This window comes from Myripristis murdjan, chromosome 5, assembly GCF_902150065.1.
Source record: "Myripristis murdjan chromosome 5, fMyrMur1.1, whole genome shotgun sequence".
NCBI lineage: Eukaryota > Metazoa > Chordata > Actinopteri > Holocentriformes > Holocentridae > Myripristis > Myripristis murdjan.
The window spans coordinates 4,776,570-5,181,089 of NC_043984.1; the positions used below are offsets into that span (position 1 = coordinate 4,776,570).

Sequence of the window (404,520 nt, forward strand, 5' to 3'; positions counted from 1 at the left end):
GTGGAATGCTGCTGAAGTAAACAGTCAGCCAATGACCTTTGAGTACAACATTATAACGCTTAGCAATTATTTTACTGAATGAGGACACAGACTTTTGGAAAAAATACGCAGTTTTCCCCGTAGTGTTCAAGTGTTCATTTGTGCCGCAGGAAAAGTAGAATCCCAGTTGGAAGTGGAACCTCAGCTGGAGGCGAGAAGGAGGCTGCTCGGAAAACTACTGACCGATAGATATCACTCAGCCAATATGACTGGCCGATACCTGCCTATCACAGAGATATCAGTGTCATATGACTGATATGCTCTGATATGAAAACTTAAAAAAAAAAAAAAAAAAAAAAGATAATTTTGAGATGAAATCTTTGACACTTTTTGAATTCAAGTTTAATTAATCTCTCTCTCTCTCTCTCCATATATTTATTTATCTATTCTTTATTTAAATGTCAGAAAGTGACTGATATTGATCAGTGCTGATGTTGCTTTAGCTATTTATTGATTCTTTATTTGCTCAGTGTCCAATTGGTTCACAGTGTGTAATAACGTTTACTATTCCTTAATAATTTTATTTATGCATTTATCTGTCTTTAACATGTTTTAATAATACCATAGCCTTTGCTACAAGGGCAGATATCTTAATGGCATTCGTATGCACTCAGCAAATAAGGTTTTGCCAATGCAAAGGTAACAATGACAATCAATGTACTGTGCTAACCATTGTGAGTAAGTGCTTGTGTAAGATCATGCATTGTTTGCAAATTGAATGGGTCCCATTGTTAAAAATTAATTAATTAATTAATTAATAAGGAAATACTTTTTCACCACTGTGGAGAGAAAGCTGTGAAACATCACTAAAAGAAATGGCTTTCATAATCAATTCTGAACATGAGGTCACCACAACATGATATAATTTGCCCAAGGCATATGGCTCAGTGGGCTATTCAGTGTTGCTGTCTTTCTATAATGACAAAAAAGAAAAAGAAAACTCAAATTTTTCATTAGTCTCACTGAGAGGGGTAGCATAAAGTGCTGTTAGCAATAGTTAGCACTGGCACTATTTTTTTTTTTTTTTTTTTTTTTTTACAGATTTTGCATGTGTTGGGGGTCGTTGAAGACTGGTATTTGTGTTACATTCACACCATCTCCATCAATCTTTTCCTATTTCAGTTATTCAACCAGAGGGTTGAAATGGGGAAAGTATGCAATGCAATTTCAAGAAAAAGACTCCAAAAGTAATTGGTGGAAATAGTGCACATGAAGATGCTGTCAGAGGTGTGTGTAAAAGACTGAATTTGAGTTTTGGATGGGGGGCTGGGAACCTGCTCATCAAGATATCTAGGAGAGTCTCTCCAAAAGTTAATGGTCCAATTAAAATGTCCGTCCCAGTGACAAATTCTTTTGACGCTAGGCTCTGAACTCCAAATCGCAGAGGCTCGCCTTTAACAGAAGGAGAGAGTGCACATCACCAGTCACGCCCACTGTTAAATGATCTCATCTGTTGAGACTTCCTGTGATGAATGGTAAGAGTAAAGGAAGGATGAGAGGGGAGTGGAGGCTGAATGGCTGCCTTGTATCAATGTAGCCCAAAGAGAGAAGAGAAAGTGTGGCCATTACTATTTCTGACATGGTGAGATGGATGTCACCCTTATTTGCCATCAGATTAGGGAAGCCAGGCGAGGTGCAGCTCTCAGCCAGTTCATCACATGGGCGTAATTAAATGAGGGAGAGCACTTACTGCTCCTTCGAGCCCCGTGTCGGAGCCTGAACAAAAAGACCTGGAGCACACAGGTAAAAATGCACTTTGATGGATGAACTCACCTGGAAAAAGAGAGAAATGTTGTGAAATCAGCCATATTATTATCTGCTGTTGGTGGTTTTACTATTTCTTTTAATTCTTTTTTTGTTTGTTTGTTTGTTTTGTTTTTATTAGAGAGTTACGTGGATCATATCAGCAACTATCAGTGGCCAGCCCACACTTTTTTTTTTTTTTTGTTGTTGTTTTTGTTTTGTTTTGTTTTGTCCTGAAACTCTGCAGCTCTTTCTGAAGTTAGTGGCAAACCACAGGTCATTGATTCTGTTGCTTGAGGCTACTGCCGTTAGAGCATAATGTTGTTAGTTAGTTTTTTTTTTTTTGTTTTTTTTCCTTTGAGAAAATTCTTAATGTTATACAAAAATTGTGCAAGGGCAAGATTTTTTTTCCACTTTCTTTTTTTTCCAAGACTGTTACACTGTATAACGTTTAAATATTTAACTTAGTTTTAACTGACTGACATGTTAAACATCCGTGTCAATTTTCTCGTTCAACAAAACTCTATGTGCAGATAGCATCTCCATTCTAATTAAATCTGTACACTTGCCCTCTAAGCAGAAAGGACTGGTCAGCACCCGGGGAGCCTCTATCGACCCCAGGAGCGTATGAGCCTCGCCAGCGTCCTTGCTTTCATAATTCAGCTCTTCAAGGAGATTTCTATGAGGCATCTGTGTGATGTTCACTGATAACTGGTGAGTTACGTTCTTGCAACTAATTGTTTATTGTTTATTGTTGATCCCCATTAGTCACTGCCTCAGTAGTGACTGTTCTTCTTGGGGTCAAATAAAAAATACAATACAATCAAAAGATTTACAAGCAAAACCTAATAAAAAAAATAAATAAATAAATTAAAGAACATGTAACATATGCAGTCACACATATATCAAAGGAAATGAAAACAATAACTATTATCCTAAATAACAAAGAATGATAAAAAAATATATATATATAACAGACATAAAATACATACAGAAGTAAACAAAAATAAAACATCTATCCATATAGTAGATCATTTTACTTACTGCACTAAATTGAAATCAAATAAGCATAATACAATAAACATCCATTACTCACAAATAGTGTCAATCTACAACTTCTTTCTGTATTATAACTCTTCTAAGTATTTAATAGACTAATAATCTATCTAGTAAGCTAGTGACTGGTTTTCTACTCCACGATAATTTTCACCTGGAATGTGTCTTGTAGCTCAGCAAGGCCAGCTTGTTTAGAAAGTTGTCAAACTCCTCCCCTCAGCTCACTGGGACTGTGCTGGGACACTCACTCTGCCCAGGTACAACCCACATGTGCTTGCAGAACACAAGGATTCATTTTTTAACTCAATGAAATCATTACCATTGAATTCCGTTGCACAAACCTTTAAAACTGTTTAACATGAGAGAAATTAAGTGTAAATCTCTCTTTGAATCTCAGTTTTGTTCTTGGTCTTTTTTTCTAATGGTGCAGATGTCCACTGTTTATCTTCTATCATTTTTTCATACTGTTCCAATAGTTCAGAGGCAGAAAATGGAACTTCTACTGATGAGTATGTTAACCACTTGTTGGCTAGTTTGCAGGTGCACACAGCAAACAATGGAGTTTTTTTTTGCTGTGTTAACAAATACAAATGAACATTTTTCTACCTGTTATACTCCCTAGGTTCAGACGGCATGTGAGTTGGTCTTTTTCAGACCAAAAGGATAATTTGATATGTGTTCTTTTTTTTTTGGTGAGCAAGCCTCACTATTTTTAACATCTTTAAGTGGAAGTATTTAATCAAGGTTTAAACCTGGATTTACCTCACCAGCTTTAGATTTTAATTGTGTAACAGAGCACTGCTTCATTTTAAATCTAAATTTACTCATTTACCTGGCTTTGCTAAACTCTGATTACAAGTAACCTTAAGTTGAATTAAATTGAGCCGAGGTAGTTTAAACCAGGTATGTGCCTCCACTGAACAAGTCTGGGTGACAGGTCCCTCCAAAAGAGGCTGAATTTTCTCATGCTGAATATTGAGCATGTTGCTCAGTGTAGCTTGCATTCTGAGCTAATTAGCATTGAGCAGAGTGACAAATGGGGCCTCCTGCCCCTGTCTCATCTGAATTCGGATAACACTGATCCTGCAGTTGAACTGGGTGTAGATGCAGGTCAGTTGGCTCTCTCTGTAGAGGAGAGCATGGACAGTTGGGTGAAGGATGCACCCAACAAACACTCTGATTGAGAGGTCAAAGACCAGCCACCCCTGCTGACTCAAACTCCAGCTGCTGTCTGGAGCAGCATGCAGGGCTCTGCTACTACGGATCTCTGTTTCTGAGTGTGTGCCAGCAAGCTGTTCATTGACTTGGTCTCAACTGGCCTGCTAGTGAGGGTCCAACAGAATGCAGGGAAATTTCTCCCTTGTACTCAAACAGCATTGAAGTATAACTTCAATACATTTTAAATAACTGCTATTCAGGCACTGAAAAGACATAGGACAACCCGTATCATTCCAGGATGCTGCATTTAATTCATTCAGCAAGATCAACAGGGCAATGGAGATAAGGTACCTTTCATGCCCCGAGCTGGAACCTAGAGCTTACTTGGCTCTGGGTACCAATGCAGGCTATTCCTTCAACATCCATGCTGCCTCATAAGCATGCCAGGTTTTTTGGCGCAGATGTTGGACAAAATATATAAGGTTCAGGTAGTCTCTGTTCAGAATACAATCTCTGTGGCATATGTAGCCGAGTGAGGACAGAAGCCGGGAAAGCCTTAGTGTGGAGCCAGTCACCGAGTTGTGGAAGAAGATGCACTTCAAAATGAGGTCCGACCACTGGACCAGCTAGGCTACAGGTAGGAATAAGGACCTGACCATAGCTTAGAGGTATCTCTGTCTTTGCTTGTCTAATATTCTAGTAAGGGGGAGAACCCAAACATCAGCCACCAGGGGTTGTTGTTTGATGGGACTCTTACTTAAGATGAAGAAGGAGACTGTTGCTTCAGGGAATCAAGCTTACAAGGTACAAGATCACCTTGGATGGCAGCATTAGAGTTAATTTGCAACTCCCTGACATAACCTACTACAAAAGCATTAACACAGGGATATTATATTAGCATAAAATACTTTTCTAACCCCATACTGCAGCAGTATGTGTGGGCAGACCCATGGAGTCAAACTGTTTGGTAAAACATGGAAAGCCGCCTATGAATTTACATTTAGCTATAAAACCATCTCGAGTTGTATTTGTGTGCATTGCCAAGCATGTAACAGTGTGATTAAAGTACAACAGTTGTGTTAGATAAGATCCACATATTTGTTCTCTTTAACAACCTGTAATGGTAAATCTCCAGTGGACAGGCTTGTTGTTGAGGGACCTAATGCGTTTTTGAAGTGTACTCTGATGTACCTGTGTTGTGTCAACATTTGTGTTCACTTCCATTTCTAACGCCAATGACAGAACACATCTAGCAGCTGTTTAGCTCAGATTTTTTTTTTCTTCATTTCATTTCATTGTTCCCTTTGCTGAAATGTGCCTCGGCGTCACCATAGCGAGTAGACATACAAATTGAAGCAGTCACCCAGACATTCATAAAAGTAAATAAATATGCATTGACGATAACAACATACTTCATCGTGTTTAAAACCAACCAACCATATTAATTAAAACCAACCTTCGTTTGTAGTGTCATGATACCCTCTTCCACTGAAAATGAATTGACGCCTGTTGCTTTGTCTTTCACAGTCTGAATACAAGGTAAGAATTCATACTCTGAGTGCACGACATGTTCGAGGTCAGCCAGGATTCTTTGTGCTCCTCTGAGCACAGACTGCTTTAAGTGTGCTCCATGTCTTATCAAGCTCTCCAACACCAGTACATAATATTTTGACTCACACCGTACTGGAAGCACAGGCTGCCAACATGGGTGTGCCAGGTGAGGGCACTGTCAGTGTGAACTTGTTAGAAGAACGGACCGGAGTAATGGAAGCACTATTGATCATCACTGGGATGTGATCACTGACTTCGTTGGGGTCATATATCATTTCCTCAGTATTCTTCACATTTAAAAACAGATGATTTATGACACACCACGGCACAAATTCGTTTATCCCAGAACGATAGGAGGATGCATCACTGTCCTCATGCAATAGGCTGAGGATGGCATCATCAGACAACTTAAGTATGTAATTGTCCAGGCATCTGCTCAAGCACCCATTGGTATGGAGTGTAAAAAGGACTGGTGAGCTCACACATCCCTTTGGGCTCCCATCCTGATTTGTTTGGGTCTGGAGAGGCTGCTGTTAACCTTGACATCCCAAGTGTGTTTTGCCAGAGAAGAAAAGTATCACCTAATGTTCTACGGGTTTAAATATGTTTGTGTGACTTGAATGAGAATCTGGATGAGTAAAAGCGGCTGAAGGCTATTAAAAGCTGGGATCTGTACTAAAATCTACAAAAGGAAGCCGTGCATAGGCACTTTGAGTATCAGATGGGTGATGCAGTTAATTGCATTGTCAGCTCCCTGCCCCTGTCTGTAAGTAAATTAGAAAGGGTCTGACAGAGGGTTGACATCTGCTGTGCGTGCAGACGCCATATATTTCTCCAAACATTTCATCACACCTGAAGTTAAAGTTATCAGTCTGAAATCATTGTTTTCAACAGGACATAACTTTTTTCCCAGAGTGTTGGTACATTGCGTGAATCCAGTGACTGTTGGGAAATAGGGCAGCATGCAGAGGTCAGTCCTTCTGCTCAAGTTTTCAGCAAAAAGGCAGAGATGTTGTCTGAGCTGGTGGACTTTGCAGGGAATACTTGATGGAAGAGATATTGAATCTTGTTGGGTTCAATCACCAGCCTGGTGCCAAGGTTATGTGCCATAAGGTCACTCCAGAAGAAAGTCCTGGGTTTCAAATCTGCAATAAAAATCCGTCAAAGTGGTAAAAATCAAGTTAGCTCATTAGCTTTCTGAGAGTTGTCTATTGCTATGATTTGCCTTTCATGTCAGTTACAGCTTTCAGAGAGTCCCGGAATTTTTTCTTTAGCTATGAACTCAAAACAATGTCATCTGGATGTCAGTTGACACTTTCTAGATATTTGTTCATTGGTACTAGCTTGGAAACTTTACTCTGCATTCAGTGAAACTCAAATTTCAAAAATATATGCAGATTCATAGTGTGCTGCATTCTATTAGAAATTTGGGTTTTATCTAATTACGTGATATGGGGCGCCCAAGATTGGATGGAGGGGTCCCCTGCCTCCCTCATTGCAATTACATAGGTATGCCCTGAGGAATGCAACGCATGTAATCTCCTGCTCCAAAACCCAGTGTGTTTTGATAAAGTGAAGATGCATAATTTACAAAATGACTTCACTGCTCTTCCAATAATTAAGACTGGAGACTAACCCAGCATAATCAGTTACTTAATATGATACGTCTTCACCTTTCTCTTTGTGAATATGATTCAAATTAGCCCTGTTTACATGCACATCTAAATGTGATTACAGCAATAAGAAGACTAGAGCAGAGCCAAATGTAAAGGCCATACTCTGATTACATTAATGTGATGATGCTCTTATTAGGAGTGAGCACAATCAGAGAAATATTTGCGTGTGTGTGTGTGTGTATGCTCATTTGAGCTGTATGACTGGACACAAGTTAGGACATTTTTACACCTTGGCCGCATTTCTTAAACTGTAGTCAGCATGCACATGCCCAGCTCATTGTGTTATGTGGAGATCAAGGGGAACTGTCGTCTGTGCTGAGCCAGACTAAGGTGTAATGTTGTAAAAAGTGGCGTCATCCACAGCTGCTTGTAGGCCACAGCAAAACGAAGGTGGCTGAACAAGTATGTGTTCCCCAGCTGCAGCGTCTAAATAGAGGGATGTGGTGCCATTTCAAAGCACTTCCCAATTACGCACATCTCAAACAGAGTGGGTACCTAGATCTTGTGCAGCCAGCACCAGACTCTTGCACAAATGTCTGTGCTTTTGTGCACACCAACCTGATTGGCTACACCTGCGTAGGATATTCAGCTTCTAAGATTATACAGTCTTGCTACTGTCATCATCAGGCGTATAGGAGACAGACAGATGCTTGCTATTTTTTTTTTTTTTTTTTTTTTTTTTAGCAGGGAAGGGTTATATTTTCCTTTTACTCATGACAGTTGCATGTCTGCCTTGGAGTAAGTCATATGGACTGCCTTATTTTACCAATACCAATTAAAAGTTTCTTCCAAGCAATTTTGCTTTGCAGAATTCTACCTCTGTTCCATTCCTCCAAAAGTACCAAGCTGCATCCAAATCAAGCTTACTTGTGTTGCGTGGATGCAAAACAAGCCACTTAACTAAAGAATTTCACAGCCTTTTGCCAAAAAGAAGACTGGACTACTTTGACAAATAAATAAATCAGCTGTCTTCCTGAAAGTTATGGCATTACTAGTAAGATTCCAAGCTGAATCACAAAATGCCAAATTTATTAATATTTATTAATAACAGGGCTTTTCAAAACAATTTGAAATCAATCACTGAATTGCAAGAAGGATTGTTAAAAAATGGAGAATAATAAAGACAGTTGCCAGACTTCCCAGAAATGGGACTCCCAGCAAATTCACATCAAGGTCAGACCATATGCTGCTCAGAGAAATATGAAAGAACCCAAGAGCTTCATCTTCATCATTTTTGAAAGCTAGAGTGCATGTGACGTTGGTCCAAAGTCGGATGAGAATCCAAACATCATTGCTGCATGTTTGCACTTTATCCAGCTGAACTATCAGGACAGCCTAATTTAGATATCTAATTGAATGAACTCCTTCAACTCACTCAGTTAACTCACTCAGCTCACTTTGCCAAAGAAACAGTCATGTTGGACTGTTTTGCACAGATTTAATAGATATGCAATTAATAATTATCCCTTAAAAAAAAATTAATTAAAAATCCCCGCCACAAAAATACTCCATTACAGTAGGACAGTAATAAGATTAAATATAATTTGTTTACCTCCACCCTTGTGTAAAAGCCAACAAATCACGCAGGTGTATAAAATCTGCTGTCAAATGTGCTGATAAAATGAGGCCCTCTATGATGGATTCAATTTCATTCAAGCTTTTTATGATTAAGTTTGGAAGATGAAATTAATAGATTATAGATCAAATGGCTCAAATGTTGTATTTCAAATCAGTAAATAAATTAGTCCCTTTGAAAAAGGATTTATATTTTATGCAGCCTGTCCAGTGGGTGGGGACATATTGAGTGAAGTGCAGTCGACTCAATTACAACACAAGCAGCTGTCAAAGAGCCATGCTGGAACACCTTGATAAGGACCAGCTGATGTGTTAGTGGCAAATAAATTTTGGTGTCATTTTGAGTTTTTTTTATGCTTTGCAGCAGAGCCATCATCTGCACAGAAAAAGCTTTATGAACTGTGGGTGTGTGCAGTGAAACCATTGTAGGTCGGCTGATGGTCCTCATGTAGGATCGCTCTGATAGTACCAATGGGCTCAATCCCTACCAAATATTACAAAGTGTCACTTAGCATTTAAAGCGAAACAGATTGATCTGTTAGAGCCACACCAGCCCCCTGTACATAAGTGTGGGATACTGACAAGCTTCTACACCACAAGTCAAAATCAGCAGTCACCCAGTTATTCCAGCTCATCTGTATTTTAACAGTTGGTTTGACTGACATCTATTTATGCAGTAGGACATCTAGTGGTCAGCTAAATACTGTGCCATTAAATAACTAAAAGATTAAAACTAAATCAGTATACCACTACTACTACTACCACTACTACTACTATTATTACTACTATTTCTACTACTACTACTAATAATAATAATAATAACAATAATAATAATAATAATAAAACCCACTCAGTCAATCTTTTCACTGTACAAGACTGCAAATGCAACAATAATGAACTCAGGTGGTCCCCATCATACAAAAGCCGATCTGCCACCACAATTATATCTGATGCATACTGATCATAGGAGTACTTTCATAGGAATTATTTTCTTAGGAATGACTATCGTAGGAGTTCATAGGTACACTTTCCTCAAGCCATTTGACCCTTCCTTCATAAATATACTTTAAGACTTGAAATCTCTGTTCTCTAGAGAAAAACCTGCCGGCCGCCTCAGAGCAAGAGCACATCAGACGCACTGCAGAGGATTATGTTGTCAAACTGAAAGCCCCCCATACAGCGGAGGTTCTGTCCATATTGCAGGGTTTCATGACAGAGGATTTGGTTAGCCAAAAAAAAAAAAAGAAAGAAAAAAATCTCTCTCTTTATCTCATATATGGCGACACTTAGTTTGATAATTACAACCTCTGAGTGGACGTTCCATAATCAAAGTATTATATTCCATTATTCCAGTGTTAAAAAGCCTAAATGCATGCTTATTTGTGAATATAGGCCATCTATAATAAATGGATGAAGCTGTTTGGACGTCACCCAGTCGTTTCTGAACTGCATTTATGAAGCCAGAAGTTTCCCCGTGATGTTCACTGTCATCTCGTACATTTTTGCAACTGAACAAGTTGTTCAATAACACCAACATTATCAAAATGGACAAGGTGCATTCTTAATTAACATTATCACATGGCTATGTTGATAACTCAGCTCTGACTGGTCAATTAAGGCATTCTGTGGTTGGTTGTTTCTGAATAATAGAGCTTTTCCACCGCAGCCATTTTGACATAAAGTAGCCAGTAAACACAGGCGTTACTGGTGACATGAATCAAGGTTCTGTTCCATTTAAGTGGACCAGAGCCTCTCTGCTGAGTCAGCATGAACAGCAGCAGGGCTCTGGCTCTGTTAGACTTAATGGAACAGAACCTGGATTAATATCATGAGTTACACCCGTGTTTACCCTGCTAATTCATGTCAAAATGGCTGCTGTGGAGAAGATGCACTGACGGGTGTCACCAATGTTGTCAAGCAGGTGATGTCTTTCCCAGCGAACTGCCTGCTTCTTGTAACTTAGCTAACCTTGAAACCTATATAAATATATGTATATGTTTGAATATATATATACAACATCATCTATATAATTTGTTTTTACTGCTGATGTTGGTATGGAGAGATCTATCCAAACTGTGGGATAATCCTCTCTGTTGTTGGTCATTGTTTTTTGATCGAGGAGCACTTCGTCATTATCCCTTAATTATATGCTAAAACACATACTGGAAAGCAACGACAACAAAGCCTCAAACCCGAACACACTGAGGAAACATTATGTGCAAAACATCATCAGCTCGCACTGTGACAACTTCAGTCTTTGCCAGATTTTGGAGAAAGACAATAGCATCAGCACCTTAAAATACCTGAAAATGCTCATTCTGATTGGATTAGAACAGTGCATGCTTTTATTCTTATTCTTCTTATTATTATTTTATTTATTTCATTTAACTTACATTTCAACTGCAAAAAGATCAATAACATTTTCAACACATTTTATTGTTGTCTAAACCCAGCCTATTAATCTTGGCACTGAGTAGTCATGATTTGTGTGAACAAATGGTTTGTCACATCTTTCTACATCAAACCATTTGTTGTCTCAATAAAAGCGGCTGGAGGTGTTGCCTGTATCCATGACTGCCAGGAAAAACACTTACACCTGAAACAATAAAATTTACCAATATGCACAGAGCTGGCAGGCGTGTAATTAGCGCTAATTGAGTTCTCACTTGTGTTCCGATGCTCGTTTCATTTAAACATTGTATCATCCTTGGTTTTTTTAGGTGCAAATTCGTCTGGTACATTCAGCTGTATGCACGGCTTGATCAAGATGTTTTGTTCGAAAGGTGCTAAGCTGATGTGCATTACACTGTTTTTGGCAAAGGTCAAAGGCTTATCCATGATGCCAAAAGCACTCAACCTGTGATCCCAAATGTTCACCCAAATCAAGCGCTGTTCTGTCTGCCCTTGTCCAAGTTGGGTATTAGTAAAAAGTAATTTCCCCTGCTCAGTCATTGCTCCACAGAGCCAGAATGTGCTTTATTCCCTGCAGCTGTCAAACTGAATTCAGGCTTTTTCTAGTAGAAGTCGGAAGAGCATGACCCTAAGCCCCGAGGCAGTTGATATTGCACACAGCAACAAATACCGAGTAATTAAGAACTATTAATATGCAGGTATCTTAATCAGTGTCAATCAAGGGTTTTTAACACATAGAGAGATAACCACTATTCCATTTGATATCATTATCTCAATCAGAAACAATGTGTGAATATGTATGCACAGTTAGATGGCACAGAATAACAGTGCACTGGTGCTTTATTTAATCTATGTGTTGCATAACTCAGAAACTGCTAATGCAGCAAGTATTTTTTTTTTCTGAATGTAACTTTAGCTTCAACATATGCTCAGCTATCCCCTTAGAGATATCTTTCACTGACACATGATATGCACTTGAAATCAGGCATAAATAAATGAAAATGGGATATCCTGGGGGTGAAAATGTGAGGTTGACTTTCCAGAATTGTACAAGTGACCACAATATATACCAAAACGCTGGTGCAGTTCAGTTAAATATCCTATTTAAATGCATGGGCTGCAGTAGATGGAAACGGTGTATAGTTGAGTTGAGGTATGTGGAAATGAGAGGATCTTGGGTGAGCTGAAAATCTGCATATACCGGGCTTGACTTACGGATAACTTCACGTTAGATAACTTCATTTTCCGTGACGAGTGCTCCTCCCCTGCCACCTGTTCGTGCGTCTCAGACAGAACAGTCGCAGTTGTTTAAATCTCGGGGTCACCATCCCAAAGGCGCCGATGAAACGGGAACACTCGGTACAATATTGTGAAAGCTGCAGTTAATATGTTAATATGGGCTGAAAGACATTCATGAAGGCAGGAAAGGGAAAGAAGCTGACTCGCGATTTCAAACAGAAATGTAATTAGATCTGAATAATACATTGACGTCCACTGCTGGCAAATTGGCCAATGAAGCTTTAATTACACCACCGCTCTCACTACTCAACCCTGGTTCTCTTCGCTGACTTGTCTCTGCATCTCTGCAATCCTGTGGCTTTTTTTTTTTTTTTTTTTTATCACATTGTGTGATGTTAAGTAGCTACAGAAGTACATTAGTGAGCAGGTCAATAGCATCAAGAATGACTAATTAAGCAAATAAATTCCACATGACTTTTTCCACTAAGGAGTTCTTTGCATTGCTTAACTTGCCATGCCTTCGATCTACAGTACTAAGTGGTTTCTTACAGTACTGTTTAGCCTTGAGGCTTCAAGCGTTTCCCTTCAGTCAGCTGAACATATGAAATTAGACTGCACAGTGGCGGTGTAAATCACTGGGTACACAATGTTTTACCCACGATAACAATGACATCATGATACAGGCGATTCTGCCAGATGAGATATAATCAGCTATGATACATCATGACATTTGTAATTGAAAATATTCTGGAAAAGTGTTTTAATATGCACAGTGACTGCAGCATGAACTTGACAGAAAAGAAGAGCTTTTTTTCTTGTAAATTTGTGGAGTTTTTTCTCATAAATTTTTGAGTTTGTGAGAACTTTAATCTCAGAAATTAGGAGGGTTTTTTGTTTATTTTTTATTTTATTATTATTATGACTATTATTTTTCTTTTTCAGAATATTACAATCCCCCACCCCTCCCCTGGCTCCATAATTTTGTTCCCCTATAGTGGCCCTAATACACCATGGTACTCTTCATTCTCTCTCTCTCTCTCTCTCTCTCTCTCTCTCTCTCTCTCTCTCTCTCTCTCTCTCTCTCTCTCTCTCTATTTGCCAGGGTCGCCATGCGGCGGTCTGTCACTGCAATTCACTGTCTTCCTCGCTCAAACACAGTTCTCTCCCTCTCTCTGTCACTTTCTTACCTTATTCAGGAAGCTCACTTGTTTTTATATCCTGCAAGTCAACAGCCTATATATCTGACACTTGAGACACACAACACTGTAAAAAATGTCAGAGCCTGATGTTTCACTGCTGTAAAAAATGACAAGTAAAGTCAGTGGACAGCAGAATACTATAAAAAGAAAAAGCAATGAATCCCAATATTGAGGACCTAATACCTGCCCAACCAGCAAATATCTGAATACTCAAATATTCGGGTTCAGCCATAATATCATGTTACCAATCAAATTATAATCTAACAAGCCTATAGCATCTGTTAAAAACTTTTTCATCTCTCCTCTCTGCAGGTGTATCAAATCGTGTTTTCATTCTACATCTTTTTGTTGACGTGAAGGCCAGTGAACATTGTCTTCCGCCGAAAACAAATTATTTCCAGTCGTGAGCATTTTATCTGAAACACATAATAGCCACCTCAACATCCATGCAGAATAACTGCTATGTTGAGGAACTGATAAACACCAGCAATATGCTCACTCACTGTGGCTCTGGCTGCAAAATAATCCAACTGGTATTTGTGGTGATACATGCCGGACTCATATTTGCATTTTAACTTCCTTAAACAATGCAGACGTATCATGGCAGAAGTGATGGGCTCTCCGAGACCCTCCGAGTGTGATTCCCCCAGCCGACGGAGGAAAACGAGGTTATTTGGCTTTTGCTTGGTAGGCTGTGCAATCTTAAATCTGCAAGATGCAGCTCTCCAAAACAAGATAACAATATCATTTTTTTTTTCTTGGAAATAGTGCAGTTGTTGGCCGCACAGAGTGGTGTGGTGAGTAGCGATGGCAAATATCCATCCAGAAAACATTTATCCTGCTGAAGTGCCCTTGAGCGTGAACCAGATCCCTACCACTGTGCTGTACTGCAGCATCACTTGCTTATTCGTTTGTTTTTGCATTTTATCTCCGACTAGTATCATACTATTACACACCTATGCACAGAAGGACATACTTTTTCTACGTAATTTCTGTGAGTAGAAATGTCCTTCAAATGATTGCCTCAAATGATTACAACAATCAGGCAGTATGTTTTCATTTTGACTGACAAGGGCAATTTAGAATATTTTTTCCATATCCATATCAGATATTTAAAGCCAGGTAGCGCATGGATTTCTCAGTATGTTAAAGCCATACAAAGAACAGCATGTAAAAACAGGTGGACAGTTGATAAATAGAGTGAATCTCCAGCAGCGTTCTGCTGTCACATCACCTGTTTCCAGAAACGTCCTCATACAAAAGAAAAATAAACAAACAGGTGAAATTATCTCAGCCCACTGGAAGATTACTGTTTTATTCATTTCTATTTTAAAAAAGATTCTTAAACCCAGCACTGTCAACTTCCATAAGTAATTTGTGGATGGACTTTTTTTGCAGTGTAAAAGTTAAATACAATCTGGCATGTAAATATAATCGGACAGAGACTCAGCAGATGTGGTTGGTGATGAAATGGGCAGGCAGCCTATACAATTAGCTACTCAATTATGGGATCTGTACAAAATAACATAACTATTTTCCAATTGGCAAAATTCGCATTCCATTCTCTGACGCTCAAATATTTACAACAAGAGATTGGTCATATTGATGTGATGGTTAATCAACCAGCCCTCCTGGTAAATAAATTCAAATCATGTTTCTTTGCCAGCCTCATGTTTTAAGGACAAATTCAAAAAAAAAAAATCTGAAAAAAATCTGGCCTTCAATCTTGTTATGGTAAAATAACATTTTCAGCTTGTTGCCATGGGAAGACAGAAAAAACTGTGACTGAATGGATAAATACAGAAATTACACAGACACCTGGGATTGTGAGGAATGCAAAGCAAAATATGTACGCTGTTGGAAAACCTATTTATACTTAATACCTACTTGTTAATTGCTGCTGTGTAAATGAATAGGTGATTTCAAAAACAAGAGTGGATAAATGTGGTTAGAATTTGGCCTTGCCCTACTTTCTGTAACCGCAAATATTTCCAAAATAACCAGCGAGTCATCCAGCCAAGGTCAGAATTCTCATGGTGACTGTGTTGCACTATCTGTTGGATCAGGACAGGAGCTGAGGGGTCTGGTGAGCATTGTACCCTGGAGTAAAATATGCTGCTGATCCAGAATACCTGATGAGTTTGTCTCTCTATGCCACCTACACTGACACGAAAGCAGATGCTCGTCATTTGTTTTAGTCAAGCGCCGCTGTTGGAGAAGGTCAAGGAGGGTGAGGGGACCGTGCTTTCCACAAATTCTGTATCCACACTATTAAATCCTGCAGTGTGGAGACTAATCACTACCCCGGTAAACCACTCGTGTCTATGCCACCTCCCTTCGCCACTCCCCAGACATACAAACAGCCCTTAGATCTGTCAGACTCTGGTAATGTGACAGTGAATGTCGGGGACTTTATCCTAGCGCGGGATTTAATGAGTTCCTTGATGTCCCCCAGGGAGAAGGAGACTTATCAAATGTCTTTAATGAGATCCTTAATTGAGGAACACTTGTATCACTCACTAATAGAACATGGACAAAATTGTCTTTGTGCTCCAATGTCATTGATCCAAGGGTAGGTGAGAGGAGTCACACCAGTTGAAAACAAGCTGCAATAGGAAACGAATTTGGCAGGAGGAACCCCAGCTCTGACTCGAGTCCTTGGCCAAAGGTGCATATGGATCATAATGAATGCATTAATATAATGTGCCGTGATTAAAGGGACAATAAGTATGCTATGACTTTTACCGACCTCTGTCAATGACCAAGGAGCAGCAGCAGCATTGGCAGATCTCTGGCACAGCTTACTGGCACAGCCGGTAATTGACACAAATAATAAAGCCGCATTTTCACATCACAAGACAAGTAAGCTGGCTAATTAGAGCAGGGATGTTTGGTGCGGTGGTAATATATCATGATGCAAAATGCAGTAATAACAATGCTGCCTGTCATTTGCCTTTTTTATTTTTTTGGCTGGAGTGATGTTGTGACAGTGACTGCTCGCCTGTGGCACCTCCTCCATTGTTGAACTGCTGAAAAGCGAGTGAGGGTGAGGGCGGGGAAGAGCGAAAAAAGAGAGAGAGGAAAGGAATGTGAGTTTTGAACAGACAGAAAATCTCAGCTGGTTGAGTCACTGGTATTGATCAACAGCCCCATCAACCCAGCGTAGATATATTATGGCCATTTTGTGCCACGGGTGAGTAAAATGCACCGCTGATTGCACCTTGAAGCCGTAAAACCAGGTATCAACATGTCACCGGATATACGAGGAGAGGTTGGACTGTAATATTTGGTCTACAGTTATATTTATTTGGCGCTTTACAGGCATTAATAGGACTGAGACAGGATTACCTCTCTACACCATCCCCAAATATAGAGAGCTCCGAAAAATCCCCGGAATGAACTCTTCAAATGGAGTCAAACGGAATGCAGTAGATAATACATCCTGATGTCACACCCCCACAACACAAAATGCAGATTTAAGTGTTTGAAGGGGTTATTCTCTGTATCACTCTGTTCTCTGCCACCCTGTGCTTCAATATCCCCTCAGATATAGCCTCGAAAATGAACTGGCTGGATCTTGAAAGACAAGCCCGTCATGGTTTGGACTTGTGAGGCTTGAGAGGCAATGCAATATGGGAGTAGGTTTACATATGAAATAATATGCTTGGGTATGGAGCATTGTTTACCTGTGTGAAAGGATATTATTTACAGAGCCATCGGCGTAGAGAGGCCACCCTGATATGACTGATGCATGCATGTGAGACAGGGAAAGACTGCCTGCGCAAGCAAAACACCGACAAGAGGAGAAGTAGAGGCGATCTCTGAAGAGCATCCCGACTTTTGATGTAGGTATTTTGCAGTCGGCTGCCATCAAACACATGCATCAATCAGACATGGCACAGATGTGGACCGTGATGAACAGATTCTTGACAAGCTGTGGTGATGAATTTAAGTTTGACAAAAGACTTGAATGATCATGGCAGACTCAAGGAAGAGAGAGAGAGAAAAAAAAGAAAAGTTTTTTTTGTCTCCAGCTACCGTCTGAATGTCCTACTTTCTCAAAGAGGGATTTTATCTCGCAAGCTTAACAGTTAATGCATTCTGTTTGTAATGGCGTAGTGCAGTCAGAGCTAATATGTGGCAGAGTTACAAGCAAATCAGCATCTCTTTCTTTGTCTGACTATTTATCATCATTTGCATAATACCATTTTGACTAAAGATTATTTCATACAGCATAACTAATTTCAATGGCTCAGTCATGTCGCTCGCTTATGTAGTCATAATGGCCATCCAACTGTGTAATTGGACATTTTAAACTGTTTAGCAAGTTAGCAACGAGTACCACTGTAGACTAGACCACTGCATTAAATATGAATGACAGTTGAATACCGAAGGAATGTGGCAATCACTGTCTGCCACTTAACTGCACTGTATATTCCAAATCCTTGATTAATGCAGATGATATGAAAATGTCCATTAAACGCTGCGCTAAATTATAAATAATATTCTTGTCATGAGCCTTAAGCCTCCATATACGGAGCACAATGACTGTCAAATGACCTAAAATGTGATTTTGTTATGAAATCATTCCTCGAGATTCTACTTTTTTTTTTTTTTTTTTTTTTTTTTTTTTATCTCTGTGTCCTTTTGGGATATCTGCTAAGGAGATTAGTGGCTGAGAATCAGTTAGAGTTAACTATGACAAGAGAATGACAGTTCATTTAGATGGTGAAAATTGCTGGTGGGATTTCCGCAGGAGTGCCACCAAGCTGGGTTAATACTGTTTGTGATAGCAGCTGACAGGAAGCCTTTTGGGAAAGAGCATTTGGGATTTTGACCTTTCCTTTTCAAAGAGGTTACAGTTTATTTTATGTCAATACATGCAACTCCAGCTAGGCTATCTTTGCAGGGTAAAGCATTTCCAAAAACCCAACGGGAGGAATAACCAATTATGCTCAAAATCACATACAATCAAAGACATCCATTACGTGGCTTTCAAATACTCAGCATGACATGAATGAAAACACGTTTAATGGCTGAAAACTACACCGCGGTGATGTCAATGTCAATCCGTCTTTGCTTTAAATTCCTATCAGCTGAGTTTTATTACAAACAGAAAGTAGATGGCATGCATAGTGCTCTGTGGTTGAACTGATCAGCATTATGTGGCATTATGTGGGGGAGAAAAGAACAAGAGGAAATACCTTCCTCTTCTATTTGATGGTGAACTAAGTGTTCATATCAGGAGCGCTTCATTTTTTATAAGATAATGAGAACATTTGTTGACTGGAGATGCTGAATGAGGATATAATGTCATGCTCTTAAGATCAGTCTTCTCGCTTTGGGTTTGACATCCTTCTCACAGTACAGTCATAACACCATTACTGTAAGTGCATTACAGCACTTTCCTGGCATGGATCATGTGGCATGTCTCATATCTCATGGTGCAGAGTGGTCAATACCCTTGGAAGCACCAGCGTTTCAGCCCTTCCCAAAGCCTTCAAGGTGCAGGGATTTCACTGCGTAAGGGCAAAGGATAACAATGAACCTGCCCCATGGACTGCTTCAGTGAGCTGCTGCTACTGACATGTAGGGCTACACAGCACAGCAATATATATATATCAATACGGTGATATAAGATGAGATCGTTTTGGGGTTTTGCTATCATAATATTGATAATATTATTATACTATTAATATTAATAGTAATATAATAATGTTAATAGTGATATGGCACAAGTGTTGTCTTCTCTGTTTTAAAGTCTGCATTACAGTAAAATGATACAGTTTTCTGAGCTTATCAGACTGTTGTAGCTGTTTTCCTCAACCTACTTGGTCATCATTGTCACATTATGAACATTTGTTTATCAAAAATCTGTAAAATGAATTGTGTAAATATTTTGGGAAAGCGCCGATAATCTTCAAATGTGGGTCAATTTTGGGTTTGGCAGGTAAAATAAATTAGGATGACTCGCCAGGTGGCCGGTAAATAATGGTGTGCATCGCTGTGTTTTTCATGTGGACCGGCTCAGGCCAGCCATACCTGTCATGATGTCAGCCAATCAAATCAAAGCTAGTGTTGTTGATCACTTTCTATATCACATCTGTCTATGTTTTTCCGTACGAAACATCTGTGTTACATGTTATTACAGACGTGACGACGCCTTTCCAGTGTTGAGACACAAAAAGAAAAGATGAGGACAAAGAGAAAAGTCACACAGGCTGGCATTCTTGCGAGAGGTTTCGTCTGAATGCCACAGGAGCCCCAAGATTCTGGCTAAAATATGACGTTCAAAAGCTCAGTGTGTAGATCATGTATGAATGATGCAGTTTTATGGCTAATAAAAGCTCTGCCATAAATTCTAGCTTTTAACAAAGTTTATAATGTTCAGTTTGTGTTGACATTGTGGAGAATGTGTACATTTAATTCTAAGATTATTATTGAGGTTGTAGTTTTTAGAGGTTTTGCACTGGACTACATTATATTGAGAGGTGTTTCTAATTGTTTGTCTTCTGTATTTATAGGATGGACAGTGTAGTAGTGGACAGCAGTCTGGTACAGTATTGAATGAACACCTCTATTACTGTGACTAAAAGCAAACCTGACACAAACACATAGTGACATTTAGGCTGAGATAATAAAAGGGTTTTCCCAAAGTTTCAATCAAAGACCCACTCGTCTAATTCTAGTAAATGTGTCAGTGTCGTGTATTATTTCTGCACTCCTCGCTCTGTATGCCCCGTCTACTGTAACTACTCTGCTTTGACTCTGTGTTCATGCCTCTGAAATGCTGTCCCCAGTATGATCAGTAGGAAATTGTGAAGATAAAAGCTTAATCAGTCATCCGTGCTGCACTCTCACACAGTGAGCAGAATATCTTATACAAATCATATGGATTTGAATTATTCCCATTTCAGTGGTTCAATATTTAATTTTGGGGGGTGCGGGGTGGGGGGGTGGGGGGGGCACTTGGCAGGAGGTTGGTTTATCCTTTAACAGTGCTTGATGATGGAGGACGCGCACAGCACTTGCAATCACTGTTATACAGTCACACAACGTACAAGATAAAATTTCAAATGGGAAAAGTGATTATGTGACCCATGAACTTGGACTTCTCGCGGTCCAAAGAAAGATGAATGCTACACGGTCTGACGTTTCCCTCCATTTTTCGCAGCCACATTATGCCATAGAATAATTGCTACTAGATGGTAGACCCGGCTTATGTTTCTCTTCGTCTCAAAAGCACGGCGGTAATTAGACTTTATTTAAAATTAGCTGCAGTCTGTCCATTTAAATGGAGGAACAGAGCAAAGACTGAATCAAGCTTTTTCTTTGCCCTGGCAGAGCAGCTGGTCTGGCAGATATTAGCTCTTTTAGTGTGCTGACCATTTCACCAAGCCTGATAATATAACTCTGAAAATTGGATATGGTCACTGCGGGACAAGCGGACTGGGGGAATCAGAATTACTCTTCATTTGTATGTGATTTAAATGTTTTTTTTTTTTTTTTTTTTTTTTTTTTTTTTGCACTGGTCTTTAAAAGGCTAGCGTTGAACTCAATAAGAAGATTAAAAGCAAATATAGTTTTGTCAAACCAGGGGCTTGGGTGAGAGCTATTCACTTTCACGTCAGCTTTAAGTCTGAGATTTGGTGTCAGGCCTGGTCGGTAGCTTATTGGGGGATTTAGGCATCTTCTTTTTTTGCCCAGGATCTTTTAACCGACCAAGCACTGTGGTACTTGGAATCAAAAGTAAAGTGTGAGATATGGGAGAAGGAAAGTAAGATTTCACCCGCACCAAAAGGTCTGACCATTACATGCAAAGAAATCAGATATGATTAGCTGGGCCATATTCACACTACAGCTGAGTCAAATTCATTTATCCATTTGAATAGCCCTTTGCAAGCCTGTCTCCTATAAACCGCCATAAAACATTTTCATTTCCAGAGTGTTCAACTAGTACAAATAGCTGCACATTCACCGAGTAATTCAGGCAGAAAAAGAAAAAAAAAACAGAAAAAAGCACTTTGTTAAATTGTTAGACTTCAAATCATATTTTTCAATGTTAACCTTTCTTGCTACATTTTATAATGGCATGTACAGGTGATTTCCAGCAGAATAGAATCAGCAGAGGCAATCTATACAGTCGACCTATTCAAAAAAAAAAAAAAAAAAACTTTATCTGAAGGGATAGCAATCATTGTGAATCGTCTAAAATGCATACAGACGCTGCCCTGCCTGCTGCGTTCAAGCATCCAATCAATGCGGCACTCTCTTTATGAATCCTCAGGTGTTATTAATGTCGAAGGCGGCGGACATTCGTGAGGAGGAAAACAGCATCCAGGTTAAAGAGCTGAGAAAGGGGGCGCGACAGGCTGCTGGATTCGTCCCAACATGAGCAGCGGGGGCTCAGGGTGGCTGTGCAGCACTGTCCCCTGTCAAGGAAGTGTGTGTGTGTTCTACAGAGACATGCACCCTGGGAGGCAGTCAAGGATTGGACTACCCTGTCATTTTGTTGACGACTGACCCACATCCCTCAAGTCCACTGCAAGTCGCCGCAATGGCAATTTCACGCCATGAGCTTCCTCGGCCTACCTGACTAGCAGAATTCCAATGGGGGTGACAAATACCGAGACTGACCTCTGGAAAACTCAGCGGCATGTCCGCACGCCATTCACACCGGTTTAGGTTTTAGATCTAAATGGTGTCAGTCGTGGACGTATGAAGCGAGCAAGATTTTGGTGTCACTGAAGTAATTATTTGATGTACTGAGGGACACAGGTTGGAAACTGGTCGGCTGCAGCCTGTGTCAGTTGACGTGTCTCTTATTTCCCTTTTTTGTTTGTGTTGCTTGTATTTCAGTCGACAGCACGGCAATGAAAAGAGCACAACCTTATGCAGACTTTCCCTGACATCAATCTTTAACGAAACTTCAGCACATTGCTTTACCCATCACACACAACAAACGGGGCGATACAATGTTTTCCAAGTAGGTCGAAGGGGGGAATGATACAAAGGGCTGTGAAAGGAGTGAGCAAATAAAGTGCAGAGGAAAGATAAGTACAGGTGCTGGTGCGGGGGTCTATCACAGGAGTCTGCCAAGGTAAATCAAAAACAATCTCTTCCCTTCCCGACTTTTCCTTCTTACAGTATCTACAGTGTCGTCAGGGTAAAGGACTGATTGTTTAGTGCCAGGATCCACTCCCATTGTGCTGTGCAAGCTAATTGTCTATAAACGATGGGGTCTATAACTTCCTCTATGAATAGAGGCGCTACATCTTTTGGGGGAAAAAAAGAGCAGTGTATTGACATAACATGTTCTATGTCTCCCCTGTCAGCCTCAACAGGGCTTAATTGGCCATACTTCACAGGCACAATGATCCCCAGCCAAAGTTGCCTTAGAAGATTATAAGTTGTGCGCCTGCGATCCGGCAGACGTAATTGGGTGCTTAAAAAGTTAATAACTTTTGAATAAAAGTGCTCGTCAGCTTTTTAGCACATCGCATGTAATCTGTGACCAGGGCTCCGGAAGCTCGCATGCTAATGACAACGATGGGGATTTAATTAAACGATTTTCCTCTCTTTCCGGTATCTTTGACTTCACGTTGAAAAAACACAATCCAACTTAATTTCTCAGACAAACATGGCGCGATCTGAATAATGCCTTCGTATAAACCACTTTGAATTTAATTAAGATGCCTGTTGGTCTTCCCCAATCAACAGATGCCCCAGTCTTAGTTTCAAATGCGTTTCGCCCAAAGGAAAATCAAAGGGGAAAAAAAAAAAACACTATGGCTTTATTTGGATTATAAAGCATGTTGCCTGTGTGTGTATGCACTCTATATAGAATAGAACTTCTAAACCTTTGGCGTTTACTTTTCTTCCCATGCCATAAATACCTAATTGCATTTTATATACATGGTACACGGAAAATCCAATGTTTTCGAGTGTATAATGCCGCCAGGAGAGGAGAAGGCATTCTGATGACAGACAGCTCTCAGGTTATGTTTCAATGGAGAGTAATTGAGCATTGAAAACCCAAAGCAGATTGCTCAACAAAGATAGCAAATGTTTTTTTGTTTTTTTTTTTTCACTGCATATACAGTGTTGTCTTAGATGTAAGTACATACTAAGTCAAATGAAGGCCATCCAATTTCAGCTCTTTTAACAAGCAGGTTTATAATAACATATTTCACAGAGCTGCAAAACAACAAAAGACATGAATATAGATTAAAAAAAAATGAGAGAGGGAAAAAAATTAAGAGGTGTGTGTGAGTCTTTGTGCACTTGCAAACACACACACACACACACACACAGGGCAGCATAAGGGCAATCCCCACAGGAGCACAATGCAGTCTGCATGGAAGGAAGCTTAAGGAGAGCCGCGGCTGGTAAAGAGGAAGCTCAGGTAGACGGTAAGCTGCGCTAAATTACGGGTCTTGTATATGATCACACATCCTGCAGGGTGTTCAAGGAAACATTCCTCCCGGTGGGCCTGCAAACACACACTTGATTGGCCTCCGTGTTTCCCCCCATGACAAAGCCATGAACTGACAAACACAAAACCAGAACAAAGCTACTCCTGAACAAAAGGAGCCAGTGCTTTGTTCTGTATTCATCAGCCTGATAAACAGTAATAATCACAGTAATGATGTCTGTTCAAGGGCGCAGGGGAGCGAGGGAGGTGGATAAGGGGCATGCGAGGGGCTGGGTGGTGTTAATCTGAGAGGCTTGTGTGGAGTTCAGAGGGAGAGGGAGGGGAGCCGTGGCTGCTCGCGCTGAGATAAGGCCGCCTCCCTACCACTGGTTACCACAGCTTCAGCCCCTTCCCAACAAGACTGGCCTCGTCTCTCCCTTCCTAGGCCAGGGATTTTGCCTGCGCGCGATAAGATGCTCCTGAGCATTGCAAAATAGCGCAGGTATTAGTCTGCCCTTGTCTTCACAAAGGAATGCCGCGGAATACCGTGAGGGGACGGAGAGGATGAACCCAGACACAAGCCAGCCGCTATTCTGGGGGAACAGATAAGTGGCGCTCTGACAAGGGGTTCAGCGAATAGGAAGGACGGCCAGTGGCACCCCCGCTGAGCCAGATGAAGACAAGCTCACCATGTGGCCTTGTCATCCAAGCAGAGCCACGGCCCACTCTCCACCCGGAAAGCATTGAATTACTGTTATATGTGTTTATCTGCCGGCTTAAGAATAAGCATCAACAAAAAAAAAGAAAAACTCGGTATTATTCCTTGCCATTTGTGAAGCTGTGAATAATAGGAATATAAGGTGCTTCTCCCATGTTGCATCAATTTACTCAATCTACATCACTGCTGAACAACAGCTAACAACTCCAGAAAGATAGACTGTTTGCGTTTGCTCATCACTGCATTATCATGTATGCTCAGTGTTTTGATTGGCATTTTCTGATGCTATCAGATTAGAAATGAAGGATAAAGGCGCTGGAAGATAAAGATGGACTGGAAGATAGAGGCCAAAAGAAATAGGAAAATGAAGATAATAAGGCAGATAGATTGGAAAGCAAAGATAAGCAAAAGTTTTTGATAATGTGGCTGGCCGCACACATGTTCAGCATGCATAGAACAATAAACCAAGGGTCATCAGGCAATTTGCATCACTGCCACAGCCATAAATACAAGGACAGCATGCCCTATTTGGGAATTTAAAATATGTATATATATATATATAACCGCACTTTTGGTTTGCTCATTTGAATTTGAATGCTGCTCTTATCATTATCAATTAGGAACCTGTTGGGGATGGCCACCGTGGAGAGGGAATGAATGGTACTGTCACAGATACAAAAGTAAAAATCATAAATTTCCTCTTCGAAATATTAAGAAATATTACAGGACGGATTCCACATTGATTATGTATGCTATATTAATCAGTATTCTGTGGCATTTGGATTTTTTTTTTTTTTTTTTTTTTTTGTGCAGCAAGCAAGTTCCCACACCAATAGGAACTTCTAAATGAAAAGAAATGAACAGATGTCTTAATCTACTCCACAGCGAGTCCAGGCAGAGTTTAATTACAGTGCGCACTGTAACACAAGCGAACCTGCCTGATTGAAGTAAACACTGTCTGATTGTCAGCACAGTTACAGCCCACCCCACCCATCCCTCCCCACATACACACACACACACACACACACCCCTCCCTCCTTTCCCGAAGTGACTTTGTGTTTCATTAAGTGTGTTTGGGAGATCAGCCTCACACCGGACAGCCTCGCTGTCTGTTAAGCAAGCCACAACACAACAGTGGACACGTTTCAGATGGAGGAGGGTGTTTCATTTAAGAGTGTGCTTTCAGGGTGACCACTCTAAGCGCCCTTGTCAGCCACAGCCCTGACAGGCTGGAGGAACATCTCATTGCACTGCTGCTGACAGAAAGAAAAAAAATAGCTGCTGGTGAAGGAGCCAAGTGAATAACCATTACTGTCAGGTGCCTGTAATTGTTCCCCTCCATTTATAAGCTGTAGACAGTAAAACTCAATACCCTCGCCTCCGCGGCTCTAAGAAAATATTTTCCCCTTGATATCGCCAAGTGCCACCTGCCACAAAAATGTGCCTTAAGCTTAGAGGTGAAACTGCAAACACACTTCTGTCAAGCAATAGCAAATGTGGACCACTGTCTTGTGGCAAGCACACAAACTCCAAAATGGAGGTACCAGGAGCATTTTATTACTAGGAGTTGTTGTATTTTTTTTTAACAATCTCAACTCTACCAGCCCACAGAGAGTTTCTACTTATCTTGCTGCTGTTAGTTGAAAATTCAGAGAATTGTTTTATTTATTTATTTTATTTTTTAAACTGAGTAGTTATGTTTGGAGAGTTTCATCTCCAGAAACTTTTTTAAAGTTTTTTTTTATGGAAAAGCAAATGTCGAGAAGTGGGTTGAAAAGTTGTTTTTGACAGTGTGTGTTTATCATCCGTTCATTTGACCTCCATTCAGGTTGTATAGGGATTCATATTTGGTGTGGGAGTGCAGTCTATTAACGTGATAGTAATGATACAGCAGGCCTGCAGCAAACTCACAAAGACAAAAAGCCTTGAAGGAAGAAAGCACTGTCTGGTTCATTAAGAGTTTGAAGCTATTATGGTATTAAATTCACTGTTGTTTCACACTCAGGCTGTGCACAGTTTGGTTGACGAATCACATCAAGGACGTTTGTTGTTTCTGAGAGTGTGCATGCTTTGTTGTGACCATCCGGCGTAAATGGATTGCATTTCCATAGCAATATTCTAGTCTACTGATCGCACAGAGAGCTCTGTTATGTATGCCTCACATTCACCCATTCATACACACACATACACTACTCACAAAAAGTTAGGGATATTTGGTTTTTGGGTGAAATTTATGGAAAATATAAAAAGTTCACGCTACAGTGATATTATATCATGAAAGTAGGGCATTTAAGTAGAAGCATGCACTGGTGCACTTCCTCATCTCAAACAATTTCTTGAAACAAAAGCCAACAACAGTGGTGGGTATACCACAACAAAAAATGTCAGTGTCAATAACTTGTCATGTGCCCTTGAGCATCAATTACAGCTTGACAACGACGTCTCATGCTGTTCACAAGTCGACTTATTGTCTGCTGAGGCATGGCATCCCGCTCTTCTTGAAGGGCGGCCCTCAGGACATTGAGGTTCTGGGGTACAGAGATCCGAGCCTCTACACGGCGACTCAGCTGATCCCATAGGTTTTCTATGGGATTCAGGTCTGGAGAAAGTGCAGGCCACTCCATTTGAGGTACCCCAGTCTCCAGCAGCCGTTCCCTAATGATACGACCTCGATGAGCTGGAGCATCAAACACCTGATGTGAATTTTGCCGTTAAACTCCTTGTTAGAGAACAGCAACTTGTGCAAAAGGTACTGAAACATTGAACAGTTGGACATGTGCATTCAAAAGTTTACAGAAGGTCACATTAAGTTCACCTGTAAAGGTTAGAATGCATTTTAGGTTCATCCTGAAATTTCACCCGAAAGCTGAATATCCCTAACTTTTTGTGAGTAGTGTATACACACTAATGGCAGAGGCTGCCATGCAAGTTCAAGTTTATTTAAAGCCCAGTATCACTGTTTACAGTCTCAAAGGGCTTTACATGCTAAACAGAGCCACACTGGTAACACTTTACAATAAGAGTACAACAATTAACGTTAGTTAACGTTAGTTAATGCCGTAATGGTTAATTAACTGTTAGTTAATGATTATTATGGCATTTACTAATGTTAATAATATCTACAATAACCCTTAAAGAACATATAAATTAATACCTTAGCATGAACAGCATTAGTACATGATTCTTAGACACATTAGTTAATGGTTAGTTTACTGTTACTTAATGTTTATTACCTACCTAATAATAGCAAATATATATATATATATATATATATATATATATATATATATATATTAAATGACAAGAAAACTACACTATACACCGTAGTGTATATAAAATCTCTCCAAATGGAGGTCCACAGCTTATTGATAGTCAACTCAGGGTTCAGCAACATGAAAAAGTGTGAAAACCTGTATTACAAGACCATTTTACTTCCTGAGCCTCGCTGCCCCAGTATATTGCTACAATATAAAGAACTGAGCCTAAAGTAAACATTTTGTAAGCCTTACTGGATAATTTGACCACTTTGAACAAATCATTGAAAACTTGCATTTTCCTCAATGCACCAGACAAAAGTCTGACATAAAGTCTGTAATAGATGGAAATGTAACAGAAGAAATAACTGCAATCATGAGTAGAATATCATCCAAAATTTTGTGGACTGCTCAAATGAGGTTATACAATTTCCAGTTCATGTAATTGTATAAACGTAAATAGAGAAACACATAATTTGCCTACGTTTTATCAAGACTGAGCCAGAGGTTTTGGAGATATTGCATGGGGCGAGCACACAGGCATATTTAATCTGTTGGTAAGATGTATGCAGGAGGCTCAGAATGCCTCGAGCCCCTGTTTTTTAAGCATCATTGTTTTGGCAATATGGAGCTCATTTTATTGGAACTCCATTGCACTGGGTGAATTCAAAATGCAGTCATACAATATTAATTGCAGTGAGTCCCTGCAAAATAGCAAAAATCCTAGAGTCTGAAACACATTGGGTCTCACTGTACACAAATTATTTTTGTCTCTATTTTCTTATCCACAAGAGGCACTAGGTAAAATGCAGTACTATTTTCTGCCTGTATGTTTCTGTGTGTGACAGGTTCTAGGTAAAATCCAGCATACAAAACCATTGAGAAACAAAATGTTGGTGCAACCCCATATAGACTTTGACTTGCAAAATGCCACAACATTTTGTTTAATGATCATAATCATAGATATAATCATAACTACATTGCATATATTGTCATACATCATGCATAGCAGACACGCTTATGACTTGTACATATTGATTTTTATCTGAGTCACGAAGTTTTACAAAGTGACTTATCTCTAGGCTTGGGGAGTAATGTAATACATGTAACAGGATAACATATTTAAAATTTTAAATATGAGTAGCCTAACTGTAAATTGTTACAGGTACAGTTTAAATGAGGGTAATCAAATTAATTGCAATTCAAATGTTTATTTATTGTATATTTTCATCAACCTTAAGTGGAACTGTCTCCACCTGAATTGTTCCATCTTGCCTGCATTTGTGGTCACTCCCAGGACTACAGTAAACAGAAGATGGAGCAGAATGTTTTGCCGCCTGGAAATAACATGAACATTTTATTTTCAAGCAAGGAAAAGGTTGAAACATTACAGTGCAGTCAAATTACACTATATGGACAAAAGTATTGCGCTACCTCCACATCACACCTACAGGAGCTTTTCTAAAACCCATTCTAAATCCATAGGCATTAATGTGGAGTGGAATTTTTGCACATTCATCCAGAAGAGCATTTGTGAGGTCAGACACTGAAGTTGGACCAGAGGGCCCAGCTCGCAATCTCTGTTCTAGTTCATCCCAAAGATCTTGAATGGAGCTGAGGTCAGGCCTCTTTTGCCCCTTTTCCACTAAAAAGAACCTGGAGTTAGTTCGGTGCTGGTGCTAGAGCCAGTGCTTAACTGGTTCCAACAAAGAACCGGTTTGCTTTTCCATTGGCCAACAGCCAAGCAGAGCCAAGTCAGACCCACACCATTACGTCAGCGTAAAACGTGATCACGTGGGTGTGGGTGTGCGAGACGCTTGCTCGGAATCATGATAACCAACATGGACGACAAATGGACAACCCATTGTAGCGATGCAAATACTGCTCATGTCTTTACAAGCCAACATTGCGATCCAGAGGTGGAAAACGCAATTATTGCCGGCTACCCGTTGTACTCGTGGTCGGAACGAACGACGACTATGTTCAGCTATACGTTTATAGCGTTCGCTGTTCACGTTTGGGTCTGAAACCCCGCCCACCAATGACGTGGTGGGTCGCATCATTGGTTCTTTATCTGGCCTCTGTTCAGCCCCTGCTCGAAGTTGGTGCTTGGCTGGAACTGATTTGGAACCAGTTTGGCTGGTTCTTGGGTGGTGGAAAAACAAAGAACCGGTGCTATGTCAGGCACTGGCTCCAAACCAGCCCTGGAACCTCTTTGGTGGAAAAGGGGTATTTGTGGGCCAGTCAAGTTCTTCCAGACCAAACTCAGCCAGCCATGCCTTTATGGAGCTGCTTTGTGCACTGGGACTCAGTCATGCTGGGACAGAAAAGGGCCTTCCCCAAACTGGTCCCACAAAGCTGGAAGCAGACAATTGTCCAAAATGTCTTGGTGAGCTGAAACATTAAGATTTCCCTTCACTGGAACTAAGGGGCCGAGGCTGGGCCCAGAAAAACAAGCCCATTGCGTTATCTCTCCTCCAGCAAACTTTACAGTCGGCACAATGCAGCTGCTCGGCCATGGAAACCCATGCTATGAAGCTCCTGGCGCACAGTTTTTGTGCTGATGTTGATACCTGAGGGGGTTTGGAGCTCTGCAGTTACAGAGTCACCAGAGCGTTGGCCACTTTTACACACTGTGAGCCTCAGCACGCGGCGACCTCACTCTGTAACTTTATGTGGTGCTGCCACCTGGTGGCTGAGTTACTGTGTTTAAAAACATCTTGAAGTGGTTAATTCTCAATATGATAACTAGATTCACTGGCTAGCAAAATTACAATCACAGTCTGGCTCATTTGAGTTAAGTTACTGACATTCAATCAATCTCTGGTTAGGGCTTATTTGCTGTCATGAAGTTTTAACAACCTCCAATCACAGTGAATAGCAACTACAGGTAGTCTGGAAATAAGAGGCGGAAGTAACTAATTACATTTCCTCATGTTACTGTAAATGAGTAGCTTTTTGTGTACTTTTAGTATTTTTTAAAGTCAGTAATTTTACTTTTACTTGAGTACATTTTAAGTCAGATCTATTACAGAGAGCAAATGATCAATGAAAGGAACCTTTGTGGAACCTTTCACAATAAAAGCTCAGTCAGAAAAGATGAGAGGAAGAACCTGCTTCTACTTTGTTGGTTGAAGTTTTTGTCATTTCCAAATTTCCGATAAAAGCTGCACGATGAAAAACTGTAGCTGGTCAATGGAAGCGAGGACCATTGATCGCTGACTGGCAAAAAATGTGGAATAAGAGTTGGAGAAAAGGGAAATAATATCAGTGATTTGGCCTGGCACTGAGAACCATGTAGACTCAATCATCATATTATGGGCCTATTGCACGTGTGTCAGTTGAGTCTACAGGGTCCTCACTTTGCCAATTTTGCACAATGTCGGAATATAAAGGAATGTAGTTTGAACCATGGACTCTAATTTTTTTTTAAACTGCATGGAAAAGAGCACACCTAACACCGCGAAAAAGTAACTCAGCAACTTTTACTCTGAGTACATTTTACTTCTTTTTACTACAGCAGTAAAATAACAGCAAAGTAACAGTACTTCTACTTGAGTAGCAATTTGCAGTACTCTTCCCACCACTGCTGGAATCAGAATCAGAAACAGAATCAGGAACAGAAATACTTAATTGATCCTCCAGGGGAAATGGGAAAATGAATTTAGAACAAGTACAGATTAAGACAATTTGTTTTACTAGTTTACTATTAAGCCACTTAGTGAAACATGCCATCCTAACATTTAGCCTACGAAAAGTATTCTAAAAGTGAGTTCAAGTATTTAGATTAAGTTGCCGATTTTGAGTATTGTAATGGAACATGTTACAGTTGTGCAGCATGTATTCAGTAATCTGTAAAGGAATACAAACTAAAACAAGCTCCTTAGCCTGTGTATCTCCTCCTCACTGACTGACTTAAATGGCACTCTTGGGGACTATGGTTTTGCGGTGTTATAGTTCATTTAATTGGGCTCTCCAATGGTGGTTGTAAAGCTACAACTTATCTTTTACGTGAACAACCTGAGCAACCCATAAAAATGCTAAATTGCTATTTTTTTTTATTCAGGACATTGTACATAATTGATCCAGGGCTGCAATTATCAGAGAATGGAAAGCAGAGAGATTGTCATCTCCGCTGATCTCTGCCTTCTCGGTAGAAAAGGGTCTGGTGACTTTGTGGTTCACCACCAGGCTATTTATTTACAGCCCTCCACTTGAGGCTGTGTAAATATTCTTCATGAGAGAGGAGCCTGTCACCAAAGCACTGCACTTCATCAAAAACAACCCTTTCCTGTCAAGGCCTAATGTGAAGGTGTATATCACAGCAGGCTCCCGCCCTCGAAGTGGTGAGAGGCAAGGACTGTGGCATTGTTACGAGCTATGGGGATCCCAGAGAGACTGTACACCTCCTCTAAGCACAAGTCTCTTTCTATTAGGAACAAAAAGCCCAGGCTAGACTTTCCTGGCAGAGGCTACAGGAAGCAGTGGGATTGTTGTCATACAATAGCGTGCAATATATATATGTATTCATTGGTGGAGACTGGTGGGTTGTTGCTGCTTATTACATCACGCAGATTGTTCATGTCAGTCACTCCCCAAAGGCGGGTCATGCTGTGTGTCCAAAGATGAAATTTCTTACCAGTTATTGAATGACACATCTCCCGTGCTATAACAGTACTCATAACTGTAATGGTGAATAAGGGGAAATAACCATCCATAATTTCTCTGTGTTGTCTGCAAGTAGCCTGAAGTTTTCAGCATGACCTCCTTAGAGGGGCTGTTATTGGATTAGGCTGCCATGCCACTGGACTGATGCGTGATCAAACACTTTTATTCTCCTCAGCAGTCTTTATTACACACAATCTTAGGGGGGATGACTCATAAAGAGCTGTTATGAATCACTTACAGATGGATGCTTAGCCCGCAGTTAGAAATGGATAGTACAATATGAGACGGAGGCATCTAATTTGATTTCATTATGTGACTATTGTGCCATTATCAGGTCACTTTAGTCAGGTTGTGAACCATTAGCATGGATTCAAAAGCTATTTTCTTTCTATAGTCTCCAAATGGAGGCCTAGATGAGGCCTGTGGTCTATTTAGGGGGACCTCCTGGGGGCTAATGAGCTCAGCACTCAAGAATGCATAATTTAGCCATATGCCTCATTCCCTGTCCCCTACGCATGTTGCAATATGTGAAATACTCATCGTTTTTTTAAGCTGGTACACTTACAGATCAGTTTACAGCTCCAAGAGGGCAAAAAAGATGAGCAATGCATTAACTCTGGGCACCAACACAAAATTTTAATGGTCACGGGCTCTTGACACATGAAAAAAAAAAAAAAAGAAAAATGCATACAGATTGACAGTTGATATCACGGAATATCTAAAGTGAGTTGTGCTTGTCTTTGTTTAGTAACACCAGAAGTAATTACTTTAAGCCTCAGGTGATAATATGTGTTTACAATCTGTCAGCTTCACGTGGCAAAACTGATAATTGCTTATGACAGTAGAAATGAAGGGGAAAAAAAATCATCTCAACCCACTTTGTTATCCCCCTCTGCTTATATTTACATACGGAGCCTTGATCTTTTCTGTTCATTAATGAATGCCGTAAAGGCTTCTTGCACGCTGTAATTATATGAAGCACATGCTTGTTGGGATAAGAAACAAACGGCTTGTAAAGGCAAATGCTGGTAAAGAGGGACAATACCTCTCATCACAGAGCCCACTCCTCTGGTGCATCATCAAGCAAAGAACAGTACCTTTGTCACTGTTGACAAGTGTAACACAACTTGAGAACAAAAATGATAATAGCCCCATGAAATGTATGTATTATCCCAAACATGAGCAGACTAATTTGTGCATATTTATAAAGAAAATTCATGTGGGGCGATGACTCAGAGCTTTGCTGATGATGTGATAAACAACACTGGAACAGACATTGCATATCAGAGTATTGCGGAAAATTCTTGTCAGGGAATGTATTACACATGTTGAATAAAGTGCATGCATGATAACGCATTTAACACTATGAGAGCAGTGAAAATTTCTCTGAACCAAGCACTGCGTACGAGAATTTATTGTTCAGTATACTTCAGAGGAGATACACTGCATATGGTGTGTGTATCCTTAGGCCAACATGGTATTTTCATGGTGCAGCTGATGGAACTGGGAAGAAGTAGCATATTTGTTCAAGCATCTGTTGTGCAGCCTGTGTGTCCACTCACACAGACCAAATTTACATTGTGGCTTCAATTGCAGATTCAGGGGAATAAGCCTGAATGAAATGGATTGTGTGCCTCTGTACCTGGTAAAGCTGTCTCAACCCAGCCCATATGTGAATCACAGACTCTTTGTAATAGCCTGCCTCTGTCAGGGAGAGGATGTACCTGTCAAATCATTTAAATTACTACACACATTGTTGGGATGGAAAGCGCTTGGATCAGCGCTTTGACGTTGTGGAACTTTCAAGACCCGGAAAGTATGGCTCACTGAGTTTTGGTGTCTTTGCAAAACAGAATTCTGCCGTGTGACATGTCCCTGTCCAAACACACTGAGTGGAATCAAAATCAACAAAGTGAATGTGGGTCTGGCTATATTTCATAAACGCTCAGAGATTGTACTGCACTCACACACACACTCACACACACATACAGAAACAGTGCATACCCATTAACTTGCAGGGTGCTGAATTGCAAGAACTGCCTTTCCATGGTTACAAACAATATTATAGCTAGGTCACATGTTAAATTGTCAATAAAAAGCACATAAAATAATGACACTGTAATATCCCTGTGAGATACACCCTGCAATTTATTCAAGCCTTTGTTTTTTCCCTCAGAGGGGACCAGCCAGACCTGCTTGACGAAGAACCTGGAAACTATGGAGTGATCTAATGCAGGATTTACACAGAATTTATACATATCTCATTCCTCCATGCCCGCTATAGTTAATGGGTTCTTGTAGACCATTCGGTGTTCATAAATCATAAGATCAGCCCCAGCGCTATTACAAATTGAGTGATCTTGGAAAAGCTGCTCCATTCATGAATCTTCTAGGTTGTGTGTGGGGTATGAGGAGGGAAACAAACTGGAGAGCCTATTTGTCAAGAGTCAGATTCACAGTCAGCTTTCCTGGCAGGGAGTAAAGCAGATCTGAATCTTGGTTTACTATACCGTGGCTAGGGCTGGGCAATAAATCGATTAAACTGATTAAGTGGAATTTATGTTTTAAATTGATCCAAAAAAAAAAAAAAAGAAAAGAAAAGAAAAGGCTGATTCGTCAAATTGAGATTTTGGCTATGTATAGCATGGGAAAGCTGCTGAGCAGTCTGTTAAACAAGCACCAATTCGCTCATCTACACACGTGCCCAGAAACAAACGTGTGCATCACCAGTCACATGATTATGCCCGCAAAGATTCCCATCAGTTAGCAGTGGTTAGTGAAAAACAAGAAAAATCTAGATTAAAATCACGAGTCATAAAAAGTTTGAAGAAAACTGAAATTGAGATTTTATGTTTTGGCCGTATCGCCTTGTCCTAACCATGGCCTTTCATTTCATGGGTTTTACAAAAGCTCTCTATTAAATTCGGAGGGCTATCAGGTGTCATAAGACCCCCTCAGGCAGCCACGACAGAGGTCTTTAACTACAGGTGTCACGAATACACCCCAGTGATTTTATGGTTAAATAATAAGCAGAATATCTAGTCAGCTAATGTATCAGTGGCATATTTCAGACACACACTCTTTGATGCTATTGTTTTTGAAGTTTTATTTCCAAACTGAAACAGGCCCATGTTCCTTCAATCCTATGTTCTCTCCACCTGAACAGGAATAATAATATAACTACGGTTATATTGAAAAATGCATGATCTGATGGTACATGCTCAATAAATAATGTGAAACAATGAATATGCTCTCACTCAAACACAATTATAGACATTACACAAGAATAACAAAATTGGCATTGGCGAGAAAATTAGCCGCATACAATATTAAACATGGCACAACCCTATGTTCTATCCATATAAAAAGAAGAATGTCCGTAATGCCCATGTCCTCTGGTACAACATGTTCAGTAAATGAATTGGTGGTTGTAAATGGTGTATGAGTAAATAATTCATATCAAAGTGTGTATGTATGTGTGTGTATATGTCTAAAATTATTTGCACACAAGCTTAATAGTAGTGGCTAGTCATCTACTGGAAATGCTTTAGAGTAATAACCAGGGAGCAAGGTCTGAAGGTCTGAAGATGAGACAGTTTCCTGTGTTATAGTAATCTGGCTTTCAGACTATGTATTTTTACAGTTGTAATGTTACTGAATTGACCCACAGCCACACCAAAACAATATCTTTTTTCAACAGTCTCTCATCAGCCATCATTTCCACACAGCCAGTTTTTTTTCCTGGACCTCTATGATGGCACTAGGCGTGGTTGCTAGGAGATTTGTGCCACAACTACAAAGCCTTTAGGACTTCTAGGAACATAATGAGTCTGTTCTAGTGTCTGGGGGGATTCTAAAGTACCAAAATAGAGCTGATTTCAAATGAATTCCACTATAAATACAATCCTGCTGGATTACCCAACACTGTGCAAAACAACACGGCTCACAATTTCTTGGAAATGCTCATCCCTGCCGGGGCCATCCCATCACATGTGGAAAACTAATGTGTTTTGTTAAGCTCTCTATGACTCAAATAACAGCAATTACACTTTTTTTTCTGTTACCTCTGTCTTTCACAAATGAGGGTAGAATTTGATAGTTGGTGCAATAAAGTGGTGTGGATGTCTTCAATAATGACGGGGTGTCTCCAGATTCAGTTCAGACTGGGATGGAATATTGACTATTGTTAAGCAATTAGATTCCTGAAGGACTTTCTGAGTCACGCTCCCACAGGGTAAACCCATTGTGCCTTTTAAAGGACTGCTGCTGCCGATGCTGCGAAAAAGACATATGAGGCTGTGGACATCCAATTGATTTTCAGTCAACATATCCCTCAGATAGTCTTTTATGTGTTCAATTATTTAAGCACCACAGCTTGAGAGAAGTGAGTTTATATCCTCCCAGAGGAACAGGTAACTTACCTGTGTCTCGGAATGGTTCACATCAGGCATTTCACACACATTACCATTCTGTCGCGGCTAGACAGGGTTTTTAGATTGGCCTTTTCACCTATGGCCTGAGAGGGTCTTGAGCAGGGCCTGGGGGTACTGAGACATTACCCCTGCTGCTGATAGCCACAGAGCGTCTCTATCATTACCACCGTGTAATAGTAAATGGTCCATTCCAGCTAACCTCCCCCCAGCGTAGCTTTATCATCACACAATGGACTTTGCCTTGCAGCATTCCCTTGGTAAATGACCACATTCATTATTCATCAAGGATTAGTGTCATAATCGATTTCGTCCAGGCGGCCCGCATCACACAATGTGTTCTTAATCTTTACCCCGAGAGATGCTGAACTTTGTCACATCTAATTAGGTCGCAAAAGTCAGCAGCATTGAGACAGCTTTTCAAACTTCCCTATTACATGCATGACAACACAGTCCCCGATAAAGTTATATTCCCACACAAGAACAAGGAATTCTTAATGATGTTTGGAGGGAAATGTATTTTTTCGCAGATTACTTTTGTTTCTGATGTATTTGGTTTTTGGCTTTTATAGCGTTTCAGTGTCTTGTGGTTTGGTTGAGGCACCAAAACCTCTTGGTAAAGGTTGGGGAAAGATCGTCTTGTGGCCAAATCTTTTGAATTGCATCGATGTCCGCATGCATTTCCAGCACTGATGCATGGTTGCTCTGACACCATAGACTGGGACCATGGTGGTGGTGAATGTAATCTGCATAAAAACAAACAGGTGTAGGTTTGCTTAGCATGCTAAATACGAAACAGAGAACTCAGCAGTATGCCAGCAGCATAGTTAAGAAACTTTGTGTTTGCATGAATTGAATTATGACCCACTTGGTGGTGAGGAAGAGGAAGTGTGTTCAGCCTCTCCAGCCACGCTGCGTAGGCTGCATCTTATATGACAAACTAAGGCTGGCCCGTGTCTCCCTGGCACTCTGGTGATGACTATCCTGTTCTCCATCCGCAGCTGCAAGATGGACCTATGCTGTATGTGACATCTGTATCTGCCAATGGACGTGCTAAGCCTGTCAGCTCTGCAGCACTCCGCCTGTCAGTCAGTGCTGCCATGAACAGCCTGGGACCACAGCTGTCATACTGATCCAACAAAGAGAAAAGAACAATCTGCTGATCCTCTTTTACCCTGAATGAAACTATGGGTGTTCTGGAATCAGTCGTCAGCTTGTCTTTTTAGCAGTTACGGACAGTGATTTCTTTTTAAACAAACCGAAATAATACCTTCATTTTTCATGGCTCCATTTTTCACATGTCATTAGAACAGGGACTGTTTTAGTGTGACTGGATGGCAATCCGATTGCACTTATCCACATAAAAATGCAAGTGTAAATGCACCCAAAGATATAAGGGACTGATTAAAATCTAATTGCATGAACTTCCTTGGGAAGTGGTTTAAGACACTGTAGCTGCATGCCAGCTAAGTGTGGATGGAAATGTTTCTCCAAGACTCATATTTAATCTATATACTCCACTCAAAATGTTGCTTTCAACAAACCGAGAAAGAGAAATAGTGAGCAGTTCTGTTTTGATCTGAACAGGGCTAAAAGGAAGCAAACACAGCCAGGCTACAGGCAAAAAAAAAAAAAAAAAAAAAAAAAAAAACCCTGTGCCATCAGCTGGATATGGATGAAACTCACAGCTGGAGTACAAATGAAACCAGATGTTTCTGAGTTTGCTAATACAAAGGTTAAAAACTAAGCCAACATTCAGGAAGAGAAATTTGCATATTCCACGGGAAAAGTGTGAGGGAGGGCAATTGGATTTCTATCCAGCTGCTGAAGACATTTTTGATAACAAATGTAAATGTAATGTAGGGAAACCGCACCCAGATACAATCTGGAAACAAGCTGCTCCGTCATTTCATGTCCTGAGCTGTGCAACAGCCCCTGAGTCCCCACCACTGCTCCTTTACTCTTACCACGGCTACTGTGAATTCATCATTATTATCATACAGCAGAGACCTGCAGTGTTCAGGTCTGGACTGGTCTTTTTCATACTTTGGACTTGTTTCCATCTCAGGCCTAGTTTGACACAGATTTGCCTCGTCATGTTGACTTGACCATTTATTAACCATCTAACATTTTAATAGTGTAATTAACAATAACACTTCTAATAACATCATTAATAAATTATACATTAATTGACTCATAACTAACTGATGAGTAATTAATTTAGTTCATATATTAGTAAATGTCATGGAGTACATTTCTTAAGCATGAATTACTCAGAAATTAATAATCATTTGCATTATCTTTACTGTTGAAATTATTTTTACTGTACAAATAAAACGTTTCTCAGTCATGTTTCTAAGTAATTATGTAATTTATTTATTAAGCATGACATCCCCCTATTATGAAAAAAGCAGCTGTTTACAGTAATTAATAAATGATTAATACACAGTTTCACAAGTATACATGTACATTTATTGTGCTGATCTCTGCAATTCTGAAACATTTGTTTGCTTTGAATGTGTTGGTTTGTTTATATATTTAATTGGTTATTTGTTTGTTGTATTTTTTTTTTGTTTGTTTGTTTGTTTGTTTTTTAATAAATGTACATTGTCACATGTGGTAGCAACTTAAAACCATGAGGCAGTGACTTGAAAAAGACCGCATAAGAAAATCAGTGCAAAAACTGAATAACAAATAATGTATTTCCGTATCCAAATGTGCAGTCTTTAATTATAATAACTAAACATCCTCACAGTCAAGAATATATTCAGCATCACAAATATTTGTTTATAATTTTAATAATACAATAATATGAATTAGTTTATAAAAACGGCAGAGAAATTGTGTAATAGGGCTACTTACGAACCATTCACCAAGCATTATAAAGTCACTACTTTTTGATAGCGGCTCACATGATGCTAAATAATGGATGCACCAAAACAAAATATTTGTTAATCATTTACAAATTATTTACCAGCGTAATATGGTTTATTTTGCAAGTTAAGAACCTTCTAACTGGGGCAGTCACTGACTTGACTTTTAAAACAGTTGAGATACGATAAATGATTAATTGTTGTATTTCTGGGATAAATGATTAATTGTTGTATTCCTCTTCCAGCAGTAAGTAGCTGCTTCATTCATGTGGAGTCATGTTACAACAGACCAGTTGGCAGACTTAGCATTGTTACAGCTCCTCTCTATAGAGCTCTGTTGAAATTTTTGACATTTGCAAATACGATGACTCAGTCGCCTGGTTTGAAGATGCCATATTTGACATGAGAACTACTATCTGCTGAGCTACCAGCGCACAAAGTGACTATGGCTGCCACACCTTCTCTGCTGGAGTCTAAGGAGCTTTAACACTTCTCACCACCAGAGGGAGCTGAAGGGAAATCAGAGGAATCCTGGATTTCAGCTTTAATTTAAGATTAAATAATAAATATAATGTCATTTACTATCAAATATTAATCAGGTTTTTAAGTACTGTATCTGTTCGTTGTTACATAAAAATAATAGTTAATACAAATATAATTGCATACATTTTCTTAATGACATCATAACAAAGTGCTAACCACAGTTTTTTAGATTTGGAAACAAATGCATGGAAATTTATAATGTATGATTACTGTGTGCTTTTGGTTTTGGAAAGGACCTCCCCTGATTTCAGCCTTCACTTGCTCTCAGTCCCATTTGGACTTGGATTTTCCTTGAACTTAGCTGGGCCCCGGCCCGTAGTTAGAGCCCCCCAGAATTCCTCATAGAAACAGCACTGAAAGTGTTGTTATGTGTAAAAACAGTCACCTCAGCTCAGAGTGGCTCTCCTCTGACAATGAATGGCATCACTATTTTCCAAAAGTTAAAATGAAACAAAAATCAAACAAATGATGACGTGTTGTAGCTTTTCTAACAGAAAAAGTCACATATCCAACCAGTTATATCAACATTATGACATGATGTTTCTCCTTAATGAATTTGATCTTAATATTATTATACTCCTGGTAGCAAAAGACAAATCATCATCATCATCATCACCATCATATATAGCGTATTATTGTAAATTTGCCAGCTTTACATAAGGCACAGGCCGACGTGCAGGTAAAAGAAAAAAAAAAAAAAAAAGAATCAATTGTCACCTGTTTTCAGTTACTGTTACATTGTTGCACTTTAGTTTGTAAGGAAGGGCAGACGATCATCATGTAGATGGACTCTCGGCTTCATTCTCAGTCACATAAATGATGCCATCTCAATCCAGTCGGTGTGTTTAGCAAATCGGCTTTATCCATTGTGTATAAAACGTGCCTGTGTTGCCATGCTTTTCTTTCTACTCCTAAAAGTAGGACCAAATTTATGTCACTCTGAGAATTTTTGGGCACTTATGACCAATTTTGTACTCTGAGAAGCTTGTACCTACCAGCCCTGGCCTACAAATTGACTGACAAAATCGATTCTGACTACAGGCTTGTTGCAGTACTTTTCTGGACAAAGTTAGAAAATAAGAGAAATAAACACTTTTCCCCGGTCTCATTCGAGCCATTGGCCTAGGTACGAACCCATGGAAATTATTCTAACAACATGATGTTATTGCTTAGGTATTTGATGGAAGTCTGCCTGTTAAATAACACTTGCAGCAGTGCAACACAATATAACTTTAAAGTGCACCAAAATAATGTACTTAAGTAAGTGCGTATAAAAATGTTCCAGCAGCTGATATAAGCATTGCTGAGTGCAGAGCCGTTTCCCTCTCTTTCATTTACTCAATTAATGTTAAGTTGTGCCTCACTGAGCACTAAGGTGCTAAGTTATAATAATATATGTGGTGAGGTCTGATTAAATGACAATAGAAAATTAACTAAAGTGTCTCTATCCAATTTTCTTTTGCTGGTATGTTCAGTTTCTGATATGATTTTTGGCAGGAGACGGCTGGATGGCTAAAACTGCATGGTTACCCTCCCAGAGATGTGTTTGTGAATCCAAGGAGGTTCTTGGGTTTCAGTGGTTAATGCTCAACATTTGACAAACAGTGACAGACAAAGAGTGGAAAACTTGGAATGGAAATAATAACACATGTTTTATATGCAACAGCCCAGGACAGTATATATAGTGTACCTAGCCTTTCTTAAATTGGAATGGCTTGTAAGAGCATTATGTAGCCGGGTGATTTTCAGGAAGAAGCTACACAGTGTTATTTTCCACTTAGAACACTTTTCCATGCGTTCACACACACTCGAATAAAACAATCCCAAAGTTTTACCAAAAAAACGAAGCAAAACATCCAAAACAATTGACTGTAATAAAAGCAGAAGTTGCACATCTATATCACCCTAAGGTGCATCCTTGACTTGAAAAGAGGCTGACTACAAACAGTGCTAGGCTGGAGCAACTATCAGCCTCACTTTGAGGCAACGGCAGCATCTGTGTTTGAAGGTGTAATTATACCCAGACTATGGTAGTTTGCATAGTTTGCCTTGTAATTAAACATATAATTTTTTTAGTTTTATGTGCAAAGCATGCTGGCATTGTCTGATTATGCAAAATGTGAGATAAACATTGTACTACAACAATCTTGCCTGGCTTGGATATACAAAGAGCTACAAAGGATCTGTTGGTTGCAGGCACCAGAACATATGGATCAGAGCCTGACGTAGATTGCTCAGTGACTCTTTCTGTGTTTTGATCTTTTGCCATTTAGAAAAAAAAAAAAGTCTGAAAAGGTTAGTGTGTCAGGCACTCTGGGAGGGGAGCTGTAACTGCGGTGGTAAGAGACAGTATATGAATAGAGCTTACAAGAATAGCCAATTATAGTGCATCTAGGCTCGTCCATACTGCTGATAGTTCATTGATGTGTACAGGTCTAAAGCCTTGAATCCCCCGGGAAGGTTGGTAAGGTCTAACGAGACGGTTGCTCAGACAAGATAAGTTCTGCCATCCACTCATCAAACGGGGACTGTCACTGTTAATAAAGCCATAATGATTTGTCTTGTCTAATAATTTTCATGTATATATGATCTGACAATCTGCTACTCAGCGTGTTGATAAGGGAGGAGCAGGGCATGAGTGCAAGCCTGTATGACACACGTACAGTGTTTGCAATTTGGATCTCCTGGCATGAATCCAATCCAGTAATACCTTAAAGGCCTCAGCAAATTGTACTCATTATAAATGTGGATTTTAAGTGATATTATTAAAATAAGGTTGTATTTTATAATTTTATTTATTTATTTATCCACTGAAGCTCTCTTTCTGCACAAGCCTTGTACTTTCATACACATGGCTCCCCATATATGTGCACTTTGTCAGAGAGGTGAGACGGCAGGGATGCTTGTGCTGCATTTAGGGGTTCATTGGTTTCTTCAAGGGCATCTCAGGGTTGGAGTGCATTGGTATACTAGCCACCTCCTGTCACCGTTTTACAGCTGAAAAATACCTTTTTGTAGAGGCAAGGAACAAACAAGTCACCTTTTGATTTCTCAGTATCAATGAGCGATGTCAAAGTCAGCCATCAGTATAAAGTTGGAAGCACACAAAAAAACATGACCAGGGGCCTTTAAAAAAAAGCTACTGCCCTCAAATATGTTTTGCATTTATTCCATTTGGTGGTGAGAAAAGTGTTCAAAGTGCACAATATGAGGTTAAAAACCGTTTCAGCTGTTCTGGATGTTCACCGGTGCTGTTACAGAGCTCACAGTCGGAGAGAATGCAAGCAGATAAGACTGCGGCACACGAGCGTCCAGTGAGTCAATTGATCCTGCTAATTACACAGGTAAGATCTATGGAGACATAAGCGTTATCACAAAAAACACAGACGGAAACAAATGGAGGACACTGGAGATGTACAGTAAGCTAACAGACAACAGACGTAATCAGTTGGTTCAAATCAGCAGCATAAGTCGCCGCTCCCTTCAGCACTACGTTAGCCATGATGCCATATTCACAGAGGCCACGCAAGAAACATACAAAGCTGCATGGGGAGATGACCAAATGAAAACCTAGACCCTAGAGAGAAAACGTGACACATTACGGTTTTCGTTATACCTGGGTTTTTCAGTTTCCAAGAGATGTGTCCAGTTTCTCTATGTCTCCATGGAACTTACCCGTGTAATAATCAAGATCAATTAAATGACTGATTGCATCTGTGTCATGGCTTGATTTGCTTGTATGCTCTCAAACTGTCAGTCTGTAACAGCTTTGATGAACGCCCTCAACGAGTGAATAAATCTAAAATGATTGATCTCAGTGTCGTGCTTTTCTAAGGTTCCTAGCCCTCCTGTTACTGTTTAGTGTGTGTGTGTGTGTGTGAGAGAGAGAGAGAGTGTGTGTTTGTGAGTGTGTGTTTCTTTGAATCCTCTTACCTATCCACTAAATGCAAACTTTCAGCTTTTGCTGGTGCAGTATTATTTAATTAATACAGGTGTGATGTTAGTGTGCACATATACTTCAGTCCTAAATATATGTGATGCAGTGCTTTACACCGCGATCAAAAAAAAAAAAAAAAAAAAAAAAAAAGCTCAGTTGCTCAGTTGATCAGTCAGAATTATCACTGTGCATGCGGTTGTTATTTGCAGTGACATTGGCAGCTGACAGATGAATGGACCAGAGTCTGAAAAAGCGCCCCATCCCAGAGCGGAGCATTGAAAATACTCCATGTATTGGAGCCATTCCAGCTCTGCAGATTCCCACACAGGCCTCTGAATGAAGAGATGAAAGTTGCATTTGTTCATGTTGAGCAGAATGGAATTCTAAATTGAAGCCCAGTGGATGAAAGAAATGCATGCATGTATGCATAAATACATACATATAGACATACAGTACATACATATGTATATGAACTAGGGGTGAATTACATTACAGTTCAGGACAGTTTCAAAGCAATAAAATGATGTCACTCACTGCAATGGTGGGCATATTTTCAATGACTCATGGATGTTAAGTAGTGGTTTCGTCCAGCCGCCTTTCTTGTTGTAAACCAATGAGCAAATCCTGCAAAGGGCATAAAAATGGCAGCTCACATTTTTCTCTCCACTGTTAGTGTTCAACAAATGCAGCAAGGACTATAATGAGGCTATGGTTGTCTTTGCCTCCTGTTACCCAAAGCAGAGTTTTAACAAGGGCATTGTGAAGACAATGCTGTCATATAGCTCTCAGTGTTCACACAACGTTGTCTGCATTCAGATTGTGGTCTCTCTCTCCCTGCTCAATGAATAATGCAAAGCTAGCTAGTCAGGTGATAAATTCTCGGGTGTAAATCCACAAAGCACATCGGTGAAGTGACTGTATTTTGACAGTACATCGTCAGATGGAGTGGGTTCATACCAATCTGCAGAGAGCTGAGACAGAACAACACTTCAGTGTTAACAGCTTCACTGAAAAGGGCTGACGTTCTGAAAGATGAATGATCGGGGACGCTTTGTTTCAGATTGGGCCGTTCTCTGAATCATCTGATCAAAACATAATAAAATGTCATTCACTGATAATGCAGCAACAATGAGGCGGGAAAATTGCACCGATGGGTCTGGATCATGGGCTACCACCAACCAATTATGGTGACATCCAATTACCTCTGACGCTGGCTTCAAACATTTGCCACTGGCATTCCCACAGGTTATGATGGATGGGAGACCACTGTAATTACACAACATGAAACACTACATTCCTCTGTCAACATGACATTTAAGGGGCTGTATGGGTGGCTTCTTTAGAAATTATTAACATTCAACCACCATCAGATAGATGGTCATGCCTTATATGTTACAATACAGCTAAGGCAGCAATAAGGCTTCTTGTGGCCGCTGTAAATCAAAGCTTCTGGGTCCTATGCAGGTGCATGGTATTGCAACAGAGTCTAGCAATATTAGACACAGCTAGGTTTGCAGGCCACCATCCAGCTGACCTTTACTCAATATTTACAGACGAGATTTGCTTTTTTTGGTGAAGCTCTCAGCCAAACGAGTTGTGTTAGGTAGACACTATCATTGCTCAATCTCATTTCCCTTCCTTGCATTTAGGTAAAATGACAGCTACAATGTGTACCTTGACAGAGTGTAGTGATAAAAACAGTTTAAAACAAAAAAGTAATAGTAATTATGAAACAGTAATGCAATAAAATGGATATAATCATGTGCCGGTGTGTATCTCAACATGGGTTGTATAGACTGTGCTGGTTGGAAACATGGGGGACTGTGGATTACTACATCACGTACTGTATCAGCTACAATTTCCACTGCATTTATTTTCAGTTAGTTAATAGCTGCATGCCACAGCTGCATAATTAAAAATGCGATCGTCACGTAGCATAAACAATTGCACATCTGGTACATCTGGATTCTTTTTGACAGCTAACTTGAATGACGACAAAATATTGAACTTGGAGGTGTAAACAGGTTTTTGAAGGGCAAAGAGCCAGGATTCTTTGGGTTTCTGGTGGAAAAGTCAGAACAGAACCCAAGAAAATGAACCCAAAAGCCCCCGTGTAGATGTTTACACTGTCAATGAAACATATATACACTAGTAAATTAGAAATGTGTGCTGTGCCTACATACAAATACTGTAAAAGCTGGGGTGGAGAGTGGCTTCGGGGGTAGGCAGGACTGCTTGGAATAAAACTGTTTTGTGTGTGTGTGTGTGTGTGTGTGTGTGTGTTTTCTTCATTATTTTACACTGGCTTGTGCACATCAAACATTATTAAAAGGAACTTGGTACCTGCAAACCACTTGTTACAGCTCAGTCCTGATCACAGCATCCTGTGTTCCAATCTGACCTCAGGCCCTCGGCTGCATGTCATCCCCTCTCTCCTTCCTCTCCTGTCTCTCCACTGTGGCTGCCAATTAAATCAGAAATGCCAAAAAAGATCCAAATAATATGAAAAGTAACTTGCATTTAGGTACATGTTTTAAGCAAGTCCTTTTTTTGCCTCTACCTGAGAAGGACTTCTCAAAGTCTATCTATCTATCTATCTATCTATTTTTATATGTATATATATAGATAGACAGATAGACAGACAGTATTTAAGTGAGTCACTGTGAACTTGACAGCAGAAGTGCAGATGGGGCTTTGTCAGAAACGATCAAGCAGCTCAGTGCAATTTCTGTGTCAAGGATTAGGAGCATTTGCGCTTGCACCACCCACCTGCTTGGACCAGGTCAAATGCTCACCGCAGAGAGTGTGCTCCTGTTCTGTGCTTTTTTTGTGGCTTTACCATACCTGTTATCCTATAACAAAGCTTACCTACTCACTTATTTATTTTTATAAATAAATGAGTGATGGCCAGTTTGACTTGAACATAAAGCTCCCTGAAGCAGGATAAAATAAGATGCAGCATTTTTCATTCTCTCGGACTGAATGAATGTCGTCCAGTATAGAGCTGTCAGTATGTCACAAGATGCAGAGAGCCGAGAGTGTGGGGGCGGCCACACTGGCTGCTGATGTCAGGGGCTGGCTGATGGAGACACCCCCAACGCCCCCCCGCCGTCCACAGCTCCCCCAGGACCACTCAGCCCCCCACCCCACTAAGTACACATGCCAGGTACTCACTTTTGGCCAGTGCTTAAAGAGGCGATGCTCTCCTGAGCAAGCACGCAGGTTCACTGTGTAACCCAGTTAAAAACATGTCATAAATAAATAAGTTATGCGATAAAGCGTATTAAAATCATTTAAATGTGGTTTAGTTAAAAAAAAAAAAAAAGATTTAAAAGCATTTAAAAAGCATGTGTATGTGTTTCTGTTTGTTTAAAAAGTACAGTGTTTAATTCATGGTACAGCATTATTAGGTCATTAAGAGTAGGAGTTTAGTTTTGTTTTCATTTGTTTGAGTAAGAAGCAATAGGCCCGTTTCCACTGCAGGAACTTCGGGGTAATTTTACGGGGCCGGGGCCATTGTTGCATGCCCTCACCGCCAGAACCACCCCGAAGGACAGATTTCCTGAACTTTTACAGGGGCTAAAAAACGGCCCTGCCGCGGGGTAGGTACTCTGAATGGCCCCGAAAAACACCTGGGTGGGGCTTGGGGTTTACTTGGTGCTGATTGGATTTACTCACGGCAGGATGTGGTGTCAACAGAAAGCAACAAAATAGCCGGCATTTTTAGGGACGCTAGCGTTAGCGTTAGCTAACATTGGCATCCTTAGCAACACTACCAAGCTAATGCTAACATGCTAGCTAACAATAGCTAACGCTAACAACACGCTTTTTAGCTGTCATTTTAGCCGGCTAACGTTGGCGTCCCTAGCAACATGACTAAAAATACCAAGCTAACGCTACCATGCTAGCTAACAATAGCTAACACTAACAACATGCTTTTTAGCTGGCATTTTGGCCGGCTAACGCTGGCGTCCCTAGCAACACGACCAACGCTACTAAGCTAACGCTAACATGCGAGCTAACATTAGCTAACGCTAACAACATGCTTTTTAGCTGGCATTTAGGGATGCTAATGTTAGCTTTAGCTAACGGTAGCTAATGTCGGCGTCCCTAGCAACACGACCAGCACTACCAAGCTAACGCTAACGTTAGCTAATGCTAACACCACACTTTTTTAACAACACGCATGTTGATGCCCGGTAACTTTACAGGAACCTTCCTCCTCCTCGGCCCTCTCAGTGGAGACAAGGCAGGTGAGAGGGCTGAGCCAGAGGACGTTCCTGTAGCAGCTCCTGCCCCCCAAATACTATCAGGAACTTCTTCGGTGGAAACGGGCCTATTGTGCCTGGAAACTACTGTCAAAGCCAGCATTTATGTTAACATTCTGCAGAGCAACATAGCAGAGTGATGGACTGACTGATGAGAGAGACAAGTGAACACTACCGGATTCAGAGATTATCTGTATTGTTTTATAAGTTTGCAGTGCACAAACCAGTGTGTAGAGTGTATCCTACGATTGTTTGCACGACAGTCAGTGTCGGGAGTGAAAGCTGCACATTGGGAAAAACGGCTGAATGTCTACAAGGAGTTCAGCGACTGTTTGAGTATGTGCTAAAGCTAACGCTAACGCTAGCGCTAAAGCTAATGTAGTCTAGACTCATGAACAGTGAACAGACAGTTTTCTAGACTAAGTTTAACTTCACCAGTTGAACTGTGGATGTGAAGTCTGTTGTTTTCCACAAAGAAGACACAAGCAGACAACCAAGCTTGAGCTTAGAGCAACCAGAGTTTCACTCTATCTACTCTGGCCACGTGGGAGAAGACAGAGACTGTGCTGAGAGACATTGTTATGGACCATACCTGCACCTGTGAGTGACTGTTGGAGTAAGCAGAGACATTAAGGTAACAGTTTTATTTTAGCTCACCGAGGAGTGAAGGGGCCATTGTGGTTTTGGGCCACAATGTACTCTAGCTACGAACCAGGCCTGCAACTTTTTATTTTGGTTTAAATAAGTAAGTTTTGCCGACTTTAGGGGACTGCTTTAGGTGTGTGTGTGTGTGTGGCCCCACAAATTAATGTTGAATCCTTAAGTGATCTTTTAGAATTAATAATAATATTGTGTAATTTAGCATTTTCCTGAAAGAAGAGGGAAATTTCATTTGAATGTTTAAAAAGACCATTTCTATGTTATTTGCATTGTTTCATGTTGCACTAATCATTTGCACTAAGCATTAATTCACTGAATAATTGAGAATTATTTTTCAAAATCCTGGAGTTTGTGTGAATTCATTACTCTATTTTCTATCAGATAGAGGGTACATTTGGATAAAATCTTTAAAAGGTAATAAAGGTTCATTTCATAATACTTTGGGTTTTAAAACTGCTTAAAAAGGTTTTAAAGAGTTTAAAATACTGTTTGTGTGTTTTCAGTTAAAAAGAGATCCAAGATCATATTAAATCTGAATTAATCAGGGTTCAAATAAAATAGTTATTAAAAGAACCCAAAAGCCCTCCCTCATTGATAAGATTACTGAGGGGAGCCCTACAACTGTTTAACTGCTTATCCTGAAAATTGATTAATATGCTTGGCATTTCCAGAAATTAATTTTAAAAATATTACCAACAGGTTATACTGATGTTTTCAATTTATTATTCTTTCATTATTTATTCATTCATTCATTTATTTATTTATTTATTTTACAGGGGGAAAGTTGCTGTTTTGTTTTGTTGTGACCAGGAGAAACTTTGCACTCACTCCATTTAATGGCAAACTCAGTCTTTGTTTCCTCTGTGCTTCACTTTTATAATAAAAATAATAAAGTTTATTATCATAACACTTAACAAAACCACCATAACAAAGTGCTTTATAACAACAAATACATAAATAAATGACTAAATAAATAAATAAGCACACAACAATAAAATACACGGTAATTTATGAAGAAAAACAGGTAGGCATAGGGAATAATAAAATGTAAAAACAATGGCTGATTAAAAAAACAAATAAAGCAACAAGGATAAAGTGTAAAAACAATGGGTGGATTAAAACTTTGAAAAGAAAGAAAAAAGATGCATACTTTACACACTTTACATCCAAGCTTTTTTCATTTTTTGATGATAAAGTCATTCTGCTACAAGAACTTTTTCATTCAATGCCATTATTTAAAGCTCAAAGGCGTTTGTGTACTTCCAGGCTGGGAGAAGAAGCAGAAGAGCACAAGAAAGAAAGTGTTGGAGCCCATCTGATCAAAACTTATTAGTGCTGGTGTTATGCCCAGTTTTGCATCCTGGCCAAGAAATGCATCCCATAAATTTGTCAGATACATATCTGACAAATTTATGGGATGGATGTATGTTTAATTAGCAGCATATCACAGGAGGCTGGCAGCACCCGTCCCTGGCCCAACTCTGGCTTGAACTACAACACATCCAGATGCGTGTGCTGACCTTAACCCCGGCTCAGAGCGGCCGTCTGGTAATGGGAGGGTTCCTGGTTCGATTCCCGGCTCCAGGTGCATCAAAGTGTCCTTGTCCTTGACACTGAAGCTCTCACCGCTCCTTGCATGGTAGCCGTGTGTGAATGGGTGCATGTGAGGCAAAACATTGTAAAGCGCTTTGAGTGGTCGCTAGAATAGAAACGCTATAGAAAGAATTGTCCATTTCACGGCGGCATGGGACTTCCCAACATGTGATACTGTTATTGGGCTGCTAACATCCGCTCCCTTGCCTTTTGGTACCAGTGCAATCTCCAGTCTGACAATCCGGAATGGACTTCCCTGGAGCTGAACTTGTGCGAAAATATGTCACTCCCAGCTCTGCTCGGCGTCCCACTCAACCATCCTGTACCCATCAACCTGAGCATGCCTAAGATTAACTTGAAAAGCATGGACGTTGTGGTCTCCATGCATGCAGCTTAACGATACTGAACTAAATATGTATGTAGCTTTCAAATTTGCAGAGTGGATGAGTTTCTCAGCAGGTATGCAAATCTCATCCTTCACAAAGCAATGTTCCAAACTGTTCTCTCCATCACAAACTTGTCAGTGCACCATGCACCACATTAAAAAAAGGAAGGAAAAGAACTGATTTGATAGATTGTGATTGATGCCAGGCCCTACCACACCTGCTGATAATACATTTCTCCTTATCCCACCCTCCTTTCAACTACAACGCAGGACCAGGAAAATACCAAACATCAGATGGCACACCTTATGTGTGTGCCGTGCATCGTTGACTCTGCTTTGATCTATATGCCACTGATTCATGAAAATAGAGCCCAGTGTTATAAAAAATATCTGTACGCATGCATACACAGTGTAACAGTGGCACCATTATGAAAAGAACATTAATATATGCAGAATACAACAATGAGCAGTGTATGGGAAAACTGGAGATGCAAATGAGTGGATTTATAGCAACATTCATGATCTGTGAATGTATTTCATTCACCTAAACAAGTCTACAGATGTAAAGGAGCATTGCAAAAAAAAATTACTTCACTTTACATAATGTTGGTAAACTGTGTGCGGTTTATAATTTCAGGAAAACAACTCACAAATTAGCAACATTTTTTCCCTGTTTGAATCACACCATACTAATTATGGAAATGATGGATTTTCAGTGTGAAGGGTGCGGATTGTTTTGAAGAATAAAGTTACACTTTTGAAAGCCTCTTCATTACGGTCAAAGGGAGGGTGGTCTGCTTTACATGACAACAACCCAAATGGACGAGATAATTACAAATGCTCTCCTGATGCTCTTGATGACATAATGGTTTTTCTACTTTGAATGCAAATCTTTTGCAATTAAGAATCCTGACACCTGTGTACACATCCAGTCATTCACATCTGAGTAACTCAAACAGCTCAAACATTACATTATCACTGCAAAGTATTCACAAGGCAATTTAGCATATTTTTCTGTGAGTGACACTATCTGAACTCTCTGGGTGTGGTACATTTTACTGGCCTTCTCTTCTAAACAGGTAAACATTAACAAGTACATTTCACTTATCTCCATAATTATGGCATGATTAAACATTCAGAAAATATGGCATCACCCTCTATGAAGTGCATGCTTAAATCACAAAAAAAAAAAAAAAAAAAACCAAGGCTCAATTTAAAAACTTAAGATCTTGAGTAAAACCCACTTAAGAGGAGAATTAGTTTCAACTTACAAACTCAAGTTGAAAATTGATAAAGCTGCTAGGACTCCATTCTTTCAATGCAATATTCCAAGTTGTAAAAGTGAAGTAACTAAAGATTTTACATCACTCATAAGAAAAAGTTCATGCTTTGTTGGGATGCACCCAAATTAAATTCAACAACTTATCGATCACAGAATTGCGGACGGAATCGCGGAATTAGCCAAATAAAACAATCTATTTTTAACGTGGAATTTGACATCATAACAACTGCACCGGCACAGCACTAGCCAAAAAGCAAAGAAACTTTCCAGCTACAGCAGCGCACTGACATAGATTGTCTATCAAAGTGAAGACTTGCTACTCCGCGCTATTTTCACTGGCTAACAGCTGCACACTGGCTTAGCTTGTCTATTCAGAGAAGGTATCACTTCGGCTTATTTTTCATATTCAATCTGTGTTATCACATGCATACTACTGCTCATTCATTGGTAGTTGAATTGTTAGGTCTGTTTGATAAGTAATTTACATTTTTAAAATAAATAATAATTTAACATATTGTTAAAAAATTTAATTAAAAAATTAACAAATGTCTGGAGTCACGCTTACTGGTAAACATCCACTCCTTCAAGATAATTTATTATGTTCTACAACTCATAAATATACATTAACACTACATACTGAGTGTTTGAGCACCCCCCCTTTCTTTTTTGAGGTCTTGCTGTTTGCATCCCTGGGATTACTCTGCTTTGACTGCCTTTCTCAATTATAGAACAGACCAAAAGAACACACAATAACAGTAACAGTGCACAAATAATGTAAAACCATCCTTAAAGTTAATACCTCAACATGATAAACAATACACATACACATACAAAGTAAAGAACTAAATAGGGAACATGAGCCAAACAATTAGTGAACTGGGCTCAGTAAATGTCATGCATGCAGGGAAACCCCACTCCACCACTTCCAATATTCTTCCAAGATTGAGTTGAATGAGCACTGAAAACTCTCACTCAGTCAAGACAGTGAAAGTTTTTACGTTTAAAACTGGAAAACTAACACTGATGCAAAAATTTTAGCTAAAGTCCTGGCCCACAGATTAGACGAGGTCCTCCCTCACATAATATCCACTGACCAAACAGGTTTTATTAAAAAACACTATTCCTTTTTCAACATCCGACGCCGTCTCGATGTGCCATGCGCCTTTTCCAGATATAATTCCAGAGTGCATTATATCTTTAGACACAGAGAAGGCGTTCGATTGCGTTGAGTGGGGATATTTATTCTCTGTTTTGAAAAAATTTGGCTTTGGCCCAACGTTCATAGAGTGAATCAAATTCATAGGTGGGGCATGATATATAAAGTTTCTCTGTATGCAGATGATCTTCTGCTATATGTTTCGGACCCAATAAATTCTCTGACGACAGCACTCTCACTGCTCAACCAATTTGGACTCTTGTCGGGCTACAAAATTAACCCACAAAACAAAGTTATTCCCAGTCATTGAAGAAGCCTTAGAAGTTGATTACAGCGATTTGCATCTAAAACTGAAAAACGACAGTTCACTTTCTTAGGTACAGAGGTCAAGCGAAAGTATAGAGAATGCTTAGCGGTGTTCACCCCCAAATCCTTCCTTATCTCAGTAGATTCGACTATCTCCACATATAGGCCTATATGGCAAAACAAGAGACCCCATGTGAACAAGACTGTGCTCCAGAGATCAAAGAAAGACGGCATGGGACTCCCCAGTGCAGTCTCCAGTCTGACAATCCAGAATGGACTTCCCTGGCGCTGTCACTCCCAGCTCTGCTCGGTGCCCCCCTCAACCATCCTGTACCCGGGCAAATCAAACAATCCAGTACGCTCCACTCTGAGGGTGTGGGCTCAGTTCAGGAGAACATTTGGTTGCAAGGATTTTTCCATTCTCAGCCCCATTGCCTTCAATAATCTTTTTACTCCATCTCAACATGACTCTAATTTTCTGGAATGGCACAAAAAAAATTACATTATTCAGAGATTTGTTTAAAAATAACAGTTTCTCATCCTTTGATGAACTTTCAGAGAAATATCATGTACCCAAAACACACTTCTTCCGTTACCTGCAGGTCCAGCATTTTATACGTCATATTCTACCATGCTTTCCGAACAAACCTGACCTTAACTTAGCTGACGCATTTCTCTCCTTCAACCCAACACCTAAGGGCGCTCTATCAGCACTTTATCAGAAAATCACCGTGCTTACACATTCGACTTTGGACAGGACTAAATCTGCATGGGAACAGGACTTAGGGCATACAATATCTGCTGACTTCTGGGACTCGATCCTTAAATCGATCCACAAATCCTCGCTCTGCTAGACATTGCTTAATACAATTTAAGGTGGTCCACAGAGCTCATTTGTCCAAGTCCAAATGAGCCAGCATCTTCTCTGGTATCACCTCTGCATGTGATAAGTGTAAAATTGGGGATGCCACCCTTTTTCACATACTGGCTATGCCCACAACTGCAAGTATTTTGGAATGGCATTTTTCACACTATCAGACATCCTAAAGCGGAAATTGGACCAAAACCCTCTGATTGCTCTGTTTGGTGTCATGGGGGGTGATGACCCCCATGTGGCTCCCACGGAGCGATATATGATTTCCTTTGCCTTACTCCTGGCCAGGCGCAACATTTTGCTTAGGTGGAGGGAAGCTGCCCCGCCCACACATACTCAGTGGCTCTGTGATATCTTGCACTGCCTCACTTTAGAAAAAAATATGGTTTTCAATGAGAGTTTCAGAGAGAAAATTCTGTAAGGATCTGGGGATCCTTCCTGACTTACTTCGAGGACACCGAAACAGTATAGAGTACAGCTTTTGAAAGTAACTGACTTTGACCCTTGACATTCTAGTAGCTCTTAACTTCTACAGTTTAATTATCTAGTAGATTAATTTTTTTCATCTACTAGATGGGGGGGTTGGACTGATGTTATACCTCAGATTACTGCTCATTGTCTATTTCTTCTCTCTCTCGTTGTAAGAGAACCTTGTATGTTGCCCACTGCACAAGTTGTACCAAGTGAATTAATATCTGCCCAACCCTGAGTCTGTTTGTATTGACGATACAGCTGTACCTGTGCTATTTTCTCTTTCTGTATTCTGAAAATTTCAATAAAAGAGATCTTGAAAACAAACCTAAAACAGTAGGTATTCAAAATGAATCATGGTACAGTAAGTTAAAGATCACAAACAAGTGGAGATAACTAAAGAGGGGAGATATTTTCTTGGACGGGATGTAACTTAAACCAAATTTCCCCCTGGGGACAAATAAAGTATGATTGATTGATTGATTGATTTTTACTGTGAACATTCAGCTATGCTGTAATACACTGTAAACATCTTGCCAGAATAATGAATAGTATCCAGAATGTACTGCAATACAATGATGGAAAACTGCATGTATGAGATTTTTGATGTCCATTTTCTGTCTTGCTGCTTAGCATGTGTTTTGTGAAGTACACATTTTTGTTCAAGTTCGCTAAGTTTTTTTTTTTTTTTTTACTCTGCCAATCTACCAATCCAGCTAACTTTGCTGAATGGCAGATAATTGCTAGTGGTAAGCTAACATTAACTCATGTTATGCTAGCCCTTGCTGTCCACGTGAATTGCACCTTGGAATTATTGACTGGCTTAGTTAATCAATTGTTTAATTTGTATCATTTGAAGGTCAAAAGAAAGTGTTTACTTTCAATTTAAATTGATTTATTAATAAATCAGTAATACTTAATCACGATTATATTACTATTATATAATATTATTGAGGTTGTTTGCAGAGTTCTTGTACTGGACTGCATTATATTGTAAGGTGTTTCTAATTTTTGTCCTCCTTATTTATATACATGAGGGGGGCAGAACTGTTCACCTCTGACAGTGTCTCAAAAAAGCAAAAAATCCAAAAAGTAACTACAACAATATAGGTATCATAAAAGTTCACATTATTGCAGAAAAATTGGATTGGATTTCATCAGATTGTAGGTGTACCTTATAAAGTGACCACTGTGTGTATATTTGGTAATTTGTTATTCTTTTCAGGACTAAGAAGCTGCGAACCACTGCTACAATAATTCATAAAAGCTTTTATGTCGGTAGTGAAATAAATAATGTGTGATAAATGATCTGGTCGTGCTGAAATGCTGATATGTTTTTATAAGAAACAAATTCTCAGATGCAATGTTTTGAGATAGACAACTTACTATAGCAGCACACCACATTACTATTTCATGTCTTGCAGGCATCATAACTTGTGTGATTATTTTTGAGGCAGACTGGATGCTACAGCATGGAGTTATTGTCTTCACCAGTGGTTCACCCAAAGATTTTCAGACCCCATTTTCTTTTTGAAGCCCACTAGGTTCTGATTGCATCCTTTTTTTTTCTTTTCTGTTTATTTCCAAATGGAGGGAGAAGTGGAGGCGAAACCTTGAGGCACCTCACATCAAAAATCATTGCCTTACACCAAATCTTCGCCCCTCCTAATCTATCATTTTGCCGTGAGTCCGCCCAGAGGTTGCAAGAAAAAGAAAACAAAACAGAGCCGGCGCGTATGCAGATTGGAGAGTAGCTGTCAGTTTATGAGCAGTGTGCATCATCACCGCTGACGTGCCCTTGAGCAAGGCACTGAAGCCTAACCTGCTTTCGGTCTGCTTTGGCAATAGTATATGTGGTCGATCCAGAGGCTGCACACGTGTGTGTGCATGTACTGGTATGTGTTGGTGGAAGTTAAGTGATTCCAATTATTGCTTTGGCTACTTTGCTGCAGGCACTTCTCTCCTCCAGCTTGACTGCTGTAACCGGGATAACCACAAACATCTCTGACACAGACCTTGAGCGGTCGGTTTGATTCGGCCGCATTCAAAACACAAGTGATTTCTAATTACCGTCACCGTAACACATGACGAGGTGAGCTGGCTACACCTCACCGCACCACACTGGGAGCAACTCATTAAGTCCTGGGGTAGTGAGGAAAACACTGATACACGCATCTCATTTAAAGAGCAATTAAGTCTCAATTCTATCACACACTGTACTATTTTCCACCAGTTTACATCATTAAGCTCAAAGGTGCTTCGCTCTGCCTGTGGGAATAAACTCCCAAGCCCTTACAGTCGTGTAATGTATCAAAAGGAGATCTGAATGCTCTTTGATTGCCCACTCAAAAAATGTGCCCAGAGAATTTTCACATTCCGCCGTGAAATTAAAGATCCACTGTGCATGTAACCAGAACGGCGATAAAGCCTGCAACCACCTATCCACACACATTAAAACATCTATTTTTCTTCACATAGGCTTAAGTTATAATGGATTGTTTGTAATGCATCAGTAAGGCAAGACATAAATTTAGTTTATAGTTCATATTCTCCTTTCATGAAAATAACATGTTTTGTGGTGCTATTTAATACAAAAACGAATATTTCCAGATCCTGTTTTTGTTGATACACTGTGCCCTGCTGACTTCCCTGAGTCTGACGTGATGTATGATGACTAAAAATGCTACCTATTGCATAGCTTCCAGCCTCATACACAAGACAAATCTGATTATTATGCCTATTACCTCTAATTTTTCACAATCTTTGTCTCCCTGAAGGGAAAAGGGTATAGCAATTACCTCCACTGCTCCCTGCTAATATGTAACCAGTAATACATGTTGGTGGTGGTGTTTTAGGTGTTGTCTCTGTTATACCTATACCTCAGTTTAACAAAGAACTACTATACAGGGAAGCTTTGCTATGAAAATATAATTTTAATTTTAATATGCTTTTCCTGTGCCCTGTTAGGTCTTCTGTTCTGTTACTGAACATCCACTGCTGTATCACATTCACCGCCCAAAGATATCTAACACTGTGAAGTAAACTGGCAAAAGTAGAGGTGGTTTTGGCAGATGCTGTAGATCAAAATGACCACTTTCTCAGCCAGTGCATGGGTGAGGCAATTTTCACACGATGAGCGGTGCCTTCAGTAGCCACGCCAACAAATGGATAAATTTCTGTACCCCCCCACCCCCCCACCAGCGAGGAGTGTCAGACCAGCAGCGGCCCTGACTTCCGCCTTGTTAATGCTCTGTTGTTGCCGCTCTCCTCTCTTGTAAATTGGTGCACTGGAGCGCCTCTTCTGTGATGAACATGGCACCTTGTCCGTGGGTTTTTGGGGACATAGTTGCCGCTCCTGGGCAGCTCCTCAGGATGACATGTTATTCTCATTGTTATGTTCACTCTTCCTTCAGAGGGGAGATGCTCACTCCCAGTAAAATCCCTCTGACTCAGTCTATTAGGATGGCTGTGAGACACGGAATAGTAGCAATGTGGTGGTACAGTAAATATTGTCTATCTCAACCCTATTACATTGAAGAATCTATTGCTGTTGTTTCATAAAGATTATCAGTGTTTTAGCACCACTAGATGATTTAACACACACCACCTCTTCCACTAATGACATAAAAGCACATTACTTTTTGTAACACTGAATGTCACAGCTTCTAAGTCCTGAAAAGAATAATAAATCACCGCATATCATATTCTAGGGAACACTTTCTATGAAGAAGTGTTGATAAGACATTACAAATACGACCATAACTCACTATAAACTTATGTCTTACAGTATGACACTATCTTTAGGTGCCTATACTGATTTATGAGTGGCCATAAAGCTCATTTTGTAAGTATTTGCTTACAAATCCTTATAGGGTTTATAATATTTTATAACACCACCTGTTACATACAAACCTTGAGTGTATGGGCCCTACACACTCAAGGAAAAAAAAAAAAAGTAGGATGTCTGCACATTACAAGATGGCCGCTTTAGTTAACCGGTGGTTCTCAACCTTTGGTCCAGGGCCCTCAGGGGTCCTTGAGGGGTTCCAAGAGGGGTTGCCAGAGAAATGAGGTTAGCCCAGTGACAGCATGTATAACAATGATTATCCTGTTCATAGATTTCACATTCTTGTCTGTTAATCTGCCAATCAACAGTACAGACAGTTATGGAAAAACTAAATCTTATTAGATGGGGATCCTTGAGACTACATCTTATCAAATACAGGTTCACGGCCTCATAGGAAGACCTGTCAGTTTGGGGCTCCTGGACACCAAAAAGATTGAAAACCACTGATCTAGAGTACCAGGCATTCTCGTCTACCAGGTACCCTCAATAAATTATGAATAAACATAAAAACCAAGTTGTTGTGGATTGAATTGTTTTTAACCTAAATATTTTGTATTGACATGATGGTCAATATTTACTCCTGGCTTACCATTTTATCGCTTGCCAGGTGGATGAAGGTTTAACATTTCCAGTGCACTTGGAATCTGCAAACTTACGAAAACCCCCACACCCCCGTCCTCCCTCTGAGCCTTGGCTAGCAGGTCAGCAGTCACATCATCATCTCATTTGGGTCTGAGTCTTCTAATGCATTGTTGTTTTCATCCTCAAAGTAATTGCTGTACTTGGCTTCAGTGTGGTTCCCCTCGCTCAGGTCTCCAGCCATTGCCACTGTCTCAAGTGCAAGTTTATATAAATTCCACATGGAGGCTAAGCACCATATGTAATGTTCTCACACTAAGCTAAGCAGCTGAAGGGATAAGAGCACTGAAAAAAAAAAAAAAAAAAACTGACAAAATGCACCCAATAATGCATTTCACCTTCCCCACATGTATTTCAGCAAATCACAATGCCTTTCATTAGTTACACGTCTTGAAAGTGATTACATTATCTAAAATATGCTTCAGCCTTAAAGTGAGAAACTGCAAAAATGCATCAGGTCTGCATGCCGGGCCCCCAAAATGACCTGCTCTTCTGCTTATTGAAGTAAGCAAATGCAGAACCAATGAGAATTTGGGTCAGGCAAGACCATATCGACCCAAACTGACCAGAGGACTATGGCTCTAGTGTTTGCAATGTATCACAGAGCTTGATGGCCACCTTCTTGTGTTTTTTTTTTTTGTCCGTAAGCAAAGTGAGGTTATTGCTCTCTGTGCATTACAACCTTAGAAACCACTTCTGTCTGCTTTATATAAAGCAACCCTAACCTAGGGTAAATAACCATGACTTGTATTATTTCTTATTCATGTCAAAAACTGATCGATGAGAGCAGTAGAGGCTGAAACCAAAGATGAAGGGAAATCAAGATAGCATTAAACTCTTGCATCCTCAACTGACTTCACTTCCTCAGCTCAAGCCTGGCATTAAATTTAATGTTGTTTACACTTACATTTGGATACAGTAAAGTAGCTGCAAATGAGGTCACCTGAAAAGTAGTAGCGCTTCAAATATGCTCAAGCGCATGAGGGATTTGTTGTAGCATTTTGTGAAGCCTCTACAGGGTCACTACGGGCCAAAAAAAAAAAAAAAAGAAGAAGAACAACGGCTTTAACCAGTCAGTCAGGTCACCTTGTTTCCATGTGGTAGTTGGACACCTGGGCTGGATTTTTCAGAGCCTGAATCGCTTACTTTGTCATGTACAAGAAATGCACTGGTTGTTGCCTTGGTATCACCGTTGCTGCGGCTAAACAGTGACTTAACACAGTACACACTGATGAAATGTTACAAGGTCAACACAGCCTTTCATATCATGCAATGGACTCCGCTAGGACACACAATGGACAGTAAACCATGTATTTCAACATAACATCCAATCACTACCCACACAGCATGGTGTACGTGGTTGCACTTGTATAGATAATTTGGTTCGTGTTTAGCAGTGTGAGGACTACTGTGATGTGGTTATATTGAGGAAAATGAAGAGTAGATTAGAAGAAGGCTAAGTCTCATACATGGCTCGTGGGGATAAGGCGGTCAGCAGTTGTCACTGTGGACTAGAACAGCTGAAGGAATGCTTGGGGAAAAGACACTCATGCAGATTGGGATGGTAAATGACAGACAGGGCGTTGCGCTGCTATCACTGCGGTTTTGTTTGCTTTCTTGTCTTAAATTACACCTCTGGCCTGAAGGTATGGGATCAATGTCATATCGCTGCTGTTGGGTGAAATTCTTCTAGAATGTCAGAAAAAACAGGCCTTATTTTTAGAATGACAACCGTGCATCGCTGAAATTATATAAACTACTTTGTTTTTGGAAACTCTTGGATCCTATTTTTTTCCTTCGATCTATAGGCACCACAATTCAAACAACAGCATCCTCCAGAATTCGCCCATTATCAAAGTTTCAAGGGCTTCTGTCAACAAAACCCCTATGGATCACTCCTTGAAGTGCCAGTCAAAAGTGCCTCTAGTTCTGAAGCATACAGTATGTGGTTTTGTCATAAGACGTGAGAGAAAACCACTGTAACTCTTTGACAGCGTGAAAAGACTGTATTTGATTAATAAACCATTGTAAACAGCAGCATTAAGTATGCATTTCAACAGGCACACAGCTACAGATGAAAAGCAGTAAATCAATCACCAGGCGTCCCATTCGGTTCATTGACATGCTTCCCCCCCCGACAGACGGCGCACAGCCTTTACATCCGCGAAACAGCGCTGCCTAATTCACCGAGCATTTCTTCCTTTATAGCAGAGAGAAGATAAAGCCGTGTTTGACTCTCATTTGCATGGAATTATTTAAAGGAAGGTGAAACTTCTGAATGGTACCACACAAGCATATTATTGTAATAATGGCCCCCTAAAGTGATGTTTTATATTCACACCTTTAACACTTATTAGCCTCATATATACCCTTAGACAATATTGGTTGTTGCAGGAATGTATAACGATCACCTGCTTGGGTTCGGCATAGCAGAAAGTAAATTCTGTTTGCAGCAGAGGGCAGTGACATTTCTTAATTTTAGGTCAGGTTTTTCAGCATCCAACATTTTGTGGTTTTAATAACGGAGCAAAAGAGCCACAGGAAGATAGAGACGCAAAACATTCACACTTCAGAGACTATCTTTAAAAGGACGACAGCTCACTGCTGGACCAATATAACTGGTACCAGAGTGAAATATTACCTCGAGCAAGTCTTTGAGCCTGAACTGCCCACAGGGTGGTAGCTTATGACCTTTTTCTTAAGCATGACTTTTATCCACCTGTAGGTTATTAATCTGTTGTGGCACGTGTTTGGAAAGCAGGTGCATTTCCTCACACAGCTGAACAACACTGAGCAGGTAGGTTATTAGTACATATGGTTAAATGCTTAGATGCTCAAGGGCATCTAAGAGTGGGAGCAAAGATGGATATGTCTGGTGCAGGGGATTGAAACAGAAGCATTGCAGCCTCCACTAAACCTCTTTCACCTCAAAGCCTCCCTGCCACCCCATGGCCACAAACTGACCAGAAAAAAAGGACACTACTCATCTGATGAAAATAAACAGCTTGGTGCAAGTTCCATTCAATCACGGGCGACAGGGAGGACCTTTAGAGGTCCACTGCTGAGAGGCACTAGTCAAAATAGTGTCTGATTTGTAACCCTTGAGAAAGGGCACACTGCACAGGCAGATCCCCATCATGCTGAAAGGGGTCCGAGGACCCCTTCCTGCACTTGTTACTTCATGGCCAAGCTGCAAGACACAAATGCATCCTAATTTTCACTGATGCTGATTATAGTGCTGATGATGCTGATTAAAAGAAGGATTATAAAGCTAACCATCCTTAACATTCAAAACATTCATTCTAAATGGTAATCTTAAATTATTCTAAAAATATAAATAACCAAATTTGGAAGATGTATACTGGCTTGTTGTCCAAGGGAGACCCGATGGAAATTGAATTTTACGAAACTGCACCAGAGACAAAATGTCCTCTTATTGGAAAATGGCCCCCTGTTATTAAGATTTTTATCATTAAATATGGCAACGTAACAAATGTCGGTCCTTGTGTTGCTGGTATCAGGGTGCTTGAATTCTACTGTGCTAAAAGTGCTTGGAATTGTAATTGCATAACTTTCATGGTAAATGGCTGGGTCGGTGACACATTTTGAAACTTGAAACTTTGACGACTCGGCTTTTCCTTGTCCATTTGTCTCCCTTCAGTAGAATGCTCTCCCTAAACACAAAAAAAAAAAAATGATTTTGACTGTTTCTCACACAATGACATCTGATTTAATGTGATGAAGAAATGCTGGAAAAGCTTGAAAATGCACCTTGAGAATGCTTGAAAAGTGCTTGAATTTGATTTAAGGAAAGGTGCAGGGACCCCGTGGTGTGAGTGCTGCAGGTTTTCACCTTGGATATGAACATTCAGTTTTAAACACACCCACTGATATGCAGTGCATGTACATTCTGGTCTCCGGCATCCCACTTTGCAATTTGCTAACCTAATTAAAAGGCATCTAAATGGTCATAAAGCTAAAATTGACCGGATGTCTGTCTTAAACTATGCCTTCTGAGGCAATTACAATAATAAAACATTATTTTCTACATACAGACCTTTGTGGTGCATAAATTTGATATGTGCAGATGTTGATGCAATATTTCAATATGTAATAATGTGTTTAATGCTTGCTCTTAAAATTGGGCTATATACTTCCAGAGCTGCCAAAAAAGAGCATCGGTGTGGTGTTGGAAAAGCGTCTGTTGCTCTGTGAGATTCATGCAGCTGAAGATTACCTTTTGCCACCTGGTTTGTTGATTTCACTATGAGAGTCCTTCAGGATAAACGCTTTATTCCATTTTATCATCTAATTTCATGAGTCTGTATTGGGATCCCCGTGGCTCCCCACTCATTCTCAGGCAGTGGCACAGTCAAATGTTTAGTTAAACTTGCTACACATGCCAACGGGGTAATCCTGTTTTAGTGATGAGACAAAAAAAAAAAAAAATCCCTGTGAGTCTGGCAAATACAGAAATACTTCAGACTGTGACAGCAACATAATCGCTTCACTAACCATTGGCTTATTTGTCTACATGGCCCATTTTGATGTAGTCTGTGACAACTACCTCAAGCGATGAAAAACAACCAGCCAGCCCCATCTGTTTCAAAACAAGTGCATCAAAGAATGTTCCGTGGATATGTTCGCTCTGTGCACTTATTGTGCTAATGTCTTCAAAACAATAATGAAATCAACGCGCTATATGTGTTCCGCTGACAGCTGTTCTGACATTAATACTGTTTTCACACCAGTGCCTTTATTCAACGTGTCCAAATGAAGGGTGTGCTTGTATACGTGCACTGCGAGCGCCGGTTTGCACTCTGGAAACAAAGTGTGGCAGACTGTTTGTGAATTCAGAGCGCCGCCTGAATTTCTGGTTGTTTATTCAGACCGTGACCTTCCGACTGTTCACAGTGCACAATGGCTATGGTGGATCCTTCAGAGGAGCGAGTAGGAGTGAAATTAGGCTACATCATATCCCCGCTGGCTAAGCTCGCCGGCATGCTAGCTACCGCTCCTTAGTGGGAAAAAAAACCCTCATCAGTCCGCATGTTAATACTTCATTTAAATTTGCATCATAGCCTGAGGATTTATCTCGAAGGCAACAGTGTACCTGTGTGACTGACACTGGAGCGCTTTCATCCTCCCCGTTTCCAGCCCCGTTTTCCCAAATTTTGTCAAATGAGCACAATATCTTGCAGTGCAGCCGAAAAAAAAAGAAGAGAAATACATTTTCCCCACCACAAAAGTATAGGAAACACGACTAGAAACAGCTGTAGCTTGACACTTTAATAGTGCAGTGGAGAGTGAATACCTGGAGGTCATGGTGGTAAATGGGTGTACGCATTTGCCTTCCGCTCCGGCGAACAAGGTTCAATTCCCAGTTAATGTGAAAAAGCTTTCTGCAGTGAGCAACGTTTTCATTTTTAGCCAAAGTTTGCAGAGAGGGCTGGTGCATGTAGCGGCAGCGTTGTAGCAGCGACATGCCTGCATTGTGTCTGACACTTTTAGCTGCCAGGCGCTCCGCTGGCTCTTTGGAAAAGGGGGCTGGCATAAATCAGCACAGGTTGGCATATGTAAATCACACACTCTGCTGCATTTTGACAGGCCAGCAGGTGCAAGTTTTTTAATGATTAATCATGTTACATTCTGAAATTAAAGACAATTAAAGAGCATGCAATTTAAATTTGTTTATTAAAAGTTGTCCCGTATTTCTTTTTTTTTTTTTAAGTACATACAAGTAACATAGAAGTACCACATACAACATAAGTGACATATATGTCCAAACTATGTATGAAAACTATTATAAATTGGAGCAGTTTCATATATTGACATATATTTCCAACCCAAACAAATATGTACACATATTTGCCTTTTTTTGAAGAAGAAGAAGAAGAATTTTTTTTTTTTTTTTTTTTTTTTTTGCATTTCTGTGTTATTTGACAGTCACAGTGGAGCGAGACAGGACAGGCAGTAGAGAGAGAGAGAGAGATGGGATGACAGTGCAGTGAACAGCTTGAGGTTAGATTTGAATCCAGGACTCCTAAACAAGTGGCACGCGCTCTACCAGCTGAGCTACTGGGGCACCTCTATGTGCCATATATGCCATATATTCTTAATATTGACAAGACATGGTGCAAATATACATGTATAAGTGGAATATATGCTACTTGTATGTATGTAAAATACATGTTTGTCCCATATGTTTCTGCATAGATGTGTGTATGAACTGTAATTTCCAAATATTTTTGCACTGATATAGCATATAAACATATGGAGTCAAAGAGGATTGTTAAGTGTCAGTTGAAGGGGCAGATGTGATGATGAGTGGCAGGCTGCTCCCTGGTCTGGGACCAGCAGGAAGCAGGACGAGCGCTCGGAGCTGAGCTCCCCGCTGGGCTGCGCTGCACAGTCAGTGGCCACTGCCAGCAGATTATGATATATATTCAAATATAGACTTGGATCTTTACAATTAATTAGATAAGCATAACTATACAGAATTTTGGAAATATGTTGTTTCAAGAACCCTGCATATAAATAAAATATATATTGTTACATATATGGTGTCAACATATAATACCATATAAAGATTCATATGTTCATATATTCATCATATTTCTTATGTGTTATAAACCTATATCTTTATATATCCAGAGCATGTATGTATGTGACAATAATGAATCGCCTATATATGTAACATCATATCACTCTTGATACAGGGCCATATATATGGCATTTCCGTATGGGTAAAGCTGAGTGATATTTTGTCTGTTTTTGTTCAAAAGGACAATGTGACAAAGGAAAATCATAGCCTACAAAAATTATAGGATCAGAAGTAACATTAAGCTACAAAAGCTGGATACTTTTAATATAGTTTGTGGCTCCATTTCCATCGGTTACAATGTTTTTCTCTAAATTCATCTTCTGAGATCGGATTTTTTTAAAATCATTTTGTCAAAATCATTTGTGTTCATATTTTTTCTAAATATCTATTTGCATCTTTTGACCTGTGCTGAAAACTAGAAAATCCAATTTCAATATGCCAATCTACAATATAGTCATTTACCTGCCAATGGAAGTGCCACAGCGTTCTGACACAGGCATCTGCCAGAGTCACTGACACATCCACATCTTGTTCTTCTCATTTACCAATAAGTGAAACCTTACTCTAACCTGAAGCAAATTGTTTCAGCTGCCTAACATTAACTGAAGTTTTATTTGCCCAAACCTATCCCTGACCTAAACCCTAGTCTGGCCTCATGGGGATGGTAAACATAGTGAAAAAGGGGGATTTTCTTATTTAGTATTATTTATGATTATTCATCATTCATCAAAAATTGAGAGATCCTGAGTCAATAACTGATATAAAAAAGATATATTCAAAAAATCCCAAATTTTCAAGTTAAGATGGACAAAATACTCACATTTCACCTGTTTATTTGGCTCACATAATGCTAGAAAAATGCTTACGCGTTGTGAGCCAAATAAACAGGTGAAATGTGAGTATTTTGTCCTCCTTGACTTGAAAATTTGGAATGTGCTCCCTTTTCACATTTTTTGAATATATCTATTGGATTTGGGATGTAGCGCTCCGCTGAGAATCATATTGTTGAAGCACAACCTTGCCTTTCCTTCCTACCTGAGTTTTAGCAGCTGCATTTGCTACAGTAGTACATTCTAGCGGGACTGAGTGGGCTTTAGTTTCCCTTGTAGGAATAATGTCTTGATCTTTGTTCGACCAATCAGCTGACCAACAAAGTGAAAATATCTTGCCGGTTGGACCTGATGAACACTATATGGACAAAAGTATTGGGCCACACCTCTTAATTACTGAATTCTGGTGATTATTTCAGTCCAAATGCAACAGGTGTATAAAATCCAGCAGCTAGCCTTTCAGTCTGCCTTTACAAATGTTTGTGAAAGAACAGCTCGTTCTGAAGAGCTCACTGAATTCCAGTGTGCTGCTGTAATAGTAACGTAATAGGAAGCCACCACTGCAACACGTCAGCTGCTGAAGTTTCTTCCCTCCTAGATATTCCACCATAAACTGGAAGAGGGATTATTGCAAAGTGGAAGCATTTAGGAACCACAGCAGCTCAGCCACCAGGTGGCAGCACCACATAGTTACAGGGTGGGGTCACTGAGTGCTGAGGCTCACAGTGCGTAAAAGTGGCCAACGCTCTGCTGACTCAATAAATGCAGACCTCCAAACCTCCTCTGGCATCAACATCAGCACATAAACTGAGCGCCAGGAGCTTCATGGCATGGTGCATGGCCGAGTCACATGCAAGCTTCACATCACCAAGTACAACAGCAAGCATCGGATGTAAAGCACACTGCCACTGGACTCTGGAGTGGTGGAAACATGTTCTGTGGAGCGACATCTTAATGTTTCAGCTCACCAAGACATTTTGGACAGTTCTCTGCTTCCAGCTTTGTGAGACCAGTTTGAGGAAGACCCTTTTCTGTCCCAGCATGACTGAGCCCCAGTGCACAAAGCAGCTCCATAAAGGCATGACCGGCTGAGTTTGGTGTGGAAGAACTTGACTGGCCCGCACAGAGCACCGTCCTCAACCCCATCCAACACCTTTGGGATGAACTAGAACAGACACTGTGAGCCAGACCCTCTGGTCCAACATCAGTGTCTGACCTCACAAATGCTCTTCTGGATGAACAGGCAAAAATTCCCACAGACACTCCAACATCTGGTAGAAAGCCTTCCCAGAGGAGTGGAAGCTGTTCCAGCTGCAAAAGGGGACCAACTCCAATTAATGCCTATGGATTTAGAATGGGATGTCATAAAAGCTCCTGTAAGTGTCGTCTGTAGGTGTCCCAATGCTTTTATCCATACAGTGTCGCTATGGGTCTTACAAATGCTGCAACAATATGTTAGCAAATGTTTTTATAGCTAACACTGCTGTAAAGCTCACTTGGTAAAAATGTAGGAAGCTTGTAGAAGTGGAGTTGATCCAAGTGTAACAACATCTCTAGCTTAACCTCCATATCTGACTGATGCACCTTGCTGGCTCTTGCCTCCTCTGATACACACACACACACACACACACACACAAACACACATACATACATGCACACATATCTATATATAAACCCAAGTGTTACCTATAACATTAATTAAGGCTCTGTTCCAGCTCTATCTAACAGAGTCCTGGCACTGTGCATGTTGGCTCACTGGAAAAACCCCAGTGCACTGACATGGAACAGAGCATGTCATTAGAAACACCTGTGATTACTCAGGGCGGGAATCACTGGGTAGCTGGCGATATGGCACTATCATGATATTTTCTTACGACAATGATATTGATACAGTCACAATGCAATATGCAATAAATTATAAAATAATCAGTTATGAAGAAAAAAACGCCCAGGAAAAATCAGGAATCAGTCGGGTTTTTCAGTGTTTTTATATGCACAGTGATTCCAACATGAACATGACAGAGCGCTTCCAGTTCAAAAACCTAAAGGCAGCGACTCACAGGAATTCAAATATGCATCTGTGCAAATAACACTGAAAACACAAATATCAAGATTTGGCACAAGTGCATCAACAAAGTAACACAAGAGGAGGAATCACGATATGTCAATATTTTGTCCCATCCCTAGTGGTTACCCTTGGTATTTCATGTCAAAACGACTGCTGTGAAAAATGTCTTTTTGTGTTACTGTCACACAGTCTTTGCAGCGGAGAAATGTAATCTTTACATTATTCAGTTATTTGTGTTTGAGCTCAGTCCCCAAAGTTTTATTGGACTTCGTATCACCTAAACCATGTGTAAAGCTCTGTCTCATGGCTAGAGGTAGATGAGCGCTACATTGTGAAGATAATATATACTCTTTGTCATCCCTTATTTGCAGGGGAGCTAGCGCGGACACAAATTCATGCATTATTTCTAATGACCAAAGACGGTGTGTTTCTGAGTTATGTATCCTATTATATTAAACATAAATCCTTCCCTCCATCCCAGCCAACCGATGTGACAATGTTGCATTGCAGGATCACTCTCAGAGGAGTGAGGAGTTTAAAAATAGAAACTGTCAACGTTGGTTACTGTGAATGTCCACCCGAGAAAAAAAAAAAAAAAAAAAAAAAAAAAAACAGACAGCTTCGAAGCTGCCAAGCTTCCTGCAAAGCTGAACCTCCTCCTCATTTTATCAAGAGAGGGAGTGCATTTTGAATAAATATCATATCTGCCACCACTGATATTGATTTTCTAGCCCTTTGAAAACTAAGACTCTCTATAACTGCACTTTGTATGAGGTTGTCAGTCTTGACACCCTGTGGAAAAAGTCCATTACCCAGCCACACTTCCTTTTTAAGATTAGGGATCAGACTTGACGGGGTGGCATCAGACTTCTTTCTACTTCATTCTGGACAGACTAATGGAATCAGAATAGACACTGTGACATTACTATGCAGCGCAAAGCCTCGATCACAAAATTTGAGACACACTGTACATGGCGAACTAATTACAAGGTGCCTATGCAGGCAACTTCCTCCTGCATCCAAGTGCTGTTTTTGTCTGCAATGCAATGTAGCATAATGCCTTGAAAATATGTACTGTATCAACAGTTTCCATCTGTCACGGCACAGACAACAAGACCAACAAGTAATGTACAGTTTCTCCCCCTGGGAGTTGAAAAGGGATGTAGGAAGTGAGTGAGATGCAGGAAAGAAGCAGAGACAGAGCGAGTTCGGGATAGGGGAACAGAGAGAGCCAGCCAGAGGGAGGGAGAAGTGGGTGAATGAGTCAGAAAGAGGAAGTAGAGAGAGTTATATGCTGGTGTGGACTATACTGCAGGAATCATGGTTGGCTATTGGAACCATTTTAGTTTCCTCCACAAGATACTGTATATTGTGAAATAGCTTCCACCGCAGCAAAGTGAGGTCCAGCTTGCTAGCAGACCAAGAGAATAATGAACACTGTCTGAAACAAGAGAGATACAGATGAGTACAGTTTTAGAGGGATGCAGAAAACTAGTATAGAGCCATTAGCTATTAATAGAATTACAATTAGAATTAGAATAGTGTATAGCATTTAAGCAAGGGCCCTTGTAGAACTGCCTGTCTATATTGTCCAACTGTGTCCACACTTGCTTGTAGCCACGTCACCCACCATCTCAACAATTCAAGGTTTAAGGTTCAAGGTTATCTTTATTGTCCCACTAGAGGAAATTTGTTCTGCAGCCAGGGTTCACAGGAAAACCGAATACAAAAGGACGACGACGACCTCGGTGCAATAAATCACAGAACTCGTGCACAAAAACGGAAATTCAAAAGTGTGCAACCCGAGTGCCGTTTGCCATCGAGCCTATCAATAGCAGTGGGATGAAGGAGACATGGAGTCTTTCAGTCCTACAAACAGCTGCCCTGAGCGGACGCCCTGAGGGCAGCAGCTCACACTCCCTCTGGAGTGGATGGTCCTGGTTGTCCAATATGACATTAGCCCTCATAAGGACCTGCCTGTTATACCTGTCCAAAAGCTTGGCCTCAGTCCTCCCTGAGATCTTACCGGCCATTTTAATAACACTATTCTTATTGGACGGATGCAGATTCCCAAATCAAGCAGTAATACAAAACGTTACAACAGATTCAGTGAAACATTAGAGGACGTTTTTAGAGGCAGCATCAACATGGGATTTGAAACAGGTTTATGATCTCCCTCATCTCATTAGAAAACCAAGCAGAGATCTTTTACACTTTTTTATCACTCTTTTTAGCAGGCCCGCGTGTGTCTTGCCCAGGCCTTGGACAAGACAATTACCAAAGGCCCCCTACACCCTCAGCCTGACCACGTCCCCAGTCCCGACTGCACACAGATTCCTGGCCGACCATAATGCACAAAACGTGTTCCATGTGTACATGATTTACAATTTCTATCTCTCTTACTCACAACATGCTCAGCCACTGACCTATAACTCCTATAATTCCTTTTTATTATACTTTAGTTATAGATCAGTGGTTGGTGCCATGGATGTGAACTTAAAGTATAAATCAGTTGAGCAGGCTGGAACGGTGAGACACAAACAAAATTTACATCGTCAAATAAATGTTACAGGCGGCAGATAGAGGCACAACTTGATGTTCAATGACGATGGGTGCCAATACAATCACTGACCTGACCTGCACACAACAACTACATATGCGCAAGGCCATGTATAAATAGTAGTCAGGGCTGTCTCCAACACAATAACCAACAGATGAATACCACTGCCAAGTAGACACGGCCATGTTTACATTACGGGAATACAATAACCAACTTGACACGACCTGCCACAACACAAGTAGCAACAAACACAACAAGTTCTGACAACAGGAGACCAGCTAACGGCCAGCTCTGACAGTAAAAGCCTGTGTCACGGACATGAAACCGCTTAACATTACTGCCATATGAATCCATATTCAACCCAGCAAAATAGCAAATGAAATCGAAATGGCATATTCAAATGAAATGGCATGGTGTCCAATGTCCAAGAAAAGAAATCCAAATGGTTCCAAAAGTCCTCTGGACAAATTGCACTTCCAGCTCTGTGACATACGGTGATATATTCCCCAAAATATTCAGAATATTCAAAATATTCCAGTCTGCAGGCTTTTAGCATGTTGTCGTTCGTGTCTCACCAGGCTCCTAAGGTTTGAGGATGTCAGTATTGTCATCTTTAGCCTTAGCTGGATCCACAAAGGACATGTGCTCTCCACCCATAGATGTGATCTTTGAATTGTGTATGTGGGCTGTGGTACAGTGGTTCTGATGCCTCGGGCCTTTTCATCAGAAACACAGTATAATTCAGGTAAATGTAGAAGTGCTTGCTATTGTGTAAAATGGGTCTCATTCTTGAGGCTTCATCGAGAGTGTCTGCTTTCTCTGGAAAATGGAGCTTAATGAAAATCAGGCATAGTGAACTAGCTTTTTGGGACAGTTTGCTTCAGCTTCCATAATTAAGGCTTTAAGTCTTGCAGCAACTCGACAGTGGTCTGTTCTTTTCAGAGAGTGCTTAACCCTCCTCCAGACCCATAACTCCGCTGCTGTTGTCGTTCCTCTGTCTGGATTCCAAGTCAGACAGCACCTGAGGTGTGCACTGTACAAAGACACCTCTGAGATGGACACAGTAACAAGGTGTAAGATCCCCCTGGGACCAGCATGCATTGAGTATAAACAGGTTGCAGGGATCGTGGACAGGGACATCTACACAGAGTGTGGGTTGGACTCTCAAAAGTCAATAAAGGACGATGATAAGAGAATGATAAATCTAAGATCCTGAGGAACGTTCCAGTCCAGACAGATAAACAAGCACTGGTCAACCAACCCACTATGGTGACAGACAGAACAGTGGTGGTAGATGGAGTCATTTTTAGTTACTACATATATCAAGAAGAAGGAATATGAGAAGGTAGAAGTAGCAAGAACTGTAAGATGAACTTTAGAAGGTGTGGAAAGTGAGGGCCACAGTTTTCCCAGTGGTGCCTGGAGAGCTCAGGGCAGTGAGGCTCTCAGATCTTTGGCAGAGGACTCAGGGCTGAGGAGGATACACACGAATGAATGAATGTTTTATTTCGGTCATTTTCAAGCGGCAGAAATGAACATCACTTCTTACATCACCTGTAAGAGGTGAGGGGAAAAAATCCAAACATATATAAATATGTGTGGGGCTATAGACATTGTGATATAAAAATTAAAAACAAAAAAAAAAGTTAAAAAAAAAAAAAAAGTTAAAAAGGGAAAAATAGTATTAAATCAGTAAAATTATCTCACAGTACTACTATGATTTCTCTTTTTCCCTCACTCTCGTCTCACACACACACACATACACACACCGCTCAGTGATGGCTGTTTTACACATCATTTTTATTTATTTATTTATTTTTCATTCATTTTTTTTTACACACTTCAATTTGTTGATCATCAATCATCTTCCACTTGATACACCAGTGGGCAAGTCTATTTTCAGCACCTGTTGAGTCGATTTGTCAACTCTTGAAATTAACATTGCACTGAATGACTGTCCTCTTTTTAAACTCCCCTCCATGACATGGCAGACCCCAAATACAATTGTAAAAAAAAAAAAAAAAAAAACAGAACAGAGGATGACAGTTGTGTCTCGATCCTTCCTCAGATGCAGATGATGAAGGCACTTATTTGAACACGGGGGAAACACACACAGACACAACGTGAAGGTTTAGATGAACATTTGTGGTTTTTGATACTGAAGATGCATGGAGCCGCGTCTGCTCCACCGGTGACACGGAACCAGGTTACGGCCACATTCCACATGTTATTTACCTCGGAGATGTTCTCTGGATCACATCCAAATTCAACCGGGATGCAAAAGGAGAGAGACTAGACCTGAATGCTAACTCTCTCATTTTGTTTAAATAGTGGGAGATATGTTGGCATAAAAGTGACTTGATTCACTGCGAGACATAAAAAGAAATTTTATCTCCTCTACAGAGGTCCCGCTGAGATAGTAGCAGAGAGTTATAGCAATAGATATATGAATTGAAGGTCACCCTTCAAAGGCCTAAACAGTCCTAGAAAATAAAACACTGCGGGCGAGAAGAAAGTGTGAAACTGGCATGTTTATACATCCAACGGTAAATAAGAAGTGGGTATAGGAGACTACGCTCCAAGACATTATATAAATGTGTTTTGGGGAAATTGCCTATAAATCTCTTCAGTTGCACTTCACCTATTATATTTTTACAGAAAAAAAAAAAAAAAGATAATGTCAAAGCGAAGGGGGCGCACAGCGATAAGAATACATAAGAGAGATGTCATTGTTATGGAGCACTGCATTTATTTTTCAGTACCTCTGCCCAAACAGATGGACAAAGAGATAAATATTGTGGAAGATGATAACTATTCAATACAGGCATGGTGTCATGCCACGGAGCAGACTCCTCTCCTTGGGGACAAGCTGAATAATGTACAGTGATCAAAATTTAATCAATCTTCTGCATGATTAAAAGATAGTAAATAAAATATATCCGTGAGTGGCTCTGGGAGCACTGTAAAAGACGGGTTCACAAAGAGCAGGGAGAGATTGATGGGGCCCGTGCATGGAACGGGCATTCAGGAAGTGCAGCGGACAGACGCTGGCTTGTATCTGTATTGCCTTCCAGTTTGCAGACGTGACTGATCTGGGAACCCGGAAAACAATACCTTCCGCTGAAATGTGGGAAATATGTTTGAAGCATGTCAGTTTGAATTGGCTCGAAAAGCCGTGTAGCATCAAGATGTGAGCCAGCCCCTCTCCGCTCAAACGGTTGATGGAGGGCTGTAATAATACACAAGGTAGCTCTGTGTGGGCCTTATCCGTGCATTCTCCCTATGCAAATCATTAACTGCTGCTTCCTTTGTTAAGGAAGGTTGGTACAGTGTGCAGCTCTTCCTTTATCATTGGTGCTGCCAAGCCTGCGGAAATGAAAAGCAATGCAAATATGCCTGGCTTTTAGGAGTCGGCAGATAAAGCGGGGAGACCTTCAAACTGCAACGCTTCATCCGCTTCAGTTTAGCCTTGACCGAGGCATGCAAATTATACCTGAGACGTAGGGAGAGTGACGCCGCAAGCTGCACAGGCGCAAAGCTGGGGCTGGAGATAGGCAAATCTCTCCTGGGGCAGGGTTAATTGGCAGAAAATATCTATAGAAAGGTTTAGAAAAGGGTTTGTGAAGTCCCAGAGAAAAAGCACACATATTTATGCTCCATACTGCTTGAGTCTTGACAGCGAAACGCTTGCGCAGCACTCCGGCCTCTCATTTTGTCATTTTGCTTCGAGGGAAGGATGTGTTCTACTGCTGACCCAGGTACAAGGTGCAATTCAGCACCGCTTTATCAGATCAGCATTATGTTCCCAATTCTCATCCGAGTTTTGTGGACTCTTTAAGGTGCCTCCCACAGCGGTGTGATCCTCGCTCTGTTTCTGGATACTGTTTTTGCTCGTCGGGTACTCCCAGGATGGCGACCGCGAGCCAAAAACTGGGTAAATGAGAGCTCGCGGCGAAACTGAAAAGAGTACAAGTAAACAAAGCCTAGATTATACACATCCACAGAGAATGTGGAGGCATATTAATTGCGGAGAATGCATTTTCCAACGCCCATGTTTAGTGTTTTGTGATTGCTAACTGAATCATTGCGACATGGGGTGAAATCAGGGAGGCAAGATGACAACAGACTGAGCACTAACTTTTACACGTCCTGTATGTACAAAAGCAAATAATCTTTATTGCAACAGCAGGCGCTACCACTCCTCCATAGTGCTAAATGTGCAATACATGCTCAAATCCATGCCCATGATTTCCATGAAGCTACCACAGAAGCGGTGGCACCAGATGGGATGGGAAACATCCAAATGCTGCTTTTGACACCTGAGCCTCCACTCTGACTCTTTGGATCTGGATAATTAGTCGTGGTTTATTTTAGCAGTGACTTTTCCTGCTAATTTCTTTCAGGCTCCATCTCCCCTGCCCCATTCCCTTCATCTGACATTGTCAGCGTTGAAGGGGGCTTTATCCGCCCTCACTGCTCCACTTGGAGTAAGGAGGATGCTATTAATGCAACTTGCAGGTCAGAAGGCAGCGGCACACGCTGACCTGATGACTGGCGATGAGGAAATAAAACACCGGGTCATTTCCTATTCTGATGGATAGTGGATTTGTATTCCACGAGGTGCTCCCTATGTGCGTTTATGGGTGGAGAGGCGAAGGGATAAAGAGAGAGACAGATAGTGAGCAGAGGCTGGGGGGTGGAGCAGGTGGGTGGATCGTGATAGAAGGTTCCTGCTGGATTGGACTTGCTTCCCAGAAGAGCAGTGTGACGGTAATAAGCAGCTGGCGCTCCGCTGAGGGGGAAGAGGTGAAGAGGCAGAAAGGGTTAACGACAAAACTAAATTTCAGGGGTGAACAGATAAGGTCTTTTTACTCAAGTGTTTTCAAGAAATTCTAATATTAACTCGTTATTTGGATAGTGTAATGTTGATTTCTGTTGACTGATTTCTGTTGAATCTCTGTTGACTATGGTAACCCTAATCCTGAGCCCATTTTACTCCTAAACCTGATAGTCCAGTCATTTTATGAAAAAACCTAGGACAAATTGCAAGAGAAGCAAACTCAACAGATTTTGTATCCTCAGTTTGTCCTGAGTGAGTGAAAAAAAGTCCCAAGAAATCCCATTGGTGGAAAGTTTTGAAAATCACCTTTTTATGACCACATATTACCAAAAAACACTGTTTTTAACACACAGGGGAAAGGGGTTCAAAATTTTACTTTCTGATATCACTATAAAAATTCACAAGTTGAATACACACACAAAGACAAGAAAAAAAGTCAATTACAAGTTCTTTGAATTATTCTGTTTTCACATGCATATCACACATTATCTGATTTGATATGCGCTAATAAGGACTATAAGGAATAAATGCCAGAACAGATATTTTAACAGTGAATTAAAAGGTTACTATATATATACTAACCTTTTAATTCACTGTTATATAGTAACCTTTTAATTCAAGGTTACTATATATATAGTAATCTTTTAATTTACTGTTTAAATTTTGAACCCCTTTCCCGTGTGTTAAAAACAGTGTTCTTTCAACCAATGGGATTTCTTGGGACTTTTTTCCCCCTCACTCAGGACAAACTGAGGATACAAAATCAGTTGAGTTTGCTTCTCTTGCAATTTGTCCGAGGTTGACCCCAATTTTGGCCTAAAATTACTGGACTATTACCCTAATTCTAAATCTGACTATTATACACGATTTTAACGCTTAAATTCCACATAAATGGTTGCCAATCACATGCTGTGACTTTTATTAACTCATTCATTTAAGGAGTATTGCTGTTGTTTTTTTTCCCCATGTAAAAACTCCTTCTATCTTCTGATGAAATGTAAGTTCTCTCTGACTTAAAGCCAATGTTCTTGAGGAGGACTTACGAACAAATAAACCAGACAAGGTGCCCCTTTCAGTGGGTTGTCTAGAGGTTAGTGTATTGAAGATGGAACAGTCTCTTTTCCCACCATTGCCGAGCTGTGCTCTCTGCAGATGAAAGTAAGCTCATTGTCGTTGGATTTTGAATAACCAAGGACAAAAAAAAAATACCCAGAATGTTTCCAAATGACGGCTAAAAGACAGGATTCCCTGGTGCTGTAAGCAAGCCAGGACTAACACAACTATAATACATTTGATTATCATAATAAGATACATGCCTCCGGCAACAAAAACATCACTGACCATGTTAGCCCCCACCATCATCATCATCATCATCATTCTAGAACTAGCCATATACAGAAAGATCAAACTCAAATTCAGATTTAAGGATTTAAGATTTTAATTTAGCATAGGCGTGTTAGACAACAAAAACCTCATAGACGTGTATCATTAATGTACCAAAGGAAAATGAGTACTTTATTTCCACATACCTGTGTTGACATAAGTGCAATACTTTTACCAATGCTTAACACCGACTGTATCATTAAATATAGGCTTGCATTGCATAAAACTGTGCCTCGCATGAGTCTCTTCTAACACATCAATACTGTTACAAAGTGACATTATTTTCAGTATCATTTGTAGCATCATGTCCTCTTTACAAAAGGGACGGTGAGATAATTAGTGGTGAGTTCATTCATAAGTATTAATGCTCAGTGCATGGATAGCTGCTATACACATCCGCTGTAAGCAAAGGAAAATGAGTGTCCATCACAGGTCACAATACTTTAAGGATTTACTTGCTGCTGTTAGTGGGCTACTGAAGCAGTTGGACAGTGTTGCCTGTATGACAGTGTTTATAAATGGATCATGTATATTTCTAAAGGGCTACTCAAGCACAAAAACATGCTCATCCTCTGGCTAAAGCTGGATGGATAACCACAGTCGTGACCATGAGGGAGCTGAGGCTCCAGCAGCGCTGAATTACACATTAGACTATACATTTCAAACATGATTCTGAAATTTACATTTGGATGAAAGCATCCGCGGACAGTTTGCATCACCTTATTTTTTGATGATTCTGGCCGACAGCAGCATGTATAAATGTTTGTGTGTCCCGATGCTAAGGAGAAGCAGAAAATCGAATATAAACCTCATTGTGCCTCAGGGAAATACAAAACATGGACTTTATGCTTCATCTGTGATGAAGAGATAAGGAGGACCCATGTGTGGCTGAAAGGATAAGAAGAGATAGGGGAGGGGGAAAAAAATCATACCGTAACCTTTATCCATGTTTCATATTGAAAATCCTCATTGCTAAACCCTTAAATGTCAGAACATATTCATAGTTGAACGCTAATCTAGCCTTGCCTTGATGTGTCACTACATTGCACAAACAGGACACTGTAAAGTACTTTGTCTTGTCAACCGGATAGATGCCAGTGTCAGGAGGCTACATCTTCAAACCTGCCAATGTATAACTAACATTAAATTATGTAGTTAAACGACCAAAAAAATTGCAGTATTACATATATATGGTACCTCGGAGTTAGAGAATGTATCTGAAGGTTACATTAAAAAAAAAAAAAAAAAAAAAAAAAAAAAAACTTCTCCATGACCATTGTGTGTGTGTGTGTGTGTGTGTGTGTGTGTGTGTTTACATCAAGATTATTCCTCGTACCAACTGATATCACTTCATCTCACTCAGGAAATATTCCTGTTCCCATTAAATTCACAGATTTCACATAAAACCATGAAATCAGAAATACGCAAGCGTGATAGGATGACGTCATAACTTTGAATCCCGCCTAAGTTTGCGGCTGTTAAAACTATTATTATAGTTTGTATAGCATCGCAATATGGCCTTATCCTAGGTATTGTAAAATACCAGATCTAGCCCAGAATCATCCTGAATATTGACAATATGTGCACATAAACCCCGTCAGTGATGTCTCTCTTAGGCAGGTTCTCTCTGTTCCCGACATAGCCGACAGCAACTTAGATGGCTGCAATGCTTTTTATTACATCATCTGTTTATTCAGAATGGCTTTTGATGTGTAACCGGGGTTTCCGGCTAATGTTTGCTGTGTATGAACAAGCCGGGGTGTGCGTTTGTTTCATCTCGCCGATAGCAGACAGTGAATAATGAAATAGAGACATCTGACATGTACAGTACTTCAGGGAGGCAGTACTCTTAGAATGTCATACACCAAAATAAGCCTTTGAGGGTTTGCCGTGCCCTCAAATTAATTAGGATTAATGGCAGGATTTCCTCCGTCTGAATATAGGTTGTGTAAGGTAAAGCACTGGCCACGCATAGCCTTTGTTTTCACGGTGGTGTAAAGTTTCATTTTACTGCAACAGTTGTGGAAGGATTTGTGCAACTGACCTATTAGTGGTGTGACCCTCCTCAACAAAAGGCACAGTAATTTGAAGCTCTTAGAAACATTATTTTCCTGACACCGAACCTAACATCAGTTTCTCTGCAGCTGCAACAGAACAGGGGAAAATTAGATCATAGTCTTTTTTTTTTTTTTTTTGAGAGCACGGGTTCATTTTTGAGACACAATAGAAGACACAGTACATTCACATTGTATGGGAATGAGAGGAAGGCTAGCCAAGCTAATAATGTAATGCTAATGTGCTTTGTGATGGTAGGGTACTTCCCAGCTTTTCAGCCCCAAACAGATGGGATCCTTCCCACAGGGTCAGATAAAAGATGTCCATCTCCAACTCTGCAGAGCATTGTCGATTCAACAAAGGCTGGCGCTCAAAGGAGTGCTGTCCGCCGGTTCTCACATGCGATACCTATGCAAGAGGGAGAATCTGCGGGAGAGCTCAGCTCAGGCAGCGATGAAGAGGGTGACTTTAGGCATATCCATCTTAACTACGACAAGACGGAGGAACCAGTTCAAAACTGTCGCACGGAAATAATCTGTGGCTGCCTCTGCTGCTGTGGATGAAGATGAAACACAGTCCTGCAGAAGTGACCTATGGGAGGACATTACCTCTTGCAAACAGCAGGTCTTAGATTCTTTATCACGCAGGCCAAGTCATCCATCTAATGTGGAGCTGTTTAACAATGACAGCACCCTCTCATCATCTACTTAAATCCCTTACGTTTATGGAACAGATGATTCAGGACAAGGCGAGGCAGACATCTCTAAACAGTACGCTGCACTGCCAAATAGATTCCATGTCACACAGTCAATGGGAGTTGCCATACCATAAGAGTATTCTCTAAACCCTCCCCACTTGTCCTAGTACCTGCCGAAGCTCCTTCTTTTAGTCGGCGGAAGCCCTTGCCTCCAGAGATGACCGCTGCAGAGGTCACCCTGTCCCTGCGTCCCCCGTCCCGCTCACAGGAACGCCCCCGGACCCACATTTCTGGGTCATCGCTGAGCTCATAGATAGACCCATCCTCCACGCTGTGCTCCAAGGACTCCAGGGACGAGTCTGAAGCCTCGTCACCCGTTGCCGTTAAAGGCCGTCCAGGCAAGCCGGATGTGGAGCGCAGCTTGTACTGCAGCAGGACTCCTCGTCCCTTGCCTCTCCCGTCTCCCTGGGCGGAGCTGGACTGCTGCAGGGATTCCTGAGAGGAAGTGTCACTGCGGTCCTCGCCTCCACAGGCCGAATCGGGACCGTCGGCGACAGAGTCTCTCTTCAGCAGATTTGGGGACAAGGCGCTGGCGGTGGCCACCAGGAAGTCCACGGGCCCACAGTGGGCGTTTAGAGAGATCATCCCCTTTCCTGCAGCAGAACAGAAGCCAGAACAGACCAGATATTACACCAGAGCAGGGTGGCATCACACTTTTTAGTCATCTCGGGAAGATTTCTTCAAAATAGAAAACCCAAATAAATTTTGCCATAAATACGTCAATATTTATTTATTTATTTATTTATTTATGGACACATTTGAGAATGAAGATTCCTGTGCAAGTTCAGGTGTTATTTGCACCATTGCTGACAGCTCTGCATATATCTTCAAATAGCTGAATCTAATGACTTATTATATAATCACTGTTGTGGTGTAGCTTGTGGTGCATTTATATATTATTTAATCACCTGACATGCAATACGATGGTTATGACATTAAAAACTTAATTCTGTCGCCATAATAAACAAATGCTGCCAATTCACCCTGAAAGAATATCTGATTTGTGTTGCCTGGCCAAAAATATTTGTGCTGATTCCTACAGCCGGAAGGAAAATGTTATGTGTGACTTCAGTAATGGGCAGTGCAGAGTAATTTTCTACCATGGAATATAAATAAATAAATAAAAGTATTTGCTTTCCTTTTGCCCACTCAAGAGCTTGGTCAATTATTGTCAGCCCCTCTGATCCATACCTGTTATTTTGGGAATTCCTTCCAGTTTGGGAACAGGAAGTGTGATGATGAAGCCTTGGGCAGTGCCCACCCATAACAGCCCCTGGCAAATAAGGAGACTCGTGACTCGCATGTTCTTCTGACCTGCAAGACAGGAAACACTGGGTCATAACTGAAAAGTTGTTTCTTTCTTTTTTCCAAATGAAGATATCCACTCTTAATTTACCGGCTGTAACAGAGAGAAAACATTAAAACTTTAAAACTAAAAGATTGTGGTGCCTTTTTAAAGAATGCTGGATAAGTCACTGTTGACTTTTTTATCCACTGAATCCTCAGGTTCAAAAATCACCGTTTTTTTTTTAATGGGACTACACCCAAAATCACTCATGATACTAATGATACTAATGTTTTGCGTCTTTTGGTATTAAAAATGACTTTGAAATTGGTATACCGGCTTTACCATCTACAATTCAACCAAAGGGCTGGTCACTTTTTTGCACTTTGCCTCATTACATACACATTTATGGGGGTTTCCCCCTCAAATTGCAAAGTGCTGGGAGGGGATTATGGTAATGAACCACCTTTTTTCGATTTACTAAGGCTGATAGTAATTACAGATGCGGTGATTGCATGCACTATTTAATTAATGCTTGTGAAAAGCTTGTCTTAATTTTGGCGCTAACATGCCCACGTTTGTTATTGCTCAGAGGAGACATTGATGGCTGCAGAGACAAGTCCTGCCATCTCTCCTTTATGCCAGTGATGGGATGTTTTGTTCCCCCCACTGTGGTAACTGTCTGAAATGGTAATCCACCCAGCCTTTTTACACAAGAGGAATACATTTCATTCTGCAGTATATAAATATGTTTGTTAGTTTCTTCGACTAAAACCACCATCTCCACTGCTGCGAACCTTTCTCTTTTCTCTGCCGTTCCATTGTTGTTGGCACCATGCTGTTTCCTGACAGAAAGATGCATTTTGAAACCAGTGTTTATATTGCACTGGCCATATGTTAATTAGAGAAGGCGCGGCTGAGTTCATGTTCATGCTGGGCCCTAGTAGATTGGCTGCTAATTTGGCCGCACCCACAGGTACACAGGTACATTTCCAAAACACCACCACTCTTGTGTTTTGGAAATTAACTATTCAATTTTGACATGACAAAAAGCAAACAAACAAAATAAAAACAGCAGCATGTTTGCACTTTTATTGTTGGTTATCAGTGGGTTGCTTTGGGTAAAGTTTAAGCTCTCTGATCAAACAATATTTTGACAAACTTTACACAAGCGCAAAACCTCAGCATAGTCACCAGAGGGTTTGGGTTAAACAAGATTAGAAGAAATTGGATTTGCCTATTTGCTATCTGACCTACTTGAAAGGAAAGCTCTCATAGATGCATAAAACTGGAAAAAGAGTAAAAATATAAAGCTGGCCCTTTGAACCCCCAAATCATGTTATAAATTCACATAGGTATAAACACTTGCTGTTACAAGTAACATGCAAAGATAAAAAGTGACACATTTATTTATTTACCCATGCCCATAATGAGATAATCAGAGCCAGTGAGGTGGAGTATACAGTCATTCAGCCGTGGTGCCCCACCACAGCCAAGTAAAGTAATTAAGTAAAGTAAGTAAAGGAAATGAACTAAACATTATGATGTATGTCAACTGGCACAAACAAGCACAAACAAGCACTGACCTTGTGCTTAGAAGCAACTCTGTAAACAGAATCAAGTGTCCAAATATACAAAGTTTTAGAGCCCCAATCTGCACTAGAACCAAAACGTATGACTGACCGTGCTGGACATGGATCAGTCACCACAAATCAACGACATCCACCACTGATACAAAACAGCCACAGAGGAAACGTGACCACGTCCGGTCATCATCACCTACATGGCTGTGCTCTCTATACTTGGCATTGATTGGTTGGTAGACGGGTGTGTGTCTGACTTTGGCACACTGTCGTTTTGACAGGTCGCATTCTATCGCCATTTGAATTCATGGAGAAAAATGAATGAACAGATTTATTTCATTGCTGCTATAATAATGTTATTATGGCATTGCTACTAGCAGTACCAACTTCAAGCACAATAGTCGACACTGGTTTGAATGTGCTACAAGGTTACTACTTGGACTCCAAAGTTTCTGTCTGCTTGAGAATGCTGACTTTGTTCCCCTCTTGGTGCGTGCCACTTTAAATGGTCTGAAAGTCCAAACCATCCAAAAATGTTTTCACACTAGAAATGAACTAAAGGCTGAATTATGCTTCTGCGTAAGAAGAGCGTACGGGGGTTGTGCGAAGCTTACGGGGGTTGTGCGACGAAGTACATCATTTCCGGCATTTCCGGCATTTCATTGCAACCGGCATCACAACATCCTGTTGTTGTGCCGGCCGGCAGCGCCATTTTTAAAACAACTGTTGTCTCTCCACTCGTCGGTTGTGTTTGAAAACTTTGGAGAATGCTGGATCTCACGGAAGAACGCCTGGCCGAGGAGGTGCGCAAGTACCCGCACCTATACGACTCGTCCTCTCACCATTACAAAGACGTACAGAAGAGCAGCGACCATACGTCACAGGGTCTATGTTGGTGGGTGGAAAATTGCTCAGTGTGTTTCGCAGAGGTATGTTGGACACACACGCGCTGCGTAGGAAATGTGTGCTTCGCACAACCCCCGTACGCGGAAGCATAATCCGGCCTTAAAGCATTCAGTTTGATGCAGACCAAGACCGTCTCTTGTCATTGGACCAGAGTTTGGCTGTTCTTGGTCTGGACCGGAGTCCGGGGGAGCTTTCACACCTGTAACTTTGGTTTGGATCAAACTGAAAAGTCCAAAAGTCCAAGACCAAACAAGGGAAGTGTGAAAGGTTTGTTATCAGTCCCTCCTAAAGCTCTCTGTAGTCTCTCACAATGTGATAAACTCAGTACTTAAGAGTGATTAATGTCCAGGTTCTGGAGTATAGATTATCCTTGAGCCGAAAATATGCAATTACTTCGTTGTGACACAGCTTGCTAATTTTTATATATCATTCAACACACATAATGTACTGTGAAGCCAGTGCAATTGTGTTTCTCTAGCACTGCATTACAGCACTGATTGGGAAAGAGAAATTGCGTGTTCTCATTATAGATGCAGATCCTTTGTTTCCAGTTAACAAAGAAGCGAAAAACAATGTTTGTTATGGGTTTATTTTTGCATTCCGTTTGTGGTCCCTTCGCTCCTGCCTCCTGTTGGGACCTTGTTATCTATAGCAGCATTTACAATATGGCTCCACGGCAGTAATAATTGAATTACACCGACAGTCATGTGATCACAACGAAGAGAATACTCATTGACATGTGGAGCCGTGTTGACATGGTTGTTCTCTGTCATGCTCAGATTATGACGTTTGATGTGCATGAGTGGCTCAAGAGTGTCATTAATGCATTAATTTCGCTGTGCGCGGACAAAACATCCCGAGCTGAGCTGTGCGAGGGAGAGGAGAGGGTGGAGGTGGAGGTGGAGCTGCGGTGCATGTTAAGCACGCCGAGCGCAGAAACCTTGGAGGGTCACAGCGGTGAGTAAAAACCTGCAAAGAGCTCCATCTTAGAAATGTCAGCTGCCTGCTTCATAGCCACTGTGTCTATTTGTACTTTGGTTAGAAAGCTGGCGTACAAAAGTGATGATCACGAACGCCCACTCTCGGGTTGCCATGAAATCTGAAGTTAAGTCAGAGGATGTGGGCGCCAGGCATTGTCTTTAGGAACAGTGATAGAGAGGGATAATGACAAAGGCACTTCAGATTAAGGAGGTATAGCTTAACCTCGAGCCGTCTTGCACCTCCAGTTTTTGCAGCAATGCACACACTGCACCGTGTGCACTGGGTTTATCATGGGAGCCGGTATTTGCCTTAAAAAGAAGATGTCTCTAAAGATAAATGTTTCCCTGTGATATGTCACTGAGGACTTTATTTTAGAATATTATTTTCTCACCCTAAGGATAGAACTATTAAAGGCATTAGTAGAGGAGAGATCAGCAGTTTCCTCTGCCTCAGAAACTTCTCCGTTGTTTACTGCAACTGGAATTCCCTGTTGAGTATAAATCACATTAAGGGGAGAGGATTAGGGAGTATATCATTACTGCATGTCCTAGCATACTGTGAGTCAAGGAGAAACCTGAGGGAATAGAGACCCATTGATATGTAGTAACTACCAGTACTTCTTGTGCAGTGTCTACGCTTGTAGAGTGCCAGGGGATCCTCTTTTCTCTTGTGAGCTCAACAAATCAGGACTTAAGTCAAAGATCCTTTTCCTTTTGTGGACCCCGAAGACATGAGCCTGGCAACTCTTTTCTTTTCACCCCTGTAACTTCCCCCGGGGCCAAGCCTCGAGGCTGCCACCCTCCCTCAAATCTGCTGCATATTTCAAGGGGGAGCCCTGGCGCTGGGTGAAAATGACCTCCGGGTCACATGTTTTCTCCAGATACCATGACCATAGGAGCCTGCTCTCCTTAAAGTCTCTTCTCACATAAAAAAAAAGGAGAAACTTTGATCTAACAGAGAAAAGTTTGGTCTCTGTAACTCACGTCTTTTCTTTATTCTTTGCTCTCTATCCAACTCACAAGAGAGAACCCACTTTTTCTGAGGAGATGGAGTGCTACCATCGCTTTGAGTATTGCTCTAAATACATCAATCTCTGTCTGGTGTGATTCAACAGAAGGACAAAATTGTCTAAATCCAGACGCATTTATACTACTTGCTCAAGCTCAAAATGATCTTCATATGTACCGAGAAAGCTGGTGGTCGAGTGGCTCGGCTCTACATATATTTTAAATGGACTGACATTGAGTGTACCGCAGTTACCACCCTCAGACTTAGGTATGTTTCATTGCGTCCTAATTTGTTTATCATAATTCCATGAAGAAAAAAGAAAAAGAAAAAACAAAAACAAAAACAAAACAAAAAAAAAAAGGTAAAACACTCAGGCGCGCTGATAAATATTTCATTCATGATGAAGGAAGGCACACAGGAAGTGATGGGCTCTCCGTGGCATCCTAAAAAGACTGCAGCGCAAAGTGATTTGAGAGTGAGAGGATTTTAAAGCAGAGCAGATGAGATGAAAAGTAAGGGGGTGGGGGAGGCGGGGAGGGGGAAGCGGGACGACAAGAAAGCAAAAGATTAACTCAAAAGGCGAGAGAACGTGTGAGCAAAAGGAAAATGGAGAGCTACATATAGGATGGAGGGATGAAACGGGCATGATACAAGTGTACCGGGGACGTTGAGAGAAAGACAAGAGTGTTTCCATGGAAACTCTGAAAATCTTTGACTCTGGCATTTTACTGCTCCTCGGTGACTTTATTTCTTTTTTATTAATTCCCCTCTCTCACCCCTTGGCTCTATTATGGCTTGGCGAGGTCCTGGGATAGGTACTTATTCAGGTCAGTCCCTGGAGTGCAGGACCCAAGGAGCAACATGGACGCGACCAGAATATCATTCAGAGCAGAACAGTTTCATTGTTGCTTAATTGGTGCCCTCTCACTGCTCTGGTACAACACAGACTCGGAAAATATCTAATGTATACCACACATTTTATTCCAAAGCCACGCAAGTGACAGAAGGCAAGCAAATTTTTGCTGACGTTATATTATCACTAAAAAAAAAAAAAAAAAATGTAGATGTATTTTTACAATAGGGCTGTCAGCATTAATGTGTCAATTGCATGTGGTTAATGTTAGACACATAAGGTGTTCATTCATTTATTTATTTATTTTTTAAGCACATGCTTTTAAGTTTTTCCCTTGATGGCACCCGTAATTGGGTAAACAAGTAGCGGTGCATCCTGCAGCCCGCTGGCTGTGGTGCTGAATTTTAGCCTGGGATTAATTTAGATCGCAGAAATGGGGAAAACAGACATATGGAATGGTTCTTTTCACCTTAAAAAAAAAAACTCCCAGATGGCTCAGTGGACAAACAGTAATATTCGCCTTGTGTCATGTGGAATTTAACAATTAAATCTTTTTATTTGATAAATTTGATCATTAATATACCCAAAATGCACATTCACCATGCTGCACTTGATTAAAAACAATCAAGGATAAAACACAAAAAATCAACAGCTTATTTCCATTATGGTCTTCATCATCAAAGCACAGAGGATAATGTTGTAAATATGCCTTGATTTTGGCTGTGGACCCACAAGAAGCAACATGTAATTCCATTTAGTTTATGGTTTGCTGTGCATGTTTGCACACTGTATATGTGGGCATGTATTCAGGTTTGGATGGCAGAATGTGTGGCTTATATAGCAGCAGTATTTTTGCGAGCTGCCAATCAAGGTGGTTGCAGCAAACACTAAAAACAGCGTTAACTACAGTTCAAATCGAAAGGCTCCTACAAAAGTCCAGTTCCAGTCTGTCCTCTCCCACCGGGCTAAGCTAGACTTGAGCCTTGTTTGTGGATGAAAGAGAAGAATTCAATTTACTTAACTTTTAAAAAGTTGTGTGAGTTGGGTCTGGATTGAAAAAATGTAAAAGATTATTAAGTAAGAAATAGTAGAAAAGTAATTAAGACTGTTTTGAATTGCAAAATATGGCATATTAAGCATGCAATTAAAAGTTAGTTTAGAAAATGTGATTTTAAAAAATGACAGCCTTCATTTTTACACTAAATATTGTAAGTGGGTGAGGGCAGAAGGGCTGACAAAAAGGAGTGCTGCACAATGGTTTGCAGCAGCTGCATTGTATGTAGGATAGAATTTGGCCTCTGGACATGTGGGGCGAGACCAACTCAGTGTGATGCGGGCATACCAGGATTCAGTAGTGCTGAGCGTGTTGAGATGTTGATTTCCTGCAGAAGCTCCAGTGTTTCGGTGTGAAAGAGGCGAATGGAGGAGCCTTCGGAAAATGCCATCCATACCCCTCCACCAGCACGTACCATGTGGGCGACGCTCACCATGGGGTCTGGGTGCACTTCAAACTTCTGCAGTGGAGAGGGAAGGTGGGGGGAGGGGTGGCAATATGGGCAGAGTTATATAAATAGCACAAAATAGCAAGAAAGCGAAATCACCCACAGCATTGACAAATGACATTATCACCATGATGAAAAAAAAAAATAAATGCAGCCAAAGCTGAAAGGTTATCTCTCTCTGGAATCTCAGCCTGGTCTTTTAAACGAGAAGGAGCTATATTGTTTGGGATTTTGCTCCACATAACCTGTGGACCGGATTTGCACCGCTGCAACCTGACGGCAGTTTCATTTCGTCCGTTTCACTCATTTCACCCGCCACACAGTAAATACATTTTAATTTTTCTCGGTGAGGAGAATTTTTAAATCTTCAGCTGGAATTTCAGCGATATCGCAGCTATTGTATACAACCGTTCTACTTCATCAATTAAACATGCACGCTGTCATTTTCTCTGAACTGAGCGAATCCACAAAAGAAAGAGGAATGCAATAGTGCAAAGTAGGGGTGTCAAACCATGAATCACGAAGTGCCAAGACTATGGAGAGAAAGAAAGAACGAAAAAAGAACGAAAGAAAGAAAAAGAGAAGTGTTGCGGAAATGTTGCTTCACTAAAAATTTCATGATCGGTAATTTAATATAATAGGAAACCCAGGATAAGGCGGGGAAGGAAGTCCAAATCATAGAAATAAAACAGTCATCAGCATGGAAGCAAAGTGCACACTGTCGTAACACAGCTTTTTATTTCATGTGGCAGTTGGTATGACAGTCAATTTACTTCATTTAAATATTGTGAATTCAAAATAAGACATTACCAGATAACTGTGATGATCATACCATCGCAGTTATGAGGTCAGTAGAAGCCGCCAGAATGTCGCATGCCATTTTTGCTCAAGACTCGCTTTTATGTAAATAAAGTCTAACTGTGCCTCTAAAGTCTGTAATTTATAGAGCCCCCGACACGCAGGGCACTTTTTTGCATCATTCCCCTGGCTTCTAGCTTTTAAAAACCACAATGGAAAAAGGGAGTTTTAGGCACACAGCCTTAATGAGTAGCTGGAAAAAGTGCAATGAGCCTTATCATGGCAACACATGCAGCCCCTGAGGTCCAATGCATGACAAGGGTTGGTTTGGGCATCGTCTTGGAGCTCCTATCATTGTCAATGCATGAGTTGGGGGCTGGGCAATTAGTCAGTGAGAGGGGAGTTAACGGAGTTGGGAATGCATCTCCACCCCCAGTGCACCGGCGGACAGGGATTACCACCTGTTTGTGTGCCCTTGCCAGTGGGTCCTCCTTTGTTTGAAATTGGGAAAAGGGAAGAAGCCTTTGATGTGTTTTCTCTTTTAATTGACTCCTCAGCAGTGGGTGCCGGCTCCGCCTGGGAAAGGATATGCAATGCATCTCTTCGTTTTTCAAGTGCAGCCATCAAAAAAATTTAAGATATCCACAAACAAAGGGAAACTTCACCTTCAGTAACCCGCCGCAATTCAAATGAGTTGACAAGTTCGGGAAAGTAAAACAGTCAAATAATATATGCTGCGACATTAGCACATTAAACATGAGCGAGTGTTGTCTTTCTGAAAGGGACTCTCAGCTAATTGTTGGCTGACATACTGTAATTGTTGGATGCCATCTTGCCTGCCATATGTTTTAAGCCACCTGGAAGGCATTCTGGCATGCTGAAAGTATATAATGGTCTTATTGGACTGGGCTCCCTTTGAAGCAAGGAAATCTCAAAAAGTCCAAGTGGCTGTGAAAGAAAGTCATTTAAATAGTTGATTTACCATTTGCAAAAAGACACGGCGTCCGTATAAACTTGAGCGCATGCCTAAGCCAGGGTTGCAAAATAGAATTCTCCCAACATTTATTACGAGCATGGAAACCAAACATGTGGAACGCGGTGTCAAATACAGGATAAGTAAAGGCAACAACTGTTCACCCCAACCAACAACCTGGTATTAGTAGGCTGAATCCAGCCTTGCTTACAGAGATGAGGTGGTCAGTGAAGCGTGACAGTGGTAATGTGCCCTTTACACCCTGCTCGGCAGTGTCACACTAACAGTGGCTCCTCCACCGGCAGTGGGGAATAGCTGTAGAGGCTACAGCCACGAACACTAAAGCTGGTCTGAACAGCTCATTAGCCTTTCATTACGCCAGGTGACAAGGTGTCTCTTTCCTTTCAAGAGTGGTAAATCCACATCCACTCTCACAGCCCTGGAGAGGGAGATGAGTGGACAAGTGAGTGATCGAAGAAAGCAGGTAGAGAAAGAAAAAGTAATGGGAAGAGGAAGGAACAGGGACGGCAAGTCACTACTGATCACAGCCTGTATGTCCGCCATGTCCTACTTAAATTTTGGCTGCACGGCTGTGACTTTGATAGATTGGTGATTGCTGGTTCATGGAACTCTGTCATAATACAGAGGGTGATGCACAGAAACACACGCAACACTTGAGTGTGAATGCAACAATCTGCAAACACACATATATGGACAGAGGGACACTTTAGTGCTAGACTCCATGGTGTGCAAAGGCAAAATGAATTATTTTCTCAACAATATCATGGGATTAGTCGTGTTGCCTTGTTGGGGGGTGTCTCCATTTCCTTTTTTCAACTCATGTCTCCATTTCCTCTTCAAATTCATTTCCTTTGTTTACATCTCCACGCTAATATCTTGCGGCCAAATCTTTCAAAATGAATTCTGTTAAAGGAAGCCTTGCTGAGCTTGTTAGGGGATATCTGCAATTTTAAGACTCATCAAACAGCCTCTATGTCCAAGTATTTCATTTTTGTTAATTTGTTTTTGCATACGGCAATGTCTCATTGTGTTCTGACTTCAGGCGAGTCCGAGCACGTGCTAAGATGCCTTCATCCAGAGCAGACCGAAGATGGTTATGTTATTGCACCACTGTCAAGGACCTGTCCGCCGAGACATTTACAAGGCCGCCATATCCGGCAGCACCATGCGGGATTCAGTGGTGTAAACACAGAGTGTTCGGCAAAGTCATGGATAAATGGTTGGAAAGTGCAGCGAAAGTGTCAAAGCGGTGCACGTCCAGAGGGAAGAACAACGGGAAGTACTGGACTGAATTTGAGTCCACGACCCTCTAGCCTTGCTCCGAGTCACATGGCTTGCTCCAGGTGGCAAGTATGGCTTCAGAGATCCTGGACGTGAACCATAGCCCCTGTGAAGTCAGGCCCCTTGAGTCCACATTAGTAAGGAAGACAAGGTTAGCAAAGAAGTAACCAGAGCTGACCTGTTAAGCTCTGTGGGAGACACAGTGAACCAGAACTGTGCTTCCACTGCGTGGCCACTCAGCTGATTAAGCTCCTGCCTCCAGAGGACTCCGCAGGGGAAAGAGGAGACGGAACAAAGGGAGACATCCTTAGTTAAACTTGCTCCTAATCATGAGGATCTTGAGGCACACTCAATTAGAACACGTCTATGTACTGTTTAGCCAAGTTCCACTTAATTTTGTCACCTGCTTTGTCAGCTATTAGACTACTAGCTTTTGAGTGAATGAATTTTGACTATGTACTTATGGGAACGTGATCTACACCGTTTTTGCTATTGTGTACTGATTCATCTTGCTTATTTCAGCTTTCATCTTTGTCAAGTTGCGAAATCCTTGGAAAGGTCTCTCTTAAAAAAAAAAAAAAAAAAAAAACGTATGAGAAATCTCAGTGGGAATAAGTGGTTAACTAACAGTTGCACTTTGTCACCTCCCTTATTATAGGTTTTTGATAAAAATTCACGATATGGCAAAAAAAGCACTAAATCACATTTACTGTTTGTGTTTTGTTTCCCTGTTTGTTCCAGTTCAGCATTATATTTTTTAACCTCTATTTATCCAGGGAAGGTTTGCTGAGCAAACATGTTCTTTTTCAACAAAGCCCTACTTCACTTTTATACAGCTATGCACGCTCACCTCACACCTGGGAGCTATAATTAAATGGTAATGGCTTGCAGTTCAGCATCTGAATACTGTAATACCATTACCTCAGAGAGTTTGCTCTCTATCACTCCCTAGTGTCTATCAGAGACAGAGAAGTCTGCCCCCTACAAACTTCAAATGGCAATACAGAAAAACACCTTTGAGAATGACTTCACAAAAATGGAAAGCATGACTGTGACAGCACCCAGGCTGATTTTCTGGAGATAATGGTGTGTATTTCAGCATCATAACTCAGAGCGCTACAACAAAATAAAGCTTATTTGTGTGTAAAAGCCCCAGCAAACATTCAACGAATCTACAAAGCCTTCTATTCGTTGTCCATGGAGCAGCTCCAGGCTGTAAATCTTGATGACATCACAGATTAGAATGCTGGCTCTCTCAGGCTGTGTGCATAAATCTTCTCAGAAAATGAAAGGAGAGGAGATTTTCCTCAAATGCTGCAAAAAAAAAAAAAAAAAAAAAAAAAAAAAACTTGCCTAGCAGTTTTCCTTATGAATCCATCCATTAAGATCCTCAAAACATGTTTTGGTGGGAATATTTGTCATCTGAGAAGGTGGATGGAGATGACCTTGAAACTAAGGATGACATGAGCCTCGTATATCTGATGAAAGCTTATCATTTGATTGGTTGACTGGGATCAATCCCGCCTTGACAAATGAATTTGAACTGATGAACTTACCTGAACCATTCTGGTGTTTTTGCATGTTTAGCTCATAAACTACAAGTCACATATACTTCACATTCACAAGAACTTTTGTAATCACTTAGTCTGAAGGTCAGGAGCAAGACAGAGTGGTGGATGAGTCAAACATCTGACTTTCCCCCAGGAGACCCAAGTTTGAGTCCAGCGCAAAGTGACAGTGGTGTGTGTGTGTGTGTGTGTATGCTGCAGCAGTTACATATGTTATATTACCTTAACCAAGTGTTTTTTTTATTCCTAAACCTAAGCTTTCCCTAACCTTAACCAAGTGGTTTTGGAGGCTAAATGTAATAAAACTGGTTAAAATGCCGCCCCACGTGATATTCAAGATATGTTGATTGAAATGTATTTGTGATACATCAGAAACAAAGGAAATCCACAATAAAAATACATTTCTCTTGAAACACAATTAACAATGCAGTTAAGTTGTATGGGAACATCATTTTTAGAAGACAGGGTTGTACATGTACTACCTGCTATTTTCCAAAATACGCCACACTGTTTTCAATGTTTTAATGTTTTTGATACATTCCAGGTTGCCATTTGTTTCCATTTACTTTATTTACAGTACAAAAGCCATCTTGCAGCGACTTTAAACTTGCTTAAGACAGGTAATCCATCACAGCAAGCATCCTGCCTATATTTATTTTTGCCAAAGCTACTTTATTGTTGTGTGGTAATTTAGTTTAATGGCCACACTGATTTGAGAAGTGTACACATCTTCTGGTGCGTTTATATGCTGGTGGGAAGCTCCGACATCTGCGACTTAAAAATAAGCTGCCAATCAGCACTGCATTCGTGTGCTATTGTGTTGGAAAATTAAACCCAGAAGACAAATGATAAGCAAAAATGGATGGCATGAAAAGGATGATTTGATTGGCTGGTTCTTGCTTTTAGTTTCTTTTCGCTAACTATGAAACAGGAAATGTGTTTTTCCAATGTTTACCCAATGGCAGGTGAATTCACCTTTTCTCTCTGTCAAAAAAATACATTCCAGGCAGCGACACCCCCCTGACAGAATATCTGGCAGAGACTTTCTGTCTGCCAGAAAATGGTCCCTAGAGAAAAGACTGAAAGGTAGGTTTACCATCAAAATGTCTGATTTCAAAGCTAAGGGAAATTGCATAAGTTTAACAACTTTTTAAAAAGCTTGGTATGCTTTGAATAAACGTGACTTAAAATATGTATGCAGTGTAGTACACTGGCTAAAAGCTGCAAAAACACCAGTATGGTCCTTTAAGCTTGATACAGTTACTGCAAAATTGTTGCAGTAACTCTATCAAGTTGCTTAGGAAAAATATTGACATATTTAACGTAGATGTTTGTTTTATAAAACTATATTCACAGAATTTGTCCTGATTGCCAGGAATAAGTTTAATATGACATGGCTGCATTCCAACAGTCTTTTCCAGTTAATGCATTAATGCTTTTTTGTCCCTTTTTGGAAGGAATAGCCAAATGAAGAATCCATATTTGCCCTAACACAGAGTTCTTATCCACCATTAAATTCAAAACGTTACAACTGCATAGCCATTAATGAAAAATCACTACAAACTGCTATATTATGTGCACAGCAGATTTCTGGCTTACTTGAGTGGTGAGACTGGAGACGTCGATGACTGTGACAGAGTTTCCACAGCTTGCCCACACCGAGTCCTCCAGCACCAGCAGAGTCCGCACAGGCTCCGAGCCCACAGCCACCGATCTGCAGGAGTCCGCCTTCCACAGATCACCTGAAACCAAGTGGACACATAATGCGTGCATTTGCCGAAATGTGAGCCCAGGAAAGACAAACAACAATAATCTCTGGAAACAACCCTCGACATCACCGGCTATTATCGCACTTGAATATGAATACATTGTGAACATATGTGCCACTTACAGCGCTTCAGCAGCCGTCACAGTGAGCGAGGCAATTCCGCTCGGTTCCATTTGCACTCGACCAAGATACCCCCAGAGTTTCCTTCAAAAATACTCTTTGAGCAGTTCAACAATGCCAAGCAATTATTAAAGAATCAGTGAAAGGCGCACAATGGAGACTCTCTCCCTCAAAGAGAAACACAGGCATGTCACAGATTTTGGTTGACTGAATAGAGATTCTGGACTTTCCCTCAGAAACTCCACACTGTGTGCCGCACAATAATGCACCCTTGCCACCCACATGCTAATAAGTCCGGTGTACATTTTAATCCGCTTTCCAACTTCTTTATCACCAGTTCTTTTTTTTTTTTTTCCCCTTGCTTCATCAATGTGAAAATGAAGCAGACCTTTTTCCTTTGAGTTTTAATCACGGGGCACACATTGCAGCTACCATGGCAGCGAATTATAAAGTGAAATACATAAGCATTTCCTTTGCTGTGCGTTAATGAAGCAAAATTAGAGAAGGGAGTGCGCCCAGCCATTTAATTAACATTCTGAGTTGTTTATTTCTGCCTTTCATAGCAGAATAGTTTTACAATGCCTTCTGACTTCCACAGGTTAATTGCTTGGCATGTTGTAAAGGTCATTTTTCTACCTTTTCAAAATTCACTCCCTCCGGCCCCTCACATCAGCCAAGGCTACGCCGATGATTCCCTCTTTCCAGCGCGGCTGCAAACCGCAGTAGCTAGCTGCATCAAACTTCCCTGCCAGTGGCCTTGGAAAAATATTTTAAACATAAGTCAACATGATCTCTGACGTGCAAGTCTAAGTGCACATTTCTGCGAGGGGAGCTTGGGAAGCAGACTCCTCGCTAAGCAACAGCACGCTGCGTATTCATGTGTCTTTTGGTATAAGTCTCAAGTGAAGCCTTGGCATTTTCAGGCTCCTGCAGACTCGTTGTTAGACAGTGGCGCGCTAAATCTTTAACGGTTGAGCCGAACCCACAAACATTGCCAGGCACCCTCCCGAGCTTTTCCCCTGTCCTTTTTTTTTTTTTTTTTTTTTCATAAACATAGCATGACTAGTAATATTTAATCGGCATGCAGCAGCCTGGTGTAATTAATCATCCTTTCTGCTTGGGAGGAGAGGGGAGCACAGGAGGAAGGCAGGCACACTGACATACTGTAGCCAGGTAAGAAGCACCCAGTGATAGAGCTATTGTACTCCCGCTGGCTGTGAAGACTGCAAATCACTGCTGAGATGGTGTTAAACCCCCCTGGCCCTGTGCGACGCCTGACTAAACACGGCACGCCATCCACCACACGGTGAAGTGTTATTTTCATACTCATAATAGGTGTGAGAATCACCAGGCATGGGGAAGTAAATAAGTGTTTCTAAGGCAATGGTTTGAAAGGTAGTCCAAAATTAATATGCTTTCTCAACTGCTCTCATTCTCAAAAAAAAACAAAACAAAAAAAACAGAGAGGGATCGCTGAAAATCCCATCATGCATGACACACACAGCAACACTCGTGCTACGAGCTAAACGGACGTTGACAAAAAAATATCTCTCCTCACACATTCAGTGCCGCATTCGTTGATGAACACGAGGACATCCACAGGTATCGCAGTTGTACAAATTGTTATTAATTTGACTGGATTAGTCTAAAGAACACAAACATTTTTGTTGCCGAACAAGCCCCATCAGAAATCATTTCATCCGATCCATTTCAGTGTAACGTCTCTGACTTGCTTCTTCAAAAGCATAAGGGATAAGAAATTATTAGATGACCTCATATCAATTACTGGTTAATATTTGTAAGAGCATTAGCAGTGTAATCTGATGTGAAATTAATATATTCCTCCTCTATGATTGTGCTTTTTGGCACTCGGTTGCGTTGGTGCAGAAGGAATTAAAATATTGTGGCGGATGCAAGGATACACACTTACAGTGATAGGCCTTATTTATCAAAGACCTAGATATTTATATAAAGGGCTTGACATAAAAAAAAAATAGATTTCAAGAGCAATTTTGTCTCTGCTGTGTTTTTATAAACACTTATATACACAGTTGGAGGGTTGAATAAGTTGTGTCTCGCTATTTCATCATATTTTCATCATATTATACATATGGAAATATTGACAATTAAGCCTCAATGAAACTGTTGCTACCCGGTCAGTATGTCCTGCCGATCAGCACGGCGCATGTGCAACTGTCAACAGAGATGGGACAGAGGCAGGATGTCTCACTCGTTAGCTGTCATCATCAACTCTGGAGGAAACTTCCTCAGGCTGTCATTCATTAAATGACATTCTGAGTTTTAGAAGCAATAAAATTTTTTTTTTTAAAGTCTTGAAACTTTAATAAAAGTTTTAGCTTGAAACTGTTTTCCATGTTTGCGTATGAAATATGTGTGAATTAAAAGTTGTGTACCGCATTCAATCTTCTTTTTTTTTCCCTTTTTTTGCAGTGTTTGCTTTCCCTTTGAAAGCTTGTGGAGGTAACTTTTGTCTTTGTAATTCTGACAAATCACCACTATACACAGAGGGTCTGATCCAAACTAAATGCACTGAGAAACACATCCTGTCTTCTGGGCCGGGCCGGGTGGCGTAATCTCATTTGTTAAAATCTGCTCACAACAAATCAAATGACTAATATTGCCTCAGGAAGCGCTGTGATCTGAGTCCACTCATGTCTTGTGCACATTTCAGTGCACCGCTGCCGTGCATGCTCGCTTTCCCTCCCCAAAAAACCCCGCCCAGCCTACCTTAGCTATAGTAATTTTGCTTAGCCGACCCTAACTACAGCTCGCAAGTTCCTATTTGCTCATTGCAATACAGGTGGGTGCCCACTTTAAAAAGTTACCTAAACAAACTTTAATAATGTACAGTATTGTTATAACACAGTTATAATAGTGTCTGTTACTGAATTTATCAATCCACAATTATGCCCACAATAGTGAGCGTTGGCAGGACTGAAATAAACATGAAACTTCATCAGATTGCACCTCGAAGAAAATTAAGTTAAACATATCATCTTTGAGAGCTGGTCATGAAAGAAACTAATGAGTGAGACATCCCGCGTCACCTCTGATGACAGCTGCAATTGTACCAATCGTACCAATGCTGCACATCACCAGTGGGGCAGGACCTACAGATCGGGTAGCAGCAGCCATTCTACAAATAGGCTATAGCATGAGTGACCTTGGAGTGACCTTACCTCCTTCATTTCGTCTATACACCATCATGGACCCATTCCGCAGTCCTGCAAACAGGAAGCGAGGAGAGTGCTTGAGGCACAGGACAGGGCAGCCCTCGGGGTTATGGAGGGTCAACAGGCATTGTGCTGCAGTGTCCAGGCTGCCGTAGACCAGAATGCTGCAGGAACAAAAGAAGCACAAGCCGACATGATAAATGAGTGTCATTTGAAATGACAGAGTACCTCGTTTTTATGCAGTTTGATTTAACAGTGCACTTTGGAGCAATGCATTGTGTATGTGCAACCACTCTGTCTTTCTCATGTTTGAAATGCCATCTGAACTTTGCTGTGTCTTATTGTCTTCTTCGGAATGACAAATGTGCACCCTTGTTTTGTTTTGTTTTTTCTCCGTCTCAAAAGAAAATGTTAAGTAGCAGTAGAGTTGACAGTCTTCCGTGTGTGCTAAAATGCTGAAATTGTATTTCATTGCGCTGTATGTCTTCTCTGTTTTTTTCCTGGACAGGCACTTAAGGAAGGAGGTGAATGAGTCAGCATACTCAAAACTGCAGGCATCTCTTCTGATTTGAGTTTCCATACAAATGAACCAACCAAAGAACAAAAATATAGACCAACAAACTGGTAATATCCTGACTACACTTGGACTGCAAGCGTGCCGTTTTCCATGCCTGAAAAAAATAATTCATTCACTAAGACACTGACAGATATATTACACACACTGCAGCTCAGAATATATTGTATACTGGATTTGAAAATGAACAGCAGCAGTAGTCGCACTAGTGGGGTGTTGAGGTATCACCTATTATTTTTTTACTATACTGCAGGGAATGTCGGGTGGTGTAATAGAAAATAACACAGATCATCATTTTCAATGACTGATAGACGTTTCAAAAATAAATCACTCTAATCTAAAGTAAACGCTGATGCTTATTGTTTTAAATTGTCATATCAATATCTTCCTGTGATTTCCGAGTCTCACCTCCCGTCATTTAATCCAACACAAACAGTGCTGCCAATCTCCAAGGGAGTCCTTTCAGCTCCAGCCTCCATGTCCTCAGATGGAGAAGGTTCTGGCACATAATCCAGACAATGGACAGGAGAGCCCAGCTGCAGGCTCTTTACAGCCCGTGGTGTGGGCCTGTTGAGGGAAAATATTTCTAGCTGCCCCTGAGAACCATCTCCTCCACCTGCCACCTGCAGGGAAGAAAAAGGGGAAAAGGTGGGAAAAGGTCAAGACCTCATATTAAGTTGGATCAATGGGCTGAATCATCATGCCACAGGTAAACTGTGCCGCTGAAACAGAAGGAGACAGGAGGAGCAGAGACTCGAGGGTGCCCAGGCCCTCACAGATCATGCTTACAATGTGTGTTCACCGTCTTAATCAAAATGTGGAGGCCAGAGGATAATGTGTCTTCAGTCCAACATTCTCTACCTGTCAGCAATTTAGATTTCAACAAAGTTAAAATCAAATATCCTTTCAAACCTTGTCTTTTGTAGTCCCTCCTCACTTCTTTGAATATCACTCGGAATCTTAAACCACAGTCGGTAATGGATTCACAATGTCATCTCTAGAACATCAAACAATTCTTAAAACTCTGAGATCTTTTCATCAGCAAAGAACAGAGGGAGTCTAGGAAGCTTTTGAAAGGGTCTGCGTTGCTTGACAATGAGGGTTTTCTGCAAGTTGGTGATTGATCTATTGCTGGAGTCAGTGCATGATAAAATGACAAAATCATTTCCAATGAAACAACTGACATCTGAAATGAATGCATCCAAGGTCAACCCAAACACTTGTGGATGCTGCGCACAATATCACGGAACAGTTGAACAAAAGGATACAAATAGAGCTATTGCAACAAACTAGCCTGTAAGCTTTGAGGAGCTCAATTTGGAAAGATCGACACACTGGGCTACAGATTTCTGTCCCGTTTTGAAGCAAGCACAAGCCCCCCCAAAAAGTTCCTACCAAGCAAGAAAGCTAACCTTAGATATCATCAGAAAAAGGTCTGGTAATCATAACAAGCATCCCAGGGGATCCACACCCCACAGCAGCAAGGCTGACTGCCTGGCTGAATAGAGGCTTGATTTTCTATGTAGCACATTTATATTGGCTGTGGTGTCAAGCCTGTCAATGCCAATGCAGAGGAAAAGGAGACAGCAGGAACCCCTGAACGCATCTCGTATGCAGTTTCAATTAGGCTGGAGTTGTTCCCGAACAATTAACATGTCCCTGTAGATTGTGAATATGATTCCATTCATTACTCCTGCATGCGACCTAGGTGAATGTCCAGCCGAAATTCAATGTCCTTCTCATAGACGAGCCACGGCTGCTTGCTAGACACCGAAGATTTATTCTCTGTATGAATCACAGTGTGTGTGAATGTGACATGAGCTAAATATAGTCTTTAGCTCTTCTCCTCCACACTCACCCTTATTTGCATGCAATCATTTGTTTGATTTGTATCAGCGAGCAGAATCTGGACAGGAGCGATCCCGTGGGCTCTGGAGAATGAGCCAGAACAAATAATGGTCTGTTGCACAGGGAGAAAAGAAGATAGGGAAGACTTATCTTGCAGCAAGGAGCCCAAAAAACACTGCTTCAAGTGACTAACCATAGCCAGAGGCAAGGCCCCCTCACCCACACTCCTCCACCATTTACACATTCACGTGTCCATCTGAAACCCCCCGCTCCCCTCCCACCACCACCACCACTACCACTATCACCAACCACTTTCTCTTCCTCTTTTCAATTCAATTCCCCCAGATATCCAGTGAAATTACTGTGCCCTGACAAAGTCATCACTACTTATTTAGAGGAATAGATATCTGGAGTCTTGCCCTGGACAGATTCCTCTTCCCTGCCTGGGAGAAGCAAAAACTTCCCCAACAGTAAATGCTCTGCCACCATTAATTAGATCGGCCTGGGCAACATGAGGAAGCGTGGGAGAATGGGCATGGTAGTGGGCTCCGCTCAATTGTATTTACCACATTGAGGAGCCAAAACCATGGGTCACCAGAATGTTGATTTACTCTGAAATGAGAGCATTTCAAGTTTCCCGTCACTGACACCCGTCACGAATGTTCACGTTCTGAATGTGTGTATTAGAAGAGACATGATGATCGTTAATGGAGACTTTATCTAAAAATGTGAAATTGGTTGTTGCGGAAAGTGGAACAAGGAAGGTGAAGGCAAACAGGGAAACACTGGGGTATCATGCTGATTAGAAACAATGTCATTACGATGATCAAAGCCTACAGAAATCCCCGTAGCCCATCTCACTTTAACATGATTAGTGTCATCTCTTATTTGACAAGGCTGTCAGGGAGGTAGAACCAAATGGGGGCGGGAACGTTCAGCCACTTATTTATCCTTGCTCGATCCACGGGTCTTCACTTGTATCATTTAAGCGGAGCTAAAAGTTTTGGCTTTGGTGACACACTGTACAGTATGCAACACTGACACTGCTGGAAGAAGGTCAGATTTGCCTGGCACTTGAGGAGCATGGTTGGTTTCCAGAATTTATGAGTGAACATGAATGCACTGTAAAGTAAATTCACTCTTGCGAGTTTAATTTCATTCATTTTTAATTCTCTTGAAAATTCCATCGTTTATCTACACTTGACTGAGAGGCTTCACAAGCCGAGACACACAAGCCAAGCAGCATACAGTAGAAGCACAGAAGAAGCCAAGCTGCTTGGGTTGTTTGGCAAGTGAAATAGTGTACAAAAGCTTACACAAAATATGCCCCTAGATACACGAAATGCTGTCAAAGTAATATTTCAACACAGCAGAGCGTATTTCTTGTTTATTGAGAAAGCTTCATATGAAGCCATGAATAGTAAAGCTGAACTATCTTAATGAAAATGTTCACCAGGCCCACAGTGACCATTAGGAGAACTACCGCTGGCCTGCCTGCTTGATTTGGCTTGCAGCCATGGTCACTGCCAGTGGGTCCGCTCCATTTCATACCACAGGGGCATAATTCAGCGAGAGGCTGTGACATACAGCATGGGAGGACGTCTTTGAAATAGGGGGGATTCCGCCGGATAGGGAGGCTAGTGGAGTAAACAAAGACAGCATAGCCGCCCTGTCAAGGCACTTGGAAGAAGCAGCGGTGTCATTAATTGTTGAGAATGAGCTGGCGGCACCAAAGAGAAACTCTGATTCAAGCAATTTCTTCTGAGTGCTATTCTCTGCGGATTATTTTTCATGTTTGTGTCGTATGTCCACTTTAACGGCTGCATTCTAGTAGAATCCCTCCGGTAAAAACATACATTTCTGAAGAATAAGGAGTCTGACTCACAACTGTAATTACTATAATAAAAGATAGCGGGACGAGAGTGTGCATGTAGTCTTATGTATGTGTGTTTGGAAGGGCGTAACAAGGTTTTGTAAACTTTCTTGTAAGGCGAGTAATGGTCCGGTCACACATGAGTGAATGCAGGCGAATGAAATTTGTATGCTGGCTTGTTGAATGGGGGCGGTCCGGGATGGGACACACATGGAAATCAGGCTGCTGCTTTGTAGTCCGTTTGAATGGTTGTTGGTTTTTGGAGAAAAATTAATAAATCTAAGGATCAGAGAGGAATTTGGCATTTCTGGTGATAAGAAGAGGAAGAAAGAACGGGGTTTTGTTCAACAACAGCCATGGAACAGAATAGAATAGAATAGAATAGAATAGAATAGAATAGAATAGAATAGAACTGGAATGACTGACTTCTTATAGATGTTTCTGGTTGCTAGCAGCATCCTGTAATGTCTCTCAGAGTTTAGCCTCTCACACCGGGAGAGCAAGGCATGTGTAGTGTCATCTATTATCCTTCTAAGAGCATATCCTGTAGGTCTCCTTAATGGCTTTGTGGTTCCTGCACAACTTCACCAGCTGTGTTCACCACTCTGGCTAATTGATGTCTGGATTTATAGCTAAGGTTCCCATACCATGCTCTTCTGCTGAAAGACACAACACTTTCTGTCAGAATCTTATAAAGCAACACTAAAATTGTCTGGCTCACTCCAAAGCTGCCCAGTTCCCTAAGCAGGTATTGTCATAATTTCATTTTGTTTAGGACCTTGGAAAACACATCGAATGAGAACCCTCAGTTTCAATGCTAAAGTACATACAATAAATGCAGATACAACTACACTTTAAAAGCAATGAAAAAAAGGAACACATATTTGTATCAATTAAAAACAAGGTCAAATTAAGAATGCCAGAAAGTGAAAGAGTAGACACTGACAATAACATCACTAAATAAATAAAACAAAACAATAAGAATAAGAGCAACTAAAAAAAAAAAAATTAAAACCGATAACCGTTACAATCAGTAAGAATTGCAAACAAACCTTGGAACCAGACAAAAACAGTATTAATGAGGTCATTTTCAAATTCTGTGGACGCATATTCCAAGTGTGTGGGGTGCAGTAACAAAAAGCAGATTTCCTTAGCTCTGTATGGGCACTGCATACACTTCTTAAATATGTAATCAGTGTTCGTGGTGCTACTGAACGTTACAGACCATGGCCTTGTGCTTTTTAATGTATGTGGACAGCGGTGAATGGTCTGCTCTTGCCTGAAACAACAGTGATTCAATGAGGGTTTCTTTGAGTGAGCCTATATGTAGATTATGTAAACATCACTGTCACTAAATAAATCAAAACAAAATAATTTTGGGTGATTGCAAGATGATCATCTATCATATCAGGAAAAAAAAACATTTTGACTATATAAAACTATTCTCATATTTATTTATATATTTTTTTCATGTGTTTATTTATTTACTGTCAGGGATAAAAAGGTTGAGAACCGCTGCTCTTTGGAATGGTCAAAAACAAAACAATTTTTAGACCGCAACTGATTCTGGTGCTACAGTTTTGCTAGGTAGATGTATTGCTGTCGTGGTAAAGCAATTCATATATTCTCTTGTGGTGCACTGAGCTGGTGGTGAATTGAAGGACAGTATACAGTCAATATACTGTAATATAGGCTAATGTATGCAGGGGTCTCTGTATGCTGGGTGGCCTGAATTATTGTCCAAGCCCCATCCTGATTACCACCAAACAAATAATATTGGGGTCATGCAGCTGCAAACCTTATTTATATGCTTTATCGGTGAAAAACATTCCTTTTTCATTGTTTATGAACACATACACAGCGGTTGTAAAGGAGCTTAAACCTCTAACACTATTTCCTTAGAGTCTTAAAGGACCATACCAGTGATTCTACATGTTTAGCCTAAAATCTACAAAATGTATAAACTTCACATTTCTGCCTTTCCTCAAAGCATGGGATTGTATTTCAGAAGTCCAGTATCATTTTTCCTCCCTTTTATCAAGCTGTTGGTTTCCATTCATTCCACTACAATGTGAAAATGAACTTTCAGAGACTTTAAACTTTTTATTCCATCACTGTAATAAAGTCGTCCACATTAGTTTTCCTAAAAGCAGCGGCACCGTTGTGTTTTGATGACTTGAAATAGGGTCGAGTGAAATGGTTTCTGCTGGAAAATAGTAGTAATTGTAGTAAACTTGCCAAACATTCAAAATCACTGGTATGGTCCTTTAACTCAGCTACAGGATACAGTGATCACTGCAGCAGCATGTGTACAAATATGCATTTAACTTATCTCTAATGGTATGTAATCTACAAGGACTTGACGGTCAAACGGCCCAGGCTCCCTCGCACACACTGACATCATTGTGCTCGAAATGCCAGCACTACACTCTACTGTATCTCCTTTTCCCCGTCAAAGTGAAGACCCAGTCCTCTTTAGAATAGCATCCAAAAAAGAAAAAGAGAAAACAAACCAGGACAATTAACTCTGAGACACTGCGCGGAGCTCCATGTCCTGGAGGGCCTACACTCGATTTAGCCACCTTTCTTGGGTCTAAAGAGGATTACCTGATAAATTGCCCACCTTCTCCGAAAAAAGAAGGACGGGGTATAAAAATTGAAACTTAAAGATTAACAGCAGATTCTCCCAGCCATTTTCCCCCCACTGAAATTCCCCCTCTTTCTAAATCCAACTAAATTCCCACAAGTCCAGGGATTGTGATGTGATAGTCTGTCGGCACAATTTGCCCCACTCATCACAAAACTCTCTGTAGTTGCTACCTTCCCACTACCCTTTATACTGCATTAATTCACAGTTTCCTAGCAACATTTTCACAGAGAAAAATGGTGTATGTCCAATTCTTCGCCTTGAGCTGTTTTTTTTTTCTCTTTCTTTTTTTTTTATGAATGAGTTTAAAATGTACAGACGACACTAGAGTTAAACAGGTCATGGTGATCACGTTAAAAACGAAATTAATTGTAAAATGCACATTATTTTTCGTGGTCATTCAGTTGAATATGTATGCCTGAGTGTGTGTGTGTGTGTGTGTGTGTAAGCAACTCATTACTTACCCAGAGGTAGCCTTGAGGTAAAGAGGTGCTCGCTGCTGAGAAGCCCAACAGGGCACAGTGGACAGGATTGTGCAAGGCAGCTTCCAGCTACAAGAGACAAGATGAATACTGATTTAACACGTTCAGTGACATAACACTGCACAGGTGCACAGCTATAAAACTCATTTTGTTATACTCTGACTGTAAGTCCCAAGAACTACCTTCCAAATGACCACCAAACCAGTCGTGGGATTTCATTTTCCACTGTGATGTAACATGAAATCCAAAATGCTACTGCCAATAAAAGAGCCTCAGCGAGTGCTATCAGATGCTTTGTCACTTCACCTGGTGTCTGACAGCTTTCCACCAGCACTGGATCCCGTAAATGCAGGTATCAAAAAGGCTCTTTTCTGAACACATTTCCGGCTCACACCCTATGTTCTGTCTTTCTGAAAAGCAAATACTTTCCACAGGCAGTCTGGCGTTGAAACTTTTCAAAGAATACCCAAAATAACGGTGGACTCAAACTGAAATTATGATTGTGGACAGCTATTTGACAGCTGACCAGCGGGTAACTAGTGCTTAAGGCTAATTAAATTGCCAAGACCACAGAGAGTTAGTGTCCAGACTGTGGCTCGAGACTCTGTTGTATAACTGAATCCCTGCCCTTTTACCTGGCTGCCTGCTGTTTCAGCCTCTCTAGCATTGAAATCGTTTTAGCAATGGCATTAGTCTCTTTTCTTTTCTTCTTTTCTTCTTTCTTTTCTTCTCCCTCCTTCTCTCCTTTTCTTTTTCTTTCTTTCTTTCTTTCTTTCTTTCTCTCCTTTTTTATATATTCTGTCTCCTGAGATGGTGTATATAAAGTGTTTGCATGTGCACGCAGACAACCAAAGGAGGAAAAAAAAAATACATCCAAATTCAAATCAATTACTCTACCCCACTGGGACTGAAAGCTCCATTATAAATTAAAGGATCAAGTTAAAAATTTTGTAATTTAAAATTGACTATGCATCCACTATCAAAGAAATGAGTACGTTCACACATCAGGGAAGAGCAGAGCAAACCTGAATCATCTATTTAATGTTTTGAATGATAAAAAAAAGGAGGAAAAAATCACATCATAAAACATTTGCCATGTGCCCACAAGGAATTAGTGCTTTGACAGGCAGAGGAGAGCAGAATTTAAATAAATGACAGATATGGTACTACTGGTATATATGCGTCTATACTTTGCTCTCATCATGGCAAGATCAAAAGCCTGACATTGAGGAAAAAATGCTTTATTACTGGTGGCAGTTTAGTGTTTTGGCCGACTTTCAGTTTTTCATTATACTTCTGCTCTTATTTTTATTTCATCACATTCTTCTCATCTCTAGTCTTAGATTTATATTTAGTTTTGGCTACGTCTAATAACCACGCTGCCCACTCACTCCTCTCCTTTATGTTGCGGTCATGTTGTAGTTCAGCAAAGTGAGCGAGCAGTGCGGTAAATACCACCATGAACATGTGAAAATGTAAAAAAAAAAAGAAGCCTTTTCCATTTCCTGCCTCTTCCACATGCGTAAAGATTGATTGAGTTTATGCGTACATGGTGGGCACAGACAATTTTTGCACCATGGTAATTTTCAAGCTTTGGAATGCATGGAGCATTCGCTATGAAGCCACAAGGGATTAGTGCTACTGATATGTGACATTTACCTTAGAAATTAAATTGGTCAAACCTGGGAATACACAAGGGTCCAGAATATTGAAGTCCTGTGCCGAGGCAGTTGTCTGACTATTTATTAACAATAAAAAGGGCCAATATCTTACTAAAAGGAAAAAAATAAGTTTTCATAGACATATAGTAGATGTGATTGCCTGAATCTGAATGATAGAAATTGACATTTACTGTATAGAGCAAGGGGTGAAAATGGGTTTATTGCCTTGAGGCTGTCTTCCAGAGCCACTGAATAGCTCGCCCGTGGCTGATAGCGTATCAAGCTCCCTGCGGTGAAAGCTGCTCTTCTGACCAGCACTCCGGCTGTTAGAGAATGATTATTATTTTGGCGTATGACTGGTGAGAGTCGGCCATGTGGCAGACGGCACATCTAATTGCATGGCATTGGGCTGGAGGTGTGTAGGGGGGGTGAGAGGGGTCAGCAATGAATACCGCACGCCTTTAACTGTCGTCCTCCAAGGCAGCAAACATCAATCTCAGGTAATTTATAGCCTCCTCTTGCCAGGACCCTCCCCCTTTCTTCTCTCTTGTAGGGGGTTTTTGCAAACACAAAATGCAAAATAACAAAAAAAAAAAAAAGAAGAAGAAAGGATACTGGCCACATCCCTGCTCTCCCCATCTGCCCGGCAACGCTATTCCTCCACTCCCTCTCTGTCTGTCTCCATCTATTCAAATTGATTGTGCAGATGCACGGTCTCTTCTGCTTTCTCTCCATCAATCTCTCACTCCCACTTTCCCATCTTTCACTCCCCCTTTTTTATGCTTGTCCTGTTTCCTCTCTCTTTTACTCCCTCTCTGCTTCTGCTAGACTTCCCTCAAGTGCACCAAGATGTTTTCTTGATAGGTAATTAAGCGGCAGCCATAATAGGTGCCCATATGGAAGCCCCGCGGTTAAGAGTGAGAGACTGGCTGCTGGACCAGAGGGACAGGAGCACCGGCGGATGGTGCTGGCGGTTCGATGGGCTTCAGACGGTGGTGGATTTTATCAGTCACCCGAGACGACAGAGTGTTGTAGGCCAATCTTCACAGGCGTAGATTGCTTTGTCTGTTAGCACTCTCCAGAGAAAGTCTAGCAATACTAAAGGGATCCAACCACTCTATCAGAGAAATCCCATCACATCTTCATAAGGTATTCAAAGGCAGAAATGTGCACTGGGATGGTTCGGATAAAGAGCTGATGTGTAAATGAAGAGGCTTGTTCTTTAATGAGATATCCACCATTTGCAAAATTTGACGCCTACTCTTGGAAAATGATTGCTGGTATGAAAGGAAATCTCATTACGGAATATTGTTGAAGTGATTAGCGATCTGCTAATGACTTACACCATTTTACTTGAAATGTTAACCAATATTAAATCTACACAATTATGCAATCTTGTACATCAGGCGTCTTTATTTGCCAAACTGAGCATCAAACTGGAATGAAACCCTTCATATGTTACATGAGGCAACTGTTTGTAGGTGGATGGCTCTTAGGGCTTTAAGTGCACAGGAATACCAAGGCAAGGAGTGCTGCGATTAAAGTGCAGACAGTGACTATGATCAATACAACAAACCACTGGCCCACTTATTGAAGTTCTTTAAACAGCCAATAGAAGGAACAGTGTGAGCATAACAACAAAGACTGCGAGACCCTTTCCACCTGTGACTGTGCAAATTATATCGACAGGCACAAAGGAAATGTGGGTCTTCAGCAATGGCCATATCAGTGGCCATCCCAGTGCTAATAAGGTATCAGTGAGGCACCATTTAAAAATCAATGGGACACAAGGCTTCTCTAAGTCAATTGTCAGTCTTATTTCTAGCACTAAGTTTCTGTGTGCTTGTGTATGCCTGCCTGTGCGCACACACACGCTTGTGTATGTGTGTGTAGGTGTGAAGTTGGGAGTTGAGGTAATTCCCAGGTGGGGAGGCAGGATGAGAGAAGAAGGTGAGCCGACTGAGGGAGGTTTGATGGAGGACTTTGGGGAGTGTGGGGAGTGAAAGGGACGGAATGGGCAGGTGAGCTAATTAAAGTGAGATTTGTTGATGTGATGAGAGGGCGGCCTCCCAGCTGCTGGTTACCAATGACCCAATGGTCGACAGAGATTCCGCCCCACCCATTACCCCAAGGGGGCACCAGCCCATATGCTAGTTCCAGGTGGTAATGGTTAGTGGAGGATCATACACAGTCACTGTGTAGGATGAATCTAAAATGAGTGTAATTACACCCATTCCTGCAGGATACCATGGATGGGTCCACTGTAATGTCTCTTAAAAAGTGGTGTTAACCACACATCATGCATTTTGGAATAATCCTCCAAAATGTAAAACATTTTGTCTTTAACTTGTAATAAAAAGCTTTAATAAAAAATATAATTGATTTTCCTGCATTTGTAATACATTGATATGGCTATTATTCATTAGTCATTTCCTTTTTGACGAACATGTAATAATTCAGTGCATTATATAATAAAATGTCACAGCTGATGTCTTCCTTTACATCAGATAGCGCACCTTATTATTATTTATTTAAATAAAATTGTGCTGGAGTGCTCGAGGTTGATTCCTCACTTTCAAGAGTATCCAACTACAACTTGCAGACTCCAAAACAGAGCCTTCCATGACACGCCCCCACCAGCCCATGACACGCCCCCTGAGAGAGGTTAAAATTAGGAAAGAGTGGGGAGTGCCTTTATACTGTAATGCATCATCAGCCTCTGTCCTGGACTCTGCTGACAGACCCCAGAGCTTATTATTACAGAATGCAAGAAAATATATTACATTTTCCATGCAAGGTTTTTATTACAATATGTAACAAGTTATTATCAAATACTAGTGTTCCTACAAAATGATGGAAAAAGTTATTACATATTGGGAGGTACTTACAAAATGAGGTATTATTTCATAATGTGTTGTTACAGGGGGGTATTTTCATCCTACTCTTGCACCTGGAATCTAACAAGCGGTTTTGGAGACATTCATTTATCATTAATGAGCCACTGGCCGCTGATTGGCTGGCCCTGGTGGTGGCCCTGCCCTCCACCTTGGTATTAATAATGGCTGCTACCTCACAGGGTGAATTAATTATGACTCCCACTGGAGTTACGGGCAAAATACACCCAGAAAATTCACTGGCCTGTCCCCCATTAGCTACAACAGCCTTGAATTAAGCCCTCACCCAACCATAACCTCAAATTCAACAAAGGGGGCATGTCTTGCCCAGAATCCCTGGTGGGATTCACAATAACACCTGCTAAAGCGTGGATGTTCTGATGTGAATTTAAAACTCTAAATGGCTGATTTTCGATGAGGCCCAGTTTTGATAAAACAAGAGGGACCAATTCTGATAGGCTTGTTTTTATGGAAACATAATTTTCCAAAAGAGAGACTTGTTAAATAGCGAGGAGCACCACCACCATGCCTAATACTATCCCTTTAACTCCCAGACTGCAACATCGCTGACAAAACAAGGGATAGCTTGTTTTCCTTAATACCACCCTTTAATTTTTTACAGCATCACTTCAGCTCTTGGCTCTGGTCTGCTCCATGAAAAGCAGAAGTTTCTGTTGCTGATAGTCGTCTATAATGACATAGTATGGTTTTAATTATTCATGGCACTGGCTAAGACTGTCAGACTGGTGTCCCCTTGGTAAGAATGACTTCCCCATATCCAATTAATGTTGCTTTACTTCCCAAGGCTACTCAGGTGTGTGTGGAGTGTTTTTTTGTTTTTTTTTTTTCTTGCAGCAATATTCCTCTGGAAGCACTGTGAAATCTGCACTCCACTGTGCTGGAATTTGCCACACATTAGATGTGTGACCATCGCTGCTTGTTTCTACAAGGGACCATGCATCAAATTCTCCAGGGGCCCATAATGTTATCAATGACAAGACGCACTGCAGCCGGCATCGCATTGTTTAGCTCCCACCATGCTTATGTAATGGATTCTCTTTATTGGAAAGTGCGCTCCACAGCCACTTATGAAATACCACATGAAGTAAAATTCCTGAGCACACATTTCTGTACTGTCTGAAAGGGGAAAAAAAATATGAGTTAGCAGATATTATATACTGTCCTGTATAGCCTACTAAAAATGAAATAACAACTACGAGCTCCATAAAGGCATGTGCAGAGAACTGGGTGCTGCATATTAGCCTTGGGGGAAAAAAAGCATGCCTCTATCCTTTCTAATTCCATAGTCACAGTGCCTCCCCCCAATTCCACATACCAACAATCTTTTACACGCACTAACAGGCACTAATAGAAAACTTCCACTGTTTATTAACTGATAATTGACTGGTGCTTTTGCTCCCTCCCCACTGCATTCCCACTGCCTGGGGCAACAGGCAGGACGACCACAGAGTGAATCGCCGGTCAACCTGAAATTACTTACAACTGGAGCCCTGCTACAGGTAATGCACACTAAACAAGCTGCTAGCATGAGACTTTTTACAAAGTTCCTTGCTGCCCAGGTTATCAGGAAAGCAGGCCATGATCAAGACCGCTTTACTGGAAAAATACGAAAGGATGCTAAGTGCCTGTAACATGTTTGGTGTCCACAGCATATTATCCTTGAACTGTGTGTGTGTGTGTGTCAATATGTGCTGTAAGACTCTTAAGTTGTCAATATGTCTTTGCACCAGTGCCAGCAAGACAAATCCCTGCACATCCATTGCACTTGGTGACTAAAGTGATTTTTGAATCTAATTCTGCAAGGACTGGTGGAATGGCGGCACGTTTTCCACTCGGAAGGAAGATTTCCTCATCTTCATTTTGATGCTCTCAGCACGCGATGGTGCGTTCGTTTCAGCATTCTGCTGACAGGGGAGAAGCACGCTGGATTATTTCATTTAAAGAATCAATCAATGCGCATAAAAGCGCTCGGACTGGAATTGTAGCCGTCAGGTAACTTGGCCCGCGCTCCAAATAATATATGCGCATGCACTGTACCACGCCATTATAAACACACAGCACACACAACCATGGCACAACCACAAAGGGACAGCAAAAATGTTGTTTGCTTATTATGTGTTTTCCAATAGATCCTCTAATGAATCTAATACAGAAGGATGGCAGGATCAAAGTTGAAACATGCTGCTCATTTTATGATTTCATGAGTTAGATGTCACTCGGTGATTTAAATTCCACCAGCATCGACAAGCAGAGATCAAAGGGCCAACCACCTGCTGTGCTTGCAGGGCTGCATTATGCTCAGAATATTCAAAGTCATTTGAAGACAATAAGATTAAACCATTTGCGGGCGAGAACTGGTAGACAGCCTGATTTTTTAACTCTTGAGTGGCCCGTATGGGGTCCTTTAGAGGTGGCTGGGACTTGAGGCGAACCATATGGCTATCAGCTTATTATTAAACACGGCTCAACGCGGCTCAGGACATTTCCTTCAATTTAATAACCACTGTCTGTACAGTAACGATTCCCTGTCTCCCCTGGCTATGCCACAGATCATATCAGCAATAAGTGGAATGAAGTTGGAGAGTGGTTTTGCATATCGCTGCTCAGAGCCACGGCCTGACATTGCCAGGACATCACAAACTCATATTCATGACTCGACTCAGATTTTCTTCCTCGTGTCCTTCACAGCTGCTAACTGAATGATTGCAACACGTCCAACTAATGTGATGCAAATTTGCTATGTCGCTATGCCCCCCCTCTCTATCCACACGCACGTACGCACACACACGCGCGCGCACACACACTCCCGACACCCCTGATTCCTGCGGCCATGGCAGTTCCAGCTCGTCCGGATGAAAGCAATGTACTGCCCCTGCATTAATGAGTTCAAAAGAGGACTGCAGGCCAAAAGTTCTCTATGTAAGTCAATCGCCCTCTCCATCTTCCCCCTCGCTTTGCCAGACACAGGAGACATCTGCATGAGGCTCAGACAAGCTTTGGGTGCAGGGATTTTTACCCACCTGAAAAAAGAAACTGTTTGTCAACATGGGGTCTTAGATGAAACCACGGGCACAAGAGTGGGAAGAGGCTTTCTATAATCCTTTATATCAGATGGCAGGCAACTCAGAACAAAGGGGGCTCTGCTGCCCACTGAGTCCGAGCCATGTGGTGGTTGCGGCCACCGTTGCCAAGGAGGCGCCGCACATCAAGGAGCACCTCCTGAGTTCGAATCTGCCCCCTCGCAGTCCTTGGAACCCGATTCTATGATGGCCTGCTTGGAACAACATGAGACAAATAGGAATCACAACTGTTTCAAAAACACTAATCTGGTTGTTCTTAATCACCCTCAAACCTTCTATCATCCACCACAATTTAGCTCCCACTGTTTCAGCCCCATAATCTGATATTGTAACACAAATATTTTCTTTTTCCATTTAGCTATGATTTAGCCACGTCGACCTCAACAATCTCTCTTTTTTTTTTTCACAAGAGAGACTTGGCCGAGCAAAGCGATATAAACCCACAACAACATACAGCTGTTAACATGAGCGACGGGCGCACTAACAATCACTTAAAAGGAAAGTGGAAAATCAACATATGCAAAATGAGTTTGATAATTCTGCATCTGGACATAAATTACGCTCCTTAAACTGGGACCCTGAGAAGTAAATAAACCTGTCCTTAAACCTTTTTTTTTATGCTGGTGAACAACCGTGATTTAAGCAGCATTCAGGTCCAGGCTGGCAGTTGTCCACGTCTTGGAAGCGAGTACCAGGAAGAGCGACGGACTAATTAGTGGAGCCAATGTAAGGAGAGCACAAATCAGTGCAACAGCCAGGAATGGCACAACTGAGGAGAGAGGGCTTTTCCTCTGAATGGATGCAGTTTTCACCTCTCATATTTCCATAGTAGTGTATAATTGCACAAGAGAAATGTGACCAAACTAGCACGTTGAGCAGATCTGCGGCATTTTCCTCCTGGTTATACAATGTGTTCCTGCGTTGCTATCTTGACAAGTACACAGGGAGCAGAAGCCCAGGCCAGGGGAGGAGGACTCTGCTCTGAGGCATTGCTAGAGTGTCCATGATTCCCTATAATTAGCATGTTAACTGTCACGGCGGCAGATCAGCCCCTTTGCAGATGACCTCACTGTCAAGTGGCAGGTCTGCAACCTTGCACAGACACCACACTGCCCTCTGCTGGCGAGGAGAGCGGTGGAGAGGGAGAGCTTCTGTGTGCTGTGGCATCACAAGTCAGAGTATCTCAGAACCTCTAACTACTGTGTCATTAAGGTCTAAATCATAATAAAGCAATCAGACATACACAATTGAGTCTCTATGTGTGAAAAACAAGCTATGAACATCATGTAGATCCTGTCATTACAGCAAATAATAATAATAATAAAAACATAGAAATCCTTAAGTGTTTTCTTCACGCCAATCAGAACCACAGGTGGATTTTATTCTCAAGTCATTAATTTCAGAAATCCTTTGATTAAATTGCTGCAGGCCTGCTGTTGCGGAAAGACAACATGCGGTAAGGATGGGCAGGAGGTGGCTGATTTCTGCCTCTCTTGTGCAAAGTGCTGCACCCGTCTCAACTCAAGCCATGACTTGACTTCAATACAGGTGACTGCTGATACTGCTTAGCGCCAGCAGAGGAGAGATCCAGATCTACAAAGATGAAAGTCTGACCTTTGCACGCTCTTGGCACATTAGCCAAGATGTTGGAAAACTGTCACAGCTCCCTCAGAGTTGTTCTCTGCGAATGCCAAAGTTTGACTTCTGCCCTGACCCCGGTGAGAGGTCCTCTTTGATCGGGAGCGTTAAGCAGTCAGAGCTTGTGTGCTGTCAGTGCCCCCCTGTATTGGTGACAGTGACATGTTTGGTGTGTCTGGAGTTCGGTTTTGCTGAGCCCAGCCACACTGGCCAGAAGGCCGGGCCATATCAGCCCCAGCGACAGGTCTGCTGTGATCCAGCCACACACACAGAAATCAGATTGACACTTCCTCCTGCATACCCATAATTCACATGCCAAAAGCTTGTCTGCTTGTCCTGTTTAAACCCAGACGATTGGCAACAGTGTCTGTTTGTGTGGATAGACGGGAGACCATATTTACAAAGGTTTCTAAGCCCAAGAGGGTTTCCTAAATGGGCAATTTAGACATAGATTTTCAGAAGAAAGGATAGATTATTTACCAGGTGTAACCACCAACTCTCCCAAAAGTGGCTGTAAGAACATTTCTAGCTGGAAAATGGCTTATGATAATGCAGTCGATTTGAACAGGAATTCTGGTGGGGAGAAAATCACTCTTATTATTTACCAAATGGCTGCTTCAGAGATTCCTCACCAGGCACATCTTTATGTTTTTGTAGAATAATATTTGTTAAGAGATCTTCTGAACAGCAAAACAGCATCTCATTTAGATTTAGATTTTTGTGTGTTGTAAGTGCATTTGAACATTACTTGCATTCCTTTTAGCCAGTACCCCTTGGTTTTAGAGTAGCAAGTGGCTAACTCCGATGTGAACATTCAGATCTTGAAAAGTTGAGCATGATCCTTGAAAGGTGTGCATCGTGCAAATGCATTATGAAAATGTTTCCTCTATTACTGAGCAAATGGACAACCTTTAGTTATCCACATTATGTACCACTTACTATACCATTTGACATATAACAACAAAGTCGAGCAAATGTGTGAAAGTACTTGGAAAGTAACTTAAAGAACCAACCAGATTATGAAAACAGATGTAGAGGTTTCCAGTCCGCCAAGTCTCCAGTCATCTATAAAACTCAATAGCAGCTTTTTCCAAAACCAATATCACGGATACCTGACATAATATGCAACCCTTGGGGGTGAAGAGTTGGGAACTATTTTACCTAACCCATCAAAACACAACAGTACTGCTGCTTTTAGGAAAACTAACATAGATGACTTTATTACGGTGATGGAATACTGGTGTGAAGGAAGTTTGAAGTCTCTGAAAAGTTCATTTTTATGTCATAGTGAAACCAATGGCTGGATAAAAGACAAAAAAAAGGATAGTGGAGTTCTAAAATAAGGCTGCTTCCTTTGGGAAAAGATTAGCAAAACACGAAGAAAATGCATTTTGCAGAATCACTGGTATGGCCCTTTAAATGCAACTATTTTGGAGAGCACCACCGGCATTACTGGGCACTGGAGAGAGCTTCCGAAAAATGTGGGCCTTAACGAGGGCTTTGGAACAGCTCTGTGAGAAAGGTGCGCTCTCCAAACAGACACAGGCTCTAGTGCATCCCTCTGTTTATGTGTGTGTGTGTGTGTGTGTGTTTTGTATTTGCCAGGATGATATCACTGCAGAATAGAGAAGGGAGCTGCTACGCCCTGGTGGATGTGTGCTGAGGAAGGGCTTTTAATCCATGCTGTGGCATCTGTTCTCCACAAATCAGAGAGGTGGCTGATATCTGCTACTCAAAAAGGCAGCAAACGACCTTCAAGAAACACAGAGGGGGAAGCATTGCATAAGGTGTCAACTTGACGGCTCTGCCTAAAAAAACAGGCTGGCGGGGGGGAGACGAAATAAATCATCAGATGGGCGTTGCATCAGGGAAAGAGGCCACCTTTTCACACTCTGTCCTTCTCCTTTTTGATCCATATTTCACAGCGTATCATCTGCGGTGTGCAACACACACCCAGCCTTCACGCCGAGCCCCTTTTCTTCATCTCGGCTGTAACAGCTTTGACTCATTATGTTCGTAAATCACTCGTTCACCCAAGTGCTGCTATAAATACGGCCGCGAACATATTTGCTACCGCCGGAGATGCCGCACCACCAGCACATTTTCTGCACTCCCAGTCACTTTCATATGGCTAGCCGAGCACACACCCCTGCTCTCTTATCACTCCATCAGCAGGGAAGATGGATGAGACAGCGAGTTGGAGGGACATGCACAACATGCCCTCAAAACCAGCCTGTCCAGTAAATAAGCGCAGACCCCAGTGACCCAGTCCAGTGTGATTGCGCCAGATAACAGACGGAAATGCCGCCTCTGTGCATTTAATGGATTTCAAAACCACATAACGCCCCTAAAAAAAACAAAAAAATACAAACAAACAAACAAAAAAAAAACAACCCGATCTATGTGATCTATGTAAACTGGTGGGGTGTATTAGGGGGTGAGATGTGAACAGGCGCTGCCGTTTTCTGAGCCGAGACACAGAAACTAATCCTCTCAGAGAAAGAGAAAGGAAGCTAACCCTGATGCAGCCCAAACCCTTTTTCCAGTTTGTCATTCTGCACTTCAAAGCATACATGATGAAATCCCCCAAGGTATTATAAGAGCTCTGGCATAGCAGCCATCCTCAACGCTGTCCTTGCCTAATGCCTCATAAACGGAGTCTGGAAACATGTCCCTTCACTATTTTGAAAGTCTTTGTAGCCTTGGATCTTAAAGAGCCCCTTTGAGTTGCCGAGGAAGAGGTCCTTTTCACGTCGAACGAGATGTGAAGAAGTTGTGAATCATTACGGGGCCGATGGAATTCCTGTCCTCCGCCGTAAAATACTTCACATGTGCGCGTCGCTCTGAGAACGCTTAGGCCAAGATAGAACGAGGCATCTGTCTCCTTCAAAACATATGCTGAATATGAGCTTATATAAAAACCAAGTGCAAAAAGGAAATATATGTGCTCTCCACGGAGAAAATGACATCATTTAGCGCATACTCTTCACAATGCACTATGCGACGGCAGGCAGCGCCACTTTAGGTGCAGCTTGTTGAGCTGTCACATTGTTGGCTGTTACAAATACATCCATTAGCCTGGCCTCCAGGACTCAGACTAGCATAGCCTGCTGGACAGAAGTGAAAGAAATAGTTGATGGAACAAAACCACATCTCTGTAACAGTCATGCAGTCGGGCTGCGAGATGAAAGGGGAGCGGCGGATGTGGTCCAGCTTAGTTAAGCAGCAGACACTGGCAGAGAGCAAATGTCATGCCAGCAAAAAAAGCTCCATTAAGTTTTCCAATAAAATAAAGTAAAACCGGTGCTAGATTTATCTGTTTTCTGCTTTATGAGGTTTGCATACAAAACGGTTGGCCAAGTGGTCATTCGGTGCAGGGATATATTTTAGCATCACATAATTCGCATTATAATTAAAAAAAATAATAATACACAATGATAGAGAGAGCCATCTCTTAACTAACAGATGTGAATTTCTGTAAAACAGCAAACTCCACTTATCCAGTGCAGAAGTAGATGTGCTTTGTTTTAATTAAAGGCATTAACCCTGTTAAAATCTCTGTATCATACACATATAACTTTTTTACTTCACCAATTTTCATTGCTAATTTATTACTTTTGGAGAAATTTATAGTCCATCTAGTGGCTGATTTCTCGCTTTTAGAAATCTGATACAACTATGCGTGCCAGCTACAGTCTCTCCTAATAATACCTCTGGCCCGAGCACCTCACACCCTCCTCTTGGGCCAACTGCCAAACCTGCTCTGTTTCATCTTTCAAAATGGCAAAAGGGGGCAGTGAACAGCTAAAACGGAGCGTGCGCTGACTCCTTAAACAACAAGACCCATCAGGATGTGGATCATCTATGAACGGGGAAGAGCGCTTGATTCTGTGTTTGTGTGAGAACGAAATGGAGAGGAGTCAATCTGCCCCCGCTGTTCTCACTCAACGGAGACTTGTGATAAGGTTTATCTCCGGTGCCTAACGAGTTTGCCCAGTAGTCCTCTCCGGCTCCCACCGAGCGGACCGGGGTGCGCGGAGCGGCGCGCAGCCGGCAGTGGGTTGAGCTCCCTTAGGTGACCTGTGCGTGTTGTTCATGCTACGCTGCTTTAGAACTTTATTTTCTGTAGGAAATGGCTCCGGCCCCTCCGGCCACATCTCTTTTAATCTGGGCTTTCTCTTTTCCTCCTTTTCTTCAGCCTTTCTACTCACTGTAACTCAGACTGCCAAGAGAAGCTGCCAGGGCTGGAGAAAGAGATGTTGCGGAGCTTTGGCACAGAGAGGCGTGTGTGTCCCAGAGGCAGTGGCTGAGGCAGAGATGGAGACACAGAGGAGGAGAGGGGGGCTGCTGCTGAGTTAAGCCCCTAATCACAGTCTGCTCTGCATGAAGGACTTAAAGTCACTCCATTTAATGCTACCTTCTTTTTAGTCGCAAAATGGAAAAAAAATACTTCTGCTTACCTCTTCAGCTTTCTAAACCCCAAGCCGCCATTCCTATAGTATCCTCATTCTTGTGATACATACAGATGTGCACAAGCATGTAGACAAACAGCCATGTGTGCAAATACAGATACACGGGGACATACAAACAGACAGAAGAACATATATACACACACCCACACAAGCGCAAGTGATACCCCATCCAGATGCACACATTAGCCTCTGCAGCAAGGCCGCCCACGACGGCACTTCACGACGACTCCTCGTGTGAAAACATGCAAGCTCGCACTGACACCTCTCATCCCGCGGAGTAAACAGCCATGTGAAACAATTTCATGGTAAACCACGCTCGTGACTGACGCGGCCACCGTGCCCTTCACTCACATGCTCAGGTGCTTCATTTGTCTGCGCTAGAAGTGGAGAGCGCGAGCAGATCCTCGGAGACAGCGGGGGTCCCGCTGGCTCCAAATATATTAATTGACTTGGCTCCGCTTCCAGCCAGGTGTAACAGACTTCGGCGGAGTACTCCAGAAGGTCTGCAAGATCCTGCGGGAAATCCCCCACCATGCCTAAGCCACACTTTGCCACACTTCCAGCTGCTGTTCCACTTCACCCTCCTTTCTGGTCCACATGGCTAGTAGACTATGAGTTGTGGTGTGTAGGTCTTAATCTAATCCTGGAACATTGATTTATGCTTGGGTGTCCCACAGCCATTAAGATAATTGCATGATCACTTTATAACATCCTCCCCTGGTGGCCATGGTAATTTGGCTCCCTCCACCACCCACCTTGCTCAGTAAGACCCGTAACCGCATTATAGTGCTAGAAAATGTAGTTGGAAATATCATCTTTCAGCCACTGCAAATTGATTTCATACCATTTTCACCGACTCCCAAAACCCTTTTAGTCCGTCTCTCACCTGTGCTGACCATTTGATCTATGGACAGCTTCTAGGTCTTAACAGGCTGTATCGATTGAAAGTCTTCAGCCGGCATCTTGAGGGGATGCTTTTGTGTCACCTTGTAATTCCTATAGTCTAGGCAATTCGGAGTGAGATCATCCCTGAGACAATATATTTTTAGCTGTTAGGGCACGGAAAGCACTCTTTTGATTGCATTCAATGGGAAACAGCTGCGCTTAAACGGCACTATGATCTCGTTCAGAGGAACCTTCATTAAAATACACATTCTGCCGCTATTATATGTTATAGAGGAGGAGCTAGCATCAATAAAAGTCAAACTGCATTGACACGTTGTAGATGACAGTGGAAGGCCCCAGCCCGAGCATAGACAAACATCACTATACGGACCCTTCACTATCTCACTGACCAAAGGAGGAATGGCAAGCTCCGAAAGATACAGTGAATTAAAACTTTAAAGTGACACTGAGAAACTCTACAGTGAAAATGTCATCCATCATGTTGATGCTTACATCCTCTCTATCAGTTTCTTTTTTTTCTGCGATAGCGGAGAGCACAGTGGTCACAAAGCAAATGAGAAGAGAATTGCCTCTTCTTGTAAGCAGCAAAATATCCCCACTCTCGCTGGCTGAGTGCATTACCCACTGGAAGGCTCTCACGCCAGAATTATCTGCACCGTAATGAGGTAAAATACAGTTGCTGGAGCTCATCTGTTTGTATCCAGTGTACTTGATTTTTTTTTATTTGATTTGGTACAGTAGCTCAGGGTATAAAGCTGGCTGTTACCAAAGCCCAGCTGTAGTCTGTTGTCTGTTTTACCGATGTAGCGTGGACACTAACACTACATAAATTAGCAACAGTGCATGAGTGGGCTGAAAGCTCTAATGTCTCCCTTCTTATTTATAAAATGTGCAAGCGGTGCCATTGTACCACAGAACAATTTTATGCTAAACACTTCATTGTCTGAAACAGAAGTTGCTGCAGGTGTTGTATTGTTTACACGGTATACAAATATGGAAAGATTTCCATAAAACCCAGTTTGGTCCAATTTACCCTAAAGTCCTCTTGTTAAAGCAGACATATAGGGAGAATGAAACTTACTAAATGTGATTTATTTCTTAAACGACCTTGGCTGAGGTGCTGCAATTTACTCACCTTTCTATCTAGTGATTTAGTGGCGAAGACAGGCATACGACAGGCAAGTAGCGGATACCAAAATGGGGCCATTGTCTTCCCGTCGTCCTCTCCACATAACCAGCCTGGTGTATTCTCCTCTCCTGAAATAGGCAAAGAAAACAAGATTTGTTTTTGTTTTTTTTTTTTTTGCTGCTGCTGCTTCTCGGGGGCTTTACCAACTTGTTGTTGTGGTAGTTTACCAACTTGTAGTGTTGTTGCACTTGTTGACAGTGTGCATCCCACACCCACAGTTGAGCCAAGCTGCAAAGTCTGCTTCAAGCTATTGCAAAAATGCACCGTATAATCAGGAAGACATTTTTCTACCCCAAGGTATGAAATATGAATAGTGTTATTAGCATTTGTGTATTATAATCAGCCGGAGGCTTATTCCCTGTCGTGGGAGGCAAGTCCAGGTACTGCCAACACAAGGCCTCAGCAGTGATTAAACCTGCGCTTAATCAAGAGTCTGTCCCAGCATGAAAAAATGCAACCACTGGATGTGAGTTAAAATAAAGGATAGATTTGGCTCTCAGTGCTCTATAAGCCCTACCACAGGTGCACCCCTGACTAGGCACTGGGCAAAGCTGCCAAAGTACTCCCATTTTGTAATTTTGTAATTGTCAATTTCAAACTAAATTGTGAGTGCAATTTAACAGCTTGTTATAATTTGCTCCCTGGGTCTTTTTGAATACATCAAACTGAAATAAGCCACACATGTACCTGTAGTTTGTTTCCAAAGCAGTGTCGTCCCAGATGTGTAAGTCCCATTTAGTTTGAAATGTGCGCATACAGCAGTTTGTTTGACAAGAAGTGTTGTTTACTGGCTGTTCCTGCGACAAGCCGGTACGTAGTGCCCCTAAGGGCCAATTACAGCAGATGAGCATGAACTGACCCACAGTCCAAACGCCAAAAACTCTCAAATGGCTTTCATTTAAGTGTCTTGCAGCATAGATGCGGACACATTTTGTCACATCTTCAGTCTTAAAGGAAAAATCCAGCCTAAAACACTTGAGCTATGCTAAAAATAGAGCCAGAACAGCGATGCACATTCCATTTCTGTACCTGTTTTACTGTTTGGTGGTGTTATTTTCTTATTCTGGATAACTGGCTGCACATAGATGGAGCATGGTCCCCAGACTGGTGTGAAATGAAACGTGCTGTCGTAAGGTAAATAGATGCTCTGTTCTCATAATGTGAAAGAAACGCATTTTACTGCAACGACAGAATTATGTGACAGGGACATGACTGGAAAAAAATGTAGTTGTATATTGAAACAGCCATGTGGAAAGTAAAGGTGTAATGAGGCTGGTGAATGGGTGAATGGGCGTAAACATCTGGAGTTAAGTCTGGTGACCTGAGTTCAGTGAGTAACTGAGTAAAGTTTTTTATTTTTTAACAATTTTCTTTTTAATTTAGCTATTTCCTTAATCTTGGCCAAGTCATAACCAATGCTGAAGATGCTTAATCCTAACCCTAACATTAACCCCAAGCTTAAACAAAGTCATTTTACTTGATAAAACACCTTTAACTAACCTCTTCATGTGATGAACAGGTGAAAGTGTCATGTGAAAGTAATGCTATTTCACGTAATCCAATTAAGTAATGAAAGGTGACCCACAAGGATCAATTCTAGGCCCTGTCTTGTTTACAATTCTCTTTTCTAACTGACTGAAATGTCCATCTTTACGTGGATAATACAATTCTGCATTGTTTTGCTAACCCAGTACAACGTGCTGATGAAAATCTACAACTTTATTCTGGTGCTCTCCAACATGCACTTGTCAACCTTGAACTAGTACTAGTACGAGCAAAACAAAGTTAATGCTTTTTTCTAGAGGAAGACATATTGATTCTCACAGTCTACACTGAGTGGTTGCAATATTGAGAGAGTAACAGAGTATAAATATCTTGGAATTTGGCTGGACTGAGTAAAAAAAACTAGGATTTTTGTGCAGAAACAGATCCCGCTTCTCTTTGAAATGTAGGAAAAGTAGAGCTGAGGCCATCTTTCTATCCGTCCTAGATTATAGTGATTTAATCTAAAGACAAGCTGCTGCTTCTGCTCTTAAACCCCTGGGCTGAGTTTATCATTCTGCTCCACAGTTTCATTACTGGAGATCCCTATGGCACTCACCATTGCATTTTGTATAACACAGTTGGTTGTCCTCTCTGGCACAGAGGCATGATAATCACTTGTATCTTTTCATCCATAAATCCCTTATTGGACATACACCACCCTGTATAACATCCATGCAGGACTGGACCACTGGACCCTACCACTACTACTAACTGTCTTATGCTTCACATCCCACAAGTTTATTCTGAACTTGGAAAATCTGCCTTTTAGTTTTTCTCCACAGCATGGATAAATCTACAACACACCCTCAAGACTGACTTCACAGTCCCAGGACAATTCATGACTATGATCTCAAACCACTTCACCTCAGTGTGTTGTTCTCTTTGTTTAATTTTCCATGTTTCTCTGTATCTCAGCATCATTGCAAATGAGGGAAACCTCATTTATTTACAAGGCTTACATAAAGGTTTAAATGAATAAATTTATGAATGACATAATTTGTGATGGAGAAATGCAATGATAAGTCAACAAGACAGTTTGATGGAACGTGGGTGCACCAGGAAGTAAAGTACATGCTTCGTCACAAAATCACTTCTGGGATCCATTGAACATCACAGACTGATGATGTCTGACAAGAAAGAATATTTACTGTTCGAGGAGTCGCTTTCTACTTGAGTCATTGAACCTCATGTAACTTGAATCATTAATATGCTTTGGATAACAACTTCAGATAAATGGCAAAAAAATGTTACGTAAATGTAATGTATCTGCATTAGGTGAAAAAGATCACAGACAAGTGATCACGGCGGCGCAAAGTCCTGTCAGTCAAAAAGTTTGACGACATCTGACGCAACCTTCAAAACACGAGTTTATACAGAGCAGAGAGGTGAGAGAACATGATCAAGGACAGATATGAACTGCAATGGAGAGGTGCCTTGCATATTTTCACATCTCGCATAATGACTTGCTTCTGTGAGGCTGAAGGGGAGCTTGAATGAAACCTTGACAAAATGCATGAAATAAGAAAAGCAAGTGGAAAATATTTATATCGTCTATACACTTTGAGAAACACAAGAGTGAGTGATCCTCAAGTTGTTTTCAAGAAATGGAAGTTCTCCTTTCTGTATTTGCAGGATTAAAATTGGGGGGCAACTGCTGGCACACATGATCTGATGCTGTTATATCGGGGGCATAAATTGGCCTTGGCAATAAAGCAAAACAACCCACACAATGCTAAGCACAATACAATCCATTCAAAATACACAGTTCTAAACACACACAAGAGACTAAACCAAGCATACTATCAGCACAGGTGGAGGTAGATATTCACAAACTTTTAACTCACTCGGTCCTTTATATTTACAGTCATCTCAAGACATGGAGTGTTCTTTAATAATTTATTTTTGGAGGGCTGGCCTGTGGGTTGACCGTCTCTGAGCGGGCCCCTGCCAGCCGGATGTGGAGAGGAGAGGTGTAGGGTCACTTATTAAAAGACTTTAATTGAGGGCAGATTGCCAGTAACTGCTCCAGGTGGGGCATCAGGTCTAGCGATTTCCTTTACCCCAGAGTCCTCATCAACTTTCTACAGTTAATTATTACATTAGCATAAATAACGTTCCATGTGGATATGCAGACTTCTTGCTATTTGCCGGTCGGTAAGAGAGATGGAGGATCCAAATTTAAAACAGGATTACAAGGAGAAGCAAGAGTGAGAGAGAGAGAGAGAGAGAGAGAGAGAGAGAGCAGAGATACACATAAAGGAACAGAGAGAGAGAAACAGAGAACACAAATTAGCCTTAACCTTCAGCCTTTGCCATGTATTAATGATGATGAATAATGGTGAACAAATGATAAGCACAGGCTCAAATTGAATATGGCATTAATTGGCGACACACAGGGCACTCACCTCAACACACCACACACGCACACACTCGCACACACCTTTATTCATGAATTTATTTACACTGAAACCCGTCACACCTCTGCACACAGGAAAACATAATAAGCAAGAGAGATCCTGCTTCGCATGTTGCCCTGCTTGAGGGGAATGGCTGTGTCTGCAGGTAGTAACATTTTCAAATTAATTTTGATAGCATAATAAAATCACTGTATGAAACAAGCCCGTCACAGGGAGAACTGGTTTATTCTAAGTCCTGCTTTTCCGAGTGCTCATTCGACAGCATCTGTCCCCGAGTACAATTTCCCATCAATTGAGCCTCATGCCACGTTTCAAGTCATGTTGTATGTGCCGACGTGACCTGTATGACCCGCTGACTGGGGCGAGATGTCCAAATCAGCTTCCTCGACGTAATTACAGGAAGGAACTTTTGCCTGGAATTTATCCCCACGTGGTGTCACAAACTGCAGAAGTGTGTTGCGGCACTGAACTGTCATAACACAAATGCAGCAAAAACCAAAACAGGAAGCGGCCTGGAGTGACCAGCATGAAGCTGCTCCAAACTGCAGACGGTGGTGGAACTATTGAAAAAAAAAACACCACTCCCAACAGCTGTACCCTCTTCAATAATACACAGAAAGAAGCCTTTGATGGCAGAGGCGAGGAGAGCAAAGAAGGAGGGTGACAGAACCCGGGGGAGGACCAGGGCGAGCCTTGGTCAGGCGACGGAGCGGTGGGAGCTGAGGGGTCAGAATCAAGACAGGCATAGAGAGGAGTTGGTCGTAAATTTTTCGGCTGAAAGTTAGCATTTCCACCAGTATGAGCATGGTACAAAATCTCACTGGAAGATTAAGACTAGTATTTAAAAAAAAATGCCAAAAATGAAGTAGCTTACTAGATATATGTTTTGTTCCATGAATCATTTGAACTCTGATTTTACCCTTTAATGTCCCTTTAAGTAGATTTAAAGAAAACCCTTTTCCATATTGTGCAATAATAGCACACACTCTGTATCTCTTCATTCCAATGCTGCATTGAAGCTATATCATGATTATACTGAGTGAAATATTCAAACCCTGTTTTTTAAGGTTGCATCATTTCATCAGATCAAAAAAAAAAAATATCTAAATGTCTTATGCATCATTTTATACACATTACCCTGTAATTCAGCAGGACATGTTTGAAATCTTTGGAAAGCCTGGGGTCTCCACTAGAATGTAAAATGAACTTTTGAGGGTTTGAGCAAAGCTTGGCCGCACACGAGTTTGTACCGATGCACCCACCAGTGGGCTTAGCACAGCCGAGGAGGTTAAATAAATCAGTCAGCCAGCATCACCTTTGTGAATATTCATCATTTAATTACTTTTTCCTCATTTGAACGTCCAGCACATTCAAGAGGAGCCAAGAGGTACAGGAAGTCACTCATGACCTCTGACAAAATGTGTCAGTGCCGGAGCGGTGCGCTGCTGTTTTGTTTGCAAAGAATCAATACTGCAAGAAATCAAACACCAAAATTCTTGATGTTGATGCAATTGGATGTATTTTGACCCCCGGGACAACATGATTTGTGAATATCCTTTCAACACAGAACTTGTGTTTTTTTAGCATTTTCAAGCAGTACATTCATATTTTCCACAGGGATTGTGGACTACGCACCAAATGGCAGTGATGCCAATCTACAGCAGGGGTATTTCATTAATTCTCTTCAAATTTTAAGAGGTCTGCTTCCTCCAAGTTACACCCCAGCAAAGCTCCAAGCCATCATATCTAACTTTTCTTGTGATCTGTAGGTCAGTATGGCTGTAGTATTTCATATTCATAGTTAGCCATCCACATCTGTATATATGCATGTGTTTAAATGTATATATGCTATTCATACCTGTATATACTATTCATATGTGTATATACTATTCATGTTCCTACATTTATTATATGTACTATTTATTATCACTATTTCAATAGACTCCAGAGACCATACCATGCTCTACTTACTGTTCGTAATCCACCACTGTAAATACTGTACTGTAGATAATATACAATTTTTTTTTTTTTTTGTGTGTGTGTGTTTTTTTTTTTTTTTTTTGGTCTATATGTGTATCGGTGTGTGTATAGAACTATAAAATGTAACAAAGTACAGTTCTCCCAGCCATTCTCACATTAGACACATTGTAAAAGTACAAAAAAAGAGAAGAAAAAAAGATACATGCAGGCCTATTCACAAATTAAAGCATCAAAATGAGTTTCCCTTAAAAATAGGAATGAACATAAAATGCTCTCTTCAGTCCTCATCTGCAGACTGTGTCTGTGCATTTATCAGGAATCGACCAGGAACATAAAATGCCTGTTGTAAAACTGAGGTAACATCAGGCAGCAGTTTGACTGGATAAAAACGTATTATTCTGAACAAATAAGAGTTTACATCTTTCTTTATCTCCTCTGTTTGCTTCTCTCTTTCCCTGAGGACAAGCGCTTCCTGCTGTGCAGTCACTTTTAACGCATACAACTGGACAAGACACAGATACAGTGGTGACAAAAAAAACGACTATAAAAAGTTTGCCGACTGTTTCATGCTCACTGTTTCGCGGTGTGGCCAGAACCATCACTGGCTCTGCTACTTGGTGATGCCTGAGGAAAGTACACAAAAGCTTCCTAATCTTGGTTTAATCTTGGCTTTTAATCTTTCTGGAAAATTGTGTAACAAAAAAAAAAACACACACACACAAAAAAAAAAAAACACAACCACTGAAGGATTTGGGACATGAGGGGTCATCAAACTTCTCAAATATTAAATTTCAATTGTAGCAGCTTTAAATGGCTGAAAATAAATCTCCCAGTGGAATAAGATTTAATGCTGAATGTTTATGACATTCATGAAACAGCATTGCAAGCCAGTGAAATATCATCAAATGGATTTTTATTGATTTTTTTTTTATTATTTCTTACGAATTTATTATCAGTTCCATTGGCAGCACTTTATTTATCCAGAGTAGCAATCAAAGGCAATCTGCAAACGATGTGATTCCACTCCATTAGGTGAGCGTTAAGGCCATTTCCATCTATTGTCTACTTAATCCCAGACATGGTAGCTATGTAACCACACGACCGCAGAGGAGGTGAGAAGACGTGTGCATACGGACGGCTGGAATACTAAGTAGAAGGGATTTTGTTTCTCAGTTTCTTCATTCCAATCATGCTTTTGTTTCAAGTCTTTTGCTGATGAAGATTAATTTGCAGAGCATGGCGCTCTATCAACCCTTGTGACACAAAGGGCAAAGATATAGACTAATTAAATACACAAGTGCAATTGATATTTCCCACGGATCAATGCCAGTGTGGGATCTGTTAATTAAATCCGTGATAATGTTTACTCATCATAAACATTTCCCATGTTTGAGCATAGTGAGATAGGGAGATAATCTTTGCTGTCTGACAGATTAATTTTAGGGCTAAGGGAAAATCCTTCTAGCACAGAGTGAGTGAATACTTTTTTCTCTTTTTTTTTGGCGGTGTGGAGAGGCTGTATATATCAAAAGCGTTATCACAGGGAATCTGTTCAGCTATTTCATTGAGTAGACATGCAGCTTTAATGGCACAAAGTAAAAAGAGAGATGTTGCACATGAGATGCACTGTAGCTAATGCTATTTGAGCGGATGCAAATAATCAGAGTTGCCATAGCGACCAAGCAAACATAATTCCCGGGCTAATGAAAGTGAGGCCCTTGCAGTTTCCCCTAAAGCCCACACAGCAGGGTGGATATAGCTTCCCCCGACCTGTGCTCATCTTCCGTGCGGTATACGTCGCCATGGCACAGCTTATCACACAGTGGATTAAGAAGGCGTGTCAGAGCGTGTGCCAGAACCTCCGAGCCGCACTCCACTCATCTATTGATCCACATGCAAGGGAAAGAGGGAGAGACTGACACACTTAGCTGCGTAACCGCGGGCAACAGCCCCCTGCCTGCCCTCTGTTCCCTGCGGTGGGACTGATTGCTTGTCTCAATCATCCTTTCAACACCTCACCTCACACACACACACACACACGCACGCGCGCTACCACACACATGCTCAAGATTTCCCTCCCACTGCCCTCATCCATTCCTCCGCTTCTGTCTCCAACGCCTTGGCTGCAATCTCTCATGATTTGACGGCCACTTGTTCTCCTCGCGAGTGTTGTCAAAGCCTCCAACCCTAACCCTGTCTGATAGGGCTGGGACTCCATTCATGGTAAGAAGCAATTAATTCTGCAGCAAGCAAGCCCATTAATTAGGCAACGCTTCTGGCTATTTCGCGAAGACCCCCTCAGAAACAGTGGGGCCACTCGGAGAGGCATAAAAGATGCAGTGGCACATATTGCCGCACATGCCAGGTTATTAATGGACCCCAGGGCTGCCAGCGAAGCACCACCGTGGGCTAATTCTCCCTTTCTATTTCGAGGCTTCATAACTACACCACATGCGGTTGCAAAGTGACAAATGCTGTTTACTGGTCTTGCCATATTATATCATGTAAAGCCTCGCTGCTAGCACAGGTTCGGCATCCCGCTCAAGCGCAACGATCTCCATTTAAACTTTTTTGAAAGAGCCGGCTGCCGTGTGACGCGGAAACGCTCGAGGCGTAAAGCGTTGCCGGAAAATGTCGTGGCCTTAATGAGCCAGAAATGGTGCCGCTTGCCTTTGTTTTGCTTGCGATCCATTGGTAAGACTTGTGTGCTGTGGGTGTAGAGCAAAGTTTATAATACGGTGCACAGGAATGTCAAGGAAAGCCATTAATATTCAGATGTGTGGGACAGGGGGAGCTGTGAAACATAGCTGAGGGATATAATTGTGTTTCCTCTAAATGGAGGTAACAGGATAAACATTGGTGTGAGGATGAGCCTGGGAAAATGAGTTTCGTGATGTCTAATCACTCACTAAATCATGCATGAGAACATTTGCTATTCGCCACGTCCACCATTCGGGGACATTTTGGAGCATGGCACCCATTCCAAGCTAAACAAGAGCATGCTTCGGTGGGTTTGAAATGCTGATTCAACTGTAGGTCCCCCCTGAGCTCCAGGCAGGCCTGCCTCCGCCCGCAATGACGAGAGAGCCTCGGTGACACCAGGCCATCCATGAAATTAAATCAACAACTCCCTTATTGTAATTACATTTGGTTAAATGGGAAGGCAAAGTGTGGGTGTAATGCAATTAACATGTAATTGTCATCCTGGCCAGGTCGGCGCTGATCTGCTCCCCCCTCGGGATTCAAGGAAAAAAAAATGTTTCTAGGCTTTTTCTCATCTGTGCTTAAATGAACGATAGGACGCGTGCCAGTGTGTCACAGTGCTGCTGTGTGCAAATACAGCCATGAGCAAAGCAATGCATGTGATCCAGATGCAATTAGAGATTGTGAGCTTTGAATTTTAAGGTCCTTTCTGATATTTTTTTTTCATACAAATTGAGAAATTCACATATTCGCTATCTTTGAGTGTTGCTTCATACTTTTGTGGTGTTATATTTTACCAAAATCCTGTCCCTGGTGCGTTCTGGGTGCAGTTTGCATAGGTTCTCTCTGGGTGTTACTGATTACTCTAAACTGCCTGTAAGTGTGAGTGTGTCCGTTTGTCTGTGTGTGTGTTTGTCCACGGTGTTTCCATACCTTCCTCCTAATGTATGCAGGGATAGACACCAACTTCCTCTCAACAGAAATAAACAGGTTTGGAAAAAGAATGTATGGGTTGATATTTTACAAATAAACACTTCGCCTTTTAATATTTAAAAGGACAAAAGTAGGTAACAGTTTTGCCAGCAGGCATAATATTCAAATTTGCTGCTTTTGATGATCTGTGCTCACTCCATTCGATCCAGATGGAACTGAGATCACAAAATCAAATCACAAAATCGAATCAATGACTTACTCGTGACCTCATCAGACATCAGTTGGTTCTACCGTGTTCAAAATTCAACCTGATCTCATTTCAAATTATGAGAAGTAAATACTGTGTTCATAGTTTACACTTTAGTAAGTGGCATCAGGCTGACGCACATAAAACAAAAAGTAATGTAAAAGAAAGTTTCATAAATGCTACCGTGAAAGTAAATATTCTGCCTCTTAGACAGGTAATGCACTTTATGCATTTTGCAAATGTGTTGTCAGTCAGTTTGAGTAAGTTGCAAAGTTAAGTTGCTATTTTTGTTTTTATGACCTCTCCACTCAGCCAGTCAATAGCAAAGCGTCAGCAGTCGCTGTTATTAGCTAATCACCATAAAAACATTTCCATTAGCCTTGGTTTGCCGGGTACAACAGATTACAAATGGACAGCACCGGCTTTGTGTGGGCTGTTTACTTATGAATATATGTGTAGATGCTGTTAATTGCTGCGGAAGTTCAGTGCCAAAAGTGAAGCTGAGAACAATCTATATTGTGCATCATCGCTGCCGAACATTGTTTCATTAGCTTGCATTACTCAACTATATGTCTGCATCCCCCCCCTCTCCACTGCCAGCTTGTTATATTTGGTGCCCTTGGCAAGATTCTGGACTGCAGAGCTTTTGAACGTGAAGCAATATATGATATATGAGAGTTACTACTATTGCTTCTTGGGAAAAAAAAGGAATAAAAAAGACAAACATTGTGGAAAACAACAACTGTGTAAAGGAAGACAAATACAAAGAAAAAAACAAGTATGTGAGGGGAAATCATCTTCAAAGATTTTGTAGTATCGAGTATACATTAAGAGGCTGAAAATAAAAATGAAAAGTAATTCTTCTGGAATCTTATCTTACTTAAATAAAATGCAGCGTCCATTTCACACTATTGTTTCTCGACAATTTAGACATTTTGGGTTGAAAGATGGCCTAACCCCTGTCCTGAGCTTCAGGTATACAAATCATCTAGAAACAGAATTCAATCAACCCCATTCCTGTGGTTCCTTTACACAGTATCCACCAATTGGACCAAGTCATTGTTTTGCACAGAAGTCACAAGTTAGTCTCAAGCCATTGAAATCCCAAGTCAAGTCCCAAGTCCTGAACTTTAAGGTTTGAGTCTTTAACAAGTCATGATATGCTCTTTACCAAACTAGAGAGAAAAAGGCGCATTAGAGTCTGGCCCAGGAGTGTTTACACCAACACAGAGGCTGAGGCACGGGCTGCTCTTTGAGTTCTTGGATGGCAAAACCGCAGCTGAAAATGACACACAACACAAATGTAGGGGGGCAATAAATGAAAATTGCTGGTAAAGAGCAACTGCCAGTGAAAAGGAAAATTTTTTACATTCCTGCGTTAGAGTTGAAGAGAATCTGGCAGAATTAATTCATACCATCTTTTTTTGCAGAACTTTTTGGCGATGACGAAGCTTCATAGAGGCACTTATTTCTCCACGGTAGCTATTTTTACATCCCCCTCTCCACAATAACATTGCCTTTGTTTCCTCCACGTGGGAAAAATATGTGTAGCGTGAGACTGAAGCTACAGGAATCCATCAACATGTGTATACCATGTATGTAAACAGCTTGCTGTGAGCTGTAGGTCAGTGTGGATCAGGGATATGAATAGTTATGATTGCTGCGAGAGGTCAAAGGCGACTTCCTGAGCTTTCTTTATACCACTGCAGAGCAGAGGTTAACTCAATAATTTTTAATCTTTGGGAAGGTCGGCTATCAAGTCTTTTCGAGTCAAAAGGCTCAAGTGAAGACACAAGTCGCTGGTGTTCAAGTCAAAGTCAAGCTGCAAGTCTTTCTTGACTTTGTCGAGTCTGAAGTCTCATTTTGTGCCGTGACACCAAGTTAAGTTCAAGTCATGTCACTCAAGTCCACGGCTATGGTATCATCTCTTCTCTATTCACTCGACTTATAGAGTCCTGTCGCCTAAAAATTACATCCTCATACAACCAAACTGCATTCTAAATTATCTTTTGAGGGGATCTTATTTTGTCATGGATTATTTTTGTTTGCAAGGGTATCACTTAGTCTGGAGTCTGCACAAGGACACGTGGGGTGGCAGATGGGTAAAAACAATCAACTTTCACCCAGGTGCCCTGAGTTTGAGTGCTGTGTGAAGCGACAGTCATGTTCATTTGTTGCAAATGTTATATTACGTTACTGTAACCGAGGGGTTTTTATGCCTACATTTAAGCTTCCCCTAGCCTTAACAAAGTAGTTTTGGTGGCTAAGAAATGAAAGTGGCTGAAATGCTGCCTGACATGATGTACGAGATATGTTGATTAGAAACGCATTTGTGCTACATTAGAAACAAATGTAATCCATGACAAAATACATTTCCCTCTAAACGTAACTAAGAATGCAGTTTAGCTGAATGGGAGGGTAATTTTTAAAAGACAGGGCTGACTCATTTGGTTCAACAGCTACTATCTACTCACGCTACTTACACTAAAACATTACAAACAGCTTCTATCTACTTCTTAAGCTCATATTTTATTGCTTCTCTTTCTATTTTTCTCTTTCGTGATGATTCTATGGTCGCAGGACAATTTTCATAGCACTTTGGCCCTGATGCGTTTGTTCCTTACACTTGGCTGCTTGTAATCTTGGTAATGGAGGAACTGAAGCTTATTTTACTGCGGCACTTATGGTAAGTCACTTTTGGATAAGAGCATCAGATAAAACCATGTAAATGTTTCAATTTCAGGAGCCCCCCCTCTCCCATCAGTCTATTTCTCTGAAAATGAAAAGCGAAGATTTTAATTTTAGCGTTTCAAATACACACAGGACTAGAGTGCCTGTGACGAGGAGAAGTGCTTACGGCAACGAGGTAGTAGGAGAGGATGACAAGGAAGAGGTGGGAAGTGCTGAAAATCGGGCCATTATGAGGAAGTCAATCAACGTGAGAATGAAATTAATGTGTGCAATATTGATATGTGTTTAACTGTTTGTTTTGTCCCATGTCTTCAGGGCGTGGAGCTGCATTCTGGCCGTGCAGCAGGGAAATGAAAGACGGGGAGCAGCAAGGATTTGAAGTTTTCTTTGCAAACAGTTGTCAAATACCTATATGTTTAGTCAGTGAAATGTACGGATGGTGCCTCAAATTTAATTTGACAATGGGATTAGAATTTTTTTGTCCTCCACTGTGCAATTCGCATTCTGATAGTGACGGTCTCTAGAAACGTTACTGTGGCATTCTCATCCGGATGACTTGCATGATTTGGCTTTGAATGTCATCCATGTCCGCACACCAGTCATATGGGAAGGGGGCCGCGTGCTATAACGATGCCACCGTCCTCATCAGTAACCCTGCTGTGTTGCTGATAAAGGTGTGCGCAACAAGGCAAGACTGTGGATGCTGCGCTTCACTGCAGCCAAAAGATCCGCTGGGCTCAGCCTCGTGTTTTTGAAGCCGTTTCACCACAAACCACACCGCGAGCTCTGCTGGAGACCCTACAGATGTACCCTATGCATCATGCACCTCTATACCCCCACTGTGAATGGCAGGTCTGCAGTGCTGCTAAAGAATCCGGTTTTGTGTGCTCTCTTCATTGAAATGGGCACAGACGCTCTCAAGACACTGAGAGAAGCAAACTCTGAGGACTACTTCAAGCACAAATACGGCAAAGCTTGTGCTGACCCTCTGCAACCCCTGAACCCACTGATCATCCCACAGGCTGTCCTTGGGTAACAGCAGCACAACAATCGCATCTCTGGCCGCTCATCTAAGCAAAGCATTTAATCTCGTGTCATTTAATCTTCCTCCAATAACTCCCTTTGAAACCTTTACGGATCTCTATGCAGGAACTTACAGCGATGGCCTGTGGGACGGAAGCAGCCGCAGCACGCAGAGAGGAGATGCGGAGCCACACACTGAGCGACAAAGTGCATACGCGACAAACCCGGAGTAGAGCGGGCCTGACACGGAGGAGCGCTTAAGGCAAAAGGGGGGGAGGACAAAAAAGGATGGGGGATGGGGGTGAAAAGCGTGCCATCATGGCTAAGTAAGCAGATTAATGTCCTCAGTAGTCCCGTCTCTGCCTTTGCCAGTAACTCTCAGCATGCATTGATGAACCCCAGAGAGGAGGACCTCCAGTACCACGGCGTGGTCAGACTGCATAGTGGGCACAGGCTCAGGCAGGGCAAGGCGAGGGGGGTGGAGGTAAGAGGACGGGAGGATAAAAGAAAGAACTGTGCTGCTCCCTGCTGGGCATGGGCCGGTCTACTTTTTTTTTTTTTTTTTCTTTTTCATTTTCTTCTTGCTACTGGACGTTGACCGCTGTCAAATTTAAGAGTTCTGTCCCACAGTGAGAGTACACTGCAAAAGGTCTCCATCTCACTGAGTCATTTAGATTTATATTCAGTGCTGCATCCTTGTTGTTCTTCAAACATGTGAAAAAAAATCTGCCAGTGGGATGAGATAATCCTACTTCAGTGCAGTTCCACTTGTTTCAGTTATTTATTTTATTTTTTTTTTTTTTTTCCCTGGGAACAATTACAAATATATTGAGACAAGACAGAATAAGGCAGATCAGCCCACTGGGATGAAGAAAATGACACTTGAGTGAACAATATTCTGCAAATGAGTTGCTTAGAGTTGGAAAAAAGTGGATTTATCTCGCCCCCTTGTTGAAAGAAAAACAAGATTTTAACACTGAATATGAGACTAAATAACTTGCGAGATGGAGATTTTTTTTTTTCACAGTGTATCCAAAATTTGAAAAGAAATAACACTCTGACTTACAAAACATCTCCGGCACAGCTTTTAAACAAATTCTTTAGCTTCTTCAAGGACAGTAACCTTTTTTGTTACATAGCAAAATGATTACACCTTCCACGACCGAGGCCCCGGCTGAATGCTGCACCTCAGGTAATGTTTGTTTCCAAAATGATAGACAGCATTTTGGAAAAAGAAGTTGATAATTCAGTGCTGTTCAAAAAGTCGCCTTATTTCCTTGGCACATACACTTTATTTGACCCCGTTTGGGAGCGTTGCCTTCCTCTGATTATATAAGCCATAACACCCAGTTTTGCACTTGGCCAATAGAAACTGAAGGAAACAGCGATGACGTGTCTGTGTTTCTCACTTAAGACATTGTTATTATATTTCACTGCATTACATCATCCTGTTTAGATAGAAATGACATAGTAAGTGTGTGCATGCATGTGTGTGTGTGTGTGTGTGTGTGTGTGTGTGTGCACGCCTTACGTAGTGCAATCTTGGCCAAGTGCAGGCGGTTGACCCAGGAGATCTTGCTAAGGGGGTTGGGAGTGTTGAAGACCACCATGAAACTGACAGGGCGTCCTGACCTAGAGTAGGGACAAACACACACATGCACACACACAAGCACACACAGACACACAGAAACAGATACACACACACACACACATGTACGATTTATTGAGATTGAAATGTTAACATAACAAGCTTGTCTTTTACTAAGCAGCAAGAGACATGAATACAGATAAACAGAAAACACACTACATAGATAGATAGATAGATAGATAGATAGAAAGATATGTATGCAAATTCATTTCACAACATTCTTAAAGAGACAGATGTGGCATGGCAGGCACAATGCATATATTTCCCCCTCATGGACGCCTGATTTGGACTTCGACAGAGTTAAAAAATGTCCCTCCTTCCTCTTGTATGCAAATCACCTGACTCTGTTTTCCTTGAGGCGATGGAACATGGTAAATCACCCATCTTTATGCTGAAATTTGTTTACATGGTGATCCGTCTGACTGTATTTTGCCTCAGTGCCTATTGTATATGATAATTTAGGTGCTTTTGACAAGTGGTAAATAGCCTGTCTTTTGGGATCATTGTGTTGAAAAAAAAAAAAAAATGTTCAACTCCATTCAAAAGGTACATGAGCAAATGCTTGTTTGTCAGTTGTGGAATAGGGGAGGGAAGCACAGATTATTTGCAACAGTTTCACAGCAGGAAAAAAAGGTGACTTTGATGTGGAAACACTGCAGATAGTAAGCCAAAAGTAACTGAAATTTATCCGATTATCTCCGTGACTTTGTGTTTTCCGACATAACTTGCAACAAATAATCAGTTTTGAATTGTATTTTGGAGGTGAACACCACCTTACATTATGATTTTTCAGTAACACTTTCTATGAAGGTCTATTGTATTTTGCATTATGAGAGCATTCATAAGGCATTATAATGCATTTATAATGCGTTATAAAACATGTTATAAATGTTCATAATCGTCTATGACAACTTATAACAAGGTTTATAAATGATTATAAGTGGTGGATATAATGTGTTATAAGCTCATCATTCATAATGTTTTATACCTTCATGGCAAAGTGACTGTAAGTAAAGTGTCGGTCAAAAAAAGAGAATCAACTCAAAGTATGTCAACTCTTTATTTTCAGAAATCAATCAAACCAAGGAAAAGAAAAACACTTTTTGACCTGAGGGGATCTTTAAACCTATTTACATCCCTGTAGAAGTAATCAAATACTGTTCATAAGACCTCATAATTGTATTATAGTATCATATAATTGCTAATAACCTTACACAATGCTGTCACTTTACTTAGAGCTCACAAAGCCATCCTATAGCACATTATTGATGTTTATAAGGTATTATTCCATTTCAGAATTTGAGCATTTATTATTTCTTATGATGTGTTACAGCAGTTCATATTATTTTTATAACTGGTAGTTCTAACATGGTATACCACCCAGGACTTCAGATTCTTCCATAAAACACTGTTGTCACTTTGCCATGAAGGTATAAAACATTATGAATGATGAGCTTATAACACATTATATCCACCACTTATAATCATTTATAAACCTTGTTATAAGTTGTCATACACGATTATGAACATTTATAACATGTTTTATTACGCATTATAAATGCATTATAATGCCTTATGAATGCGCTCCTAATGCATTATACAATAGACCTTCATAGAAAGTGTTACCGATTTTTCTTTTTTTACAGGTAGTGGTTGTAGGAAGTAAAGAAAAGAAAAAAACACAAAACAAAACAAAACAAAAAGAACCAGCCGGGTGCAGGAAGAGAGAGAAAAGGTTGTGTCACCGTGGAGATTTGACAAACGTCATCACTCTCACCCAGCGTAAACAGAGAAATAGAGAAGTGAAGGCCACACTCTACCGCCAGCCAAGGCCGACCATGAGCCGCGCGAACACCAAGTCACGACTACGCCGACATCAAAGAACGAGCGAGTGGAGGAGAGGGAAGCGACGAGAGAGAGGTGTTAACACAACGAAAACAGTGAGGCTGCCACGTCCAACTCCATCCATTCCAATTTAGCTCTCGCTTCGGCCATGCTGAGAATGGCTCTTGCTTTGGTAGTACAAGCTCGGTTTGGGCCAATCAAAGGGTCATTGATGTCCAGAAGTGCCTGTGCTTGGCAAACAGCAGTCTGGAGAAGAGGCTCTAAGGTCAAATCTAAGATAGATAACGGTGCTCTAACCCACTTAGATCCTTGCAAAAGATACTTAGAGCCAGGGAGAAAGGCCTGTGTTCTTTGATACATTTAGTTTCCAATCTCTTATATCTTTAAATAAACAAAGCATATCCTTTTCACTAGCTCAAGGCTGACTGTCAGTGTAGTGCTAGTCTAGCGTCTAGTGTAGGTGAGAGTAGGTCAGCATTGGTATATGGAGCGGGGGTGGTTGCAGGACACCAGACTTTACTGTCGAGCTGACTAAAGATTCTGTAGGTCTAATTCAACGTCACTGCTATGATTGAACATGGCCGCTTCATAACAAAATGATGAACTTGCTCCGATTCCCCAAAACCAAAAGGTTTCTGCAGAGTGGATGTCATATATCACCACCACAAGGGATAGATCTGTGTATCTGGAAGTGGCCCAGCGATATAACCGCTAGTATTGTAAGTGTATTTACATTGCCCCAGCCTGAAGGAATGGATACTTGTATTCCAACCTGTGTGATTACTGACCGTTGATGCAAAATGGTGACTTTCCCATTAAATTTGCTTTTTCCAGCAAGACGACATGAACAATTTTCAATGGAAGTTGGGATCATGAAGCTACAAATGGACGGGCTACAGGCTACAGAGTGCTCCAATGACGCCGTGAAGCATCAACCAATCACAGTTATGCTCCCCCTCTCATCTCTCCCAAAGATTAGCTCCACCCACTGACATATATCAATATATTAAAAAAGGAGGACAAACTGATCCTTGCAATGAGCCAGTTTCCTGTACTATTTAACCCTACTCTTTTAATTTACCCTGACTTCAACAAAACAAATACAGCTTGGCAGAAGGTGGCATCAATTGCAGGTGCACCAGGCATGTACATTTGGTTGTTAAAATTAACAAATGCACAATGGCTAACTGTGGTAGCATTATTTAGCTACCCGACACTATGCTACAGATAATGGTAAATTCATGGTACACAACAAACCCAAGATGAGTCTGTTCCACAGTATCACAGCATATCCTCATGTTATCTACATATGGCAAACAATAAGAAAAGTAATTAACATTTTCTTTGAACTGTCCAATGTTAACATTCAACAGTATCAACCTAATTAACCTTGACTGGCACAGAGTTAAAAGTCAACCCCATTCATACTCATTCATTCATTCACTCATTGTACAAACCACTTATCCTCATAAGGGTCATGGGCCCATTCACACTAAGTTGGTATTTCCATTGGACTGGTTGGTATCAAGTTAAGTGCATTGACTCAACTATGAATCTCAAGTGATACACAGTTGAACATCTACATTGGACAGTCCACATAAAGACTGACTGAGAAAATTACACCATCAATCACAAAATGGGCCTATAAATGCAATGTATCGCAAAGAGATTAAAATCATTTTCAGCGCAGATTTTTCCTGTATGAATTAAAACTTTCCTATCCAGGACACACATGAAAAAAGGGTAAATATTCATGCAATGGAAAAAAGGAAGTGCAAAAGCAGAGTAGATAATCATCTCCCGCTTGTACATTCTCAAGCAAAAAAACATATTTTTGTCAGTTTTTTAACTCTTAACATCTATTATATATATATTTTTTATTAGCTTAGTAGACTGTGGGCCATGCCTGTTTACATAGTTGGCTGTCTCTGCTGTCAACACAATCTCAAAAGAAGAAATAACTCTCTAATGCCGGCGGCATAAAGTTAGACTGGTAGCATCAACAGCCAGTCAGCAGTATCCTGCAAACGCCTGGACGGCCAGTGTGTATCCATAGACGGGAGCATTCTGTTGTCTGGATTGATTAAGTTTTATCAGGACTACAAGAAAGCTGTCTGGCCGTGGATAAGACGTCTTTTTTAAAGCAGTGTGCTGCTTTCCAAAATAATGGCCCTGTTTCAGGCACCCTTACAACTACTCTACAGTGATTCTGAGCCAGTGAAGGAACGTGAGAGTGCCAGAGTGAGAGAGAGAGAGGGAGAACGTAGAGAAAAGGGGGAGGCTGAGGTCTCCGTTAGACACATATAAGGAAGGGAATTTCACTTTCAGACATCATTAGGAGGTAATTGAGTGGAGAACAGTGTGAAGCCTGAAATCCTGCTTCTGTCATACCTGCCACTGCCCGCTGCAAATTCATTTTCATCTCATAAAGAGGTGGAGAGACAGGCAGACGGAGAGAGGAAGAACCAGAAGGGTAGAGCGAAGTGGAGAGAGAGAGATTGCACACACGGACAGAATCGCGTAAGTAAGATCTCAAACTTCCTTGACGTCTTAGGAAAAAAAGTGCTTTCACGAGGTTTCAAGAGGTGTAATTCACACCATTCGCTGCGTAACTATAGCAGCAGCAGGGGGAGGGAGACCAGCAGTAACTGGAATACAATGCCTCACTTGGTTGGACTGCTAAAGCAATGCTCCGTGCCCTCACAGCCTCAAACATGCTAAAGTAGGCGCAGTCTCCACGTCCTCCCCCCATCCCATTGATTGACAGCCGCAGTGCAGGTGTGCTGCACTGCCAGAATGGAGAAGTAGACCTAGGCATGCTGGCAGAGGGGAGACGAGGAGAGTTGAAGAGGGAGGGGAACAGAGGGGTGGAGAGGAGTGGGAGCAGGGCAGGGGAGAGGAGGGGAGGGGAGGGGAGCGAAGGCCTGGCCCAACTGATTTATGGTTGCGGGTCAGTGCCAAGGCACACGTGTGACACTAATGCGCAAGGACAGGACAGATGCAGGACTGAGTGCTGAGTGGCAGGCTGTCATGCACCCACCCCACCCCGCCGTTCACCTCCACTCCCCAGAAACAGCCAACAGCCAGAGAGGGCCGTCTGCTCTGCAGATATTAAGATGAGGTCAAAGACCCCGTCCAGCGTCCCTACAAGAGTTTGTTTGACTGAGCCTGGACTGGACTGGACTGGACGCGAAGTTACAGAAAATTAGACACTCTGAAGGACACTTTAAGGTAACCGTATTCTGAAGGGTAGAAAATTACGCTGAATAGGGGGATCCAGTCAGCCCTTGCTTTCCACAACAATTGTCATCTTAATGCTATCAAACAAGTCACAACGGACGTTCTCACCCAGCATGCACTGGAAAAAATCCCCACCTTCAAGTCATTTAGTCTCATTTTCAGTGTGAACATCTTGTTGTTCTTTAAACAAGCACAAAAAAAAGAACAATCCGCCAGTGGGATGAGATAATCCTACTTGTTTTCAATGCAGTTGCAGGGATTTTTCAGGGAACTCTTATAAATATGTTGAAACAAGGCAGAATGAGGCAGATCCGCTCACGAGGATCAAGAAAAGGACACTTGATTCAAGAAAATTCTGGAAACAAGTTGATTAGCGTTGGCAACAAGTGGGATTATCTCATCCCACTGGCAGAATTTTTTTACACTTTCAGCACTGAATATGAGATTACTGACTTGTTATGTTTCAAGTTTTGCAGTTTAGTTGAACTCTGTGGATATGTAGATATATAGATATATATATATAAATATATAGTAATTTGCTGCTCACCAACTGTACCACATTGTCTTTGAAGTTAAACGTGGTGCGGTCATTAGGAGTATGAAGATAATCTGAACCAACTACAGAAAACAAACCCAAACGTTTTTGGGTTGCCCTTGTGTTTTTGGCCAAAATGCAAGGTTTTATGGGTATAAGCAGATGGATGTTGACATCTGATAGACCGTTACTCGTGCTTAGCTTAACAATATGAACCAAGGGCAAGTTGGAGATTCAAAATGATGTAAAACGGCTGCTCGCGACAGGGGCTGATGAGCACATTTCACAACTCCTGGAAAGAATGAACAGGAACACTTAAGTATTCATGCTGAGCGCGCATCCATCTTGGCGAGCCACAGGGACAGGAATCACATTTGTTTTTAGCAAAATCTCCAACCTTGCAGGATGACAGGTTCCTATAACTCTGTCCAATTAGCGAGCTGCTTGTGAGTCCATGTGACTTTTGTTTGTCTGTAATTGGGCAGTGTGAACTTAAAAGACCAAAAATACAAAAATGCAACAAAGTAAATTTAGCCAGACGAAAATGAGCTGCAGATGTGGTCACACCCTTAATCCCTGCCTGCTCCAATTGCCCACTGGCCAACAGCAGACGACTGCGGTTGTTCTGGACAGCTTCCAAGTAAGAAGCCACGCACATGTATGAATGTGAGGCCCAGTAAACCAGCAGATACTTACCTCCGCCAGTGCAGTTGCAGGGGGGTTTATGATTTCACCCCACTCTGTCTGTTTGTCTGTTGTTTGTTTGCTAGCAGGATATCTCAAAAAGCAATAAATGGATTTGCATGAAACAGAGGAAAGGCTGATCATGAGCCAAGGAAGAACTGATTAATTTTTCACAGTGATTGGCCTGAGTAGGGCGTGGCTTCACAGCAAAATGCATGTAATTTTCAAACGGATTCGCACAACATCATCAAACTTGGTGGAACGGTTGGCCATGTGGCAAGGAAGCGCAGATTAGCTTTTCACACTGATTACAATAGTAGGCGTGATTAATTTTTGATGAACATCCAATAGAACTGGCATATCTTTACAATTGCATAGTGCTGGTGGAGGCATGCTCTGTACTGAGTGCTTTTTTTTCTAGTTGAGTAATAAATAAAGGCTGAAAAAGTGGAAGGGGGGGATTATTCATGTGCTGCTGTACAGTAATGCACAGGCAGCACACAGGCACTGTATACCTGTATGTCTCTCCAGGCACTCACACCAATTACAGACTCAGATAAGGTGAAAAGGGCCCTTCAGCACTGCTATGGGAACTTGCCTGTCTGATCCAGAACGGACTACACATTCAACTAGAAAGATCTAGACATGGTAGCACTCTCTGGAAAGGTGGCATTTGATTATTCATGACTACATATGTAAGTTGTGACAGCGGCAGCTTCTCACAGGTGGCCTGCACATCCTCCCTGAAAGGGCCCATTAGCAATCAAACAAAAGAGGCTTCAGGCAGAGATTACAGTTTACAGCATGTTTATCTGCCGCTCTGTCACGATTCCTTCATGTGCCTTTGCATGTTGTGGTGGTGGGGGGAATGGAGGTGAGGCAACAGAATACATTTGGCATAACCATGAAATTGAACTCTATATCTGTTGCCTGCCAATGTGGCCCATGCAACTGTGCCTGTAGTTGCTCCGGCAGACACAGTAAAAGTGGATGTTAATGAACTGCTGTCACACGTAGGCTGGTGCCTTTGAGGCAGCAGTCAGGATTCTCTCCACGTACTCAGTCTGTTTGCAGTGTGGAGGCTGTGATGTGCTGCCTGACTGCAGAGAGACGCTTGCGGCAAGACAGGAGGGGACCAACTCCGTACAGGGGGTCCCTGCTGTGGTCCCACTCTCTCACCCACAGAGCCAAGGCTCAGCGGTGTGTGTGTGTGTGTGTGTGTGTGTGTGTGTGTGTGTGTGTGTGTGTGTGTGTCTGAGATGCATGCGTGAGTTTTGTGTATTGTGTGCGTTTTTGAGCAGTGAGGCAGTACAAATGCATGTGCACATGTGAACTTGTTTTGCAAATGAATGTGCACGCCAGGCATCTGCAAGCAGAGCTGTGTCCTGTGATTCTTACAGGGGTAAGGAACAAAAGCAAGAGGGGCAGAGAAAGGAAATACGTGTGCGTGTCTGTGCATGTGTGTCTGTGCGTTTGTGTGTGGGTGAGACTTTGAGTGTGTTAGAGAGAGAGAGAGAGAGAGAGAGAGAGAGAGCCAGTCTGCCCACTGTTCTCCCCTGCAATCTGCCACTGCTGCACCCTGGGTAGTGTCAGAATGGTTTGGGCACCCGCTGCGCCACCTGTCACCCCCAGCCCTGAGGCCCAATGCTGGTCCAGCCACCCGCCACCCAGCCCTAGCCTCAATTAGATTGCTATCACAGACCCAGCACTGGCTCTGTTTCCTAAAACAGAGCCAGTTTTTATCTGATACCTTTCCACGCAAACTCTGTGACCATCTCCAAATGTAATTTCAGCCCAGGTCTCGCTCTCTACGATTGAAGCTTTTTTTTTAAGTGGGTCCCTAAATAGCAGAGAGTTATTCAGTTTTACAATATGCCATACTGTATCTACCCTGATGGCTTATCCAGAGGAACAGTTAATACAAATCTACAGCTTGGACAGATGTAAGGGTGGGAAATCTCCTTGTCAGTGCAGTTGCTAATGACATTATCACTGGAACTCAGCAAATAGGGTAGCCCTTGAAGGGGAATTCGGGGACTCTCTTGTAAGCATGACATCTGGCTCCACCAAACATCTGAGTAAGCAGATTGGCCCTGCAGGCCTGGTGTGACAGCCGCCGAGGAAGCTGGGAGATGTGGGGGAACCGATCTGCACAGCTCTGCTGCTCAAGCTGTCACTTTAGCTTGGCTGGGCAGAGTTAGGTTGTCCCTGGCTCCCATGCATTAAGCCCCCTCCTCTGACTGCTGCTGCCTTGCCAGCACCACGCAATGTCTTTTGTGGGGAGGCTGGTCATCATTCTCTCTCACTTGATCGGTTTTGCCCCCCCTCTCTCTCTTGCTTTCTCTCCCTCAGCAGGGTTCTCTCTTCCTTATCCTCCACCCACCAGGAGCCACAAAATGGCATCCGTTATAATCTGCCATCATTTTCTATCCCCAGTTTCTCAGCTGCTCAGACTCCCCTTGCCATCTTTGTTCCTCTCTTACTAGTCAGTCATTCAGCAGCCACTCCACCAGGATCCTCTTCAACACATTAAGGCAGTCACATTAACATCTTCAGTGCACCAGCTCACCGGTGGCCGCCTGCAACGCCTTTACATTTTGCACACTTTAGTATGACAAGATGAGCTGCCAGTGTATTTCCAGGTGAACAAATCACAATGGCCGCCCATGAAAAACTCCTTTACTGAGTGCATACTGTCAAGAGCAGGGTGCGTTCTTCAAATCTGGACATGACAAAGCCGAAAGTGGGTCACTATAATGTTCTCATCTGGATTTTTTTTAGACTGATAAGTGAAAATCAAATCAGTTGCAGTTACTGACAGCTCGCTGTGAAACCTTACGATCAAAATCACAATCTTGCTGTGACAATTTACACCAACATTAGCGGGGAAGCTCAACCTCCAAAGCACAAATTACTAGTGATAAACAAGTTCTTGTTTTGTTGCAATTAAATATTAAATTAAATTAAATCAAACCCAAATATTGCGCTGTGCCACATTCTGTTTTCGAAATGCATGATAATTGCATCAAAATTAAAAATGTAAAAATAAATAAATAAATGAATAAAAAAAAGAGTGATTTTTTTTTTTTAGCTCCTCCTATCAGAGTTAGGTAAGGTGGAAAGCAAGCAAGATTTAGATCAAGCCAGTTGCAGGGGGGTTCTGCAATACAAAGCAATAAAGGTTGTGTTAGGGCACCACCTCAGCTAGCCAAGGTTTGTTTGTCATTTGTTGGGTGTTTGGACAGAATAAAGGGTTTCAAGTGCCATGTAACAGCTTTCCAACCTGTGGGCCATGGCCAGCAGAAGTTCTGCTAGTGTATTGGAATTGCACTGCCAAATCATGAACAAACTAACCAAAAAATGGAACAAAGAAAAAAAAAAAACATGATATTTTTAACTGTTGATGGATAGCTCATATTCACTTACTATATTAGAGTTATGCTGTTTTGGTAGGCCTCGTTGTTGGGCTATGATTGTGTTGTTAAACTACTGTGCTTGCATTTTAATGTCAAACTCCTCTGTGTGGTCCAGGTGGCACCGAAGGCTTGCAGGCTGCTGCCGCTGTCCATGCTTGTTTGGTCGTTAAAATAAATGTCCTCTGAGAACGCGCCTGTCTCCTGAGTGGATGTGGGCTGCAGATATTTCTGACATTTTCAAGTGGGCCGTGAGCTTGAAAAGGTTGGGAACCTTCCACATGATATACGCGGGTGTTGTTCCTGGAATCTGTTGGAGCCACTCTTCCATTTTTTGGGGGATCACAGCACTAACTGCTCCAGCCGCCATTGGGGAAAACTTTGGCCTCGACTTTCCACATTTTCTCCAGTTTCCTCTTTCGGTCTCTGCTGCTTCTCCAACTTCTCATATTCTTTCTTGATGCTGCTGTCACTGAGAATGGCTACATCTATCACCGCTGCTCTTTTCTGTTCTCTGTCCGGCGCCACAATGGCTTGGCGGGCCGGTGCTTGTTTACCTGTCTGTTCTGAAAGTCCCACAGGCCTTTAGATCTATCATTCTCAACCCCCCTTTGTGGTGTCTCCCACTTTGAAGGGTCCAGCCTGTACTTGGCACAGATCTTCCTGTACATGATACCCGCAACCTGGCTCTGCTGTTCAGTGTATTTTGTTCCCACTTGTATCTTACACCTTGCTAGACTATTTAGGAGACCTCCTTGCCTTTTTTTTAAGATACGCTCTTACCAATTCATCCTAAGGGGGCATTTAAATTGTATGACATTAACATTGGAATAGCCCACAGAGAGGCCTTGAATCAGACGACTGTGTCAATGAATAACCTGTTTACCAGTGCTGACAGAAATGTAGTTTTTGGGCACACTGTATTCAAATGATATATATTATGTGTTGGGTTAGCATGTTTTGTAAATGCGGATGAGATGTCACATAAGTCGAAAATGCAAAACGCACCCACCTATAATGAATTCGCTGCTTATATCCTTAAAAAAAAAACGTCTTGTGAATGCTATCCATTATTCTATCCAAGCATTAAAGGGAATAAATTATGTGAGTCAGGTAATTACCCACCCACTACCAAATACTCTGCTCTCGGCTTTCATTTGCAAAGGGTCAGGAACAGGCGTTTAACTCTGATTGAGAATAAGCCTGAGGAATATGCTCGGAGGCGCTTTAGGCACATAACGTTAGGCTCTTTCTTCATTATAACCATGGTGCGCGGGCACATTAAAATGTTTGTCGCTGGCTATTATCTTTTAGTGCTACATGAGACGGCCTGGTTTCAGAGTTATAGATGAGGTAATTTCATCAGTGAGACATTTCCTGGAATCAGCTCTGCAGTATAAAACACGCGCCCCCATCTTCAGTTTGGACTTTTTAAATGGCCGATCGACATGGGAGCAACTCGAAGCGCCGCTGCTGCCGTTGTGCTCTTTTTGTTGTTGCTCCACATTGTCATATCAAGACGTGTGGATTTCGCTTGAAGTCCTATCGGAGGCACTACTCACTTGTCTGGCCTGCCGGGCACCTGCAGACGTAAGCGGCACTTGTTGGCGCTCTGGATTTGGTCTTCTTTGATGCGAATAAGTCTCTGCAGAGCCAGACACCAGTCCTGTGCCACTGTGGTGTTGAGGTTCTTCCATGCAAAAAAATATTAAAAACACATTAATATTTGCTCCTCTGCCGTGACATACAGTGTTATAAATACAAGCCTTTTATATTCTCCTGAGACCCAGCCTATTCAATTATGTCCTCTGTAGTGGATATCAATTGATCGTCTATATCCTTTTACTCATTTGAGCCACCCTATCAAGTCCTGGTGTACTGTACAGAGGAGATTCAGGCCTTTCCAATGATATGTCATGTGATAAGGTGGGATGAGGGGGACACCCACTTTCTATTGAGCCAAAATGGCAGCTGCAGAAAAACGCACGTCGTGAAAAAAGAAACAGGAAGTCAAATATTTTTTTACTTATGAAAATTATATATTTTCTTGTTAATAGTATTGATTGTCTGTAATTGATTATCTGTGGTTATTTGATTGTTTTTTTATTTAAATTTAAAATTATCTGTTTTTTACAGTAAAATCCACTACAGTGGACGTACTGTAAAATCTAAAATAAAAATATTTTTGTGAAATTCTAAATTGTGAGTTGTTGTTTTAACTCTAAATAGACAAGAAATCACAAAAAAAGTTAAATTGGAAGACATTTTTTTTCCTCGGGTCTCAGTAGGATATGCATACTGAGCAGTGTTAGTTTTTATTTAGATTTCGTGTCAGTCTTTTATTTTTAGTCACAGTTTAGCCATTTGAATTGTGTTAGTTTTAGTCCAATTTGAAACATTTTTCATTTTTTTTCCTCTGTAACGTCCTTTGAGTGACCTTTACACAAAGACTGATCTACATTCCTCATTAGCTTCTTGTATTTTATATTTAACTTTTATACTTTGCTTGATATCAAAAAGTAGTTTGCCTATGTCTGTTCCATTCCAAACTGAGGTCAAGAGCGGTGTTACTATTCATCTAGTTCTGGTATTTTAGTCTCTTCATTTGTTGAGAGAAATGCCAGTGTATTTCATCATAGTTTTTGTCCAAAAAAAAAAGGTTCATTTCATTTTTACCATGGAAAAGGTGTTGTTGATGAATACTTTTACTCATTTGGTTAGTCAGCACAATTAACCCTGATAATGAGTTCAGCTGTACGCTGTGGCTGTGCTGCACAGCAGTGTGCTGATACACAGGTGCCAGGTTACTGCAGAATACCTGGTGCCTACTCACATATAACACTGCAGGGCTGCACAGTATCTTTTCTGAAGCTATATGGCTGTGGCATTATTATCCCCTAAAACGTAACGTTGCAGTCACTCCACCTCCTGCATCCATTTTACAGTAAAGCCTGGTCCCTCAAGTCAAATAGAATCAAATCAATTTTCTGCAGTCAATGAGCTGTGTAGAAGTATTTCCTCTATTTGTTTGGTGGACAATTTTATTATAACCGAGTGGAGAGTGAAAATCAGTCGTTTGGAGCGAGGCCAACATCATCACATGTGCTCCTGAGGACATTGTGCTCGTTAAGAGCAGGGAGGCAAAGAGCCACCATTAGCCTGAGAGGCTCTTTGGTGATTGCAAGAGTATACCTCCCTGGTTGTGCTATGTACTGCATGGTGGTGTTAATGCGTTAGTGGCAAACTACTGGGAAGTGTCCTGATTTGAACAGGGCTCACTGCAGGAGGGGCACTGCCGGTTTCTCCTGCCCCACTGCAAATCTGACACATCTTCCCATTTCACAGGGAACATCTCCTTCCCAGCATTGTGCCGTTATTGATGAGCAGATAGATGGGAGGCTTCAGACGTTTTAGAAATTGATGATTCAATAAGCATATGAGGTCACTCTTTGATCACATTTTAAACATATCTTGAATCTCCTTTTGCAATTTCTTTAAGAGGAATAGCTGATCGAGATCTCCCCAAATGGTTGTCTTTGTACCATCAAAACTTGATCTTTTTTGGTTTGCGCTCAGTGCTGCATTTTAAATTAACAGTGCATACTTCAATTTTCTCTTTGCTGCCTCTGTGATTCTTAAGCATGTTCTCAGGGCCTCGCAACTATTGTAGGGTAAGCTACAGTTTACAGAAAACACTTCATATTTCAGTTTTAGTCAATATTTTGAGATAACTGGCTCATAAATAATTTGTGACACTGCAAAAATGAAAGGACTTTTTGAGTAAAGACTGGAATTTCTGAAGGTCTGGCTGTGGGCACATTTTTTTTAGAGTGGCTAATTTGGACTGAGGCTTTTACAGAAAGCTGAAAGAGCAAGGCTAGCTTGTGTGGTGGTGTGATAAATGAAACAAATCCTAGCTTTTTGTGGTTGGGCCTAGAAAGTGAGCTGTTCAAGAGAGACCTGTGCCTGAGATCTCTCCTCTTGGCTAACTTTGTTGCATTAGAAATGATATGTGATATGGATTTTCCCTACATGACAGGCCAGCCAGAATAAAAATGTAACACAAAGTAATATGCACCTGGTAGGTCCCCTGCAGCGTGCCCACGAGAAGAGTGACCTCCTCCACCACAGAAAGGTCATGCTGCAGCTCCTGCAGCTCCTGGTAGAGCCTCGGAGGCCCCAGGATTGCTTTACCTACAGGAGAGGAAAACACAAAGCCAATGAGAGTCTGATGGAATGATCATGCATGTCATGCTCCTATGCAAAAACCATGGACATACACAGAGACTCACCCACATACATATGACCTAGAACAGAACAGAATGAAGTAAAGTGGAGTAGACGAGAACAGAATAGATCTTTGTTTTCTGCTTTGCAAGCCGTTATGAAATTAGTAAAAAGACACTGTACATCAAATAAAAACATGACATAATGTAAGCAGCAAATACAATAAAAGAAGATAAAATGTAATAAAAAATAAGATAAAATACAGTCGGTGAAAGCTTTAAATTTACAAAAAAATTATTCTTAAAGTGGGAGCGAAAACAACAACACTGCACCTGAACAAAGTTGAACTAGTGGAAGTGCAGAGAGAAAACTTGCTTTTGCTGAAACTCTAGTGGCACTAATAAAGGAGGTTCAATGTGCAGATGGATCGATCTTCATTATTTGTTGAACTACAGAGAGTGAATTTATGAGCAAAGAAAAAAATCAGACGGAGAAACTGTTATTGGGAGCCATGACGCCCTTTGCCTGGGCAAAAGGAATGCAGGTGTCTCATTAGACGCAAAATTCAGCATCGATTTGAAGCCCGCTCCCTCCGCAGTCTCTCTCTCCTACTGCTGAGAATCAATAGCTCTGTCTCCTCCTGTCTGCCGTCCTCCGTCCTAGTTCCCCTGGCCCACATCTCCCCAGCAGCAGGCTCCATGAGAACTGCCTAATTAAATTTTGCAGGTAGATTTTGCTCCGGAGCTGCCCTGCACTGTCACTGCTGCCACATAATCAAGCAGCGGAGGAGCTGAGCCGGTAGGCGGGCTTAGTGAGGCATGGTCCTCCGAAGGGACCCGCCGCCTTTTGTCTATACACGCGCACAAATGGAGTGAGAGGAAAGCCTTGAGAGGAAAGAGAATGAGAAACGGCGAGGGGTGGGCGGGTACGGTTCATTTAAAGAACTCCATTGTAACCTTTGGGAGTTTAATGGGATCTTTGACACAGACGGCCACCGACATCTGTCATCTGCACGGGGCAATCAATAGCAGTGACATCTGAATACAAAGGGGTGTGATGTGAGCTGGTAGGACAATGTCTCCCTGTTCCCGTCGAGGACGACTGCCTGGACCCCTGTACAGGTTCTCTGAGCCCCTCTGGGGGCCTGCTGTTGGCTGCAGCCCCAGAGGTGAATGTGCTGAGTTGTAATCCAGCGTAATCCCGTTGGTGAGGCAGGATATGGTTTTCACACTCAGACACGGCTATCCGCATCGGCCGCCAGGCACGTAACTGTAGCGTGCTGGTGAGGAAGGCCAGAGCCCAGAGGGGTCCATCCCAGCTTTCCTGAGATACAGAAGAAGTCAGCAACCTAACACTTAGATACTACGCCAGCGATGGCAGCCACCGGATTTAAAGATAATGCAGAAAACGCTTGCGCACCTGCATCAAAGCCCCTCTCTGATCCGCAACCAAAACCAACTGGTACATCTGCGAAAGACAGAAAACTGTCCTGCGCTGCTGTCAAAAGAGAGGCGGCAATAAAAGGGGTGTAATGGGGGCAGAGTGGAGGTAAGGCAGCGTGTGAGTAAACAAGGAGGCCGAGCTGGCCCAGACAGCATGTAGGAGAAAACATGGTGGGCCCTGTGCGTCTCTGCGAGGATAGACAGAGACAGAGAGAGAGAGGAAGAGAAAAGAAGAGGGGAGAGTGAGCGGAGACAGCCTTGCATTTCCCAAAGGGCTCGCTTTCATCAATAAAGGAGGGCACCAGGGCCTGCAGGAGATGAAAAATGACTCCATTTTGAGCCATGCTGAGGGAGTGCGGGATTTAAGCAGGACGCCCTGCTGAATGACATCACAGGGGAAGGGGCTATAAATAGATGGGACAGCCTCTCTGAGTGAAAGGTTGGGGAACAGCCCCACGGATGCTAAGGGAGAATTCTGTGCAGATATGATTAAGGTGACCGCAATGTGTCAAACAAACAACCAGAGACCAAGTCCAAATCAAAATCAAGCACCTTCTCAGGGGGCAAAATATTTAGAAAGTCAGACAAAGGAAGGGGAAGAGCAAGAGGCGCATTGAGAGCTCACCTAACGTGATCTCACAACCTTGCAGTAAAGTTGCGAGCGTATGCACTACCTGCACAACAGTCAAAACAATCCAGCGAGTATCTAAACCAGCCCTCAAAACAGTAGCTGCTCGCTGAGCATGACACGGATAGCTTTGCAGAAGGCGCCATTAATATTTAAGTCATGGCGCTGCAACTTTAAAAGCCTGTACCATTACATCCTGATAAGGCTTTGTATCTCCCTTTTCCCTTGGCACATTTATCAGGGATCTCGTCAAGCTCTGTATACACCAGAGTTTTGTGAGGGGTGGTAGGAGAACTAGTGTTTCAACCACCGATTCCTATCTACTGCTACCGGCTCTCTAATTGGGGCTGGAAAGGATGGGAATAATCTCTGCAGATTGATGACTCCACTCTCGATGTGTTTGTGGTCTATCAGAGAGTGAAATGAGACTGTGGGGATGCTGCAGCAGTGGGCTCTCTACCCCCACATCTCTCTCCAAGATAAAACACCCGAGGCAGATGGGAACAAGTGACCGTCATCACTATTCTGTTCACAAACACATCCTCAATCAGAGTGACAAGGAGCACGGCTGCATCTCCAACCCTCGGCGGGACACTTCAGAATAGAAACAGATTAGCCTTGCTGAGTCAGAGTAAGGGGCCGACGCTAAAAGTCAGTCCAAGTGATTAGATTAACTAGACTCGAGGATGACACATGTGGGATAGCAATGAGATCGGGGGGAGTCGGGACTGGGGGAGGGAGGTTTTTACCTGAGGCGCAGGCAGGACCTGGCCGCTTGGCTCCGCTTTGTTGAAACAAGGTGTCTTTGTTTTGAGAGCCTTCCTGCCCCACCTCCACTACTTGCACCTGCTGCAAGGGGGCGCTCCACTTCATGGTGTACTTGGGGCCAACGGGGACCAGGCTGCTGATATCTGGCGGGCCCCTGGCAGAGGGCAGAGAAAATGCAAATGAGACAAGACAGGATTTCCTGCTGTGCCAGAAGAAATAACATGCAGTACAATCTTTTGACCACTGGAGGAAGTGCTCAGCTGAGTATGCAAATAGAGTGGGGGCTAAATGCTATAAAATGATCACTACATATTTACAAGTAACTTAAGTATTAATGTCTTTGTAACACAGCCCAATGTTTTTAATGGAGACAGAATTATAAGCTGACGTGAAATCCGTGGTTGTAATATTATGGCAAAATAAGGTTTCCAGCCCTGAGGTTGTAGGAAAATGGCGCCAGTTATTGAAAAAGACCATGTGGCTGAATTAATAGAGGCACCGTTTCCAAGAAATCCTTTTGAGGAAAAACCTGAAATTATCCAGGAAGGTGCACCTTCACCCGCCTGGCCTGGAATGGTGCAAGCCAGCGAGAGCTACCAGAGGCATGTTGAGGCCAGCAGCTACAGCTGGTGCAGCGATCATGGCAACACTACAGGCTGCCACAGAGGAGAACGCTGCACGCTGCCTTCAAGACACCTCGCAAAAAAAAAAAAAAAAAAAACAAGCTCCCAGCAGTTGAAAGTTACAGTTTTTCTCAGTTGCCTTAGTGCGTTTCTCAGATCAGAACTGAAATTCCCAAAACTTCTCATTCAGCCTCCACAACATGAAGTCGCTTGTGCACATCACAGTAGCGGTTTCTCATTGCTTTGAACAAAGAGCAAATGCTTTTGTACATCATGCAGTTTTGTCAGTGCAACTCTCTGTTGTTTTGTAACATCATCATCTGCTGACGTCATGCCATCACAACACACTATAGTGGTTGCGTGTTGAATAGTCATTCGCAATAAAACTAACAGTCCTTATTCTATTGCTTAAGTCATTACATGCAAAATTGTTGAACTAGTTGTCCAAATCTTTCAGGCATCTATATATACATATCTGTATATACATGTCTATCATGTTTTTTCAGGAGATGTCTGCAGTAATTTGCTCAGGTGAAACTCAACTTTCACTAATGAGGAGGAATGGTTCAAGAATTAGTTGTAACCAATGATCAGCCAATTCTCCCTCACAGTTGTGCACAGCTTTGCGTAAGGGGTGTTTCTTGTGTTTGTTGTGTGTAAATTACTGTCATTTTTCCTTTGCACAATACTGTAAAAGGATTGTTTTTGTTATAGCCTACTGTAACAATGTCTGTAAACAGTTGTAAGTTGTAATATGTCTGCGATAGAAAAGAGCACAATAAAAGTATGAATCATACTGTATTCAGTGCCTTGTATACTGTAATCAATCCCCTCACAAAATACAGAAACATATAACTTTTAGTTAGAATGTGTAACTTTAGGCCAGACTACACAAATACTGTATAGTGAGAGTCACCAAGATGTGGTATTGGAAAACAATGACAGAGTAATGAGAACATGACAAAGGCATTTGACTATCTTGCTCATACACAACTTGTGATTTTGACACTGACAGTTTCATTGGGATAAATACTTGCTTTTGAGACATAAACGAATCATTTTGAACAAGTGCCACGCTTTTGCAGGTTATCCAATAGGCTTTGCAGTTTGCACTAATTGTGTTGTGAAATGCACTAAATCTTGTGCCAATGTTAATAATTATCTGAGAAATGCACTAAAGCAACTGAGAAAAAACTGTGATCGAACGGTGTCAAACTTGGTGAGAAATCCATGTGTCATTTCAGAGCTTCAATTTATCCAACTTGACGACATCAGACATGACGGCCTTCTTGGTTAGGCTGATGTTTGAACACATCATTTTCTATGTTTATATTGTGTTGTTCTTATTGCGATAAGTGGAATTTAACAGCTGTTTTACCAGCCAGCAGCACCACTCTGCATAGCACAGGTCAGTCACAATGGAGCTAATGGAGGGCTTTTACACTACATCTCCACCCATTTTCCTTCAGGACTCCGTGTTTTCCCTCATGTTAACCTGCAGTGTGAAGCGATGATGTCTGATGTCGGAACTCCGACATGGTTGTTTTGAACGCAGCATCAATCTTGTTGTTTCTTGGGGTTAAAGACAGCACATGTGTACAAGTCTCATCAAGTATAAAAGTATTGTTTTCTGTGGCACAAGAGTCCTTCAGAACATATGAAATACATATGAAATGCAAACAATAATACATGTGTCACAGCTCCTCACTCAAAGAGATAGGGGTCTGGTTGTGCTGCCAGTGATCGTGCTGCCCAGGGGGCGTTTCAAAGACGGCGCCTGAGTGCACTGTCTCCTCTTCTAAAAAAGTCTGTGGAGAACCCACGTGGGAGAAACTCCCTCCTTATCCACATCCTTCTAACACCACAAATCCCAACACTGCAACAGGAGAGGAAGAGAGGTGCAGCTCTTTGAAATGTCATGCCGATGACTTGGGAGCAGGCAATGGGAATCCGTATGATCATCCATGTTCACCGTCAAAATGGTAACCCCCGGCTGTGAGGAGGAGTTCATTGCTATTCATGTATTCCTGTAATCACGCAGACAATCAACATTGTGATCGGTTTGTCAAGATCCTGGAGGGCAGACAAAGTCAACTTCGGGACACTCCAGCTGAACGAGAAATGGAGTGATAATTATTTTGAAGGCTGAAAAAGGGGGCTTTAAGCGACATCTTTGACAGGAGCTTTGAGAAACATAAAAAAATCCCTTTCCTGTTTACTTTCTTTCTCGAGAGAGGGAGATGTGATCAATGGCGCTGTCATAGAGGATAAATTGGAAAGAAACCAAAAAATCTTTTATGTCAGTAATCGAGGACTCCTGTTGCTGTAGTTAAGCATTCTACCATTTGTTTAAAGCTGATAAAGCTCCTGCAACCTCAGATAGTGCTCTAAACGCCTAGTAGCTATTTCTCTTTACGATGCAGTTTGCCAAAATATCCCTGCAGAACCTAGAGCGTCACATGAGAGCCTTGTGCCACTTAATAGCGGCAGCTCCTCGGCGTGCCAGAATATCCGTGCAAAATGCGCACGTGGCTTCATGCTAGAGCGACGTGTTACCGCCAAATTAGCAAAGTGTTGTTGAAAACAGGGACACTTCGCTGTGCTTCTACCAGGGGGACTTACTTGACATTTATGTTGGCACAGATGAGCACATCATCGAAGAGGAAGACCTTTCTCTCCTTGGACTTCAGGACCTGCCCTCGCTCGCCGTACACGGTCTCGATCAGCGTCTCACAAAGGACCAGTGACCCCTGCTCCGAGTTCAGTTGCTAAAAAGGACACAGCAATCAGATCAGAGTCCGAGGAGACAGCGGCACAAAGGATCAATCCTCGAGAGTTCAGCGCCTGGAGGACATCGGGGTCAGGCCTGGAGGAATAGATGTCTCATCAGGGATTAGCAACACATCCGCCGTGTTGAAGGTCATTTAACGTGTGCGAATGTACATGGGAAGGCACACAAACACACACACACGTACACACACATAACATCCACCAGCCTGTGCACTGAGTGGATTTAATGGGAGACTTTGCACCCCTGTGACAGGGGAAACTGAAGATGACCTTCAGTAGGACGGGGCTACAGGGAGCTGCCAGGAACCTTTTTTTGAAACTTTATTTATTTCTTTATTTATTTGGAAGGCATGATCCCAAAATTGCTCAGCGGTGTCAGTCTCCACCATACTGCTACCACAAAGTCTGAGGACTACTTAGCATTTTGGCTCAATGGGACACACAAGCCCTTCCAGCATGGACACAAATAGACACACACACACACACACACACATCAACAGTTTGCTGCATACACACCTTTACGCCCCGTCCCCCAGCACCGCCACCACACACAGGCAAACTCAGTTAAAGAATCCAGTAACAGATGCAATTTATGTTACAGTATGTTGGCGCATGCTGTGCTTTCCAATCATCCATATGTTTGGCAAGAGGAAATAGCAACAGAAAGCCTTTTTTTATCACTTTGGTCTGGCTTCTTTTATGGCTGCCTAAATCAATACTTGCAGCTTTATGCATTCTGCACCAATCTTCGAAGTTGGAATCGTCACAATTTAAGTGAAGCCAAAACCACAAACAGCAGGTAAAAAACCCCAGATATGGAGCTCACATCCCGGATACCTCTTTGATGTTTGTTTTTGTTTGATAGAAACCAATTTTAGTGAATAATGAATCTCTCTGTTGTGTCCATTCTGTGACCCGCAGTGCAGTAACACATCTGACCACGTTTCACAGAATAGGATGTTCTATCTGCGGGCAATCTGGAGCTGCTTTTGGCCGTGGCTCAGATAGCACAGAAAATGAGTCATTAGTCTGACTGGATCTGCCGTTTGATGGCCACAAAACCGTACAGCTCCCTCAAGAGGTGGGCCTCTAGGAGAATAGACCCTTAAAGTCTTCAAGCATCAGTAGTCACAGAGTGCACTGCACCATGCATGCATGTATGTGTGCGTGTATCTGTATGTGAGTGTGTGTGCGCACGCGAGCCAATGTGTGAAACCCGTTCTCACATCACATTGTTATCTGTCCTATTCCGGCGACTTAGATACTTTGAGACAAAGAATGAATATTTCATTGGACGGTTATGGGGGCAATAGAGGAGACTGCTTCCTATTGGAATTCTGCAGTGTCACCGCAGCAAATGGTATTCTGTGTAGAGAGGAGGAGATTGGCCGAATCAGCTCAGCTCAGGGTCCTGGAAAGCAAGCACTGATAGAGAGAAATAAAGAAAAGGAGGAGGGAGGGGGAGGAAGACAGAGGAAACAGCAGGAACACTAGAGAAAAAGAAGACGAGAGTATAAGTGAAGTGAGAAAGTAAGCAAGAGAGTAAGCAAGAGGGGAGAAAAGGTAGAGTGGAGAGAGAGAGAGAGAGAGAGTGAGAGAGAGCAAGAGCCCAAAAGGAGAAGGAGAGCAACGGGGTGAAAGAGATAGCTCTCTCACAGTTTCCAATTAAATGTCTCATTTACCCCCTAATTCTTCTTATTCAGAGCAGCATTTGTTCAGATTTGCAGCGGCAGGACTGTAATTTCAATGTGGTAATGGAGAGGCAACGCCTCTGCCATTGCATTTAGGCACTGTTTAGGGATGATAATGGGCATCATTTCTAGGAGATAATTTCCCTAAATAAAAATGCCTTCCTGGATTAATGTGTAGGAAAGCGATATAGGTGATGACATTATAGTTTAATTTATAGGTGTTTGGCTTACACTGATAACAACACAGAGGTGTTAAAAGGCTCACAGCTTGGGCCACACAGTTGAATTGACTTGTTTGTGTGTGTGTGTGTGTGTGTGTGTGTGTGTGTGTGTGTCAGGGTGTATCAGTGCATGCATATCCATTCACCTTACTGAGCAGACGATCACTGACGCTGCGGGCCAGTTGTTGAGTCTCGGCTATCTGGTCAGCGACTCGTTTCTGTTCGTTCAGCTTCTCGGCCAGCATCTCCAGCTCGGTCAGAGCCAGCTGCAGGGGCAGCCGGTCCACATGACCCTTAGGTGTGTTCTTCAGCATGTCCTGAGAAAAAAAAAAAAAAAAAAAAAACATAAGGAAAGAATGCACTGAGAGTGAAGGAGTATGGGTTTAAACCTTTGAACTCTGATTTCCCATTAACCCTATAAAGCCTGAACTATGAAAGAATTGGCAGAAAATTCCAATTTTTTTGAAACTGAACCCTTTATTTAGTCCTATAACAAAATATATTAAAAAAATAAAAAATAAAAAAAAATATGTTATTACATGACCTTTCTGGTGCATGATATATGATATGTACTTGAAGTGCCAATGGTCCAGGGTGAACAGGGGAAGTGTTCAAAGGTATACAACAGTATTTTGGTGAAGTATTGATTAAACTGAAAACGAAAAACGGAATTGAAAATGTGTATCATATATGATACGAATGGCTTTATAGGGTTAAATTTCCCCTTATGTTGCTTCAGACTTAGGAAAAAACATTTTATCCACACTGTGGGACAATGTCACATCCAGATTCTGCATCTGCTGGTCGTAAAGCTACATCACCCTGATACTGAGTGAAATATTCAAAGCCAAGATGACATTGTGTCATAGCTACAGCGTTACATCAAACTGAAAATATCTGTGCATCATCAAATGCGGGTCAATTATTTTCCTAAGGATTTAATTCTTCATGTTAATGCTGATGTAAACTCACGTGGAGTGCCAGATATATGAGGCTGCATCAGGAGGATTCAGATACTGTCACAGAAGTACAGACTACAGTCCTTGACAAACTTCCTGGTGCTCGTTGTATTGTCCCATCCTGTAACCCCCACCCATCTGTCACCAAAGAAGACTAAGCCATGAAAAGCATTTGCAAACACAAGTTGACCCCAGTCTGTCTCGCTGTAGGCATGTGTGGCTTACACGCCAATATTTGTCCCGTGGCTGCCCTCTGAGAGCGCGGCGTCGCCTGTGTACACGTCTCAGAGGTACCTCAGCGCCTTGAACTTTAAGTTCCTTGTAATGTATGATTTAATGCACACACTTCCTCTTTGGAGCACTGAATTTAGGCGAGAAGAAAATGCCTGATTCACATTCATAACTTATCTTTTGAATTCATGGATAATCGATGCCTACTGAGGGATGAAATGAGCCACTGCAGCTCCGGCAAGCCAAGTTCAAATCCAAATCTTTGCACAGAATAGAAAGTGGAAGAGGCAAGGCAGATGTAAAGCCGGCGGTATGAAAAACTGATGTGGCTAGCTACTTTCCAAGCTCTAGCTAACCCTTACGCAACAGTTTGTGAGGTTTGAACTTCTTGTACTCAGGGAAAGTTCAAATCTTTTATTGATTCCACGGCCCTGCAGCTTGGCAAACTTCTCATAGGCAGCTGAATTGTATCCCCACTGTGGATTGCTAATATTAAGATAGTTGCAGTTGTTTGTTGTGTGGATTGCCCTAACTAAAACCGGTTAAAAGACGATGAGGTACGAGAGCCATATTATACCTGCAGAAGCAATATGAACTGAGGAAACCGTTGAATGGGCTTCACCATCAGGCCGTACAGGGTGATCCGGTCAACGCTGGCGGCCTGTTTCTTCTGCAAAAAACCAAGTGCAAGAACGGAGTGAGGTCAGAAATTGAGTACAGAGGAAAACAAGACAGAGCAGAAGACTTTTTCCTCCCCAGAAAGGACATTAAGAGGGAACTATGTAACTTCTACTTTGAGAGGAGCATGATAGAATCCTCTGCGGACCGAGCGTGGGCGGGCGAGTGGGTGAATAAGGTATGAAAATCAGTTCCTGTTAGTCATATGAGAGTATGCAAGAGGAGGTGTTTTGTGAGTGCGTTATGTCTAATGTATGAGTGTGGGCGTAGGTCAGAAGACGGAGAGGTGTGTTATCATTTCAGCGCAAAAGTGCCAAATCCGTGCCACGCTGACACCATCAGTAAGAGCTGGCAAATCATCGGACACATTTTACTGGATGGCGTGATTGCGAAGGTTGGGTAAGCTGAACTATGAGACAAAAATAAAAAAAGAAGAAAATATGTTCTGAATCTTGGGCGACTGATTGAAGAGAGTGCCTGCTGTAAAGTGCATATGGAAAAAGAAACGGCATAATGAAATGCATCCACTGTGTTCCCCGTTATCCACAATTTGAAAAGGTGACGTCCACTCATGCATGCTAGATTTAGTCCTTAATAAAATAGTCCTTAATAAAATGATAATACTTTCATAGGTTGGATTGTCTTTATCTAAGAAATTAATTTACTTCATGCAGTTTAGGATTTTATTTTTTGCCCCATAATGGCCATATAGAGGTTTGAAAAGCAACGCCTACAATAAAGTACAAACTGTAAAAAAAAAAAAAAAAAAAAGCATATAGAAATAATATTCTGTTCTATTCCATAAGCTCCGTTTTTTTTTTCTTGACTTTATCATAAAAATTCTCTCATCTGATTGGTATAAGGAAAACCACATAATTAAATAAACAAACAAACAATAAAATAAAAAAAGCTTATTATGCATGATAAATACAAAATATGGGTCAGTTTAAATAGACAGATAGATAGATAGATAGATAGATAGATAGATAGATAGATAGATAGGTAGGTAGATAGGTAGATAGATAGATAGATAGATAGATAGATAAACAAACTGACAATTATCACTCTCATATAGTCATAAACTCAATACAATCAAAAATACACTGCGCAGTTTGTGCTCAGAAACAGGTGGTATATTTCCAGGTGATTGTGATTATAGATCATAAAATGTACAGAAATGTAGCTCTTATAATAATGAATAGGAATTAAGCTGCTTATTAAAAAAAAAAAAAAAAAAGTTTTTTATTATGTTTAGTTGGTAGCTAGTTGGTCTATTTTATGCATTAACATAATGGTTGTGGAAATGATATGTACCTAAGGGCTACATCTGTTTTACAAAATGAACTAAATATCCCTGTCTTACTTATATCACATCTATATATGACATAGTTGAGTTTATTAGATATATACTTATACATATGATTAGATAGACAGACTAATACTGTAGATGTGACAATTGAGTCACTGACATTTCATTTTATTTTGTAAATTAGTTGTATTTTTAGGTCATGCTGCCACAACTGCACTTACTGCGTGGAATTGTTTTTGTTGCCAGGCAACATTAACAGTCTAGTAAGAAGCCTCAGTAATTAACCAGTAAACAGGATCTGATGTAACTGTCCTTTGTGCTATTTTGGGGTGAGCACCATGTAGACAACTCCTGCTGATGCTGAGGCAGGGGAAATGAGGAGGGCGGGGCAGGTTAGATGTGGGTGCAGGCGTGGGGAGGGAGCTTGGTGCTCGGGTGTCATTAGGGCTATCAAATGGCCAATTCACCTCACACATAAAATGAATTGCCCAGGACAGCTCAAAAAAATAAACAGTATGTTAATGGAAAGTGCTCTCTACTAAACAAGCCACTCTGCAATTGCATTTCTCATTGCACTGGAACATCTGCATACCAGGTGCACCAATTTGTCCTTGTGTGCTTTAAGCCTTGGTGGTCACATGCATGCAGCCATTGCCCCGACAATGTTTTGAAAGAAGCACAATGAAATCTGTCCTTGATCGTGTGCCTTTGCCTGTCAGAGTCTAGCCAGCTTATTCTGCTGCTTCTCCCCACTGCCAATAAGAGCTGCAACATTCAGCGGGAGACAGAGAACAGAGATACTCCCACAACAAGCCTGGACACCATTTGACAGGGACCTGTCACCAGAATGGAAAGGGCACACGCTCGCTGGAGAAACATGTCGGCTGTGCCATCAGCAGCACCGCACAAAGATCCAGGCCCTGCCCGTGCTGCACGGGGCACCTGTTAAACTCAAATGTAAATCATTTCTTAGCGCCTTCCAAGCTCCCTGGCATCACAGCACCTTTCCCTGTTAAAAACTCAAGTACTTCTTGTTTGCTGATTGTTGTTGAGCGGCCAACGGCGCCGCAAAGTCTAAAGCCCCGGACACGTCAAGCCAACGGTCAGCTGTCGGCCCTGCTTATGCCATCTGTGAATGATGATCGCCTGTAGTTTGTGCGGTGTGTCTGGCACCATCAGCCCTCATCAATAGCCGGCCGGCCGATTCGGCATGCTGAATGAGCGGCTGGGGCCATCAGTGAAAGAGAGCTTTCCGGTTGGATGTCTGGCCAGTGTTTTTCAAGCTACGGGCCCTGACCCACTGGTGGGTCCCAGGCGCGTCGTGGGAAGGCTGCATGCATGTATTTTTTTTCTGAGAAGACAGAACTTTTTATATGGAGCAATGTAGACACAATTTCCATATCCATCAGGCCCTGAAGCAACACTGACCATGATGCCCTGCAAAAGGGGCAACACCTGAGGAATGGTAGCAGTTGACGTGTGGTAACTTAGAATTCCCTTGAATTTGAATGACATGTACAGTAACGCCCAACAAATAACAATAGCCTAAATTTTATTGATTTGCTCACACAGAATGTAAAAGCACTGTTTTACAATTAATTACAGAATAAATATAGAGATCATCCTAATGATGGATTTTGAGAGCTTATAAGTACTTTTCGACAACTTTATTGCACTTCACAATATATTTGGTGGGTCTCATGACAAACAATACTTCTACACATGGGTCCTAGCATTAAAAAAATTTGGGAATCCTCCCCCCTAGATGACCCAGAGAAGAGACACGGAAATCAGGTTGTGTTGATATTGGGCTCAGTAGCCAGCAAGCCAGCTAACCAGAGAGAGCTAGTCCTGGTAAGCAAATGTTCTTCCACAAAAGACAAAGGGCTGCCATCACCTGTGCCAGCTGCAGCCTCTCATCACACATACTTCCGATTTATATAATAAAACCAAACAGATTCAGAGTGGTGCGACAATCATGGAGGGCTAATGGTAATTTGGTTGGTAATCCTGAGCCCTCTGGTTCAGAAGTTTAGTGACAAAGCAATTCACAGCCTATTTAATGGATGGATTTTATGATGTTTATTAGTCTGCAGATTATTTGCTTTCTATCATAAAACCCATGCGAGAGCTACACATACTGCAGTGCTTCAGCTGCTGTCCTCATGTGAAGGTGGACACACCTTGGTTACATGACATATTCATCATCACAAGTGCTGCTCCAGGGTTGGTGGTGGTACATGACATAAGGTGTGAATGAGGGCCTTAAATGCATGTCACACTGTCCACACCAATCTGCCAACAGATAGTCTACAAGCCCAGAGTACGAGCCCTTGAAACCGACTGTGAACCAAATCTGAAAATCCATTTTATGTTTTGTCTTTACCAGCTGATTTGGCTGTATCAACAATTGAGTCACTTAAAAAAAAAAAGACAAATATGGTGCGTACACATGATGAAACTCACCTTTAAGAATTCCAGGAATGCTGGTTTGGACATGCACGCCTTTTTAATGAGAGCCATGGCATTGGTAAAGTTGTTCACATAATCACTGTACACGTCGAGCACCATGGACTTGGAAAACTGTGGAACGCACAAAGATAACACATAATTATTTGAAATCGCCCAGCGGCCGTGCAACAAGAGATTCTCGTGCTCTGCCAAGTTTGATTATTTTGACCGTAAAGGCATCCACGCTCACGCCCATGTAATTTTCTCTGACATCTTGAATGTTCATTGAGAGTCAGTGAGCAGAGAATGTGGCCATCCTGTCTGCGGGGACACCTCCAGGTAATTTCACTGTTAGTAGAGGGCGGAAAATGGCCATTTAAGTATAGTACTTAAAAAATTGATCTGTTTACCATTCTGGGGTCCACAACACCCTTCACGAGCCATTTAAGAGGGTTGGGCAAAGAGAAATAGAGGTAGAGTGTTTGCATCTGTGTGTGTGTGTAAGGGGGTCTGAATGTTGAGAAGCAGACATTCATCCTCTTTCCTCAATTAAACCCACACTCGGCTGCTGATGGTAGCAGTCGGAGGAGTGGAAGGAAATAAATTAGCAAATTGCAAAAAGGAATTAACCCTATTCGTTCACACCGTCCTCAGGCTTCTGTCTCCGCGCCGCAAAGAACCAGGGCTGAATATTCCGGCAGGCCCAGCGGGTGACAAATACACTGCCACGGGAAAAAAAAAAAAAAAAAAAAAGGGGGAGTCATTGCAGAGCACACTTCCTCTTTTCGTGCGGACTCATTTGGTGGCAGGTCTGCAGATATCAATGGAACAGCGCTATAATGGCCAGCAGAGAGGGAGAGGGTCGAATCAACCCCTCTAATAGGCGAATAATGAGCCGGCCTTATGGATGAGCACACTGCAGAGATTCTCGACAGAAAACTCATATGCAACACTATTATTCAAGTGCCAAAATTTGTAAACACATATCCCTGAGAGCATTGGATGCAGTGGAGATATTCATCACCACTGTAATTGACTCCGTGTTTGGGGTAAACTACTCCTGTTTGCTCCATCTAAAACGTGTCGCTCATTATAACTCTGGCGGTGGCAGAGATGGTGGTTTAATGCTAGATAGAAATGCCAAGGCAAAAAAAAAAAAAAAATTGTCTTTTTTTTTTTTTTTTTTTTTTTACCTGGAAACTAAGTCCAAGATTCCGTTTTATCAGAAACACACAGATGCAGATGCACAGAATGTGTGCAAAAACACAAACACACACACACACAAACATGCGTGCACACACACTAACCCAGGCGGCAAAATAAGTCTCCCATTTGCATTTTATTTCTTACGGACAGTTTCAGATGAAAATGCACACAAAAAGCACACACACACACACGCACACACGCACACGCACACACACTAACCGAGGCGACGAATAAGTCTCCAATTTTCTCGCTGCTGTCCCACTCAGCCACACGTGATGCCAGCGCTATCTGAAACATGGAGTGGCACTGCGTGATTTCCCTCAGTCGGTAGAATATAGGCCGGATCTTCCGTGGACTCAGGATACGTGGATCAGCTTCCATTAATGGTCTGTGGTATTCCTGGTGAGATTGTGATAGAAATAGTTTTTTTTTTTATTTTATTTTTTTATTTTTTTGTTATTGTTTATGTGTGTGTGTGTGCTCTGAAGGTGAATCAGCAGCCTACCCTCCCTAAGTATCTCATTGGCTTTTCCAGCAGTGAAAGTAGACAAGGGAGGGACAACAAAGAAATGTGACTAGAGAAATATGAGGACTATTTAACCCATGCAGCTGCAGTGGGCAGGAATGCGTGGGCCCACAGGACTCACAAAGCGGTGTGCGGCTCAAGGTGAGTTTTATTCTTAAAAGGAAGAATGGCAATGACAAAAAGCCACTGCCGGCAGACCTATGGATGCACGAGCAACGTGGTAAAAGGTGCAGCGATTGAGTCATCAGTGGATTTCTGCCATCGTCTCCAGAGACTTTGTGGATCGAAATTTTGATAACATTGCATGCAAAGTTGAAGGTGGAAGATGAAGACAATGTAAAAGTTTACACCAAAAAAAAAAAAATGAATCTCCCTGAAGAACAAAAGATGACAGCCTGGTGGTGCTTTTAGTCATCGTTCTGCAAGCTTTATCCACATAAATCCATCGCAGCAAATGAATCATCGACAGAAGGACCATGGGCAGACGGCACAACACGAGCGATTGTGCATTCTGCTTTACCGCAATAATGAAACTATACAGACCTCAACGTCTAATTATGCTTGCAGCCTTTCATCTTTTTTACTTTCTCACAATCTAGAGACACTGCATTTACCACTTGGTTGGACTCCCTGAATAACAAGAAAGATTTCAAAAGAGCTAAACCTCCTAAAGTATAAAACACAATCATGTCACTTGACAACAAAGGTAGGCACATTGTATCTTGACAGTGAAAGATTTTGCAGTGCATAACACAGCCATTGATCGCTGCTGATTCCATTTTCAGCAGGTGCGCCGCTTTTTTTTCTGCGCGGAGGAGATAACAAGAGTCTCTCTTTCCCCCGCTAAAAGGAAAGATTAAAGAGAGGAGACCACACCCCATCCTGCGAAAGCCCGACAGTCTCTCTCTCTCAGCATCAGCATGGCGCCACAAAAATGAGGACGGCTGTTTTATCAAGATTATTTACGCAGAGACACCTCGGTAATTTGATGGATATCACTGCTTCTCTTTTCAGGGAAATTCATAATGGCTAAACGGTGAAGATATTGCATGTGGCAGAGGAGGACTGGAGGGACTAAACAGCTCACCTGCAGGATCCTCCGGAGGGACTCCAGGTAGCTGCGCTCGCTCTGAATGATGGAGCCCAGGATATGGCGTCTGACAACCTGGGTAGACGACACACCAGTCAGGAAATGGAGCACTAAGGGGACATGATGGGGCCGGTTTCAGCTAAACACAGCACCCGTTGATGGATGGCAGTATAATCATGCGTTAGTCACAGGAAGAAAGAGATTCAAAGAGGAGCCGGTGCGTTTGAACAGGCCTCCGCTGGAGCGCTGGATCACCGGCTTCCCTGTGACGTGAAACCAGCTGTTTCTCGCTTTAACAAAACACGGCTGTCTTTGCGAACGGAGTCGAGAGAATATCAAAAATAGATATGTAGATAAAGATAGATAAATCACAAATGCACTCATCGGCATGAATATATACATAATAGCCTAGAGACAAGTCCCTAGGCTACAGTGAGCAACATATGGTTATGTTAATGCTAGACGTTAAATATAGACCATCCACCCCGCCAGCATTCACCTCCCTTCCCCCTGGCCATATACACTACCTGTGTGCAGAAAGGCTCGACTTAACAAGAGCTTTGTTCCCACAGCCATACTGTAAATAAATACCCTGCACCAAGTTTCCAAGCAACCCAGTCTGAGGCGTGTCGTGTCAATCCATGTCTCTGTCTCTGCTGTGTGACCCCTGTGCTTCCTGTATGTCTTCGATTTTGCATAATTCTTTATAATTCTATATGTCTTACTCGTTTGTGTTATGCATGCACCTACTGTGGGAGATAATTCCCCACTGAGGACAAATAAACAATCTATCTATCCGTCTATCTGCTACTGCAGGGACTGAATGCATTTACTTAGGGAAGAAAAATGAATAAGAAATAGTTTCAAATTCTGGCAAGATGCACCTGCTGGCTGGTCAGCCCCTCTGGCATGGGGCTCAGCTGTGGGGGGGGGTGCTTCACCTCTGACACCGCCACATCCAGGTATCCCGCATCATCCTCTTGGTCCTCTGATACACAGAAAAAGGGAAGGAGGAGAGCGAGAGTCAGAGAGAGAGAGAGTGGCAGTTCAGATCTCTCACTGCAGCTGGAGACACACTGCGACACTCCAAGTTTATTACCTCTAAAATATGAAGAGACTTCTCTACTCTGTAGAAGAGAAACAGAGGGAGAGAGAGAGGAGAGAGAGAGGAGAGAGCGAGGCCTTGGGAGGAAAAAAAAAAAGGAAGAACTTTCAAAACAATACTGTATCTGTAGGAGTAAAGGAGGCACATAGACAAGTGTGTCTGCAAAAACATGTTCCAACACCCTCACTTCTCCGCGCTGGTACAGATATTCAAAAAGACTCGGAAAAAATCCCCACTTCACCCACACCCATAAAGACACAGATACCAGAAGCCAGCACCGTTCCAATTAAAGACTTTGGAACGATAACAGAGGATCTGTGGGAAAGAAATATAATGCGGCGCAGATTCCCCCTGATCAACACCTAAAAATAGCAGCACTGGCCTCTTTACCTCTTTGTGATGGCTTGGAGATTTGTTTGAGACGTGGGTTTGATATCTATGGTTCCTATAGACAAGTTTATGAGCCGTTTCCGCTCTACTTCCTAAACTCCTCCCATCGATGCAATCCATTTCCGTTTTGGCGTGCTGGTTTGTTTTTAGCCACAGACATACATAGGTTTTTAGCTAGCTAGCTCTGTCCTGCCGACGAAAGGAAATTACAGATGGATACTTAAAAAAAAAAGTGGTTCGGGAACGACGTGTGCGGTAGTGTGCCGGCCTTGTTAACCTGAAGAGTCCACTGATCAGAGTGCCTCGTGAGGTTTAGAATCTTGCCTTGTGTCCCTGTCTATCAGCACTCAGCCATGTTGTTCATTAAATACAGATAAACACAACAAATACTGTGTGCATTGTAGTTTTTAATATTATATATGAATATTTTTATAGTGATGTAATTATGTGGACTGCTTCTGTATTTTACGGTTTAATACCTGTTAAGATTAAACACGTTCTCTTTCTTGTTGAAGCCATTTGTTTAGTTTCCTCAAAGCAATTCATTCATCCAGTGTTATTAATGTACAGCATGAGCTTACTATGAATGATGAACTGTGTTAAAAGAAACTGTTACACTAAGGAACATAAGGCCTAGCATTCATGATCGTAGTTCAGTGCAATAATGAAATGAAATTACATTTTTACATTTACATAAACTTTTATTTTCACACAAACAGTCAAGGTGGTTGAATCGTGTTCCCATTGTAAGGACATAATTATTAAAATTGAAACCTCACGAGCAGCGAGCTACATGTCTAGACGAAGTTGCGTTAGCATGGAAGTTTGTTTACACCGGCATACGCTGCGCAAACCACTTCCGGCGGAAATGAAGTGCATTTTTGTAGAGTAATGGCGCCCCCCAGGATTTGGCGCGTAAACTTGTCTATAGCTGCCCGGTACTCCACTAGTGGACGGTAATCTCTCTTGTTGGCCCGTCACGTGAGCTCCCTATACTCATCTCTTTCTCAAGCGCCAAAACTTCAACGCCACATCTGCGTTTCATCTAAGAGAGCAAGCTCCACTTATCCTGGCTGCTTCATTCAGAATAGTTATAATCATGGAGGTCTTTCTTTTCAAGAGCGCCTTTGTTTCTCCCTGAAAAGCTTTGAATGGGATAAGGCGAAGGAAGAGTTTCGTCTCTCTCTGCCTTTCACTTTGCTTTGGCTAGGGCTAGCATCACACACGAGCAACGGTCTAATTCAAAGAGTCCAAGTGTGTGTAAGGACTTACTAAGAAACTCAAGACTTCACAACCAATACATATTACTAAATATAGAACACCTTTCATCCAGGAAAAGCCAGCTAGTATACATTTCAAAAGTGTTTTTTTTTTTTTTTTTTTTAACTTCTCCACTTTACCGAGTTGGTCTTTTCTTTGGAGGAAGGAAACTCTCCGCATGACGGCTATTTTGGTCTTCTCCAGTCCATCCTTGGTTCCGCTCCTCGCGGCCTTCATGAGCTGCTGAACCTGGTTGGAAAAGGGGGGGCAACGAGAGACAAGGGTGGAGGAGAGAGTGAGGGGGCGAGAACTTACGGAGCCGAGAGATGGATAGAAATGGCGCTAGACGGGCTCATCAAGTCATGAATCCCGCCATCTGCGCCTCCGCGTGCGTCGCTGCATAGCCCCTAATCAGAGAGTCTATGAGCAAATCATGGAGAGATTATAGTAACAGACTGAGCTCCAGCTTCAGAGTAGCTGCACTGCTCCCTGCTCAATGTGAGAGCTGACCACATACCACACCCCGAGCATCCCACAGACCCTGCAACCAGACTCCATAGACCCAGAATATACCCACGGTGCTAGTATTTTTAAATGATGCCACTCCAGGAAAGTAGGTCATTAATTGGGGGGGGCAACTTACACGGCTCACACTGGTGTTTATGGAAGTAAATACACCGAGAATTCCTTAATAATTCATGTGTCCCGTGAACATGTCTTGATTTTAAAACCAAAGGAGCGACAGAGGGGAGAGAGAGAGAGAGAGGGAGGGAGATTCTCCGAGGGAAGCCACAGTCCAATGGAAAGCTGGGAAATATTAAGAGGAGAAGGATGACACAGAGATTGAGTTAATCCTTTGAGTCAGCTGAGCATACAGTGGAGCGTGTTTCCGCTCTGGGTGATCACCATCATTCCTGCGGCATTATTATTATTATTATTATTATTAGAGCTCTGTGTATTGGAAATGGTGTGTGATAAAAGCTGTGCCCCCCGTGCTGCTACAGGGTGAGATACCTTGATGTCATAGTTGTGCTTGCCAGACAGCCTCACGGCCAGTTCACGTTTGGTCCTGGCGCACCGCTCCCTCAGCCGACGCACCTCAGGGGAGAGCTACAGGTGTCAGGTGTGGGGGGGAAGGGGGTGGACGGGCATGTGGACGGACGGGTCGCGTTTAGCCACAGGAGGCAAAAGGATGAGGAAAAAGAGGTAGAGGAGAGGAGACAGACAAAGGGGAAATGGAGGGACAGTGGTCAAAGCAAAAGAAGCAAGGCAACATCGGGGATTAATCACAAGTACAGACGGTGAAAGCGTCGAGCACTGCTTTGGTCAAAAGGGGTTATGGTGGTGGTGGTGGGGGGGGGACTAATGGCCACTGATTTGCACAGGAGGGGAATGCAGGCAGTGTAGAGCGAAATCTGTTGCAACTTCACAGCTCTCCCAGGACGCCCGAACCAAGCGGAGACCCGAGCCGAGGCAGAAACTCCGCCACACTCGGCGAGCAATTAATTAGGCAAACCTAATTAAAAAAAAAAAGGGAATGTGTATTTGATGAAGGCGACGTTAGCCGAAACGTTTTGTAATCAAAGTTTCTTCATTAATTGTTCACCCAGTCTAACTAACTGAATTCTTCCTTTTGCTCAGTGGCCTGGGACAGACAGGCAGAGAGCTGAGGGGATTTTCGCACCCCTCTGTAATTACCTCAGCAAACCTAACTCATTTTCTGTTGCAGACTGTCTTTTTTTTTTTTTTTTTTTTTTTCCCACTGCTCTCCCTCTCCCTTTCTGAAAACATGGCTTTAACCTGGCATATCCTGAGATTACAATGGAGCGATACCCATACACACCTTCGATATGTAAAAATATGTAAATGCGGCGCTTCTAAATCTATGCATTAATAATTATTCAACTCAGCAAAATACTTGTTTTTTTTTTTTTATTATTAGTGGTACAATATCAAATGCTCCCTATACCTGCAATGGTGCATGCATGTTAAAGGCTGTTGAAGCATACAGGGAATGCAGCATAATGTGAATGTGCGCACAGTGCCATCATGTGGAAGACCGACACAGTGGAGCCGTGATGAGCACCGTCCTTGGCAGAGAGGAGGCAAGGAGATCTGAGGCTTTTCAAACAGAGATGTTTACTCTCATCGCACAATGGAAGTATACAGCCTAGACAGCCTATTATATATATTTCATGTTCTTTATAGCTTTCTTCCAGTTCTATACATTAATAAAGACAACGGCGGTAATAGGGAGAGGAGGTGAAATATTCTCTTTGAGTTATTTTTTTTAAGCACTAGAAAACAACTGCGCCAGCCCACGCAATGAGTGTCTTTATGTGCAAAGCCTTGATGCCATTTAAGACAGGCGGTGATGTGCATGTGATGACGAGACAGGCTCTCACATACACACACACACACACACTCACACACACACACAGAAACACACTACCTTGCTCCGTGCTGGTGGTTTGCTCTCGTTATCAGACTGCTCGTCATAGCTTTCGAACTCACTGGAGCTCCACCCGTTGTTGGCATCCTGAGGAGTTCCGTCTCTCTGAACTTCTTCATAGATCATATCCCCTAAACACACACACACATACACACGTTACACCATTTTCTGCTGACACCATGCCAAGATCCTTGGCTGATGAGTTGGAAAGGCGTTGAATACACACAAACAGTCCCGTCCGTGCTACTAACCGTCGTCAGGAGAGAGAGGGTCCTCACTGGGAACATCATCATAGATCACCTCTGAACTCTCCGTCTGGGCCTCAGCTTCAGCCACACAAAGAGAAAGAAAAACAGCAGCGTTAAAGCCGGCCAACACTGTTTCTACATGGAGAAAGACCGGCTATTTATCCTCGGTTTCATATCTTCCTTTCTATTTTATGGCCGCTCCAAAGCCCCTTGTTGTTGAGATTGTGATATTTCTTGTGCATTTCTCCGACAAAACAAGCGCTCGCACATACACAACTTGCAGCGACACAGCCTGAATCCTTTTGGCAAAGCAGAACAGATAATACACACTGGATCCTCTACCCTCTGGTTAGAAATTTATACAGCCTTTGGATATTTACATGCTTAGGGACAGAGCGTTCTTTATTGGGTGGGTGGGCGGTTGGGGGGGGGGGGGGGACGCTGGTTCATATCAAGATGTTCCCTGGCAATGCACATTCATGATTAGTTCAGCTTTGTTCCCGACAGGAACTTTGTGTATAGGGACTGAATTGATTTTAAGGCCACTGGAAAGTAGGTGACATCAAATTTGTAAAAAAAAAACCTCACAGTTTTGCAAATAAGAAAAGAGCGTATTAATATGGGAGAAAAAGATTACCTTCCCCTGCCTCATGTTTTATATAAAAGACACTGTCGTCCGTCAGATGGAGAAAAAAAAAGACACCAAAGCCTCCTCTTTTTTGTGAACCAGGCTCTCCACCTGATTAAATGATAGATGATCCCTTGTTATATCATTTGCATTTAAAGGTCTTCTTCCTTGGCAAGACGAGGTCTTTGGTGCATTTGACCGTAATGGCTTTATACATGTGAGGCAACATGATTGCATCCAGCTTGTTTGAGGTATTGACCCATTCTATCTCCACGCTCGGCAGGATTTGTCATTAACTGCTTTGAGAGTGTTTCAGCCTAATTTAGCTCAGTGAGCTTTATTGATTTGGTTTTAAACTGTGATTTGTCTGCAACACTTTCTTCTAAGCCCTGAACACCAACAATCACTGTTTTCAATTAATCTGATGGGAGATGTGTATTCTGCCATGGATTAGTCAACAGTGCTCAGTCTAAACTTCTAACAACCTTGGACACAATCCAAGCGATGAACAAAGAGCAACTCTTCTTTTACAAAAGAGGATTAGCCACACAAATGTTCTTTCTTTCTATCTTGCTCTCTCTCTCTCTTGCCTAGTCTTGCTCTCTCGCCCTCCCTATCCCCGTGCATTCAGAAGGCATTCAGAATGGGAGAAGAAAATAACTGGATTTGGGCTATCAGCCTCACTATCAGCATATCTGCAAAGTGACTGGGCCTCTTGGGAACACAGCTTGTTATTTCAAACATGGCAAACCAGAAGTTCCTCAGTGTGTTTTCTTACTTTCATCTAACTTTCCTATACAGCAACACAAAAACATTCCAGAAAACTCATTCACAGGTCACACTCACACTGCAGGCAACGGGAACAATACACAGCCATTATGGATGTGTTCCAGATGTTGCAAATGTTATGCAAGCATTTGCAAAATTGGCTAATTGCGTAATCCGTGTCAAATAATCAAATCACAATATTCGATGGGCCCAGTAGAGGTGAGAAGGACCCTGGTGGCTTATTATAAACAGGAAATTCTTCCAATATTTATAATGATTCATATGCAGCGCATTTGGCCAAATGAAAACACTGGCTTTCTGAAACAAACAACTGCCTTCAAACAAGTGTTTGGCCAGCTACATTTACTCCACTTACTCCAATACACAATATTTACTGTTGCCTGCTATTTGACATTTTAACTGTAATCAGCCAAAAACATGGATGCAGGATAGTACTACATATTTTCCCTATTTTTTCTTATTAAGAGCACTAGTTATGTTCTTTTTTGTTTGTTTGTTTGCTTGCTTGCTTTTTTCCCTCGCCATATTGATATTTCAGACATCTGTCGGGAAGGTTTAATATCATTTTACAGTGAAACCAGTTCAAATACACAGCACACTTTCAAACTGACAACACAGGCCTGTGTGTGGAAAGACAGCGGAAGAGGCAGGATATAAAAAATGTCATGCGGCATTGCAGGGCTCCCTGGCAAGTCTCATTCCTGAGCCACCTTCAAATAACGACGGCACTGCTGACTGAGCCAAAATCCAAAAGCAATTTTCCTTCATGGAAATGGTCCTCTATTGATCCTCATCCTGAATTAATTGGATTCATGTCATGTCCATGTAGGAATCAAATCACTGCAGAGGATGTGTGTGCACATGCCAGCGCGTGTGTTTGTATGCGCCTTTGCTTGAGTGTCTGTGTGCATGCACGGGTCTATACATGTCTTGGATCTGTGCTGCCCCTTTCTCCGTACAAATACATCGACCATATGTAGACCATAGTAGTGGCTGACCTTTGATCAAGGTCAGTAAATGCAGTATGCAGTGCTAACAACACAGCCATGGAGAATTTATAAAGTGACTGTCTTTATGGTGTGATCCACAGTATATCTTGAATTCTAAGGAGCCAAATAGATAGATAGATAGATATACTTTATTGATCTCAAGCAGGGAAATTCTGGTGTTCCAGCAGAAACAGTAGAACATACAATAAAGTTAAATAAAAAAGAATAAAGGGTAAATATATACAATAAAGACTATAAAGACTAAAAACTAAAATATACAATAAGGGCTAACCCTAAAATGGTAAGGAACCTTTTTTTTTCTTAAATTTCTATGATGTAACCACTAACACCTCAGCTTAATAAGCTGGGGTTCTCCGGGCAAGCCTAAGTTTAATCAGTCTGGGCTGAAATTGAACCCTTGATGTACGCTTTGAGGTGTAGGGCTATAATTTAGCGCAGGTGCAGGTATAATTTAGTTCCGTACCTGTGGAGAGGTCCCCCAGGCTTGAGCTCTCCTTGACGGCTTCTTTGCTCTGGTCTCCTGAATCAGTCCACTTCTCCACAGGTGACGCTTCCCCAGGAAGCTCCCGAAGCTGCTCTCTTGCAGAAGGAGTTGGGACACTGGGCCCGATCACAGCTGAGGCCCTGGCAGGGACCCAGAGAAAGCAAAGTTAAGCGAATGCTGAGACTGCTGCGCGCCTCATTACAAGTTAATTTCAGTGGGAGGAAGGGAAGGCGAAGTGGCTGGAGGTGGGGCTCTCTGCTGTCCAAGCATGCAATGCACACTCCCTAAAGGTCTGATAGGACCCATTTCACTGTTGTTAAATGATTTGTTTTTGGAAAGCCAACTTTTTTTTGTGATTTAGAACAGCATAGTTTTCCAATGACCAATGCATTTTTAACACTTCCCTGTTGTTTGTGACAGTAGTGGACAAAGTACACAACCCCATTACTTGAGTCAAACTATAGATCCTCCTGGTCAAGTACTACTAAACTATGAGTGAAAGTTTCTTTTACTTGTGATAATCAAAGTTTGCTGTATTGGTTTAACAATACATTTACAGAACCTGGGAATTTCTCTGAAGCCACATAATGATTGCACTGGCTTGTTTGTCGAACCTCTCTGCTACATAAATGTGCTTACCACCACCGGCTTGCCAAGGTTTTTCTTTTTTTTTTCTTTTCATTTTGGCCTATTGATTAAGGTGAGTGGTAGGGTTAGACATGAGTTGGTTATGGCTAACATTAGAGAGAGGCTGTAGAGAATGAGTTCATACCTTTGCCTATTGCCTCTGGCTTAGTTGTTTGCACTTGTGCAAACAAAATATAAGGGATGCATTTTACTTTGAAAGCAGATGTCATGCTTGCGCTTTTTCAGAGTTTCAGAGGGGTACACGCACCCCTAGTGGTACGCAGAGGCACTACGTGAGAGAAATCTGAAACTCGAAAAATATAAGAATAAATGATGACTGTATTACGGGATTTTGCAGCAAGCAGGGCACAACCCAGAGGAACCAGTGCAAAAGAAAAAAAGAAAAAAAAAACACTGATTTATTGAATGTTATGGCCACAAGGTGTTAAGATAAATCTGTTGTAGTTTTATAAGCGAAATGTTGTGGTTGGGTAAATGGGCTACTTGGACTCAGAAATCAGGGAAAAGGGGCTCTGAAGCCAAAAAGTCTGAGAACCACTGGTGTAGAAGACAGACGGCTCACTGGAGAGTCATTTCCTGTATCTGTGTCACGTGGGTGCACTGCCCCTTTAGGAGACTGAGGGCTGCATCACATCCACCCATCCACACAGTGTTCACAACACCAGCACTGCAAAAAGTCAAAATCTTACCATGATTATTTGTCTTATTTCTAGTAAAAATGTCTTATTTCTAGTCAAAATATCTCATTACACTTAAAATAAGACATGATCAGCTCAGAAATAACTTGTCTTTAGACAATTTTCACTTGTTTCAAGTGAAAATTTACTTGAAACAAGAAACAAATTTTGCCAATGGAACAAGCAAATTTTTACTTGTGAAAATTGTGTCTTATTTTAAGTGTATTGAGATATTTTGACTAGAAATAAGACATTTTTACTTGAAATAAGACAAATAATCTTGGTAAGATTTTGACTTTTTGCAGTGAGCTGTCTCTGAGAAAACTTTGACAGCCTTCATAGAAATGTAGTGGAGTCAAAAATACAATCAATAATACAATAAAAAAAATGCACTGAAGTACAATCCTCAAGCAAATGTCCTTCAGTGCTGTCCACCGCTGGTCTCTGAGTGCGCTTCATGGACTGCAGTGTCCTGACAGCACAGCTCAACTGAAAATCTGGAAATGATCTAAATAAGAGTCTGGAGGGTTTCTTATTATTTGTGACAACAGCGGCCTGCTCCATGACCTGCTTTGCAGCTTCTTTGCACCTGTGCCGTGATACAGTAATAGTGCTGACTTCAGCTGCATGTGGGATGAGCTGTGGCGGTCTGCTTATTCAGAGGAACCTTTTGTGAGACCGCAGATATAAAAATATAATCTCACCCACTACTTGTTACCTGAGATTTACTCAACTTGCCCCTGAGCACTGTCAAATCATTATCTGTCATGCCTAGAGCTTACTATAATCACCGCTGGCTGTTTGAATGAAAACATGCCCCGAACTAGCTATTAAAAACACATTCTGACATCACAGGGGAAAATCTTGTTGACACAGCTATCACATGGCCTGTGCGGATGCTGCCAGAGAGGGATTGTCCTCCCCCACATGACTGATAATATGACAGGATCTGGAGTGTAGGAGAGTCCCATCTACAGTAATTAAATCTATCCCCCTGCTAAACACCTCAGCAATGTTAGCAATGCCAGCAGCAGCGGCGGCCAATCAGAATGATGAGCATTTTTGCCGACAAACACAACACGCCGGGAGAAGCAAAAAACGAGCGCAAATGCCACAGTTTGATGGTGTTAGGGAGGCAGTCGGAGTCAAAGTGGCCATGGAAGTACCTACAAACCGTTATTGCTCCTTGTTTGCTGTGACAGCAAAGGCATTAGAAAACAGTGCAGCAGACCAGCATCTGAACCTTGCATTACAAGACAAAAACAAAACTATGCCCAGAGCAAAGCTGGATCAACTATAAACTGACATAATAAAAAGCATTTGCTTTATTCTTATATGGAATACCGAACGGGCGGAATTCATCACATGAGGACAATTCAGATTTTATGCAGCGTCCGGAAAGCTGTCAATCATTGACAAATGTACTAAGCTGGCTCTCGAATGCTTAGTTGCGATTGTCTAAATGCTGAACCAATTCATTGCAATATAAACCCAGCACATTTGGTGCTTCAGGTAGGTTCCAACAAACCAGAATTTTATGCGTGTTTCCCCTTTCCTTAATGTCATAACACAATTAAATTTGGTGCTTTTTGTCCAAGAGAATTAAAGGACCACACCAGTGATTTTGAATGTTACAGTAAAGTAATTTACTACCATTTACCCATATTCTACATTAAGGTTTCATAACATACCAGCAAAAAAAAAAAAAAAAAAGGATTCAAATTTCCAAATTTGAATCCTTGGTTGAAACAGCCACGTTATAATGTTCTGCTTCTGCGGCTAACAAAGCCATCAGCATTCATAAACCACACAACTGAAACACAACTGTGCTGCTGCTTTTAGGAAAACTAACGTGGACGATTTTATTATGGTGGTGGAAGACTGGTGTGAAGAAAGTTTGAATTTTCAGGGAGGAAAAATGATATCAGAGTCCTAAAATACAACTATTTGCTTTAGGAGAGGGTTAGCAGAAATGTTAGGTATATACATTTTTGATATTATGCAGAATCACTGGTCCTTTAAAGGCATTTCCCATACATTATCAGCGTGGATGGTCCCCAGAGGAGTCAGACCCAAAGCCCTCGGTGTGTTGGAGTCACGCTCCAGCCGTTGCTTTGTACAGGCACTGCAGATATATTATAGCCCACCAGCTCTCAGGAAGTGGATTTAATGCTCTGCCTCCACAGTATATTAGAGCTACAGACAGTTGCCTTTTGCTTACAACAATATCAACCTGCAAAGGACAGCAAAAATATGCCTTGTTGCAATCCCTAAGATGCGGGATCATTCATTTCAATACAAAGACCCAAAAGGAACGGAACCACGTGAAAACAAAGATAGATTTGCCGTCATATTCCCCGAGACAAACTGATTTCGTGTCATTCCAGACGCAGGGAAATAATGATAAAGCTTGTTTGCTTAACTGCTTTAAAGCCTTTGTGTCGTGTGTGAGTGATAGGAGCGGCGTATAGATCCAGGCATATCCCCGCATAGCCCTCCACAAAATATCCGTGCCTATAAGCCCTAGTGAGTCATATAGCTCAAGGAGAGAAGCAAGAATCATTTTTCAATGCAAATGACATAGCCCGGGGTTCAGCGCAGCCCAAAGTGGGAGCCGCCTGAATGCAAATCTCACTCTTCCATCTGTTTCCATTCCCTGCAGCTACTGTGCCAGGGCAATACCGCCTGCCATAGCTCTACCTGCTTTGCCCCCCGGTCTCTCCTGGGCATTGCTGGTCTTTATAATAGCTTGAACATTGCGCTGGCCATACTGATGGAGCTCTGTTTATCCTCAGGTCAGAAAACACCCCCCAATAAACAACTGCCCACTCTTCGCAGTGAACCATTTCCCACCATGCACCTGCCCTTTCCGCCCAAAGTCATTCCACACATCCAATTAGACAGAACTCACAGAACTTGGCTCACGGCTTCTCATTATATTTGTGTGCTTTATGGCGGGGTATATCCACGTGGGCTGTATGCTTTTACACTATCACCTTGTTTTTCTGTTGCTTTAAGCGCACACTCAGCGAAGTACGGCAAGCTGAGTTTCGGGGGTCTTCGAAACTGCAGCTGTGGGAAAAAAAAAAAAAAGTCTTCTGTAAGCTGTGTTATACAAGTTTCTGAGGACGGGGAACGGCGTAAAGTTCCGCAGGGCTGAGAAAGGATAAAAAGTCCAATAAAAAAAAAAAAAAAATCAGGAATTTCAATGAGAAAACCAGAGAGGTGAAGCGATGTTATATTACTTGTATGCAGTGTCTTGAGTTACAGCTCTCTTTGCGTGAAACAGAGGCATGCATGCCACGTTGCCATGGCGTCTTTTGTGCGCGGCCGCTTCCACCGCCGCGATGCGTCTAATGAAAACTATCTGTCGAGACAAGGGGAGCAGAAAGCAAACAGCTGTATCAAACACTTAAAGACATTAGGGAAGAACTCCGCTTGGAGCCTAATCGCTGTAACAAGCCGAGGTGCCGTCATTTCAGTGTTGAGAAAAAAAAAAAAAAAAAAAACAGAATTCTGCAATAACACTCGGAAAAGTAATTTTGGCAATATTATACTAAAACTGCTGACAGATCAGGTGGTTGTGCTGACAGCCTTTATACCTTGATGGCGGAAAATGCTATTGATAGCTCTTCTCTAAAAGGCGGAGTATTGACTGGAGCGAGCTGGAAATGTGCGCTCAGCAGAAATGTCCCTGTGTGAGGAATCGCAGAGACCTCGCTGTGACTCGCACACACACACACACACACGTATGTAATCGCCTATGTACAGATGAGCACATCCCCTCAAATTTAGGCGCATGTGCGCACACATACACATGCACCTGTGTACAAATGAAGCGTCTTTTCAGCACAGGAAAGCCCACAGGAATCCGTGGCCTGAGGTTCCCTGTTGGCTAGAGGTGTCTCAGCACACTTCCTAGACGCCCAGGCACGGGGCCTTCCCAAAGTCATGGGCCCTGACTTCATCACAGGGGCCAGAGAGGCTGATGAATGATGAATAAGACGTCACCCAAACAGTATTAAATTACGGCCTCGGTATTTTTCAACCCCCAGGCTGTATCAAAATGTTGCTACCCATCATTTATAATTGCAAACCGCACACCTTGTCAGCTTCGGTGGCGAGAAAACGCTCGGCTGCGGCTTCTCCTTCAACGCGATCCAGCGGGGCACTCGTTTTTTTGGCCTCCGAACCCATTATAAATGTCAGGAAAACAGGAAAGTCACAGCGCAGTCAAGTACAAATTGAAATAAACTCCCCAATTCCCAAACTCACGCTAGATATTTACAGATAAGACACCTCATTAGGCCGTTGCGAGGCGGTTCTGTAGACAAACCCTCATTATCTCGTTTGGAGTTATTATTAACACGAGGGATACAAACCAAGGCCACTACACTTACGGTTAAAGAAAAGTGGGGAAAAGACTGTGGGAATTAATATAAGTGATGATCACTGGTCTCAGGGAGGATATATTACTACAAGATATAAGCTGCTCAGTTTCAAATACATTCGCAGGATTTACTGCACATGCGAAAGAATCTGTCATTTCAGTACATTTCAAGATGCATCCCCATTTTGTCCTCCATGCGAAACTCAGACAGGAGATTTGTTCGATATGATGTGGGCCTGTCCAAAAAAAAAAACACACTCGTGGTCGAAATGGAAGAAGCTCTTAAAGAGATTCATCATATGGAATTTCGTCCGTGGTGCCTTTAGAAAACTGAAATTCACCTCATTCATTTCTTTAATCTACGTGTGGCAGCAGCCAAAGAGTGTTCATTTCATACTGGGCAAATGAGTTTAGTTCATAAACGCCGTTAGAAAAGATCACATATAATCTGAAAGGCAGCCCACAGTTATTTCTGAAAACCTGGAAACCCCGGATTGGCTGTTTCGAGACCGGATGAATGGATTCGGAGAAAGAGAGATCACATTGTAGTAGGTGGTGGAAGCAGTGCAGAGCGAGGCTTTTATATGTAATGTATGGAAATGTGTTGTATGAAGAGAATACGACTGCTGGCTTTGATTAATTACTGCTATGATGTTATTTTATTTTCTCTTTTGTGCTGTTGTTTTGTTTATCTGTTGATTCCCCCGCGTTCATATATGGATACATTTAGGTTTTCTGCAAAATGTTTACAGTACAAATTGAAATTCTCCACCCAATTTCTTTTTTTCAAACCAGTTTCGTTCAGCATCTACAATAATACACTGCTTTACATAAATCCATACCACTCTGCTGCAGCTAAAATTGGGATAAATGAATGATCACAAGAAACTATGAATTGTCCTCCAAGGGGGATACAAAAGAAAAGACCATCCGTTTTTTTAATCCTGTTGCAGACTGAAAATGTACAGGAAAGAAATTCAGACATCTGAGAAAGGAGTAGATGCATACGAGGCAATATAGTATCATAAATGCTGAACAAAACTTGTTTGAAATCATTAATTATTTGTCTGTGCCATCAGTTTCCCATTTTCAAAAAGGACATTAACACTGAACTACAAGATTGAAAATGAGTGCTCTGTTGGTTTATGTTGAAGGCTAGCGAGAAATTGCAGCAGAGTAGCAGGTTTCTCATCACTAAAGCGTGCAGTGAGGTTGTGTTATGTGCATTTATACATGATGGGTGTCATCATTTTAATATGGCCTGGGTTGAGAAATACCCAGCCTGTCCTATAATAAATACTTTTTCCTGGTTTGTTATGGCATTATACATTACAGTGACACATTACAGGGGTTTTCAAAGTCTGAGACTGTGGGCCTCCCCTCAGACAAAGGCATCCTGCTTACCTTAGTTCGGTTTCTGGATGTCTATGGGATAATGTAGCCGCTTCTTCATCCCATGGACATTCAGCAGTTGAGCTAAGATAGCCGAATATTGCCGCTTGACATAAGAGCAGACTGCACGGACATAGCCTACACGAAAAGGGTCAACTAATAATATCAAAAAATGCCTCTTGTGTGTGTTTTGTGGCCTCCACTTGTACTCCTTGGGTAAGTGACAGGTAACAGTTTCTAAAAAAAATACAAAAAACCCAAGGCACCTGAGAGGAATAAAGTTAAAAGCCTCCATTCATGTTTTTTTTTTTTCTCTCTCTTTCGTTTTTTGCACCTTTTAGTTTTTCTGACTCTGGGAAAATAGGAAAAACAGTCAAATTCCCCACATCTAGCTCTGGACCATCTCTTTAACCCGATAACAAATAGTTAGGCTACGCTGCAGAATGGTCCCCTTTTGATAACTAATAAAAAATCAGTTTACTATACATCATTAACATCTGGTTCACTGCAAATTTCTGAGCCTCCCGTGAAAACTGTTTGGCGGCCACTTGGAAAACCTCTGCCATGAAGTCTGAACACTCACAGAGAAATGTGTGAAACCCATTTTAAGAGGCTTTAAGTTTGTGCGATGCACCACATAACTTCTCAGACAGTTCAAAACATGTTAACGAATTACAGCGAGGTATCATTTGACCCAGGTCTGATATTGACTGATGAGATTGCTTAGCGCAGCGCTTGCAGAGCCAAGCTTTCACCTGAAGGACCTGACTAGAAATACTTTGGCAGGCATCCACTCTGCTGAAGTGTCTCTGACCAAGACACTGAACCCCTACCAGCTCCTCGTCTGTTTTCCTGTAGCTGATTGCCTCTGACCTCGCTATGCAGGGAAACAAGCAGACAGAGAATTTAGCTGCAGGGATCAATCAGTGATCGCATTACCACTTATTATGCACTATCCTTGACAAAAACAAAAACACCTTGTTGACTCTCGCGAAAGCTGCTGCCTGTACTGCATAACACCAGGGAACGAGCCACTCCGCCTTCATTTAATGCAAAATGTACCCTGACACTTCTGCTCACCTCCAATGAATAAAGATTATGCTTAACTATTTCTCTATACATGGATAAAAGAATCTTATGAATTTTATTTTTCAAACTCCGACAAAAGAATGAACCCTAGCCCTGCATGATATAGTGTACACAAAGGGCTATAATGCTGTATTTATCATCACATGAATGTGCAGTCCTATGACTTGCCTCTGGAAATGCATCAGCAACACATTAACAGCATCGCTGTGGGTATGACAAGCTATCTAGCCGTGTAAATACCATGCAAATATGATGGCACAGACAGGGCAAGATCTGCTAATATTAGCACATTAGGATGAGAGAATGTTATTACATAGACATACACACACACACGCACATATAGGCACACACATACATAAATACATACCCATCTACATACATACATACATACATACATACAAGTAGTATTGGAGTACTGGGATTGGGTTTGGGATTGGGATTGGGATTGAGGAGGATTACCTGTTAATTGCAAATGTTAAGAAACAATTTATTATTCTGTGGAGTCGATTTTGGGGTAAATCTTATTCCATTTTTTTATATTATCTCTCATTATAAAAGTACATTTTCCACATCCAAAATTTGCTCTGTTTAATGTTTTTAATTTATTTACTTATTTACTACTGATTTTATGTGACTGTTTGCCTTTCACTCTGTTGTTGTCATTGTGGTTGTTGTTGTTGTTGTTGTTGTTGTGTTGTTTTTTACTGCTACTGCGGCAAAATCAATTGCCCCTCTGGGACAGGTCTTGAAATGAACTCAGTTTTGGTGACATCGGCTGCTTCCATGTCTTTGTCACCTGCTTCACATCTGTCACATTTAATAAGTTAAGGAATCACAAATCAGCTGTTTTTTTATCTTTCCTAGTAGATCAATATATTTTCTACTTTCAGAGGTTCTTTTAAATCAAAGGTATATTGTAGAATACTTTCAAATGGTATCGATATTGGACAAGTGAAGAATGTAGTTTACCACTCGTTCCCCACATCCTCTGATGAGAGTATTAACATGTTCTAGTGATTAACTGACTACTAGCATGACAGTATCTCACACACATATTGACACAACGTAATGGCATAACACCAGTGTGTTTGCTGAGTTTGCTTCCTCTGTCTCCCCTCACTAATCTCCTCATGCTGTGGTAGGAATCGGAGAGCAGAGGGGCAACTTACCGGCTGGGTGGCTCGCTAACTGGAACATCTGTCAGAATGAGAAGAACACCAACCATGAGACAACAGTTCCAAGGCAAATGAGAAAAACACGTACAGCATTTAAACAAGTGGAGAGGAGTCAATAAAAATAGAGATACAAATAAAAGTTAATGGAGGAAGCATGATAGGAAAAGCAAAGAAACTCATACAGCTTGTCACTGAACTGAGAGGACTTGAAGTATTATTAACAGCTAATGTCTGACTCTCAATCAGACTTGTAACAGTGAAGATTATGTGTTTCCATGACCTACATGCAATAAGTGAATGACTGCAACCAAGTTAGAGACAATGAAGCATGTATAGGGAAAGGTGGTCATGGCTATGAACCAGCTCCACATCATTTCATTTTTTACAGCAAACGTATTTTGCATGGGAGCTGCTGTTAAACAAATGCCACAATCCTATTTCCTTTGGAGACCGCCATGTAAACACATGTCATCTGGTGTGGGAGGGATCCGAGTCCCTTGCTCTCTTTCTCTGCTGTTCACAGCCTCTGGTTACGTAACAGGCCTCCACTACACATTATTATCAACACCCAGAATTCCCCTACGCATCTCGGCCGCCCACTTAACGGATTACCACACATTGACTTGGTAAAAAAGCCTTTTAATTAAGCACTAATCGCTTCGTTTTGTCCAACAGAAGTTCTCTGAGACTTAAATCTCCCACTTTATCTGGGGTATAATTACCAGGGCCTGTTTGGCAACATTACCCAGGTAGTAAATATATCATTCGAATATCTACATAACCTCATTCCATTAAGGGGAACGTTAACTCTGCTCTCCTTACGCCGACCTGCCTCAGGCAATAATGAAAGCCCTTTAACATGAGATAAAACAACGCATACACAGCTGATAGAGGAGGCTACGGGAGGCTGAGCCGCTGATATCAGTGAAAGAACAAAACTTTGCAGTAACATCTCACGGCGAGCGTCTCCAAAGGAACGTGTTGTGCAGTGACATCAGTGGTTATCTCTGAGAATTTCAGCTCTAGACCGGCATTTCTTTCAGTCTGCACCCGTCACAATGAATCAAGCGCTTTCAGATAGTTCGAGCAGCTGTTTCAGAGCCATATCAGCTCTATGAATGGACAAATAATTCTGTTATAAACAACTCCAAATACACTACTCACAAAAAGTTAGGGATATTCGGCTTTCGGGTGAAATTTCAGGATGAACCTAAAATGCATTCTAACCTTTCCAGGTGAACTTAATGTGACCTTCTGTAAACTTTTGAATGCACATGTCCAACTGTTCAGTGTTTCAGTACTTTTTGCACAAGTTGCTGTTCTCTAACAAGGAGTTTAACGGCAAAATTCACATCAGGTGTTTGATGCTCCAGCTCATCGAGGTCGTATCATTAGGGAACGGCTGCTGGAGACTGGGGTACCTCAAATGGAGTGGCCTGCACTTTCTCCAGACCTGAATCCCATAGAAAACCTATGGGATCAGCTGAGTGGCCGTGTAGAGGCTCGGAGCTCTGTACCCCAGAACCTCAATGTCCTGAGGGCCGCCCTTCAAGAAGAGTGGGATGCCATGCCTCAGCAGACAATAAGTCGACTTGTGAACAGCATGAGACGTCGTTGTCAAGCTGTAATTGATGCTCAAGGGCACATGACAAGTTATTGACACTGACATTTTTTGTTGTGGTATATCCACCACTGTTGTTGGCTTTTGTTTCAAGAAATTGTTTGAGATGAGGAAATCACCAGTGCATGCTTCTACTTAAATGCCCTACTTTCATGATCTAATATCACTGTAGCGTGAACTTTTTATATTTTCCATAAATTTCACCCAAAAGCCAAATATCCCTAACTTTTTGTGAGTAGTGTAAGTGTCAGTGGAAAATCAACACTTCTTAACGCTGGAAGGGTTTGCTGTGTACCTGCGCTGGACGTAGAAGCTGCATCCTGGATGGGCTTTGCCTCCTGACCAGCAGGAGGTGACACACTGGGCGGTTGTTGGGAGTCGCTAGAGGTTGTTTTCAATGCGCTGTGTTGTGTTTCACCGTCTGCGTTTGTGTTGGACTGGACAGGTTTAGTCTGGGCACTTTGAACAGAGTCAGAGCAGACCCTTCTCATGTCTCCCTGGACTTTCTCATCATCGGTGCTGTCGTCGAACTCAAACTTCTCCCCTTGCTCCTCCTCGTCCTCCTCCTCGTCCGCCTTCTGCGGCTGCTGAGGCGTCGCAGTGGACATAATCACTGGAAAAGAGAAGTGGGAAAGTGTGAATAAATAGTAACTTCCCAAAAATGAGAGGTCCACCCCTTGAGAGAAAATGATCACAAAAGTTGTGGTGCTTCATTGTAGGGAGAGCATTTTTTTTGAAACTTTAAGTCACTGTATAAAATGGCCTACTGTGACCTCTGGGATAATCACAGCCCCACGAAACTTCACAACCACAAACTAGAGAGCGAGGGCATTCACAAGACGTCTGGTTTTCCTGGGCATATGAAAAATACATGGGCAGTTCTGAGCAAATCTAGAACAAAATGCTCACCATCCATTCACCAAAAAATGCAATTCCTACAGAAATCTCTAAATGTCATAAGTTTGTGATCACAAATCAGAGCATGAACTTTTCTATGGTGCTCTTCATTCATGTTCCTCATCACATCTGTGTGTAACAAATGAACACCTTTCTTTTTTTTTTTTTTTATAGATTTATGACTATAATAACTTGACACACAGTGCTGCATCTAAAATTAATCTTCAGGTTCCCAGCTTTCAGATGATGAACACCACTTCTATTTGTCATCTGCTGTTGATATTTTATCTCCCCCTGAAGGTCCCCTACCCCGCCCCCTAAAATGGGTCTAAAAAATAGGGGTGGAGTGGAAGATGATATCAGGGATATTGAATATTCATTTTTTTTACTGGCATTTTGGAACTGGTCCTATATTGCCGCACTACAAGTCAAAAAAAGTTGAAGACAGTGACAAAAGTTTGATCATGTTTCTTCCCCGCATCTTAAGCAACTGCATTTAACGTGAACCCAGGATTTCATCCCTCCTTTCATGTCTCATGTAACTATGGCAGGAATTATTTGGATGAAAGGGAAAAGGTGGAAACGGGGGAATGGAATGTTCTCTGGTCTCTATAAGCAGACTAAAGCTTTGTTTACAGAGAAAACAGTGGCGTGTAAATTGAGCAGCACTGTCTCTTAGATGAAAATCAGTGTTGTACAAAATAATATTTACCCTGTAAGGTACTGAGGAAAGTACTTCAGAGCTTATGTCCACAGCCGAGAATACTCCGAGAGTCAACTTGTCAGCGTCAGCTCTCAGCAGTGTGTGAACGCTCAGTGAGGTCACACAGGGCAAAAACAGCTTTCCATGTAAGCACAACTATTTTCAACAGTCGGACTACTGAGATAAACTAAAAACTAAAGAAAATATATGCACAGCAGCAGAGTGATATCTGTTGCAGTTTTCCAGGTGCAGAAACAGAGTGAAGATGATACGACCAGCATTATAAACCTACCATATGGTGGTGAGCGACAGTTAGCTAAATTAAACAGGCTGAGAAGGCTTAGTGGCAGATTAATTAAGATATCTACACCCATTCAAACTGATGAGAACATGTACTCTAACATCACAGACCTCAATTATCTAAGAGGCTAATTTCATCCTGTCTTATCTATGGAAACAGGTATGACAGCAGCGTAGACTTTTCAGGAATTAATTAAAGAATCCTTTTTTTTTTTTTTTTCCAACGCATTTCAGCGCAAATTCATGAACCCGGGCATATTTGCAAACATATAATTACACACCTAGGGTCATGGAACTTTCTCAACAAATAAACGGGCATGTACATTTTCAGGTCTAATCAAGGAAATGAAAATTAGTTTGAGCATATTTTCAAAAGGAAAATAATGATTATTCCACGGCAGACGACCCTCCAGGTCTTCATTTGCAGCGAATATGAGCTGTTTCATCATCTCGAAATAATAAAAAGGGAATTTCCAGTGATGTACAGGCCCTGTTTTTGTCAAAGCTAGGGTACCACTCCTAAGCCCCACTGATGTCTTGCACTACAGGCATCTGCTTTGCATTTCGATTAGTGCTGAACTGTTTCCTATGCTGGAACATTCCTGGCCCTGATAGGGCAGTTTGCTGGGCTCCCTTGGGAAATGACAGCATAAAATAGAGTGGGGCGGGGGGGAGGGACTGAACAGGAGCCAGCTGCGCGGGGAAAACAGCTTTGAACCAGGTTTCCAGGGGATTGCACAATTCATTGTCAGCTCTTATCCTTTAACCTGGATACAAGGTCTATCATGATGTCAGTTACGCTTCTGCGAGTGTCATTATCTTTTACAACTGCTTTCTGACAGCTTAATGTGGACATGATGTCAGTGTTCGCATGGGGAGTCTGGCTCGGGAATACTGATGACTTTGCATCCAGAACAGCCACAGTTAGGACAGGGTTCCCACTCTTTTACGGGAATCGTTTTCCAGGATTTTTCAAGGACCTAGGCAATGACTTTTGTGCTCGTCAGCTGGTCCTGGAAAGTCATTTTGGAACAATTCAAAACAGTCAAAGTGGCAAAATAACTCAAAATCATGTGAAAATGACGTCTCTAATTGCATGCTGTTTATGCATTGTACATCATGCTGTTCATGTGTGAAAAATGAACATAAGCAACAGGTTGACAACGTGCAAACAACGCGCTGTTTATGTGCACACTCTGCTGATCAAAGTGTCAATGGACCTGCTTGGCCCTCCACTCACATGTGACGCCGCAGTACGCCAAGCAACCACAGCTGGGCGCTCAAACGAGACATCCGTGGCTCAAAATGTGCAGCTTGAGCTTAGGAAAACATCTGAATATTCAATCTCCGGCCCAGATAAATTGTCCAGGATTTCGCTGATGCATCCAGGTCATTTGATTATTTTTTCATAGTTGCAGGTGTTTTTCATGAATGAAAAAGCACTCCGTATATTTCAAGGTTTTCCAAGAAGCCCTGCAGGATGAGCATCATGTAAAAGTTGAGGTAAAGTCGAGTCATTTTTGTTTGTAAAGCCCAATGTCAGATTTGCCTGAAGGAGTTTTACAGCAACAAATCCTCTGTCTTTAGACCCTCACATAAGGATAAGGAACAAATCCCTTAAAAAAAAAAAAAAACACACATTCAACAGGGAGAAAAAAATAGTTTGTTTGGGAAAAGCTCCTCAGCCTGTTTACGAGTACAATGCGGGGTGAGTTGCCCCAGCATAGGCCCATCCTGCCACTGTGGCTATTGGACCCAGTCCCCTCCTCTGTACCACAAACACAGTTTCTCCAGCCGGCCCACTCGTTGGACCAATCGACAATGACTCTTTTGTGGAGGGCAAACCTCAGCACAGCCTCAGAAAGCATTGTTTCTGCATTGGTCACCGCAGCAGCGCTTAGCTCACGGGTCAGCCGGGCCACGGCTGGGCTGAGCCGCGCCGCATCGCGGAGAGACCCTCTCAGTACGGAAGAATGGAGGATCTGTGAGTCTAAATCCGTTCTGACTTCAGAGGAAAGCTGCTGCCTCTGTGAATGAGCTTTATAAAAAAAAAAAAAAAACTAGGGGTGTCAGGCTTAATAGAAAATTATTGCCGCTATACTTCCACAGACGAAAGCCACGCTGACGGAACAATTACTCCTGATTGCCCACAGGAGTGAGCAGGATCAAGCGAGCATAAGAGCATCCTAAGATCTTGGCGATGTGACTGATGATGTCACATTATGAGGAATCAACAAGAGAGCTGGTGCCGTGAATAAAAGCCCAACTAACCCCGATACAATGCTGAAGCCGGAGTATAAAGTTTTCCACCGAATACACCCTTCTCGAAATCAAAATGACAGGTATTTTGAACAACTTTTTTGAGGGAAGGCGTTTGGACAAGCCATCAAACGCACTTCGACTACGAAAAATAAAGAGCCCCGGGAGTGGTTTCGCATGAAAGCTATTCTTGAGGGGAAAATAGGAGACATCACAGAATGGAGATGAAACCAACTCCTACACACCCTGTCCCTGACCTACATAGAGCTCAGAAAACTCTCCTTCTGTGTGCCAAATGTGGTAATGAGTGGAAAGATGGTGTGTGCCTACAGAGGAAAGTGAGGTATATGTAGTATACCTTAAATATAAGCATGCAAGGCACTATTTTTAAACCTAGACAATGCTCCGGGGCGCTGCGTGCCACACCAGATTAAGTCATTTACAATGGCCTGCACTGTATTTTTCAACTTTAAAATGAACCGTATTTAATCGCATAATGACTTGAATATATATATACTAATGTTTAAAGGTCCTTCCAATAGTTTCCGTTCAAAATGTCCAATCTGTGACAAAGCTCTTCAGAGAAACAACAGTCACATGGTGCAACTAAAGCCCAGTCATTTCTTCCATGGGAATACACAATCATTAAAATATGAGTGTTGCAGGGCTTGAATTGATCCAGCCAGCTGAGAGATGAATCATGACCTCACAAAAAAATGATTCACAGCATGAACAAACATAAAAATAGATAACAAATGGATAGATGAATGAATAAATAAAGCAAAAGTCCAAGACCAAGAGAAATTATTATAGTGATATCTGATGTATTGTATATGGATATAGTGTATTATATCACATTATGTCATTCTACTTGTTCTAGTATTTTTTATTTTGTGGTAATTGTAATGCAGCCTTTCAAACCAGTAAAAGACAACACTTATACCATGTCAAGATACTACAATAAAAAAAAAAAAAAAAAAAAAAGCTATCTCATATTATATCTATCCTTAGATCACAGAATGGTTATTATATTGATATGTTGGCCAGCCCTATCTCCATGGTAACAGCAACATCTCTGACTGATGGAATTTATTTTTGCCCCACTGGGAGGCAGTGGCCTGATTTTTTTTTTAAATATTGCACTGTAATATCTCAAAAAGGTTTTCTTGCACTGGCATGGAATTTGGTAACAACATTCATGTTGGCTAGAAGAGGAAACCTGGCAGTTTTGGTGATATCATGACCTTCACTTCAGCGCCACCAGCAGGCCCGGTGGGGCATCTGCAGCTTGAATGAATGCATTCGTATGATTGTGGAAGGTGCAGGATTAGGGGAATAAAAGACAGTTTCTTTAAAAAAAGCAGCTGAAATCAGATGGATCTAGCCTTGGCAGGAGCACATACCGCTCTAATAGTAGGTCATCACTGCACGGCTAATAACTTCCCTGGTGATTAGGCTTTGCTAGTGAAACAGATTTTTACTTCCTGAACCCGTCTGTTGCACTCTGTTGAGTTTGGTATTGCAATCCCATCTGTCTGATTTTGCAGCCTTTGTTCTCTGTCATCCCATCTCTCTCAAGTCCCTAGCTGTATCATGTTATATTTTATTTAATATAGCAGAAAAAAATAGATATTTGAAAACACTAGCGATTTGATAGCAAGGTTTAATAAACAGTAACTGTATTAAAGCTTTCAGATGAGTTTTCTGAAATGTTCTGAGCCACAAGAGTGTCTGTATAGACACTGACTTACAATGCACCATGTTTGTTCGGCTGCAGGCAGACCTCGCAGCCATTGGTCGGTGGGAGTCGGGTATATCAATAGACAATGGCAGAGAACAGCAGCTGCTGATGACTGAGTAAACAGCACTAGAAATCTAACAGAAAGTCAGTGAGAGCGGCCCTATTTTAAGCCTCTCCTTAATAGAAGATGGCACCCAAACGCTCACACCAGACACTAAGGAGACCAGTGGCCCACGGAAAACAACAAACAGTGCCAGGCGGAGACAATTCTGCTTGTGGCTCTTCTTCCTCCTTCAGCGCTGTGCCTAGTTCCCATAGGATTTCCTATGTAGAGATACAAATGTGACTTGGCCAGTTATGAGCGGCAAACTGCTTCCTGACAACAGACGAACTGTGTCTCTCTCTCTTGCTGTCAGGAGCCAGAACAATCTGAGTGGGAGGCTTTTTCACAGACACTGGCGGATTTCACAAGTTCACTTAAATTCAACCGTTACCCGACGCAGAAGTGGCTAAGCCTGTTGCATTATATATTAAGAATGTTATGAATTTTTAAAATTTCATTTTAAGTGAATTTCAGAAGACTGTGTGCCAAGGACCATGTGGGATATCATATCACAGTGTAAACAAAACAGAGGCAGGGAGGTTATCTACGCATATATGAGATACCTCATCGCCTTCTCTCCTCCAGGTTTGCTATACTGCCAAGTTGCAAGACATGCAAGGACACATATTATTCATTCAGGAGCCAGTCTGGCCTTCATATGCCCTCCGCTTTGGACCGCAGCTCCCAGTAATGTAAGTCCACAACGGTAGTGATGTGCCAGTGGCGGTGTCACATTAGTCAAGGACACAGTGGGAGTAACCTCCACCTCCTCTCTGCCATCTGTGCTCACAACACAATAGTGCCCTGGATCCACGGCTGTGCAGTGCAAATATTGAACAAAGATAAGAATGTCCCGAATACGGTGAGCAGACAATGGCTTCATTTATCAAAAAAAAAAACACAAGCATACAGTGGAATATCAGCAGCTAATATATGGGAGAATATTGAATATTCATCGAAGCATAACGTTAACGTACTGAAGAGGTAATAAGTAAGCTTTTTCCTACCACATGGCACAAAATAGCCATAATGGAGTTGCTGATCAAACCGCTGACTCAACCATTACTCGGCCAGGAGGAAACTCAGAACACTGCCCACCCCATTGGAATTTAATGACACCCACATTTTCGACTGCTCAGCGATGGAGGACGGTGTGACAAGCCAACAACCCGCACTGCAACCGTGTTCAGCGACAACGGCTAAAACACCTCACTCTTGACACGACATATTTATTATTATGACACTATATTACACAGTGACAGCTAGTTTAATCATTTATGGTGAAAATGTGGTCTCACTGATTTACAGTCCAGGTACTGGTGTGCAGGCAGTGGCAAAGATATGTGTACGATGACACACTTTATTGATGTACTTCTCGTTTTAAGATCATTTTTTGGGTGGCATTACTGCTTTAGTAGACAGTCGCAGTGGAGAGAGATGGGAAAGACAGGGCAGAGGCATGCAGCAAAGAGTCTGGGGTGGATTCAAACCCAGGCTGCTACAGCTTTGCTTTACAATGACAAACTTTCTACCACACTGCTAGCACTGTTGCTCCAAGTGATCTCACATACAGGTCAATAAAGGTCATAGATTACTTCAAATCTCCATGAAATAACCTCAAAATACTTCTACTTCCTGTAAAACAGAGTATCTTACATAGAGGCATCATCCTGCACTAGTGGCTGTAAATTAAAGTTTTCAACCAACAAACCTTGACACTTTTTTAAACATTTTCACTCATCCACCTTCAAAAAAAAAAAAATCCCTTCAAAACTGTATTGTAACTTCTCTCCCAAACTGATATCCTGTTGGTTTGCTATCAATGAACAGACTTACTTCTCTGTGAGGTAAATGTTACCCATTTTCATGAATCTTGTCACTCCAGCAAAGAAACCAGCATCAGGCAATCCAGATAGTTTAGTCTAAGCTACTGTTTTCAGCTATCAGCCGTGGAGTTCACTCTCAATCTATTGTTCCAAACAGGACATGTCTGACCACAAGGATGAATTCACCCTTGAGCTCTGACAAGAAATCAACTTCCCCAACGACTTTTGCCAGACACTGAAAAAAGGAAGTGGAAATCCTCCTCTGATATAGCCCGAAGTTTACATCTTCCTCTGTTACAGCAGGAGTGCTGCAACAGCTGTGGCGGGGGCCCAAGCTTTATTATCACATTCACATTTATCACTAAAACTCCTGGAGTTGCAATGAGAAAGTTTTCAGTGTTGCTGCAGGTTTTGGATCCCCCACAGTCACCACGGCCCTTTATCACTGACCTCATGTATTTAATAGTAAATGAAAGGTGCACTTTGAGCTTGGTCATTGTATTTGTTTGATGACAGCTCCTGTTATGCAGCCTCAGGAAAGCCTGCCTGCTCTCAGTATCACTCCACAACACGGATGGCTTCTGCTTTGATGTAGCAGCAGTCACAACTTGTGACACGTGAAAATATGCAACCACATGAAAGTTGCACTCTAAGAACAATGTTCATGAGTAGTCATTTTTTTTTAGGAAGAGTCATGCTAGGGATTTAAAATGGACCAGGTTAAATCTGAACACAGTTAAGTACATCTGAGCTCCATTACAAAGCAAAACAGTTTGGGCTGGACCTCAGAGGACGAGTGTGGACAAGTCCTTGGAGTCGTATCAGCTTGAGGAAGGTAAACAAGTAATATTTGGGAAATGGGTGACACAGCAAAACACAGATAAGCCTCAACTTGCAAACATCTATAAATTTCTCCACCTACTATTTAACTATCCAACAATCCCTGTGGAATGCACTCGGTGTATAATAAAGCACCTTTGGCACCAACAAATGTTAGGCGTTTATGTCACCAGTGTCAGATGACTCACTTGAACAGCAAGGCCTTACATGTCTAGCCCATGTGTGTGTGTGTGTGTGTGTGTTTGTGTGTGTGTGTGTGCAAGTGCAAGAGCTCATGAGGGCATGTGTGGCAGGGGAAAGTGGGGTCCCATTAATAGTGAGGTCTTTGTGGTTTAAGCTCCAGGCTAGACATGCATGGATTGTTAATGTCTGCTGGAAGTGTTGGGGGGAAAAAATTGGACACAATAAGTCCTACAGTTTCTTTCAAATTGTACAAAAAAAAAAGTGCTGGGACATCCGGCAAGTGAGGCAGAAACAGCGCCCTAGCCCAAAATGCAAATGAGCTGGTCAGAGGTCCCCTTGCTCCCCCCTTCCCTCTCCCTACACCCCTCTCCTCCCTCCCTCCATTCTGCTCTGAGAAGAGGCAGCGTGAAATCCATCCAGGGAGGGGCTATTGTACTCCAGGAAGCAACCGTCAAACTGGAATGGTTAGTAGTCTTTCAGGGAATCTCTGTTTCAGCCCGAGGCTGTGCAGTGTGCAGTGCGGCTGCAAAACAGGGAGCGGGCGGTCTGCGGCTGGGACGAGCCGGCGATCTATCCGCGGCTCATCCTTCCTGCCGTCTGTCTCAGGAACTGCTGCTATCATAACAAGGCCTCGTGTTCTCTCGCCCCGCTGCCCGTCTGAGGCAGGCTCCAGTTCAATCGTCCATGATGGTGTGTACTCAGCCAAAGGGCCACCCAGGTACCGGCAACACCCCGTGTTCTCCTCCTCTCTCCTCCTCCCCTGCCTGGGACAGAGTGGGACAACACTGCACACACACACACACACACACCCTGCCTCCCTCCATCCATGGCCCCCCTGGACAAAGCTGCAGCCTCTGCAGCATGCTAACCATGCTGACAGTGTGGGGAAGCGAGACAGAGGAGGCTAACAGGAGCCAGGTAGAGAAAGAGAGAAACTGTGTGGAGGACAATAAATAGACGCCTCTCACCTCCTCGTCCTCAGTAGTATTTCCTCCGAGAAGATTCAGGCACTCCCTGGTGACTCTTTAATCCTGGTTACCTCCCATAAACTCCCAGCTGTTGGTGCTGCTCTTTTCTTTTTTTTTTTTTTTTTTACCACACTGCCAGGTCCAGCACACTCATCCTTAGTGTCCTGCGAAGGCTGCAAGTGGGAGAACACAGCCTGAAATTCTCCCCTGTGCTGTTTACTTTCCCACAACTTCTTCCCTGCACCGTGTGCACTAGCGGCTCTGGATGAGGTAACCCCCCTCTGCTCCCTCCCCTTTCCTCCCTCCCTCTTTTGGTTGTGTTCCTCCCTCTATCTTCCCTCCTCTATCCCTCGCTTTTTCAGACGGGTTCCCCCCCTGCCCTCCTCCATTCTTTCTCTGTCCTTTCTTTGGTTCACTCCCTCCTCCCACTCCCCAGACCCCTGCTGCTTCCCAGACAGCAGCACAAAGCAGGCTAGGGGGCTCTCAGCCACAACTGGCCAATGACAGAGTGCCAAAGTCATGCATGCGGCCAATGAAAAGCCTAGGGGGCAGCATTTGCACCAATCAGGACGGCTAGTCAGAGCAAGTGGGCAGGACAAAGGGAATTAGGGGCAATTCGTTCTCTGAGCTCTTCCTGAGTGGGACTAAAGGTGAAGCTGTGTATTTACACTGTATTTGTGTCAGCTTTGAAATTTACTGGCGTTCCGTGAAGGGGTGGGGAAGCTGATTCCTAGGCAACACAGAAGAGGTGAACTGATATGGAACAAGATTTAATACATTCAAATTCATCTGCACAATTAGATTAATACTTCAAAAAATGGTTTGTACCACAATATTAAATTTGTCACTTTGCTGGAGTGGGGAGATTAATGTAATTGTGTGACATTAGCATATAAAAAATGGGCTTATGTTTTTTTGTAATAGCATTTGTCTTATTCTAATTATCCGTCATTAAATGACTATTACATTATTAATGTGATACATTAAACCATTATAAAATATGAATTCTTCTTGTCTTTACATTATGGGTTAATCTGAATAGCTGTGTGTCTGCTATTTTGACCGCTAACTGTCTTCATCAGTGGATCTATTTCTGCCCCTAATCACATTTACAGTGCTGCTGGGTTGATGCAGATTGTGACGTGCAGCGCTGGCACGTCTGTTCTCTCAACACAAGATAATCTGAGGTCAGATTGCTGTAATTACATCTGCAGTCCTCCAATCGAACCCGATCAATCATGATTTTTGTTTTTTCTTTGTTTCTGCTGCAAAGTTTGTTTTCAAAAGAGAATAATCAGACACTTTGATTGTTGTCCAGAAGATTTATTAAAACACATTGAACAAATACACAGAATACAAATTAAAAGATGACAATTCACTTTTTTTTCATTCAATTGCTATACAGCACAAATATCAGTACCATCACACTGCTTGGAGCTCATTGTCTGTAAATGCTAGCCACACAGAGCAATCACTACCGCCTCCCCAAAGTGAACCGTCATACAAAACGTTTCACATGCTGTGCATTCACTGCAACAAAGGTGCCTTTACCAGGGTCTTTTGGTAGCTTTTGAAGCCAAGTTTATAAGCATGTACATACATTGTTAACATATTTATAATATTAGACTGAAGCCTTTTTTTCTAACAGACGTTACATTCATACTGACTTCAGTTTGATTGCATTTCATTTGAGCATTGCGTTTTTGACGTCGTCTCATAGTCATCACTCCAGAGGGAAACAGACATGATGTTGATTGATGAGCACGTTTCTGTGCACACTGCAGTTTTATGGCAACACCACCCTGCAAACATTCAGTTGTTTTTTGTTTTTTTGTTTTTTGTTTTTTTTTTCTCAGTTTGGTACATAAATCTACATGAGATGGACATATCTCTGAAAAATCTCTCACTATTTACATGTTTCTGAGGTTCTCTCTGTCAAGCAACCTAACAAGGTCAAGTAACTGATGACATCAACAGAAACACAGTGAACAAAACAGCACTGCGAAACACGAACAAAGAATTAGCGCAAGGTTCATCTCGTGGTCATTTTTGAAAGAAAGGCTGCTCATCAATGTCTCGTAATGTTGCATTGAGTGTTTCTTCTCGGTTAAAGCGTGTCATCGGAGAAACAACTGGCAAAGAGGTTGCGGTAACACAATATATGGTAAATAAAAAGGGTCAGGACAGAGCACCTCAGGACAATCATTTGAACTTGTAAGAGGAGAGTAACAAAATACACTCACCAACTCTGTACAACAGAATCTCTTAAAGTTTAGAATAGTCGGATCACAATCCTCATCTCAACAATGTCGAATAAGTGCTGTAGCAATGGCAATAATAATAATACAAACAGGTAATGCCACTGGTTGTTGGGGAGGGAAACGGGGATAATGACAAATGCCTCAATTAAGATTTGTACTTTGAGTCCAAACATTCAAACTATGAATCCATAGAAAAGGAAATACAGCAACCTTGAATTTATAAAAGGTTTCACTTGTAGGACAGTCACGTTCATTAGCACAGGGATGGAATGGACAGGATGTGTAGCTATACCATGCTACAGTGTCTTTACACCAGGTAAAGCTTCAGGCTACAACATACACTCTTGAAGGAACCAACATATGACCGAAGAATCTTGACGTGAATCTTGAAGTAAAGACAGTTTCCCAAGAGTAATGCTGTGCAACATTGGTCCTTGAAAGCTGATATACAGAGAGTATTCCTATAAATTGAGGCAGAGATTGTAATACCACAAACCACAGTCTTTACCTCAATGGAGAAAGTACACTGCATCGACGAACAGACAGATCATACTGGATCATCTCACTTCTAGACCGGGCAGAGCCCGTTTAATGGCACTGAACCGAAATGTTTTGCTCAAATATACTTAATTTTACCTTAAACACAAAAGATAAGCAAACAAAAGCTTATTTCATGACAAGCGCAAGCCTTAAGGTGACATAGTGTCATAAGCACATATTTTCTTATTCAGTTCTCACAATGAAAGGGAACTGGGAAAGTCCCTGGGATGTAAGGCAAAAAAAAGAAAAATCTCCTACACCCTTCGCCCAGGACTCTGTACTGAGATAGGACCGATGGTTAAAGCCCTGTATGTGGATGCAGACCAGAAGAGTTCCTGTTTATAGTGCAGTCCCACTGGTCATGGCCCCAGGGTTTAGCTCTACAGCCACTACTAACATTCAAATATAGAAAGAAACACAAATATTGTACCGTACACAGAAATATCCAGTCTCCGCTGAAATGTATTAAAAATCATTTTGCCACTCCCACAGTTTTCATCCTGCTCTGTACGATTCACCTAAGGATTAACCCAGCCTTTTGATTCCATCTATTATGTATACATATTTTCACTATGATTAGACCTATGTGAGGTAAAATAAACAGCAGTCTCTTTGAATATATACAGTACAAGTGACCCACCCTCACAGGTTGCTGGGTACTGCAGCCATGTATCTGCAGTCTTGGTAGAAATCACTTTCTCCAAATGACCAGTGGGTGGCAGTCTTTAGAGGATTGAGGCAGAGTGCGTCCAGCTACTGCATACACGATAGTAGTCTTTGATACTTTCAAATCAACACTTTGCCCACGGGCTACTACATGAAGGACAAAACAGGTATTCATTTTAAAGGAACAGAATTGGCTCTCATAAAAACAATCTCCTATCAAACTATGACTGAAGCCTTCCGTCACTTCACTCCTCTTCGTAAGGAACAAGCTCCAGTGGGGAGGGTGGGGGCAGTCACAGTGCACAGTGGATAGCCAGATGGATGAAAGCAACAGGGCGCACACTGGATAAAAAAGTCAGGGCTGGCATGAACAAAACACACATTCCATGATTAGATTGAACCCCAATCCAGAGCATCAGAGCCTCGGCACCACCACCTCGCTCACACCAACAGGTTCGTGAGCTGAAAAAAAGAAAAGATTTTTCCCTCTAAGAAGAAGAGCTGTTCCCTCCTAATCCTCAGCTCTCCGGCAAAAGTTAACAAAAGCAAATATTTATTGAAATACTTCTAGAGGATCCTTGAAAGATAAAAGTGCAATCGTTAAGATAGATAGATACATCTGTATTGATCAAAAAGTTAATCGCCTTATCCGCAGACAGAGAGCTTCTTTTTCTAGATTCAAGTCAGAGTTGGCCGACAGGAAGGAGCGAGAGAAAGAGGAGGATGTGGCAGAAGAGACGGACGGCTGTTATCCATGCAGATGTCATCCCTGGGAGTTACTGACCTCAGGCCAGTGTGATACAGAGCTGGTCTAGTCCTCGATACAGATGACATCACTGGGTTTGCCTGACTTGAGGTCAGGGGTGGCCACGTCTCTCAGGGAGTCGATTGACTTCTTGTCCAGATGGCTTGCAGGGGGTGGGGGGCCGTTAGAGGAAACTGAAGCAGGAGCAGAATTCATGTTTTTAATGGTTCATTTTGACAAAAGAAATGTGTTGAAAAGACATAACTCATATCAGACTATAGTGAGGAATACAGGGAAATAAGGCAGACTGGCTCACTGGATAAAAACCACACTGATTCAGCAAATTCAATATCTCATTTAAATTCAGCTTACTCTGCACTGAGTCACCAAAAATATTTAACAGAAATGTTGTGTCAGTTCTTGAATATTTGTTTATTTTCATTCTCCAGCATCAATACTATGCACCAAATGTTAGTTTGGCAGGTGGAGTTGAAGGTGCTCTGTGCAAGCTACCAGAGGTTGACTGAAGTAAGGACCATGTAGACTCCACTGACAGAAACATGGGATAACCAGGTAATTTATCAGCGAGTTGGACCAGCGATGAGAATCTTGTCAACCAAACTATCAAATACGTGCTTATTCCGGGTCATTTGCCAATTGAGTCTATAGGGTCCTCACCTTCAGCAAATGTGCAGAGTGAGCATCTAGCAAATATCAAGTCGGACAAACTGCTGCACACTGAGGCGGCTTACATCCTTTGCTTACGGAATAATTATGTCATCGAGAACGTAATCATCCACAGCTTTGATCTGTATCAGTCTTTTGACTGCTGGATTTCAAGTGGCAGGTGGCATTAATTCAGAATGAATCAGAGCATCCTCTATTTCCATGAGGTTCAGATGAGCTGGGCTCGACTGTAAAGTCTAAACAGAGCGCATCCTTACCACTGACGTAGGGTCCCAGAGGCATCTGACTGTAGTTGACCATGGGTTGTCCACCTGGCCCTCTGAAGCCCCCTCCAAAGCTGCTGCTGTACATTTGAGAGCAGCCAAACCCACCCTGGGTGAAAGGCTGAGTAAAACACACGTAATGTAAGTTAAACTGCTGCATACTCGAGCATTAAATGATACCTTAATATTGCAATAACAAGACAGGTGCTGAAATCTGTGGTTACAGGTATAACAGTGATAAAACAGGTGTAAAGAAAAGGAGTTATTGCTTTTATACAACAGGAACCAAAGCTTTCAGCTTGTCTGAAAAGTTTTTTTTTACTCAGTATTGTACACACACTGTGGGAACAAAAACGGGAAAGCAAGATAGATTGCTGGCAGTCTCCCTGGTTACTACTGGTGTTGGCATAGTAACCAGTAAAGCACAGCTAGAACGCATGACCAATCAGAATGCTGGGTTGAAATGATCTGTTGTATAACAGAGTAAAACACACACACACACACACATACACACACACACACACATGTACATTCAACTTTGCTGAACAGGTACAGGAGAGACAAAAAGGAAACATGAAAGAGCAGAACCTTTGTCAAATCCTTTGGGATTGAAATGTTGAGCGTAATGGTGAAAATAAACAACTTAGGGGAGATTTCTTTCCTTCTTTTATCCATTACACCTGGGGAGGCCGGTCCACAGGGGATAAGGAGCATGAGCTTCTTCAGTTTTTCTCAAGAAAAACTGTGGTTGCCTTGTCTTGAGCAACAAATGGTTAGCTTCCACCCGGCAATTTACCAAGACCTGCCGTGCATTTTACTGAGCCAGGGTCTCTTCAGCCTTTTGAATCGACTGCCCTCACTGCAGTACACCTAGTCAAGGTCCACCAAAAAGAAACAAAAGACTAATGACTCTTATCAAGACAAGAGAGAAAAACAAATCTCCATCTGACAGAGTCTTAGAATTGGTTCTGACTCAAAACACAGGAAAAAAAAAAAAAAAAAAAAAAAAAAAAAAAAGCTAGCAGTTGGTTGACAGAACTTGTTTCGGAGTTTGGCTCGCGTAAAACAATTTCTACAAGGAGTGACACATCGTGAAACTTTTGGAGTGATTACCACCAGAAAAAAAAACTTGAAACTTCAAGGATTTTAGAACAGCATTCCCGACCCTCTCCTGTCCCACCTGTTGCGGTGGAGGTTCGTTGCCTCGGCTGGTGAGGCGGCTCAGGATGCTCCTCTCAGACATCTGCAGGCGGGCCGACACCGGGGGGATCCTGGACAGCATGTTGGGCAGCCGCGTCACGTCCGCCTTCATGTCACTCAGGAGTTCCTCCAGCTGGTTCAACACTGCGCAGGCACAGGGGCAAACAGTTACCGCATCGAGAGGAGAGGAGCGATGGCATCAACCTGCGTTACTGCAACAGACAGCCTGGAACAGCCCACACCTGCCCACACCAAGCGTCATCACTCAAATTCTCCAAGTGGCATCTGTGATTTGTCCTACTGTATTTAATTTTTTTCTTTCCTTCTTTCTTTCTTTCATTTTCTTTTCTTTCTTTCCTTCCTCCAAAATTAATTCACTAAATGTCAGGCTATAATTTTTGCGATGATAGCATTTGATTGTCTTGGGTATATACAGTCTGTGAGAGCATATTAATAATTTTGGCCTGTAAAAATCAGTCTTGCAGCCCTTTCTTTTACATGACCAGCCACTGGCAGGAGACCCGACATTTTTCAGATACGAATCGCATGGCTATGTGTCTTTTCAACAGGACTACAGACCTTTGTGCAGCACGGCATTGGCAGGCTTGTTCCCGGCCAGAGACTCTTTGGACAGGTGCTGGTGGGACTCCGCCAAACACTCCACCTCAGCAAAGCGTGTGTTCAGGGCCATGGCTGGGTGGCTGGGGTCCTGCGTCATGTTCAGGTACGCCGCCCTCCTCAGCTGCTCTTCAATCACGAGAGCCTGCTCCAACAACTAAACACAGAGAGGGGAAAATTGTAGGCTCTTCAATCCTTCCTGCATTTCAGCCATCCATCCTCACTTCCAAACAAGGAGGACTGCAACGCCCACAATTCACCTTAAAGCGCCGAGCCAGGAACTTGTTCTTCATCTCCAGGTAGTTGCCCTTATGCATCTCAGTCTTGAAGGGCTCGTTTAGGATAGCATAACGCGGGTCATTCTGGATGTCTTGCCAGCGAGCATAGCCGTGTCTGAAATTGCATCCTGGTCAAGGAAAACAAATCGGACCACAGAATCTCATAAAGTTCCACAAATAAAACCGCCATAGAGGGCTGCAGAGATCAGAGTTGTTGTAAATATCATTTCTTCAGTGAAATCAGCCCCATTTCCTCCAGGTAATAGATATTAAATTGCCTTGCCAGATGCTGAACACCTCTTTCCTATATATGGGAAAGGATACGTTACAATGCCAGCCAGCAGCCAATAGTCATGGCGACGGTGCCAGATGTCATACATCTTCCCAGATGAGAGTGCGGCCCGCTCCTCTGTTTGCCATAGCGTGTGCAACTCTGCAAGTTTAAAGACAGGATGGTCGCACAAAAATGAAATTCTTTGTTTGGAACAGAAAGAACAGCACATCAAATCGGATTCAAGTTTGTATGTGCTGTAGCTTTCAAATTCATTAACTGAGACAAAATAATCCTTTCAGTATAAAACTGTCCAAATAGGATTTACAAGGTTACTAATGCGCAGAACAGGTAGGCAGGTAAAAACTGTGAGACTTCCCTACTCTGCCCTAAGGGAACTAAACCTTTAAAAAAACATGTATCCTACCCTTTGAGTGCATCCAACATTATTCACTTCAGACAGTTACATAAAGTTTAGGCAGCTATGACTCATCCCTCCATCATCAGCTATTGTAGTTGTGCCCGTGAGAGAGGTACTGTCCTCTAGAGTGATTTTAAGGCTTTCAGAAAATATATGGATCCTTTATTTTTATTTATTTATTTTTGTTTTCTTTTCTTTTGTTTTTCCTCCAGTTGTGAAAATGAAATTGGATTTTTGGATCGTGTCTGCCAGTTGCACTGTTCTTGATGTTAAATTAAAACTCATTTCATAAAGCCATATGCTGAAATGCTAAGCTACTGAAAATATAGTGAGTCATTGTTCTTCTTTTCCCCACTGCAGCTTCAAAACCCATCACAATCTATCGCATAAAGTAAAGAAATGCATTACAGAGGAACACACAAAAGCAACAATAAGCAACATTAGAGCTGGAGGCGTAAAGATAATGACAATCATTTTGCATCCTTATACGGTTCCAGATCAAACTGAACTGTGTTTGCACTGGGCAGCTCCTTCTCTCCGTCTGCAGGCTGCTGGAAAGAATGTTTTTGTGCTCAGTGTGAACATGATGTTCCTCACCTGTGAAGCCCCCATCCGCGATATTGAACATGAACCTGGTTTTGCATCCATTTTTGTCATCCCTCCTGCTCTCATCCATGTCATCCAATGTCTCTTTCTCTCCATTTAGTCGCCCCTCTAGAGCGTCTTCGCTCTTCACGTCATCTGCAACAGCTAAAATATAAGAACAAGAATATCTCTTCAAAAAGATACATAACAATTGAATTTAAAAAAACACTCATTGAAGATGCTTGGCCTTTTAAGTAATATATGTATTCTCATGCATACCCCGTGTAACTGTTGTAGTCAAGGATTTTTGCAAGGTTGGTATGCATACCTGGTTTATTTTCCTTGTCTTCTGTTTTTGCAGGGGCATCACTATCTCCTTTCTCCGAGGACTTCTCTGTCTCTTTGCAGGGCTCAGCTGAGGATAACAGAAACAGAATGAGATTCAATTAAATTCAGAACAAGCCTGCAAGAAGCACAAATTCTAGCACAAAGGTCACACACCGCTCACCCTTAGGTGAGGTTTGATTAGATGGCAGCTCTGTCAGTTTCAGAACAGGCTCTTTCGGGTTGGCAGCTGGCTCTGACTTTGTAGAGGGTGACTCAGTTCTGTCCCTCTCATCTCCTGTTTTTTCCTCTGAGCTGGCCACGGTCTCTTCACTGTCAGCTGGCTTCTCAGGTGCAGACGCTGAGTCTGTACTGGAAGGGGTCTGCAGAGAAAAACAACACAAGCAGACACGGCAAGAGGGGGAGAGGGAGGAAAGTTGGTAGAGGGCAGATAGACAAGTTAAAAGGTGTCTGTGTTTGACAGAGGCATGCTCTGAGGATGATAAGATGAGAATGGTCAAAGTGTGATGAACCGTGGGAAGATGGACAAGACAATAAAAGGGAAAAAAAGTGGAAGCAATGGATACAGGAGGGGGAAAGACTCACTTCCTGCTCTGTCAGTTTCTTGTTATCTGGCTCTGCGGACTCCTTGTCCTCAGCGGAGCCTGAGAGAGACTCAATCTTCTCTAGAACCCAGAGTACAGCAACAACTCAAACTTTCAGCTTTTTTTTTTTTGTCTTTTATCAAAAACTTTATTTGAAGAGCACAAACTCTTTCTCTACAGTCTTTCAAAAATGAAACATGATTAGCACAAAATACTTGGCTCTGACCTGGTGGGACAGGGGTGCCAGGCTGTGTGGCAACAGGGCTGGCTGGCACGGGTGTGTTGGGATCAGAGGATAGACTCTCAGTCAGTTTCTTCAGCTCCATTCCAATAGGAATCAGATCTGGAGAGCTCAGCTTCCCATTAACATGCTCAAACTCTTGCACCTACACACACCCCACAACAAGAGAAAAGTTAGAGTGTAATATTCCAGTGACCTACTTCACTCAAACGAGGGTTGGCAACGTTGTAGATGCACATTTCCCATCCAAGTACATGTGGCACATTACTAAACCACCACACCAGTCTTTTCTTTATGTCTGTTAATATTTCTGTTAACTTTAAAGACCAACAAGACATATATGTGCACGGTTACATGATAAGCAAACAAAACTGCAAAGTAGCTATTCAGATTTGTTTGGCAGACAATTTAAAAATTTGTGGTTTGGAACCTAGAAAGGGAGAGGATGATGCCCGACAACAAGGTTTTTCCATCTAGCCCCACCTCTCTATGTGCATCTGCTTATTTGGTTTGACCGAGTTTGATTAATCCCACTCTTTTCCCATAAAAAGTCTATCTGGGTTGTATCTGGGTTAAGTGACGTCTTCAGTGGATGGCTAAATAACAAGTACCTTTTTCCTAACGAGGGACATGACTCCGATCCGCGTGAGGACATGCTGGCGGGACAGCCCCTCACGTGGGACTCCGTCGGCAAAAGTCTCCGCTCCGTCCGCCCCTGGCTCACACAGATGTCTCATAAACAGAGACACGTAGGCCCTAACGGGGGGAAAAATAATTGAGAATATGCATAATGACATAAACGGTTCTGAGGTGGCTTCTCCAGCGCCACATTTCAAACTAGAAAAGTTGCATTCCCTGGAGAACATGTGCAGGCTAGTTGTAAGCAACCGAAGAACCTGTCCTAGTTATAGCAGCAGCAGGAGAAATGGTGGTAATAGTAGTGATAGTAATAGTACTAGTATAAATAGTAGTATAATAGTATTAATAGTAGTGGCAGTGGTTGGGTGCAAGTGCATTCTATTTGAACTCACACCCAGGGCAAAGTGGATTCTGCTCCCCTATTTATGTAATGTTTAATATTAATGTAATGTTTCACTCTGCTGTATTCTAAAGTAGGCTAACCCTGAAAGTGTCTACTTTTGACTTATTGTGGATCTTAGCCCTAGGCAAACCAACATCATGTAAAAAAGGGGTTACAATAGCCCAGAGCTATTTTACCATTTTAACTTAGGAGTAACCCTTGGCTAAGAATGTACTGTGTGAAAGGTACTAAAGAGACAGCACAAAATATAAAAACTGGTACACTCAGTATATACTTGGCATTTAAAAGCACCTCAAGAGGTAAAAAAAAAAAAAAAAAAATTAAAATGTTGTAGCGACTAGTACCTGAACTCACGCTCACTCTTCCCTCTCAGATCCCTGACCAGCCAATGGGAGTTGAAAGCGTCCTGAGGAGGCATGCCCCAGCGCATGATGGCATTGAGGAAGGCTTTCCTCTGGCGGGCATTGAACCCAAGGACCTTGACATGAGAAGAACAACATTATACAAGAATCGTGCATGCTCATCTGAAAAAGATTATCTCACAATGCCAGTGCTGAGCGACGGAAAAACAACACCCACAGGGAAACATTTATGGCCTGACAAAGACCTACATTCTGCTGAAAACATGGCTCGAGCTTGAAGCTTAAAGATTCAGTGTGTGGGTATTCTGTTGTTAAGAAAAGCAACACGCTCACTCGGAATAATATGAAAACAGTGTTGGGTGAAATAACCCCACTCACTATGTCAATGTATGGAAGCTAAAAAGCTTTCTGGAATTCATACCTCAATGTTGCCCCCTACGCGTGCCAATAAGGGCGGCAGGGGTTTGTCCTTCTCACTCTTCAGCTGCCGGCGAGACTGTCTTCGACCGCCTACAGAAAAACCAGAAAAACACCCCAATCAGTCTTCGGATGGATCTCTCACCACCATCAGTCCTGGCTTTCCTGTGCCCACAGCTCACGAAAACACATGAAGGCAAACATGCGAGGTCGGACACCCACCTTCAGGCCTCTCCTCGAAGTCTTCGTCCTCGTCCTCGGACCCCACGGAGTACTCGGAGTGATTGTCTGAAAGATCATCCTGCCATTCTGAGCCACAGATCAAAGAGAAACAGTACAGTGCATTCACTTCTATTGGTGGCCACTTGGGGGCACCATGGCACTACAGACCACAAGGGTTGGGTGTGCACAGACTGTCCTCAGCCAGCTCTTGATAGCTCTGAGTGTGCTCTGAGCTACGATGGGCTTCAAAACCTCGCTCCTTTCTACAGCCATTGTACCGACTGTTGAACTGTGGCAATAAGGATCTTGAAACCACTGTAAAACGTACATCTACATGACATACTCACGTAACAGATATAGATATTGTTGAACTATGCCGAGCAGTGCTTCAAAATCTACTAAGCAGGGTATGTTTATATAACGATTAAATATTGAGGGCTTTTGGGTATGGTGCAACACTCTCTGGCACCCATGATGGAGGTCTACAGCTCTTGTGTGTTTTGGTACATTTAACTGATGTCAGCTTGTTGGGTGGATAATTATAGTATCTAGAGGTTAATAGGGCTAACAATTAGTGTTTTACTGTAAGAATACAACCCTACTAATTAACATATTTAGAAGACTTTAGAGTTTGGCTGGTAGCTGCAGTTACACATAAGAAAGTTTGCATTTTACAAAGTTTACCTTATCAGACTTACTTTTCCTTATAACATTACTCAGCTCTCTTTCTTTCTTTTTAGCCACACCAGTTGTATACCTCCATGATGGCAGTATTAAAGTAGTGACGCAAAGTTAAGATGTGTCACAATTTGAATTTATAATTTCTTAAATTCAGTTTATCGTTGTAAAAAAAACCAAGAGCCAAACTTTGATCATGGTAACCAACAGAAGTGAGCCTGTGTGGTATTCGTGCTGGACTATCATAAGCCTGACAAATACTTTAGCTTCAACAAACCAAAGAACTAAAAAAAATCAGGAGTGTTGGTGAAGGGATAAAGCAAAACACCAAACCCCCTAGAAGACATGTGCGTCCTGGGAGAGGAGCGCAGGGTGTCTGTTGTCGGGGCCAACCTTGGTCCTCCTGGGTGGTGTCATTGTAGTTGACCTGCTTTCGGATGCGCTTGCCCTTGCCCAGGTTGCGGGCGAGATCCTCCTGCTGCTGCTCGTAGTGGTGGCGGAGGAGCTTCTCCCAGTAGTCTGGGTCCACGTTCTCCTCCTGCTTGATGATCTCACGCTGCACCTCCTCCTGCACACATACACACAGAAGAAAACAAACCTCTGTAGCCCTTGAGAACAACTTTGGTGGTGTTCTCTGAATATAAACACACAATATATCTTCATTTTTGGGGAGGTTTCCTTGAATAAGCCCTTTTTGGGTTTTTTTTTTTACCTTTCCAGCACTTTCTGTATTATTGTTTTTTTTTTTTATCTATGTAATTGTCTCTGTATTATGGTGAAAATAAATAATAAATAAATAAATAAATAAATAAATAAATAAAAAAAACACAGAGGCACGTGATCCACTCCCAGATCCATCAGGTACAAAACACATACGGCCAGGGCAAATTTTATTTTAACAAAAGCCATGCCACTGTAATATAATCTCAACACAACACTGACAAAGACGGCTGTATCTTCACCTCTCCATCCTCCTCTTTCACCACATACTGTGCCACCTTGAAGGAGCTGAGGTACTCGTTCATGTTCTGGATCTCGGTGTCTTCGGTGGCATCCTGACTGCGGTCCAGCAGCTTGGAGATGGCGTCGTCATCATAGTGGATCACACTGCCCTCCTCACCGTCCTTATTGTCCCCTGTTAATGTAAAGCTTTTGGTTAGCAGACACCTTGATTGTTAAAAACTCTGGCCTATTAAAAATAGGCTCTGAACCTGAGAAAAGGTCTTTGGAATCATTAGACAGCCCAAAAATATAAAGTGATGCTGTGTCATTTTGGATTTTTCTGTTGTTGGTGAAGTAACGTCACCCTCACCAAGATTAGAAGCCTCAACTTGTCTCCACACTGTATCACTGCATTTTAACTTTATAGCAATATAGGACGTTGCCTTTGGTTACAGGAAGACAACCACTGTTCTTTCAACATTGGTGCTTGTGATGGGAGGCAGCAAGGTTTATGTTAATATGTGGTCTTCATTCTGAGAAACACAAGGACTAAGAATACCACTGGTGTGTTTTCTCAGCCATGGTGTCATCTGATCACGTTAACAATTCCACTGTATCACAATTAATCTGACAAAGATATACTGACATTTAAAAAGGCTACAAATAGCACGTTTAATTTCAAGTGGAGAAAACTTGTGACATGTACCCACTGTAAAAATATAAAAACAAATGTCAAGGTATCCCTATAATACTCAAGACAGACACGAAGGAAGCATGAATGCAGCATACCCATGGTTCGGGCTGCCTCCACTTCATCTTTGAAGAGCTCCTCAGTGCCAAACTTGAGGATGTCGTCCAGCTCCTGTTTGGACATGGAGCCTGTTTTGGAGCCCAGGCCGGGCCGCACCACTAGGTGTGTCAGCATCATCTTCCTCTTTGCCACCTGAGTGATCCGCTCCTCCACTGAGGCCCGTGTCACAAAGCGATAGATCATCACTTTTTTATTCTGGCCTATACGGTGGGCCCGGCTAAATGCCTGGGAGAGTCAAAAGATAAGAGTGAGAAGACATGCATGAGACAGATAAAGACTGACAAAAACAGTGAACAGATGACATCAACAAAATCTGTAAAAAGGCAATCAAGGCAACCTCGTGAGGCAGACAATCTCACAGGGTGATCACAGCACCGTGATCAGCTTGTAAGATCCCCTGACTCACAAACCTAATGAAGTCATGCATGGCAACGAAAACATGCAAGTGTCCATCTGAGAGTCTTTGAGAGAGCAGTACTTGGATGTCATTGTGAGGATTCCAGTCAGAGTCGTAGATGATGACAGTGTCTGCAGTAGCCAGGTTGATGCCAAGACCTCCAGCACGTGTTGAAAGCAAGAAGCAGAATTGCTGAGCACCTGGTGCTGCAGTGAAAACCAAAGCAGAGAGTCAGTGTGTGTGTATGTTTAGTGGGGGAAGGGGGGTGGGTGGGGGGCTGGGAGGTGGTAAGGGGTGCTACTGAAAAAGAGAAGAAGTGGAAAATGTGTGTCTGCACACAAACACCCAAGGCAGATTCAGGATTCAGGATTAACACACTCACCATTGAAGCGATCAATGGCCTCCTGCCTGAGGCCTCCTGTAATTCCGCCATCAATACGTTCATATTTATAACCCTCATACTCCAGAAAATCCTCAAGCAGATCCAGCATCTTGGTCATCTGAAATTGCATTTGCAAGTTTATCCCACTGTGATGAAACATGGCTGAAGTTGCAATTAAAATATCACTAAGATGACAAAAAGTCAACAGAATTTTTTTTTATATTTCAATGACATTTTAATTGTGTGTCCCACAATGAATAAAGTAGTCATAAGATATTTGAAATACCATTTAATGCACCGCATGATATTGAGACTGGCACTGAAGTGGCTGAAATATGGAAGGTTGGATTTCAGGTTTTTCATCGCCATCAATCAAAGCCAGCCAGGGCCACTAACCCAGATATAATACTGACTATTACCTGGGAGAAAATGAGAACTCTGTGTCCTTCATCTTTGAGTTTCTTCAGCATCTTCTGAAGAAGAGTCAGTTTTCCTGAGGACTTCACCAGTAGGTTACCATCATAGGAACCGTTTGGTAATACGGGGGCTTCCTGCAGAGACAGAGAGGACAGATGAGTTCATCAATTTTCAGGCGCCAACTGGAGAAATATACTAATATTTTGCTAAATCAGTTACTTTAACACATAGTAATTTGTAACTGACATCTTATCTGGGCAGATGGCTCTCTGAGACACACACCCACACACTTTCACAGTGAACCACATTTGTCAAGATTGGTATTCCTGGGCCATCTCATAATGCAGTGCACATCCAGCCGTTGCTCCAGGCTTTTCTTCCAGACTGAACTGGTATAAGCGTATGTTGACATTAGGTGGTGTGCATTATGGGACTAGTATAAGCGAAACCAATGGCAACAATCTTCACATATCTGGTGCATCCGTAGGGATATTGTCAGGGAGGGGAAAATACACAGCGACATTTCCGGAGTGGATAATGCAGCATATTTCTCAAGGGCACATTAACAATGATGGAGACAGGAGGACACAAGAGGTTTGAACCTGCCACCTTATAGGTGCAGTTTGGTCTCTGCTATCGCTGGACAGGCACTGTTGCCATGCCAACAGAACACTGAATTTCACTGACAAGATTTTGCACTCAGTGTTGGAAAAAAAAAAAAAAAAAAAAAAACAACCATTGACTATGCATTGTCTTGCTCCCTTACCACAGCAGCTACAGGGAACAGGTAGGGATGGTTGCAGCACTTCTTGAGGTCCATCATGATGTTGAGCAGGGACACTTGGTTCCCTCCACCTTTGGAGTTCAGAGCCTCAAAGTTTCTCGTCAAGATGAACTTATAATACTTCCTATGTGTCAGAGGGAAAAAAGTTGGTTTGGGTCAGACAGAAAGGCACAACATCAAAATCAATTCCAGTAGTAAAATAATACACCACACTATTAGCAAATAAGCTCTTTAAAGTAATGTCACTTCCAAACTTGTGGAACTACCTTCTTTCCTAAAATTGGCACTGTATCACTACACAACAACAAATATATATCACTATGTAGGTAAGAGCCTAACCATCACACTAAACAAAAGACTGGTACTGCACTTATCACACACTCACAGTATTTAGTGAGTGGCACAAAGCGGGCCATTTTAGCAAAATTTCCAAATTGTTTACATATGCGCCATCGCAAACTAAATACTGTACAGGACAACCAATCACTACCACATGCTACTCAGTGAAAGTACTCATTTTGGTATTTTCCTTTTTCTTAGTTGCATTGAAAGTTTAGTCCTTTAGTGTTCAATAAGTTCCAGGATTGTGAGAAACCTGAAACTGTTGGACCCCCCATCGTGCAAGTTCAAATGTGCATGGGAGGTGAAGAGGTGTAAAAAAAAAAAAAGAATTTCTCCTCAGTTTCTGAATAACTTACTTTCTTTGGAGATAAATGGGACAGGCAGAGGCGGCACACAGAATCAACTACAGTAGAAAAATACCAACTTATCCCGGGGCGTACTTCTGCATGGGGCTGAGCTCCACTCTGACAATCAGCTCTGTCTTCGCAGGCATGTTCTTGAACACATCGGCTTTCAGTCGTCTGAGCATGTGAGGCCCCAGCAAGTCATGCAGCTTCTTGATCTGGTCCTCCTTTGAGATGTCAGCAAACTCCTCCAGGAAGCCCTCTAGGTTACTGCGCCGATCACAGGTCATACACCGAAGAATTGTACAAATTCAAGAATAGTTCCAGTACAGAATAGTATAGAATTCTAGTATTATAGAAAAGAACCGTTCATTTGATTTGTGAACTACAACTTCAACGCATTCTATATACACACATCTATGATAATTAATATTGAAATAATATGCATACATACAGTGGGAGATAGGGGCCCTGGGGATGGATGGGTGAGCAGATGGTGGGATGAAAGGATAGTGGTATAGAAAAACAGATGGGACTTATTTTGACACTCTGAGGTGAGGATGTCCTGTGTTGACGCCATTAGCTGATCGCTACTGTAACAGCATGCTGTCCTGCAGGATGTAGGAATGGTAAAATGGGGGATGGAGGGGTAAAGGATCGATGTGAGGAGGGCGGGACTTACTTGAAGCGCTCTGGCGTGAGGAAGTTAAGCAGGTGGAACAGCTCCTCCAGGTTGTTCTGAAGAGGAGTTCCAGTCAGCAGCAGCTTGTAGTAGATCTTATACCCGTTGAGAATTCTGAAAAACTGGACAGGACACATTATATGAGATGTTACAGACATGCTAAAAACAAGAAAAGAAAAAGGAAATAAGAGAGTAGTAATGACACGTGATAAATCTCAGCCTCTTGTCAAATTCATATCTTTCTGTTTCTTTCCTGTATTTTGTGTTCCCGACAACATCAAGCGCTCCAGGGCCAGAAATGTTGCCTTACCTTAGATTGGTTGTTCTTGAGTCTGTGCGCCTCATCTACCACCAGGCAAGCCCAGCTGATGGAGCCCAGAATGGCCTGATCAATAGTGATCAGTTCGTAGGATGTCAACAGCACATGGAACTTGATGGGAGTGTCTTTCTGAAGGAGGAAGAACCAAAAAAAGCAATAAAACATGGTGACAGACATCACATTATGACAAAGGAGCAAAGATGACTGTTTTCCAAAAAGTAAGTAATCCTCGTGTCCCCCTGCATGGAGAAGTAGAGAGGAACTTTCTGCAACAGGACAATTCCAATAATGTCAATCACAGAAAACATTTCCCTAAATTGACTTTCAAACACTTTCCTGTGATTGTGAGTATCTTTCTGATCCATACTATATATTGCAAACCCCACTCATCTGTTACTTGAGTAGGCTCAAACAAATTGAAGAAAAATAGTATTTAACATGAGCCTTGTATAGTGATAGCTATATGAGCAGAGGGTACCTTCATGCGGAAGACCTTGCGTCCTGATTTGACTGCACTGTCTTCAAAGGTGAACTCGTTCTCCCTGATAACCGCCCTGCTGTCTTTGTCCCCAGTGTATGTGACCACGTAGAAGTCTGGGGCCCACAGCTCAAATTCCCTCTCCCAGTTGATGATGGTGGAGAGGGGCGCACTAACCAAGAAAGGCCCCTTTGAGTGACCCTGAAAGAGGAGATGAAAAGGCACGACTGAGCAACCGTAGCATTAATGAAAGATACTCCATGCTACACATTTGAAAGCAATGTACGCTTTTCATCCAATGTGCCCGTACATTCATCCCAAACACCTTACATTATCACTATCACTACTAGCAACTGAGCCCGTTACATTAGTGTTATTTGCGTCATGCTCATTGTGCTGCAGAGGACCAAGATGTAATGACTGTGATGTAATATAGAAATAATACAAAAAGAAGCATCCTTGGATGTGATTGTAAGTACAGGGATGATGTGGCTAGATATTACCTGGCTGAAACCATTGATAGTTTACTTATTATTTCCATCCTCACCTCCTTATAGAGCGAGTAAAGGAACACTATAGTCTGCACTGTCTTGCCCAGGCCCATCTCATCAGCCAGGATGGTGTCTGTGCCCTGTGCCCAGGAGAACCGCAGCCAGTTCAGACCTTCCAGCTGGTATGGGTGCAGCGTTCCCCCTGTGGCATTAATGTACCACGGCTGGTGCTCAAACTTGATGGTTGGCTGGTGATGAGAGAACATAGGACACCATATAAGAAGGTTTCTGCATGCTAGAGTCACTGCATGAATGCCACAATGCTTTGGACCGTGTAAAAAGTGGAAGCAACCCTCCTTGCAGGAAAAAATAAGGCGAACTATAAACACAAAATATATTTAAATGTTTCCTAGCAACAGCATATTAGCATGGATCGGGTTAGGCTGGATGAAACGTTAATGATCTCCATGGGGATACTGGGTCACTGCAGCAGGAAAGAACAGGGTGTAAAAATAGAACAAATTGCACCTATTGGAAGTAATAGAGCAAATTGCAACTAATGATGATAATAGAACAAATAAAAACAACTGAAGTAACGTATTGAAGGTGATACAACAAACAGATCTTATTGAGGAATAAGATAGTATATTAAGACACATGATGCTAAATCATAACTCCTGTTGGCTTGAGAGAAGTCTCATAATGTTGCCTACTGAGAGATTGAGAGAACTATTGCACCAAACAACCACTTTTACAGTGCTATCTTGCATTCATAGATAAGGAAACAATGCTTATGCAACTCTATGGGGACAGTTTCCTAAAACCGTTCCCTCTGTGCCACTGCCATTAATGCATTTACCAACTTACATCTATGATGGGAGCATCAGGAGGGATTTCCCTCTTTGGATGGTCGTCTTTGAGTTTCTTTCCTTTTCTCACCACCAGGGGGCGTTGGTCCTCCCCCAGAATTTGCTCCCTGGAAAATAGTTGCAGCAAAACATTCATATATCAGAGATATCAGAAATAGTGAGCAAGACAAAGGTAAACAGCAGATGACATGGGCATATTCCTTTGTTTACTTCTGTGTGCTCAAACATGCATAGCTAAGTGGCAGAAGAAGGAGCTGCAGAAGAAGGAGTCTCTTTCTGAAGGAGAAGAAGCAATAAAACATGGTGACAGACATCAAATTATGACAATGGAGCAAAGATCATTGTTTTCCAAAAAGTAACTGGTCCTGAACTGAAGGAAGGGAGATAGATGGAAAAAAAATGACACAAATTAATAGATAATAAAACAGATTCACTCATTATTACCATGGCTTTGGGGCAGAACTGGACATTACAGGCCCTGCTTATGACTTGTGGACACAACGGCTTAATAAGTGATTGCCTTGTATGGGCCCCTTAGGATTCCCTTGGGCTCAGAGCCCAGGACATTAATTCTACTCACTCTCACACTCCTCTCCATTCCCTTAAAAACACCTTCGAAAAAAGGTAGGACATGAAGCTAAGTTCATTTGTGAATGCTGTGAACAAACCTGTGGTCCCAATAAGAAGCTTTATGACCATCATATTCAGGGACGTCAAAATCATCCACCTCCCAGGTGCACTGGTCATAGGGCAGATCTCTCCACTTGATCAGGTAATGCACATCTCCATCCTTATCGAAACTACAGAGAAAACAACCAACATCATAAACAAAAAAGGGAGAGCTCGGGATTTTTACACATCTGTTGTTAAAAGAAAACCGTGCCAACCTCCTCTTGGCACGTGTTAATGCGAAATTAAACCATTAAACTCAAACTCAGATACAAATCCTTTCCTTTCTTAATATCACTGTAACTACAGGTGTACATGGTTTGCTAGCAAATCAGAGAGTAATGATTTTATATCTTTCAAATCCAGAGCAATATCTCATTTTATGAAAATAGAATTGCTGTTTTCTTTAAAAATATATCCGTCTGCCATGCTAGTCTGTACATGTGACGTATGTGAGAATATGAAAAATGCGAGCTGCCACCTGTGGTTGAGTATTCGGTGGATAACCATCCACTCTGGCTTAATGCCATAGCGATAGAAGCGCTCCTCCATTGCAGCATACTGGGGGTCTTTGCTCTTCCTCTTCTCGCTGTTGAGCTCCTCCTCCCCAGAACCGTAGTCATAAGGCGGGGGCTCATCCATGTCATTCTTTCTCTGGTAGTTACGGTACATGACTGTGTGGTACAGCTCCAACTGCATAACCACAGAGAGGCAAAGCAAAATAATCTATTTAGCTTAGTTTCATGCAGCAACTCCTCTGGCAAAGGATTTTTTTTTTCTTTTACAAGAATCCAACATACAATCTTGCAATGGTATTTTAGGTAATTTCATTAACAACTCAGAGTTATAAATGGTTTTAAGAGGGGATGAGAGCTAAAAATAAATTAAGAAACCTGTTCTGTCTCTCAGGAAACGAGGCAAGAATGTATGGGAGAAAGATTTCTGTATTACCAAGTCTAAAAGCAAACAAATGCTCATTCATCATTTGAGTAAATGGCAAAACTTATCCTGAATTTTCAGAAGTGGTCACTCATTCGGATTGCACCTTGGATGGTTTGAGATCTATGCACACTTACAATCCAACAGTCATTTCTCTACAAACATTTAATATTCAAAACCTGCCTAACATTTCTTTTCTATCTAAAACTTTGAATAATATTGATTGGTTACAGTACTCAGACATTGTTAGCAAAATGGCAGAGGGAATATGCACTGCTCGTTTTGTACTGAGCACCAGAGACACCTCTAACACTGGGCTCCCAGCATTAAGACACACTCTGTGTTCCACATCTGGCACACACGCACAAATCATGTGGTCTGAGAGGATAAAAATATCAAATTTGTTGTTGGACTTAGCTCTGACATCTCACCTGCAGCTCGCTGACCCAGGAGCAGTGCCAGTAGGAAAGACCAGCCCACTTCACAAAGAGCTCCCTCTCTGGGTGGCCTTTGAGTGGGGGCTTGGCCAATGGATCCACAGGCTTGCCATCAGGGCCAGGAGGCAGTTCAGCTGGCAACGGCGGGTCCCCCCATGTCCAGTGTAGAATCTTCTGCACCTTGCCTTTAAGAGGGGGACACTAAGAAAGAAAGGAGAATAATTTTGATAGCGTACAGGCAGTCTTCAATGCCACGTGTCAGCTGTGCTCTGTGTTATTGAGATGAGTAACAATATAGAAAATATCTTGGGTGTCTGGTATGTCATTGCGCTCATCAGACATATGTCTCCTAGAACTGCCCCTCTCTACACCCATGCTCAGCAATGACTTATAATGACCTACACTGTATCTATGCTTTTACCTAGTTCACAAAACTATGCCATATAATTCATTGTCAACATTAATAGGCTAATGGAATGGCTGAACTTGCTGATTAAAAATGACCTGCTCAGCATTTCAAAGATCAAACTGTACCAATAATTATAAGCTTAAAATAAAGCTGACCCTCCTATCTTGAAATAGCCTGCTGTGTTCCTAAATTTCCTAAATCAAATGGTACCCCCAATCACAAGCTAAATGGCTAGCTGACCTTAGCACTTGGTCTAATATTGCCCACAGACCAGGTCAGAAGCCAAACTGTTTCCTTTCAGTGCATGAGGTAGCACTTTTAGTCTGGTCTGGTGGGTCACCGTGTTCTCATCAAAACAGACAAGGCGACAGTCATACATCGACAGGCAGGTGGGCACTCTCTCTCATTCCCTACTTCAACAGCAGTGTACATCTTTTGTCGATCAGAGCAGCACACTTTCCTGGTCACCCCAGTTGAGGTACAGACCCCCTCTCCAGAGGAAGGCCTCTTGTCAGAGAACGGAGAGTTCACCCCAGGCTACAGTCGCAGATATGGGATTAGTTTGGCAGTGCAGACGTAGATCTCTTCACCTCCAGAGAAAACACACTGTTCTTCTCTCTTACAGACCCTACTGCACGACTAGGAACAGATGCTCTGGCTCATCCATGGCCTCAGACTCCAGTGTATGCATTCCCACCAGTGGAGTTGATTTTGCCCAATCTCAAAAAGGGTCCACCAGGGGGTGCTTATACATGACTCTGCTGGCTCCCTGCTGGCCATCAAAAGTGTGGTATGCAGAGATAGTCAGCCTCAAGGTGGGGGAGCCTTGGGGTCTCCCAGCCCTCAAGGATCTTCTCCCTCAGGCAGGGAGAGAGATAGTGCATCACTGCCCAGAGCTCTCATACACCTATTAATACCAATTGAGAGCTTAAACTTAATAGGCAGTACACTACCTTCCAGTGTTGCTGCTGCTATTCAGAGTGCGAGGGACCCATCCACTAGGGGCCTGAATGTTTAAAAGTGATGTGTGATGTGGATTTGTGCATTGGTGTCAGGAATGGGGTTTGATTGCATTTCAGTGTGTGGATTTTCTGACACTCCTGCAGGACCTGCCGGAGCACAATTGGGTTCTTTTTCTACTATTAAGGTCTATTTAGCTGCAACATTGGCTTGTCCTGTGGGTTTGGTGGAGTGTCACCGGGCGCATATCCTTTAGCCATACGATTTATAAAAGCTGTACGTTGGTTGAAACCAGTTGTGAGGCCCAGTGTTCCATCCTGGGATCTTAATTTAGTTGTAGATAATCTGTATGAGCCACCTCTTGAATGCTTGGAGTCAGATGACATAAAAATCTCTCATGTAAAATAACCTTCCTTTTAGTGCTGGCATCGGCTGTAGGGGATCTTCAAACTTTATCAATACGTCCAACACACCTGTTTTTTGCAGAGGGGGATACTAAAGTGATGCTATGCCCTAATATGCATAAATTATGCCTATGTCCAACAGTTCATTTGCTTCATTGAGTTATTTCCACTGTCTCCTCCTCCTTTTGCCGCAGAGGAGCACAGAAGTTTGCTTATGTTGTCTCCTGTGAGGGCTTTATGCATGTATGTTAACCATACTCAGTCTTCTCATATATGTGATCAGCTGTTTTCCTGATACGTAATCCAGTTGGGGCAAAGGCAAAGCTCTGTCAAGGCAGCATCTTTCCCATTGGATAGTTGAGGCCATTTCTCTCAAGAGCTGTAAAGACTGTAGTGATATCCATCTAAAATAGTGGGGACAGAATATTTTCGGTCCCAACTATCTTGTTTTCAATACAGAAGAAATAAATGTTCAAAGAGGTTTCTATCATGGCTGACCCCACTTCTTAATGGACATTTAATCCAATCTTTAGGTACTGCACCAAAACACCTGTACATAGGGGTTACGCTCGTTTGTTCAAGAGTGCATAAATACCCTTCTCGTACTTCTGCTGCACACCTATGCCATCATATGAAATATAACATAAAACCCAATAACAGCTGAAGAGTTCAACTCCTAAACAAGATATTCAACACTTCCAAAACTGGCACCTACTTTTATAAAATTCATTGCTAATAAGAAACTTAATCAATTTGGCAAAATATTTAAGACCAATGCATACCAATCACAAGTGTTGTTTAAGTTGGAAATGGTATATTTTTGAATTATAGTGTGAAAGTGATGAATGATTGCGTGACAATTAATTATTTGGAAGGTGTGGGTGTAAGGCGACAGCTCACCATGCAGCGTGGACACAGCCACTCTCCATTGGGGATCTCAGGGAGAGGTGGGTTGAGGCAGTGAATGTGGTAGGAGGATGGGCAGGTGTCACAACACAGCAGTTCTCCTCCATCTTTACACACTCTACAGAACTCCATGTGGTCATCCTCTTCCTCGCCTGCTGGCTCTTCCTCCTCCTCATCATCATCTTTGGCCTCCCACTGGATACCCTCCTTCTCCTGAGAGACACAGTTTGGGATGTAGCAGAGGATTAACCTTTTTTATTTGTGAAATAAAGTTAACAACCGTTCCAAACTGCAATAAATCATATACAAGACATTAAGTTGTATTTATAGTCTTAAGTAAATTATGCATCACAGTGTGCAGTCAGCAATATAAGTATTGAGGCAGGGAGCTGAGGCTGGTCATTTTTGCTGGGTCATTGCTTGGGCATAGTTTAACACAGAGACCAAAAAGATCCATGTTCAAAAGCTGGCAGGCTGCTGTTTTGCCCCATGTTAGCTTGCCCGAGCAGTCAAAGGAGGCAAATGAGGAGAAGCACTAGACTAGGAAGACACTTCGACGTGAAGCTTTTATTTTACGAAGCACCGTGTGCAGCAAAACGACACACATACAGTCTGACAGGCTTATATATAAGGGTGTCTGCTCTAATGATGGCTGGCACATACCACTCACAAGGTTACTTCTAACACAGAAATCTACCCACATAACTATACAATAAATATTCACATAAAACAATTACCAAAAATGTACACAATATTTATAAATATTTACACACCCAAACATAAACCTAATAAATACCAATAAATATCTTACACAAATGAATACAGTCGGACAGTATAACCAAACTGCCCTGTACCCACTTCTTGCTTTTTGCTACTCTCCCTGAACTAATAATACGTGTGTGAGCCCCCAGGGAATTCTTTTGCCAAACATCCAAGTAGAAGGAGAGCAGGCAGAGGAAAGTTTGTGACAAACACAGACATTTCCATTTAACATTACAATTCACTTAGCTGAGTGTTACTGTCTACTTATCAATCAACAAATATTTCCCCACAATTGTGTAGTAAAACCTGTGTGCATATTTGCTCAGACACAGGTAAACGATGAGGCAGAGCAGCCCAGCATCCTCGGTGTGAAACACCAGACTCAAGCAAAATACAATTCACAATGAATCAGTAAATACATTGCTTAAAATATCACTTAACTGAACTTTACTTAAGCTGTGTACTAATATATGCAAATCAATTAACCATAAACATGTATCAATTAACCATTTTCTTACAGTGATAATATTTATGATAATTAGAGATTTAGCAACGGCATCCAGTTGCTACAGCCCTATAGTGAGGTCAGTGAGGACAGCTGCCTTCTCAGAAAAATGGGAGATGAACTTGTCGGACCACCCCACCAGCCCCATAAAGGCATGCACCTTCTTCTTGATGGTGGGCACAGAATACAAGTGGATGGCATACACCTCGAGGCCTGACCACCCAATGTCCAATGACACGGCCCATGGTACTTCACCTGTTTCTGTGCAAAAGCACACTTGCATGGACTGATGGTAAGCCCAGCTGTTTTGATCAGACAGAGGACTCTTACAAGGTGAGTGACATTTTCCCAGCTGAAGATGACTACATCATCCTAATAGGTGGCTGCAAACTGTGGCACGTCCTGCAATACTTGGTCCATCAGTCACTGGAAAGTTGCTGATGGAGACCAAACAGGAGACCAAACAGCATCACCTTGAACTGAAACAGCTCTGAATGCAGTCAGCTCCTTGGTCTCAGATGCCAGGTTCAGCTGCCAGTAACCCTTGGTTAGGTCAAGCATGGTGGTGAATATGGACTTCTCCACTCTCCCCAGCAACTCGTCAATGCAAGGCATTGGGTAGGATTCAAACTTTGAGACTGTACTGAGGTGCCTGAAGTCAGTGCAGAACTTCAGTGAACCATCTTTTTAGGGACCAACACAATGGGACTACACCACACTTTTCAACAATTTGTTTATCCCTGCCTGCTGTATCAAGTCTAGCAATGTGGAAAAAGCATTACCAAGGTTAACTGGATATGGTAGTCTGGGCACTAAAGCTACTGACAGGAGGAACGTCTGACCACCTACAGCAGGATAAACCTCAGCTGTGGAATACATTTTAATCACCATGAACACAATTAATATAAGGAGTAGTCTCACTCCACAGTTCTGGCCTGAACAACAGACTGAAACCCTGCCCATGTTTAAAAGGGCCTCTTCACGCTGAACACAAAAGAGAAGGCTTTCTCTATCTGGTTGCAGGGCATGTGTCCTCAATGTGACCTATATCATTACACTGACAGCAGCACGTGTCTTGACTAGAACTGCAGAAGGACTTCTTACTGGTGCTGGGTTTACTGGGAGAGAACTGCCTGGCATTGAAATGAGGTCTAATCAGTGTGTGACCACCCCTTTCTCTTCTGCAGACTTTGAGTAACGTTCACGGATCAAGACCTCCAGGTCCAGGTCCACTGCTGCAGAATAATCAACTCACAAATGTCTTTCACAGTGAAGCGAAACCATCTTCTGTAGGAGTCAGCTGTAATTTCATATTTAGCTAGAATAGCCTCTTTGATCTTTTCATGGTCTTCAAAATCAGAAATGTCCATAAGAACACAGGCATTGAATGCCTTACCTGTGAGGAAAGGAACAAGTTGACTAGCGCACTCTTTTGGCCAAAGACAGAGGCCATTTTTTCAAATGTTGTATGATTGTGTTTGATGTCATCATCAGGAGAGAGTGGTATCAACTTGGGGTCTCTGTGGAAGCGTGGTGCCCTCGATGGTGGTGGTGGCGGCTCACTCTGTTGGCTGGCTTGGTTGGCCATCACCCCTGGAACTTCTCAGTTGTCATCATCATCACTGTGACAGCGCTCAGTTCTGTCTCTATGTTCGTCTCTCAGTTCCTTCACCTGGGCTTGAATCTGTAGAAACTGGCACTGCATATTTCGCCATCTCTGTTCTTGGCGTGTGGACTTTTTCCATCTGCTGATCTCTGGTTGCTTGGGAGGGAACCAGAGACTTCACTAGGCTTTTCAATTCTTCCAAGCTTACTGTATCAGGATTGCTGGCTGCTGTGGCCCCCTGCTGGTGAGCTAAAGTACCCGGTTCCCCATTATTTGGCTCCTCATGGTGCTCTGTTGTCTTTGCACCTCTGGTCAAATTCAAGTTCAAGTTTATTTCAAGCCCAATATCACTGGTAACAGTCTCAAAGGGCTTTACATGCCCACAGGTTTACAACAAACAGGAGAAGATTTTTTTGTTTCTTTGTTTTGTTTTGTTGGTTTTGTTTTGTTTGGTCATTATGTTCTGCTCGGTGTACTGTCAGGGCTCTGACACCACTTGTTAGCTTGCTCGAACAGGAAAATGAGGAGAAGCATTAGTCCAGGGTGATGCTTCAGTATTTACGAAGCATTTATTTTACATAGCACCATATACCACAGATCTGGCCAATACCTTCCAGCACACCAACATACACAGACTGGCAGCCTTATATAGGGGTGTCTGCTCTAATATTTGGCCGGTACGTACCATACATCATTCACAATACTTAGTCAGTGAGCATGGTTGTTGATTGACGTATTGGGTGGAAGTAAAACTATTTGCTTGCTATAAATGCTAAATGTCTGTTAGGTACTGTGAATGATGAATGGTACACAGTCTTTGTTATGGGTAGAAGTTACAAAAATTGCTTGCTGTAAATGATAAATGTTTCAAAAATGTCAATCAAGTTTATCTGCTCAATTGACAATTTATCTGTTTTTCAATTCACATACATTTCCTCACTTCCATTATTAATTCGTAAGCATTTTTATCACTTATATTTATTTTCAATTACTTTTTGTTACTGCCACCCTTGAAGTCACTTTCCATAAATGATAAATGGCAATTTTGTGTTGTGAATGATGAATAGTAAGATGGGGAAAATGATGAAACACGCCTCTGTTTTCATCATATCATGACTGTTTTAATCAAACTGGCTTCAAATTATTCAAATCATTTCATAATTTATCACTCTATTTTTCATTTCACATTTGTTTTTACCCCTCCATTTTTCAGTTAATGAGCATTTTCATCAGCTCCATTAATTTTGTAACCCCTAACAAATATAAACCTAATAAATACCACTAAATATCTTACATAAACAAATATATTCAAACAGTACAAACAAACTCCCCTATACCCACTTCCCGATTGTTGTTACTCTCCCAAAACTAATAATGTGTGTGCAGGCCCCTGGGAAATTCTTTTGCCTGAACACCCTGGGAGAAGGAGAACAGGCAGAGCTAAGTCTCTGACCAGCCCAGTCTTCTCATTATGAAACAGCAAGATGAAGCAAACTGCAACGCACAAACAATCAATCAATAAACATATCTAATAAAATGTCACGTGTCTACTTAACCAGTGTACTAATATATGCAAATATGTGCATCAATTAATTATTTTCATCTAGTAATAATATTTACTATTAACAGGAGTTCTAGTGACAACAACCCATTGCTGCACCTCAGATTCAGCTTTTGATTTGAAATCCATAATGCTCTGTAGCTTATGCAACAGCATAAAACACTAAATGTATGGAGCAGTCTTAGTACACCACTGGCTGTCTTTCAACTACACAGATAATAGCCACACAGAGCAAACTGAAAACTTCTCGGTATGTCAATGTACACTGTTAGTCTTCTAAAGTTCACCTTCACACAGTGCTCTTTTTCAAAGCAAAAAGAAATTCCAGTCTGTGGCATTAGGTGCATATCCAGACAATAGCTCAAATACTGGCCAAAGTTTTATTTGGAATTATTTGTTTGCATGCAACTTTATATGTGCACATGTATACACAGAATATTCATAATTTTACCAAGAATCTGTAATCAGAAGATCAATAACCTGGCTTCTTATATTGAGGCCATTGAATGTAAAAAATTGAACTGAACAAGAAGTCTTTTACAACTCTGGCAGCAACAGCAGCGCTTGGTTAGTAATAAGGGGATGATGAAGTGTGCAGTTAGCATGGGCAATGACAGGCACAATGGCTGAAAAGTACTAGACACACTATTTGAACGGCAAGCAATCTCTGGTAAGCCCAGTGTAAAAACACTGATGCAGTGAAGGCTTAAGATGAAAGCTGTCACCAAAATAAAAAATAACGCGAATTTCATGGATTGCCACTTTAACGAGTCCTTAGTTTGCATGAAACTAAACTTCTGAAAATACTTCCAATGATACTCCAGGGAAACTGAATCTACTCACACAGTGCGGACAGCTCCATTTGCCCTCAGGGGCCTTTTCCAGCTCAGGGTCCAGACAGACCAAGTGGTAGGCTCTTGGACAAGTGTCACACAGGATGATCTCCCCACCCTGCTGGCACACCTCGCAGTAATCCTGGTGGTCTGTCTCATAGCCATCACCATCCTCTTCTGGGGAAAGCGGGAAGTTAGTCAGTCCACACAAACTGCTTCAATGGAGGTTCTCAGTGACTAACAGTGGCAGACTAATAAAAATAAGAATAGCTCCCAGGTGTGAATGAAGAAAAGATAAAATATGATAATATGTTATCAATATCATATTTTTCCAAGACAGTGTTGACAAAGTGCTTCCCAAGAAGACACCGAAAGAAACGTTACATACACGGCTGAGACTGATGTACATCCAGAAGAGCCCTGCCCAAGGATCTTAGGCTACGCTTTGCCTCAAATAGGATTAAATGTTCTATAATGTAGCTTGGGGCCAATCTGAGTCAGGCTTTAAAAGAGATCAGTAAAATCTTTAAATCAATTTGAAAACTAACAGGCAGCCAATGACAGGCTGTGAAGATGAGGTTGGTGTGATCTCAAACCATTTGGTGCCAGTAAGAACTTCAGTGGCTGTGCTCTTAATCAGCTGCAGTGAGCTAAGAGTGAGACAGGGGTATTGAGAATTACAGTAATTGAGAGGTAAGGAATTGAAGGCATGTATGGCTTTCTCCATGTTAGCAGTAGATACTTTGTTTGCTATGGAGCAGATCAAGAGAAGAGGGAGGGCCAAGGGGAAACATTCTAGATTTGGTGTGACTGAGCTGTAAAAATTGTATTTACTCCAACACTTATGTAACAAATCAAAACAGTATGGATCATTGGGTCTTACTGACAGGTATTATTGAGTATCATCGGTGTAACAGAGGAAAAAGAATAAAAAGAGCATTTATACAGAGGGAAAGGGCCTATATTTTAAACAGAAGTATGAGTATAAGTATGTATAAGTATGAAGTATGAAGTATGAAGTATGAATAATAAGCCAATCTTTGCATTCCGTAAACTGCGCCAAGGTAAATAAAGCTTTATAAAAAATGTTGTTTTTTTTCTGCTCATTACCCATGATCAAACCAAACAGTCAGGTTATGAGGGGTTTTGATGACATTTGGGAATCAAAATACACCAGAGAGTGTAGACAGTAAACATACTTTTCCTTTTTTTCCGCCCACGCCGGGCTTTTTTCTTGGTGGTAGCCCCCAAGGTATCAGAAAGCACAGAGGCACTGTGGATGCTGATGTCATCAAAGTCTGACTCCTCCAGGAAGTCCTCCTCACTCTAGAAAAACATACACACAACAGTGATCTACACACAGCTATTTGCTATTTGGTATACATGGAAAGATGGAATGGGAAGAAATGGAATGGTATGCTGGTCTTTTTGGTGAGCTGGACTAAAATAAATCAAATCATCAGCGTAAGTGCAACAGTCTGCGCCTAGTCACTTTAATGTCATTGAAAACACAGAATAGCTGACAGAATTAATTAGCGGAATGAAGATGGTGCTGCTAACTACAGGACATACCGAGGATGCTTTCTTCTTCTTCCCACTTTGGCCCGACTTTGATTTGGTCTTCTTCGGCTTGGGTTTCTTCTTCACCTCTTTCACAGTCTTGCTTTTCTTTCTAACCCCTGGCCCTGAGTCATGGATCCAGACCACAGTTATGTTAATTGAGCGGTATTCTTACTATTATTTCTAAAAACATCCGTTCTCTTACAGTTCACCAGCTCTTACCCTTTCCCTCTTTGGTTTTGGCTTTTTTGATTGGCCCCAGCTGAGAGCTCGGCTGGCTACTGCTGACAGAGATTGGCTGTGCCACGGTAACAGTTTCCACGGCGGCAGCCACAGCAGCAGCCACAGCAGTGGCAGATGCGCCTTTGAACGGGTTGTTGGCACTGAACTCTCGCCACTTGGCCCCTAACACTGTCATCATCTTTGACATGGGAATCTTCGGGTTCTTCTTGGCAATGAGGGGCCTGTGAAAAACCAAGGGGAGAACTGAACAACATCGGCAGCTTTATTATGTCACACTCCATTCCCGTTGATGTAATTTATACTTCCCTCAGCACCAGAGGGAACTAGGTCTTGATTTGCAGACACCCCGTTGCCCCGTAAGTTTTGTTCTCCCTGCTTCGCTGTGTGTATGTCATGTTTGTGATTTGTCAGGCAACAGCTTGAGGTTTGGCACGTTGGCCTGTGAAAGATAGTGGGTCAGAGCACTAAGTCCCAGAGCCTCCGGGCTGTCACAGGCATCCAGTAAGCAGCTGACTACTCACAGGGGGCACTGCAGGAGCTCATGCTCCACTTTGTCGGAGCAGAGGCTTAGCCCAGCCAGACAGCCCCAGGTGAGACAGGCCCTTTATACCAACAGCAGTGCTTTCTAGCTCAAACAAAAAGAGCAGTGTTTGTTCGCCACACCATGCTCTAGTTTCACTGTGGAGTTTTTGTTGAAAGCCTGTCAGTAAGGAACTCTGCCAATCCACGGCAATAGAAACAACAGTGTAATACAGGATGGTAATCCAGATACGAAATGGATACTTGCCTGAGGAACTGGCTGAAAGCCTTATAGTTGGTGATGGTTTTATAGTCCTCCTCAGTGAAGCCATACTGAACATCTTCTAGACCCCACTCTTGCATCAACTGGCTGGATGACTTGGGTTCCTACGGCAATACAGATCAAAGACATCAACATGCAAAGCATACACACGAATCAAAAGAGCCATAAAAATTAATTAAACACATAAACAAGATGAAAATGAAGAGATTAGTGAAATCACATTGAAGCTAAGATATGATGTCAAAAAACATACATAGAAAGCACTGCAGTTGCTTATCAAACAAGTGAAGAAAGTGCTCTTTGGTGCAGGATGAGACATTCACAGCAATTTGACAGTGATTTGACAGACTTGAACTGAGACAACTCAAAAAATGAATAAGCCTTTACAAAATGTCTAGTTCATAATAGCAATAACAAAAAAAAAACCCTCACCTACATGTTTCAGAGACATAATGTGTCTAAGATATGATGGTTTAGTGATATAAGGCCATCGGTTGCTCAACACAAAATACAACCAAACCTACTTTCATGTTCCCGTCATCATCATCATCGTCATCTTCCTCCTCGTCTCTCTTTTTCTTCCTGGGCTTCTTCTCTTTCTTCTCCTTCGGTTTCTTCTTCTTCTTCTTGGTGGGGCCATAAGTGCTGCTCTCACTCTCAGAGCCTATTTCTGGACGTTCCCGTTCCTCCTCCACCTCCGAGACCTCTTCCAGGTCACTGTCAACTCCACCTTGGATTCCTCCCTGAGGAATGTGCATATGCACAGGCACACACCGCCATACACACATTCGTAATGGTCAATTGGTTATCAATAAGAGGACATCAACATGTATCAGGCCCATATCACACACAATGACTTCCATCAGTAACTTCATAAATAACTTCATAAATTAGAACTACATGAGGTTCCAGATACATTGTTGCTGAATGAAGAGTTAAAACAACCTGTCAGCCTGTCTTTGTTGCTCTCAATAGCCGTTGCTAAAGAGCTATTTTTGTGTATATAAACAGGTAGAGTTTGTCTTTGAATCTTGTTTTGCAATGACTGACTAAAGCTAGCATCAAAGCCAGATTCCTGGACTGCAACTAGGTTAAAATCTAAATTTCACCATTGGCACAACAAAGGAAATCTGTTTCCAGTTAGAGGCCAAGTCTGGTGATGAAAATACAGCTAAACGGCCAAAATTTAAATTTGAAACTCAATTACAGGGCAAATAAGTATGCCATTAATATTGCCAAAATTAAGGATTAGAGTTCCCACAGAGGCCACCCACACTAAACAGGCATGCTGCTGTTGTAGTGTAAGGCACTCTGGATGGAGGCTTCCATCAAATGCCATATGCATATATTCAATTTCATTATTCCAAAGAAACATTCCAACAGTAATATTTTTAACAATGATGAAATAAATTTCAGTCCACAGCTAGCAGTGAATTAGCAGACAGACCTCCATGGGAAGCAAAGTCAGAGGCACGTTCACCTCTACACGTGCTGCCACAACAAACTGAACCGAGGCACAATACACCTCGAGCGGTACAGCCAATCAGAGCCTTGCTCTGTAGACTGTGCTGCATCCAGCCTGTTTAATATGGCACAACATCTGGAAGGCTATATGGATTTAACACTTAACAGGTGTTGTTTGTGTGATCAACGGTGCTGCATATGAACAAATTTATTAGTGCATGTTCATCACAGTGTGTATGTTTAAATGTGTGTATGTGTGTTGAAGCGGGGGGGGCCTTGCTTTCACCTGTTTCTCTGTGTGTGTGTGTGTGTGTGTGTGTGTGTGTGTGTGTAAGACAGAGAGAGGCAGAGTGTGAGAGACAGAGATTAGGTGTCTCTGTGTGTTTATGTGTGAGCGTGGTGTGTTTTTCTCTTTCTTTCCCATTTATTTGTTTGTGTGTGTGTGTGTGTGTGTGTGTGTGTCTCTCCCTTTTGCCTAAAGACATTTTTGTGTATGTGTATGTTTTGTATGTATACTGTATGTACATATGTGTGTTTATATGTGAGTATGGTGTGTTTTTTCTCTCTCCAATTTCTGTATGTTTATGCATGTATATTTCTGTGTGTGTGTGTGTGTGTGTGTGTGTGTATGTGTGCATGTGTGTGTGCGTGCGTGTGTGTGTGTGTGTGTGTTTGTTTGTTTGTGTGTGCGCTATGGAGCGCATTAGTGCACAAGAGCTCTGTGGTCTGCTCACTGCCTGTTGCACAGTAGGCCTGTGTGGATCCACGGAGAGACTTGCAGGCGTTTTGCTCTGCAGCACAGTGGAAAGGCTCACGTTGCCGCAGCGCCCGCCAACCCTACCAGCAGCCTGGCTGTGTTGCCATGGCGACCAAATTCGAGCAGTGTCTGGCTCTCACTCTCTCTCTCTCTCTCTCTTCCTCGTTTTCTCTCTCTTTCCCTCGCAGCCCCCCCCCTCCACACGCCTCCTTTTTCTCTCACTCTCTCTCCCTCACATCTCACAGCTCCCCCCATTATTCTCTCACTCTCTCTCTCTCTCTCTCTCTCTCTCTCTCTCAACAGCCCCCCGTTCTCTTCCTCCCTCACTCTTTCTTTCTACCATGCCACTCTCATCCCCCCCCCCCCCCCCCCCCACACCCCCACCCCCACTCTATAACGGTGGCAGCCAATGGAACGGCGCCATCCAATCAGATGCGTTTGCATAACGAGCTTGTTATGCAGAGGCCTGTGGTTGCAGAGCCTATGCTCCAGCACCCGTCTAGACAAATCTCATTTATGCATAAGAAGAAGAAGGGAAGAGAGAGACAGAGAGAGAGAAAGAGGGAGAGAGGGGGAGAAAGGGGAGGGGGGGGTGGCAAATAGAAAAGGGTGGATGGGGGATGGGAGTGGGGGTGGAGATGGAGGAAGGGAAGGCAAGGAAGCAGAACCACTGTTAATCCTGAGAGCAACTGCAAAGACAAGGTGGTACTGTACAAGGACCTCACTCTGGCCCAGAGTTCAATGTTACACACACACACACACACACACACACACACACACACACACACACACCACAGGACCAGAAAGGACGCTGTCAGCAACAAAGCGGGTGTCTCTTCTATCACAGAGAGAGAGAGAGGAAAAAAATCAGATAAGTGCTGATAGCATAATGAAATTAGATGCTTCCCTATAATGGGTCTGCCTTAGGGAGATTGCAGAGCACGTCTCAGAAAGTATCAAATAAATAAGTGAATAAGAGCAAAATATCGCTCAACAAAATAAAGCTTGAAAAAAACACTTTATGGCACCACAACAATGGCCTCCTTCCTTCGCCCAAAAAGCAGTCACAGCTTTCTGTTGACTTACAATCCCATAGAGGAAATTGAGCTTTTAAAAACAAGGCACAGCCGCATCCCTGGCTGACTGTATTTCAACAAAATGTTCAAGCCATAACCCACTCCTCACAGCTCCGTGGCACGTTCAGCGTTTTCATTGTTGCAAAACTACAGCCTCCTCCGTCTCTCTAAAATCAACTACTGCCGTCTGTGTACTCGCAGTCCCTCAAGGCAAAAGTGGATTCTCAAAAACAGGACACGGACCATCCCTCCCTGTCTGTGTAGGCCCTTTGTTTCACTGGCAGCCGAGAGAAAGAAGACAAGTCAGTCCCTCCCCGGCTAATACTCCTCCCGCCAGTAGCTCTGACCTGGGAGGAAGACGTGCCGCTGACAGTCCCTGACCCCAGTTGATCTGTGGCCCGTGTCTGACACCAACCTTTGGGGAGTGATTGGATGTGAATTACAGCAACAGTGATTCCACCGCGGGAGGGTCAGAGAGGGGGGAAAAGGAAAGAAAGAACAAAAGAAAGGAAAGACAGAAAGAAAGAAGGAAAGAAAGAAAGAAAGAAAGAAAGAAAGAAAGAAAGAAAGAAAGAAAGATTTGTGGATTATATGAAACAAGTACCGAAACAAAAGCAGAGGCGTTCCAAAGTGAGGCGATGTGAAAGAGATGAGGGAAGAAACAGGGGAATGAAGACAGAGAGGGAGTGTGTGTGTGTGTGTGTGTGTGTGTGTGTGTGTGTGTGTATAAGTAAGAGGGAGAGAAAGCGAGGAGAGTGTCAGAGAGGGAGTCCCCCCTCATTAGCTCAGTGGGACCCAGAGCTCTGTGTTTATCACAAGCAGCCAAAGGGCCGGTGGCGGGCTGGCCAGCCGAGCTCCTCGCAGCACTGCTGGCATGCCGAGCCAGCGGAGGGGAACATCCTGGCTATGTCACTGAAACTGTTCAAAAGCCATCGCCAACACAGGCGGGAGCACACGCTGGGAATCCAGTTCAAGCCCACGCTGTCAGACTCCGCAGCGAGAGGGACGTGGAACAGGTGATGCTGCCTTGTGTGGCGCGACTGGACGCGGCAGTGTGCTGGCCCTAATTCTGCCCTCTTGCCCCCGAGCGCAAACTCATCTATCATCTTTCAGTAGCATCACATTGTGGTGATAGGGTGATATGGGATATAAACACACATATTTATACTGTCTGAACTGATGGTAACACGCATTTTTTTAATTTAATAACTGGCAAAATAGACCTTTTTCACAGCAGCCATTTTAAAATGAACACAGGGTAAACACGGGTGTTATTAATGGTTTTAATTAAGGCTTTGTTTTATTTAGGCCTAACAAAGCCTGGGTGCTGCTGTTGTGCATTCTGCTTAATTGGAAAGGCTCCGCTAAACACAAATGGAGCAGAGTCTTAATTAATGTCATCACTAACATTTCTGTTTACCCTGCTTTTTCATGTCAAAATGGCTGCTGTGAAAAAGGCCTCGTAGCCAAGAAGCATTTTAAGGAATAGCATTTGAAATTTTTAGAGTTTTGTTTACCACCCTTAACATCACCGTTTGGTTCAATGGGACACATTAATTTGACTATTTAAATGATAGGTTTGGTAGTTTTCAACCCAGGTCATAGCACAACCTCACTGCAAGCTTTAAAGATGAGAAATTCACCACCCTGCGGCAGCTTCTTGCTGGCCTTCAACACAAACAGAGCCCACATGTTCCACCTAAAAAATGATCGAATTATATCATTATAAAAGTCCTGCAAACGGTGCTTTCAAACAGTTGCATTTAGCATGGATGATGATCCATATTCACATCTCATCCGCACCATTCTGCTGCTCAGCCAGCTTCACTTCAACTCAGACCTTGGCATTTCTGTCTTGTAAATTTGGACAATATGGTGTTCAAGGTGGCAACTCAGGAACAATGGATAGTTTCTTGTGAGCTTTCAATTGTCCTAAGCTGACAGCATGAATGACATGTTGTCTCAGGTTGGTTAGTTCACAGGACAGATATTCCAAGTTCAAGTGAACGCGGCATGTGTGCGGATGTAGCCAAGAAAATATTTTATTGTAAATAATAACTAAAACCTGTTAGACATTATCTTTTGTGAGCACTTTGGGCAGACAATTTCAAGACCACGATGGGGGTTTCCTTCTTTCAACCACACTGATACTGATTTGCGATGCCGAAAACGACTGCCCTGTTGGACGAGGTGCAGCTAAAGTTATCCCTGAGGTTGTGCTCTGTACTGTTATAAATGATGGGTGTCATCATTTTACAGTAATAAAGCCTGGGTTGAAACATACTGAACTGATTCCTGTATCCTTTAATGTGACTTTTTAACACATAGTGATGTCATATTACGATATGCTGTATAATACAGGGATGGGGGACAAAAACAATTCACTTAAATATTGCAATTCTTTTTTTAAAACAAATTTTTATTACTGATTTTTTTTTATTACTGAATCAATTTAAAGTAAAGATACTCGTACCATATGAAAATAAATGACTTAAGGTCCTAATAACAGAAGCCGCTGGTCCCAAGCATGTCATGCTTCAAAAATTCATAATTCAAAGCCGTAATTCAAGTCATAATTCAAAAAACAAAAATCACAATAAATTGTAACACTGAATCACAATATTTGTAGAATCACATTACTTAAGAATCGCAATACCTATCGAATCGGCACTCAAGTATCATGATATTGAATCGGGACATAAGCATATCATCCCAGCTCTTGCATATCAATATAAAAAACAGCCATATCGTCCAGCTCTGGCTTGATCAGTGGAAAGTGGGGAGATGCTACTTCTGACCTTTGCTTTGTCTTTCACTTCATGACTTGCCACATTCTTTGTCAGATCCCTCTTTCAAAGGTAGATTTATGATCCCAACAGGACTAACCCGGTTAAGTAAAGGTTAAAGAAGAGATACCAAAACATAAAGCTTTTGTGAGTGTTAGCACTGGGAGCAATTTAAACCTCTGACCTGTTGCCTAAATATGAGAGACTAAAGGCTGGATAGGCTCGGCTGTCAGAACCACTCTGTCACAGCTCGGACTCCCGCTGCAAGGCCGGCACACACACTGTAGTCCTGACCTACAGTCCTTGCCACCACTACCACCATCACCACGGGCACATATCTACACTCTGAACTGGCACTCGGCGCCTGCAGCTTACACTGGCACTGACGATGACACCGCTGCCAACCACTCTAAGCCCGAGACAGTCCATTGCCTCTCATTTAGGTTAGAGAAGCAGTCCAGCAACCAAAATACACCTTTGATCCAACTGAGGAGACATCAAAAGAGCAATAGCTTGAGAAAGAGAGAATGAGCGGGTAAAGCTCAAGACAAAATCCCTGCCAAGCTGTTATGAGTCCTAGGTCATGACAGATGGTGCTGAGTGTGAATTACACCTCACCTCCTTTTTCCTCTTCTTCACTTTAGGCATTTTCCCCTCTTTCATCTTTTTGGGCTTCTTCTTCTTCTGTTGTTTGAGGGAGTCGTCATCAGAGAAGAAGCTCTCGAGTGGCGTGAGGGGGACAGTGTTGCGCTCACCTTCGTCATCCTCATCTGGACAGACAGAGAAACATGGGATTGCTCAGCAGGGGTTGTGAATCTTTCGCCAGAGATTCAGTTCAATTCGCAATTCATGATTTAACGTTTTTTTTTTTGGTTTTGGAACAATCAACAGAACAATTTGATTTGAACACTTTTACCCAAATATCCATCAACAAGCAAGTGCAATGATATATTGTAAGACTATCCTTTTTTCTTCTGAAATGTGAAAGAGTCGACAGAATACATTATTCATTCAATATTAATTTATTTTTTATAAACGAAAAGTTACAGTTTGTAGCATTCTGTTACATCACCAGGTTATTTTACTTATTTATTCATTTTGAAACAGCAGAAATTTGATGCGTCGATGCAATGAATCAATCAGTACACTCCCAGCCGCAAACACAGAGTACACAGTGAGAGAAAATTGCACTCTCCACCACCGACACCACCACCCAAATGTTGATAAAGGTCAGCTGATGTTGCTGAGTTGGTCCAGACTACCAGCCACTTTGGCTCAAGCCTGCAGCTTTGTGCTGTTCAGAGCAATTTGGCTCCTCTGCATGTGAAAACGGCTTGGTGAGGCATTCCATCCACCTCAAATTCAGGTTTCCTGCCCCAGTCAGTGGCCATCTGATGAAACAGGCATAACTCATGAAGAGTACTATTAGAGATAAGACATTATGAAAGTTCAAAATCTCATTAGACCTTTTTCCACAGCAGCCATTTTGACCTGAAAAAGCAGGATAAAAACAGGCATTACTAATGACATTAATTAAGGCTCCATTGCGTTTGCATGTGCCATGGCCTTTCCAATGAACCAGAATGGACGTATCAGACCCTGTTAGACCTAAATAGAACAGGACCTTCATTAATGCCATTTTAACACCTGTGTTTCATGCCAAAATGGCTGCGAAAAGGGTCTATTATCACGACCAAAATGACCACAGTATTATCACAGTATTGTTAAAATGTGATGAAAATGGCAATTACTAGCACACAATGACATTATTTCACTGGTTTTGTCCTGAAAAGCACATAAATCGAATTAAATGATGCTATCACCACTATTAACTGTTTACAGTGAGATGTTAACTCAATCACTGCCATATGAACACATGAAAAACACAACATAAGAGTATCATTTACATGAAAACAGATGTGTCTTTTCAGAAAACATACTAGTATACGTTTGTCCTATTAGGCTACAACATGTTTACAACCAGTTCGATGACTGACGGATTTAAATGAAGGAAATAATATTGTGTGGGTGTTTAAAACGTAGCAAACATAGCTAATGTAGCTAACACCGCTAATACAGCTAACAAGCTAATACAGCGAACACAGATAATACAGCTAACGAGCTAATGTAGCGAACACAGTTAATACAGCTAACGAGCTAATGTAGCTAACACAGCTAATACAGCTAACGAGCTAATGTAGCTAACACAGCTAATGTAGGTAACACAGCTAATGTGTCATCACATGCAATGGACGCTACAGACACACAACACATATAGCTAACATAGCAGCTAACCTGGCTAATTTCACTACCACAGCTAATGCAGCTAACATGGCTAAAGTAGCTAACAAGCTAATACACTCCTGATCAAAATTTTAAGACCAGTTGAAAAATTGCAAGAATTTACATTTTGCACTGTTGGATCTTAAGAAGGTTCTAAGTAGAGCTTCAAAATGCAAAAAGAAGAAATGGGAGTGAGACAAAAAAAAAACTGAGTAAGCAATTTATTGCAAACAACCATTAAACTGAAATAGGCCACAGCCTTTAAAAGCCCAAATCTTCGCAAAAATGTGGATTCAGTGTCACTTTCTGTCAGGTATCCACACTGTCATGACCTCCTGATGGCAAAGGCAAAAAATCTTTCTTGTTACTCACCTCAAAAATTAGTTTCGGCATGCTTGATGCTAGTGTTTCCAGGAGGCTAGTGGGAATGTTGCTCCAAGTGGTGAAGATGGCTTCACGGAGGGCATCCACTGTCTGGAACTGGTGTCCATTTCTATAAACCTCCCTTGCCATCCAACCCCAAATGTTCTCAGTTGGATTTAGATCAGGGGAACACGCAGGATGGTTCAAAAGAGTGATGTTATTTCTCTGGAAGAAGTCCTTTGTCAGGCGGGCATTGTGAACTGCAGCATTGAAAAACCCAGTTATTACCACACAGACGATGGCCTTCAGTCATGAGGGATGCCCCCTGCAACATCTCCACATAGCCAGCTGCCGTTTGACGCCTCTGCACAACCTGAAGCTCCATTGTTCCATTGAAGGAAAAAGACCCCCAGATCATGATGGTGCCCCCTCCACTGTGCCGTGTAGAAAACATCTCAGGTGGGATCTCCTTGTCATGCCAGTAACGTTGGAAGCCATCAGGACTGTCAAGGTTCAATTTTTTCTCATCAGAGAATAAAACTTTCTTCCACCTTTCAATGTCCCATGCTTGGTGCTCTCGTGCAAACTCCAAACAGGCAATTTTGTGCCGTTGAAGGAGACGAGGCTTTTGAAGACATTTTTGGTTCTTAAAACCCTTCTCTCGCAGATGCCGTCTGATGGTTATGGGACTGCAGTTGGCACCAGTGAAAAGCTTAATTTGGGCCAAGGATTGTCCCCTGTCTTGACGGACAGCCAATTGGATCCTCCAGCTCAAGGCCGGTGAAATTTTTTTGGGTCTACCACTTGACTTTTTTGTTCCATAACCCTCAGGATGTTTTAAGAAGTTAAAAATGACTGTCTTACTGTTCAACCTCAGCAGCAATGGCACACTGTGAGGGCCTTGTTGTTGGGCCTTGCTTATGCAGTTCAACAATCCGACCGCGTTCAAAGAGAAAAAGCTTTTTTGCCTTTGCCATCAGGAGGTCATGACAGTGTGGATACCTGACAGAAAATGACACTGAATCCACATTTTTGCGAAGATTTGGGCTTTTAAAGGCTGTGGTCTTAAACTTTTGATCAGCTGATGAACAGCCTGTTTCAGTTTAATGGTTGTTTGCAATAAATTGCTTACTCAAATTTTTTTTGTCTCACTCCCATTTCTTCTTTTTGCATTTTGAAGCTCTACTTAGAACCTTCTTAAGATCCAACAGTGCAAAATGTAAATTCTTGCAATTTCTCAACTTGTCTTAAATTTTGATCAGGAGTGTATGTCATCATGTATAATGGGTGAGTAGACACTGCAGACTAGGACTGAACGATACATTGTTTTGTATTGTTACCTAGATATGAACATGCCAGATATTAATATCTCAAAAGGCAGTAATATGGACAGTATCAAATGTAGGGTTAAGGTTAGCCTGCTATCAATAAAACTTATAAAACAAATAAAACGTTGTGAAGTTAGTGTTTTCTCTACATCCAGTTGGTATTATTATATGCTGTTTTATTGAAGAATGCTTAATTTTCACTGTTGCTACACTGAAAATTTCAAATAATAATAATCCATATCGGGCATAAGTTTTTTCTGTTTATTAGATAGCAGTACACCACCATACCCCTAGGTGAATGCTGGAGTACTGCAGGGAGTACCTGGGATATTTTTAAAAGGTTAATTAAAAAAATATCACTCATGCATAATTCCTAAAATAATTAGCCTATGCTATAATAAGTTTAATAAAAAATGTAAATGTAAATTTTATAAACCACATTTTACATTCAGTATTCCCTCCGGGTTTCCTGAAGGCGTCAAAAGTGTGTGTTTGTGGTTTAAATCTACGGCCGTGGTTGTCGAGCGAGCACGTCTGGTCACTATGACCAGGAAGTCAAGACCAAAATGGAAGCAAAAACAGAAACAACCAAATATGCTCAGTATCAGACACTGACGGAGCTGTGTTGGACCTCATCGTACGGGCTCTTTTTTTTCCTACCAAAATTATTTTGGCATTGGTCAGGGGGTGCTTTGAAAAAAAAATATTTCAAAAGGGATAGATTATTGAAAAAAAAGTTTGAGAACTATTGGTTTAGGCCAGCAGGAGCGTCTCTGGAATACTGAGCATCCTGAGCAGAGCAGATCTCTGAGCCTGGATCCACTTTCCCCGTCAAAACACCAGCAGACTGAGGAACTGCCCTCCCAAGCTCCCTCTAGGGCCACCGAGGTATACCGAGCATATCTTCCGCTTTTAATGCTTGCTGGGACTAAAGCGACCTGCTGCTGGTTGTCAGCTGTACTGTCTCAAAGCTGTTGTGTACAAGCGTGTTGACTGCTGAGCACAGCAGACCTCAGGGATGCCACAGTGGGTCACAGAGGAGTAAGTAAGGGAGAGACGGCGGAGAGACAGGCCCAAACAATACATCACTATAAAGAGGAGCACACACACACACACACACACACGGGATGCAGCCTTTCCCTTTCTTCCTCCATGTGTCTGTCTGTCTCTCTCTCTCTCTGTGTGTGTGTGTCTCTCTCGCTCTCTCGCTCTGTCTCACGCAGGCAGACTTGAGGACATGAAATATGCAGCACATGTATCAGAGTCAATCAGCCAACACCAGCCCTGCAGTCTACCACTCCCCCGGGTAGCTGGAGTGAGAGATTGGGGAGGAGGGATTCCTCTGTAGTAGACACACAAACCTCACCAACCACTTATCCTCTATTTAGCCATGCTAGCAGGAGGTACCCCACACACACACATACACACACACACGCACACACACGCACAGACACACATCAGGGACTTCCAACGTTTAATCAGTAGCAATGACAGGCTCAGAGAATTGAGTGTGTTCCCTCTGATAGCCGGATAAAATGGATCAACCCTTGGCAATTAGGGGTTACACCCTTCTCTATCTACTTATTTATCTATAGATGGGCCTAAGCGGGGACGTGTGCATGTGTGTATTAGAGCCTGATCAATATTCATTTTGAAAGCGGATCATTTTGCACGGAAGCCGCCAACATTTAGTGCACCTTTTCCTTATCTTTGAAATTGGACGAAATGCGCAAGGATTCAGTGTTCCCACCAGAGCTGCGTTCTTGTCGGGGTGGAAAAGCTTCCAAAACAGCATTCAGACCATGTGACGCAAAAAGATTCCACTGATACCCACGCGAATGAAATTCTTCTAGGGCTGGCAGCTCTTGAGGTATCATGACCCAACTCCTATTTTCATTGGATGAGAAACTCGGTGATAGATTATTAATTTTTCAGGAAAGAATTCAATTGCAGCAACAAAAAAAAAAAAGTGATTGGAAAAAAACTGGATGCATAAATAGAAAAAAAAATCAAAATCAAATTTCTTCCTGTCTTTCTTTCCCCTCATCCCATTTCACCTCCTTCTGAGCAATTTTCTTTATATTATCACCTTATCTTTTTATTCCTTTTTTCTTTCTTTCTTTCTACCACACACACACCCATCCACGTCGTTCTCTCTCTCTCTCCCTCCCCCCAGTATTTAAATCTCCCTCTCTCGCTAAATAAAGCCCTGAGTTTATGTCTGCAGTATCTCACAGAGGGGGCTCTTTTATGTCTCGGGTATATGTTAGCTGCCTGCCAGGCACGTCACGCCGGCAACTCAGCGAGCCTTACATCTTTCTCAGACGCACAGATGATGAAATGGCTAAGATGCAGCTGGAGACAGCTCTCGTCTGCACAAAGATAAAATGCAGCGCACAGTCCACTTCCTTGCTCTCCTCTTTCCTTTGGGTGAGGCACATGACTGACAGGTTGACTGGACATCACTGACCAGACACAGTGATGATCTGTGAAGTGTTTGTGCCTCGCTCGGCTGCACATGCAATGCAGAACTCAAACTTCATCGCCGTAATTCAGCCTCACTGATGCGGGGTTTAAAAAGTTCGGTGAAACGTAATCATTAGTTTTGAGCACACACGGGTTACAGCCCTTTTATTTTTAAGAACCATACCAGTGATTTCGAATGTTTGGCCCATTTACTACGATTGACACACATTTTACGTTGCAGCAAACCATTTTGCAAATCATGTGGCGGCACTAAAGATTTCACAACATATAATCAAAATCACTTGATTTTCATATTTGAATTTTTGGTTGAAACACCAACTTTATTCCGTTCATAAACCACAGTACTGATAATTTGCTGTGAAAAGTAAATGTTTCCCTGGGGACTATTTTCCCTGGTGGAGGGAGCGTTTCTCTCCACCCATCAAAACACAACAGTGTTGCTGCTTTTAGGAAAACTAATGTGGACGACTTGATCACAGTGATGGAATACTGCTGTGAAGAAAGTTAGAAGGCCCTGAAAGTTCATTTTTATATTGTAGTGGAATTGAGAATTGATTAGCAGAAACAATAAGTGTATACATTCTGTAGATATTACAGTAAACATGCAAAATCACTGGTATGGTCTTTTAATTATTCCTTCCACTGGATGAATGTATACGCTGTCTCTTGGTGATTCATAAGCAAATAACATAAATGCAATGTAGCAACACACACACACACACACAAATCTGTGTATTTTTAACAAATGCCTCTGCCTTATTATAGGAAGCAACCTTATTGAAACCTCCATGCTAAATGGTCTGTGAAGTTCCCCAAGGGAATGTTTTCTGGTCGGTAAGTGGACCAGCCTGTGCCAGGTGTTGGAAAGAGGGGGGTGGAGTGTGTGTGGGGGGGCGGGGGGGGTTACTCAGTCATGTGGCACAAGGGGAACTGGCACCAGATCCTGTTAGAAAGAGGGCCGAGGCTCCGCTTGGCACATATGCCCTCTGCAAAGTGTGGACGGATGGTAGAAACACAGCTCTGACCTTCCTGCAAGGGCTTGGCCACTGGACTGACCCATTAGAGGGGAGATTCATGAGCGCCTCCCTAGTGAGAAAGCTAGAGTTTACCGGAAAACACATTAGCTCTTTCTCTGACAGCCCCCATGTGGAAATGCCCACTTAATGTTGCCCAGACTGCTCGCCACAGAGGAAGAAAGGCAGAGCCAAAGACTCTCTGCTCCTCATTGATTAAGTGCTTATAGCTCGGTCCTCAAATGCCTTAAGACAAAGAGATCCGTACACTATTATTAGAAAACGTAATCACGGAATTGATGAGGGGATACAGCACAAATAGCGCCATTAAAATCTTATCCATTATAGACCTTGATGGCCATGCGCAACACGATAATGTGCGCAATAGAGGGCAATTACAAAACGGATCGAAACACAGCTCATCTGCAAATACACATTAAAAAAAAAAAAAAGAAAAAAAAAAAAAGAAAAAAACAGGAGCATCTCCTGCATAGGCTTCGTGCACGCGCAGAGGGAAAAAATGGTGTCAACTTTCACATGAGGGATCCAAAAATAGACCCCTTTCCAATTGGGGATAACATTTGTAGGCACACAAAAGCCCATGATAATCTTTCAATTTCAGGGAAGAACAAAACAATTAAAAAGGAAAACACTATGGAAAAAATCTGTGACAGTGTAAGCGCTGGGAGTAAAACAAAGGGATTTAGAGCACTTGTATGTGACATAACAACTAGAGGGAGTGATACACAGGGCGGCTTTTGGGGTCTAGAGGACAATAGTCCCCCAACCCCCCCGCTCTTGTATTGTTGCATTTAATCATATGAAAACATCTTGATGCAAGGAGAAATCTGGGTCTGAAAACTGCCTCATGTATTCCCACCATAACAGTTACTTGATTATTGTACTTTGTTTTTGTGAGATAAAATAAAAGGTAGGAAAATAAAGCAGACAGCAAAGGCAGTTCCATTACCCATTACTATAAATCAATCATTCATAAACAAACCATACTGAAAATATATTGAACTAATCTTTTTTTCCTAAACGCACAAAGGTTTTACTTTTTATTCACATGTATACAGTGAATATTAATGAATAAAAGCCTTATGTTAGCCCGAAAAACATAAGTCAACTGATTTTCAATGAGTTTTCCCCTCAGTACTGTATATCTCTGGGTGGTGGGTTCCTATTTGTAGCGGCCCTTTGATATGGATATAACCAATACCACGAGAATACATAATAACGTGGACATGACAGACAGAAAATAAATGTGACTTACAACGTGGCCGACATATTAAAATGTTTTTATTTTTCAAAATTCATTACTAAAATATCTTCTTTCACCTGCCATAATCAATTGCACCTTTCTTTTCTCATGCATGTTTAACCAAGTACTGGGTTATTGGGGACACGCATCAGTGATTGCATTCTCCCTCAGGCTATGGCTGGCAGTCATAGATGATGCCTCAAACTGCAGAACACTCTTCTCTCTGTCTCTCTCTCGCCTTCTTCTTCTCTCTCTCTGTCACTCTCTTTTTCTCTCCCTATTGCACACCTTCCCGTGCATGCCTGCTGATTTGAATGTGGCTTATCAAAAAAAAAAAAAATACACAGTCGAGCATATGATTTTCCAGTATAAAAATACAATATTTGGTTTATTTAAGGAAGTGGCATGGATGTCGTTAAAACCACAATATTCTGGCGGTGTGCATCTAACAAAAGCTATTTTCCACAGGCCCTTGATATACAGTAGCGCCTGTTGTCTCGTTTAAATTTATGAAACTGTAAAAAAAAAAAAATGGCATGCCTAAGATATAGGCTATACTGTGATTCATATGTCATCCATTTTGCAGCAATGATGCAAAATATCTCTGCACAGTAAGTTCAGCACCTTTGTATCGCACGTGTATATTCAGAAAAAAAAAGGTACCAAGGCAAGTCTTTCTTGTGACAAATTGTTTAAAAGCCTTCATTCACAGGCTAATCCATTTTGGGGCAGTTTAAAAGCCAGCATGTTTCAGCTGAGGCTTTTTAATAATTTGTCACAAGGAAGGAGCTGCCTTAGTTCCTTTCCTGAATATACATGTGTTGTTTTTTTTTTTGTTTTTTTTTCCACCGTAACCAAAGAGCACCTTCATTTTGTGAGTCCCCGCTGGAGCGCTTTTTCTCTTTATTGACCTTTCTTAACACAGTATCTCTCAGCCACATTTAATAAGTGATAGGCCTGTAGCTGGGAGAAATTGTAGAGAAAATGTAACGCTGTCAACCATCTTTCTTTTATAGTCAGCCCTGTTGGCGTGACTAGGAAGCCTTCCCCTCTTATGATGTGAAAAGGAAGCAGAGAGCAAAGCGGCATCATTTAAGCCTTGCCCTTGACATCAAACCAGTGGCAAATCATCTGACGCTCAGAGCGACCTGCACGAGTAAAGAAACTATGAATCTATTGATTACACTGACTGACGTGACGCCCCGGTATAAAGATGCCGAGCCTGTGTGTTCCAGGAGGCCGTAGCGGCGGGACACTTCATCACATGAACCCCTGACACACCCGGGCCGGGCAAACAGCTCCTCAGCAATTTAGGAGCTGGTTTGACTGAGACGGATACAGGTATTGATGAGTCACATGAAGCACAGCCCCTTGTTATGTTGCAGTGTAAATATAATGTCATATATGGATGGCAGCTGCTAGCCGGTACCTCGGGGCATCCTGTCATTTAATCCCATCAGCAGGGAGGGGGGGGGTAACGGGGGTCAGATGCCATAAGGTGGCAGTCTGAGAGATTTCAATTGCATACACACTATTTAACATATTCAAAAAATGTGAAAAGGTACCAAATTTTCATTCAGTGCTTGATGAAGGCTCTGTGCTGAAACAGTTAAGTATTTTTCTAACATGGTGTAAGCAAAATAAACAGGTCAAACGTGAGTATTTTGTTGTCCTTGACTTGAAAATTTGGGATGTGCTCCCTTTTCGCATTTTTTTTTTTAATATGCCCATTGGATTTGGGGTTTACCGCTCCACTGAGAATCCTATTTTTGAAGCACAGCCTTCCCTTCCAGCACACTACTGAACATGCCATCAGGGGAACAAACTTTTTAGTCTACTCCACACCGTCACTGGTACATCCCAACATTGACCAGGCGCTTCATCGGTTTCACCAGCAAACTGGATTTTTAGGACAAAGAATCACCAGTTGGCTACCTGCCAGAGTGGCTGGTAGCCAACAACTTACTATCTATAGCAACAATAAATAAATATATAAAGATAAATATAAGTATATAAAATAAAGTACTATAACCATAGCAATAAATAAATATGTAAATAAAATAACAATAATTAAATAAACAAACACAAGTTAAATAAATGTTTAATTAAAATTCAATAAAAGAAAAGAAAAATAAGATTTTTTTTTTTTTTTTAATCTACAAATCATAGATTATCCTAAAATCCCTCAGTCACTTGAAGAATTTTGCTACAGCTAAAAGCATTTTTGAACAGAAAATGACCTCAGAATAACAACTGGAAACCTGACATAGTGTGCTGCTGGTGTTCTAGCCATGGCCAAAAAAAAAAAAAAAAAAAAAAAAAAAAAAAACACCGCACCAGGCTGTAGCCGGTGTCTGGTGTTAATTTCCCACCCTGCACACCACTATGTGAACCGAATGACCTGTGTCCCAAGAATCTGGGTTACAGTTAATTTGAGTGTAGTGCATACAGTTGGAGGGGTGCTGGGGGCTCGAAGCAGCCATATTCACGTGAGGACCCCGCTAAACTGGACACTTGATAAGCTGTGTTTACTGTATACACGTGGCTTTCACACCTCTGCGGCCAGTGCTGGAGGAGGCGAAAAAAAAACCTCGAGTCAGAGCACCTTGGCGTTCTGCTCATCACCAGCGGAATCAGCAGCACAACCTCAGCGCATCTTTACATTTGGACAACAAAAATGAACATCGGCATTGTCCCCCTGCAGAATATTCCCACTTCAAATCACCCCAAACAACTACAATATGCAGCCCCGCACGCCTGATTGAGGAATGGGGAAGGTTAGAAATATCAGGGCACAAACGGAACGAGTCAGCCGGATAATTATCACGCTCTCGGAAGCAAAGTTGGGTCTCTTTTCACACTTATTTGCAGGATGAAGCCGTGTCGCTGGCGCACACGCATGCAGTTTTAACGGCAAATAAAACAAGCCCTGCGAAACGGACCGGAGGGCTTTGATCAAGCCCAAATTCAGGCTGGGAAGGCGGCCGCAGGCAAATAACGACCCGTGCCCTCCTGGAAGATACTGGGGTCGTGCAAAAAAAAAAAAAATAATAGCATGACTCTGCTTATTGTACCCCACCCCTCCTCCTCCTCTTTGGTCTCAGGAACGCAGGACAAGCCCTTTTCCCCGCATTCAAGGCGTAGCGGCGCAAAATAATGTGAAGGACACCCCGCCTCCCCTCCCCCTTTTCCCTCACCTGGCATATCGTCTTCAAAATCCATGTCGTCTTGTCCCTCGTCTTCATTACTCAGCGACCCCGGCATCTTTATCTCATAGCCCCCAAAACCCTTTTAGGCTGAGAATACAGAAAGTTAACCCTCCAGACGCCGCAGCCCCGTTTCTGTCTTCACCCAAAAGAAATGCAATCGTCGCTCAGTGGGAAAAAAATATTTTTTTCTGCGGTAAATCTGGCTGCTTCTCTTCGGGAGGAAAAAAAAAATGTATACATATATATTTTTTTCCACTGATCTCTATCCAGGTCTTCCAGTCTGAAAAATAAGAAAGACAAAAATGGAACACACATGCCCAGATTGTGACGTCTGGTCTGTTGCCATGACGATCCATCCCATAATTTCACCCACAACTAGTTAGTCATGCTCTCCTAGTTACCACTTCAACTAGTAGTGTGCAAAAAAGACAGTGCGGCGGAGTCGGTGCCACTAACGGGCTGACACTCTCTCGCCTGCCCATTTTCTTTTGCAAGTCCGGAGAATTGGAGGTTACACAGGGATATGGGGAGAGAAACTTCTGTCGCGTACCCGCACAGCCACCACACAATCCACTCAACCTGCGAGCGCGGATAGCAAGCCTAGCTGCTCGCTGCACTGTCAAACTGTTTGAAATGTCCAAACTGTGCCCGCTTAGACAATAAAACACCATTGTGCACATGCAGAATGCTTGTTTTCCGATGTACACTTGCAATGAACGCATTGACCTGCCGGGTGGAGGTGGGGGACGAGGGGGGTGGTCAAAAATGCAGGGGGGGTGGTCGACTAGTGACACGCAGATTTCTCCAAACTTTTAATTCTGCACACTGACAAAAATACCCGGCGAGCCTGCTGACCGCATGCTGAGAGATGAGTCCTGACTGCCAGTGGTCTCACTGTTGTCAAGGTTACCACAGCTGTAACAGAGGATGCCCCATACAGAGCTCACCAGAGGGAGCAAGGGAGACTTTCAACAAGCTCGTTTGTTAATGGATCAAAGTCTGCAATGAAATTAGGAACTAAAAATGTCATGACTGTATGTACTTTTATAATATCTCGTGTAATCCAGCAGAAGACAGTAAAAAGATAAATGAGCATTCCTTTTGGAACTAAAATAGAACTGAGAAAGTAGAGTGAGAAATAACCAAAGTGACTTGGTAGCTGTGATTTCTAATGAAGGAAATGTGCTATATGCACTGATAAGCAAAACAAGAACCAACGCTTTTTTTTTCTCCATTTTGACAATTTATTAAAAGTGGTGTCAGGTTTAATCTTCGTCCTCCTCCTCTTCCTCATCCTGGTTGATCTGGAAGTAGCGCAGCTCGTAGCTCTCCTTGGTGTTGGCCACCACTCTCAGCCAGTCCCTGAGGTTGTTCTTTTTCAGATACTTCTTGGTGAGATATTTCAAGTACCTGGCACAGATGAGGGAGACAGCAGCATAACACTTTTTGTCAAAATCAAGGCTTTTTATTCGCTGTATAGCGTGCAGACGTGTGTGCACGTTCTTGGTGTTTGTCTTAAACAGATTGGAAAGGAAAACAGATGGGTCAAGGTTACCAAGTCAAACACAAGTGCCAGTTTAGATGGGCCAAGGATTTAACTGTGAATTTAGTTACTAGTCTAAAAACCCACACCACCATATTAATAGTGCTAAAGCTGTCAACACAAGCCATTTGGCGCTCAGATTAGTTTGATAATGTGCAATGTGTAATATTGTTTGCAAATATCTAGCTGCCCTGACACATTACTACATGTCACTACAAACAGACAAAATAGGGAATATTATGGCAGCATCAACTTACACAAAATATTGCAAGTGTAACACTTAAGAAATATAGTCTACATTTCAATTGATGTCGATTTGGAAATAAGGTAACAACACAAACAATAACACCAACTTCAATACCAATGTCTAGCTGTCAAATTTTCAGGCCTACTGTGAAAACTTTAGTTAAAGAATGGGAGATGGGATCTTTGTTTTGTGGTAAGGATTCCCTTAGTCTGTTTGGATTTAAATTATATGGCAATAACCCATTCAAAGAGCCCAACTTCATAACAGCAGATTGAGATTCAATTATTAACAAATGCACATTCAGTTGGCTGAAGTAGTTTTACAGTGCTACATCGTGGCCCCTGTTAACTCCCAGAGATTTAGCTTTCAAATACCAACAAAGCTTTAATCAAAAGCTCGTATTTATTCCTTCACTGCCAATACTCTAACAACACTGTACAGCATGGTTGCTCGCACTGTATTTTGTGAACAGTTTAACTGACCACTAAAAGTCTCTTTCAAGTGTTTTAGATGTGCTCTGGAAGCACAGAACTATAAGGTAAGCTTTTGATAGGGCAATTAATGTCAGTGACTGTCAAAATGACAGGCAGATAAAGACACTGAGAATTTGAAATGAGGAGATCCTTTAAAGGGTCCCTTTTGTGTTTAAGTAAGAAAGGCTCATTTTCCAAATTGGCACCTCTCCCTTATAAAACTGCCAATATTATTTTGGAGGAATTCTTAGGAAAATTCATAATAATGTCAAAAGTTAGGATGAATTATCCTACGAATTTATTCAAACTTCTGAAAATGGCATCTTAGTGGAGACCAGACTAGCTTGGTATTATCAGTAGCTCCAACTAATTTGTGGGACAGATTGTGGAATGACGAAGCTTTCTTTTTCCACATGAATTATTTTCAGATGAATAAACACAGAAATTCCCATCTAAACATAACAAACTTTCCAGATGAAAGAGAGCTTGTGCAGTGATTAACAAAAGCTGAGCTTTCATCAGTAAGGAACATAAAATGTATGGTGCATGTTTTTACATTACTATTTTGTGCTAACACTCATGACCCTGAACTTTCCATGGATTACATCTCTGATGTTGAGATTTTATGTCAGAAATGCACAAACTCATGAATGCAAATGAATGGCATGAACATTCAGAGCAAATTTTGTAAAGGAGAGAGGCTAAATTATCGCATGAGGCTAACTTGTGCAATACTGTAAGAATCTTAACATATTTAATTTTCTAGTTTGGGCTTTTTCTGCAAAGACCAATTGTAGACATTTTCACATACATGAGGCACTCTGTAGAGATGCATACTCCCACACATAGAGACTGTCAAACCTGTGTGGAAATATGCAACACTGCAGACAACACAGACCCTCGGCTAGAAGTTTTAACAACATTTGTTTGCCCGAGATCACGCATGTACATATATAAAACCCAAGGCTTCCAGTGAAAAAGAAAGCCCTAGGCTTAACTGAGTTGAGCGCTCTTTGTTTGAAAGTCTTAAGCCACTCCTCTATTTGCCTTTGATCATAGGGAGCCTTGGTAATTGCCATGGCAACCAGGGCCACTACAAATGAAGTCTGCTGGCTGTAGTACTACAAGAGGAAAGTAGGACAAAAGTAAAATGCATGCAAGAAAACCTAAATCCTCAGAGAAATTGAAATTGGTGAAATCACTAATTTCTAATGAACACTTTGATCAAAAGATAATGCAAAAATAAAACATAATGATGCAAAAATTAATACTGGACTTTTTATAATTTATACATGTTGATAGTTAAGGAAGACATTTTGGGAAAGCTGGCTGCAAATTAAATATTCTGCTTGGTTGTTAGTACTTAGCCTTGCTAGATTTGGTAGACAATAATGAAAATCGTAATCACATCATATAAGAATCACTGTTCCGCTGCGGGGGAACAGTGGGCTGTGTTGCTGCTGAGAATGAAGAGGGCCAACTAAAGCTTAGAGGTTGATGGTTTGATGTCCATCAGAGTCAGAAGGGTGAATTCCTATTGTGCTCTGGCATATGACTGCAACACATAAAGAGTTCCCCCAACAGTCTGACAGTCCAGGTGGGTCTCCCCACCAAAAGGAGCAGCCAACCTTCCTCCAACTACCACAGACTAGGGAAAGAATACGTCACTCCACAGGCTTTGAAAAGACTGAATGTTGCATGTACTATGACTGATATCAGAAGCCTTTTTTTGGAGAATCTTTTATCAGAGGCTACAGTTAGATCACAAATGAGTTTGAACACCACACAACTTTGTGAGAACACTAGCTCTAAGACTACAACATGGAGCCACAACAAACATGGAGGTGGATGCTTTCTTTAAATACTTCCTATAGTTTTTTCTTCTCGTGTTTAACTCTCCCGGGTTATTTCTCTTCTCAGGCCAGGTTTAGTGCTACGTTTTAAGTCACAAAATGTTGATTCAAAGGCATTTAGAGGCAAACACTGATCCATTGTGCCCATTATGGTGCCCACCAATAATGGTTGGTGCTGGCGCAGAGTCAGCATCAACAGTTCATGGCTTTGCTGTTAACAAAATAGGAAAATAAAGCTGGTAGCTCTGTCTGAGTGTTTACATGTCTCCATGTAGTGCTTCTTCAGCTAAGTTGTGATTCAATTTAAATTAATATTATATACACTACTCACAAAAAGTTAGGGATATTCGGCTTTCGGGTGAAATTTCAGGATGAACCTAAAATGCATTATAACCTTTACAGGTGAACTTAATGTGACCTTCTGTAAACTTTTGAATGCACATGTCCAACTGTTCAGTGTTTCAGTACTTTTTGCACAAGTTGCTGTTCTCTAACAAGGAGTTTAACGGCAAAATTCACATCAGGTGTTTGATGCTCCAGCTCATCGAGGTCGTATCATTAGAGAACGGCTGCTGGAGACTGGGGTACCTCAAATGGAGTGGCCTGCACTTTCTCCAGACCTGAATCCCATAGAAAACCTATGGGATCAGCTGAGTCGCCGTGTAGAGGCTCGGAGCTCTGTACCCCAGAACCTCAATGTCCTGAGGGCCGCCCTTCAAGAAGAGTGGGATGCCATGCCTCAGCAGACAATTAGTCGACTTGTGCACAGCATGAGACGTCGTTGTCAAGCTGTAATTGATGCTCAAGGGCACATGACAAGTTACTGACATTGACATTTTTTGTTGTGGTATACCCACCACTGTTGTTGGCTTTTGTTTCAAGAAATTGTTTGAGATGAGGAAATCACCAGTGCATGCTTCTACTTAAATGCCCTACTTTAATGATATAATATCACTGTAGCGTGAACATTTTATATTTTCCATAAATTTCACCCAAAAGCCAAATATCCCTAACTCAGGAAATACATCACAGCCATTCCCTCCACTTTTGGCCTTTAGTATTTTATACATTGTCCAAAGCTGTAGTCCTACTGGATATGCTTCGAAAGGTCTACGCTCACAGAGTTCAAAGTTCAAATAGTCTCAACTTTGAGCACAGCTGCAAAATGGAACATTCAAGGGACCCAGTAGCATGGCACTGCCAGGCCAAGTCACAAATGCAACTTAGTCTGGAACCTTTCAGTTCATTTCTGATTTCCAAGGGGCGATATCAACGGTCTCACACTAAAATGCCTCTGGATGCAGTTGGACAGATCTACAACAAGTCAGAGCAGTGAAATGTATGGTGTATTGCTGAGTGATTGCTAGACCTCAACGACACTCCTCAGTCAGTCATCATGTCAAACCAGCCCCATATTGGATAAATGGTTGTGATTGGCCTGATCTGGGCCAGGCCAGCTGGAAATCTGTCTGAACAGGAGGGGGGTCAGACCAATCTGCTAGAGCAAATACCATGAGCTCTCAGATTCGTCTGGTTCCCAGGCTAGGGATCCACTACACCCAGCCTAATGTTGCCATGCTGGGCGCCATCGCACCCCCTGAAAACAATGGTGCAGTTGGCATACAGCGTGTTTTCCACTCATGTGAAGTCACCATCACACTGCCCTAGAACAAGATATTCATCACCTTGTTCAGATGCATGCCAGAATGGCAGAGAGCACAACGCCATATTGTGGCAGTTAAATATCGCATTACTTATCGGTTGACATATATACCTTGCAACACATGATGTAAAACCTTTTACATGAATGCAAGATCCAACAGCTAAATGAAGCATACATTTGATCCACCAAGCACCATTTATTTGAATAAACTTTCCATTTCTGCAACTTCAAGATGTTATTCCTGCTTATTCTTCAAATCAATTTCAAAGTCAAAATTTGCTTGAGGAATTGAGATGCATGCCACATTTTGCCAATGGACTCTAATAATCTGGAAAATTGGTTTCAGGAGTGTTTACCAATAAGGAAGATAATATCATACTGACTAATGAAGTCTGGTGAGAACTCCAGACAAGAAAAGATAAAAATGCACAACAAAGGAAAACGGATGACCTTGTTCCTCCACGAGAGGCTTATACTCACTGCTTGCAACATATTGAAGCAGGTGGTATACAGTAACTGAGAGTAAAGAAGTGACAGGCAAAAAAATTGTATTTTATACCTCTTGGAAAAGGGAACCTCGGAGTTCACCGCAATTTTGCTTTTGCTCCTCTCGATGGACACCACACCACCTCCCAGGTTTCCGGCTTTGCCATTCACCTTAATGCGCTCCTGCAGGAACTGCTCCTGTAGTGCAGAAGACACACAACATTACGGCACAGCCCGGTGCAACACGGAGAGGAAAGGAAACTGATTGGTGGAGTCAGAAATCTCCTAGCATTGTAAGAAGTGTTGTGCACAATGGATTTGTTGACAAGTTGCTGACAGGTGACAGGCATGGTGCTTGATGCTTTGCAAGAATCCTTTTCAACGTTAAATTTCACACTGGCATATGAACTCTCTTCCTCCCTGTGAACTTGACTGCAGCTGTCTTATCCAGTGCCTAAGGACTGATCCCAGTGATTTGACAGAGGTGTGCTGACATCCAGGGGTCACGCCTGGCTGCTGCTGTGTGTTGTGCGAACAGACAGGATGGAAATATCTGACAACTGGTCTACTTACAAAGTTGGCAGCGTCCATGATGCCATCCTCGACAGGGTGAGTGCAGTCCAGGGTGAACTTCAGGATCTGCTTCTTCTTCTTACCACCCTGCTTCTTGACAAATGGCTTTTTCTAGCAGAGCAACAGAAAAGGTTATTCAAGTACACGCTTACAAGTTTAATATTTCTTCACTGCCAAGCTGCATTGGTTTATATCAACCAACGTGAGTCTTTAAGGGCGTCATATCGCCAAGAGGTCAGAAGGCTAAAAGCTGGAAGTTATTTTAAGAATCTGCTGAGTCTGTTATGTCAAGTTACCAAGCCGGTAGGTGATAGGTGGTTGTTGGCTACCTTAACACCAGCTTCGCCACTAGCAACCATGTTTTAACCACGTTTTTTGACCGCCAAATATTAAAATAGCACGTTTCTACAACAACTACCTTTTTGGCCTAATGTGCTTACGTTAAATGTACGTTTACATGCTAGGTGGCTAACGTTAGCACTAGCCCAACGTGGTTGGAGCCGACACAGTAAACAACGTCAAATAAAAGGCTCTTTCCGCATGTGGCTGATGTATTAATGTGCATTGGTTATTTACACCCTCAGAACGACTAAAGCCGAGCAACAAAATGCAGTCTGTATAGTCTTAATTTCCACATTTGACTACTCACAATCGGTGCCATGATTCACAATTTTGGCAGAAAGGAAGGAGGAAGGGCTGCGCAGGAAGTATAATACCCGGCTGCAAAATCGATCGCATCGATTTATCTGGATTTGATTAAGAAAAGTGAGAAATATTCCAAAATTGGTCAGTTGCAGCATTTTTTTCCCCACCATCAGTAAGGTTTACAGACTGCAAAATATTAGACTTTTTTAGATTTGTCATTATGGTAAGCTTTATTCATTTGTACTTTTGTAGAGCTGGTACAGCCACTATCCACACTGAAGCTGTATCCACACTGTCCCACAGGCCTATCTGGAATAATTATGTCAGAACTGCATTTTCTATGGTTTGAATTTAAAACTAACAATGGTTGCAGAAAACTACATAATACACACACACATTTTTTTTTTAAATTTATTTTACAATTTTTTAATGCACATATTTTTACATTTCTTAAATGTGTCTCATAACTTGACTTTTACTGATCTTCTCTTGAGAATTTGAGCAGCTGCAACTGACCCAGTTTTCCCTCAGGGATCCTTATGTATTTCTGATTCTGATTCTGACTCTGACAGCCTCTTGGGTTTGTGGCTTTTGAAAACAAAGTGGAAATGTGTTGTATCACTGGTGTGGAGCATCAACATGTAGTTCAGTAGGCAGTCTAGCTGGGCTGTTAAGCTTTTCCATACATCCCACTGCCCCCCATATGAAGAGACAAGACAGTTTTGCATTTGTACTGGACAGTCCCACAGTCAAAAGAACTAATAGTAGATATATCATAATGGAAATAGGCCAAAAATCTGTACAAGAGGACAGCAATATCAAATTTCCCTTCAGCGCCTTGGCATATCCCTCTTTCTCCCCCCCTTGCTTTGTTAAAGGAAAGGTTGCAGGCTGGGTGGGCTGGCATGAGGGGTGTGCTGTCAGCTGCCTGGCGTAGGGACCCCATCGGGCTACTATTGAAGAGTTTCTGCATTGCTGTCATTCCTGCTGGGGGTAGCTGATAGCAGCACTGAAAGGTAAGACAGTAGCTCATGGTGCTTTCCATGGACTAGCCCATTACATTTACAGTAGTTTTCATTAGCTGGCTATCATGTTGGTGTTGACATTACTGTGGGCTTTGATGTTACCTTTTTGCTATTTGTGGATTGTGTTTCCTCACTTCAGCTCGAGGCAATAACTGCATGACAGACGAGGTAAGAGGAACAGAAAAGGTGTTGTTTGTTGTTGTTGATTTCAGCTCACAAAGGCAGACTTAATCCATGTCGACGTGGAAAGTGCAGAACAACATATTTGGCAGCAGCCAGCTTTAAGTGGACTGCAACTGCACACTACAGCTTCTTTGTGCGGCAATAATGTAACCTACTAACATGAAAACCTATTCTGTGACTGGGGTGGCACAGTTACAGTTTGCCATTATGCACACCCTTTGTTTGCAGATGGCAGGGGGAATTTTCACCCATCTGGATAACCTGTGCAGTGTGGACTGTACTAACGTCCACCCCCTGGTGTGTCACCTGTGTCATGAGCAGTACCAGCACCCGTGTCTCTTGGACTGCTACCACATCTTCTGTGCCCGCTGCCTGCGTGGTCGGACCAATGACAGCCGTCTCAGCTGCCCCCTCTGTGGGTAAGGAACAGCACTGAGAAACTGATCTCATAGATTTAGGCTGCTTTTGAATTTTGTCACCAGTTCTTTTTTTTATATATATATAAAATTCTTACCACCGCAGAAGGAAAAGTATGTGGTTTATAAATAATCCAAACAAATTTTTGTCCATGAGAACACACTCAAATTTCCAACATAATACACTGAAACACTGAGCACACATTTTTGGGTGTCCAGTGTTTACATCACTTAAAAAAGATGTTGCCACATTCATGCACAAAAGGTAAAAGTCCCCTAAAATATCAACATCCATACATCCAGGTTTCTGAGTTTGATCAATAGAAAACAAGTCAGGAATGTGGCATGCAATGAGTACAAGACCAGCCTCATGGAATGGATGTTCAGTGGATTTTTTTTTTTTGGTACTGGTAGAGGACTAGGTGTTAGAGTCCAGATATTACCCTCCTTTGACACTAAACCAAACACAATTAGACATCAGCTGATAGAAATGAAAGCAAATAACAGCTTCAAATGTCTTGTATTATTACAAAACTTTGTAATATGCCTTGTAATATGCAAGGGAGCTCAAAATAACTGCTCAAAAATAATTAATCTATATTAACAATACAATAATAGAGTATCATATCAGTCCCTGGAATCCTTTAAAGGGGGCAAAAGTTTTTTTTTTTTTTCTCCAGAGAGCCAAATGTCTCCCAGAGGCCCCCGTTTGGGCAGCTCTGCTCTAAGGGATTCGTTCCGGATAACTTGATTATTAGATTGGATTGGTTTATGCAGGAGATTTGGGGAGAATCCCATTGGTTTCAGAGAGCATCACTCTCTGTTTGGGTTTGGGGCTGCTTAGTGACCCAGTGCTGGCCTGGTCTGGGTAGGGCAGGACTGAGTGGCTGGAGCAGCTGCAGGGTCATCCCAGTCTCTGATTTAGCCCTTGGCTGAACACTAAGCATGGCCAGCGAGCTCCGCTAAGGCCGCCACGCAGTCACACAACAAACAAAAGCACACTGGCATTTGGCACCGGTGCCCACGGCTTAGGGCAATCAAAGGCAGTCACATGCTGCCTATCCATTTCATCCCCTATTAAGGAATGACTCATGGCTGACACGATCACCTGAAGATCTACAGTATTAGCTTTTCCAGATAAAAGAGCATGGGGCTATATGGAATGGGACATATCCTGCATGGTGATTATACCACAAAATAAGCATCATCTCAGCTTGAGTTTTTTCCCCCCATGACTTCATATACAACGTGACCCAGATTTTTTCATTCATCATGTCTGTGGATGAACACATCAGAGAATGAAGTGGTAATGATGAGCTTTGATGTCACTGCATTGCTGATTATGCCTAACTGTTCATATTATGGTGTATGCCGTGACTGAGAGAGCAGCACTGTCCTTGATAGAGCAGCTCCTGGGTTCTGATTTTTATCAAGGCCTGTAGCTATATTTGTCCCTGTCTTATTGTATATCGAGTAACCTGGATCTCTCCAGGGTGATGAGACTTCCTGTTGTGGGTTTTTGTTTGCACTCAGACACCTCAGCTACATCCCTGCTCTATACAACCTGTAGGTGGGACATGAACACATACTAAATAGTGCAAATTATATATGATGAAAAATATATATCTCAAATGTCAATAATCATCCAATTTTGCCTCCTTCCAGATATGTGATGTTTACCTGTCTTGAGGTGTCTGGACGTAGACCAGATCTGTGCTTCTTCACAGTTAAAGTTGCACTGACATTATATTATTAATGTTACAGTGTATATAGAAATAAACAAGAAGAAACCCAGAGAATTATGTTTTGTATGGAAGTAACCCAGCAGGCACTGAACCCCTCAGCAGGCCCTCCTACCTCTGGGCACGCTGTTAGCTACTATTTTCATCTGCAGTGGCCAACCACCAGCTGCTCACTGAACAACCTTGTAATCTAGGAATTCACTACTCTGCTATTAGTAGAACACAATAGACCCCCGTTGCTATGAAAACTAGATAAACACGGATGAGAGGGGGGAGGAACATTTTTATCATTGCCAGTCAAAATGAGGCAAACTGCACGTTATTCAGACAGGATTCCATAATAGTGTAATAAGTCTTACTGACAGAAAACACTGGCAACTACTTGCATCTCCCACGAGATGACTAATTCTGATTTAGGGTTTTAAATACCACAAAGTACAGCATTGTCATTTTTATTTTAAGGACAAAGGATGACTCTGCACGGGTTCTCCTAAATTAGGGCTGGGTAAACTTCTCCTGGACGCACATTTAAATTGGATTTCTCAATGATCCTGCAGCACGTGTCAGTTGAATTCAATAAAAAGCATAACTATTCATAGCCAGGATGACGTAGGCCCTAAATCAATAATGTAGTGTTTGTTATGAAGTGTAAATTCTGTCTGTTTGAAAATACTTGTACTGTGCAGATTGGTGAAATAAAGTATTTTCCAACTTAATAATAATAATTATAATAATAAAAAAAAAGTTGTAGGACTTAAACAGCAAAGGCCTCTCTCTGTTTTCAAACATCTGCCAAAACCAAGAGTGGAGCTGTGCTAGAAAACTAATTCAGATTGTGTTTAGATGATAGCATGCCTCAACCTATGTGAAAAACAAGATTCATCTGACACTATCTGTGTGTGGTCAGATGCTGAGAAACCTTCCTTAATAGGAGAATATGGGGCGCCATCTTCTGGAATGCAATTAGAATGCATTAAACACTGAAGTCAAGGGTTTAGCTGTGGTTGAGCCATCTATGTTTATACTGTACTAGGATAAGCTATTGTACATCAACAACACCCACCGAGTTACTCGTCACCTTTATTTTATTCTTAGTTTATATTCAATACATGTAGACAAACATGTAATGACAATTTAGAATTTAAATCATTCTATTACAGTATAGTATATCAGACGGATGATGAAAATACCCTTTTAACAAGTTAAGTGCTCAAATCAAAATGCAAAAGTTTGAAAATGACAGAACCAATGCAAAGATATAATTACTCCAGGTTTATGCCAAGGCATTACCAATTTAAATAAACTTAAACAGCATGGCCCCAGATCAAAGTCAGTCCTGATTGGTGTCAGTGCTCAGGTTCACTCGTGATATCCCTCGGTCTTCATGTCATTCAGACCGAGCTCTTCGTTCTGCTCAAATGTGCGGGTGTACTTCTCCACGGTCATCTCAGGGTCCGGGTCTGGGGCATACACATTCTGCAGGTAGCTGTTCCCTGCCGGGTCATCGAGGACAATGTGGACGTCCATCTCGCCGGATGTGATCTTGTCAATCTTCTCCCCGAAAAGCTTCAGCTTCTCCACCCGGTCTGCGGAGCTGCTGTCGCCGCAGAGGAAGGGGTTTTTGGAGACAATCAGCTCCTTGATGTCGTTCAGCAGTCCTTCCAGGGTGGTGAACTTCCCTCCCAGCGCCGCCATGCCCAGCTCAAACTCCAGCTCGGGGATGCTGATGGAGCACGTCTCCGACTTGAGCAGGTCTCTGGTCATGTCTGAGGCGTCTGTGATGTGGAGGGTGATCTTGGTCCCCAGCTCCTCCGTGGCTCCACCGGACTTCACCTCGTTGGTCCGATGTCCACACTCGTCGCAGTTGGAGGCCATGATGATCACCTCCTTGAAGTGAGGGATCTGGACCAGCTTCATGTTGGTCGACGACGGCGCGTTGCATTCTGGGCAGTTGATACTGAACATCAGAACTTCATTTCTCATCGTGTCCAGGTCCGATGCGGGCTGCTCCTCTTCCTCCAAGTCATCCTCAGTCCTTAAGCCCAGCTGGGTGTCCTGCTGGACGGTGCGCTTGTACCTGTGAACCGTGAGGCTCTCATCTTTCTGAGGGGCGACTGGATTTTCCACAAAACTGTTGCCGGACGGGTCATCGATTACCAGGGTGAATTCCTCCTCGAGTCCCTTTAACTTTTTCAGCTTTTCAATGAAAGTGTCGATCTGGTCGGCCACCTCAGGCGCCGTGGCCCTCCTCACAGGCTGGTCCTGCTCCAGCCCCGCGACCGCCCGGTCCAGCAGCCCCTCAATGGTGGACAGACAGCCTTTCTGTGTGAATGCGGGGATTTCAAAATCCAGCTCCGGGATTCTGGTTGTGGCGCTGTCTGCCTTCACCACCTCCCGGTTCAGGTCCTGCTTCGACTCGACTTTGAGTGTGTAGCAAACGCCGAGGTCCTGTATCCGCCCGGCCGACTGGATCTCCGTGTTGGACCAGCTGCAGTGGGGACAGCTGAAGGAGCTGATGATGATTTCTTTAAAAAATGGTATCTTGGTGAGGAGCAGCCGTGTGGTGCCGTTCTGGTAGCAGTTCATACACAGGCTCTCGATTTCGGTGGGGTGCGACTCCTCATCGTCGGCGCTGATATCCTTGAACATATTCCCCCCTCGCACTTTTTCCTCGGATATAGCAGACATGGCGCGTCGTCTGAAAAGTTTATCTCGTTGGGACAGTCGTTTCAGAGCGCTGTCGTCTCGTCGTCGCAGCTGTTTGGTAGAACTTTCTGGATAAACACACCTGCACTCGCCGTCCACCGCACACGCTTGGTTTAGAGTCACTTCCGGATATTCTTCTTCTGTGTCGCAGGGTTCTCAAGATCACCACTGCCCCTAAAGGCGGGTTGTAGCACTGCTTATCATTTACCTCCAGTGGTCCCCACTGAAGGTACCTTGAAAGCAAGTATCAATTATTTAGCAGTGGCAGAGGCTGAACTATAGTAAACTTCATCTCAAGAGAAATATAGTTTGGCTGGTTTCAGCAACTTTCTAAAATAATCAAAATGACAATGTAGTATAACAAAAATCATATAAAATGCAAAAGTCTGCCAATATAAAGTGCCACTCAACTGAGTTTATTGCAAAAAGTGCCCACTTGTTCACATTTTGTCTGTAGGTTACACTGTCTGAAGGTCAAACAAACAAACAAACAAACAAACAAATGCTTACCACATGCCTTCCAGAAATTAGTTCAAGAGTTCTCATCACACCAAGGATTCTTAATTAGTCAGGGAAGTTCAAAAATACCACTGAATGTTTGTTAATAGATAACTATTGTCAGTGCTTAGGACTAATTGTAATGTCATAAATTAAAAATAAATTATGCAAATTCAGATTCAAAATATTAAAATGAAAGCCAAATGTTTTTTCATAGCAGTCCATTTTCTTGGAATACCCCTAACACCAAAACTTGTTCTAAACCTGTATTAAACCAAAAAAAAAAATCTGAATTTCTCACCTCAGGCCTTTATGGCCCAAAATAGTTTCAGTGAACTACAGCGAAATTAATAAATAAATAATGTAACCACCTCACTCACCATGTGAAATCAAATTGAGTTGAAGTACCAGCAAAATACTACAAAAGCAGTGAAACTACTAGATTAATGACACACAGACTACTCCCCATCACTGCTTACACTGGCAGCATCTCTCAAAAATGTCCAGTGGATGAAGTAATGAGCTTCCTTCTTTGGATCAAAACAAATGTATTTCATGTCTTCTATTCACTCCTCATAAATCCACACCTGAAGAATTGAGTAGCAAATGTGTAGTATCCCCAGTCAAGAGGACAGAATGCTGTAAACATCAGTTAATTTGAGGTTAATGTCATGTCATTGTTTTAAACAAATCACCCCCTGCCTGTCTGGATGTATCTGTGTTACAGTTGCCCGTCTGTAGTAAAGGGGCCAAACGCCCTCCCACCTGAGGACCGTCTGCTGAAGTTCCTGGTGGACAGCAATGCAGACGCCGAGGAGACGGTGAAGTGTGCCAACTGCGACCAGGAGAGTAGTAAAAAGGTACTTGCATGGCTACAGACAGATGCACATGAATTGGTATTTACTGAGGTGGAGATTACACCGTTCTGAGCTTCCATTTCAAGTCTGCTCAGTACAATTCAAGGAGCTTTCCTGACATGATAATCATTCATTTATTTGCTGTGTGCCAGTGAATGTAAAGTTGTTAAAACTGCACGAGGCCACGTTGCCCACTGGTGGTTCCAAATGGTAAAGAGGGAGCTGTTTATTAAATGTGAACTTTAGTTCCTGGAAATCATGACAAATTAAACAAAATGTCAGTAAGCTGAATGCAACATGTTGTTTTATATGATAAATCTCACCCGCTACAGCTTTAAACATCGAACCAACTGTAAATGCAAAACAACTTGTGCATCTCTCCACTTTACCTGTCTCACCCTCACAGTTTTTTTCCCCACCTTTGTGCAGGACACTGGTGTGATGTACTACTGTAACACTTGTAGCCAGCCGTTGTGTGGAGCCTGCAGGGAGTCGACACACAAGGCCAGAATGTTTTCCCACCATGAGATCGTGTCTCTGGCCAAACGCACCAAAGCCAAACACAGAAAGTGCTGTGAGTGCCACCTGTACTTAAGGATTACGGGCCAATGAGGCTTTATTACGCCAGCGCTGAAGCATCTACTCTCGAGGGGTGTTGTGTGTGCCACCTGAGCCGCGCTTGAGCCACAAGAGTGAAAATGTAGACGAGCCTTTATCACAGTCTCAGATGCCTTTGACTAAAAGGCTCAGTTAAAGGTTTCGCTAACCTGCAAGCAAGCCCCAGTTGGTCTTGTCAAAAATTTTGGCTCCTGTGTGATGCCATCTCATGCCTTTAAGTATTTGATAAAAGGGAGGAATAGGTCTCAGATTCTTCCCGCACTCCAATGGGTAATTTATAGTAGGATAGTAAAACTAATCACCGGCCAAATGGTTGCAAACTTTGGCCGGTAAGTCTCCTAATTCTACCAGACAGTTTGTCAGCTAACCTGTACTTGCATTCTCTTTGAAGTCTGTCTGAAGTCTTTTTTCCACAAAAAGTGCTCAATGGAGTCAAGGCTATGAAAAATACTAAAAAAAAAAAAAAAAAAAGGAAAGGCAAGATGCCCTTGTTTTCCTGTGCTTGAGTAAAAAGGACTTTATTTCTCTATAGCTACACCATATTCGATTTAAAAAGCTACTTTGGTTACTCAGGAATTGCTTTTTTTTATGAGGTCCTGAACACACAAGCCAATGTGCTTTCATATCCTGTGTTTGTCTGTGAAAGGTGCTGTGAAAATATTTATTAGATTTTGTTTGTCTCCACAGCTCTCCACGAGGAGCCCTACATTCTCTTCTCCACAGAGAAGAAGTCGATGCTTTGCATCAAGTGCTTCAGAGACATGCAGGTGTAAGTGAACACTGCAGAAATGTTAATTAAATAAACAAACAAGAAGATCACTTATATTATATTATATTATATTACAGCATATTATGTTTTGTTGTTTATTTACCACAGGGAGAGTCGAACTCATTGCATTGATATTGAAACAGCTTACGTGCAGGGATGTGAGATGCTGGACGAGGCGGTCCTGGTGAGTCGAGTCTGTTCACATAAAAATTGATGACATTTCAAGGCTAAGAGTGTGGGTGTGACATTAAACCTAATTCAGGTAATCACTGATGCCTGTGACTGTGAGTCATCAGCCAAGCATGTAGCACGGGGCTGTTGGAAATTTGTTTAGCTCATTATATATCATTTGAATAATTAGCAAATATGGAATGTAAACATTTAAACTCATTACATTAATAAATAATCACCGTCAAACATGATTATTTTTGTTCACAGTCCACTGTTCATGTGTCGTTTTGGTCCTTGGTCCAGTGTAACGTTTCAGCATTCATGCCATGGCGTTTGTGATTATTTATGTATTAGAGGCTGACAAATGAGTGACAGCGCCGTAGCCTACAGAAGCATTTCACTGACAATGAGCCTCCTTCCTCTGTAGGCAGTGAAGGAGCTGCAGACTTCAACTCGGGAAGCTATTGTCCTGCTGAGGGCGATGATAGGAGAAGTGTGTCTGAATGTGGAGGAGGAGGAGAGTGCAATCTGCACACTTTTCAACAGCCTGCAGGTGATGTAGCACGGTAGCAGTGTGATTTACATTAGATTATATGATCATCCAGTTGTGTTTTTTGCCCCCTCAACCGCTGATAATACTTTTAACATAATCATCTTTACAGTCACCACAAACAATAATAATGCAAAGAAAATGCCATAGGGAAGGGAAAGGCAGAAACTACCCAGAGCAAACTGCAGTGCTCTTTTTTCCAGAAGAAACTCATTTAATGTGGTGAAAGAAGCTTATTGTGTTTCTACATGCTTTCATGTTGATTAGGTTATCAACAGCAGGTGCAGAGTAACACCCAACATCCATTTCATTTTCTACAATGTAACAATGGCTGTACACAGTGTGAAAAACTATCTCAACATCATCTCTTTTTTGTGTGTGGTGTTGATGCGTGTCGAAACGTGTTAATCTTGTTTCTTAACAATAAATGAGTTTCTTCTGGAAGACGTGTGTTGCAATTCGCGCTGGGGAATTGCTGTCCCACTGAATTTTATTTTGAATTTTTTTTGGCGAGCCTCCCTGTCCTTAAATAAAGGCGGCTGGTGCACCGTCACACTCCGCAAAGTTCCCTGCTAAACAACTGTAGTCAGACCAGATGGGTGGGATTTGTCACACCAGGACACATAGTATCACTTAAATTGTCATTTACAGCAAAGTATGCAAACCCCACAGATCCCGTGCACGAAGCAGCAGGTGAAAACAAGTTAAAAATAATTTTCAAATCCTCCATGGCCCAGATCTGGAGGGAGCATGCTGATCCCAAATTGTTCTCCCTCCAGTCTTAAGTCTGCTTTTTGCCACTAGCCCTGATTCACCACTGGATGTCTCTGTTAACCTTATTGTTAGGAAAAAAAAAAAAAAACAACAACAGCTGTACTTTCTGTGCAGTGTGAACAATCCACCTGAGGGAGCAAAAGCCACGCTGTGAAATTCATACCTTATTTTCTTCTTCCTCAAAATTTTGAAAATTCATTAGAAATCAGAAAGCTCAAGGCCGTGTGCACAGCAGTGCAAAGAATGAAAGGGACTGTTTCTCTCTTCTCATCTGACAGGAGAAACTGGCTGAGAGGAAGAAGATTCTGCTAAAAGCAGCTCAGAGGTAAAATGTATATAGAGATTTATAGCTCTTATATGAAAATGCTCTTTTGTTGCCATAAAGCCAATGTTGCAATGTTTACCAAATCGGATGCTATTATCCCACTGTCACCGCGTCTTTGATGTGTTTTTCCATTGTATCAAGCTGCATTGTACTTCAAGGTGATGAATAGCACCCTGTTTGCTCCGGAATAATCTCTCCCCTCGCCACACACATTTTCTGGGGAGATTTTCATTTTCCTCCAACATGAAAGAAGAAGTGATACACCATTAAGCATGACTGACAAAGCAACAGACTGAGGAAAAACCACTCCAGCGCTACCACTGTTCCGTGGCCACGGTTGCAGCTTTATGGCTAGAACGAATCAATGGGAATATGTGGCCAGCCCAAACGTATTGATATATCTACTCTCTGAAGCCCGAGATAAACAACAGCAGCTGCTCCCAGAGAACTTGGGGACAGCAGTCTGCAGCATAAAACAGTGCACCTTAGCACACTGATATAGATTAAGCAATTTGTCCCTTGTGGAATACCCTTTGCTGCAGTGTGGAGCCCTTTTCAGTGCAGCATACTTTTTGTTTTTGCAATGTGTTATTTGAAAATAAAGGTTTGCAGGGATCACATTCATCCTGGTGGAGTCAAACGATGGTACAACTGGCCTGTTGTGGCGGCTCGTGCAGTCACCGGGCTGTAATGTGATAGGAATTAATAGTTTAATAATTATAACAGGTATGCATTAACCCACCAGTCCCCAGACAGCTTGTGTGCATCCATATTTCCAATGCAAAATTTCCTCTGCGTGGATGAACTAATTAAGGGACACGTTTTTTTCCCTCGACTTCCCCACAGGGATCATCAAAGTTTCATTTAATCTAATCTAAGGTTTTCTGCTAATTAGTCGCGGAGACCAGATGATTACACATCAGCTGAATTTTTTACCGAAGATTAATGAGTAACCACTTAAATATACAGTACGTGAAGATGATCAGACAGCAAATGAATGCGTCTAGATCCTGTTATCCTCGACGCTCCTCACCGAGTCCCTGTGTGCAAACGGCAATGTCTCAATTCCAGAAAATCCGAATGGGATCTGTGATGCCTCAGTGGGAACGACTCCTGTGCTCCTCCTGTGTCCCTCAAGTTTGTGTGTTCCTGAGTTTGTGTGTGTGTGTGTGTGCGATAAAATGAGAGTGATTGGGTGCGTGTGTGACTGAGTGAGTGTATCGAGTTGCAGTCTGTAGGGATCTTTAATGAGATTTTTTTTTTTTTGTGCCCAACGTTCTCTATCTTTCTTTCTCTTTCTCTCTCTCTCTCTCTCGCTCTCTCTCTCTCTCTCTTTCCATTGCCTGGAAGCGGCCCAGTGGCTGGCTTCCCGGAAGAGTGTTAAAGGCTATTTATGTCAGGCTTTGTGTGTCCGGCCCTGCATCTGTGTCTAAGTGTTTGTTACGGGAGAGGACAGATAGATTAGCTTCTGGATATATGGAGTGTGTGTGTGTTTATGATTGTGTCTCCTGGGCCAAATTCTCATTGTCTCTCTCTGTGCAGGCATGGATGTGTAGATGTAATGTGTGTGTGTGTGTGTGTGTGTGTTTACAGTCAACACGAGGAGAAGGAGAAGGCACTAAAAGAACAGCTCTCACACCTTGCCGCCTTCCTACCAACCCTCCAGGTGCGGTATAATAAACACAAAAGTTAATAATAATGACGACAATAATAAACCCATAGACACAGTTCCTCTCACAAACTATTACAATGAAAGCACCCAAATATTAAATTTCTGTCTTCTTGTTTCTTTCAATTGATTTTTAAGCATGAAAGGAGATTGTGTTACAGAATTATCGATACAAAACAGAAAAGGCAATCACATCAGAGGGTGGTTATCCCCTTATGTACTTATTCACATAAAATCTGGTCTTGACAGTCAAATATATAAAAAAAAAAAAAATTTCCCAGTTATCATCAAAATTTGTCTTTGAGTTCTTAAAGCTAACATTAAATTGAACAGTGTTCACTAAGGCAGGCTACTGAGGATGGCAGGATGATGAGAGCTAAGCGTGCGGTTAATACTGGGGGGAATTGACTTCATTGATTACAGTCTGCCAGTTTCCTATTTTCCCTCCAGCTAGACTGACATCTAACCTTTCCTGATGCCCCCAAGGTTCACCTCGTTACCTGCTCGGCTTTCCTCAGCTCGGCTAACAAGTTTGAGTTTTTGGACATGGGTTACGTGAGTATGGTTTGTTTTGGACACAGAAAAAAAATGACGGACGTACCGGCATGAGCCGTTCTGAAGCAGCCCGGTCTGTGCCAGAGAGAACTTTTGCCTTAATTCTGCTGAAGTTTCCCGGGCAGGAGTGAAGTTATTAGGCCAGGCTGAGTGCTGTGATTGGAGGCTGTGTGTCGTAATGTCTCGGTGGGGTGAAAGGGGTCACTGAGTCACACCCGGATGCTCTTGCTCATGCAGCAACTCATGGAGCGGCTGAAGAGGATCGTGAAGCTGCCTCATCGACTGAGACCGGTGCAGAGCAGCAAAGTGAGTACGAGCCGTCATCGTGCAGGGGTCAAAACTGTGAGCCGCTGCATTTTATAGGTTTCTTGATTCATTCGTCATGATTTAGTCTGTAATCCACAAGATTCTTGATTTTGTGTTGCGCTGCACCTGCTAGAAATCAGCTGTCAAACAGTGTGTGTAGTGATGATGAGGTCTGACTTTCTGTGGGTGTCACTCTTTTATTTATCTGCACAGTCCTGGTCGCTATCACAGCTCATGTTAACTACCCAGATCTTGTATTTATTCCAAGCAAATCACTGTTGCAGCCTCTGTTAACATAAAATAAATGTAAATGTACACTGCAAAAATTTGCTTGTTTCATTGGCAAAATTTGCCAAAGGAAAAAGTGAAAATTTCATTTGAAATAAGTGAAAATTAGCTAGAAACAAGAAACAAATTTTGCCAATGAAACAAGCAAATTTTCACTTGTTTCAAGCAAATTTTCACTTGAAACAAGAGACAATTGTCTAAAAACAAGTTACTTCTGAGGTGATCATGTCTTATTTTAAGTGTAATGAGATATTTTGACTAGGAATAAGACATTTTTGACTTGAAATAAGACAAATAATCTTGGTAAGATTTTGAGTTTTTGCAGTGAGCTCATGTTAACTACCCAGATCTTGTATTTATTAAATCACTGTTGCAGCCTCTGTTAACATAAAATAAATGTAAATGTATCTGGATGTAGCTCAAAATACGGCTGTTTCATATGATTCATAGTATTGATGTATTTATTTATGTGAAAATATTATGGATTATTATTTGAAATCAAGATGCACTTCTTGTATTAAGATGAACATTGTTGTCACTTGATTGGAGAAAGTCTTAAAGTGAGTTGTTGGAAACCAGTGAAATTATCACGCCCTGTCAGCTGATGTTTTTCTCCTGTTAAAAAATGTTAAGATTCAGTGCTACACTAAATGATTTGGTTTCTGTCTCCCATCAGATCAACACAGACTACCGAAGTGAGTTTGCCCGCTGTCTCGAGCCGTTACTGATGATAGGACAGCGCTGCCCTCCTTCTGCCAGCGGCGCCACTAACGTTGCAACTCGGTAAGATCACCCGCCTCAACAGTAGGATATAATAAAATATAATGTGTGTATAATCCACAAATTGTCCCTTCTTACCTTTTGTTTTCCTTTCCACGGTGTTTTTGCTATTTGAGTATCATGATGCGAATTTCGACTGAGACAAAACTTCTGGACCGCGAATTTCGCACTTTCAAGTGATCCAGAATGAAAATCCTCAAACGGTTTAGGTGTACAGATGGCAGACAGCGATGAGTGCAGTGAGAGGAAAGGAGGCGCCATGACAAGTCCCACTATGTCAGTTATTCTGTCTGCCAGCGAGCTCTGTATGCTGATGTTTATGTAACTCACCTTCTTGCATGGGGGCCGGGATAGAGGCAGTCCTCCTGTTTTAGGAAGCGCCTGTCCTGCCCGAGCCTCGCCAGACACACAGCAGATAACGTTGGCTAGATAGATGCATGGACGGATGGACGGATGGATGAGTGTGGTGTAACATGGCCAAGTCACAGTTCCTGGAAAGAGAGATTTTCTGCTTTGATCGCGTGCCATACTCGGAGATCAAGTTATAATCGAATTCGCCCGCACTCTACCTGACAAGCAACGAATTCAGGCACTCCTGTGAGAATAATCTCTCCCTTGAGAAGGGGCAAGGACAGCTGCGGATGTGACAGTGCCGCTAATCTTAGGTACGTAGATTTGGTAATTAACTTTCTGGGACTGATTCCTCTGAGAATTACCTCGAATCATTAGTTGATGTAGCTGTTTAGCTGCTTTAAAACCCATCATTGCTAGTCAGAAACGGAGGGCCGGTCCCTGTTTTCTCTCATTCCTTCTCCTCTCCATGTGGACACGAGTGACTCCCTTGACCGATTTTCCACATCAATCTCTCCCAACTGTTCACAGGTCCGTAAGCCCACCCACTAATGCCAGCATACTGACAGCTCTCCTTTCCAACTTGTCTAGCGGCCCGCCAATGCAAGATGTGAAGTGGGCAGGGATTGGTGGCCGGCTGGCTGGCACTATTTTTATCATAATTTCACAGAACTCTCCAGGATTCATCGGCAGGCTGGCACACAGGATTGGCTGGGCCGCTGTGTTCCAGGCCACTGATGTCACTGCTTTAGCCCTGGCAGGGTCTTTAATTGGCGTCACTGGTGGGACAGAGCCTAGATGCTCAGAGGATGAAATGTGTATGGCAGGGGGAAGAGAGATACACGGTTAGACAGTTCCTGCTGTTGCATCAGTACTGGGCAAGAAACCAGGAGTGAGAGTCCACCGGAATCCAGGTAAAGACGCACCTTTTCGCACTTTTAACGCTGATCCAGATTTACGTGCTTGCGGACGGTGGAGGGAGGCTGGGAATTATGAGAGACCAAACCGAGGAAATGAGATCAAGCTTGTGTGTCGGATGGAAATGTGCAACATCGTGAGTGCGTGGCACGAGTCTTAACTTGTCTACTTCAAGTCTGTGAGTGGGTGTAGAGAGATTTTATATGGTCATAATGCAGATTCAAGTGACTTTATTGTATGAACGGACTTGTTTCATTGGTTGCAGACTGCTAGCCTGGTTACATGCAATGTCTAGTGACTACATGTGGTTTTTACACATTTTTTGGACCAATCTGTACTTAAGTCCACATAAAGAATAGAAAATCAGCTTTCCCCTACAGTAAGCCAGTTCAAAATACCACAGAATTGCGCCCACATGGCATAGCCTATTGTCCAGCATGGCTGGGTGTGTTGTTGTGTCTGATACATCCTCAAATGCACTCTAAAAAGCGCCCACCCCCAAAATACTAACAACCCTCTTCCTCAGCTTGTCGCCCGCCAATGCAGGATGCGAACTGGGCAGGGACTGGTGGACGGCCAGTTGGCTGGCCCTATTTTTATCAGAATTTCACAGAACTGGCCACACAGAAGTGAAGTGGTACAGCCGTTTTGTTCCATGGCCCTGATGTCAATACTTTAGCCCTGGCATCGTCTGTAATTGGCTGTGTTGGGACACAGCCGGGACGCTCAGAGGACAAACTGTGTATGGGAAGGTGAGACAGACAGACTCGCACATTAGTATTGCAAAAACTGCTCCGGGGCAGTTATGCTACACTAGGCATGAACCCGGGAATAAAGGCCCACCAGGATCCAGGTAAAGATGTGTGCTGTTTTTCGACGGCAGCCTTGTGGTGCTGTGCATACTTTCCTTTCATTCTCTTGAAGGAGATGGTGCAGAGATGATATACTTGGCTCCGGGGCAAAAAGTAAATAGTGTAATTACATTTGAGCATTCTGAAAGTTTGAAGCAGGCAGAGTTGTGTTGCCTGAGGTGTGGCGGTTGAAAATCACAGCACCACCTCTACCAGGAACTGTGATCTAACAGTCCTTTCTTGGCTCGCAGTCACTGTCAGAACAGTTTATCCACAATAAATGCTTTGTGTGGTCAGTTGCACACACGGACATGCGAGGAATGCTCTTGTCAAAATGCCCCGCGCAGACTTAGTTTTGTTCAGCCCTCAACTTTGAATTAATCTTGCTAAAGAAACAGACACTTTGGGGAGAAAGAAGGTAAATAAAGTGGAAGGAAGAGTCAATTATTGAAGTTTTATTTGATTTAAAAGGAAAGTTTCACTTTTTCTAGCGTCAACATTTAGACTCGTTACGAAGCCCTTGGCTGAGAAATGGAATAAGTAATGCTCTCCCTGTCATTAACCACTACTGTAGAGGTGTGATTCAGCAAAGAGCTCAGCTCCAGTGGAGCTGCTCAGGAGCCTAGGAGGTAGAAGTGGTTGTACTGAGAAACTCCACTCACTTGCTAATATATTTCACATTAAGAATAACGCAACACAAAATGACAGAAGTAATACATAACAATTTAAAGTTAAGGGAAGGCTTATATTTAAGAAGCAGCAACATCAAAAATATGTGATTCTTAAAAGTGCAGAAAATGTATAAGTGGCATGCATAAAAATAGAGAATATGCAGTTTGTAATTCTCTGTTGGCTGTGCACATGAGTTGGAGCCCTGTAAATGGAGAATAAATAAGCACAAATATCTCTCTGTATATAGCCACAGCCCAGTGGAGTATATAGGACAGGACTCCAGCAGTGTAGTGCTATTATCCATTGTGGTGCAGTGGAGTTGTGGAGTGCACTTCAGTTATTACTGAATATCAAGCAAAAACCTTCCACTGATGAACTATAAAGGAAAGGTGTGATTGAAACAGGGTGAGGCAGAGCTTATGAGGTACCTTATGGCACTAAGGCTTTTTGAAGAACACTGTCATCCAGTGACAGAAGCGGGGCTGTTCGGAGACACAAAGGAAGTCGTGATGGTTTTGTGTTTTTTTTTTTTGTTGTTCCTAACCTCAGGCTCCAGTCCCCTCTTTCCATGTCGTGCCGCTCTCCGTCTCTCAATGAAGCGCCCCTGGGCTCGGTGCTGGGGCGGAGGCCCACCTCGCACCGCTACATCTGCACCAAAGTCCTGCTGGCTGAGGGCGGGGAAACACCCTTCGCTGAGCACTGCAGAAACTACGAGAACACGTACAGAGTGAGTGTGCCGTGTGCGTCTGAACAACAACAATAGTTTTTTACAATTACAGTTTTGGCAATTTAGCTGATGCTCCTACCCATATAGAAATCTAAGATGTGAATATGTATGGAGAAATGCTGTCATACATGTTACATATATAGTAAAAACAGTAATGTATTAACCAAGCATATATATATATATATATATATATATATATATATATATATATATATATATATATATATACACACACACCCTCTGGATATGGTGATGTATGTGCTGCTCATACATGCTTAACTACATGCTTAACTGGATGTATGAATATATATACACATATACGTTACATACATAAATACAAATACACACAGACCTGCTCAACACAGGTTTTAGACAGTGGTGGTGGGTGACTCAAAAAAGTGGGAAGGGCACATGTATTTGTAATATATCTTGGACACAAATGGTAAGTCCAGATATATAGAAATGGGCCAAATTCAAATTTCATATATGCATATTTAAAATAGAAAAATCCCACCCAGCAAAATGTTGTTGAAAAGACTTTTCCAGACATCTAAACAATGTTGAGATGTGGCTGAAAAGTGGTCACTGAGTCACACCCAGAAAAGTTGAAAAGACGTTTTTTTTCATGTCAGATCACAAAACTGAAAAGAGAATTTTTTAATTTTTTTTTTTTTTATCAAAAATTAATATATTTCAAGATATACCTAAATATATTTTTTTTAAAAGTTCATTAAAAAAACATCTATACAAACAGTTGTGGTGAAATTTTACATTGTTGTCCACAACAAAATAGGACAAAAATCTAGGAACATTAAAACAGTTTACAGACAGAGCTCCTTTTCTTTTCTTTTCTTTTCTTTTTTTTTTTTTGGAGCAAGGATACTTAGAGTAAATAGAAGAATGGGGACATGATTCAGTGAGCAAAGGCGACAAGCTTTATTTGAGACTTGAAAAGAGTTTCCTGTCGGTAGAGCCATCTCTGAGGCTTAAAGTTACCCAGTAAAGACAAAGGCACAAAGGCAGCAAGCACAAGTCATCTGGGAACTCCTTCTCATCCTGTCCAGCGGGCAAAGGCTTTTTCCCAGCTTCACCTCACCTGTCATGCGTGCAGCTGTCAAAACTCTGTCTCAAGTATGAGTGTGTGTGTGTGTGTGTGTGTGTGTGTGTGTGCGCACATCCAGACTCTCCAGACTGAGATTCAGAATCTGAAGGACCAGGTGCAGGAGCTGCACCGAGACCTGACCAAGCACCACTCCATCATCAACACAGACACCATGGGCGAGATCCTGGACCGGTCGCTGCACATCGACAGCCAGATCGCCGCCCAGTACTCCACTTTTGAGACCATGCGGGTGATGTTTGAAGAGGTGTGCCCTGCAGAAATTTCATTATGATTGCATTAAAGGCATACCTTGACATTTTCCATTTTAGCATATATATTTCTTTCATTCATTTCGACTTTTGTCCTGCAGATATCTCCCAAAATGGCTTGCTAGTATTGTTGGCACTAAAAAAAAAGGCTGCAAACTAACAAGCTAGTTTTCACCCATTGTTTTGAATGAGAGATGGCAGCAATGCAAGGAAGAGAGAGAGATACCTCAGGAAATGTCAAGGTATCCCATGAATAAATTGACTGCATTTCATGAATCATATTACCTCATGAGAATCAGCCTGCCATGTCCTCCTTCATAGATCTGGGAAGAGACATTTCAGAGAGTCACTAATGAACAGGAGATCTATGAAGGTGTGCCTCGAACAATTACCACGAGAATTCATGCCTCCAATTTAAATCCAAAGCGTGTATGCCTTTCAGATTTCTCATGTTCTCGCTCTGGCTCTTTGTCTTTATTCGTGCGCTAATTCCAGCCCAGCTCCACGATCTGCTGCAGCTAAAGCAGGAGAACTCCTACTTAACCACCATCGCCAGGCAGATCAGCCCCTACATCCTGTCCATCGCCAAGGTCAAAGAGAGACTCGAGCCCAGGTATTGTATTTGGAGGATGCATTCCCACAATATTGCCCTGACCTTCATCTGCTGCCATATTGGTGGGCTGATCACATGGGTTTGCAGGGCGTGGAGGTTCTTGTTGTCTGCATTGTATCACGTCAGTGGAGTGTGTAATGTATGGGGATGAATCTCTCTTCAATGGCTTTTGCTGCGAGGCTGGAGGATAATCAGCATTTATGGCAGCAAGAAAAATGTTTTAGTCGTGTGAGCATCGTTGTGAGACCTGTTGCTGCGGCCACACTATTCATTTTAGTTGTGTTTTGAAAATGCTCAGCAGCAACAACAAAATAGTCAATGGAGCATTTTGTGTTTTTTTTTTTTTTTTTTATCAAATCCACTATAATTGGCCTTCTTTCTCAAGATGACATCCAAATAAAGATGAGTTACAAGCGTAAATTCAATTTTACACTGCAAAAACTCAAAATCTTACCAAGATTATTTGTCTTATTTCAAGTCAAAAATGTCTTATTACTAGTCAAAATATCTCATTACACTTAAAATAAGACATGATCACCTCAGAAGTAACTTGTTTTTAGACAATTGTCTCTTGTTTCAAGTGAAAATTTGCTTGTTTCATTGGCAAAATTTGCCAGTGGAAAAAGTGAAAATTCACTTGAAATAAGTGAAAATTAGCTAGAAACAAGAAACTAATTTTGAAATATATAATCCAATAATATATTGGAATATTTGATTTTGTGTGTGTGTGTGTCTAGGTTTCAGGAGCCTAAAGAGCACAATGATGACCGCACAGAAACAATGCTGAAAATCTATGAAGACAGCACAATGGCTAAAGAGAATCAAGACAGGTATTGACACACACACAGTATTTTTCATTTTTCATTGTAATTTTGCTACATTCATTTATACACTGAACACCACATGGAACAGTTGGCGTAAGTACACATCTAGCCACAGCACATGCTTGTTAGATTGGAATAATTTACACTCTATCAAGGCGGTGCATGCTGCGTACATTTGTGTCGCAAAACGATATCTGACATTTGAAGACAATACAAACTGTTGCACGATCATCATTTGCCTAAAGGTACAGCTCATTATGGAATATTAGTCACTGAGTAAATACCTTTGCTTGTCACATTTTTAAGACAGACTGACATGTACTATGCACTGGATATTGGAGTGATTTAATTTCCTTGACAGTGACGAGCAGACGTGCGGCGCAGACCCGGACAGGGACAAGAAAAAACGCTCGCTGATCTTGGAGTCGGAGGAAAGTCCCATCAAGACCAATGATTACCACCGGCCAGGGAGGCCGAGGGGCCTCGCAGAGACAGCCAACAGCAACGAGATGCCCTCCTAAGCAATGTCATTTGATTTCCAAACCCCCTCCCCTGTCTCCGCCTTCCCCCGCTCCCCTCCCCGTCCCGTACGGCTCCCCGCCTAAGCACCACCACAGCAGGCCTCGGCTGGCATGTGATTCCTCGACAGCTCACATACTGTACGCGCTCACAACATTTTCTAGGCGGCGGGGAGCTGTCAGCAGCCTCAAGGTGAGAGCCCTTAGCCAAACAAGTCTCCACGGACTCTGCCGGCGTTAAGTGGACATTCACCGAGTTCAAAGACTCGCCCTTGTTAAAGCCCGAGATGGACAGCTTCCTTGTTCTAGAATGGACAAACCGTATCAATATCACGCATAGTTCCTTTGGTATTACCCCGAGCCATGGGCTGCTTTAATGCCAGAGCAGGAACGGATTATAATCTACTTCCCAGGGATGCTTTTCATTGCTTTGTTTTTTAAAATGATACAGTATGCTGAGAGTTTGAATTGTCACTCACTCTTTTTTTTTTTATGTCCATAGCGCTCCTGGAATTGCTTTTGCAGTATCTCCAGTCCTCAGCGTAAAAAACATTTTTGGGGGGGATGGAGCTGATGATGGATGACTTCCTGGGTCCAATACCCAGGAGATCGCTGCACTAGTGTGACAGCATAAATGGAACACAACAAATGCAATGATGTGCGTGTCATTCGGCGTGTCAGTCTAGGTCACATGCTGGTGTGTGTGTGTGTGCGTGTATCTTCGTGTGGATCATCCGAAGTATTAATCTAAAATGAGGCGGTCTTATCCACAATGGCGCCTATTGTTCTCGCAGTTGCTACATCTACATCGAACAGCGGAAAGGGGGAATTACTTAGCGGATGTGCAAGGGTAGGAAGGAGTGTGAGGGGAGGGGGGACCATTGGCAAAGTGTGTGTGTGTGTGTGTGGATGGGTGGGTGTGTGTGTTGGAGGGATGCTTTCTTTTTTTTTTGTGCTATTGAAATTGTATTTTAGTTCCATTACTACATTTTTGAAGAATAGCTCACCCTATTTCACCTCAAGGACATCTCACAGAACAGAATTTGCAAGTTAGGAATATGACTTTAGCAAGTGCTATGAAACAGCCTCTGAAATTCTATCTTAGCAGTCATCATCAACATGCATGATGGTATATTCCTAAGTCTAATATTCAAGATGTATTTTAGAGATGAAAACCATTTAAACCAAGATATCTGCTCAGCTCTCGTACTGTGAGGCAAAAATGGACCTGTAACTGTTAAGTATTAAAGGACCATACCTGTGATTCTGCATGTTTAGTGTGATATCTGCAAAATTATACTGTCATTGAAGCAAGCAGTCGTAATTTAGAGCTCCGATATCATTTTGCTATCTTTCATCAAGCCATCAGATTCCCTTCATTCAACTACGACAGGAAAATAAACTTTGAGAGGCTTCAAACTTTATTCACATGAGTAAGGTCGTCCACATTAGTGTTCCTAAAAGCAGCAGCACTGTTGTGTTCTGATGAGTTGAAATTGGGAAAAAAAAGCAGGGAAAAATCGTCCCTGGGGACTATTTACTTTGCTTTACACAGCCAATTACCAGCCCTGTGGTTTATGAATGGTGACTTTGTTCGCTGCAGAATTTGGGTGCAGAAGCAGAACATTGTAAGGCGGGTGTTTCAACCAAAAATTCTAATTCCAAAATTGAATGCAAAATCACTGGCATGGTCTTTTAAGCTGAGACATAAAATACTCCCTACATCTTGCTCTGTCATTTTATTACGTATTTTGGAGTTGGAAAATATTGATGTTTAATTAATGCTCAGAATCGGGACAAGCAGTTAAACAGCAGTAACTTAATGACTTGCCTCCTGTCTGTGCTTTTCTTTGGTTGCACCTGCAGTGAGGTGGTCTGTCTCCTGCAGGCACTCAGTAACTGACTCCTGGCTGTTATTATGTTCTGACCCAGAGGATAAATTAAGAAACGGTGCTTTTAAAGAGAAATGGGAGATGTGGCTGTAGTCGCTCTAAGGTAACATAAGTTCTACAGCCAAGTGTGGACACAGATGGACAATAAACCTTTTTTTTTTTTTTTTTTTTCCCAGCAGCCATTTTGACATGAATAGCAGGTAAACCCAGGTGTTACTAATGACAATAATTAAGGCTCTGTTCCATTGAGGTCTAACAGAGCCAGGCTCCTGCTATTATGCATGTTCGCTACCTGGAAAGGCTCTGCTGCACTTAGAAGAAACAGAACCTTAGTTAATGTGATTATTAATAACTCTCTATATAGACAGGCAGTCAGGCAGGGGATTAAATCCTACTTCCACAATTTGGTAAATAATGCTTGTAACTAATGTTTAGCTTCATTCCTGCATCCTTCTGAAAACATAATCATCAATACTTTCTTTGTTTCCTATGATGTTGATCATAAGCAACTCATCACTCCTTGTCAAATGCAGATTTTACCCTGCTGGCATGCCATGCAAAAGGAGATGGACAGTGCTCTTCATTTGATGTGGTGAAATCGATATCACAATAAAGAATCAGCAGTCTCTGGATTGTTTCATGCATTTTATCCTTTTTTTTTCCCTCCAGGGGACAAATACCTGTCCCCTGTGTCCCCTCTGCTTCCTGTGCCCTTGGGTGTGCAAGTGTAACCGGCCTTTCCAATCTCCTGCTTCTTCTCAATACACCGCACTCATCTTCAGTATCACGCCCGATCAAGACAGCGCCTACTGTAGAAAATTTATTCGCCGTGGCTTTGCTTCTCTCCACCTATAGCATATTAGTGTCAGCAGCATGCACTGGGTTGTTTTCCTGCAGGAAATCAGCAGGTAACTCTTTTTCTTCGCTATTTCTCCTCTGCCCCCCCGCCACCATCCACCCTCCAACTCCCCTCTGTCCCCATCTTCATTAATCTTCTGTGTATTTTGAAGCAGTTCTTTGCTTTTGGTATGAGGAGAATTAATTTGCTACCATGTAGAATTCAATAAAGATTGAACGGGACCTGTGTTCAAACTGACTGGAAATGGAAAAATAGCAGTGTTTGCCGTGCCAAAAAGCACTGAATTTGTATCAATTTCACCAGATAGCTTTAACATCACTTGGGAGAAATGCTGCTTTGACTTTTTACTCTCCTGAGGGGGACAAAAAAAAAAATCTCTGGGAAAACACAAGAGCAATTCAAGGTGACACTACCGCACCTGCTGCAAGGATAGAGACAGGGACAGCCCCTATTCTGGGTCCAGGTAAGGATAATAATGAGGACCCAGACTGATGGCTTCAGCAAACAGGAGAAAGTTATTTACATTACCGTGCCAGAGCTGTAAGTGGGTTTGTTCAGCCCTGCTGCATCCTGGAAAATATTGGGGTCACACTGGCCTTAAGGAACAGGCCCGCTCTGCAGAGGAGTCAGAGGTGCAGATTCATTAAAAATACATTTGTGACAACGGGGTAAAAAATGGCTGTGCCTCTGCTCTGGTCCTCTACTCCCTCCCCGTGGTCATTCATCATCTGCACTCATCGAACCACCAGGTCCTTGTTCACTGTTCATTATTCTCCCTCTCTCCGCCGGGCTCCCTCAGCTGGCTCTTGTTGGGGAAATAACCCCAAAGGTTATTAAACACGAAAAAAAAAAGCTATTTTTGAGAGCTATTCATGGAAAATCAGTGATAACGTTTATGGACAGATGGTTGTCATTTGAGAATACGCTTGATTTGAATGTTTAAAACCAAACGAGACACACACTTCAACAACTCCACGCTAAACATCACAGCAGGCACCGAGGTTTAGTCAGCCACGGAGGATGAAATGAAGGATCCTGTGTCAAACGCTCCACTCGTTTATTAAAGAGCGTTTTAACTGAGTCGTCCTCAAGTACTTTAAAAAGAAATGAAGTCACAGCATTGTAAGAAAATATGAAAGTTTAATGGTCTCTGTGGGGAAACTGGGTCACAGAATCAGCAAAAGACAATACAGATATGAATACAAACAGAACAAATAGAGCAAATAGTGGAGACAATACCGCAAATGAAGACACTAAAGATCCAGTTTAATCATCTGGTTCGACAGGTTCAACAGGTTTACGGCGTTTACTGTATTACAAATAGTGAATATAGTTGAAAAGTAGATTTGAGCAGAGGACACAGCGAGCAGTGTTTATTTAGCTGCATTTTATCCAACATATAAAACCAGCCATGCTGCTCCTTGGCTAATGGTGAGGGCTTTTTGACCCCCCTGACTGCTGGTTGGTGTGGACTGGAGGGTAATTGGAATCAATTTTGATACCCTTATCGCCATAGTGACAGGTGGGGCAGTGGTGTAAAAAGGTCAAGGATTGAGAGGGCTGTCCCAAGGGACTCAAGATGCTGGAGGCATAAAAATGTCATCCCTGAATCAATTTCACATTGGAACATTTATTTATCCGGGGTAGGCTTGCCGAGCGCGCACACGCATGCTTTTCCAGCAGCGCCTCGCTCGCTTCACATTCTTGGGAGTTGCACATCAAAACTAAAGTAGACGACAGACAGCGGGCCTGGTGGAGAGACGGGGCACTGTGACTGTCCACTTTTCTCCAGCCACATATTTGTATTTAGGCCAGGAACTCACACCGGCAACCTTCCTGGTGTCTCGGTCCTGTGCACCCAAATCCGATTACACCCATATAGGTCAAAGCACATCAATATTCTTTATCATTCACTGACTCCGAGCTGTATAATTAACCCAGGTCTCTCGGCCAAGCAGTTCGATTTGACCTCACCACCTCTGAATGTCATGTTTTCACGCTGTGCCCTGTATCTGGATATGTTTTCAGGAGAAAATGTATTATATTACAGTTTGTTTGTAGTCATTTCTTTAGTGGTTAGTTATGCAAAGATTTTATTTCGGGAGCAGAGTGTCTACTTAACAGTGAGTTCTTGTTTGAGAGAATAAGACAGAAAACAAAAGAGGAGAGATGGAAACAGTAGAACCAGAAACAGACATAAAAATGGCAAAAAAAAAAAGTAGTAAGGCTTCATAGATATTAGTAACATATGTGATCAGTATTAATTTAAACAATATGAGACCTCATTTGAGATCACGTCTATTAACTTGACTGAATAATTAACTTCAGGTAATGACTTTTTCTTCTACAATGGGAATAAACTGATTTTGTACATTTCTTGTATTTGGTGAATGAAATGATTTTAATTTTGATTCTGACACATAAAGAGAAAGGAAGGCTACTGAATGAAACCTGCACTGATCTATAAATGAGCAAACATGCAGATGTCTCTGTATGGATGAGCCACTATTTACTTCTTGCACTTCAGCCAAGTCACTTGTCATGTGTGCAATGAACTTCCTTTATTCCAGAGTTATGAAGGAGTTAAACCTGTTAGCTTGGCTCTCAGGTTTTCTGAGGAAAGCACAATATAAGAAAAATCTACTGGCAAATCTGATTTCAGAAATATTGGCCGGCTCAACACGCTGTAAATAAGTCACTTCTTATTGTGCTGGAAGTCGGCGGTCGTGGATCCTGAGACTTCATTCTCACAAAGCCTCCCCGGGGAATGTCACTAATGCAATAACAGACCTGACAAATAGAGTTCCTTTTATTGCATCGAACAACAATGGCAGCAAGTGTGTCCTTGACTCGGAGGAATCACAGGTGTGTGCCTGAAGATGTGTCAACCCCGCATGCACGCGAGACTCAGGAGAGGCAGCCCAGCAGCTCCTTATTAATCAACAGCTTGTTGAGCTGCCAGGCGCTCCACCCCTCCCTCCTCACCCCTCAGCCTTCCTCCTCCTCCTCCATCTCCTCCTCTCCTCCTCAGATACCTCCTCCTCCTCCTCCTCCTGCAGAACATCAGCCTCCCCTTCTCGTTAGCAGCTCAGCAGGAATGAATCATTAACAGACGGGCTACTCGTTAATTAAGATCTCTCCCAGATGCTTTCACAAGGGAAAGGGAACGACGGTGGAAAAAAAACTGAAAGGGATTCAGAAAAAAATAGGGTTGAAAAGTAAGGTGACATGTTTGCATGCACGCAGTGAGTCCCCCGTCTTACCCGGGTTGGGATTGCCTGGTTTACTTTGATATTAAACGGGTTATTGCGGCATGTACACATCTTAGCCCTCTGGCTTTCGTCTCCCTGTCTGTGCAAATTCAAAAACACACAGCAATATTAGTCGTTTCTACAGGGATCATTATTTTCTTTTCCCTGTAACCGCAGTCAAACATGGGGGTGGCAGGTGGCGGTCACACCTTTTCAATCTTTTTTTTTTCTTTCTTTCATTTGAAAATTCTATTGACTTGCATATTCATGGCAACAGGGAGAGTCAGTTGCAGGGTATGAAAGATTTATGTGTTCGGCCAAATAAGGCCTAGAGGAAAAATCCAGCCGTAGACGTGTGCTTTGTCAATGAAGCGATTGAATGTGTAAAGTTCATTCCAGAGTTGTTCTGCGATGATGTGCTGTATTTGATGGTGTGTACATGTTTCCCGCTTTCCCTCAACCTGCCTCGTCCGGGGCTACCTCTACCTGAGGCGCTGATTTCCTGCGTCAAAATAGAACCCGTCAACTTGTCTGTGAGCCCCGGAGCGTTTCTATGATCACGGCGGCATCGCTTCCTCAAAATGCAGCGACTGTTTCTCGTTTGCAGGGAGCCTCCTATCACTCGGTGTTAGGAACGTTGCCTATTAGGAAGCTCCATTGTCCAAAAGGTTACATGAATATGAATTTAGACAACCATGTTTCCATGGTAATCAAGTCTCTTGTGACATAACTTCGCCGTAGCGTCGGAATCACAACCCTTTGATTCTCTGTGGTTTTCCAGAAAGAATCCAACAGGAAAATTTTCACATTGAAAATGTCATTTTTTTTAAACAGCCTTAGGTTTTTATCTCAGGAAACTTTCTCTTGAAAGGCAGACTTCCATCAGATGTTAATTTAAAAGGATGCAGGGAGGAATTGAATTCTTCTACTTAGTTGACATTGCAGACATTGTGAGATTTCCTGTTGCGCCCGAGGAACTACTATACAGTACGTCTCCTTCAAAACATCGACCGAGAGAAAAGTCCTCTGAACTGAAAAGCTTCTACCTGCAGCCAAGAAATGCACCTAAAATGCATCTGCCAATATGTCTTGTAGCTTGCTTTGCATTCTGGTCTATTGAGGCTACTGTCGGGGGAGAAATTGGTATCTCTGACTCTGCTATGATGGATTTCTCCGTGCATGATTGTTAAACACCGGTGAAAACGCAGAGAGAAGCACTTGCTCATTGATTCTGAGGAACTGATATTTACCATTTATGATCACTGAGCATTTTCTTCAGTTTTATTCCACTGCAGGTGCACTGCAACATCACCATTCAAAGTTTTTTTTTTGTTTCTAAGTGTTTGAACGTGGATATTTCCTTTTACCTGTGTTCCTCCGTGCATGGCAACAAACCCCCTATTAAAGATGTGGAATTTCTGGTTGCATCTTTAATAATGTGTATGTGCAACATTGCTGCAGTAATAGAATGCTTTTCCTAAGAAGCCCGTGAGGCAATATAAGAAAAAAAATAGATGACAAGGCTCTTATCTCAAGGGCTTAGTGCTCAGCCTACACACTTCAGGACAATGGACCGTTCAAGCTCACCAGAGTCACTGCCTCGCCACAATAAAAGCCGACAGGGATAGAACTCCGCGCTGCAAGTCGACACCCTGCGCGCGGCGGCTTTGATACTTTATGTATTTAATTTGAGGAGCACCTGTTTTCACCTGAGGTACGAGCGAAATGTGAAAAGAAGGTGTTTTTACATTCCAGGTGGTGCGTCGCAGCGTCTTAATTATTCTTGTTATATTTACTATGCAAAAGCCGACAGACAGAGCATAAATCTTTCACATTCATGACTCTCGTTTCACATTTTTAGCAGTTCCATCTTCGATTAAGTCAAGTGCGCCGGCCACGCTATGATGGGCACAAGCGCTCGGTATTCATTTATTATGAGTGAAGGCTGAGGGTGTCATGAGCAGTCTGGGAATATACACAGTGGAGCGCAAGAGACGGAGGGAGAAAAATCCAGGAAGATAAGTGTCTTGTCCGGCTGGATAAATAATAGCAGGGCGATGAAGTCATTTCTCAGAGAGGAGCAGAGGAAGAGTAAACAGAGGTGTGGGGAAGAGAGAGGAAGCAGGAAACTTATGAGCGGAATTGTGAGCGCTGTCGTGGACACGGCCGCCTCCATGGTGACAGAATGCTTGATGGTGCCAATGTAACATCCAGACGGTGAGAAACATCACTTGATGAACACGCTACATCGTTCCTCTTTATTTGTAAGAAAACACCTGGTCACATACAATCTGGAATCAGAAGCAGTCTTGTAATGACAAGCATGGCAACGACAGACACACGCATGTTGGACAACCAGTGGAACTGTTTCAACAAAACATCATCAGTCATAAAGTGAGCATTTTCAAAACACCAAATGTACATCTCATCAAGTCATTTCGTCGCAAACTGAATCTTTAAACCGTATATTTTTGGAGCATGTATTAAAATTGAAACATGTGCAGCAATGAGCTTAGCTTTAAAGGAATACTCCACCATTTTAGGCAAAATAGCCTTTTTCCGACTTACCTAGACTGAGGCCAGATGTTTTTTTTTCACTTTGACGGAGGTAGGCTAATGACTCCCATAGACGTCAAGTCTTTACGCTAAGCTAACACAAAATGCTATCCATATGAACTGAACCACTGGACGTACAGAGGTGAAAGTGGTATCCAACATCTGGTCTCAGTCTGGGTAAGTCGGAAAAAACTGTTTTTTCCCCCCCCAAAACACTGGAATATTCCTTTAAGATCCTTGTGCTTTTCAGGACAATTTCCTTGAAGACAAGTGAAATCCTCTCATCCTGTTAGCAGATATTTGTTTTTACATCTTTTTCAAACAAAAACATGATGTAATGATCGCCAAATCTTTCAGCATCAACAAGAAAAACAAAACTCAAAAGGTGATCCACGTGTTTGCAACATCCCGGCTCCGTCACGAAGCTTGTGATACTGAAACAGGAACTCCAGGAGCGCGTAACTTTCAGTTTCACACGGCAACTGCCACTAAAAGATCCAAGTGATGCAACGGCTCGGTGGAGCCGGAGCTGTAGCCACAGGATCTGCATTCATCAGGCTGTAACAGCTATCACCAAAACCTTATGTGAGTCGCACACTAAAACTGAGGTGCAGTGCGCAATCAAAGACATATAACCCATTCACTGAACACTGCAATAAATGTTAATGCAAACCCTTCAAGGTTTAAAACCTCTCATTTAACATTCGCCGGTGGAAAAAAGTTGCTCGTATCTACTTTTGTTCCTGCAGCAGGAAGGTACTGTAACAGATCAACAGCTGTCAGAGGCTGCACAGTGCATGGTCAGTAATTTACAGGGACGGAGATATTATGGCAGGCAAGAGGGCAGTGGAGGCCAGCGGAGCATAGAGACTAATAAACAGCAGGCAAACTTATGGCATTCTTAAGCTCCTTCACACGTGGAACTACAGCTATAAAGATGACACAATCAGAATAGTTTGGGGTTAGGAGGATTGACTGTGTTCCAGCACAGTGCCGGCTGTAAACACAACGTGCTCTCATTGCTTATCACCATAAACAGTCAAATTTCTCTACGACGCTACAATCAAAAATGCCAAAAAAAAAAAAAAAAAAAAAAACAGAAATGTGCTGCATGGTATCATTAAGCTCCTTTTCATACCAATGTGTAATTCAGCGGTTCTCAACTTGGGGTACAGTGACCCTCAGGGGTCCTTAAAAGGGTTTCAGGGGGTCCTCAGAAAAATGGGACATATTTTAATTTCTGTTTTATTTCATTGCCTAGGAGTTAGCCCCATGAGAGAATGTGTTCACCTTGTTTTTTTTTTTTTTTTAATGGAAATACAGGCGCAGCCACATTTGTTTGGTGTGCTTCTGGCACTTCAGCTCGCTGCCCAACACACTCACTTTTCACCACAGCAGCTAACACAACAAGCTGATTGATTTTTGGAAGCGCTCCCACAACATCATCAAATACGCGAGTAGAGCTGGTTGACAGGGAAGCAATCAAACAGAAGTGCTGCAGAAGAAAACAGAAGTTCAACCAACTGCATTCCAAAATAAGGTGAATAAGAATGACTGTTGTGTTCACAGGTGTCACTCTTCACTGTTCATCTGCCAATCAACAGTCCAGACAGTTATGAATAGCTAAATCTTATTAGACAGGGATCACTGAGACTACATCTTATCAAATCCAGGTCCACGGCCTAGTGTGTATTAATTTGGGAGTCCTGGACACCAAAAAGGTTGAGAACCACTCGAATAAACACCAAACTCAAAGTTGCACAGTGGTCAAGCTACAAAGAAAGCTGCTTTTCTTAGCTCCTGAAAAGCTTAAATTTTGGAGATAGAGGCATTTTACCTCTCAGTGAAACATCATATACATGTGCAAGGTAACAGCCAAGGCACAAGGTGTTCTCTAGTGTATTTAAAGGTGTGCTCTGCAAATTTGCCTCGGGTTGTTTTAAGTGAGAGCAGTTTAGTCTCAGCTGACAAGCACATAATTCACCAGTGGGTCGGGATGAAGACTGGAATTTGCTTATTTCACTTTTTTTTTTTGTAAATTGGGTCTAAACAGTCCTCACTGAAATAAACCCTTGGCAGTTTTACATACTGCATCTTTAACTGACCTGAGCCTCAAGCGTAATGCCATGAAGCAGCAAAGACAAAGACATGAGTAACATGAGCATAACTTACAGAACACAAAGAGAAACGGACAAGTCTCTGAATGTCCACAAGTGCTGCGTTTTCAAGGAAGACTAATTTGGAAAAAAAAAAAAAAGTAAACTGAGAAAACTGCTGTGGACTCAACAGCTCCATATAACACCCATCTCATCTTAAAGAACAAAAAAAAAAAAAAAAAAGTACAGTGGGCTACATCTATAGTAGCATAGTATAGATGTGGCAGAGCAGTGAGTTGTCCTCTGTATTCATTCAGCAGTGTTGCACCACAGCAGGAAAAAAAACACAGCTAAAGAAAATGTGAAATTAATTAAGTTTAATTAAGCCAAATTTCTCTGTAAAACCCATACCACTCTGAGGATTGTTTTTTTTTTTTTTTTTTTTTACCATGTTTTCACCATGACAAAGTATTCAATTCGATTCGGGTGGCAATCTGCTCTAGAACTACAAAACGCTGGGACAGATGTGGAACCGAAGCTACCGTTACCATTACTAAGCACCACTGCTGCAGAAAACGCCAGAGCTCACCGCCTTGCTTTCTCAGTACGAGCGGGCTCCGGATTTGCTGTCCTGGGCCTGGTTGAAGGGGTTGGGTGAGCTGGTGGACTGATCCTGCTGGTCAATGGACTGGTAGGCGTCTCTGTTTCGTGTTACGGAGGGGAAACCTGCAGAAACAAGCCACACGTCTTCAACACACAACACAATACTCCAGGGTGATGCAAATGTAGTCACCAGAATTAGATCTGTGTAGAAACGGTCGTGATTAATCAAAAATCTCATTGTGGAGCATTAAAAGTGAGTAAACCTAACAATAGAAGTTAGGTTTTCGCAGGTTTGTGTCCTCTCATACAGAAAAGCGACACCGTCGGCAGATTTGTTATCTTAACTCCAGCATCTGGCACCCTCTGGGAGAAATATGGATTACACTGCTGGAAACTAACTTTGCCAAAATACAGTGAAGCACAAACTGCCCCTGATGAACGCTGGACTGAGAAAACAGAAAATTACACTCGAAATGTTTCGCCAGTGGGACTGAAATTACCACGATTTCATCACGCGCTCGCAGCAAGTTTTATATGCACCACTGTTTGATCCGCTACTTACTCTGTGGCTATTTGTTAAGAATCGGGCAACACGAATGGAGCATCACCAACAATCCACGAATAAATGCTCCTACGGCTTTCTGCAGTGTGCAGGGTCTTCACGCCAGTCATCCAGAATCACTTCAAGGTGTTTGCATTGAAAACTGATGCATATGAGGACTAATATATCTCAGGCAAACATGAGCTCTAACGCATTTTTTGAAAGCAATATACTGACATAATCCACCTGGTATGTCCTAGAGGACTCACTTGTGAGGCACTATACACAGTAAACAGCCTGGCATGGTCAGAATACCAATGACACTTCTTGGCACTACAAAGGCCTGGGTGCTCTCACCTCTGTCACACCGCATGGCCCAGAGCCCTATTACTGCGTCACAAATGTATATATTAATGTTAATCAACGATGCCATATCATATTCACATCAGCAGGGTTAGCTTTTCCACTCCTGAGTGAACTGGGAAAAAAATACATTGAGCAATTACGCACATATATTGTTAATTCAATTTTATTAAAAAGCATAAGTTAAAAAATGAATTTTTAATTGCAAAGCACTACACCATGTTGAGCAATAAAATCACGCCAATCCTTAAATCACCGTGTTAATTCATGTCTGTTTCGAGTGTGCGCGCACACACAGGCCATAGTCATCGCCTATTATGAGTCAACATTATGTCGACTTAATTAGGCCTGCTTGAGAATGTGCAGCATCATGCATCCCTACTTTAAATATATGCAAACAGAATATACAAACACAAATGAGGTGTCTGGAGAGTAGCAATATGAATAATACATTGATGCAAACTTGCAAAAACACAAACAAATATACAGTAGCGACATGAATACAAACATAATGTGCTGACACTGATGCATACAAACAAAGCCATGCAGGTAGGATGAGGTAAGATTGATGAAAATGTCTAGGTGGGAAAGGACAGATGGAGAGATGGATGGGCATAAATGAAAACAAAAGGATGGACGGGTAAATGATGGTGCCGACAGGGATGCAAATATGGGAACAAGAAAAAAAAAAAAAAAAAAAACGAACTGAAACTTCTTTTAAGTCCAGTAGCCTTGTTTTTTTGTAATCTTACTTCCTGTGTGGAAGGGGATGGGAGAGGACGACTGAAGGAGAGAAATGGTGAAAAGGCAGAGGCCAGGAATCAGTAGCGGCGGCCAATAAAGGCACTGTCAGCACTGTCCGTAGTGCATCGACTGTCCACAGAGGTCTCTAGGTCTGAGAGGGCGAAGGGTCAGCGAGGAGAGGAGAGGAGAGGAGAGCGATCAGAGGGGAAGACACAAAAGACAATCAAATCACAACAGGAATAACACGAGAGCAGAGATCAGAGAGGTTAAGACAGTGCATGATTACAGGCAGCATGACAGTGTGAGGTTTAGACATGAAAGTGTGGCGGGAACAGGATGGGAAATGCAGATTTTGATCTATTCTTTCAAACAGTAAGATGAGACAATAATCGATTCTCTATCCACAAACAAGCGGGGAGCATTTAAGGAGTAATGCATGGCAGGTATTTAAAGGCTTCAAAACTCAGCGATGAAGCTGTGATCAGGTGAATTTTACGGCGGCAGAAGTAGAGACTCTGTGAAAGTCACATCAAAGCCACAGTCTCTCAAGTCTGCATGAGAGTGCCGCCAATCAAAATTTGGGGGAAGGCTCTGGATATCTGAATCAACAATTCTCCCGCACATCAAATTGCTTTGTTCCCAGAGTGCACCGTACAGCAGGGAACCACGGTAACATCAGCCATGCAATCAGACAGCAATTAAAGCGCACACTGTCAAAAACTAACATTAGCTACATTCATCAGCCCTGACACAGCCAATCAAAGTCAAATGGATATACCTGCTGTGTGTGTGCGCCATTAAAATAAAATAACAGAAAGAACGGATTCATCAATATTCAATTATATTCTGAACATTTGAATTAGGCGATGTATTATGTTAGCAGTGTTGGGTGGCAACACACAAGTAATTCCAATAGTTTTCCAAGTAACGAGTGTATTGTATCAAATCAAATTCTCTCTATGATTTCATCGAGTAAAACTGGTTTTCCAAATTATTCCCACAGAAGTGCCCTGCAGAGCCAATTGAGTAATCCTGATTTTTGGAGGGGAGATAGAATAAATAATGCAAATGCAATGAGTGCTGTAACAGATTACTTCTTCCACAGACCAATAAGTAAGAATATTTCTTTTGAAATGAGTAATAACGTGTTGCTTTTAAGCTCTGAAGAAACCTCACATCTGAAAACTAACCAGCTCCTGGGAGAGCGAGGCGAAGCTCGCAAATCAATGACCACACGCAGTTAATCAAAGAACATATCTTGCGTATGTTCTGAGCAGTCGATGGAGGGAGTGTGCCTATCATTTGTTTGCCTGCAAGCAGTTGAGCATTTCTCAACGCTAAACGGTCGATACACAGCACTACATATCTGCACAAACACTGCAAAAGCACATTCTTCATCCCACTCATGTGTTTCATCTGTGTTTCTTCTTTCATGCACCGCAACTGGAAACAGAAACGTGCCCTTTTTCTATTGTGGCTGATCATAACGTTTTAGCTTCTCCAGTCGAAAGTGGCATGAATCAAACACACTCCTCAGACTGGTGGCCGGCGCAATAAACCGATGATTGTCCAATCAGTCATAAAAGAAATTATGTCTTTGCCCAGCCAAGGTGCAGCTCTGATATCCTACTGCATTAGTCTTGTGACTGTAACTCAATTAACTTGACTGTGGTATGATCTGCAAGTGGCTTAGTACACCGTCTTCAAGTTTGAGCGGCATTCGACAGGCCTTTCATGGCAAACAGCATAAAACAACACAGGCAGGATTTCACACCTTTGGCTCGAACCGCCCCTAGGGAATTCAATGGTATCTGAGGCACATGCATCACACCGCATCTCCAGTTTTGGTCACTCTCAGTGGCCAAACCCAATAAATTATGTAATGAGGGAAGTTATTTTCAGATCACTTTCTATGTCATCTGCTTCTCCAAATGGAATTAGACCATGCTCAACTCATTTCCTCAGTTAAAATTCCCACATAAGCTGGAAGACGGTTTCAGTTCCCATTGCTAGCATTCCATCTTTTGAGGCTTTCCAATACCTGTTGATGTCTAGATCAATTGCAAAAATCTGAAGGGTACCAGTAGGTAACGCTTCTTGATACCCAGCCTTGGCGTTACCACTGAGCAGTCTCCATTTTTATACATTCTCAATGTTTCACGGACTCCTTTTCTTACTACAAACGAATGACTGAGACATTGAGCAGCACTTACCGAAGTTGACATTGTAATCTCCTCCACGCTCGCGGTACATTTGGTAGACAAAGAAGCAGGACACGGGTTTGAGCAGCAGGCTGAGAATGGCCATTCCTGCGCTGAAACGAAATGTGTCCCTGCCCCTTTCCGCTACCAGTTCAGACAGCGGGTAATAGATCCCAAAATGGATGATGTCAGTCAGTATCGTCACGGTCATCCCGATCAGAAACTACATGGAGAGGACAATGGAGATAAAGGTCTTAATGGACAAAAAACAGGGTTTGTATGTAAGGTATTTTGATTTTTGTACCATATGTCACCACAGAAAGCATTTCTGTGAGTCAATGTGTTTGTAATTCCGTCTCTGTAAAGAACAGAGATAAATATCTAATCAGATTCAAAAAAATTCATCGGACTCACACTAGAGATTTCAGAAAGTAGAGTCTGGAACTCTTAATGAAAATCACAGGCAGTACTTGAGGAAGTGGTAAACACATTTTAGTTTCTTGATGAGAAGCAACTTCATTTCAGATTTTTTTACGTTATCTTGTGGTCTAGGACAATCCAGTATTACAGTATGACTCGGACTGGTGAGTACTTGAAACTAGACGTGGTATAAAGCACGGAGCTGATCCACGGACAATGAGTGATTTTATGGATCCATAAATTGCTGGTTTAAATGAAGTTCATGTCCTTCTTACCACATCTCTCCTGCTTCACCAGTCACCTTTAACTTTTTCAAATAGGTAAAGATCTACATATGTTCAGAGAGCGGAAATAATGACAAAGCAAAAGCAGCCAGCGTATGAGGAAGTAGTAGATCAAACTTTGACACATGGGCCACACTCTGGCATTTCATAACCATTTGGCTTTGACACAGCACCAGAATAACACAATTGCCAAATTTATGTATTTTTCTAAACCTGCTTACCCAACTTTGGGTAGTTCAGCTCAACAGGTTCTTCTTTCTGAGAGACCCTGGATGTGAGCGACATCAATATTGGATTTTGAGCACATGGGACAGGAAGGGTGACCAGGTTAGTACAAGTTTCACAGGATGAGTCCTGCAACACTCTGAATCCATTACTGTGAAAGTGCCCTTGAGCAGGCACCTGGATGCCTACGTTCTCAAGAGGTGCCGCTCCTGGCTTGCTTTTGCACTCAGACCTTTGAGGTGGGTGCATTAGTGTGGCACAGAATATACACACTCTAGAAGTCCCAACTACTGTGCTGAATAAAGAGGAGGTTGGCTTTCTTAAAGGGATGCCCGCAAATTGTCCTAGATTCCAGAGACAAATAGGTTAGAGCGGACATTCACAACTCTGCCTATAGATAGACTCTGATACTGTCACATGATGTTGGGGTTGCGACCTAAATGACGGAATCAAGGCAAAAACTCACCATAAGCACAGCATCAATCGAGTCCCTCTGAGCGATGGCCCACACCCCGACTGCTAAAACACTGAAGTTCCCCCAAGCAAAGGAGCTGGGCAGCCATGCCATGCATCCCCTGCAGGAAACACACAGAGGAGCAGCTTACACAAGATACACAATCTCCAGTAACTGTGGTTGAAAAAACAAAGTATTGGAAGCTTATCTTTAAAAACTAGGTCTGGATCAAGACACAGTGCCAATATGTGCGGCTATGTGTGTGTGTGTGTGTGTGTGTGTGTGTGTGTGTGGTGTTTGGTTGGAGAGAGCCAGAAGAGAAGAGAAATTCCTCAGGCTTGTGAAAAAAAAAAACTCAGAGGTCTCGAGGAGCCTGTCCTCACACTCACCATACTGTCAGCAGCCAGTGCACCAGTACTATGGCCTATGATGGGAAACAAGACACAAAGGTGTTGGAGAGAAACCACCAAGATTTGTTTTTGTCCATGTTGTCTCTATGGTCCATCAAACAACTCCATCCCAAAGCCACAAAGTGCAGAGCTAAAAGGCCTGGACCTGCTTCCTGAATAATGAATGGGGGCTGATTTCATGGCTCCATAAATGGTTGGTCAGAGAGTTTAAGACCCAAATTAACTTCTACTGTTGTGACTTCTGACTCACATGTTAAAAAAAAAATCCCCAGACAACCACCTTGACCTTCAGGAACTTGTATCTTGCATCATATTCACCACAAAACTCTATTTTCCCCATTTGCCTTTCTGGGTTGAAGTGGAACAATTACTGATGATGCCCAAAGTATTTTTTTTATTTTGTTAATGAGTATAAACAGAAGGGCATACTGATCCTGAAAGCTCAATTGAAGACATTTTCTCAAATACAATATATTTTTTTTCTGTTTACTCCAAATTATGCTGAAACCCATGTGGTTAATATTGGTTTTGACTATAACTTATGACTCATAAGCAGAATTTTTTTTTTTTTTTTTTACATACCACAATGTTATTTATATGGGTTATATCCATCTTTGCTTGTGCCCTAAAACATGCCTGTGTAGTTTATGATCTTACAGGCAAGCCTACTTAGTTTGAATTCTTTACAAACCAACACCTCTAATGTACAACAGGATAATGCTATTGGACCTGTTGTCCTACTTAACTTTCTCATTCATCATTTCTTTACACCCACTGTATAAAAATCAAAGAATAAATGTGCGTTGCAAAACTTTAAATCTGTCTTCACTACAGTGCATCTAAAGAGGGTAGTTGACACGAATGGGAATTACTGGTTACAATTAGGCAACATCAACTGTTACTGTATGGACGCGACAACACAAGAGGTGATGCCAGTCACTGTGATGTAACTCATTAGTCAGTATAACGGTAGCAGTAGTTAAACAAAGCTTACCTTAAGATTTATGGCAGGGATTTCCATATTATTTGACCTATATGACTACCTCGGTCCCTTCCGATGTTTCAACTTGTAGAGGACCGCATGAAAAATACGACAGATCCTCTCTTGCTCAAACTTCTGGCCAACTCCTCCCTCGGATCAGTGCAAACACAAACCATGTGACAGCAGCCTGACTGATCCCATGTGACTGCCGCCTCCCCCCGCCCTGTCTCAGCCTGCTGAGAGAGACCACATGAGCGTCAAGCGCGGGTCACAGCCCCGCTCCCCAGCTGCTCCGCCGCCCCCGACGCTGCACCGCGGCCGGTCAGGAGGAGCAGGAATGTGGCGTGTCTGCTGCAGACTCAGCCGGTTGTCAGCAGCTCCTGCCGGCTGACTGATGAGCGCGGAGCTCGCGACGCAAGGCAAATTTGACCTGAAGCAGTGTGTGGGACTGAGGTGTGATGCTTTATTCTGCTGGTTCTCCATGTCACTAAAGTTCAAATAATGTGGCCCACAGTAACTTCTGGAGCGACTGTCCATGTCTTTAATGGACACTAACTGATACTTTGTGCTGATATTTAATATATTGACATATTGTCATTTTTATGACAAAACACCCTCTCCCAAAATAAATAATTAAAAAGAAATCCATAAAAAAATCAAATTAAAGTTTAATTAATTAATTAAAAATATTCCTTTCAGAGGGGAGTCCAGCCTAAATCACTTTATCACTAAAAAAATTATAATTATAATAACAATAATTACAATAACAACAGCATCAATACAACTGCTACTACTACCACTACTACTACTACTACTACTACTAATAATAATAATAATAATGATAATAATGTATGTTATCATATTATGATAATGATCATAATAATAGTGATAATAATGACCGTGATAACAACAACAACAACAACAATAATAATAATAAGTATTATTATTAATAGCAATAATAATAATAATAATAATAATAATAATAACAATAATGATGATGATGATGATGATGATTATTATTATTATTGTTATTGTTGTTGTTGTTGTTGTTATTATTATTATTATTATTATTATTATGATATTAGTATTGTTGTTGTTGTCTTTTATTTATTCTTGTGGGCAAGAGCCCAAATGTAGGACGAACAGTTTCATGTCAAAGTATTTCCAGTGCAGCTGCAATGGAGTTTAACAGCAGACAAAGGTTCAGTGATCTAAAACGTCATTGGAAATAATCAGCTTTCATGCAGAATCAAAGAGCGAGTGCTATGAGGTACAGGGAGAAATCTATCACAGAGGAGGCAGAGATATCAATTTCTCCACTGACAGGAGCCTGAAGGGACCAGAATACACTGCAGTCGTAAGACATCATGGGGCTCTCCCTGGTAGTCTCCTCTACCACTATTGCTCTCTCCATCTATATGTAAAACCCATGGCTGAATGCAACAGGTTCACAACACTTCTCTGGAGGCTGGCTAAAGTCAGTCAGTGCTGTGAAATGTCAGAAATCACAAACTTGAGTAGCTGCCTGTGGCAGGCAGACTGAGGCAGCTTTCTTTTGCAGACTGCCAGAGAAAGTAAAACTGTAGCTTCCATCCTCATAAAATAAGCAGTAGACAACTGATAGGATTTTCACACTTTATTAAAAGACCGGTGTTGGCTTGATACATCAGCTCATTTAGGAAATGCAAATGAGATGCCTTTGGACTAGGCACTTAATCCTCACCTGCTTGTCCAACTACCTGATCTGTCATTACATGGGGTTCCTCCTGCACACTGAGCGTATGCACCTCCTTTTGAATCTGCTCCTTCAGGCTGCTGTTGTAAACTGTAATGTCTTGCCAGCTTTCCCTAAGTAAGGGTTTAAAACTACATCTTTGCACTTCCAGCCTCCAGTGACTCAATCCCTAATAATTTCCTCTGAACAACCACAATGAAACATCACAATTAACCTTACTAATCACAGTTATTTGGGCTGGGTCAGGCTGCATCTTTTATGGAGCAGGCTTAGCTGCTGCACACATTATTTCTGCAAATAGACTTTAAAGGTGAAAGTTCACACATGGATCTTCTATCCAGATGTGGTTTGCACTCGAATCAAAAGTCATGAGCTTATATTTCTGTTTTTCTTCAAGAGGAAGTCATCAAGCCAAACTTGCATAATCAATATAATTGCAGCAATACTTCCTGCGTGATCAGTGTATTCTAAAGTTCATGGGGTTGTATTGTTTTTTTTTTTTTTTATTAAGTTTTTCATTAACAAGTACTCTTTTCCTAAGAAGACCTAACCAAGATTACAGCAGCAACTTTTGTTACAGACGTGATCTTGTTTCACAGATGCGCATTAAACAAATGAGAAAATGCAGCGCGCTCACAGATTTTTGATCCATTCTTCGACAAGAACAGAAATTGAGATAAAGCACGGGACAATATGAACCTGAACAGTCAAAGCAAATATCAACACATCTTGTACAAGGTTCTTCTGCGGATCCAAGCAGTAGATTAAAGATGAGGCTCTATGAAATTTTGATAATACCAAGATTTAATTACTCTGTGTGCATGTTGGTGCATATGTATTGCACCTCCACTTTTATATGGTTCTACCCTGAGGTGTTCACCACCCACAGAAACATCCAAATCCAGCAAATGCTCCAGTGTTAATTTGAAAATGTTTCTCTTTAAGAAAAACTTCACATCCACCCAGCCTTCCTCTCACCGCTAAATCACATCTTCCACACCTGCATTTGCCCAATTATGCCCTTGTCCTGTTTGCATACATAAATGTGCAATATAAAGTTTTCTACATGCTGCCTGCTGAACTTTTTAACAATTGTCTGTTGTCATATCATATATATATATATATATATATGATCAAATGTAATCATATTTGTTACCTCTGTGTGTTATGACTGATATTTGCACTTCTTAACATTGCTTGATTGCAATGGTGGTGATCTAGGAATTAAAGCATATTTTACTCTTGAACTCATTGTAAGTCACACTAGATAAGAGCAGCAGCAAAAGTCCTTAAAATGCTAATGAGACATGCCCCCTTGCTGATTTTTTTTCTACAGTCAGAGACAGTCAGGCTCACTCTGTAGTCTGCCTTCCAACTCTTCGGTGTCAGGGTGTCCTCTTAAACACTAATGAAGATGAATCCATTGTGTGCCTCAAGCATGGCAGATGGCCCATCCCGCTCCCAGTGTGTGAACCCTGACCTCTCGCTGACCTCTGACACCTGACAGCACGTGACTCAGACTTTATGCAGATTTCTCCCAGATTGAAGTATTCATGTTTTCAGTCGTTTGAAGAGCACTGTCAGCAGTCCCAAAATACTGTGCCAAATATGCATATGTGTGCTCAAAGGAGACTGTGGTGTGACAAATGGAGGTGTTATTTCATTTGAGGCGCCGAGTCTTTAACTATCAGAGAACAAAAAAAACATAGGTGAGCCTAATGTAATTGGAAACAAATGATCCACTTTACCAACTAACCTGCAGTGACAGACTTCACACAGCACACAAATTTTATTAAAGCACTGTCTTCTACGCTTCATTTATAAAGGATTCAGCACCCCATTTCCTTGTTATCGAATGATTTATGGGCTGTTTTACAGTCAGGGCAGGTCCCTGAAGCTGGAAAGATGCTGCCGCATTTCCCGCAGGTTTGTTTATTCATATTTAAGTTGTTCTCATTGTTGCACTCGCGTCCTTTCGACAGCATACTGATCTTGAAAAGTTGGGTTGAGATAGCAACTTTAGTAATTAACTGCATCAAGAAGCCTACAAGAAATGTATAAGTGTCTTTGTGGTCTTAGTGTTGTGATGCTGCAGCTCTGCCAGGATGTGGCTGTGTGTAATCTATCATTCAGCTGGCTTTTGGCCAGGTTTCAACAGGGCACTCAGTAGCACAACACTCTCTCAGAGGTAAGTATTAAAAATACATCACTGCCGCTTTTATACTATGGCCGTAAATCAGGATGGCACAATCACGGTCCAGCCGAGCTGATAGTTAGCCAAGAAAGATGAGTGTTACTTTCTCCACCTGATCAAACATTGATATGGATGGATTTTGCAAAGGCTTGTGTGTTCTGCTCAGAGAATGCAGCACTGAATGTTATTGATTGCACTTGCTCCAGAAATTTGTAGAGCACCTTTTCTGTGACACCTTTGCCTTTCCCGCTCAAAACTACTTTTTTTTTGAGATTCAGAGTGGTGAAACAAGTTGATTTTTGCCGGGAGAACAAGATATCAAAGCTCTTGCTCTGCCTCAGAAGACCCTGACACTCAATTACCTTCGGAGTCAAGGCACACGCTCTGGCCTTAAAGCTTTCATGGCCACAAGCGAGGCTGCAGTCACATCAAACAGCAAGAAAGAGATGCAGTTAGAAAGCCATTCGTTTCGGGCCGATCGTTTCTAAAGATCTATCCGACCCGAGGTGCTGCATGATCGTATGAGGTCACCATAGGACAGACTGAGACTGCACAGTGATGGCCTTGATATCTGGCCTTGACTCTGCCCCATCTGCTCATAAATTGGACCATATAGAGCTCTAGGTTGCATCTCCACCACAGGCATGTTAACGTAACCATACATTACTGCGCATCCTCTCATGTTATGTGGAGGGAAATGATGAGAGGGGAGTGCTGCTAATGTGCTTGTTGGTTTTATTTTCTTTCTTTTAGCATGGGGGACCCGACTTCAGTTTTGATGTCAAGCCATTAAGCCACATAATGTACAATGTATTTCTCTCCGTAAAATCAATATATATTTATTTTTGCCCTGCTGGCAGGTGGAGCCTAAGGATGACTGTGTCCACCTGTCCATCCCATATTGTAGTCCAAGGCAACACTTTGCTCAGCACATTCATGCTGCCCATAAGATGAACCCAGTCAAATTTTGGCTTGTACACGATCTAAAAATCTTTTGGGTTCAGTTGGATTACCATGAAATCTGGTGAGCACATACATGCTCCTCAGAAGATGACCCTGTCAGTTTTGGTGATTTTCTTCCTCTAGCGCTGCCCAAACACCAAAAGCTTTGCACAGAAGGTATCACAAAATCTAATCAGTGTGTGCTTGCATGATAATTGTATTTGAGTGCATTCATACTCCCCAGTCGAAGAGTCCTCTTGAATGCAGTGACCTTATGACCTTTTCTCTAGTGCCACCCTCTGTCCAAACATTTGACTTGTACTCAACAATTCCAAGTAATTGGTTGAGGGTGCTCATGCTTCACAGATAATGAAAACCCTCAATCCAGGTGACCTCATGATCTTTCCTCAAGCACCACCTTCAGGCCACTATGTCAAATTGGTGATATTTGTTGAGTGCATTCATACGATCCAAAGATTCCTCACGATTTTGATGACTTTATGAATTTTCCTGTAGCACCAGGAGGCCTAAATGCCAAATTTGATATCTCAAAATGTGTGGGGCAGTTTGCCACAAAATTTGGAAAGCACAGTCATGCTACCCAGAGGATGAACCCTGTCAAATGTGGCAACCTCATGACCTTACCTTTCTTTGATTCATTATGTTTAAACCATCTCAATGCAAAGCGCACAGTGAACCTCTTAGTTATAGATAATATTCCAAAAACTGTTCACACCAAAGAAAAGTGTATCTTGGTAAGTGTTTAATCATGAAAAAATGAGGCAGAAAAACACAATATATAGACAGAGTCCTGTTTAAGTATGGTATAAATAAAACATATATTAAGACATGTAAAAGGAAAGCCAAAGAAGCATCTTTGTTTATCATACTACCATAAGTACCTTAAAAGAGTAGTGGTATCAATAAAAAAGCCACTGGCAATCAGACAATTTGAACAAGGTTGTTTTTACAGTACAGGACACCTGACCCATTTCAAATAGCGTTCGCAAATAATACTCAGCATTTGTTTTATCTGCTTGGAATACTAGATCTTCCGGGTGCCAGACAGAAAAAATGATAGTTTACATAATCACAGGAAAGTAAATTAAATTTATTTTAGTTTTTGGCAACTTACATGGCACAATCAGATTTGTGCTGCAGCAGTAAAGCCCACCCATCTGGTACCCAAGGCACATTAAGCAAATCACCAAGAATTATTTGCAAACCCTATTTGGCTCAGGTCTGCAGGACACGGTCAGTCAGACAGGAGAGACACTCTGCACATTTCTTGTTTGAACACATGTACATATGATTATGTAGTGATGCTGGAGTGAACAAAGCCAAATTAATATTGATGTATGGGATCTATATGAGTTGATCGAGTGCTTAAAGATGGCAACTCGCTGGATTTGACCCACATGCAACATAAATGTGGACACTGTTTCCAGCTTAGTCGTCTGTGTTTTTCCTGTAAAGGCTGGAACACGTTAGAGGAATTTCAAATCTTAACCGATTTTAAAAATATGGGAGACCACAGACATAACGACAGCTTTAATGAATTTTAAATATTTTAATGGTATGTACGCACACATCAGATGAATCAGTCAAGACGCATGACCACACACTTGGTGCTTACACTAAACGATTTAGTGTAGATCTCATAGAGTCATAGAATAAAGTATTATGTAAATTAATTGAATATTTTTGTTTTGTTTCTTTCTAAGACACATTACATAGATGTAAGTTAAAAGTTAATGCATATGCTGAACTTCTGCAGCTTCTTTGCGTTAGCATTTGCATTTTAACTGACCTGTTACATCCAAAGCTGACGCAATTTCTGCCCAACTCTTCCTCGCCTGTCCTGTTGCGGCACGTCTCGCACGAGACACATACTGTTGCCGTAATTCTACAAGCTTGTGCTTTTCTACTGTCCACCTCGTTTCGAGACACATAAGTCCTGTCTGGTTGGTGATGATTCCTGGTTTATATCGATAGTCCGCTCGCTCTCATTTGCAATTAGGGGTTAACAGCTCAGATTTCAATCGCTCATGTTTTATATTTAGGATTTGGAGCCTACATTCCAGTCGGTAACATTAAGATTATGTCTGTAAACCCCTCACATTACAAGATCATCTGGGCGGATAACATGCTCAGACCGGCCTTGAATCAGTTGCACCCATGAATGTCGAGAGGGACCAGAATCTGCCCGATTATCCTCAAATCTGGGGCAGACTTTACAGACAGGACCAGATGACAGCATTTGCCTGCTTTGCATTGTGTGTGTGTATATCGTTTGTGTATACCGTTGAATTGGCATAGGTAATAAAGGCTGTGTATACCTTGGCATCGAGGTGAAAAACAAATGGGCTCAAACCAGCGAGCTGTCGCCTTTAAGTACTCGGTCCATTAGCGGTGTCACGTGATGTCTTGGCTGTGCTGTCTGTTATGTCAAAGTGGTCATGGGGTCATGTTTCCTGTTTTTCCTCCCTTTACCTCTCCCTCTTTCCCCTCCACCTCCTCCTCAGATGGTGATGAAGCCGCCTTGGTCACTGTTGGCTGACTCTGGCACCACACAGCGCCCCCTCCTCCTGGTCACACGCCGCTTCCGGTGGAATTTAGCATAGCAACGAAATCCTGCGAGGCAGTTGAATACATTAACCATTTATGTCGAGATACAGAAACAAAACATGAGTAAAACAGGTGAACTAGACGTATTTAATAGAATAGTTTCTCTTTTCAGAGCATATTTACATTAAAATAATTTACCTCTTAGAGTGTTAAAATCAACATGATGGACATGATTATGTAACTCCATACCCACCAGAATTAGTGGAACACTAAAACTTAGTTAGTTTTGAACATCTGCCCAGAGCCATATTGGTTTTGCGAGTGGACAAACATCTCTCTAGCCACTTGTAAAAATCACCACTTATTAACAGTGGAAAATTTGCTGTGCACCTCTGTGGGAGTTCAAAAGCGGTCAGCCAGCAACACTGGCCACTCGGGGGACCTCTGGTCACCACCACTCGCTCATTTTGCATGTTAAAACTTTGATCAAAAGAGTGCCATCTGGGGAAAAAAGGTGTATGACTAACTGCAGATCACAAGAGTAGTCAATGTTGGAAGCTGATTGCTATTGATCTCTTATAGCAGTATGATTGCAACAAGGTGCTACTTAGTTGAAAATTGCTTTAAGAAATGACTTATGTGCCATGATATGTTATATTGAGTGATGTTTGAATGAAATGGCCTATGCCACGTTGCTGTGTGGTATGACCCCGTTCTGCTCACTTACCCTCCTCACACATACAGTCATCATAGCATTTGTTGTTGAGGCCTCGGTTGTGAGGTTTACACTCGTGTTGTCTCAGGTCACAGCAAGAGCCTAAAGCAGGCAACCACATGGAATTCAACAGTGAACACATGTTGAATTGTCATATTAAACACTGGGGAACATCTTAATCAAGTTGCACTGAGAAGACACCTGTCTTATCAGTCTAAATCACAAAATGGGGCTGCAACAGAGGAAAGTGTGCTCTCATCTGAGACCCTGTACATTCGCTCCATTAGCCCGGATGAAATACTGATGTCAAGTGTGATCACCTCACAGGAAGTGACTAAATGAAACTTGTTTCTTAAACAGCAGAGCAAGAGCTCTGTCAAGAGAAAGCTGGACTGTAAGTTTTCTTTGGCGTGAAGCATCAGACCAGAGCGGCTGGTAGACTTCCTGATGTCACATTATAGGATTTCTGGATATTGAAGTTCCAACATCTTGCTGCCACTTGGAGTCAAGTTGCCTGATGTTGTTTTAAATAAATCAAAGTTAAATGTTGTTAGCGAGGAAAATAGTTCAATAACTCATTAATTTGTACTTTTGTTTCTGTCAGCAGAATGATGTATGATCCAGACTGACCTGGGAGACAGTCCAGGTGGTGGTCACATGGCTCGATGGTATCAGCATCCACAGTCACGTTGCCACTGCTAAGGTTCTTACTCCGCCTTTTGTCTGCAGCAGGCAAGAGACCAAAAAAAACAAATGATTCCTTTATGTGTGGTTTATAGCCCAGGCACTTACAGTATTTTAATGTGTGACGCCAGGGGTTCCAGGACTACTTCCACAGGTGAATCCTTGTTGAGAGTGGATGAGAAGTTCTGTAAATGAGTTAAACAATCTCTGACATAATTTCTCATGTCTGCATTGATCCGCTTTGAATTCCAGATGAGGGTTCCTCTCTCAGCGCCGTTCAGATGATATAATGCAGTGGCTTTCATGGTGAGGTCCAGGGACCCCTCAGGAGTCCTTGAGGGTACTTCAGAGGGTCCTCAGCAAATGACGACCAATTTAATTTCAATATCATTTAATTCACTTGAATATCTTACAATAAAAAAAAAAAAATAGTATGAGTAATTATTTTAATATTGTGTTTTAATCTCACCAGTTTGAATCTCTAAGCAGTTCAATACTTTACACAAATTAAAATCTATTTTCGTAATAGGGTCTTTAGGGCAAGATCACTTCAAAATTGGGGTCTAAAGCTTCATGGCAGTTATGTATGCTAATGTAACTTTATGTTTACTACACAGTAGGAAAGCTAGTGTCTGAGAAGGTCAAAGGCAGCTGCATATAAACAAGTTCCATTGTTTTCAGAATCCAAAAGCTGTGGGTTATAGTATTTCAACATAAAATGACAATGGCAATGACACATCAAATGATCTGATATAATTTGGGTCATTTCAGCTTGACTGGGATTATTTCCACCACTCACAGCTGTGACTGTGCTAGACTTTCCTGGACAGGTGAATGACGGCAGCGAAGCACTGACCTTTCTTCCTGGAGGGCGGCCAGGAGTCCACGGGTTTCATATCCTCATAGTCCGTCCAATCAAATAGCGCCATATCCAAAGTTGGCATCACATCTCCTTGTCCTTTTGCCTTCTGCAACAGGGGAAGATATTTTGCAACCTTACACCTTAAAACTGGCTTGTTGCATTTCAGTGAGAGCATTTACATCTGTGTAACATGTTGATGCTCATGTTACGCATCATCCTGCCTACAATATCCTATTTACTTATGTAGACAAGGACATTGGTGATCAGAATAAGACTACATGCATTAACAGTTAATCCCAAATTTAACACCATCAAGGATGTAAGTTAGCTGCTACTGTACATTGAACATACACCTGCAGTGTTGGGAAGATAAATGCCTTCTTTTTTTAATTATCTCTCCAAAATGAATGTCCTATTATTGCTGCTAAGAACAGCAGCAGAGGGGTGATATTGCTGTTTTTTTGTCAACTGTGCAGAGAAACACACTGAGGGTGTGAAACATGTTGGAGCCCCATAGTAACGAAGACCACTGAATGCAGCATTGAGCTTTACAGCTAATTGATTGGTAACAGAGAACATGACTCGCCTTGCATGGAATTCAAACATTTGTCACAGCGTTTGTATTTTTCATGCATATGCACATATTAACATACACACTGCAACATACAGTACATGCAAACATGCATACTCTAACACAGTGCTGTAACACATTACAACATGTTGGCCCGAACAGCGATCTGTAGTGACTCACTGTAAAACTTTTGAAAACATTCTTCTCATGCAGTTTTCCCTGTGTGTAATTTTCCATAAAGAGAGTTGGAGGCGAAAAAAAAGTTCTGGTGTCTACAGATTCCCTGGGCTGTTGATGTCAGTAGTTTGGCTGACTGGACTGATCTATAAATTCATATAGATGTGGGTGTAAGAAAAGCAAGAGTCTTATCAAAGTGAAACACTGCTTTAAGCCGTGTCGTTTTGATGAGACGTTGATGTCACCGCTGTAAAGCAAATTTCTAGAGAACCGCTCGGCCGTAACGTTCGGCGATAAAATCCATAAAAGTTTTACAGCTATGAATTCCCTCCAATAGAATAAACAAAATAATAACGCTGTAAAATATAATAAAGTCAGCAGATCTTGGAGAGGTCTCTCGGGGGGACCTGGGGAAAACCCTGTGAATCATCTATCATAAAATAAGGATCCATGTCAAGCTCATCATCGGCTTGGATCCATACTCGTTTCTATCGCCCTCACAAAGGATATGGAAACATCAATTAGATTAATTGCAACGGGCCACTCGCGCTTGGCTGCTCGTTTAACCATCTACAGGGGATCGAACATTAATTAAGAACGCTTGCAGTGTACCCGTGTCATTGAACCTTTAGGCCTGGGCGAGGCTATCACTTTTTTTCTACCACAGGCCAATAATATTTGACTGCTCTCTGAATAAAGACATGCACAGTCTCCTGGGCTGTCAGACAGCTGGTAATGGAATACCAAGCAGCCTGACGGTCCAGTCGACAGACATCATACAGGCTGGGAAACACACACAGCTACCGTGACTCATTGTGAAGTGTCAGATAAATGATTAAAATCTACATATATTGTAAATATTATTCTTGCACTCCTCTTTTTTTTCTGAAGAATGCATCGTCTGTTTTCTTTCTTTTTTTTTCTGGCAGTAAGAAACCTGAGATGGATACAGAGCGGGGATGATGTTGCACTGCTAATACATATACATCACGTATGGTTTCAGAGGCATGGATATAAACCACTGTTCTAGTGTCCTGTGCGGTGACGTCTTTTTCCATGGATTTTCTCTTGCAGAAGTCTGAGTTTCAGTCGGCAGTGCTGTTTTCTGTATCTGTCTGGCCATAATGGCTATCCCTGTTCATGCCAACTACCCAGTTCTTCTTCCTCTGCAGATTCCAAACTAACCCCTGTCTCTGCTTCCAGTAATGTAAAATGCATCAGTTCTTCTGTGCTATCAGGATTTTTCCCAAGAAACAACTACCGTCTGCTGTCTTTAGAACAGCATTTGCGTACCTGTGCATGTATATGTGTGTGTATGCCAACATACCTGTGTGACTGTTTCCCATATCAGTCAATAAGTGTCTGATGGAGGAAGCACTCTGTATCAATGTTTCACTGTATTGGTTTTAAAGTGAAATTTCGCTGTATCAGAGCGGGCTATTTCCTTGGAAATCTGGTTTTTAGGGGTTTCAGCTCCCACCCATGCTGTGGAATGTTTTCCAAGGAAACACACAGACTGAAGGCGAGAAACGAGTGGTTGGTAGAGCAGGGAGCTCTCCGTTAAAATATTCCTCCTTTTTGCACAATAATTGGGGACCTTCTTCTAGCCCTTCAGCTGTATGGAGGGGAAAGACTGGGAATGAGCTTAGTTTGCACTGTTTTTGAAACTTTTCCATACTGCTGAGCGAAATAAATCAGCGGAGATCAGTTGTGCACGTTTTCTGGTCATAAACCGTGTTTGGGAGCATTGCTTAAGTATCAAGGTGGGCAGGAGTGATAGTGATGCCCCACGCACTGCTACAGATTCTCCAGTACATGCACCCATACTATCTGACACAGAAAAGGATCCCCATGCAGTATACTGAATAAATATCTTTATTCGGCCAAGGTTTGTAATAAAGAGAGAAGGAGGCAGCCGTGCCACTGGACTCAGCTGTGCCATTTGTAGCCTGAAGGTATGCATGCTATTATACGCGGTCAAATCTATCATACACACTGTGACCAACCGCTACTGAGACTGGCCTACGCAATGATATTTTTCGCATGCACCGCTTTCAGGTTCACAACGAGAAGAGTGTCATTTCCGAGAGGAGCTATGAGGTTTGCAGTAGCATAACGGCTATAATGGGCCCCATTCTCACTCCATTCCTCCTGCACACTGGAATCACACTGAGACACGACAGACGCTGTCTTTAATAAGCACTCGGGTTCCGTTTGGGGTACCTGGGGCTTGGTTGAGGCTGGGGGCAGCGTTGGGGGATGCTCGTTCATCACCGTGGTAACCATGGAGGAGCCGGAGCCAAAGGCAGCGGCGATGGGGGAGGGTGGTTCACTGGGTGGGGTCATGCTGAGAGAGGGGGAGGCGACAGAGGAGGATGGAGCCTCCTCCAACAGATCCCTGTCCTTCAGCGCAGAGCTCAGTTCAGGCTCTGGAAGAAATGCTGGTGGGGGGAGGAAAGGAGACAGAGATGGTGTTATACCAGGCCTGAGTTTCTCTGACTGCAAAACTGTCTGACAAGGATACATCCAAATCATTTTGATATCAGATAAAGCAAGAAGTGGACACATTCTGAAATTCAAATATTAAAAAAAAAAAAAAAAAAAAAGAATTAAAATGGGGATGTTGGTGGCAAGAGAAGTTCATGTCTAACCTATTACATATAACTAAAAATGTAAACTCTGTCTTTAGTAAAATAAAACTGAAATTAAACAGAGCCAATCTAATCTAATACCCCTTTTCCCCAGAAACTTACCCTTACCACTCTTCCTTCTTCTTCCTTCTTTTTGCCCTTGGAATTGAGTTCCTGGACCTTAAAATGATCCCTGCAACCTAAGCAGCACTATTTGAATTCCTGGGAATTTTTGGGGTAGACTTTTAGCAACTCCCACCTCTCTCTCTGAAGATCTCTGGTCTAAATGTCTGATGCAAGGGGGCATCCCGGTGGCTCACCTGGTACCCCTTATCAAGGCTGTGTCCTTACTGCTGTCATGCCCTCTCTCTTCCCTGCCCTTCTTCTCTCTACACTTCACTCTACCGTCACTATCAAAAAAAGCAAAATGCCCCAAAAAATAAACTTAAAAAGTAGGATGATGCCGGCAGCGCAGTGTCACTCCTGCTGTTTTTAAGAACAGGAGGGAGGGACTGCAAAGTTTCAAGAGATTGCTCTACATGACTCTCCAAAACAAAATCAGCAAATGCAAAATCACAGCAACAGCAGTAAACACAATCACGAACACCATCATGAACATAACGATAGCTTGGACTGTTTTGCTGTTGTCAGTCGCATGCACAATGACTAGACACCTGCATCTTATTTGCCTTAATGTCACTGTTCTGGGGGTGTGGTAGACCACAAACACACAAGAGCTTGGAGTTCTCACTTTACCCTGACAGGACACCCAACTCTGGCCCCAGAACTTTTTGGTGTATATTAAGAAACCAAAGCAGTTTTTCTTCCACAACACACCTATGAAATATGCAAAGAAAAGTCAACGAGAGCTTTTGCTGTAGTTTGCTGCCTGTCCAGTACAGGAAAACACTGAACTCTCTGAGGCAATGTTCCCCAAAGAGGATCTCTGCATGCCTGGATCCTTTGACGGCTCACCTTTTCCATGCCGCAGTTTGTCCCGCCGCCCTCCATGTCTCCTGTGCTCTAAGTGATGTCCGTGGCCATTCCCATGTCCATGCCCCCTCCCCTTGCGTGTTCCCAGAGGGTGGTTATCCCGGACCTGGGACGGACCCTTCATGCCCATGCGAGCCCTGTCTCTCTCCCTGCCAGGGCCCATCTCCAGTCTCACCGGGCTCAGGCCCTCCAGGCCCGTCCCGTCATCCTCAGGCCTGGCCAGGGGATGCAGGGGCCTGTGGGAGAGCAGCCCAGTTCCGCCTTTGGCAACGCGGGCCCCCTGGCTCCCATGCCCTCCGCGGTCCCTGCCATAGCTGTGGCCCTGCCCAGGGTACTGCAGGGCATTGCTGCCACCTGCTGAGGTCTGTGCCTGTCTCCTCTTGCCGTGAGCGGCTCCAGGCTCGGCGCTGTGTGAAACTGCCAGGGTGGCAAACAGGAATGCCAGCAGCAGACTCCGGGAAAGAACCATTGTATGTAAAACACAGCACCACCTGCTGGGAAGAGAACGCACATTTCATCAGTGCACAAATTCTGCAGCATAGATGGACTGAAATAACATACGCTCGTGACAACCTAGATTTTAACAGAACTGATGATGCATTCATGCATAAGAATTAAGTGGGTATTTCTCTAGTGAACTAATTTGGAAGGATTATCTGAGTACATCTGAGACAAATATGTGAATCCCAAACTAATCTATTGTTTTTTTTCTACCTTTTAAACATTACAAAGTCCAAGTTGCCGCCGACTGTGAGCGCTGTTTTGAATTTTAGAACAGAAATATCTTTTATTAAATTGTCCTTCTATGACTTTTCCTTGACTTTGCTGTTTCTGCAATCCAGTGTTGTTGGGCTTTTAAAGCATATGCAAGTAAAAGAGGAGCTACTGCTATATTTAAGCCCCTCTATTGACAGCTTGTTAGCCTGCTCTTAAACCTCCAAAATTCATTGACCTTTCTAGCGTTAAATAAAAAGTCACGTCTCCTGGTATAAATATTTGATCATTTTAAAGCTAGCAGTGGGGCGATGCCTATAGGCTGCTTTGCTTACTAATTTTATCAATAGAAGTTCAGTAGCTTTTTCAACCAAAAGACACTTTTGATTATTTACTGTGTAAATCATGACAACAACCTCCATGCATAATTTACAGGAGGCCTATTTTATACGTTTTAAGTGAGCTACAAAAGCCACAAATTAGCAGGGGGTTAGCACATTTTCTCACCCCTGCTATCTTTCATTTCCCCGTGAAAACAAATCCACACAGAGCATTTTCTTCTGGAAAAACATCAGTCACATAAATTAGTGTAACTTCCCTCCAAGGGGCATCCCTCAGTTAGCTTTGAACCCTGGCCATTTAGATCAACAGCCACTATCTGGAGCGCAAGAGGACCTCAAGTGCACACGTCCTCTGCTCCACTGTTCCCTCGAGTTCTCTCTCATCCAAATCATCTTTATCCCCGGCCACCCTATCCGTGCAATCTCCCATTCCCTGTCCTCTGAATTCAGGCAGCATTCAACAGTCCCAGCAGTGATCATTACCAGCCTCTTGAGCAGGCGGGTCTATCTGAATTCAGAAGCTACGAGGAAGCGATAAAGAGATACAGAGACACTTGTGCTATTTTTTTTTTTTTTTTTTTTTTTTTTTTTTTTAAAGAAATGACTTCCCAGCTTCAGTCCAGTTCTCCTCAGTGTGAGATACTGCACTGCGCACATTCTCGAGCGCTGCTTATTCAGTGGTCTCGGGAGTCCTTAAACTGCACCTTTCATTACAAAAGTCAACATATCCGTGGGGTGTGACTTAACTGAAATATGAGGTTGGTTTTACTGCATTAACTCCCAATACCTTGTCCAAAGGTGAGTAAAACCAAGTATAAAAACCAAGGCGCTGGAGTGGAACCTTTTCCTCTTTATTCTAAACAGAGGTCTTAACAAAAGAGTTAGACGATGTGACAGCACTATTTGCATATAAACTGTGGTTTTAAACCGCAGGTTCGTTCAGTTTCATGAAAAAATCTACCTCTTTGAACTATAGCATTAACTACTGGCAAAAATCTTGTTTTCTAATTTGCAAGCTGTCTTATTTCTGTGCATTTATGCAGATATCCATTACTGTCACTAATATCTATTACTCAAGAAGATTCCAGAATTTAATAGTATAAACCACACTCGGTAGCCCAAAGCCCTCATCCTGGGGAATACCTTCACCCGAGCTCAAATGATGCAACACTGGCTCCTCTCATTTTAAAAACATCATGTCATGGAAGATGACAGGTTACAGGCTTGTCTCTAAATATGATGTGGTGTGTTTTGCCCTCCATTTTAATGGCCTGGGACAATCCATTGCCATAGAAACACAACACTATTACAGTGCTGTGGCGGGCGGCTCCATTGTGTTAAAAGACAGACGGCGGTGCAAGGCATACAGAAAATCAATGAAGGAGAAGTATTGAGCTGCTGGTGATGGTGATGGTGATGGTGTGTGTATGTGTGTGCGAGGGGGGGGGGTAGATAAGGTTTCCCCTCCTTCATCACGCTGACACACACACCGAGCTGAAAACACACACTCTGGGGTTTACAGTGGGTTATTTAGGTGTTTCTAAAAACAGGACAAAGGCGAGAGATTGTGTAGAGGAAGCTTGTGATGTCAGGGGAAATTTGCAGTGCTATTGCCGGCAGGGTCCTGCCTGTGGGATTAGAGACTGCTTTGGCTTGCCTCTGGGAGTTCGACCAGCTGTGCAGTTTGCAAACAAGAGTGCGAGGCTGGCTGCTGAGGTGAGACCTTTATCTCAAATGGCCCTTCAGAGTGTCAAGGGGGAGGGCAATCGGCCGTATCGCGCACAGTGTTTGGCCAGGATTAAGCTCTGTCTGTTTGACACATGAGGTGTGCCACTGCCGAGTGGCCTGGAAGTGGACCCCCTAACACAAAAGGGTGATTTAATAGGAGAACACCCATAGTTAACAGCTGGGTGGGGGGAGTGTTAGGGATGCAGGCTTGTCTGCAAGATCCCATTTCTTTAAGTCTAAATAAAGAACATGCCTCCCACTATTTTCCAAGCATAATTATGCTCCCTCACAATGATAAAGTGAATGTGAAGGAAAAAGGCAGATGACCGAAAATAAAAAGCGAGACGGAATCACCTAAAACGAACATGGAGATAATAACACAGAGACACCACAATTAACTGGCCCCACAAAAAAAAATGATTTTTCTTTCCCCACATAAAAGAGAGATGTGACGCCTCCATAGAAACAGAGCGGACTGTGTGTCAAACCCATCAACTGTAAGGCCTGAATAGACCTGTCATCTCAAAAGGGAAGGCAGGCGGTGATGGAGGGGCACCGAGCATCTCCGCACAGCAGTGCCCCCTTTTTCCTCTCTCAGACTTTCATGTGCTGCTAACAGGTGGTCCTTTGAGGAGACACAGGATGGGGATGATAATGGAGCACTCTGGGTGGCATTCCGGGTTTTAAGCACAGTCTCTTGTGTGTGATAAACAGCCTCCGCGAACAACACAGCCTCCTGCCAGAGCCTGTATTATACATCGCTGTGTGATGTAGGTAGGCCACAGCGGGGTGAGCATCTGCTACTGAGGCGATGGGAGGCCAAACGAATCATCCAGAACTGAACGGTTTCACTCCAAAATGAGATAATCAGCCATTTGAACAAAAACATGACAAAATTGATACTAATTGTGGTTTTTCAATTTTGGTGTGAAGCTCTTATCGCTGAAAGCATAGCAACAAGTTCATAGTTGGAAAAAGCAGAACTTCTTTACATTCTCGGCCATCTTTTCATTAGACGAATGAATGAGAAATGAGTGGTCCATTTTATTTTATTTTTTCCCAGATCAATATAAAAAGCTCCTTGAGATAGAGCTCTTCAGTTTACAGCACAGGGTTTTATTCCCATTGTGAGTGCGGTGGACTGAACCATGTGCCGTGATTACACACGGACCATCGACTAAGGTTGAGTTCAGTTCTCTTTCAGTTCGATCAACTTAATAAACGGCTCTTCTTTGAAACCCACACAGTGAAAAGGCAGTAGCATTGAAAGTAAGCTTACATTTTATTCAATTCATTGAGCTGCGAGTGAGCTGAGCACACACCCGCTGTGAATATTACCGACGACAGTGGACAGTAACAGCACACATTCCGGGTCTTCATTTATGAAAATGTTCTCCAGCTTTACATTTGATCGTTTCTTCCATTCATATGATACGCTATTAAACAAAATGAAATGCCTCGGGTAACAACAGCAGTTTGCCTCAGCTTGTAATATACCAACAGTAAAAATCAATGTTAATTCCTGATTCCGATGTGATGATACCTTTAACATTCACAACTTTGCAATAATAAGAAGAAGAATGCAGATGCAGGAATAATACATTACCTAATAATGGAAAGACAAGACAGGGAAAACTGATAAAGAAAAAAAAAACATTTTATTTCACGAATGATAGACCTACACACTTAGCCAGCTTAACATGTAGTAGCAAGTTGTTCATAAGGTTTAGGCACTCCGACTGCAAAAGTCTGGTCTCACTTTACCTTCAGTGTTGGACCTGAGAGAGGAGCTGTATTTACCAACAGCCAAGTGGCGAGGAAAAAATGTTGGCATTTCATGTTTCTGCAAACCAAGGATATGATGAAATGTCATGTCTTCAAGTTTTGTGATGTAGTTTAATGGGAGCGAAAAAACACTGGGTTCGGTGGTTGGTGGGGTGGCACTTGGTACAATCAACAGGACTTTGCCTCTCCAAACAAGCACTGGGTCACGCAAGAGCTGCGTTTATCTGCATTTATAGCTAACATCAGCTAGTTAATATTAGGAAATGTTAGCTAATGTGTCTTAACCTTAACCATGACCTTTTCGTAACTTTAACCATAATGACAAACCTTTCCCTACCATTAATAATTACCTTTTCTTAACCTTAACCATGACCCCAAGGCCTTTTCCTTACCTTAACCATGAAGACAAACCTTTCCCTAACCTTAATCATGACCTTTCCCTAACCTTAATCATGACCCCAAGGCCTTTTCCTTACCTTAACCGTGATGACAAACCTTTCCCTAACCTTAATCATGACCTTTTCCTAACCTTAACCATGACCTTTCCCTAACCTTAATCATGACCTTTTCCTAACCTTAACCAAACTAACAAAGCCAAAGAAAGTGCTAAAGGCATTAGTCATTAACCTTAGCTAGTCCATGAATGGTGACAGTCATGTGATGTTGATGCAGGCTCCACCACATTGGCTAAGTGGTTTAGAAATGTTGATATTTCAATGTATGTTGGTTTGTGGAAATGTAAAATAGCACCATTTTATTCCAGGCCTTCTGATCTGAGGGTATTCTGTTGAGTACAGAGATGCGTGTTCGGAAATGTAGGGTGGGGCACCGCTTCATAGGTGATCAACGTAATCCTAAAAGTGGTTCTAAATTTCATCGGAAGGCAGTGGAGAGAAGCTAAAATTGGGTTATTGTGGCCTGGGTTTAGGAGAAAGAGCAATGAGCTGTATGTGTGTGTGAGAGAGGCTTTTATAGCCACAGTGTACAGTGAGAAGCAGCGACCGGAGAGACATGAATCAGAGTGGGGTGAGATAAGTATGAAGTGATAGGTAATCTTGCGAGAGAGTGCAAAGGGAGCACCTTTGGAGGGCTGGATGATTAAGCTCTGATGAGATCACAGCCCTCTCTCCGCTCTATGATCAATCAGTCAGTCCCTTAAGCATGACGGGCCCCCGCGACACCCTTCATATCAAACTATACTTAACAGCGAGTGGACCGGACCCTGAGGCTGAGATGAGGAAGGTGAGCGGGGGAAAGCGGTGAGGCGGAGCGCGAGGCACCCCTGGCAGTAAACTGCTGCATGTGTGCATCTTTAACTTCACCTGCTGTGACACCAAACCTCCAGGAGCCATCTGTTCCTGTTGTATTATCTCTCATGGCAACCAGCATGGCCATAAGGATCCACCAAACAAAGGCTGCAGAAACAGACAGTGTAAGTGCTGGGCGGAGGCCACCTTCAATAAGTCTGATTTTTTTTTTTTTCCTGGCCACATGCAGAGATTTGAGGCCTGTTCTCTGGATTAATATCAGGATTACAACTGTAGCAGAGTGTTACCAACCACTTATCAGCCAGGCTTTAATTTGTATTCTATTTTATTACAGGCTGTCGCAAAGAGCCCAATGGGTCACTGTCTGGCTGTCTGGCTGCAGAGACACGGGCCAAATTTCTCTTCATCAAACATGCCTCACTGAAGAGCAGCTGAAGTACAGTCCTAACATTAGACAGACACAACAGATGACAAAATAAATGAGTAAACACACGAGCTCCCAAAACAATAAAAATATATTGCCTGGCACACAGTGATCCACTTATATTTCAATCCAGCCCCTGTGAAGTCAGACGCATTACGGTCCCGCCGCCCAAACTTCAAAGAGAAAACGCAGGGAAATTTCCTCTTTGTCATGAAGTAATAATGTTGAATATTTGATGCTTGAATACTTACTTTTATATCTCTCATCTGGGGTAAAATAGGTCTAGTTTGCGCCACCAAATTATCATAAATATCAGCTCAATAACAAGCACCCAAATTACAACGCGAGTTACCGCCTCTGCATAATAAACATCTCTGCCAAGCTGCAGTGAACACAATAAAACTTCATTTCCTCAAGGGCCAATACCACTGACTTCAGCAATATAAAAAGCTTCCTCTCCCAAAAGCCTCCGCAAATAATATTGGTGGGTTTCACACACTGACTAGGCGGGTGGGGGGAGTTTGCAGCTTGAGGTGTGTATTGGTTGGAGAGGCCCTGGAAGCAGCACAGGGTGATAAAAAAAAAAAAAAAAAAAAAAGAAAAAAAAGAAAGGAGCCATAAGGAAGGTCCATCTGTCAGCAAGTGAGCCGGAGCAGAGAGGGAGACATGAAATGATTCACTGGTTATTTGGTTGCAGGTACAACAGATGTGGGACGGGACCAGAACATTGTCACTGATGCACCGTACATCTCCAACATCCTGTGATGTGGCCCGCATCTCCCATCTGAGTGCACCCGGGCCCTCTCTCTCCCTCTCTCTCTCTCTCTCTCACACACACACACACAGACACACACACACTCACAGCGGGGCAACCTCCTCCAGACACCCACATAGAAACATGTTCCAAAAATGCTCTGAGACACAAACAGCACCAGGAGCACAGCAACAGACGTCCCACAGAGAGGAGAGAGAAGGGAAGAGACAAAAGAGGGGAGGCGGAGGGGGGCTGAGACCAAAGGAGAGAATAAGATGTAATACTGTGAGAAAAAAGAGAGAAAGAGAGTGGCCAAGAGTGAGAGCGAGAGAGATGGGAAAAAAGGGAGAGTGAGGAAAAGAGAGAGAGAGAGGCTGGAAGAGAAAGAAATGAGTGACAGAGAGAATCTATCCTGTCTTAATTAGAGCAGTGTCGGTGTCATCTCTCATTCTGTGGCAGACACAGAGACCAGCTGAGTCCACCCTCGCACAAAAACATGCCTTGGCCACCGCAAATAAAAAAAAAACAAAAACCAAACAACAACTTGTGCTCTGCTAACCCGTGAAATGTGGACACCTGGGTCTGGGTCTGGACGTCCGCATGGGAACAGCGCGGCGGGTCAGTGTGGGAAATACTGCTGGGGTTTTTTTTTTTTGTTTGTTTTTTAAATGATCAAGTGAAGCATGCAAACAGATTATATGGAGCCCAAGTTTCTCCCCAACATGATCTTGACCCACTGCCAGTGTTGAACGAGTCTTGATCAAACAGATGTAGCCACACTTGGCAGTGAACGGTGTGCGGCGAAGGCACAGGTTTCACAGCCTGGCGGGGCAGATTCGACGTTTCGAGCTGTAGCCTTGGCCGAACCTTGCATTTTCAACAATCAGAGGCAGAGAATATGAATATCCACGATGAAAAACATGTCACACTCCTGAGCAGTGACTGATGGTAGCACAATTTAACAAGAAGGCCTTAATATTTGGGCACTTGTCTGACACTTTCACACACTGGATCCTGCATATCTGAAAGAAGAATTTCAGATAGTGACCTCATTCCAAAATAAAGCGTTTTTCAATAGAATCCCCTTCACAGGAATAATTTTCCACTCTAAAATAAAATGATGTATCGCAGGAGACATCGTGTCCTTAGGTTATCTCTTCATTTACAAGTAAATCATCACTTATTAGTGAATCTGGGCTTTGTTTTTTTGGCCCCCAGGTTGCCTCACAGAGGGGTCCTTCCACAATTCTTCTGATCATGTCTAATGCTTTCCTGCTGATTGACTTGCTATTAATTAACATACTCATTAAGGATGAGTCCACAAATACTTCTCCTTTACAGTGTGCTCCACTTTTAATTGCACGGTCTCACACTGAGACTCCCCACTTTAATCTCTCTCTCTGTTTCTCCCTCCTTCTCTCTCCCTCACACACACACACCCACCCACCCACACACACATACACACACACACTTTCACTCTTCCTCTAGCAACGCTGTGCAACAATAAACTGTCCAGAAGGGATATTCCCTGCAAGAGAGAGAGAGAGAGAGAGAGGAAAAAAAAAATCCATTCACCCCATAAACTCCTGCTGATCTGATTTGAGCACAGTCGGCGCAAAGTGAAATTGATTTATCAAGCTAAAACTACTTTCCAGTATCACATCGCATCTAATTGGTTGATTGCAAACTCTCATTGCGGCCCGCACCCATCAGCAATTCAGCGACAATCTGCGCAAAATGAAACACACTCCCTTCCTTAATCATCTAAACTGGCCGAGGAAGGATCCGGTTGCATTAATTAACTTTGCTTAAATTGTTCAGGTGCATTTAGAACAAACATAAACGGTGTTTTTAGAATTTACTTATTGATTGTAAATGAGCACAGCTGGTGCATATATTGCATTTAGAAAAAAAAAAAAAAACAAACTATAGAAGCTTAAAATACATTTTGAAAGGATGCTGTACAATTATCACCGTTGAAACTATGAGCTTTATACAATATTCTGTATTATAACACAACAAGAGATTAACAAAACAACTATGAACTCAGAGACACACCAAAAGCCGATAAGAATATTGTAAGAGCGCTGGAGTGTTATTTCCTTTCAAAAGGGGCCGATGCCCAGAAAACTTGCAGTGGAAGAAATGCTCTCACCGGATAAGGAAGATGTCTTACCCGCAATTTGGGTTGTCTTCTCTTGTGTTTTGCTTTTTTTTCCCCCTTTGAGGCTGATTATGAGGAGCGGGGCAGCTCGGTCATATGGCTGCAGGCTGACAGCGAACAGGACCGACACTCCAGCCCAGCAGCTCCGTAGTCCGCGCACCAGTCCGGGATGTGCCGCGCACAGGGACTGCCTTCGCTTTTATGAGGAGAGTCACTGGCTCGGGTGCGCGCTCCCGCGTGCGCGTTCATGTCGAGCCTCTCGCTCGCCTTTGGGGGTGATGTCAGGAACTAGATCCATCAGGGCCACAGTGGACACAATATGATGGGATAAAACTAACACCACTAATAATAGTAATGCAGGGCTGTAATATAGGTTTAATGGCCCTCCTACACTTGTTCCTAATGTGACCAAGGAGAGAGAGAGACACCACCACTGTGATTTTTTATTAAGTGATCCCTCATCATTTTTACACAGCCTGTCAGAAAAGTCTGAGGAGGATCTAGCCAAAAGTGACTGTGAAACCCCCGTAACTTCAGACATCCTCACTACTCTCCAAAACATTCCCCCTCATGCACTGCCAGCAAGACTCCACAAGTCTGCTGGCTGCCACAAGGACTGGCTCTCAGAAAAGATGACAGATTTCAGCTGAAGGCTTTCATTCCAGAATCCTTCCACATTCAATCTGACCTGATGCTTACTTGCTCAATATTTGCAGAGCAGATGACTGCGTCGTCTAAAACGCTGCAATTTCCCAAGGAAATGGCAAAAGAAAGCAGATAATTTCATTAAAATTCAGCGGCGCCCTTGGCTTGTGGGCCCAACAGTCATTTTCAGAGTGGGTATACTTTTACAAAATGGTGAGAAACCAATTTTGCAATGCAACCTTGCAACTGCTTTGTTGATGTGCAGGGGACATTTCAAGCAATTGCAAATAGCAAATATAACGCTTTTTTGAGTTGACAGAGGCCATATTTTTGGAAATTGGTCGTACATTAGTCACTTGAGGGACTAGTTTGACATTTAGAATTTAAGTCTGTTGTTTTGCTTTGTCCCCCCCTCCACCCCCCACGCCTAAGAGCTGCTTGTTAGCATCAGGCCTATTGAAACCACAGAGTAAGCTTTATACTCATTTGGTTTGAATGGGGAATGCAAACAATGCTCACAAGCCACTTATTGAATTGCCAGTAACACAACGGGACACGAGTCTGGTGGAAAAAGATAAGCGATTAAAATTCAGTGAGTTGAAGTATGCCTTTAAAATCATTCTGCATTCAGAAGTCAAACGTCTTACATCGTCAAGGGTCCAATGTGGAGTCACAGCGTATCGGCCTCTGCCTATGAGCCTGCATATATGCATATAAATACATGTTCGCTATATGTATCTATGATTTCTTTATTGGATAAAGCACTTACGAGCTTTACTCAATTATTTCCACACTCAGTGATTGCAGTGTTTCTTGCTTAAAAAGATATTTGCATACTTTATTTTTCCTCTCTTCCTCTGAGTTGAGATGTCCTCCCTCTGCTTCATGCTTCCAGTCTATCATGCATGTAAGGAAGATATTAACAGATGTGTGAAATAGAGGATGACATTTGAATGGGTCCCCCCTGTAGCTCCTGCTGCACTCCTGTGGAATCAACACCTTTTTATTGAATTTCCACAAGGCTGTATTCTGCCCTGGTGCTGTTACACCTCTGCCAGACCACAGTCAACCAGCTGCTGCACGTACAAGGGGGTTTGCAACAAAGACCAAACAATAAGAACCACACTTAGTATATTATTACATTATTACAATTACTTCCTGTTGCAGTAAACTCTGCTCATCTGGCATAGAAAAACACCGGATATGCAAATAATATTTCAACAAAGACTGCCCCGTGCAACAAAATTATTTAAAAGTTATGACAAATTACTTGTGAAAGTACAATTTCACATACTGTCTTCACCTGACAAATTAATGTTATTGTTTCTCAAAATAAACCAAAAGGTAAACAATCATGTGTTTTGAATTTAAACCTCAACTTAAAACTTCTTTTTAAAACAAGTGTTTACTGTAACTACAATAATTATAGTCAGGTTTTCCCAGGTCCTGTGGTAACGTGACATTATCGGCTTTACCTGACAGTTATGTGAAATTGTGAATGAAATGATGGATGAACCTATGGGAGACCCTGTAGCAACAAGTCTGTAAACTGTCCTTATTTGTTCGGTGCATGTAAAGAGTAAATGCTAGCCATACCGCTGCATCTTGCACATTTTCAACATACATGTGCCTCCAAAAATATACTGAGGTCTAAACTTTGACCTGTAAGTTCTTTTGTGCTGTATTATTTTGGGACTGAGCTTTATTTCTTATGCGAGCCCCGCATGACATGGCATTTTCAGAGTCAGGTTGCCCTGGCGGCAAACGCCATCTGATGCTCAAATCAACTTAAAACAAAATGCTGGGAGTCATTTGCATATACTATTTGACCCACACACGTTCAGCACACTGGCATTAGAGGACACTGACAAAAACAAACTCCCTCTGCCGCAGGTTCAAAACAATAGAATTGACTTTTTCGACAGGCTGGTGCACGGAGGGCGCCAAATGCATGTGGCACCTCACGGAATTGGTATGCATGTTTTGGCGGTGGGAGTGATGAGGGAGAGGAGCAGCAGCAGGACCCCCTGCCAGGCCGCCTCATACATTATCAGCAGCGCACAGCTCCCCAGCAGGCTTCCACTACCACATACCAGGATGTCTAGCTTCTATAGCGCCAGGGGCAGTTATGAGCTTAGATATGGGTGCACTTCTCTGTGGCACTTCTCAAGTCTCACCATTTTTTGCCTCCCCTGGATGATAGCATACGGCCATCACATGCATACACATCCTTTGCCAAAAAAGAAACGGGCGGCACACAAAGGAATAAAATATAGGTTTTCACCATTTAATTAAAATTGATTGTCAGGAGAATATATAGTACACAAAATTGTGCTTTGTGAGCATATATGAAGTGATGCAAATGAATTATATACACACTTTCTTAATTCACATGTATGTACAAATGACATTACAATATCACAAAGTGATGTCCACGTGTCAAGGAACTATAACTTTGGGAGAACATTTTGACAGCAAGGCAAGACTTCTAGAATCTGACAAACTATACTGAATTGAGTTAATTTGTTGAGCAGCGAAATAACCGATACATTAGGTCAGACACTTTCCAATCTCACAGTGTTAAGTTTGTTCAAAATGAAGCGATGTGGTTTTATTGCCTTTGAACAGTTGCATCTTTAATTTAGGATAAATAGCAGCTTTTAATTCTACATGCCAATTTTTTATGAAAGTAAATCCATACCATTTGTGCCATGGCCTAACAGCCTATGGCTCTAGGATCATTAAAATTTTAAGTTTTGTGTGATATTGTGATGAAAGCAAAACATCACTGAAGAATCCAAGAGAAGACATTTCAACCTGAAATAATGCAGTGTTGATTCTGAGGCCAAGCACTTTGGGAAAGTTACTAGATGTTCAAAAATAAAGACTACTCACAGTAAAACACTGCCACCTTGTGGAGTAACACAGTCCAATTACTGCAAACCTCCTGTCATTAAGTGCTGCTACTCATACTGGTCAAACACATTCCCTGAAGCAACTTTAATAACTACTTAAGAGATGATAATATCACATGTATACTTTCTAAATAATCTCAATTCACCCCCTGGAAGTAATGAAAAACAGAAATCCATGGATTCAATCTACAACATCTTCATACATCAACTCTGCAAATTAGCGGAGAATCAGGTCCAGATGCCCTTTCACACATGTAGCACACAACAGGACACGTTCACACGTACAGGAAATACTATCTGTGTCTACCCTATTCATACATGGGCTGTGCTGCACATTTTGCACTCTTAGTAGCAGGGAGCTGGGAGGATAAAGTGCGGAACAACGGATGCAGACATTTGTGTTCACACATACAGCTCCTCTGGCTGACATCGGTATAACTTGCAGTGTCCAGTGCATGTGTGAAATGGACTCCCGTCTACGGCATGAAATCGCTGTAAAACAAAAGCAGATGTGCTATATGCTGTATATTGCAGCCTTCAACAGAAATTAAAAGCAAGCTGGTTGAATAGTGAGTGAATGATGCTTTGATCACATCAGCCTCAAGGCACATGAAACACACTTTTTGTGAAAAGCTTTGCCACTGAAAGCTGTAATTACCCTTGTGGTGCGTGTGAACACAGACACACACACACACACACACACCAGCAAAAGCATCTCGTCCCCATTATGCACAGCATCGTTATGGTAACTGGATGCAGTGTGCTGGCAGGGTGCCAATGACTGATGCAATTTCTTTTTTTATTGTGTCTGATGTCTGTGTCCACAAGCTAAAGATCTCATCTGCCATAACAGTCTGTTTAAAGAACAAGCCTGCTGAAGACAACCCTTGATGATTTCCCTTTTAACGACAACACACTTCAGGTACTGAATGAGGTCAGTAGGCAGCAACGATGGTGGTAAACTAAGTGATTGTACATCTTATTGGACGCCTGAAAGAAATCAATGTAAATTGTACTGATGAAACTAGGGCTGTCAAAGTTTACGCGTTAATGCATGCGATTAATTTGAGGACCTTAACTCTTGGGTTGGGTATCGGTTGGGTTTTATCCGATACTGGTGCCTACTCGGTATTTTTTAAACGGTTCCGGTGCTTAAACGGTTCTCGAACCGGTACTTAAAAAAACAAAAACGCACACACTTTGTCAAAAAACAATACCCTTTTATTTCTAGGGCCAAATTGAACACAATATTAACTTAAATATTTAAACAATATAAATACAAGTAACATATGGAACTAATAAACTCGTGCCATTTGTGCGCAACTGTGGTGGAGGGGGGGGGTTACAGTCGGTCTGCACGGCCCAGTCGGGCATGTCTCGCGGCCCGGTACCGGTCCGTGGACTGGTGGTTGGGGACCGCTGATGTAGATTATCAAACACGGTGCATTGTTCAGCTTTTAAATAAACTCCATGTATGCCAGATGTTTCATTAAATTTGACGTGTTACCTCCCTTGCACGACATTGCTTTAAGGCGTCTGTTGCATGTCGCAGAGTCTGCATCCTCCTTAGACGTGAAATGCAGCCAAACCCTGGAGCGTTTTGCCTTCAGCATCTTTATTGATCCTCTCACTATCAGTTCTGATCAACAAGTGTGCTGAGTAGCGGCACTGACATCACGTTAAACAACCGCAAGTTGACACCGGAACACCAGCGACCGGCACCGAAATGAGGTACCGAAATTTTCGTTCTTATTCGGTCTCGTTACTACCGTTTACGTCAGAACTGGTGCCCTATTGGCACTGCGTTTCGGTACCCAACCCTACTTAACACGTTATTAAACAATTGACAGAAATCAATGAAATGTTGAACTTCGACTCATTTTTTACCCTTAAACCCACATGATGTCACAAATGCAGCACATGCTGCCAACACCGAGTTGAATACTGATAATAAACAAAATGAACGACAAGACATCCTGTGACCCACTGGATGGACAGTTTTCTTTCAAGAAGCTTACCGATGGATCTCTGGACAGAAATAGTCATATGGACAAACCGCAATACTGAAATATTGTTCAGTCTAAGCATGATTTTAAAATATCTCAGTGCCAAACATGTTTCTGCTAGCATTTCCAGTGGTAGAAGCAACGTCATACCACACTTGTGGAGTGTGTTATGGGCAAATGTGTCAACACAGCAGAACTGAGTAATGCAGCTGCTAAATAAATTTCCACAGACTGTTGTTGTCCCATCAGCATTGTGGAAGACAATGCTGATAGGACAACAGTCTGAAAATCACAGATTGTGTCAGGGAATCCATTGTATTAACTCTGCAAAACAAAAATCATTTCCAAATTCACTATACAACAATGAAACGGTAAGGAAGCAAGTCATTGTAAATATGTGATTAATCGCAATTACTTCACGAATTACCTTGTGATTAATGCGATTAGAATGATGAATCGTTTGACAGCCCTAGATAAAACCTGTGGTAAAATGACCCCCGTTTTAAAATCGAATGCCTCCCTGTTATGGATCATCTTTAAAATCTTCCTGAATTTTACAGTAAGTACTACAATCATTCATTCAACAAGTGGCAGTACGATCCTCATGATCACCACAGTCTGTGTTCTGACTGGTTCCTCGACTTCAGCCTCCTGCCCAACCGAAACACAACCTAGGCTGGCTCATGAGGGTGTGAGAGCTACGGTATCCTTGCTGGGTTTTCTGGTTGGGTCCTCGTACTTGAAGACCACACTGAACAGCTTCCCCCCTAGTCGGTCAGCCAGCCATGAGTTCTTGATGACGGCCATCTTGAGGCTCTCGCAGGTGAGCATGGCGTAGTAGTTTGTGTGGATGGCCCGGCCCATGCCCTCAATGATCACCAGGTCGGTTTGCCGCTCCCGCACCACCATGGCCAGCACTTTGTCCAAACGGCTGGGGAATGGCAGAGGAAAAAAAACAAAACTACTGATTGTTTTACTGCTCTGTGGCACAAATGACCATAATATATCTGAGGGCAACAATTGCCAGGTGCTGACATTTCTAGCTTTCAAAACTCTCCCGCCCAAACCACTAGAGCTCAACAAGAGAGACAGTCCAAGATCAGATCTCATTTAAGTAGATCACTATTTTTGTTTTTTTTTTGTTTTGTTTTGTTTTTTTTTATCTGCTGTACTTTTGTTTGCCTACTACTCATTCAAAGTCAGTATCTGGATTGAGAATCACAGATGTGTCATTGCTTGCTCTCCTGCTTGGAGTTTAAAAGTCAGCTAAACTGGTCAAAGAGATGTACATTCAATGTATCTGTAGACCTACATTTTGATTTAAATTTTTTTGTTTGTTCAAAACATTACAAAGCAACACACTGTAGTTTCGGGTAGAGTTTACCTCGGACCCAAATCTTTAAGCCAAACCCCAACTTTGTCTGAAAAACTTTGGTCCAAACCCAATCAAACCTGAAAAATAACATATTTTCCTTGGCATGAACCCGACTGAAGCACGAAATAGCCATTGACTGACTGATAAATACTGATCTCACACTAAACCATGTTTTCCCCTCATAATCCTGTAGGCTTTGACAGGCTCTGATCCAGAGACAGGAATCATCAGGAATCAAAAGAACTGACAAGAAACAGGGTAGTTAAAGCAGTTACAAAAAAAATAGTAGATAAAAAAGTAGCTAAAAAAGTGTCAACGCCGCTGCACATTCTAATTTATACCAGAACAGAGCAATTAAATCAGAAATCATGGTTAGCCAAAGCGGAACCAAACCTTGTCCCACAGGTTCTTGTCAGCTTCAGGCCTAAACAGACACACCTACACGAGAGGGTTTCTATTCATATTCCATAATTTTCCAGGATTTCTTAACTGAATATGAAGACTTTGGTAAGAATAAAATCTGATGTATTCTTATAGTGGCTTGAAGAGGATTGTCTGCAGTCATTTGAGCACTAAAACTGAACAACAGTTATGTTTCTTCGACACTTTTCCCCAGACACTCTCATTTTTCAAGAACTAGAAATGATCAAATTAATTTTTCATGCACTTCTAGTGAGTCATGCAAAAACCCATGCTTCATGCTCAAAAACTATTCACTGACAAGACATGCAATTATCAACATTTCAAACATAACAGCTGTCTTGAGACCAACCTCAGATCAAGGCAGGGAGAACTGGAGCCACTCTGGACCAACGTGAGCCTGTCCTCCTTCAGCCCAGACCTGCAAAACAGGTAATAAATAGTTCACTGCAAACACTGTGCAATATAAAACGTTTCAGGTGGAAAACCAAAGGATCAGTAGGGCTCTCCATAATTCAGGTTTTCCTAGTCGACTAGTAGCCTTGAGTTGCCATTGCTGGAACATGAGCAACTGGGAGAGGTAAAGAAAGATTGAACATTAAAAATAAAATTTCAAGACATGGCTTTGGACAGGATTTAGATATCATTGGAGAAGGAGTACCCAATGGTAACACCATTGCAATTCTGCTAAACTTATTTGTATATAAAATATATGTTTTATATATAATATCAATTTATTTTTTTGTAAAAGTACACCATTAATTCATCAGCTTGTCAAGCCAAGCAATTACAGCAAATGAACCTCAAATCAATAAAATTTTGCATGTTATCAAAAAAATCCCATAAAACTTACTGAATCACTGGATCCATAGCAGCTATTCTTTCGGTCAATATTTGAAGTTCACCGTTAGTGACGTCATTCAAAGCTGGACCAGAGTTGCTGGCCAGCACAACCTAAAAGGAAACAGAGCATGAAATGCTAGGATTTGGAGTTAACATCTGATGAAAAGTCATATTTTAATAATAATTAGGTTAACACAGTCCGTTACCTCTGTTCCGCGACAGAGAAGCTCTCTGACAAAGGGCATTACCCCTAGAATGATGTCCATTCCACTATTATCTACGAAAAACAAGGCACACTTGTGAGGAGGACCCTGCAAGAGAAAACCAGGATGGACTGTATTCATGTAGTGATCATAAACAGAACACAGGCAAAAGCAAGCAAGCAAATATTAAAAATGAGAACGCAAAAGCCTTTATGTTTCCTCTTTCCACTTTATGAATAAGCAGTAAGTCAACAGATAGAGGAGGGCATCAATTACTCACTGGTTTCATCCCAAATAAATATGTTTATGGACGGATGGATAAAAGTGCCCAAACAAATGGAATATTACCATAAATAACTTGATTCTGAGATCAAGTAAAATACAAAAAACTGTGAAAGAGCCAGACCTTCAGTCTCTCAATCCACTGGTCATAGGCATCAACAAGCCACGGCCGCTCTGTGAGGGGACAGAACAGAAACACAGAAACATATAATCAACAGATTTGTATTATCACTGAATAATATAGTAACTATTCTATGTGTCAAGGTTCATTCAAAAATCCCATCATTTGACACAAGTTTGAAAAAAATGGATACATTATCCATTTTTGTTCAAAAGAGACATCAAAATTCCCATGTAACTGTTCCTGCCATCAGTGATGTACTTTGCCTGTGTAAGCCTAACCCTAACAGTGTAAATATTGGTCTTTTCCACTCAGGGTGCATTGATTTGGCTGCAGACTTGAATCATGCTGCACAAGGTGTGTGGAGTAATTTTTTGCTCTAAAAGTGATACTCACCGACTTCAGTTGTTTTGAGAAGGCTGCTACAGAGTTGTGCTATGGCAGCTACATCCCTAGCATAATACAGTTCATGTTTCAACTAATATGGAGGTGAGTAGATAATGATGTGTGATGGGTGAACTCCACTTTAAATAACAAACTTGAAAAAAGACTTTGCAGGATATGAAAGCAATAGAGCAGGGCAGAAGGTGTACCAGAGTAGAAATAAGTCCAAAGAGAAGGACACTGATACCTTGCAGCTGCCGTTTAGCCTCCTCAAACCCAAACTCTGGATCAGATTCCAGGACACTGCATAACATTAAGAGAAATGAGAAAGGTGAAAAAAGAGCCAGACTGACCAAACCTTGCTGTCAAGGCGAAATTGTCGGGATTTACCAGCTTCTAAGGCCTCAGATAAAACATCTTCTGAACTTAAAGCAACCTTAACCAGATGTCCAAAGTGTGAGCAACACAATCAAGTAAGCAGACAACCAAGGGAATTCAGCAACTGTGTGGATGATTAACAAAGTTTGCTGCCCAAGAAAAGGGGGCCAAGGCTGAACTCTTTGCAGTAACCAACCATCTACATCCAATCACATTTCTGGGCTTTCTTGCTTCCCTGCCATGAATGATTTGAAGCTAGCGAGTACAAAATGGCTTACAAGTTGATGAGAGGCACACCAACCTTCCCAGTTCTTCTCCATAAAATTTATTTCAACAACTACAAAAATAAGTCTCAAAAACAAGGCTTGGAGAGGAACTGCGTCAATTGATGAAGTTGGTGCATCAATTGTTGTGAACTCTGACATAACTGTATATATTATATATTTATGTATTATGACTATTTTCAGTTAATACTATCAAATTATCGCTTTGTAGCCATCTATGTAAACTCATCAAAACAATGTAATGTTGTTAAGGGCAATATCACTACCCGCCCACTAGTGTGGACCTTTTTCACAGCAGCCGTTCTAACATGAAATGCAGGATAAACACAGGTGTTAATGACATTAATTAAGGTTTTGCTACAGTAATGTGTAGCAGAGCCTTTCAAATAAACCAGAATGCACAACACCAGGACCTGAATGGAGCAGCACCTTCAAAATAGCTGCTGTGAAAATGCTCCATAGTTGTGACAGGTCCGAGTTAAGCAACCCATCAACCAAGTTGCTCACAGAATGGACCAGCAGTTAACTCCACTCACTCAGACACAGCCTTGGCTCCCCAGTCAAAGACATTCCCAGCCAGGACGCCCCTGACAAGGGCAAACTGCCTCTCCTCCCAGCTGAGCTCCTCCAGGGACTTCACGGCCTTCTGGTAGTACTTGAGAGCCACATCATTCTCCCTCTGTTTGATCTGCAACACAGCACGGATACCACTGTGACAAACGGCTTCTATTTCAGGTGAAATTAAGGGCTGGTTAGATATTTTCATTTGACAACATGTCAGATTGTATTGCCGAAACGTTTTCACAACATGTCAAAAACTCATTTCTAGCATTTCAATTCCATGCCTTAATTTACCAGATGAAAACAACTATATACAAGACCTTTAGATTGCATGTGAGCATTAATGGTAAAAAGTCTACAACAGGTTATCTTGTCAGCACCACCCCGGTTCAACAGCAGATGTGGAAAAAAACACTGATGATGTGCTACAAAGAGCGAAGAAAACACAGAAGAACAGAGAGGTTGATGGATTTCACTCAGACCTTAGAGTAGGGATCAGGAAAGTTGAACTCGTTTAAACAGTGTTCCCTCGTGTCTAACAGACTTCTGACAGTGAGGGATCCATAAGCACTAGGTGAGAAGAGAAGCACTCTATATTAGCCAGAGAGAAACACACACGCAATCGGGGCTGGGAGGATGGGAACATATCACTTTTCCATTGTTATGTGAAATCTTATAACTCTGCTTTAAATGATATTCATGTTTCTGCAGTGAATTAAAGGCATTGGTTGACCAGGTTTGATAACACTGGGGCAAATGTACATGTTCAATCATTATCCAGTTTCCAAAAATATAATAATGCTAACCAGAGCTTTTTGGAGTTCGAGCTGACATGGTGTTTTTTTTATCCTAGAGCATCAAGAAGCTATGTCTCCATCATTCCCATATCACTGGACCTTAACATATTTTACTTTGTCATGGACATGATTTTTGAAACAGTTGCGTTTTATAAATCATTTTTGTGGCCACATCGTAGAGTTTTGGTTAAAAAGGACAACTTACAGTGTGGTGCACACTCTTCCTAAAAACTGAAGCAATGAACAGAATTCAGTATCAATAAAAAATTCCCACGTTCACTAATTAAGGACATAAGCGAATGCAGTAGCTAGATACGAAGACACAAATCTATTGCAGATAATCAAGAAATTAGTTCTAGACTACTAAGAGCAAACTCCAGATAGATGATGAAGCTTTGCATGCAGAAGCAGAGCAAGCTCTTACAAAGGCTGGTGGCGGAGGGTCTGAAGCTTGTGCCTGTACTTCTGACGGAACTTCTCGGCTCGCTCCGCTGCCTCTGGGATGTCAGGCTGACTCGCCACAGCTCTCTTCACCACCTGTTCAAAACAAACAAGAACAATAATTAGGTATGTTTTCAGGTCACAACTCATGCAGAACACAAGCATTGAGCAGGATGTCCAAAATCAGGCCATGTTATCCTAAGAGGAAAAACTGGCCAGGGTTCAAAATTTGCATTTTTACCCATTTTTTAAACTCACTTTGAGTGGCAAGGGCACTGGCTGTAATTGGGAGAGTGCGCTGAGTTTCTATAGTGCATGAAGACGAGGAATGGAAAGACAGTTTATGAGACAAAGCGTTATATATTTATCTTTTCTGGCCTGATCAGGACAGTGACAGCTGAATTTACTGTCTCAACGTGGCTACTTGTCCAGGGTCAGAAGCCACCAACCTGTTGTACCTGCATTTCTGGGCCCATTTTGGACGCACTGCAGAGATGACATAACACCGCCTCAAGACAATTCAAGCACAGCTACATTTGATTTTGAAAGCAGAAACACTCCTTCAGACTGGTGGTGTCACTCCCTCAAAAACAAAGAGCAAGGACTTCTTTATAGACTTACCATTTTGAAAAAGACGTTCAACAATCACAGAAAAAAATCTAAAGTAGAAGAGGCTGAGATACAGGTTCCCATCAACAGCAGCCCCTGCAATGCAATGCAGCTGAAAGAAATGTTGCATTTTGGGTAAAGGCTGACAACCTTTGAGTAAAGGCTGACAACTGGATGACAACCTGGCTCTATTTTTAATACCCATTTGCCCACCGCTGACTGAAAGCAACAAGTTCATGCCCCTTCCCAGGGGACTGTCAAGTGGCACTACAGGACACCTGGCAAAGCACAGGGCTATGTGAAGTAAAAGTAGCCACAGGCAGACTAAGAGAAAGTAGGAACATGATTTGAAGGAAGAAAACGTGCCGACACAAAGTAACACTATATAACTTTAAATTAGTAAATGCATGCACCAGTAAATCCATACATCTTTAAAATCAGCTTTCAGTGTGCAGGCTCTGGTTTGCTCCATATGAGATGTAACCAGCATCACTAAGTACAAGCAGTAGTCAGAATATTTTTTAGACAGTGCCCCAGTTGAAAAAGACCTAGAGGACGAAACCCATCTAATTTTTGTGACCTTTCCTCCAGCGCCATCAGTAGAGGAATCTGTATTCTATAGAAATATGTGTTTGTAAATATGTTTTCAATGTTATTTCATATATAGAATCAGGCACAGTGTGAAAGGTGTATGAAATTTTTAATACATTAAGATAATAATATTTAAAGGCCAATTTTAAAAGTAATAATTTTTTATTTTCTTTTATTTCCTCTTGATCAGAAGAGTGTTTTTTTGAGTACGCATAAAAGCTGGGACTCTATAAATATATATAATGGAGACACTGAAATGCTGTGGTTTCAAAAAACTAACTGGTTTGAGTGACAAATGTTTTTCCTTTAATTATTTTCATATCTAACTATTTAATTTAACTGGTGCCTGGTGGGTGTTCATTTTTGGCCCCTGGTAGTTTACTGGGGAAAGTAGATGCTCAGTGAAAGATACAGCCACCTTACCCCATCTAGGGCCTCTTCGAAGCAGGAGAGCCAGTACTCGCGGGCCAGAGCGTCCTCTGTTAGATCCACTGTGTCAGGGATATAGGAAGAGGCATCCTGCAGCAGAGGCAGATTTACCAGCTGCCTCTCCAGGCGGTCCATCTCCAACATGTCAAACTGAAAGCAAAAAAGAGAGGACACACATTCTGCCTTGTTCATAAATTCAGATGGACCAACGCTTCTTCCTCAGATGTCAACAACTACATCAACCTGTCTACTATGAAGTTAGGGTTTGTTTTTTGTTACAAGCTGAGTTGGATGTCTACTTTATTCTTTATTTAGACAACAGGAGAGCTTGGGGAGACACAGGAGAGATGGTTTAAACGGGGTTCAAAGATCATGATCGTGGGATCCAGGTGAAGGTAAATGATCAAAACTGATTTGTTATTCAGTTTGGGAGCAATGTTTATATCAGTGTGTTGACCCAGTAATTGGTTCACACTATTACATTTATTAGATGTGGATAACCTAATTTCATTTTTTTGAGAACATACTTCTATATGTGTTGGTGAGTATTATGTCACCAACATTGCCTCTATAGATGCTTATAATCAGCACAAGTTTCTTAAATTGAATTGGAATAACTAATTCAAAAATTGGACTGCTTTTCATTCCAGCAATCTCTGTGTGGCCCATCCCCAGACATCTTTGATAACTTTTTCCCAGCAGTGGTATTAATGGGAGTTAAGGGTTAAATTGAACTTTGGTATAGTGTTGGGTTGTATAGCTAGATAATATATATCCAAATTAGCTGCTCCATGCTCCCCTCTGCTGCTACTCCAAAATAATGTATTTCTGTCTCTACATTCAGATCCACAGAATGGCAAAAAGCTCCCAAAAAACACTTTCAGTACATAAAGGAAAGACAAGTAAAAACAAGTCCCAATACCCTTTTTTTGTAACTGCATTTATTTGTTGTAAGTACTATCATGTTGTTTTTCCTGGTGTAATGTTAGTGCTATGCTACCTGTGCTAAGTTACAAGGACTGTTTAATCCCACCACCCCACCCCATGGTACCGCAGCATGTTGCTTTTTAATTTGGCATTACCTCCCTTGTTTATGTGCTTAAAGTGTTTTGGGGCCTGTTCTGCCTCGTTATGGAACTTAATGTAGAAATAAAGTAGCATTGTGGATTAGCAGCCCAAGGGAGCACAGAGCAACTAAAGAGGATATTTATCCACCATCTGGATTCATATCACGTCCAGGCACAGTAACTATACAACACTCTACAGCTTTAATGGGAGTTTTATGGTAGAAAATTTGCTATTTGTAATTAATAATGTTAAAGTAAGGGGAAGAAGTGAATGTCAGTGGTGAGAGTGGATCCTCATGACAGCTTATGTTGGAAGTTAACAGCTTCTAAATTTCTATGGAGGTGTGCATAATGTTAAGTGAAAATACACTTAAAGTGATCACAAAGCAAAGTGGTCACTGTTCATGCCCTTTATATGAGTATCAAACCAAGCATCTTCACATCGCAGGTTTTCAGAAAAACAACTTTTAGTAACACGGAAAACACCAGGGGCTATATTCACAAAGCTTCCTAGTACCAGGACCTGCTCCTAGTGCATAATTCTTAGAATTGTGATGTTTGTCTAACAATTTCCATGTAACAATTACGACAAGATACTAGCAAAGACAAAAGTTATTCGCAGACCATCTTAGCCCTTAAGACAGCTTCTAAGGTGAACAACTGTTAGGAGTAGGGAGGAGGATTTTAAGGGGCCTAAAAGTTTCTTAAGCAGAAAAGAAAATAAAGCATAAAGGCGAAGAAATCGGAGAAATATGCTCAAAACGCTGAAGAAGAGTGAGCTACTGAAACGCTACAGAGTAGATAGTGCGGGGATAATGTTTATGGTCGATCTTATCAGAGATACACTAACATCTCACACCCCGAGCAATAACACTATAATGCCAGAAAATGAAAGTGATCGCAGAAATAAGATATGATGCAACTGGAAAAATGCAACAGTGCAGCAGCGATGACTTGGGTGTGTCACAACCTTCCATCAGCAGAGTGATCACACGAAAAATTACAGCACTTTCACAGCCTCATACTGTTACGCAGATCATTTCATTTCCACTGACTGTCCACGCCTTGCAGACTCACAAGAGGGCATTCATTCAAAGTGGGCTTCCCTGGTGCTACTGCTGTAATTGTCGGGATGCACATTCTCATTATCTGTGCTGAGACATTTTCCCCCCGTTAACATCAAATATATTAAGGCTACGTTTAAAATACGGCTTACAATTTATTCAACACAGACGTTCGTTACATAAAATCTTAATAGAGACTAAATTCTGTGATAGCAGCGGGGTTAACCAAAACTCCTGCTAAGACAAAAGTTTCTGTCCCTCCCTTGTTCAGAGTTGTTTTGGGAATTTTCCTAAATCACTTTTTTAGGCTAAGTTAGGAGCGCTCTGAGAGCATTCTCAGCATGGTTGTGAATACGGCCCCAGGCTCTGCCGTAAAAAAGGTCTAAAAAAAACAAAAAACAGAAAAGAAGCTTTTCCAAATTCCAAAGCAAGTTAGAGACCTAATTTTGTACTATTGTGCAGTGAATGAGCAAGTGAATGCCTGACATGGCTTAGCACTGATGTGTTTACAGCTATAAAGCAAGGCACTGTGAGCAGAGACAACAGGTCATCAAACCAGCGCACACGAGTAAAGCAGGAGGGCGTACTTACGGGAAACTGAAGGAGAGGGTTAGGTGGACAGACGAATGTGTGGAGAGGAAATGAAAAGAAAGATTATGTGACTGTTAAGATTGATGGGTATCTTCACATATGAGACCTGTGGATTCAGACATTTCCATTGAAAATATCAAAATAAAAATCAAATAAAGATCATAGGCACTCAGAAATTTGATGGAAGAGGATGCAGAGAGAATGATTAAAAAAAAAAAAAAAACCACTGATGAAACTGCAGTGGAGTGAAAATAGTTCTTGAGGTTTGAGGTGCCCTCTTGTGGCGCATGACGAGTTTCAGATCTGATCTCTCTTTCCATCCCCAATCGACTCACCGTTCCACTCCGTGCACGTTGCATGGGATTTATATCTGGAGAAACGCTCATCAGGCCTGAGCTTCCAGCATAATTCTCCCCCCAGCTGTACTGGTTTGGATCTAGATGTATGGAAGACACAGTCATGATTTAATTCTGGTATCTGTTTTACTTGTTTTAGATGTAGCTTTTTGTCTAATTTACACCCACAGTTTATAACATTTTCTTGTCCTTTCACTTTAATTATTCTCATAAATCTATGAAACTGTCACTTGTCTTTGTGCTCTGCTGAAACACTATTGCCAACATTCACTTCTACAGTTTGCCGGTGATCAATAAGACTTGGGGGACAGACTGGTATTTAAACAAGTAGCTAAGCTAATCGTAGGGCAGTTTTACACATTAACCCAGGGTTTTAAGTATGTCTGATTTTACTAATGATGATGATAAAAACTTTGGGCAAGGTTGTATTTGCTGTAATACTACAAGTTTCCCAAGGAGTGAGCTCCCCCATGCATCTGAGGCTGTATAGATAGAGTAAAATAAAATAAAAAATAAAATAAGCAAGTTGGAGAGGCTCTCTGTAATCCTCCCACCAAAAAATATTTTACTGCAGCCTTTGTTATTTGATGTATCTAATATTTTTTCTAGTCAAATGGCACTGCTGAGGAAGATTTTCAGCAAAATAGTACTGTTGCCACTAAATTGAGGAAATAAGCATTGTCTTACTGTCTTCCTCTGCTCCTTTAAGAAATGCTCCAATGGCTCCAAGATAGCCTTCATGTCTCAAGAACAAGGCTTGAACTTCACCCTACACAGGGAAATGAGTAACAACATTATCAATGTGTGGGTTGGGGGCGCTGCTATCAAGTTAAACCGCTAATACTAAGAAGAACTTGGTTCAGGTCTAAACTAGAGATATCTACATCAGTGAGAATGAGAAAACATAAAACAACTGATAACGAGGGAACTCCAGAAGGCTCAAACCACAGAACCACAGAGAGAGAGTCTCCATCGTCACAACACAATGTCATGCAGCAGTTGTGCTTGGGGCCATTTTTTTTTTTGCTTTGTTCAACATCTGTCTCTGCATCAGTCCCAGCTGTGGATCTAGTGCAGCCTGCATTTATAAACATGTTTACAAAAAATGTAATTTTTCCTTTCCTTGCTGAGGAGGAGCACCACTGCTGAATGAATTCAGAGGAAACACAGAGGCTGCCAGAATGTCTAATGGTCTATTGTCTGTGTGCCAGTGAAGGAAGAGGCCTTGCCTTGGTGAAGAAGTTTATGCTGTAGGTGATTGTGTGCATGGTGACAGGGTGTCCTCTAATGAAGAAGCCACCAAAATACACTCTGGAGAGGTTGTGGAGCTTGGCATACAGGCAGGCCAGCTGCCCGATGTCATTGCTGATCATATGGAGTAAACTCTTGGCCATGTCTTCTTTGGAAAAGTCTACAATTCAGAGCAGATCTTTATATGAACATACAGGCAAAATAGTCATGTCATTGCAATGAAAACAAGACTCAAAGGGTTTAAAAGCTTATCCTGTTCATCCTTAAATGATTACTGCAATACTGTCAAGAAATGATTAACAGGAGTCTAGCACCATGTTCTGAGAGGTGCTGGTGGGAAAATTCTGTCAGTGTCCTAAGAGGGGGCTTGTAATCAATGGGATATACTTCTAAATATCTTGAATAGCTTCTGCTCAGTGACAGTATTGAAGGAGACAAGTTTAAAAACGGTGAAGATTATGAAATTGTTCCACATAGTAAAGCACAACCTCACACTCAATAACCTTACACAAAGTGAAAAACCTAACACTCATGTCCTAAAAAGAACAAAACATTATGTTCTAGATTTCTAAGTGTTTTTGTATTAAGACAAAAGATATAATAGGGGTCCAACATTATATGTTCCCACATGTGAAAGCAGATTTATGACTCATTGTTTCATACCTTGGACTGAACACCAATATTACTATTAATAGCACCATACAAAACCTTCTCAGCACAAAGAAATGTAGAGATGAATGTAAAGATGAATTAGCTGTTTCCAAATGTACCAAATAAAAACAGTCACACTGTCAAGATCATTATCCATATGTGCGCTGAAACTGAATACACCCTTACATGAAAATCATGAATGGCCCAACAGCCAGCAAAGGCTGTGAATCTGCGTGGCATGCTGCCATGTCCACATTTCTCAACAGTGACAAATACCTGGAGGTTGCAAATACAAGGCTGCACCACAACTGGGTGAGAGGGCATGAGCTCACTTCAGAGGGGGAGTTGCACAACTGCACAATGGACAACTGTAATGTGTCAAACCTGCATTTCCACTTAGATGTCCAAAAAACAAAGGAAATCTGTCTTTGTGATTAAAGTGAGATGATTTTACTTATGCCTTATGTGATTAAAAGTTGTCATATTAAATCAATGAAAGTATTAATACATATAAAATGTTCAATTCATTCTCTTATCAATACTCTGAATATGAAGATACTAGACTTTAGGGGAGCTGCATAAAAACAAAGGGCTTTTGTGTCACCTTTGTCAGCAGTAGCAGACTTCCCAAAACTGCTCGCAATAAGATCTCCAGTCAAGCCCAAAGACCCATAAGATCCTCCGTAGATATCTTTGACAAGCATATCCACACTTGTGTGCTGCCCTTTTGAGGCCAACTGTAGCAATTCGTCAAATCTCTAAAGGAGGGGAAAAAAGTAAAGATCAAAATGCTTTAAGAAATGAGGTACTGCACTTTGCATTGCCTAATGACCACAAGGAATGAGAAAAACAAAATGTGTCAAGTCTGTAGCAGTCAAGAAATTGGCAAATGATGGCAAAAAAAAAAAAAAAAAAAAAAAAAAAAAAATTGGTCTAACAGCAAGAGGAAGCTGGGTTACAAACGATACCTTTGTTTTGGTGAGCAAGGCTCCAAGGCCCCAGAATGTCCCCCCGCCTATTGAGCTCCCTCCTATGCGCTCAAATTTATCCTCTGATTCAACCTGTTTGAGGGGCAGAGAATAGGACATTATTCTGTAACTCAGTAATGGTACGGACAGAGGAAGCTTGGATACAAACATCTGGAAGGTTCAACATAATGCACCAAAATTACATCATAAGTAAGGATGAAAAATGATTTTTGTGGTTAAGGCTGGTTGGTCAACATCTCTGACTTCCTGTACATAACACAGAAAATGACAGGAAACATCATCTACATTTGAACGTATACACTGAAACTATTGCTGAAATTGTCTGATTGATAAAAGTGAAAGCATTAAGCTGACCAGATCTGCTTGTGATTGGTTTAACTGGTCATGACTGGTATCACGGATCCTGTTGTCTGATTTAATGGCTTTATTTATTTTACTTACTCTGTACATCAATGTTATGATTTTGTTGTCTGCTATTTTACTTTTTATTGCTTGTTTTGAACTGATTCCTTTGCTCATGCTGACTTTTTGCCATTCAGGGCCTAAGTCCTCACTGTTCTGCTGAGCTGTAAGTAAAGGTAATGATGACAGTCATGATGATAGTGGTGATATAATAATTAGTTCTGCAAAGCTGTAAATACATTTTCAGATGCATGTTTATAATTTAAATAGCCAATCCTTTATACAAGTTAAGAGCCAGAGCAACATTTATTTCTGAGAGATTCATACTTGCTCATGTTTATACAGTGGAACAGAGTCAGCGGTCCATTTTCCTCCCTATTATCTGGTAGGCAGCCCACTTAATTGTTATTCTCACTGCCAAAATGAGAATGGAAAACATTTATACCCCACAAAACTGCATGCATACTACCTTCAGTTTTTTACAGACAGGACCGTTGCATTGATTCTACCATTGCCTCGTCTCTGCATAAAGACTGAATAGGTTCAGTCTTGTATTTGTTGTAACCTACAGTTTTGTGCTCAGTCCTAGTGATGGGACGTTTGAAGCAAAGCTTCGAGGCGTGTACCGAGAATGAAGGAGGCGTGTCTGACGAAGCCCCGCTTCGAGGCTTGCATCGGTTTGCTGAAAACCACGTGACGAATTACAAACGAGGCCTCGCATTACACAGGTGACGTGACTGGTTCATTTTGCGTGTCGTTTTTCAAAATAAAAGCACGACAAAACCGTGACGCTTTGTGGGTTGTAGTAGGTGGTATTTTGGTTCGCGCGTTCGTAGCACAGTTTCAATCAATCAATCATACTTTATTTGTCCCCAGGGGGAAATTTGGTTTGTATTATAATACAATATATAATGATTACCCTCTCCCCTCCCTGCCCCCCTCCGAACATACTGTGTCACCTAAGCACTGCACTTCCAACACACAACACCTAATGTGTTCAATAAATAATAAACACTGATGGCCATGAAAAGCACAAACCAAAATGGGAAAGAAGGCATAGAAAATGTTTAGGAATAAAAAGGGAGAGCAGGGTTATATAAAACACTATAGACTTTATTATTATTGTGCAGCGATTAAACACTATTCTATATTTTGATAACATCCATCCATTCATTTTCTGTCACTGCTTAATCGCACTCGTCATTGTGATAACATTTGAAATCTATTTAAATGACTTGGCTGTCATAGTTTAACTCTAGCAGCAGATGGGGCTAGTGAGCACTGAATGAAGCTTCGAGTAGCGAACCTTAGGGCAAAGCAATGGGCTGGAAAGCCTCATTGCTTCAGGAAGCTTCATTTTCCCATCACTACTCAGTCCCTGATCTCCTTTCTCCAACCAACACCAGCAGAGTGGCCTCTCATCCTATGCCTCCTTTTAAACCGGGGGGGACCTGGGTTAAGCAGTTATTACCTTTACAATAGACACCCCAGAGCCGATGTTTACAAGCAGATAAGGGAAAATGTCTGGGTGCGTATTCTGAAAGCGGAACTCCGAGTCAGCGTGCTTGGCATAGACAAAAGCCTCATGGGGGATGTTCTTCAGCACAAAGTTGCAGCCCTTGATAAGGCAGGTCATCTCATCCTCTTTATCCACTCTGCAATAATACAACACATTAAAATCCATTATCTTAAGTTACTCTCTTTGGCCAAAGTGGCTAGCAAAGATAAATATATTATCCACTTTTCCGGTTTGACCAGAGATCTACAATCTGTCAACAGAGCAAGTGTTCAGAACAGTAAAGAGTCCTGAGTATGCAAGTTCTCATTTCAAACCACACGCAACATCAGCTGGTTCGACAGTTTAGTTCCTCATAGTTACAGGAATACGGCATCCAAATCACAGCTGCTTAGCCACAAAAGTGGCAAACCACTAATTTTAGAATAAAATAGAACAGAATGCCTTTATTGTCATTGAACAGCAGCTGTTACAACGAATTTCACTGTAACTCCTTCAGTGGTACGTAGAATAAAGGTAGAGGATAAAAAGGATTAAAAGATGATAAATACATATGCAAACACTGACTCTTATTTAAATCACAAATAGTGATAATGCAAAGATAATATTATTGCGAGGTATGTTGCACATGCCAGTGAGTATTTTTATATTGCACTCCGCCTATGAAATTATTATAATTATTCTAGCACAGATATTTCAGCAGCCTGGTATTATTTAATAAGAGCTGGCACATGAATTAGAAACTGTTCAAGAGTCTTTGAGTACTGGTCATCACAGACCTGTATTGCCTTCCAGAGGGCAGCAGTGTGAAGAGCTGGTTGGCTGGGTGAGATGAGTCCTGTATTATGTTCCTGGCCCATCGTACCTTTTAACTTTTTGTCAAATACTGGTGTTCTGTTGCAATCTTTTTTGTACATACACACATTATTACATCCAAACTGAACTGCTAAAGCACAGAGACAGGTTGATTATGAAATTAGAGCTGATTTGCACACTCACTTGAGTCCAAGTTTCTTCTCAATGAGGTCTTTGAACTTGTGTGCCCCTCCGCCTGTGGCTTTGATGACTTTGGTTTCAGTGTTGACCAGATGGTCTTTGATGAAGTCCAAGCATGTTTCAATGTATGCATTTTCAAACTTGATAAAGTGCAGGCGTGCAGTGATCTCTTCCTGCACAGATATCTCATAGAGCTTGTCGCTAGGAACCTCCTGGGACACAGAGGAAAAGCAAACACAGAAGAGCAAGTCCCGTAAATGGGTGAACTTTATCAACCCTTCTATTATCTTTGGAGTCAATTTTAGCCCACTCAGTGTTTAATGTCTCTAAATGCATGACTAACATTGTTTTTTTGTTGCTTCATATTCAATGACTTTTCCTAACGTAATGGGGACAAGTGGGTAAACATAAAATTAATATGATGGTATGTTTTCAATGCCTGTACATATTCTGTATGCATCAGTGTTTCTTTGGGGTCAATTAGACCCCAGACTGTTTTAACTGCACACAGTTGTTTTAGCTGTTTTGGATGACACTGAGGAACAAAAAACATTCCATTTAAAATGTTTCAGAAACTTCCTGCTGCCTTAGGGCCCTAACCTTACATAACCTGCAGTACTGCCAGAACCACTGATAGTTAATGTGACATTTGGGAGGAAAAAACATGACTCCCATAAGAAATTTGAGGTATAAGAGGGAGAGAGTGGGGGAGTTTATGTCTTATTTAAAGGGCTATTTAGATAAGCATAAAGTACCTGACACATGAACTTGGGTAACCATTTATATCAAAATCATGTAACGGAGAATTAAATTACTGGGGTCAAAATGACGCCAACTGATAAAAAAAAATGTTGTTAAATTTGAAGGTAAGGGGAGGGTTAACCCAGTAGTTAGCAGCGCCTGGATTCAGCAGAAAGGTATAACGTTAGCCTGACTTCACAACTGATTGAGGTATTTATTACCTTTGCAGTATGGTCGAAAGATCGTACTTTGGCCACTTTGTGCTGAACAGTGGAGTAGTAGGCCAGCTTTGTAAGAGAGCCACCTGTTTAAAAAAAAAAAAAAAAAAAAAAAAGCAAAACAACGGTTACAGAGCCCGGTGTTAAACCTGTCAGAAAGCGGAAGCAGCCTACTCACGTTAGTGGACAACATATGCAAGCTGCTAGTTAGGTAAACGACGAAACTCAATAAAACTATGGTCTGCCTCACAGGCCAGCTAACATTAACGCTGCTGCACTTCTTAAAGTTTGTCAGGTTGGCACACACACACATACACACACACACGGTTTTAACATTAAGACAACCGCGACAGCTCGACAGTCTCTCAACAGCAGGCTAAGTGGCTTTGCCGGCCACTTGGTTACCCCTATGCGTTAGCTAGCTTTGGCTTGTTTACATTCACTTCCAGGCATGTGTCGTCGTAATCCCAATGCGTTTAACAAGCTGTGCAGCAGCCAGCCTGAGGATGGAGGGCGAGCAGCGACGCACGGAGAGGGCACGCGCTGCTCGGCGCAGGTAACCTTACCTATGTCTATGGCGAACCGCTTGGCGTTCTCCAAATTGCGGAATATCTCGTCAGGTGGAAGAGTAATGCTTTTATCCATGCTGTGACTACTCCCTTCAACTCGAACACATTCCGCCATGGTCGAAAACTGAAAGGACCCGACGCTGCTGGGTTTGCTGCGTGCGTGCGTGCGTGCGTGCCTGCCGTCCAATCGCGACGCACGCCCCGTATGCCTAAACAGTGGGCGTTGTCTTATAAACATGACAGCATCCAAGTCTGCTGTGTTTACACTCAGTTTCACTTTGCTTTTCTGTTGTCTGCAAATTTACCAACGCCTTTTTATCAAGCGAGGTCAAGTTCACAGCAATGATGTAAACCCACTGAGAATATTTTTTAATAAAAATTATTTCCCAGTTTATGTGTCAGGTCAGTGGACTCAGGCTGTGTCAAAGGCAGGGGCAAAATCATTAAAATAAAAAGGGCTCTGCACGTACTGGCCGTTTTTGGCACAGCAGAGAGCACTTCAGCCATGCAGAGCCACGCTTCAAAACATGGGGGCAGCAGGGGCGGAGCTCTGGGCGCTCCTCTGATGCTGTGATTTCCAATCACTGACAAAGAAGTGACACTGATAAACTGGAGGGAAAACTGGTTCACTGCATGTCTTCAAATTGGAGACATTTTTGTATTCGTCTATTTAAACATTTATTTATTTTTAGCTTTTGGCAACATGTACACTGGCCCTAAAGGAATCTCAAAGTGGAGCATCTTAAAATAAAACTTGAAACTGAAAAACTAAAATTGGAAAAGAAAAAAAGTTAGAAATCCAGACACTTACACCAAAATTAAAACAAAAAACAACCTTATCCTATCTAGTAATCTGTGTGGTGGCTGTCACCACCAGCACAAAAATGTTATGATGCATCATGTATGATGAAACAGTCTGCTTAAGATTAACATTGTTACTAGGTGATCCGGATTAAAAGTTAAATGCTGAGAAAGCAAAGGGAAATAATAATCTTTCAAATTTTTATTCACAAACACATCTACAGTAAAACACAGAGGCAACTATTAACACACACACACACACACACACACACACACACACACACACACACACACACACACACACACACACACACTTTGCAGCATGTTTGGTGGCAGCCCTAGCCTGCTGTCCCAGCCTCACTCTGGGAAAGCTGGTCCTACAGGACACCTTGACTAGGAGACTATAGAGTGCTGCAACTCTTTTTTCCCCTCACTATTGTTTTTTTTTTTTCTCCATTGAAAGAGCACTTCATGGTGTTTTCTCAAATGAGAGGGCATCTAAGTGGGCACCTTCTGAGTTTTTTTCATCACAAAGGCACCTGGGGAACCTCACGCTGTCCTGTAGCAGCACATCACATTTTCTCGACTGAAGGCTCATGCATTAAGCAACGTCACACATTCTCACACATGTAAGGACAGCCTTTACAGCACGGCATCACATTTTATCCACTGGAGGCATGTTCCTCCATTAGAAGAGCATCCAATTTATTATAATAAAAAAGTGTGTTATAAAATATCAAACTGAGTGTAAAGCAGAGAGCATGCATTCAGTTTGACACATTTGGTAAATGCATTAGCTACAAATGTTAAAGGTTTCAGAGATAGTACTTCAAGAATCACTTTTAGTGTTTAAGCATTCAAAGAAAAAAACTGTAAGAAAGAGACCTCCATTTGGACTAAAATATAGAAAGATAAGCCCCATTCCTTTCTGTGAGGATGATCGTCTGTCTGTTTATGCTAAGATTAACCAAGTAACATCACTATGAGGGTACATTATCATCTTCAACCCCATCTCTCAACTGAGGAGACTGAAGTGTCCTCTGACATGATGTTTTGTTTTAACACTGTATTGCTCTCTAAAGCAGCAGTGGCATGCAAAACTCCACTCTAGAGTTACTGCATTCAGATTGCAGTATTCCAGATCTTTATTTATGTAGGCCTATGTAAACAAAGAAGTTGCATAGTCCAATATTCAGTTAATGATTGTTTATTGAAATAGAATCAATTTGTCACATCTCAACAGAGACATTAGAAGTGATGATGCATCACAGCAACAAAAACTTGGACATGTTGCACTCCAAGATACAATGTGCTCTTAACAGAGTATAGGAACAGCTATCTTTACAAAAGACAAAGTATGGATTAGTGCAGGCTGAACAGGACCCTCTTTCAGTGAGAGGAAGTGCATTTCCAATGTTCAATCAAATATAAAAATCAGCAAGCAATTACATCAAAACATGTCTGTTATAGAACAGATGATTACAAGACCCAACATGGGTCAACAGTCCTTATGAAGGACAAACAGCTCATGTGCACAACCACACCAGATGCACACAAGAAACTGGCCTTAACAATAATATTTACCTCTACCTTCAAATCATCAGTTAACAGTAACTGAACTAATCATGAAACAGAGGTCACAAGCATTTAAGACACATGCGGTGACACTGACAAATGACACCCTTTTGTATTAATCACACGGATCAATGAAATAAGGTATTCACAGAATACATCATTTTGTTACTGAACATTTCCAGTAATGAAAATATACAACACTGACTTTTCTTTGAAAGCATCTTTTCAAAATGAAAAGAGAATGTAATCCCATGAGGATTAGACATAATCAAAAAACCCTCTGTGTAGACAGAGGAACACAGGTATTCAACTTTAGAATAATATTTTTCATGAATGTCAATGACCAATCTGGTCATTTCAGTTTGTGTGGTGAGAGCTGCAGACTGCAGCAGTGTCCCAGGGCCTCCAGAGGGCGCTGTTGACTGGCCTCTCCTCTTTGCTGCTGCTGCTCTGAACTGGGCAGCTCACAAGAGAGCAGCCAGCCTCGCTCAGCTTCTTGTCAGAGGAAGACTGCAGCTTGTGGAAGTGCTTCAGCAGTCTTCTCTGGGACTGGCTCTTCAGCTCCTCCTTGGACAGGAAGTGCGCCACCTCTTGGACACAGCTGGAGTAGCCCTGATTGACAGCTGCTGAGCCCACAGCTCTCTGCTGCTGCTGCCGCCGCTGCTGCTGTCGTCTCAGGAAGCAAACGGTCATCTCCAGGATGTCTGCTTTCTCCAGCTTGGAGTCAGGCTGCTGCTGGAGCAGTTCTGGAGCCAGGAGACACTTGAGCTGCTCGATGCTGCTGTTGATCCGCTCTCTGCGATGCTTCTCCACCAGAGGCTTTCTGAGCTGCACGACAAACAGGACACACATCAGTCAACTGATCCTGGACTACAACATCAACAACAAGAAGGAACATGGATGATGCTCAAGTGTGAATGAAGCTGGGCCTTCAGTTTACCTTGTGGCTCAGAGTCAGCTGCTCCTGACAGTTGCTGGCTGCTGAAGTGACTGTAGGAGCCATGGCTGGATCTGTGTGCTGCAGAGGCTTCTGGAGAGAGAATCTGATCTCTGGTGGCTTCCTCCCTCCTATTTATAGTCCCAAATCTCCATATGAATGTGTGGGTCTTGGTGTGCTTGGACTTTCTCACAGTCTCAGCCAATCAGAGAGCTGGGCAAGACAATGAGGGATGCAGCACGCTGAATGCTCTTCTTGCTGGGGGACAATAGTTGGATCTCAGGGGAACAGGTGGAGGACTGGGGGGTGATGGAGAGACACTCACAGAGCTCTGTGTGAATCTGGGAAAGTGGTGACCCTGTAAAGAGAGCAGATCTGCTGCCTGATGTTGGGATCAATGACTTTGACTGAGCACACGCTCAGCATCCCATCACACACGTGGGACACAGACAAACAGCTACCTACCTTTTCATTTTTGTAACACCTGAGACCTGTGTGTTTACCATGTGCTGTGCTCATGGTTTCAGTTCATGCATGATCTAGAGCATTATCATTTGAATCTTCAAATAGTCTTGCTGAATGGCTTCATGGAATGAACAATGACTATGACTTACAAACATTTAAAAACACTAGATGTAAAGCATAATGATTCTATACTCTCTATTCTATTCTATATGTTATTTAAATGACATAAATGAATAAAATTTTTAAATTTTTAATAAAATTTCCTCTTTGCTTGATTCTGTGGTAACTGGGTGTTGTGGACATGCTGCTGGATCAATGGTTGAAGTGGTAGTCAGAATAATAAAAGTACTGCTCCAACCACATATTCTTGACACAATATTAAGTCAAATGTTTCTACAACCAATCCTTTTGTCAACGCCAAGATAGAGATTTTATCACATGTTAAATTAGACTGTGAATGTGCTTTAAGTTCATCAAAGAGTTACCACTTTTTTACCAGCTTGGGGCACTTTACTGTGATGAGAGGTTCACTGAGTAAAACAGTTAAGTGAAACTCATTCAGTTGATATTCATCCTGGCATCCAGATGTAGCAGATGTGTCTTCTGTGTTGAGACAGGTTGTTGGTGTGAGTAGAGAGTTGCTCAGTGTTTCCCACACTGAGTCCCATGTGCTGCAGTCAATGCACAACAAAAGGACTTTGAATGGAGCTCCTTTGACAGCTATTGGCCCTGTGCTGTGTGTGGGACAGAGGGCGACGTCAACAACCATCTGGAGGGGAAGAGCACCGGTGGCTGAGTTTTCTGAAGGATTTAAGTAGAAGACGTTATTCCATCATGAAAAAGGAATATAGAAATAGCTCTAACTTTCACAGTCCATGTCAATACAATAAGCATCACTAAGGATGTTTTTGAATGTAAAAATGTCCATAGGAGGTCATGCAGCCTCAGAGTGTCTTTTTATTTGACCTTATTTATTTATTCATTTATTAAGTCATTTATTAATTAATCACCACATTGTCTGCTGGATACCATTTGGACAAACTATACAATTTTACTTTTACTTGATGCTCAGTTGTATGGTGGATAAAATCTGTTTTTCACAGCAAACTGGTTACGCACTATGTAAAAGTTAAAAAGACAAGAGCGTCCCCTTTTTGAAATTTTGTAAAGTCAAATCCTTCAAATTCTTTATTGTCTTGTATTGCATTTTATGGTCCATCATTCAGTCCTGGATGGCAAGCAATCACTTCTTATACTCTATGCTCCACTGACCAGGGTTAGTTCATTTCTTTCTTAAAACACATGGCATTTATATAAAAGTAAGGTATGTAAAAACATGAAGCATAATACAAGTCAATGGCTTGTTTCCATTATGATCCTTGTTGTAAGGGCAGCATTGCCTTGGCAGCTTGGCATCCATCAATGGAAACTGAAAGAAAGGCTTGCATTGAAATGATGACCCATGAAGCAGTAGGTAGAGGGAATGAAGTTGGCACAAGTCAGAGAATTGGCAGAGAGAGTGATAGAAAACGAGAGAGGAAAAATTCCTCTTCCTGAAGTGTGCCAACTCCCCTTGGAGAATAGTCAGGTGCTGGTGGGGCTGAAGATGCTAATCACACTGAACTGTGACTCTGCTCTCCAGAGCTTTCCCACACTCTGCCTCATTGACAGAGCCTCCACTCAACAATAGACGTGTGCCTTGTTAAATGCTAATTCATCCCCACACAAGCAGTTCCCAACGATCCCCTGGGGGTAAAGTTTGTTGTGTAGACACTTCTCAATTAGGGAAGCTCAACGAAACCAATAAACACAAATATTTTGATTTGAGATGTAACCCAAAAACGAATCAAAGAATCCACTGTATTTGGGCATTTAATTAAACAGAGCCTCTCACAATCTTTATTTTCTTTCATTAAAGAATCTAGGCTCAAATATATCTGGTAAAAACCCTATGTAAGTCTTTACATAACTCTACCTATTGTTCATGATATTGCTATGATGACAATAGTACTTCAGCCAATGTGAAATCATGGAGATGGGATTCTCTTTTATTGTATTTTAAAGTATTTTTTTGTTGAAAATCTTTTTAAGTTTGTCTCCTTTTAAAATAAACATCCTGTGTAGAATATGACTGGCAAACTTAAAAAAAAAAAATGCAAGGCACGCTGTTCCATTGAAAATGTGTTTTAAAAAAGCCTTTATTACCACATAGTATGATTTAAAAACTCGGCTGCTGACAAACGCATTTCAGCTCCAAGAGCCTTCATCAGGGTGCACAAATTTTTTTGCCGCTGACAAATTTATTATAATCAACTAATATCTACTATTTTAAATGTCTACAGATCATCTTTAAATACATAAATATGTGTTTCAATGTGTAAACAACTTAAATGTTTAAAATACAATAGTGAGGAATCCCTCTCCCTGTCGCTGACCTTTCCGTCTCGAGGTCTGGATCTATTGTCCCACTGGGGCCCTGTGAGTGAGACTTCCCTGGTTTCCCACACTCTGTCCATTCACTGCTTTCATTAAGAACAAAATAAGTGTGTCTGGTTGCACATCACATTAAGTATGGAGTCAGTTTACGAGTCGTGTCTCGGTGTCTGTGAATGAAAATTCCAAACATCAAGGCCTGCCATCACCAGGCTTTTGTTAAAAAGCTCATGAGACTGCTATAAGGAATGCAGACATGCTAAGGATTAATGGAAATTCAAAAGGGTTTTTTTTCCCCCCCTTAGTTTTGAATTGTTCTTCCTGCATTCCTGGCTGTTTATTTCGACTAAGGGAATGAAAGAGGGTGCATTCATTAATTGGACAGGCAGTCTCATGATGAAGAACTATAACTCTGAAGGAGATGCAGCACACTCATGATCGAATTTAACATTTTTCTGGGTGTTGAAAAAGTGTTGCTGAAACACTTCACTTGATATTGTATCAAGAATATGGAGATTGAGCAGCACTGATCTAGCAATAAGGAAGACAACAGGGAAGACAGAGACAACAGAATTAAGCAAACTGGAAAACAGTGATTGATTGATTTATTCACTGATTAATGTACTCTCTTAATTCATTAATTTAAATAAGGACAGTATAGAATAATACAGCATTACACTGTGCTTGGATAACTTTGATTCATTTCAGATTTTTAATTGTTTGTAAGTCATAATCATTGTTCATTCCATGAAGCCATTCAGCAAGACTATCTGAAGATTCAAATGATAATGCACTAGTGCATGCATGAACTGAAACCATGAGCACAGCACATGGTAAACACACAGGTCTCAGGTGTTACAAAAATGAAAAGGTAGGTAGCTGTTTGTCTGTCTCCCACGTGTGTGATGGGATGCTGAGCGTGTGCTCAGTCAAAGTCATTGATCCCAACATCAGGCAGCAGATCTGCTCTCTTTACAGGGTCACCACTTTCCCAGATTCACACAGAGCTCTGTGAGTGTCTCTCCATCACCCCCCAGTCCTCCACCTGTTCCCCTGAGATCCAACTATTGTCCCCCAGCAAGAAGAGCATTCAGTGTGCTGCATCCCTCATTGTCTTGCCCAGCTCTCTGATTGGCTGAGACTGTGAGAAAGTCCAAGCACACCAAGACCCACACATTCATATGGAGATTTGGGACTATAAATAGAAGGGAGGAAGCCACCAGAGATCAGATTCTCTCTCCAGAAGCCTCTGCAGCACACAGATCCAGCCATGGCTCCTACAGTCACTTCAGCAGCCAGCAACTGTCAGGAGCAGCTGACTCTGAGCCACAAGGTAAACTGAAGGCCCAGCTTCATTCACACTTGAGCATCATCCATGTTCCTTCTTGTTGTTGATGTTGTAGTCCAGGATCAGTTGACTGATGTGTGTCCTGTTTGTCGTGCAGCTCAGAAAGCCTCTGGTGGAGAAGCATCGCAGAGAGCGGATCAACAGCAGCATCGAGCAGCTCAAGTGTCTCCTGGCTCCAGAGTTGCTCCAGCAGCAGCCTGACTCCAAGCTGGAGAAAGCAGACATCCTGGAGATGACCGTTTGCTTCCTGAGACGACAGCAGCGGCGGCGGCAGCAGCAGCAGAGAGCCGTGGACTCAGCAGCTGTCAATCAGGGCTACTCCAGCTGTGTCCACGAGGTGGCGCACTTCCTGTCCAAGGAGGAGCTGAAGAGCCAGTCCCAGAGAAGACTGCTGAAGCACTTCCACAAGCTGCAGTCTTCCTCTGACAAGAAGCTGAGCGAGGCTGGCTGCTCTCTTGTGAGCTGCCCAGTTCAGAGCAGCAGCAGCAAAGAGGAGAGGCCAGTCAACAGCGCCCTCTGGAGGCCCTGGGACACTGCTGCAGGCTTATACTACTGAGAATCAGACTAAGGTTGTATGGCCACTTGTACAAAGACTTTAAACTTTATCCTTTTAATGTGTGGTCATTATATTTTGTTCTCAAAATGAGAAGGTACCATATTTGGTGATGATATTTTCTTGCCTGAATTGCCTTCAGAGCCTTTGTTACTGTGATATTTGCAGATATTTGCAGTTTTGTTTTGTTTTGTTTTGTTTTGTCTCTTGTGTCTATGACAAATAATCAGATACTTACTTTGTAAAGTACCCAGTATATATTGTTCCTCATGGGAATATTGCAATGACAGTGATACTGACAATGTCAGTATATGTTTTCCTCCTTTCAGGAGGTGATATTTGTGAATTTTATTCACATTCACAATTTTATTTTTAGAAGTTGATATTCAAATGTGCTTTTGATAAACCTGTTTATTGTGTTGTTGCATCTTTTATCACATAATCTGAATTTTTGGCAGATAAAGAGTTTTTGTCTACTCTCTATTGAGAGATGTCTTATCAAAACAAATGTGCTGCGTTATAGCTCTGTGAGTGACAGCACGCTTTCCTTCAGTGAAGGGATTGTTATTAGAAAATGTGTCAAATGAATGTATCTCTTCAAGCCAAGTGGATGCGAAATAAAACAATCACAAAAAAAAAAAAAAATACAGTTTGTATGCTTCATTTCTACCATGGTCCATGTTATTGATTTACAACCTTGACGGATATATATTTCAGCATTTGTGTTATAGTGAAGGATGTATGATGTCACATGCATAGTTGCCTGAGAGACACAGAACTGGTTCTGCTTGAGTGTATTCCCTCCAAGTCATAAGTTGGAGTTACATCACCAAACCCAAATCTTTCAGGTGATGGTGAAAACTACCAATGACCTTGCAGAAGACATCACAGTGGAAATTGTTTCAGTTGTTCATTGACTTATTTCCTAGGTTATGCATAATCATGTGTTTAACACATTCACAGGGTCAGTAGTAGAACAATCAAGGATGCAATCTGTAGGGTTATGTGTGTATGTAAAGGAAGAAGACCATGGTTTTAGAATATTTATATTCCATCAACATGAAATTGCTTGGATATTAAAAACTCTTCCAGGTTTAATGTGAACCTTGTACATGAAGGATGTGACCAGGAGGATTAAATGACCTCTAAATATTGCAATAAATAAATAAGTAAATAAATAAGTAAATACATACATACATACATACATTCTAAGAATTTCCCAGTCTGGGGTCAATAAAGTATACCTATCTATCTATACATACATACATACATACATAAAAGTAATACAAACAAAGTAATAGTATAATATTCTTATCTATGCAAATGTTAAAGAATAATGATGTCTGGATTTTTAAAAGTTATTAATACAAAAAAAAAAAAAAAAATGCCTGTGTTCATCCGACTTGAGTTCATTTTGGCCAGCCTGGTGAAATTATAAAGGGATTTAATGATGCACACACACACAAAGAATTGATACTGTAGTTTTCTTTGAGTCTGTGTATTTATTTGACAGTTCCAACCACAAAACAAAAATTTAATCCACTTTTGAGACTGAACATCCATGCCAAACAGTATACACAATATACAAGACAATACCAAATCCCTTTTCAAAAGAAAGGTGTTGGTGACTGCAATAGGTTATACCCTAAAACAAGGCGGTGACGTATGTAAATTGGATTCATACAATATCAAAATATATTTTCACAGAAAGAATACCAAAGCACTAGACTTGGGCTATAGATGCACACTGCAAAAATTTAACCCAATTAAATGAGCCAATAGACCCTTTACACAGCTGCCACTTTACATATTCATGTGAATTAGCAGGTAAACACAGGTGTTGCTAATACCATTAATAAAGGCTCTGTTCCATTTAGGTCACAGAGCCAGTGTCCTGCTGTTGTGCATGCTGGGCCCCTGGATAGGTTCTGTTAGACCTAAAAACCTGTGTTTAACTGCTGCTTGTGTCAAAATGGCTCCTGTGAAAAAGGAAAAAGAACCTGGAATAAAACTGAGACATCAGTCTGTTTTAGGCTTTTTAAAGCACCAAAATACTGATATTTTGGCTGAAAGGGCAACTTTGGAGCTTAATTACTTGAAAAAAAAAAAGTGCCCACCTATATGCAAATATATTCAGCCCATTCAGCAGCTTTACATTTCCTGCATAGTTAACAGATAGGACTTATCTCCTCTGGTCTTATTCAAAAGAAAGCTATTGCCATTATAATGTCAAAGTCACATGCTTTTTGAAAGCAGCACAACAGCTCCACAGTTTACAAGTTAAATGCTGACTCTTGTCAATCAATGACCCCTTCACCTTTGACTCTCTATCCAGTCCTCTGTCCCTGGTCATTGTCAGCAGCAGGTGGACATGACACCTTCTGAGGCGGGAAAGAGATGTAGAACGCTCAAATGAGCGAGGCTCTAGCATCTTAATAGTCAAGAAAGACACAATCTTCTCCAAAATGTCTGAATTGGGCAAGGCACTGTCAAAGTCAACAGATGGACAACTGTGAGAGCGTCAAGGCAGTGCCTTTGACCTTTGAGTCCGTTCATCTTCTGGTGGTGTTAAAGGCAGAGCGGAGCCACATCTTCGTCTGAGGCGGGAAACAGGCGGAGAATCTCCCTCGAGTATTTGGAGTAGCCGCTGTGTGACAGCAGGGCTTTTCTCAGGGTGAAGAAGGACACGGTTTTCTCCAGGAGGTCTGCAGCAGGGATCCCGCTCTGCAGGTGTTCTCCGATCAGAGCCTTCAGCTTGTCCACTCCGCTGCTGCATTTCCTCTCCAGCAGATGGAGTTTATACCTGAGAGAAACCAAACAGTCATCAGCATATCTTCTCACACAAATATTGACTGCGATGTGAATTCACAATGATGACAGTTTTGTTCTGGTGCGTGTGTATTTAATGACATGGAGCCTTGGCTTACCTGAAGAGCTGCTCCTTCATGCTGTCCTGAAGAGCCAGGTCCAAGTAGGGAGCCATTTGCAGATGTTTGCTTGTTTCTTGCTTTTCTCAGAAAAAAAATCAAGTTTTGCTGGATCAACCAGGAGTCCTTGTGCCTCAGTAGGTCTTCCTCCTGTCCTTTTGTGGCTGGTCTTGTGTGTTCAGAGGATGCTCTCTGTTAACGTCTGCATCTCCACTCCACATTTATGCTCCTCATCCTGCGCTGTCTCTGCTGTCTGGCCAATCAGGAGGCTCAGAGCTCAGGACAATGGACTGAATTTAATGGCTGCCACACAGAACAGGTGGGATGTTGTTCTTTCTGCCATACATCAGTGAGGTCAGACAAATTATTCCATGGGAAAATGTTTTCCCTCGTGTGGACACAGGAAAATCAGAGCTGGTAGTGATGCTTATCTCAAACAGAGGACTATATTTTGCTTTCACTATTCACTTTTTTGTCTGTTTTGAAAGCAAAAATCCATCCTAAAGAAGAACTTTATTAATGAGCTTTGACGGTGCTGTCCAGATGTGTGTACACCAACACCTGACTTTGTCTAAATATCCTCTAAATATCCTCAAGCCACACTCTGTGATCCTTTGGCAATGCAGCTCAGATTCAAGTTTACAGCATGGGCAAAAGAACTATTAATACTGTTGTGAAAATAAGCTCATTATAAAATTTAATCCATCTCCTATCATTGTTGGTAGAACTTCTGGTATTAAAAACTCTAATTCCAAAAAATATAAGGGGATTACATAAAAAAAAAAAAAAAACTCCAACTACTGGCATATGTTATGTTTTGAAGTCCCATTTGTTTGCATCCCTGCATCCTACTTAGTGAGAAAAACTTCATGTTCTTCTCAGTTAACATTTTGCCTGACCTTTACTTTAAAAAACAGCCAGCACCTAAAAAAAAAAAATATGCAGCACAGTGTAGTGAAAATCACTATAAAGAAAACACTTTTAATTTATCAGTAAATAATTTTATCAAACCCTAATGTCATGTCAAGCAAAATGACTGAAACCAAAAGCTATAATACTGTTTTAATGTTGTTTATCCCCCTTTTGTGTCCCAGCACTGAGTTCCAACTGACCCAGATGGTTTATCAGTGAAGTGGCCCTAAGCTGCCCTCGGTCCCTGCATGGGAACAGTCCTGAGGCTTTGTGAGCGCAGACACACTTCTATTGTGTGCGCGGCTGAGCCGGCTGCATACACAAGTGTGGGAAGCCGTGTGTCGCCGTGGCTCCCAGCTCCAGAGAGAGCGGGGCGTGTGACTGGGGCACGTCCAGCCCTGTGCAGGAAGCTGTGGGAGCTCAGAGGAGGGCCACTGGGAAACCTGAGCCTCCACACACACACACACACACACACACACACAGCAGAGAGCCACACAGATGGCAAGGAGATTACCAGGAGTGTGGTGGAGGGAAAACCCACCTAAGTTCAGCTTACCCAGCTTTTATTTGTGAACTAATTCTCAAACTGTATGACTTAGATTTGATATAGAATCCACATTGTAGTGATGGCAGTGAGACTTGAGTAATTTACATAAAATTAGCATAAAGTGATCATCCATGATGTTTTCATATAAACAAAATTTGCTTTTGCTGCAGTGACACTGAACGGTATAACACAGTAGTGATTCAGCTCATACTCACTGTATGAAAGTTTGAATATTTGCTGTTCTAAACACGCGGGGACTTTCCAAGGAAAAGCTTCCATGCTGGGAGTGTCCTTTCATTGCAGCGTGTTAATTTTCCAAAATGCTGTACGTGCTGGAAAGTAAATTTTAAAATCCAAGAATATTTGCCCATGGTGGAGTAATCACAGTCACAGAGTGTGTTTACATGCAGAGTGCAGGAGGTGTCTGTGGGACAGCAAGTGAAGCAGTGATTCACCATAAGAAAAAAAGAAAGAAATATCTTTATTTGCATTTTATTTTAAAATGGGGAATTAAAAGGAACCGCTGTGAGGCAGGAATTTCCTGTACTTCATTTGGTGGTTCGGTTGAATAGAAATGTAATCACATGCTGGCTGGATGGCTCATGAATATAAAGCCCAGCTGTGAAGCTCTGTTCATGTTTTCAATCATGTCCTCCTGACCTAACCCTGTCTCTTAAACTAAACTACATTCTTAATTATGTTTATTTTCTGTTTGATGTAATGCTGCAGCCCTAAAACAAGTGGGGTTTGAATATTTCACTCAGTATCAGTGTGATGTAGCTGAAATGAAGCACTTCAACCAGCTAACACAAAATGTGTATGTGTCCCTCCATCTTATAATATGGAATAAAAAAAAAAAATCTAACTTTGAAGCTACTTAGGGGGATATTTAAGTGGAAATCAGAGTTCAGGGGGTTAAAATCAAAATCCAGTATGCTTCCATCTTCAGGAATCAAATGTTAGTGTTGCCTCAAAATATTTTATGGCGACACAAGCTCAGTGTCCCATTTTTTATATCCCAGTGATGTCAAAAATGACTACCTGTGTTGTTACCTGTAGTTTAGGTGATTCAAATGAGAATGATGCACATACAGTAAATGTGTTCTGGCATAAACCTCTTTATGATTTCACATCAAACCATATCTATCTATCTATCTATCTATCTATCTATATATATATATATACTATCATATATTGCAAATCTCTACAGAGTAGTAGATGATGAAATCAGTCATCACACTGGCAGTAAAAGAAAAGCCCTCTTTTTTTAAAGACACATCCATGCTATACCAAGGTGTCATTAAATATCAGCTGACCTCTGTGTAGCTCTGTGGCAGATATGAATTTTCTAGCTGGCATAGCAACAGTTCCTAGACAGCTCACAAGCCTTTTCCCAGTCAAGTTTTAAATATCAGCTTGTGAGTTCCAGTTCATATGGAGGTAGCTAATGTCCAGAAAAATATGAAGAAAAGAAAACTGAAAACTCTCTGTTGTAAAGACCTGACAACCCTGTGGCTTCGAGTTTTGTAATGAATCAGATCCACTGGAGCAGTTTAGGATGAAGTGCCTTGCCCAGTGTTTCTTGTTCAGCTTGCAGGTGGAAAAAATCTTTGATAACAAGAAGGTTGTAGTTTTTATTCTGATTTTCTGATTCTTTGACAGATTCATCAGGTATAAATGCATTATCTGGAGAAAGACTGATAGGATGAGACATCACAAAAGAAGCTTGCTCATATTTCCCAAAGAAACTACAAACCAAAGGTGCATAAACATATAAAAAGATATTTAGTAATTGCCTTTATTAAAGGCATCCGCAAATGTCTAAGATCAGCAATGATTCTATACTGTGAGAAGAACAGTTTTGATTGATCTTAGAACAGACTAACCACTGTGTTCATCATCACAAAGCAGCTATGCAGCAGAAGAAAAACACATGAGAACAAGAACATTTGAATTCATGAGTTTTGTTTTATTCCATCAATGAACCACATGAAGAGTAAAAGCCCCAACAGAGGCAGGTAGAGGTGATGACACATCACAACAGGAACTTGGACACATCTCCAAGACACTGTACTCCAACAGAGTAGAGGAACAGCTGTCTTTATAAAAGACACATGAACATGAACAATATTTGAGTAAACATTACTCACTGTTCTATAAGACGTTTTTCAACATGAACAGAATCACTTGCACATAATTACAAGGCAGAGGAGAAACAATGACCTCAAAACAGATCAGGTTTGGTCATCACAAAGTGATGAGGAAGATTAAGAGACATCTAAGGATATTAATATTCATAGAATTGAAAAATGATTGTCACAGCAATCACAATTTAAATGTACCCTTAAAGAGGATAAAAACAAAAATGTTGAAATTTTCAACAATCAGAAGGGTGAGGGTCATGACTGGATTTCACTCCACCACAACATGACTCACACTAACACAAATACTGATCCACAGTTTATGAGACTTAATTCATGCAACATGCATGACAAGATGCTCTCTTTCTTAACATGAAAGGAAATGTTGCTAAGTAAATAGTCCTCACAGAGGAAAACCAGCACAGCATACCAGTAAGTCTACAGGTAACAAAACATGTAAACTGACAGGAGTGGTATAACACTCTTAAGTGTAATAAATTCTAAATGAATACTTTGACCCAAAAAAGTCAGTATAATATCTGCATAAAGTATACAGATAGTAAAAGCAGAAAATGTCCATTATGGACAAAATATGCCAAGATATCTACAGTTTCCATCAAACAGGAAACGACTGACAAGGACTTATTGATCTTACAACAGATCAGTGTTTGCTGATCATGTGGAGCTGTACAGCCTGTAAAGCCCCATATGAAATGAGCCTCTTCATAAAAGAAGTATTTGATTATATTTGATTATATTGCCTGCTGCACACAACAGAAATTAGCAGAACAAAATTCTTCAGTTTCAGCATTTTCATGGAAAATGCAATTTGCAAATGTTTCAAAGAAGTTTGAATGTCAAACACCTTTTCTTCATTGAGAAGTAATCAATCAACAAATCACTTCTGGATTAAGGCATCCTGAAAAAACTTTGACCAATGTGGGCAAAGTGTCAGCGTTGAGCTGACAAGTCTCTTTCTAATCATGAAAGGTAATTTTGCAAAGCTTCGTCATTTCCTTAGGAAATCCCCCCTTACAAATCAAGAGAGTTTGAAAATCAAACCAAAGCAGTTCAAAGGCCTTCTGTACGTACAGAAGAACAAGTCTGAAGAGTTCACTTCTCATCATTTGAACCAATCTGGTCATTTCAGTTTGTGTGGTGAGAGCTGCAGCTTGCAGCAGTGTCCCAGGGCCTCCAGAGGGCGCTGTTGACTGGCCTCTCCTCTTTGCTGCTGCTGCTCTGAACTGGGCAGCTCACAAGAGAGCAGCCAGCCTCGCTCAGCTTCTTGTCAGAGGAAGACTGCAGCTTGTGGAAGTGCTTCAGCAGTCTTCTCTGGGACTGGCTCTTCAGCTCCTCCTTGGACAGGAAGTGCGCCACCTCTTGGACACAGCTGGAGTAGCCCTGGTTGACAGCTGCTGAGTCCACGGCTCTCTGCTGCTGCTGCCGCCGCCGCTGCTGTCGTCTCAGGAAGCAAACGGTCATCTCCAGGATGTCTGCTTTCTCCAGCTTGGAGTCAGGCTGCTGCTGGAGCAACTCTGGAGCCAGGAGACACTTGAGCTGCTCGATGCTGCTGTTGATCCGCTCTCTGCGATGCTTCTCCACCAGAGGCTTTCTGAGCTGCACGACAAACAGGACACACATCAGTCAACTGATCCTGGACTACAACATGAACAATAAGAAGGAACATGGATGATGCTCAAGTGTGATTGAAGCTGGGCCTTCAGTTTACCTTGTGGCTCAGAGTCAGCTGCTCCTGACAGTTGCTGGCTGCTGAAGTGATTGTAGGAGCCATGGCTGGATCTGTGTGCTGCAGAGGCTTCTGGAGAGAGAATCTGATCTCTGGTGGCTTCCTCCCTCCTATTTATAGTCCCAAATCTCCATATGAATGTGTGGGTCTTGGTGTGCTTGGACTTTCTCACAGTCTCAGCCAATCAGAGAGCTGGGCAAGACAATGAGGGATGCAGCACGCTGAATGCTCTTCTTGCTGGGGGACAATAGTTGGATCTCAGGGGAACAGGTGGAGGACTGGGGGGTGATGGAGAGACACTCACAGAGCTCTGTGTGAATCTGGGAAAGTGGTGACCCTGTAAAGAGAGCAGATCTGCTGCCTGATGTTGGGATCAATGACTTTGACTGAGCACACGCTCAGCATCCCATCACACACGTGGGAGGCTGACACTGATGCTTTATGTGTATTATACAGTATGGCATCACTCAAAGGTAGTCAATGGACTGCAAAAAAGTCAATCGATTTCTGTGTGTAATGACCTCGAGGGGTTTAACTTCACACCATATATGCACCATGATATATTCATAACTTAATTTGATCAGTTTTGATGTTTAATCATTTACTAAAGACTCATCAAAACATAAGCCAAATTAATTAGCACTTGTGATACATTTTGACTTCTTTTCAGGTTTTATATTTTTCAGATATTATGCTGAGTGCAGGAATAGAGCTGTTTTACTTTTTTTCTTTTTAAATTTTAATGGGATATAATTTTCTCCATGATACATTTTCTCCATGATAATTTTTCAATCTCATAATTTACTTTTTTGCAGTAAATGCAGTGTGTATTTTTAAAGTTCAGTACTGCAAGATGCTTGAAGCAAATGTTTTTTTCAGTGATTCAGTGTATTTGATGTATTTTTCTGAAACAGCACACATCCTGGTGTCCAGATGTAGCAGATGTGTCGTGTCCTGTGACAGGGTCTTGGTGTGAGGAGAGACCTGGTCTCAGTTTCCCACACTGAGTCCTATGTGCTGCGGTCAGTGCACTACAAAAGGACTTTGAATGGAGCTTTAGTGATGGCTGCTGCCTGTGTGTTGTAGCAGAGACAGAGGCTGACGTCACACACCATCTGGAGGGAAGCAACACCACTGGCTGGATCTGACCGCTTATGAAAATTATAACAAAAACAATCCATCAAAGTGTCACCAATTAGAAATTTGCAGCTGTTTTGTGATGGTTAGTCAGTCTCAAGGATGGACACAGTCAAAATCATGTTGTGTAACATTAGCCGTGTCAAAGTTTTAATTCATTCTATCCATGAGGGTGGGGGCTGGGATGGCTCTGTCCTGAAGTGTGCCAACTCCCCTTGGAGAATAGTCAGGTGCTGGTGGGGCTGAAGATGCTAATCACACTGAACTGTGACTGTGCTCTCCACAGCTTTCCCACACTCTGCCTCACTGACAGAACAACAAGTGGACAGCAAGCCGGGGCGTGTGCCTCAGCACTGAAGTTAGGATTTATTTCTCCAGAATCAGTGGCCTTTTTATTGGACAGAATTGACTTCATTATGAGTTTAAATGCAAATAGATAAAGCAAATTGGTATTTGTAGTACTTTTACAAGACAATAGATTTATAACTGACAAAATTACAGTATATGCTTTGATATGTATAAATATTTGAATCTGAACAATATACACTGTGAACAACAAGTGAGCTGGATCCTCAGTACATCACAGTGCTGGACATTTGTGTGCCTGGAATCTGTACAATGTATTGACCTCTGTTCAGTTTCAGTTGATTGGTTATCAAATGCTACCTATCACTATCACAGGATTGTAACTGCATGTAAAATAAGTTAACCTAAACACATAAAACCACAGTTTAATACAAATAATAACTTTTAAATTTGGACTACAAGTTAAATACCGTCTTAGTGCACTCAAACAGAGACTGAAAATGTGTAACAGACTATGTTCATTTATAAGAATATTCTTTTTCAATTGACCAATCGGCAATCATTTTAAAACTGGCAATGTTGATTCATGCTGTCGCCACAAAATATTTAAAATAAGAAGAATGGTTTTGAAACAGAGTAGTAGGTTTCCATTTTGAGACAATGTCCCCTGTTAACCTGTGCCTGCTCGGGGTCGAGGTCTGGCTCTATTGTCCCTCAGGGGCTCTGTGAGTGAGGTTTCCCTGCTTTCCCACACTCTGTTCACTCACTGCTTTCAGTGGACGGACAATAGAAGTGTGTCTTATTACTCATCATAGTGACAGAGTGTGAGTTTGTTCAGGAGGGAAACAGTTAATTTTAAATGGTTTACACCCAAACACCCGAAACTGATAATTGCACCAAAATCATAAGTCAGATATATTATGTAACTGAACCGTAATCAGAGACAAAGAAGATTTTTTCAATTGGTTTGGTGACCCAAGACAACCCACCGTAATTAAATATAATAACATTACATAGATAATATCTATTCCACATATATCATTATAGATCTGCTTTAAAATGTTTGACATGTGGACTTGCACTGAAATTTACTGGGATACTTTATGGATCAACAGTTGGGCACAACATTTTAATCTTTTTTCCAGAGCAGGATGTACTCTAGTCAAAACATCTCTCCTAATAAATAAGGAATCAATAATATAGTGTGCAGATACTTGTTTTGCCACATTTTAGTCTTGTCATTGAATGATGACAATTATGATGGAGAACTCTTTCAATATAACTAAAAAATGTCCAGTAGAAAACACTTTTTCAAACTTTTTTTGTCGTCACACAGCAGCTATTGCCTACATAAAAAGGAAAAAAGCACAAGGACAAGAAAAATTCAAGACATTATTTTTTTTATTATTATTATTTCAGAAGACATTCTGTGTAAAAGCCCCAACAGAGGCAGGTAGAGGTGATGACACATCACAACAGGAACTTGGACACATCTCCAAGACACTGTACTCCAACAGAGTAGAGGAACAGCTGTCTTTATAAAAGACACATGAACATGAACAATATTTGAGTAAACATTACTCACTGTTCTATAAGATGTTTTTCAACATGAACAGAATCACTTGCACATAATTACAAGGCAGAGGAGAAACAATGACCTCAAAACAGATCAGCTTTGGTCATCACAAAGTGATGAGGAAGATTAAGAGACATATGAGTAAATTCATATTCATAGAATAAAATGATTTAGATTTAAAAAAGCTGACCTTAAAAAGATCAGGTTATGCTAATCACAAAGTAATTCAAGCAGGTTAATAGCCAGTTGACTAAATGAAAATTCATAGAATATAAGGATTAAATTGTCATAACAATGACATTAAGTGTACCCTTTTAAAAAAGAATAATAAAAAAAATAAAAATAAATGTTGACATTTGCAAACTGATCACCAGAAATCAGGGGTTAATGAGGGTTATGACTGGATTTCACTCCACCACAACATGACTCACACTAACACAAATACTGATTCACAGTTTATGAGACTTAATTCATGCAACATGCATGACAAGATACTCTCTTTCTTAACATGAAAGGTAATGTTGCTAAGTTTTATCATTTCCTCAGGAAATGATAATGAGTTTGAAAATCAAACAAAGGCAGTTCAAAGGCCTTCTGTACGTACAGAAGAAAAAGTCTGAAGAGTTCACTTCTCTTCATTTGAACCAATCTGGTCATTTCAGTTTGTGTGGTGAGAGCTGCAGCCTGCAGCAGTGTCCCAGGGCCTCCAGAGGGCGCTGTTGACTGGCCTCTCCTCTTTGCTGCTGCTGCTGCTCTGAACTGGGCAGCTCACAAGAGAGCAGCCAGCCTCGCTCAGCTTCTTGTCAGAGGAAGACTGCAGCTTGTGGAAGTGCTTCAGCAGTCTTCTCTGGGACTGGCTCTTCAGCTCCTCCTTGGACAGGAAGTGCGCCACCTCTTGGACACAGCTGGAGTAGCCCTGATTGACAGCTGCTGAGTCCACGGCTCTCTGCTGCTGCTGCCGCCGCTGCTGCTGTCGTCTCAGGAAGCAGACGGTCATCTCCAGGATGTCTGCTTTCTCCAGCTTGGAGTCAGGCTGCTGCTGGAGCAACTCTGGAGCCAGGAGACACTTGAGCTGCTCGATGCTGCTGTTGATCCGCTCTCTGCGATGCTTCTCCACCAGAGGCTTTCTGAGCTGCAGAATAGACAGGACACACATCAGTCAACTGATCCTGGACTACAACATCAACAACAAGAAGGAACATGGATGATGCTAAAGTGTGAATGAAGCTGGGCCTTCAGTTTACCTTGTGGCTCAGAGTCAGCTGCTCCTGACAGTTGCTGGCTGCTGAAGTGATTGTAGGAGCCATGGCTGGATCTGTGTGCTGCAGAGGCTTCTGGAGAGAGAATCTGATCTGTGGTGGCTTCCTCCCTCCTATTTATAGTCCCAAATCTCCATATGAATGTGTGGGTCTTGGTGTGCTTGGACTTTCTCACAGTCTCAGCCAATCAGAGAGCTGGGCAAGACAATGAGGGATGCAGCACGCTGAATGCTCTTCTTGCTGGGGGACAATAGTTGGATCTCAGGGGAACAGGTGGAGGACTGGGGGGTGATGGAGAGACACTCACAGAGCTCTGTGTGAATCTGGGAAAGTGGTGACCCTGTAAAGAGAGCAGATCTGCTGCCTGATGTTGGGATCAATGACTTTGACTGAGCACACGCTCAGCATCCCATCACACACGTGGGAGACCACATACTTCTGTTAACATCTTTTTCAGAAGTTGAGCCAATATGTTGATTTCATAAATGAAGACAGAATCACAGAATGCAAGTCATCAGAATTCCATATACTCAAGTGGATTCCTACTGTGCACTAACAACATATTTTATAAAACCTTTAATCACATGTCTGAGGAGTCATCAGCCCATCACATATTTGGACCTTAATGATCCTTTTCAACAGAATCAAGTTTGATTCAAGAACAAATCATGATAGCATGTTAATTTCAGAACTTAGCAGATTCAACAAATGGCAGTGAGCAACAACTGTTCAGTTTTTCTCATCTGCCTCTGTCCATTCAGAAAGTACATTTTTAAAATTTTGTTTGCAAACTGCTCTAACACTCACAAAACATCAAAAACATGCAAGCCCTACGCACCTAGACAAGACAAATCCATGCATCGAGTATGGTACAGTCTTGTACTGCCCTCTTTTTTCACCTAAGAACCAAAAATAAATTTCACCCAAAATCAGAAATACTCAGAAACAATTTTTTATTTTAATACAAGTGAGAAAATAGCAGCTCAAGGTGGCATATTTTATAGACAGATAGTAGCTGATGTTGATTGAAGAACTGTTTTGGGTCTTTCCATGAGCTGTTATGAAAAATGTATGAAAAATGTGTGAAACCAATTAAACGTGCCTTACCAATTAAGAAAAACTGTAAACTGAGGTGTACAATTAAGGTGTACATTTAAGGCCACTGGTCACTGCTTGTTATCAAAAATGTGGTTGAAATTTCAGTGGTGCTGCAACAGGACATGTAAAAAATATCTTTTAAATTGTTATTTAAATGTTTTTTTTTTTTTTAAATTTACATTATATATAAATATATTGAAGATTACACACATCCTGGTGTCCAGATGTAGCAGATGTGTGTCTGGCAGTCGGTGTGAGGAGAGACCTGGTCTCAGTTTCCCACACTGAGTCCCGTGTGCTGCGGTCAGTGCACTACAAAAGGACTTTGAATGGAGCTTTAGTGATGGCTGCTGCCTGTGTGTTGTAGCAGAGACAGAGGCTGACGTCACACACCATCTGGAGGGAAGCAACACCAATGGCTGGCTATAATTAGCCTTGTACACTATATTACCAAAAGTATTCGCTCACCCATTCAAATGATCAGAATCAGGTGTCCTAATCACTTGGCCTGGCCACAGGTGTATAAAATCAAGCACTCAGGCATGCAGACTGTGAAACAAGACATTTGTGAAAGAATGGGCCGCTCTCAGGAGCTCAGTGAATTCCAGCGTGGAACTGTCATAGGATGCCACCTGTGCAACAAATCCAGTCGTGAAATTTCCTCGCTCCTAAATATTCCACAGTCAACTGTCAGCTCTATTATAACAAAATGGAAGCGTTTGGGAACAACAGCAACTCAGCCACGAAGTGGTAGGCCACGTAAAGTGACGGAGAGGGGTCAGCGGATGCTGAAGCGCATAGTGCAAAGAGGTCGCCGACTTTCTGCACAGTCAATTGCTACAGAGCTACAAACTTCATGTGACCTTCAGATTAGCCCAAGTACAGTACGCAGAGAGCTTCATGGAATGGGTTTCCATGGCCGAGCAGCTGCAGCCAAACCACACATCACCAAGTGCAATGCAAAGCGTTGGATGCAATGGTGTAAAGCACGCCGCCACTGGCCTCTAGAGCAGTGGAGACGCGTTCTCTGGAGTGATGAATCACGCTTTTCCATCTGGCAATCTGATGGACGAGTCTGGGTTTGGAGGTTGCCAGGAGAACGGTACATTTCAGACTGCATTGTGCCGACTGTGAAATTTGGTGGAGGAGGAATTATGGTGTGGGGTAGTTCCAGTGAAAGTAACTTTGAATGCTTCAGGATACCAAAACATTTTGGACAATTCCATGCTCCCAACCTTGTGGGAACAGTTTGGAGCGGGCCCCTTCCTCTTCCAACATGACTGTGCACCAGTGCACAAAGCAAGGTCCATAAAGACATGGATGACAGAGTCTGGTGTGGATGAACTTGACTGGCCTGCACAGAGTCCTGACCTGAACCCGATAGAACACCTTTGGGATGAATTAGAGCGGAGACTGAGAGCCAGGCCTTCTCGACCAACATCAGTGTGTGACCTCACCAATGCGCTTTTGGAAGAATGGTCAAAAATTCCTATAAACACTCTCCTCAACCTTGTGGACAGTCTTCCCAGAAGAGTTGAAGCTGTAATAGCTGCAAAAGGTGGACCGACATCATATTGAACTCTATGGGTTAGGAATGGGATGGCACTTCAGTTCATAGTATGAGTAAAGGCAGGTGAGCGAATACTTTTGGTAATATAGTGTATGAATGAATTAACAGCAATTAAGTCATAAATGCATCTCTAATTTGATTTCATTTCCAGATATTGATCTTAAAGTTTATTGACAAAAAGAAAAGCCTCCAGAAATGTTCCAGAAGAGTTACTTGAGATGAAACTTGATTTGATTCAAATGGAAACTGGTGACATCATAAATTTTGAACTGCGCTGACAAGTTATTGCTCTTGTCAAGAGAAGAGTGGGGGCTGGGACGGCTCTGTCCTGAAGTGTGCCAATTCCCCTTGGAGAATAGTCAGGTGCTGGTGGGGCTGAAGATGCTAATCACACTGAACTGTGACTGTGCTCTGCACAGCTTTCCCACACTCTGCCTCACTGACAGAACAACAAGTGGACAGAAAGTCAGGGCGTGTGCCTTGTTAAATGCTAATTCATCCCCACACAAGCAGGTCCAAATCATCCTCCCACAATAATCATTTGAGTGTTGTTTGCAAACAAACAACATCTCATTTTTTGGTAAATAAGGATATGCAAGCAGGTAAAAGATGAATTTCAGAAAAACAAATTCAACCTGAAATGTAGATTCTGTGTATAGGAGTGAAGGAGTGTTGCCTTTACCACACAAATTCTATTGCTGTTTGTGAAGGCAAAAGATCATTATGCATTTAGTTTTCACACTGGAGCAGCTGTAGCATTATATTTACACTTTGTTTTCTCTCCCTGCTGTATTCTATTACTTTTGCCGCAGCAACAATCCAGTTTCCCCGTGGGGACGATCAAAGTTTATTCCTACCTTTGAAAAACAAAATTGTGATCGTTTTTTTTTTTTTTTCATTTTTGTAATTATATTCAGTTTTGAAAATATGAAAGTCTTTGTCCAGTTATAAAATGTTAGTTAAAAATAACATTAAACATTTGGATTTGTTGTTTTATTTTGAGAGAATGCAAGAGGAAAAAATTAGAGTGATGATTTGAAATGGATCAATAGCTGTCTATAGAGGGAGACCCCCCCCCTTTTGCTCTTCAGGGTAGAGGTCTGGATCTATTGTCCCTCATGGGTTCTGTGAGTGAGTTTCCCCTGCTTTCCCACACTCTGTCCATTCTCTGTTTCCATTGGAGGAACAATAGAAGTGTGTCTTATTACACATCACATTAGTTACACAGTGTGACCTCATTGCTCGGGGGGTGGGGGATGGTGCTCTTAAAATCTGGGGCTCATATCTAACTTGAAATCTTCACTTCCTTCATGTCTGGACTTGTTCTGACACAACATCGAAGAGAAGACTTCTGTTAAGCATGTCCCTTAGCAACTGATGATGTAATAACTTGTCAAAATATAACTTTAAATGCAGTTAATATTACAAGTGACATCACATTATTACATCAACCTGTGATTCCTACTTCAGTGACAGTGGAACATAGTTTTAACAGATGATGTAATACTGAGGCCAAAACATGATGTAGCAACTTATGTTGACTGCTGATGACTTGTTGCATTGTTTAGTGATGTTATTATTGCATCATCATCTTAATGTACTTTAAAGTAATACATTTTTAGGACTTATTGAATTATATGTTAAATTGATTATTGCATGATCAGTTTAACATGGTCACCCTTTATGAAGCAGTAACCATTGGTTAATGTAATAATGTGATGTTATTAACTCTTACTGGTGACTTCTCAGCCAGAAGCCCAAGTCAGTTCTGAACAACATCTTAGAGGCTGAATAGAGCATGACAAGAGAATCCTGTGCCTCAGACTGAACATCAGTGTACATTACTGTACAGCAACAATGAAAGAGAGCTTTACAAGAGAGTTTGCAGATGATATTTGTTTATTCACAGCGATTCAGTGAATCACAGCAGGTATAAATAACTCAAGCAGAGCCAACTAGAGGTGATGATACATCACAACAGGAGCTTGAACACTTCTTCAAGACACATTGTACTCAAACAGAGCAGAGGGTTAACATGATTTAACATAAACATTATGTTATTGTAGGACAATTCCTGAATGAATCCCAAAAGAGATATGATTATGTCATTTCACCCAGTGTGGGTAAATAGTCCTCACAGAGGAAAAGTAGCACAGCATACCAGCAAGTCTACAGGTAACAAAACATATCCTGATAGGAGTGGTATAACATTCTTAAGTGTAATAAATGCATAGCATTAGGTGCTGTTACACAATCCAATTACAAAGATTTTTTTTAAATGACCACTAACACAAATACTGATCCACCGTTTATGAGACTTAATTCATGCAACATGCATGACAAGATGCTCTCTTTCTTAACATGAAAGGAAATGTTGCTAAGTAAATAGTCCTCACAGAGGAAAACCAGCACAGCATACCAGTAAGTCTACAGGTAACAAAACATGTAAACTGATAGGAGTGGTATAACACTCTTAAGTGTAATAAATTCTAAATGAATACTTTGACCCAAAAAAGTCAGTATAATATTTGCATAAAGTATACAGACAGTTAAAGCAGAAAATGTCCATTATGGACAAAATATGCCAAGATATCTACAGTTTCCATCAAACAGGAAACGACCGACAAGGACTTATTGATCTTACAACAGATCAGTGTTTGCTGATCATGTGGAGCTGTACAGCCTGTAAAGCCCCAAATGAAATGAGCCTCTTCATAAAAGGAGTATTTGATTATATTTGATTATATTGCCTGCTGCACACAACAGAAATTAGCAGAACAAAATTGTTCAGTTTCACCATTTTCATGGAAAATGCAATTTGCAAATGTTTCAAAGAAGTTTGAATGTCAAACACCTTTTGTTCATTCAGAAGTAATCAATCAACAAATCACTTCTGGATTAAGGCATCCTGAAAAAACTTTGACCAATGTGGGCAAAGTGTCAGCGTTGAGCTGACAAGTCTCTTTCTAATCATGAAAGGTAATTTTGCAAAGCTTTGTCATTTCCTTAGGAAATCCCCCCTTACAAATCAAGAGAGTTTGAAAATCAAACCAAAGCAGTTCAAAGGCCTTCTGTACGTACAGAAGAAAAAGTCTGAAGAGTTCACTTCTCATCATTTGAACCAATCTGGTCATTTCAGTTTGTTTGGTGAGAGCTGCAGCTTGCAGCAGTGTCCCAGGGCCTCCAGAGGGCGCTGTTGACTGGCCTCTCCTCTTTGTTGCTGCTGCTCTGAACTGGGCAGCTCACAAGAGAGCAGCCAGCCTCGCTCAGCTTCTTGTCAGAGGAAGACTGCAGCTTGTGGAAGTGCTTCAGCAGTCTTCTCTGGGACTGGCTCTTCAGCTCCTCCTTGGACAGGAAGTGCGCCACCTCTTGGACACAGCTGGAGTAGCCCTGATTGACAGCTGCTGAGCCCACGGCTCTCTGCTGCTGCTGCCGCCGCTGCTGCTGTCATCTCAGGAAGCAAACGGTCATCTCCAGGATGTCTGCTTTCTCCAGCTTGGAGTCAGGCTGCTGCTGGAGCAACTCTGGAGCCAGGAGACACTTGAGCTGCTCGATGCTGCTGTTGATCCGCTCTCTGCGATGCTTCTCCACCAGAGGCTTTCTGAGCTGCAGAATAAACAGGACACACATCAGTCAACTGATCCTGGACTACAACATGAACAATAAGAAGGAACATGGATGATGCTCAAGTGTGAATGAAGCTGGGCCTTCAGTTTACCTTGTGGCTCAGAGTCAGCTGCTCCTGACAGTTGCTGGCTGCTGAAGTGACTGTAGGAGCCATGGCTGGATCTGGGTGCTGCAGAGGCTTCTGGAGAGAGAATCTGATCTGTGGTGGCTTCCTCCCTCCTATTTATAGTCCCAAATCTCCATATGAATGTGTGGGTCTTGGTGTGCTTGGACTTTCTCACAGTCTCAGCCAATCAGAGAGCTGGGCAAGACAATGAGGGATGCAGCACGCTGAATGCTCTTCTTGCTGGGGGACAATAGTTGGATCTCAGGGGAACAGGTGGAGGACTGGGGGGTGATGGAGAGACACTCACAGAGCTCTGTGTGAATCTGGGAAAGTGGTGACCCTGTAAAGAGAGCAGATCTGCTGCCTGATGTTGGGATCAATGACTTTGACTGAGCACACGCTCAGCATCCCATCACACACGTGGGAGACCACATACTTCTGTTAACATCTTTTTCAGAAGTTGAGCCAATATGTTGATTTCATAAATGAAGACAGAATCACAGAATGCAAGTCATCAGAATGTCATATACTCAAGTGGATTCCTACTGTGCACTAACAACATATTTTATAAAACCTTTAATCACATGTCCGAGGAGTCATCACCCCATCACATATTTGGACCTTAATGATCTTTTTCAACAGAATCAAGTTTGATTCAAGAACAAATCATGATAGCATGTTAATTTCAGAACTTAGCAGATTCAACAAATGGCAGTGAGCAACAACTGTTCAGTTTTTCTCATCTGCCTCTGTCCCTTCAGAAAGTACATTTTTTAAAAAAATCACACACAGCCTTGAACTGAAAGTTGTCAGTCAAAATGACACATTTTGTTTGCAAACTGCTCTAACACTCACAAAACATCAAAAAATTGCAAGCCCTACGCACCTAGACAAGACAAATCCATGCATCGAGTATGGTACAGTCTTGTACTGCCCTCTTTTTTCACCTAAGAACCAAAAATAAATTTCACCCAAAATCAGAAATACTCAGAAACAATTTCTTATTTTAATACAAGTGAGAAAATAGCAGCCCAAGGTGGCATCTTTTATAGATAATAACTGATGTTGATTGAAGAACTGTTTTGGGTCTTTCCATGAGCTGTTATGAAAAATGTATGAAAAATGTGTGAAACCAATTAAACGTGCCTTACCAATTAAGAAAAACTGTAAACTGAGGTGTACAATTAAGGTGTACATTTAAGGCCACTGGTCACTGCTTGTTATCAAAAATGTGGTTGAAATTTCAGTGGTGCTGCAACAGGACATGTAAAAAATATCTTTTAAATTATTATTTAAATGTTTTTATATATATATATATATATATATATATATATATATATATATTTAAGATTACACACATCCTGGTGTCCAGATGTAGCAGATGTGTGTCTGGCAGTCGGTGTGAGGAGAGACCTGGTCTCAGTTTCCCACACTGAGTCCCGTGTGCTGCGGTCAGTGCACTACAAAAGGACTTTGAATGGAGCTTTAGTGATGGCTGCTGCCTGTGTGTTGTAGTAGAGACAGAGGCTGACGTCACACACCATCTGGAGGGAAGCAACACCAATGGCTGGCTATAATTAGCCTTGTATGAATGAATTAACAGCAATTAAGTCATAAATGCATCTCTAATTTGATTTCATTTCCAGATATTGATCTTAAAGTTTATTGACAAAAAGAAAAGCCTCCAGAAATGTTCCAGAAGAGTTCCTTGAGATTAAACTTGATTTGATTCAAATGGAAACTGATGACATCATAAATTTTGAACTGCGCTGACAAGTTATTGCTCTTGTCAAGAGAAGAGTGGGGGCTGGGACGGCTCTGTCCTGAAGTGTGCCAACTCCCCTTGGAGAATAGTCAGGTGCTGGTGGGGCTGAAGATGCTAATCACACTGAACTGTGACTGTGCTCTGCACAGCTTTCCCACACTCTGCCTCACTGACAGAACAACAAGTGGACAGAAAGTCAGGGCGTGTGCCTTGTTAAATGCTAATTCATCCCCACACAAGCAGGTCCAAATCATCCTCCCACAATAATCATTTGAGTGTTGTTTGCAAACAAACAACATCTCATTTTTGGTAAATAAGGATATGCAAGCAGGTAAAAGATGAATTTCAAATCAACAAATTCAACCTGAAATGTAGATTCTGTGTATATGAGTGAAGGAGTGTTGCCTTTACCACACAAATTCTATTGCTGTTTGTGAAGGCAAAAGATCATTATGCATTTAGTTTTCACACTGGAGCAGCTGTAGCATTATATTTACACTTTGTTTTCTCTCCCTGCTGTATTCTATTACTTTTGCCGCAGCAACAATCCAGTTTCCCCGTGGGGACGATCAAAGTTTATTCCTACCTTTGAAAAACAAAATTGTCAATTATGAAAATATGAAAGTCTTTGTCCAGTTATAAAATGTTAGTTAAAAATAACATTAAAAATTTGAATTTGTTGTTTTATTTTGAGAGAATGCAAGAGGAAAAAATTAGAGTGATGATTTGAAATGGATCAATAGCTGTCTATAGAGGGAGACCCCCCCCCTCCTTTTGCTCTTCAGGGTAGAGGTCTGGCTCTATTGTCCCACAGGGGCTCTGTGAGTGAGTTTCCCCTGCTTTCCCACACTCTGTCCATTCTCTGTTTTCATTGGAGGAACAATAGAAGTGTGTCTTATTACACATCACATTAGTTACACAGTGTGACCTCATTGCTCGGGGGGTGGGGGATGGTGCTTCTAAAATCTGGGGCTCATATCTAACTTGAAATCTTCACTTCCTTCATGTCTGGACTTGTTCTGACACAACATCTAAGAGAAGACTTCTGTTAAGCATGTCCCTTAGCAACCGATGATGTAATAACTTGTCAAAATATATCTTTAAATGCAGTTGATATTACAAATGACATCACATTATTACATCAACCTGTGATTCCTACTTCAATAAGAGTGGAACATAGTTTTAACAGATGATGTAATACTGAGGCCAAAACATGATGTAGCAACTTATGTTGACTGCTGCTGACTTGTTGCATTGTTTAGTGATGTTATTATTGCATCATCATCTTAATGTACTTTAAAGTAATAAATTATTATGACTTATTGCATTATATGTTAAATTGATTATCGCATGATCCGTTTAACATGGTCACCCTTTATGAAGCAGTAACCATTGGTTAATGTAATAATGTGATGTTATTAACTCTTACTGGTGACTTCTCAGCCAGAAGCCCAAGTCAGTTCTGAACAACATCTTAGAGGCTGAATAGAGCATGACAAGAGAATCCTGTGCCTCAGACTGAACATCAGTGTACATTACTGTACAGCAACAATGAAAGAGAGCTTTACAAGAGAGTTTGCAGATGATATTTGTTTATTCACAGCGATTCAGTGAATCACAGCAGGTATAAATAACTCAAGCAGAGCCAACTAGAGGTGATGATACATCACAACAGGAGCTTGAACACTTCTTCAAGACACATTGTACTCAAACAGAGCAGAGGGTTAACATGATTTAACATAAACATTATGTTATTGTAGGACAATTCCTGAATGAATCTCAAAAGAGATATGATTATGTCATTTCACCCAGTGTGGGTAAATAGTCCTCACAGAGGAAAAGTAGCACAGCATACCAGCAAGTCTACAGGTAACAAAACATGTAACCTGATAGGAGTGGTATAACATTCTTAAGTGTAATAAATGCATAGCATTAGGTGCTGTTACACAATCCAATTACAAAGATTTTTTTTAAATGACCACTAACACAAATACTGATCCACCATTTATGAGACTTAATTCATGCAACATGCATGACAAGATGCTCTCTTTCTTAACATGAAAGGAAATGTTGCTAAGTAAATAGTCCTCACAGAGGAAAACCAGCACAGCATACCAGCAAGTCTACAGGTAACAAAACATGTAACCTGATAGGAGTGGTATAACACTCTTAAGTGTAATAAATTCTAAATGAATACTTTGACCCAAAAAAGTCAGTATAATATTTGCATAAAGTATACAGACAGTTAAAGCAGAAAATGTCCATTACGGACAAAATATGCCAAGATATCTACAGTTTCCATCAAACAGGAAACGACCGACAAGGACTTATTGATCTTACAACAGATCAGTGTTTGCTGATCATGTGGAGCTGTACAGCCTGTAAAGCCCCATATGAAATGAGCCTCTTCATAAAAGAAGTATTTGATTATATTTGATTATATTGCCTGCTGCACACAACAGAAATTAGCAGAACAAAATTGTTCAGTTTCAGCATTTTCATGGAAAATGCAATTTGCAAATGTTTCAAAGAAGTTTGAATGTCAAACACCTTTTGTTCATTCAGAAGTAATCAATCAACAAATCACTTCTGGATTAAGGCATCCTGAAAAAACTTTGACCAATGTGGGCAAAGTGTCAGCGTTGAGCTGACAAGTCTCTTTCTAATCATGAAAGGTAATTTTGCAAATCGTCATCATTTCCTCAGGAAATGTCCTCTTGCGAATCAAGAGAGTTTGAAAATCAAACCAAAGCAGTTCAAAGGCCTTCTGTACGTACAGAAGAACAAGTCTGAAGTGTTCACTTCTCATCATTTGAACCAATCTGGTCATTTCAGTTTGTTTGGTGAGAGCTGCAGCCTGCAGCAGTGTCCCAGGGCCTCCAGAGGGCGCTGTTGACTGGCCTCTCCTCTTTGCTGCTGCTGCTCTGAACTGGGCAGCTCACAAGAGAGCAGCCAGCCTCGCTCAGCTTCTTGTCAGAGGAAGACTGCAGCTTGTGGAAGTGCTTCAGCAGTCTTCTCTGGGACTGGCTCTTCAGCTCCTCCTTGGACAGGAAGTGCGCCACCTCTTGGACACAGCTGGAGTAGCCCTGATTGACAGCTGCTGAGTCCACGGCTCTCTGCTGCTGCTGCCGCCGCCGCTGCTGTCGTCTCAGGAAGCAAACGGTCATCTCCAGGATGTCTGCTTTCTCCAGCTTGGAGTCAGGCTGCTGCTGGAGCAGCTCTGGAGCCAGGAGACACTTGAGCTGCTCGATGCTGCTGTTGATCCGCTCTCTGCGATGCTTCTCCACCAGAGGCTTTCTGAGCTGCACGACAAACAGGACACACATCAGTCAACTGATCCTGGACTACAACATCAACAACAAGAAGGAACATGGATGATGCTCAAGTGTGAATGAAGCTGGGCCTTCAGTTTACCTTGTGGCTCAGAGTCAGCTGCTCCTGACAGTTGCTGGCTGCTGAAGTGATTGTAGGAGCCATGGCTGGATCTGGGTGCTGCAGAGGCTTCTGGAGAGAGAATCTGATCTGTGGTGGCTTCCTCCCTCCTATTTATAGTCCCAAATCTCCATATGAATGTGTGGGTCTTGGTGTGCTTGGACTTTCTCACAGTCTCAGCCAATCAGAGAGCTGGGCAAGACAATGAGGGATGCAGCATGCTGAATGCTCTTCTTGCTGGGGGACAATAGTTGGATCTCAGGGGAACAGGTGGAGGACTGGGGGGTGATGGAGAGACACTCACAGAGCTCTGTGTGAATCTGGGAAAGTGGTGACCCTGTAAAGAGAGCAGATCTGCTGCCTGATGTTGGGATCAATGACTTTGACTGAGCACACGCTCAGCATCCCATCACACACGTGGGAGACCACATACTTCTGTTAACATCTTTTTCAGAAGTTGAGCCAATATGTTGATTTCATAAATGAAGACAGAATCACAGAATGCAAGTCATCAGAATTTCATATACTCAAGTGCATTCCTACTGTGCACTAACAACATATTTTATAAAACCTTTAATCACATGTCTGAGGAGTCATCAGCCCATCACATATTTGGACCTTAATGATCATTTTCAACAGAATCAAGTTTGATTCAAGAACAAATCATGATAGCATGTTAATTTCAGAACTTAGCAGATTCAACAAATGGCAGTGAGCAACAACTGTTCAGTTTTTCTCATCTGCCTCTGTTCATTCAGAAAGTACATTTTTAAAAAAAAAAATCACACTGCCTTGAACTGAAAGTTGTCAGTCAAAATGACACATTTTGTTTGCAAACTGCTCTAACACTCACAAAACATCAAAAACATGCAAGCCCTATTCACCTAGACAAGACAAATCCATGCATCGAGTATGGTACAGTCTTGTACTGCCCTCTTTTTTCACCTAAGAACCAAAAATAAATTTCACCCAAAATCAGAAATACTCAGAAACATTTTTTGATTTTAATACAAGTGAGAAAATAGCAGCTCAAGGTGGCATATTTTATAGACAGATAATATCTGATGTTGATTGAAGAACTGTTTTGGGTCTTTCCATGAGCTGTTATGAAAAATGTATGAAAAATGTGTGAAACCAATTAAACGTGCCTTACCAATTAAGAAAAACTGTAAACTGAGGTGTACAATTAAGGTGTACATTTAAGGCCACTGGTCACTGCTTGTTATCAAAAATGTGTTTTCTTTTTTCTTTTTTTTTTAAACATATATATATTTAAGATTACACACATCCTGGTGTCCAGATGTAGCAGATGTGTGTCTGGCAGTCGGTGTGAGGAGAGACCTGGTCTCAGTTTCCCACACTGAGTCCCGTGTGCTGCGGTCAGTGCACTACAAAAGGACTTTGAATGGAGCTTTAGTGATGGCTGCTGCCTGTGTGTTGTAGCAGAGACAGAGGCTGACGTCACACACCATCTGGAGGGAAGCAACACCAATGGCTGGCTATAATTAGCCTTGTATGAATGAATTAACAGCAATTAAGTCATAAATGCATCTCTAATTTGATATCATTTCCAGATATTGATCTTAAAGTTGACTGACAAAAAGAAAAGCCTCCAGAAATGTTAGATGTCTGGATGTGGCAGAGTTCCTTGAGATGAAACTTGATTTGATTCAAATGGAAACTGGTGACATCATAAATTTTGAGCTGCGCTGACAGGTTATTGCTCTTGTCAAGAGAAGAGTGGGGGCTGGGACGGCTCTGTCCTGAAGTGTGCCAACTCCCCTTGGAGAATAGTCAGGTGCTGGTGGGGCTGAAGATGCTAATCACACTGAACTGTGACTGTGCTCTGCACAGCTTTCCCACACTCTGCCTCACTGACAGAACAACAAGTGGACAGAAAGTCAGGGCGTGTGCCTTGTTAAATGCTAATTCATCCCCACACAAGCAGGTCCAAATCATCCTCCCACAATAATTATTTGAGTGTTGTTTGCAAACAAACAACATCTCATTTGTGGTAAATAAGGATATGCAAGCAGGTAAAAGATGAATTTCAAATCAACAAATTCAAACTAAATTGTAGATTCTGTGTATAGGAGTGAAGGAGTGTTGCCTTTACCACACAAATTCTATTGCTGTTTGTGAAGGCAAAAGATCATTATGCATTTAGTTTTGATACTGGAGCAGCTGTAGCATTATATTTACACGTTTTCTCTCCCTGCTGTATTCTATTACTTTTGCCGCAGCAACAATCCAGTTTCCCCGTGGGGACGATCAAAGTTTATTCCTACCTTTGAAAAACAAAATTGTGATCGTTTTTTTCATTTTTGTAATTAAATTCAGTTTTGAAAATATGAAAGTCTTTGTCCAGTTATAAAATGTCAGTTAAAAATAACAAACATTTGGATTTGTTGTTTTATTTTGAGAGAATGCAAAAGGAAAAAATTTGAGTGATGATTTGAAATGGATCAATAGCTGTCTATAGAGGGAGACCCCCCCCCCTTTTGCTCTTCAGGGTAGAGGTCTGGATCTATTGTCCCTCATGGGTTCTGTGAGTGAGTTTTCCCTGCTTTCCCACACTCTGTCCATTCTCTGTTTCCATTGGAGGAACAATAGAAGTGTGTCTTATTACACATCACATTAGTTACACAGTGTGACCTCATTGCTCGGGGGGTGGGGGATGGTGCTCCTAAAATCTGGGGCTCATATCTAACTTAAAATCTTCACTTCCTTCATGTCTGGACTTGTTCTGACACAACATCTAAGAGAAGACTTCTGTTAAGCATGTCCCTTAGCAACCGATGATGTAATAACTTGTCAAAATATAACTTTAAATGCAGTTAATATTACAAGTGACATCACATTATTACATCAACCTGTGATTCCTACTTCAATAAGAGTGGAACATAGTTTTAACAGATGATGTAATACTGAGGCCAAAACATGATGTAGCAACTTATGTTGACTGCTGCTGACTTGTTGCATTGTTTAGTGATGTTATTATTGCATCATCATCTTAATGTACTTTAAAGTAATAAATTATTATGACTTATTGCATTATATGTTAAATTGATTATCGCATGATCCGTTTAACATGGTCACCCTTTATGAAGCAGTAACCAATGGTTAATGTAATAATGTGATGTTATTAACTCTTACTGGTGACTTCTCAGCCAGAAGCCCAAGTCAGTTCTGAACAACATCTTAGAGGCTGAATAGAGCATGACAAGAGAATCCTGTGCCTCAGACTGAACATCAGTGTACATTACTGTACAGCAACAATGAAAGAGAGCTTTACAAGAGAGTTTGCAGATGATATTTGTTTATTCACAGCGATTCAGTGAATCACAGCAGGTATAAATAACTCAAGCAGAGCCAACTAGAGGTGATGATACATCACAACAGGAGCTTGAACACTTCTTCAAGACACATTGTACTCAAACAGAGCAGAGGGTTAACATGATTTAACATAAACATTATGTCATTGTAGGACAATTCCTGAATGAATCCCAAAAGAGATATGATTATGTCATTTCACCCAGTGTGGGTAAATAGTCCTCACAGAGGAAAAGTAGCACAGCATACCAGCAAGTCTACAGGTAACAAAACATGTAACCTGATAGGAGTGGTATAACATTCTTAAGTGTAATAAATGCATAGCATTAGGTGCTGTTACACAATCCAATTACAAAGATTTTTTTAAATGACCACTAACACAAATACTGATCCACAGTTTATGAGACTTAATTCATGCAGCATGCATGACAAGATGCTCTCTTTCTTAACATGAAAGGAAATGTTGCTAAGTAAATAGTCCTCACAGAGGAAAACCAGCACAGCATACCAGCAAGTCTACAGGTAACAAAACATGTAAACTGATAGGAGTGGTATAACACTCTTAAGTGTAATAAATTCTAAATGAATACTTTGACCCAAAAAAGTCAGTATAATATCTGCATAAGGAATACAGACAGTAAAAGTAGAAAATGTCCATTATGGACAAAATATGCCAAGATATCTACAGTTTCCATCAAACAGGAAACGACCGACAAGGACTTATTGATCTTACAACAGATCAGTGTTTGCTGATCATGTGGAGCTGTACAGCCTGTAAAGCCCCATATGAAATGAGCCTCTTCATAAAAGAAGTATTTGATTATATTTGATTATATTGCCTGCTGCACACAACAGAAATTAGCAGAACAAAATTGTTCAGTTTCACCATTTTCATGGAAAATGCAATTTGCAAATGTTTCAAAGAAGTTTGAATGTCAAACACCTTTTGTTCATTCAGAAGTAATCAATCAACAAATCACTTCTGGATTAAGGCATCCTGACAAAACTTTGACCAATGTGGGCAAAGTGTCAGTGTTGAGCTGACAAGTCTCTTTCTAATCATGAAAGGTAATTTTGCAAAGCTTCGTCATTTCCTTAGGAAATCCCCCCTTACAAATCAAGAGAGTTTGAAAATCAAACCAAAGCAGTTCAAAGGCCTTCTGTACGTACAGAAGAACAAGTCTGAAGTGTTCACTTCTCATCATTTGAACCAATCTGGTCATTTCAGTTTGTTTGGTGAGAGCTGCAGCTTGCAGCAGTGTCCCAGGGCCTCCAGAGGGCGCTGTTGACTGGCCTCTCCTCTTTGCAGCTGCTGCTCTGAACTGGGCAGCTCACAAGAGAGCAGCCAGCCTCGCTCAGCTTCTTGTCAGAGGAAGACTGCAGCTTGTGGAAGTGCTTCAGCAGTCTTCTCTGGGACTGGCTCTTCAGCTCCTCCTTGGACAGGAAGTGCGCCACCTCTTGGACACAGCTGGAGTAGCCCTGATTGACAGCTGCTGAGCCCACGGCTCTCTGCTGCTGCTGCCGCCGCTGCTGCTGTCGTCTCAGGAAGCAGACGGTCATCTCCAGGATGTCTGCTTTCTCCAGCTTGGAGTCAGGCTGCTGCTGGAGCAACTCTGGAGCCAGGAGACACTTGAGCTGCTCGATGCTGCTGTTGATCCGCTCTCTGCGATGCTTCTCCACCAGAGGCTTTCTGAGCTGCATGACAAACAGGACACACATCAGTCAACTGATCCTGGACTACAACATGAACAATAAGAAGGAACATGGATGATGCTCAAGTGTGAATGAAGCTGGGCCTTCAGTTTACCTTGTGGCTCAGAGTCAGCTGCTCCTGACAGTTGCTGGCTGCTGAAGTGATTGTAGGAGCCATGGCTGGATCTGGGTGCTGCAGAGGCTTCTGGAGAGAGAATCTGATCTGTGGTGGCTTCCTCCCTCCTATTTATAGTCCCAAATCTCCATATGAATGTGTGGGTCTTGGTGTGCTTGGACTTTCTCACAGTCTCAGCCAATCAGAGAGCTGGGCAAGACAATGAGGGATGCAGCACGCTGAATGCTCTTCTTGCTGGGGGACAATAGTTGGATCTCAGGGGAACAGGTGGAGGACTGAGGGGTGATGGAGAGACACTATATTTGAATCTGGGAAAGTAGTGACCTGTTAATAGAGCAGATCTGCTACCATCTGATGCTGGGATCAATGATACAGACATACTGTATCATATCATTTCATTATGCACAATGAATACTGAGGAGTGTTTGTGACTATAAAACAAATTTGCATGACCATCCAAGAAGGATGAGCTCATTCATATGAGAGGCACTTTATCAGAACTTAGTTGATCATGTTTATGTCCTTATGGTAGCTGTGTGATATTGGGAAGTGAACAATTTGATGTGTTTTATGTAGCCATATTCTGTGTGTATCAGTGAATACAGGAAAGACTGGTTCTGGTCTTCACTGACTTCCTTTGGAGGTTTTCTTATGTGTAACACATATCACCTTTGAGCAGGTGCAGTTTCAAAGTACAAACTGGTAAATCTCTCTTCCCTAAATGTTTTCGGCGAAATTCTTTATTAGCCAAGACTAGTGATAAGACATGACAAGGTGTCATGTGAAAGTACATTTCTTGCATCAGAAACTTGGGATGGAACATATGCTGGTGTCCAGATGTAGCAGATGTGTGTCTGGCAGTCGGTGTGAGGAGAGACCTGGTCTCAGTTTCCCACACTGAGTCCCGTGTGCTGTGGTCAGTGCACTACAAAAGGACTTTGAATGGAGCTTTAGTGATGGCTGCTGCCTGTGTGTTGTAGCAGAGACAGAGGCTGACGTCACACACCATCTGGAGGGAAGCAACACCAATGGCTGGCTATAATTAGCCTTGTATGAATGAATTAACAGCAGTTAAGTCATAAATGCATCTCTAATTTGATTTCATTTCCAGATATTGATCTTAAAGTTTACTGACAAAAAGAAAAGCCTCCAGAAATGTTAGATGTCTGGATGTGGCAGAGTTCCTTGAGATGAAACTTGATTTGATTCAAATGGAAACTGGTGACATCATAAATTTTGAACTGCGCTGACAGGTTATTGCTCTTGTCAAGAGAAGAGTGGGGGCTGGGACGGCTCTGTCCTGAAGTGTGCCAACTCCCCTTGGAGAATAGTCAGGTGCTGGTGGGGCTGAAGATGCTAATCACACTGAATTGTGACTGTGCTCTCCACAGCTTTCCCACACTCTGCCTCACTGACAGAACAACAAGTGGACAGAAAGTCAGGGCGTGTGCCTTGTTAAATGCTAATTCATCCCCACACAAGTACCTCCCAGCCATCCTCCCACAGGAAAGAATCATTTAAAGTTGTTTAAAAACAAACACAAACTCTGTGTTTGCAAACAAGGCAAGCAAGCGAGTGGAAAATAAATATATAGTGAAACTAATTACATTTTGGTACAATAAGTTTTCCTCATTACTTGTTGGGATACAAAGACTAAATAGATATATAGGCAGTCTGGTAATGGGTGTTCTGAATGGCACAATATTCAAGTTCTGCTTTGCTGTTTTAATTGATCATTAAATGGACAATTACAGTCACATAGCTATTGGAAACCTGCCTCTGCTGCTATAAGTTTTTTATTATTGTAATATTTTTTTCTTGATTTTACTTTTTGTTTTTGTTAATTTTATGCAATTTGGAGTGGGTTTCAAATTTACCTTTGGGGAGGATCACTACAGGCCCATGGGATTTCCTTGCCTCTCCTGCAAAGTCATGATATTTTTATGTCCCTATGTGCTTTAATTGTGCAAAAAAATCAAGTCAAATCAATTCTAAGTCCCATCCTTCAAAAATGTTAGATGTGCCGCATCCAGAAGTTGCCATTGCAGATTGATTTTGTTAATTGTTTATCTGAACATAATCATCATTCAACGTGATGATTTGAAATGGATCAGTCGTCCTCTTTAATAGAGACCCTCCACCTCACCCCTTTTTTTCACCCCACCCCACCCATCCCCCGCCCCACCCAACCCTCCCCCTGCTCTTCAGGGTAGAGGTCTGGCTCTATTGTCCCACAGGGGCTCTGTGAGTGAGTTTTCCCTGCTTTCCCACACTCTGTCCATTCATTGCTTTCAGTGGAGGAACAATAGAAGTGTGTCTTATTACACACCACATTAGGGCACCAAGTGTGACTACACTATTTCGGTAAGGAGGGGAAACAGTGGCCGTAAAGTCCGGGAATCAAAGGTCACATTTAACTTTTAAAGCCCAACACCTGGCACCTGGAATTACACCAAAATTACACCGACAACAAGCGAATGTCAGTTAGATCAAAGGCACAAAGAAAATTATGTTAAAATAAATGTTTGGTGGAAGGGCTTAATTTAAAGCACTTAGGCACCATCTTGATTTGTGGTCATACTGTATAACACATTCACATCTGGTAGCATCACCAGTCTTCTCCTTTCGGCCAATGAGCAACTCCATCTTGTGGTCCAAAATATATGCAGAGGTCCAATAAATGGGACAGCAAGTGATTCTGATAAGAATTCAAAGCACAAGAGTGATTGTAGTTTAACTCTGTTTATTGTAGCAAACTCAGTGAGTCATGCCACGTGTCAGTGTTTCATTGAAGGCAAATAGAGGTGATGACACATCACAACAGGAACTTGGACACTTCTCCAAGATACATTGTGCTCAAATAGAGCAGAGGGTTAAACACCTGTCAGAAAAGACAGATGATATTGTTTAACATAAACAGCTGTGCAGATTAAAAATAATAATAATACATGACTTTGCGATGCAATTCATATTTTGTTCATCTTCAGAACAGGGTTAAAAACAAAAAATCTTAAAACAGACAAGTTAACAATTGATAATTACAATGTAATCACATCGTTCTACCCAATGTGGGTAAATATTCCTCACAGAGGAGCAGTAATAGCCAGTCTACATTGCAAACAAAATAATGCAGCCTGACGAAAGGCACACAAAATCCTTAAGGATAATAAAAGAGTAAGTTTCAGTAAGTATAACAAAGACAGGAAATGATCTTAAAACAGATCAGAATTGTACAATCACAGAGATTTAAACATAACAGGACCCGCTGGGTGAAGAACATACCCAGAATTCAACTGCTCCATCCTTCAAACAGGAAAGACTTCACCAAATATGTTGATCGTAAAACCAATCAGTCTTAGATGATCATAGAGATTATGGTCAAATAGTCAGTACAGCCCTACATGAGCGAAATATCTTCACAAGGTAAAGTCTGATCATAGTGATTACTGATAGTAACCAAGTAAGAAACATTACTGAACACACTGCAGAAAGCAGCAGTACAAATTAAACATAATCATTTTCACACAAAATGCTTTGCTCAAGGAAGTTTGAATGTCAAACTGTCACATTCTGTTGACACAGAACTTAATTTTTTAAATCATATTGTCCATAAACAACAAACTAGGACCAATGTGGTCATCTTAGTTTCAAGCTGCAGCCTGCAGCAGTGTCCCAGGGCCTCCAGAGGGCGCTGGTGACTGGCCTCTCCTCTTTGCTGCTGCTGCTCTGAACTGGGCAGCTCACAAGAGAGCAGCCAGCCTCGCTCAGCTTCTTGTCAGAGGAAGACTGCAGCTTGTGGAAGTGCTTCAGCAGTCTTCTCTGGGACTGGCTCTTCAGCTCCTCCTTGGACAGGAAGTGCGCCACCTCTTGGACACAGCTGGAGTAGCCCTGATTGACAGCTGCTGAGTCCACGGCTCTCTGCTGCTGCTGCCGCCGCCGCTGCTGTCGTCTCAGGAAGCAAACGGTCATCTCCAGGATGTCTGCTTTCTCCAGCTTGGAGTCAGGCTGCTGCTGGAGCAACTCTGGAGCCAGGAGACACTTGAGCTGCTCGATGCTGCTGTTGATCCGCTCTCTGCGATGCTTCTCCACCAGAGGCTTTCTGAGCTGCACGACAAACAGGACACACATCAGTCAACTGATCCTGGACTACAACATCAACAACAAGAAGGAACATGGATGATGCTCAAGTGTGAATGAAGCTGGGCCTTCAGTTTACCTTGTGGCTCAGAGTCAGCTGCTCCTGACAGTTGCTGGCTGCTGAAGTGATTGTAGGAGCCATGGCTGGATCTGTGTGCTGCAGAGGCTTCTGGAGAGAGAATCTGATCTGTGGTGGCTTCCTCCCTCCTATTTATAGTCCCAAATCTCCATATGAATGTGTGGGTCTTGGTGTGCTTGGACTTTCTCACAGTCTCAGCCAATCAGAGAGCTGGGCAAGACAATGAGGGATGCAGCACGCTGAATGCTCTTCTTGCTGGGGGACAATAGTTGGATCTCAGGGGAACAGGTGGAGGACTGGGGGGGTGATGGAGAGACACTCACAGAGCTCTGTGTGAATCTGGGAAAGTGGTGACCCTGTAAAGAGAGCAGATCTGCTGCCTGATGTTGGGATCAATGACCGAACAATCAATGATTTTAATATAGTATGTGAAAGGCCATGAGAAGAGTGTGGTCCGAGTTCTTATTCTCATATGTGACTCTGTATGACTTACATAGTTGCAAGCATCCTGGCGATTGTGAATTTGTACATTTTAACTCACCCAAACATTAACTCATGAGTCAATTTTCCTCTCTCTATCAGTCATTTCTAAACATATTTATCTTCCTGGCAAATGCAGTAATAAACATATACGTTTTAGATAGAAATACCTCACTAATACTGATTTATAAACCCATACACATAAGACATCAGATACCTGTAGGAGCATTTCAGGGTTTAGCAACAGTCAACATACTGTACATCAGTGTAAACAGGCCTGAAGGCATGAGGTACATCTTTTACTCCTGTCTGTCTGCCTGTCTGTCTGTCTATCTGTCTGTGCACTTGTATGTGTAGGGCTCAGACTTTACAACCTCAGCTGTGTGAGGTAGTATCATTTGCCAAAGTTTCCATGTTGTCATGTTTTACCATGCTTCACCTTCTCATGTCATAGATGCATGACATTAGGTTATTCAATATCTCATATCAGGCATGATGCAATATCTAAAATTCACAAAATGTAATGTAACACATCAGATTATCAGTAAGAAATTTTGGTTGGTAATACATAAGATAGCTCCAGAGTATATCCTTCTGTCTGTGTAGGGGCACTGATAAGGTGTCTCAGCCCAGATGAGTGGATTCAAGTTTAAACTTAACATTGAAAGGTTTGGTGGAGATGTGATCAAGGTGCTGCTGTAACTGCCCCTTGAAACTGTCTAATATTTATGCAACTTACATTCTGGATGTACATTATATTTCAAATTTAAATTAAACAAATTTGTATTATTTTGAGAATATTGTTTCACAAATAAAAAGTGTTGGATAAGTTGAACTTGGTGAGTTCTCCATCCACCACACTCCTGGTAATCTCCTTGCCATCTGTGTGCCTTTCTGCTGTGTGTGTGTGTGTGTGTGTGGAGGCTCAGGTTTCCCAGTGGCCCTCCTCTGAGCTCCCACAGCTTCCTGCACAGGGCTGGACGTGCCCCAGTCACACGCCCCGCTCTCTCTGGAGCTGGGAGCCACGGCGACACACGGCTTCCCACACTTGTGTATGCAGCCGGCTCAGCCGCGCACACAATAGAAGTGTGTCTGCTCTCACAAAGCCTCAGGACTGTTCCCATGCAGGGACAGAAGGGGCTTTAGTGGCAGTGGCAGTTTACAGTTTACTGATCCCTCTGGTTCATAAATAACTCACAGCTCACTGAAATGAAAGAAATAAACAACATAATTTCTATGATTTGCTTAACATATGAATAAATTTCAGCTGTATCAACAACCTATTTAGTGTTTTTTTTTTTTTAAAAGAAGCTTGAATAATACATCCTGCAAGCCAATTTTTCATATTCTGATCATTACAGTATGTCTGGGATGTTGCTCAGAGGAAAGCATGGTGTGCTCCTCAGATGTAGAAATGCTGAAATCATTTATTACTGGTTTACTGAAATGTGTCATGCCGTAGTCATTTCTTACATCCTTTTACAGCAGCTGAGTTTTAATATGTCTGTGAGAAACTAGATTTTGACAGGTCCACATGGGCATTGAAATGTTCCCAGGGAATATTTTGGCCAGTCTCTTTGACATATGGCAGAAAGAACAACATCCCACCTGTTCTGTGTGGCAGCCATTAAATTCAGTCCATTGTCCTGAGCTCTGAGCCTCCTGATTGGCCAGACAGCAGAGACAGCGCAGGATGAGGAGCATAAATGTGGAGTGGAGATGCAGACGTTAACAGAGAGCATCCTCTGAACACACAAGACCAGCCACAAAAGGACAGGAGGAAGACCTACTGAGGCACAAGGACTCCTGGTTGAACCAGCAAAACTTGATTTTTTTTCTGAGAAAAGCAAGAAACAAGCAAACATCTGCAAATGGCTCCCTACTTGGACCTGGCTCTTCAGGACAGCATGAAGGAGCAGCTCTTCAGGTAAGCCAAGGCTCCATGTCATTAAACACACATGCACCAGAACAAAACTGTCATCACTGTGAATTCACATCACAGTCAATATTTGTGTGAGAAGATATGCTGATCACTGTTTGGTTTCTCTCAGGTATAAACTCCACCTGCTGGAGAGGAAATGCAGCAGCGGAGTGGAGAAGCTGAAGGCTCTGATCGGAGAACACCTGCAGAGCGGGATCCCTGCTGCAGACCTCCTGGAGAAAACCGTGTCCTTCTTCACCCTGAGAAAAGCCCTGCTGTCACACAGCGGCTACTCCAAATACTCGAGGGAGATTCTCCGCCTGTTTCCCGCCTCAGACGAAGACGTGGCTCCGCTCTGCCTTTAACATCACCAGAAGATGAACGGACTCAAAGGTCAAAGGCACTGCCTTGACGCTCTCACAGTTTCTTGAGCTGACCCAATATGGACTATATTTGATTCAAGAGATCTGACTGCATCAGATTATTTTTTTTTTATTTTGCATAGCACGATAAGGTGATGTTTTGCAGTCTCTGTTTTTCTATTAGCTGAAAAAAATCAGTGGATGATTTAAAAATGCATTATATGCATTTTGAGAAGCAGTTATACTGCTGTAGCATTTGTTCATGAGAACAAAGAAAATGTGGATGTCTGACCTCTAGTGCACTGCTTTGACATAAGCATATACCAGACCTGGATTCATTTATATTTGCAGATAACTTATGGTCTGTTTTAGCCTACACATAATAGGCACCAGATTGATGGAGTCTGCTACATTTATGGCAGTGCCAGAAAGCTTATGCAATGATTGGAAAGTTGTGAATATCTTTGCGATTTTATCTGACACTGAATTGTCGTCATGCACAAAACTCCACCCATCTGGTAAGTGGATCAGATCAAAAGCAGCACTATTTGACCCAGGTCTGGAATATGAATGACCAAAACTGCCAGCAGTGAAAGGCCTCGACTCCACTGCTGGATGACAGAGTGCTGGCCACTCCCACTTTTATAGTTGTTGAAACATTAAATTAACATTGATTCAGCCTGTTGGGGCAAGCATCAATGGACTAGTTAAACTGCAGATACTCCTTATTTAAAGGGAAATTGTGATTTTGTTTATCTAAGCATATTGTTTAATTTTGTTTGCTTCAGTGCTTTATTATGGTATCAGATAGATACCGATATGCCAAGAGTTTCTATTCTTGACAAAATAAACAATTTTCATGAACATTATTCTTTTCTTTCAATTGTTTTGTGTCAAAATGGGTTTATGGGACTGTTGTTCCAGAAATGGACAAAGTATTGGTAACTGCTTGGGAGCACCATGCCTGACACACTGCTAAAAATGTTCATATTAAGACAGCATCTCACCTTGCATTCGCTTTTTAACCCTTTGAAACATGAGCAGATTCATTTGATTTCTTGCAAAATGAGGGAAAAAGACAATGAGCAATGTAATGAGAAATGACACCAAAGCTTAGCAAGAAATGAGTAAAAAGTTACAAGAAAACGACCTGAAAGTTAGCAAAAGAAAAAAAAATTGGGTCATTTCTTGTTAAGTTGCTCATTGCCCTTTTTCCCGTGTTTTTGAAAGATATTAAGCCAATTTGCTCAGGTTTCAAAGGGTTAAATAGGAGCTGTTTCAACACCAAAAACTTCTACGACTGGAGATACTTACAGCTGTGGCAGATTTAGATTCACTTTTTCTGATAATCATAAAACTCTTGACACATATCACCATGGCACCATACAGCATCTAGATCAGACTGAACTGAACTGAACTGATCTATAACCTCATGACCTGTATTGATCTTGATCTCTTCCATCAGCAAACCTGACTATTAGAAATTATTACACAGCGTTACTCAGTGATGTGACATGCAGGGAGAAAAAAAAAAGGAGAGAAAAGCAGCCAATGGCCATCTTTCCCTCCAGATGGCTAATGATGGTGGCCTCTGTGTTTAGCACAGAGCTGCAGAGTTAATGGCCGTCACAAATGGTCCATTCATCAGCTTTTGTGGTACACTGATCACAGTGCTCTGGGAAACTAAGCTCAGCTCCAGACTCACACTGACTACCAACCACAAGACAGAGAAAACATCTGCTACATCTGCACACCAGGCTCCTCACTGTATAAACACAGATGGATTTGGGGAACTCTTAATTGGTATAAAGAGAAAATTAAGAGACTGTCCTCCACCTAAAAAAAAAAAAAAAAAAAAAAACCTATAGGTTGTTTGTATAGCAGCTTATTATGAACTATGTAACAGCACTGTGGTGTGTCTGCATGGAGAGGAAACATAGTGGGGCGACACAACGTTCAGTCAGACAACCTGAGTTCAAATCAAATTGAATTAATGACCTTTGACCTCCAAAACACAGCAAAAAGCAGTTGCTGTGAATTCACTTTTGTAAGACAGTATTTTTTTCTTGTTTTGACTATAAAATAGTAATTGATGGCATTTCTTTTCATCTGAAAGAAACTACACAATATGAATGTATGGGAATTTAGGATACAAACAATAAATGCAGTATAGTATTTGTTAATGAAATTAATTATTTGATTTATTTACCAAAAACTTCAATTTAGTTAATTGAAAATTTTATTTTTTGACATACCAGCCAGAGGGGATGAGTGAAAACATTGAAATTTTGCTGCATCTTTCAGTGGTACTGCCTGCCATGTTCTTTTATTATAGACTTGTGCTCATTCCTCTACTCTGCCTGAGTACATTTGGAGAAGTGCCCAAAATTCCTGTTGTTATGGCATCACCTGTATCTGCCTCAGGTTGAGGTGTTTCTATCTGATTTGACTCTCTGAGTTTTGTAGCATTGTAATGATAATTAAAATAATAATAATAATAATAATTAATAATTTAAAACACTACTGGTAGCCTTTGATCTGTCAGCAGTTGAGTTACTTGTCGATGGTAAATATCAAAATTCCAGCACAAGATTTTCCTTCCACACTCTCTGCCTGTTAATCTCTGTCAGAAGGTAAATAGCAGTTCATTGGAGTTCTACTGACCTGACTTAACCATTAAAGACCCTTGAAGTTAGGGAGGTAGGCTTGTGATCTGAAAACCACTGTGTTCAATCCTCAGACCAGCTGGGAAAATCTGAGCAGGAAAGGAGAACGAGGTAAAGTCATAAAGCTCTTTCTTCCTTCAGCAGCCACAATTGAGGAGCCTTTTAGCAAGGCACTTAACCCCTAATTGTTCAACTCAATAGCTGCCAGTAGAGGTGGTGCACTGGGTTGTCCATAGGTGTAAATATGTACAATATAACTGTATGAATGTGAAAGCAGGCATGCAACTGTATTATTATATGTATATATTATATTATTAAAAGTTAAATTAAATGATGTATTAAATTGCTATAATGATTGTGATGTAAAAACTTCATAAATTTATATTAACTGGTTATTACTTAATTACTTAATAACTGATGATGTAACAATAATACAGACTGCCATGCAGTAAGTCATAAAAAATGTAGCATGACTTGTTGCATTGTTTGTGAATTAGAAGTAATAATTACAGCTAAATGTAACAATATGATGTCATGTGTTACATTAAGCTATTAAATTGCATTTTTTGACCAATTTAAAGGGAAACAGTGGAGTCCATTTAAATTCCCTATTTAAAGGCACCTGAAATTATATTTTCTGACTAATTTAAAGGCACCTTAGGGTCACTTTAAAGGGACACCATAGGTACAAGTTAACACACCATCAGTTGCTACAAGACATAGCAAAAGTCCTCCCTGAAGTCCAGGCAGACAGGTAGCACACATTTCAAGTTAGATTTGAGCCCCAGATTTTAGGAGCATCATTCCCCTCCTGAACAATGAGGTCACACTGTGTAACTAATGTGATGTGTAATAAGACACACTTCTATTGTTCCTCCAATGAAAACAGAGAATGGACAGAGTGTGGGAAAGCAGGGAAAACTCACTCACAGAGCCCCTGAGGGACAATAGATCCAGACCTCTACCCTGAAGAGCAAGAGGTGGGGGGGTGTCTCCATATAGACAGCTATTGATCCATTTCAAATGCACCGTTCAAGTTTTAGCTACCATATATTCACAAAACAGAATTTAGAGAGCGGTTCAGCCTGATGAAGCTCTATAAGGAAAGTGAATCAAAGGCAATCATGAAAAGGTGAAAACCCCTCCAGTCTGTATCCTGGTTCAATAAGCAGGGGTAAACACTTGTTTGTGTTGGCTTTGGCCTTTAAGGCTGAATTATGCTTCCGCGTTGGAAGAGCGTACGGAGGTTGTGCGAAGCTTACGGGGGTTGTGCGACCGCCGCAGAGCCTTGCCGCGCGCCTCCCAAAAATTGTAACTACGCGGACCCTCCGCAGCCCCACAAGAGCTGTGATTGGTCCGCCGAAGTACATCATTTCCGGCATTTCGTTGCAACCGGTATCACATCCTGTTGTTGTGCCGGCCGACAGCGCCGTTTTTAAAACAACTGTTGTGTCTGAAAACTTTGGAGAATGCTGGATCTCGCGGAAGAACGCCTGGCCGAGGAGGTGCGCAAGTACCCGCACCTATACGACTCGTCCTCTCGCCATTACAAAGACGTACAGAAGAGCAGCGACCATACGTCACAGGGTCTACGTTGGTGGGAGGAGAATTGCTCTGTGTGTTTGCAGAGGTATGTTGGACACACACGCGCTGCGTAGGAAATGCGTGCTTCGCACAACCCCCGTACGCTCTTCCAACGCTGAAGCATAATTCAGCCTTTAGCAGTCAACACTGTAGAACATAAAAAGTAGGAAACAATCTAATGTTCAGGCTGAAAAACAGAATTTTAATCCTACTCATGGAACAAGCTAAAGAACTGAAGGTTCTCTAACATTTCCACAAAAAGTGCCTTGGACTTGAGCTCCTCTCTGATATAAGGACCTCATACCAAAGAACAGTTTTTACTTTAGATTTTCACTGTCTACCATATTTCCTGTATACTGTGATCACTGAGTCATTGTATTAATTCTACTTTCATGTTCTACTTCCCACCATCCCTTTATTTAGCTTTTTTTTTTTTTTTTTTTTTGCAAGTGTGCTGTTTCTGCGTGGATGAATTAGCATTTAACAAGGCACACGTCTATTGTTGAGTGAAGGCTCTGTCAATGAGGCAGAGTGTGGGAAAGCTCTGGAGAGCAGAGTCACAGTTCAGTGTGATTAGCATCTTCAGCCCCACCAGCACCTGACTATTCTCCAAGGGGAGTTGGCACACTTCAGGAAAAATTGTCTCGGGAAAAAAAAAAAAAAAAAAAAAAAAAAAATAAGACTCCCTCACATTCAATGCTGAAATTTCATCCAAATATTCTAAATGTGAGGGTTGTTTGAGTTTCAACACACATTAATATTCATTTTATGTGTATGTACACTGATCCTCATTTCATTTTAAGAGTGCAGCCATTATGATATTAAGTTATTTTAATTCAAATATTCATTCTCAGCGCTCAGATCCAGCCAGTGGTGTTGCTTCCCTCCAGATGGTGTGTGACGTCAGCCTCTGTCTCTACTACAACACACAGGCAGCAGCCATCACTAAAGCTCCATTCAAAGTCCTTTTGTAGTGCACTGACCGCAGCACACGGGACTCAGTGTGGGAAACTGAGATCAGATCTCTCCTCACACCAAGACCCTGTCACAGGACACGACACATCTGCTACATCTGGACACCAGATCTGAGTCCATATCATTTTATGCAGCTCAGTTCATCCTCAGAGTGCAACAAAGTTAAATAATTATACTCAAATGAAAGTTGTCAGTAAAGTATTATCTGATTTGATGTAATTACAGAAAAAATACTTTAAAGTTTTTATAATATAGATTTTCCTTGTAGTTTTCAGAAATTCGATAGAAAAATACTTTAGGGAAATCACTGGCTATAACACTTCCACCTTTTAATAAAATAAAAAAGAAGTGACTGTATTAGTTGAGCTTACTGTATTGTGGTTGGTTACATTGTTTTGACCTGCCATGGCAAAAAATTGCCAAGAAGACAGCTCTGTGATCAAAACATAATGTAAATTTTCTTCCATAGACGAATAGCATTTTTTTTTTCAACTAAAGCATCAGTGTCAGCCTCCCACGTGTGTGATGGGATGCTGAGCGTGTGCTCAGTCAAAGTCATTGATCCCAACATCAGGCAGCAGATCTGCTCTCTTTACAGGGTCACCACTTTCCCAGATTCACACAGAGCTCTGTGAGTGTCTCTCCATCACCCCCCAGTCCTCCACCTGTTCCCCTGAGATCCAACTATTGTCCCCCAGCAAGAAGAGCATTCAGCGTGCTGCATTCCTCATTGTCTTGCCCAGCTCTCTGATTGGCTGAGACTGTGAGAAAGTCCAAGCACACCAAGACCCACACATTCATATGGAGATTTGGGACTATAAATAGGAGGGAGGAAGCCACCAGAGATCAGATTCTCTCTCCAGAAGCCTCTGCAGCACACAGATCCAGCCATGGCTCCTACAATCACTTCAGCAGCCAGCAACTGTCAGGAGCAGCTGACTCTGAGCCACAAGGTAAACTGAAGGCCCAGCTTCATTCACACTTGAGCATCATCCATGTTCCTTCTTGTTGTTCATGTTGTAGTCCAGGATCAGTTGACTGATGTGTGTCCTGTTTGTCGTGCAGCTCAGAAAGCCTCTGGTGGAGAAGCATCGCAGAGAGCGGATCAACAGCAGCATCGAGCAGCTCAAGTGTCTCCTGGCTCCAGAGTTGCTCCAGCAGCAGCCTGACTCCAAGCTGGAGAAAGCAGACATCCTGGAGATGACCGTTTGCTTCCTGAGACGACAGCAGCAGCGGCGGCAGCAGCAGCAGAGAGCCGTGGGCTCAGCAGCTGTCAATCAGGGCTACTCCAGCTGTGTCCAAGAGGTGGCGCACTTCCTGTCCAAGGAGGAGCTGAAGAGCCAGTCCCAGAGAAGACTGCTGAAGCCCTTCCACAAGCTGCAGTCTTCCTCTGACAAGAAGCTGAGCGAGGCTGGCTGCTCTCTTGTGAGCTGCCCAGTTCAGAGCAGCAGCAGCAAAGAGGAGAGGCCAGTCAACAGCGCCCTCTGGAGGCCCTGGGACACTGCTGCAGGCTGCAGCTCTCACCACACAAACTGAAATGACCAGATTGGTTCAAATGATGAGAAGTGAACTCTTCAGACTTGTTCTTCTGTACGTACAGAAGGCCTTTGAACTGCTTTGGTTTGATTTTCAAACTCTCTTGATTTGTAAGGGGGGATTTCCTAAGGAAATGACGAAGCTTTGCAAAAATAGCTTTCGTGTAAAGAAAGAGCATCTTGTCATGCATGTTGCATGAATTACGTCTCACATACTGTGAATCAGTATTTGCTTTGTTGTATGTCATATTGTGTTGGACTGAAATCCAATTGTGATCTTTATTATCCCCTGATTATTTATCAGTTTTAGAATGTGAATGACCATATTGGTCAGAAACAGTTTAGATTTTTCCTCTGTGTACACAGAGGGCCCTCAGGGACTCCACATCATGACTTTTGACTTGTGGTTTGACCTACTGATCATTATGATCATAAGCTTCCATTTTGTTCTGTGAGGACACCTTCATTTTATTTGTAATCTGTGTGATTATACAGATCTGATCATTTGTACGATCAATATTTCTTAATTTGTATCCTTTGGATAAACATAACGTTGTTTCTATCACATTTTTGCTGTGACAGTGACATGATTATTGCAGTTAATTTACTGCATATTTCCAGGTGATTTATACCTGACTATTATACTGATCCTTAAAGAGGAGCTGTATTTGTCACCATGTGATTAATTGACCAGACTGAATGTTTTTCTTTTTCATTTACTTAGTACTTTATATCTGCAGATCTTCTGTGAAGATCATCCTTATGTTTATCAGCTACTCTATTTGAGTACACTGTGCCTTGGAGTTGTGTCCAAGTTCTTGTTGTGATGTGTCATCACTTCTGTCTTACAATTTGAAACATTAATACCTCTTGCCTTATTTAATAGGCTTGAATAAAAACAAAAACTTCAAACAACTTAAATCCTGCCTTAAAGTGTTTGTCTTTTTTAATCAAGCCTTAAGTTAGGCTATTCAGTTCAGACAGAATTTGTCTTCCTGATAAATTAGTCCTTAGTCCTAAATGCTCAGCAGTTGTTTTTTTTTTTTTTTTTTTTTTTTTTCAAGATAAAATAAGTGAAGGAAAACTTTATAGATAACCTGCATTATGGTATTAACGGTTAAAAGTTTTTTTTCTTCTCTTTTTCTTTTCTTTCTTTTTTCTGTAGGCTAATAATCTCAGTTGTAAATTTGGAAACATTAGAAATTTGAGGTTTTCTATCCCCTCTCTAGGAGGCGCTAGTGGTGCTGACCATGGTGCTGAAATGATGTGCAACAAGCACATCACTGAGGAGAATGCAAACTGAAAGGTCAGTCATGTGGCTCTAGAGGGAGATATTCTGGCTTTCCCAAACTTGAGCATACGAAGATAGTTTATCATTACATGAAACAAAGAAATTATCACATGTATTAAAAAGAAACACCATAAACATCAGGAATGTTTAATATGGACTCGATTACAGCGTAAAGAAAAAGGGCCAATGAACTTTACTGTTGGAAAAAGAAAACACATATAATGAAGGCCTATTATAACGCCTTTACAAAAGGCAGAATAAACTGAGGGGTATTCACTATAGGCCTAAAACATCAAGAATATTCGCATTTGCCGTACATTGTAGACAAATTCATAGGGCACATGTCCAAAAATGTGCAAATGTTGCACAGATGATAGACGATATGTAAACGTTTGCAGTCAACACACAGACGTCGCATACAGAAAGACAACATTTGCGCAGAAAGAAACAAACCTCATCCGACATAATTTGGGCAGCCTGTAACTGCTTGTCCATGATTTGTCCGCGCTACCACGGCCTCCACAGTGAGCCGTGGGACCGCGATGATGACCTGGACGATGAGCGCTTCCTTGACACAGTCCGTCGGCCCTGCTCGCCTGACATGTGCCTCAGCAGGGAGGCTCTCTGGAGCACGTAGAAGCGCTTGATTTCTTCTCTCTCTGCGGGCTGCAGGGGGGCGTGGAGGGACAGATGCCGCAGGGTCTCTTGAAGACACTGGGAAAAACCTTGGGAGTAGCTGGGAGCGATGCAGGCCATGGCCCTGTGCCTCAAGAAGCTCACCGCCATCTCCAAAATGTCAGCTTTCTCCAGCTTGGAGGGCGGCTGGCCGCCGCTCGGCTCTCCCTGGTTCAGGAGCGCTCTCAGCTGCTCGATGCTGTGGTTGATGCGGTCTCTCCTCACTTTCTCCACCATAAGTTTTCGCAACTAGGATATGAGACATAGAAATGGAAATTAGATACAAGGCACACAAAGATTTAAGTTAAATATTGGTAAATCGATATAAAAGCCTCAGTTCGCAATTTTGTGTTCTTGAATGAAATAAAATCGTCCAAATTGCTTACCTTGTTGGAGCTGTTATTCTCAACAGATGCGGGCCTTTCCTCAGGCCTGTTCTGAGTTACAGGAGCCATCACAAGTTAAGAAAGACGCAAATTTCTGTCTTCAGTCTTAGTCACTTCTTCCTTCTTCAGCGAGCACAGATGAGTCGGTGTGCACAGCAAGCAAAAGCTCAGTCACTTTTGGTCTCTCCAGATGTAAAGGGCTATTTATAAGGCAGACAGGCCCTCAGCCCAGCGCCCTGTGCGTGGACTTCTAACACCTGAGACTTTCCCACAGTCGACAGTCAGCCAGTCCTGTCATAAAGTCAGGACAGCAAACAATGTCCTGTCTCTGACACCTCCTCCACCTCCCCAGCTTCCTGTCTGCTCAGACAGAAGTGCGACATGCAGCCACCAGAAAGTGTGCCGCTGCTGTCAAGTGCAGCAGAGCGAGCGCACACTGCAACACATTTGGCTCACAGTCTGAAACGCTTCACCTCCTCTCACCTCAAGTGTCAGAAATCCTGTATCCAGAAAATTAGAAGACAGACAGACATAGATAGATAGATAGATAGATAGATAGATAGATCAGTGTTAGCCTTTTAATCCAGGATTAAGAGTTAAAATGATGTTTTTTAAGTGAATAAAGTTAATAAAAAAATTTGGTCTGGAAACAAGTTGGAATATGACAAATTGCGCCAAGAATTGATGCCAGTTTCAATAAAAATCATCAGAGTTGATTTTACTCGAAAGCAGTACCTTTACAGATTTTTCCATTATTTTGCGAAAAACAAACTTTTTAAGTTCAGCAGGCTACGTGGTGAGTTGTTTACATGGACATTTTTTGCAGTGTATTTTAGTCTGCATTTTACTGTGAGAAAAAGGAGGTTTGTGCGTTTGATCCCTGGCACAAGGTGTGAAGAGGGGAAGCAGAGGTGCCGCTGCACACGTTTCCACAGACATCAAAGGCACGTCTTCACCCCGCCTGTCAGCCCCGCTGACACCAACATGCAGCAGCAGGGAGGACATCCACGCGTCACGCAGCAGGAGCAGAGCACTGCTGTGAGCACAAATGATAATACGAATGAAAACGCTGACCGAGGCAATTGATATGGTGAGAGAGAGAGAGAGAGAGAGAGAGAGAGAGAGAGAGAGAGAGAGAGAGAGAGAGAGATGGACTATTATCTATTAAGCCAGAGTAAAAGGAAATGAAATTTTCCATTAAAAAACATTGCAAGTACTGTATACAATGATGCAACATTTTATGAGCAACAGCAAGTACCACAGTGCACCATGTATTTAATATCCATAATTATGTCTGCATATTGAACCCCCAACCCAAATCCTCCTTTTCCCATCAAATACTCAAAGTCAGGCCTGTGCTAGATGCTGCAAGGCTGACTCAGTCAGTCAAACAAACAAACATATTCCAGGCAATTTCTCCTATCTAGAAAAAGTCAATTGAGGTGAAATGCTTTGTATTTGCTGTAAGTGTCTGTATGTGTGTCAAAAATGATGGCCATATGACTGTTGAAACATGCGCAGAGGTGGACGGAAACACATAATATATACCAGGGAACTTGAGAGGTTGTCTGCTATGTTGCTCAGCCCCAGGGGAGGAAAAAACATCTGGTGGCAGGCAAAGTATCCTACTTAACTGAGTATACTATTTAACAACATAATAATGCTTTCTTCCTTGATAATTACATCCTCTCAACTCATTGTTGATTTGTCATTTGTGCTCTACAGGATGCTCTATGAATTCTGCTCAAATGTTGCAGCTGTAGTTTTTTTATGCCTCTGTTAGACGCCCAAAAATCCTGAATGAAGATTATGTAGAGAGTTTATGTCTATGGCACTGTGTATGTCAGTAAATGCCTCTGTACTGTTTAGTCCAAAACTAATGAAGCACATCAGTTATATATGATGAATCAAACTTATTTTGATTGGGAAAGAAATCTGCACACACAGTCAGTCAATCAGTCAGACAGAGAAAAAAAATGGAGGGAGAGAGGCAACTGGGGGGAAGGGGGTGACAAGAGAGTTAGGGTTGAGCTGGAAGGTGAAGTGTGCCTTCTCCCTTGAGAAAGCGGCAGAATAACTTGATGACATGATGCATGATGACAACACTGGCACTAAGGTTAGGATGAAACTGGAATGAGATGTAGCAGAAGATAACTTGTTAAAATGTCTGCAAAGATCAAAATCCCATTATTTTGAAAAAGCAAAATACATATTTAACATGTAAGATGACAGGAGATATACGAGTACTTTATGTTGAAGTCAGTATGTTCTATGGTAGTAATAATAACAATAACGACAAGAACAACAGCAATAAAAATACTACTCCTACGACTACTACTAAAGATAATAATAATAATGATAATGATAATAATAATAATAATAATAATAATAATAAATTCGCTGAAAATGTAGTGCATCCAAAATAATGAGCCCAGTGCATTATATGTTATAAATGGAAACTGTTTGTAAATACAGGAACCTGTTAAATTCTATAGATACTCAACATGTAGTGGTTAAATAAACTAATGACTTGTACCTCTCATTTGTCACAGGTTTGTTTCAGAGCAGCTACCACATATTTGTTTATGCAAAACACAAACCCTCAGAAAACAATAGGCAGCAGCATCCAATCTGTCAAGTAAGCATGTGCCTTAGTTCTTGGTCATTAGTGGCTCTTACAGTCATCAGAGGTGCTTTGCCTACTGATGCAGACATGACAACATGTCAAAACATCATTTGCAGAGCTATGGCCTCAGCTGTCTGTGATTCAGCATGTGCCTTATCTTTACGTCTTTAGTGGCCCTTATCAGGCCTGCTGCCCATCTGCAGCGGCCTGATCAGATCACACAGCAGGAAGGTTCCCAGGTAATAAAAGTGTAACGACCTGCTTGTGTTGGGTCTGTACCTTAGATATCTGCAGCACCGTTCCCTCCGTTCAGTCCGTGAGGCCGGCTAACCATGAGATAATTGATGCCTCTCTGCTATTGTTGTGGCGGCCTCGCCCACTGGCCTCAGAGTGTGGGAAAGCTAATCCTGCCTGGGACTCATGGCTTTGTAATGCTAATGTCCAGCTATAAATAGAGGAGAGGGATCCTCAGTCAGATCACAACTCACTCTGCTCTCCCACAGAAGCCCTGCACTCTCCACCAGAATGGCTCCTACCTACACCAGAGACTCTCCCTGCTCCCTGCTCTCCACCAAAGACAGGCACAAAGTAAGTACTGCTATTCACTCATCATGGCGATAATTCAAAATATTCCACTGTTTTTCTCCATGCTTTGAATTTACCGAACACACGTCTGACCGAGCTCTCTTTATTTTGTCCTGCAGTTGAGGAAACCAGTTGTGGAGAAAATGCGCAGAGATCGCATCAACAGCTGCATCGAGCAGCTCAAGACCCTGCTGGAGAAAGAGTTCCACAAGCAGGATCCCAACGCCAAGCTGGAGAAGGCTGACGTGCTGGAGATGACCGTGGTGTTCCTGAAGCAGCAGCTGCAGCCTCAGAGCCCGGCCGCTCACAGGGCCCACAGCGAGGGCTACTCCCACTGCTGGAAGGAGACGCTGCACTTCCTGTCTGCCAACTCCCTGAAGGAAGCCGCGCTCCCGCACCTCCAGTACATCCACGCTGCCCACAGAGCCGGCCAGGACCCGAGCCCCACCTCTGCCCTGTCCTCCCACAGCCACAGCCAGGGCCCCGCCAAGCAGCTGCCCAGCACCACCAAAGCTGTGTGGAGGCCGTGGTAGACTCTTCACAGACTCTTCCTCACAACCGGATGGGTGTTTACCATCTTACTTGCTGTATAGGATATTTCTACACTCAGTGAACGTGGTTCTTTGTTTTCTGTATGTTGGAAAAGAGGCACGTGTAGTTTTGTTGCTTTAATTCCTCCAGTAAGGAGGTGCTGTGACTTTACAATGTGAAAGCTAATTTACAAAGTGCCTTGTAGGAACTTTTACAGTTTTATAAATTCCTGGCTGTCTCAGATATTTGACTCCTGTGGAGTTGACATCTAAGTTCTAATAATGAATGTGAAATGTGAAGCATATCTTAGTGGAGATGACTTCTCTCATATATTACTACTTCCATGTGAAGTGAAGCTGATTGTGACCTTTTGTAAAGGAATATTGTTTTGTTGTTATGAGTCAAGCCTAAACAACGTGTTTCAGCTCATATGTACACCAAATAAAATGGTCTATTTTTCAAACGCATGATCATTTTGCTTCTTTTCTTTCATCATAGATATTCCTTCACAGCAGAATGTACCACTTTGTTGCTTTGGAGTGTCAAAGAAAAAGGTCATGTTTATTTCTAATTATGTAAGAGTCTGAAGATAAAGCAGTGTTGTAATTCAGCAGATGAGAAGAGCTCTGACTAGCAGAGGACACCCATTTTGCCATGCCTGATTAATATCATACTTGCACTGGAGAATTATTTTAACACTATTATACATGCCGTATTATTCAGATGGTATGAAGACAACAACAATAACAGATTAATCAGAAATAAGGATTTTTTATTAGTATTATTATTTTTTAAACATTTCATGAATCACAGTTGAATCACAGTTCAGCTTTTCAGTCCTACTTAATTTGCATGTTTGAATATATGTCAAATATATGCCAAAAATATAATATCTATAATATCTATTTTCTGTTGCAGCCTTTTTGCATAATGCATGTCTTTATTGTGTTAGGGCTACAAATCTGATCTACAAATCTCATTCGAAGCTGAACTGGCTTTGATCTGTGATGTCAATAAGAATGCACCTGGTTGTAAAACTCAGGTGTTTCCCAATAATTTGTACATCACTGACAGTATCAGTGTGAGAGGGTCTGTGCTCATGCACTTGTGGGACAGGGCCTGCATATGTAAAGTGCAAAGGGGTTATGCATATAACATGTGAATGCACATGTTTTAAGTAATCAACCTTATGCCCTGTGTTAATCGGATCCAGAGAGCATGCTCTCACACGTGCAGGAGGGCGCCCATGAGCGGGTTTAGCGCTTGTGTGCGAGTGTGTCCGAGCGTGCCTGCCTTGCGCTTTGTGTACTAAGCCTCAGGCTACCGTTGAGTAGTGGGCTCTGTCAGCTCTGGTTTCATCAAACAGCTGGTAAGCTGAGCCGCTGCCGGGCTGGAGGGCGCGTCTCCCCTGTGTGGAGCCTGCCTCTCCGCAGCTTTCCCACACTCCTGAGCCATTCTCCCCCTTCATCCCCAGGACAAAGGAAGTGTGCCGTGTTAAATTATCCCCTAGCCATGATGGTGAGAACCCTCCTGACCCCATTGGCCCCCCCTCCTTTCCCTTACAAATCTGTCTGTGGATCTGGAGGGAAAGCTTGGCTTGCCATTTTATCTACATGATATTTATCAGGGTCAAATAATCAGCAGATAACTGTTCCATATGAAAAACGCAGTATGCAACCATTAAATCAATCAATATCCTGCATGTACACAATATGAAAAACTCAAAATGTCTGTTTTTATCTTTGATTATGTCTTGGTCATTCTTTCACAATTGTTTTACTCCCTAACAATTTGGATCCGTGATCATGATTGATTTGCTGTGTGATTTCATTCTGAATTTTCTTACATTTTAGGTCAGTGTAACAACAGGAGACACCTACAGCAGCTACAGTTTATTGGTTTAGTAACACAGCACATTTTACTGCACGAGCTTGCCTTTGAAGATCCCGGTGGTGATGTGTATATGACAGGATGGGCCTGTGCTTGTAACCAGACCTGCGTAAAACCGTGGGAACTCTGTGACCTGGGTTTGACGCAGGCAGGTGTGAGCCTCGCTGTAGGGCAGGTCTGCTCTCCTAGGTGAGTGCTGATGGGCTTTACACACTTTGAGCAAATCCATTGACACAGATGGACTCACAAAGCCATGATCCCACTTGTGCACAGACATGCACACACACTGAAACACAAACAATTGCACATTCACCTACTATAACATTGATAATAATAATAATAATAATAATAATAATAAAGTGTCTGGCACTTCAACAAGGTAGATGCTTCCCGGATTTTTTTTTCACCAACTGTAAGGCTACAGTTTATAATATTGATAGAAGCTTCATGCTCAATAATGTCACTGTAGAATGGCCATAAGAATGAGTAGAAAAGCATGAGCAGAAGAAGTGGCTCACCTGGAGCCCCAGGTTTGAACCTGTATCAGTGAGTGTCAACCCTGCTAAAGAGTCCTTGAGCATGTTTTTGCTGCTGTGTATTTTCCAGTGTCCGGGTTGACTGGTTATTGGATGATAATACATTTCTCCTTTGGTCTATCTATTAAAACTCCTGCCAGCTCCAGGGGTAAGCAAAAAGAGAATGAGATCAATAAAGTATTACATTCAATTTCATCAGAATCATTTTAGGAGTAAGGGTTTCAGTTTTTGCATTCTGAGTAAAAATCAATTTGCTGAATCGAGTGAATTGACCCCAGCCCCAACAGCAACCCAGATATAGTAACAGAAAACTAGTACTCCCCTCCCTCAAAAGACACACCAACACACACACACACACACACACACACACACACACACACACACAGAGAGAGAGAGGCAAATACATAATAATCAGCATTATCTGTTGTTACAAGGGGGTTATTGCTTAAAGAGTGTGGGAAAGTGGGAAGACCTCTAAACCCATGAGGTCAGATGGTTTTGTGAGTATGCTTTACACAGAACACCCTCCATGATTATTGATTAATGAGCGTAAAACCTAATCAATACTCCATTATCATGCTCACCAGCAGACCCATGTGCTCTGTCTTAAGGTTTTATGGAGCTGGTAACGATTGCTGTTGATAGCAGGTCAGACCTGTTTTCACTTATGATTTAGGGACCGAAATATTCTGCAAGATTACATGTTATTTCATTAGATGCAGAAAAAGTGACTGTCTTATTTTTGCAAGGAAGGAAACACAGAAAACAGCATGATCATTTGTACAATGTTTATTTTGAGCCAAGAAATTACTATGCAGGATTCTCTTTGAGACTACAGGCATTTTTTCTTAAAGGCTTAACTTTTCTACAAGAAAAGTGCTCTCTGATCACATTCAATCACTTTACCAAGTGTATGCAAACACACAATGCTAACATTTCACTTCATGACACAGGAATGTCTCATTGGGAACAGCTGAGGTTCCAACAGAGCCTTCACAAAAGGCATTCAGAATATGAAAACAACATCATATAAAGAGACTAACAGATAATAAGATCTAAGGCAAGGTTTCAGTTGGCTTAGCAACCACCCATGTGAAGACAATATCTTTACAAAACATCCTCATAGAAAATAGAGGATTAATGAAGTACAACTGTGCCACAGAAGAGCACAAACAGAACAGCACTGCCAGCACAACAGTGTCCCTTCAAAACGTTTTCTCCAATATGAAGAAATCTAAATGCTCTTTCAGCTTTTTCTTTAAAAGCATGAGAAAGTTCATTTTAAAAAAGAATAGTCCTTTCATTTGACACATGTGGAAATCCATCCTATACAGCAAGTAAGATGGTAAACACCCATCCGGTTGTGAGGAAGAGTCTGTGAAGAGTCTACCACGGCCTCCACACAGCTTTGGTGGTGCTGGGCAGCTGCTTGGCGGGGCCCTGGCTGTGGCTGTGGGAGGACAGGGCAGAGGTGGGGCTCGGGTCCTGGCCGGCTCTGTGGGCGGTGTGGATGTACTGAAGGTGCGGGAGCGCGGCTTCCTTCAGGGAGTTGGCAGACAGGAAGTGCAGCGTCTCCTTCCAGCAGTGGGAGTAGCCCTCGCTGTGGGCCCTGTGAGCGGCCGGGCTCTGAGGCTGCAGCTGCTGCTTCAGGAACACCACGGTCATCTCCAGCACGTCAGCCTTCTCCAGCTTGGCGTTGGGATCCTGCTTGTGGAACTCTTTCTCCAGCAGGGTCTTGAGCTGCTCGATGCAGCTGTTGATGCGATCTCTGCGCATTTTCTCCACAACTGGTTTCCTCAACTGCAGGACAAAATAAAGAGCTCGGTCAGATGTGTGTTCGCTACATTCAAAGCACGGAGAAAAACAGTGGAATATTTTGAATCATCGCCATGATGAGTGAATAGCAGTACTTACTTTGTGCCTGTCTTTGGTGGAGAGCAGGGAGCAGGGAGAGTCTCTGGTGTAGGTAGGAGCCATTCTGGTTGAGAGTGCAGGGCTTCTGTGGGAGAGCAGAGTGAGTTGTGATCTGACTGAGGATCCCTCTCCTCTATTTATAGCTGGACATTAGCATTACAAAGCCATGAGTCCCAGGCAGGATTAGCTTTCCCACACTCTGAGGCCAGTGGGCGAGGCCGCCACAACAATAGCAGAGAGGCATCAATTATCTCATGGTTAGCCGGCCTCACGGACTGAACGGAGGGAACGGTGCTGCAGATATCTAAGGTACAGACCCAACACAAGCAGGTCGTTAGACTTTTATTACCTGGGAACCTTCCCGCTGTGTGATCTGATCAGGCCGCTGCAGATGGGCAGCAGGCCTGATAAGGGCCACTAAAGACGTAAAGATAAGGCACATGCTGAATCACAGACAGCTGAGGCCCTAGCACTGCAAATAGCTTGTATAGATGTATTTGCCTGAATTATATTTATTTGTTTTATTGATTAGAAGCAACAGCATGACATTTTTTGAAAACATATTGCTCTAGCTCTGTACATTTTGACAACGCTGTCTACAGTGGTCAAAGTAATATAAGTCCACGAGATAAGTCACATGCTTACTTGACACATTGGATGCCACTGCTAAACAAACAAACTATTTATGTATAATCAAATTTGCAAAATAAAATAAATAAATAAATAAATAATAATAATTGCAGATGCAGGAAGCTGAAATGTTTCACACTTGTTCTTACTAAGTTTTTGATGGTAAGTGGAGGGATTTTATTTGTAGTGGTTAAAGTAGCTGTAATAAGTCATTCCAAACATTTTGTTGGAAAATACAGCCAGGATCAATAGAACACAGTCAGTGTGTGTGTGTGTGTGTGTGTGTGTGTGTGTGTGTGTGTGTGTGTCAGTGTGTGTGAGGGAGAGAGAGAGAGCGAGAGAGAGGCATTCCAAATGAAACTGTCAATTAAACACAATTATCCAGTGTCCTCTGGGAAGGCACACTTCTATTGTCCGACACCCCCCGTCCCCATTACACCCCCCCCAACCCCAACCCTCACCCCCTTCTCTCAGTATATGTAATAAATGGGAAAGAGAGTGTGGGAAAGGAGGTTGAGATCCTACTCACACATCCTCCAGTCAATAGTGCCCCCCCCCCACCCCTACCCCCCCACGCCTCCTCCTCCAGAGAGAGCCTTTCAACCTGCAGGCCAGATCAGAGGCACCGCTGAGCCGAGGGGACGCGTGTGGGCTCCCTTTTCCCGCCCTTGTTCACATCACCCGCCCTGTGTGTGTGTGTGTGTGTGTGTGTGTGTGTGTGTGTGTGTGTGCGTGCGTGTGTGTGTGTATGTTTGTGTGTGACTGCATTTGAGTGTGTGCATGCTCACCTACCACTTATTACACGTCACCTCTACTCCTCTCATCTCCCTCAAGCCTCTCATAAAGTGAACGTGTGCTTCAACACCTGCTACCCTGTCTGTGATGCGGGCAGTCAGGTTTTACTCAGGTTTTACTGGCTGCTTGATCAGTAAGTCATTGACAAGTAAACAGACACTCGTCCATTTCAGCATAATTTGAGCTGATTTAATTATGCATCATTAATATATTTTCCTGTTTTTGTATCTGAAGTAGATTTCACAGTTGAGTGACTGTTAATTGCAGGAGAAAAAAAATTGTGGTATAATGTGGCTGGTTGCCCTGAGAGAATGAGGAAATTATTGAGCAATTTAGATGTCCTTAATGTGTGTTAACAAGCATGAAAGTATGTGCTTGAGGAGGCAGATGGCAAGGGGTCCTCTTGGAGGGAAATCCTCACTGCTCTTTCTTCTCTGTTCCTCAAGTCGCATTTCTTAGAAGTGAGTCATGACACAATATGCAGATGAAAACACATCTTTGGACTATAAACACATTCCAATGTGGACATTCCTCCTATTCAAGGAGAAAAGCCATGGCCTCGTAGCGGGTCCCGCCACACACAAACCACACACACACCCACACACACTGACACACTCTCTCATACTCCCACATGCACACGCCAAACAAGTCTCCATGGCTTTGAGCCCAGATGCGCCAGTGTCTGTGTGCAGC

At 41.9% G+C, this 404,520-nt stretch overlaps 18 protein-coding genes, 1 long non-coding RNA gene and 1 pseudogene across 21 annotated transcripts; 4 read left to right on the forward strand and 16 right to left on the reverse strand.

The window, feature by feature from the left end:
- Window positions 1-78,356: 78,356 nt before the first annotated feature.
- On the reverse strand, window positions 78,357-197,424 carry arhgef10la (Rho guanine nucleotide exchange factor (GEF) 10-like a). The gene is made up of 27 exons (XM_030051925.1): window positions 197,112-197,424; window positions 187,587-187,904; window positions 185,665-185,692; window positions 176,279-176,439; window positions 173,392-173,466; window positions 173,141-173,271; window positions 171,703-171,798; window positions 170,829-170,937; window positions 168,818-168,921; window positions 167,931-168,008; window positions 166,537-166,716; window positions 165,127-165,243; window positions 161,251-161,343; window positions 159,630-159,800; window positions 157,404-157,549; window positions 154,140-154,312; window positions 151,172-151,287; window positions 148,656-148,783; window positions 137,260-137,360; window positions 122,136-122,257; window positions 106,311-106,397; window positions 99,887-100,101; window positions 98,911-99,068; window positions 95,422-95,564; window positions 89,022-89,193; window positions 82,255-82,377; window positions 78,357-81,656 (listed from the first exon to the last, which is right to left on the reverse strand). The coding sequence occupies exons 2-27, from the start codon at window positions 187,897-187,899 to the stop codon at window positions 81,106-81,108; spliced, it is 3,891 nt and encodes a 1,296-aa protein (XP_029907785.1). The 5' UTR covers window positions 187,900-187,904; window positions 197,112-197,424; the 3' UTR covers window positions 78,357-81,105.
- A 994-nt stretch (window positions 197,425-198,418) lies between these two features.
- On the reverse strand, window positions 198,419-247,684 carry chd5 (chromodomain helicase DNA binding protein 5). The gene is given in 41 exon segments (XM_030051508.1): window positions 198,419-201,517; window positions 202,268-202,382; window positions 203,454-203,617; window positions 204,053-204,248; window positions 204,352-204,484; window positions 204,694-204,802; window positions 205,659-205,811; window positions 205,975-206,061; window positions 206,155-206,353; window positions 206,436-206,656; window positions 206,802-206,961; window positions 207,428-207,572; window positions 208,203-208,336; window positions 208,642-208,730; window positions 208,854-208,946; window positions 209,931-210,105; window positions 210,500-210,686; window positions 210,688-210,748; window positions 211,269-211,515; window positions 211,769-211,893; window positions 212,070-212,187; window positions 212,489-212,620; window positions 213,253-213,394; window positions 214,053-214,226; window positions 214,639-214,760; window positions 214,949-215,086; window positions 215,436-215,636; window positions 215,983-216,174; window positions 216,794-216,902; window positions 217,464-217,595; window positions 217,946-218,157; window positions 218,835-219,041; window positions 221,514-221,732; window positions 226,797-226,960; window positions 227,986-228,112; window positions 228,359-228,471; window positions 228,569-228,810; window positions 229,377-229,495; window positions 229,916-230,108; window positions 236,088-236,244; window positions 247,410-247,684. Coding segments are annotated over 41 exon segments (6,201 nt in total). The 5' UTR covers window positions 247,477-247,684; the 3' UTR covers window positions 198,419-201,389.
- Window positions 247,685-248,641: 957 nt separating this feature from the next.
- Window positions 248,642-255,016, reverse strand: rpl22 (ribosomal protein L22). Its single transcript, XM_030051201.1, has 4 exons — window positions 254,909-255,016; window positions 254,260-254,370; window positions 253,760-253,884; window positions 248,642-248,831 (listed from the first exon to the last, which is right to left on the reverse strand). The coding sequence occupies exons 1-4, from the start codon at window positions 254,918-254,920 to the stop codon at window positions 248,687-248,689; spliced, it is 393 nt and encodes a 130-aa protein (XP_029907061.1). The 5' UTR covers window positions 254,921-255,016; the 3' UTR covers window positions 248,642-248,686.
- A 1,324-nt stretch (window positions 255,017-256,340) lies between these two features.
- rnf207a (ring finger protein 207a) lies at window positions 256,341-278,499 on the forward strand. The gene is made up of 17 exons (XM_030051202.1): window positions 256,341-256,531; window positions 262,202-262,334; window positions 262,761-262,905; window positions 263,637-263,718; window positions 263,827-263,902; window positions 264,317-264,442; window positions 265,492-265,538; window positions 267,132-267,204; window positions 267,694-267,762; window positions 268,000-268,068; window positions 269,033-269,139; window positions 272,478-272,655; window positions 273,837-274,022; window positions 274,348-274,399; window positions 274,522-274,639; window positions 275,377-275,469; window positions 275,825-278,499. The coding sequence occupies exons 1-17, from the start codon at window positions 256,341-256,343 to the stop codon at window positions 275,982-275,984; spliced, it is 1,905 nt and encodes a 634-aa protein (XP_029907062.1). The 3' UTR covers window positions 275,985-278,499.
- Window positions 259,333-261,130, reverse strand: zpr1 (ZPR1 zinc finger). Its single transcript, XM_030051200.1, has one exon. It carries the CDS (start codon window positions 260,956-260,958, stop codon window positions 259,630-259,632), a length of 1,329 nt encoding a protein of 442 aa, XP_029907060.1. The 5' UTR covers window positions 260,959-261,130; the 3' UTR covers window positions 259,333-259,629.
- On the reverse strand, window positions 272,527-274,359 carry LOC115359008 (uncharacterized). Its single transcript, XR_003928225.1, has 3 exons — window positions 274,312-274,359; window positions 273,652-274,029; window positions 272,527-272,636 (listed from the first exon to the last, which is right to left on the reverse strand). It is a non-coding gene; the product is annotated as an uncharacterized LOC115359008 (long non-coding RNA).
- Window positions 278,500-284,745: 6,246 nt separating the features above from the next.
- agtrap (angiotensin II receptor-associated protein) lies at window positions 284,746-294,029 on the reverse strand. 2 transcript variants are annotated; one of them, XM_030052552.1, is made up of 5 exons: window positions 293,875-294,029; window positions 292,860-292,894; window positions 292,483-292,591; window positions 291,100-291,310; window positions 284,746-287,361 (listed from the first exon to the last, which is right to left on the reverse strand). In XM_030052552.1, the coding sequence occupies exons 1-5, from the start codon at window positions 293,899-293,901 to the stop codon at window positions 287,237-287,239; spliced, it is 507 nt and encodes a 168-aa protein (XP_029908412.1). In that variant the 5' UTR covers window positions 293,902-294,029; the 3' UTR covers window positions 284,746-287,236. The 2 variants fall into 2 exon arrangements, with proteins under 2 accessions (XP_029908412.1, XP_029908413.1); XM_030052553.1 differs by lacking the exon at window positions 284,746-287,361 and adding an exon at window positions 288,358-289,037.
- Window positions 294,030-300,324: 6,295 nt separating this feature from the next.
- Window positions 300,325-308,402, reverse strand: draxina (dorsal inhibitory axon guidance protein a). The gene is made up of 6 exons (XM_030052092.1): window positions 307,916-308,402; window positions 306,534-306,751; window positions 303,557-303,668; window positions 302,647-302,739; window positions 302,029-302,118; window positions 300,325-301,367 (listed from the first exon to the last, which is right to left on the reverse strand). Exons 1-6 carry the CDS (start codon window positions 308,400-308,402, stop codon window positions 301,255-301,257), a joined length of 1,113 nt encoding a protein of 370 aa, XP_029907952.1. The 3' UTR covers window positions 300,325-301,254.
- Window positions 308,403-320,022: 11,620 nt separating this feature from the next.
- pank4 (pantothenate kinase 4 (inactive)) lies at window positions 320,023-340,939 on the reverse strand. 2 transcript variants are annotated; one of them, XM_030051396.1, is made up of 20 exons: window positions 340,804-340,939; window positions 340,241-340,323; window positions 339,282-339,490; window positions 338,238-338,421; window positions 336,344-336,436; window positions 335,980-336,133; window positions 334,703-334,884; window positions 334,161-334,242; window positions 333,453-333,553; window positions 333,118-333,123; window positions 330,390-330,545; window positions 328,750-328,862; window positions 328,011-328,098; window positions 327,504-327,655; window positions 326,553-326,608; window positions 325,925-325,974; window positions 325,522-325,626; window positions 325,326-325,426; window positions 324,825-324,893; window positions 320,023-323,608 (listed from the first exon to the last, which is right to left on the reverse strand). In XM_030051396.1, the coding sequence occupies exons 1-20, from the start codon at window positions 340,919-340,921 to the stop codon at window positions 323,359-323,361; spliced, it is 2,352 nt and encodes a 783-aa protein (XP_029907256.1). In that variant the 5' UTR covers window positions 340,922-340,939; the 3' UTR covers window positions 320,023-323,358. The 2 variants fall into 2 exon arrangements, with proteins under 2 accessions (XP_029907256.1, XP_029907257.1); XM_030051397.1 differs by lacking the exon at window positions 333,118-333,123.
- A 2,600-nt stretch (window positions 340,940-343,539) lies between these two features.
- Window positions 343,540-344,236, reverse strand: LOC115359166 (transcription factor HES-5-like). The gene is made up of 2 exons (XM_030051512.1): window positions 344,123-344,236; window positions 343,540-344,010 (listed from the first exon to the last, which is right to left on the reverse strand). Exons 1-2 carry the CDS (start codon window positions 344,183-344,185, stop codon window positions 343,540-343,542), a joined length of 534 nt encoding a protein of 177 aa, XP_029907372.1. The 5' UTR covers window positions 344,186-344,236.
- A 4,000-nt stretch (window positions 344,237-348,236) lies between these two features.
- On the forward strand, window positions 348,237-348,921 carry LOC115359167 (transcription factor HES-5-like). The gene is made up of 2 exons (XM_030051514.1): window positions 348,237-348,350; window positions 348,463-348,921. Exons 1-2 carry the CDS (start codon window positions 348,288-348,290, stop codon window positions 348,919-348,921), a joined length of 522 nt encoding a protein of 173 aa, XP_029907374.1. The 5' UTR covers window positions 348,237-348,287.
- Window positions 348,922-356,591: 7,670 nt separating this feature from the next.
- LOC115359168 (transcription factor HES-5-like) lies at window positions 356,592-357,288 on the reverse strand. Its single transcript, XM_030051515.1, has 2 exons — window positions 357,175-357,288; window positions 356,592-357,062 (listed from the first exon to the last, which is right to left on the reverse strand). The coding sequence occupies exons 1-2, from the start codon at window positions 357,235-357,237 to the stop codon at window positions 356,592-356,594; spliced, it is 534 nt and encodes a 177-aa protein (XP_029907375.1). The 5' UTR covers window positions 357,238-357,288.
- Window positions 357,289-360,869: 3,581 nt separating this feature from the next.
- Window positions 360,870-361,569, reverse strand: LOC115359169 (transcription factor HES-5-like). Its single transcript, XM_030051516.1, has 2 exons — window positions 361,456-361,569; window positions 360,870-361,343 (listed from the first exon to the last, which is right to left on the reverse strand). The coding sequence occupies exons 1-2, from the start codon at window positions 361,516-361,518 to the stop codon at window positions 360,870-360,872; spliced, it is 537 nt and encodes a 178-aa protein (XP_029907376.1). The 5' UTR covers window positions 361,519-361,569.
- A 5,704-nt stretch (window positions 361,570-367,273) lies between these two features.
- On the reverse strand, window positions 367,274-367,970 carry LOC115359170 (transcription factor HES-5-like; annotated as a pseudogene).
- Window positions 367,971-372,467: 4,497 nt separating this feature from the next.
- On the reverse strand, window positions 372,468-373,164 carry LOC115359171 (transcription factor HES-5-like). Its single transcript, XM_030051517.1, has 2 exons — window positions 373,051-373,164; window positions 372,468-372,938 (listed from the first exon to the last, which is right to left on the reverse strand). Exons 1-2 carry the CDS (start codon window positions 373,111-373,113, stop codon window positions 372,468-372,470), a joined length of 534 nt encoding a protein of 177 aa, XP_029907377.1. The 5' UTR covers window positions 373,114-373,164.
- Window positions 373,165-377,625: 4,461 nt separating this feature from the next.
- Window positions 377,626-378,322, reverse strand: LOC115359172 (transcription factor HES-5-like). The gene is made up of 2 exons (XM_030051518.1): window positions 378,209-378,322; window positions 377,626-378,096 (listed from the first exon to the last, which is right to left on the reverse strand). The coding sequence occupies exons 1-2, from the start codon at window positions 378,269-378,271 to the stop codon at window positions 377,626-377,628; spliced, it is 534 nt and encodes a 177-aa protein (XP_029907378.1). The 5' UTR covers window positions 378,272-378,322.
- Window positions 378,323-381,865: 3,543 nt separating this feature from the next.
- On the reverse strand, window positions 381,866-382,559 carry LOC115359173 (transcription factor HES-5-like). The gene is made up of 2 exons (XM_030051519.1): window positions 382,446-382,559; window positions 381,866-382,333 (listed from the first exon to the last, which is right to left on the reverse strand). The coding sequence occupies exons 1-2, from the start codon at window positions 382,506-382,508 to the stop codon at window positions 381,866-381,868; spliced, it is 531 nt and encodes a 176-aa protein (XP_029907379.1). The 5' UTR covers window positions 382,509-382,559.
- Window positions 382,560-391,272: 8,713 nt separating this feature from the next.
- LOC115359174 (transcription factor HES-5-like) lies at window positions 391,273-391,969 on the forward strand. Its single transcript, XM_030051521.1, has 2 exons — window positions 391,273-391,386; window positions 391,499-391,969. Exons 1-2 carry the CDS (start codon window positions 391,324-391,326, stop codon window positions 391,967-391,969), a joined length of 534 nt encoding a protein of 177 aa, XP_029907381.1. The 5' UTR covers window positions 391,273-391,323.
- Window positions 391,970-397,438: 5,469 nt separating this feature from the next.
- Window positions 397,439-398,074, forward strand: her15.1 (hairy and enhancer of split-related 15, tandem duplicate 1). Its single transcript, XM_030052143.1, has 2 exons — window positions 397,439-397,534; window positions 397,651-398,074. Exons 1-2 carry the CDS (start codon window positions 397,472-397,474, stop codon window positions 398,062-398,064), a joined length of 477 nt encoding a protein of 158 aa, XP_029908003.1. The 5' UTR covers window positions 397,439-397,471; the 3' UTR covers window positions 398,065-398,074.
- Window positions 398,075-401,297: 3,223 nt separating this feature from the next.
- On the reverse strand, window positions 401,298-402,506 carry LOC115359575 (transcription factor HES-5-like). The gene is made up of 2 exons (XM_030052125.1): window positions 402,403-402,506; window positions 401,298-402,288 (listed from the first exon to the last, which is right to left on the reverse strand). Exons 1-2 carry the CDS (start codon window positions 402,463-402,465, stop codon window positions 401,875-401,877), a joined length of 477 nt encoding a protein of 158 aa, XP_029907985.1. The 5' UTR covers window positions 402,466-402,506; the 3' UTR covers window positions 401,298-401,874.
- Between the last annotated feature and the right edge of the window lie 2,014 nt (window positions 402,507-404,520).

Bases quoted from the DNA above. Each gene is read 5' to 3' on its own strand.
- arhgef10la (XM_030051925.1), bottom strand. From the start codon at position 187,899: ATGTCCACTGCGACGCCTCAGCAGCCGCAGAAGGCGGACGAGGAGGAG. The intron at 185,693-187,586 runs GTACACAGCAAA...TCATTCTGACAG, and splicing joins AGCTTCTACGTCCAGCGCAG to ATGTTCCAGTTAGCGAGCCA. The intron at 168,009-168,817 runs GTGCATCTTGCC...TCGTCTACCCAG, and splicing joins AGGGGCTGACCAGCCAGCAG to GTTGTCAGACGCCATATCCT.
- rpl22 (XM_030051201.1), bottom strand. The intron at 253,885-254,259 runs GTAAGTAGACCA...TCTGCACTACAG, and splicing joins TCATGGACGCTGCCAACTTT to GAGCAGTTCCTGCAGGAGCG. The intron at 248,832-253,759 runs GTATAAAATACA...CATCTGTGCCAG, and splicing joins GAGGTTCCCTTTTCCAAGAG to GTACTTGAAATATCTCACCA.
- rnf207a (XM_030051202.1), top strand. From the start codon at position 256,341: ATGGCAGGGGGAATTTTCACCCATCTGGATAACCTGTGCAGTGTGGAC. The intron at 256,532-262,201 runs GTAAGGAACAGC...TCTGTGTTACAG, and splicing joins CTCAGCTGCCCCCTCTGTGG to TTGCCCGTCTGTAGTAAAGG. The intron at 265,539-267,131 runs GTAAAATGTATA...GTGTGTTTACAG, and splicing joins CTGCTAAAAGCAGCTCAGAG to TCAACACGAGGAGAAGGAGA.
- zpr1 (XM_030051200.1), bottom strand. From the start codon at position 260,958: ATGTCTGCTATATCCGAGGAAAAAGTGCGAGGGGGGAATATGTTCAAG.
- agtrap (XM_030052552.1), bottom strand. From the start codon at position 293,901: ATGGAAATCCCTGCCATAAATCTTAAG. The intron at 292,895-293,874 runs GTAAGCTTTGTT...TTCCCATCATAG, and splicing joins TCCCTGCCATAAATCTTAAG to GCCATAGTACTGGTGCACTG. The intron at 291,311-292,482 runs GTGAGTTTTTGC...CTCTCCATGTAG, and splicing joins CGATTGATGCTGTGCTTATG to TTTCTGATCGGGATGACCGT.
- draxina (XM_030052092.1), bottom strand. From the start codon at position 308,402: ATGGTTCTTTCCCGGAGTCTGCTGCTGGCATTCCTGTTTGCCACCCTG. The intron at 302,740-303,556 runs GTCAGTGCTTCG...TGCCTGCTGCAG, and splicing joins GCCGCCCTCCAGGAAGAAAG to ACAAAAGGCGGAGTAAGAAC. The intron at 302,119-302,646 runs GTCAGTCTGGAT...TGCCTGCTTTAG, and splicing joins CCACCTGGACTGTCTCCCAG to GCTCTTGCTGTGACCTGAGA.
- pank4 (XM_030051396.1), bottom strand. From the start codon at position 340,921: ATGGCGGAATGTGTTCGAGTTGAAGGGAGTAGTCACAGCATGGATAAA. The intron at 340,324-340,803 runs GTAAGGTTACCT...TTTTTTAAACAG, and splicing joins GCGGTTCGCCATAGACATAG to GTGGCTCTCTTACAAAGCTG. The intron at 328,099-328,749 runs GTAAGAGCTTGC...CTTCTCACCTAG, and splicing joins ACCCTCCGCCACCAGCCTTT to TGCTTATGGATCCCTCACTG.
- LOC115359166 (XM_030051512.1), bottom strand. From the start codon at position 344,185: ATGGCTCCTACAGTCACTTCAGCAGCCAGCAACTGTCAGGAGCAGCTG. The intron at 344,011-344,122 runs GTAAACTGAAGG...TTTGTCGTGCAG, and splicing joins AGCTGACTCTGAGCCACAAG to CTCAGAAAGCCTCTGGTGGA.
- LOC115359167 (XM_030051514.1), top strand. From the start codon at position 348,288: ATGGCTCCTACAGTCACTTCAGCAGCCAGCAACTGTCAGGAGCAGCTG. The intron at 348,351-348,462 runs GTAAACTGAAGG...TTTGTCGTGCAG, and splicing joins AGCTGACTCTGAGCCACAAG to CTCAGAAAGCCTCTGGTGGA.
- LOC115359168 (XM_030051515.1), bottom strand. From the start codon at position 357,237: ATGGCTCCTACAATCACTTCAGCAGCCAGCAACTGTCAGGAGCAGCTG. The intron at 357,063-357,174 runs GTAAACTGAAGG...TTTGTCGTGCAG, and splicing joins AGCTGACTCTGAGCCACAAG to CTCAGAAAGCCTCTGGTGGA.
- LOC115359169 (XM_030051516.1), bottom strand. From the start codon at position 361,518: ATGGCTCCTACAATCACTTCAGCAGCCAGCAACTGTCAGGAGCAGCTG. The intron at 361,344-361,455 runs GTAAACTGAAGG...TCTATTCTGCAG, and splicing joins AGCTGACTCTGAGCCACAAG to CTCAGAAAGCCTCTGGTGGA.
- LOC115359171 (XM_030051517.1), bottom strand. From the start codon at position 373,113: ATGGCTCCTACAATCACTTCAGCAGCCAGCAACTGTCAGGAGCAGCTG. The intron at 372,939-373,050 runs GTAAACTGAAGG...TTTGTCGTGCAG, and splicing joins AGCTGACTCTGAGCCACAAG to CTCAGAAAGCCTCTGGTGGA.
- LOC115359172 (XM_030051518.1), bottom strand. From the start codon at position 378,271: ATGGCTCCTACAATCACTTCAGCAGCCAGCAACTGTCAGGAGCAGCTG. The intron at 378,097-378,208 runs GTAAACTGAAGG...TTTGTCATGCAG, and splicing joins AGCTGACTCTGAGCCACAAG to CTCAGAAAGCCTCTGGTGGA.
- LOC115359173 (XM_030051519.1), bottom strand. From the start codon at position 382,508: ATGGCTCCTACAATCACTTCAGCAGCCAGCAACTGTCAGGAGCAGCTG. The intron at 382,334-382,445 runs GTAAACTGAAGG...TTTGTCGTGCAG, and splicing joins AGCTGACTCTGAGCCACAAG to CTCAGAAAGCCTCTGGTGGA.
- LOC115359174 (XM_030051521.1), top strand. From the start codon at position 391,324: ATGGCTCCTACAATCACTTCAGCAGCCAGCAACTGTCAGGAGCAGCTG. The intron at 391,387-391,498 runs GTAAACTGAAGG...TTTGTCGTGCAG, and splicing joins AGCTGACTCTGAGCCACAAG to CTCAGAAAGCCTCTGGTGGA.
- her15.1 (XM_030052143.1), top strand. From the start codon at position 397,472: ATGGCTCCTACCTACACCAGAGACTCTCCCTGCTCCCTGCTCTCCACC. The intron at 397,535-397,650 runs GTAAGTACTGCT...TTTGTCCTGCAG, and splicing joins CCACCAAAGACAGGCACAAA to TTGAGGAAACCAGTTGTGGA.
- LOC115359575 (XM_030052125.1), bottom strand. From the start codon at position 402,465: ATGGCTCCTACCTACACCAGAGACTCTCCCTGCTCCCTGCTCTCCACC. The intron at 402,289-402,402 runs GTAAGTACTGCT...TTTGTCCTGCAG, and splicing joins CCACCAAAGACAGGCACAAA to TTGAGGAAACCAGTTGTGGA.